We start from the raw sequence: 543793 nt of genomic DNA on the forward strand, positions 1-543793 counted from the left end.
CTGAACGGGATTGTGATGTTGGATTTTTGCACGTTCCATCATTGTTAGGAATGGATTGTGATGTTGGTTTTTTCATGGTCCTTAATGTGAGAGAAGCTTTGCCTGGGTTCTGTAATGTAACGCTGTAGAATGTCTGCAGTTTGGGTGCTCAGTTTGGAAGGATGGGGGGGGGGGGTCTTCACAGTCCTGGAAAATTTTATCAGAAGAAAAGAACCCGGAACCAGACGGAATGGAGCCAAGGAAAAAGATAAGACTGATAAGATGATACTCAGCAACTCCAAAGAATTAATGAATGATGCATGATGGTGATGAATAAAAATAAGCGATGTACTTTTAAAGCCGATCTTTTGGCTGTACAGGTGCGCCTTTGGCTCTCTGCCGAAGCACCCGGCCGTACCGCCCCTTTTGCTGTTGTCTCCTAATTGTCCCTTTTTCTTAAACTTTCCTTCAAATTTTACAAATAGCGAACCTCGTGTTTCACAATTTGGTGGCCCGTACGGGGATAAGGGCTCAGCTCTGGGATCTCCCGGGGAACCCAGAGCAGGGGGGGGCCCCCGCCCGCTTTTGGCGGCCTCGCTTTGTGCTTCCCGGCGGGGTCAGGGGGCTTTGCAGTCAAACACCCGGAGGGCAAGAGAGGAGACAAAGCAACAAGAAAGGAAAGAAAAGGCTCCCTGAGGTACCGCGGTAATTAAACACGTAAAATCTTGTGCACCAAGACTCCGAGAAAGGTGAGTAGTTTTTCTTTCCTCTTTTTGGGGGGATAAGGGGGATGAAAGTGTGTGCATGAGACGCGGGCTGGTTACCCCAGAGCTGCGAAGCGAGTGTGGAGCCTCTGAGGCTGCGGCTCTGCTCTGCCGCGAGGGAAGCAGTCAGCAAAGAGGCGAAGCCAAAGATAAAAGGAGTGAGAGAAGCCCCGGGTTAACTGGGACGGGCTTTCAGGGGAGGGATTGGACTCCTTGAAGGAGGAGAGTCAAGAATTTCCTAGTATGGGATCCGAGAAATTTAGGGTTTAAGACTGCCGGATTGAGGGTTCAAAAATTCGAGACATCCGGGCTTAATTCTGCTAAATGGAGGGTTAGTTCCGAGACATTTGGGTTTTGAGGCTGCTGGATTGAGAGTTTAAAAAAATTTCAAGAAATCCAGGCTTAATTCTGCCAAATTGAGGATTACTTCAAGAAAGCTGGAATTTTGGGCCCAGGGGTGAGCATTGGCCAACAATTTGAAATCAAAAGGTACCTAAGTCTTGTGTGGTTGTGACTGATAGCGCTTGAGAAAGAGAAGTTGGAACAATAAAAAGGAGTGAGTGAGAATGAATGAGAATGTATGTGATAGAAATGCTAAACCTTGAAATAGAACTTTATTTTCTGGAAGGAGGCACATTTTATTAAGGGGCCGAAGCCGGGTTCAATGGAGCCGCGGCAGAGAACGCAGCGGGGGCAGGGGCTGCTGGAACGGCCGCGGACATCGGGAGCGGGGCAGGAGCGGGGCAGGGGCGGGGCCGGGGTGGGCCCCAAAAGCGGCGGGCTGGGCTGGTGTGGAGCGGAGAGCCGGGCTGGGGACGGGCACAGGGACACCGAAAGCGGCGGGCTGGGAGCTGTGGAGCGGAGAGTCGGGCTAGGGCCGGGCACAGGGACACCGAAAGCGGCGGGCTGGGAGCTGTGGAGCGGAGAGCCGGGCTGGGGCCGGGCACAGGGACACCGAAAGCGGCGGGCTGGGCTGGTGTGGAGCGGAGAGCCGGGCTAGGGCGGGCACAGGGACACCGAAAGCGGCGGGCTGGGCTGGTGTGGAGCGGAGAGCCGGGCTAGGGACGGGCACAGGGACACCGAAAGCGGCGGGCTGGGCTGGTGTGGAGCGGAGAGCCGGGCTAGGGCCGGGCACAGGGACACCGAAAGCGGCGGGCTGGGCTGGTGTGGAGCGGAGAGCCGGGCTAGGGCCGGGCACAGGGACACCGAAAGCGGCGGGCTGGGAGCTGTGGAGCGGAGAGCCGGGCTGGGGCCGGGCACAGGGACACCGAAAGCGGCGGGCTGGGCTGGTGTGGAGCGGAGAGCCGGGCTAGGGCCGGGCACAGGGACACCGAAAGCGGCGGCTGGGAGCTGTGGAGCGGAGAGCCGGGCTGGGGACGGGCACAGGGACACCGAAAGCGGCGGGCTGGGAGCTGTGGAGCGGGAGCCGGGCTAGGGACGGGCACAGGGACACCGAAAGCGGCGGGCTGGGCTGGTGTGGAGCGGAGAGCCGGGCTAGGGACGGGCACAGGGACACCGAAAGCGGCGGGCTGGGCTGGTGTGGAGCGGAGAGCCGGGCTGGGGACGGGCACAGGGACACCGAAAGCGGCGGGCTGGGCTGGTGTGGAGCGGAGAGCCGGGCTGGGGCCGGGCACAGGGACACCGAAAGCGGCGGGCTGGGCTGGTGTGGAGCGGAGAGCCGGGCTGGGGCCGGGCACAGGGACACCGAAAGCGGCGGGCTGGGCTGGTGTGGAGCGGAGAGCCGGGCTGGGGACGGGCACAGGGACACCGAAAGCGGCGGGCTGGGCTGGTGTGGAGCGGAGAGCCGGGCTGGGGACGGGCACAGGGACACCGAAAGCGGCGGGCTGGGAGCTGTGGAGCGGGAGCCGGGCTGGGGACGGGCACAGGGACTCCGAAGGCGGCGGGCTGGGCTGGTGTGGAGCGTAGAGCCGGGCTGGGGCCGGGCACAGGGACACCGTAAGGGGGGGCTGGGCTGGTGTGGAGCGGAGAGCCGGGCTAGGGCCGGGCACAGGGACACCGAAAGCGGCGGGCTGGGCTGGTGTGGAGCGGAGAGCCGGGCTGGGGACGGGCACAGGGACACCGAAAGCGGCGGGCTGGGCTGGTGTGGAGCGGAGAGCCGGGCTGGGGACGGGCACAGGGACACCGAAAGCGGCGGGCTGGGAGCTGTGGAGCGGAAGGCCGGGCACAGGGACACCGAAAGCGGCGGGCTGGGCTGGTGTGGAGCGGAGAGCCGGGCTGGGGACGGGCACAGGGACACCGAAAGCGGCGGGCTGGGCTGGTGTGGAGCGGAAGGCCGGGCACAGGGACACCGAAAGCGGCGGCTGGGAGCTGTGGAGCGGAGAGCCGGGCTGGGGCCGGGCACAGGGACACCGAAGGCGGCGGGCTGGGCTGGTGTGGAGCGTAGAGCCGGGCTGGGGCCGGGCACAGGGACACCGAAAGCGGCGGGCTGGGAGCTGTGGAGCGGAGAGCCGGGCTGGGGCCGGGCACAGGGACACCGTAAGGGGGGGCTGGGCTACCGCTGGAGCCGCAGGGGCTGGAGGGGGCGGCGGGAACAGCGGGGCTACCGGCGGAGCCGCCGCCGCCGGGACAAGCGGTGGAGCCGCGGGCGGTGCCTGAGAGCCGGCACAGGCGGGACCTCGGGCTCCGGGAGCGGCGCTGCAGCTGCGAGCGGCGCCACAGGAGCCTGGGCTTGGGGCGAGGCAGGCGGGAATGGAGGGGGCGATGCTGCCAGGGGCTCCCAGCCCTTCTCTTTCTTGTTTGCCCTTTGCTCCTTTCCTTGGGTCTCGGACAACTTTACAATTCTTATCCCCTCTTATCCCTGTTTCCCTACCTAGCATGAAGCGTACTTGCTTTCTTCTATGTTAACGAGTTCTTTTGAATTTACAAATCCTTGTAAAGCCTGACAGACCCAGACTTCAAGAGCCATGTCTGGGCCAGAAGACACGGTCGGATCTTATTTCCTTCTCGGCCCAACCAAACATACAAAACTGGATCATTTTGACTTTGCTCGTTTCCTTTGTACTTGGGTTTGTATTCCAGTTAGCCAGCATAACTCCCCAAGGGCTTTCCTGGGCTATTTCCGCTGGCACGCCTCTATTCCGTTTTTTTATTCCCTGACTCTTGCTTACTAGTTTTATGTCCCATTTTCTCAGAATCTTATCTATCTTTCCCAGGCCTTTGTTTCCCACCTTTTTAATAAAAACCAACAAAACAACTCTTCAAACCTCACCACCTCTTTCCCCTTTCTTCTCCTAGAATATAACAGTTCCCTCTTAATAAAATATGCCTCCTTCCAGAAAATAAAGTTCTATTTCAAGGTTTAGCATTTCTATCACATACATTCTCATTCATTCTCACTCACTCCTTTTTATTGTTCCAACTTCTCTTTCTCAAGCGCTATCAGTCACAACCACACAAGACTTAGGTACCTTTTGATTTCAAATTGTTGGCCAATGCTCACCCCTGGGCCCAAAATTCCAGCTTTCTTGAAGTAATCCTCAATTTGGCAGAATTAAGCCTGGATTTCTTGAAATTTTTTTAAACTCTCAATCCAGCAGCCTCAAAACCCAAATGTCTCGGAACTAACCCTCCATTTAGCAGAATTAAGCCCGGATGTCTCGAATTTTTGAACCCTCAATCCGGCAGTCTTAAACCCTAAATTTCTCGGATCCCATACTAGGAAATTCTTGACTCTCCTCCTTCAAGGAGTCCAATCCCTCCCCTGAAAGCCCGTCCCAGTTAACCCGGGGCTTCTCTCACTCCTTTTCTCTTTGGCTTCGCCTCTTTGCTGACTGCTTCCCTCGCGGCAGAGCAGAGCCGCAGCCTCAGAGGCTCCACACTCGCTTCGCAGCTCTGGGGTAACCAGCCCGCGTCTCATGCACACACTTTCATCGCCCTTATCGCCCCAAAAAGAGGAAAGAAAAACTACTCACCTTTCTCGGAGTCTTGGTGCACAAGATTTTACGTGTTTAATTACCGCGGTACCTCAGGGAGCCTTTTCTTTCCTTTCTTGTTGCTTTGTCTCCTCTCTTGCCCTCCGGGTGTTTGACTGCAAAGCCCCCTGACCCCGCCGGGAAGCACAAAGCGAGGCCGCCAAAAGCGGGCGGGGGCCCCCCCCTGCTCTGGGTTCCCCGGGAGATCCCAGAGCTGAGCCCTTATCCCCGTACGGGCCACCAAATTGTGAAACACGAGGTTCGCTATTTGTAAAATTTGAAGGAAAGTTTAAGAAAAAGGGACAATTAGGAGACAACAGCAAAAGGGGCGGTACGGCCGGGTGCTTCGGCAGAGAGCCAAAGGCGCACCTGTACAGCCAAAAGATCGGCTTTAAAAGTACATCGCTTATTTTTATTCATCACCATCATGCATCATTCATTAATTCTTTGGAGTTGCTGAGTATCATCTTATCAGTCTTATCTTTTTCCTTGGCTCCATTCCGTCTGGTTCCGGGTTCTTTTCTTCTGATAAAATTTTCCAGGACTGTGAAGACCCCCCCCCCCCCATCCTTCCCAAACTGAGCATCCAAACTGCAGACATTCTACAGCGTTACATTACAGAACCCAGGCAAAGCTTCTCTCACATTAAGGACCATGAAAAAACCAACATCACAATCCATTCCTAACAATGATGGAACGTGCAAAAAGCCAACATCACAATCCCGTTCAGAACAGAGGGATCTGCGGTGATGCGCATGCGCAGGCGGAGTGATCCGCCGGGAGGGACTATTTGTGATGCGACCCTGCCCGCGGAGGGGTCAGCGGTGATGCGTCCCCGCCCGCGCATGCGCACTGCTCCGCGCACCCGCGGAGTGATCCGCCGGGAGGGACTATTTGTGATGCGGTCCTGCCCGCGGAGGGATCAGCGGTGATGCGTCCCCGCCCGCGCATGCGCACTGATCCGCGCACCCGCGGAGTGATCCGCCGGGAGGGACTATTTGTGATGCGACCCTGCCCGCGGAGGGATCAGCGGTGATGCGTCCCCGCCCGCGCATGCGCACTGATCCGCGCACCCCCGGCCATCTGCGCACGCGCAAGGATCCGCGCACGCGCAGCTGCCAAAACGAGCTTCACTCGAGAATTTGAAGGAAAGTTGAAGAAAAGGGACAATTTAATAAAAGCTTAAGGAAATCAGGAGACAGCAGCACAAAGGGCGCTACGGCCGGGTGCTTCGCACAGAGACAAAGGCGCACCTGTACAGCCAAAAGATCGCCTTTAACAGCGAGCTCCCGCAGCCAGCTCCCAATCCCAGCCCGCCTTCCCGGGCAGGGTTTCTTTCGGACCAGGGCTGCGTTTCCATCCCCCGCTCTGGGAGTCACCAGGTGCGTTAGGAGCGAGCCGATCCCGCTCCCTGAAACACAAGGGCTTGCTCGAGGAGACTGCTCCTGTTCCTCTGTTCCAGCCACTCTGCTCTCCCCAAAACACCATTTCCTCGGAGCTCCTCTGAAACTGCATTTCCATGGACCCAGGGCTCCAGAAGCTGCAGAGCCGTGCAATGGGGTTTTTTTTGGGAAGGGACCTTAAGCTCTTGTCACGAGAATTTCAGGGCTCTAAGACTCACAGAACGATTTGGGCTTGGAAGGACCTTAAAGCTCATCCAGTGCCAGCGCTGCCACGGGCAGGGACACCTCCCACTGTCCCGGGCTGCTCCCAGCCCCAGTGTCCAGCCTGGCCTGGAACATTCCAGGGGATCCAGGAGCAAATCCCCCCTCTCTGGGCAGACAGAATGAGCTAAACCTGGCTATTCCTGAGGGAGTGATGGGAACACAGCCGAGTGCTGCATCCCTGATTCCCACTGGGAATCTCCATGTCCTTCCTGCTGCGGGATCCAGGAGTTGCAGTAGGATTTTTGTGTTTGGTGCTGCATTCCCAGCACAGCAGAACCTGTCACCCTCGGAAACACGGCCAGCGTGACAAGTTTTTGCTCCCTTTGTGCTTTGTTTTTGCTGTGTTTTGTTTCTCTCGACAGCTGCTTTAGAACTTCTGTGTTGCTGTTTAGACATCAAGCTTTGGGGCTGAGGTTTTTTCATTCCCAGGTGCTTGCTGGCAGTAAAAATACACTTCACATCTGCAGTGTGTGCACGTGGCTTGGGCTGTGCATTCACAGTTCTGGGGCACAAAGAAGTCCCTTCACACCTGTGCTGCTGGTGGTGTCCCCTGTGAGACGTTTGGTGGCTCGTTTGTGGCTCTCTCAGTTGTTCCCGTGCAGGGCTGACCTCAGGAACACTCCCTCATGAAAAAACCTGGGAAATGGGTTTATACTTGAGAGTTTTGCTGACTTTACTATCACTGAGCTGCACAGTTCTGCTGAAAGTGGGATCAGTGCCAGCAAAAGGAGCCTTTGGACAGCTGGCAGTTGGGCTGAGATTCCCACAAAAGCACTGAGGTCACCCCCATGAAATTGTGTGGGCTGCTCCTGATAGCTGTTAATACGGAGATATTCCACTGTCATTAATTATGACTTCTGCTGATAATCATAATTAAAATATACATGAATGTGATAAGACTGGCATCAATCCTTTCCAAAGGCTTTCTCTGTTCCAGGCCAGAGTGTACCTAGAGAGGCCAAATCTCCTTTTTCAGAGTATTTTTGGGACGAGAAGCGGCGCTGGGGAATCCCACGCGAACGTGTCGGGATGCGGATCCAGCGCTTTGCAGGGAAAGCTCCAGCAAACAAAAGTTAATGGTTCAGAAAAAATCCCTGTCAAAATGCCACTTCTCAGGAGGCTGCTGTGCCAACCTTCTGGTTTCAGGTTTATGAGGAGCTAAGGAGTGGTTTGAGATTTATTGGGAGCTAAGGAAGGCTCCATCCTGGCTGAGCAGCTGGGATTGCACGTGCAGAGATCATGGCCAGCATCTGCTGAGCACCCCAAAGAAATCAGCTCCAAATTCACCTCTGCACCCTAAAGCAGCCCAGCTGAGCAGCTCAGGTGCTCCCTGTATTTCCCAGTGCAGGAGGAACAGGCCTTGGAGCAGTTTAAAGTCCTGCTTCCTCCTGCCCCTCTCCAAATTAACTGCCCTGACACTAATTGGCATCTCCTCAGTGCCTGCAGCTGCTTCCAAGGAGCTCCAAACAAATGAACTCTTAAACAAGGTAGGGAGCAGCTCAGGGAGAGCTGGTGCCTGGGAACAGAGGAGCTCCTCTGTGTCCCCTCAGCTCCCTGTGTCCCCTCAGGCCCACTGTCCCCTCGATGTCCTTACGCTGAATTCTCTGTCCATTCCTTTGCTCCCTGTTGCTGGTGGCACCATTCTCCCCTCTAGCCTCTCTTTTCAATGCCAACAGATGTCACCAGGTGAATTGTGCTATACTTGATGTTTATGGAAAAATTTGTATTTTATGTCGTGCTTGGCTGTGACTGTACATTATGTAGGCGGGAAGTGGGGATTAGATGGGTGGATTTATGTAAACTTTAGTGTATGAATTATTTTGCTTTTTTATTCCCTGGCGTGCTCGATCTGTGGAGAATTTCCACCTTGTGCCCTGCGCAGAATAAACAATGTCCTCTTTCTAAACCTGACTCGTTGTTCATGTTTAGAGTCCCTAAGATTCGGCAACACCCTCAGCTCTTCTGTGTCCACTCACAACTCCCCCATGTCCCCTCACCTCCCATGTCCCTTCACACCCTCCATGTCTCCTCACCCTCCATGTTCCCTCACACCCCTGTATCCTCTCAGCTCCTCCGTGTCCCATCAGCTCCTCCATGTCCATTCCCAAACCCGTGTTCCTCACACCTCCACACCTCCTCCCATCCTCAACATCCCCTCATATCCTCAATGTCCCCTCACACTCTCCATGTCCCCTCACACTCTCCATGTCCCCTCACACTCTCCATGCCCCCTCACACTCTCCATGCCCCCTCACACCCCTATATCCCCTCCCGCCCACGTTGCCGCAGACTGCCCTCTCACCCCCTATCCCCTCAGTCCTGTGTCCACCCCCGTGTCCCCTCACATCCCCCCCGTGTCCCCTCACACTCCATGTCCCCTCACACCCCCGTGTCCCCTCACACCCTCTCACTCCCGCCGCCCCTCTCGCCCTTTCCCGCCAAGCCGCACCATCCGCCTCCAGCAGGAGGTGCCAGCGGCCCGCCCCACGGGGAGGGCGCCGCGCTGCGGGCCGGCGCTCGGGCTGCCCTGGGCTGCCGGTGCGGCCGCTGCCGCCGGTACCGCCGGAGCTACCGCCCTCCCTTCCCGCTCCGCGGTCCCGTTCTCCGGGCGGCCCCGCGCCCCTCACCGTGCAGCGGACGGGATCCGGGCAGCGCGGCGGGCTGGTACCGCGGCTGGCAGGCACCACAGCGGGCGCCTGTGCGCGCACAGAGCGAGAGGCCCCCGGCGGCGCTGCCCGCCGTGCGCGGGCCGGGGCCGGTACCGGGACCGGGAGGGGGACCAGGACCGGGATCGGGATGCGGCTGCAGTGCGAGGTGGAGGTGCTCAGCCGGCTCCTGCCCACGTACGGGCTGCGGGGCCGCGGCCGCGCGGCGCGGGCGCTGCTGTCGCTCGGGCGCCCGCCCGGCGCTGCCGGTGCAGGGATTTACCTCATGGTGTGCACGGCGCGGGACCGCGGCGGGGCTCGGTACAAGGTTGGGGACGGCGGCGGGGGGCGGGACACAGCGGGGGCGGGGGGGGGTGCCCCGGGGCGGCCGCTGAGCCCGCTGTGCCCGCAGGTGCAGCAGAACGTGGAGCGGCTCTTCACGCGCTTCGTGGAGGAGGGGAAGGCCACGGTGCGGCTGCGGGAGCCCGCGGTGGATCTGTGCCTCAGCAAGGTGGGAACGGGAACGGCGGGGCCGGGAGGCTCCGGCACCGCCACAGCGACAGAGCCGGGGCTCAACAGGCTCTGTCTCGCCGCGGGAAGGGGGGACGGGACATTAGAATTCCAGAATGTTTGGGTTGGAAGGGACATTAAATACCATCCAGTGCCACCTCTGCCACGGCAGGGACACCTCCCACTATCCCAGGTTGCTCCAAGCCCCGATGTCCAGCCTGGCCTTGGGCACTGCCAGGGATCCAGGGGCAGCCCCAGCTTCTCTGGGCACCCTGTGCCAGGGCCTCTCCATCCTCACAGCCAGGAATTCCCAATTCCCAATATCCCACCTAACCGTGCCTTCTGGCAGTGGGAAGCCGTTCCTTCTTTTCTGGGCTGTGTTCTTTCTCCTCTTCTGCTTCAGAAGTCCATTTTCATGTTTTGCTTCATAGCTTCTTTCGAAGAAACTTTTTTCACTCCTCTGAGTATTGGTCTTTGGCCTTAAGTTCCATTAAATAGTTGTTCCTGACAGGCTTTCTCATGGAAAATAAAAGAATATCCTCTTGTTTTCATGGACAAACATCAGTGCCCACTGTGCCTTTCAAAGCACACAGGGAGCAGGGCACAGGCACCATCTCACCTTATTCCACACTGTATTTATTTAGAGTTCATAGAGGATTTGGAAGCTGTGAAGTGTTTTTAACAATGCTAAACTCACCCAAAAAATCACATATTAACACTAAATTCTCATGTCCTTTTCTTCTGTGTCTGTTGCAGGAATCTTTTGTAGCCCCATAGGAGAGAAAAGTGGGACAGGTTTTCTAAAGCCTCTGAGTTCTTACCTAAAGCTTTAGAGTCAGGCTGTGTAAATAAAAGCAAATAATGTTGATTGCTGGCTTGGAAAATCCTTTTGATTTTCTGTTGTCCGAAGCTGAGGAAGGCAGCCTTAATTTTATGAACCTGTTAAAGGGTTAAATGGAAAGGGAGGACACCAACCCAGTTATTTTTTTCCTGTTACAAGCCCATTTGCTCTGTATTTTGGAAACATTAAGGGTCTTGCATTAAATCCAGAATAACTTCTGTTTCCTTGACTCTGATTTTTTCTGCTGAGAGTGAGAGTGAGAAATCAAAGAGTTTATCTCAAAATATTACAGCTTCCTCTTGAGCTCTCCAAATCCAGAACCCAAATTTAAGATGTTTGATAACTTTTCTGTAGTTTTCTGCCAGATTTTTATTACTTCATTACAGAAAAGCTTCTTAACTCTCAAAAATGGACAAAAACTTTGTGGGAAAGAGATTTCCAAATACTGGGAATGGGAATATTGGTTATGTGCAGCTGCCTGGGAAATCCCCCTGCTTGTGCTCTGCCAGGCCCTGGATTGCTGCAATCAGCCAAGTGAGGAATTGAGTTGGGAAACATCAGTGCAGAGCATCCAACCCTGGAGCAGAAATAATAAAGTCTGGGTGTTTGGTGGGGTTTATTTCCCTTCAGCAGGTCCGAGCCTGCTTCCCTGGATCCGCCTCAGCTCCGATTTCCTTGGCATCGCTCATGGAGCTCTGAGACTTGGGAGGCATCAGCACACATTAAACTCCTTTCCCAGCAAAATCTCTGTGGCTGAGACTTCAGGCTTGTGGCAGGAAATTGCATCCTGAGCTCTTCCAAATAATTATTGGCTTTTTTTTTTTTCTTAGATGTGTCTTAGTATTTTCCTCAACACATTCAAGGTTTCTCAACAAGAGGTTGAGAGCTACTGCATGGCCCTTAGGGAGGTCTTGTGGAGGAACTTGTGCTTTGTGCTTGAGAGCAAAGAAATCCAGCCTGTAACTTCATTCTGTTGTTCAGTATTCATTTCACTTGCTCCTTACAAGTCTGGAGGACTTTTTTGACTTAATTCCCATTTTAGTTATCTTGGAAACACCACAAATCTTCCTGGAATTAGGGGAAATCCTGTAGCTAAATGTGTGTGTTAGACTGGCTGAGATAATGAGGGTTGGTGGTCTTAGAGTCCCAGGATGGTTTGGGATGGAAGGGACCCTAAATCCCATCCCGTTTCCCCCCTTCCACTATCACAGGGTGTTCCAAGCCCCATCCAGCCTGGCCTGGGACACTTCCAGGGATCCAGGGGCAGCCACAGCTTCTCTGGATAACCTCTCTTGGATACAAAGGTGTTTGTTGTGCAGCTTCCCTGTCTCTGGAAGGTGTCACAGCAGAAGTTGTGCTTGGAATGCTTAAGAAAAATTATAATTTCAGTTTACAGATGCAGTCAATTATGCCTGGCTTTTAATGTCTGTCTTTATCTCACATTTCCATCCAGGATTATCTCCAATATCTTTATTTTGTTGTGCTGGGTGCTTATAGCACATTATGTGCTCTAGTCCTGAACCCTCTATCATTTGGTCTAAACAAACACATTTAGGAGCAGAATTGTCTTTGAGGTGCAAAATGTGTCACTGGGCTTGGGCAGGTCACAGCTGGGAACACAGGGACAACCTCTGGGCTCCCAGAGCCCTGCCAGAACTCCAGGTTTGTTCTTTTGTTTTACTTCTATGGCTGCATTGTGGGTTTTATTTTAGAATTCACTTTTGAGCTCAGTGCCTGTCAGCTGCACATCAGCTCAAGCAGAAACTTCCTGGAAAATCTAGAAGAGAAATATTTGGTCACAAATGTTCATAAAAGTGAATTAAATCAGTACAACAGATGCATCACAGCTTTCTGGATCTTTATTTAAATACAAGTCACCTGATAATTCTGTTCTTCCTGAGAGTCAGTGGGAGCCTTTAATGGCTTCCCACTGCCAGAGGGCAGGGATGGATGGGATATTGGGAAGGAATTCCTGGCTGGGAGGATGAAGAGGCCCTGGCACAGGGTGCCCAGAGAAGCTGGGGCTGCCCCTGGATCCCTGGCAGTGTCCAAGGCCAGGTTGGATGGGGCTTGGAGCAGCCTGGGACAGTGGGAGGTGTCCCTGCCCATGGCAGGGGGTGGGACTGGATGGGCTTTAATGTCCCTTCCAACCCAAACCATCCTGGGATTTTACTGCTATTATATTGTATCCCACCTAAAGCATTATTTGATCTTTGTTTGCAAATAATTTGCCTCTTGTGTGCTGCTGGCACAAGCAGAGCTGTGTGTGGCCACGAGCACTGACTTCACCTGCCTTGAAGCTTTCCACCTTCCTTTATGCTGAATTCAACCCCTGCTTCCATCCTTTTTCTTCCTAGCAACTTCCAGGACTTACTGCCTCAGATTTTAGACCTCTTATTTCCCCATGTGTGTTTGTTCCTTATCCTGGTGGATTTTAGGGAGGTTGCAGTGCATCAGGGGTTTTTTTTCTTTATTTTCAGCTGTGGATTCCATGCGTTGTTCCTTCCCTGGGTGCTGCAGCGCAGTTTGATCCGGATTATTCATAACAGAGCCATTCCCTCTCCCATCCCATTGCCCTGCTGAGTGACACAAAACAGCTCAGAAAGTGTTTAATAACCAGGATAATGAACTTCTAACTCCAGCCTTGTGTTCCCCTGCAGGCAAATGTGATCAATTTAAAGACTTTCCTTTCAGCCGTGAGACTGGCTCACCAAGGCAGTGACACCGGAGTTCTCCCTCTCTCACCTCTGGTCCCAGCAAAGAATTCCGACGTGGAGAAACCCAAGACCAAAATGATCATCACTTCCAGGAGGGACTATCCCCTCACCAAGAGCTTCCCCTTCTCCCTGGAGCACCTGCAGACCTCGTACTGCAAACTGGCCAGGATCGACACGAGGGTGCTGTGCCTGAAGAAGCTCCGCAAGCTGGACCTGAGCCACAACCACATCAAGCAGCTGCCGGCCACCCTGGGGGACCTGGTGTGTCTGCAGGAGCTCGACCTGCACGACAACCACCTGGAGGCCTTCAGCGGGGCCCTGTGCAGCTCCAGCCTGCAGAAATCCCTGCAGTTCCTGGACCTGAGCCAGAACCAGATCCAGGCGCTGCCCATTGAGTTCTGCCAGCTGCGGGGCCTGGTGCAGCTGAGGCTCGACGACAACGCCCTGCTGCGCCTGCCCTGCAGGATCGGGCAGCTGAGCCACCTGCGCTTCCTGTCGGCAGCACGGAACAAGCTGCCCTTCCTGCCCAGTGACTTCAGGAAACTCTGTCTGGAGAACCTGGATCTCTTTGGGAATCCTTTTGAGCAGCCCAATCCGCTGGTTCCCAACATCCAGCTGAAAATCCCATTGACTCTGTTGGAGTGTGCTGCCAGGGCCACCGTCAATCACAGGTAAGGGCAGTGAGGGGCACAGCTGGCACTGCTCCTTCACACCTGTCCACCCTCACCTTCCCTCACTTGGCTCTTTCCTCTCAGTGCCTGTTTTCTCACCTATTAAATTCATAAGATTGAAATCCCTTTGAATTCCCCTTGTCAAATCATAGGGATAAGGCAGGAAATTGGTGCCTTGGAAGCATTCAGGGAAAGACAAGAGATTGTTTTTATCCACCAAAGGGGGATGAACAAAATATTTTTGGCCAATTTTGGGAAAAGAGAATCAGTTCTACAACCCTGAGCCACTTCTGCAGGCTTCTCCCTGCCGTAGGTTTTCCTTAAGCTCCTCATTTCTCTTGGTGTTGGAGTGAGCGTGTTCTGGCTTATTCAGAGAAGCCCAGCTCTGAGGTAGTTTAAAAAATATTATTTCACCAAGGAAATACCATCCTCCCAGGCTGCTGTTTGTTATCAGCTCCTTCCTCTTCCCCCACACCACTTGCATCGCTCCACCCCTGATCCTTCGTGTACCAGAATCCTCTCGGTACCAGCAGCTGCTGCTGCTGTTCCCACCCTGCTCTGGGTGGAAAGGGAGCACAAAGACAGAAATTTGGCACAGAAAGGGGGCAGAGAGAGGCTTCAAGTGTTCCCAGTCTCCATCCTGTGCCCATTCCTGCCTTGAGGGTGGGGAGTGCCCCTAAACCCGGGGTAATTGTGCAGAAATTTGCACCAAAGGCATCCACGGGCACACCCTGAAGGGAGCTGAGCCACCCACATGTTCTGGGCCAAATCACCCACTTCTGACCTTGCTGATTTTATAATTAAACCCCACACGTTTCCTTTCCCAACTTTATATAAATTGCAGTGGGTTTGATGTAAATATTAAGGCTGGGGTTTTTTTCTAGAGGATTTAATCCCTCAGCACTGGTCAGATTCCAGTTACTGTAAAAACCTTGAGAAAGGGATGAAACAGAAGAAGATGCAAAAATAATGTTTGGAAATCAGTCTTCATTCTGGGAAAGTGCCAGAGCTCTGATTATGCTTTCCCTGACCAGGAAAAAAGGGTGTTCTGAAATTAAGGTGGTGAAAAAAAAAGCCCCACAGGAGTCTTGGCTGTGTGAGTGACGGTGTGTGGAAAGAACTGGGAACGTGTAGGTGGAGGCAGGATGTGAGTCAGTGGGATCTGTGCTGAGTTTGGAGTGCCAGCTGGGCACTGCTGAGACCCACACTTGAGTTACCCCGACAGAATTCTGCAGGAGAATCATTTATTTTGTACCCCAAACTCGACACTGCTCCACTGCAAATTCCAAAAGGAGCAATTCCCGTTCCTGACTCTGGATGTCATTGCTGACACGATGGATGGAGAGAGCTGTGGAGCAAGAGAACTTTTAATTTCATGCCTGCAGGGCAGTGCTGCTGCAAAAGGCTCATTTCATCTCCTGCTTTCTCTGAGTTGTCTTTCAATGCTGCTACTCCTCGGTGTGAGAGAGGGAGGAGTAAATCGTGGGTGCTGTGTCAGGCCAGGGTGAAACACAGAGATCTCCCTGGGGAATGTGAGGGAAGAACAGAATGTGCCCAGTTGTCTCATTATTCTTAATCTTCCTTTAATTCTCTAATTCTCATTACTCTTAATCTTTAATTCCCTAATTGGCTGTGGCCCAGGATGTCGGGATTGCTGTGAGCTCCCTGTTGTGGTGTCTCCTGGAGTTCATATCCTTAGGGACTGCCTTGGGAGGTGGCATTTCCTTCCTAACCAGTCCAAAATCTCCGGTTTTCCATGTCTGTGCCCTGGGAATAGCATCTCCCACCTGGTGCCTGTGTCCTGTCACTGCGTTTGAGTGACACAGATAACTCTGTGATGAATTCACCCTCGCTCCTCTCATCCCACAGAATCCCTTACGGCTGTCACCTCCTCCCTTCCCACCTTTGCAAGGATCTGGAAGTGGCCAAAACGTGCCGGTGTGGGAGCGCCTGCCTGAGCAGCTTCATCCAGATCACGGTGACCATGAACCTGCACCACGTGGCCCACACCGTGGTGCTCGTGGATAACATGGGAGGCACGGAAGCTCCCATCCTCTGCTACTTCTGCTCCCTGGACTGCTATTCCCAGTTCCTGGACAGGCACCTCCAGAGCAACGGGTGACCACGAGCCAGTGCCAAAGCTCTGCCTGATGTTGTGCCTGGGAATGGAGGAGCCCGGAGGTGTTTCCTGCTTGTTCCCACCCGTGGTGTCACCGGCGTTCCCTGCGGAGACAAATCCCTCTGGGAGCGAGGGGACACACAGCCTGACCTGGCCTGACTCTTCTCCCCATCTGGAATCTCCTTTGGCTGGAACACAAAGCAATGTTTAGCTGGAGAGAACCTTCCTTAGAATGTATTTTCCTTTTCCTATTCCCAGGGCTTTGCTCAGAGTATCGCGTTCTGTGGGATAAGTGGTTCCCTCTTGGAAGGAGGAGGTGAGTTTATCCCAAGCTTACCCACACGTGAGGCTCTGAGCTCTGCCCACGGGCAGGGACTGCACTCCACCCTTCCCAACTTTTTTACTGTGGAGGAGAAATCACATCCAGCCCGGTTATGTAATTCCAGGTGCTTCTTTTTTAAAGGTTCTGTTACAACATTCCCACTTGGAGCAGGGACCAGCACTGCTGGGTTTTTACCAGAGCAGATGTTTTTTGGGGTTTCTCTCTTTGTGATACCAGAAATGTCTTTTTTCTAAATACGTGCCTGAAACTTTGTTTCTTAATCCTCATGTTTTACCGATTCTTGAATTTGTTTCACTGTGTTGACTTATTAAATTTTGAAGCCCTTCTATAACTTGTGGATTGTGTTTTGTCTGAGGAGTTTTCCATCCAGTCTATTCCAGGAATTAACTGCTGGCCTTTTTTCGCGGAAGACACCAAAATGTTGAGCATATCCACAAATTCTTTTATTTCATGCCTTGTCAGCTGCTCCATGACTGGGGGATTGGAACAGCAGGGAACAAAGGTCCCTTGAGAAGTTTTTAGGAATCCCATGCCCTGGAACATGTGATGGCTTGGAGGCAGCACGTTGCACTGTTACTTCTGAAGGGGCAGTGAGTGCCAGCTGGGGGAGCTTTAGGTTGGATATTAAAATTTCTTCATGGAAAGGGGGGTCTGGCATTGGGCACTGATGGAGTCCCCATCCCTGCGGGGATTTCAAAGCCCTGTGGATGTGGCACCTGGGGGCGTGGGGCAGTGCTGGCCTTGGCAGTGCTGGGGGACAGTTGGACTCAGTTTTAGAGGTTTTTCCCAACTTTAATGATTCCATGATTCTATGAATTGCACCTTTCCCATGTAACCAGAGCTAACCCCGGGCTGATGCTGCTGCAAAGGGAGAAAGATTCCCACTGCAGCATCCCAGGGATTCCTCCTGGAAAAACACCTTTTGGGTGGAGCACACGATCAGGGGAGGCACGGAATCCAGGGCTCCTGTGGGACTCCAGGAATTCTGGATACAGATTTGGAAGTGTCTGTGCAGTGACCCAGAACCTCCCAGGGGAGCCAGCTGTGCTTCCCTGTGGGAATGTCGTTCCCACAGTGACTTGGCTTCCCTTAATCCACTGCAAGCTGCTGGAATGGTGTGGAGAAGGGCAGGAGGCTGCTGGAGCCCTGTTTGCTTCCCAGCCATCACAGAATCCCGGGATGGTTTGGGAGGGAAGAGACCCTAAATCCCATCTCACCCCTGCCATGGGCAGGGACACCTCCCACTGTCCCAGGCTGCTCCCAGCCCCAATGTCCAGCCTGGCCTTGGGCACTGCCAGGGATCCAGGGGCAGCCCCAGCTGCTCTGGCAATTCCAGCCCAGCCCCTGCCCACCCTCCCAGCCAGCAATTCCCAATTCCCAATCTCCCATCCAGCCCTGCCCTCTGGCACTGGGAAGCCATTCCCTGGCTCCTGTCCCTCCATGCTCTCAGCCAAGCCATCAGGGATGTGTTTATCCAGGTGCTGCCTGTGGAAAATTAGCAGAGGAATTCTTGCCATAATTGGTAATTCTAGATTTATTTTATTAAATCCTCATCATTTTAGAATATCTTACGGATTATTCTCCTCATTCTAGAATGTCTTGTATTCCTGAAATTCTGTTATTATGAGGTGTTATCCCTGTAATCATAGAATTATTTGAAAATTTAGAATTATGTTCTTACCTTATTCTTGCAGTTTTAGTTATTTTCTTACCTTATCCTCACAATTTCCAAATTATTTTCTTGTGTTCTTGCCATTCCAGCGATTTTAAATGCAATATTCTTGCAATTCTACATTTTTCCTGTTGCATTTTTGCCTTTCTAGAACTATTTTCTTCATATATTCTTGAAAATCTAGAAAAAAAAACCTATTCTTGCAATCCTAGAATGAACTTCTTTTTGTTACCATTCTAGATTTTATTCTCTTACTCTTTCAAATCTGTAAATATTTTCTTTTGTTCTTACCATTCTAGAACAATTTTCTCTTCTTTTCTGCCATTCTAAAACTATTTTATTGTGTCGTTCTTGCAATCCCAGAATAGTTTTATCTTACTGCTTTTGTCAACTCAGGATGGTTTTCTTACCTTGTCCTTAACAATTCTAGAATTATTTTATCTTTCTGTATATATTATACTTGCCAATCTAGGATGGTTTCCTTATCTTGTTCCTGCAATTCTAGAATTATTTTACTCTTATATTAATGTTGAAAACTTCGGAGTCATTTTATACTTGCAAGTCTGGAATTAATATCTGAATCTTTGAATGCTGGAGAGAATTTCTTAATTCTTGCCATTCTAGAATGGGTTTATAATCTTAATGTTTCAAATCCAGAATGATTTTATTTTATTCTGTCAATTTTAGAATTATATTCTTTCAATCTTAGAAGTATTTTCTTTCAATCTTAGAAATATTTTATTCTTCCAATCCTACAGTGATTTTATCTTATTCCTGCATTTCTAGACTGATTTTTCACCTAATTCTTGCCACTGCAGAATGATTTTTAACGTGCTGTTTTTCAAACCTAGTATTCCCTTATCTTCTATGTTACTCCCGCGAATCCCGGATGGTTTCCCGGTGTTGTCCTTGCGTTTCCAGAGTTATTTTCCCTTTTTTCCCCCATCCCGAAGGATTTCGCTGCCCCTTCCCGCCCCCCCACTCCCCTCACGCCTTGGCCCCGCCCCCTTTCGGCACCGCCCAATCAGCGCGCGGTGCGGCGGCGGCGGCTGCGCGGCCCCCATGCACGGCGGAAGCGCCGCGGAGTTGATTGACGGCTCCTGAAGCCAATGGCGAGGCAGCGGCGGCCGCGGCGGGCGGCCAATGGGGAGCGGCGACGTGTGCGCGCGGGGCGGCGGCAGCGCGCGCGCGCTGGGAGCGGGAGCGGCGGCGGCGGCGGCGGCGGCGGGAGCGGCGGAGCGGGGCCGCCGCCGCCGGGACGATGCGGCTGCGTGTCTACAAGCGCAAGGTGCTGCTGCTGGCGCTGGCGCTGGCGCTCTGCGCCCTGGCGCTCTGGGGCACCGGCGGCGGCGGGCGGCGGCGGCAGCAGCAGCAGCTGCAGCAGCAGCAGCAGCAGCAGCAGCAGCGGGGCGGTCCCGGTAGCACCGGGGAGCCGCCGCGGGTTAGCGAACCCCCGCCGCCGGTGGCGCGCCGCCCCGCCGCCAACGCGTCGGCCGCCGTGGCGGCGGAGGTGCTGTCCGAGAACGCGACGCTGAGTTACCGCTCGCTCGTGTACCGCCTGAACTTCGACCAGCCGGTGCGGAACGCCGGGCGCTTCCCGGCGCGGCCCGACGTGGTGCTCGTGGTGCAGGTGCACGACCGCGCCGAGCACCTGCGGCTGCTGCTCGAGTCGCTGCGGCGGGCGGCGGGCGTGGAGAACGTGCTGCTGGTGCTGAGCCACGACCTGTGGGCCGAGGAGCTGAACCGGCTGGCGGCCCGCGTGGACTTCTGCCCGGTGCTGCAGGTGTTCTTCCCGTTCAGCATCCAGCTGTACCCGCGCGAGTTCCCAGGCCACGACCCCCGCGACTGCCCCCGCGACGTGGGCAAGGCGGCGGCGCTGCGCCTGGGCTGCATCAACGCCGAGTTCCCCGACTCGTTCGGGCACTACCGCGAGGCGCGGTTCGCGCAGACCAAGCACCACTGGTGGTGGAAGCTGCACTTCGTGTGGGAGCGCGTGCGGGCGCTGCGGGAGCACGCGGGGCCCGTGCTGTTCCTGGAGGAGGATCATTACCTGGCGCCCGACTTCTACCACGTCCTCAAGCAGCTCTGGGCCCTGCGCCAGCGCGAGTGCCCCGAGTGCCAGCTCGTGTCCCTGGGCACCTACAGCCCCGTGCGGGGCGGCTTCGCCGGCCGCGCCGACAAGGTGGAGATGAAGACGTGGAAGTCCACGGAGCACAACATGGGCATGGCCTTCGGCAGAGACACGTACCAGAAGCTCATCGAGTGCACGGACGCCTTCTGCACCTACGATGACTACAACTGGGACTGGACTCTGCAGCACTTGACTGTCTCTTGTCTTCCAAAGTTCTGGAAAGTGCTGGTTCCCGAAATCCCCAGGATTTTTCACACGGGGGACTGTGGCATGCACCACAAGAAATCCTGCAGACCGTCCACCCAGAGTGCCAAAATCGACTCTCTCTTGAACAGCAACCAACAGTACCTGTTTCCCGAGGTGATGAGTGTCAGTAAAAGGTACTCCATGGCTCCCCTGTCCCCTCACGTCAAGAACGGAGGGTGGGGAGACATCAGGGACCACGAACTCTGTAAGAGTTACCGCAGACTCCAGTGAGGATCCTCCTCGCAGCCGCCTTTTCTTCTTGAGTTGTCCCATTGTGTCTTTTACAGGCACACACGTGTATAAACAGCATTTATGAGTTGGTTTCTGCTTTAATATGAATAAACATTCTTGTTAAAGGTGTCCCAAAACAGTATCTCTCATGTTTGGCAACCACGTTTTGGAAACGGGTGACGTGCTGCAGCCCCTACGCAAAAAGTGACCTGCTGCTGTGTTTGCTGGGAGGAGGAGGAGGAGGTGGAGAACACTTTTAAGTGCATCTTTTTTGGTGCTTCAAAGCTCTGGTGGTGCCTGGGGTCCCACCCGGGGTCACCTCACGCCCGATCCCCGAGTCCCGGTTCGGTTGCGCTGTGTCAATGAATATATGAAGGATGAAAAAAATAAAATTTCATTGTTTTTACTATAAAACAATAGTAGATAAATATATGATTTTTTTAGTTCTGCCAAAATAAAAATTCTGTTGTTTTGTAAGCCTAGAGAAGTTCTTGATCGTCAGCAAAAAGATGATGTCATCTTGTGTTCCTAAAAAGTCAGGAGGGGAAGGAGGGGGGAGTTTCTGTTCTTTAATCCCGAGGGCTGGACATGTGCCATCACCCCTTCTAGCAGTGTGCATTTAATTTCATTAAATTTTTAATGATACTCATTAATTGAGGCAGAAAAGAGTAGCAAATTGGTGGCACACCACCTTTTTTGTTCGGATTTTTTTTAAAAAGTTGCTTTCAAATAAGCTGTGTAAAAACTGCTGCTGTTTGGTGGGAAGGGGCTGAGCTGGAGCCACAGAGCCGTCTGTTAATGCTCCGGCTGCTTTAATGCCACTCCTCTTTGAACTCGGCTGTGGCAGAAGCACCTCAGCAGCTTTTGTAGAACAGAGAAAGAGGTTAGAGAAAGGAAAATGCTGCTTTTTTCTTTTTCCAGGGGTTGTTTAACTACAGTTTTGCACGGTGATTGCTCCGTGTTCTGTTCCACTGGGTTGGGGCTGGTGCTGAAGCTGTGCTGGTGCCTCACCCTCGGAGACCTCTCCCAAAAAGCTGATGGGGTTAAGCTTAGCCCAGCAAAGCTCCAGCAGGATGTGCCACCAGGGAGGGTAAGGCAGGTGTTTTGGGCAGCTGTGGCTTCTGCTGAGCTCGGAAAGCAACGCTCACACCACACACCCAAACTCGTGTTTCACAGAGAACTGTGGCAGCAATGCCAGAGCAGCCCTGAAACGAGGCAAATTTAACTCTCCTCTAAAGCACCCCTGTGCCTTGTGGCACTCAAAACAGAAGTTGGTTCAGCAGCAGTGAGAAAGGGGAACAGGAAGTTTATTCTTAGATGTGTTCTCTTGGTTATTGTGCTTTAGAGAGGTGAGAAACGCTGAAACTTGAAGGAAACTGTGGAAAATAAATCTAATCTGGATAAAGAGAATCCATTTCACGAATTGTAAATACTTCAGAGCAGACATGCACCCAGAGGATGTTCTTGTGCAATGGCATTTGTTCAGCTGGGGGATATCTGGGTGCTGCAGATCTGAAGCACAGCACTAGGATGGAATGCAGCGTATAAATGTTGATTATTTCTAGGAGACTAATTAGAACTTCTCCGGATAATTAGAAATTTCATTTGATTGCTAAGAATCACTGCAAGTCTAATCCTGCAGTTAGCACCAAATGAAAGGTTTGGAAAATGATGAATACTGCTCAATTCCCGAGGGAGCTGTTAGACTAAGGATATATACAAATAATCCCTGAAACGTGGGAAGAGAATAAAAAATTTATGTAAACAATAAAGATACATTTTTTTTCCAGGAGCTCGAAGTCACCTCCAACTGCAACTTTTCTTTTAAGTAAAATTATTTCCGTACAATTGTTAAACTCCAAAAATTGTTAACAACATAAGGTTTTGATGTTGCACCAGTTTCAGTGGGAACCTCTCTGAGCCCTGAAGTCATCCACCAGCACATGGAAGTCAGAGCAAGCATCAAACAACAGAAAGAAATTCTAAAATAATGAAACTAATCCAACTCATAGAGCAAAGAATTCTGGAACACGACGGGGCAGTGCGTTCGGTGATCCCGCAGGATCCGCACGCTCCCGTCCTCGGGGTTCACCTCCCGCAGGATGGGGGAGCCTGCCCTGCTGCCCAGCTCTGGGGGTGGCTCCTCATCCCGACCCGCCATCAGTTTTCCTTGTTTTCCAGAGCCTGGGGCCGGGGCCGTGTCTCCTGCTGCAGCAGCACTTTCTAAATCGGGCTCCTTTCTCCCAGATCCGCCAGGAATCGCTGAACTGGTGTCAGGAGGTTCATGCTGCAAACAATGGTGTGAAGCACAGCCTACTTTTCCTATTGTTTCAGCTGTGGGAGCTGGGGTGGATCCTGCAGCACGTTCCTCAGCTGCAGGACAGTTTGTTTCTGTCTTTGTTTCAGGGTAGTTGCTGTTGGTCTTTCCAGCAAGGGCTCCCCCTGAGCTGCCAAGTGTTCCCTCTGCATCGCGTTCCTGTGGCTGTCAAGGAAATAAATGAATTATTTTATAGCTGGAACAAACTGTGCACACGAAGACAGGAGGGATTTGTTTCTCCAACAGCTCAGCTCCACTGGGATAGTGCAAAGTGTCCCTGCCCATGGCAGGGGGGTGGAAGCAGATGATCCTTAAGGTTCCTTCCAACCCAGATCAGGTTGTGATTCCATGGTTCTCCTTCTAGAAGCCAAGTGAGCGGGTGCTGAGGTTTTCCTGCTCTTGTCTGGTGCGTGGGAATGAGTGGCAGGGAGGTCGTTCTGCTTCCCCAGGGTTTCCTCTGCTCTAGGAAATGGGGCTGGGCAGAGGCCAAGCTGGAGCAGCAGTGGCCACTCACCACACCCAGCCTGATTTCCAAATCTCAGCAGCCAGAGAAATAGCCAGGGGATCTCTTGTTGCAAGGTTGGAACCTTGCAATTAGGGAAATTCCCAGCCTAATCCAGGAGCTAATCCAGGAACTGCGGTTTACCTCAGGAGAGGAGGAACTGGGAGAGGTGCTGTCCAAACAGCAGTTCCCCAGTTTCTCCATTACTGAGTGTTTTGGCAAAAAAACCCGCTGGTAATTTGTAGGTCCCTGCCACTGGAGAGTCAGGATCAGGTAGGGATCTATCCAAGAGCAGCTGGATTCATGGATCCACAGACAGAATCTTTCTCACACTCCCAAACCACTGCTCACTCCAGCAGGAAACACAAACACCAGTCAGGCCTTTCCAAATGGGACAATTCTCCCACATGAACGCGATCCTGGATACCCTGAGTTGGAAGGGACCCTCAAGAATCATCGATCCCCACTCCTGGCCCCACACAGGAGCAGGAGTGGGATGATTTAAGGTATCTCAGCTGCCCTTTCTTAGTTCCCATCTGCTCTCCAACACTTGGAATTTCATTTTCCTATGTACAACCCACACCAGCTGTGAAAGTTAAGCTGGATCCACTATCTTTAGGAAACTCCTCGGACCTCCAGCCCAGTTCCAGAGGTCATGTGCTTTGTTTGAACTTGCCTCCCAATAAACCAGCTACACATTAACCCCATCTGCAGTCCCCAGTTCATGGCCACTGCAGTGACCTGATAGTTCCTGCTTTTTATGTTTCCTTTAAGAAAAGTTTCCTCTGAATTTTGGATGCGATGCCTGCCCAGAAATCCCAGTGAACGTGGGGGGATTACCTCACATTTTCCTCCTCACAAAATTAACATTTTGGTTTCTTCATCTGCCCATCTATTTTGCCACGGGAGGACAGTTTAATCCCGTGGCAGATCCCAGAAACAGCCTGTCTTGTTCTAGACAGAGGAACAGAGCCTGAATGAGGCCTGAAACTACAAGGATTGAATTTGAGACCAGTGTGTAAGACTAATAGCCTCATGTTTAATTATCTACACAACAGGAACCCACCAAGTATTCAAATACATGGATTGAATAAAGATGAGACAGAATTTTTCCCAGACAAAACCCTCTAGGATTTGTCTACCTGTACAAGGCTGAGAGAGTGAACTATTCCCGCAAAGAAAAAGCACTTTCTAAAATGACTGGATCACAGTTCTCCATCTTCCAAATACAGGAAGTTTCAATCCTTTGGTCACATTAAATGGCACAAACACTTCTGAAAACTGACATTTACACTTGCAAACAACCCCAGTCCTGGGTTTCCCCTGCTTCCTCAGGACAAAACAGGAACAAAGCTGTTTCAGTGGGATTTGATAGGAGCTTGCTGAAGAACATAAATCAGCCTGTGCTGCTCCCAGAGATCCTTACCTCCACCCTGATTTGAATTCTGTCCTCAGTAACATCCAGCACTTCAATTAATGGCTGGCTTTCCAGTGCTGATTGGGAGCAAGGGGAAGGGCAGAAAGCAGTGCCTAGAAATCCATCAACGTTCTCTTCACTGACAAACAACCTTTCCTAAAGAAAAAGAGAGAAAACAGCACGTTATGTTCTTTTTGTGCTAAACTTCAGGGGTATTTGGGCTAAAAACTCACTGCAAAGAAAGCCAGGACAGAGTTTCACACCACACTCATGTCTTGACAGAGAAATTCTAAGTCAGACATTCAGAGACTGAGGTGAAATGAATTAAGATCAGTGCTTAGCACATTTTGCTTGAAATTACAAATCTGCATCATATCAAATATAAAAAATATTATTTCTCTCTTTGGATGGGTGACTAATATATAGATTTAGACCCTCTCTGAAAAATTATTTGTACCAACCTCGTTCCTGTCCTCACCTGTCTTAACACCACGAAGGTGTCAGACTGCTGTGGGCTTGCTTCCTGTCTGTCTTTAGGAAAACACAAACACCTCCTTGGAGAGGCACTGCAGGATCTCTGCTCCAAGATCAGATCTGGAACACTCAGGGCTGTATCCATTTCACACCCAGCCACCGAGGCTGCTCAGATCTCCAGCAGACAAGAGAGTTGGAAAAAAAAAAAGGAGAGGTATCCACAGGCAGAGACACAGCCTGGGGCGTGCTTCCAGGCTGTTCATATGCACTTCATCAACAACCTGGAACGTGTTGCTACAGGTTTAAAGATTTAAATCCATTGCAGGTAATTAAAGGTCCTAAAATACATCCTGGAGGGGCTGTTTCATAGGAACTGCAGAGCTTTCCCTGTCCTTGTGTTATTCCTGCATCATCTTGTGTAGGCTGAGGGTAAGGACAGACACAATAAAAATGGTCTGACCTAGAGGAGTAGTTTAGGTTCTAGGAATTACCTTCCTTATTTAATTGGAAATAACAGGGAGAAGTTGCAAACCTTCCACATTAAGTCAACACTTTTAAATTTCTCGGTCCAGTTCAACCCTCTTGTCAATCCAATGAAAGTTAAATTCAATTATCACTGACATCTTGCAGACCGAGAAGCAAAAAGGCAATTCTGCACATTTTTGGCCCCCTGTGGATGGAGCCTTATGCACAGCCAGATGTCACATTGTGTGTGAGGTACAAAATTTAAGTGTCATCTTGGAAAAAAAACCCAAACAAACCAGGACTGGAAAAATAAGCCAGAATCCTATTTTTTCCACTAGTTAAATTAGAAATCACAATATGGAAAGTCATAACATACATACTGTTGGTTTTCCAAGGCAGAGGATTGAATTCATTTTCTATCCAGGAAGATTACAATCCAGGCAAACAGCCAACACTGGATGCTGGGATGGTTTGGGGAGAGATTAAAGTGCAGCAGAGCTGCCCTGACAGAAAACCCTCTCGGAAAACAGCTACTCCTTGCATTTCTGCATGCAAAGCCTAAAATTCTTATTCCCCTGTGCTGCATCCTCTCCTGCCTCCCAGAGAGGGATCTGCCAGAGCTTTAGGCTTGTGGAAATACTCTGCAGAGTTCAGGGGAAGGTGTCAGAGCACAGAAACAAGGCAGGGGCTGCAGACACAAAATCTGTGCAGCACCAAAACTCCCACAAGCTCCTGAACTGGATCCTTGGGCAGCTCAGGAGAAGAATTCCCAGCTCTGCCTCGGATTGCTTGGTCCACACAGCACAGACAGACAGCTCAGCCTCCCTTGGAGGGGATTTGGGAACACTGCCGAGCTCTGGTGCCCTGCCTGCACTTCCAAGGAGAGCAAAGCACAACCCTCCTCACCCAGCTGAAAAATAAAAGTCATGGAATCATGGGATGGTTTGGCTTGGAAGGGACCTTACAGCTCATCTCGTTCCAACTGCCTGCCATGGGATGTATTTCAGGACCTTTAATTACCTTCCACTAGACCAGGTTGCTCCAAGTCCCATCCTACTTTTCCTACATAAAATGAGGAAAATAATCTCTTTTCCCTCTGAATCTGCATCTGGCACCCATGGCTGTGTGAGGGACACCCATTCCTCCTCAGCGCAATCAGGACTTTGTAATTTGGCAACAAACCCACTGAACCTTCCTGGAGATTTTTTTCCTGATTAAAAGCAAAAGAATTTGTTTTCTTCACAGAAAATATTGTTAAAAAAGAAAAACTGAACGAGAGGTTTATTATCAGGGAAAGAGTCTTCCCAAAAGGGTGCTGGGCCCTGCCCAGGCTCCCCAGGGAATGGGCACGGCCCCGAGGCTGCCAGAGCTCCAGGAGCGTTTGGACAGCGCTGCCAGGGATGCCCAGGGTGGGGTTGTTGGGGTGTCTGGGCAGGGCCAGGAGCTGCCTTGGATGATCCCTGGGGGTCCCTTCCCACTCAGGATATTCCATGATTCTACGATTAATCAGTACTTTAAATGAGGATAAAAACTGCTTGTGATGTTCTGTTAACTTTGACTCGTTACTACAAACCAATTCTACCACGTGTCATCCCAACCCAACACCGAATTCCCATAAATATTTACCATTTTATCCCATCCCTACGCCGTGGCCTGCCATAAATCATGGCACCTGGGATGTGTTTGTTTTCAATAAGGTGATTATCATTAGCCTGCTCCACCAGCCAGCCACTTGTAACTCAGACTTTGCATTCACGGGGAGCACACACCGAGGCATTTATATTACTGCAGATGTTATCAAAGCACAGACCTTGGGAAAAAATGGTTCAGGAATTTATCCTAAAGGCTGCTCTGCTTTCCAAGCCAGAGCAAACAGAGGACAACCATCTGCAGCTGATTTCAATGACCCTGTAAAATAATTCTTCAATTTGAGCAGTTTATTTTCTGGTATTTATGATACTCTCTTAGCAACTTCGAATTTAATTTGTTTTTCCCTGCACATACTGTCATCTGCTGTTTGGTACACATTCATTTTTCCCTGTGACTAAACTGAGACCAAATTAACATAAACGTTAGCAGGGATGACTTTGGTTTCTGGAACACTTAATCATTCAAACCCGTCCTTGTGTCTCACAGCGCCGACAGCACAAAGCCGGTCCCCTCACGGCTGCCCTCAGCACTCAGATGGGTTTATTCCGCCTTAATTTATCCAAATTGAAGACAGCTTCCATCCAGAGTTACCTCCCACGCAGGCTGCAAGTTTGAAAAGCAGGACAGATTTCATGCTTGAATTATTTTTGTGGCTCCTGTAATGAGAGGATCAGGGAATCTCAGAATGGTTTGGGTTGGGAGGGGATTTAAATCCCATCCAGTTCCAACCCTGCCATGGGCAGGGACACCTTCCACTATCCCAGGTTGCTCCAAAGCCCATCCAACCTGGCCTTGGACACTTCCAGGGATGGGGCAGCCACAGCTTCTCTGGTCAAAACCCAACAAGTCATGCCAGTATGGAAAAGGACCTGGATCCACGGATTTCCTGATCTCTGAGTCTGTGGGGTCCCAGCACAAAGCAGCTCAACCTGAGAATTTGAAGCTCAAAGTGTTGGTGCATGTAATGAAATGAAAACTTTCCCGAGGTGCTCATGGCTGCAAAGATTCAACAGCTCCAAAGAAGCTTTGATGAGCTTCATCAGTAGGTTAATAATATTTCCTGACATAACTGTTTTGTGTAGTCACGTTATTCCCAAAATGCAGCTACCAATTAAAGACTATTCAGAAATTAGTTTGTTTTATAGCAGAAGCAAACTAATTATGGTCCTTAATGTAGCTTGGGAAAGAGATTACTTTGAAAAACGTGAAATAATAAGTTTGTTGTGTTCTCCTTCTTTGTCCTTCTCTGACCTCCCAAAAAACTTGCCAAGAGTCTTGAAGTGCTGAGCGCAGAATTAACTGAAGCAAAAATAAACTGTTGCAGGATTACATACAACAGCCCCAGCTTCCAGCAGCATCTTCTTAGAAGTGACCCCTGACTATTACAGTAATTCTTTATAGTAGCTTGGAAATCGAAAATTATAACCCTGACTTCCAAAGAAACTGTGTAACAACTCCAGATACCTTGGGAATGAGGGCAAAATTGCTCTCTGGGATGGATTTCTCCCTGAAAGGTGGCAAAGGTTTAAAACATCCATGTCTTACACTTCCTAACATGGCTCTCAGGGTTTCATGCTCGGCTGAGTATTCAACCAAGGAAAACATTTATCCACAAGAGCCCTAATTCTGAGCTCACCCAGCACAAGGACAGCCCACAGGAGCACTTCCAGCCCATGGCCTTTTCCACGTGCTCTCAGTGCAAGGAGCAATATAACTCTGCCACCTACAGCTCCACCCAAGTGATGTAGGGAAATTTAGATGGGATATTGGGAAGGAATTCCTGGTTGTGAGGGTGGGCAGGCCCTGGCACAGGGTGCCCAGAGCAGCTGGGGCTGCCCCTGGATCCCTGGCAGTGTCCAAGGCCAGGCTGGACATTGGTGCTTGGAGCAGCCTGGGACAGTGGGAGGTGTCCCTGCCCATGGAAGGGGTGGCACTGGATGGGCTTTAATGTCCCTTCCCATCCAAACTATTCTAGGATTCTGTGATGATTAAGTGCCACCAAAAGAGGATGGGATAAGGTGATCTGGGCTGATCCAGCCCAGCCTTGGACACTTCCAGGGATCCAGGGGCAGCCACAGCTGCTCTGGGCACCCTGTGCCAGGGCCTCTCCACTCTCCCAGGGAGGTAATTCCTTCCCAATCTCCCATCCAGCCCTGCCCTCTGGCAGTGGGAAGCCATTCCCTGTGTCCTGTCCCTCCATCCCTTGTCCCCAGTCCCTCTCCAGCTCTCCTGGAGCCCCTTCAGGCCCTGCAAGGGGCTCTGAGCTCTCCCTGGAGCCTTCCCTTCTCCAGGCAAATGTTCCCAGCTCTCCCAGCCTGGCTCCAGAGCAGAGGGGCTCCAGCCCTTGGGGCATCTCCATGGCCTCTCTGTACCTGCTCCAACATCTCCACATCTTTTTTACCAGCTGCTTTCTGAAGGAAAAAGCACCAGGAGCTTCCAAAGGATCTCCTTCACCAGGCGCTGGTGGCTGTGCCAAGCAGAAAAATCACATCCATGTAGAACATCCTGCGTGGAGGCCTCAACACTCCCAGAAAAGTTAAACAAAACTTCCCTATCTCTGAGCAATTCCCATTTGGATCCCTCACACACAGCATAACTCAGACTTAGCTCCAGCCATGAACTCCTGAGGAATGTTTCGTATAATATTTTTCAGCCTGTAAATGTTAAAAAAAAGCAATGCATAGGAAACCAGAGGAAATATTTCCTCTGTTTTCCTCTGCTCCCTGCTGTTCCCTGGAGCCCCAGGGGGGTTTACGTGAGTTAAATCCTAATATTCTCCATAAGATCTGACAGGGTTTTTTTTAGGAAAGGGATGGGCTGGCTGCAATTCCCTGCCCAGCAAGGGGTACCCGGCGGGAAGCACTGATCAGGGGACTGAGCACACATCCTCTGAACAAACCCATTCCAGGCCTCTGAGAAGGGCAGGAAGGGTGTGAATCGGCCTGAAAGGGAATTCCTGCATGAACCAGTCTTTTTCTAACCCCATGAAAATGAACAGACACGACCCCAAAACTGCTGGCAGAATGAATTATCTGCCAAATGTGTTTCACATGCTCTGAGAACTGAGCCCCCTAGTCTCAGTAGCTCCATACACCCGCAGAAAACTGCTCTTTATTCCTGTTAGGAATCGAGACTTTAACCCCAGGAAGCCAAACATTCCAAGACAGTGGTTTCCAAAGGCACAATTTCCATAATTGCCCAGCTCCAGCACTACCATAAACCAGGACACACTGGGACATGTTCTCAGAAACCCTGCCTGGCAGGCTTACAAATTTTATTAATGGTTATTTAACTCCCAACCATTCTTCCTTCGTCATTTTCTCCCCAGGCTGTGTTGTCTGGAAATGAAGGGGAGCTCTCTGATGCAGGAGTTTCCTAGGCCTGAATTCCCAGGATCTAAGCAAAAGGTAAAGAAGGTTATAGCAGATGAACTGCAGTGAAGAGTAATGGAGGGAGCACAGCCCATGGCTGGTACTTGGAGGCAAAGAGCAGTGGGGAAATCAGGCAGCTTCCTCAGGTCATGAGGCTCTGTTTCCTGGAAAAACAGGGCCTGGAGCAAGCCCTTCAGAAGGATCAGCACTGTGGTCTCTGGTGCAGTGACTGAGCACCAGGGCAGTGACAAAAGATGCCTTTAAAACCCCTGAAATACGTGACCCTAAGCCCACGACATCCAAAGTTCTGGCATCTTTATTTTTATAGGATTTCTAGTCACCGTAATAAGTCATAGAATCATTAAGACAGAAAAGACTTCCAGGATCATCAAGTCCAACTGCAGTGTGGACATTATGGTTTAGCCAAGGAGTGAAACTACTCAGTTAAAATCCAGGGAGGACCAGGGCACTGCAAAGATTTCCTGAAAAGAGGCACTTGCTGGGGTGGGAATTCCAACTGCTCAGCATCTATGGAAACTGAGCTCTAAATAGATCATCTTCCAGCACGGGGATTCAGCCACAGCTCACTACAAAAGGAAAAGCAGCCCTTGAAGTTCTGTTTCAAGCATGGTGTTCTAAGGACAAGCTCAACTCATATGTGGATCAGACCAGCTTCCAAGAAGGAATTGGCAGTTGATGGGAATGAGCTGGGCAGGCAGCCTCACAGGGCACTGAACAGCCACCGTGGCAGGAGGTACCAATGAGGGGCAGACTCTGAACTAACCCAGTGAGGAATCTCTTCCATGGAACAACACAGCAACCCTGGGTCTCCAGCAAGAAGCAACTTCCCAGAATAGAGCAGAGTAGGAATTCCATAGCTGTTAAAAACACGGGGCCTAGAGCAACCTGGGATAGGGGAAGGTGTCCCTGCCCATGGCAGGGGTGGAAATGGATGAGGTTTAAGATCCCTTCCAACCCAAACCATTCCATGATTCCCTTTTGCCAGGCACTATCCTCTGGCAGCGCTGCTGTGGGAGAGGAGATGACCAACAAGCAGATTGGGAGGTGCAGGATAAAATTCCTGCTCGCCTCAGCCCCCAAAGCTCCCGGAAGGCATTGACAGGGCACTGCTCTGTGCACTCTGCAATGACTGATGCAACTCGTTCCGGGTCTCAGGGCACAGCTCTGATTTATAGAACAAGACTCAAGGCAGAAAAACCCCCAAGGTGGCATCAGACAAATTGGAGACATCAACATAAGTAGAAGAAAAGCGACCAGGAACAAATAATGGCCACAAGGCAGCATGTAATAGTGGCTCTAATTAAATATTCATTTTTCTCGCTTCACTCTGAGCGAGTGCAGCTCTCAGGCACTTGGGGGAAATAGCACAGATTAAAAAAAAGCAAACAGGACAAATGACTTCAAGTTTATTTCTCCTGCTTCAATTTGCAGGCCCAGTGTCCAAAATGACTGGAGGCCAGGAGAATCTCTTGGAGACTGCTGTGAATGAATGGCTGGGAAGCTGATGACTAATGCCCAATCTCTTTCTCCTACTCCACCCAAAACATTTTGCAATATATAATAAAATCAGCACATTCGAGGGTTTTTTATAACTCACAAAGCCAAAATCTCATTACTGGGTGGCCTTTTAACAACTTTCAATCACAAAATGTTCCTCCACTTGCAGTAACAAATCCATAGACCAAACTTCCAACTATTAGTGCAGCCACCAACCCAGCACCACCACCATGTTCACCAGCAAACCATGTTCTCAAGTGCCACATCCACAGGTTTTTTGAGCATTTCCAGGGATGGTGAATCCACCAGTGCCCTGGGCAGTCTCTGTACCTGCACAGAAAACAGGCAGGAGTTTACACAGTGGCTTTTCTGAGGTGGCAGCAGCAGCAGCCAGTGCCAGATCACAGCACTGAACAGCAGCACTGAGCGCTCTGCGGCTCCACTTGCACAGACTTGCAGGCTCCTGCTCTGGTAAAAGCAAAGGAAATGCTCTGCAAACAGCTCAGCGTGGGTGGTTCTCCATAAATTCATCATCTTTGATACTTCCCCGAAATGATCAGCTCCTGCTTCACAGGAATTGCTGCTGTAAAAGGTGTGCGGCCGCTAAATGGGAAATTAAATGTGGTTTCAGCTGCGCAAACACTAATTGGATAAATATCTTTCAAAATCATGCACAAGTTATTTCTAGTTGTAGGGATGGAGCAATTAAGCTGCTCCAAGCCAAGTCTATCCCAGTGGATACACTTGAAGCCTGCCAGCTTCCTGGACTTGCATTCCCACTGCACGTGATCCAAACTGCAGAGGATTTTATTGCTCTCAACTCAGGCCAAACTCCAAATCCCATGGCTGGAAGGTTACACAAGAACTGTGCAACTTTAATCCCTGCTCATGAGAAACTGTCTGAAAATCTGAGCTCACAGAGTAATGTGGTTCTCCACAAAACTTGTGTGAGCGGCTCTGGACAGAGAGTGTCACAAGGTGGGCATCCCTCTGGGGACACTGCCAGCTCCCAGCAGGCACTGTCACCTGGATGCAGCCACCCCACTTTCTCCCATCACGGGAGACCAGCAACCATAAAATTATAAAATACTAAACTAGAATCATATTCAGACAGAGAAGATGAAGATTTACCCCAGCAAACTGGGACAGTTCACAGCTGCTGTTTGTTGTTCTGCTCTGGTTGAACTAATGGGGGTTCCTGTGGCTGTAAATGGGAATTCTGTCCCAAAATACGGATGCAGGGACACTCCCCCTACAATTCCTGACAGTGTATGCACACGTGTGTAAATCTGGTGTATCATAAAGATCTTTCTTCGTGTGAACAGGCTGCATGAGCAATGTACAGGGCTTTAAAAGTGAACGCTAAGGACATAAAAGGACATAGGCGACGTTTTCATTCATCACCAGAACTTCCCTCAGAAAAAAATTTGTATGAGAGGCAGAAGTCATTCCAATTCCAAGGATGAAGGTGTCAGCTCCATGGTGTGACCTTGGAGCTGCTCGTACAAGACTCGCACAAATCAGGTCACTGCACTGACATCCGGGAGCATCTCTCGGAGGAATCAGCTTCCGTCACGACCAGCTTTGAACTCACCCTCACACCTCCCTGAGACACCGCTCAAACAAACAGCAGCCACACCCAGCAGCGGCACTCGGGGCGGGTGGCACCCCGAACGTGCCACTGTTACCTGCAGAGCTGAGGGGTCGAGGCCGAAGCTGAACTTCTCCCAGAGGCCGGTGCTGCCGGGGGCCTTGGCGAGCCCCACCACGGCGTTGTGGGCAGAGACGCTGACGCTGCTCTCGGGGGACACGAGCCTGGCTGCGGGAGGGAACTGCAGGAACAGGGCGAAGGCACCGCTGTCGGTGCAGAAGCTGAGGCTGTAGTGGTGGGTGCCCACGTCCCCGTGGAGGCTCTGGGGCTGGATGCCGGGCACGAGCAGGAGCAGCGTGAGGGACGCCTCGTCCTGCCGGGCACGGAAGGGAGGGCACGTGGCCATCTCGCTGGGGTGGCCCTCTGAGGCCTGCGGAGGGGTGTTCCCGCTGGGCATGGCTGGCTCGGGGCTGGCCACGGGGGAAGCAGCAGCGGAGCGGGGCAGTGGCAGGTCCGGGGGCTCGGTGGGTGGTTCTGCGGGTGGATCAGCCGGTGGATCAGCGAGGGGATCAGTGGCAGGTTCGGTGAAGGGTTCAGAGCGGGGGTCAGTGGTTGGATCAGCGGGGGATTCAGCAGGGGGTTCAGAGGTTGGATCAGTGGCAGGTTCGGTGAAGGGTTCAGAGCGGGGGTCAGTGGTTGGATCAGCGGGGGATTCAGCAGGGGATTCAGAGGTTGGATCAGTGGCAGGTTCAGCAGGGGAGTCAGCAAAGGGCTCAGAGGTTGGATCAAGGGGAGTTTCAGCCAGGGGTTCAGTGAGGGGATCAGCGGGTGGATCACAAAGTGGTTCTACGGGGCGTTCAGCGGCTGGTTCAGCGAGGGACTCGGCAGACGGACCAGCGGGTGGGTCAGCGGGGGGTTCGGCGGGTGGATCACCGGGCTCCCCGCCGCCCCACGTGCTTCGGGCCGCGCCGCCAGGGCCGCGTTCCGGGGGAGGAGCCGCTCCGCCGCCCGCCTCTGCCGCCTCTGCCGCCTCTGCCTCTGCCGGCCCCTCGGCAGCGGGCTCGGCCCCCTCCAGCCGCTCCTCGACCGGGGCCGGCGGTTCCCGCAGGCCGGGCGGCGGCACCACGGGCAGCGTCACCTGCAGCTGCCGCTGGGCCCGGTTGAAAGCGGCCCGCCCGCCGCGCTCGTCCACGTCGTAGGGGAGGTGGAGCCGCAGGCGGTAGGCGGGACAGTGCGAGTCCAGCCGCAGCTCCCGCCCGCGAATCTCCAGCTCCGCCTGCTCGGCAGAGCGCAGCAGCGGTAGCTCCACCGTCACAACCAGCTCCCGCGGCACCGGGCTGGGCGCCGAGTCGCGGCAGTGCCGGTAGTCCTGCAGGTCCACGTAGGAGCGGTGGCGGATGCTCCAGCGCGGCGTGGTGGGGCCGGAGGGTGGCGGGGGCGCGGCGGGCGAGGAGCCTCCGGGGGCGGGCGGCGGGGCAGCGGCGGGCGGGAAGGGGAAGGGCGGCAGCGGGGAGTCTCCGTCGTCGGGTGGCTTTGGGGCGCCGCCGGGCAGCGGGGAGCGGAGGATGGGTGCCTGCGGGACGCCCTTGTAGGAGACTCCTCGCAGGACGGTGGCGTTGTTGCGGTCCAGCCCCACCCCGCAGTGCCTTTCCACAGCGTCCAGCGCCGTATCGCAGAGCAGGCGGCGGAAGCGGGCGCTGCGGGCGGCCAGGCGCAGCGCGGCCGGGTGGAACACCACGTCGTACAGGAGGCGGCGGCGGCCGGCGGGGCGCAGCTCCTCGCGGCCCGGGGCCAGGCTGTAGGGCAGCTCCCAGCGCTGTCCGCCGCGCTCGGCGCGGGCCCGCGGCTCCTCCATCAGCGCGTTGCTGCAGACATTGATGTAGCAGCGGCGGGAGCCCGCCTGGCTCGTCCGTAGCACGAAGCCCGGCGTCGGGTGCACGAAGCGCACCTCCACGCCGCGCTCCCGCTCCAGCGCCGCCACCTCCTCCTCGTATAGCCGGCGCTGCTCGGGGTCGGTCAGCTCGGCCGCGTACTCGGCGAACAGCGCGCGGAACCGCTCGTCGCGGAAGGCGCGCTGGAGCCGCTCCGCCTCCTCGGCGCTGAGGTCTAGGTCGTGCAGCCGCCCCGCGCCCGCCATGGCCCCGGCCCGGCCCGGCCCGGCCGGAGCGCTGCTGTGGGGACGCCAAACAAGATGGCGGGCGTTGCTGTGGTGACGGTAAACAAGATGGCGGCGCTGGCGTTGCCGTGGAGACAGCAAACACCATGGCGGGCTGTCCCTCAGGGCCGCGGCCTCGCCTTTTCCCTCCCCTCAGTGGCTTCGTGGTGGCTCGTAGCCATCGCCCCTGTCATCTGCAGGGCTGCTTTTCCACCATCACCTTTTCATCTCTCTGCAAAGTTCATGTTCCATCCCACAGCTCTGAGCTGGCACTGCCATCCCCTTGCAGAGCACTTTTAAATCCTCATCAGGCCAGCTCACACCTCTCGTACCATATCCAGCTCCCATCCCAGCCCCGCTGTCCCCTCCTAGTTTCTGCCCCGGGCCATGCCAGCACGGTGGGCAGGGGCTGTGAAACAAAGCTCCTGTGGTGAGGGTCCCCTCTGTTCCACACCTGGTGTGGGCACTTTGGGGTAGCTCCACTCTGGTCTCCATGCCCACAAGCACCTTCAGCAAGTTTTGGCTTAGTTTCACTTTTTCCCCACTTTCCTCCATCAAGATCTTCTCCCAGCCTTCTCCAGAAGTTCTAAAGGACCATGTCCTTGCTGCTCCTTCCTCTTCTTGCCCTGTGTAACACTATCTTCAAATAGATACTGCATTAAAGAACACCTCACAGATATTTCCTGGGCCTTTCCCATCCAAGGAAAAATCCTATCCCCCATTTCCAGGATGTCCTGCAGATAATCAGCTATCCAAGTTCTCCCTATCTTTAACTTCTTCCTTTTAAAGATGCTCCTTTCCTGTTTGATACAGCTGGCTCCTCCACTTACCATTTTTGTGCTTTGCCAATCATTTTTCACTCTGATTTGACAATTTATCTAAACTGACACCAGTCTCTTTTCCTGTAAGTTTATTTGTGTACAAAACAAATCGGTTTTGACTTTGACATTTATTATAAAAAGTCCATAATACATCATACCAAGGCATGTAAAAAATAAGAGCTATGGTTGGCTTCACATGGGTTCACTGCCTTTTTTCAGTGCCACAGAAATTCAGAGTCCCTGAAGCTTGCTGAAAATACCAAAGAAAAGCAGTACTTAGTAGGTTTACTTTTAAAATAGTTCACAATGCTATTTTATTTCTTTATCTAGGAAAGACTTGATGATGCTTTCAAATATTTAGAAACCTAAAGTATCTCATGGTATGGTTTTTTTTTATATTCAAGTGGAAGTTACATGGGCTGATCCATTATTAATTCCCTGGGAAGGCTTCTCCAACAAGGAGAAGACAAATTTATGCTTTTCCTAATGGGTTATACCATCATTATTTTAAACAGGCAAATTTTCATCCATTGTAAGCCCTTTGATACTTTTAAAATACTTTTTGGTGTTGCAGCTGGCTTTTTTCCAGTCAGTGGAATGAACAAGTGCAGATTTAAAAATATGTGAAATCAAGGCCTGAAAGTGGCTTCTGGACTTGATGATTATCATGAAATGAAGCAAAAATTGTTCCTAAATTTAATTAATTTATGTAACAACCATCATCCCTAGAAACAAATCTGCTTCCCAATTAGGTCTCAATCACTGAAAATCATACAGTGCAGTCATCTCTCCTTTTACTGCTGGATTGCACTTCCCATCACTGACATTTGTAATTTTTAAATTTATTACTTTAGTCCTGGGCATTTGGGTTTCTTACACTGCCTAAGTATGAAGCATAAACTGCTGGAACATTCACTCTGTTTCTATTACCAATTCCCTGTGATTTTATCCTGATAATCAGAAACTCAGCACGTAAGAAGAATCTCTTTACCTGTCTTCAACTGTCTTGTTGGAGGGGTAGAACACCTTGAAGGAAAATCCACTTCTGGGAAACGAACCCTGTGAAGGAGAAGGGGAAAAACCCCATTTGTGTGAGTGAAACTCAGTGCAGGGAGTGAGGGCCAGCTGGGATGTGAGAGCCCAGGGGATCTTACAGGGTTTATGCAGAGGCACTCGGTGTTGGTGACAGTGAAGGGGTCGTGTTTGTCAGCGATGACGAGCAGGTCTGGCACGGGATAAACCCTCAGGGCGTAATCGTAGGCCCAGAACACGGGGCTGACGTACAGCGGCAGCGGGGTCAGGTGCCCCTGGGCTAAAATGGTCTTTACAAACTGCAAAAAAACCCAAAAACACTTGGTTTGAACCATTTTCTGCAAGCCCAGTTCATCCCTGCATGTGCCAGTGTGGGTTAATAAAGCAGCTTTTTGAACCTGGAAATGTTTGGGTGTTTTTTGTGTCTCATTCCTTCTGATCATTAATGATTTCTAGATTAAACCAGCGGCTCTCCTCCAGCACTCTTTCCTTTCTTGAATTGTGGGGTTTTTAATACACAAAGGCCTTTTTAAAGCATATCAGCCAGTATTTGAAGATGTCAGAATTATCTCATCAGTCAGACTCTCTCCAGGAGAATCTATTTACCTGTTCCTCCTTACCAACATTGCCATAACTTTCATTTTTTAGGGGTTTTTTCTTCATTGCTTTCCTCACAGTACCAGTTAACCACAAGACCCACACTTCAAAAGTCTTTTCCCTGAACAGAAGAAATCATTTGATTACCAGAAGATTTTCCTTTCTTAGTGACAAAATTTCCCTCTCTTTTTTTTTTTTTTACACTGATGGCTGAATTAAAATAGGCAAAAAAGGCAGAGAAAAAGCGGAGTATGCAAAAAACAACCTGCAAAAGGTGTTGCAATTCTACATTTCCTTCATGTTTCCTTCCTGGAAAGCCCTGTATGAGGACAGGGAAGTGTCAGGAATGCAAATGTGCCCACAAAACCAAGGTACCTCAGCATCCACAGGGTGCTCACAGAGACACAGCTAAAACAACCTTCTGAGTCAAGCAAACAAAAAAAAATCACAGTAAAATAAATAAACCCAGACTTCATCCATCACTGCAATGAGCCAGGACTACCTGGATTGTTCACATCCAATTATATCAGTAAATGCCATCAGCTCCTGCTGTGGATTCACCGAGTGGAACCATGACCCCGAGCGCTGTGCTGATGTGTAAGAAGCAGAATTTTGGTTTTAAGTGAGGAGACAAAGCAAGCAGATGAATTTTAGAGGAAGTGACCTGCTGCTTTACTGCAAATGGCACTGGGTAACTGATCAAATCTTTAAAAAACAGTAATTTGTGTTAAAATTTGCCTTTAGGAATCAGTGTTTCTTGGCAGGACGTTGATGGTTGGTGCACACACAGTTGGCTGCTCTGAAGTTCTGCATTCCAGGGCAGCTGCAGTGTGACAGAATGACTCAATACCACCTAAAAGTATCCTGGTTTGAGTTATTTTGCTGTCAAAATGTAAAGAAAAGTAAGAGTACTAAATATATAAATCCTTCTTACAACCCCTCTGGGTTACTCGTGCAATGGGTCGTGAGAATGGAGATCAGAGCCCCCCAAATCCAGCCCTGCTGATCAATAAAATCAAAAATCTTGGCAAAAAGTGGTGAACACGACTCACTCACATGGTTGGGAATGTCCATGTTGCTGCTTGGGAAGTGAACACAGTTCCTGCACATTTTGTTGACCAAATCTTCCCGAAAAATAATGATTTCTTGGGTGCAGTATTGAATCCTGAGTGGAAAACAGCAGTGAAATTCAATAAAGTTAACCTAAAAATGAGGAAGATGCATTATAAAGTTGATCTCCCTCTAATACAGACGAGTGAAAAAAGCAATTTGAATTAAAGTTATACTTTCCCTTCTAGTTCAGAAAAAACATGCTTTTGAGCAGGATTTTTATACACAGTATCAATTTTTTTTAGCATTACTTCCTTTCATCATTGCTTTATTGATGTCTTAATGTATTTAAAGCTAGTTACAATTAATCCAAGTGAAGAATTCTATTAATTTGAAAAATTTAAGGCAAATTTTCCCAAAATTTGTAGATTTTGAAAATGGTATTTGTAAAATTTAGTAAAAAAATTATTAATAAAAAAAATTAGCAGTTACATGGTTACCTGCAGGGATTTGTGGTGAAAACTGAAAATGGCACCAGCTGTCTGAATTCCTGAGTGATATTTTCAGCCAGGGGGGGTCTGAAATAAATAGCAACTGTATGAACAAAGATTCTTTCCTTCTTTAACTACTGAACTGAAAATGCCAAGATTTGAGGAAGTGAAGCAAACTGACCTTGGTAAAATAGAACCAGGACCAGGATCTTCAGGACCAGGGACAAACACAAATCGACTACTGCAAAAAAAAAGAAAAGTTCAACAAATCTCTTTTACATAAACTGATCCTAAAAACTAGGTCTGGTGTTCTGAATTCAGAGATCAGGAGCCAGGAAAGTATTCCAGGGAGAGATCTTGGCTCCCTTATTAGGAGTTTCCATGCCCAAGCTATTGTAGATAAAATCAGACTTACCCTGCTCCCAAAACAAACCTGCAGGCCTGTTACAAAACCAGCTTGTTATCTGATCACAGCTGGCTCACAAGACAGAGAAAATAGGGTAACTCTCAGCTTCTTAAAGTAATTAAAGGCTTCACAAAAAAAACAGATTTCACCTTGCTCTGTACCTTTTGTGGATGCTGGGATATTCACATATAATATCTGCCAGAGCCTTCAAAGAACCTGGAGTCAGGGAAAAACAGGACACAACACCTGGTTAGAAATAAAACCAGCTTGGATGAATCTCCCCTCTACTGCAGAGCACTTTAAAAATAAGGGTTTATTCTCTGCTCTCTTTGTTTGTTTGCCATCATTATTTTAATTTAATGCACATGTCTGGCTGTTTACAGAGACTTCCCTACCTTTCAGGGACTGGATTTGATTTTTTCCATATGGCGCAGATGAAAAATTTCCACAGAAGAAAAAGCAGGTGGGAGGTGCAGAGGAATAACCTGGGAAAGGAGAGGATCTGTGAGCATATCCATTCACTTCAGCATCTTCCAGCACTTAGCCCATTCCATGAGAAGCAGGGACTGGAACAGCACTTCAAGCTCTGCTGCTATTAATACACCTGACTGATTTGATACAGGCTGGTTTTAGCTTAAAAAGGTGATGGCAATGTACAAATGTCACTTTGAGGGAGCCCTCTGTCATTTCCAGGCTGAGTCCCAGCATTGTTTGTGTGTATCCAACTACTGACTCACCCAGAGAATTATAAAAAGTGCAATTCTAATAAATAATGCCATTTAAAAATGTATTACTCCCTTCAAGAGGAAAACAGCAAGCAGGCAGCAATGGATTGCTGTCAACCTCCATGATCATTCCAGTTCAAGGGCTCTCCCAACATTAATTTCCCTTTTGGCATTATAAAGCAACAGTAACTGGAATTGCCTGAGCAGTTTGAGGATCTGATGAGTGCTCACAACCTCACTCATCACCCGCTTCAGAGCAAAACAGGGAAAAAAGAAACCTGATTCCCATCCCTGAAATAAAAATAGAAACAGCTACTCAGGCATTCATCTCACATCCCAGTTACTCTCCATTTTCCTAGCACACAGCATCACACTTGGATTTACTTCACTGGTTTTCAAAGGGGCTGGTAAATAGAACAGAATTGCTTAGACCAGAGAAATGGCTCATCAATAATTCTCCTTGCTCTCCCCCTCAGCTGCTCATTTAGTTTCTAATTATGAAGGTTATCACTTGCCTATTGAAGTCTCAAAATAGCAAATGCAAGGTCTGCATCTTTGCCAGGTGAGTGCAGCACACAAATCTCACTGACCAAAGTCCCTTCATCCCCTCAGCCCCTGCAGTCTTGGGGCAGGCCCAGTTTGCCCCAAGGATTTGCCAGTTCTGATCCAGATACTGAACTGGTTTTGTAACTTCTGCATGACTGTGCTAATTTGTGTCCAGCTCCCTTCAGGTGAGGAGCAGTTTCCCACCCTGAATTCTGGGTTGTTTTTAAAGCAGTCACTCTCTCACACTTCCACTCTGCCCGAGGCAGAAAGGGCAGGCTGTTCCAAAACTGCTGCAACACAAAGAAGCAATTCATGGATGCTACTGGTCAAAACACTACTGGTACTAAGAATTTATGGAAACAAATTATGAACACAAGGTTTAGAGTGAAAGCAACTCTCACCTACCCGAAAACATCGTGTGAAGCTTTTCCAGCACTTCTGCTTGGTCCAGCCACACGTCAGACACAAACACAAACATGGCATCTTCATTCTCCTCCTCCAGCTGCTTCAGTTTTGCAGAAGCCTTTACTGAAGATGAAGAAGGCCCTCCAAAGAAGTTTATATTCCCATAGAAGGCTCTGCATCATTAAAATACTCCAGTGAGAATCCCAGAATGGTTTGGGTTGGAAGGGACCATTCCAGCCCCTGCCATGGGCAGGGACACCTTCCACTCTCCAAGGGATCCATTCTTTCAGCAACAAGGAATTTATTATTCCCATGTAACAGTTACCTGGCTTTGCAATTGAGAAGGCCTGACATCCCAATTTCCATTAATATGCAGAACCCAAAGGCCTTTGGAAGGGTTTTTCTGCCAACACTACAGGCTTTAGTGCCTCTAAGTCCCAGAATTGCTTCCTTAAATTTGTATTTATTTTAAAGCATTTGGGGAGGAGGAAAAATAACATACTCGAATGTCAGAGAAACTATGAGATAACAATGATCTTACTTAGAAACCCATAAGAAAACATGGGGTGAGAGGCTGCCAAAAGTCAGCTTTGTACCTCGTGGTAGCAGAAGGCTCAGTGGGCGGAAATCCAAAAGCATTCACATGAAAAACTTCATCTTCATACCAACCTAAGAGGATTTGGAACAGCAAAATAACCCTTAAGTTCTTCTAACAGCATCATGTCCTAGACATTAGTCAGAGAGTTGGCAGCTGTGCTGCACTGCCAGTCCCAGCCTCCATCAATCCCTCTCTTGTGGTAGCTCCAGAACCAGACCACGGAATGATCCAGATGGAAAAAGGGCTCAGCAAGAAAACAACTTTTTTCTAACCCCAGACATTCCTCTGAATGGATTTGCTGCACAGGCACATCGACAACTCCCTCAGCCCAACCAGGGAGGAAGGGAGGAATGCAGGGGAACAGGAATTGTTCTGCTGGCCCTGTCCTGGAAGGGCCCCCATGTCCCAAGGACCATCCCAGTGTCAGGAACAGAAGGAACAGGGTGATATTTATCCCCACTCTCATTTCTGCTCCCAGCTTCTGCTTACTCTCTACATTGCAAACACAAAACACCCTGGAAAACAGACTGAGATTATGTATCTTGCACAGAGGAACATTCCACATACAGAAATAGCCTTTTTTTTGCTAAAACAAGGCTCCAAAACTGCAAGCTCTTACATCATCCTAATGAGAAGCCTCATTAAAGGACCAAAGCTTTGCCAGCACAAAGCAGCATTTTCAGATTGTTAAATCATTCTTTTGGTTATTCTAGGCTGTCTTCCTAATCCAGTCATAACTTCTCCAAGCATGCTGGAGCCAGGCTCCAATCCTCAAAGCTGCTCCACACCCTCCCATGCCCCAACACCCTCCAATTCCTGCTCTCTGCCTCCAGAGCCCACGGGGTCACAGCAAAAGCTGAGTGCCAAAAATCTCAGTCACAAACTCACTGATGGTCACCAGCATGAGATTTGTCTGCTCAGCCACATCTGGCAGCCACAGCTTTGACAGAATAATTTATTACAAGTTAAAAAAAAAAACAACAAAGCCCCAGTCTGCTTTACCTTCTGCCAAAACAAAGCAGGATTCAGTATATAACCCACTGTGGAACTGGTGCAGGAAGGTTAAGGAATGTATTTTTCTTAGATTTAAAGTAGGTTTTTTAGCCAAAATTTGCCTTCCAGCTGGTGTAATAGATTTGGACAGCACTGAAAGTTCACAGGCTGCCTGAAGAGCCTGGCAAATCCCTGGTACCTGAGCAGGTAAGTCCAGAGAGAGCCCACAAACAGGAACAGGCTCTGCTTCCATGGGGAGGAACACTGACCACGTCCAAGAGAAAGGCAGGAGCTGCAGCAGCCAAGGGATTGGAAACGAAGGAGAAAGAGAGAGCTGCAACTCTCAATATATAATTTTTAATGGTCAGCATTGATTTACTGTTCAATTCAAAGTTCTGCAGATCTGCAGGAAATTCCTCCAGCTCTTCCATCACAGGAAAAGGATATTGCTTTACTAAGGTCTAGCTGAACCACTCCTGTGGGGTCTTCTAGGAAAAATTTCCCCTAAAAAACAGGATTCATTAATAAAGCAAAATACACCCAAACACACAAATGTTCCAATCAGAAGCATCTATCAGTCTATTAGAAATAATTTGGCTGGTTTTAATGTTTTAAGGTGGCAAGAACTGGAAATAATGTAGTTTATAATAAGTGTATCTCAGCAGCTTCCCTGGGAGCTGCTGCAGTTGGGATTGCTGGTGCACCCCTCCCTAAAATCCCAGTCCAGGGCACTGGCAAGTCCCAACACAGCCATTGGAAGCTCCTGCCTTCAAGAAGGGACATGCTAAAAAGTCCTAACTGCTTCTGGTTGCTGACATAAAAATTTTGTAGTGAGAAGACGAAGACATTTTCCACACACGCTGGCACCAACTGCTTGTGGGAAAGTCTCTTAGAATGGGACAAATGTGAGATATTTAAGTTTTCTCATTTTCTAATATATTACAGCACTGAGTGAGCAGTGACCAGAGACTCCACAATAAAAAGCAACTCACCTCCTTGAGCTGAGTGATCATCCCAAGCACAATCACTTCTCCCACTTTAGCTGTATTGCCCAAGAGAGTTTCTACTGTCTTTAGCTGGGATCAAAGGCAAAGAATCCAATCAGAATTAAATCAAACTCTCCAGGTGCCTTTTCCCCAGCAAGACAAAGCCCCACACAGGACATGGTTTTAAATAACCAGGGGATACAGGCTCATTACAAACATCAGAGCCATATTTCTGAATGGGGCTTGGGAGACGATTCCCAGTAAGGGCTGCTAGCATAAAGAACTGCTGTGATTATTTGGATTAAAACTGAAAAGAATTCCAGTTTTTACCTGGAATTTGCTCTTGCTGTCATCAGGATGAGCAACGACTGGTGAAGGAGTAAACAGCTCATGTCTATGAGTCCTCTGCAGAAACCAAAATTGAAGTGATTCACTTTAAAAATACATGAGCACTGTCAAAAAGCCAGTTTGCTACAACCACTATACAAAATTCTTCATAAAGTTCTTACCCTACTTCATCCAGCAACTTTTAGTAATTCAGTCCTTTTGACAAGAATTTGCTTCTAAGAAACAGATGACCAATAAGACCAGGTAATAACACTAAGCCTCAAAAAATGTGTGTCATGAAAGCATCTGTAATGCTGCTAAAAGAAGTTATTTGTGCCAACCTGGAAGGCAGAGAGTTTATGAGGCAGGGAGGTGCAATAGCACAATGTATTTTTGGAAGGAGATGTAGGATACATCCCTGTGGACACCTGCAGAGATTCCTGACCTGCTGGAGGATGGAGTAGCGCTCCCGGAACAGCTCTGCCTTGTCTCTGGCAGTCCCAAATAAACTCGGCCCAGGGAGGTCAGTCATGGACAGGCTGCGAGGAGTTTAACACAATCATCATTTTAAAAAAGGGACATTCCACACATAAAAATGACTCATTGATCTAAAAGGTCTGGGAGGCTGCAAAAGCTACACCATGATTTAGGTACTCCATGAGGGACACTCCTGCTCAGGATCCTGTGTTTCTGCATTTCTACATCCATTTCATTCCCCTCTAACTCACAGGCTTTGAGATTTATCCTTCCACCCAAAGAGGCCTCTGCAGAAATCCGTTTTTAAAAAAGCAGTAATGCCTTTAAGCAGTTGTGAACAAAAGCATTATTCCTCCAGTTTCTCCAACCCCCAGATTCACCAGCTGCTCCTAATTTTTCTTTTTTACCGTTTGGAGCTCTCCTTAGAAACCCCTCAGGGCTTCAGGGAGCTGCAGGATACAGACTAAAAAAATAAATACAGGCAACAGACAGATCAAATTTATTAAAAAAATAAATTTGAACAGCCCAATGTGAGAAAAAAAACCAACCCCAAACTACCTTTAGTGATGTATGTCCTAGCCTTAGTGCCTTTTTTATTCACTAAGTGGCATAAACTTGGTTTATGGTCTTAAACATTTATTACCTTTCTCACTCAGGCTTCAGTTGAACAGACCCAAGAGGGAAAGATTAAAAACAGACTTATCCTATAGAAATAGAGGCTTTGTTCTTAAAACAAGAAGTGCTTGAAATTTAAAATATGGGAGACTTACGGCAGAAACTTCTTTCTTTCTGAATTATAGATGTAACGTGGGATGTCAAAGGCTCCAATAATGTTGAAAACATTTTCTCTGAAATAAGAACAGTTACAGCATTAACTGGATGTTATCTTCCAACCACACCATTCCGTGATTCCATGAAGGGCATGAAACAAACAGTAACAAATATGTTGGCTAAAATGGTATTTGTTTTGTTCACTATCATCACCATTTCTCCTGCATCATTCTATTTTCTATTCCATTTTCTATTCTGTTTTCTCCTGCATCCTCTAGTTAAATAATTAAAAAGACTTGTTCCTGTGATCTGTAGAGCTTTTCCCTTCAGGACTCTCCAGTGAGAATCTGTACATACAGATTTCTCTTCACTTCTGGAGCAAAAAAAAAAATACATTGAGTATAAAAAAGCACCACAAAGAAAAATCACACTCAAACCATCTGCATCATAAAGATTCCAACGACAAGGAGCAAAAGTTAAAACCAAATTCTCTCCATCCTGAGAGGCTAAGGGCTGACAGTATCTAACTGACATGCCCAGCAAACCATCTCTCTTCATGCTCTGCATCACGATGCGAACACTAAAGGAAACACATCCATCAGGATCACAAAGTTCTCAGAAACTCCAGTAATTGCTCCACACTTTGTTATCACAGAAGGAAAATCAATCAGGGCTTCAAAAAACTAAACAAAAAAGCAGGAACGGGCACCCCAGAGGAAAACTTTTCTAAAGTGCTTTCAGAAAAGAAAGGCACAAAACCAACCTGAGATAACTTTCATGTAGAGCAAAGCAAATAAAGGCATGGACAGAAGTATTGGTTAATATTCAACCTGTATCACACACAACCCCAGCAGCTGAATTCCAGAACATCAGATTATGTTTAGAACCCCCTGGAGGCCCATCCATGAGAACAAACGCTCCAAGCAGGAACCTGGAGCAAAGGCAGCAGCAGGAAGACAAAAGGACAGAGCAATGACTGCACGTGGAGCGCTGCAGAAAATGCCTGGCATTCATTTCCCCAGGAGGAATAAGGAAATGACACCAGCTCCCAGAACCTCCAAAAAAATTTATAACGTCACCCTACATCGCCTCATCCGGGGCCCGGCTGCATTCCTGGACAGCTGCCTCCACTGTGGGCTGCTCAATCATATTAGATGACACTGGAAGGAAAAATCCCGAGGATTAGAACTGCAGCAAGGAAGGAAGCAGGTCTGAAGTATTTCACATTAAATGGTTGAGTCTCCTCAGAGGAATACACATAAATAAGAATGTTTTCTGTAAGCTAATGGCACACACTGTTTTACAGAAGGATCACTTAATATTGCCACCAAAAGGACATATTCCTAGGGGAAAAAAATAACACACACACACTGTGCCCACGCTGAATTCCCTAAACATGGAGAACAAGACCATTACAGTTTATGCAAAGCTGCCAAATATATCACAAATGTGTTAGAGCTGAGCTTTCACATTCTGGAGGTTAATTTGGTTCCAGAACATTATCACACAGATTGCTGCCATAAGTGTTCCAACAGAACTTTGGAGATAGGCACATTGTTGTTTTCATGGACTTAAACTGAATTGGAATTAGTATGAAGGCCTCACCACTCTCACAGGGAAGAATTTCTTCCCAATATCCCATCTAATCCTGCCCTCTGGCAGTGGGAAGCCATTCCCTGTGTCCTGTCATTCCATGCTCATGTAAATAGTCTCTCTCCATTTTAATATTTAAAATTATAGTTTCAGGTACAACGATGTCCACACAAACTTTCAGTCACTGTCACTAAAAAATTCTACTACTCTTGGAAAAGTCAGGATATTCTACACTGCCAACTCTTTAAATGGCACAAATGTCTTCTGCTGACATTGCAAACTTCAGTGTTTAACCAAAATAAAAGGCCAACAAACACATTTATCTCAGTCAACCCCTTACACTGCAATGACACCTCAGTGCCTCTGCTGCCAGTAACTGTCTTTGTCTAGATAACATCAGAAATGCCAGGAAAACTTGCTTAAGAAAAAGAAATTGTTTACTTACAAGGTTGTTTTTCAACTGCATCGATGACATTTTCAATTACATCGTCAAGTTCTTCTTCACTGGTGGACTGAAAAGCTTCAGTGAGATACTTCAGGGCATCCCTAATCCCAGAAGAGAAAGCACAAAAAGCAATTAATATTCAATAGTTTACACAAACTGTGCTGATTTTGGCAGGTGTGCCCATCATCACCACATGGCTCGTGGTTAAAGAGTAGAAACAATTAGCACTGCATAATAGCTCACTGGTTTAAGTCAAAGAAAAAAATCATTGGGATTGAAAATATCAGGGAAAAGAAGTGGAGAACCTCAGCTTCATACAAAAAATTGCATGTTGGAAGGGAATTCTGGAGACCCTGTGGTCCAACCTTCTCCTCAAAGCAGGGCTTGGGTTATGCTGTCCAGGGCCCCATGGAGCCAAGTGAGGGAGATTCCACCACTTCTCTACTCCATCAACTTCAAAGTTTAATTACTATTACAATGAAGAATTAAATTAAGCTTGTGCCCGTTGCCTCTTGCCCTGTCACTGTGCAACCTTGAGAACACTTCTCACTTTTAGGAAGACTGGGATTAGCTCCTCATGAGTCTTCCCTTCTTGACGCTAAATAAACCCAGATCCTTCACATTTTCTCCATGTCAGGTTCTCTGACCCTCTAATTACAGAATCCCAGGATTCAGGTTTGGGTTGGAAGGGACCTTAAATCGCATCTCATTCCAACTCCCTGCCATGGGCGGGGACACCTTCCACTAGCCCAGGGTGCTCCGAGTCCCATCCAACCTGGCCTGGGACACTTCCAGGGATCCAGGGGCAGCCACAGCTTCTCTGGGCACCCTGTGCCAGGGCCTCCCAGCCAGCAATTCCCAATTCCCAATCTCCCATCCAGCCCTGCCCTCTGGCACTGGGAAGCCATTCCCTGTGTCCTGTCCCTCCAGGCCTTGTCCCCAGTCCCTCTGCAGCTCTCCTGGAGCCCCTTTAGGCACTGAGGTCTCCCTGGAGCCTTCTCCAGGTGAACACCCCCAGCTCTCCCAGCCTGGCTCCAGAGCAGAGGGGCCCCAGCCCTTGGAGCAGCTCCGTGGCCTCTCCAGACTTTTCCAGCATCTCCACGTCCCTCTCATTTTGGACTCCAAACCTGGATGCAGCTCTGAAGCTGGGATGTCACCAGAGCAGAGCTTCCAGCTCTTCCTGCTTCCCTTACAAGCCACAGCCTATAAGCAACTGGACCTGCTCCAGTTGATCAATATCTTTGAAATTGGAGTTATTTTAATTCTCAATAACACAAGAATTAGAAATCTGGTTCTTCTCTCATCCTTAGACTAGAGTCTCACATTAAAGATAACAATTTTCTTATTACTGTCATCTGTTGGCCAACCAAACTGGCATTTTGGTGATCAGCCTGACCTTCAAAATGTCTCAGCTCATGGAACTGTGGAGTCAGGAGTTCTGGACTTGTGCTCCTCACTAATGAAAGTATCAGGGCACTGTCCAAAATAATCACATCCCATCCACAACAGAAACAAAATTTAATTGATATTAACACACGAGAAAGAAGAGGAAAATGAGAGCGATGGAGACCCAGTCTCTTATAAATCATGACACCTTCCACTGCAAGCAGGAATCACTTTTCAGTGACCTTGCCATCTTTAAATAACACATCCTATTATACTTGGAAATATAGCATTTCTTCCTTTGGAAATGCCACTTCCTCCTTTGGAAATGCCATTTCTTCCTCTAACAAAGAATGCTGAGCACAAGACTGGCAAGTGGAACTCAGAAAGAGATCCCAGAGTTGTCAGGGTCAGAGGCAGACAGAAAAACCCAACCGAACACCCAGCACCAGCATCAGGGAGGGCTCCAAGGGGAGACCATGGGCAGCTTTTGGTGGCACCCACGGTTATGGTGGATGGATGGATGGATGGATGGATGGATGGATGGATAGACGGACAGAAGAGGCCCACAGCAGCAGGACAGGCAAAACAAGGCATTGGAGAAGACTCCAGAGGCCTCGATGCGGGGGAAGGAGGGAGAGGAGGTAAAGGCAGCACCTCGTCCCGAGGAGGTGCCGCGGGGGTGCGGAGCGGCCCCGACCCCATCCCGTAACGCCGCACGCCGGGCCCGAGGCCCGCCCGGGGCCGATCCCCGCGGGCGGAGCGGTTCCCGGAGCAGGGTCCGGGCCCGGGGCTACTCACGGGCGCAGCAGGAGCCCCCGCAGCCGGAACGCGGAGCTGAGGCGGCGCCGCAGCCGCTCCGGCTCCATGGCGGGCGATGGCGCCAAACGCGGCCGGGCCGCCCCCAGCAGCCCCGCCCGGCCCCGCCGCGGGAGGAGCCCGGCCCGGCCCCGCCGTGCCCGTGTGGGGACAGCGCGGCGGCGGGAGCCGGCCTGGGTCGGCCACAGCGCAGGGATTGTCCCCTGGGCTGGCAGGGCTGGGGCACCGCGAGTCCTGAGGGCAGCTCCGGGCCCCTCATGACAAGAGACACTGAGGGGCTGGAGCGTGTCCAGGGAAGGGAACGGAGCTGGGAAGGGGCTGGAGCCCCAGGAGTGGCTGAGGGAGCTGGAAAGGGGCTCAGGCTGGAGCAAAGGAGGCTCAGGGGGGACCCTGTGGCTCTGCACAAGTCCCTGACAGGAGGGGGCAGCCGGGGGGGTCGGGCTCTGCTCCCAGGGAACAGGGACAGGAGGAGAGGAAGAGGCCTTAAGCTGCACCAGGGGAGGTTTAGATTGGATATTGGGAAAATTTCTTCATGGAAAGGGTTGTCCAGCCCTGGCACAGCTGCCCAGGGCAGTGGTGGAGTCCCCATCCCTGGAGAGATTTCAAAGCCGTGTGGATGTGGCTTATGGGGACATGGAGCAGTGGTGGCCTTGGCAGACTCCCATGTTCATCGAGGGCTTTTCCAACCTAAACCATTCTGTGATTCCATAAAACACCCTTGCTGTGACTGACACAAGTTATCCAATACAATTACCCACAGTATCACTTTGGTCCTTGTAGTGGTTTGGTCCAAAACACTCGTTACTTACTTCTGTGCCTTTAAACTGAGCCATGCTAACCCATGACAGTCCTTCACAGGTATGGTAGATGACAACTCTTCTGCCCCCTCCTCTTTTCCTGTAGGCCCAGCACAGGTTCCTCTGCCTCTCCGGTACTCCAGAGTCTCTCCTACTTCAGGTTTTCTTGCTACAAAACATCCGTGAAATACATCTGGCTGTGAATTGGTCCTGCGAGCACGGGATGGTCTCCAGGGCTGTTTTAACATAATCACAGAATACCAGAATGGTTTGGATGGGAAGGGACCTTAAAACTCATCTCATCCCACCCCCTGCCATGGGCAGGGACACCTTCCACTAGCCCAGGCTGCTCCAAGCCCTGTCCAACCTGGCCTTGGACACTTCCAGGGATCCAGGGACAGGCACAGTTCCAGGACTGTGGGGTAGCTGCCTTCTCTCCAGATGGAAAATACCTGATATTTCATTCAAACGCTCATCTCCATCTCTCAAAGTACAGCTTGATTCCACAGAAGGCTCACAAAGCAACTTTTGAAAGAGTTGGATTGAAAGACTGCAGGGATTTAGACAGACAAAAAATGTCAGCTATTTTCTATAGTCCATTCTCAACTGCATAATTTATAATCACTCCTCTTTGGGGAGTGAGCTCATGGGTGAAGCTGCTGCTACTCTCTTCAGACAAAGATCTGACAGGTCTCAGCTATTTTGGCAGGAAATATGATTCATTTCTCGTCGCAGGCATACAGCTAGGTGCAAATTATAAGCCCAATTCTTACATAAGTACCTTCATTTGCTAAAATTACTGCTTATTCTCCTTCTAAGAAAACCTGATCTTGCCATTCAGCTCATGTCTCGCCACATAAGGGAAGGTGCACCTGGAGAAGGGATGTGCCCCTCGTCCAAAAATAGCTTTCCCTAAAGCTATGACCAAACAGGGAATGTAAAGCACACTCCTACAGCATCCTGCTGGATTTGGGGGCTCTCTTAGGTTGCCTGGAGCCTCCCACCAGAGATATAAAAGTATTCCAGTGTGAGCTGCAGCCTTGTGTTTCACTGAGCCATCTGTCTGGAGCTCTGGAAGCTATGCCCAGATCTTTGTCTCCGTCGCCTTCCGTGGCTTTGCTGGACATCACAGCAGCTGGAGAGTGACTGGAGAGAGCCCAGTGGTCCAGGATCAGCCAGCACATCTACCTGGATCCATGGAATTGTTTTGTTACACAGACAAACAGCTGATTTTCATGTGTGTCACTGCTCCACTGGCAAAACCACATCTCCAGAGACAGCACATTGCAGCTCTACCTGATGTATAGATCTACAGATAGTTTGTCTACTTCCCATGTTTTTCTTACCTCTTCCAAATGCTGACTCCTGCATTTTAACCACCATCCCAATGCACCGTCAGTACGTGGCTTCATTTTAAGAGTTCAGGACAGGTGCTGATCACTCTGTCACCAGTGAGAGAATACCTGGAGCTGTGTCAGGGAGGTTTAGGTTGGGTATCAGGAGAAGGTTCTTCCCCCAGAGGGTGCTGGGCACTGCCCAGGCTCCCCAGGGAATGGGCACGGCCCCGAGGCTGCCAGAGCTCCAGGATGCTCAGGGTGGGATTGTTCGGGTGCCTGTGCAGGGACAAGAGTTGGGACTGGATGATCCTTGTGGGTCCCTTCCAACTCAGGACATTCTATGATTAATATTATCAATTATTGATGGGAATAATTGATGTCTTCCCTCCTAGATCCAACAGAAGTGTATGCCCTACTGTCACAAGAAAATCTTTACAATTACTTTCTGGTGCCCTTTTATAATATGCAAAAGTGCTCATTTCTCACAAGTTCTCCTATCTCTGAAGAGCTGTACCTGTTTACTTTTGAATTCCATTAATTCCAGCTGGACACAGAGTTCAGCTGGAACTGACCCAGTTGCTGATACAACAGTGTAAGAACTGGAACTGCCCAACTGTTTAATTAATATCAGCTACCATTTCATATCTGCTGTTTCTGGCAGGAGCGTGGCTTGTCTCACCTTCAGAGACAGGGAGTTCTGCTGCGGTTGTCTTATCACAGAATCTACAGGATCATGGAATGGTTTGGGTTGGAAGGGACCTTAAAGCCCATCCCATTCCACCCCCTGCCATGGGCAGGGACACCTTCCATTATCCCAGGCTGCTCCAAGTCCCATCCAACCTGGCCTTGGGCACTTCCAGGGATCATGGGGCAGCCACAGCTTCTCTGGGCAGCCTTTGCCAGGGCCTCACAGTCAGGAATTCCTTCCCAATATCCCATTTAAACCGGCCCTATGTCAGTTTGAAGCCATTCCCCCTTGTCCATCACTCCCTTGCCCAAAGTCTTAAACCCCGTCCCACTTTGGGACCCAGCTCCTCCTTCCCTTCTTGCCCTGTGGTCTGTGCTTAGCTCTCCTATTCTCGGTGCTTCTTTCCTCCTCTCGCGCACATTATTCACATCCTCCCGCATTATTCACATCCTCCCGCACGGTTTATTCCGCCTCACACCTCAGCCCGGCACTGCTGCCCAGCACCGGGGGCAGCGCAGTACTCTCCGTCCGCTCCCACCCTGACCCGCACCGGCTGCCGCCCCACACTTTGGACCCTCCTCGCTTCCCGTCCGCCCCAGGAGAGCGACCGGCGGCGGAGCCGCAGCTTCACCCGGAGGAGGCGGTGGCGGGACGCGAGCCCTGAGGCAGCCGAGCCGCTTCCTCCTCCTCCTCCCTCCTCCTCCTCTTCCTCCCCCCCCCAAGATGGCGGCGGACCCCGCGGATCAGTTCTGCGTGGCCGAGGAGCGCAGCGGCCACTGTGCCGTGGTGGATGGGAACTTTCTCTACGTGTGGGGAGGATACGTGGTAAGGCGGGCGAGGACTGCACGGGAGCCGGGAGCGAGCGCCGGCAGGGAGCTCCGGGCGCGGGGAGCGGAGCCCCGGGCGGGGCAGGGGAGACCCCCGCCGCCCCTCAGCCCTCGGCGGGCGCCCGGGGCTGCGGCGCGGGCGCTGATTGGCTGCGGCGGCCGCGCGCCGTTCGAATGGCGGCGGGAGGCGCTGAGGGGATGGCGGCGCTGAGGGGACGGCGGGGACGGCGCTGAGGGGACGGCGGGGACGGCCCTGAGGGGACGGGCGGGGGCCGCTCCGAGCGCCTCGTCCCGCGGCCCCTTCCCTGCGCGGGGAGTCCGCGATCAGCGCCCTCCTCCTGCCCCGTTTGCAGCCGCCTCCGTCACGGAGCACGTGTGGGGCGGGCTGGTGGAGCCGGTTCGCTCCCGTCCCCTTCCAACGTGCCTTTCGTTCCTCTGCGCAGAGCGCGTCTCCCTTCAAGCCTTAACGGCTGTCATTTGTGGCTCAGTTTTTCCAGGATGTAATTCATGTTCTTGTTGCCGAGTCCTCGCGTTTTTTTATTTATTAGTAGCTGTGTGGTGCGTACACTGTGTTTTCCTCCTGTAGAAAGCACTGCTGTCACCTCGAAAACAAGCTGGTGGCAGGCTAAAACCCACTTTTTTTTTTTTCATTGAAAGAACACTTCTGATTCTGTCATAAGTAAATCCTCGTGTCTTTTAGCTCTATGAATTCAACCCAGAAGAAAGCTAAAAATGATACTACCTTAAATACATCCACTTAGTTTTATCTGTTATTTTTCTGTTTACATTTATCTGTTCATCTTATCTGTCTGTGCACATTTGCCATAAAACTGAAAATATCTGTGCTTGGTGTAATTCCTGGTCTTTATCAGGTGGAAACTCTTATTTCTGTAAACATGTTTCATAGTCTATCCTATCTATATTTTTCGTTGGCTAAGGTAACTTTAAAATGTTCAAAGCTTGTCCTTCCATACTCGACCAAAGAACTCTAGTTGGAGACTCCTGGATTTAAACTCCATAATACTCTGTATAACTAAATATCCCCCAAATCACTGGTAATCTTTAATAGTTTTCTGTGCTCTGGTCTTTAAAGCTGAGGTTGAACTAACGAGCACTATGTTTTCAAGGGGTTTTTAATAAAAAATTGTGCGTTCATGGGAGATTTAAAACAGAAAATGTGTATTAAGTTTAGCAGATAAACTTTGCAAATGTTCTGAGTAGTTTTGTGTATTTATCTGTTGGGAATATTATGAAAATTGTTGCTCTTTAAGCAGCCCTTTACTCAGATAAATCATTTTTCACGTGTTGCTGGTGACTCCGGCCCAGCAAACTTTATTTTTGGCATCGGTGTATTTGCTCAGGGCTGCTTCTGGAGCAAATTCTCGACCTCTGACATATCCAGATTAAATTGAGTCAACTTCTGCATGTTGCAGAAGCTGCCAGGAGTGTTTAACACCAGAGCAGAGGTACCTGGCAGAATAAATGTACCAAAAATAGGATGTACCTCCCTGCTTGGCACCTGGCAGAGTGAGAAAGTCGTGATAAAACATCAGTTGAAGGCAGGCAATCAATATTAGTAACTGAATTGTCACTAACTACATTTCAGTTTTGTATTTAACTTCTTCACATTTGTTTAATTTTGATCCTATTTTTATTTCTTTACTGACTCTGGCTGCTTACTCACTGCCAGGCTTTAATTTCTTTTGAGTGCCAAGGCAATAATTAATGCTGTAGTTGTTACTCAGCATGAGTATTGCATTTTTTTGGGCTTCCTTGTCCTGTTTGTTGTTTTTCCTCATCATTATTTCCCAAATTATTTTTCTTTCTTAATGACCTCTTGTTCGTGAGTCTTCATAAATCTTTTTTCCGCAGAGGAATTAATTTTCTCCTGTATATTTGACATTTTGGTCTTTCAAGTTCCTCCCTTCAGCTGCTGCAAGAAACTTTTTGTGTTTTCAGTCCACTTTTTATATTCTGTTTTTTTATTCTACATTTTTCCACTATGCCAATGGAAATGGCTCCTGATCAAAAGTATCTAAAACGAGTTTTAATTCAGCAGCTTCAAATCTGGTTGATGTTGTTGCACATCTTTTTTTTTTTTTTTTTTTTTTTTGGCAAAATGTTAAGTTGGTCAATCTGTGCCTTTACTGAGCGGTCCCGAGGAGGAATGCAGTTGTTTATTTTAAAAATAAATTAGTTTTATGCTCAGAGCAGTAACACTGGGGTGTGACTTCTGCTCTGGTAGCTGATTTCCTTAAGATTATTCAGTGTTGCTAAGTAACATGGCTTGGCATTTCGTGTTCAGATGTATGGTGTGGAAAGCAGAACTGATTTAACATTTGCACGTTCCTCTTTCAGTCAATTGAAGAAAATGAAGTTTATCTGCCCAGCGATGAGCTCTGGATCTATGACATGGACAGTGGGCTATGGCAAGTGGCACCATTTATATTTAATTATTACCTAAAGCTGATTTTTGCAGAGGTGTCACTGATCTGCAGCGAAAAGGCTTCAGTGACTTTGCTCACCTTAAATAGCAGGTGTTTAATGTAAACACTGAAGGACAGAGCTGTGCTGGCAAATTAACTCCAGGAAACACATTCATTGCTGAAGTCTAATTATTGTGTTCAAGGGAACGTTGGAAATGGTTGGCTCAAGGCTCTGTTAGCACAGGTGCATTTACTTGGCAGTTTATTTTGCCTTAGTTTTTCATGCATTAACTTTTAGGTTAGAACAGTTAAACACTGGGAACTCGGGCTCTTGATCTGGTTACAATTATGTATTATTTTTGGTATTAATTCCATATACATTGCAACTCAAAAATAACTCAGAACTTCCCCTTTTTCTCTTTCCCTCTGCTTTCTTTTTTCCTCCCTTTTTTCTTTCCTTGCCCCCTTTTTGTTTTCTTCTTCCCTCCCTTTTTGTTTTCTTCTTCCTTCCCCCTTTTTCTTTCTTCCTTCCCCCTTTTTCTTTCTTCCTTCCCCCTTTTTCTTTCTTCCTTCCCCCTTTTTCTTTCTTCCTTCCCCCTTTTTCTTTCTTCCTTCCCCCTTTTTCTTTCTTCCTTCCCCCTTTTTCTTTCTTCCTTCCCCCTTTTTCTTTCTTCCTTCCCCCTTTTTCTTTCTTCCTTCCCCCTTTTTCTTTCTTCCTTCCCCCTTTTTCTTTCTTCCTTCCCCTTTTTCTTTCTTCCTTCCCCCTTTTTCTTTCTTCCTTCCCCCTTTTTCTTTCTTCCTTCCCCCTTTTTCTTTCTTTCTTCCCCCTTTTTCTTTCTTCCTTCCCCCACTTCTTTCTTTCTTCCCCCCTTTCCCTTCTTTCCCTCTCCTTTTACCCACTTTCCTTTCTCCCTCCCCCTTCCCCCCTTCTCCCCCCCTTCTCCTGCCCCCTTTCTCTCCTTTTCTTTCCCCTATGTCCCCCCCACTTTTCCCCCCTTTCCCCCCCCTTTTCTCTTTTTTTCCCCCAATTCTTTCCACACACAGACCATGCTTTGCTGTCTCTTTCCTGTGGGACAGGGTTGCCCAAAACCCCCTGACCCTCCCTTGGTTTTCTCTGATGTCCCAGTCCAGCAGTTTGTGCTCACAGGGAACTGGGATCAGGAAAGTGATCTGGGTTAAATATAACTTTTTTTTCAGGGTTATATTTAACCAGGATCTGCTTCTTCTCAGCACAGACAGCTGTACACGTGTAGCTGAGTGCAGGGCACAGCAGGAATGAGGGAGCAGGAGCCTCAGTTTTCCATTGCTGAATCACAGCAATGCCAGATTCTCATTTCAGGAATTCTTGGAGTTAATAGTATTTCCAGACTTTGAATAATTAATGTGTCAGCTCTACTAAAGCTCTTCTAATTTAAATTTCACCTTCAGAAAATCAAAATGTTTTATAAACACACAATATGCACCTGGAAATTCTCTTCCACCACAGGAGCCCAACTTCAGCTGTAGTTCCTAATCCTAGTTATGGCCCAAACTGTATTTTCACCCTTTAAGTCTAAAAATTCTGAATAAATCTATTTGGGATTGTTACATTTTGGCAGATTTGAAGGGGCTTAATGTATTTTTTAAATTGCAGGACAATGCACCTGATGGAAGGGGAGTTACCCACCTCCATGTCAGGGAGCTGTGGGGCGAGCATCAATGGGAAGCTGTACATTTTTGGGGGATTTGATGATAAAGGATACAGTAATCGGGTATTGTAGTCTTTTTTTTTTTCCATAACATTTGATTTTAATAAGTACTAATACTGACCTTGTTGTTTATCTGATATATTTGTATTTGAATTAAAGAGAAATTTGAGGAAAAGCTTTATTTTTCTAAAACTTTCTGTATTTATGCCAGTGCTTTCCCAATTAGTTTTTAAAAAAAATATTTTGACAACTTTAATTGAGATTAATCTCTGAATATAACTTTTATTTTTATTCTTTGATAGCAATTCACTGCCTTAAATAATCAGGTAATAATTAAGGTTAAAATAGAGCTACCACTTTTCCTTGTAACTGAAAACTGAATTAACAAAGTAGCTGAAATCAGTTGTTTTATCATTTAATATAAATGAAGTCAGAGTTCATTCCTGACTAGAAAATCAGTGAAATGGAGCCTCTCATCAAACTTGCTGCCAATTCTCCCCCTTTAACTTCGTTTTTGTGGTGTGTTTGCCATTGTAAGCTCACTGCCAGTTCCTCTTTTATTTCCTGACTTCTGGGGGTGGTGGGTTGTTTTTTCTGGTGGTGATTTGTGCTTTATACTGAAAACATTGTAATTTTTTTTTTCCTTTCAAGCTGTATTACGTCAATTTGAGAACAAAAACTGGAACCTACAGGTGGAAAAAAATCACAAATTTTAAAGGTCAACCTCCCACACCACGTGACAAACTTTCCTGCTGGGTGTACAAGAACAGGTAACATGTGAAAAATATTTAACATGTGTTAATTGCAGAGAGAAAGTGTTAAAAAGTGAAGTGAACAGAGGTTTGGGATGCAGGAAACTCTAATTTTTAGCTTGACTTGCTGTAGGATTTTCTAACAGCTTTGTACCAGAATTTCCTCACATGTGAGCTGAATTAATCGTAAATAAAACCCCACTTCAGGAGAGGGTTGGAATATTTAGGGAAAGTTTGTGGAATGCTTTGAGACTTTAGAAAGTCACTATGCACTATTTCATGGTTTTAACACATTAAAAATCAGTATAAAAATCACTTTCTCTGTTCTATTCATTATTTTAAGCATTAAATTATTACCTGCAATAAATACATTTAGTATCTTTTCAAGGATTTTAACAGCTGACAGTTCCAAAGGCATTTCAGTGATTTTCTTTGTCTTGCAAGAACTGAGTCAGCCTGGACATTTGTGGTGCAAAAGTGACTGAGCGTGTTTAGAAAATAAACAGAGTTCGCCTAAACAGAAATACTCCAGGTTTTGTGTTTATTATGGAAAATGTTGGATAATGAGGCATAAGTGATCACAAGAAGGTGCCATGTCAGTGACTTGTTATTAAAGCTCTTACAAACAAGTCAGAATATGATATATAGTGAACATTATCAAATGGAAATGATTTATCTCTTTCTGGACTCCACATCTAAAGAGGTTTTGCAGAAGCTGTGCAGTTCCCCTGGGTGCTGTATCTTGGTTTTGTAATTCTCACATAACTGCAAGAGATAGGAAAATACAGATATTTGAACAACTCCCCAGCTGTTAACACGAGATCATTCAAAACCAAATGCATTTATTCAGAGTATTGGGTCATCTGCATGCTGAGAAAATCACCTCTTTTAGATGATAGAGTGGAACCTTTCCATTTAAAATGGATTACTTACGGATGGCCCTTTCCTGGGTGGAATATTGGCCTGGGAAGTGTGTGAGGATCCTTGCCATGGGAGATTTCAGTAGTGCTTGGTTGAAAAATCTCATTTTAAGACAAAAAAAAAAAAGATTTTTTTATGTCCCAGGCATCTGTGGGACAAACATTGGGAACATCTGTGTACAACCTTTGGCAAGAAAATACAGCAGGAACACAGGAATTTCACTGGAGAAGGGCAGGACTTGGAGCAGAAGGAGGCATTTCACTGTCCTGGGTGTTATTTCCCATTTTTGCCTGAAAACAGCACTTCAAATAAACTTTGGAGAGAGGAACAGAGACTTTGAGGTGTCTGTCTTGAATTATTTCCTTGTGTGAGTTTCAGTCAGGTTTGTTGAGGGTGTAGCTGTGACCTTCACCTCATCAGGGTTTGCATCATCAGGTACAACACAAAATGTTTTCATTGTTTATATTATTGCTAGTGCAGTAGTAACCCAAAATATTAATTATTACAGCTTAGTCATCTTAATCTTGTTTACAGAGCAGCTCAGTGAACTGGTTTTGTTGTTGTTTCAGGCTAATCTATTTTGGGGGTTATGGCTGCAGGAAGCACAATGAGCTCAGTGATTGTTTCGACGTCCACGATGCATTTTGGGTAAGAGATTTGTCCCCATTGCCACTGATTTGTCCTTTCAGATTGAGAGAAAAAAAAGATCCTGTTCATCATCCTTGATGAGTATGAAAATTTGTCTGGTTTTTCTTTTATTTGTAGCATCAGCAGAAATGCAAATTGGGAATCTTTTAAGATTTGAAATTCCAGGTATTGCACGTTGGGAGTGGTGGTTGTTCCACATATTCCAGGTTCCCAGTGCTGGGCTTGGAGTGCAATGAATTAAATGCTGTCAAAGCAGGAAAAAGGCAGGTTTTCAATCTGAAAGTATAATTTAAAGTTTGAACTCCCTGAAGATTATGTGATTTATTTCTTTGAAGTAACACCAGGGAATTTGTAGCTTCCCAAGTCTAACTGACAAATACTCTTAGTTAATTTATTGAATTTGTTCTCCAGAAAGGCACCTGGATTATCAACTTTCCTACAGTAATTTCATCTAATTAATACAAAGATGACTGATCGGAAGCTCCTGATATCAAATGGTAAAGGTTGACACACAGGAATTAGTATTTTTACAATCTATTTATTTCTCAGTGTGTTACAATAAAATTGAGAAGGTGAAATTTGTCTGCTGCAGTGTCTGATGTTGGGGCCCAAAGCCAATTTTCAGATGTCACCAGCCTGAACATCCCTGAGCACTGCTGACCTTCAACTGAGTCTAAGCTGCTGCAGCATTATTAAAAATATCACCACATCTTCTAATGAAATTAAAACTACTTTAGTTTATTCTCTGTTTTAACAGATCCCTTCTAGGTTTGTATCCTTCAATAAGCAGAAAGATTTTTAAATAAAATATTTTTTTTTAATTTCTTCTTTTTTTAGGAAGGACAGATATTCTGGGGATGGCACAATGATGTTCATGTTTTTGATACAACCACACAGACATGGTCTCAACCAACAATTCGAGTGAGTGGTTTTTAGTCTCATCTCTTGACATAATTGTGATTTTACTGAGTTTTGAATAATTACTGTGCTCTAGACATTGATGCTGGCAAAAGTAATTTGAAGGGACACCTTCCACTATCCCAGGGTGCTCCAAGCCCCTTCCAGCCTGGCCTTGGACACTTCCAGGGATCCAGGGGCAGCCACAGCTTCTCTGGGAATTCTATTCCAGGGTTTCCCCACCCTCACAGCCAGCAATTCCCAATATCCCATCCATCCCTGCCCTCTGGCAGTGGGAAGCCATTCCCTGTGTCCTGTCCCTCCACCCCTTGTCCCCAGTCCCTCTCCAGCTCTCCTGGAGCCCCTTTAGGCCCTGCAAGGGGCTCTGAGCTCTCCCTGGAGCCTTCTCCTCTCCAGGTGAACACCCCCAGCTCTCCCAGCCTGGCTCCAGAGCAGAGGGGCCCCATGCATTTGGAAAACTGTATCCGTGTACAATTAACATGGATAACCTGTCACAGATAAGAGGAGATGAAAATATTCTATAAAGTTCCTAAAATCCAGGTGAGTTTATGTAGGAACTCAGTAGAAATTGTATATTTTAAAGAGTGTCTGACAGTATTTTATGGTCTTTACAAGATGTTCTAAAATTCCTATAAAACCAAATGCAAAAACTAAAATTACCATTGCAAAGTAAAAGCCAGTTTTGCCACCTTCAGTTCTGATTTACACTGGGAGGACTTCTTGACATGTGGATATAACATCAAATTTTAAGATGTGATTTCCAGAGGTTTTAGTGGCAGTTCCTGATGATTTGTACATCAGAAAATACAACTGTCCAGGAGATTTGCTGATGTTCTGAAGGGTTATTTTGGTTCTTTCAGGGTGGAGATCCACCTCAGCCTCGAGCAGCTCATACATGTGCTGTGCTGGGAAATAAAGGTTACATCTTTGGAGGACGAGTGCTGGTAATTAAATATTTTCTTGGCAGTCATATTATTTTCCTGGCAGTTATTTCTTTTTCATTTTGTAGTAGGAAAAAAATCCCAAATGTCTTTGGCCTAACCTGGATGTTCAGGGCTTTGAATCCAGGATGCTGCTTGTCATCACCCTCTACAAAAAGAAGAGTATATCTGTCTGTAATGTTAATGATTGTCCCAAAAAAAGGTAAAACATAGATGACTACATGGTAAATAACAGATTCGAGTTGGCTTTATAATTTAATTTTGCCCTTTTTTGCACATAAGTGACTGAAATACAGATGTCTGGAAGAGGTAATAGACAAAAGGATGCAATCTGTGCATATTTAATTTAGGCCTGGATTGTGGCTGTGTGATTTTAACTCTTCCTGACTCTTTTAAAAAAGCCATAGGCATCACCCCCCTGATTATCTGTACCTAAAAAACATGAAGCCACCCCTGGTAAGCAAGGAGATACTCAAACCTCTCGGCAACACTTGGAAATTCTCCAGTGCTAATTAAAGGAGATTTTCTACTCAGTTCTTCTCTGCTGAAGCATTAATATAAGAAGAGATTCTGTAAGGCAAGTTAAAACCCTCCCAGTTTAAGTTACTGTGCACTCTTGTATTTTATTTTTAATTTAAGTCTTTAGCTCTTTTCACTACAGCTGATTTTAGAGCCTTTAATCCTACTCAGCTAGAGGATGAGCCTGGATGTTTTCTATCTCTACTCCAGAAAGTGACAGTGAAGAAGCTTCTGAAAGCCCCCAGTGCTGAGTTCCTGTAGTTCTGTTCTAGACAAGAGAAGGAATTAGTTTGGGAATGCCCCACGGTGAACGTGTGCCAACTCCACCTTGGAAAGCTGCCACAGCCTCACGCCCTGTATTCCCACGTCCTGGCAAACAGCAGTGTAAAACTGCACTTTGTTGCCCATTCCCTGTTTTTCCTGCTGTGACATTGCTTTGGCAAACCTGCAGTGCTTCCACTCTTGCTGCTCAAACAGAAACCAGCCCCAGCCACCAAACAGGGGCAGAGTGACCACACCATGTCCAGCCACTTTCCAGTCTCAATGGCTTCCCACAACTGCAGGAGGTTTTTATTTAAGTGCCTTTCCAGAGCAAACAGAAAAGAAAGTAATGAAAATTGATCCTGTTTGTTCTTGCCATTATGTGACCTTTGATCTCTGGAATTGTTGCTCAAGCCTGAGAGAGCTGCACTCAGCACCTTCCAGAGCTGTAGGTCTGGACAAACTGGGTTTGCAAATAACTGATGGAAATAAAGAGATTGGAGAAGAGGTTGAAAAATCAGGGTTATCCATGCTCTAAGTGAGCCCTGTGCCTCTGCCCTGCACTTGCTCTGTTCTCTGTGCTCGTAACTGAACCCTTGCTGACCACAGCCAAGTCCTGCTCCCCACTCAGGGAGCTGAGAGGGGAAAGAACCCAGCTGAGAAGATGCAAAGGTGCAGCCCAGGCCCTCCTGCCCTGCCAGTTATTCCTGAACACTTCCAAAGCCTCCTTCCCTCAGGGATTTGTCAGTGAGGGCTCTGTGCTCACCTCAGGGTTGCTGCACTCTTGAACTGCTCTGTAACTCAAGCTGGGGTTTCATGCAGCCTCTGCAAGTGAAATTACAATTTAGCTGGAGCTCACCTGTCATTCCTCCACTGTGCTGCTGCATGATTAGATCTGCCCTCAGAGGATTTGCCCTCAGGCTTCTGTTTAACTCTGTTTGACACTACAGGATTCAGAAGGCTCTAATCTGAAAAGGTTTTTCTCTTCAGCTTCCTTAAAAACTTGCCAAATTTCAGTGAAACCACTTGGGAAAGTGTGTCAGAGAAGAGTGAAATTGTGGAAAGCTGTATTTAATTCTGTAGGAGAGCAGCGAGTGTAATTTTCACCTTGGTGATTATTATTGATCCATTTTCTATCCTAGAAATAAATGGAAGGAAACATAAAAAGGTGAGGGAACATTCAGTGGGGCTTGAGGAATTAATGAGAGTCATGAAACGAGAAAGCTAAAGACAGCAGAAAAAAACTTAAATTTCCTGACGCCAGCAGTAATTCCTCCCCAAAGGATGAAGTTTTGCTTTTCTCCAGAAATTAAGGAGCAAATACGGGGTTGCTCTGCTCCTCCTTCTCCTTCTAGTTCACCATAATACAAATCTTCCCAGGGAAAAGGCTCTGCAAGGAACCAGAAAGGGCCAGGAAGTGTCATGAGGCTTCTCCTATTCATCTTTCTGGGAGGAAAGGGCACCTTTTTCCAAACTTGGAGCTAGAACTGGTAAAAGAAGATGATGATGATGGTGATGATGAGAATCAGTTGTACCAGGAATCATTTGAAAACAGGCTCAGAAGTGTTATGTGGACTCAGTTCCTTCAGGTAAGCCCCTGGCAAAACAGGAATGGGAGAAAGTGGGAAGGAAGGAGAGCTAGTCCAGAAGTTGATGCAAGTCTTATGTTTGATTTAAGTGGAAAATTTTCATGTTGAGAATGAAGTAATAAACCAAAGTCTTTGCAGCAGCTCTTCACACATCTGGTGCCTTAATGTAAGCATGTTTATATTTTGTGTTACCCCTCCTGTCAGCAAAGCTCAGAAGATTCCTGGAGCTGCAATCCTTCTCTTGACAAAGCTTGGAGCTGGAATAGCTGTTTGATTGTAAATGCAGGAGGGAGAGCTGCAGAATTCCCTGTCCCAGCAGTGAATAATGTCACCCTTAAAGCCTTTCATCGTGCTCATCCTGAGACAAAGCAGGTCCTGCTTAACGTGCACTGGGCTGCAGAGAAATGAACTTGCCCGAGATAAGCAGGATGTCTCAGGAGCCCTCGTAGCTCAAAGGGAAATGCAAACCCTCTTAGGAGGCTTGGTGCTCTTAAGCCAATTGAGAATCATTTTAGGATTGGCAGCAGAATGATTAAATACAGCAGGAAACAGAAATGCAGGAGAACTGTGTGGCAAGTGATGGTCCCATAAACTTGTGTTCTTTCCAGCTTCCCAAAGAAGGGTTGGGTGGAAAGGTGCTTTTATTTGTTAAAGCCATGTTAAAGGCCTGAATCTTGTCCAGCTGGTGGTGTTTTGAATTCAAAGTTAGGTTGCTGTAATTATGCATCTGTCCAGCTGTTGAATCATGAGAATGTAAAGAATTTAATACATTGATTTCCCAGGCACCATGAAACTGAGAACTTCTCCATCTTCTACCCAATGCCTAGGAAAGGAAAGTCAGTGAGGATGTCTCAAACAGGATCCTCTTGAAACCTTAAATTTCAACATAACAGCAGCTTTCTTTGCTGATACCATTCATATCAAATTGAATTACTCCAATATGATTGAATATTTTCAGTTGTAGAGGCCAGGATGTTGGGTTTTCCCCAGGAGTGCAGAAGATCCCAAGCGCATTTTGCTTTCTGCTTGGATGTTTTGGTCCTCATCCCCTTCAAAGCCACCAGAAGGAGCAGGAAACTGGATAGACTTGTCATGGAAGACAGATCTGTTCCCCTGGCTGTCAGCTGGACCACACTTTGGTGTTTTTAATCACCCTCTTGAGGGATTAAATGTCTCAGGCAATGCCCCAAACCCTCACAATCTGCTTGTCTTTATCCTGTTGCCCTCTCCAAAGGCATCCCAAAATGCTGGTTACCATTCCCTTCCCAGGACAGCAGGGTTAGCAGTACTTGGGCAGAGGAGGCCGTAGCATTCCTGAAAACCTTGCTGTTCCCCAAAATCCCTGAGAGACTTCCCAGAGCTCTGCTGGACAGCTCTGGAAGTCCCTCAGACTCCCTCCTAGGGGTAAAACCACTGCTTTCAGCCTAGTTCTGCCTCAGAGGATCTGCAAGCTGGAGAAAGGCTTTTTCTAATAGATCTATGGACTGCCCAGGGAGAAAAGGAGTTGGAAGGTAAGGCAAGATGCATTTCCCTACTTCCCAGATGGTTTTTGTAGTCCCCAGGGGAATCACAGCTGCCAGTCAAGCAAGGAAATCCTTTTATCACCTTCACCACCCCCAAGGCAGTCAGAGACTTCCTCCATCTCAAATCACAGGCAGATAAGCAAGTGGAAGGATTTCTGATTTGATTTTATGGCAAATGCTAAAGGGTCCTAAAACCTTGTCCTTGCTGGTGATCACTTTGTAAAAGGAAAAGAGGGAAAAGCACAGACAATGATGGACTTTTAATGGGAATATACTGAGTACAGCACTACCAGGATACTCCAAGAAGTAGTGGCCAGACAGGAGGATACAAACTTCTGATCACGATGTCAAGAAAAATAACATGAGGCAACAATAGGAGAGTAAAACACCTTCTGCATTTCCCTGCCAGGAGTTCTGTGGATGGAAGTTAAATACATTTGCAGGAATTTGATAAATATAACAAAGTTCTTCACTATTAAAAGCTAAAATTGGCCCCACAGTGCTGTTGCATGACTGGAAATATTCCTGACAGGCACTTTCCTGAGAGTTGCATGGTTTTTGTGAGGAGAAAAGCTTTTCATCTGCCACATAATTCAGATTTATATTAAGGCACATGGGTACAGATTTCTTCAAAATATTGGTACTTGGAATATTCTGTCCCAGGAAGGCTTCACTGAAATGCTTTGTTTATTGTTTGCTTAAAATAACCCGACTGGGATTTTATTTCTTTGTTTTAGCAAACCAGAATGAATGATTTGCACTGCCTGAATTTAGACACTTGGACTTGGTCTGGAAGGTAGGTTTGCCTCTGTAACACTTCAAACTGAATTTAAAAGATGGAAACATATTGTTAAATAGTTCCAGAGCCTATTCCTGCAGCTTTTCCAAGAGGAGAATGAGGGTTTGGGGACTGCTTTAACAGCTGCGAGGTTGTGATTTCAATTGAATTTAATTTGATGGTGGTTACTAAGCTTTTCCTGCTCTGCACCAAAGCGTTGATGACGCTGTTTAAAGCACAGCGTGGAGTGATTTAACACCCTCGTTTTCAGGCTGGGTACATTTATCCATATGGAATTCCAGGTTTGAGGGCTTTTTGAATGCTGGGTTTACTGTCTGTAGCTGAGCTAATCACAGCACAAATTGGGAAAGGGCCTCTTCCATAAAAGACCAGGAAATCCTAAAAAATGAAGATTTTTCCAAAATTCAAGTTATTTCTGTATTGTGATCCAAGAATAGCTTGTAAGATTTATCCATGATTTGGTATAGACTTGGATCCCTGTAAATTTAGGAATCTTCTGTTCAGCTATTGCAGCATCTCTGCAAAGAGTCTTTGAGAGACTGAAAAGAGCGATTTAAGACTAAAAAAAAAAAAAGATTTAAGCTATTGGGGAGAAAAAAGAGTTTTCACAGTGTGTGCTGCTGTTGGCACCTCACAGGAGATAAAAGTGTTCATATTTATTCGTTATGTATTTCATCTCTTAATCACAAAAGGAGCCCATAAATAATTATTAGTAAATTAAGATTTTATTTCCTAACCAGCCAAGTTTTTTTTCTTACTCAACTCTACACAGCTTTCTTAAGGAACTGCATAATATGAACCCACTAACCCAGGATTATCAGCCAGCAGGAGATTGCAAGATTTATTTTAGCTGCCACTACCCAGAAGTTGCTTTCCTTACCTTGAGCTCTACTAAATTGTCATTCAATATCAGGTTATTTCTGGTAGTGGGATCATTTCTTATGCATGAAAATTGAAATTTTATCACTGATCAGTATCTGTTTTATGGGGTTTTTTAACCATCAAAGCCCAGGCTGCCCCTTGGCCAATTTTAGAAGCTTCTTTTCCAAAGCAGGCACTTGGATTCAAACAAACATTGCACCTTGGCCTCAACTTCAGTGCCAAATTTAGCAGGGCACTTCGCAATCCCTGTTTAATTCTCTCTGATCCCTCAGCCTTTGCCTCCAGAGGGAAAACTCAGCAATTCCCAGCAGGGAGATCCCTCCAGTCCTCACCCAAGGCAATTCTGGGCACGGGGCAGCTGCTCCAGAGGGAGCCACGGACAATAAATCCCAGTTGGGTTTGTCAGGACCTGGATTTCTTCACTGGGTGCAGAGGGAATTCAGATGGGTGTCTGCACTGCTCAGGCTGAGCTCACATGTGTGTGTGAGGTGTTACCTCAGGAAAGAGGAGTTAAAAAAACAACCAAAACTGGTTTTTTGGGATATCAGCATCTTTACTGTTCACATTCTCAAGCAAACCCAGCTAAAATAAAATCAATTTCAAAGCAGCTCAGCTGGAACAGATTTCAAATCTGCATTTTGATGATATGAGATTCTAATAAACCTACATCTGTTTTGTACTTAGGAAATCCCCTCTTTACTAATATTTATTTCAAAGTTGAAGGTTGAAGAGCTGGTGGCTTTGGGATGAAAGGCAAAGCCACGGTTCTTGTGTCATTTAAATTCATTTTCCTTGGAGTGGAGAGGCCCCTGAGGATTCATGAAATTTTTTCTCAGTTAACTGTTTCCCTACATGTACATGCAGTTTATTTGGGTATTTAATCTGGTTTTTCACTGGGGAAATACCCAAAGTTGTTCTAGGACAAACTGAAATTTTCTGCCAAGTTGATTTTCAGCTTCATTTGAAAATTTGGGGGTTTTTGTTTCTTTATTTCACCCAGGATTAATATCAGTGGAGAGAAACCCAGAGATCGCTCCTGGCACACGCTGACTCCCATAGGGGATGACAGACTTTTCCTTTTTGGTGGACTAAGCTCTGATAATGTTCCTTTGAGTAAGTAATGTAGAGATTATTATTCCATTGTGCACTTCAACTCATGCAGACAGGGTGTGGGATAGTCTTACAGGAGTTCCTTTTGTAGAAAAGGCAACTTGTTTTCATGAAAAAACCTGGAAGTAGCAAAAATAATATTAAGACAAATAAAAATAATAATAATTTTACAGATAAATCCACTGGGAGGATTTTCTCAGTTTACCCAAAAGAAAGATTAAGTGTGTTTTAATTCCAGATTTCAGTGCAGTGAGGGTTCTGTGACAACACTAAATTACAAAGAGGGAAAAGATGCAGCTTCATGAAGTGATGATGTTACTGTTAGCTAAATAAAACATGCTCTTAGAACACAGAGCTGTTTGTGTGGATAAAAAAAAAAGGTAATTCTTGGTCCCCAAAACCCCACTAATGAGTGTTTTTACATTGTAGGTGATGGTTGGATCCACAGCATTGCAACAAATGGATGGAAACAGCTCACCCATCTGCCTAAGAGCAGGCCTAGGTACAGAAACATAAATCCTGTGTGCTGAAATTGTATTAGGTTTAAAAATTAACCAATTTTTAAAGTATTGAACAGTATTTTTATGCAGTGTGGTTGAATAGTTTGCTTTAACATCTTATTTGCCTTCATACCTCATTTTGTATTTGTGTTTCTGTTATCACTGATGCTTACTTGCATGAAAAGATGTTTTTGTGATGAAGGATCTGGGTGTCCAACTAACCTGGTGCTCTGTAGCCAAATTATTGTTAGATAAACAAAACCATAAAAAATTGTGGAATTAATAACCAAGGAGAATAATAAAAGCTGATTAATGTTGATGTATTTTTAGATACAGGGGAGGAGAGAACCATGAAAAAGTTGATGCAAATTTCAGGGTTCAAAAGCAAAACTGAGTGTTAACAGTGTTTGAAGCATTATCTATGTTTCTAAGTTCAATGCTGTTGCACTGGTTTGCTCTAGATAGTAAATATTCAGGTTTTCATTGAATTCATTCTCTGCATTCACCCAGGAACTCTCAGCACAATTTTCTGTCGTTCTTTTCTGATACAAAAATGTCCAGTTCTGGTCTGCTTCCTGCCTTGTGTCTGTTACTGAAATATCTTCATCTCCATTCATTTTTTTCCCATTTTATACCGTTCTGGGCTGTCTTTTAAATACAGCAGCCACAGCTAAACCAACTTCTCTGCTTTCTTACACTTCAGACTCTTTCAAGCCCAAATAAACTCAGATCTCAGCCTCACCGAATATTTTCTTTTTATGATTAACTGATGATTTCTTTTTATGATTACTGATATTTTCTTTTTGTGATCTTTATTTAAGGGCTGAGGAGTCCTTAAATACAGCACATCAGTAGCAGCCAGGGGTCCGTGTTCAGTTCTTTAATCTCCTAAACCTTCCGTGTGACATGATTTTTACTGGAAAAGGCTCAGGAAGGGCTGGGATGTGCTGGGGAGCAGCCCCAGGAGCAGCAGCTCAGTAACCTCTGTGCCCTGCTCTGCAGTGGGGCTGGGATCAGGAGCTCCTGAGCCCCCCTGGGTGGTTCCCAGGCAACGCCAGGGCAGATCCCACAGTGGGATAGGAGTGGAGCTGTGTCCTGGCTGTGCTGGCTCCTGAGGGAGCAGAGCCTTTGGGTCACATCCTGGCAGGAGTCTCTGAGCTCCCTCAATTCCAAACATGGGTCTCCACCACCTGAGGATTTTGGGATTTGGGTTTTAGGGCTGAGCACCTTTCATTGACCTCAATCTTTATAGAAGTAAAGGACCTCCCCTCCTTCAACCAAGCCCCAAAACCTCATTAACCTTGTTCAGGAACTCACAGAATCTTAGGGTGGGAAGGGCCCTCTGGAGATCCTCCAGTCCAACCCCCTGCCAAGGCAGGGTCACCTGGAGCAGGTGACACAGGGATGTGTCCAGGTGGGTTTGGAATAGCTCCTGGAAACCTGGATAAAAGGCGACATACAAAAAACCTGTCTGTACATTGAACTGTTAAGTGTGAAGTACTTTTGCCATAATTGTATTTACTGCAGGGTCTCTGCAGCTGGAGAAGCTTTAAGGCAGTTCAGTTGCTCCTGTGACTTGAAGTGCAGGGCAGTAATACATACATGTGTACTTCTTTTATATATTTCTCTTCTTTTGTAATACATTTCATTGGTGTCTTTTCCTGATGCTTCTGCAGCTCTGAATCCCTCCCTAAATTCTGAAGAGAATAATTTCCTTCAACCTTCAGTTGTAGTAATTTCTAAAAAAACTGCCTTCTCGGGTGATGCTGAATTGGTAGAAAATACTGTTCCTCTTTCTGTCCATCAGTTGTACTTCAGCCAACGTTTTGCATGCTGGGTTTAAATAGAGAACAAACTGTTTAACTCCTAGATTCCCAATGTTTTCATTCCCATGTAATGCTGTTGCTGTAGCTGGAAGAGCCCTGTGTGATTTCAATAATGTGCTCTGTTAGAATGTTTAGGTGATAAGTTAGAGCAGCCCATGGGAGGACAGAAACTCTCAGGCAGTAGGAAAAGCCTCAGGTTGCGAGCTAGGATGTCACCAGAATCAAGGCAGGAAAGGCTTCCCAGTGTTCTCCGTGACCAAGCCCAGAGTTTCCCTAATGCAGATCAGGCAGAGACAGATCTGTCCACAGGTATGAGGAAGGGAAAAGGTGAGGTACCTCCTAAGGACTGATGTGAATGGAGAAAGAAAGGGGGAACGTTTATTTTTGCATGAAACTTCAGTGGTGCATTTGATTTTGGTTCAGTAGCTCTAAAGCCGATCAGCAGTGGTGATAGACCAGCAGAAAAATCTGATGGTGAAAAATAAATCTCACGAGGGGTGGCTGCTGAAAGGGCAGAAGCTTTGTGAAAACAAGATTATAAAGTCAGGCTTTGCTTTTGTGGGGTCTTTATTGTGTATCATAAAACTTCCTTGGTGTGATGTAAGTCATCGACTCACAGAAAGTGATCCCAGGAATCTTTTGGGGAAGTGTGAGACTGCAACAGGATAACTGGAGATCCAAGTGCTCGGGGATCTGTGTCAGTACTGAGAACCCCCCAGTCTGAAAGCCACGAGATTTGTACTTCTGAATCAAAGAAAGTGGAAACTTGCCAAAGGAAAAGCTTGGCAAAAGCTTGGTTTGTAGAGTTGTCTAAAAATTTTCCACTGTGGTGATAAGTAAGACAAAGTTTATATGCCCAGAGTACAGAAGAGTCAAATAATGACAAAATACATTGGTCTGTATGAAAATAACTCTCATGAGGTGGGGAGTCACATTGCTCTCTCCTTTTATATTATTAAACAAACAAGTGACATATTTTAAGGTACTATTTTTTACCTCTGAAATAATGGCTTGGTCTTGCTGATAACACACGACTCCTTGTTTCTTGGGCACTCATTGTGTTTCTGGTTTTATTTCCAGGTTGTGGCACACAGCCTGCCTTGGACAGGAGGGAGAAGTGATGGTGTTTGGTGGCAGCAAAGATGATTTGCTTTTTATGGACACGGTCAGTAAACTGAACAATCAATCCCATCACTGGGATAGTTATAATTGATATAAAATCGTGGAATGCTTTGAGTTGGGAGGGACCTTAAAGTCCATCTAATCCACCACCATGGGCAGGGACACCTCCCACTATCCCAGGTTGCTCCAAGCCCCTTCCAACCTTGCCTGGAACACTTCCAGGAACAGGGAGTCCAAAATATCTCTGAGCAAATCAATTCATAAATATATTTTTATATAGGATTTTAATTTAAAAAAAAAACAAAACCAGATTGAGACCTTGGCTCAATTTGGTAACTGAAACCATTATAAATTACACACCGCTGAGAAAATTATTATAATTTACACACCACTGATTGCACTGAGGAGTCCCCACCTGAGGCTTTCTGGACCAAGAGAATAAAAAGGAATTTGTAATTCAGATTCCTTCTAAATAGTTAGTCAGGTATAATCAGTTGTAAGTCATGCACGTGGTAATAAATGTGACATTAATCTAGAAAGTACCTGAGGTAGAGAAGCTGTTTGCCATTCTAATGGTTGTCATTTTTCTGTTGTTCAGGGTCACTGCAGTGATTTGTTGATATTTCAGACTCAACCTTACTCCCTGCTCAGGTGAGTTGGAGTTACAGAATCCCAGAATGGTTTGGGTTGGGAGGGACATCAAATCTCATCCTGTTCCATGGGCAGGGACACCTCCCACTATCCCAGGTGGTGTTTCAGCCACGTACTCCTGCAGAAATGGGGTAAAATACCCAATTGCCTCCTCAGGAAATTCTTGAACCCTTCAGTGTGTGATGCTGCACAGCAGTTTAATCACTGGTGCTGTGTAATTCCCTGCATGTGCACCCACAACACCTGTAATTAACACCTGTAATTAGTGCACATCACCAGCTTTTATTAGGTGTCATTTGTTAGAATATAAACCATTTACTTGAATTTTTTTTTTCCTTTTTTCTGTTTTCCTTCCTCAGGCTGTGTCTTGACTGCATTGGGAAGAATGCAGCTCTCTTGGAGAACCAAATTCCCTGCTTGCCATCCAAACTTCTGCAGGAAGTGCTGAAAAAAATCACCTTTTGGGCTGCCATGACCCACAGGCAGGAGAGGAAAGCTGAGACTGAGAGACAAAGCCAGCTCCACTCCACATGAACCAGGGCAGGGAGATACTGGGACACCTCAGAGTGGTTTGGTAGTGAACTTTGCTGCTGTTCCAGAACAGCTCTGTGTTAAGCTGGGTTTTTAAGTGAAGTTTGACAGCAAATCCTTTTTATGGGAATCTCTTGTTTCCTGCGTTACGGAAAACTGATACAACTTCATTTCTAGATAATTGTTCACCTCTGCTGTCGTGGTCTTGACCATACAGCCCACGCAACCTGTTCTTTTGGAAGGGGACATGATGCATTTCAGCTGGATAAAATATGGTTTAAGTCTAAAAATCCTCCTTGGCCTTATCCCATCAGCCTTCCCAAAAAGATAAATTCAGCTTGGTGTCTTGGGGACATTCACTCTTTGTCAGTCCTAAAGGTAACGAATTTGCCACCACCACCACCACCACCAAATGTTGATTCCACCAGCCTCTGACCAAAATCCAACCATGGAGCCCCACACCTCATGCTCCAAGTAGGAAAATCCATCAGGGAATTGTGGAACTTGGAAGAAAAAGCTGCAACGAGCAACATCACCTGGTCTCTATAGGAAAACTTCCGTTCATCACCTGGTTTTAATGTTTCTGCCATCAGGAAGTCCTTTTGGAAATAAGTTGTATATTGTATTTTGGATGTGCAAAGTTTCTATTTCATTCTTGTTTAAAAAAAAGAACCAACCAAGTTGCTTATTTATTGTTTAAAAAAAAAAAAAAAGCAAATGTAGTACTGGTTATTTTTCTGTTTCAAATATTTAGTTAACAGGAGCACAGTCATTAAAATTTTATAGAGAGTTGAATCAAGAGGCATTTTGACAAGTTTCTGATGATTTTGCAATCTGTAAAAATTAATTACTTGGGGAAAAGAGATTTGGGGGGAGCACATTTGTATCAAAAAGGCAGTTTTGTGACTGGGTATTTTAACAGCCTCATTTTATGTGCTGAACTCCTTCCCCTCCTTTTTTGGGGAGGGGGAGTTCAGATGCCCCCTTGAGCCCCAAGATTTGATTTTCGGGGAGATTCAGGTGCCCCCAAGGTTTGATTTGGGGGTTTGGGATTGCTTTGGTGGGTTCAGATGCCCCCAAGGTTAATTTGCAAGGGCTCAGGTGCCCCCCAGGTTCATTTTGTTGGGTTCAAGTGCCCCCAGGGTTAATTTTGGGAGGGCTGAGGTGCCCCCCAAGTTTAATTTTGGGGTTTCTCAGGTGCCCTTATGGTTAATTTGGGGAGGTTCAAGTGCCCCTGAGGTTAATTTTGGGGTTCTTCAGATGCTCCCAATGTGAATTTGGGGGGTTTCAGATTCCCCTGTTAATTTTGGGGGGGTTCGGGTGCCCCCAGGGATAATTTTGGGGTTGTTTGGGTGCCCCAGTGTTAATTTTTGGTGTGTGCAAGTTCCCCCAATATGAATTTGGGGGGTTTAGGTGCTCCCAGTGTTAATTTTTGTGGGTTCAGGTGCCCCCAAGGTTAATTTGGGGGTTGATCAGGAGTCCCCGATGTTAATTTTGGGGTGGGTGCAAGTGCTGCCAGTGTGAAATTGGGGGCTTCAGATATCCTCATGGTTATTTGGGGGGCTTCAGATGCTCCTAATGTTAATTTTGGGAGGTTGAGATGCCCCCAGTGTTAATTTTTGGTGGGTTCAAGTGTCCCCAGTGTGAATTTGGGGTGGTTTGGGTGCCCCCGATGTTCATTTTGGGGTTATTCAGATGCCCCCAATGCGAATTTGGGAGATTCAGATGCGCCCAATGTTAATTCGCGGTAGTCCAGGTACCCCCAGGGTGAATTCTGGGGTAGTTCAGGAACCCCCAGTGTTAAATTTGGGGAGTACGGGTGCCCTCAGTGTGAATTTTGGGGTGTTCAGATGCCCCCAGGATGAACTTTGGGGTAGTTCAGGTGACCCCAGGGTGACTTTTGGGGTGTTCAGATGCCCCCAGGATGAACTTCGGGATGTGCGGGTGCCCTCAGGGTGAATTTCGGGCTAATTCCGATGGCCCCAGGGTGAATTTCGGGCTAATTCCGATGGCTCCAAAGCGGGTTTCGCGGTGCCGCTGCCCCGCGCCTGCGCAGCGCCGCCGGAAGGTGCCGCCCGCCCGGCGGATGTTGCGGCGCGGCCGCGGCTGAGGGAGGGACGGCGGAGGGGCAGCGCCGGGGCCGCGGTAGGAGCGGGACGGGGCCGGGGCGGCTCTGAGGGGCCGGGGCGGCTCTGAGGGGCCGGGGCGGGCGCGGGCCGGTAACGGCGGCGGGCGGGCGCTGCGGGCGCGATGTCGCGACAGTTGAGCGTGTCGTGAGGAGCCCGCCGGGCCCGCCCTGCGCTCGGGCATGTCGCGACAGAGAACGTGTCGTGAGGAGCCCCCGCCTGCTCGCCGCGGTGTGTGAGGGGGGTGGGCAGAGCGCGCAGGGCGCGGGGGCTGCGGGGAGCTGAGGGGGAAATGGCTGAAGGGACACGGCCCAGCGTGTCTGAGGGGTAAAATTAATCATATAATATTATACGTATATATTATATATAAATATTATATATGTGTTACTTCTCCGAGGCGGTGAAGACACCGCTAGCTCGAAGCAGGCCGGTTTCACGGAGCTGTGGGCAAGGCTTGCTAATCTAAATTAGAAATCGTAATTAAAGCTCACAGATAACCTCTCGAAGGTGGTGCGGCGTCTCCGTCGTGGGAGTGATTAAAATTAAACAGCAAAAGTCCCTCGGGAGTGTTGATGGGGAATATCAAAGCCGGAATATCCAACCCTGGAGTGCAGGGTGTGATTGTCTCACTAAGGTCCTTTTCCCTGGCTTTGGATGCTCAACCTTGGGCTGTTTGGTGTCCCTGAGATTTGGATCTTCCCAGGACAGTCTGGGGTTGGGCATTCTGCATGGATTTGGAGCAGGAACATTGGTTCTGTGGAATTTTGCATAGAGTAGGTGACATTGTCCTGCATTGAGGGTTTGTGTGGGGAACACTGAAAAGCTCCAGGATTTGCTGCTGTTGTAGGCAAAGCTGTCACATTTATTCCCTTTTGCATTGGGTTTTTTTGACATCGTGGAATGGTTTGTGTTGGGAAGGGACCTTAAAGCTCATCCAGTCCCACCCCTGCCATGGCAGGGACACCTTCCACTGTCCCAGGCTGCTCCAAGCCCCAGTGTCCAACCTGGCCTTGGACACTCACAGGGATCCAGGGGCAGCCACAGCTTCTCCGGGCAGATCAATTAAAGTATTTATAGATAAGATTTTAATTTTTTTTTTTTTTTAATGGTCACTTTGGCTCACATTGGCAACTGAAACCATCATAAACTGAGTACCACTGATGAGTCCCCACCTGGAACTTTCTTGACTCATGGAATAACTTTTCCCAGTGAAACATCAGAAGCAACAGTGTGTAGTTTCTCCTGCTTTTTTTTCCCTGTTTTTCCAAGCCCCACACTGTGCCAGGGTGGGTTTAGGTTGGATTTCAGGAAAAGGCTCTTCCCCTAGAGTGCCCAGGCTCCCCAGGGAACGGGCACAGCCTCGGGGCTCCAGGAGCACTTGGACAGCACTGCCAGGGATGCCCAGGGTGGGATTGCTGGGGTGTGTGTGCAGGGCCAGGGGTTGAACTGGGTGATCCAGCTGAAGGAATTCCGTGTCCCTGTGTGTGTAGCACGTCCCGAGATGGCCGATGAGAACGAGGAGCTGCCGGCGGACGAGGAGCTGCCGGCACCGGCCGAGGACGGCTTTGAGCAGCTGGAGAACGACAGCCCCGCCGAGCGCAGCGGGCACGTGGCCGTCACTGACGGGCGCTGCATGTACGTCTGGGGAGGATACAAGGTACAGCTCCTCTGGAACAGCCACCCACCGCGCTGGGAATTGTGTCCCATCAATCTGGGAGTGACTCTGGGAAATTATTCCTCCCCCGCAACACAGCAGCTCCAGTGAACAATTTGTAACACGACATCAGGGTGTTTTGCAACGTTGAAATCAATCACGAGTGTTAAACCTTGGCAGATACACGGATTTTGGGGTGTTGTTTGCCTTTGGCAGCTTGTGAAGAGAATATTGTGTGATTGGAATTGTGCACCCTAGGAGTGGTGATTTTATTTACACAACTGTATTTTGGGTGTTAAGGATCCCGGGGTGGTGGTTGTCACACTGGGGGTGCGTGTGCTGCAGCACCACAAAATCATTTCAGTGACAAAATCATTGTCAGTGAATTCAGTAAATGAACTCCTGTCATGGAGGGGGCGGGGGAATGAAAAAGGAACTTTTGGCTCATTTCTGCTCCCTGGCTTGGGCTATAAAATAGGGGCTTAACTTCATTTACCCCCATCTGGCTCTGCTGGGAACTGATTGTCCCCAGCAGGTGCTGAATTAGGCTGATTCCTGCTCTCCGTGCAGGTGGGAGGTACAGGAGTGTGGGAAGTACAGGCACTGCTCCTGCTGTGATCTGTGCTGTGATTAGGTCCCAGAGGGGTGTAAACATTCCCAGGAGTCTGTAACTCCGTGTGTCAAACATCCTTCTAACACTGCTTTTCCTTCTCTGACCTGTCCTGCAGAACGCCCAGGTCCGGGGATTTTATGACTTCTACCTGCCCAGGGATGAAATATGGATCTACAACATGGAAACTGGAAGATGGTACAGTAAATCATTAATTTGGGGGAAAAAATTAGATAAATCCTTAAACTGGTGTGGAAAGCACACTGAGGGGCTGAGCAGGGAGAGTTCCATGACCTCTTTGTTCCCACTATCAAACTGTTGCAAAAATGTGTAAAAGATTTCAGATTTGGGTTGGGTTTTTTTCTGTGAAAACATCAAGTAAGTTTTCCTAGGGTGAAGTAGGAGAGGCAGCAGGGACAGGCAGCCCGGATAGGAGTGTGTGATCACCACTGGGAGGTGTTTTGGGATTCCTGGGATAGGATGGAGCAGCTGGAAATTGTGTTTGTACCACTTTTGATTCCAGTGGTGGTCAGGGGATCCCTGTTGAGTTTCTGGCCTTTCCAGGAGTTGTTTTTAAAGGTTGATGCAGCCAAAGAAGCTCCTCAGTGCTTTGCAGGAAGTGGGATTTCAGCCGTCCTCCCAGCCCTCCCTGAGGTCAGGGACAGCCTTGGACATGGGCTGGAATCTCCTCTCTGTGGTTAAGACGTTTACAAACAGGAAAAATCCAGGAGCAAAGTGAAACCTGCAGTTTACACAGGTGAATCCTCTTTGCCTGAGGATTCTGAGCATTCCAAACTCCTGAGCTGGGCAGATGGGATTCCTACCCCCAAAAAACCCATCTATTAACTAAACTGCCTTTCCCCCACCCCTCCATCATAGCAGGGTAGTTTTGTGAATTGTTACACCTGAAAAGGTGGGAAGAACTGAGAACTGAATGTCCACAGCGACCTGCTGTGAGTAAAACCCTCCAGATAAACCCATCCTTGTTCACTGTGAGCAGGTGAAACATTCCAGCCTGTTTTTCCAGGAAGAAGAGCAAGACAGAGGGAGATGTTCCCCCCTCCATGTCTGGCAGCTGTGCCGTGTGTGTGGACAGAGTGGTTTATCTCTTCGGGGGTCACCACGCACGGGGCAACACAAACAAGGTCAGGAATTCCTTCATCCCATCCTTTCCCATGAGGATTGTGCCCTGGAAGCTTCACAGCCCTGCAGGAACACCCTGACCTGGCACTGGTTCTGTTCTTGTGCAATTCCCCTTACCAACTGGATTGTGTCCCTGCCTCTTGAGTTTGCTGATTTTAAGATGGGAATTTCCAGAGTTGCCTGAAATAATGTCAGGAACTGATCTGGAACTGGTCTGGGGTGGCTTGAAATGTTTCTCTTTCCTGGAGTCTGTGATAGTCCCAGAGTCCCAGAACCATTAAGGTTGGAAAAGTCCTCCAAGATCATCAAATCCAATCTTTGACCAATCACTGCCCTGTCAGCTAGAATTAATTAATGATACTTTCTGATAGTCTGGCAGTGTGATCTAAATTAAATAGTTTTGGCCTTTATAAATACATTATTTATATATTTGAACATAAGATCTATTTCATACGTAAATATAAACTAGAAGGAGTTTGATGGAATTTTTGCAGACAGTTTGAAGCAAATCTCATTTGTAAGGTGTGACTTCTCCCCTTCCTGCTGTGGCATTCTGACATTTCAGTTCTTTTATGTAACTGTAGCAGCTGGTTCTCTTCCTGTACAATTATATAAATGCAGAGAAGGGGTGATGCTGTAAAACCCTCCACTTTGTAAACTTTTAAACCATTTTTTACTTGTAAGACAATTGTACTCTGTACACACCTTTATTGTGTCCCACAACAGCTTTTGGATGCTGAAACTCAGTGTCCATAACCCTGTTAGTGGTGTAAAAAGTGTTTGAGTCTGCAAAAAGGGTCAGGATTTGCAAATCCATATTTTGTTCCCAGTGTTTTCAGTGCTCTGGTTTACAGCTAGGAAAAGAACTTTACTTTTATTACTGTTTCTATACCAACACATGTTAATTAAAAGTTACTATTTGAACAGCAGACTTAAGCTTTGAGCTGTGTGAGTTAAAAAAACTCTTTTTATTTTCCCAGTTCTACATGTTAAATTCCAGATCCACGGACAAAGTGCTGCAGTGGGTGAGAGTGGAGTGCCAGGGGGTGCCCCCCTCGTCCAAGGACAAGCTGGGGGTGTGGGTGTACAAGAACAGGTGAGGCCCCAGGGAGAGCTCTGCTCTCTGCTGGCTTCTCCCTCCTCCTCCTCCTCCTCCTCCTCCTCCTCCATGCAGTCCCTGTGGCACTGGCTGCAGATGTTCACCTGGAGAAGAGAAGGCTCCAGGAAGACTTCAGAGCCCCTTCCAGTGCCTAAAGGGGCTCCAGGGGAGCTGGAGAGGGACTGGGGACAAGGGATGGAGTTGTGGGTGGTTAGTTAGGTGGTGCAGATTGTTTTCTGTCACTCCATAATCCTGTAGGAATTTCTGGCAAAGCCATGCCAGTTTCTAATACAGGCTAAACCCCAAAGATAAAACTTGGAGGTAATTCCCATTTAAACCCCAGGAGAACAGTGTGGCAGAGGCCAAAGTGCAGTGACCAGGCAGCACACCCTGACAGCTTCATAGATCTGGAAGTGGAGCAAAGCTTGGAATCCTGAGGCTGGAAAACAGCTCCAGAGGGATTTGATGTGGGTGGGAGGGTCGGTTAGGCAACAAACAGAGCCCCACACCTGGAAAACCAAAGGAGCTCCCCTGGTTTTCTGAGCACAGCCTTTATATTTGTATTTGTATTTATATTTGTGTTTATATTTGTGTTTGTATTTTTATATATTTATATTTTATAACAACAGATGTGACAGAATTTCTCACAGCTCTTGGTCCATGTTTTCCTCCAGGCTGATATTTTTTGGAGGCTATGGCTATTTTCCTGAAGGGAAACAACGCGGAACGTTTGAATTCGATGAAACCTCTTTTTGGGTAAGTAACCCTGGAAGTCATTTTTATTGCAGCTTTTAATATTTACTCAGTGCTTATTAAAACTTGTTGCTTCTTTATGGTTTGTTTTTTTTAAAGAATTCAGGTCTTCCTAGAGGATGGAACGACCACGTGCATGTTCTGGACCTTGAAACTTTCACTTGGAGCCAGCCCATAACGACGGTAATTAATGGTCTGCTGTCAGTTAATTAAGTCACAGCTCAGTAATGTTATTCAGTAGTGTTCTTGGAGCCATTCGCACTGAATTTAAGCCATTCATTTAGACACATCCACTCTCCAAAAAGAGGAAATTTGCCTTTTATTTTGATCTGTCTTCATCCATTTTTTCCTGTCACTTGCTTCGGTTCATGCTTCAGCTGCGCTGTGCTCCCGGGGAGCTCAGGACAGTGAAATGTGTGGTTTGCTGTCACCCTCACTGCCAGGTGATGGCTGGTACCTGTCCCTGGGGTGCTGAATTGTGTCAGGAGAGAATTAAACACTCCTAGTTGCAGATACAAACATTTGGAGTGTCCCAGGAGTGTTCAGGAACAGGGAAATGGGGTAGTGTTGCCACAGGGTTGGAGGAAATGAAATATGAGACAAGGAACTCCAGACTGCCAAAGAATTGCTTTGGTTACTTCATACAGGTCTCAAGTAGTTCAGAAACTCAAGAAAAATTCTGTTTAATGGAATCCCAGAATAGTTGGTTGGAAGGGACCTTAAAGCTCATCCAGTCCCACTCCTGCTGTGGACAGGGACACCTTCCACTATCCCAGGCTGCTCCAAGCCCCAGTGTCCAACCTGGCCTTGGACACTTCATGATTTATGGATATAAGGATTTATTATGTCACTGTCTCATTTACAGTCTGTCTTCTGTGGCTGAACCCTGTGCTAAAAGCAAAATTTATACACTTCAAGAGGGAAAAAATAAACCCCATTTTTAACGAGTTCTCTCATCTCCCATCCATCAAAAAACCAAGTCTGCACACAGGATGATTTACTGGCTGGGTTTTTTCACTCTGTTCCTTGCTGGCCTTAAATCTGAGTTGAGTTGAGCCTTTCTTGTCCTCTGGTGACTGATCTGTGATGTCCCTGTCCCTTTCCAGGGTAAGACCCCGTCCCCTCGAGCCGCTCACGCCTGTGCCACGATTGGGAACAGGGGTTACGTGTTTGGAGGCAGATACAGGGTAAGCCCAGCCCAGTTTAACCTGTGATACCCCAAACCTCATCAGGAGATTTGAACCACGCTCTGCTTCATTGTAGGAGTCCAGAATGAACGACTTCTACTACCTGAACCTGGACACGTGGGAGTGGAATGAAATGTGGGTACTCAGACTTGAGCTGTGTAAAATTCTTTGTGTCTAAAGAAATTAAACCTGTCCTTGGGTCACTGCAGTATCCCGCAGATAGCTGAACAATAATCAGAGCAGGAAAGAGCAGCAGGATTTTATTGTCCCTCGTGGTGATTTGGGGTGTTTTTATTGCAATCCAGACTCACCCAAGGCATCTGCCCTGTTGGCCGATCGTGGCATTCCTTAACACCGATTTCCTCGGATCACCTCTTCCTCTTTGGAGGATTCACCACGGACAAGCAGCCCCTGAGTAAGTCATTCCAAAGGGATTTGGTGATGGCTTTGTGCTCTGGAACAGCTGTGCACAGGAGCTTGAATGATTGCCTTGAATTCCTTCTAAATTCCTCCTGTGTTCTTGTGATCCAACTCCTCATGGATCCAACAGCTTCTTCCACAGAGCAGGAGTTGCTGAGGGTGTGGAGACACCAAAACTTCCAGCAATTCATCTGCTCTAAAAATTTTATCTAATGCAAATTGCAATTAATAACAGCTTTACAGTTCCCCACCCCTGTAAACCTCTGTTACATTAAACACCTGTCATCAAACAGGAGCCAATGTTTTATACGGTTTGTTTCCTAAACTATTTGATTTATCTAAGAGCAGAAATGGGCTGTGCTACACCAGAGTATTTGTTTATTGCAGCAGCTCACAGGACTGACAGAATCGTGGCTTTATCTGGGATTTTGCTTGTTTTCAGGTGATGCCTGGATTTATTGTATCAGCAAGAACGAGTGGGTACAGTTTGAGCATAACTACTCTGAAAAACCAAGGTATGGCAGACAATTCCCTGGAAACTTGTTACAAAAGGGGTGTGGGATCACCTGGTGGTGGCTGTTGGAGAGAGGATGTTGGTTTCTCCTCACAGCTCTCCTTTTCCATGTGTCCCAGAGGTGCAGGTTGTTGTGTGCTCCCAGAATCGCAGTGAGTGCCACACAGGGCAGGTGCTGCCAGCAGCCTGTGAAACAGCAGGAAACACAGAATTTAGGGTTTGATCCTGGGATTTATGGTTTGATGTGGTTGCAGAGGCCTCTGAACTGTGAGTGCCAGCACCAGAGCTAACTGGAACCAGTGTCCTTGCTCTGCCAGCAAACCGGGAACAGGTCGGTGTCACCAAGGTCCTGGCCAGAGGCTCATCCTGTGCACACCCAGGGCTGTTCTCGGCTTCCTGCTGAGGAAATAGGAGTTGGTGACCTGCAATTTAAAGCCCCAAAACCTCTGTGAGGCACGAGTGTGGCATGGAAAACACGAGTCTTCCTCCCTCTGCTTTGGGAAGTGTTCTTAGCCAGGTTAAGGAGTTGAAAGCAGTGATGCTTCCTGGTTTTCCCCCTTTGGCCTGGCTGGGATGAGGAGCTGGGATTTTGGGTTAATGAAGTGCTGCGTTCTGTTCCCAGGCTGTGGCACACGGCCTGTGCCAGCGAGGAGGGCGAGGTGATCATCTTCGGGGGCTGTGCCAACAACCTTCTGGCCCATTCCAAAGCTGTGAGTTGGTTTTAAGCTTTCCTTTCCCAGGGGATCTGCAGTGCTGGATCACTCCAGCATCCTGATCTCGTGGGGATCACAAAGAAAGCCTGAGAGGGAAATGCTTTGCTCCTGTCCAAAGTCCCTCAGTGCAGATGTCTGAAGGCTTGGAGACCTGAAGGCTTCCTCCAGTGTCCCTGCCCAGGGCAGGTTGGAATGGGATGAGCTTTAAGGTCCTTCCAACCCAAGCCATTCTGGGATTCCCTGATTCCATGACTGTGTGAGCCTGGGCTGCTTTGGCTCCTGCTGTGAACCCACAGAACCAATTCTCCCTCTCTCTCCCACCCTCCAGGCTCACAGTAACGAAATCCTTGTGTTCTCCCTACAACCAAGATCTCTCGTCAGGTAAGAAAGCGAGACCTCAACGTGGAACTGTCGTGTCCCAGCTTAGCTGGCAGGAGGAAATCCCTGGGAGGGTGGGGAGGCCCTGGCACAGGGTGCCCAGAGCAGCTGTGGCTGCCCCTGGATCCCTGGCAGTGCCCAAGGCCAGGTTGGACATTGGGGCTGGGAGCAACCTGGGATAGTGGGAGGTGTCCCTGCCCATGGCAGGGGTGGGATGGGATGGGATTTAAGATCCTTCCAGCCCAAAACATTCTGTGATTCTAAGACAAGTGGGGCAGGGTTACCACTAGACCTGTTCATGTTCCTAAAATACTGGAAAGCATTTCCTCTACCAAACGCTGCCAGAGCAGCAGCCAGGTGTGAGGATGGAGCAGGATTCCCCTCAGCACCTTTGGCACTGCCGACAGCACCCCCAGCTGTAAGGAATGAGCTCCCCGTGCAGCCCCATCCCTGCTGACAGCTGCCCTGTGTTCCCAGGCTGTGCCTCGAGGCTGTGATTTGCTTCAAGGAGATGCTGGCCAGTTCCTGGAACTGCCTGCCCAAGCACCTGCTGCACAGCGTGAACCAGCGCTTCGGCAGCAACAACACCTCGGGCTCCTGAGCCCCGGCCGGCGCGGGGCTGCCCTGCCCACAGCCATTAAAGGTGTGTGCTGAACCCTCTCTGTGTGTAGGTAGTCGCTTCTCGCCCCCCCCGTGCATGTGAACGGCCTAGAGAGAACCTCTTTTTGTGTGAGATGTTCCAATAAATGTATTTAATGCCAGAGGAGACAGAGCCTGAGCTTAAGCTGCAACCAGGTCTGGGGTTGTGCACCCTGAGGGGGTGAGGCCAACCCCGAGAGCGGGGGGGGGCGGTCCATGGGGACAGGAGCTGGGAATGCTGAGCACACCACGACTCTGGAGTGTTGCTTTAGTGGAGGCTGCAGGTCGTGTTTAGTCCACAGCTTCATGTTTTGTTACAAATGCTTAAGGTCAGAGAAGCAGGATCTGGAAGTTGTCCCGTTGTCGGTCCATAAACTGTCATAAACCTTGAGATGTTAAAGCACCACTACTCTCTGCTTGGCTGTAGTTTGGTTTTTTTTGGAATTTTTATGTTGTGGAACTTCAATTGTGAACCTTAGGTAGCAGATATTCTGCCCTGCGAGTGTAACTGAGAGTGCTCGTGCCTGTTCCCTGCACCTGGAGCTGCCCCAGGGATGGCCCCTGGCTGTGGGGACATGGAGAGGGGCAGCCCTGCCCCAGCTGACCCAGCTCTGTGGGGACATGGGGGACAGGGCCAGGCTGTGCTGCTGTGGGGAAGGGGGGATCGTGTTTTAAGCTGTCTTCAAAAAACAATTAAAAACTTTGACTTGTAGAACAATTCCTGTGCTGTAATTCCTGAGAGATCCCGTGGGTTTATCCTGACTCCCAGCCCTGCTCTTCCTCACCTCCACAGCGTTCTGACACAGCTGGGCTGGGGGGATCTGGGCCTGCACCTTCCCTCTCTCCACAGCCAGGGAGTATTTGGGGGAAAACACAATTCCACCTTCCCAAAGGAAGCATTCTCCACTGGAACTGCCCTCCTGGAGGGCAGGCCCTGCCACAGGCACGGGGCAGGAAGGAACTGAACACCCTGGAGGTTTCCTGCCCCAAATTCCAGAGCGTTTGCCCAGCAGTGAGGAACAACAGAGAAGCAGCAGCAGGGGAGGACATTCCTGACCAAATGCCAGCAATTTACTTCCATGTTTATCTGCAATTTGTATCAGAGTCCAGCTAAAGCACCAGGAATGCAGGCCCTGGGTGTTGGATCAGTCCTAGTTGTGGGTCTGTGTCCGTCTGCCCCAGCCCCGGGGCTCGGTGGGGGTGAGAACCCCCAGCATGGAATCACTTCTTCTTCATGTTCTGCAGGTGAGGTGCAGACACTTTCACCTTCCCGGGAATATTTCTTGACAAATCCGTGTCCTAGGAAACATGAAAGAGGAGAAAGTGACCACAGCAGGAAAGCATTTCCAAAGCCCTTCCTTGGCCTGGAGCATGAGTGTGATCCCTTTCCTTGGCTCTGGTGAGCACCTGGTTGGGAGAGAGGGGCACAGGACACCTCCAGCCTCAACTCCCAGTGCAAGCACCTCCCCCTGCCCCAGCAATTCCCACTCCAGACCCAGAGGGTTTCTTGGAAGATGCTGCTTTTGTCAGACGAGTGACAATGCAGGAACAAAAGGCCCAGTGCTACCACTGAGGCTCAGGTTCTGATGGTTCTTCCCAGCCTCAGCAGTACAGGTTTCCCAGAAAAGCTGGGAAGTGTCCAAGGCCAGGTTGGACGGGGCTTGGAGCAACCTGGGCTAGTGGAAGGTGTCCCTGCCCATGGAATGAGGTTTTTAAGATCCTTTCCACCCCAAACCATTGCAGGACTCTCAGACCTTCCCCAGCAGAACTGACACAGCACTGCTAACAAAAAAAAAACCAACAGGACACTCCATTTTGGCAGCATTTCCCCCCAAAATGGCACTTGTGGACATTCTGCTGCTGCTGCTGCTGCTTTGTACAAGAAAAATTGCAGCGAAAGCCTCACCTTCACACTGCGGAACAGGTCCTTTTCTCGTGCACTGGCTTCTTTGGACTGCATAAAATTGTGCAAGGCGATCTTGGCAGCTGGAAAAAACACAGGGAAGAGTGAAACAGCTTGGAAAAGCAGGCTGGCTTCAGCAGGCAGAGCACAGGAAAGGATTCAGGGCTCTCAGACCGTACCTTTGCCCTTCTTCTGCGTGCCTGGAGTGAGCTTGACTTTATACCTGCCCAAAGGAGAGGTTTCTGTAAATAAAACAAACTCTCACCACATCCCCTCCCAGGAAGGTGCTGCCACTCACTTGTAGTTGGTCATGGCTGTGTAGGGAGCACAGATGGGGACAGCAAAGAGCAGGATGTCCTCGGGGTGGGGCTGCCCAGTCAGGGAGTCCAGCAGGGCCTCGCTGTCCTGGGGGACAAAGAGCTCCACTGGACCCAGGCCCTGTGCTCAGCCCTCCCTGTGGAGTCATGGGGCAGGAGGTGGGAATAGGTGGCCTTTAAGGTCCCTTCCAACCCAAACCATTCCATGGCTCCATGATCACTTCACTGGCAAGGAATTGCCAAGCCAGGATTTGTGACTGATCCTCTCTGATCACTAAAATCACATCCTTTGCTGGATCTTACTCTGGGCCTCCCAATGGAGTTCCAGGGTCACCCAAAGCTTCCCCCAGCAGACACCGTTATCCTCCTCCACTAAGGAATTTAAAGGAATTCACTTATTCCCAGCCTTGGGCAACACCCAGAGCCTGTAATTACAGAAACATTTGAAGCAATTTTATATGTAAATAAACTTTCTGAACTAAAGAACAGCCTGCACTGCTCATTGTGTCATCCTCCAGCCCAAAGCCACCAAGGCAAAAACCAGGGGCAAACATCCATGGAGCCAGCTCTGGGTTTATGGAGGATGGGGAGATGAGCAGGGCAGGAAGAAAAGGAGGTTAATCATTAAAAATACAATTAAGGTGCGTTCAAATTCCTGGAGGGCTCCCACATGTCCCAGTCCCAGCAGGAACACAGCCCCCAGCTCAGCACTTAGAGAACTGAGCATTTACCTCCAGTCCTGGCTGCTCCTGGTCCTGCTCCTCCTGCACACACAAACAGAGGACACATCAGGGCTTCAAAAGCCACAGAGCTGCTTCTTCCTCCCCCGTCCCCAATGAATTCTTTAATCAGCAGGCCCCAGAAAGCCCCATGCTCCCTGCAAAGAGAACGGAACTCGTTCCACAGCCAAGCTAAGAGCAGCACTTTGCTGTGGTGGGAGGGTGGAGTGTTTCTTCCCAAGCTCTAATTTGCCTGGCACACGCCAAGCTGGGAGGAGGGAGATGGGGCTCAGAGATACCAAATCCCAACAACAGGGCTGGGAGCTCGGTTACAGCTCAGCTGAGGGGGAGGTGTTGGATGAACGGGATGCTCGGGACTGCTCCGAGCCCCAGTTCTGGCTGTGCTGGGAGCAGGATGAGCACATGGATTGCTGCAGGGCTTTGGGCTGCTCTGGGAATCCAGTGGGCTCCCTGAGCCCTGGCAACAGGCACAGAGCTCTCCACAGTGCTCAAAATCCATGGGGAGCTGCTCAGCCTCCCAGGTGGAAAAGCTACACAGAGCCAGGAGAGCCCCTGCAAGGGACAGACATGGACAGGTGAGGAGAGGAGAGGAGAGAGCTGCTCACCTTCCCCTCCTGCTCCTCACCTTCTCACCCTGTTCCTCATCTTCCCATCGTCCTGCTCCACCTTCCCATCCCACTCCTCACCTTCTCCTCCTGCAGCTCATCCAGGGCTGGCTCCTGTGCCTCGTGCAGCAGGATTCCTGCTGGGAGGGTCTCCTTACCCCCTCCAGCCGCACGACGGGGGGCTTTGGTTTTCTGCTGTTGCTTCTTTGCTGCCTCTTCTTTTGTCTTCCCCTTCTTCCCTTTTTTCCCTTTGTCCTCCTTGGTGGAGCCTGCAGACTGTGGTGACACAGCTGGTCAGGGCTGGTGACCGGAGCCACCACACCCCTGGGAAGGCTCAACTCCACCCCTCACCCCCAGCAGCTTCATGATGAGCTCCCGATCCTCCTCATCCTGGTCCCTGTACTTCTCCTTCATCTTCTTCATTTTACTCTGCAGGAGGAAACACCAACAGCTTCAGAAATGACGACTTTTAGCAGAGTTTTGCATCCACAGCTGCTGACCCCACATGCACTTTCCTTCCCAGTATCCCAAACTCTTTCAGAGCAGCTCACCAGTAACCAAGGGACTGGTTCCAGTGAGCTCCGTGCTAACCCCCACCACCATCCTGAAACCACTCAAAGCACCACCACGAGCCTAAAACCACCAGGCAGCCATGGATGTCTGGGAGATCTGGGATTTCTGTCCACACTTCCATGCCAACAGCTCAGCCCAGGGTCTCCCTGGTCCCTGCCCACCTTCTGGCCCCGCTTGATGGGCTGAGGGGCTGGAGCAGCCTTGTGGCTGTTGGCAGCAGCCGGAGGTTGGGTCTCTGTCTCTGTCTCCTTCTGCTTCTCCTCAGGCAGCTCCGAGTTCTCAGAGTTGTTCTGCTGCTTCTTTTTCTTCATTTCTCTGAGGAGAACAACCACAACACCCTGCTTTGTTGTGACAGGAGAGGCTGCTGCTCTCCTGACAGTATTCCCACCCTGCTTCCCTGCCACAGGGATCCAGAGAACACTGGAAACAACCCCTTTCTCAGAAAAACCTCTTCAGCCCACAGTACACAAGAAACTGTTCCCAGCCAGCATTCCCAAAGGACAGGAGCAGGATTGCACCCTGGAAATGCAGGATGGACAATGGGCATGGATCAGCCCAGGCTGGGAGTGGGGACAGACGTGCCCTGTGCCCAGGACCTGGGCAGGGAATGGGGCATTTGCCTCGAGAAGCTGTGGCTGCCCCTGGATCCCTGGCAGTGCCCAAGGCCAGGCTGGATGGGGCTTGGAGCAGCCTGGGACAGTGGGAGGTGTCCCTGCCCATGGCAGGGGGTGGGATGGGATTTAAGCTCCCTTCCAAGCCAAACCATCCTGGAATTCTGGGATTCCCTGGAACACCCACTGGCTCTCACCTCCTCTCCTTGGCAGAGAGATGTCTCCGGCCCTGGGCCCTGCTGTCACTCTGGGGAGGGAAAGGCAGTTTAGAGCAGACCCTGCCCAGCAGCTCCCACTGCTCTGAGCCACCCATTGGAGCTGGGGCCTTACCAAGTTGGGCTCTTCCTCTTTGGGGATGATTTTCTGCAGGGATCTGTGGGGAGATGGAACAGGAGCTCATCAGCAGATGCAGGGCAGCTCACCATGGACACACCAACCACAGCCCAAACCTGGGCAGCTTGGCTGTAACACTTTCAGCTTTCTAGTGCTTGGCAATCCCAGCTTTGGTGACTGGAAAGGGCAGGAATCCTGGGATTCACTTTACCAAACATGCCTTAGCTCTCTGCCAGCTCCCCTCACACACACCAAGCACCAAACACAGCCTGGGCACTGAGGGAGCCCCGATGTGCAGCTGCCCAGGCACACAGCCCCATGGGCACTCACTCCATGCCTCCTCCGTGCACCCCCCAAGGAATCCCAGGGACAACCGGCAGATGAGCTCAGCCCACAGCCTCACACAGAGCAGCTGCTCTGCACCAGCTTGGCACAGCACAGGCAGCTCAGGGCTCAGTGTCTCAGGTGTGAGCAGCCCTGAAAGGAAAACGAGGCAGCATTCCCACTGCTGAGCATGGAAAGAAGGGCTGGCAGCTCATCCCAGCCTTGTCCTGGCGGTGTTTTAGAGACCCTCAGGTGCCCCCAGCTGCTGCTTCTCTCACCTCTGGGACTGAAGGTGTGACAGGTCGATTGTGGTGTCTGGGTAATTCACCTCTTCCTCCTTCACTTCCCTCTTTGGCTCTGGATGTTCCTCCTCAGATTCTCCCTCATCCTCCTCGGAGTCAGCCTCTGGAGCAGGAGTGTTCCCTCCTCCCTGCTCCAGCTCAGCAACGCCCTCCTCACGAGCACTCTCAGCTGTGGCTTCCTCACCCTCTGGAGCTTCCTCACCCTCAGCTTTATCCTCCTCACTGCTGCTGTCTCCTCCATCTGGGGCACACAGGGCAGGAAAACACAGAAACAACCAAACTGATCCATCATGGAATCCCAGAATGGTTTTGGTTGGAAGGGAACTTAAAGCCCATCTCACTCCACCCCTGCCATGGGCAGGGACACCTTCCACTGTCCCAGGTGGCTCCAAGCCCCCTCCAGCCTGGCCTTGGACACTTCCAGGGATCCAGGGGCAGCCCCAGCTTCTCTGGGCACCCTGTGCCAGGGCCTCCCCACCCTCCAGCCAGGAATTCCTTCCCAATATCCCATCCCTCCCTGCCCTCTGGCAGTGTGAAACCATTCCCCCTTGTCCTATCAGTGATCCAAAATCTGGGATCGCCCAGACCCTGAAGGATGCTCCCAGCAGCACCCACAGCACCCAGTCCCTCCTACTGTACCTAAAAGCTCCACTTCCTCAGCCACCAGCTCACTGGCACTGCTGGAAACCGTGTCCAGGTCCTCATCCTGGACTTTGACCTTCCTCTCTTCCCGGTGTCTCCAGACACAGCTTTCATCCACCTAAAAAAGAGCAGCCTCTGTGTCAGGCCTGGTGATGTTCACAGAACACCTCGCTCAGCTGTTTCTTCCCTTTTTAACACTTTCTTCCATCAAAAAGCAAGAAAATGAAACCAGCTCATTTAAACCCAAGTGTGTCAACATCAAAAGTCAGGGTGACACACAGAGCTGCACTCCCAGATTCCCTGAACAAGCCCATGCTCCAAACAGAGCTGGGATAACAACCTGGGAGAGGCAGGAATGTCCAGAGTCTGTCTGAAATGCAGACAGTGCACACTGGGCTAAGATGGAAATGAAAGCAGAGTCATTATCAGCAAGAAGCCTTTTATGGGATTTATCCCAGTGGGAAAAGAAGTAATGGGGAATACACTGATAAGCAAGATGCAGAAAATAAGCCTCCTGCAGCTCAAAGCAAATTACAAAAGCCAGCAGGAGCTGCACGGGAACAGCTGTACCTTAAACAAGAAGCTGAAGCCCATCATCAGATAGGAAGGTGGAAGGAAATTCTTTTTCCCTGGAAAACAAAGGCAGAGTCTCATGAGGAGGTTTAGCAGCCATGCTGCAGGATGTACTTCAAAAACTCATTTTTATTAGAGGCTCTAGGCTACCCAAAAATTACACTGGGGCTGATTTTATCTCTGAGATGAGAACAGGAGAGCTCAGAAGCAGCTGAGTTAATGAACTTCTGCCCAGGGCTCAGCTCAAAATGCTGCTGCAGCTGCCTGATACTCAGTCTAAGCCATTCCCAACAGATTTCTGGGTCAAGAGTGGGATCTGCTGGCTGTTCACAGGGAGGGAGGGGGTGGCTGCCACTGCAGGACAGCCCAGCACCTTTGGGAAAACATCCCATTCCCACTGTTCCTTTGTGCCTCACCTCGGATCATGAAGCTCCCAGTAGTGAGATATTCTCCCGTGGGGGCAGTTTTAGAAACCTAAAAGAAAATCATGATAAACTGTAAAAAAATCTCTGTGACAGAAGGGCAGCATCAGGTACTAACAGCACCAGGAGAAACATTGGTTCAACGAGAGTTGAGCTCCTGGGAACAGCTCTGCAGGACTCCACATCCAAGGGGTTCTTCCTCTCCCTTGCAGGGAATTTTCCTAAGGAACGTTTCCATCCAATCACACCCCACACCAGCACTGTGTTTTAGGAGTCCTGGGTGAGTAACTCAGGAAACAAACCCCGGATATATCCAGGAGTACTCAGGGAATAAAACCACCATGACTTTGGTGTGATCTCCCCACTCTCACACAGAAGTTTGACCCACACCCATCAGCTCCTGTCTGTGGCCACATCCCAGTTCCCTGGGATGCTGTGGCTGGACAGCTCCTGCCTGGCTGTGCTCACCTGGCTGTGGGTGACCCACCAGGCGCTGGTGACCACACGGGCGTCCCAGGCAGCGCTGTAGCACAGGGCCATGGTCCCGGCCTCCGTCAGCGTCCGCGGCGGGATGGGCTCACCTGGGGAACACCCAGCACACCACGAGCCAGTAAATCCTGCACTGCCCTAAGCCAGCCTGGGAGCTTCCCAGGAAGGACTGATTGGCATCCCAAGGGAAGGCACCGCCAGCTCCTGTCCCCAGGGTCCCATGGGTACCTGAGGGGTTCTTGATCACGCAGCTGGTGGCTCCGTGCAGATCTGCGTGCACGTAGATGTCCCCTGGGAAACGGGAAACTCCAGTCAGATCCACGGATCCCTGGAGCCAGGGAAGTCTCTAACATTAGTTGGAAATGGCTGGTCTGGCTCAAGGAGCAGGATGGGGACACAGAAGCCTTTTAGTCCATCCTTGTCCCAGGGAGAATCAGCTCCTCTGCTCCTGAGGGGAGCCCATCCAACCTGTTCTCACCTCATGGCACCACAGGGACTCCCATTACCAAAATTCCCTTTGATCCAAGGCCCAACTCAAGAACAAAGCAGAGAGACCTTCCCATGTCACTGCTGGACATTCCCAAAACTGGGAAAGAGGAGGGAAACCCACACATCCCCTCCATGGACCCACCTGGTTTGAGGTAGCGCTTCACGATCAGCTCGTTCTGCTGCTGATCCCTGCCAGCAATGACCAGGTAATTCTCAGAGCTGATGAACCACAGGAACTTCTCAAACCTGCCAAATTCCAGCAAATCCACGGTGTGAGAAACACCTGGAACTAACAGGACATTGCACAGGTAGCTTTTGATACCAAACTCAGAATATCCATCTCAGCATCTGCAATTTATGACACTGCAAATAGTTTCACTTCCATCCATAGGCCTGGGCCATAAAAACAAGGCATGGGACAGCTACAGCATCACTGGCAGTGAGATTGTGAGATGACACAAGAAGCACCATCACCACAGTCCTCCTACTGATTTCTATTTTAATAATTCAGTTATTAGGTGATTAAAAGCTTTGGGGTTTTGTTTCATTTGTTGGTTGTTTTTTTAAATCACAGCCCAGAATGTTTTGGGTTGGAAGAAACCTTCAAGCTCATCCAGTCCCACTGGACCACACCCTTCCACTGTCCCAGGTTGCTCCAAGCCCCATCCAGCCTGGCCTTGGACACTTGCAGGGATGGGGCAGGCACAGCTTCTTTGGGTTATTATCCCTGGGAACCATTCTGGGATTCTCTGACTTTAGGCAGCAGCTGTAGGGAGACTCAATGCAAAGTGCAGTGCTCAGAAATCCGAAATAGCTCCACTTCTAAGCCAGTGAAGATTCATCCTGACACAGGACATGAGAGAAGGACGAGGGAGCTGTACTTGCCAATAGACCTTTCTGGCTTTCTGGATGGTGGTGACTGTCTGAACTTCCCTCAGGGTTTGCTTCGTCTTCTTCTCAGCTGATTTAAAAGCCTGTTTGGACAGAAAGCACCAGCACCATCCAGCAGGAATCACAAAATTCCCGAGTGAACACTGGGAAAGTTGGTAGGAAATGGCTCTGGACTTTATCACAGTGCAGGCTCCACCCAGCCCTGCTCCTGTCAGACAGCTGCCCTTAAAACTCCACCCCAGAGAGCTGCTCCCCAAAATGATCAGCTCTTGGATTGGAAGGATTTCCACTGATTGTCCACTCTAAGTCCTGGTCTGTCAGTATCTCCACCTGTTCTGAGTATTCCCAATGCTGCTGGTGGAAAAGGAGGATACTTCAGGGATCTGCAATCCTCCACTGAGCTCAAAATGTCAGGAATAGAACAACCCTGGCTGGTTGTTTTTCCCTTTCACATCTCATTAGGGCTGCTCAGACCAGGTCAGGATTTTCCACTTAGCAGTGGCAGGGATTTCCCTTTTAAATATCTTCTCAAATCCTAGGGGAAAAAAAAAATACCTTTTCTGCAGCTTCCACTGTCTTCTGAGTTTTCTTGGCTGCGTGTCTTTTGTGATCATAGTACCTGTGAAACACAAGTGTTTGTCCCTGAAATCCCAGCAGATCCACTCCTTCATCCTTATCCCACTTATCCCAGGCCTCTGCATTTTGTTCCATGTGCAGAATTTGACTCAATTAATTAAAAAATTCAATCAATGTGACAGCCACAGACCAGCTGCCCTGCACCAGTGGGTCTGGACCAGGGAAATTCCCATCCCAGAGCTCAGGGCAAGCTGCCATTTCCATTTTTAACTCTTATTTTTAACAAGATATCCCAAAGCCCTTCCTCCTGCAATATTATCACCAACAACTGCAAACACAGAGAAATTTCTACTACAAATCCACGTATTATCTAAAAAAAATCTTACTTTTTGGCATTGGCATAGGCAGACAAATTGAGATCAACATCAACCAACGAGGGTTTGTTTTTCTGAGGTTTCTTCAACTGTTTCGTTTTGTTCTTTTTCTTTTTTCCCTTTGGTTCTTCTGTTTCTTCTTTCTCTACATCAGCATCGTCCTCCTCCTCTTCCTCTTCAGATAACACATATGGGTTCCTAAAAACACATGGCATTAGATGATTAAGATAAGAGAACTGGTTAATTTTTAATCCTTGGTGGAGTGTGCTCTTAATTTAATTCTCTCAGAAGTTTGGAAAGGGTCCAAGGAGCCTCTAAACCCTTTTCACTGTGCAGACACAGGAAAGCCCCTCATTCCAGCCCATTTATGTCTTGGAGTCAGCCAAAATTTGGAGGAAAAAAGAAAACAAGAGCAGAAGATAAAGAGCCCAATTTTTCCAGTCTAAGGAACCAACCAAAACCAAGTTTATTCTGTACATTTCTGAAAGTGAGGTAACTAAAACCTCATGGATTAGCTCTGCCACGTCCCAGCTTTCACACCAAAACTTCTGGCTATAAAAAAGATATTTTGGTTGTTTTTTTTTTTAATCTCTAAGCTCCTGATCCAGTGTGAGATGAGGTTTTTACAGCCACTGGGCAGTGCACTCACCTCAGCAGCATGGTGATGTGGTTTGTCTGCAGCTTTAACTCTTTGATTGCCGTGGCCACGGGGTCCCCCTGGGCCTGGGCCTCTTTGACAATGGCCCCAATCTCGGTCCAGTCGATCTGGTTGGCCAAGGCACTTCTGACCACCTGGATGGCCCTGTCCACCACCTCCAGGTTCATCTCTATCAGCTCTCCTTTCAGCTTATCAGCTTCCTTAGGGAAAGGAGAAGGTTGGAGCCATTGGAGCTAAACACGTGCTCAGCAATAGTTTTGAATAAATGGAAGTAGTGGAGAAGAAATCCAAGATTGGATTGAAGTGGAATCTTGGAATCCAAGATTGGATTGAAGTGGTGGCCCAGGATAACATCCAACTCCAGTCCTGCCAATCCCTGAAGTGTTCCAGGCCAGGTTGGAGCTACCTGGGATAGTGGCAGGTGTCCCTGCCCATGGAGCTGCATGGGATTGAAGCTCCCCCCCAACCAAACCATCCCATGGTTCTGTGATTATGCATCTTGTTAATTAAAACCCCAAATCTGTCTTACCTGAGCCTGCTGGAGAGCTTCCAGTCTGTGTTCATGGTCTCTGCGGACATTTTCAAGTTTCTTCAGTGCTTGTTTTTCCTTTCAAAAACAAGATGGCAAAAAAACTAAATATAGATATAGATATAGATATAAACATAAACGTAAATATAAATGGCATCAGGTAATCACTGCCAGAAGCAAGTGAAGCCTCAGGAAATCCGGGAGCCATCCCAGCTGCCCCAGTCCTGGATCAGGACACACCTGCTGCAAGGCCTTCAGATCAATCTTCTGCCCCTCCAGCTTGGAGTAGAACTCGTCTGTTGCCTGCAAGAGAGAATCAGGTTGGAGAATCTCCAGGCTGGCCTGACAGAGCAGGCAGAGCAGGGTCCCTGCAGAGAAGTGGCTGCAAAGCACTAAAAGAGGTGAGAGAGGCTGAAACAACCTCCAGGAGCTTTCTCCATTTCCCTTCCCATTGGGATGAGTTCAGCAAGACACTCAGGGCTGTGTCTCACTGCAAACACACAGGTAAATAAGTGGCCAAACTATGGCCCATCATTTTTGCTAAGAAGTGATGCAAAAGAAGCTGCTTTGGTTCAGATTAAATGGTTGCACAGACAGATCTGTCTGCCCCGAATTCCTGCTGCTCCACTGGGTCAGTTAAAAACCCACAAAGACCCAGAATGCCTAAGAACAGCTCCTGGTGTTCCAGCTGTGCTTAAAGCACAAGATGAGGAAGGTTTGAGGCTGTTTAGATCATCAGAGGGACTGGGGACAAGGATGGAGGGACAGCACACAGGGAATGGCTTCCCAGTGCCAGAGGGCAGGGATGGATGGGAGATTGGGAAGGAATTGTTCCCTGGGAGGGTGGGCAGGCCCTGGCACAGGGTGCCCAGAGAAGCTGGGGCTGCCCCTGGATCCCTGGCAGTGCCCAAGGCCAGGTTGGACATTGGGGCTTGGAGCAGCCTGGCATAGTGGGAGGTGTCCCTGCCTTGGCAGGGGTGGAACTGGATGGGCTTTGAGTCCCTTCCAGCCCAAACCACTCTGGGATTTTGTGATCAGTGAAGGAGATGACAGGAATTCAGCCAGGAAGCAGGGCAGGAACATGAAATGGGAATTCTGGAGATCAAGGTCGGGAACAAGAGGCAATTAATGATTCCAGATGTTAACGAGTGGAGGACCAGGAAGGACAACACCCAAGGAAACACCAAATCAGGGGCCTGAGGCTTTCAGAGCAGTAACAGGAGAAGTGTAAATGTGATGTCTGTCACAACTGTTTACTCCAGAGACAACTGAGATTCCAGCTCTCCAGAACAAAGCATTTGGGATTCTCTGGCTGGAAACATCCACCTCCCTCACAGGTTCCACACTCAGCTCCAGGATCTGAGCTCAGGACACAGCACTGCCCAGCTGCAGCCTAAAGGCCCTGCTGGAGCTGGCCTTTTCTCATCAAACATTTATCCATAAAATTAATCATCCCTTCCAAGGTCTCTGCTTTCATTAACAACCTCTGCACTACGTTTTAATTACTCTTTGTAGCAGCAGTCAATTAAAGCACTTAAGTACAGCATCAGCAAAAGCACTGTACCTTATTGAATGAGTCAAATTCCAAGTAGGGACATTTTGAATGTTGAGAAAACAAGAAAGGATGAAATTCCTCATATCTGTAAAATACACATTTGATATTATCACCTGAAAACTGATTTCTGTGATGCAGACTAGTAGAAAAATAAAGGGAAAAAATACTTCAAATATTTACGTGTAGATATCTTCTGCTGCTTTATCTGGTTCCAGGCTTGGCTTTTTCTCCTTTTTCTGGATAACATAACCCTGAAAAGATACAAAAATATCATTTTTGTATCAAAAAGATACCAAAAGGTCTAGGTGTAATCAGCATGAGACAGCAAATAATTCCAGCAGGGAACCTTGTGCCTGAGTAAATCCCTGCCCCACTGGCTTGTCTTGACTCCAATTTCTTCTGGAAAAAGAAGTGAACTTCTTCCAACCCTCAGGATTACCCCATAAATGCAGAGTCTATGTGCAGAATTTATTATAGAATTTATTAGTGTATTATTACAGTAATAAAGTAAATTATTACTTTATTATTATTTATTAAAGCCCAAGTGCAAATCTCCCAGGATTTACACAACCTGCCTGTGCATTATTTAATTGCTGCCCACCCCGTGGAAAGAAGCAATTTTTATTCCACATCACCACCTGACACCCAGGAATAAAATCCACGGCTGGGAACACCAGGAATTGCACAACCTGAGGAATTCCTGCTTGCCAGTTTAACTCTGCAATCCCAAATAACTGATAACCCTCCCCAGACCCACCTTTCCACTGAAGTTGTCAGTGAGGGCCATGTATTCTTCTGCTTTCTCTAGAGCTGAAAGAACTTTTTCAAGGTTTTCTAAAGAGAAAAATAAAACAGCAGAAATATTTCATCCCTGGTGCTTCACTCCAGCAATTATTGCTCATTTTAAACAGGAGTCTTAGCACTTGTTTTACACGTGGGAAATTTTTAATATAAAAACCTATTTAGGTGCTTTTAGGACATAATTATTCAAGTTTCAGGGGGAAAAAAAAGACCACACAAATACCAGCACTTTATAAAATTAAAGCTGCAAGGCAAAGCATAAAGCAGAAGCTGTGAGAAGTTATTTTTTTCAGCACCATAACCCAGTAGGAAGGAAAAAATCCTCTGGATTTATGGCAAATATAAAGCACACGAGGAAAATAAGATTGCAGGAAAATATTTTCTGATTTTATTACCCAAATCTTTGATTTCCCAATAAATGTAAAGCTGCCACTGTACCAAATCCCCAATGTTTCCTACAAATAAAGACTTTGATGTTAATTCTCCTTGTCAAACATCCTTTGTACAACCAGAACTCACCTCAATGGGTGAGGTGGTGTCTCATGATAAAACCATTCATAATGTATAAAACCTCATGTTTCACCTCCAATTCATGCACAAATCAAGACTTTTAATGTAAACGAGGCTGGTCCTCAAGCTAAAAACATCTAAAAATAAAACCACATGGTCAGAACTATAGTTTTACTCACCTTTCTGGGAAAAAAATAAAACCCACTACACAGACATAAAAATCCCCATAGTTGTGGCCCAGCCTTTAAAATATTATACCTTTATTTTCCAGATGTTGATCTATTTTGACAGCTCCAGAAAATCCAGCTTCTATAAGGCAGTGCTCGATGAGAGTGGCCCCATAAGCTGTTAAAAAAAGAAAAGAAATAATAGATTATCTGTAGAAAATATTCACAATTTGCATTTAGAAAAAAACCTGGACACAAGAGTGTGAGAAGAGTGAGAAGTACCAAAAATCAGGGAAAGGGCAGGAAGGATGGGTGGATTTCATGGGTGGATGAGGAGGAGGAGGTGAGAAACAGCCAAATTCCCACCAAGAGAAAAATTGTGGGGATTTTAGAGCAGAGCAGCTGTGCCTGGTAATTGGATCAGTAACACCATGGTGAGGCCAAAGTTTCCTACGTGATGGGATCAGAAATGCCAAATTCCACCATGGATACAGCAAAACTGGGAGCAGTGGGGGACAATAATTAGCAATTATACAGTGTTATACAGTAATATTATTATTATTATACAGTAATAGCAATTATTTAGCAGACCAGGGTAGAGAAAGAGAGGGAAAACTGGTGACAAAGAGAATGAAGAGATGGGGAAAGTAACACTTAGGTGTGATTTGAGCTGTTCAGGGAATTCTCTGCTTCATCAGCATTGCCAGGTCAGGAGGAAAACCAATTTTGTTCTGACCACCTCACACAAGACAGATTTGGTTCTGTGCTCAGGAAAACCTTTACACTTACAGCTCCTGTTTGGTACCAGGACGGTGCAAAGTGCCCCAAACCAGAGCTCCACCAGAGCCACTCGCAGCTCTCATCCCTGCAGCACCGTGGGCAGGCTCAGCTCTGTGCCGTGGGCTTGGAAACAATAAATGTCTGTTTCCCAAGGCAACCTGGGCTTGTGGAAGGTGTCCCTGCCCAAGGCAGGGGGTGGAATGAGATGAGCTTTAAGGGCCCTTCCAACCCAAACCACTCCAGGATTCTATGGTAAGTTATTCATATTTTCCAGCATGACATAAAAAACATTGATTGACCCCATTTCATCTTCTAACAAAGCCCAGTTACTTACGAAGGAGTGGGTTGAGAACCCTCTTCAGCTGTTCCCCTTTGGGTGCATTTGATATGATTTCAGTTAACCTGCAGGGGACAAGGGAGAGTTGCAATTCCAAAGAATAATGTGTTTTACAACAACAAAACAACACTGCAGTGCTTAGAAGCTACAAAACATTTCCAGCCTTAGAAAAAGAAACTAAAAGTGGCCTGTAATACGTGAGGAACTACCCAAAGCTTTTCACAGCTCCAAGGAATTTGGGTTTATCCCGATAAATAACACCATTTAAGAGCTCTGAAATTGAAATTACCTGTCCAAAGTTGGCAGAGGCACAGCAGCTTTTGCACTGTCCACCGGGTACCGCTCCCGCACTGCAAACCTGACGTCGTCCGCCTCGTCCGTGCGGAACCTCAGGATGTTCAGGATGATGTACTCGTGGTCAGTGAGGACAACGTTCCCCTGGGAGCACAGGGACCCTCAGTGAGGCCACCCTCGTGTCCCTGCCTCGGGGGACGCTGCTGGAGCCCTCACTCACCCTGTCATACAGCTCCACGATCAGGTGATAGGCGGCCTCGTCACTGCCGAACTGCAGGTCCACGATGCGGTCGATCCCCAGCTGGCTCACGCTCACCAACCTCCGCGTCTTCAAATGCTTCCGGCACTGCCAGGGGTGGGAAAGATGTCTGGGACATGCTGGAAACATCTGGGAATGGCTGGGCTGTAGAGCCCTCACGTGGCACCAACCACCTTCTATTGAATTCAAATATCGTAAGGACAAAAAAAGTTGGTTCCCGCTACACCTTCATTCACACCTTCATTGTTATAATTATAAATATAATTGATCCCAAACGTTAAGACATTTTTTCCATGCTGTTTTTTTAGCTCAAGGGAGCAGCTAGTTCAAATTCCAAGAGTTTATTTTGTAAGAACTGGGATTATCCCTGTATCCATCTCTGCCGTGGAAAGCCACCCCACAGAATCTCTGCTGAGTCATTTCTGGCTGCAGCCAGGGGATAAGCAGATCCATGGGAGTCATCCCAGGCTGTATCCCCGTGGATCTACCTGTGGATCCACCTGCAGGAGCCCAGCCTAACAGCCTGGAGCAAGGTCTGAACCCCCAAAACCCAGGAGACTGAACAGAGGACTCTGTACCACAGGGTGCTGCATCCAGCACCCAAAAGTTCAGACAATCCAACTGGAATGACAAGGATTTTACTGGAGCAACATTCCAGGGAGGTCCAGAAGATATCCAGCAGCTTAGCAATAGTTTTTATAAATTTAAATATTCACTGTTTCAGGCACTGAACATCAACAGTGTGATCCTAAGTCCACGTCCTCCCTTGTCTTCAGCCACCCGTTGGATCAGGATTCACCGGGATAATCCTTCCCTATTTTCTTGTCTCCAAGGACAGAACATGAACATTCCTTCCTGATATCCAGCCATTTTACCAAAACCCAAACTCTGGTGAGTTTACCTTCATGGCAAAGCTCGATGGCATCATGTTCTTTGGCCACTCAAACTCCGTCATGTGGATGCGTATCCCGGATTCCAGCAGCAGCGTGGCCTTGCAGTCCGGCCTGGGGGCAAAACAAAGGAGCTGGACCCCAAAATCCTTCTGGATCCCTTCCAAATGAGGATATTCCGTGATTCCAAGTGGCACAGGAGCAGCCATCCCTCACCACCCACCAGTCTGCAGGGTTTCACACTCCATATCCTATTTCCTAAGAGCTTTTTGGGTAAAAATTACTGCATTTTACCAAAGAACAGCAGAATTTCACTGGAAACAAGCCAGAAATTACTGCAGACAATTAACAAAATCTAGTTTTCACACAGCATTTCCAAAGAATTTTTAAATAAAGATATTTAAAGCTCTTACTTCTGCAGGCGAATGAGATAGGTCTTGTTATCCACATCATAAATGTTGTTCACTCTCATTCCCAACAAGCTGCCAAAAGGGAAACACAGAATGCTTTGGAGAATCCAAAACACAACTGGCTGGAAAAATCCCAGTGGCAATTAAAAGTACACAGAAAGGCAAGTTCTGATAAATTACCAAATTCTGATAAATTAGCGAGTTATATAAATCACCAAGCAGTAACCAAAAGGGCAGCAAAGGAAGACTGATGGAACAAGCTGGAAGCAAAAAACCACGCAGAGATGGAGAAACTGCTCTGAAGACACAGCAATTAAGAGAGGGAGAAAATTAGATGGAGAAATTTATATTAATGGAAAAAAACACAGAAAGCTGCCGGTTCCTGCCAGCCCTCCTCTTTGTAGCAGGGATGCAAAATGTACTGGTTGCACCAGAGCACCTTTGTGAGCACAGGGCACCAGTAATCCCAGTATGAGCACTGAACTGGCCTGGGGGGTGTCAGTCACTCCCTTCAGAGTGGGGCTGGACATGCGGAGTGCCCCGGACACCAGGAAGGCTCAGAGCTCCACAGGGGTGGGAGCAGCTTCCCAGCTGGGTGGGAGTTGTCCAGCCTGGAGAAGAGAAGGCTCTGGGGAGAGCTCAAAGCCCCTTGCAGGGCCTAAAGGGGCTCCAGGAGAGCTGCAGAGGGACTGGGGACAAGGGATGGAGGGACAGGACACAGGGAATGGCTTCCCAATGCCAGAGGGCAGGGATGGATGGGATATTGGGAACTGGGAATTCCTGGCTGGGAGGGTGGGGAGGCCCTGGAATAGAATTCCCAGAGAAGCTGTGGCTGCCCCATGATCCCTGGCAGTGTCCAAGGCCAGGATGGACAGGGCTTGGAGCAGCCTGGGATAGTGGAAGGTGTGCTTGCCCTTCCAGGCAGGGCTGGAACGGGACGGGGGATGGGTGAGGGGGTTATGCAGAGCCCAGGCAGGGCAGCGCTGAGGGGCAGAGCTGTGAGAGCAGGATACGATGGAGAGGCAGAGCCCCCACAGCCCTGAGGCCACGGCGGGGCAGGGAAGCCGGGCCAGGACCAGGGCCAGAAGGGGGAGCAGGGACAGAACAAGAACCGGGCCAGGACCAGGAGCAGGGGCAGGACCAGGACCCACGGGGCCGGGCCCCGCTCCCCGGGGCCGCACGGGCGGGGAGTGCCGGTACCTCTGCCGCAGCTCGGCGAGCACCGCGCGGATATCGACGGTGCTGAAGCGGGACTTCATGGCGCCGGTGCCGCCCGGCGAGATCCACAGGTATCCCGGCTCCCGGCCCCTCACTAATCCCGGCTCCCGGTCCCTCACGGCTCCCGGCCGTCCGGGGCCACCCCGCGCCTGCGCCCACGGGCGCTACGGGTCGCACCCGGCGCCAATCCTCGGCGCTTCGCGACCGCGCATGGGCCGAGCCGGGCGGGGCGGTGCCGCGCGCGACCGAGAGGAGGCGCTGTGAGCGCGGGGGTTCTGAGCGGGCGGGCAGCGAATGGGACCCGGGGGTGACAGAAAAGGGTCCGAGGGTGACGAAAAAGACTCCCGGGGTGACAAAAAAGGGTCCGCGGATGACCAAAACGGGTCAGGAGGTGGCAGAAAAGGGTGTGCGTGTGACCGAAGAGCCCCGGGAGAGAGCGGCAAAAGGGGGCAAAAAGGGAGGGTGCCGTGTGGAACTGAGTGGTGCCGGGCTGAGGGCGGAGCGGCAAAGGGGGTCCCGCGTCTCTCTGTGTTGAGCGGGGGAAAGGAGCCCACGCGTGTCCGTGTCGGACAGCAAAGGGATCCCGCGGGACCCCTTGGGGCAGTGTTTGTTTGCATGTATTGTTGGAGGGTGGGATTTGTGGCGGAGATTTGCGCGGCGCTGTGTGTTTTGAGGGAGCGGGTCGGGGTGCGGTGCGTGTCGGTGTCAGCAGGAGGCGGTGTTTGCGTGCGGGCGGGCGAGGGCAAAAAGGGGGCGAGGGTTGGGTGTTGGGTGTTTTTCGTGGCGTGCAGCGGCAAAAGGGGAGCCCGCGTGTCTCTGTGTTGCCCAGGCTACGCTGCAGTGGCTATTCACAGGCGCGATCCCGCTACTGACCGCCACGGGAGCTTTGACCTGCTCCGTCTCCGACCTGGGCCGGTTCACCCCTCCTTAGTCAACCTGGTGTCCCGCAGCTCCCCGCGGGTCACCATATTGATGGCGGCCTTAGCTTGGACGCCCGCTCGGCACAGCGCACGGCAGCCCAGAACTCCTGGGCTCAAGCGATCCGTCGGGCTCAGCCTCCCCGGCAGCTGGGACTACAGGCGCGCGCCACCGCGCCCGGCGCTGCCAGCCCGCTCCGCCGCCGAGATGGTTTGTGTGGAGCCCGCCCCGCTCCGCCCCCGGCTCGCCTTCTGCTGCTCCTGCTCCTCCTCCTGCTTGTCCTGCTCCTCCTCCTTCTCTTCCCTCTCCTCCTTCCCTTCCGCTGTCTCTTCCACCTTCTCTTCCTTCTCCTACTTCGCCTTCTCCTCCTCCTTCTCGTCCTCCTCTTTCTCCTCCTTATTCTCCTTCTCTGTTTCCTTCTCTTCCTCTTGTTCCTCCCCCTTCTTCTGCTTCTCATTCCTACCCTTTATACTTTTTCTCCCTTTTCCTCCCTTCCCCTTTCTCCTTTTCTTTCCCCCTTCCCATTCCTTCTTCCCCTCTTTCCCTTTTGTCCTTTTCCCTTTCCCTTTTCCCATTCCACTTCTTCCCCTTCTTCCCCTTTCTCCTTTTACTTATCCCTTCCCATTCTCCTTCCCCTCCTTCCTCCTTCCTCTCTCTCCTTTTCCTGTCCTTTTCCCCTTTGCCTCCTTCTCCTTTCCCTTCTTCCCCATCTTTCCTTCCCCTTCTTCCCTTCTCCTTCCCTGTTCTCTTTCCCTTTACCCCTTCCCCTTCTTTTCCTTCCCCTCCTATTTCCCCTTTCCCTCTATCCCCCTCTCACCCCCAGCACATACTCAGTTTTCCCTGCTGAGGAGGCAGTCAGGCCAAGGAAAGAGTTCCCCCTCCCCATCATCAGCACAAACCCCAGTTCCTCATTTCTTACACAATTCGGGGCTTGTTACCAGAGATTCACAGTGGGATTTAGGATGGGGGGCATCTGTCCCATGAAGGAATTTCTTTAAGAGTGGTTTTGTGTCTCCTCCCTCTCCTTTTACAAGCATCTCATTTTTTCCCTCTGTTCCTTTCTCTTTCGCCGAAGAAATCCCTGTGAGATGTGGCTCCTGCTCTGCTCTCCTGGTTGGGATTCCCCCTTGTCCTGGCTGGGATTCCCCCCTATCTCCGTGCTGTTCATGCCTCAGCACTGACATATCCCCAGCCCTCTCTGCCCCGTTCCCCAGGCAAAACGGACCAGTCCTGCTCTGCCTGGGCTGTGCCACGGGGAATATCCACATGCTCCATCCTACTATGGATCAACACCTGAATTCTGACCAGCTCCAACTCAACCAGGGCCGGTTCACCCTTCCTTAGGCAACCTGGTGATCCCAGCTCCCTCAGGAGCACCATATCCACACCGAACTTCCACCAGCACAACTACTGCAGCCCAAAATCCCAACCTCAGCCTTCCCAGCACTCGCATCCCATCCACAAGCCACCTGATCCAGCAGTTCTGCAGATTCCCTGACATCCATCCTGTGCGAGCTCTGCCTGGCCACACAGTGGCAGTGGGGAACTGAGGGAACGTCCTTGAGCTCTCTCTGGTTTGTGTTTAAAAACGCATGGATAGACAGGAATGATTCCTGAGCAGGTTTGCGCTGCTGAAGGAGCCCAAACTCCTCATTTGGAGCCAGAGGAGGCACATCCTGCTGCTCTGTTTTCATTTCAAGCCAAGCGAGGCACAGCACGGAGCTCCGTCTCTGGGACAGCTCCGCACAGAGCGAATCAGGGATGTCCCACTCCCTGTTTTGGAAAACTCCTCGTAGAGCAAAGCTTCCCGATTTACCAGTGTTTTCCTGAGAGCGCAAAGCTCAGAGCCGAGGACGCAAATGAGCTGCGACAGTAAATACCCGCCGGAGCAGGATAATGAGACGCTCCTGGGAGCTGGGATGCCTCGGTCTGGAGCGGCAGCGTTTGAGGGAGGGGTGGGACCGACTCGCAGCCAGAAACACGATGGGAAATCCTGCAGAAAACCGGCATTTCCCAGTTTAACAGTTAAATCTGCTGCGATCCCTAAGGAAATCCCAACACACCCCACCAAAACCTGAGCACGCCTGGGTGGGCGCGGCTGGCGCGGCATCTGCAGGTGGAGCATCCCTAGGAGTGCTTTTGCTTTTCCCTGCTGTTGTGGCTGCCCCGTGGCACAGAGAGCTGACAAAGGGGCTGGGTCCGAGGGGAAAAGATGCCAAAAGAGGCTGGGGCCAGGGGACAAAGATGCCAAAAGAGGCTGGGTCCCGCCCTGTCACCCGGGCTGTGCTCCAGGGTCTGCTCACAGGCGCGATCCCGCTACTGACCGCCACGGGAGCTTTGACCTGCTCCGTCTCCGACCTGGGCCGGTTCACCCCTCCTTAGGCGACCTGGTGGCCCCCGGCTCCCCCAGGGCCACCATATCGATGCCGGCCTTAGCTTGGACGCCCGCTCGGCACAGCCCCCTGCAGCCCAGAACCCCCGGGCTCAGCGGTCCGCCAGCCTCAGCCTCCCCGGAGCTTGGATTACAGGCACAAGCCACCGTGCCCGGCTGCTCCCTCCGCTGCCTCCGCTCCCCATCACTCCGGGACCGGCTCCTCCGGCCTCGGGAACTCCTCAATGCTGCAGCAGCACGGTGGGAGGAGCAGCAGGCACAGGAAGCAAAGTTTAGTTCTTCAAGTGAGCATCCAACACAATACTTGGGTTTAGACAGGCCAGGTTATGCTGTTGTAGGCTGAAAAATTAAGTTCGTGGTCCTGCTCTAGGATGTGCCCAGAGAGAGCTCAGGAGGATTTGCAGAATGTCTGAGAGGCAGCCTGCTCACTGCAGGTGTAAGGAGCTGAATGATTCCCAGCAAAGGATATAAAAATAACAAAAACCTAAGGAAAGGAATAAAATTCAGGAGCTTCCTGCTTTTATCCATTCCCTGCCATAACAGGCAGCTGCCTAGGAATACTTTCACTGAGGACTTTTCATCTTAACTCTGTGTTTTGCCTCTGTCAAAGAGACCTGCCCCAGGTACCCCATGGGAATAACTGGCTGGTCCCTCTCCTCCACGGATGGCTCATGGCATTGTGTTTCTCCAGTGCAGAGGTCATGGCAAGGGTGTCCTGCCCAAGCAGGGACACACCTCCTGCCCTGCCAGACCCACTTGGGAGGTGTCTGAGCGCTTCTTCCAGCCCGCCCCGAGTTACTCGAGCAAAGTCCAGGGCAATCCCATCTCAGGGAAGGAAAATAAGATTTTCCCCAGTGCTGCACAAGGCTGAAGCCTTAAGGGTGTCAGGGCTGCACAGGAGAGATCCCAGATCTTGTTCTGGGCTCTTTTTATCTCCTTAAGGAAGAGCTGTTGGTGACAGCTGGAGTTTTGGTTAAAGACTTTAGGATAATGATTTAGGGGTCAAGGCATGAGGAGAGGGAGGCCTGGCATCCACAAACAGGGGAGAAAGGCAAACCACCCCCACAGAAATAACACCAGACACATCCAGGAACCCTCTCCCATCCCCTCCTCCTGCCACTGACACAGGGATTCTTCTTCCTGCCACAAATACATACATTTTTCATCACACGAAAAAAAATATAGCAGGAGGGATTTGAGAGAACAGAGGCATGAAACTCCGTGTTTTCCCTGAGAAAATCTGATGGGAACGAGCTTGGCAGACTGAGGAGAGCCCAGGCACAGTGAGGATGCAGATGGAGGGTCTGACAGAGCTGTGCCCTGGGGCAGCACCAAAGCAACACCTAGGATGGAAAATGAGCCCCCTCAGAGCTGGGAACACCTCGGGAGCTCATCCCTGAGCTCAGGGGGTGCCCTGCCCCCTGGAGCTCATCCCACAGCCCTTGTATCCCGCCCAGCGGGAGCAGCTGCTCTAGGATCTCGCTGAGCTCCCCCACAGGAGCTGTGGCTTTGTGCGGAGAGTTACAACTAAGCCAGGATACAACCCTAAATATAACCAGCTTGGGGATCCCACTGAGCTCCAAAACTCCCCCTTCCAAGGGCCAGGCAACCACAGAATCACAGAAGAGAATCATGGAATACCCTGAGCTGAAGGGACCCACAAGGATCTTCGAGTCCAGCCCCTGGCCCTGCACAGGACACCCCAAAATCCCACCATGGGCCTCAAATTATTCTTACTCTTGTTAAGGTTCAGGATTTTTCAGGCTGGTGTTGCCATGGTGGTGATCCAGGATTTTGGCATTTGGAGGTTTGGTCAGGCAGTATCCTCCTCCCGCCTTCATTTCCTCTGTCTGCTCCTGAGAACACCCTGGGAAAGGAGGACCCAGGTGGTTTGCCAATGGTACCTGTAAGGACATTCTGATGTACTTAAAATGAACAAAACCCCCCAAATATCCTGGAAGCATTGAATCCCTGAATGGTTTCGGTGGGAAGGGAGCTTAAACCACCCCCTGCCATGGGCAGGGACACCTCCCACTGTCCCAGGCTGCTCCAAGCCCCAATGTCCAGCCTGGCCTTGGGCACTGCCAGGGATCCAGGGGCAGCCCCAGCTGCTCTGGGCACCCTGTGCCAGGGCCTGCCCACCCTCACAGCCAGGAATTCCTTCCCAATCTCCCATCTATCCCTGCCCTCTGGCAGTGGGAAGCCATTCCCTGGGTCCTGTCCCTCCATCCCTTGTCCCCAGTCCCTCTCCAGCTCTCCTGGAGCCCCTTTAGGCCCTGGAAAGGGCTTGAGGTCTCCCTGGAGCTTCTCCTCTCCAGGGTGTCAAACTGGTTTTCCTGCTGGGAGCCTGCTTTGGAGGATCTCTTCCTCACTTCCACAGGGGGCTGGAGGAATACCCAGAGACCAGGACAGGGCTTTCTCCTGATGATACCTGTGGGATTTTTAGAGATTCTTCAGGATCCTCATGGCATGGTTTCAGCACACTCAGGCTCACAGAAACCTGCTGCAGTCAGGATGTTCTCCAACACCCCTTCCCACCTCTACTCCTCCATTTCATTAACAGATGGGAAGATCCCAGGGATCTCTCTGATGCCCCTTTGCCTGTAGCACACACACACCTTCAGAGGTTTCAGGTTCAGCTTCCTGCCAATCCCAGCCACTGTTGCATCCAGAATCACAGGAAACAGGGCTGAGACATCCCTGGGAACCATTCCCACCCCTCCCTGCCCACAGGCTGCAATGACCAGGGCCAAGTGCTCTGGGAAAGCGCCTCTCTCCTGACTCACCCTGGCAGAGGACACTTGGCCCATTGTCTCAGATCCCTCCAGGACAAATCTACCCCTGGAATGCCATTGTTATATCAAGGATGTCATTTGTTTCCACAGCAGGAGAATTTATCTAACACAGATACTAAACCCAGAGCGTTATTATATTCCCTCTTCCTTCCTTGGAAAGCCACAAAGGTCTTTGAAGGATCAGTGCAACAGAGGCTTTTCCCATCTCTGTCAAAAGAGGGAGTGAGGAAAGATGGGCTGCACCACATTAAAACAGGTTTGGCCTGATGGTCCAAAACGATTGGAATCGGATTTATATTCAAAGAGATAGAAATTCTCTGATTGATGAGTATCAGTTTCCTCAAGGTTCGGTAAATTTGGTGTTTCACGTTGCTGTGACAGCACCTGGACCTCTGGTGGGGGGCAGACCATGGAAACACAGCCGTGCAAATCCATGGAAAGCAATAAATGCAAACCTTGGTACCTGCACTGCCCACGGGTTCCTCATGGATAAGGAAAGATAAGGAAAGATAAGGAGCAGCCAGGCCCAGCTGAGTTACCACAAGGTCCCACAGGTATTTGCTGCCCTTCTCCCCAGGCTGTAACCCCTAATCACTTTATAACCATGATTGCTTTTTACTCTCTGGGCTGTAAATCCCCAGCAGGTACACAGGACACCCCATCCACTGACACACACTGTCAGCCAGTGCTCACTTTTAAAACATTTACCTCACTTTTAAAACATTTAGCTTACTTTTAAAACATTAAACTCACTTTTAAAATATTTAACTCACTTTTAAAATATTTAACTCCTGCAGGCTACCCAGTAACTCACTGGGGGTTGCCAAGGACCTGAGAAGGGTTTTAATTCTCAAGCAGGTGTTTGAAACGGAACTCCTCCTAAGAGCTCACGTTTTTCAGGTGATTTAGAACATATTTGGGTATTTTAAGTGCTTTTTTTGGGTATTTGACCTTGAAAATCAATCAGCAGTGTAATACTATGCTATATGGAGTAGATAGTGCCCAGAGGTGCATTTCTTTCCCTGGGGGTGGTTACACGGAGTAGATTTAAATCCTTTTTCTTCAGGCTGGGCATGGCTGAGACGAAGAACCTGCTTTGCTCAGACCATCACACTTCATCTGTGGTGACACATTTCCAACCCACTGCTGCTTAAGTCGCTCTCTTAAAAATAAGAACCTGTCTTTCCAAGCAAATTCCCATTTTAAAGGGTGTGTTATGTCCTGGCTCTCCCAGGTGAGCTGCAGGGGCTCTGCAGGGACACAGCAGTGGGATTCCTCAGACAGCAAAGCCTTTTTTTGCTTTACTGAAGCTATTTCCATTTGCTTCCTGTTTACCCTCCTTCCTGTTCACTTACGGAAACCAACAGGACTCTCCACTGAAATGTTCCAAAAGTAGGTGGTGCTCTCTCTCCAGCTTCTCCCCCATTCCCTGCGGGATTGGTAAACGTGAGCTGCCAGGATTGACGTGCACAGAGTTTATTAGTGACTAATTTGAGATCTTAACTACCCGAAGTGCTGAGTGCTCAAATGTCTTGTTGCTATCTATCCTCCTAAAGAGCAGGAATAATTCCTTCAAAAGCCTTGCCAGACCGTGGCAAATCTTCCCCTGGTGCACAGACTGTGAGGTCGGGAAGGGCAGGGAGGATCCTTGGAAATAAATCCCAGCACAGGTGGAAAAGCATTTGGCTGAGTGAATCCCATTTCTCTTCTGAGGAAGAACAACTTACTGTGCAGTGACCAGGCACTGGAACAGATTGTCCACAGAGGAGTCTCCTTCCCTGGAGACATTCCAGAACCAGCTGGACACAATCCCTGTGCTCTGGGATGGCCCTGCTGGAGCATGGAGGTGGCACCAGGTGACACATTGTGGTCCCTTCCAACCTGAGCCACTCAGGGCACATCCCCACATCAGTTTGGGATTTCTGTGGGAAGATGTGCAGCTCATCACTTCCCTCTGGCAGGTTTTGAGCTGTGTATGATCACAGGAAGATCAATTTTGGGTGCTCTCAGTGGGTCATGCAGAGGCAGAAGCTGCGACCACAGCCCAGAGCAGCCTGACTCAGGCACGGGCCCTCCCAGAGATACTGGGAAAGGAGCAGGCAGAGGGATAAGAGGGATTGGAGCAGGGTCCTGTGTCTGATATCAAGCACGGACAGGCAGGAGTCCTGCAGGGAGAGGAGCAGAGCAGGAAGTGCTGCTGAGCTGTGGGAGGGCCCAATCCCCACACGGCTTCAGAGCAGGAGCAGCTCAAAGAAGAAACCCTGGGCACCTCTGCAGGTGTTGCACAGGTCCCATCACTTTTCCAGGAGTGAAGTTCAGGAAAGCTGTTTGCCAGGTGAAATGGGCAAAGGCAAAGGGGGCCAAGCTCTATCTGCACCCAGTCCCCAAGGATGAGGGACAACACAGTCTCCAACAAAGGAGAACAAAGCCAAGATTGAAGAGGAGACACCCAAGGAACAGCATGTCTGGGTGCAAAAGGGGGAGCAGATGATGGAAAGGGAACTTCCCCACCCTGCAGTTACTCATTCCATGGGGTTCCATGGTACCCAGAGGTGGGTGACACAGCCTGGACAGCCGAGCATCCCAGACCCAGCCCCGTGTTCCACCACCTGTGCTTTATTTTCACTTAATTCTTGAGATCCACACTCCTCAGCTGGCAGATCCTACAAGAAAGCCCCAAAGGAACCTCTCAGCTCTTAAAAAGGAAAGCAGAACAACCCCAGCACGGTCACACCCTCCCCATAACTTTGCACTGTCAGAACAAAAGCACCAAAAGTCATTTCCTGAGAGCACAAAAAGCTGCTCCGAGGCCGAGGGAAGAGTGACTGATTCCAGCTCATGGGCAAAGGCAGGACCTTAAAGCTCCTGACATCACCTTTCTCTACTATTTTGACCACTCGTGGTCTCTTGCTGCCTGATTTAATGAACTGACCAGCACGGAAATGGTCACACGGAGCAGAGCCAAGTGAAAACCCACTCATGTCCACATCCTGAGGTTAATTTAAGCCCTGCAAATATTTAGCTCTGTGTTTAGATAAATATCCCATGTTAGTGAGAGAGGAGACTGAACCAGCTGCATCCAGCAGGATCAGGGCTTGCTGCAAATCCCAATCCAGTATGATAATTAGCAGCATTATCTGGTCTAATCACCAGAGCGTGAACTCTGGCAGTGCCCGGCGCAGGCAGGGACACTCCTGAGCCCTGGGGTCAGCAGGCTGTACCCTGGCACGGCCTCTCATCAGAAGAGGCCATGAATGGCGTGTTTTCCTTGGCATCCTCCCTCTTGGCTTGCTGCAGGAAAGAGCAAAGCCTTCCTCGAAAACTCCTATTGACATCAGAGAATCATGGAAAATCCTGAGCTGGAAGGGACCCACAGGGATCATGGATCCAACCCCTGGCACTGCACCAACCACCCTCTGAGGGAAGAACTTTTCTCTGATCTCCAACATAAACTCCCCTGGCACAGCTCCAGCCATTCCTGTCCCTGCTCACCAGAGAGAAGAGCTTGATCCCTTAATAATTCTGTAGTCTAGGAAACCTCCTGTTCTCCTAAAGACACCAAACCATTCCCCCTGGCAGCTCCAAGAGGGACTGCTTTCCATGTGCCAGGACATCAGCCACATAAATCAACTCAAAATTTGGTATTTTTTAAGGGAATGGGAGGATATGCTGAAGTCAATCCTGCACAATCCCAAAGGAATGCACACTGTGCTCTCCAAGAGGAGACCCCAAAGTGATCAAGTACATCCCAGTGGAAGGCGTCCCTGCCCGTGGCAGGGGGTGGAACGAGATGGGCTTTAAGGTCTCTCCCAACCCGACACAGTCTGGGATTCCACGATTTTGCTGGATTTGTGTTCCAGTCGCCGCTTCCCCCATTCACTCGACGAGCTCAGGAGCAACCACCGGCACAGGCCGGCTCTCCCGGCAGGAATTGGGTGGGCACCCCCTGCCCCAGCAGCCCAGGCCCGGAGGAGCAGCCTGGCAGCGTTCCCGTGTCCCTGGCAGCGTTCCCGTGTCCCAGCCCTCCGGCACAGCCCCGGGGCGCGGGGTGGGGACACGGCCCGGTGGCGGGACCGGCCCGACGTGTGTGTGCAGGAGCTGCTCTGCCCGCGCTGGGCGTGCCGGGGCACAGGTCCCGGGGAGCAGGGCAGGGACGTGCCCCGAACGCTGCGTGTCCCGCGCGGTGATCCATGGAGTTTCACCCGCTGGAATCACAGGGAGTGACCCAGGACAACGTGGAGTCATAAACCCGATGATGCATCACTGAATCACGGAACGGCTGGGGCTGGAAGGGACCTTAAAGTTCATCCAGTGCCACCCCTGCCTTGGGCAGGGCCACCTCCCACTGTCCCAGGCTGCTCCAAGCCCCAATGTCCAGCCTGGCCTTGGGCACTGCCAGGGATCCAGGGGCAGCCCCAGCTGCTCTGGGCACCCTGTGCCAGGGCCTGCCCACCCTCGCTGTACAAGCCGCCCATCCCAAGGCAGGGTTTATTTCCCTCACAGGGGCTCGGTCCCGGGGCCGCTCCCCACCCCGTCCCGCCGGGTCCTGCCCCTTTAAGACGCGCCCCGCGCCCCGCGCGCGCCCCGCTCTGACGCGCGATCGCGTGGCGCCTCTCCCCACCGCGGCCCCGCCCCCTCCGCGCGCCGCGCACGCGCCGCCCCGCCCCGCCCAATCAGCGGCGCGGCCCCGCCCCCCGCGGCGCTCCCGGGGGCGGGGCAGCGGCTGCGGCGCATGCGCGCCGGGCGGGCGGGAAGGCGCGGGCGGAAGGAGGGCGGGGCCGCGGCGGGGCGTGGCGGGGGCGCGCGGGCGCATGCGCGGGGCGGCGGCGGGGCGGAAGCGGGCGCGAGCGCGCGCGGCCCCTTTCCGGCGGCGCGGGCGGAGGGAGCGGCGCGCGGGGCCCTCAGGTACGGCCGGGACGCTCCCGGGCCATCGCGGCCACTCCCGGCACTTCCCGGCGCTCCCCGGCCCTCAGGATCCTCCCGCCGCCACCGCGCCGGCACCCATGAGCTGAGGCGCCGCGGCGGGAGCCGAGGCAGGAGCGGGCGGAGCCGCCGCCGCGGGCCCGGCGGAGCAGCGGAGCCGCCTCCCCGCCGCCCCATGCGCGGCCCGCGCTGAGCCCCGCCCGCCCTTCCCCGCCGGGCCGGCGCTCGCCCTCTCGCCCTCCCTTGGATGCCGCCGAGATGGGCAAGGTGCTGTCCAAGATCTTCGGGAACAAGGAGATGCGGATCCTGATGCTGGGGCTGGACGCGGCCGGCAAGACCACGATCCTGTACAAGCTGAAGCTGGGCCAGTCGGTGACCACGATCCCCACCGTGGGCTTCAACGTAGAGACCGTCACCTACAAGAACGTCAAGTTCAACGTGTGGGACGTGGGCGGCCAGGACAAGATCCGGCCCCTGTGGCGGCACTACTACACGGGCACGCAGGGGCTCATCTTCGTGGTGGACTGCGCCGACCGCGACCGCATCGACGAGGCGCGGCAGGAGCTGCACCGCATCATCAACGACCGGGAGATGCGGGACGCCATCATCCTCATCTTCGCCAACAAGCAGGACCTGCCCGACGCCATGAAACCCCACGAGATCCAGGAGAAACTGGGCCTGACCCGGATCAGGGATAGGAATTGGTATGTGCAGCCCTCCTGTGCCACGACGGGGGATGGACTCTACGAAGGGCTGACGTGGTTAACGTCCAATTATAAATCCTAATGGGAGAGGAACTATTTAGTCTACAAAGAATTAAAGAAAAAAAAAAAAACAAAAAAACCAACAAAACAAAACAAAAAAAAAACCCACGTGGCTTTCCAGAAGAATGATTCTCTACTGAAAAGTAAAAACAAAAACGCATCCATAGGATTATGATCACCTTTCTCCAGTTGCCACCCTTTCCTCCTGCACCCTTGGCTGGATTCCTGTTCTAACTCCTCCTGCTTGGCGTTAGGATGCTCTAACCTCCGAATGTGACACGAACACAGGCACTAGATGCTATGGCAGACTTCCAGCAAACAGGGGAAGGACACATTATAGACTTGCTAAGTAACTTTTTTTTGTTTTTTTTTTTTTTTTTTCCTTTTTCCTCTCGATAGCCCTTTGCTGGTTTGATTATTTTGGGGGATGTTGGGGGAGGGGGTCCATTTTCAGTGTATGCTTTCTGGGTCTACTTTTTTGATTATATATATATATTTTTTCTCTCTCTCTCTTCTCTCACTTTGCTGTAGATTGCTACTTTTTTGCATTCCTGCAGGATATGTTGCTAGGTCGACTTCATCTAGTAAACTGAAAATTGTTGCTTAAAATCAAACCGCAGTCTGTCTTTTTATATTAAGGACTTCTTTTTTTAAAGTTCTGTTAATCTGTAACTAAACAGTGACTCAGTCTGGCTCCACGGCTCAGGCTAATGAGGGGAATTCTTGCCTGCAGTGGCAGAGAGTGGGAATTCCACTGTAACGTGTTCAAAGTGCGTGTCGGGCGCTGGGAAATGTAAGAACTGCTTTGGAGTGTCAGCTGGGAAGTTCTGACCCATACATCATGCATGAGGAGGGATGCAAAACCAGCTCCCCACACCACATAGCAAACAAGGCATGAACGGTGCTGTAGTTCCAGGGTAGGCACTGGGCAGCTTTTTGTCTTAAATGAGGTTTGGTTGCAGTTTTTTACTACTTGGTGTCAGTCCCCGGGCCGAGGCTCTTTCCAGCAGATGCAGCAATAAAATGTTGCAATGAGTTTGACTTTAAATCAGATGTTTTGGCAAAAGTCCAGCACTGACTTGCCTCTCGCTTCCATCTCAAGGCAGCTGGAGAGTACTTAAACCTTTAAAGGATTCCTGATTCTTTCCAACAGAAAGAAGGAAGTTGTTGTTATTATTGTTCTTTTTCCATGCTGGAGCCTTGCAAAGGGGCGAGTTCCGTGCTGAGCTCTGCTCGAGCCTGGGGGTTCTGACATCAGGAAGGGCCATTTTGAGGAAATCACTTCTTGCTTTAGTTTTCCAAGCCTGGACTGAGCTCCTGCGAGTGGCTGGAGCCTCGCTGTGTCCTGGTTGTTGCTGTAGTCCTGTAGGAAAGGGAACTATGTTGGATGTCTGAGGCCCATTGAGTAACTACTAATGAGAGTGGGGAGGGGAGAGAGAGAGAATCGACACTGAATGTAAACTTCCATAATTAGTTCTTAAAGGGCAAGCAGCTCGTTAGCCATGTCACAGCCTGTAGCTGGGACTGGCCAATCAAAAACCCCACCCAGAGTGAGTATTTGCATAAAAACTCAATCAAGTATTAATTAACGCTGGGTGCACAAACTATTAAAGCAGCTGGTTCTTATTCAGCCTTAAGGATTAACTTCCGATTTCTTCCAGGAGTTAAAACTCCGTTGGGGAATTCTAGGAATGTATGCTACAAAACCAGAAGAAAATGGCTTTTATTTTCCTTTTTTTTCCTTAATTGTTTTCTCTTTTCAAGAATATAAGTTTTACATGGAATTGGGGGCATTACACTACATTGCTGCAGTGGCGACTCTGCATGCTGAGTACATTGTACATGGAGCTCTTACCAAAGATGTATGGGAAGATAAAAATCCTGAATTCACTTCTGAAATCCAATGCTTTGGACCACTTCAAAGTCCTCTTAGAGTATGGTTCCAAAAAAAGACTTTTCTGGATGTGGGTTGCAAATGGGACTGGATGGGTTCTTGGTGCTAGAAGATAGAGCATTGATGGACTTTGTGAATTAGAGAGAGTCTGCAGAAGCTTAATGTAGAAATAACTCTTCCATCTCAGCCCTAAAGAAGAGGAAGTGAGATTAGTTTATTTTAATCCAAGGCTTTTTGCCATTGGAATATCATTGCTCTATTTTCTAGCTTTTTTTTTTTTTTTTCCTGTTGCTGTAACTTAATGAACAGTGTGGTGGTATAAAAACTTAAAATTACAACAATATGGTTACTGTTTTCTTCTGGAGCATCAATAAAATAGCCAAGCACAAAGTAAATGCCTAAACTGGAAAACTTGAAGCTCTATTAATGGTTCTTGAACTTTCTTAAACCTATTCTCAGTCAACATGAAAACTTCAATACCTTCATTTTTTGTCTGAGTTGGTTTCCTGTGTTTCCAAGCGCTGGGGCAGCCTTCACATTAAGTTAACTTCACAATTTTGTATCCCCTTAGAAATAACTTTGTTATTCTGTTTTGTAGGTGAAAGGAAACTGCTTTTGCTTCTGGATTTTTTTAATGTTTTTTTGGGGGGGGGGAGTGGGGAGGAAGAGATGGGGGAGAAAATGTTACTGGAACGTGGGGCAGAGCCGTCAGAAAGAAACGGCCGTTGCCACCGAACAAAAACCCACAGGTTTCACTTCCAATATGTCCTTTCTAGGCTGTAGCTGGACCTCAGCACGAGGTAGTGGCTGCCGGTAGGAAAAAGTGGGAATTCTGTACGAAACAAACCAGTCTGGAGTTCCAAGTGCATCGATTTGTGTTCGTGTGAATTTATGGAGTAAGTTTTGAATGGCGTTAAATCGTGTCCGACCAAGTGACTGAGTTTGTGGCCTGTGATCTCCCTGACTGAAGTACCCAGGAATTTTGTGTTCTCAATATGGCTGTAGTGTTGGTAAAGAACTAATAAGCAGAAAATAAAGCAATTATACAGCGGAGCTCTCCTGGTATGTTACTTATATTGAATTATGAGAGAAGCAGAAAGGGGCAATCTGGTGCCAGACTTGGGCGTTGTGCTGGCATAAAGAGGGCTCTGTTCTGGATCTCCCAGATTGAAAGCCTGGCTGTAATTCCTTTGAGAATTAGATGAGAGACTATTTTTATAAGTGGAAAAGGAGGATGCTGCTTTAATATTCCCACTTGAGCAAATTTTATTGTCAGGGTTCTCCAGCCTCGGTGCCGGCCCCGCGTAACTCGGGAAGGTGAGGGCACGGAGGGACTGTCACTGCCGTGTTCCAGGGAGAAAATTCCTTAAAAAGGGCAGCCGTGAGACCGGTGTGGAATACGCAGGGATGGACAAAAGGGCCGATGAGTGACTAGGGGTGTTTGTGGAGTGACAGATGTGACGTTGGGACTCTGTGGTGCCTGAGTAGGACACGAGTGAGCCGATAAAAGGACTTGGGCAGGTGCTAGGGCTGCGGGGGGCTGGGAGCAGCGGGATATGGATCCTGTGACAGCTGCCATCCCCTGGGAGAGGCAGCAGGGTCACAGCCGGAGCTCTGCTGGCCGAGGGCACGGCGGGGGCTCCGAGGCTGCTCCCACAGCTGCAGGTGCCAGGCCGGGTGTCAGCCCTGCAACTGTCTCCTTGTTGGGAGCTTTGGGAATCCTCAGGAGCATCATTACCTGGTCTAGTGAGCAGCACCCCTGCCTATGGAACGAGCTGAGCTTTGAGGTCCCTTCCCACCCAAACCATTCCATGATTCCATGATTATCCAGCCAGGTGGGCACAGGGGCCGTGGGGCCACCGCAGCCGTGATTCCCCAAAGCCTTCCACTGCCAGGGTGTTCAGCTCTGTGTGCCTGTCAGTCCAGGGTGTGGCTGGGTAAATGAACTTACTCTGACTTAATTAAACTCCTCGGAGCTGGGAGACGAGCAGGGGGAACTGGTGTGTCTCTCGCTGGAGCAGTGAGTCACATTTCAAAATGCCGGCTCTTATCACGTCCCATCGGAGCGTGGTGAGCCCGAGTCCGGACCACACCGTGACTCAGCCCTCAGCAGGGCTCTGCCCCCAGTCACAGGGCCCTGTCCTCATGGACAGGCCTTGGAAAAAGTGTGCCCACCATTCGTAATTGGAAATTATCCCTGCTAATGCAAGTCCTCCCAAAGGAATGTGTCTGGCTTTACAAACATTGTCAGAACAGCTGGGCACAAGGGCTGTGAGAGCCTGGTGGACCTGAGGTGATAGCCCTTCTCTATCTGGGATTTAGGAATGGGAAAAAATGGACTGCCAGGAGCAGAGACCTTGCTGTGGATGTGGAAGCAGCCTCGGTGTGAGCACTGTGACTCAGACTTCCCTCTAACACACGGCTGTGCTTTTTATCTTGGATTTGCTTCTGATATCTGTCCAGCCTGACAGGCTCAGCGTGGGGAATCTGAAATCCCCTCAGCTTTGGTGCTTTCTGGAAGTTTAAAAGCAGCTTTCCCCTCATCTCATGGGGAAGCATCAGCTCCCAGGGGTTGGTGGTGAGTGAGTGTCACCTCTGCTGACTGACTCAGTTCCCCTTCTGAGGTCCTGCGCGTGCTCTGGCACCGCTCGTGTTTCGGAATTATGTCTGAGCAAAGGCTCTCAGGGCTTCAGGCTGGGGTGGAGCCCCACAGTCCATCTCCCTTTCAAACATGGGAGCACCCAAAGAGCAGGATGGTGTAATTTTCACCCTGTGTCAGCTCTGGAAGGTGCAGGGGTGAGTCAGAGCCCTGGGAGCTCTGCGGAAGGTGGTTTTTACAGGCGGGAAATGGGGTGTGCAGGGGGTTGTCCAGGAAGTGGCTCTGCTCTTGCTTAAGAACAGGTATCTCTGGCCTCCTTAAGAAAGGAGGGGGGAAAAAAGTCAAGATGTGAGTCACTGCTGAGTCTCACAGTGGTTTAACAGGCTCTGGCCCTTGCTTTGCCTCAAGTCTTCCCTTGCAGAGGATGCACTTCACTCCTCTGTTCCTGTTTTTTTTTAGTTGCATCTTCCAAGACAGCTTTAGTTAGGAAAAATGCTTCAGCAGGGTTTAGTGGGTGTCCTGTGAGATCAAAATTGGTGATGCTTGGAAATTGGTAACACTTAAACTACTTTTTTTTTCCTTGGGGGTTTTCAGGTGAGAGCAACCCTCAGCGGTGCCACCAACAACTCCTGGATCCGTACAGGATCCCTGTGCTCCAGCTGCCTTTCAGTGGGTGAAAACTCCCCTCAGTGGTTAAACAGAAAAGAGGAGAGAGCCAAGGTGTAGAAAAGAGCCTGAATTCCTGACTGTGAGGGTGGTGAGGCCCTGGCACAGGGTGCCCAGAGAAGCTGTGGCTGCCCCTGGATCCCTGGAAGTGTCCAAGGCCAAGTTGGACAGGGCTTGGAGCAGCCTGGGAAAGTGGAAGGTGTCCCTGCCCATGGCAGGGGTGGAACTGGATGATCTCTAAGGTCCCTTTCAACCCAAACCATTCAGGGATTTTATGATTCTGTGAACTCCTAAAATAATCCCCATGCTTGTGCCTAGAATGGATTCCTTGTTTGAATTACAGGGGTAAGCACTGGCTTCACCCCGAAGTTTCTGATGGAGCAGGAGGGCAGGTTTTCTCTCTTGTCATTGCAAGGCATGAAGACCTGTGGAAAGCTGCAGCAAACGCTGCATTGCACCCAATGATGGTTGAGCTGTTTTATGGGAATGCACTTTTATTTCACATTTTGGTGGGAAGAGGAGAAAATCTTAAGCAGCCTCTGCAGCTACAGGAGAGTAGGACATGGGATGGGCTGGCTGGCAGACCTCAGAAGCAAGGGAAGCAACTTCCCAGGATTACCCTGGACTATTTGAGAAGACCATATTGCTCCTTGTGTGGCTGAGCTTCAGCACTGCTCATCCCACGAGGGTCCATCAGAGGAAGGCACTGCCTGGATCATCGCTGCAGGGGACAGAGAGGAGCAGAGGGAAGCATCCAGGGCCAATCCAACCCCAAAATATCTCTGCCATTCATGCAAAGCTGGTATTGGAGAAGGAACTCATTCCATGAAGGCTGGGAGTTCCAGGGTCTGCTGTGCTTGGTGCTGACAGCTCCTAACGGGGCAGCACCGCTGCCTTGGTGCGCTTGCTCCAAGGGAGACTTTGCACTTTGTGTGTGGAACGTGGGATTGCAAAGTCCCTGTGCTGTTAATATTTGTTATTTTTGCCCTGAGGAGCTCTGTCCATTTTCCCTGAGGAAGTGCGGGGCTCCTGTGGAGCAGCACGACCCCGTGGCTGGGAACTTCCAGCTGCCACGCACCAGCGGAGCGGGATGCGCCCGCAGTTATCCCATTAGCTCAACATCTGCCAGGATGCCTTTCCCCACAGGGGCTGGATTAGGCTGGACCTGACCCAGCTCTCCAGGAAGCTTTTCCTATCACGTACTTGTGCCTTTCAGGCTGCTGCCCTGGCCGTAACCAACCCCAGCACCCGCCTGGCACCGCGGCGAGGGAGCTTTGGCAGGCGAGCAGGGAGTTGGCTTTACCTTTGCCTCCAAAGAATGTCTGTGAAGTCCAAATTCCATCCTGTATATTCTGGAGCTACTCATATTTTCAATATAATGACTTTTTTGGGCTGTGATGACTCAGACTGGACCAAGTTTCACATCAGCACTGAAAATAGAAGCATTTGGGCAGGGAGGTGAGGGGCAGCAGTGGGACAGACACTGCTGGTGTGCTCGGTGGCTCCTTGCTGCCTGACACAAAGGTTTGGGATGAGCTTCCCCGGCATCTGCTCACTGGAAGGAGAGCCAAGCTCAGCAAGGGCTGGTGTGGAAGCCGCTGGCGTCTGGCATTGAGTTGTGGAAGGAGTTGAATCGCTGCCAACGAGCTGTCCCTGGATCTCTGGCTCATCTTACAACCTTGGACTCGTTAATGAATCCGAAGTCCTCCAGCCCTTGCCTCCAAACATTTTGAATATGTGGCATTTGAGAGCCAGGGTCACCATCCAGGCTGGGATCTGGGTGCTGGCAATGCTCCTGGGCTGCTCCTGCTGCTCCCCTGCAGCTCTGCTTTGGATCTGCTCCTGGCCACGTTGGCTGCAGCGTTCTGGCCTCTTTAGGGAGGGCTGGGAATACTGCAGGGAGTAGGGCAGTGATGTGTTCTCCTTTAAGGAACGCTGCCTGCAATCTCAGGATCTCTGCTCCTGCTGTACCTGTTTGGCTGATGCCTCATGGAGAAATCCTGCTCTGCATTTTCCCCTGGATGTGAGGTTACACTTTTAACCACAGCACCAAAACTTCCCCGCTATTGTTTCCATCATAGCCATTATTATGATTTTTGGAGGAGGATGCATCTCCCCACCAGCATGAGCTGCAGCTTCTCCACCTGGTTTGGAGTTGCCTGTGGGTTTCCCTGACCCGAACCTCTTGCTCTAATACAACACTTGCTTTTTCCCTCCTCACCATTCCAGTGCCTGCCCAGCCTCGCTCTGCCATGGGGGAGAAGGGGCTCCACAGCTCCTCCTTCCCCTCTCCAGGCTCCCCAGCTCCCGGAAACGCTCCCAGTAGTGAAACTGGTTAATCACGTTGACACTGGAGGACTGCTGGCATCCAAGAGGGATCTGTGGATTAACTGGTTCCGGTGTTTGCCAACTTCTCGGCAGCCTGATGCATTATTCAGCAGCCGGGCTGCTTTCGGGCCTTCGGAAAATCTGGAGCTTCCCAACACTTGAGGGTTTATGAATTGACGTCTCTCCTTGCAGCTTCCTCCTCCCTTGGATTGCTAATTAACCGCGGGCAGTTAAATACCAGACCCGGAGTATTTTGCCGCCGGTTCCGTGCTCTGCAGAGGAGGCTTGTGGTACCCGCAGCTTCCTCCTGGGCTCTATCCCACCTCCCAGCATCCGCCCTTGGGAAACCAGGTGCTATTTAAGGCATGGGATTCGTGGACTCGTTTAACATCTGCCAGCTCCCTGGCATTCCCAGGTTGCCAAAAATGTGCTCCGCGGCAGCGGGGAAGGCTCCGGGACAGCCGCAGCTGCGTGGCTCCGGAGCAGCCCGTTCCCAAACCTGCAGTTCAGGCCGGAGCACTTGCAGATGGCAGATAGGGAGGGAGAGGTGACTCACGGAGATTAAATATCCTGCTGTGCCCGCCTCGTAGGCAGCAGTGGCTCAACACACCAACGGCACTCACAGCCGGCTCCACCATTCCGGCTTTTCTTTTGCCTCCAGGTAGAGGGGAAAACTGGGAAAGGCAGAAGCTGTGGTAGCTGGGATGCCCCTGGGGGAGGCAGGGGGTGGGGGATGAAGGGACAAGAGGACAGAGAGGCAGAGCAGTGCCTGGGGGAGGCTCGTTCTTCCTCAAACACATTTAGATCCACTGGTTTCAATGGCAAAAGCTGGATTGCCGCATCCTTTCCCACGCCGCAATCCCACCGCTGACTCGGTGCCAGCGGAAGGTGCTTGCAGGGCCACCAGGTCCGAGACAAGGATTTTCCATCTTCTCTGATTGTTCAAGGCACTGCAGAGTTGTTGTCAGAGCCTGCTCCCCGTTTTGGAAACATAATTGGAATTATGCAAATTCCGGTGCGGCACCGGTGAGTGACTGACGCGCTCCTCGCCCGGCGCAGCCGCTCCAGAGTGGGGCTGTTGGAGCATGGAAGGCGCATTCCATCCAGAGGGAATTGGGGGCTCAGCCCCGCTCCTGCCACAGCTCCCGAGCATCCCATCCCGCTCCGGGGATGCTCGGCAAAGCGCAGAGCTCGGCATGCTCCTGCCCGAGCACCCCGTGCTTGGAGCTGCGACACGATCGCTCGGCCACGCAGGTGTTGCCAAAATTGATCGTGGTCAGGTTTTGGGGATGCTGAGCTTCCCAATGGCAGCTCGGGGGGCTGCTTAGTGGGAGCAGAGTGGGATCTGGAACACGAGGTTTGAGGGACTGGAGCAAGACTCTCCCTGTGAGGGTCGGGACTATGCTGCCTTCCAGACACGTGGCGCGAGCGTGGGGATGCTGCCTGGATCCGGCTACGGTTCCCACCTGGAATGTGGTTTGGGCATTGCCCCGCTGGTCTGGGAGTGAGCCCGGCAGGGGGAGGTGCTCTCGGCCACCCTGGGACTCGGCCGTGCCGGTGGGAGCGGTCCCTAACACAGCCCAGGCTCCTGGGAGACGCCGGCTCCTTGGAGCGGGATCCTGGGAGGGGCTCGGACGCGCGGACAGGCGCTCGTGCTGCGCAAAGTCCTCCCGCAGGGAGATTTGCAAGAGGAAAGAGGGATTTTGCCAAAATAACAGCACTTCCCTCCCCCCGCCCCCCCACCCATCTCAGCCTTTCCATCCGCGCGTCCCGCAGCGGTTCCTCTTTTAGCACCACGTCTCCTAAAAAAAAAAGTGTTGACTGCAGCTTTTCTGGAGGCTGCAGCGCTCCCGCCCCGGTGACTGCACAGCTCTTCCCAGCCTCCTTCCCGCTGCGGTTCCTGGGCTGAAGGCAATCTTTTCCGGTCTGATCGCATGGCCAAGGAATGTACGTGCACATACAGCGTGTCTGGAGTCAGTTAAGTGCCAACAGCGAGGCTTTTGGGAGCAGTACGGAGGAAAAAATGATGCCCGAGTTGCTGCTTCCCCAGGTCCCTTTGGGCTTGGGACGTCGATCCGGCTGCCCTGTCCTGACCTCGGCGTCTCCGCCCGCGCCGTGGGTGTGTGGCAGAGATTTCTGCCTCTCCACGGTCAATAAAGTCTTGCCCAAGTGGAACAAAAATATTCAATCCGGTTAGTTTGGAAGGTAATCCCAGCTAATAAATAAACGGGGTTGGGAAAAAACCCCAGTGATCCAGCGTGGCCAAGGAGCGCATCATCAGCGCTCCCCCAGAGACGCTGCGGAGGGAGATGGTGGTAATTAACAAAGCAATTAATGCAATATATGAAGCTGCTTTCCAAATACACGAGGAAATCCAGACTCCAGCTGTGCTGGCATTGCTTGTGCTGGCAAAGGCCCCGTCTGCGCTAGAAGGGGGATGCATGTGGTGTGTTCGTTTGCAGGATCCATTTTCCAGGAGAAGAATCAGGTTGGGGATTTGGGATCCTCCAGTAGGTCCAAAACCTCTCCATGAGCTTTGGTGGGATCTGTGCTGCCCCCTCAAGATAAAGCTGGAAAAGGCCAACTGGACCAGGAGGACCAGCAGCTCTTCCCAGCAGCCAGGGCTGGGTGATCCAGGGCCAGAGCTCCCTGAGCATCTTTCCAGGCCAGCTGCTTTGTCAGCTTGGAGCTCTTGGAAAAAAGAATGGGATGATGTTTCTGCAGCAGAGCCAACATTGAATGTGCTCAGCTTGGCTGCAGTCTGTGCGTGGGGCCGTGCTCAGGCCCGGAGCTGGATGGAAATGCCTTTAAATATGGATTGAAATTGGATCTAAATCAATTTCTGTGCTGGGGGTGAGCTCAGGGAAAGGGAAAAAAACCCAAAGACTGCTGCTGGCTCCAATTGCAAAGATTCATTTGTATTTTTATATATATATTTATAAATAAATGGAAAGGTTTGTCTATATTTGTGTTCAATGAATCCCAGATTTTATGGATCAGATAAACCCGACGACACCACATGGTATAGAATCCCAGAATGGTTTGGTTTAGAAGGAACTTCAAAGTTCATCCAGTTCCAACTCCCTGCCATGGGCAGGGACACCTCCCACTATCCCAGGCTGCTCCAAGCCCCGTCCAACCTGGCCTTGGACACTTCCAGGGATCCAGGGGCAGCCACAGCTGCTCTGGGCTGCTGGGGGGTCATGGCAAGGAAAAAAAGGCTCTGATGTGGCTCCAAGTGCTGTCATGGGATTTTTTGGGCAGACACACCATCCTCTCTTGGTTTGTGGGAGACTCAGGAACTGCATCTGGGCATTTCTGCCCTTTCTTTACACGAGTGTGAAATCTTGGGAGCACCTCCTCATCACCCAGCCGTGTCTTCCCAGCACCAACTCCCCTCTTCCCAAAATATCCCCTCCACAAAGCTCTCACAGCTCAGGCTGCCCCGACAGCATTCTCAGGGCGTTGCCTGCAGGCCTTCCCACTGAATTATATATAACACTTGGGTTTGGGGTGGGATTTTTGGGAAGGAAATCTGTTGCCAAGCAATGGAGCTGTGGCCTGGCTCTCTCCTCCCAAACTGAGCCTTACAAGTGTGTGTAAAATATCTGAGACATCACAAGTGGGGTTGCAGGAGGCTGGATCACAGAGATGTGGTGGAAAAGCTGCTGCTGGGGCTGGGAGAAGGTTTCCCTTTCATTTTCCAGAGCCAAAGCTGGAAGTGGAGAGTTGTTTGATCCCAGAGGCAACAAAAGATATGGATCATGAGAAGTCCCAAGGGTTCCTGTGGGGAGTTTTCCCCATGGATTTACACCCAGCATATGTCCTGGACAGCATGTGTAAAAATCACTGGGTTTTCCCCCAAAAGGAGGGAGGGATCAGCCCCAGCATGGACATGTTGGGGGGTCAATCTCAGCACCACAAACTGGAGCACAAACTTTGGCACTCGCTCGTGAATCCATGGCACCCACAGTGGGTGCAGATGAACCAGAGGGTCAATATTGACCCGCATCCCACAGCTGGGGGGCTGACAGTGCCCGTTGGCCTCCCTGGGAAAGCTCCAGTTGGAATTACAGGGCCAATCCAGTGACTGACTCCATCCTGATGCCAACGAGCATCGCCCGTGCTGCAGCCCCAGGTGGGAGCCCCCGTTTTGCTCCAGGCCCGAAACAGCCCCACAGGAGGGTTTCACCTGACAGCAATCCAGAGGGATACAAAGTTTTCCTGATGTTTTCCCCAGCTGTTCAGCTTGGGAGGGAAATCCCACCGGCGTGCTTTCCTCATTAACCGCTGTCACATTTTCCAGGCAGAGCCTCGGTGTGCCAGGCGCTGATTTGCATCACCAGATCACAAGGATGTGACCTAATTAAATTTCAGCTCTTTTCAATATGATTTTCATACTCACACTGGGTTTTTTTTGGACCTGTGGAACCAGCTGTCTCGGCAGGGATGTTTCAGGCTTGGAATGGAAGTGGAGAAAACATCTAATTTCCCACTGGGAGCGGCTGCGGAGGCGAGCTCTGGGGTCTCTCCAAAGCCTTCCTCTGCTCCCAAAGTTTGATTCACAAGAGTGAATGTTGTTATTTTTTTAGGGCAGATTTTTTATTATTATTTATGCAGAGGGGAACATGTTAATCCCACCCCTCTTCCCATACAAATGGATTTAGGTCACGCTGGGAAGAAGGGTGGGAGAACCTGGAGTGAACCACATCTGTCCTGGAACAAACATCCTTCCCAGGGCTCCACGCTGGGTCTTACAAGATGCCTCCAGTCATGACAAGTCCCATCGGACCCCACCAAGGCCCTCAGCACAAGACAAATCCAACCATTCCCTGCACCCTGCACCTCCCCAGGAGTCTTCTAATCCCCAAAAATCTTATTTTGAGTCTAAATTTTCCCTGGGAAGGACCTGTTCACCAGTGAGGGTAACACAGGAGGGTATCCCGGCTGTTTTTTTGGCTGAACAAGCAGAATCCCCTGCGTTTTCCCGTTGCTATGGCAAGAGGGAGAGCCGAGATTTTTGTGCATGGGTTGGTAAATCCGGCCCGTTCTGCACGGCTGATTTGCCCTCCAATTAATTAAGGGCATTCTTCACTTCCCCTTGCAATTAGCATAAAGAAAACCCAATTAACTCCTGCACGGTGGACGCCGAGCGCCACGTTGGGCAGCGTGAAACCTCTCCCCTCTCCTGTGGGAAAAATCCCGTTGACCAAAGATTGTCAGGCTGATTACAGACCCCACACTGTGCCCAGAGCCCGTCATGTTGCCACCCCATCCCTATGGAATCACCCAGTTTTCCCTGAGTGAATCACATTCTTGGCTTTGCCAAACCTGTTGATGTCAGGGTTTGGCTGCAAGCTGGGAATTCGGGGGGAAAAGGAGATTTGGGTGGAAAAGGAGATTTCTGGCCATCTTCAGGCAGCCTGGTGCCTGTGTGTTCCCTCTTCCCACAGCTCCTGGGCCATGGTGGTCACTTTGCCCAGCGCCTGGAGCAAAGTAGCTACAAAGGGCACCTGCACTACTCCTCATCCCTTGGTCACTCGTCCTGCTTTTTTAATGGCTGAATTCATAAGTCTGGGAGCAGTCTGGGAGCAGAGTCTGGGAGCAGAGGCAGGGAGCAGAGTCTGGGAGCAGAGTCTCTCTGTCCGTGGCGGCCACGCCCCGGCGGCCACGCCCGTAATCCCTGCCATGAGGTGCAGCAGGTATTTCCTGTTCCCGGACTGCTCCGACTTGCCTTGCACAGCTCCGGCTGCCCCGAGCAGCTCCCGGCTCTCCCGGCCCTCCCAGATGGATTTGGGTCCTGCATGACCAGTATGGCTGCAAGGATGAGCTATGCTCTCTCCAGTCTCCCAAAATAAATAGGGAGGAGGGAGAGGATGGCAGTGGCCTGCCAAAATAAAGGGTGAGTGGTGTCACGGTCTGACCTGGCTCCTGCTGCCTCACCAAGTCCTCGGGATTTGCCCCCAGAATTTGCCTCTGGAATTCCCACACTGCCACAACATGTTGAATTTGCCTCATTCCAGGGGATGCCCAGGTGGTCTCTGAGTAGGGAGGTGACTTGGTGACTTCTAGCTCTGTCCTACATCGCTTTCTCGCTTCCACTGGCTTCTGAATTTTGGTTTGGTTGGATAAACCATGCTCTGGCTGCTTTGTCAGCTCCCAGATGACCCACAGCAGATCCAGTGTCCTCCCCAAGCCGGGAATTGCCAAAAATCCCAAGTGCTGGCACCACCAAGCTTTTTTTTTTTTGCTAGTTTAACACTATTTAGACGTTTGTGCCCAGTGCATTGGGCAAACCCTGGGTGTGGATGCGGACAGAGCAGCCTCCTTCCTGCAAAGGCACCGGGAGCATCCTGCATTTCCAGCACTGAGCTCTGAGCCTGAGGAGAGCTGGAGGTTTGTCCATGGAGGGGGTCAATCCCACGTCCCCCACACCCACCCCAGGGCCACCCACGAGGCTGTGACAAAGTGATCACACCGACCACGATTACACCGCCTGTGATCACAGCGACTTTCCCGAACCACGACATCCAACCCTGTCCGTCAGCCCCTGCCAATAATCCCCGGGGACAAAAGACCCCGAGGGCAGCTCCCGCCCCCGCCTGTAATTCCTCCCCTTCACTCTAATCCTCGGCCCTTCTGTCGCAGCAGCCAAATCCAATTAACCGTGCAAGGAGAGCACTCCAGCGGCGTTCAAACGGAGCCACGGGATCCCTTGGGATGGTTGGGGTGGGGTGGGGTGGCAACGCTGGGGGTGGAGAGGAGCCATCCCTGTCTTGAGTGAGGCTTATTCCCAAAAAAAGACCTTCTGAGAGCCAGTCTGGGCAAGGCACGAGGGAGGGGAGGTGGTCTGGGACTCGTGGTCATAGCGCTGCTGGGGGTGACTCTTTTTTCCCATTTTCCCAGTTGGCTTGGTTGTGGTACCATCTTCCAAGGCCCCACGCCAAACACCCACTGGGTCCTACTCAGCCTCCAAGACTTAATATCCACTTGCTCAGGGTTTACCATGAGCCTCTGACCTCTGTTTCATGTCTGGCTGCAGAGGAAGATGCTCTGGTCCACTTCCAACCTGGCATGGAGGATGCCTGGGGATTGGAAGGATGTTCTCCAACCTGGGTCCCAAGTTTTTTCCCATGATCTGGTTTGCCAAAAAGAAAAGAAGACTCAGCATGGAGGTACCACAAATTCAGGATGGTCCCAGTGAACCCCCACCAGGAACGGGGTGCAGCCAAAGAAACACCCAACAGTTTGGATTTGCAGTTTTTGGCAGGCTGAACTCAAGGGACAGAAAGGAGGAGGGGGCAAGGGGAACTGGAAGGTGCAAAGGCAGCAGAACAATGAGGAAGGGCTTTGGTGGGGACCATGGAGGATGTGCTAGGGAGATGCTGCTTTTCTGGGCACAGACTGGGTATAAGGTGAATAAATGATGGTTGGCCCCAGGCGGCCGCGGAAGGACCAGGCAGTGCCTTAAATGAGGGGGAGAAACACGTGGAAGCAGAGGCTGAGTCCAAGGGGACGAGGTCCAACCGGCCAGGGGACGGCTGCAGGCGGCACACTGACCACTGGCAGCTGCTCTGAGACCTGAGCTAATGTTTAGCTTTGGACTTTGCCAAGTTGTCCAAGGGGCAAAGGAGGAGGAGGAGGAGGGCGGGTGACCCGTGTGGGGCAGAGGGTGGCTGTGAGCTGGGACAGTGCCCAGGGCTGTGGCTCCTGCACGAGCTCCAGCTCAGAGGGAGCCGATTCTGGGTGTAGTTTCTACTGGTTTGGTCCTGGCTCAGCAGGACATTCCCTGACAAGGCCTTGCTGAGCTCCTCCATTTAGCTCAGCTCTTCCTGATGTATTTTATTCCTGACACATTGGGCTCCAGACAGCATTTGCAAGGGCTGCACTGAGGGGACACTGTCACAGACAGGGCGAGGAGCCTGGTGGCATCACTGACAAGGCTGCAAACGTGTCCCCAGCAATGGCCCAGGGCTGAGCACGTCCCATTGGCCTGGATAACCCACCCTGGGAGGCGCCTCATCTCTATTTAAACCCCCCTCTCCTGGGATGTAATTAAGGACGTGTCTATTAATTGCTGTGTCACATCAGCACGGATCGTCCCTGCCACCACCGGCGCTCCCTGGGCAGCTCCCACTGGACCGTTGCCACGTGTCTCCTCTCCATCCCCATCACCTCTACCCTGCAGCATCCCAAAACTTCGCATTTTGAGTTCTACCTTCCCAGGCAACTTTGCACAGCTACATTCTCCAATCCCAGATTATTCTAATGACACCGTGGAAGAGCTAAAAATAGGAGAAAGGCATTTTCTGTCTCTCCCCCACCAGCCACTGTCGGGAGTGCAGGGACGGCACCAGCAGCGGGAGCCTCTGAGGTGTTTGCAGGGAGCGTTTGGAGAGTATCACACCTCCCCTTTCCCTTCCCAGCCCTGGATCTTTAAATATCTGGCCCAAATCCACACAAGCCTGTAGCTGCTTAACTCCTTCCTTGCACTCAAATCCAAAGGAAACTGGGCACCTAAATGGGATGGAGGACATGGAGTGGTGGGTGCAAAACTCTCCTGCGTGTGCCAAACCTGCAGGAGTGACTCAGCCATGGTGTGGGTGGAGGGATCCTCCTGGCTTCCCTGGGGACTTCCTGGCTCCTGTGGGAACATCCCAGCTCCTGTGGGATTCACAGAGCCCACCTGCCCCATCCCACTTGAGTTCTTCTCCTGCCAGGGCTCTTGGATGTCCCACGGTCCTGAGAAAACTGGGTTCTGCATGCACCAGAAAATGCTGTGGGAAGCAACATCTGAATCCACACTGCTCTCCCTAAAATGCACATCCCAAAAAAGTGATGTACTCTCCCAAAAATTGTGCACTCCCCAAAAAAGTGATGCCCTGCCCCAAACCCAGCCATGCTGGATTTAGCACCTGAACATGCTCGGCAGGATGAAGCAGCAGCCTGGGGGCAGCTGTTCCAGGTTAGTTCTTTTTTAATTTTTTTTTTATTTAAGGCAACCTGTGGGATCCTGCACTCATGGAGGGTGGCTCAAGCTTGGGAATCCACAGGGAAGTGTGGACAACATCCCTCCACATGGCCCTGCCAGCCCTCAGAGGCCACCAGGCATCAGCTGGGTCAGGCTGGCACTGCTGGGCTGGGCAGGTGGAGCAAGACCCACAGAAACTGTCACCAACAACTTCATCCACGGCTTCAGACCAGATTCCCGGAGCCTGCACTGGGAATGGGTCCATGCACCACGCTGGGCATGGAAACTGGTGCCAGCACGCGGGCATGGATGCATATGGAGAGGCAGGGAGCGGCCAGGGAGACATCCAGCAATGGATGTTTTCCCTCTTGGCACACAGAGATCCGAACCAGAAGGGGATTCAGCCCCTGCTCCAAGGATGTCAGGCCAGGATTGTGCTGCTGCTGAGCTGGAGGCGGGACGGGCTCCGGAGGCCGGGCAGAGTGGGAAGAGAAGCGGCCGATCCCTGCCCCACAGGGGGAACAGAAACGCCGTGAGCCGGTGGCGGCCACGCGCCGGGGATTGCGCTGGAGCGGAGCAGAGACGGATGAGTCAGAGGATTCGGGCACAATGGGAAGCGCGGGCTCAGCAGGGCCGGGGACATGCAGGGACAGGGACATGCCGGCATGGGGACGTGCCGGGATGGGGCCTCAAGGCTGCCAGCGCTGCATCACCCTCAGCAAACCCTTCTCCAGGGCAGACACGGAACAGCGGGAAAAACGTGACTTTTTTCCGCCTGGTCGCAGGGAGAGGAAGGAAAGGGGTGAACTCATGGCAGTGTGAACGAGAGGGCTCTGCCACGCGTCCTCCCCGTCCTGCTGGCAGCTGGACACGGGGACGTCCCGCACTTCCCAGCTAGCGCTGGCAGGGTACCACGGGCCACATCCCAGCCCGGCTGCTTCCCCAAGGCAGCCCCACTTCCCTCCTGCCCACTGCTGCTTTCTCACTTCCTCAGCCTTTCCCGTTTCATAGATTTCCTTTTTTAAAAACCCCAAAAAAGCAAACCCAGAAGCACAAGAGGGATAAAGAAACAGCCACGCCCAAGTGGGAGCCCTGGTTCGCCTCCTGGTCAGAGTCACCCCAACAAGCCCTCGGCTGCCCCCACCTTCCTCATGGGAGCTGGTGAGGGCAGGAATTACTGGCACAGGATAATTACAGGGTTGAAGATGGAGGTGCTGCCTGTGGACCACACAGCCTTGGGCACGAGGTCCCACAGCTCTCAGGGATGGGACAAACCTCCCATGGCAAACCCAGGCTGGACTCAGACATCCATCCCACAGGGGAATTTGGGAAACAGCCTCCAAAAACGTCTCCACAGGCCAAAATAGTTTGACAATTTCAGCCACTGCTTTCTCTGCTCATCGTCATCTTTCTTCCACTTCCCACAGGATGGTGGCTGGGAGAAGCTGATCCTCAAAAGAAGATACTAAGCTTGGACACAAATGTGGACCACCATCACCCTGGAGGTCCTGGTCACTCCCTGGGACTGGGAGTGCCCAAACACTCGGACTCAGGGCTGGAATGCACAGCTCTGGTTGCCCATGGGTGCAGGAACAGGCACTCTGGGGCCTCGGTGCTGCACAAACCTCACAGTTTGCATGGCCTCAGAAAAGAAACTTTCTTTTTTTGTTTCAGGATGTGAAAGGAGACCACAAGACCACAGTCCCACGGCTTCCCCACCCTGGGATGACAGGACACTGCACTGGCAGCAAGCAGATCAAACTGACACCATTTCAGGAGGGGAAGGCTGGGATCCCTCTTCCTGCATCCCTCACACCGTATGGGCACTCATGGGGCAGCGCTGGCAGCGTGGGCCAGGCCAAGGAGCCACATCCACACCACCACTGTCACCAAGGAACATCTCCATCCCCCAGGCTGGGCTGCCAAAACACCTGGTGTTTGAAATCATGGAATCCCTGAATAGTTTGGGTTGGAAGGGACCTCAAAGCTCATCTTGTTCCACCCTTGGCTGTGGGCACCTTCCACTATCCCAGGCTGCTCCAAGCCCCGTCCAACCTGGCCTTGGAAACTTCCAGGGATCCAGGGGCAGCCACAGCTTCTCTGGGCACCCTGTGCCAGGGCCTCCCCACCCTTACAGCTAAAAACTTCTCCCCAGTATCCCATCTGACCCTGCCCTGTGGCAGTGGGAAGCCTGATCCAGGCCCTCCATGCACTGCCCACCTCCCAGGGCCCCATGAAGTGGGAGGCAGGTGCAGCAGGGATGGGAGAGCCCCTAGATGTGATCTGTCACTGAGTGAGTGACTGTGGCACTGTGCCGGTGGCACTGTGCCGTTGTCACTGTGCTGTTTGCTCCTCGGCTCCTCAGGAAATGGCACAACGGCAGCAGCAGCCACAGAATCAACCCAAGACACCGTTTAACTGTTTGCCTATGTACCAAGAGTCCACCGCAGCTGGTGGGAGCAGATCCACAGGAATAAAAACCCTTTTCCAACACTCTGTCTTAATGCTACAGGCAAGAAGTATCATTTTCTAAGAGGAGAGTCCATCTGTCCAGGCTTACATGCCACGGAAAGTGATTATACAGCTGGGGAGGACACTTTCCCAAGCAAAGCCACGAGCCCTGTGGGATTTGTGGGAGAAGGTCCTGGCCCCACACAGGCCCAGGGGGCTCTGCTGCAGCACCAGGAATCACTCATGGATGGCCGGACCTGGACTGGGGCACTCTTTTTGGCAGCTACTCCTGTTTTTCCTAGAAAATGGAAAAATGGAGCATCACAGGCCCCACAGTTTCTGAGCTGGGTTGTGACTGATACCACGACAAGAAGCCATCAGTGATTTATGTGGCTGGTGCTGAGCTGGCATCGCACGCTGTGCTCCCTCCCGGACTGCGCGCCCTCGATCCAAGCAGAACCGGAACAGTTCCAGTGGCTGTCATAGCCGTGAGTGAGCAGCCCAGCAAAGGCCCAGAGGGACCAAAGGATGGTGGCACTACCACTGCTGTCACCAGAGGGACAGGGCAGAGCCACCCTCCAGGGCTGTGGGCTCACCCAGCACAGGAGCATCACAGCTCTCCCAGGAAAATCACGCGTGACCTCCGCACCCACAGCCCACGCAGTTTCCCATCACTTGAGCTGGTGCTGAAATCACGCCAGAAAATTATCCAGGATTTAAGCATGACTTTAGGCAAATGCCTCAGACTCCCAAACATCTCTGCTGTGGCACCAAACCAGCTCCCACAGCAGCAGCACAGGAGCAGCACAGCAGCAACACCTTCCTGCTCTCTCTTGGAAGGATGCAACCAAATCTCAGCAAGGTGAGGCACAGGCTGGGTACTCAGCTGGGATGTGGTGGATTTGGTGCTGCTGGTTCCCACCACAGCCAGCCTGAAGGTAGAGCCCAGGGATGAGCTCTCTTATGTGGAGAAGCTGGGACAGATCTGGGCTGGCATGGCAGGAGGGACTGCCAGGGATAGCTCTCCAAAGCACCTGCTGTGCCCCAGAGGCTGGGCAGAGCCTGACTCTGTCACAGCCAGACTTCTCCAAAGAGCCCCTGTGTTTAACAGAAGTGGCACCAAAACACTCTCTCTCTCTCTCCAAGGAATCAGGACAAATCCAACTGGGACAAACAGGACAGGTGAGAGAAGAGAGAGGCTGGCAAAAACCAGGATCACCACCTCCCTCGCATCCCATTTTCCATGAGGGCTCCACACCCTCTCCTAGTTCAGAGCAGGCAGCCACCAGCCTCTCCAGACACGGCGGAGCTGAGCCCCAGGAGGATCCCATCCCCCTTTCCAAAAGCCCTTTTTTCTCCCCAAAAAGCAGCTGTTTCACGTGGTGGCTCTGGGGACAGGCAGCCCCTCCCTGCTGCCCTGGTTAGCGGCGGTTTCCTCTCCACAGCTGCGGAGCAGCAGCAGCAGCAGCAGTTGGGTTTTACATCCCCTCGTTGGGTGCAGCCGGTGATGGGAGGTGACGCACGGGGTGACAGAGCCCAGCCCCCTCCCACGAGGTCCCTGTCACCCAGGGACAGTCACAGCCCGAGTGCTGTAGGCCCAAAGCTGAGGGCACAGCAGCGCAGCAGCCAGCAGGGAAGAAAAAGCACAAACTTCCTCCCTTTTTCTTCTGAAGAAGGGATCCGAGCCTTGTGCAAAAGGAAGTGCTGATACCACACGTCCTGTAGATAAAACAGTTATTCCATCAGCTCCAAACCCTTAGGAAAGGCTGCTCCTCTCTGCATCACCCCCACCACCAAGCAGGGTGCCAGAGTGTCCCAGTGTGACGCCATCCCTTTGCTCTTTGGGACATCATCCCAGCACTGCTGGGATTTGGGGTATTTTCCTGATTTTTCTGGAGTGAGAGCTTCCACCTGGGAAGCCATGTTGGTATAAACATTCCAGTAAATCCCTTCCTGCAGGCCACTGGGTAATTAAGGAGCTCTTTTCATAACGAGGTAACAAATAACACATGTGGTTTGACAAATTAGGTTCTCGCCTTCGCTAATCATTGCTGCCGCACTCGGCAAGCCACGACAGTGTTTTAGGATGTGGGAAGTTTGCAAGGAATTCTCTTAATGGAGAAAAAGGGAGCCTGAACTTGGGGCAGGTGCAGAAAACTCCTGGGAGCCTGCAAACAAAACTCTTCCCAACCCACCAGTTTTTTGGAGAAAACCCAGCCCCAGTAACTCGTGCCTCTGTCACAGACCCAACTTCCACAGCTGCATCCACCACAGAAAAGTGAGAATTCCTGCAAAATCCCTCCTCCAAGCCACCACTGTGCTCAAAGAGGTAGAAACACCGACAGCCACAAGGAACCTGCTCACCAGAATAACTTGAAGGTGTCAAACTTGAACGCTGCAGTTCTTTACACCAGAAAAGCGCAGGTGAAAACAAAAAGGCAGAACAATTTTGCACAGGCACATTTCATCTGTGCACGACCCAGCTCCTGGAATGAGCCTCCCAGGAGCGCTGGGAATGACAAAGGAACCGCAGGATGAAAGAACAACCCACCATCCAACACCCATCTCCCGTGCCAAAGTTTTATTGACCGGCCGGTCGAGCCGCTCCCGGTTTTCCCCTCGCGGAGGTTTCGGTGCGGTGCCCGCAGATGGGCTCGGTGAGCGCTCGGCAGCGCCGCTCCCACAGCAGCTGCCCAGCAGAGGCACCGGCACACGCCCCCCGCGCTGCTCCGGGAATCGCTTCGGCTCCATTCCCCGCCTCCCCGCGCCCGCAGACACGGCCAGCCCACAGCTGTCCTGCCGGAAGGCGCTGTCCGAGACCTCGGCTGCCGAGCCCCGTGCCAAGTCCGCCAGCGAGAAGCTGCTTGGTGCAGATGAGTCGCAACCACACTGCAGACAGTCCCTCTGTGGTGTTATCCCATCCCCTCTCCACCTTCTCCAGAGCTCTGCCAGGGGACAGATCCTGTGGTCAGAGACCTCACGATGGGAAACTCTGTCAAGAGATTTTCACAAAGATGACAGATTTTTAAGTGGCCTGGTTTTGTTCAAGAGCTGAGCCTGCACGTTATGTCAGCACAATATGCAAAGTATTTTCTTCACGCTGCATCAATTAACCCAGAAATGATCAAAGCAATCCTGGCTGAGCATCACATCTAGAGCCTGGTTTTGGGGAGAGGGTGGCACAGCCCACAGTGCCAAAAGCAGCACTGGGCATTTTACTTTTATTACTTTGGTGCCTCCCAACTCCAGTTTGGAGATCCCACCCCACCAGAGCATGGAAGCAGGAGAAGTGTGAAGCTCAAAGGAGATGCTGAAGAAGAAGGCTGACACCTGGAGCACCCTGTTTGGGAACAAAGCAGCTCCTCTGTACAGCAGGGATGGGGGCTGTGGTTCCACAGGGTCCTCCTAACAGCATTTCAGAGTCAGTCTGGAGCTCCACCTCTGGAACGCTCACGCTGTGCCAAGGAAACAGCAGCTCTGGGAACTCCTGGCAGCAGTCGCTGCACTGGTGCCATGAACCATTCCAGTGGAAGGTGTCCCTGCCCGTGGCAGGGGGTGGAACAAGATGAGCTTTAAGGTCCCTTCCCAATAACCCAAAGCATTCTGGGATTCTGTGGACCTACCACCTGCTTCCTGTGGATGTTCATGATGTGGATGTCTTCGCTCCGATACTCCTCGTCGTGCCTATCCAGGGGAATTTTTTCCAGCTCGAAGTCCCTCTGAAGCAGCTGGTTACCAGAGAACCCACAGAACAGTTCCACAAAGGCCTCCACAACCATTCCAGACATTCCCCCCCTTTACCCTCATCTTAAATACTCCAGCACCAACGCAAAGCTACAGACACCTTGCAACGCTCCAGAAAAATCTATTTAAGTTTGTGATGAAACACTTCTGGGGGGATTTAAAAGACGTGTGGATGTGGCACTTGGGGACATGAGTTACTGGTGGCCTTGGCAGTGCTTGGGGGATGGTTGGACTTGATGATCTCAGAGGACTTTTCCAACCTAAATGAATTCTGTGAATCCGTGATTTTGCTTCCTTTAATCCCTGAAGTGCTAAGCCAAACCACAGCACCTGCCTGCCTGCCCACCTTCTCAACTGAAGGGGAGAGAAAAAAAAACAGGCTAAAACCCCCCAGCATCGGCTCTGGGATGTGCTCAAATTGCCTGGGCTAAACCTGGCAAGCCAAGGAAGGAAATAAATCACAGAAAAAGCAGAAATCAGCCAGAAACACCAACACCTGTTGTGTTTATTGTGGGAGCAGCACCTCAGCAAAGCCGAGCTCAGCCCTCCTCACAGCCAGGGCCCCACAAGAGTGTGAGGCACTACTTATCAAACAGGTGCTTTGATTAACACCTACCAAGCCCCTGGAATTCTCAACCCTTTCCCTTTTTTTGCAGTATTATAGTTATTACATATAATCCAGCACAAGAACTGCTTTTCAACAGCCACCACAGGTGCAGAGTTAATCTGCACTGACCATCATCCCCATACAGGTGTTTCCCTGTGTTGCTTTTCCTCACCTGCACACAAGATCAGCTGGAATATTCAATTAAAACACCTATTAATGGGCTCTCAGTAGAGAGAAGGAATTTTTCCAGAAGCAGCTTTATCACTAAGGAGAGAGTTCTGAGTTCCTGAGCAAAACTTTGTATTTTCCCTCTGCTTTCAATGGAACAGCCTAAAAGAAAAATGTGTTAAAAACCACTTACTTCAAAGTATTTTTTCTCAATTTCAGGGTTCTTCCCCATAGTCCTCTGTTCATAGCAGCACAGGACACAAGTGTCAGGGCCAGTCAGGTCCTTCAGGGTCTTCAGCAACGGTTCCAAGGACTGCCCCAAAAGGTTAAACATTTCCCACGTGGATTTCAAGTTCATTTCACTGGTTACAATACCCTCTAGCTAAAGTCTTCACCCAAGAGAGAACTTCCCAGTTTTGCTTTCCAGGGAGTTATTTTTAGTACTTTAACTGGGACAAGAAGAACATGGGGGGGAAAGCTGGGAAGCAGAAGAGAAAGGGGGACTCACAGGAGAAGAGTTTCACAAACTGACCAAGGAAACTGAACTGGATTCCAAGCCAGAAACATCCCACACTGCTGAGTGGGATGTTCCTTGAGGCACACAACAATGAGTATTACTTGGTGTGCTTCAAAAGTGAGAGTTTTCTCAGTTATTCCTGGACTATGGCTCAGATCCTGACCACAATGCAGGGAAATGGAACCAACAGGCAGGGGACTCAGTGGCAGGGGCTGCTAAAGCCATTGGCAGGGCACTGGGACATGGGGCTTTTCAGGTTATTTCCCTTTTCCTGCAGCTTCCCTCAGCTCTCTGTACACATCCTACAGAGCTCCAGCTGAGGACACGAGGCAGACTACAACAAGCACTCAGCTAGAGCAGGATTTCTCCCCTCGTGCCTTCCCAAGGAAAGTGTGAGGAGAACCCAAACAGCAGATGTAGCCCTTTTAAATTTCATTTACCAATGATTTCAACAGCTCACATTTTGCTTCACCATTCCCAATGTAAAAAAAAAAAAAAAAAAAAAAAAAAAAAAAGACAAAGAGGGGGAACAAACATCCAATTTGTGATTTTTAACATAAAAATAGTCTCTGGTTCTATCTCAGATGGCCTTACATCTATTAAAAATGCCTTTTCCAGTCTTGTTCTACATATTCCTCTAAACCACAGGGACCATGACATGAGCACAATATTTATCTGGATACTCCTCAAACTGAACACATTGATTCCACCCCCTTCCCAAGGAACCCTTCTGTAGGGGTTTAGCAAAGTCCTCATTTACCTCCTCATAGTAAATGCAATCAGCCATGAGTATATAATCAGGGGGAGGCTGAAATTCTGTTACATCTTCACCCCTAAAAAGAACAAGAAAAAACCAACAAAAAGTGAAAATAAGCTTTAGTAATAACACATACAACTAAAAAATTGAGCATAAAGTTAACTACTGTGTTCTCATATTAAGGTTCCCTCTCACAGCAGTGTTTAGAAGTTACTTGGCAATTTAATGAAGACAGTGCAGAATCCCAGAATGGTTTGGGTTGGAAGGGCCCTTAAAAACCATCCTGTTCCAGTTCCTGCCATGGGCAGAGACACCTTCCACTATCCCAGGCTGCTCCAAGCCCGGTCCAGCCTGGCCTTGGACTCTTCCAGGGATCCAGGGGCCTCCCCACCCTCATAGCCAGGAATTCCTTCCCAATATCCCATCTAAACCGACTCTTTCTCAACCGGAACCCAGGAGCCCCGTTAAAGCTGAACAGAGACATTAAATAAAGGCTCATACAAACCATTTCAGTACCTTGGCTCGGACGGACCCTGTGACCAGGTGCTTGTTGTTCTCAATATTAACCATCAACAGCTCCTGCAGCTCCTCCAGGTCCGTGACCGTCACGTTCGCCCTGTAACACAAGCACGGGGTTAGAGAATAACGCAATGGCTGGGGACGCTCCGCACAGCATAGAAAACAGGGTTTAAAGGAATCGAAAGGGTCTGAGGGAGATGCCAGCGCCGAGCAGGGGCTCCCGCTCACCCCAGCGTGGCTGCCATGATGCCGACGGCGCCGGTGCCCGCACCCAACTCCAGGACGTGGCGGCGGGCGAGGGGGCAGGCGCCGGTCTCCAGGAACTTGGCGAGCACCAGCGCAGCATCCCACACCACGCAGCCCACGCCGCCGGCTGCCCGCTGCTCCAGCCGCAGCGCCGGCCCGTCCCGCCGCTCCAGCTCCCTCACGAAACCCGCCATAGCCCCGGCTCTGAGGCGGCGCGGCCCCTCCTCATCCTCGTCCCGCCCCGCCCCGTCCCGCCCGGCGGGAAGAAATGGCGGGAGGGCCGTGAGGGGACGGCGGTACCTGCCCGCCCTCGGCGGTGGGAGAAGCTCCGCTCCTTGAGCATGGAGACTTTTCCAGCTGAAGTGATTCCAGGATTCCTCCAGCCGTGTCCCTGAAGGAGCGCGGAGCCCTCAGGACCTCATTCCCTGTAGCCGCTCCCTCATCCCTCCTGAGCAGCTCCAGCCTGAGCCCTCCTGAAGGTTTTCTTATAAACCACCCTTAGACAACTTACAAAAGGTCTTAATAAACCTACAAAAAAAGTTCTAATAAACCTACAAAAGTCTTAGTAAGTCTGCAAAAAAGATCTTAATAAACGTACAAAAAGGCTTTAATAAATTTTAAAAAGGCCTTAATAAATGTACAAAAAGGTCTTAAACCTATGGGAAAAGGTCTTCATAAACCTGTGAAAAAGGTTTTAATAAACCTACAGAAAAGATCTTAACAAACCTACAAAAAGGTTTTAATAAACTCACAAAAAAGGTTTTAATCAAACAACTGAATCGATTCTGCATCAACATTTTAAAATACATTTTCACCCCCCTTGGATATGTGGAAGAAAGGGGTTTTATTAGTTTATTTCATTTCTTTTAGACCAATGAGAGGCCTCGTGGTGGTCGGCAGATTCCTCTTGAAGGGAGGCTCATCTTCCTTGAGAAGTTGTTTTCTGAGGGAATTGCCTTTTCCCACAAAAGCTAACTTCAAACCCAAACTTCACATTTTTCCCCTCCAGCAGTTTTTTTGTTGTTCTTTTTACCTATCCCTCTAATTATGAAGTAACTGAAATGTTAATTTATTGCTCTCTTGGCATTCCTTGAACCACACTGGTGGGAATCTCGCTGCCTTTGACCATTTTCCATGGCAGTGTTATATTCTATTATGGAATATTCAAAATGGTTCTAGCATAAACACTTGTACAGGAAGGCATAAAGCTGACATCTGTACATTCTAAAATGTGAGAGAGAATTTTTCTCCTCGTCAACAACACACAAAAGTCTGAAAAAATATTATTGTTTAGCAATAGCTGCTGGTGGGGACTTCAAAAGAGTGCAAAGAATCTGCTAAAGAATTCCACTTTCTCAAGTCATTGTCCATTTCCTACCTGCACTCCCAGTTCATGCATCTCAAATTTGGGACTTCTTGAACCTTATTTTAGCAAAATGAAGCAGCTTTCCCATAGAATGTGTGTTCCGCCCCTTGTGTGGATGGATTCCACCCCTCTCTTTTTCCTCAGGGACGGAGCATGGAGGAGACAGGCAGTAGAAAGAGACTGTCCGAGAGACAGATGGAAAAATAAATACATCTTCCCAGGAGAAAACTGTGGGATTCTTGGGGTGATCCTGTGCAGGGCCAGGAGTTGGACTCGATGATCCTGGTGGATCCCTTCCAACTCAGGGTGTTTCTAATTAACATCTCTCCTCAGTCATATCTCTCCTCTCCTTTCCCAGAAGGAGAATTTTCCAAATGGAATGCCCAACGTAATGGGAGCAGTTTAGGCAGACCGATGAGGAACTGGAGTCTGATTTGGAAGCCTGGGATGGGCCCAACCCTCAAAGGCAGAAGTAGAGCCTAAGTGACACCAGCAGCATGGAAAATTGGGGCATTTTGTGTTGTCAAAAATGCAATTCCCAACCTTGTCATTGCAAGGAACACGCACTGCTCAAGCTCTTAAAAATTAAGACTGGGGTGATTTATTAATCTTGTTAAGAACTCTGATACAAAGCACAGTAGAAGGCCACAAACCAGTAAATAAAATGTGGCTTGTGAAGGCCACTTTATAAATGCTGCTACAGAACTACCAGTAAAACCAACTCACTCTCGCACCAGTTCAAACACGGGAGTTTGACTGGCAAAGAAAAGTTCCATTCACTTATCAGTTTAAAAAGTTTAATAAAGCTTTAAGTGTTTGCTGGTTTAAATGCTACCAATTTCCAAAGTGGATTCACGAGTAAGTGTAGATCTAAAGGAGGAGTTATTAGGTCTGGAAGGCAAGACTGTTCCCAAGCCAGAGGAAACGCTGCTGGCCGGATGCAATCCCAGGAGTAGCAGACTGTGTTATAGGCCTCGAAGTCAACTTCAATTTATACATGTGATTAGCATATCTGTAAATATACAATATAAACAATTGTACAGGCGCATAGCTTTGTTCTCCACAACAGTAGACAAACTCTGTAGCTTAAGACACCTTCGCCTACCAAAACAAAAAAGGCACATCTGAACAGGATGCACGTGAAGTACTCGGGATCCTCCCCAATATCCGAGACGGGTACTCCTCCTTCATCCTTTCTCCAAATAACCAAGACCAACCGAATATTTTGGTACTTAGATTTCAACCTGTTTTGTCTTTGTCTTCAGCAGCAAATCAATGGCAATTAAGACATGGCATGAGAATATTCCAGAACAGGAGCTGTCACTCAGGAACCTCCAGCCTTACACCAAGGCAAGTGGCCGGAGGTTTCAAATCCGTGACGCTCTGTATCCTCATTTAGTGTGATCATCCCATTGCTGGGTTTCCTTAATTAAAAAAAAGGCCACTAGTGCTCAAATTTGAAAAAAATTCCACAGACGCACCTTTTTTTTGGCTCAGTGCAATTAAATGATGTCAGTTTAAATTCACTTAGTGTCGTTTACAGTGCAAAAGGTCTATTTTGTGTCCTGGCAGAAGTGTCGGCACTGAGGACGTGAACCAAGGCAATGCTGCTGCTCACCTGAGGGTAATGCTGTCCAACCACACAGGCTGGAGTGTATGTAGTCTGAATTCTTTTCCAATTTAAACCTTTTTTTTTAATCAGCAGCACTTTAAGAGCATAATTTGTGAAAATACTAAAATACAATGCCTTTTTTCCTTTTTTTTGAATAAATAAAAAAAAAAAAAAAGAGGAACTTTACAAATACTATTCCAGTGTCAATGACTACTATGGCTAAGGTCATTGAGGAGTTTCTGCATTTTCTAGCAAAGACAGTCTGTGCAAAGGAGGGTGGGAGAGCTCCCTTTTGTAAGTCTTTGGTGGCAGTTTTGGTAGCTGAGGGCTGGAGTTGTGCCGGGGCGGCACGGGGGGCACGGGTGGCTGGGCCAGGTTGTTGTGGCTGGCGCTGATGACGCAGCAGCGGCGCAGGACCCGGGGAGAGGGGGTGCTGGGAGGGGTGCCCGGAGAGCTGGGGCCGGAGCCGGCCTCCCGCAGCCACTCGGGATCCCGGGGGAAGCGTCCCAGCGGCGGCGGCTGCAGGTTCAGGGGGCAGTTGATGAAGTGCTCGGGCGGCCGGAGCGGCACCGGGGGCGGGGTGTCGGGGAGAGGGTCCCGGGGGGGTGGAGGAGGAGGGCTGTGCAGGGGCTGCTCCAGGGGGGTGGTGTAAGCAGGAGCTCGAGGTTGGATCTTTGGAGGCGGCGGCTGCCGAGGTGGAATTGCTGGAGGATCGTCATCCGGCTTGGAATTTCCCTGTGGAATCGTGGAGAAAAAGGAGGTGTAAGAAATGGAGAGCAGGGAATCCCAGAATGGTTTGGGTTCCAAGGGAACTTAAAGATCATCCCATTGCTCCCCCTGCCATGGGGAGGGACACCTTCCGCTAGCCCAGCTTGCTCCGAGCCCTGTCCAACCTGGCCTTGGACACTTCCAGGGATTCAGGGACAGCCCCAGCTTCTCTGGGCACCCTGTGCCAGGGCCTGCCCACCCTCACAGTCAAGAATTCCTTTCCAATATCCCATCTAAACCTACTCTCCTTCAGTTTAAAGCCACTTCCCTTGTCCAGATGTTTGGATAAAGAGCCAATCTTGGACAGATGATGAATTCTCCTGACCTCTGCTAGTGGTGCTGTCAGAAACACGACAGCTGTACTGTTGATGGGAATACGACCATTATGTTCCTGAAATTCCTAGCAGAGTGAATCCAAAACTTTAAAAAGGGCAACTGGAGCTCTGCATCTCAAAGTCTTCTGGACTGACAGAGGCCCTTTTTGGATCGATGGTTGGACTTGACAATCTTAAAGGTCTTTTCCAAACTAAATGATTCTAGATATTCCTTGATTTATCCTCAAAGCTACTCAATGCAGGACAGCAATACCTTAGCATTGGAAGCATCCTGATCCATCTTTTTTCGTGGAGGAAGTGGAGGAGGGTTCTGAGGCTCATCACTCAGTTTAGGGAAACTCCCCCAGGAGCTGAAGAAAGTCTCTGGAGAGGGAAAAGCAGATTTTTTATTCCTTGTGCAATATCTGAGGAACACACTCTGGAATATCAAGCCAAACTCGAAGCAACTCAAATAAGATCTTTGTCCTCCACAGCAACATGAACCAGTAACTTGAAATTCTTTAATTGATTGCTTTAATCAGATCTAGGCCTCACAAAGTGTTCTCCTATGTCCAGCATCAAAGATAGGCATCAGCAGTCAGCAGGCAATGCTGAGGGACAGGAAAATAAATCAAGTGAACTCCAAGTGAGTTTCTACAGAGGGAGAAAAAAATCCTCATATTAAGAAACAACACAACCCCCAAGTTGTATTTGTGATTTCTGTCACGCCTTTGCTTTTCGTCTTAGGAGTGCACTGAGCTCTGTGTCTGCATCAGGCCTGTGCTCTCCAGTAGGAAATTAAATTAATCATATTTTTAAAAAAGCATGTGGAATAAGTAAAAAGAAAAGCTGAAAACAGAGGTGAATGCAGGATATCCCTCACAGGTGTGGTACAAAAACTGTCTCTTCTCTCCCAGCAACAGAGCAGTTATTTTCACTAAGTGGAGATTATCAAATGGCTTCATTTGTAGCTTTAGTCAAACAAAGCAATCATCAAGGACATTCAAAATAGAAGGAAAATCAAGTGAGAGCCTGGAGATAAAAACCCAACCCAAACCAAACCAAAACTAAACCAGCAGTTTAAATTTTAGGCTTTACATTCTTTACTGGACATCTGATCTAAAAGGAGCCCTTCTGAATGCAGCCCACATTCTCATCCCAGCTTTCAGATTTTAACTCCCATTGAGCTCTCCTGAACCCAGGGAAGGGAGAGTTAAATATTTAACAGAGTTCCAACACTCACTCGACTGAGGCAAGTTCACAGGAGCGAAGATGCTGTTGTTACCTGGGAAATAAAAAAAATCCATTCAACAATTTCCAGACAGAACCACTGCACTGCAGCACATAAATGCTTGAATAACCTTAGAGATCAGAAAACCCCCGAGGTTTATCTACTGCCAACGTGAGTGAAAATTTCCCGTGTAAAACATTCCTGAAGTGCAGAATCTAAGTCATGCTGGGAATTAATTTAATTACTTTAAATTTTGCAATTTATTTTTTTAAAGGCTAGCACACATGCCAATACATTTGGGAAGCCTGAGGGACACCAACAATGATCATTAAATGTATTTACCATAAGAACTGTTGAGATCAATGTCTAAGAACACGCTGAACTCCGAGGACGCCGACACCGGCGGCGTTGACGGGGTGTTGGGGGAGGTTGGTGCCGACACTGTAGTTTCATGCTCTGACTCTGTGATCCTGCTGAAACTTATCTTGCTGGGCTCCTTTTCCAGTGGCAGTGGGTGACTCCTCAAGGTGCCAGAGGTGGAGCCGTGCCTGCCCGTGTTGGGCCTTATCCCAGGGGATTTCAGGGGGTACGTTGTTTTCCTAGGCTGGGGACAGGGAAGCTGTTAGCACTGCTGCCACTGCACCCTGCAGCATTCCCAGGCACTGCTGCCATTCCATACTGCAACATTCCCAAGGCTCTGTGAGGTATTTTTAAAAGTATTTCCTTCCCAAGAACACCTCAAAGAACAGTACAGGGGTACAACTGATGTGAGGTGCGCTGTTATTTACACAGCAGGAGTTTGCCTGCAAGTTATGGATGCAGCTGAATGAATCTTTTTTTCCCCACAAGTATGAAGAAGGAAGAGTCCAGTTTCTGCTGCCAGCCAGGACAGAACACTGGGAAGAGCAAGTCACAACCTTGGGAAAGGGAAATTTACTTCAAGCACCCCACAGAGCTGCAGAAGAGCCTCAGAGCAGCACCACAGAAACAGCAAAACCACAGAGGGTCACCAGGCCCTTCCATACATCCAGGACCAAGGAAACACATTGTCCATGTCCTCCCGGTTATCCAGGACAAAATTCCTACACCCAGGTCACTGTGTGGACAAACCCAGCCTGGTTAGGCTTGGGTGTAACCCAGCACAGATCAAAGCTGAGCCTTGCAAGGTGAAATATGTCCCCATCCTGCAGTGGAGTCCAGCACATTACAGCACCCACAACTGGATTTTCCTGGAATTCCAATAAGATTCTCTCTTTGGAAATCATGAGCTGTAAAGAATTCCTGCCCAGCTGACAGGCTGGCAACATGGACTCCTATTTTCAGAAAAGATTTTAATAAAATTATTGCAAGAAGCATTTTTGCAACAGCAATTCCTGGCATTTTCTTGCCACATTTGTAACATCATCTTACTCATTCCTCTAACAAGAGATTGCAAAAATGATTTATAGCTCTCCCAAAAAATTAGACATGTCTCCAGTTCCTCAGGCAATTACAACATATAAAAAACAAGTGCTCTAAATTGTGATTTTCCTGCTTAAAAAAGAACTCTGGGCTCCAGGAGCTGTTTTGTTTTAAACCAAAAAAATTCTACTCCTTTAAATTAAACTGGATTTTCTTCAGCAAGAAGGTTGCACCTGGTAAAGTCTTCAGTTTTCGCAATAATATCAAATATTTGCACAAAAGAAAACCAGAAATTAACTTATACTGCTGCCAAAACCACTTCATGTATAGAAGTCATATTTAAATTAGTATCAATATAAGACTTCTTGATATTGTGAAATGAGAACTGTTATTCCATATTTTATCATATGACTATATGGTAAGAAATACAAATTTAACAGCAATATTTCAGGTTTGGGGGGGAAAAGCGAGTTTTAAAATAAGGCAAAGGTAATATATTTTAGTAGTGACAAACATCAGAAGTATTTTTAAATCAAGTTTAGTTGGAAAATCAGCTCATGATAAGGAATTCTGAAGAAAACATATCTGGCTTATTGAGTTAACCATGTATGATTTTCATAGTGGCCAGTGGATTTTAGCCATTTAATTTAAAATAAATAACTCAGGAGCTGGACTCAATGATCCCTGTTAGGTCCCTTCCAACTCAGGGTATTCTCTGATTCCATGAAATTCCAGGGAAAAACTTACAAATCGAGGTGGTTGCTTGCAGTTCCGAGGTTCAATCTCTAAGGACTTGTTGAACAGATAATCTGTAAACTCTTTTTCTGGTATCTTCCCCATGGGATTGAGATTTTCAAAGAATTTCTGAATGAAGAAAGCACCAGTAATATTTAAAAAATAAGCATACACAGAAAATTTTAATGAAATACTCATAATTCACTGATTTAAAATCTAGTTTTTCACCACTTTTGGCTACTCCTTTGTGTGGTTCTTTGTTGTCTGCCAGCCACTGCTCCCTCCTCTTTTGATAATCACTATTCATGCAAAATTAGGTCCAGTACAAGAAGATTATTTGGCATTTCCCCCCCCCTCTCCAATCCCCAGAGAGATATTTAATGGCTGCTCACCCGCATTTCTGGCTCAATCCGTAAGCAGTAAGGCTGATTTTGATACTGCTGAATTTCTCCTGTAATTTCAGCCACTTTTCTCCTCTTACTGAAGTTAATTAATTCTTTCCCTTGTCTTTTAAGGAAGTCAGGATTCCCTTCTTCTGTCTTCAAGATATTTGTTAGGTATATTCCTGATTAAAAAAATCAGTTTTTAACCACACATCTGCAGCAAACTCAACTTCAGACTGACATCACACAAAAAATTTGATGTCACTTACCAAAGAAAGGCACACAGGGGGGGTTGATTGACTTCAGCTTAGCTAAATACTTCTTAAAATGATCTTGGCTTAATTCTACTGCTTCATCCAAAACTCTTTTTTTCCTTTCCTGTAGTGCCTGAGTTGTCAAAATTAAAAAAAAAAAATAGGGAAGGAAATCTGACATCTTCTCAACAGCATGGTTAGCAAATACAAGGCAATTCCCTGGCTCTCTGAGCAAAATCTGGGAATTAAAATGCAGGTTTCAAAGAACTTCTTGTGTCAATGGTTTGCTCTGGATTTCAGCACTCTCAGCCCAACAATTCAGTCATGTGCATCCTGAGATTACTGAAAACAGATTATTATTTTAACTTTAAATTTACAAAATTTGGTCTGTAATAAAAACTAAACATTTGATTTTAACTTAAAGGCCTTGTGCTGCCTTTCAGAGACATACAAAACTCAAACCATTTTATTCACATTCTTCATTTTCTGTTTTCCTCCACGGAGGCTTTGCTGCCAACGATGGATTTCACTCCAGAACTGTGTGAGACCCAGGTCTGGATTCTGATTTCATTTCCTTTTCCATGCCCCAAACTCACCTCGAATGTGTGATCCAGCCTGTACACTGAGACAGAGTTCACAGCACTGACAATCTCCAGAACACCATTGAAATTATTGAGGTCTTGAAAAACCTGCAGGATTTCTATGATCCTGCTCAGCACAGCCACTCGCTCCTCAAAGTTCTCTGTTTCCACGATGCACCTGATCAAAAGATGGAATTTGAGAAACACTGAGAAATAAAACCTGACATTTTGTGAGTTATTAAATCAAATTTTTCCAAGGAAGCCCATCCAGCACGCAGATTTTGGCTCTCTTTCCAGAATCTCAAGTACAAATTTATGTAATCACATCTTACATATGTTCGAGTTGGAAAGTCAAGGGAGGATTTGGCAGAGCCTGTAAAATAAACCAGCAAACCCCAAGTATATCCAGGGTAAAAGTGGTTAATGCCACTGCACTGCACTCACTTTTCAAACCAAAGAGTGAGATTTGTAGTGTGACGAATCATTTTCAAGAGATTTGGGGAGTTAATTTCCTTATCTTCCTTGGTCCACACACTGCCAACGAGTTCAGAAGGCTGCACAGCCCTGGGAATGACAAAACAGGAGGCAAAATGCTCAGTACAAATAAAAATTGTCATTTCTGTGTTTGCATTAAAAGATTATTTCTTCCCTTAATCACGACCTGGTATTTCACAAATCTAATCCCACCCAATCGAATACAAAACAACTTAAAAGAACTTTTTGACGAGTGCTCGAGTACAGAGGGAAATACATTTTTATCTTAATTGAAATTGGGTGGTTTTGAAGAAGCATTTTCAGATAAGAAAATGACAAAGGAGTAAGTTTAATTTTCTGAAAGGGCAAGAAAACAACTTAAAAAGAGTTACAAATTGAAAATAGGGAGGTGAAGCACTTGCAGCAACCGCTTGGTTTTAATACAAAACCTCCCATCACTGAAGCAGGAGAGGAGTTTTATAATTTGAATTTTGTAAGACTCCTGAATTATCCTCCCTGCATTTATGTTGTCACAAGTCTGATGTGGAGATAAAACCTCTTTATTCCACTCCTTTGCATATTTTAACATCGAGCAGACAGCAAGGAAACTTCTTCCTGTAAACTCTGGAAGTCACGGGGTATTTTTGACCGATGGTGTGAACGAAGAGCATTTTCCTGGTGAAATAATGGAAAGGAGGGGAGTGAGAGCTCAGCCCTGCCTGTACAGGTCGGACTCGAGCAGGGTGAGCTGCCGGGCGATCTCGATGGGGTGCAGGGTCATCAGGTCCAGGGCCTCGCTGTGCCCCACGCGCCACAGGTGCCACTCCAGCGGCGGCGGGGGGCTCTCGAAGGTGATGTTGTGGCTGACCCCATCTGCCTGGGCTTTCTTCCTCTTGATGATTTTAGCAATGGACTCCACCCACTTCTTCATGGACTTTCCTGTGGAAGAGAAATCATTATAAAAAAAACAAACAAACAAACCCACACAAGTTTTTTAATATGTTGAGTTTTAAACTGACGGAGGGGAGGGTTAAACTACAAGTCCAAGAGTGGGGAAAAGTGCATTCATCTTGTTACAAGTGTTGGTTTTTAAGAAATCCATGTTCTTTCACAAATGTCAGTGTTAGAGAGCAATCTCTGGGGAGGGAGTATTTGGAGTTTATAAATAAATGTACATTTGGGAACTGGAGCTAAGGCTGCAGGGACTTTGGACATGGGATGGAGGGACAGGACAAGGGGAAATGGATTGAAACTGTCAGAGGACAGGGTTGGAAGGGATGTTGGGAAGGAATTCCTGGCTGGGAGGGTGGGGAGGCCCTGGAATAGAATTCCCAGAGAAGCTGTGGCTGCCCCTGGATCCCTGGAAGTGTCCCAGGTGAGGCTGGACGGGGCTTGGAGCAGCCTGGGACAGTGGAAGGTGTCCCTGCCCATGGCAGGGGGTGGAAGGAGATGAGCTTTAAGCTCCTTTCCACCCAAACCATTCTCTAATTCTATATTTTTAAATGACTTTTGGTAATTAAGTGAAACCGACTCCCAAAAATTTGAATATACACTCAGAATTCTGCATTCCTGCATGTAAATTAATCAGGTTTGTATTTCTCTATTTTCTTCTTATGGGTTTTTGCACCTGTATCAGCTGACAAATAAACACATGTGAAACCAGTTCTATTTAACCACATCCTCTGACAGTTTTGGTGTGGAAAAAAGTGACTCTGTATCCAGGGTCTTTTAATTGTGTCAGAATTATGTTGCCCAATGTAAGGCCTGGCACTCTGAAAAAGAAAACCTGGAATTACCTGGATAAGGATTAAAACTGACTGCTGCCCTCCACAGAGGCTGCCAAAAAAATCTAGTTCATAAAGAAGAGATACCAAATGGGCCCAATATCCTCTTCTAAAAGGATAATGATTTTCAGCTGGAGCTTCAGAATGGAAAAATCAAGATGGAAACAACTCAGTAAGCAAAAGGGAAGGAATTCTCTCTGAAGAAGGGGAGGGTGACAGCCTGAATTACACAGTCAGACAAGGATGACCATGCTGTCCAGAAGGAAATATATTTAAAGTATTATCCTAATGCTTGAAGTCATTTTTAGGAGCTGTTTAGGCTCCAGGCCAAATCTTCCTCATGTAAAGAGGAGCCTCATAAACAGCTCAATTAAAGGCATTAAAATTACTCATGTGTGTAAAGACATTCTCAGGCCTAAAACTATCAGCATCACACTGCTGGGAAGCTGTACCAAAATGTGGGAAGGGAACAGGACCCCCCTTACTGCACCTCTGACACTGGAAATGAAGGTCTCCAGCCTCTCCAGCAGCTCCAGATCTCTCTCAAAATCATAAAAATGGTGCTCGACCCAGTGCCGGAAAACGTTCAGTATTCTGAGGAAAGAGGAAAAAAAATTTCGTTTCTTTTTAAGGACTTTCATGCCTTATCCCATAGAAATGAACCACAATCCTACAAACTCAATTACAGAAACGTGTAGTTGGTGACTCTCAAAATACCCACGGGCAAAGGAGAAGAGCAAAGACTGAGCCTGGCAGGTGTTTAAAACCTAATTTGTAAGTTTTAGAGAATAGTTTTAGCATAGATATAGCTCGGTGCTTTTTAAAAATCTAATATGAAAAATTCCAGTGTTGAGATGGTTTCAGAAGAGGAAGAAACTTAGCAGAATCAGATAAAATTGGTATTTCTAATGTCATTTCCTGGGTTTTTTTGGTGTGGTTTTTTTTTTTAATGAAAAAGCTGATTAGGATCTCCTATTTGTTAAGAAGTAAAATTGTCATTGTTTCTTTCCCACACACAAATGTCAGCTTCGAAGTTTTTTGTTACTTATACAATTTTTTAATGACCAAAAAGGCCTTACTAGATCCAGCACTAGATCCATCCTTTAAGGACAACATTAAACTTCCTCTTGATTTTTCTCTACTATTTCTTAGAGAAATCACCAATAAACCAACCTCTAAAAGTGAACTCCAACTGCTTTTCAGTCTTCTGCACTCAGGATAAATCAGAATAAAAACCTGGTTTGCCTCTTCTTCAAGTAAACAAGCTGAGCTCACACCTTCAACACTTTTGATTTATCCAGGTGCAATTTATCACCTGAGCAAAAATCAGCCCTACATCAATGAGGACAAATGAAGGACATCCACATGGAAAAAGTTCCTTAACTCTCCTCTTCCCAGTGTGCAAGGTAAAGAATAAGGTTTATCCCACGGAAGAATTCCTGCCCAAATGGATCATTCAGGCTGGAAATCAATGCCACCTTCCAAGAGGCAAAGTTTTGACCCACGTTTCCTGTAACAGGAGCTTATCTAATCCATCTCTGCCCTTGAGATCCCATGGTGAGAACACTGGGAAAGCCAGAGAGTGCCTGGATCTGCTGACTGCACTTGCAGCTGAGCACCTCCTTGTTCCCATGACCTCACATGCATTTATTTGTGTCCCAGCCCTTTCCACACCTGGGCTCTGCACAGCACATCCACAGTGTCTTCTACGAGATTTGGAGTGGAGGGAAGCAGGGAAGGAAGGGATAAACACCTTCAACTCTCCACCTTCTTCCCAAATCCCAGAGTCTCTGAAGCAGAGGTCAATGCTTTTAACAACACTGGAGTGTACAAAGTGCTCAAGTGTATCCACCCAGCAGCTCAAACTCACTTATTTTCAGCTGTAAGACAGTTTCAAGCTACTGTTTCAACACACCGTATGGATCAGAAACAGCTCCCAGAAAACAGCAAAACCAGGGAAAGCACGAGCTGAGAGGCAGCTCTCCCAGGAACTGATAACTGTGGAGGCTGCTGGTCCTGCCGAACCCAAGGGAGCTGATAAACTGGGAACACCAAAGGCCTGGTAAGCTGTCCAAGGCCAGCAGCACACAGGATATCAAGGTTACACTGAGATTGTGTAACTTGGATCACATTCAAGAAGGTGCTGGCTGCTCTGTGTCGAGGAAAACTACAGGGCTGCACACATATTTATCTTTTTAATCTTTTATATATATATGCACATGGGTGTCTGATAAAAATGGGACCCCTAAGTGACTTTCTGAACACCTTGGACCCTTCACTTTGAGTCAACTGCTGTTGCTCCAACAGGAATGTGTGGTAGCAGAGTTCTGGTTATATAATTAATAGTATTAATTGCTATTAATATAACTAATATTATTAATAGTAATATTAATGTGCTATTAATAGGAACATCTTGATACTACTCATCAGTGTAAGGAATAAAAGTTGCTCGAGCAAACACTGGTTGTGATCTGTGTCTCCTCCTGACTCGATCCCCAATCAGGGCAACAATTACCCTCATTCATGCTAGAAACGCTTAATTGTTCCCCAAATTAGCTCGGTCAGCAAGAACCTTGAAGATTCACTGCAGCCCACTGCAATGTGCAGCACAGACAAGAGTCTCCCTGTCTGTGAGCAAACACATTCACGGGGCTGGGAAAGGGAGTGAAACACCAGCAGGGCTGGAAAACTGGGAACAGAGGAACTATCTTCACAGGGCTGGGAACAAGGAATGCATTGAGAGCGTGGCCAGCCCCGCTCTGAGCTCCACATCTCTCACCCACAGGCGCTGTGCAGAGCAGCCACGCCGTGTCTGTGGGTGGGGATCCCAGCTGGGCCAGCTCCAGCAGTCGCTGGGACTAATCAGGACACGATTTGGGATATTAGGCTGCTGGCAGACGTGGCTAAGTCCCTACTCGACAGCACAGCAGTCTCCAACAGAGATTAGTGTCTCCAGGAGCTGTGTGCAATCAGGGCACTCCAGCCTGCCTCTGCCAGAGCAGGGCAGAGGGCAAACAGACCTGAGCTGCACGGGCTGGACGTATTCCTTGCGGAAGCGCTTCAGGTCGGCGCTGATGGGCTGCTCCCCCTTCTCGATGGCCAGCCTGTCTGCCTCCGTGGGCTCGGGCTCTGGGATCTCAAACCTGGGGGGAAAGCACCACAGAGCTGATGGCAATGAAGACAAAACACAGCCCCTCTGTGCAGCACGTGGAGAGAAGCTGCAGTTTATATAAATTTATTTATATAAATTCAGTGTGGGGAGAATCAGGCGCTCCTCTGCCATCCAGTTTGCCTGGAATTCCTTCCTCCCCAGCTCCACACCCTGCTAATTCGCTGGTTCTCTGCTCATCACAAGATGTCTAGACTGGGATAGAAGGTTTTTAAGGACCTGCTGGCTTGATTAAGGGAAGATTAGACGAAAGGTTAAGAGCAGCTTTAACACACTGCATTAAAATGCTGTTTACCTTAAGTCTGTGCCTTCAAACAAACTGCCTGGAACATTTCTGTCCTTATTTCCATCAAGATTGGGTGCACTCAACTCTCTCACGAGCCAGTTTAGCAGTTCACAACATCACCACCCACAGCCCAGGCACACCAGGTGCTGCAGCTCATACATCATTCAGGTAAGTCATTTAAACTTGGAAAAGGAAGCTTGCACTGAAAACCTGGATCATTGTTTTAAAGTTACTGGTTTACAAACTTCACCAAAACACACGAAACTCGACACTGGGATCCTGAGCAGGAAAGGAGCAGTTGGAATCTCCGATCTTTGTGGGTCCCTTCCAACTTGGGATGTTCTAGTATTCTGAATGCACAAAACTCACCAGGAACTGGAGTAACAGGACAAGGGAAATGGCTTCATACTGAGAGAGAGGAGGGTTAGATGGGATATTGGGAAGGAACTCTTGACTGTGAGGGTGGGGAGGCCCAGAGAAGCTGTGGCTGCCCTTGGATCCCTGGAAGCATCCAAGGCCAGGCTGGATGGGGCTTGGAGCAACCTGGGATAGTGGAAGGTGTCCCTGCCCATGGCAGAGGGTGGGACTGGATGGGCTTTAAGTTCCTTTCCATCCTAAACCATTCTGGGATTCTATTCTATGATTCCAAAACTTTTCCATGCCTTCAGAAAGGAGGATCACTCCTCACCTTTCTATCAGCAAACTCAGCAGCTCCTGGGGCTTGCAGAAGGAGCGGTAGGTGGTCAGGAAAGTCCGAACGAAATTAGGATCTGTGAGGACAGAATAAGAAAATGATGGCAGTGGGTTTTTATCTAGTTGCAAAATATCAGAAATAAAATACAAAGAAAAAGTTTAACGTGCAGAAAAGATACTGAGGTTGTAAGTCAAGCACTGTATTTGAAAAACACCACAAATTCCACTGCTTGGGGAAGTTTCACTCAGCTCTTCGGTGCATTTGCCTGAAAAATACTGAACTACACATCCAATATTCTCGTAAAAACTCTGTCTCAGCCTTCCCTGAGGAATGACTCTCCCTGATCATGCAGCTGTACTACTGGAGAAGTTTAACAAAAACTAACACCTGTCCCACCAGCACCAGCTTCCCCTTGCACCCCAAAACTGACACCCAACATTTTCCTCAACATCAGCACTTCACAGAACTCCTTCAAGGTTTCACTTTGTGCCTTTCAGCTACTGTTTCACAGGAAAGGCTGAGAAATGCTGATTGTGATTTGCATCTATTTCAATGCAGATACTTCACAGGGTGGCAGGCTGAATGTAATAAATATAAAAAATACAGAAAATATAAAAAATATCACCTTCAACTTTTTTCTTCCTTCACAGACACTCAGCCTGTAACAGCTCCACTGCTTTAGCCATGATGAAACATGGAAACATATTTTTGTGTTTTTTTAAAGGATGAAGGGTTTGCATACCCAAAATTTCCTTAGAGCTTTCCAAGCAAAGCCAGGTGATTTAATAACATATTTTACTCCCTGCAAATCTTACTTTACATTTAATTACAAGCAGAAAAAAGCCCAGCAAACTGAAGAGAAAAGGATTAACTTCATCACCCATGTAAGAATAAAAATAAAGCTCAGGATACCTGCATACATATGGTAGGTCAACCTCTCGATGAGCTTCACCACCGTCCCCCCTTTGATGATGGGAATGCCATTCCTGCTCTGCAAGTTGTCCTCAAAAACAATGTTGTCCTCGGAGTCCTCCACCACGAAGCGATAAACACTGGGGCTGGGCAGCCTCAGGGGCTGCTCGTTCTCCTCCTGCAGCAGCACCGAGTCCAGCATCCTGTCCAGGGTGCTGCGGTACTGCAGGGAGATCAGCGCCGCCATCCAGTTGCTCTTCTCCTCGGCGGACTTGGCGGCGAACAGGACGCTGTTGTCGTCCTTGGACACCAGCTCGAAGGCGTGTTTGTACTCTGCCGTGTCCTCCTTGTCCACCACCTGCATTTTCCTCATGACAATCTTCTCCTTGAGCCTGTACTCGGCGCTGCTGTAGCCGGGCAGCCGCGACTGCCCGTGGTTGGTTTTGCAGCTGATCATCAAACCGTCGAAGAGGAAGATGTGGCGCTCGTGTTTGGCCCCTATTTTTGTCAGTCCTCCTTCCATGATGAACTCATTGCAGCACTGGCCAATGTCTTTGCCTTCCCAGCCATCGATATTTTTCTGGATTTCGTTCATTTTCTTGATGGCCAAGTGTTTGCTTCTGATCTGTCGGTGATAGAAGCGACACACCGGCTCCCTTGAAGGAAGAACAGAAAAAGTCACCACAGGCACATTCCATATCTGCCATCCCAAAAGACTCAAACAATCAACTAAACTAATTGCTTAAATCATGATTTTTTTGCCCTCAAAATGCCCTAATCAAGTTCCAAATAAGCCCCACGCACTGCTTTGGCTGGGAAGGAGTCAAATATTCACATTATTCTTACAAGTGGGACGTGAAGGTTTTGGGCTGCTGCTCCATCTACAAAGAAAACTGGCAACAAGACATGCCTTGAAAAGGAAATATACAGATTTTCTAACAGGAAAAGGTGATTGATCTCCCTGTCTGCCAGCTGTGGGCAGGCAGGGAGGCTCTGTGTGTGCTTACCCAGGCCGGCGCCGCGGGGAGTGCTTGCTGTAAATGCGCTCCATGCTGCACTGCAGGTTCAGGAGGGCAGTGATGGCCTGTTTCAGGCACTCCCTGTCCTCTTCATCCTCACTGCATTCCTGCAATTGCTGGGACAGAACAAACCATTATTTTCTTTCAGATTTGCCTCATTTACAGCAAGGGAAGAAGACTGAAAAACCTTCTCACGCGGTGCTACCTGTGGCACTCGGTGAAATTGGTGATTTCAAGTCAGTGACTTTTTACAGAGCCCCACTCGAAAGCAGATGTGCATGAAATTAAAATATTTGTCAGAGGTTCAGGAAAAATCAGTGGATATTCATCAAATTCAGAAAGATTACCCTTTACCCTGTCAGGCTAATTGCCAGGTATTATTTTGCCTGCTATCTCATCAACAACATCCTGTTTCAAACTGGTTTGATTGAAGAGTTTGAAGGTTTGCAATAGCCAAGGATTCAGTGCTGGTTTATGTAACTCTGTGTATCTTCCTTCCATGAGTCCATCTCAACAATCCAAATTTCAGACAGAAGGAGCAAGACTCTCTTTGATTCTTATCATCCTGAATTCTGCCACCTTCAGCAAACTCAAGAAGAAATATCAATTTTGCACAGAGCAAAGAAACAGTAAAAGGAAGTCTGAAATTCAAGATTTGCTACTATAGCAAAATGTAAAGACAGTGAGAACAGATGTATTTCCTTTTTATAAAGGCTAGATCCACCTCCACTGCTCAGCAGAAACTTCCTGAATTAAGAAATTCCACAGATTTTCATATAATCTCCATCTATTTAGTAGCAACATGCTTTGGGCAAAGCCCAAAAGTTCCTCTTTTTGGTTCTTTAAGGTGGTACCTAAAAAACTATTGAAAAAATAAAAGATATTTTTCTTTTTAACCCTTTTCACATCATTCCAGGGGCTGGAATGAGATGGGTTTTAAGGTCCCTTCCAACCCAAACCAGTCTGGGATTCTGTGAATTTTTTAAAGGAAAATTCAAGCTAATAAATTGCTGGCTAAAATCATGACAACTTGCCATGCAGTTTTGAATAAACTCTGTTTTACCTCCAGACTTAAAGAGAAATCTTACTTACACTCACTGGCATGGCAGAATCCTTCTTTTCCTTTCCCCACTACGTTCCCTCAGCAAGGATCCCTCAGCTTCCTCTAAAAGTAACTGAGAGAAGAGGATTTGACCAGATTGGTCCACTTCCATGTTGTTTAAATTACTGAAATTTTTAGTTTTCCATGCCCAAACAATTTCTGGGAATTTCATGAGCTGAGGAACAGTACAGGGAAGGGAAAAATCAGATGTCTGCCTCTGGAAATTCTGCTTTTCCTTGCTACCAGCCATGGAAACGCAAAGAACATGAAAATGGTGTGAAATGCAGAATCCTAAAGGTGGGAGAAGCAACCGAGTGATAATTTCAGATGTCGCTGGAGGAGAACACAGCGAGTCATGTGCAGGAATTAGGGATAATCCTGTGCCTCTGAGGAGGAAGGATTCACTGCCTCTTCCATACAGGACCTTGATCCCTTTGCTCAGGCAAAGAGGAGGCTCTGATGCAGATCCTGAAGGTTTTTCCACCAAAGAGGAGAAGTTCTACAGCTTGAAAGAATTGTCAGGCTTCTCAAACTTCAATTTTATTAATTTTTGTTTTGCTGTTTTTGAAAAAAAAAAGCTAAAATCAAGGCCTGTGCTCCTGTAAATCATTATTTTATTCACCTCCCAGTTCACAAGGGGTTTTTGGTAACTTTCTCAAGGAGTAAAAGTCTCAATCTGAGCTTCTCTCCCTACTGAAACTGTGAAAATATGAGTGGTTTGTTGCTTTTTTGCTTTCATTTTGGTCTTCTTCAACCATCATTCCTAGAGGCAAATGCAATGGTAACAGAGAAGCAATACCACCAGTTTTTAATGTTATATATTAATATTGTTGAAGAAATACTTTATCTATCCCTAAAACCACTCTGCTTTCTAAAAATCCCTGCTGTAAATTCAGGATGTTTCCAAAGTACAACATAAAATTCAAATTTGAAACCTGTAACTAATGGGAACACAACAAAACACTCTGGACTGACCATTACCTACAGAGCGATAGTTCAGTTTTCTGTTCTGTGCTCACAAGGTTGTGAGACAGCCAAGCATCAGATACTCCTCAGAAATCTCACACACTGTGGAGAAAGGTTGAATTTAAATGTTTTCAGTGCTAAAATAATCATCTTCCATGCAGCATCCTGCTGTATTAGCCTTTAAAATAAACAAAAACACGACAAAGTGATTTTGCCAGGCTATATTCATCAAAGATAGGAGGAAAACTGTGCTCAATAGGGCACCTGTGGTAATGTTTCCCTAAAAAGGGGAAAACCACAAATTTTTTTACACTTGTAAAACCAGTTAAAGGTTCGGATTCCCCCAGGGCTGTGGCAGCATGTGATTTCATCCTTCAATTTCATCCTGATGCACTTTCCCAGCTCTAAGACACAACGGGTTGTTAATTAGCCTGACCTTCAGCATGAGGCAGGTCACTGACCCAATTCTGGCTTTTCAACCTGAAAGATTTTCAAAAGTTCCAGAGAATTATCCCATGCAGGTGATGATTATGGAAAGAGAACTCCCATTATTTTGAAAGAGACCCCTTCTGATGAAGAATTTTTCCCTGATATCCAATTTAAACCTCCCCTGGCAGAGCTTGAGGCTGTTTCCTCTTGTGCTGTCCCCTTGTTCCCTGGGAGCAGAGCCCGACTCTCCTGTCCCCACCCTCCTGTCAGGAAGTTGTAGAAAATTAAGGTTGTTTGGGGTTTTTTTTAAGCTTTTCTGAACTGTTTTCTAAACTGACTATCACTAGAAATGCTTAATAGTTGAAGATTTATTGAAATCATACATAGTTAGATGTATTGGAAGCTGTCCCTGCCCACGGCAGGGGTAGGAACCAGATGATTTTTAAGGTCCCTTCCAACCCAAACCATTCTGGGATTTAAACCTTTCTGGCAATCCATACACTGGAGGTGGGTCAAAATACATCACCCCTTATTTTTACTTCTTTAAATCAGGAAAACATCATGCAAAAAATCACAGCAGACATGATGAAAACAAGAGTGGAATTAAGAAGAAGAAGAAAAAAGGAACTTGTGCTAAATATTAATTACAGACCTGGTATTAACACAATTCCTAGAAATATTTAGGTTGGATCATAGATAAATTCTATGATGCAAAGTTTCCTTTTCCTCCTTTATAAAAGTAAATCCTTCCTTTTCCTCCTTTATACAAGTAAATCCTTTAAACCACAAAGGAAATCCCTGTAACTCACCTGTACAGCATCAGATTTTACACTGAGAACCTAAAAGACTAATTCCTGTTGCTATTTCCAAATGTCAGCTATAGCCACAGGGTGTTTTACCTATTTAAGTTCATCCCTGTTAGTTAATAATTCATTTACCCTTAAAGTATTACAAAATTTCCCCACATAATGGGGCAAACAGAACCTTTGTTATATTATCCTCAGCTAATTCCCATTTAGGACTCAGGACAAATGGTTGAATATTAAGAATGGATTATTCTGAAATAATAAATTGAGCTGGAGTGTGACCTGAGACTGAGAATTCTGACCTGAATCCTGCTTAGCTTTTTCTGAATGGACAAAAAATTCAGAACTCATGGAAAGAAGGAATTGGATTTGTGTATTAAATTTTTAACTACATTAGAACTCAAGTTCAATAAAGATTTGTTTAATAAAATGTAGTTCAAGTGTTCATATGAGAGCAACAGATGCTTTTTAAGATTTTTTTTAATGTGTTTTTACTTTTCAGAAATTGAGTGAACCATGTCAAATAATGTTTTCATATCTTTTATTTTTCAGAAGAAGTGAGTAAATCGTGATCACCTATTTAAGAGCTCAGATTCTCTATATTAATAATTATTTTCAGTGAGAAATGAGAGTGTGGCTCCACTTACCTGCAGCAACTCAAAGTAGTGCAAGCAGTGATAGACCGGGATCAGCATGAGGCGGGGCAGGACGTACTGTACAGCTTCCTTAAATCCTTCAGCTGTGGACTGGAAAGGAAAAAAACCAGGATTATTTACACTGAAATACTCAGAATGTTCACTGGGCTTCCATAAAGTCCAATATCCCACAGAAATATGGAGGCCTCATTAGGTACTGAAGAAATCAGTATCAGTATCACCCTCAGAAACTGAGAATCACAGGTTTATCACTTAAAAAATGAGATTTTTTTTCCCCATTCCCAGTAGTTAATGAAGGCAATAATTCAGCTTGTAAGATGAGGAGAGATTTTCCAAACAGTGGTGAAATTCCTGCCATCTTCCATAGCATAACTGCTGAGGAGAAACTGAATTACCTCAGGGTCAGAAAGGAGGCCAGATTCACTGACACCTGACTTGAGTATCAATTTAATCTGGAATAAAAGAATTTAATTCCATCTTTGAGCTTTAAATTTAGGAGGGAAGGAGGCAAAGAGCCTTCCTTATTCACTCCCCAAGGAGTATTTAAGAGTGAGATGATCCAGCTCACCAAGGGCTCAGAGCTGGAGAGGAAGGGCTCAGAGGAATCTCATCCTGCAGAGATGCCCCAGTGAACCCCAGCACCACTAAACTGGGCTGAACTGGGAGCACCAGTGACCCACCACTTGCTCAGCAGCTTCTCTAAGAGTATTTCTGAACAGCAGCTCAGCCTGAGCAGCATCTTTAATAAATCTGCCACACTGGCAGAAGGAAGTAATAAACCAAACAAAGAGTCACAGATTATCCTGCTGGGCAGCAATGACTAAGAAATTATTGAAGAATTATTCCAGAAAAACCACCAGTCACAGCCTCAGTGCTGAAGGAGGCCTTGGATATGCAAGGAAGAAAATGAAAATATGGTGTTTATGCGTCTGTGGTTGGCTTTACAAGGCAAAATAGAAGTGGCAGTGTGAGAATTCACCCTCTGTTCTCTAACAAGATGTGAGGAGAAAAAAACCTGCAAAACACTCATGGATGGGTCAGAGCTGTGCCCTGTTTTTACAGCAAGAGGCAAAGTCAAAATATCTCACACTGAAGAAAGGGCAGGGCCTTGAGAATCTCTTCCTAAGTTGGAAGGAAAGAATTACTAACAGAATTCAAACCTTTGAAATAGGAGAACTAAAGCCATTGAGTATTTCTCATTTGCACTCACCTGGAAGTGGAGAGCCACAGCAGGTTTTGCCATCAAGTTATTAAAATGTTCATGAAATTGTGGAGAGAGAATATCCTGGGACAAGGTTTCATATGGATCAAAGGCTTGCTCCTAAATAAAAACACAGAATTACACACAGAAGTGAAGGACCCAAGATATTTCTGTCCCAGCTGGTACAATAATTTCCTTTAATAAGCTGATGGAACTTTTCAAGAAAATACTGATTTTGCAAAGCAAAAATTGAGTAAACCACAACCTTTTTTCACTTGCAGCTTTTAAATGCCCAACGTTTTCTTGGCATTCCTCAACCTCCCCATCTTTATGGCCAACACAAACTTTGTTGTACTGAAGCAGTGGGAACCAAGAGAAGTTTCTGCTTTTCACCCCATTTCACATGGAATGGCAATTTACCATAAAGATGGACAATGTGGAAACTTGGGACACTTTTCCATGGAAAATCTCTCATCTGGGACAAAGCAACCAGTCTCAGGGGAAAGTCTTCAAGTGATATCAAGGGTTTCAGGTGCAAAAATTATGACTCTGGTTGGAGTATCCAGCTGTGATTCCACAGGATCAGCTACAGCAGGATGGGATGCAAAGCTGGCTGCACAGGAATCCCTGCAGGAATCATTTCTGCCTGCACAGGAATCCCTGCAGGAATCCTTTCTAACTGCTCAGGAATCATTTCTGGCTGCTCCCAGCTGAGCTGTGCCAGGACCTGTCAGGCTGATCCCAGTCCCTGCAGCCTCCCTGGGCTGATTCACTCCTGAGTCACTGCATTATCACATCCCTCTTTTCACCTCAGTGCTTGTCAGGCTGCTGGATTTGGGAATACCAACCACCAGAAAAGGCTTGTTTGAATGTTGGTGAAGTCTCAAGTCACAGTGGAATCCACAGTGCAAATCCATTGGAGGAGCCAGGCCAATATTTCCTGACTGTCTGCTGTCTTCTGGAATTTTTACTGCATTTTACAAATGGTTTCAGTTTCTTCCACTTAGACTTCAATCAGTATTTTCATGTTTTGGGTTTGTTTTATGAACATGAAGATTGAAATGAACTGCATTATGAATCATCCCCAAGAGATTAATCATTAAAAAAAGAGTTTTATGCTTGCAATGCTGCAAAAGTGACTGAAATATGGAATTCTGGAATACTGAAATCGATGGCCTTTGGCTGAAGGAGGGGAGGGTTAGACAGGATACTGGGAATTGGGAATTCTTGGCTATGAGGGTGAGGAGGCCCTGGAAGAGAATTCCCAGAGAAGCTGTGGCTGCCCCTGGATCCCTGGAAGTGCCCAAGGCCAGGCTGGACAGGGTTGGAGCAAGCTGGGACAGTGGAAGGTGTCCCTGCCATTCCAACCCAAACCATGCTGGGATTCTATGGAGACATCACCCTGATGCCCATATAAATTATCTCAGTGCAGGATAAGGGCCTGGACTGCTGTTTGCCCATTTCACCCCCTCAGTGTGTGCACTGCTTCCCACCTTTATTCCTTTGTGGATACTTAAAACTCCTCTTATGGAAACACAAACACCAGAAAACAAATTTACAATCTACTGACAATACCCTTGTTTTATCAGCTGCCTTGTGAAGATCCCTTCAAAGCAGGGAGAAACCCTCTGCCCTGTTCTGAGCTCTCCAGCCACCACCCATCTCCCACTTAGGTGTGTCAGGAATCAATTTTCTGAATTTCCTCCACACCAGGAAAAAATGTTTTATTTTCCCCACACATGAAATGAATGTTTTCTTTTCCCCACACTTCCTTATCTCAAAACCACGACAATATTTACGTTTTTAAACCTTTCAGGGACCTGATGCTGAAAAAAACCAGACAAAGCAGGAAGATTCCAGCTTGCAGGGGTTGTTTGGTTTTAATTATCCTTCCCAAGAAGCTGAAGGACCTTCATAATGGAAACACTCAGTGAACAACCCTGGCAGTGAGATAAGCAGAGCAAATAAACACTTCACTTTCATATCTCTCTTTAATGATTCCTTTTGCAAACACTGACAGAAAGATGATCTCACCATGGGAGATGATCAAATCAACAGCTCAGTTGTTAAGCAGGTCTTGCTCCATATTAACTGAATTAATAAATTCAAACATATTACCTTCATAAAGAGCTTGGAAAAATAATCTGTACTGCATTTCCTCTTCAGGTTTTTTCAGTGAATGAAAAATCAGATGAGATTTTCACTCATTGAAAAGGATTTGTTTCCATTAAAGCACAGGATGACTAAGAGCAGCTTTTGCAATAAAATCAGATTTTTTTCCCAGGATAATGCTGCAGTATTTCAAATTTAAGGGGTTTTATTTTCAGTTTCAATATTATAACAACTTTAATCCATTGATCAAACACTTCTCCTTATCATTATGAAGTAATTATGCTTCAATAACTGCTAAGACTTGGTCAGCTGGACTTTCCTACATATGAATGGTTTGTTGAAGCAATGCCAAGAAAACTTTATCTTTATGGTCTCTTCCTAAGTGAGTGGCACCTGAGCTCAAAAATCACTATTTCTTACAGCCACAAAAATGTCATAATTTTCCAGGTGGTGCTGGGGTGTTCATGCAATCCTCAGATCATAAAAATGAAAGACACATAAAAATGAAATAGAAGTTTTATTGTTATTTTTTTAAGGAACATCCTAAAATAAAACCAAAAACTTGCCATTCACCACGTGGTTCACCTGATTTATTCTCTGTCAGCTCAGAACAACTCATTGGTTTCCTCTGTAATAGTGGTTTACATGATTGCTCTCATGTTTTAGGGCCAAAAACTGGGATTAATACACATTCCAAGGAAAAGCAGATTCCATTAAACCATGTCCAAAGACAGCAAAACCTCCATCCCTACCTTGGTCATCCACTCCAAGAGTTTTCTTTCCTGACAATAAAAATTATGTGGTGTATTCTGAATTGTCCTTTTGCCTCTCAGATCCTGATTTTTCCCTGTGCACCTCCCTGCTGAATTCCAGAGTCATTCTGCACCTCTTCTCTGGAATTCTGACTAAACTGAGCTCTACCTCACTTCAGCTTTGGGACTCCCTTCTGTATTTCAGAATAGTTTTAATATGGAGTAGTTCAGAATTTTATAAAATTCCTTCTGGTATTTCAGTGCCCACTCAAAACAAACTGAAAGAATAATTAATAAACATTCCAGTACGAGCCACACCCAATCCCTGGGCAGTGTTTTCTCTTATTCCTACTCTTTAATATCCATTTTAGAGGTCAGTGGGTATCAACAGCACTTTTGCTACAATCCTGAGCCATAAACTGCTGGTTTGATACTTCAATCCTTCCTGGAGTCCCTGCTCTGTGGAGGCATTTCCCATTCCAGATGTCAAACAATGTATTTGAATTAAAACCCCCTTTGGAGTGATTTAATATTAAAAATACCCCAAACCACCCCAATGAAACACCAAACCTCTGCAAGGTCCTCAAAGCAGCTGCCAGCCAGAGGGTGAGGGCTGCTTTCATCTGTCATTTCCACAGTGTCCTCAATCAATCCCAAAAGCTTCACTGTCAGCTCGTGGATGTCTGAAATGTTGCTGAATATCACATCAATGTCCTGCAAACACAAATCATGGCTGAGTACCTGGCTGGGATCATTTATTTGGAGCATGCAAATATCTGAGTAGGTTTTGTCTGAACCAGGAGGTAAACAGAGAGGAGCCAACAAAAAGCAAGGGAAAGTTAAACTCCGTGGTCTTCCCAGCCCTCCAGGCTTCCCTGAGCTCATCCAGCCTTGCCCAGTTCCCACAGCATCCTTCCCAGGAGCTGCTGTGCTCCCAGGACAGGCTGGGATCTGGACAGGCACTCCTGGCCTTCCCAGCTGTCACTGTTCCCTCTGCTCGTTCCTGTCCCACGGAACACAGCAGGAAGGAGGTGATTTACAGGAGGAATTTATGGCAGCTCCAAGCTCAGATCCTTTAAACCCCAGGTGCAACTAAAGCAGCTCCTGGGCTCCTTCAGCTGAGAACGGAGCAGGAATTGGCAGCTTCCTTCCCAAATTCTACTTGGAGAGTGTTCAAATCCACACATCCAACGAGGGAGCCCCTTCCAGTGTCCTGGATTCCCCCTCTGAACTCCCTGCTCAGAATTTTCTCTGGCCCAACCTCCCACTGACCTCCAGCCAGTGCCCAGACCATGGCAACCCTCTTGTGGGAACATGCAATCCTGGAATTTCCCATCCCCATCCCCAAAAGAATATTCCTTAGCTCCCAAACATTGTTCCCTCCTCCTCCCATCATCTTCCTTGGAATTCTGTCCCCACATCCGCACCATTCCATCAGCTCCTGAGGAACTTCCACACCCAGCTGGAGTGAGAATGGCTCCTGCTGCCTCTTTTTAACCTGCTGGTATCACCTAAAAATCCCAGCTGAGGTTCTGCTGGCCTGTCCCCTTTTCCCTGTCCCACCAATCCTTCCTTAGTCCTCCTGAGAACAGAATTTGCCACACAGACAATTTCAATCAAATATTTCAATCATTTATCAAACAGAGATTCCCCTCACAGTTAGAGAATCCACAGCCAAGAGCTGTTTTAATTGGAATTTCTACAGAAAAGGGATAGCCTTTAAATGTCACTTCAAGCATTCACTGCACGTGCAGGTAGATGATTTCATTTTTGTGTTAAGCAAAAATGAAACTGTCACCTAAATGACCCAAAGAATCCAGCTACTGCTGGCATCTGACAGGGAACTGTGTCCATTGGGCTCCACTCCCATGCTATTAATGGCAATTCCCCCACTGGATTTCACACACAAAAAATGCTCATTATTCACTGACAGACAATAAATCAAATTTGATTTCACCTCCAGCACAGTTAATGCAAAAGGGATAAGTTCTGGCTGCTAATGGAGCAATTAGCATTGCCCATCAATAAAGGACTCACATGAGGTGTGAACAGTCTCCTGTTGGACAGAAAAGCTTCCCGAAATACTTTGATGATCAGGTTCAGCTCCCGCAGGTATTGCCTTTCTTCTGCAATCTCATTTCTCACCAGGTCGTAGTAGTTGAGCTCCCCAGAAGAAGAGGGCTCGTCCTCACACAGAGAAACCAACCCAATCTCATCCTGATCAAACATATCCATCAAAACCTGGCAAAGAAATCCAGAGAATTACACCCAGACGGATTTTCACATTTGGCTCCAGCTCAGCTATTTCAGTGTGTTCAGAGAAATCCTTGGAGTTTTTAATACAATCCTTTCTGTGATCACTTTCACAAGGGAGTAATATTTCAACTTTGGCAGCAGGAGGCTGCAGCAGTTGCCAAAGCCATTTTCCCCCTTGGAAGTGAGTATGACCTAGAAAACAAGTTACAATTCATGCAGAATCAACTTGGAAAACAAGGCATCTTGCATAAGCCTTGGACAAAACCTCCTGCTGAAGATAAAACTGAACAAAAATGTTTCTCATTTTAATGGGCATGAAAACTAAAGGTCTTTTCTGTGTTATGAAGAAGAGCTGCCATGACAAAGTGACATCAGGAGGGCGTGACAACAGAGAAATGAAGGACAACATCATTTTCTGTCCTTACACTGCTTCTAAGAGCTCCTGCTGTTCCAAAACTTAGCCAGGCTTAACTTAAATTTCTGCTGTGACAGATCCACTACGAACAAGGAGAGAAGCTTTGCCTTTGACTTGACTTAACTTCAATTTTTGAGAGAAGCTTTGCCTTTGAGTAAAACCAGGCTCTCCCTCTGATTCTCATTTAAATACACCTTCCAAATCAACTAAATTTAAAAAAAAATCACCTCTAAATACTGTTTTAATCCCAACTCTTTACCTTATCAGCACACATTGATACTTTAATGTCCTGCTGGGAGATTTCAAAGTGTCGGATATTGAAAACATAGTTTCCAGCCAGCTTTAAAATGTCAGCTGAGATGTATTCCAAGACAGCCACGATATAGAGAGACACATGGTAATCCACCTTGTAGCCCAGGACCTCCTGCAAAGTGAAAACAAGAGAAAACAAATGGTATTTATTCCAGAAATTCATCTAGAATGACAATTAACACATTGAATTTTCGACTGAAATGGATGTCTGTGGTGATCATTTACAGTAATGGAACACCCAGGGCTGAGGATATCAAAGGGAAATTGGAATATCTGCCTGGAAGGAGATGCTTGTAAATACCTGTGATATTCTGCAGTATTTTAAAAGAGGAAAAGCTACAGAACTTGAAATAATCCCTCCTCTAAAACTGACAGTCCTAAAAATAGAATTCCTTTAAGGAAGGCACTTCAGTGTACTTTAAATTTAAGTATACTTTAAATATACTTTAAATTTAAAGTACACTTCCTGTACTTTAATTTCCATTTTTGTCTGTGCTTATTGCAGGACTCTGGCCCTAATGTGGACTCTTGAGAACAGAGTAGGTTCCACTTTCACGGAATCATGGAATGGTTTGGGCTGGAAGGGACCTTAAAGATCCTCTCTTCCATCCCCTGCCATGCCAACTGAGCACTCTGCATCCTTGCACTACACAAAATAATGAAACTTTAATAATGAAAGACTGAACAGAAAAAAACCAGGATGAATGTGGCACATTATCCTTGGGAACATGCTCCATGTTCTGCAGAGCTTGCATCACACAGCCTTTTACCTGTCAGTAAGTGCAGGTGAGTTTGTGCATCTGGATAAGGCAGATGTGTTCTCATTACGTGTTGGGGCATCCTCTAAAAATCAGATTCTGGGCCTTTTCTCACACTTCTAAACCAGATTTCACCAAAGAATACCAGTTTAGGAAGATCTTATTTAATGCTGTTTTCTCTCTTGACACCCCTTCCCTTCTCACCAACCCTCAGGAGCTGAGATGTTGTGTATGTGAACACAGCAAGGAGACCTGGAAAAGTGCTTTAATTTCTGCTTATGCTCCAATAAAGTGTTCTCAGCAGCTGGAAACACCTTTGCAGATCTCTTGACTTTTAAACCCAAGGCACCAGTGACATTCAGCAGTGACTGAAAGGACACTGACACACATCTTGGTTGACAGTACACAAGGAACAGGATCTACTTGTTCCCTCTTCTTCTATTTTGGCTTCTGCAGCATTTTGAAACAAATAAAGGCATCAAAGCAGCTGCTGAAATAGGGAAGGTATTTGAGTTTTATTTATGTTAAAAACTAACTAATCATCTTTCAGAGTAATAGATTAACACACTGATGTCTTGAACATGATGAATTGAAGGATTTCCTTTTATTACACCTACAATAAATTCAGTTTTATGGTGACTCTTTACTCCCTCCGCCAAGAAGAGAAACTTCTTTAATTTCAAACAAATTAAAGAAATACATTAAAGGTTATGCTGGGGGGCAATAAAGGTGAGAGGTACCTTCAGTAAAGGATGGATTTTGTCCACAGGGAGCAGGAGGGGGTTCCTTCTTTTCCGTTTCTCGATGGCCGACTGAGCATCAGCGATCGCCCACTTGTCTATGGGGTGAGGAAACGTCTTCTGAACCCGCTCCTGCCCAAACAGAGAGTGCACTGAGACCAACCACAGCCACCAGAGAGGTTTAAATAAAATACAGCACAGCAAATTACTTCCCCTCTGGTACAGACAATTATCCTCCTCCTCAGTGTTTGCAACACATTTTCCTAATTGTTCTCTCCTTCCCCAACTCGGCTTCTCTCTTTTCAGCAATCCCCAACAACCTCCCTTCCCTGAGCACCAAGAACTCCTTCAAATCTCCTAAAATGCCTCTTCCTTTTTGTTCTTTACAAGAGCAGCAAGAAGTTTTCAGTCTCCACTTCTAGTGGAAGGTGTTCCTGCCACGGCAGGGAGTTGGATATGGATGGTCTTTAAGGTCCCTTCCAACCCAAACTATTCTGGGATTCTGTGAGACCAGGAGCCCAAAATATAAACACCATCAGGAAGTACTAAACAGTTTACAGGCTACAAAAAAAAACCCAAATTGATATTGTTCCTATTTGAGAAAAGAGTGTAACTTGCCCTACATCAAATGAAGTTTGTGGCAGGAATAAAAAGCTGAAGGATGAGCTGGAAAAAAATGGGGAAATATTTGTGTCCCTTTGATTAAAAGATTTTTGCACGTTTCAAGATCTAACAGGAGGCCCAAGGTCTTCAGAGAGGCAAATTTTCTTCAGGCAGCTTTTAAGTCTTTGCAGGTGGCCAATTAATGCCCAACTTTCTGATCAGCTGCCAGCTTAACACAGGGTGACATTCCCTCCTGAAGAGCAGCTGACAGTGCTGGGATGGTTCCCCCAAATGACCCTTCCTTGGGATCCTACCAGGAGATCATCCCAAAAATGGAGGTAAGGTGGCATTCAGCCATCCTTCAGCTTAGAATCATGGAATTCCAGACTGGTTTGGGTTGGAAGGGACCTTAAAGATCATCCAGTGCCAGCCCTGCCATGGGCAGGGACACCTTCCACTATCCCAGGCTGCTCCAAGCCCCAATGTCCAGCCTGGCCTTGGACACTTCCAGGGATCCAGGGGCAGCCACAGCTTCTCTGGGAATTCTCTTCCAGGGCCTCCCCACCCTCCCAGCCAGGAATTCCTTCCCAATACCCAACCTAACACAGGCCTTCTGCGCCCCAGCATTGCTTCCCACTGTTTTCTTTAGGAACAATTTGAAGGGCTGTTTCTATTTATAAAACATTTCTAATTTGAGATTTTTAGACCTTGATCCTGCAAATACTTGAGTACAACATCTTGAACAAACAGTTCCATTAGCTCCAGGCTGTTATGTAAATATCTGCATGATAAACTTCAGAGATCATAGCTCTCATGTTTTCCCTTAACAGCTAAAAACAGCTGAGGAGCAGATCCAATCTCAAGAGCTATGAAGGAGCTATTAAATTCTGCTTTTATTTAGTGATACTATAATCTTTATGCACCAGTATTAAAAAAAATAAATCCTAATTCAAAATTAAAAATTAGTGTTGAATAAAGGGCATCTAATAAGAATCTAAAGCCCTCTGGGCAGTTATTTTGCCAATACATATTTTTTATACAGATACCTAATATATATTTACCTATAGATATAATTTTCTTTCATTTCCATGAGACACATATATAATTTATATGAATAGATGTATATAATAATTTTGACACACATATAATTTTTATTTTTATATGAAAATCCTGGACCTAAGATTGATGTAAAATTAATACTCTACAAAGCTCTGTCGGGTCACAGCCACATGGAAGCCACTTTCTCCCTCCAGACTCCATTAAACCCTCATTTTGGAATGATGACACAAAAGCTGACAGCTGCAATAATACAAGAGCCTCAGTGAGTCCAATAAAGTCCCAGGAACATCCAGCTCTATTCCCTCAGCTGCACAGTCCAGGCCTGACAACAGTAATCTTTCATTGCACTATTTAATTTTTTTTCTTGCATATTTATGTCAAAAAAGTAGGAAAAATTCTTAAATCCAATGTGCATTCGAGCAGCAGAAAATCCTTCGAAGCATTTTGCTTTTATAAAAATATTGCTGAAAGGAAAAATTCCCACAATTTCTCTTCTGAAGCACTGGGTAAGAAAATGAGTTTCCTATTAAATTTGCTTATAAAATCTAAATAGAATCAGAGTATCCCAGAATAGTTTGGGTTGGAAGGGACCTTAAGGCTCATCCAGTTCCATCCCTTCCATGGGATACCTTCCACTATCTCAGGTTGCTCCAAACCCCATCCAACCAGGCCTTGGACACTTCCAGGGATCCAGGGGCAGCCACAAAGTTGTGTTAAGAAGTTCTGGGCTTCCAACCTGCACTGCCCAAAATATCCTAATTAATTTCAGCGATTCCAGAGGCAAACCCTTGGTTTTCCAGCCTCCAGCCCTACCTCCACATCCTGCACAGTCCGTGGCTGGGCGATGCACAGTTTGTTCAGCAGCTGCAGGATCAGCTCCTCAATGTAGTAGAGGGAATCTTCCTTTGCCGACAGGTTGGGGTGAACCTGCTGCTGGACCTGGCCAAAGGAATTCAAAGAATTAGGATTTTTTAATGGAAAGCTGTGCCTAAAAACAAATCCCAGCAAAAGCAGGATAACTCTGGATTCCAGTGCTGCAAATTCACATACTTTTAGTATTTCTCACAAGTTTTCCTATGGAGTTAAGGCGGTAATTCCTATTCCTGCCAAGCTGGCACCTCTGTGGAATGACAAACTCCATGTTTTGCCATTATGGTGGGAAGGACTTCCAAGCCAAGGCAGATTTCTGCCAACACTGGAGCGAAACAATCCCTGTGGGTAACTCTGAGTTACTCATCTCCTGAATGAGTAACTACAGTGACGTTACCAACCCTAATGAGTGACTGATGGAGTCACTACCTGTAGCAACAGCTCACCCTACCTGGGTGACTGAACAGAGGAGCAGCACGGACCCACCAGAGGAAAAGCAAGGAAAAGCTGACTTACACCTCTTTTCAAGGCAAGGCAGGATAACTCCTTTTATCTCATTTCATGAAGATTAATCCCAGCTTTGGTTTTCCAGGCTAAACTAGACCAGACAACCCAAAACAGGCAACCTCAGCATGTGCCTACACAAAAAGGGTTACAATTAACTCATCCTGGGTCAGCAGGGCTGTTTTGTAGTAAAAATCCCCCCAGTCAAATCACCCCACCTTAAAAAGAAAAAGAAAAGCACTCAGGAGTTGGTCTCCATACTCAGTTTTCCCTGGCAGCCTCTCAATCAGGAAAGCGCTCACTAGATCTCAAACTATAGCCAAAAGATTCGTAAGGAATACAATCCAGGGAAATTCCCTCCTCTCCCCATACAAATTCCATGTAAATCACTTCAAAAAAGTCATCTGACATACTCACATTGGCACTCACAGGACAAACGGGGTGGCAGTTTCTTGGGACAAGACAGAAATATCCTTGGGTTGAATTCTGATGAATTACAGGCACAGCCCCTCCCAAAGCCCATGGAGCAGTTCCCAAAACCGGGGGCGCTCTGAGGGCTTCCTCCAAATTAAGGAGAATCCCAGAATGGTTTGGGTTGGAAGGGACCTTAGAGATCATCCAGTGCCACCCCTGCCATGGGCAGGGACACCTTCCACTATTCAAGGGTGCTCCAATCCCATCCAGCCTGGCCTTGGGCACTTCCAGGGATCCAGGGGCAGCCCCAGCTTCTCTGGGAATTCTATTCCAGGGCCTCCCCACCCTCCCAGCCAGGAATTCCTTCCCAGTATCCCACTGAACCCTGACCTCTGTGAGTTTGAATCCAGCTGCCCAGTCTTGTTACAAAGTTATTTTATAGCCCTGTAAATGTAATTTCTCTTTCTGTGCCTCAAAAACGAATCTCTGCTTTACACAGCTGATTCCCAGCTGACATAGATACAAGATCCTGAAAGAAAGAAAGAATCCTCAAGAAAACCAAACCCACTCCTTGAAAACTCTTACTTAAGACAGCAGGTTTTCAACAATAGCCAGGGCATTTCGTGTTCTTCCTGAACATGAGAGTTTAATTCACAAAACAATGGAAAACCAGGAAGTGCCGAGTTAAGGTCCTGCCACGTGTCTCTCAGAGAGCACCACTACAGCAAGAGCAGGACCCAGCAAGGAAATCAGATGAAATTCTGTGTCCCTGCAGTGAACCCTTAATGATGCTCCAGAGAACTGACAAGAACAGAACAGTAAGAAGAGGAGGAAGATTAGGAGAAGATGGGAACTCCCATTCCCTGGGTCAAACTGCAGCCGTTCTCCTCCCTCCAATCATTTGTTTCAGACTTCACTGCACAAAAGTGACTTCATTTGTACCTGACTTCAGTTCCCAGGTCTGAACAGCTCATGCCATATTCTCCTAAACTTTCTTGGGAGCACAAGGATGTCCAGCACAGCTGAGGAGCAGCAGAGGAGCACAGAGCTCTCCTTAAACAGTGACAGGGAATCTCAGCTTCGTATTAGGAACACAAACCATGGAATCCTGGAATTGCCTGGATTGGAAGGGATCTTAAACACCATCCTATTCCAGCCCTGCCATGGGCAGGGACACCTTCCACTGTCCCAGGCTGCTCCAAGCCCCTCCAACCTGGCCTTGGACACTGCCAGGGATCCAGGGGCAGCCACAGCTGCTCTGGGCACCCTGTGCCAGGGCCTGCCCACCCTCCCAGCCAGCAATTCCCAATTCCCAATATCCCATCCATCCCTGCCCTCTGGCAGTGGGAAGCCATTCCCTGGGTCCTGTCCCTCCATCCCTTGTCCCCAGTCCCTCTCCAGCTCTCCTGGAGCCCCTTTAGGCCCTGCAAGGGGCTCTGAGCTTTCCCTGGAGCCTTCTCTTCTCCAGGCTGAACAACCCCAACATGCTCAGCCTTTCCTCACAACTGTTCCATCCCCCAAATCATCTCCGTGGCCCTCTCTAAGTCCTGGAGTCAATTTTCCTTTGAAAGGAGCAAAACCAACAACAAAGCCCAGCATCTCTTGGTTGAGACAACTCTCCCCAGAGGATTTAGAAGATCAGCTGCCACTTGAAATGAGTCTGCCTGCAGCATCCTGAAAGGTCCCAGAGGTGCTTCTGCACTCCCTGCCTTTCAGAGAAGTTATTCTGACATAAATGCTGAGAAGAAAAAACCAATTTTGTATCAAGGCAGTGTTTTTCAGAGCAAAACAAAAATACTTTAATAAAAGCTGTGCACCAGCTGATCAAATCAGATGCCACTGGATCAAGGAGAGAACACTTATTCTTTACAGTACTCCCTAAATCCTGACTGAGAGGACTGGAAAAGCAAGGAGAGACTGATAAAGCACTGAATATATGGAAAAAAGCAGGAGGAATTACTGGGAATGTTTCTTACAGAAGAGATATTCACTGATCTCAGGTTCACACTGAAATATCTGAGCACAATTATATAAACTGGCATGGAATAAACACATCAGAGCTACACAGGATGAATTTTGTCTGGTAATGGTTTCTTTTAAGGGTCAAAAGACCCTTTAAAAATCCACAAGTTGTTGCACCGATGAGGCAGAGCTCTGCTGCAAGAACATGAACAGAAGGGAGCACAGAAACCAGATTTTTTACTATTTTATCTCTGAAATAGCAGAGTGTCTAAAGTCCTTAAAGAGAGATTAGGATTAGCAGGACTAACTAATTTTTGCAGAGTCATTCACACTTGGTTTAGTCCAAGCTGTTTCAAGGAACAGAAATTAAATAACACGTCCAAGAGTGACATTTAAACTTGGCCTTAAGGCCTTTCTGGGGGACATAATTTTATTTTACATTGAAACTCCTAAACTGCTCCTTCTCTTGCTCCTCAGCTTTTCCCTACTCTTCCACCACTCCAATGTTTATTTGATGAAAATCCTCAAAAACTTCTCCTCAAAATTCATTCTCAGTGAGATTTTATTAATCCTCAGAGCAAGGAGTCTGTTCAGAAAAGAGGAGGATGAAAACTTTTCATGGAGATAAATGGTATTAAAACTAGAAACAAACTGATTTTTTTTTTTTAACCAATATAATGGCAGGGTAAATTTTGAAACACAGGAATTCGGGATCTCAGACCAGAGTACAAAAGCAATGATCAAAGGGTTCCATTTGAAATGACAAAAAGCTGAGGGGAAAAAAAACAGAGTCAAAACTGCAAGGAACTTCTTTTTAGCTTGTTCTGAGGCTTTGGCTAAAATAGCTAAACATATTTTTACTTAATAGATGTATTTTGATAGTAAAAACACATCCAGAAAGCTCCAGTTGTTCCACAGTGAGCACATGAGCAAAACAAGAAATTTTTCATTAAAAAAAAAACCCCAAGAAGAGAAAATTCCCAAATCCATGACGTGCACATCAAGTCTGTAAGCGGCACATTCCACCACAAAAAATATGGATCCGTATTCCTAAAAGACTTGGCAAAAATATCCCAGTTTTCTACTCATATTCCAAACTACATTTTCAGAAAACAGAATTCCAGTATTACCTGAGATTTCTGAACACAAAGTTTCTCATTTAAATGTCTGTGTTTTAATTCCTTCTTATCTTTTCTCTCCTAAAGATAACCCTGACCATGAGAAACATAAAACATCTGCTCCAAAGGCATTTTTAATCCCTCATCTGGATGATGCTCCAGAGGAAGAAGGGAACCAAATGGAGCAACCTAAAGGCATCTGCTGCTTTTACTCAGTGAAAGGGGACAGTGCTGGTATTCCCAATTTTCAAGCACAATTCTTTAGAAAGAACCACAAAGATTTAAATTGAAGAGAAATCCCCAATAAAAATGCACTGTCAACTTTTTAAAAATAACCACACGAATTTCTGATTTTATTTCCAGTACAACAATTTCTGGCTGGCCTGTCTTTCTTAAATCAGACTAAAACATGCTGAGAGAGGAACAGCATGAAGCAGTCTCTTAAGTAAAAGAGAATTTTTATCTACATACAGCATTTGGAGTTTTTTACTGTAAAAAACTTGAAGCATGGTTAGCAAAGTAAAATTATCCCTAAACTGACTGTACAGAGGTATTAAAAAACCATCTTACACCACCACTTTGGTGCAAATGTAATTTTTTTCTCATCTTTAGCTATTTAAATAATTTTCTCCTACACTATATTCTAGTTGAGAGGAGGGTAAATTAAAGCAGGAGTGATGGATCTGACTTTGAAACAGCATCAAAGACTGTCTTAAAATCTCCTGGGAAGACTGCTTGGTGCCCACAGAAAAAACACATGAAGAACGACACAGATACACACAAATTCTTCTTTCTCCACTTAATTGTTGTTTCCTTTTATACAGAGTCAAGGAGAACCCAAAATGTGGGTTTGTTTACATGTACACAAACTATATATATATCTTAATCTTAAAAACTGACGGAAAATTAAGTGTTTGGATTTTATCCATCCACATAAAATGCTTTGTTTAAATTGAGATAAACCCTGAGGGAGCCCAGCACAGCCTCTGCTCTGTGGTAGGGGAGGGAAACACCCCAGTCAGTGTGGAGGTGGCTGTGTCCTCATGTGAATGAATGCTGACAGCTCCCAGTTCTCCCAAAACTCTTCCACACGGAGCTGGGAGCTGCTCTGGGCTCTGAATTCAGCACTCATGGGCTCCCTCTCCCCACTGTTCACATCCCACCCCTCCCAAGGAGCACGGCTCAGTGAGGCAGATTGAATTATTCAGACCTGGAATTTGAATCCCAGAATGGTTTGGGTTGGAAGGGACATTAAAGCCCATCCAGCGCCACCCCTGCCATGGCAGGGACACCTCCCACTGTCCCAGGCTGCTCCAAGCCCCAATGTCCAGCCTGGCCTTGAGCACTGCCAGGGATCCAGGGGCAGCCCCAGCTGCTCTGGGAATTCTATTCCAGGGCCTCCCCACCCTCACAGGGAAGAATTCCTATAATGTGGAGACAGTGCAGACCCTCAGAGTAATTTCTCCATTAAACAGCTGGTCATTGAGATGACATTAAAATATCAGGGAGAACAGAGACCATGGATCCAGGAAAGCCACGTTTTCCACATGAGTAACCGTCCGGAACCACTCATGTGAAAGGCTGGCACAGAGGGAATCAGTGAGGTAATTAGAAAAGCAAATAACAGACTCCACAGCTCCTCTGGAAGATTAGATAAGGGCTGCACTGTGCAAAGAGAGAGGTGAAAACCCAGGGAGAGCAGGAGGAGGTGGGCAGGAGATACTTCAGGAGGTGAGGTGGGATGAGAAGATGGGAAAAGCACACACTGGGATTGGGGCTGGAGCCCAGTCCTGAGGGGGTAAAAGCACCACAATGAGGTGAATCACGGCAGCGAACGGCTCCGGTGGTTTTTAATTCCTGTGCCTGTTTTGCCAAGGCAAACACTAATTCCCATTTCCACTTGAACAACACAGGTAGGAAATGTTTCTCCTGCTTGAGCTGCCAAATGAAATCACAGCGTTCCTATTAAACACCTGGGACCTAAAATCCACCTTTGTCTCACACCAGTGGCTGCAAAAACTCTCCTGTTACCTTTTGCCAAGCACAGATTCCTGTGTCAGGAACTTTGTAAAAATGAAAAAAGGCATGAAATAATAGGATTTAAGTAAAAGGACCAGCCTCCCCTTTGTTTCCAAGCTGATGCATCCATAGAATCCCAGACTGGTTTGGGTTGGAAGGGATCTTAAAGCCAACCACATTCCAAATCCCTGCCATGGACAGGGACACCTTCCACTAGCCCAGATCACTCAAATTCATGTTTGCAGCAACTGCAAATCTGCAAAGGTCCAGACTTCTGAGCTCAAATAAAGATATTTATGAGAGGCTAAATGACCTAAGAGATTTCAAACCTAAATGTAACTATTATTTTAAAACTTTTTAATGAGCAACTTTCCTGTTGGAATTATCATGCATTAAATAATAATGGATGCTAATGAAATTAGAATGCTTTAAATAATAATCCATTATAATGAGGCTATAACACATTAAATAATTCTAACCCAAGGGGAGCCTGATCCTGCCATGGAAAACATGCATGGAATAAAGTTGGGACACCCCTGCAGCTCCTGACCTTAACCCCAACCCTGCAACCTCACACATCACACAGAGTAACTCCCACATGTTTTAAAATACAGAAGCACTGAACTAATGTAAACTTCAAAAAAAAGTCCTCAAAATGGTCTTTTATATCTGTCTACGCAACATTTGCTAAGAATAAACCCTTTAGTCATGCTCTAGAAATTCGATGAGTGGTCCAGAGCAATGGTGGAATTGTTTTAGAAAATGCAAATAGTGCCCAGTGCCAGGATTATCCCGACATGTGGTGCCTGCAGAGCCGTGGGGATTAACTGTTTGACAGGCTCTGTTTGTGCATCATGGAGAAAACCCAAAACAAGAATCCCTGGGAGATGCTTGTGAACTTTGTTTAGAAAAATCAAAGAGCAAAGCAACTGAACACACAGCTCTTGTTTACAGAAACACTTTTAATTTGCCAGTGGATTTGCGAGAACACACACAAATGATAATCATGGAATCCTGGAATGGTTTGGGTTGGAAGGGAACTTAAAGATCATCCAGTTCCACCCCCTGCCAAGGCAGGGACACCTCCCACTATCCCAGGTTGCTCCAAGCCCCAATGTCCAGCCTGGCCTTGGGCACTGCCAGGGATCCAGGGGCAGCCCCAGCTGCTCTGGGCACCCTGTGCCAGGGCCTGCCCACCCTCCCAGCCAGGAATTCCTTCCCAATATCCCATCTATCCCTGCCCTCTGGCAGTGGGAAGCCATTCCCTGTGTCCTGGCACAGGCCCTTGTAAAACGTAAGCTCAGGACACACAAGAATATCTTAAGGTAAATAAATCCATTATCTGAAAATCCAACAACACATTCCCCACTAACATCAAAAACACACGTTAATTCTATGGGGTCACCTGGTCTATTTTAAAAACCTGTTCCAAGTGCCCACAACAGAAGTTTATTCCAGGTAGCAATGGAAGGTATTTGGTACGAATGAAATTTTCAACTACAATTCCCAAAAACCCTTTATGCAACGCACACCCAGGATATTAAACCCGGCACCTCCAGCGGGCTGGAGGCAGTGAAACACTCAGCTGCTGCCTCTGAAATTCACACAGGACTGGAATCCCATTCTCAACCTGCAAAATAATTCACCTCTGGGGAGTTCCACCTGGAATTCGGCAAGGACAAGCTCTGGCACCGGATCTGTGCTAGGAAAGGTGGTCCCAAAACCAAAATGCAGCTTTAGAAAAGGGTTTCACAATTCAACATCTTTCCCTACAAAAGCCACGGGGCCAGAACAGCAGCAAACCAAGCAAAGCAAAACCAACCCAAATGTGGAGAAACGAAAAATGGGGAGAGCAAAACCTGCCAGCACCACAGGAGAAATCCCACTCCCAAGGAAAGCCCCCAGCAACAGCATTCCCCAAGCACCAGCACTCCTGGCACTGCCACGGTCACATCCACAGATCCAAACCCACCCAGCACTGGAAACCCTCTGTGATTCCTGCTGGAACAGCTGCCTGAGTGTTCCCACAATTACTGAAATTGTGATTCCTTAATAACTCAAATCAGCTGCCAGGTTAAAAGCCTTTATCAGGCTTAGCCCCTGGATGTGTTTGAGGTGATTGACCAGCTCCAAACAGCAGCTCAAGTCACTAAACCTCAGTGACCACGTAAAAATATTGTTTTCTTCTGATTCATTTACTTTGAAAGGACTTTTATATCGAATTACCCTCACTCCTTACTTAGATTTCCAGCACAGCAGCAGAAGAAAATAAAGTGTTTTAGAGCAAGGATGTGCTTGTCCATCTCCCAGCTGGAAGAGAGGCAATACATGAAACTGCCTTAAATTTTCCAACTTGCAAGATTTCCCAGGTGCCAGTGCTACGGATGGGGGCATACAAATATATAAATTCTGGTTTAAAGATATTTTACCATTTAGCTTTGGGTTTTTCCTAAAAAGACTCTCAGTAGCGTAAAATTTGGCACTCTCTACTAATCTTAAAGAGTATAAATGCATATAAAATATTGTTTAAAAGACAGATTTTCATCTTTTTTTCACATATTAAAGCACGAACTGATGTGGTTTACCATTTTTTTAAGTGTCCACTGCGTAGAATTAAAGTAAAGCAAGAGTTTAAAAGTGGTTTGACAAAAAGAAGTGACCTTAAACTTGCTGAGTGCATAATGAAGAGACTGGAGCTCTTCAGAGCATGTTCTGGACTTAAAATCCAGGCAGCAAGGAAATACTCTTTATTGTTAGTGAACTGCACGGGCTCCTTATCCAGCTCCACATCTTTGTGTATTTTAGAATTAAATATTTTTCACACTTTAACATGCACTAGGAAAACCAAAACCTTTCCTCTTTTTCTGCCACCAGCTTCTCTCTCCTTCAAGCAGTGCTCAATAACATCCAGGACATTAAAAAAAACAGGTTAAAATATAAAAGAACCACTCTATTCCAGGTGTTTAACTAAGAAATTACGAAACTTTCTGTAAGGTTTTCATCACAAAGCAACCTGCTTGGAAAGATCTCAGCTGGCCAACAAGTGGATTTTTAAACCTCTTCAGGACAAAATCACAGACTGTCTGAAAACAGCAGTGATGATGTTTAATAAATTGGGAAATTAACAGAAAATTTGAGGCTTTCACACTTTGGATTTGGTTCTTCAGCTCTCCTAGAAGCAGTGGAATAGTTCTCTCAGGAAATCTCATTATCCAAGTGATAAAATGTTCTGGTTTAAACATCTCCTTATATGAAAGAGTATCTTTTAAAGAATGTATTAAAACTGAGAGTGCTTCCCTACGACTGCCAGAACTGACAATGATACAATTTTGGGTTGACTCACTGATACTGTGTGTTCACACAAGAAATGCACATTACAGCCCGATTGCTTCATGCTCCAGGGTGGGTCCTGCAGACAAGGAACTTTCCCAGGGAGAAAAAACCTGGCTGTAAGCAAATACACATTTTTATAGCCAGTCGTTGGCATCACAATTGCCTTTCCTCTGCTTTAGAAAGTTGAATTCCTGCTCTTTTCACCAAAACCAAATGCACAAGTAGAAAGAATGGTAAGAGCAGCATGAATCCACCAACTTTTGCAGCATTTGTATTTTAGGATGATGAAAACACCTTTAAATTTTAAGGAAATCCTTTTGCAGCTTTACCTCACATTTGGGCAGATGCTGGTTGGTGTTAAGGGGCTGCTTTCAGTCAGATTCCAGAGAGATCAGGGAAAGAACAGCCTGGCATTCTCTAAGACACTGGAGAGCAGCTACTACAAGGAGGAGATTTTAGAGGAAAGAGCAGAAAATCCAGGATTCTTCAGACAGGCAATTAGTGGTTTCTATGCCAGCCACCAGACTACTTAGACAGGGACCCAAAACAAATGCAAATCTTTTATTCTGTTAAAAAAAAATAACGGAGAATCATTATCCAACAGCATCACTACATCTATTCTTAGAAGAAAGAGACAAACCACTCAGCACTGCCTAAAGTACTCGTACCCCAGTCCTGCCCAGCAGCAGAGATCCAAATCAGCAGGTATTTATGGGCAGAACTGTGGAATACTCCTCAACCTTTGCAAACAACACAGAGCAGGACACTGCTCCCTCCAGCCTCAATTTAACCCAGTCCCTCCGCTACTGGGGGTGTCCTGTGGAAGGGGGGGGGTGGGCTGGGAGCTTCCCTGCTGTGCAAACACATCCTAAAAATACGGATTCCTCTCCTGTGTGGTTTCCCACAAGGTTTCTCTCATTTGTGCAGCGGGCAGATGTGTCACAGGGTGGCTTTTCCCTGCACCACAGGTGTCTGCTCTCACAGGTGTCACCTGAGTGTCAGAAACACCTCAGGTGAGTGCTCAGTGAAGGAATCTGGTTCGGGAAAGAGCCTGGAAACGCTGTCAGGAGAAATGCCGTGGGGAGGGGATGAAGGAGGGGATGAAGGAGGGGATGAAGGAAGGGATGAAGGATGCCAATCCCCTGCACATCAGCAACGTTATCAGGGGGTCCAGAGCAGCTGGGGCTGCCCCTGGATCCCTGGAAGTGCCCAAGGCCAGGCTGGACATTGGGGCTTGGAGCAGCCTGGGACAGTGGGAGGTGTCCCTGCCCATGGCAGGAGCTGGAACTGGATGGGATTGAAGATCCCTTCCAACCCAAACCAGTCCGGGATATCAGTCCCTGGGAGCAAGAGCCCCGATTAAAGCGGAGAGCGAACTTTAGCGAGCGCAGATGACGGAGAAGCAGCGCCCGCCGGGTCCCTCATCACCTGCAGCATCCCCACACGAAGCGGCACCGGCCGTCCCTGAGGGAGGCGCGGGGGGCTCCGGGGCCCTTCCCAGCGCTGCCCGCGGGCAGGGCGGGGGCCCGGGCTCCACCTGCCCGGAGCGCCGGGACGCGGAGCAGGGTCCGAGCAGGTGCCGCCGCTCGCCGCCGGGACTGACCTTGCGCAGGGCGGGCACGAAGAGGCCGCGCCATTTCGGGCCGTTCTCCTCGCCCAGGAACTCGTAGGGCTGCGGCGGCGGCTGCATGGCGGCCGCTCCGCATCGGGGCCAGGCCGCCGCGGTGTCGCTGCTCACCCGCCCGGCCGGGCCGCCATGGCTCGGCGGGGGCCGCTCGGGGCTCGGCGGGGCCGCTCGGGGCCGCTCGGGGCGCGGAGAGGCGCCAGGCGGGGGTCGGGACGGGCCGGGCCGGGCCCCGCTCGCTGCGGCCCCGCTGCCGCCGCCGCCCGCGGCCGCCGCCCTGCGCGCCTGCGCCGCCCGCCCCGCGCGCCCCCTGCGGGCAGCGCCCGGAACTGCGGGAGCCGAGGGGGGACGGAGCTGCCGGCACGGAGCCTCGCCCGGCCCGGGGGAGATTGGCCTGCCTGGAGGGTGCTTCCCTGCCTGGAGGGTGCTTCCCTGATTGGTGGATGTTTCCCTACCTGGAAGCAGTTTTTCTGAAGGCTTTCTCTCCCTACCTGCAGGCAGCTTCCATCCCTGCCCAGGGGCTGTGCCTCTCCCTTCCTAGGAGGATGTTCCGCTCCCTACCTGGAGAATGTTATTCTCCCTGCCTGGATGCTATTTCTCTACCTGTAAGCTGTTTTCTTCCCTACGTGGACACTCTGCCTCTCTCTGCCTGGATGATGTTGTTCTTATTCCTACCTGGAGGCAGTTTTCCTCCCTAGCTGGAGGATGTGCCTCTCCCTACCTGAAGGTTATTTCCCTACCTGGAGGCCTCCTAGAGACCTGTGCCTCTTCCTGCCTGGGGGCTGTTCCCATCCTTATCTGAATTTTCTTCTGCTCCCTACTTGGAGGCAGCTTTCCTCCCTGTTTGGAGGCTGTTTCCTTAAGGAGTTTCTCTCCCTACTTGGAGGCTGTTTTCCTATCTGTAGACTGTTCTTCCTACCTGGAGGCAGTTTTGCTCACAACCTGGAGCCTGTTTTCCTCCCTGTCTGGAGGATGTTCTTCTTCCAACCTGGAGGCTGCTTCCATCCCTACCTGGAAGCTGTTTTCCTCCCTAGTTGGAGGATGTTTTCCTACCTGCCAGCAGTTTCTCTCCACACCTGGAAGTTCTTCTCCTCCCTGGTTGGAGGCAGCATTCCTCCCTTTCTGGAGGCAGTTTCCCTCCCCACTCCAGAGAACACCGTCACCATTCCCTTCACCCACCCATCACCCGAATCCAGCCAAATTTTCCCTCATTTCCCTCCCAACAGCATCATATTCGAATCTCACACCTTAAATACCCCCTCCACTCCCCATTTTAAGACCTGTCCACAAAGGGAATGTATAAATTAAACCAGCAAAACAAAGGGCTTTTCTGTCAGTAAAAGCACAATCCATCTTTGTAACAGATTTCCTGGAGGAGCCTGATGCTTCCAGAGGCAGCAACAGCTCCTTCTGCTCCGTGGCTTGACCTTCCTGCCACACCAGAGCAGCCTGGGAGGTTCCCAACAAAATATTCGTTTCTGTGGGAAGACACTCGTTCCTCAAACCAAAACTGTGAGCAAAAAGAAGAAAGTAATAATGGGACAGTGGTGGCACAACCCACAGACCCACAGTTCCTATTCCTTCCAGAGTTCAGGGCTGACCTTGCTGGGCACTGGTTTAGATGGGATATTGGGAAGGAATTGTCCCCTGTGAGTGTCCAAGGCCAGGCTGGACAGAGCCTGGAGCAGCCTGGGACAGGGGAAGGCATCCCTACCATAGCAGGGGGTGGAATGGGATGAGCTTTAAGGTCCCTTCAACCCAAACCAGTCTGGGGTTCTATGATTCTGTAATACTTCTGGGGAACAAATTGTGTTTGTCCAAATATTTATTCAGAGTTTCAGGAATTCTCATCCCACGTGTCCCAACAGGCCCAGATCAGCCTTAAAGACCAGTCCTGTCGAGTGAGGAAAAGCTGTGAGGTGTGAGAAGCACAGATAAGGTAATTTAGGAAGACAAGTTTGGTCATGTGTCCCCCTCCTGAAGTAATTCCTGTTACACAGAGCGATATCCTGCCTAATTCAGCTGAGAATTAGCAAATTCCAGTGAAACTCTTCTCTGAGTCAGCAGAAATACACAGACCTTACAGCATTTAAAAAAAACTCCACCACACTATTTTAATCATAATAGAAAAAGGCACATTTATGAAATCATCAAAGTGAGTTAGACCCATTTGGAAAATAAATTAATACATTTCCACACTTTGTGAGCAACAAGATTGATGCATGAAACCCTGATATCATCATCTCTGAAGTTATTTTTATAACAAAAGTGTAAAACCTTTCTCTCTGAAAAGATTTATACTTCACAGAATGCTACATCAAGAGTCATAATTTCAGTTTCAAATAAACTTTACTCCCAAACAATCATCACCTGAGAGGAAAAAGCACCACAGGCTGCACAGGGAAATGCTGACTTAGGACTGCCCCTGCTCTCTGTCTGCTTTGCATTTTAATGTTCTTTATGCTGTTAATACATGTCAGGACCACACCTCGTGTGGGAGGAAGTTGCTTTTGCAATCCTTTTGTAGGATTCACTGTTGATAGGCAACACTTCTGGCAGGGAGGGAGGGTGGGATTGTTCCACTGTGGGAAGTTTTACACAACCCTGTGGCTCTGGAAGACTTGGAAGAGAGGAATCTCTGCCTAAAGTGACCAAAGCTTTGCTCTGAAAAAGGTTATTTGAATTTCCAGCAGCCAATTCTCTGGTGAAGTAGATGCCACGGGACAAAAAATTAATGAAAAATAAAAATAAAGAAAAAAGGCAGGTTAAGCCCTTTTTTCCCTCAAAAAAGTGTCTCCAATCTGTACAGTAAAAATCAGCCCACAGCTGCCCTCCTGTGATAACCCAGTCCCATCAGAGGAGCTCAGAAATGAACTTTTGAAGGAAATCAATGTCCAATTGCCTGGTACAAACTGGCTACAGTTATCTGTGTTACCCAACATCCTGTGAGCATCTGCTATAAAATCCTCAATACTTTGTCCCTGAGGCCACTAAATTCTGTTTTACAGCTACTCTGCAGAACACTCCCAGATCCTCAGCACCGAGCTTACTTCACATCTGTCTCCACACAGACTCCTCCAGGTGTATCTCTGATAAAAACTGAGTACCACGGGAGTTCAGAGGAATCACCAGCACTGTCTGAGCTCCCCCTGTGCTCAGGGGAAATGGGAAGCCTTCCTGACTCATCCCTGTTTGGGCTCTAAGGGAAGCAATATCAAACATGACTCAATTTAGGCAGGTTTCGGGAACTTCCCTCCCTTCACATTTGCTGTTACAAAGACCATTTTCCCTGGATTGCTCAACTGGCTGGACAAAGATCAGCTCCTTTTGCATTACCAGCATTCAAAGGTAAGAAGAAAGCCAAACCCACTGATGAAGTTTCTGATCAGTGCTGATTTCCCAGCTGTAAATTAAATGAAAAGTGGTTGTTTATGTCCATATTTCCATTTCAGCTCGATAAAAAACAGAGACAGTGATCAGACAGAGTATCTGAATTGCAGATCTAAATTGACTTGGGTTTGGGAATCTTCTTTAGGCTTATTTTTCTGCGAAATACTCTACCTTCACGTCGAAGGCTCTGAATACTGTTCTCAATCTCTGATAAAGCCTTTAATTCCCTATCAGCAGGGCCCTTAAGCAGAGCTTATCCTTCTATTCCATTACTTCCATGTAATCTAGAGGACTGCAGACTCCAAGTTAAACGCAATCAGAGCACACAGAGAGCCACCCCATACCTGTGGCTTTTCAGACCACCTGCGAGGAGGCAACGTTGTGACCACAGGCATGAGAAATCCACGTGGATAATCCCACCACAGAGGCTCTCCCTGCTCTGCCCGTGGTTGGAGACCCTCCCACGGGCTGGTCCTGCTCCGGTGGCCAAACCTTCCTCGCCACACCGGGCACCGCAACTCCTTCACTCCCCACACTGAGGAGTTCTGGGCAGAGGAGAACATTTCCCAAGGCTGCTTTGGGACTGCCCAGAAGTGCCGGTGCTGCCCTGGCAAGCACCACGCTGCCTGGTGGCTCCGTGTCCTTCAGGAAGAGCCCCACATTCCAGAGGGGCAGAACGTGCCCGTTCCCGGCGGGCGCTCACAGCTGGAAGCGCCGCTCCACCTCGTCGGCGATCACGGCGGCGATGGCGAGGGAGGAGGTGGCGGCGGGAGAAGGGGCATTCCTGACGTGCAGGATCCTGCTCCCAACGTTCCCAGTGCCTCCATCGAACACAAAGTCATCCACCAAATTCCCGTCGCTGTCCAGAGCCTGAGCTCTCACGCCAGAGGGACCCCTGCAAAAGCAAGGAGGAGCTCGCCAGCAGAAGGAAAACGTTATCCCAAGGCAGGAAAATCAATTCCCGTGAGAAGGTGTCCAGGGAGACAGTGAGGAGGGATGAGAGTGGAGACAGAGCCTTTTGGGGGAGGTTTAACACTCAGGAGGCAGAGTGGGGGATGTCCTGCAGTCATGGGATCATTGAGATGGAAAAAGACCTCTGAGACCATCGAGTCCAACCTGTGACCTTAAAGCCCATCCCATTCCATGGGCAAGGACACCTTCCACTATCCCAGGCTGCTCCAAGCCCCATCCAACCTGGCCTTGGGCACTTCCAGGGATCCAGGGGCAGCCACAGCTTCTCTGGGCACCCTGTGCCAAGGCCTCACCACCCTCACAGGGTAGAATTCCTTCCCAATATCCCATCTAAACCTACTCTCTGTCAGTTTGAGGCCATTCCCCCTTGTCCTGCTACTCCAAGGCCCTGTGAACAGCCCCTCCCCATCTTTCTGCAGGTTCTCTTCAGGCACTGCAAGGCCCCAATGAGGTCACCCCGAAGCTTCTCTTCTCCAGGCTGAAGAATCCCAACTTTCCCAGCCTTTCCTCCCAGCAGAGCTTCTCCATCCCTCTGGTCATCCTGGTGCCTCCTCTGGACTTGCTCCAGCAGCTCCACGGCCTTCCTGTGCTGGCACCCCTGAGCTGGAGGCAGCTCCATGCTTTGGTATCGTATTTTGCTGGAGGAAGGGAATAAACCCATGCCACGTTTTCTGCTGTTTAAGTAAGAGATTTGCCAAACAGGAGAAGTTGCTTTTACCTGAGAACATCATTGGTGGTGACCTCAGGGATGAACTTCTGCAGCTGCTTCAGCTGGGCGCTGAGGGAAAAGGCTCTGTACAGCTCCCCCAGGCCGTAGGACACGTTCCTCAGCACCAGCTTCCACAGCCCACTGCAAGGGGAGAAACAACTGCAGTGAGGGAAAATCTGCCTCAAAATGCACCAGGTCCAGCTGTTGAAGAAGGCAGCAAATGCAACTGCAGGGCACAAATTCCCATTCCCGAAATCAGGAATCACATAATGCTTTCTATTTGAGAAATACATGTTTGCCCTTCTCTGCTTCAACAAACCTTGCTCACAGAGCTGTGGCGTTGAATTAACTCTGAATTCCAGTCCTGGAAGTGTTCCAGGCCATGCTGGATGGGGCTTAGAGCAACCTGGGCAGGGACACCTCCCACCATCCCAGGCTGCTCCAAGCCCCATCCAACCTGGCCTTGGACACTTCCAGGGATCCAGGGGCAGCCACAGCTGCTCTGGGCACCCTGTGCCAGGGCCTGCCCACCCTCCCAGCCAGGAATTCCTTCCCAATCTCTCATCCATCCCTGCCCTCTGGCAGTGAGAAGCCATTCCCTGGGTCCTGTCCCTCCATCCCTTGTCCCCAGTCCCTCTCCAGATCTCCTGGAGCCTCTTTATGCACTGAAAGGGGCTCTGATGTCTCCCTGGATCCTTCTCTTCTCCAGGGGAACACCCTCAGCTCCCCCAGCCTTTCTCTCTTCCCAGCACCCTCTGCAGGTATTTAATGATGCTGTCTAGGTTGATTAAGTTATCACAGTGCACTGGACCAAAACCAATCCTGGAACAGCTCCAGCAGCACCTTCCAATGAGCAGCCACATTCCCTGACAGGCTGAGACATGTCCTGGCAGAAAATTCAAACATGAGACCACATGAAGTCAGATGTCTTGGGCAAGTCCACCCTTATCAGCACAACTGTTTTTAAACACACCAAAACCATGGGAAAAGCAGGAATTTCAGCAGGAAGTGGCTTCCATGGGTCACATTTCAACAAGAGCACTCAGCAGACACAAACACGAGGCATTACCTGTAGCTTACAGCATCTAGAAAGTCTCCAGTGCTGAAGTCCAACAGTTTGTAGCCCTCTCTCTTAAAGGCCAACACTGCATTAGGGCCAAGCCAAACACTGCCATCCATCCTGGGCGTGAAATGGACTCCCAGGAACGGGAACCGAGGATTGGGAACCTGAAGTGGGGCACGAGAGTGATCAGAGCTGTTACAAACAGCAAATCTGCCATTTCATTTCCAACCACAGCACGAAGTTCTGAGTCACAGAACCACAGAATTGGCTCTGAGCTGGTTTTGCTGCTTGTTAATTGTGCAGTTGTGGCATGTCATTAATTAAAACACTGGAGAACAGAGCAGGGCCAGGTAAAGCTGAATCTCAGGGGAAAGGAAAACAAACAACAGGAAAAAAAAAAAGCCCACATGATTTCTCAGGATATAAATCAAACCACAACAAAACCAACAACACCCTGATGTTATTCACCAGGAGCAATTAAAAATAGAATACAAAATATTAGGAAACCCTCACTGGTGTGTACAAAACAACCTGAACTTAGCAGGCCTGGTTAATATTAATAACAAGTATCTGCAGGTTTGGGGTTTTTTTTATTCCAGTTCCTCCCTCCCATTCCAAGACAGGATCCTGAACCATACCCAGGTGAGAAGAGGTCAGACAAACACCAATGCCAGCATTCCAATTTTCCCAAAGATTCAGTGTTTAGCAGGCAAAGCTAAGCTCATATTCAGAACAACAGGATTTAAATGTGTTGGGGAAGATGAAACAGGAAAGCCTTATAAATATGATTGCCTGACAAAAGATTTTGGGAATATGAAAACTAAGACAATGTACAGCAGGATTAGCTAAAATGCTGCCCTAGAAATTCTCTCTTCTTGCTTTATAATTATATTTTCTGTCTGGGATTGCTCCTCCTCATCCCATTGTTTATCTGTATTAGGTGGTAGGAAGGTTGTCCTTTTTCTCCCACATCTATTTTTTTTATGACAAAATCAGCTAATTCAAAAAGGAAGCTGAAAGACAAATACTTAAATCTGAATGTTGGGTATTAGCACAAAAGATTAAACCCTCTATCAAATAATTTACCACAGAATCCCAGAATCATTTAGGTTGGAAAAGATCTCCAGTGTCATCTGTGAACTTCCTGAGGGTACAGTCAACCCCTTTGTCCAGATTATCAACAAAGAGATTTAAAAAGACTGTTATAATTATTTAAATAATAAATAATCATTTCCTGTCATCTCTCCCTGACTTCTGAATGCTGCCTATGGATTTATTTTAGGACATACAGAAAGAATTCTGAGTTTTCTGGACATGTGGCATCATGATGTTCCATCTTTTCCCTATTAAGAAAAAAAAACCCCAAAACCAAAACTACAACCAAAACAAACCAACTGAATCTCCAGCCCGGTGTTGTGCATCACTGTCTGACAGAAATACCCATGGAATTTTGCCCTATTTCTGTATTTTTAGCAGCTCTTAGGGCACACTGTGACAGACAAACCAGGGGGTACGTACTGGATAAATATTTCCTTTAACCAAGTAACACTTTTCTGGCTTTAGCACCAAATAATCCCCCCGGAACGGGACAATCCGGGGCTCGGGGCTGCAGCCACTGATCTCAGACAGGCGGTCGGAGTGAAGCCCTGCACAGGTCAAAATGTGCCCACAGGAGATTTCCTCACCCTGTGGGAAACAAAAAACACTTAAAAATTCAATGTATCTACTAAAAAGCACCCAGAAAAAAACCCACAACCATTTATATAAATAAGTTATATAAGGCTGTTGACTGATTTGACTCCACAGGGTGGGAGCAGCTACACAAATTCACAGCACACAGGTAATGAAGAGCTGCTAAATATTAAACACCTTGTCACCTAAATAAATAAATAAATAAAATCACAAGCTATTATCTATTTATTTAGCTCACAGTATTTGTTTTTAAATACTATCAGGTTTCTTCTTCAACTGAAAAATATTTGCACAAAAAAAAAATCAGTATTTGGTGGAAAAATCTAACAGATTTTAGAAGCTACTTTTAAATGAAAGAGCAAAAATAGGAGAAAAAAGCAGCAGAACTAAATTTAAAAACTACCAGAGGGGTTGTGAGGTTGTTTTTGTTCCAGATATTCCCTCCCAAAGGTGCAGGGGTTACAACCACAGTTCCTGGGCAGCTCTGACTTGCAGGAACAGCACCTGTCATGCACCTGGTTCACTGAAGCAGTTCTGATGATAAAATGACAATAAAATGATGCTAAAAGCCTCCTTATCATTTTATGGATGTCAGAGCCCAAAAGTAAACATGAAAGTAGGTGTTTGTCACCAAGTGAACAAATCATAAAAGGAGTCCCTGGAAAATCAAGCATCAGATGTGCAAATGAAGCAGATAAGGGACATTAAACGTTAGGCAGCAGAAAGTTACTGTTTATTATTTTACATCACCATCATCATCATTATTATTAGATTTGAACATCCTCGTTGTTAAGAACTGCTTGCACTTGTTTTAGCAAACTGATCATGTTGCTGAAAACCATTTTTGAACCTTTTTTATTTAGAGATGATTAATCCACCCGAAAAAAATCTTAAGCAAACGAGAAGCAGCTTCCTGGAAGGAATTAAAACTTCTGTCTCATTCTTACCTTTTTGTTCCTAACAATGACTGGGTATTTCAGTCCTGAAATGGAATTAGACAAGAGAAGGAATTACTGGAACAAGTAACAGAGAACTGACAGAACAAGCACCTTGTCACCAGGAAGGAATTTTCCTCTGGAATATCTTCCAAGCTATGGAACAACTACTGTTGTCATAATTAATGCTGTTGGACATGACTGTATTTATTAATTAATAAGGTTTTTATTCTTCCCTCTCTGTGCCAGCACAGATCCAACCTGCCTTGAGGATAAGGAAAATCACAATCACAAGAATACACATGCAAGATCCAGATAAATCTAATTTTAAGAGGAGAGAACAACCTTATTTCTCAATTTTACTCTCACTTTCTTCCATCAGCTTTAAATGTTTCAGCTGAAGGGTGACCTGCCTGCCAAAAAAAACCCCAAGTGAGTTTGCTGAATACTCTCACTAACATAATCTTGCCTTTTTTTCTCATCCCTGGGAGACAGAAATGTTCAGAAATGTCATTTCAGTTAAAACAATTGCATTTTGAACAAAATCTTTGTAGTAAATGGAGGGGAAAAAAATCCAGCCTTACCATCTTCACTTTCTGGAGAACTTTCTTTGGCCATCTCCATGTTTGTGACTTCAAAATCAGTCAAGATTGTCCCACCTGCTTCCTGGAAGTCTCTGGCGTAGGATTGGGCCACTTGTTTGTAATCCACAATCCCAGTGTAGGGAGAATCAAGGGCCATCAGACCCTGGAAGGGTTTTAAAGACACAGAGGAAGAGTGAAGGTTGGAATATTTCATCTGGAATATCTGCACTGCCATGAGAAGCGAGTGCTGCTGTCTCCCCACATGCTCAGATGCATCTGGAACACGCCAAGAATGTTTTAGGGAGCAGATCCAAAATGTTTACAGGAAAAAAAAAAAAAAAAGATTAAAAAAGATTCTTTCCCAGAAAATTTCTGTCTGTACCTACAGCGAAACAGCACAGGGAATTTATATCCAGGTATTCCTTTCACACAAAGATAGATTAATCAATGACAAATCTGTATTCCATGAATTCCACACATTTCTCCTGCTGTGAAAATGAACAGGCTGAGAAGTGCTACATAACAACCACACCAACTGGATTGAAACTGGCTTGATCCAAATCCAGATGGGAATGAAATTTCAGGCTCTTCTGAACTTGAACCTCAAGGCCACAAAAATATTTGTGTTAAATTAAAAAACATTATCACCTGAGAAACAGAGCTCTTACAAGGTCATTAAAAGTATGGCAACCCCTTACCCTGCAGAAGGGCTCCTTCTCCTGGATTTCCTTGGCCCCGATGAGTTTCAGCCCCGGGACATTGTTCTGCAGCCCCCTCTCATACAGGGCTTTGAGCCTTGGAATTTCATCATGTTCCACAGCCACAATCAGCTTTGGGAAAGAAGGAAAGGCACAGCAGTGAGCAAAACAGAGCCAGGGCAGGTTTGGCATCAAGCTCAAGCAGTAGTGAATGAGTGAACAATGAATCCAGTAGGTTAAAAATGGTTGGTGTCCTTAGGTGCACAAAATTCTGTTGCTGAGGAAGCACTAATATACCGTGGAGAAATAAAAAATAGATGTTAAACTCCAGTTTAAGTTATCATCAATTGATAATATTTGCTAGAAGCACCCTGATACTACAAGTCTGCACGTGAAAGAAGAGAATATGAATTTAAAGAACCACTGGGATGCTTTCAAAAGTAAAACTGAAGTCAACCCAAGGTGTATAAACCTCAAAGACCCTCGGTAAGAGAGTAAGGATGTGTTCTGATGTGGTCTGAGTGGAACTGAACCAGTTTCACTTCATTTAACCACGGAGTTTGTTCACAGCTATCACAGACTAATCCAGGCTGTGAATTACCTGTGCCAGGTTTGCACAGACCATGATCCCTCCAGGTCCAGCTCAGCTCTGGCACACAGGCACCTCACAGCCTGTGGGCTGCTTTAGGTAAAGCTTGTAATTCACCATCATGTCCCCTGGAATGAACACTGCCAGGGAAATGTCATGGAATCATGGAATTGTTGAGGTTGGAAAAGCTCTCTAAGAGTCCAGCCATTCCCCCAGCACTGCCAAGGCCACCACTGACCCACACCCCCAGGTGCCACATCCACATGGCTTTTAAATCCCTCCCGGAATGGTGAGTCCAGCACTGCCCTGGGCACAGCCCTTTCCATGAAGAAATTTTCCCCTATATCAAACCTAAAGCTTCCCTGGTGCAACTTGAAGTCATTCCCTCTCCTCCTGTCCCTGTTCCCTGCCAGCAGAGCCCGACCCCCCCCGGCTGCCCCCTCCTGTCAGGGACTTGTGCAGAGCCACAGGGTCCCCCCTGAGCCTCCTTTGCTCCAGCCTGAGCCCCTTTCCCAGCTCCCTCAGCCACTCCTGGGGCTCCAGCCCCTTTCCCATCTCCGTTCCCTACTCTGGACACGCTGCAGCCCCTCCATGTCTTTGTTGTGAGGAGCCCACAACCACCCCCAGGACTTGAGGTGCCCCAGCAGTGCCAGCTCAGGGGATGGGCCCTTCCCTGCTCCTGCTGCCACCCTGCCGTTGGTACAAATACACAAATTCAGCGTCACCCAGGCTCCAGTTGATCCCTTCAGGACGGGAGCTTTGATCTGGGAGCAGGTTGTCCCCTCAGGTGTGTTGCTGCACAGATCCACAGTGCCACCCTGTGCCCAGCATGGCAGCAGAGGGAGCACGGACAGTTTCCTGCTCCGAGAAAAACCATGGAATTCAACTTCAAATTTATCACTCAGGGCCAAAACCTTGGGGTTAGGATAGAGAGACCTGTGGAAACAGCAGCTCAATGCCCAGTGAGAGCTGGAAAACCTGAACTGAGTGTTAGGAACAACTAGGAAATGGATACAGGAGAACTCTGTTCCGCTGCGTCTGACCACACCTGGAATGCTCTGCCCAGTCCTGGCTCTCACCTCGTACCAAAGACACACTAAATTAGAAATGATTCAGAGCATGAAGGATGGGGAGAGTCATGAAAAAGCTTCTCTGGGAGGAACAACAGCAAACTGAGATTCATCAGCTGGAAGGGATGGCTTGGGGGAAGGAGGGGATTATGTACATTTATACATTTATGTATAAAATTATGTGCAACTTGGAGAGTGTGGAAAAAACCCACACAGCCAGGCCTGTGTTGTAACATACATTACACAGCCTCAGCTTCCAAGGGTAAAGTAGGGAATCGCAGGAATTCCTGTACCTTCCCACACTGGTTGTAGGGAATTCCCTTCTGGTCACAGTATTTGTAGCAGAGGGCTGCTCCCTGCACGCAGAGCTTGGCCTTCAGGGAGCCAGGGGTGTAGTAAATCCCACTGTGGATCACACCACTGTTGTGTCCGCTCTGGTGATGGGCTAAAGAGAAAGAAAAAGACCTTGTGAGAACACATTTATTCCCATTTAATCACTTCAGCTGTCAGAAAAACGAGTTAATTGAGGTCCTGCCTTAAATCAGCATTACAAGAGATGATCAAGTGAGAGAACTGCACAATTAGTTCTTCCCCTGGCCTCAAAAGGTTAGAGAAACACTGACACAGCCAGCCCTGGTTAATGATAATCCATCACAGCCTGCAATGTGTTGGATCAACAGGGAAAAAAAACCCCAAAACCACCAAGTTTTTCCTTCAAGAACAAGCTAATCAATCAAAATGTTTTACAGGCTAAAATTAATTTTAAAAATCCAATTTTTACCATGAAATACATCCCTTAAGTCCTCATCTAACATAATATCTGTGCAATTCACAATTCCTCTGGACATGTTGGCAGGCCTGGGAGGATTTTTGAGTATTTGTGAACTGGATTAGGTTGCTATTTCCTCTTTGCAAATAGATAAAATACAGATGAAAAATATCACAAACATTTTTACTGAAGTAATTTGGTCAGGTTCTTCTCCCTCTTAACGTGTGGATGCCCAAAGGTCATTCCTGCTTGGCACTCACACAGCTGTTAAGGACTTCGTGTGTGTCTCGGGGATAAAAAGTCATTTTGTATCATTCATGGAACATCTCAAGAGCAATTTACAGCCTGGCTGATGGAGCTATTTAAGACAAGAGCTTGGGCACACAGGTCCTGTTTGGAATCAATCACTGATGTCTATCCCTTGGGATTCCTCCAGCTCCATGCAGGACCTGCTCTTGCCCTTCCACAACCTGCACTACTCCTTGTTCCAGCTGTTCACCCCTCTTGGTCCTCTCTCCTGACATTCCCGTGCTGCTGGAGCCCCAGCAGTCACACCTGCAGCTTGCACACAGTGCAGCAGCAACGCTCAGGATTTTTTAACTTAAAATTCCTGAACTGAAGTCGCAGCAGTGAAGCACAGACTGATGATAACTCTGCTTCTCCACTGAAGGACACATCCTTGGGAGAATGGAAGAAATTCCCTGTTAGGGCAAAGGCAGGGGGAGAGTCATAGAATCCCAGGATGGTGTGGGTTGGAAGGGACTGCAGAGATCATCTCGTGCCACCCCCAGCCATGGGAAGAGGACACCTTCAACTATCCCAGGTCGCTCCAAGCCCCGTCCAACCTGGCCTGGAACACTTCCAGGAAGGGAAATCCATCACCCACTTCAACAACAAGGGCAGGTACTCCCGCACAGCTACTGCCTAAAAGCTGATCCCTCCACACAAATATCCACGGAACACTGAGGTTCTGGCAGCGTGTCCTTGGGCACAGCCTCCTGTCGGTCCCTGTCACCTGCCCCGCTCCGTACCCGGCTCCTGCTCCTTCTCCAGCACGGCGAAGGCCAGCGAGGGATGGCGCTGGATGAGCTCCCGGGCTGCGGCCAGGCCCACGATCCCCGCGCCCACCACGGCCACGTCGAACGAGCTGCGGGGACACGGACACGGCCATCAGCACATCCCGGGGCAAGGGAGAGGGGACAGGGAAAGGGACAGGGGAAGGGAAAGGGCACAGGCGAAAGGGGAAAAGGATAGGGATGGGGAAGGGGGTATAAGGAATAGAGGGGAGAGGGGAAAGGGGAGAGGGAAAATGATAGGAAAAGGGGATATAAGGGAAGGAGATATAGAGGAAGGAAGATACAAGGAATAAAGGGGATATAGGGGAGAGGAAAACGGGATAGAGGAAACAAGGGTGAATAAAATGGAAAGGAGACGGGATAGGAGATAAAGGATACAGGGGAAGGGACTATAGAGAATATAGGGGATATAGGAGAGAGGAAAAGGGGATAGGGAAAGGTGATATAGCAAACATAGAGGATACAGGAGAGAGGGATACGGGGAGGGGAAAAGGATAGGAAAAAATGATAGAGGAAAGGGATAGGGGAAAGGAATAGAGACAGCGGACAGGGATAAGGTGAGGGCCTAGGACAGGGAAACAGACAGGGCTAGGGGAAGGTGCGCGGTGTGAGGCGGGCCCGCCCCGCTGTGCCCCGGCCTCACCTGAGCCGCCGGCTCTGGAGCCGCCACAGCGCTGCGAGCCCACCCGCGCGGCCCCTCAGCGCCGCCGCCATCTTGGGGGCGGAGGGAACGCCGGGGCCGCGTCAGCCGCCTCCTCCTCCTCCTCCTCCTCCTCCTCCTGCTCCTCCTCCTGCTCCTGCTCCTGTCGCTGCTGCTGCCCCTCCTGCTGCCCCTGCTACTCCTGCTCCTCGGTCCGCCGGGCAGGGCAGCGCCACGCCGGCCTCCGGGCAAGGTTCGGCCGCTCGGCGCTGGAGGCAGCCCGGGGGGCGGTGACGGCTCCCCCACTGCAGCCGTGGGCCCCGCCGGGCTCACAGCCTCGGTCAGGCCTTGACGGCGGCACGGCCTCTCCCTGCTGCTGCTGGCGCTCCAAGTAACATCTCCCTTTTCCCCTCTCCCGTCTGCGAGAAGGTGATGATGGCGTTGGGGACACTCTTGAGGAAGCCGCCGCCGCCGCCGGGCGGTTGTAGAGCCTTCTGGGGATGGCTGAATGCCGTGTTCAACAAGTAAGAGTGAGTCGCTGGTTAATAATTAACTATCAGATCCCTCAAATTTTCTGCGCGGTTTGTGAAGAAGAACAATCAAGTCCCTATACTGCAGAAAACGTTTTCTGTCATTAACTCTCCTCTTTCCCCCCAGATTGCATGTTGGTTGTTGGCAAGGCGTCATTCCGTACCTGCTTCCCCTTCCAAAGCTGTGACCTTCCAGAGGAAGGTGTGTGCCCCGCCCCTTCCCTGGAACGGCCAAGGCAAGCCGGCTACGCGGATCCCATCCCTAAATCCTGGTCTTCTTTGACCCCAAAGCTCACCTTAACCAGTAGCACAGTTTTCGTCCTTCCTGACACGGAAGGAAACAGTCAGGAGAGTTAAGTCCGGTTGTATTTGTATTCTTCTTTTACCAAAAAGCATCTGCCACTTAAGTTAAAAAAAACCCCACACCAGACTAAGCACCACACAATCCAAAAATTACCCGTAAACCATTTTCAGTAAATTACATCCTTCCTGTTCTGACTGTGCACGTAACCAGGTATTTGCTGGGGAGCTTTAGTGTCGTCCATGCAGTAACTGTGCCGTGCAGTAATTACAGTAATTACAGCCGTGCTGTGGGTGCTCTCTGTGTCGTGCAGGGTGGACCATGAGCGCATCCGAGCCGTGGGCCCCGACCGGGCGGCCTCGGAGTGGCTGCTGCGCTGCGGGGCCCTGGTGAGGTACCAGGGCTCTCCCAAGTGGCAGCAGGACTACAACGGGCTCCCCACGGGGCCCCTGGGCAAGTACAAGATCGAAGCCATCAATGCCACCGACTCCTGCATCATGTACAGAGGATTTGACTACCTGGGTAATGTACACCCTGAGATTATTCTTAATGGTCTTCATTTTAATTGCACCAAAATATCAGTAATGGCACTGTTTTCTCCTTCCTTAACAAGATACAGATAAATCTTTATTGGTTTTTTCCCCTTTAAAATTACTCTACAAATATTTATCAGTCCCTAAGGTTTTGCTGGAGGTGTGGTATGAATTGGAAAGACATTGGGAACTTCAGCTTTTACCTAAAGCATCCGTAGCTCTAAGGAAGTGCCACAAATTTCGATGAATTCATAGCAAAAAGCACTATAAATACTATTTTTTGCCTGCACCAGGGGATGATTTTGGTGTCTCTGAAGTTGTAATTCTGCTCATTCTCCAGGCATTTATGATGTCTTCAAAGACAAAAAGCAAGCTCTCGGTTTCTTACAAAATAAGAGATTAAGCAAGTGTTTCAGGTGGTCTTTAAATAACAGAAACCAAAAGGGGGAACAGGCTGTTTTATTTTTTCATAGGCGGGGACCCCGAATTTCTGACATTAGCACATTCCTATGTGAGAGTCATAGTTTAGTACCCAAAATTGTATAGGTTTTTTGTTACTTGCCCATTTCAAAGCTCTGTAAATCTTACCAAAATTATTCAAACCCTGAGGTTTTCCTATATCTGAAGTACCACAAAGGGACTTTGGAGATTCGTAGCCCCACTGTATAAAGGAATGTGTTGCTGGGTGGTTTTAGGGGCAGCTATCAAATAACTTAACAACCAGCACAGGTTGGTCCTGGAATTCTGAAGCAAATCCTCACCTTTGCCTTTGCAGATGGCCTGGAGCACGTTACAGATATCAAGCTGGAGAAGTGCATGTACATACAGGATGAGTGTCTGCAGAGGCTCAGCGAGACCAGCAACCTCCAGAAGAGTCTCCAGCAGCTGAAGATCATTTCCTGTGGGAATGTCACAGACAAAGGCATCCTTGCACTCCACAAGCTGACGTACGTGAGCTGCCGTGCGCTTCCACAGCACCCTGCTCCGGGCTCTTTGGCACTGTGGTGGGTGGAAGGGCTGCAGTCTCACTGTTTCAGGGCCGTTTCAGACCTGTGGGGCTGTGGGGTGGCTGGGTTTGGCTCAAGAATAAGTAATTAATGATCACCTTGGCTTCTCTTGCTGACCCCTCTCCTGCAGCAGCTTTGCAGGGCAGGATTTGACTGTGTCCTGTAGGTTTTAATGCTTCCTCCACCTCACACTGCTTCCTGTCACGCCATCATCTGGTGCCTCAGGGTCTCGGGGCAGACCTGGGTGCTCAGGAATGGGATGCAGTTGGATACTGCAGCTACAAACCCCAAGCATCCACTTCAGAAACAAACTTCCAGTAGAATCAGTCACCATTTAAAATACTCAAAACAACTGCAGTAGAATAATTTCTCTGATTTGTCTGTCAGCACAGTTCAACAGTAGTTGCCCATATTATTTTTAAATATTTACAGGAACCTTGAATATTTATATCTGAGTGACCTTCCTGGGATCAGAGAGAAAGAAAAGACCTTCCGGGTCCTTCAGCAGGCACTGCCGAACCTGGAGCTGGAGCTGGATTTGGAATAAACACAACAGCACGTAACTGAGATGTATGTGATTTCCTAGCATTTATCTTATGTTGCATAAATGAAGTTGTAGACACTGCTGTGTTTCCAGTGTGGAAGTAAGCCCAGCTTTCTCAGTCCAGCCTCAAAAGCTGTACGTGACCTTTTAAGAAATTATGCAATTAAGTTTTATTAAGCTTAAACTCAGTGGTGGATCAACAACAGACAAGGCAGGCCTCTGCACATAGGCATCTGTTTCCTGTTTTTCTAGGAAGCTCTGAATACCTCAGAAGTTTTCAGCATTTTATTGCACAGAAGCAAAGTGCAGAGTGGCAGTAGGGGAATGTTGGGGTGTGTGCAGTCAGCGTGTGGTGTTGCTGCTGTTCCCTCTGGGAGTATCTCACCCAGTCGGTGGGTGCTGATTTAATAATAAAAGAGGTATGGATCTTTTTTGTGTTCTTCACACTTTTGAGTTTTGTTTGGTTTAAAAGGAATGATCTACAGGCAGTCAGGGTCACCTCCTCAGGAGCACTGAGCTGCTGAAGGGAACATGGCTGTTTGTGCAGCTCTTGGGTGCAGCCTTGGGCATGCTTTTGCTGTGTGCCTGCTGCAGTGGGGATACTGCAACATACATATACCAAACCAGGAGTCCCGTGGAAAGGAAATATATTTGGACAGACAGATTCTTGATAGCTGTTTCAGAGAGATGTTTATTTCTCCAGCCGCATGGCCGGAGCTCTGCCGAGGAACTGTTCCAGTCATGGGACCAAGGGTCCTTCTTAAGAATTAAATCCCAAGAAACATAGAAAAAGTTCTTAAACAACCATGCCAGGAAGTGTTTCAGTTCTTTTTGAACTTGAATCAAGCTAAAATTTACAAATCGTTGTTCAAGAATCATTTTAAGTTTAAGATAAATGTCCATATGCGGCTCTGAGAGCCAAGAGTCTTCCCATGGTTCCTCCATAGAATCCGTCCATATTATTTCCTTTCCATGGGACTCCTGGTTTGATATATGCATGTTGCAGTATCCCCACTACAACATGTGCCGACATGGACTAAAGCAGTTCTGTGCAGCTCTGGAGTTGCATCCTCATAATTCCTGATAAATAAAAGTCATTGAGAATTGTTGAGGTTGGAAAAGTCCTCTGAGATCATGGAGTCCAGCCATTCCCCAGCACTGCCAAGGCCACCACTGCCCCATGTCCCCAAGTGTCACATCCACACAGCTTTTAAATCCCTCCAGGGATGGGGACTCCACCGCTGCCCTGGGCAGCTGTGCCAGGGCTGGACAGCCCTTTCCATGAAGAGATTTTTCCCCGATATCCAATCTAAACCTCCCCTGGCCCAGCCTGAGGCTGTTCCCTCTCCTCCTGTCCCTGTTCCCTGCCAGCAGAGCCCGACCCCCCCGGCTGCCCCCTCCTGTCAGGGACTTGTGCAGAGCCACAAGGTCCCCCCTGAGCCTCCTTTGCTCCAGCCTGAGCCCCTTTCCCAGCTCCCTCAGCAGCTCCTGGTGTTCCAGCCCCTTCCCAGCTCAGCAGCTCGTCCTGGGTGGATGCTGCCACCAGGATATCATCCATGTAATGGTAACAGTGTGCCTCAGGAAACTGCTCACGGACTCTGGACAAAGCCTGAGCAACATACCATTGGCAGATAGTCGGGCTGTTCTTCATGCCCTGAGGTAGAACCTTCCATTGATATCTCATCACAGGTTCAGCATTGTTAACTGCAGGCACAGTAAAAGCAAATTTTGGTTTGTCATTAGGGTGCAATGGAATTGTGAAAAAGCAATCCTTCAAATCAATGATCAGGATTTCCCACCCCGTTGGAATCATGGTGGGTGAGGGCATAGCAGGCTGCAATGGCCCCATACTTTCCATCACTGCACTGATTTTTCGGAGATCCTGCAACAATCTCCACTTCCCTGGTTTTTTTTTAATTACAAAAACAGGGGTGTTCCAGGGACTGGTAGAAGGCTCAATGTGTCCCTGTTGTAATTGTTTTTGAACCAACTTACGAAGGGCAACTCATTTCTCTTTTGGTAGGGGCCACTGCGATTCCCAGATGGGTTTGTTTACTAGCCACTGCAAAGGCAGTGTAGGATACTGTGCATCCTTCTGCACCGTGACCCCCATCAAAAGTGCATCCCAATCCCCACCCCACAAGCTGCCAACACATCCCGCCCCGAAGAGGTTAAGCGGAGCTGCAGTGACGTAGGGCTGAACTGTAGCTGTTTGCAACACCTCCGGCAGCGCTGCCACCTGCAGCAAAACGTCCCGCGGAGCCGCCAAGACATCTGCCATAGGCGGCTGCACCGGGAAACATCCGGATACTGGTGCATGTCCCGGATGGCCGGGTGCTGTGTACGCAGGTGCAGAGCACCGAGGCGCTGGAGGCGTCGTCGTGGAAGAGCAGGGCGCCATGGGCGCTCCCGGGAGCGGCGCGGGAGGGCCTTGCGGTGCCGCCCGGGCCCGGTGTGGAGGGGCAGGCGGCAGTGCCAGGGCCGACTGTGGAGCGGCCCACGGCGGCGAGACCGACGCCGCCAGGACACCCCCTGCATGCGCAGGGAAGAAAGGTGAAAAGTTCAGAAGGAGGAAGACCCTTTACTTCATCCCAGAGACCCCTGCCCACGAGCACCAGACGACCCTGCGCAAGCACAGCACAGATGTAAATGACTTTTGGGCTCGTTGTAATACGAAGTGAGGCTAGGCGGGGCGAGGTAATGATATGTATAGGTGTATTGGGAAACTTAATGACTATGGAACTTGTAACCCGATATACACCGAGCTGAATGCAGCTGTCGGCACGCATGGCTTTGGAGGAATTATCCCCCGTGTGTCCCAGCACTGGAATAAACATACCTACTTTACTTATTCCAGCGGTGGAGTCTTTTCCATATATCAGTCACCTTCTGAACCTTCACCCTCAGATCTGTCAGAGCCTGGTAATTCTCTTCCTTCTCCTCCTGCTGTCCACTTCTGCATTATATCATATAGGGACCCCCACGTATGGAGCAAGTCGACTACGGTCTTATCCCCGAACACGGTCTCATGAATTAACTTATCCCCTAACAGTTTCCAAGCTTCTGGGCTAAAGGCAGTGTCAGGGTCTGCTACAAAGTCACGTTCTACTGCCCAATTTAGCAGTTCACAGAGAGCCTCGTCACTTATGTCAGCTCCCGCGATCGTTATCACGGATTTGAAGGCAGAAAATACCGTGCTTTCTTTTGAGGATTTGTGCCCCATCTTTTCAGCTCAGGGTTCCGTCCCCGCGGCCCGGGGGATGCAGTTGCGGCTGTAGTACGCGTCGCACGTCACCAGATGTCGCTGCTGCACCGGGGACGGCGAGAAGAACGACACACAATTCAAGTCCAGGATAAAATGGGATTATTTAATTAATTACAAACTCGTTTATATAACTTGGATGGCAAGAATGGCTAAGGCTATTGGTCGCTTGACCATCCAGCTCTCAGAGTGATTGGTGGAATGCTATGACACCCATTTCAAAATGTTTTCTTCAGTGTACCATAACAAGACTGTGCATAACAAGTTTGCACCTGTGAGATAAAGTCGTGGTTTACAAAAACTCTACACTGTTTTCAGCTAGCTTGCATGAGAAAACTTCACAGGATGCTGGAAAGCTGGAGAATTTCTCTGCTGAAAGCTTTTCAGTATCCAGTCAATTGGAAAAAGAAGCTACATTTCTTTTTTTCAAGATCAACACAGTATTATATTCTGAGATTCCACAAACCCCAGTCGTTCTAATACAAACATTTAGGTAGAATTCCTGCCTGTGTCTGGCCAATGTTATAAATTACATTCATGATTAGTTTTGATAAAAACATTTTTGTAACTACAAGCAAGTGCCCTCACTCTTACCAGAAGTAGAATTCAAGGAGGAAACTTGCAGGAGAAGCTCTGGGAAGACTAAAGAAACAACTGGGTTATTGTTGCTCTGTTTTCCTGGGTGCCCTGCCTGTTGAGCCTGGGAAGCCACTGCCAGCACTTTGAAACCTTTGAGCTCTGTAAGTGCAGGAATGAGCCAGGTTTATCTCTGGAGCTGAGAACTCCCTGGAGCAGCCAGGCAGCCCCTCTCAGCCTGGGCTGCACCAACGCATCTTCCACCCAACCAGCAGCACAGTCACAGCTCCTCACAGAGCAGGGACTTGGGCCTGGGCTAAAGCAGGAGGGCCTGATGTATTTGGCAAGGTTGAGTTCTCCTGCCAGCTCTGAAATGGGGGTGACAGGCCAGAGTTTTAACATTCACACTGTAAGCACTGGATTGGGCTAATTCTGAACCAGGAGGCAATCAGCAGTTAAAGAAAAATGTATTTGCCTTTGTACACAGAACACTGAGATGAGCTTGGAGTTCTTTCTGCATCACTTCCCCTCCATCAGTGGCCCAGAGTAGAGGACACACCACTCTACATGTTGTGACTTTTAGTAGTTTAGTTTTCCACTGAGTATCCTCTGTTTATAAATCCTGGATGACTTTGAACAACTGAATTTTGATCTGTCCCCTGGTCAGATGTTTGGGAAGTGGTACTTTGATTTCCTTGTCTTGCAGCAGTTCTTCTTGCTGTCCAGGGCTGGGAGAATGTTGCTGCTGGTTAGCTGAGGCAGGTGCTGTAACTAAAGGAAAAGTTACACTGTGTGTATTTGTTTGGAATGGGAATAAAGCACGCATTTCCTTTTTCACTTGGAATATGAGCTATAAAACTATTCCTACTGTAATCCTCAATCCTACCGTACTTCTCAAGCTGAGAGTCATGGATCTGGGGTTCTGTGACGGGACGGCAAGGAGAGCCACTCATTAAAGAATTTCTTTAGGCAAGAAAAATAGTGCTGTTACATCCCAGGCCATAGAAATGGAAGAGGCAAATCAGGATTGACACTTTGTAGCACTTCTCCATCCCTCGCCTCCAACTTCCCAGCTCGGCATTACAGCTGCCCTGGGGAATGTTGCCCACAGGAGTAAAGAACTGTGGAATGAGTTGCATTGTGGGGCTGGATCTGGGGACTTGGGATGGAGTCTGAAAAAGCCAGAGCAGCAGGGAGACATTTGCTTGGCAACTCCAGCTGCAGAAACACCCAGTGCGTGGGGCAACGTGTGGAACGGAGCACGGGATCATGTCCCATCAGCAGTTACAAACAAAAGTGGTGTTTATTCTATCTCCATAATTCAGGATTAAAAATCACCAGAGTATCCAAAATTAAACCAGCCACATGAGTGTTTCCAGTTTGTTCAGCCCTCCTGCTGCTCTTTGTCAGGAATGCACATTCCTGGATGAACCTTATTGTGCACAGGGCTGCACTGTTTATCCCCAGTGCCCCACGGAGCCGCAGTGCAAAATCCAGTTTGTATGAGTTACTCTTTAGCCAGGGGGTTTGTTTTCTTCTCAGGATAAAACCAAGACCAGTCCAACACCCTCAGCTGCCAGCACAGCCCATCCCCTGGAGCCAACAAATGAACCAGCCCCCCCTTAGGCACGGAATATTAAACAGTATGGAAACCTTACCCCTGGCATGTGCTTCCGAGTCAGCCTGGCTGGTTTCCGAGTGCTTTTTTCATGTTCTTTCCCCAGCTCTGCTGCCTCCCTAAAGCTGTCAAAATAGGGGTGCTGCAGCAGCTGCTCACAGGTCTGCCTCTCCGCAGGGTCCATCCGAAGGCAGCCCTTAGTGAAGATGGAGGATCACACAAAACACTCATTTCGTGGGTCTGCACAATTCCATCTGCTCCCCACAGCCAATGAGTATTCCCACAGGTACACGTGTTGATAATTTTTTTAATGGATTCTAAGAGTGGCTTTTCAGAGCACGAAGCTTGAGGAGCAGCTAATTATCCAACAATTGCAAAAATTAATCATGGAATGGTTTGGGTTGGAAGGGACCTTAAAGATCATCTCATTCCACCTTCCTGCCCTGGGCAGGGACACCTTCCACTATCCCAGCTTGCTCCAAGCCCTGTCCAACCTGGCCTTGGACACTTCCATGGATGGGGAGTCCACAATTGTAGTAGGAATTGTGGCTCAAGGAACAGGTGCAATCACACTGCAAACCAGCTCTGTTTTTCAATGAATCTCTGATAACTCAGTCCCAAACTCTCACACCAGATGACATTTGTTTATCTCAGTGCAGGGCTCCTCCACAAGCTGGAGTTTTCTTACCTTCATGAGAGACAGAGCAGAATATGAAATATTGGGGAATTTCATTTCCAACGGCTCCTGGAGGGAAAAAAACCCAGTGAGTGGACTCATATTGGCAAACTTTTCATTCATCAGGGTACCAAGACCCAGCTTTCCACAGGAACATGAGCTGTTCCTCACGAAATGCCTCCATCCCTCCATGTGCTGAGAGCCTGGCATCACTGAGGATGTGCCTCCAGAAATGGAGGAAAGCAGCAGAGATTTTTTTGACTGCTTTTACACAGGCTGCAAGTTAAAATGTCATGAGAGGTTCAGCCACCTCCAAATAATACTCTGGTGCACACTGGCAAAGCAGAGGACAAAGCTTTTGAATAGGGAAAAAAACACTGCACAGCAAAGGACTGGGCAAGCTGGGGAAGGGAGGGAAGTGCAGCTGGAGGCAGCTCTTACCATGCTCTCCGGGTCTGGAATTCTTACCCCACTGAAGAACTGGTTGGTGCTGAACACTTGCTGGTGTCTGGGAATGAGATCCCCTTCGACCAAGAATTAAAAAAAACAAAACAAAACAAATTTGGATTAATTTGCTTAATTTTTCAATGCCTGCATTGAACAAGGTTGTATCCTCTAAGAGGGCTGATGCCATCCAAGAGAACATCTGAAGAGGTGGAATAACACCAAGGCAACGTTCTTTTGTGAAAGTTAGTGTCCATTTTGGCCATCAGTGATCCCACACCCGTGTGACTGTGCTGAAGGAAAGGCAGGGCCTCAAGCATTCCAGCTTCAGGAAAATTTAACTCCTTTTGGGTGAAATTCTCTTTGGACACTCCTGAGGGTGCTGTGGAACACAGCCCCACCTGAACCTGCTGTAGCTTTTCCCCAAGGCAGCGTTTTTGAAGCTTAGAGCAGCCCAGAGCGAGGAAAATGTTAAAATCAAATCTGTAGCAAAGGAGCCAGTACAATGCTGACTCCCATAATGGCACGGCTTCAATCAAGGAGCTTTGCTCTGTGAACACTGCCTTAGTCCAGCACCTGGATCCAACAATCCAATGGGAATCTCTTCTGGCTGAAACCCTATCATTAAAAATAAATTATAACTGCTTAACACTGGCATTAATGAATTCTGGAGGATGAAGCAATGAGTGATGAACTATTTTTCCAGCTAAGGAGCTTATCTGTTTAAAGCCATTAGCCACCTTTGTAGTTCTATAAGCTGCTCAGTTAAAATTGCAACTCTCTGTTCATTCCAACTAATTTCAGTTAAAAGTGGGGGGTTGTTCGCTGTCACCCAAGAAATCAGATGTTACACACCAAAATTGAAAAGAATCAATGGGACTGAATTCATTTAAGTGTTATGGGGGATAATGGCTCTTTTGTTTAACAAATAAATACTGAGTGCCTCCTAAAATTCCTTGATGAATAACAACAAACACGTGGAGCAGACAAGCTGTGATGTTCACACTCCCCTTCCCAGGCACACAGCCATCAAAAGGCACTGACAACACTTCTGAGACCTCCAAAGCTGGGATGAACCAAATCCAGCTGTTCACCGACCACTTTGCTTGGTACCAAACCCTGAAAAACACCTGGATTTTTAAACCTTTATGGAAAGCATTCCTGGTCCTTTCTGATACAGGCACCTCATTGATTTTGTCGCTGTGGAGACAGCTGAAGAAGTTCCTGTGCTCCCCTATCCCAGCAGTCACTGAGCCACCCCAAGGGACCAGGAGGGGCATCCAGTGGTCGCCAAACACATCCCACATCTTCCCTAATTTACCCAGCACCAGACCCAGCTTCCCAGAGGCCAGCACTGCTAGAGAGAGTGGAGGGATGGTTCCAGGCAGCCTGCAGGCAATGATCCTGCTTCCTCAGCCTGGTCCACTGGGAGCCTGTTAACACATGTACTTCAGGCCAGGAAAACCCAGCTCCTTCTTAAGGACAGGAACACGTCAAATAAACCAGCGCCTTCTAAAGGGAGAGATCTGCTAATTCGCCCCCTGGCTGCTCCCCATTCCCACCAGAGAGGGCATCCCTCCTGGGCAGGCTTTAATCCTGCCAGAGGCGTGGCTGCAGGGGGACGCTCACCCAGCGTTCTGCGGATGAGGTACAGCTGGTCCGCGTCCGACTTGCCCGGCCACAGCGGGACCCCGGAGAGCAGCTCGGCGAAGACGCAGCCGACGGCCCACACGTCCACGGGAGGGCCGTACTGGGTGTCCCCCACCAGCAGCTCCGGGGAGCGGTACCACCTGGTGGCCACGTAGTCGGTGTAGCAGTCACTGGGACCAGCTGGGTCGGGGTCAGGGGAGAGAGACACAAACAGGACGTGGGATCAGAGCGATGCAGACCAGCCCTCATCACTTGCTGCATGCTGGGGCACCTCCTGGGCAGGCCAGAGCTGCAGGAGCAGGGTGAGTCACTGGCCACTAGCAGAACCCAACTCTGGAAACACTCAGGATTTGGCAAAAATCAAGACCATGTTTTCCTCCAAATGAAAATGTGCAGAGTTCCACAGCAGGGCCCTGCAGCAGCCAGTGGGCAGTTCTCAGAGCCCATGGCTTGTCTGAAGAGGAGCTAAAAAAAAACAGATTAGGGGGTTTATTTACAACGGAAAATGTGAAGCCATTGTTTGCAGAGGCAGCCAGAGGGGCTCTTCCTGCCAGGGAGCTCCAGCTGTGTCTCCAACACCGCATAAACAACGGCTGGGCAGCTCCAAAACGCCCAAGGCCGACTTCCATCTCCCAGTGCCAGCACCCCCAGCGGCTCAGCCGCGCCAGCAGGGAGCTCAGCTTGTTTACAGATGTCACCTCGGTGTCTGGGCTCCCTCCCTGGAAGGTCTGGGAATCTCTACCCAGCCTTTAGCAGAGCTTCCCTGGGAAAACACACAGCTTTGTACATAGGATGGTTTGCAGTGCATCAGACACAGACAAGTGAGTGTTGGAATGGCTCATCCTACTCTCCGGGTACATAAAGAGTCAGCACTCACTCAGTATTCGAGCAAATCCAAAGTCACAGAGTTTGATGACCGAGTGCTTTGTTATCAGGATGTTTTCTGGCTTTACATCCCGGTGGATGCACTGGAAGCAGAAAAAAAAGCAAGGTTAGAAGTATTTAACCCGGCCCTCAGATAAATTCAGCCACACCTCCTTGCACACTGTGCCAGGCAGTTATTCCTGCTGAAAGAGAAGATGGAAGCATTTCTGAACAGCAGGACAATGACCTGTGCATAGCCCACCTTTGGGAAGAGACACTATGCAGGCTCCCAGCTTCAGCTGCCAGCTCTCTATCACCTGGACAACACAGAGTCAGCTCCCTGAACCCCGTGGGAAGCTCCTGGTGAATGATTTTGCTGGCAAAGCTCAGCAAGAGCTCTGCTCAGCACAGGTGAGAGACATCCAGACCTGTGTCCAGCTTTGGATTCCTCAATAGAGGGAAGATGTGACTCTGGTGAAGGCCACTGAAATTTAAGGGATTGGGGTGTCTGACATCCAAGGAGAGGATGAGGGAGCTGGGACTGTCGAGAAAAGGCTCCAGGGGAAACCCTTCAGTGTGCATTAATACCTGATGGGAAGGAGTAAAGGCTGAGCCAGGCTGTTCTTGGTGGTGCAGTGAAAGGAGAGAGCCCTTGGGCACAAACTGAACACACAGGAAATTCCATTTAAACCTAACCAATTTATTTTATCTTTTTTTACTGAGAGCATGGCCAGACACCCAAACAGATTGTCCAGAGTCTGTGGAGCCTCCAGCCTTGGAGATACTGAAATCCTGACTGGAAAATTTTCTGAACAGCCTGTTCTAGCTGAGCCAGCCTGACTGGGAGGGTTGGATGAGAAGATCTCCAGAGGCCCCTTCCAACATCAGCAATTCTGTGACTCTTTGGAGGTGATCTTGTCCTTCACAACAACCGAATTTCGGCTTGGCAAAGAATTTCTGCTGATCAAACTAACAAAGACCTTTATTTCTTTTGCTCTACTCAACTCACTGGGGTCTCACTCGTTGTCTCTCTCCCATCATCACCTCAGAGCAAACACCTTGGACTTTCCTCGCCAAGCTGGTGGTGAATTATTGTGTCTCCTCCTGAGGACTGCAGTGCTGCTTACTAAATCACTGTCACGGAGTTCCAGAAAGGGCAGCTGCATAAAACCTCATTACCTGTGATCTACAGCAGGTCAGGCTGCAGCATCTCATTGTTCCCTCTGCCCTCAAACTCCATTAAATCTTCAGACTGAGCAGGGGAACAGAAAAAAGATGCAAAATAACAAATCTTGGGAGCAGGAGAGACCTGTGGCCAAGTTCCTGTTGCTCAACTGGACGTAATTCTTTCAGCAAAGACAAAACATCCATTCCAGGGCCATCTCCTCCTCCACTCTTAAATCTCAAATGTTGGCAGATGAACAAAACCAAAGACAATTATAGCTAAGTTTGCCTAAAGAGCTTCTCCAAAAGGCTCCTTCTCCTTCCCTGCTTCTGAAAATGTTCCCACTAAAGCATCTGTCATGTACACAACTCGTGTCTCCCTCCAGAGAGCAGAAGAGGGGTTGTAATATGGGCTTACTGTGTCTAAGTTTTGAAATCTTTTCACTGGTGCCACGATTCAACCCCACGACAGCGAGCTGAAGGACTTTCTGTGAAATCAGCAGCAGTTTGCTCAGGTCCCAGCTGATGAGCTGGTAAGGCAGGTTCCTAAAGGTCAGCGGTAGTGCAGGGCCCAGGGATCACACAAGGATACATTCCCATTCCTCCTGGAAGCTTGTCTAAGGTCATTAGAGCAAATCATTCCTTGACAGCCAGCCCAAGGGGCCTGTGTGACAGTGAAGGCAGCTGTTGTGGGTATACACCAATGTTTCAGATGTGTTTCCTGTTGAAACAGGAAAATCCCCCTGACTCCATCCCATGAAAGCTCTGGAATCAGGAAAGTGCCAGCAGAACCCCCCTCTCCTCCAAGGCCACGTTCCAGCAATCGTTTGTGCTGGTCAGGGGACTCACACTGTGTTTATGGCAGAAGTTCACAGCCTGCAGGGTCTGCCAGGTTATGCTCTTCACCAGGTACTCTGGCACCCTGTTGGAAAAAACACAGCTGTATTTTGGCCATTAATAATAACTCCATTATTGCAGGGGAAATGAGCGCTGACATTGCACAGGGATCTCTCAGCAAAACCATCAGGGAAGTCAGGAAACACTTCCAAAGCTGGTCAGTGCAACAAGGCACGAGGATTTATGGCAGCTGAAGTGTGACTGTGTCTGGTACCACTGTCACAGCCAGCATGGGCTGCCACTGTGACCACACAGCAAAATGAGTCCGTATCAGATCCTGTCCCATGGCTGTGTTTAGCATCCACCATTCCTGGCAGTCCTGAAATGCCAGCAGGAATTTCTCCCTCAGCAACTCTCAGGGCTGGAACTGTTGGAGTATCCATGGTATAGACACATGGAATGCTGCCGTGGCACTGATTGTCCAGAGCGGAGAGGTGAAAAATGGGCCAGGGAAGGGTGTTCAGACAAGAGTATAAAAGCTCTGCTTTGGTCTGGATCCCCCTCCTTCCCTCCCACGGCTGGAAGCACTTCCCAGGTCCCTCCTCTCCTTTCTTTCAGTTACTGGGCAACAGTCCTTAAACTTCCTTGGCTGTCTGTAATGATCTTCAACAACCTCAGGAAAGGCAGAGGTGACAATCTTGGCACTTTCAAACTCAAACACGATTTTATTTAATGTGTTTAATTCTGAAAAGCTTCTGATCCCTAATAAAGAAAAAAATACTACCCAAAAAAATAAACCAAAACAATGCATGCCTGGGTTTTTCTTTCAAGCCTGGCTTTCACTTTCTCCTGTCAGTGGGACACTGACACTCTGCTGACACTGCTGTGGCAACACTAGAGATTCCTTCCAGAAACATCCCAGAATGATGGGAGTGCTGCTTTGACAGCTTGAAAAGGGGATAGAGTTGGTCAAATGAGCTGGAAACAGCACGTGCCCACCCATCTTAACCTGACCACAAAGACTTGACCATCTGCCCTAGCAAAGCTGAAAAGCAAAGCATGCAGCCAGCTGTCACATGCTCCTTCACACTGGAGTTGTTCTGATGAACAGTAAGCAAATGGGAAGCATTTCCTTCAAAGAGAGTTATCCACCCCCTCTTCAGATTCCAGGTGAACAGGTTCAGAGTGGGGTGACAGCTGCTCAGAGCTCACAAAGCCACGTGCTACCAGCAGCTCCATTCTCCCGGAGCTCCTCATCCGGGACAGAGGGAAAAAATAACAGGCTCTTTTTACTGAAGCCCCAACCAGTCTCCTGCAAGCAATTCACTTAGCCCCAGGCCTGTGAAGTGATTTATGGGCTTCTGCTTAGCATTTCCACAGCACCAAGGCACCGTGGATAATGAGGGACAATGTATTTAGTGGGAGTGTCCTTTACCAGGTGTTACAGAACAAACCCTGTGTGTAGCTCACGCTTGGTGCAAGCACCTGTTTGAAAAAGAATTTTTGCAGAGAGGAGGCACAGCTCCTAGGAACTCCTCCTCACTCTGGAGGGCTGAAAGTGTTCAAAAGTGTAGATGTGGCACTTGGGGAAAATAGTTTAGAGGTGAACATGGCAGTGCTGGATTAACAGTTGGACTCAATGGTCTCAGAGGGCTTTTCCAACATAAACAACTTTACGAGTCTCTGATTCTGTATTTGGGTGCCCAGTGACCCTGCCCCAGTGCCCACAGTGATGGGAGCAGTGAAAGGAGCAGGACACAAGCTGCTCCCAAGCCCTGGGGTTCGCTGCTCCCCTGGCAGCCACAGCTCTCCCAAATGCTCGGCTCAGCACTCCCGTCTCCGTGGTGAGCAGGACTGTGAGGGAACAAAGCTCCTACGCCATTCCTGTGGATGTCACTGTCAAACCACAGTAACAGAGACAGTCCTGGGCACTGGGCTGAGAAACCTCTCCTGTAATTAATGAAATTCCTCTGAAAAGCCACAGGGCAGCAACGACACGGACACCCCGGCCCCTGTGCTCAGAGCTGCCAGGGGAGAGGGGCCACTCACCCGCGGGGGTGCTTGTCCAGCTCATGCAGCACCGTGCGCTCGCAGAACTCGAACACCAGGTGCAGCCTCCGCTTCCTCCTGAACACCTCCAGCAGGTTCACCAGGTTGGGGTGTTTGAGTTGCTGCAACACACAGGGAGTGGACTGGTCAGGAACTGCACAGGGTGAAGGTGTGGGGGACAGATTTTTCCTGCAGGGTCACAATTCCTTAAGATGAACCCTTTCTACAAGCACAGCACAAGGTGAAGCACAGCTCAGCTGCAGCTCAGCCTCTGTGTACTTATTTTGGGGGCTGACCTAAATGGGTGGGCAACAAGCTCTTCCCAGCATTTCATCTAACCCTGCCCTCTGGCAGTGGGAAGCCATTTACCCTTGTTCTTGGATACTGGGAAGGAATGCAGGGTTGCTGGCTGTGAGGGTGCTGAGGCCGTGGCACAGGGTGCCCAGAGAAGCTGTGGCTGCCCCTGGATCCCTGGAAGGGAATCCCAAGGTTGGACGGGCTTGGAGCAACCTGGGATAGTGGAAGGTGTCCCTGCCCATGGCAGGAGGTGGGATGTGATGGTCTTTGGAATCCCTTCCAACCCAAACCATTCTGGGATTCTACGGTTTTAAGACTCTGCAAACTCTCACCCCCACCTCCCTTGGCTCCTGGCCACAAAAATCCCTCTGTCTGCAAGGTGTTTACTGTGCAGAAAAATGATTTAGCAGGCCCATCATTTTTTACTGATGAAACACAATCTCACTCCATCTCTGACAAACAGGAGTTACCTAAGCCAGGAAGTGCCTCAACAAACAAACAAAAAACCTGTTACTATTTACAGAGAAAAAGCTGAAAAGAGCCAAGCAGGTCTGCACTTGTCAAAATCAACAGTGCCCCAACACAGATCCTGCTGTGCCTGGCTGCAGTGGCTTTGGATCCTTAAGGACAATGCAGTTCCCATCGGCTTTACAAGGGACTTCTGCAATTATTATTCTCTTTTTCAGATTTTTAATACCACTTAAATCTTAATGTCTCTCTAGCACTGTTTACTGAAATGATGCAGCTACATGTCCTCTGTTTACTTTGGATAGGAGAAAAATTTAGGTTGCTGCTCCCCAAAATCTAACCGAAAATTAATTATGTTTTTTTCCTAGATGATTGTTTTCCTAGGATAGCAGGTGTACAAATCACAAGCACCCTGGAAAAAGTGCAAAGGGAACAGCTCCCATTTCTTGGAACACACAGCTGAGGGTACTGTCTGCCATCCCCCAGCAGCAAGTTTGTAACAAATAAAAGGAAATATTTTTTTTTAACACATTTCTAAAGCCTCAGGAAACTATGGAGACCAAATGAACACACGAGATCCAAAAGAGATGGGACAGAGTCCCAGCAGTCTGCAAATGTCTCTAAGCGTGAAGCAGCGGGCACAACCTTTGGCTGCAGAATCCTTGCCCAGAAGCTGGGAGTGTGAAAGGAAACCTTACCCGATCCTCTCCCCCTTTCTCCCGGGTCTCTTCGTGCTTGATAGACCTGGGCTGTGACTCACTGCAGATGCTCCCGTGTGTTTATGTCATCGGGAAAATAAAGCCAGAGGCTGAAGGAGTGACCCATTGCTGTGTGAGGATGAACTCTCACAGAGAAGTCAGGAAAGGATCAGCAAAGACAAGGCACTGCCTGGGCTCACTGGTGCCAGTTCTGCTGTCGCTTCCACGTGTGAATACTCGACCCTACACAGCCCCTGGCATTCAATCCACAGCTGGATCCACAGCACAACCAGGGGCTCAGAAAGGGCACTTTAAGGAGGAACTGGGGCAGATTTATCAACAGGGGGAGCAGAGAGAGCTGGGTCCCCTGGCTGTCCCCCTCCTCATGCTGTCCAGCCTCACTTTTTATCCATGTATTTTATACCGCCTCCAACCGCTCTGGGAATCTCCTGGACGCAGAGGGGTCTGTGACATACACCAAGGGCAGAGCTGTGCCCACACGGGCCAGGCCATCACTGCCTCCATGGGGGACGGAGCCTGGATCAATCCCTCTGTGCAGGGCACACCGTGACTGACCATGCTGATGCTCCTCCTGCAGAAGCCCGCAGGCACCTGGCGGCTGCTCATTGCCGTGTCCCACCTCATTGCCGTGTCCCAGCTCATTGCCGTGTCCCACCTCATTGCCGTGTCCCAGCTCCCACCCGCACCTGCCTGGCCTGGGCAGGATCACCTGGCATCACCATCCCTGCACAAGCGGGTCGGACATTCCCTGGCACCGGCTTTCTCCCAGAGGAACTGAATGACCTGGGCACTTTATGATGCTTCTTCACACCCGCCTCTTTGTTTACCCCCTCACGACACCCCATCACCTCACAGATGCCCTCACGCCCCGTCTCTTCATGGCTGCCCTCACACCCCGTCCCCTCACGACACTCTGTCCCCTCACTGCTGCCCTCACACCTCGTAGACTCACGGTGTCCCTTCATGGATGTCCTCACTCCCTGTCCCCTCACGCCCCGTCTCCGGCAGCTCCCTCAGGGCTCGCCGCCCCGCGCCGGGGCTCGCCATGGCGGGCACAGCCCGTGCCGGCAGCGGGGTCCGTCCCGCCGCAGCCGCCCACCTTGAGCATGCGGATCTCCCTCAGGGCGATCTTCCGAATCACCGGGTCTTCCTCGGACTCCAGGAACTTCTTGATGGCCACGATCTGCCCCGTGTCCTTATTGCGGCACTTGAAGACGACGCCGTAGGAGCCCTCCCCGACCTTGCTCAGTTTCTCGTAGCGCTCCATGGCCGGGGCGGCCCCGCCGCCCTCCGCCACCGCCTCAGCGCGGAGCCGGGGCGGGCCCCGGGCGGGGGAGTCTCCCTGGCGGGGACGGCCCCAGGAACCGCCCCGGGGACACCGCGAGGGCCGGGGCGGTCCCCGGGGGTGAGGGAAGGAGAGCGGGGCATCCCTGTGGCTGCTGCTGGGGCCCCATGCTGACTCCGCGCCTCACGATTCCCCTCGGGCTTCGTGCCCCGCAGCGCCGTGTTCATGGAATCACGGCACCACGGCATGGATTGGGCTGGAAGGGACCTTAAAGACCATCCAGCTCCACCCCCCTGCCATGATCGCGTTTTCTTTGCTCCTCTCTGCTTTTCCAGAGGATCTCTAGGTTTGACTCCGTTTTCCTGCAGGGTTGGAAGAGGGAGCCTTCCACAAGCTGCCTCAAGCAGCGCCCTCACTTCCCTCTGGCACCTGGAGGTTTCCCTGGAACATCTCCCCACTGCACGGTTCCAGTATCTCAGGTATCTGTCACTGAATGGGCTCCTGCCAGCAGCCACACCTTTCCGTCGAGCTTTTCCATCCCTGACCTTCCTGTTCCCTTTCCTGGTGCCCCCGTGTGGGTCCCTGGATCATCATCCCTTTCCTCATCCCCGGACCAAGGTGGCCTTTTGTGGTGGTAGTTGCTTCCAATATTAGATCTAAATGTAAGTGTGGGCATCCCACTCCATCTCACACTTCCTACCTCCCCAGTCCTTTCCAGAGGTGCTTCCCCATTCAGAACAAAGATCCACTCATTATTTTTCTTCCCAAGCCACATCCATCAGGGATGTGAAGTCCTCACATTCCAGCTGCCAAGACTGACCCCCAGAGATAACAATCTTCTGCAGAGGAGGAATATTGCTGTGCACTTATTTACCAGTGACTGGCAGTTCTTTATGTTGCCCAAAGGCACATTCATTCCATTATTTTTCCAACCTCCTTCTCCCTCTACCTCAGCAGATCCCTGAAGATCTGGGATACAGGTACAGCACCTGAAGCACCTGCAGCGAACAGCCAAAGCCTGAGGACAAGGTGTAAACTGCTCTAGATCCTGCCGAGGCTGAGCCGTGTGTTTTCCGACTCTAAGCAGCCCTTTGAAACCCACCAGACCCTGCTCTCCTCCCAGGAACAAGGCAGGCAGCCTCTGCTTTTCCAGCCAGCCAACTCCTGAGTGGTTCCTTGGTGATCCCAGGTGACTGGCAGCAGGGCAGGGCCGGGAATAATTTGCCCCAGCTACTCTGATTTCTCCCTCCTGTGCTATCCCGCTGTCCGTGCGAGCTGCTGCTGGCTCCCGGCAGTCTGCAGGACACAGAACAGCGGCGCCAGGCCCTTCCCACAGCGGCCACAAAACCTGGAGACCGTCTGGATTCTCCCGAGATTCCTCTGACAAGGTATTGTTCCCAGCAAGTCACCACACCACGGATCAAATAAAGCAGTTTATTTGGCATAGACTGTACGGCAACAGAAATTCCTGTGGAACAAAGCCTGGTTACACAAACTGAACGAGTGCAGTTATGAGTCTCAGTTACACCTAACAACTAAACAAGGTAAAAAAAGCACATTTCAGAGTCTCCCAGTCTTGTCCTTTCCATCCAGAGACACCGTGGCTCACTGATGCGTTGTACCTTTCTTCTTTAAAGAGATGTCAGCACAATTCCAGCTGTATTTTTCACTTACAAGGAATTTGGTTAGGAAATCCAAAGAGATTAATCCACAGACTGCTCTTCCCATGCTGTTTGTACTTCCAAGAGCTCTGGGAGCCTGTTTTAAGGCTTTCAAGTCGGGTACATGACCTCGTGCATCCAATAATTAAAACTTTGATAAGCAAGGAAGGAGGGGCTGAGCAAGCTTTTGCTTCATGACCCTCGAGCTCCTCCCATTAGGCTTTCTCAAGCCTGGTTTAAATTCCACAAAAAACAAAGATACAGACAATACCAGACTAAATTAAACAGTCAAACACAAATTATACTGATCAGAGTCACCGAGGCTGGCAGGGCTGACTATGGAACACACAAATCTGCTCTGTGGTACGGAACAAAAGTGAGGTTTTACACTAGGAAACAGCATCTTGCAGATCATGCCAAAAAAATGCCACTGTCTATGAAACCAGCAGAAAGCATTTCACAGCATGCCATTAGAAATGCTTCAACAGCTAAAAAAGGTTTGATTAAACGAGGACTTTCCTAAAGTTTATTCTTTATGATCCAGCAAAACACCAGTCATTCATGTCAAAGAAAAATACTTTCAGCTCGTTATTTCTGCATGACAGTGTCATGACCTAAGAGTTATTTACTCCAGTTATTCCCCATAAATATTTAGATTTTATTTACAGGTTTCTCTAGTCTTTTAGAGATCTCCTTTAAGTGTTTTCAAAGATGAGGCTGAAATTACCTTCTGTAGTGAATGAGGTAAATTAAAAAGTGTTTGCTCTACAATATCTACACCTGGTGCTTCACTTTGCCTTAATTTTTGTTTTAAAGTCCCTGTAGACCAGGAGTGGCACCATTTGAGGTTAATCAACAGTCACTGTTACCTGTGGAGAAGAAATTTCAATACTAGAGAACTCCTTTAAAAGACAAAAATCACACGTCCTGCTTTTAATACTGCTGATCCAATTCCAGCTGACCACCCTTCAAGCACATTTTTCATGCTCCCTGGAGTGATTTTTAAATTTTATCTGTACACTTACTACTTACTAAGCTTTGACACAGTGTCAGAACTGAAAAGCTCGACTTAATTTGGATGTCAAGCCAGCAAGAATTAGTTTTGAATGACAGTGGCTAAAATGCTAAATGTGTGCAGGGCTATTTTCCCCTCTGGACCTTCCCAACTTGCAGCTGTCCTGAGTAACGAGACATCCCTGAGCCATCACGTGGGCCCAGACAATTCCCTCCGTGTTAAATTATGGATCACGGAGCCCGATGCCAACGCAGACAACACAGCACCAACGCACTCCCAGCTGTCACACCCCTTTACTGCTCTGCTCACATGACCTGGCAATTCCAGCCTCTCCTTCCTAGGCAGCAGATCTCAGGAGCTGAACAGGCAGCTGCCTCCTGCAGCATTTTATTAAAAACCCCTTCAATTCAAATGTTTCTGAGCTGCTACTGCACCTGCCCAAGGACTGTTCACATCAAAGCCAGCAGGGTAATGTGAGGTAGTAAAACCAGATGCTCTCCTGGAGTCAGTCTATATTTAATGGTACCTCAAGAATTTTAATTAATGAGGAAGACAAAAGGAACCGATGCGACTCTTCAATGGAGAAAGAGAAAGGAAAAAAATGCAGGTGACCAAACAGAGAGAAAGTGATCAAAGCTTGGATATAGAATACTGGTTCTTATCATGTTTATTTACACTACACAGCTGGGGCAGCAGCCATTCCCAAAGCACTGGCTGGCAGCAGCTGGAATGCTGCTCAGGCTCAGCTGTGGCTCCAGGCTCCCCTCTGGAATAGCATAAATAAACTACACGTCGTGGGCAGTTGGATACATGATACTTTCATTCATTAAGGATGATGACCTGCTACAATTTCCACTTCATGTCACAAGGCTTATCCCTAATTTATGAAAATAAAGCATATATGTTTTGTACATTTTTATATATATATGTATAAATATATATATAAAAAATACACACTGCCAGTCAACTTCACACACACACACACACACACACACACACACGGATATTGTACTCAGCCACCCAGGAGCAACAAGTCTGATATCAATATTCTACTTTTTGTACACACACCCTACTAGGAAGTAAGAAAATCCCTTTTATGGCAATTCTGCAGGCAGAAAAATCAGTACAAAATACTTTGTTGTACAAAAATGCTTTTTTTTTTTTTTTTACAAGATCACCCAACACGGTAACACACCCCTCAGTAATGCACTACATCCCTACAAGGAAAAAGAATCATCAAATCTTTATACAATGGTAAAAAAAAAAAAAAAAAAAGTAAGCTGCTCTGCAACCTTCCTTTGCTAAAAGTTAGACATTACCCCATCCTAGCAGCAGATTAATAAATAAGGATTAAATAGTCTATTATACAAAGCCATACCCAATGGCAGATTTAAAACCAAAAAGCTTTGCAGATACTTCCACTTCCTACACAAATCTTTGTTTTATTAAGAATAAGACTCAGTATAAAACAGGGCAACAGCCAGCACTAGATCTGTATCTACAGAATAAAAGGAAAATCCAAGGGAAGGAAAATATTTAACAGTTTATGGCACCTTTACTGCAGAACATGTTTCAAGGCTCTGTTTCCCTAGAACTAGTGAGTAAAGGGCTCTTTATCTCAGCTTTTATTAAGCAAACTCGATATAACCAACCACACAGTGGCAAGAGACAGAACCAGCTGTTCCCAGCTGCAAAAATGGATTGATTCCCACCCCAAAAACCAACACAATTCCGGTGTCAAGGCAAGAAACGGCAAGTCCCGGTTTCCTGGCGCCCCTGGGTTCCAGTGTGGCCAATTCCCTCTGTTGTCTGGTGGGTGAGTGTTGCTCAGTAACTGTTTTCATGTCCAGCCAAGATGTAGAGGTTGCTGTGAGCTGTGGGGTTTTCCGTGGGCCTGCTCTCCAGCACAACCACTCTGCAGCCAAACACAAAGGGGATCCACGTGGTTAGGGGCAAAAACCAGCTCCTGGTGTAACTCCTGAGGAGGAAACTCAGGGGTTTGTACAGACTGGAGATGGAGGTTCCCCAAAGTATCTTGGGTGTTTCACTCTTTTAACAGTTCCCTCAATTTCCAGCATCACTTCTGATAAAAACACTGAAGGACGAGATATAGTGGAAGGGTTGGAACTGGATTATCCTTCCTTCCAACCCAATCCGTTCTGTAATTCCATGATCCTGTATATGTTTATCCCTCCTACATCTTAGGATAAGCATCAGCCACTAACCTCAACAGTTCTCCTCCCTCCTAAATATTACCTGATGAGCTCATAGGGATCACTCAACCTCATCTCTGCCTTTGTCCTGCTGGATCATGATCCTGTGAGCTGCTCTGGAAAATTATTTTCTCCCCATCTTGGCACACTGACCAATGCTGGACTTTGACCATCAGCTGGTGTGGTTGGGCCTTTGACCTCCCCTCTCCCTTCCAAATGCTGAGCATTTCTCTGCGCCAGTTCCTGTTGTTTTTAGGATTAAACTTATCTCTGCTTTTTGCTTTCCTCAAAGAGTTTTCAAAAGAAGTCTCTGAAGAGCCTCTGTCCCTGATCCTCACCTCCGCACCCGAGCAGCTCTAGGGTGATCCAAGGTAAAAAGGTGATTCCACATCTCCTTGCTGGAATGGCAGGAAAGACTCCTGCTCCATTTGTAGAGAGATGGAAAATACAAACCAAAGGGTTTGGCAGTTCCAAGGCCAGGTGAGGGAGCAGAGATCAGGGATTTGAGAGCAGGAGGTGTTCAAGGCTCTGAGCCAGCTGGTCTAGTGGAAGGTGTCCCTGCCCAGGGGTGGAACAAGATGACCTTTAAGGTCTCTTCCAACCCGAACCAGTCTGGGATTCTGTGGTTGGAAGTGATTGCTGGACTCATCCCTATCTATTCCTACATTTATCCCTCTGGCTGGCTGAGAATCCACAAGTGAACATGTCCAGCCTGGAGCCTGGGCCAGCTTCTGCTCAGGTTCCAAACCTGGGGGCAGCTGGAAGGCTTCAGCTGGATGTTATGGATAATGTGTGGACTTGGATAACTGTGATTAAAACCCAAGTGGGATCTAGTTTGCTCTGCTATTTCTAGACCAGCAAAGATTCTCTTTAACAGAGTGCTGCCAAGGTAATTCCCAGCTCACCAGGACAATCCAAGCCAGGAGCAGGCTTTTCCAGAAGAGCACTGGGCACCCTGCAAGCCAAGAGCATCTCTCCTCTCTCCCTGACACTTGGTGCCCACAGACAGAGCCGTGCTGGGCTGGAAGCCAGGCCCAGCTGGGAACTAGAAAAGCTGGTTTAAATAAAACAAAAGGTTTCTGTTTCTGCAGGGAGATTACCTGTCTGACCCCAGCAGGCGGAAAACCCTGGTTTCATCGGATATCTCCTGGGTCACCTGCAGAAAAATGCAGATACTGAGATCCATTTCAACAGCAAAATGAAATTTATTGGTCTGAGTTGGAAGGAAAGAAATGTTCAAATGCAATTTAATGCAAAGTACAGGACTGAAATGGATAAATGGATGTTAAGCATGGTGGAACATGAACACTCTCACTTGGGAAGCAGAGAGAGAAGCCAAAGGATCCAGTGGTAAATAAGAACAGGAGGAAAGACACCTGGAGAGGCTGGAGATCACTTACTTCATCTGACTTGAAGCTCTTGCCCTGCATCCCATGTTTCCAGAAGGCCAGCACGCTGTCCTGAAGGCACACTGCAAAAAAAGGAGCACAAATCACACCCCATTCCCTGGATCCTTGTTTTCCTAATGCCTCTGGAGAGCCCTCCAGGAAGTGTGTAAACAAACACTGCCAACCAAAGCCCTGTGAGTTGCTGGAAATGACACATCACCTGAATTATTACAGTTACTTCAAAACAGATGATGGAAAATGGGAGTTTTCCATTTAGGGACAGAGACAGCACAGAGCTGCCAGCTCTGAGTGATTTAATTCTGTGATTCTGAAAGGTTATTACAGCAGAAATTCTTGTTTGACAGCTACAGTTCAAGTTCTAGAAGCAAGGCTCCTGTCCTAGTCTAAAGACAGCAGCTTGAGAGTTAGGTTCAAATATTATTACCCTGACTATAAAAAAATGGATGTGCTATTACTTGAAATAAAATCTTAACTTTTAGAAGACTAACACAGATTTATGGATTACTAAACCACTTTTTCCTCCCCAAATTTTGTTCTCATTGCTATGGAAATGACCAGAAACCAGTCAGGCTTTCAACAGTGAGTTCTTAAACCCCTGAAAGACACCAGAGAAGCAAATCACTCACCCACTGACTCGATGCAGAAATCAAAGCTCAGCTCAGAAGCCAATTTCTTGCTTGACTTCAATTTCCCTTGTAAATTCACTATTTTCACAAATTCTCAAGAGAAAGAGAAAAACCACCATTAAAACCCACTGCTGAAAAGGATTTAAGTGTAAAATACTCATTTAATCTTTCAGGCACAAAGAAATACCCAAACTTAACATCTACAGCATTTGCCTAAAATGAACCCAAGAGCATCTTTCTCTCAAATACAGGAAACTTTGTACCACTTGCTGTGGTTTTAGACTCTCCTGCCAGAGTGATGCACACATGAAGAGAGGAAATGGAATCACAAAAACCAGAGTGAAATCCCACTTATCCAAACTATCTTTTTTGGAAATATTACAACACAAATTAATAATGTAGGGAGGAAAATGAACTCGTGGTGGAGTTAAAATCAACAACTGTGGCAACCCAAGTTTTGCACGAGGTGTAAGTCAGTGATCCAAGAGAGTTCTGTGTTACTCACTGTCCAGGCAGACCAGGACAGTGTCTCTTTCCAGCTGTGTCACGTGAATGGCATCCAACTGCTGATTGCCTGGGGAAAAATAAACTGGATTATTTTCTATTTTATAGCACATCAAAAGACTCAGCCCCCCCAAGCTCTTTTCATGGTGATAGTTGTTACTCTGATATTTTAAAGGCTCTAAGATCCCAGAATGTTCTGGGAGAAGCACAAAGCTCTCTGTTCAAAGCAGGTATTTAATAGGAAAACGCAACTTTTACTGGATAAAATACATTTCATGCTGCAGTTCAGCACAGCTTCCTCCATAGAGAGGCACCACAAAAAACAAAAGGAACCATCAAGGGAATTATAATTCCTAAAAATCCTCTCTTTTCCCATAAATCCACATCTGGAAAGATTATTGTGATGATATAAACTAGTTTAATAGGTTTTTTTCTAGTTTTTACTAATGAAGTTGTTCCTAGAGCTGCTAAAAAGCAATATTTAAAGATAAAAATAACCCAAATCTGTAATTTTTAAGAGTCAGCTGAAGATAACAACCCTCCCACAAGGGCTGGAAGATGGACAGGAATCCATTTCTGGGAGTTTTAATGCAGGAAAGGAGAGGAAAGAGCAGGATCCTGGGAAACAGAATGGAACCACAAAGGAGAACCCAATCAGCAGGGTCTGATGGGTGTTTAAGGAAATTTAGAAAATAAAAGGTGTTTTGTAAGGACAGTTTGTACTGATGTGGGCAGGTCAGCACAACACTGAGAATCCCAGAATCACAGAACAGCTGGGATTGGAAGGGACCAGGGACCTCAAAGCCCATTCCATTCCCACCCCCTTGCCATGGGCAGGGACACCTTCCACTGTCCCAGGCTGCTCCAACCCTGTCCAACCTGGCCTTGGACACTGCCAGGGATCCAGGGGCAGCCAGAGCTTCTCTGGGCACCCTGTGCCAGGGCCTGCCCACCCTCACAACCAGGAATTCCTTCCCAATCTCCCATCCATCCCTGCCCTCTGGCAGTGGGAAGCCATTCCCTGTGTCCTGTCCCTCCAGGCCCTTGTCCAAAGTCCCTCTCCAGCTTTTCCTGTTGGCTCCCCTCAGGTTCTGACAATCTGGGATCAGCTTCCATCTGCTTTAGGCAGAGAAGCTGCCAAGCCTAAAGGGTCTCCAAATGACTGCAAGGAAGGGATATCCAACATTCCCAGACAACAAAATAGCTGGAAGAGGAACCCAGAGCCTCACCTGCCCCGATCTCTGTGAACCACGAGGACGCAGAGTTCAGGTTGATTGTCTCAAACTGCACCACCTGGTTGGGCTCTGTGCCCTTGGAGATGGCCACACACACCATGGGATACTCCTGCTCTGGGATCACCAGCATCTCAAACACATTCAGGGGGCTTGGCAGGGGGAAATCAAAGTGCTGGGAAAACAAAACATCATCAGGCCTCTGCGAATTTGCTTTTACCTTGAAATGACTCTGCAACAACATGCACAAAGTCTAAATATACAGAATTTTTACTGCTGCTGAGAGTGCTTTTGAAGGCTGGGCAGAGGTGGATCATGGTCTGTTATTGCCAGTGCTGGGCTTGATCCAGCACTTAAATGACTTTTATATTACTTAAATTACTTCAGTCACAAGATTTTCTGAGTCAAAATGTGTCCAGCCAGACTTTCAAGTGCTCACAACCCACAAAAAGCCGAGGTGTACTTTCCATCACAAACTCTGGAAAGGTTATTTCAACAACTGTATAATTATTCAACTAAACTAAAAGTAAATGCTTACCTTTATTAACATGAATTTCTGCATTGGCTCATACCACTGGAGTAGAACAATTCCAGACTGCAATGCACCACACAGGTACTTGTGGCCTGTGTATGGATTTCGTACTATATAAAATAAAAAAGCCCAGAAAAGAGTAATTTTAAAGCCCTGCAAGTTCAAAGTATACTTGAAAAAATAACCCTACAGCTATCTTTACAAATGAGTTAAGAAATAGCATTATAAAATCATACCATGGCATGATTAGGCTTGGGAGGGACCTTAAAGCCCATCTTGTTCCATCAGTTTCCCACTGTTGCCTTGTGGCTTCCCATCCCAACATCCACAATGATTAATATTGTGCTACATTCCAGATAAATTCAATTACAGCTTTAATTAATAACCAGTTGCATTCCTGGAGTCCCAGTTCAGAGGTCACACGCTGAGTGGGCAGAAAAGCTGCAGTGCCTCTCCCTGGGGCTGTGGGAGCCAGGAGGGAGAGCTCGGGGTCAGACTGGCCTTGAAATAAAGCAATTCCCAGGCAGAGAAGGTGGGAAGCCCCCAGGGAGCTCTGATAGCTCATGGAATACATGGGACAGGGTTTGGGGGTGGCTTTTTAAGCTCAGTTGGGCACAGGAGCAGCCTGACTTCAGGAATTATTTGTAAATGTGGCTGTTGTGGGCACTTCAGATGAGCTGAACAGGATCTCCAAGTGTGCAGCTGAACACTTTATATTCATTTTTAGGGGTGGAAAGGTACAATTTGCAGATGTGACACTTGGGGATGTGGGTTAGTGCTGGGCTGGGCAGTGCTGGGGGAATGGATGGATGATCTTAGAGGGCCTTTCCAGCCTTCGTAATTCCATGACTCTGATTTCACACAGCACCAGGGCCAGTATTGGAAAGGACAAACATTCTGTAGGCAGCCCAAGCTGAAAATCCACAACTTCACAAGCTTTAACCCCTTCTGTGCACTTCAAACTGCACTGATGGCTTTGCCCTCGCCGGGCTGCCAGAATTTTTATTCCTACTGATCCTTTCTTGGCGGAAAATATTCAAGTTTTCCTCACTATAAGTTGGAACTGGATCACACCTTGAGCCAAGGTGACAAGGGGAAAAGGCTGTTTGTGGATGTGCCAGGGGTCTGGGAAGAATTTAATCCCAATATCCCATCTATCCCTGCCCTCTGGCACTGGGAAGCCATTCCCTCTTGTCCTGGCACTCCAGGTCCTTGTCCAAAGTCCCTCTCCATCTTTCCTGTAGCTTCTTCAGGCACTGAAATGCCCCAGTTAGGTCACTCTGGAACATCTCCAGGCTGAACTACCCCAATTCCCTCAGCCTTTTGTCTGAACAAAGAACTAACTCCAAGTTTCTTAAAAAGAAATGAATTTCAGACATGCCATGGCCAGGGACAAAGGCCAGGGGAATAAATGGCAAAGCTGAATTTGTCTGCTCACCTATACAGCATTTGTGGCATCCTTTTGTGTCAGGGATCTTGGTCGTTAAGGCAAATTTCCTGGAACAATAATCACCAAAAAATGCATCAACAACAGATGTCAGGGCCCTTCATGCACCAACTCAACAGCCCCAACACAATTTATGGCTATTTTCACTTATTAATAATTTTCTGTAAGTGAAAGATTTGTACCTTGGTAATATTTTGTCAGGAAATCTGTGGGTTTGAATATGAGCAGCTAATCCTGTTTTTTTGGCTTGTTCAAACAATGCTATTAAATTATGGGAGTAGAGCTGGAATGTTTTCCCTGTAAGAGAGAAAAGCAAAGTTGACATCTCAGCCAGTCCTCCAGCATAGAACTGCAAGGTTCAGGAAAATGGAGGTATGGAAAAATTACCTTCTAAAACAGGTGTCAGGTAGGTCAAGTCCAGATATGAAGAAAAAGAAAATAACATAAAAATGATAATGAATATAGAGAAGATCAGAGCTCATTTCATTACAGTTAGTTTTATGCAAACATTTTTAAAAGGCTGTAATTATAAACCAACAATTAATTAGATCAAGATATTTTCTTATCTATAAATCAAGACAAGTGTTGTAATACAAATTCTGCATGTTTAAAGGCACAGTGCTACCATCAGCCTCCATCCCACAGTGCCTGATTCCTGTCTGGAATGTTCTATTCAGGACAACTGATTGCCCAGGAATCAGTGTATCCAAGCAGCAAAACTGCTGGATGAGCAGTACTTGAAAGCCACCTCATTGTCCTTCAAATGGACACAGATTTTGTTTTAGGACCACAGAATCCCAGAATGGTTTGGGTTGGAAGGAACCTTAAATCCCATCCCAGCCCTGCCATGGGCAGGAACACCTCCCACTGTCCCAGGCTGCTCCCAGCCCCAATGTCCAGCCTGGCCTTGGGCACTGCCAGGGATCCAGGGGCAGCCCCAGCTGCTCTGGCAATTCCAGCCCAGCCCCTCCCCACCCTCCCAGCCAGCAATTCCCAATCTCCCATCCAGCCCTGCCCTCTGGCACTGGGAAGCCATTCCCTGGCTCCTGTCCCTCCAGGCCTTGTCCCCAGTCCCTCTGCAGCTCTCCTGGAGCCCCTTCAGCCCCTGCAAGAGGCTCTGAGCTCTCCCTGGAGCCTTCTCTTCTCCAGGCTGACCAAAATACCTTGTGTTCAACCATGACTTTAAATGTTCCTGTTTGTTTATAACTGCAGTCATTTCTCCTCTGTTTACACTCACCTGACAGGGACATTAAGGTGTTGTTGATAACGTACAGCCAGGTGCACTTTCGGGGAAATAACTGGAAAAAAGAAAAGAATTCCATTAATAGAAACATACAGGAATTTTCTGCTGTGATTTTCCCTGCCTGCTCCACCTCCACCACCATTCCTGCAGGGATCCACACTGGAGAAAATCCCATCTTCCTGTTTATTCACTGTTTTGGACCCTTAGCCCTGCACAGACAGACCATGGAATATTGGAATAAGTGTCCAAGGCCAGGCTGGACATGGCTTGGAGCACCCTGGGAGAGTGGAAATGTCCCTGTCCATAGCAAGGGGTGGGACTGGATGGGATTTAAGTTCCCTTCCAACCCAAACCATTCCATGATTCCAGAACACTTTGTCCTGTGTGCCACTCCCATGTGCAAAGTAAGAAAAGAGGTGCAGGAGAAAGTGTAGAAAGAAGATCCAACTGTTTGGACACAAACCCTGAGTATCTCCCAGCAGTTTCCTATTTAACAGAACAGCTCTGGCTTTATTCAGTATTTCCACTGAAAAGCTACAAATGGAATAAAAATATACTCCTGGAATTGGGAGCTATTAACCTTGGAGAGACAGGAAGCCCTCTGGAAGATGCAAGCAGAATTAGAAGTTGGAGAAGCAGTTCAGAATGTGCATTTGGAGGGGAGAAATCATCAAATGGATAAAAGGAAATGTGGGAACAAGTGGTGTGGCAGAAGCCTCTGGGGTCTGAGGTGGTTACACCTGACCTCTGCCAGCTGGGAATGCTCTCCTGGAAAAGGAAACTTTGTTTGAAGTGCACTGAATGTTCTCCCTACCCACCACTGGCACAGCCAACCTTTCAGTGGGATACAAAAAACCACGTGGAAAAGCCCAGAGAAGATTGTTAGATTAAATAATTTAGGAAAACATACAAGGAATGAGATTCCAAGAACATCCTGACTCTAAAATACCAGATTTAAGACCATGACTGCATGAAGTGGCTTTGGAAAGGGTTAGAGATTCCAGGAAAAGCTTCTTGAGGATAACAACAGCAGCTGAATTCAGCGATTGAGGGCTTTGGTAGCATCCAAGGAGCTGCAATGTGCCATCTAGTGGGGATGGAACAGAGGGACAAAGGACAGGGAACTGTTCTCTAAGGAGAAGAAGATTTAACAGCAGAGTTACACAAGCAGCAACTAAAAAATACAGGTAGGTCAGGGAACAAATAATTGTCAGGTTTTCATTACTGGCTTTGATGGGAATCATTTAAGCCCCAGAGCCTGGTATCCACCTTTTCCCTCCAAAGCCAAACTTCATTGCTTCATAATATCCCCAGATCTATTCCATGTGTTCAGCCCACCAGAACTCACCTGTTCCATGGTTGCTTCATGAAGTTCATTCAAGTTTAGAGTGTAGATTCCTTCTTCAGTTCCAAAGATGATGTACTGATCTAAGAAATCAGGGAAAGGAATTATTCCGTTCCCACTTTGGGAGGTTTCAAATGCAAACCTAAAATAAGTTTACAAATTGATTTCTTTCCCCATCACCAGACCTAAAATAACTACCTTTAGTATCTGGATGTATCCATGAAGTTGCACAATTAATCTTCAAAGGACAACCATCAAATACTTTGGAAAAACAGGCTCCCATCTGAAAGACACCAAAACTGAAACCTGAAACGAATTTAGAGTGTAAGGAGTTGACTTCCTGGCCACTCACACGCAGCTGAATTACACACAGCCTTCCACTGCTTTTAATTTGAATCCCTGGACATTCAAAAATGCAAAGGGGGCTCAAAATGGTATCAACAGCTTTAGTACCTACTGGGTAAGAACAATAACCCTGGAGGGATTTAAAAACCATGTGGATGTGGCACTTGGGGACATGGGGCAGTGGTGGTCTTGGCAGTGCTGGGGAAGGGTTGGACTCGGTGATCTCAGAGGGATTTTCCAACCTAAATTATTCTATAATTGTAAGACTATTGCCTATTATTTATTGAATATAACAAACATGAATATTGAGTGCTTATAAAATGGCACATGAAGGGAAAACAGGCAAAAACACCCTCTCATCACTACCACCTTTTCCCACTTCTCTTCCTAAGCAGGGGCTGCCACTGGAGATCACAACTCACAGAGCCAGGGAAGCCTCCAACCCTTCCCATCCAGACTGAACAGTGACTGGAAGGTTTAAAAACATGGAAACAAATAGTGTGGATTCAGTACTGGAAAAGGAACTGGCTGTGAGATGCAGAAAATCCCCCCAGATGAGCTGGTGCCTTATTCCAGCATAAACCTTCCACACCAGAGAGAGGAGATTTCCGTAATTCCCACTGCACATGGGATTTCTTACCAGCACCTTTGGAGTCGGAGGCAAACCGTTGATTGCTGGTTTCTGTGGGAAGAAGGAAAGATCATAAAACACCTCCTGTGCACTGGCACAAAACCAGCTTGAGGACACGACAGCGAGATCAGCCCGAGTCCCAACACCTACAGGGAAATCTCTCTTCTCCTTTTTCCGTGGCAGTTGAGGGATTTGTCCAGGTCCTTCTGCATGCTCCTCGATGTGTTTCAGCATCCCATTCCCATTGCCTGAAAAGGAGCCCAGACATGGTTTGCAGCTTATTTGACACAGTGAAATAGAAAAATCTCCTCCCCTGTGCTGAGCAGGAGGGGAGGAGTGAGCTCTGACATTCCATAAGCACATCTCAGGCAGCTGAACCCTTCCCAGCACAGCTGTCCCTGCTGAGTTACACACTTCCCGTTATCCAAACAGTCCCTGGAACAAATTCCACTGAGAATAAAGCTGTGGCAAGGTCCTCCCCACACATTCATTGTTTTTCTCCTGTTCCTGCAGGCAACACAGTAATGGGATTGACTGGCTGAGTGTCCTTGTTTCGGGAAGAACATTCCCACCATGAGGCACGGCTCTAATAAGAACCACACATGGAAAAGGGAAAACTTCACCTCATGATCAGCTTGTTTTAAAGTATTATCTAGGGAACAGCTGGCTCTGGAAGCAATTCCTTTTCCAGGGTGCCAGTCAGCTTTAGGACAGGTGAGGCATTTACCCAGGTCGCTGTATCTGGCTGTGAGCAATCCAGGGCTGCTGATGCTGCTGGTCATCCCCATGGGGCAGGAATCTGCCTGGGGCCCACAAACTGGGATACTCTGTCTCCTGTGGGCTGCTGGGGCTCTGTTCTGGGAGTCTGGGAAGTGTTTTATTGTCTGGCATCTGTCGTCATCTGGGAGGTTTTCCTCGGGGTAACTGTTCATCCTCGGCTGCAAGGAACCAAAGAGGGGAATGGTTACTTGGGAAATGTTGGAGGAATTGGGAACGGCACCTGGGAAGAATAAACTTCAGACAAGTTGAATTCAAGTCAGACTGCTCCGACATAAAAACATGTCAGCCTCTGAAAAGTGTGTGAGGTTTTGGGCACCACAATATAAGAAAGATAAAAAGCTCCCTGGTCAGCAGGAACAGAACCCAGAGAATGGCTGGAGCTGTGCCAGGGGGGGTTTAGGTTGGGTATCAGGGAAAGGTTCTTCCCCCAGAGGCTGCTGGGCACTGCCCAGGCTCCCCAGGGAATGGGCACGGCCCCGAGGCTGCCAGAGCTGCAGGAGCATTTGGACAGCGCTGCCAGGGATGCCCAGGCTGGGATTGTTGGGGTGTCTGTGCAGGGCCTGGAGCTGGGCTGGATGATCCCTGTGGGTCCCTTCCAGCTCAGGAGATCCATGATTGTATGAAAATAAGACATCTGACAGCAGAATAATTTCAGAGGTTCCTCTCTGATGGAAAATCACAGGCAGAATGCAGAAGAGGCCATCCCAGGCTGGCTAAATCCCTTAAATCCCACATTTCTCACCTTGGGAGGCAGCGGCGGCGGCCCAGCTCGCTTTAGTGTCGATCTGCAATGAAAAGGGCAGAAGTTGTCTGAGTTAAACCAAACTCAGAACTCCTTGAGGACTGGAAACGAGATGAACCAGAGGCACAGAAAAGGCAGAGCAGAGCTTTGCACACACAGGGTTAAACCAGAAGTCCAAGAGCAGGAGAGAAGCTCATTAATCTCGTTAGAAGTGTTGGTTTTTAATAAACTCCTTTCGTAAATATCAGTGTTATAGAGCAATCTGTGAGGAAGGATATTTGAAGTTTGCCAATCAGTATACATTCAGGAACTGGATCTCAGGCTGGAGGGACTTTGGACAGTGACAGGACAAGGGGGAATGGTTTCTAGCTGGAAAAGAGTAGATTTAGGTTGGATATTGGGAAGAAATCCTTCACTGTGAGGGTGGGGAGGCCCTGGCACAGGGTGCCCAGAGAAGCTGTGGCTGCCCCTGGATCCCTGGAAGTGCCCAAGGCCAGGTTGGACAGGGCTTGGAGCAGCCTGGGACAGTGGGAGGTGTCCCTGCCCATGGCAGGGGGGTGGAGCAAGATGATTTTTAATGTCCCTTCCAACCAAACCACTTTGGGATTGTGTGATTCCAGTTTGCAGCCTTGCTGCTGGATCAGACAAACATCTGAGCACCAGAGGAGCTGCACAGAGCTGTGAGGGTCATCTGCACGTCCCATCACAACCAGCCCTTGCTCACAGCTGATGCATTAACCAACATAAAATCCGCTTTTAAGTGTTAGGCACTTCCACAGGGACTCTAAGATAACTCAGGAAGGAGAGCAGGAGAGAAAGCAGAGCTTTGGGATTTCTCCTGAGGATCAGGGAAGGAGCCAAGCGCGTGTTAGGCCTGGGAGAGCAGCCAGCCCTCACTCGCTGGTGAGTGGCAAAGCCTCCTGCAGCATTTGGAGGGAAGAGGTTTGGGAGCAGAGCAACTGTACAGGAAAGAGATCCACTCACTCTTCAACATCTTCACTCCCATCGCCAAATTTTGTGAGCAGTCCCCTAAGGCAGAATGTTTATAAAATTAAGAGCTCTGCTCTGAGGTCAACACGTGCAACTCAACCCATCCCTGATGTCACCGAGTTTCACAACAAGCATCTCCCAGCCCTTTCCAAAAGAAATAATTCTCTGCACTAAGCCCTTTTCCACTCTGTAAGGTCCTTTCCTTCCTCTTACCCCCGAAAAATCACTGGATCTCTCTTTCACACCATCAGCTTTTGATTCCCTACCTGGCATTTCAAATATTGTTGAAATGTCTCACAACAGTACAATATAAAAAGAGAAAAAAAAGAACAGAGGAAGTTACTAGGAGACAAATGAAGAAAAGGCTTAAAGGGAAGTTTCCTTATTTATACATATACACAAAAGACCCAGACTGTTTCCCACTATAGTGGGAATTTTTCTTTCAAAGCTACTCCAGGGACGACAACAACAAAAAAAGAAATTGTGACTAGAGGATCAAAGCAACACTGAAAATATAGTCTTGAAGAAAAAAAAAAACCCTGATAAAATTTTGCAAAATGGCAATTTTCAAGCTGTGTCTTTAAAGGGCAATGACCAGGAAAACACAGCCAAATTTGGATTAATGTGAAATTTCCCTACAAGTCACTTCTGAGGGAAAGCAGCAGGAACTACTAAAAAATTTAAAGGAGAAAAAGCCTCTCTTTCTGAAAGGTTCTTGTTGCCCAGAGAAGCTGTGGCTGCCCCTGGATGCCTGGCAGTGCCCAAGGCCAGGCTGGATGGGGCTTGGAGCAGCCTGGGACAATGGAAGGTGTCCCTGACCATGGGATGGGCTTTTAGGTCCCTTTCAACCCAAATCTTTCTGAGATTCTATGGAAACCTCCATAATGCAGAAAAATCTATAACAAATTAATTTATAAATGCTACAGTGAGAAAACCAAGGAATCAGTTCAACCACCAGGTACACATCCTGATATTCCCCTTTCCAGTCAAATAATTCCTAAGTCAGAGATATCCCTCACCATTCACTCTGATAAAAGCCAAAGGGCTTGCAAAGCCAGGACCCCCCAGCACACATCCTCTCTGGACATCCCAGGGATTACTCAGAATTGCTGGGACAGAGGAGTTATGCATTTCCTGTTTATCTTTCCAACTGGAAGCGGTTTCCAAGTGAGCAGCACGGATTCACCATCCAGGACTGTTGTGCCTGCCCTCCTTCCAAATGAATCCGTACCTATTTACTGATTTACAGCCCTGGGAATGTTGGCTGCAGCTTTAGCACAGCCTGGTACAGACAAAGCCACAGGAACAGGATCGAATCCCTGAGTCCCTCTGCCAGGAGGAGCTTCCCTCCCTCCCTGCTCTTCGACCCCACAGATTCCAGCTGTCTGCAGAAAATCCAGCACTCCCAGCAAGGCTTCAATCTGCAGCTCAGCAGGGTCACACAAACAAACCCAGGGCTCAGGGAGGGGAGAAAAACAGGCACTGCCTTTACTGGGCAGGGAGAGGCAGAGCCCAGAGTGCCCCAAAGTGAAGGCCTGGAGCCCCCAAACTCCTGCTACAATGAGACTGGGAGCAGGAAAACCAGGATGCTTCAAAAGGCTCAAATCCTGGCAACCTCCACCAGCTTTTCAGGGGGCTGTAGTGTCAGCTGACAGCTTATGCAAGACTTTTATCTGCAGAAAAAAAAGCCAAAGAAATTCACTGTCTGCTGCTCAGTTCCAAATAAAGATGGGAAACAGGCTCTTGGAGCTGAGCAATTATTTGAGCCCAGATACCATCTTTCCCTACATCTGAACCTCCACACTCCTGACTGCAAATCTAGGGATTGCCTTTAAAGGCAGAGTCCAGTCTTTTGCAGCAAAAAGAAGGTACACACCTAAAAAAAATTCAGTCCTAACTTGGAGAGAATTGTGCTCCTGTACCTCAGGCCTGCTTTATCCCAGGGAAACCAGCTATAAACACATCTTTCCCTAAAACATTTCACCCCAAAACACTCCGTGGCTGAGTTCTAAATTACACTGATCAGACCCCACAGCAGGAGGAGCTGGGCAGTGTTACTGAGCTTGGTAAAACTCAACATTCAGAACTGGCTTCTCCTTCCCTTTCTCGAGTTCAGGGCTGTGCACAGGCCTTGGCACAGGATGTCACAACCACAGCCACAGCTCAGAAGAGAAGTGTGAGGCCAGAGCAGGATCCTGAACTCAGCTCTGCTGCAGGAAACTCACTGTGGCTGTGTTATGTCACTGTCCTGGTCATGCATTTACACTTCCCACCTACAAACTTAGAACAAGCTGCTGCTGGTGGTTAAAAGAGATTAAAAGTCACTCTCCAAGAGAATTGACCAAGCACCTGCAGAAGGAGGGCTGCACGCTGGGTAACACCTCCTTAAATGATCAACATTAAAGTGGATCAGGGCTTATGGTTTGATTTTTTTTAACACAACTCATTTTTCTTTCAGTTTCATATTAAGTCACAGAAAGAAAAGATGGTTTGATCTGTACTTACTTGTTGCTACCATCAACAAAAGGATTCCAATGTGAAGCAAAGTCACTGCCAGCTGCCACAACCTGAAAATGCAGAAATTGTTATTTTTACCCCTCCTTGTCAAACTAAAGTGCCTTAAAGTACCTGATCCACCACACACAAAGAGGCCTGAGGATTCCCCAGCCCTGCAGAATGATCTACAAGCAGGAAAATCAAATTCCAAAGTGAAATAACATCTTACAATCTATAAATTATTGATTTTTTTTTTTCTTCTTAGACTACTAAGCAGCACCTGGAAATGGTGTAATATCCAGATCAAGCAGCAATAAGGAACAGGAAAACAAAAACTGATAGTGAAAAATCCAGTAAGGGTCACTTAGGGAACTTTAAAAATATTTTTCCATCAAGTTGCTAAGGGTTGAACCCCAAAACAGTGACGAGATTGTGATTTTAATAAATAAAGAAACCCCCAAACTCCTCCTTACCATCTCATCCCGAGCTTCTGTTTCTTTGCGTAGAGGAGGCTCAAACTGCAGCTTATCAACTACAAAATATTATAATTTCATAATTAGTGTACAAAATCTTGCACTAGAGCCCTTTCAGTGCTCACTACAGTGAAATTCAGGTAGGGACAGATGTAAATATCGGGTACACAACACTGAATTTGCCTCTCAAACGAGCAGCACTTCACTATCAGCCTCTTTGTCTGAATGCTCGAATTTGCAAATATGAAACCCACAAGAAAGGCCAAATGCAAATACCAAGTCACAGAAACGTAACTCTTTAACCACTTGTCACTTTGAAATGCATGTGAAAGAGAAGAAAGAGACTCTTGAATAGCAAATTCCCCAAAGTGTGATACACACGGTGCAGAGGAGCTGCCAGTGTTGGTGCTACCAAAGACTTTTGACCAAACCTGGAGATAAAACCATTTCTACTTTCAACATTTCACCTTAGATTCATCTGAGTAGTATATTATATAGATAATTAATTTTAGTTTTCAGGAATTATTATTGAAGATTCACGTGCTGCTTCTCCTGGGTTTGCTTCCCAAATGGGAAGAGATTTTTGGGAAACGACAACACCGACATCCTCCAGAGGCAAATCACCCCCCAAAAAACGGGAAAGCAGAGCAGGAACTCACAGTTTATCTCTGATGCTGTTCTCTCTGCCCTGATGTTCCTGTTGGTGGAGCGGATCGTGTGGCGGATAACGGAGTGAGGCTGCAGGGGTGGGAAGGGAGACGTGAGGGAAGAGCACCAGCAACAACCAAACCAACAAGAACAAGGAGCAGCTGCTGCAGTTTGAGCTTCAATCTTCGATTCCCAAAGCAAAGCAGGGCATTTAAAGTGCAGTTTCAACAAAAAGCAGAGAATAAAAGATGTTCTCACCTCAAAATCGTCATCGTCAACTTCCCCATAGTGGGTGTGGTTCTCGGGGTTATTGACTTTGTCCAACAGCTCAACTGCTAAAGACCTCGAGAGCCCAGGCTGCCCTACAAAGCTGTGCTGTAACCACAGCAAAGAACACAAAAAGAAGAAGTTTTGATATGCAATTAATGGGTAACTCTCAGTAACAAACATTCAATACAGTTACTGATTCTTTTCTGCTTTCTGGAGGTTTGACTTTTTTCCATGATGCCTTCATGGCTGGACTTCCTGGTAACATAAACATGGAAACACCACACTCTGGGCCACTTGTAAACTGGGAATTAAACTCGAGTCAAACCAATAATTACACTTGAATTTCATTTTTTACATCAGCAGTTCGGAGTGTGGGAAAGCAGAGATACATCAAGGGCTGCTGAAATTTCTGGGAGTCAGGAAAGTCCAACTTCTACACAGCTCCAAGGCTGAGGCACCCACTTGCAGGAAGGCCAAGGTTGAGAACATGAAGCCAATTTCTGTAACTGTACCTGCCAAAAACTGTGTAAAACTGTGTAAAAACACTGAACAAAATCCACTTGCTAAGAGCTGATCAACATCTTTTTCCTTCAGATTTCACTCCACATGTAGTAAGATTAAAGAAAATGGTTCCCCTTTGGTTTCCTACTGAGCTGTTGCTCCTTTGGAAGCAAGAGATCCCTTCCTGAGCTCACCAAATGCCCCAAATCACTTACAGAGAGGAGTCTGTCTGCTGTCGGTCTCTTCTTTGGATTTTTTGTAAGTGCTATTTTGACAAAATTATGGAATGTTGCTGACCTTAAAGAAAAAGGAGGGTTTATGTTGAATTTTGCAAGGTATTATTGATTTTAAGACAGTTGCTAAGCAGATTACAAGAGGGTGTCATAAAGCAGAATGCTGTCCAGGTATCTCACCTCAGGTTTGAATAATGACATTTCCAAGTCAACAAAATGGGGACAAAACCCCACTTGATTCATGGAACTTGCATGGAAAACATTTTGGTACAGGAAATGAACCAAGCATGGCACCAGGAATTTATCACAGGGTAAAGAAACCAGGAAATGCCCCATGACAGGAATTAAGGGGAAAGGTTTTCTTCTAAAACATACAAAGAGCACCAAAGAAGGGTTTCTTCTTCAATAATAATGAATATTTTTTCCCTTTATCTATAAAATCATAGAATCATGAAATGATTTGGGTTGGAAGGGACCTTAAGGATCATGTAATTCCAACAAAATATGGAACAAAGGAAGGAGTTCCACCTACCATTTTGCTTTTTCCTTTAGCTTTGGCGGTTGAAAATTACTTTTTGACATTAAAAAGAGAGCCCTAAAGGGAAAGAAAGAGTAATGATATAATATGGTAAAAAAGTAAACTAATTTCATTTAAAAATCTAAATACTTTAACACTTTCTGGTGAGAACCATACTGGTGAAACTGGATTAGAGTCTGCACTGTGTTAAAAGAGAGATACACGGAATCTGTCGATTTGATCTTTAAATAAAGTATTTTTAGTGCCATGAATAATCCTGTTAAACATTAGGCTATGGCTTCCCTAGTGGTTTGCTATCACCAGTGAATCTGCCCCTGTTCCTAATCAGATTCCTGATCCCGGAATCCCAGAATGGTTTGGGTTGGAAGGGACCTTAAAGCTCATCTCATTGCAACCCCCTTGCCCATGGCACCTTCCCCTAGGCCAGGTGCCACCGAAAATTTTTCAATTTCAAGGTTTTGGTTATAATTTCCATTCCAAATGTAAGGTTTTAGCTGCAGTCTGATGCCTTGGAGTCAGACACGAAAACAAACATTCAGAGAAGGAATCTTGGTGTGAGTTTCTAGCTCTGAGCTCCAGAGAAGGTTAAACTGAATCCTGACAGCTCCTGCTGGGATTCAGGGAGGTGCTGGAGGCAGAGAAGCACAAACCTCATGGGGTGGAGGTCGAACATGGGCGGCTGGAGCTCTGCCAGCTCGATGGCCGTGATGCCCACGGCCCAGATGTCGCACAGCTGGTTGTACCCCCCGTTCTTCTCCACCGCTGCCACCTCGGGGGCCATCCTGGAAAACCAACGCGGCATCACCCAGAGCACCTCTGCACACAACCCCCCCCCCCCAAGGGGGAATCCACCCGGAGAGCTCCTCAGGAAGCACCCAGAGGTGTTTTGCCCCAGGTCAGGGGCTGGGAATAGCACCAGGCTCAGCATTCCCAGGAAATCTAATGACCAGATCATCTCCCTGCCCTCAGCCCTCCTTCTCCAGCGGGGCCGCAACAATTAAAAGCCATTGTCTGGTTGAAGCTGTTTGCCCAAAAACACCTCCCCAGGCAGCTCCTCTGCATCCCAGTGATGCCTAAACCCAGCTAAATTTGCATATTAACCCAGCTCAAGATTTACAATGATTATTTGCATATTAAATGTTGCCTTGTGCAGACATTAATCAGTAGGGATGATTAAAAGAGAATTTAAAAATCTCGTTTCCCTTCTGCACAGAAATCAGAGAGACACTATTCTAGTCATTAAAAATGTAAGACTGAGAAACTAAATAACCACTGGGATCTCCCCAAAAAAGGAGAATATTCTGCATTAATGACTTCGGGAGGAACAACAACCCTGCCTCAAATACCAAATAGCTTTTGTTACAGCAACAGATCAGCTCCAATCAGTGCTTCCCAGATTTTTAGCCTCTGGGCATTTTATTTGGAAGAAAGGGAATTATTGCAATTTCTATACACATATGTGTGTGTTTGAGAATTTTTGGCATAAATACAGACTCAGCTCTGCAGCACAGCAATCAAAGTGGTTTCTTACCAGTAAGGGGTGCCAATAAAGGATTTCCTCTTTGCAATAGTGGCTGTTATTTTTGCTGCTACTCCAAAGTCAGCTGGAAAATCAAATCAAATCATCAGAGCCTTAGAAATCCCTGTTTAACACCCCAATCTTACTGTGTTATGAAAGAACAATCATGGGTCTCATCCAAATTAAAAACTCATTAAGGGAAACAAAGATTAATAATAGGATCATTAATGCCTTCACTGACATGACTTCAAATCAAAGAGTTTTCTTTGTACACACAGCTCTTCTCTTAGATCATTTTTCCATCTCAAAATACCTCAACCAGAATTTGTGGATATTCAATTCTAGAGGAAAAACAGCATCATCCTTGGTAAGATGAAAAGGTACAAAAAGTACCTTTAGCGTGTTATTTATGGAGGAGCTGTGATGGGGCATCTGTTCTCTGCCCTGGAGACTCTGTCTAGGGGCCAATCATCCCTTGGCCTCAGAACTCCCAAGCATCAGGTGGTCTTGGAGAGCCAAAAATCATTTAAATCCATTTTATTTTGATTGATTGGTGGTATGACAGCTGGAGGATAACCTGGGGAAATCCAGCCAGCTTAGCAGGCAAAAGGGAGGTACCACTGTGTATCCCAAGTTTAATGCAGGGAGCGGAATCTCCTCTCAGTGTCAGGGTTGTACTCCTGGTTTTTTCCTTCTTTAAAAAGCTGTCCTTTCCCAACACAGCATTCCTGGTTCCCCACAGGGGTGTGGAGGTGTTGAACTAATGCACAACTGCCCTGACACCAGTGGGATGATGAGAATCCCATGGCAGCTTTTCCCTGTACACCTCGGAGTTTTCCTCTCCTGCACCTTTGTGGAAATGCCCAACACCCCACACAGAGCCAGGATCAGATCCCACTGTTCCACAGGCTGCCAGGCTCTGGAGATGCCCTCCCACACAGGGGATCCTCAGAGACTCGCCGGGACAACTGGCACCCTGGCCAGGGATAAAAACACTGATAGCCAGGTAATCCCAGCCTGGAAAATTCCAAGAAAATCTGGGAAGCTTCAAGGCTCAGTGGTTGAATAATGAAATTATCTATAATTTCTTGAGAGACTACAAAACTTCTCATCTCCTACATAGCCAAGCCATGGATACCCACTTTGTCATCACTTTCGATCATCACCCATTGCCCCAAATAATCATGGAGTCATTTAGGTTGGAAAAGACCTTTAAATTATGGAGTCCAACCATTCCCCAGCACTGCCCAGGCCACCACTGCCCCATGTCCCCAAGTGCCACATCCACAGGGCTCTTAAATCCGTATTACAAAATTCAGGGAACTCACCTAATTTAACATCTCCATGGTCTGTTAGTAGAATGTTTGCACCCTAAAACAAAATAAATTAAAAATCTTTATCAGGAATATTTTTCCTGCACCAGGAACTGCAAGATGAATTTCTCAAGGTTCCAAGTTACCTTTATGTCTCTGTGCATTTTGCCCTTCATGTGTAAATAGGCAAGACCCTGGAAATAAAAGACACAATGAGTTATTGTGCCATTTGTTAACATCCTACAAAGCCAGTCCCACTGAATAAATTTAATTTTCTCAATGTATTTTATTTGGAAATTGAGACATTTGAGATCTGCAGATAAGGGGTGCTTTGCCTTGGTATTTCTCAGTTATCAGCAGTCCCAAAACAAAAGGGAATTTTATTTATCTGCTTGCAGTATTTTACCCCCACACAACATTAAATTTACCACCACAGGGCAGGCAGGCAGTTCAAACTTTAAGCAAGTATTTGCATGATATTACACTAGGATTTCTTGCTAATTTTTATTTACAGTATGGAAACTAACAGGTTACCCCTGGTTAACTGGTTCCTGCTTGGTTCCCAGTGGAAGTGATGGAACTGAAATAATTTCCTGTATCTGCTTTATTTACATGGAATAAACACTTGATTGTGCACCTGCAGAAGTACAGTACCTGTAGCGTTTCCCTGCACACATAAGCAATCTGTAACTCTGACAGAGGTCCTGTTACTGGAAATAAAGATTCAAAAGTCAATTTACAACACACAGCACATAAATAACATTGTGAAGCAGCCAAAAAATGGTTTGTCCATGCAAAAGTTAAAGGCTGGTTTTACATGATCTGTATTGTACACTGAGCTGAAAAGAGGGATTTGTTTGCTTCTTTTACAGAAAGGCTTTCTGTAAAAAAACCAACCCAAACAGCACCATAACAGAAGACAATACCCACAGTGAGAAGAAAACCTGTTTTCACAGATCCTAATTATTATTTTACAAGTGATTTTGCAGTATTTTGTATTGTGAGGAAACAAAAAGTGACTTCTGCTAATATTTTAGTATTAGAAATAGGAATGTTTCATATCAGGGACTATCTAAGGGGCTTGGAATTGTTTTAAAGGATTTGTACTAAGTAGTTGAGAAATAAAGCAGAAAGAGCTCTGGCATCCAAAAACTCAGTGTTATCATTTAAAGGCAGAGCAAGTCTCCAGCTGCTTTTCCAACAACTCCAATAAATTCTTCTACAGCATCAACAACTCCAGATGAAACTTCAGGAAAGAAAATAATACAAGAGTGAGGTGGTATTTCACAGGGGCAGGAATAAGAGTAATTTTTCCCCTTTCAAGACCAATTTTTGAGATTTCCCAGTACAAACTGCCTCCTCAGCCCATGCACAGTGTCCATATCCAACTGTTCTGCCATAAAATGCTGGTCACCATATCTGAAAAGTGCTCTCAAAATCTCTTGACCGTAGCTAAAACCCCCAGTTCATGCCCCCCAAAAATCCCCACATCCAGTGCCAACCATTCCCTGTAGGGGAATTATTTATTATTAGTAGTTATTATTTATTTTTCTTCTTTGCAGAAAGCTTCCCAAGGTAAAAAAATGTGAAAATAAGTGCCCAAGTACCATGGTAAATGTCTTGGAGGGATCCCCCACCGCAGTATTCCATGCATATCCACAGCTTCTCACGGCTACCAAAACAAAATGAAAACACAGGCATCAGAGGCTGACTGATGTGGATACAGAACAGAGTTAATCATCATTATTTAAATTATTGTCTCTTGGTCTTGATCACTCTCTGTTAAAAATACACATTCTGATACATGAGCAGCAGTTACACTGTTATTAATAGAAATTCTCGTGTTATTAATAGAAATTCTCAGGTTATCAATATAAATTTTCACCAATAAAAATGAAAATTTCATGCCAAAGTCCCTGAGAAATGTTCAAACATTATCAAACCTAAAAGGTGGTGCTTTAACTCTACAATAAAACACCTGAGGTTTAGCTGCTATCAGCAAAATTAAATTAAGTAACACACTAAACTCCGTGTTCCAATCTTAAATTGAAATTACCTCATTAAATCTAAAAAACTCTTCATGCCCTCCAAAATGGGGAATTAGAAATTCAGCCATTTAATTCCAGTTGAGTCCATTTGGGCTGTAGGGATTATTTAAATGCAGCCCTCCAAGAAACCGAAAGATGAAGCCTCGTAGGAAAAAAAGACCAAACAGGCAAAGTGCTGGTTTTTATTCCCACAGAGGCAATTGATAAATGACAGAGCTCCACAGAAATGGAGAATATTCCCCAATTTCCTGTATAACATTTCATGGGAAGGTGCAGGCAGCTGACACCACCTTGGTTCTGCCTCTGTTACACCAGAACTGTGAAAAATATTATTACCAGCAACTCAAATTTTTAACTCCCTGGCCATACTTTCAAATTTTTAACTCCCTGGCCATACTTTCATAGCCCAGAGAACTATAATTAAATAAAACATCCAAAGGCAATTCTGCTCTAGAGAAATAACGATCTGCTTTTATATTAGAACTGATAAATGTGTGAGTGGGACTGGGTCTGTTGCAAGAATCTCCAAGGGAAAAGTTTCGTTCTGTTCCTAGTGATAAAAATATTCCAGCCTTTTGGCCAGCAGAGAAAACAAACTATTAGTCACTTTTGTTTTTTAAAGCCAATTGGGTTGGCTTAAAAAAAACAAAACCAAGGGCAATTCAACCTCTGGAAGAAGATTTCAAGAGGATTCAAGGACTAAACCAGACTGGGATTGTTTCAGGAGAGAACCAGCAGGAATATTGATATAAAAAGTGGGGTTTTACCTGAGATAACTCCCAAAATAGGCGACTATGTTGCAATGTTTGCATTCTTTAACCATATATATCTCTTGCTGTATCAGTGAAAAGTCATCTCCTGAAAAACAGGAAGCAGCCAGGGTTACATCATGCATGGCTGAACATTTGGGGAGGTCTGGAGCGATGCACAGAACTTGGGAAAACATGCCAAGGGCTTGGATCCCAGCCAAAACCCTCCGAGCACAGCGACCTGTTATCCACCATCCCCACAGCACAATTCCTTACTCCATGCTTTCATGAGGCACAAATATTTCTTGAAGACCAACAGAGCAGGGCTGGCCTGGTGGCCTGAGCATGATCTGTGAGTTCAGAGGGCTCCAGGGAAGCAGCCCAGGGATCCCAGGGAGGGAAGGGAAGAACCCTGGAGCAGCCCCGGGGTATCCATCAGAGAGCCCCAGCTGGAGCTGACCCAGCTGCTCACAGCACAAAGACAGCAGCGAGGGCTGCTGGAAGCTACTTCCAGAGTCTTCTGCCTGGAAAGAGTGGAGGCTACATTCCCCAGGCTGGTTATTAGGAATATTTCATTCCCAAGGGACCTGGATGGAGCATATGGCCTGCACGCCCACTCGGCTGACTCAGAGCTGCCTCGTCACGAGGGTGGTTTTGGGTGACGACACTTGTGCACATTGGCACATCCTAAGTATCTTTTGGGGGAAAAAAAAGCATCTACTGAAAAATCCATTATGAGCAGGGCATGCTTCTGCCACTTTAACATAAAGAGGTAAATTTTTATAAATTAAAAAGCAGTAATTTCAGAGATACAATTTATATTTGTGTTTCTGTAGAGAACAAATCCCCTTGAGAGAACTTCCAAGTAGATGTTCTCCCCACAACCCTGAACTCAAACCCTGCAGCTCTGCTGTAATATTTTATATATTATTAACTTTATTCATCCTTTGGCATGGAAGGACAAAGGGGAATGGCTTTAAGCTGAAGAAAGGGACATTTAGATGGGATATGAGGAAGAAATTCTCAGCTGTGAGGGTGCTGAGACCCTGGCACAGGGTGTCCAGAGAAGCTGGGGCTGCCCCTGGATCCCTGGCAGTGTCCCAGGCCAGGCTGGACAGGACTTGGAGCAGCCTGGGATGGTGGGAGGTGTCCCTGCCCATGGCAGGAGTGGCACTGGATGAGCTTTAAGGTCCCCTCCCACCCAAATTATTCTGGGATGTTTACTTTTGTTTAAAGTTTCCCCAGTAAAACTCCCTCCTATATTAAAGTCAGGGATGTCCAACCCAGCAAACATGAAGTGCTTTATCCTGCTCCCTTTAATTTAGATGATTTTGACAAGTCCAAGAGGACTCAAGCACTGCTATAAATTGAATTCTTCATGTGTTTATTTAAGTAACAGCACAGCTAATATTTTTTAATAACCTCTTTTAAAATAGATGTTTATATTTGCTGAGCTTTGAGGCAGCTTCCCTGAGAACAGTGGCACTGGCAAAAAAAGTACCAGTGTGTTACAACAGAAATTATCACAACCTTTATGTCTCAGTGACTGCCAGAGTTTTATTTAAGAAAATAACTCTGAAAAACGAAAGTAGAAGGGAACCCACTCGCGAGAATCCACCCCTGACCGATTTAAGTAAATCCTCAAGGGCTTCTTGATGTTGAATTATACGGAGAAACACTTCACTGGGGCAGGAAAACAGTAGTAGAGAAGTTTCAAATGTCAAGAGGCTTTTTATAAACATCAGTAGTATTTTTTTAACCAATGAAAAAGAGAGAAGGCAACACAACTTCCATAAATTTAGCGCAGATTTCACACTGGGCTTGGTTTAGGGGTTACCTTGCAGCTACAACTTTGCTTAGATTCACACATCCTGCTTATAAATGATCACTGTGAGTGAAGGATTTCTGAGTTTAGAGAATCATGGAAGCATGGGATGGTTTGGGTTGGAAGGGATCTTAAATCCCATCCAGTTCTACCCCCTGCTGTGGGCAGGGACACCTTCCATTATCCCCAGGCTGCTCCAAGTCCCATCCAGCCTGGCCCTGGACACTTCCAGGGATCCAGGGGCAGCCCCAGCTTCTCTGGGCACCCTGTGCCAGGGCCTCACCACCCTCACAGGGGAGGAATTCCTTCCCAATATCCAACTGAAATCTACTCTCTCCCAGCTTAAAGCCATTCCCCCTTGTCCCGTCCCTCCAGGCCCTTGTTCAAAGTCCCTCTCACTCATTTTCACAAGATCCTTTAATTCAAGCTTGAATCTGATGGATTCATTCCTCCCATTTCTCCAACAAACTGTTGAATTCTCAGTCAACAACTGGAGCCTTTTCAAACTACTCAAGTATTTTCAAGAAAGTCAAATCTAAACAAGGTCGAAAGCAAAATCCTCCCACCCCACACTGAAAAAATTCCATCTTTCTCCACCACGAGTTCAGAAGATCCAATGCCAAATCCCCGTGGCCTCTTCAAATCAAAGAATCCTTGAAACATCAGCTGCAGCCTTTCAGCACAGTTGAATCCTGACCCATGTGAAAATCATGGTTGAGAAGCATCCCCAAAACAGCAAAACCTTGCAGGCAGCAGCTGGAACTGCCCCTGGATAGCACATGGATCGTGCTTCTGAGTGTGGGGCACCAGCCAAGGCAGTTCTAGGAACCATGACTAATGGGGGGAAATTGAAGGAAATGCAGAGATTCAGGCTAGCAAAGGACTGACAGTGAAAAGATAACAACCTTCATGCACATAAAAGATAGCAGGGAAGTGGGGAGAAGGGATAATCCATTCCCAGTTTTATAACAGCATAATTAGCAATGGGTTTAGATTGCCTTAACCTACGTTCCCTGGACAGATGAAAAGGTTCTCCTACTGGAGTAATATCACAGTGCTGAATGTGAAGGGATGGGAATCTGTGAAATCTCCAACAAATGAAAAAAAAAAAATGAAGAAAACACTCAACAAAAACCCACCAGGAATGACTTGGAATGATCCTGCCTGTAGAAGAGGGAGATAGCAAAGATGATCTTGTGATTTCCTATTAATAAATGAAGAATTCATGCAAGAAATAGGGGTTACTTATAGAGAAAGGGGGAGGAAAAGGATTTGGAAGAGAAAGAAGAAAGAAGACAGGGAGCTGATAGAGAAGTAGCAAACAGATGGAAAGAAGAGAAGTTATCCATGAGCAAAGTTTGGCTAAAATATGTAGGAAATTATTCAGAAAGATGAGACACAGAGATAGGAGAGGAGATGTATAGCGGCTCAAAGATGACAAGAATGAATACAAAACAAACGAATTCAGAGTTTCCAGGCAGCTGGAGTATTAATCTTGGCAAGAGACACTGGAATAGGGCAAAAATTAAAGATCCTTGGATATCAGGGAAAAAAAACCAGACAGAATTTGTAGAAAATACTTCACTGAGAGGGAGACAGCAAGATAAAAAGAATTAGACCAAAGGTGACAAAATATCCATACAAAGAAATCTGGTTTAGCCATCAGGGATTTGATGGTGAATAACAGGGAATTAGGAAAATTCGGTTTTGCCTGCTCACATGTTCGCAGTTTTGGGATGTGTGGCACGCCGGGAGGGAACATCCATCAGGGAAGGCTGCAAGGCCCACGAGCAGGGACTGAGTCACTGCAGCCTCCTCTGGCAGGGAATTTTACTTCTGCAGAGAGCGACATGCGGGACACGTGGGAATATTCCACAATGGAATATTCTGCTCGGATGGCGGCCGCTGGAACCCACAGCCCTGTCATGAGGGGTGGGATCTGAGCCCATGCCAGAAGTTAAGCAAGGTAAGGGCTGGTAAATTCATGATAAATCTGTATTTAAATGGGAGATCGTGGAGAAAAGTGGTGACACGTGGACAGCTGTGAATTATTCTACCTGCAGATCTCACCTGTGGGAGAGCTGGGGGTGTTCACCTGGAGAAGGGAAGGATCCAGGGAGAGCTCAGAGCCTCTTGCAGGGCCTAAAGGGGCTCCAGGAGAGCTGGAGAGGGACTTGGGACAAGGGATGGAGGGACAGGACCCAGGGAATGGCTTCCCAGTGCCAGAGGGCAGGGCTGGATGGGAGATTGGGAATTGGGAATTGCTGGCTGGGAGGGTGGGGAGGGGATGGGCTGGAATTCCCAGAGAAGCTGTGGCTACCCCTGGATCTCTGGAAGTGTCCAAGGCCAGGTTGGACAATGGGGCTTGGAGCCACCTGGGCTAGTGGAAGGTGTCCCTGCCATGGCAGGGGGTGGAACGAGCTGATTTTTAATGTCCCTTCCAACCCAAACCATTCCATGATTCTGTAACTCTGTGCAGAGCTGGAATGTACAGAAATCCTGCCACGTTTTCCTAGATGGAGAGCATGTGCATCCTGGATCCTACAGCCTGGGAAGGCTCTGATGGCTCTAGTGCCTATCACACAGCACTGTTGGATCTTTGGGCATTCCTGATCCTGATGGTTTTTAGTCAAATTTATTCCTGCACATATTTTCCTGTGCTCCACTGCTTTGAGTGGTCCCATCCTGCAAGAAGACCCCAGGTCACTTGTCACAACTATCCCTGGGAAAAGTGGTGAATCCTTTTGCTGTCCAAAAGGTGATTCCTGGGGGAGAAATTCCTCATTTTTGTTTTAAATTGGTTCATTCTGCATCACTTCAGAGCTGCATCACGGGGCTGGTGCTGTGTGGGAGCACAGGGAGGGACAGGAGGCCAGCAGGAGAGTAGTGATGGCACTCAGAGTCATCCCAGTGTCACCAGAGGGTGGGACAGAGGCACATTTGAAGAGGTGAGACCTTCAGGGTGCAGCCACCCTTGCTGCACTCCTGTCCCCTCCCTCACAGGCCCCACCACGCTGATGGACATGGATATGAGACTCCCAAACCTCTCCAGGCAGCCTGACCTGGGATTTTTAATAATATAACGAAGATCTGGGATTTTTAACACTGTAGTTAACATTTGTCATTTAAAAATGAGATGACATTTAACAAGAGGATTGGAGGGACACTTGTAAGGGACGCTGACGGACAAAGAGCAGGGTCACACCATCGCAGCCTCTGTGGGGACCATTCCTCAAACATTTCTTATTTCAATACCCTGAGTTCCCAAACAAGGAGAGGAATCCCTATGGGAATGACAACTATTTGCCCCAGTCCACAAACTCCACAGCCAAGCAACAGCCACAGCTCCTCTCCAGCTCTCCTGGAGCCCCTTTAGGCCCTGCAAGGGGCTCGGAGCTCTCCCTGGAGCTTTCTCTTCTCCAGGTGAGCACCCCCAGCTCTCCCAACCTCTCACACAGGTGAGGTCTGTGCTGACTTCCCAACATCTCTGTGCTCAACAGATCCCAATCACTCACTCCAAACCACTCTCCTGAACCTCAGGAAGGTTCAGGCTGTGCTGATGAAAGGGATGGCTTTCCCAAAATGATCTGTCATCCAGTTTCATCCGTATCTTGTATGTAAGTCTTTTATATGCTGGTTTATCCAGACTGCTTTTCACAGGACTCATGGAAACCTGCAGTCTGACAGAAAGAATTTAAATTCCCCAAACTTGAAACTCAGAAACTTGATTCCAAGCAGGAAACAGCTCTTTTGGAACCAGTGATGTTTCCACCAGCAGATTTTCCTGCTGGGCATGGAGCTGCCAACTGCTAACCACCGATGGTCCTCATTATCTCTCTGCTGATACAAAATAATCCCGATGGTGATGTGCTGCCACGAGCTCCACAGCAGGGAGCACACCAGAGCTTGGAGCGTGTGGTCCAACACCAGAACAATTTCCCTGTGGATTTTCTCTTCTGCCCTGCTTGGGGGGTCCTATATATGAGCAGCCATGTCAACATGTTAATTGATAGTGTCCAGAAAAGCTGTGGCTGCCCCTGGATCTCTGGAAGTGTCCAAGGCCAGGTTGGACGGGGCTTGGAGCAACCTGGGACAGTGGGAGGTGGCCCTGCCCATGGCAGGGGGATGGAACAAGGTGACTTTTGAAGTCTCTTCCAGCCCAAACCATTCTGGGATTCTGGGATTCCTCTCTCTTAGCAGTTTTTTTCCCCTCTCTCCTTGCCTTACCTACTCACTGTTGTACATCTCAGTCTTTCATTTCCACTCTCCCTCTTCACTATTGCTATTTTTCTCCTAATTCACCCCAAGTGTCACACTCTGCATTACTTTCCAACTAAAATGTGTGACCTTCCAGCTTCTTCCCTACTTGTAGCACTTCCTTCTCTCACCCCAACCCCTTCTGTTGACCTTCCACATCCCAGAAACCCTGTTTTAAGGGAAAACTTGCACTACCTGGATCCTGCTTTGGACCCACACATTGCTTAAGAAGAACAGTGGATTATAAATTCATTGTAAGGATGCAAAGTAAAATCTGACCCCATTTCAACAAGTTAAATACAATTAAAATGCTGGGCACTCTGGCTCTGAAGTCCACGCTGCCTCTGCTTTGCTCTGTGGCTGCTACAAAGTGGGTTTGAGCAGCTTTGAGGCTGTGGCAGCACCACGTGGGACATGGAATGGAACACACAGGCCATGTCCAGGCTTTAATGGCTCTGGAACACTTGGAACCTCAGGCATTCGGCCTCAGACACGATCCCAAACCCAATCAGGCTGCACAGCACAAGGCAGGGAAGGTGTGTGTGTGGTAATGAGAAGTTATTTTCATATTTCTTCAACCCCAGGTGCTGCCAACAAGTGTTCGAGCCCAGCAGGCTTAGCTTGAATCAGCCTTGGGCTTAGTTTACATCAGCCTCAGGCTGGTTCTTCTCCATACTCATGTCATCTTTGGGGAATTTATTATAAGGAAAACAAGGCTGCCTTGCCTCAGTCCCCAAGGGCCCTGGACTGACAGTGCAGCTCTGCTGTGCTGCTCTCGTGGTCCAGAGGGACCAGACCCTCATCTGACCCTGACTCAGCCCCGTGGCCGTGCTCCTGTGTGGAAAATCACCTTCCTGAGCGGAACCATGGGATTCAACACACACCTCATGAACCAGACCTGGCTTGGAGTGCACTGAGCACAACACCACACACCTCTGGATGACTCTGCCTCCTACAGCTCCATGTCCAGTTTCAGATCCAACTTGAAATAGGTAACTGGCTATTTCTGGGATCTCAAATGGAAAATGCAATCATTGGACCAAAAAAAAAAAAAAAAAAAAAAACCAACAACCCTGCAGTGAGATTCTTCTTGTAACCTTGCAGAAGGTTCGGAGCACGACACAGGGCATTATTTATCATGACAGCAGTATTTAAAACAGACACTGGCATATTAAAGAATATTTTTTATTATATTCTCCCAGGGAGAAAGTTCCGTGGCTGAAAACCCCACTGGCAAATAGTTCCCTCTTTGTATCGAGTCCCCTCTCGATTCATCTGCTAAACCCATAGAAGGAAGAGGCTTTAGAGTTTCAGACAGCTTTGGCTGCTATGCTGCTGAGTACAGTTGGATTAGTTTCAGAAATAGAATTGGCTCCCAAATTATTTGAAGCATTTGTACTCAGGGAATGCTGGGAAATGTCATTAGTGTGCCATAATACTTTTGCCTAATGCTCTCCAAAGTCTATGCCAAAAAAAAAAAGGGAAGAACACTATTTTGACTCCAGCAGCACAGCTCAAGTGACTGTGGGAGCAGCCCTAGAGAACTGCCCCAAATTCAAATAAATTAGTGGCAGCACTCTTCGAAGCTGAGTTTGTTTCCTTTGTCTGAAGAAGAGACAAAGGTAAGAGCTGATGAAATAAATACAGATCCATGCTGGGATCTGTTTTAAGCTGGAGTCTTTTTGCCTACTCACTCACTACCTGCAGGAGATGAGGGAGGAACAGAACAAACCAGGACTTACCCCTGCTATGCCAGCAATATCCTGAATCTCCTCAAATCCTGCCATTTTATTGTCTGCAGGTCCTTCAGCTTTCATTCAACACATTCCTCACCTCCTCTGGAGCACTCTCTGCTTCAAGAGTCTTTTGTCTTCTGTTCCCAATTCCCCTGTCTATGTATTAATCAAGTGTTGAGTTTGGAGCTCGTATTTTTCCATCTGCTGATTAATTCCCATGGATGAGACATCTCCTCCTCCTCCTCCTCCTCCTCTCCAGAAGATGCTGTATATAACTCACAAGCCTATTTCTCTGGTGACTAATTTAGAGAATTTATTATCATTTTTTTTCCAGCTGTGCCCTACAGTGTGACAGCAGCTTGTGCTGGTGTTTGGAGAGGGCTGCCCTTCCTAGGAAAACACCACAGGTAATTCCAACAGCTCCTGACCTGGTCCAGGAATTAGTAGTGCACTGCAAGTACAGTCCTAAAAAACTACTCAAAGCCCTTAAAATTAGTCAGAAAATTGGAGTGTGTAGCAGTCAATTGTTTAGTTCTTTTAAAATCTGGAATATTTTGAACATTAGGGCTAAAAAGGAATAAACAAGTAAATAATCCTCCTTCAAAACAAAACACCCAACAAGATCCCTGCCAAGAGGCTGTGGGTGTACATGCTATGGATGGAGATCAGGTTGACAACGTTTAAAAGAAGACAGATCAAAAAAAACAAACCAAACCAACAAAACTAGAAGAAATTGCTTCCCTGTGGTGATCAGACCGATATAATTAAACATAAGACATGGTCATCAGTGTTAATTAAGATGGGGTTCTCAGACTTTGGCCCAGAGGCTTGCATTTATCACTGTAGTGCTTAAGCAGCACCACAGAAAGGAGGGATCGTGCTCCTCCCTCAGTTCTATCGACAAAGGATTCAGCCTCTGCTTCACTTCAGCTTTCAAAACAACTCTCCAAATTCAGAATAAAACCAGATATACTTCACTTGGGTCAGCTGCAGTGACACAATGCTGGAGGAAGCTTCTCACTGAGGTAGCAGTGGGTTATTTTTGTCCTTTTTCTGTCACTAAAGCATTGCTCTGCCCCATCAGAGCCCTGCTGGGAAAACTGGTTTGCTCTCCACAGCCCCACTGCCCCAAATTCTGGCCACAGCGTTTCACACAGGGTTCGAGGGATTTCCACTGTGTTCTCACTGCCTAATTAGCCTTACCACTGCAATCCACGTAATAAACCCAGCCCTGCTCTGCCAAGGGCGGGTGAGCAGTCACAGTCACCCAAAGGCAGTGGTTTTCACTTCTCCCCCAAGTCTCCCCACGTTTTTTCTACCTTCAGCCTTCAAACCCATCTCTTTTCCTGCACAGAACCAACCAGGAATAAAAATTAACCCTCCCCTCAGGCCCTTCAGCCCTGGATGGTCTTTAAGTTCTCTTCCAACTCAAATCATTCTGGGATTCTGTGACCCTTCCAGCATAAACCATTCTAGGATTTTATGATTTCCACCCAGGACACAATTTCAGATTTCAACTCTCTGTGAGGACTCAGGTTGAACTTCAGCTCAGCAAATCTCCTGGGCAGCAAGGGAGATCTCCTGGGTCTCCTGCTTTTAGAAGGAGTGGCAGAAACTCCATGGGGAAGTGACAGTAGAAGCCATCCTCCTCCCTCAGCACAGGTTAGAGAAAAGATGACACATTCAAAAGCACAGGGCTCTGGTTTTCCCAGTGCACCTTTGGTGGGAATCGGCATCGCTGCCTGATCCCTTCCCCCTTTCAACTCTCACAGCCCACCAGCTCCTCACTGTCTCAGAGCTCCCAATTTACCATCTGTCCCTAACCACCTCTTTGTACTAACAACACGTTGTGATTGCAACATCTCTTTATGCAGCAATTGATCAGGCAGATAAGAACAAACAAGGAAATAGCGAGCAGGACACAGCCAAAAGCAGTGGTACATCCTGCGGGGCTTCCTGTCATCTAACCACTGAAATTACAAAAAAAACCAACCCCAAACACTTCTTTTGTCTAGAACTTCACAGTGGGTGAAAATAAACACATGGAAAAAATGAAAATGCGATTCAAAAATACAGGAAAGAATGTAAAACTTACCAGGCTCTAACTTGATTATTTTTACAGCAGCCAGTTCTCCTGTATGAAGATTTCTAGCCTGAAACAAGAGAGTTAAAATACATTTAATTATAATTCAAAGGCACCTCACAGTCTTAAAGATTGTGCAAAAATACAATGTTGTCTGATATAAATACAATGCAAAGCTGAGACCAACGTGGGTGAGGATAATCTGGGTTTGGAATTAGCACAGCACCAGCCTGGCTGGAATTGTGAAGTGTTCCTGGCAGTTCTTTTCCAGACTTTAAAACATCAACCAGCAAATTGCAGAATTGCTGAGGGTGGAAAAGCCCTCCAGGGTCATCCAGCCTGTGACTGTCACCACCTTGTCACCCAGCCCAGAGCACTGAGAGCCACATCCAGTTTTTCCTTGGACACCTCCAGGGATGGGGACTCCACCACGTCCCTGGGCAGCCCCTGCCAATGCCTGACCACCCTTTCCAGGAAGAAATTCCTCTTGAGGTCCAACCTAAACCTAGAAATGAGAGTTCACACCTCTCAAACACCATTTTTAAGGGAAGTTTCTGCTACCCAAGGATGCATCAGGGGCTCACCCATCTCACAGTGCCAAACCTCAAGCGTGCCCCGAAAGTGGAACTGAGAGGGGCAAAGAGGCACTGCAGATGCACCAGGATGAGTCACAGCTCCCTGCAACAACTTCACTCTGGAAACAAACTCCTTCCAGCAGACCTTGGTCCCCACAATCCTCAGGAAGAAGAAGCAGCAGCTCCAATTAAGCCTTTTCAGAACTGTCCTCTCTGGATATGCTCCGAACTTCACACTGGGAATTCAGTGCTGGAAGAAAACATTGCAGGAACCTCAGATACAGCAAGTTTTAAGAGGGGATTCCATTAACACTTTTTAGTGATCTAAATCACTCAGACACCATCACCAGAGCTAAACTGTTATTTTGGACATACAGCCTGATTTAATTAGGCACTGTGGCGTTCCCCTTTTGTTGAGCATCCAGGAGTTACAGGAATCCAAACCCAATTGTTTCATTTTTAGCCTAACAAACCTGCAGAATCTTCTGAACAGCTGAAATCTGGTGAAGAGGTGGATTACAGAAAATGGAGGGAAAACTGGGTTAAGCTAAATCAATTTGGACTTAAGGATGTAGAGGAAATTTGGCCCTGTGAAGGGAGTCATTACAGAACATTCTTCTCTTGTGCATGGGCAAGAAGTTGTCTTAGAAACAGAGAAATGAAGAACCTGAAGGATTAACCCCTCAGTTTCATCAAAACTTATCAAGCTTATCAAACAGGGAAAGGCTTTCCAGCCAGGAAAAAGACCAAACCAAACCCAATGATCAGCCCTTCAAAGTCCTGCAGTGCTAAGACATGAGATGGGTGTCAAAACACAGGCCAAGGACACAAATATGACTCAACTTGATCTCAAACAGAACCTGAACAACCCTACAAAGGACCCAAACATCTGCAGACCAAATCACTCAGCGTCATCTGCAAACCACAAAGGAAACATTCACCACTTCTGAAAGCACCTTCCTACCGAGGTGTTCTTAGACCACAGCAAAATCCTTCGTGTCCTTCAACACCAAGAAGGAGCAGGCAGGATCCCAGTGGGATGAAGGACTGGGACTGCTCTGGTCCTGTTACAGGAGTGATGGGAAACAGGGATGTTCCCAGCAGGGACACACACTCTGCCTCAGTGAAGCCAGGGATGCTCCACTATCCACACTTTTATCCACGAGCAGCTCAGCTGTGCAGATAAAGTCGCCTGCACCGTTTCCAGAATATCAGCTTCACTTCTGGAGTACTAAAAGGATCGTATTCCTTACAAATATTCCTTTTCCATACAAGCAGTAACTGCCACTGTCATGCTGAAGCCTGAAGGAATGGATGGCGTCTGCCAAAGGTCTGCTTGGCTGGGATCTGAAGGTTCAGGCTGGGGATCACTGCGATTCCTGGCTCTCAGCTCTCACACACGACACAATCCCAACTAAATCGTGTCCTGCTGCTTTCCAGTATCACCATAAAGCTCTTACATAGAAATCTATAGCTTGGACATGGACTATTTTGGGTTTCAATCATCAAACTTTGCCTGCTGGAACAGAAAAGTTCCCACTGGGTTGATATTTATGACCTAAACACATCAAGTTGTCTGAGCCACTGTGTTTTCTGGTCCCACAGCTTTAATCTTCCACCAGACACATTCCTGAGTTGATGACACCCAGACCACACGTGATCATTAACTCCTGTCATTGCCAGAACCAAAGGCAAAATCCCAAGTATTCCCTGACCCTCAAAAGCCTGGTGTGGATGTTCACAGATAAGGAATGGTTTTAGATCTCCAGTCTAGACATTGGCATTGCGAGCACACAGCAAATCACCCAAAATGCTTCCCTAGAGACGTCACCCACCCACAAATGTCACCCCGGAGGCTTTTGTTCCCTCCTCTTGGGTTGCAGCAGCTTTGCACAGGTACACAGAGCTCCACCTTCCCCTTTCCCACCTGTCAGCTGAACACTCCATCGATAATGAATTACTGCTCTCATTAAAAATGCAAGAAGGCGAGGGCTAAAAACTGGTTCTCCGTGTACACACCTAGATATGAAAACTGTCAGATCAGGATTCCTCAGATCACTTTGGGATGTGTTACTTAAATAAATCCTCATTTCCCACGAGTGACTGCAGTTTGAATCGTTCTGGTTGTTTTTAAAAAGAACTGTGCAGTTATCAAGGAAGTCACAGACAGGAAGGCACCACATCAACGTCACTGGGTTTGTGAATCAAACCTGAAATTTGACTAGAAATGGTATTTGACAAAAATGTAAGTCCCTGATGTGAAAAATTAGTTAATGATCTATCAGTCTGTCTTATTCACGTACTTCTGCACTGCAGAGGGGGAACTACAGGCTAAGAAATTACAGTTCTTCTATTCATGTTATTTACATTTGCCAAGCCCAACAGCAAAATATCTGCCTCCTCCTCATCCCTTGAAATTTCCTCAGTATTTCAAGTCTCAATTTAAAATTAGCTAAAAGCAGCCAGAGGCCAGGGGAGCCAAGCAATCCAGACCTGTTCAGTACCTCATGAGCTATTACTGACAAAGGAAATCATCATTTATACACATTTATCACATAAAGATAACATATATATATAAAGAACTTAGATGATCTCTTCTGCAATCTGATATTTCAGTTTTAAGGAAGATAAAATTTGTTAGATGTCTTATTGTCTTTAATTCTTCTGGCCTTGATCCATTTGATATGTAAGGAAGTCTCCTAAGAATTCATTTGACTCTAAAGGCTGAAAGACTCCATGCTGGTGTCCACATCTCCATCAACAACGTGGCCCAGTTCCACATGACAGAAGTAGATCCCAAATTCCCAGGACATTTGCTGTAAGACTTTCTCCAAGAGGAAGACAGAGCTTTTGCCCTTTATTAATATTGATCCTAATTTTATTTAATGAGACTCAAACCTGAAAATCATGTTCCCTATAGAATGGAAACTAAAACGACAGGATTTTGGCAGAAGGATTGCAAAGCTCCAACGTGACCCACACAAGAATGGGATCAGAACAAGGATATATTTGAATGAGGTGAACCACAGCCAAATTTTATTTTGCTCAATGTCATTTACAGAGTGTATTTCTTGAGAAAGAAGAGTTTGGCAGCAGCCTTTTGGTCACCTCTTCAGCTGTCCCACAGCCTGACAGAGGATGAGTGACAGCATCCCACTGAGCACAGCTCTTCCAGAGTACTTTAGCAGCTGAATACTAACACTGCAGAACATCACATGGAATCTGTGTTCAAAATAAAACAAAACACAAATACTCATCCTCTGGGGCTTTTTTTTAATATCCCCTTGAGTTGCTGTAGTGACCGTGCACACCCACCCCACTAATGTGACAGCACTGTTAGTAGGACTATTTTGGGGGAGTTGGGAGAGTTTTGTAGTATTACACACAAAAAATCATTGGGTTTTCCTATTAAGACTTGACTTTCTTCCCAAACAGCTGCTGTGGGACAATGGAACCCGAGGTGAGACCCGTGGCAATCCCTGTGTGTGACGCTTCCCACCGCACACCCAACACCACACCTGAGAAAAACCACTCTGGGTAGGACATTTTCTGTAGCCAATGACCAGAAATAACACAGAAAACTGGTTTCAGAACCAGTTATGCACTCTGCACTTGTATTTTATTTGTTTTCAAGAGTGCAAGCCAAACAGTTCCAGCCCAGGGGGTCCATGGTACTGAGCCACGTGAGATGGTCAAAAATGGGGGAATCTTGGACATTTGAATCTGTGCTCAGTGTCCTTTTCCAGCCACTCTCTCCTAATCACAGAGGAAGAGAAAGGGAAGATTCATGCAGCAATATCCCTCTCACAGGCTCCAAATTAGTATTTTCAACTTCCATGGTGAAATCCTCTCCTCTCCCCAGCGTCACTGTCTCATCTTCAGCCCTGGATCAACAGCCCCATTCAGCACAGGAGCTGTTTGTTGGAGCGTGTCTTCATTTAATTGAATCATAATTGCAGCTCCTGTGGCAGCCCTCCCATCCCTCCCCAGCTTATTCAGCCCTTGCCAAGCTTCACTCACCAGTGGCCACGACATTCTGCTGTCTCAAGTGCTGCCTGCTTGTCCCCAGTTACTGAATATCCCTTCAAAAGGTACCTGACCTCCTGCCCTGTGACTGAAACAGAAGCTCCTCTGCTTTCCAGTTTCTGACCTCTTACACTTTATAACTCTTAACCTGCTCTGTGTGGTTCAGAAACTCCCATTAGGCTGCGTTTTTCTTTCCACATCTCACAGCACCATCAGACAGACCCTTGAATTCACCTTTCTACATCTCTGAATTCACATCTACCACTGTTAAGAGCTCTCACTCAACTGAAGTGACCACAAGAAATGGTTCTTACCTGGGCTGCCCTAAAACCACGAAAACAGGGAATTCTTGGTGGATGGTGATGTGCTGGACTGTAACAGAATTTGAATTATGTCTTAATGCAGAATTGAAAATAAATGTTCCTAGTGTTTATTATATTTAACGATACAATTTTGCTTACTCTTGTGATTTACCTAAATTTAACGGATTTTAAAAACGCTTTATAACTAGAGCTGGAAAACTATCAGGCAGATGAAACAAGTATCAGCAATATATTCTTAATGACTGGAAAGGAGATGTTTGTTCTTCTCAAAAGCCACCTCTTTGCCAAGTCAGTTTAACACCGCAACCACAGAGCTGAGGATTCCTAAAATGTCAGTTAAACCCAGAAAACTACTCAGAAATTAACAGCAACAGGAGTTAATCTTCACTGTGTGAGCCTGAAGTTGCCACCCTACACAGGAGGACGCCGCAGTGCTGTACATTAGGAAAACATTTTGTAAAAGAAGCCAAACTCTCTGAAACTAAAAAAATCCTTAGAAATCTGCAGGTTAAGCCAAGCAGAGAGGACAGAGCCAAGCCAGACCTGCTCAGAGCAGATCCATACCTTGGTGTCAGGATGGTGTCAAGGGGAAGAATCACTATCCAGGCCCCAGTGTGGCTGCAGAGCTCCTCTGCCCAGCTCCCACTACTGCTTTCCAGTTTTGGAGTGAGTAGAGAGAGTGTTGGTTCCTCTCCCAGGACCAGCACACCCTAAAGCACCCTCAGAAGACTCCTAGCAATGGCACACAATCCATGGATTCTACCTCCTAGATGGTGCCTGGACCAAACCCACCCAGGTGCAGTTCTTGGTTTGGGGGGGTTCTATCCCTCTTTTGTGTAAGACAAAATAAGCAAAACCAAGCCAAAATTCCCCACAGCCCCATCCCAAGAAAACCTAGAGAGAGTATGAGACTGGGTAAGACCCTCCTGCCTGGTGCTGAGAGCGTCTCTGTAACAAATGCTGAAGGTCTGGGGGTGGATTAAAAATGTAAGAGGAACAAAGGAGGAAAGCTTAAAAAAAACCCCGAAAGAAGTAAGACAACTCTGGCAAATGTTAATGCCAAACTTACTGGATAGGCTGATTTGTGCCAGAAATCAGAAACAACTGTCACAGAATCTCAAAATCCCAGAATGGTTTGGGATGGAAGGGACCTCTAAAGACTGATCCATCCCCATGGCAGGGACACCTCCCACTGTCCCAGGCTGCTCCCAGCCCCAATGTCCAGCCTGGCCTTGGACACTTCCAGGGATCCAGGGGCAGCCACAGCTTCTCTGGGCACCCTGTGCCAGGGCCTCCCCACCCTTCCAGCCAGGAATTCCTTCCCAATATCCCATCCATCCCTGCCCTCTGGCAGTGGGAGCCATTTCTCCTTGTTCTGTCATTCTAGGCCTTTGCCCAAAGTCTCTCTCCGTATTTTTTGGCTCCTTCAGGCACTGGAAGGCCACAATTAGGTCATCCCAGAGCCTTCCCTTCTCCAGGTTGAACAATCCCAAATCTCTCAGCCTTTCCTCACGGAGTGGTACTCCAGCTGTCCCTCCCCCTGGGACACTCCACTCCTCACTGGAGGTTTGCTCACATCTGTGGCAGATGTCTGGCTACTCTCTGCTGCTGGAAAAAGTCACCCGAACACCATTCCTAATTTTCAGGGCTGTGTGGCTTTTAGGAAGCAGAAAAGACCCCGAGGTAATTGTTCCCCCTGCAGTCTTCCAGCTGGGTTTTTGGAGATGGAGAGCAGTACCAGGCTCCTTTATAGTGGAAGGCACAGAGGCTTTCAGAAACTATTTCCCAAACAGAGACTTTATAGATTCAAGACACTAAAAGACAATCATCTCTTACAACCAGCAGTCATTACTTTTTGGGATAAACCCAAAATGAAGATTTACATGCTAATTTTAGTTTATTCTGTAGTGGCATCAGAGCCATCACGTTGGATCTCTGAGCTGAATATTGTACAAGGACAAATATTGATTTTGTTGGTGATCTCCAGATGGAGACTGCCAGTTCTCATCCCTCAGAAGATGCAGCAGCACAAGGCAGGATGAAAAATTCCCAGCTGTCACTCCTTATTTCCACATTTACAGCACTTCCAGCTTCCCCTGTCAAAAGGACAGAACCCAGAATATGCAGAAGACCCAGGATTTAAATAAATTCCACATTAAAACCTGAATCCCAGATCCAGACTGGCACTCCTGATCACAGCTATAATGCAAATAAGGCTTAAATGTATTTACTCTTGCTGGCAATTGGTGAAATTTAGATAGTTTATCTCTGTCAGAGAATATTGGGAGCAGGAGAACCTACCTTTCACTCAGAGACTTCTGACACTTTCTTACTCAAGGCCAATTAACTCAAGCAATAAGGGATTAACAGCTCATTAATGATGCGAGGCCAACTCCCTTTATTCTCCAGAAAACCAGACTGAGGATTTCTATCAGCAAAGGGATTTTGCAGGTCTCAGTAGCCACTAAAACATTTAATTCTCGTCCCTGGTGATAATTATTGAAGGACAAAGAAGTGTGGCAATAAAGATAACAATAACGAAGCAAAGATCAATGCACATCCTAACATTTATTTAGGGGGAAAAAATAACAGAAGAAGTCAGCTATGTGCTTCCAAGCAGAGGTTGGTTATTCTCCTCTGAAATTTTCTTGGCAGATTATCTTTTACAAAATATTTGGCATCATCCTTGTAAAACTGGAAAGCTAAAGCTAGAAACAGACCCTGACCACAGAAATACTGTTTAGCAACTAATGCAGCACAAAAGATACAAACAAATACCACATGAGAAAAAAAAATAAATTAAAAAAGGCCCCAATTTTGACTCAGCTGGAGCAAAAACCAAAGCAGAAAAGAACCTTTTCAAGTCACAACTGTGTGCATTACAGTGGTTTGAAAAGCTACTCGAAATAGCTTGCTTTCCTGGGGAATAATAAACATTTTTGAACATAAGATCATGAAAATCAAAGAATGCCCATGGAGCTGCTGATATACTTAAAAATGAACAGATGCTCAACAGCTTTACAGGCCAGGATATAAAATAGGGAAAAGAAAAGAGAGAGAAAAAAGAAAATATACCTTCAAATACATTAAACTATGAACCAAGATGGATTTTAAAAGGGTTTATTCACCAGAAGATAGGGAGAATGAATGTAAAATAATTTTATTGTATTCCTATGTTGAATGCATAGACCATGACAGAAAAAAACCCCTCACAGTATTATGGAGTACAAACCCAAGTAACATTAAAAGATTATGTATTTCATCAGCTGCGGGGGAATTTATTTATTCCTTAGAGATGAAAGAACTAAGAGATGTGACAAACAAAATATTTGAAAGAAAATATCTATGTGTCTTCTTTTCACTGACAAAAAAAAAAAAAAAAAAAAAAAAATCTGGTTTTCCAGGCAGAGAAAAAACAAATTTCTGAAGGAAAAGGCAATGGATTGATTTTTTATAATTAAAAACTAAGGAATTTAAGACCAGCATGTACTTCTTTACCAAAGAAAAAGGTATTTTTTACTGCTCTGTAAGCTAACACAGTGAGATGTGTCTCTTCAGAAAGGCAAAACTGAGGAGCCACCACTGGCATTTTAAAGGGAAAAAAATGGAATTTTGAGATTGCAAGTGTTATATGAAGCCCTGCAAACCAAAGGCAAAAATCTGTATCAACTCCTTTTCCTTATCACAATTTACCTGATAGACTCTAGAGAGATTCAGGTGGAAAATGTAGATTTAAGGAGAAAAATCTACCTCCAACAAAGCTGTTCAGTAATCACCTCCTTAAAATTTCAGTTCCTCAGAGATGAACTCACAATTACAAAATTAAAAGGAACAAGCCATAAATTTGCTTTGATGAAGAAAACAGGTCAGTGTTTTGCTCTTTATTGTTGTTATTGTTAAATAAAACAGTGACCAGAACAGAAAGAATGAATAAAGAAGTTGTATAATTGAAGAAGTTAAAGGGAAATTAGCTAAAAATAGAAGCTGGAAGATTCTTTTTCTGCTCTACAATTAAGCTTTGGTTTGCATCTGGACTGCATCAATTGTCACCTTCTTGGGGTGGGAGATGGGTAAGATTTGATGCTTCTTCCTGATACTGGGACAGCTGTTTCTACTAAAATAAACCCCAGCATTCATTTACAGTCTTCATTTTATGGTGATAAAACAACGACCAGCAATATTTCTAATTCAGGAGAAAATTCAAAATCAGAACCTGGAATTCTGTTGGAATAAACAGAAATGACATTTCAGTAGGTTTTTTAGTGAGGAAAAATCGAAGTTCTAAATGTGCTGGTACATGAAAAAGGTTACAGATAAAACAGGTTTTGCGCTTCTGCTGATGAAGTAAAGAGGAAATATGCTGCCATTTCATTACAGGGGATAACTGAAAATCGTGCAAGTTATCTCATCCTCTCACACTTTATTTTTAGCCAGAACAGAGGAAAAAAACTGGTCTGATTTTTTTTATTATTGTTTTCTTAATTTTAACTGATTAACTCATGTAAATGATGCCACCTGAAAACAAGACTTTGTCAAGATGTCACTTGAAAATAAGAATCTTTTTTCTACAATTTCACCTACAGTGATCAAGCTCCAGTTTCACTTCAGTCCCCTGATTTCAAGCACTTGGCCAGTGACTTCCTCACTTTACTTTGAAAGATGAACCAAAACCGTGCTCTCAAGTAATATATCTTATTACATAATTAGAATATTCTGGTAAATTGGGCCTGATGATTTAAGTGGAATTTTAAAAGAAGTATTTTTAAATTTTAACACACTTGAGAACATTTTCCATCTTGCCTCATTCCTCTTGTCTATTTATACTCTAGTTTCTTGATCCTGTTTCTATAGGGTTTTTAATTCACCTTTGCTTGATCCCTGGGGAGGGCCCATCCCTCCATCCCAGGCCAGACCCTCGGCTCTCCCACTGCTCCCATCTCCAACGAACATAATGCTCTCCCTCCAGCAGCTGTGTGCATTTTCCATGGACCAGCCTTCCCCAGCCAGACACCACTAAGGAATGTGCTTGAGAGAGCCAGAGGAAACCGTGGTAGAGACTCTGTGCAGCCTGGCTGCTTCCCTGTTCCCAAAACTATCCCTCGGCTCCGCTCGAGGAAGCACAACAAAGCACGCAGGGAAAGTTCCTTCTAAAATCATGGAATGGTTTGGGTTGGAAGGGACCTTGACCACCACCTCGTTCCACCCCACTGCTGTGAGCAGGGACACTTCCACTACAAGGTTGCTCCAAGCTCCGTCCAACCTGGCCTTGAACACTTCCAGGGATGGGGAATTTCATATAATGCTTTCATGGAGCAGAGCCACAGCCTGTCCTCCTCCTCCATCCCTGCTGGAGCTGCCTCGAGCCAGCACAGTCAAGACATCCCAATGCAGGATTTACACAAACCTCAACACCCACGGAATGAGAAAAAGGAAAAATCCACATTCATGTGCCCTGAACAGGCAGCTGCTTGATGGATCATGAAACCAAAAAATCAAGATCTCCTTACCCATCCTCAGGAATCCCTTTGTCCTGTTTGATACTGTGAGCCACATTTAAAAACAAGACTCTCAGGACAGGAATTGTTTGGCAAAGTTTAGAAGGCTCTGTGTTAATCCAGAAGTTATTCCTGCCTCTTCATAATTAACCAAGAATCAGAGGATCAGAGCTCAACCAGTACTTTAAATTTAATCACACACATGCCTGAGAAAACGAAATGGTTTCATCAGAAACTGCTCATCTGGGGACTCTCTGGGGTCTCGGCTGTGAATATCTACAAGGGACACATCAAATACTCTCCCTTTACTCACTGTAGACCAAATGCTTCCAAATTTCAGCTGCTGTTGTTTCCCAAGGCCTCATAAATAAAACACAAATACCTGAAGCTCTTCCATCACTGAGAGCAATGAGCACCCATCAGGCACTGCTTCCTGTCAAATCTTAATTCTTTTAGTTTTATCAAAAGAAAATACACCCATAGAAGATGGTATGGCACCCCCTTTTACTCTTTCTACCTACCATGTTTGCATCTCTGTGCCTCTACAAGAGACTTTACCACATATCTTCCCACAGGATTAATGACTAAATCCCCCAAATATCTTTGGGAGCCTGATGTTTATAACTCAACTCCGATCTTGCGTTGTCTGTACGTCAAACAGCAAGTTAAGGCAAACATAACTCAATTCTTTATTGTTTCAACAGCAATGATCAGCAAAGAATCACACACAGAGCTGAGAACAGGACAAAAATACAGCTTTTTGGGGTGGACCATCCCCTCAACGGTGAGAAGAAGTTATGCCTTTAATGCTGCACAAGACAAAGCTACTTAAAAAGATCCCCTTAGGAATGATTTCTTATCAATAAGATAACAGAGTCCCTCTGCAATAACCTCTTCACTCTGAAGAGAAGCAGCACTTGCCTTTCTGGAATGTCTCAAAATTCACATTTCAAACCCCCTACAAATCCAGCTTTTTCACACTGAGCTGAAAATATGGTTCATTCAGTTTTCTTTTTTCAGACATTCTTTCTCCAGCCAAATCTTCCTCATCTCTATGAAAACATGAACCTCCCAGACACTATATTCATGCAGAAGACACGAAAATACACTTGGGGGAGGAGTAATTCCAACGTGCCAAGATATCAAATCTGGCATTAAAGATGCCATTTTGAAGGATCAATAATGCAGCAGTTTTGGACACCAGGACTGGGATGTTCTGAGGGTATCCCTGACTACATTTGTGTGATCTTTTTACTATCTTTAGAAGAACAGAAGTCAGTAGAAATACACAGAGCAACACACAGGATAAGGGACTAGGTGAAAGTACTGGAAGAGGACAATCCTGGAAGCAATTCTGTTGCTCATCCTCTCATGTGCTCTTTCACTCAAGCTCCTGAGATACAGTCAAGCTGCAGCTTCTCCACACAGTGTTTTCCATCCATCATGGAAAAAGGTAAGCTTTGGCTGAGGAGGACACTGCTGACAATATCCACTGTGCTGGATGAAATGAATCACTCCAACACTTGGGTGAAAGAATTTAGAAAGCTGAAGAGCAGAACAGAAACCTCTATGTGCCAAACTCACAATTTTTTGTCCACCTAGAAAGGAAGAGTTTATCCAGCCTCCATTTGTGATTTTTTATTGGAAATCCAGAACGGATCTGGGACCAGCATAACTCCCGAAATCAAAGGCTGCTGTGTCCACCAAACCTTGCTGAGTGCTCTTACTGCTAAGAATCCTTCAGAAACTGGGAAAGAATTCTTCTTTGGAAAATTTAAAATCCAAAAACCTAATGAAATGGCAAAGTGTGAGGAAGTCACAGAATCCCGTAATGGTTTGGGTTGGAAGGGAATTTAACACCCAACTCATTCCATTCCCTGCCATGGGCAGGGACACCTTCCACTAGCCCAGGGTGCTCCAAGCCCCATCCAACCTGACCTTGGACACTTCCAGGGATCCAGGGGCAGCCACAGCTTCTCTGGGCATCCTGTGCCAGGGCCTCACCAACCTCCCAGCCAAGAATTTAATCCCAATATCCCATCTAACCCTGACCTCTGTCAGTGTGAAGCTATTCCCCTTCATCTTATCACTCCATGTCCTTGTGAAAAGCCTTGGCAATCTCAACCACAAGGCATTGAGATTGCCTTGAGCTGAAGAACAACTTCATGAATATGGAGATGTACCTGTTTTGCATCACTCTGAACTGGAAACACTTTGGGCTGATGCTGCCTCTCCTCTTCACTCCCAGCTCTAAGCAAGCAGCAGGTGCCAAACACAGCTAAAGGTAGCACGGAAGGTTGTTTTTCCAGCTGGAATGAGGACGGACAGTTGCTGGTGTCAGCGGAACGTGCTGCCAAACTCCGTCACGGCCTTGCTGACAGGAAGAGCTGCTCCCTCTGACAGGGATGATCTGTGAGCTTCTACCACGCACCTCTCTGACAGAACTGGGGCTCAGCCACTCATCCCAGAAATCCTGGATGCTTTCCAAGTTATCCTAATGTTGGCAATGAAAATGACCGTTGCATCTTCTGGAGAGAAAGGAAGCAGATCCTGGCAGGCAAATGTTCTGATCTTTGATCTGTTCTTCCCTCTCAGGTCTCTGTTGTTGAGGGGTGGGTGGTGTGTGACTTGCACTGTTTGCTTCCTCTTAATGAATATCTCACATTGAGAAGAAATTAGACCTTATTTTAAAGATTTTGGAGACTGCCTGCTCCTCAAAGTAAGAGACAGGGAGAAATAACCATAGGGGAAACACTACTCCCACCATGTAACTTCCCATTAACAGAAACCACAGAATTCCAGAATGGTTTGGGTTGGAAGGGACATTACAGATCATCCAGTTCCATTCCTGCCACCTTCTGCTATGCCAGGTTGCTCCAAACCCCAATGTCCAACCTGGCCTTGGACACTTCCAGGGATCCAGGGGCAGCCACAGCTTCTCTGGGAAACCTGTGCCAGGGCCTCAGCTCCCTCCTAGCCAAGAATTCTTTCCATATATCTAACCTAAATTTCCCTTCTTTCACTTTGAGCCCATTACTCCTTGTCCTGTCACTACAGTTCCTGGTAAAGAGAAACATGAGTGACAGGATGTAATATTTAATGCCAAGCAGCTTGGAACATTCCACATCAAAAACCAAATCCTTAATAAAAAAAGCTGTTACAAACATTACAAATGGAAATGCAAAGGTTTCACCTTCCTGAATATCCTCACAGAGGATGTCAACAAGCTACTGTGCATCTTAGCTCTCAAAAGAGAAATCCTACTGACTGCATCCTAAAACAAAAGTGTGCCATTTCCCAGAAGAGGAACTCCACAGCAATAAGAAAAAGCTCAAGAGCACTGGTTTGATGTCATTCCAAACACCCTTCACATGGAAAAAAGAGCACACGGAGTTCAGGCACGGCTATAGCAAACACTGCTGACCAGAAGGCTTTGATCTGCAGAGGAAGAGTGGAATCCCCCAACATGACAGATGTTTTATGGTCATTTATACGTGGAAGCAACCTATATTCACCAGGGACAGAAGTGCTGAGTCAGGGATGGCCAAACCCAATTGGTCTGCAGCTGCCAAAACATATTTGTATAAAGTTGGGAATATGTGATTAAAAGCTGTCACAGCCATAACTCTTCTCTGGTATCAAAAAAAACCTTTAATACTCTGTTCTTAACCTGTTGACTTAAGCAGTAAAACACTTTAACTGATAAACTTTCATTATCTGAGAGATTAGAATGACATTGAGAATTATTTTCTAAGCATCGAATACAGGTTCTCAATACCCTTTGGCTGCACCAGGAATTATAATCCAGAGCTCTGAGAACAAGGCAGTGACCACACAAGCACGGTTGAAGCCTGATTCAAACTGGACAGAGTCACACTTTCATGGCAACCTTTAAAAAAAAAAACCACAAAGAAAGTAAAACAAATCTTTTTGTTGTTTAAATTGAATTTGAGCAGAGTCTGTGTGTGCCACAATCCAATTTCACTGCTCACTATTTTCCAGCAGCAATCAGTGGCAAAACACTGGAGGTTTCTTCTAAGTTAATGCCTTTATTTGGCGAAGGAGATTAAAAAATAATGATAATAATCTCAAGAGAAGAGAGACTGAGCAGGTGACTCCAGAAAGAATGAAATTTTCATGATATTCAATAAAAATGCCTCTCTTGTTTACAGGCAGTTTCTGCCATTAATTTGGTACATTCCTTGTCCCTTGAGCTTACTTTTAAAGAAAGCCACTGTGGCACTGCTCACAATCCTGCTTGGAAAACCCCAAACAAGCCAGCTTTAGAATTGCTGCACAAGGTCATGTTTGATCATCGGGGAGGACAGACATCCCGCTATTCATCCCGCGGGAGCGGCCGGCCCAGTGCTGGGCCCGGCACATCCATGGCCTTCCAGCTCAGCTGCCAAACAACAGCATTCAACAAGGATGAATTTACATCCATTTACATCAACCACCCTTTTGTTCCCCTCTGCAGAACCAAGGATCAGTTAAAACTCTGTTTGGGGCACTTGGAATGAAAAACACAAAAAGCCAAGCCCTGTGAATGGTTAGGATGGGAAGGGACCTTAAAGCTCATCCCATTCCACCCCGCTGCCATGCACAGGGACACCTTCCACTAGCCCAGGTTGCTCCAAGACCCCTCCAACCTGGCCTTGGACACTTGAACATTTCCCCATAATCTCCCCACCAAACTTATTCAGAGCCATTAAGAAATACTCCAATAAAAAAATCCACACAGGAAATTTCAGGAAGGACGAGCAGCAGCAAATTATCCCCCAAATACAACTCTTGTTTTCCAAAGTCCCTTGAGGACACCAAGATCCTCAACTACACACAACTAAATGACTGGATGTCCTGATGCAACCAAATTCCACAAGTTAAGCAAAACAGGCCAGTCTTACGCTATTCCAAGTACCTCCAGAAAATACCACGGACTGCAGAAACGCGTGCTTATACAGCTGATGGCGTGACCTTGTTATCAAACCAGCCTCAAACAAATCAGGACTACAAAGCCCTACTGAAAAGCTGCAGGTTCACTCACAGGTCATGCTGGTGTGAAAACCCATCCTGGGAAACATCTAACCACACTGGGAATTTACCTGGGATGGGATCTGACCAGCCACTTCCTAGTGCTGGAGGTTAAAATCCATTTACAGTCTCCAGCAGCTTTTTAAAATTTTCTGCTCCAAGACTCCAGTCAAATGGTGTTTCTCCATTAACCACACACATACAACATCTATTTCAGCAGGAAACAGAAGCAATTCAGAGTGCAAACAGAACAAATTTATGTCATTTTTAAACACTGCTTCGAGATGTTCATTTTTATAACCACAGTGGGAAGACCTTTCCAGGAAAGCCAGAGTAGATTTGTGAGAGAGTAGGGACAAAAAAAGACTGGTTTTTAATCAGCATATTATTAAGTTCCAGTTCTCATCTTTGTTATTACAGCCTCTTTCACAAGTCAGTAATTCAAGATACTTTGGTGCAATGCTGTAAGGGATGAATTATTCCAATGGATCAGAACTGGTTTGATATTAACATCCTCTATTAAAAAGAAAAAAGCTTTCCCACCACAGATGAGACAACTAACAAGTTAGGATTGTAATGGAAATTACTTCCAAGACTGCTGAACCCAAACTTGGATCTATTTACACAGGCTGTGAATAGACAAGAGTTTATTTACAGATGGTTTCTCCCCAGCCCTGAAATGCATTTTGGGGAAAAAAAGATATTAAAACAACATCAACAACCCAGCACTTAGGAGCAATCCTACAATCAGCCATTTGTGTGCCATGTGACAGACAAGAGAAATAAACCCCACAAACAGTAAGAAAACACATCTCTGTGTTAAGCCTTCATGGTAGCAATGAAAAGCAAAGTGGGCAGGAGAATTTTGGAAAAGCCTTAAATATTCTTCTGTAACCTAATAGTGAAGAGAAATATTTGCTTAACCTCTGCCTTCACCATCCAAAAAAGAGCCAATTTACTCTAAAAGCTACCAAATGCCCCAAGAAGAATTTGAAGCATTAACCACCACCACCAAAAAGCATCTGAGGAAGAGGCAGATGTCCCACAATCAGAGAGGCTGCCTGGCTTAGACATCCCAAAAACAACCGTGCTGGAGACGCTGGTGACTCATTATTAGTGAAGGAGCAGAGAAACCACTTGAAGAGGTGAGGGGAAAATTCCATTTTAATTTAAGAGCACTCTCCAGCAAACCTTTCCTGAGCTCTGCAACATAGAAACACTTGGATATTCACTAATAAATGCATTTTATAAACACTTCCAACAGCCCTCAACGAGTACAAGGTGTGCCATCTGCACTGAGACTTACCAGGGACTAAGAAAAATAAAAGTACAATGTTTATATGTTAAGTCCTTTCAAGAAAAAAAAGGTTTACCTTTTAAGATTATCATAACATCAATGACTTTAAAAAATAAGTTTGCTGTGCATATTTGTCATAAGAGGCAGTGCCATCTGATTCAGTATTCCCTTGAAAGAGTTCCTCCCTGCTGCAGGCCTTTACAAAAACAAAGAGCAAACCAATGACCTAGAAACAAATGCAGCCTCTCAAACTACTCTAAACTCATTAACTTTATACTTGTTTCAGACTCCTAACAACGTCTGAAACGGCTGCCAAAAACTTTGATTTAAATTTACCAGGCTGCACGAGGAGAAAGTTTGGGTTTATTCCTTATCTGAAACCGTTTCAGGAGTGGAAGGCACATTCTTCATAGCCCAGAGTGGAGGGGGGGGGGCAGAGGGTTGTGGGTTTTTTGTTTAAAGGGGATGGATGTGTTTACATGGCACGGAGCAGAGCCATGCATCCAACCCAGCTCCGGAACCGGAAGCTGGATGACATGTCAGCACAGCTCTCCACTAATTACCAGGATAATGAGAAGCAGAATATTTCTTTTTCCACAAAGAGATGACACAAAAACATTTCCCTGCAATACAACTAGTTATTTCTTGTCGTGCTGCCTGGTTATTTCTTGTCATGCTGCCCTGCACTGGGCAAGCACACACAAACAAAGCAGCTCAAGGTATGCTGAGTTCCAGATTTATGACAGCTGAAATGTTCTTTTAAAGGATTACTGCTAGAATCCCTAGGAAAGAAGTTCACTGATCTGTGCACAACACTGTAGGAGAAAAAAAAAAAAATAAAAGAGGAAGGTAAATACGCACCACAAAAACTTTTAGAAATAACTCCCTGAGGTCACAAGTAACCATTTCAAAGGGGTGGTGGGAACAGGATCCATCTATAAAATTTCAATTTGAGCATTAGCAAAGAGCCCTCCCCCAGCAGAAGCAATTACTGCTGCCTTTCATGTGGCACAGTAACACACCCTCCCTTGCACACTTGGCTGTGTCAGGTCTATTTTAAACACACTCAACAGCACTACAAAGGAGAACATCACACAGCCTCCCTCTCCATGCAGCTGAACACGCACATTGCCAAGCACAGGTTGAAACCTTTAAGGCTTTCTTTACAATCCACCCAGACCTAAAAGCTGCTGAGCATCCCTGAGGTATGAGGAACATCCCTGATGTTTGTAGACAGAGCTCCTATGAGAACACACCACTGCCTGCACCTCCTGCCCCCCATGCCCGTGGTTCTGGCGATGTGCACACCAGGACGGAATTACAGAATCCCAGAATGGTTTGGCTTGGAAGGAACCTAAAAAATCACCCAGCTCCAATTCCCTGTCATGGTCAAGGTCACTTTTTGTATGCACCATTCCAAGAGCATCTACTTGATGTGCTGCACTAACTCTACCTCGTACAGGAGCTCTGTTCCAGCTTCTGAAGAGCTTTAATCTGCTTCTGCCTTTCACGGGCTATTATTAACCTCGAGGATAAAGTGGCACCCTTTTAATCAGGTGCTTTAACTGGATGCGTTCTGCAAACAGGTATAGCCAAGAGATATCCTCTACCTCCTTGGGCAGTAACGTGGGAAGTATCGCCCGCGATATTCACCAATTCAAACCTCCAAGAAGGGGCGGCGGTAAGAGAGACTCTTCTCTGGTGCTGCAAGCACAGAATCCCAGACTGGTTTGGGTTGGAAGGGACCTTCAAGATCATTCAGTCAAACCCCCTGCCATGGGCAGGGACACCTTCCACTATCCCAGCTTGCTCCAAGCCCCATCCAACCTGGCCTTGGACACTTCCAGTGATCCAGGGGCAGCCACAGCTTCTCTGGGCACCCTGTGCCAGGGCCTCACCTCGCTCACAGTCAATCCTTTCTCACACAAGTAGGAATCCTCCGGCTTTGCCAGAGGCGGCCCCCCCCGCCGCTCACCTTGTACACGTCGCCGTAGGTGCCGCTCCCCACCCGCTGGATCAGCTCGTAGTCCTGCTGCGGGTTCCGCCTCAGGATATCCCCGCTGGCCCGCGCCGCCGGCTCCATGTCCAGCGCCGCGTCCCCGCCGGCCCCGGGATGCTCCTAACGCGGCGGCCCCCGGCCCATGGCTCCTGCGGCGGCAACGGCGGCTCAGGGGGGCTCCAGGCGGCCCAGACAAAGGCGGGCGGGCAGCCGCGCCCTCCGCGGCTCCCGGGGCTCCCCGGGGCAACCAGGAAGCGCCGGAGCGGGCGGGGAGCGGGGCCGGGCGGGGAGGGAGCTGCGGTGCCGCCGGCGCTGCGGCCCGTCCGCCGGGGCGGCCAGGCCGAGCCGGCTCCTACCTGCGCGCCGCAGCCCTTTGTCCCGCCGGGGAGGGAGGGAGGGAGGGGGAGCACCGCCGCCGCCGCCTCCTCCTTTTCCTCCTCCTTTTCCTCCTCCTCCTCCTTCTCCTCCTCCTTCTCGTTCTCCTTCCGCGGCCGAGCCAAGCCGGGTGTCGCTCGGGTCGGGACGGGACGGGCCGGCAGCGCCTCCGCGCCGCCGCAGCGCCCCGGCGCGGCCAACGCCGGCCCCGCTCCGCTCCCGGCTCGGCCCCGCTCCCCGCCCGCTCCGCTTCAGGCTCGGCCCCGCTCTGCTCCTGCCGGCCTCGCTCCGGGGAGCCGCTGCCGTGGGGCTGTTACCGGGCGCTGCCCTGCCCGCGACCCTGTGGCCGCCACGTCCGGGGCTCATGGAATCTCAGAGTGGTTTGGGTTGGGAGGGACCCTAAAACTCATCCAGTGCCGAGCCTCTGCCTTGGGCAGGGACACCTTCCGCTGGACCAGGTTGCTTCAAACCCCATCCAACCTGGCCTTGGACGCTTTCAGGGATCCAGGGGCAGCCACAGCTTCTCTGGGCACCCTGTGCCGGGGCCTCACCCTCATGGCCAAGAATTTCTTCCCAATAGCCCATCCAACCTAAATCTACCCTTTTTCAGCTTAAAGCCATTCCCTCTTGTCACTGCAGACCCTTGTCCCAAGCACCTCTCCAGCTCTCTTGGACGCCCTTTAGGCCCTGGAAGGGGCTCTGAGGTCTCCCTGAAGCCGCCTTTTCTCCAGGTGAACATCCCCAGCTCTCCCAGCCTGGAGCAGAGGGGCTCCAGCCTTTGGAGCATCTTTGTGCCTCTTCTGACCCTGCTCCAACAGGTCTTCATTGAGGAAGTACACGTGTGGGGACAGGCAGGACTTTTAGCCTGTACCCCTCTGTTTGAGGCAGGAAGAAAGGCCCCAGTTTGGCTACACCACCTATATATTATATATATTTATAGCCACACATATGCTTGTACCAAACACCAGGCCAAGCTTTCCATCTTTCACACCAGAGGCTGGGATGCTTCCAGAGAGGCTCGAGATGTGGAGGAAAAGGAGGAGGAAGGAGGATGTAGGACTGATCTGGATTGCAGCCTTGCAGCCACGTCGTGTAATCCTTCTCATGGGCTAATCAGGTACCATGGCATTCAGCTTTGTGGGCAGCCAGTGCAATGAAAGTCACACCAGAATTACCTCGGACTTGTTGGGACTTGTCTCCCTGGGTTCCCTCAGTCAAAAGAAGCTTCTGTGAAACTGCAAAGTGGAAAGCATTTATAGCTGCCTTTCCCAATTATTTTCAGAGAAGCAGCTGAAATTCTGGGCAAAGCTCACCTATGGTCTCTGAAATCAATGCTAAACAACTTAAGAAGCCCAAAGGTGGGGATAGGGAGCAGAGGAATGCTGGAATTCGAAGTAGCACTCACTGCACGGAGAGTCATTAAGGCCTGAAAGGAGGTGTGATTTTCTAGGTGTAAAAACCACCACATACTCAGTGCAGGAAATACGTCTGCAGAAGTTCGGTAGAAAAAATTCAAATGGATGCCAGATGTACGAGTCTTTGGTGTCCAGGATTGGTTATTTCAGAGCAGATTCTGCCTCTCTGGCAGCCACACAGCCCAAGCAGGTCCAATGTATTCTAATGCCAACATAGCCAGGCACTGATCCTCAGTTTAAAATGGAGCCTGGGCTTTGAACTTGCTCTTACATTTAGAAATCCCACATGTAGTACCTGACAGAGTGGTGTGGGTTGCATAAGCTTTTCCTTCAAACCACAGGCTCTGTAGCAGAATTCATTAGGATCTGTGGTGCTTTAGGTTAAACTCAAAGGCAACGTGTGCAGACTCCTGGGAATTGCATAGTGGCCTTTGGGTTTATTGGGATTTATTTATGGGCTCGTTTGGGCTGCAAAACGTAACCTGCCCCACCTCCCCAAAAGAGGGGAGCTCAGGGCGAGATTCCCATTTAGTTTCCCCTTGTACTCTCCAAGCCTTCTGCATCCTGGATGTCCTTTCCAACATAAATACCTAAGTTTTCCTGAACCCCCAACAAGTAAGGAACTATTTACCCTTTAGAGAGCTGTATTTCCTCAAGTGATTTTTAACAAAGCAATTACCTCTCCCCTCATAAATCAGCTTCCTGTGCTCCTGATAGGGAGCTGTTTGTGTCCTTTTTCTTTTCCCTTCCTCAGCTGAGGGTTCAGACACTGCTTTTCACTCTGCTGCTCCTGACAAGCCATCAGATGACAGCACAGCAAAAAGGACATTTCATTTTCCAGTGGCAGATGGTGCATTAAGACTTGGACTCCTAGAATATCCCTTAGATCCAAGGGGCTACAGTTTACTGCAAAAGCTCCTGTATTTAGTCCTTGCTGGGTTAAGTTTCACTTCCCACCTGGAGGTGCAGCTTCTCATCCCATCTTGCCAGTGGTGAAGAGTGACCTCTCAGAGCCCATCTCATGTGCTGAGCTTTAATCCACCTTTCCCAGCTGGGTCTCAGTCCCTGCTGGAAGCACAACTGGGAGGTGTACATAGATAAAAGCAGCACTGGGACTGTACTACTGTTACCATTTCATGATTAGGAAAATGCAGGAAAATGGAGGAAACTGCCTGAAGTTGTGCCAGGGGAGGTCGAGGTTGGATATTAGGGAAAATTTCTTCAGGGAAAGGGTGGTCAGGCATTGTTTGCCCAGGGCAGTGGTGGAGTCACCATCCCTGGAGGGTTTTAAGAGCAGTGTGGATGCGGCACTTGGGGACATGAGGCAGTGGTGATCCTGGCAGTGCCGGGTTAAGGGTTGGGCTCAATGGTCTTAGAGGGCTTTTCCAATGTTAATGATTTAATTAATGATTCTAACAAGTTGTGCAAAGTTTTCAGTTCAAGACATGGACCCTGTGCCCTGCCAGGCCCGTACTCCTGAGCCCACACCGATTCCCAGTGCATTTTCCACCCCAGACCACGTTGCTTTTCTGGTCAAGCTTGTTTAGGAATGTGCTTTTATGCAGCATCTTCCATCTGAATGGGTCCCAGCCTTAAAAGGAATGTTAAGTGGTTTTACATAAGGCATTACATGGATTTGGAGAATGTGATCTGTTTGTGTTGTAGTCTGAGGAGGAAGAACAGCCAAGGTTATTTTAACGAGACTCTGAGATTCACCAGGTAACAGTGGATGCAGAGCTGTAGAGATTTCTAACTGAATGAGATAATAAAGGTGGTTTTAAAAGCAGTGGAATGTGCTGTGCCTGTGGATGCATGTTCATTGGCAAATAGGACACTGAAGTATGAAACAGCAGCATGAAGAGAAAATACTTCAGCCCTAGTTCTTTATCTGACTGCTAAAATATCTTTAATTTTACACAGTCGAACAATCCCACATGGAATGCATTCAAAACTGCTGCAGCACCTTCCCTATGATTTGATTTTTTTTTTTTTTTTTTTTTTTAAGTTTGTCGTTTGTGTTTTTCAGGCTGGTTTTCCTCTCTGATGGCACACACACTGTTGCTTCACCCACGGCCACAAGTGAAGGGCCTGCAGTGGAGCCATTCCCAGGCTTTCTGTGGGCAGCTTCCAGCCCTGAGTCCAGTTCAGGATGCTGAACCTCCTAAAGCTTCTTGCCATCACTTTGGCAGCTTTCAGGGCTGTCAATGCTGCTTCACCTGCTCTGCTATCAGAATTCAGAATAGGAGGAATAGGGCAGGTTTTCTGGGATCCTGAATGGTTTCTTGCTGCTGGAATGGCCCTTTGGGGACAGCTGGGATGGCAGCAGATGTGGGCACGTGATGACAGGTACAAAAAATGCCTGGAAAAAATAAAGAGCAGAAAGAGGGAGAAGTCCTGGCAAGATGGATGGAGAGAACACAGCCAAGGGCAAGAGAAGGAGGAGACATCCAGGCCTGTTGGATGTTTCTTATCTCCAGCTTGGGAGTTACGCTTGCTCAGGGAAGCATCAGTCTGCTGTAGACTGAGGATCTCATCCAGCTGAGATGCTCTGGGAAGAGAGAAAAGACACCAATGGGAGAGCAAAGCCTTTTCAGGAGCCTTGTGTGCCTTGCAGGAGCAGGAGAATTAAACAAGACCCAGCTCAGCCCCGTGTGCCAGGATTTGTTTTTCACGGAAGGAAGAGGGGCGCTGTGGCTATACATTATATTTGTGTCACCCCGTTTACGTAGATGCATCTCAGGAGACTTTGCAGCTGATTGTGCTCTTTGCATTCAAAGGAAGGAAACCAGCTGGATGCCCTTCCCTCCCACGTGCACACACAAGAGGGCAGAGGTGAGACCAGACAGCAACTGCTCAGCACAAGGATGCAGGAAAATGTGGCCATTCCATGAAAAACAGCATTAAAAAGGGAAATTCAGAGCAGCGCCTGGAAACCCGGCTGCTTCCCCCGTTCCCAGGTGCACAAACCTGGCTGGAACATTTTGCAAGGATCTTGCTGAATCATCCAGGCAGGTGGATTCGGTTGGTTCTGCCTAGAGGAGCTGGAAGCCTTTTCCTGGCTGAGGTGTATCTTCAGGGGGAAATCCTAGAAACAAACTTGGCACGCACAGATTTTGGCTTGGGCTCACTAAAGCCACGTTGCAAACAGAAAAAGAGGCTGGTGAGGAAGGATGTTTTCAATAGTGTCCATCTGCCTGCCGGTGCAGGGGGGAGGGAACAAATTAAAAACAGTATCGGAAATAAATGGGAAGTTTGGCTTAGGAGAGATCTTGCTGACCTCTAAATTGTAGAATCATGGAATTACCCTAAGGATGATCCAGTTCAGCTCCTGGCCCTGCACAGACACCCCAACAGTTCTCCCCTGTCCCGTGCATCCCTGGCAGCGCTGTCCAAACGCTCCTGGAGCTCTGGCAGCCTCGGGGCCGTGCCCATTCCCTGGGGAGCCTGGGCAGTGCCCAGCACCCTCTGGGGGAAGAAACTTTTCCTAACGAAGAGAAATAAGAGGATCACAGTCAGATAGTGCAAAGGCAGCCACTGAGGTAAAACCAGGCCTGAGTTGATGGTTCTTTATGTCCGTGGTTTTTTTATTCTTAAGTAGCTCCTTCAGTTTACAGAGCATCTTCCAGAAGGAAGAACCTCCACTCTGATTGATTAAACAAGTGATTTAATTAACTGCTGGAATTCTGTCTCCTCCACAGTGAAATACCTCTGTGCAGTCCTAGTGTGCCATCGTGTTTACAGAAGCAGCAAAGCTAATTCCTTTGGCTGCAAAGCCCATGTAAATGTAGGCGGTCATAGCACAATTCGGGGTGAGAAATGGGAACTGCAGGAATAGCAGGATTTCCTAAGCAACAAAGATCTGCTTCACTTAAAATATTTCAGTAAGGAAAAAAACCCAACAACAGAAAGATGTTAGGAAGGTTGTAGCTTCAGGACCAAGGAAAAAGCTGATTCTGTTTTATCCCTTTTTGGTATTTCCAAGGAATTGAGGCCTCTTAACCCTAGAATAAGGGTATAGAAATTTAAAGCAGTGATGAGGAATCCCTGCCAGAGAGTGTAAGCACCAGGGAGACATCCCCTTGCAATGCTCTTCAGACACATTTGACATCTTGATCCCTTTGACTTTCCCATGCAATTTAGCAGAAGCAGTGAAAGAGCAAAGCCCAAGAAGGCAGAAGTGACAATAAAAACTGTGTGGAGGAAGCCAACACATCCCGGAACCTCGGATAACCACTGCAAGAACAGATGTGTCACCCGGAGGCTCAGGCAGCGCCTTGTCCAAGGAAAACTCCTGTGGATGGCAGTGATTCCCTCAGCAGCAAGTCCCAGCGAGTCCGTGGTGGCACCTGAGCAAGAGCAGAGCCTTGGCAGTGTCTCTTTGGCACCTCTTACATAAGCGTTGCACAACGCACCCGGTTTCTGTTTGCGAAGGGCCGGGGATATGAAAAGCAACTGGAAATGCTGCCTGGGTAAGTGGGACACTGAAATCAAGGTAAATTATGAAACAGCTCCTGCCAGCGGAATGCAGGATGGATTTAAATCCAGGTTTTGTCCAAAATTCTGAGGCCTTTCCACCGCTGTATCTCCCGCTGTTGAACCACTGGCTGAGCTCTCCCTCTGCAGGGTATTTTCTCTTTCTGCCTTTCCCCCATTTAGCATCGTTTTTCCTCAAGAATCCTTCCAGTCCATGACCATTCAGCAGCAAGAATGTAAAGATGCTTCCTAAGAAGGGCTGTTTGCAACTGGGAAAATAAAGGAAGGATGAATCGGTGGAGAGAAGGGATGGATGAAAATGAGCAAATGCTGAGTCACTCTCTGGAAAAAAGATCATCCCCTTGACTTGGGATCATAGGAAATAATGCAGGAGAAGGCCTTGGTACTTCATGCAGACCATCCCTCTGGCACAGCACAGCATCAAACCTCTCCACTTCTCTTTCACTGGGATACCACGTGCCATAATGGCAAGAGAAAAGGAGAAGATGCCAGTAAATGGGGCAGTACAAGCTTGACCTTAGCAGCAATTTTCAAAGAGAATGAGGAAAACAGGACCTGAGCCCATCTCAGTTTAATTAGACTTTCAAATGAACAAATTTCCTTTTCCATCCTCTTTTTTTTCCCCTCCCCTATCCATTTCCCAGCTGCTTTTCTTTTATTCTCTTTCAACCTATCTGAACCCCTCTGAGAGTGTCCAGCGTAAGAAATCCCTCCTCACAACACCTGTCTCTTCTCTGCTGCACTGAAGCAGCAACAGGCACGTGCAGTCTCAGGGATTATTTATAAAAATCCTAATGGAGCTTCTGCAAAGCTGAGTGAGCTCCTCGTGGTCGCAGGGCCCAGCAGGGGTGGGCAGGATTCAGCTGTGTGCCACGTGAGAGAGCCAGCACTTCAGAGAGCCAAAATTATATGTTTCCTTCTGATGCTGTAAACACAGGGAAGAGGCCAACGGGAGGCAGTCACAGAGTATTGGAGGAGGCACTCAGGAATTAAGTATCAGCATATCAATGGGAGCACAACAACACATGGCTTTGGTACAGCTCAGACGCCTGGAACTGAAAATTGGTTCATTTTTGAACGTTCTTCCTGCTGTCAGGAATGAAGAGCAGATCCTGCTGGCTCCTGTGAATCCAACGAAGCTGGATGGCCACTGGCTTTCCCTGACTGCTGTGAGTCAGAGTGCAGAAATGATCAGCACCCTCCCAAAATCTCCTCTTGCAGATACAGTCTGGGGCTCAGTTCCCCACCTATCCTGCCAAATTTTGGCCCTGTGGTGACCACCACATTTCCAGTTTAATCAGTTGTTCCTTGACTGCTGTGCCGTGTCTTCCAAAGAGCAGCACAGGGTTGTGGCTCCAGAGTCAGGTTGATTCCAGCAGCTTGTTGGCATCACAAGTGTGGGCAAACAGTAGCTGAGGACAAGTGTGTTCACTCCTGTGCTGGTTCACATGGAGCAGGTGGGAGCGGGCAAGCTCCCTGTGGCTGGCATTGCCAGAAAGCCAAACACAGCATGGGCTCATGCCCAGCAGGGTGGGCAGGAGGTTGAGGAAGGGGATTATTCCCCTCTACTCTGCTTTTGTGAGAGACCCCACCTGCAGAGCTGCCTCCAGCTCTGGGCTCTCCAACATCAGAAGGATGTGGAACTGCTGGAGCAAGCCCAGAGGAGGCCACAGAGATGCTCCAAAGGCTGGAGCCCCTCTGCTCTGGAGCCAGGCTGGGAGAGCTGGGGGTGTTCACCTGGAGAAGAGAAGGCTCCAGGGAGAGCTCCGAGCCCCTTGCAGGGCCTAAAGGGGCTCCAGGAGAGCTGGAGAGGGACTGGGGACAAGGGATGGAGAGACAGGACACAGGGAATGGCTTCCCACTGCCAGAGGGCAGGGATGCATGGGAGATTGGGAATTGGGAATTCCTGGCTGTGAGGGTGGGGAGGCCCTGGCAGAGGGTGCCCAGAGAAGCTGTGGCTGCCCCTGGATCCCTGGCAGTGCCCAAGGCCAGGTTGGACATTGGGACTTGGAGCAACCTGGGCTAGTGGAAGGTGTCCCTGCCCATGCCAGAGGGTGAAATGAAATGAGCTTTAAGGTCCCTTCCAGCCCAGACCATTCTGGGATTCTGGTATCAACTGTGCTGTACTTAAATCCTCCCCAGAGGTGTCTTAAGTACAAGCCCTTGAGCTGCATCCTTTGTGTCACATCTGCACGTGCACAGTGAATATCTCCTGCTGCCTGTGGATACTGCAGGCACAGGTGGAACTGGGGGAGCAGGGCCTGGTGGACCCCACCCCAGGGCAGGACCCTGTGGTGATTTCCCAGCCCAAGTGTTCCTGTGCACTCACCACATCCTGGTTGGGCCAGGTTCCCCAGCCATGGCCCCTTATGGGTGGGTGTCCAAAGGGGTGCCCAGTGCCCCAGATGAGCCAGGGACCCTGCCCTGGGGTGGATGTCTCCAGGGTGTGGGTGCCTACAAGTGTATCCAGTGCCCCCAGGTTTGGATATACCTCCAGGTGTGGGTGCCCCAATGATCCCAGTGCCCTGGCAGGGATAACGCGGATGTTGGAGCATCCTGTCTGCTGAGCCCCCCATCCGTACCCCCATGAATGGGTGCCCCTGGCAATGCTCCCGGTGTGGACGTCCCCAACGATCCCAGTGCCCGGGCAGGGCTAACGCGGCTGTTGGATCCTCCTATCCGTACTGAGCCCCCCATATACCCCCGCGGGTGGGCGGGTGGATATTCAGCACCCAGGGGGGTGCTGCTCGCCCCGCCCGCGGGCCCCCCTGCCCGTGCGCACCCCGAGCGGCGGTGCCCGGGGCCTGCCCCGCGGGTGCCGTGGGCGGGTGCCCCGGCGGGCCGGGCCGTGCCGGGCCGTGCCGCGGTGCCGCGCCGAGCGGCGGGCGGGGATGCTGCTGCTGCTGCTGCTGCTGCTGCCGCCGCCGGCTCCCCCGCCCGCCCCGCGCCGCCGCCGCAGCCCCGCCAGACGCAGCGCGGCTCGGAGCGCGCACGGAGCCTCCCGCAGCCGCCGCCATGGCCCGGAACCGCCGGGACAGGAGCAGCTGGGGTAGGGCGGCGGCAGCAGAACCGGGGGGGAGCGGGGGGAGCGCGGACAATGCCGGGCCTGAGCCGGCCGCGGGCCGCGCCGGGGCGGGGCTGCGGCGGGAGGACGCGGGCGGGGGGCTCGGCTGGCCCGGGCGGGGCAGGGGGTTGCCGGGTGCCGAAGGGACACACGGGTGTGTGGGACCCCGCGCGCTATCCCTGAGGGGCCTGGGGTCCGCCCGTGCCCCCCCCCCCCCCCCCCCCCGCCAGCGTGAGGGGAATCGGGGGTGCGGCTGGGGCGCCCCTCGTTCCGGGGCCTCCTGAGGCGAGGTGGTCCCGGCTTGGGCTGGTCACCGCCCTCGGCATGGCTACAACGGGACCCCCTGACTCGCCTGGGGCCAGACAGCCCCGGCAGCTCCCTGGGGATCCTTTGGGCTGCCCCGGTTCTCCTCCGGCTTGCCCTGACACCCCTTCCCGTAGCCCTCCTGTCCCCTCAGCCCTTGATGGGGGATGTCACCTCAGCCACCACCCCACCTCGGCTGGGAGCAGGGATCCCGCTCACCCCACCCCAGCTCATCTGGGAGCAGGGATCGCGCTCACCCCACCTTCCTCAGGCAGAGCCACAAGGCCACCCCGGCTTGTCACCCCTCCAGAGGATTTTCCCCCTTTCTGGAAGCTATAGGATTTTGTTGTCGAGTCACCCTCCAGACAGGGCCCATTTTAATCCCATCCCCTCACAGCCCCCTGATCCCGGGGGAGCTGGGAGCAGCACTGCCAGGGAGCGGAGCGGGGTGACGGGGAGGAGGAAGTTCTGTGGTGTCTTCCTGCAAGGCTTCGGTTCCCTCCAGAGGCGCTTGGATCCTCCAGCAGCTGCTGCTTCCCGCTGGAGCCCACGCTGGTCCCACAGGTGGGCTGCACCCAGCAAGGGGCTCCTCCACCTTCAGCCTCCCTGTGACCACGCTCAGCAATGTATCGCTTCACCCACTCCCACTGACACGCTGTTCCGTAGGAAATCAGATTTTATCCAGCCATTTCCCGTTATTTGAGGAGAGTAATTTGTCGTTTCCTCCGGAGTCGTATTCCATGTGAGCTCAGTCACGGGTGCTGGCGGTATCCCGGCTCCTCAGGCAGAGCGGGTGAGCTGAGCTGTGATGTTTAGATACACAAATTACATTTTAATTTGTGTAGATGAGCGTGGGATTTCCCATGGCAATGATTAAGAGTTCAGAGGCATGCTTGAGGAAGCGTTGGGATAACGGAGTGTCTGATCCAGTGATGGGCTTTTTGGGATAGAGGGGGGAGAAAATGGGCGAAGCTCATTTGATCGGTGCCGTGTTTAGCTGTGACTTAATGAAGGTCCTCAAATCCTTGGGTAAACCGGAGGGAAAACTTGCCAGGGAATGTGGTGCCGTTCTCAGCTTTGTCTCGCGGAGCGTGTGACAGACGTGTCAGCCCTGACTTCGTGCGTGTTGGGAATTGCACACACGTACACACGCTGGTGCCTTCCCTGCACATCCTGAGAGCAGGAGGAGGGAATGCAAATGATGCCGGATGGAAGCGGAAAAAGCATCATCCTGGGAAGTACAACCTGGGTCCGGCAAGGGAATTAGGCACATCCCTCAGCCTGGGCTGCTGAGCCCTACTCCCAGGAAATGTGATGTGTCACTGATGGGATGAATTCTTCCTTAGCTTCTCTGCAAGAATCTGGAAGCATCCATGGATCCAAGTGGATCTCTGTGGGATCAGCCACCTTCTGCTGCCACCCATCCCCAGCTCAAAATCATTCCCTATATCCCATAGCTATTCACCTATTCCTAGAGGATTTCCTGGCTCTTTGCCAGGCTGGTTGACGTTGTGAGTAAGAAATTAAGAGAGCTAAATGCTTCTGGTTTTTACTAGGAAAGAAAAGAAAAAGCTATCTTTAATAAATTTATTCATTCCATTTATACAACAAAACCTCATTGCCTTGAAAGCTGTGTTTACATCCAGTGACTGCAGCATTGTGTAGTGACATCAATCCATGGGGTGACTATTCCACTGCTACATTTTTCAGCTGGCAAGGGAGGAGGCTTGGGCTTTTCCTGAAACTAAGGCAGAAAGGAGAAAGTCCTTGCTTTGTTCTAAAAATGGGCTCATGGGTCATTAAAAATATTAATGCTATTTTGAAACAGATCAAACTTTGTCCTAGTTACTTAGGCCTGGAAACAGGCAGCTGCTTAGTGTAACCCTCCTTTGTTTCACAAAAATAATTTGCTTTTTTAAAGCTCACAGAGCAAATTAGGGTGAGTATATGGCATTGCCTCTGGTCATAGCTGGGTCACTGTCACATCCCCAGGAGCTGGTGTAGGGGTGTGTGATGCATCCAGAGTAGGATTTAGCCTTGGGCTAAAGGTCAGCATAAGGTTATGCCTCATTTAAGGCTCCTCCTGAATGTGCCAGGCGGTGCATAGACCTCACAACTGCTGCCAGTTGAATGGGTGAGGCAGCTATGGTGAAAAAAAATCACAAGTAATTTCTTGCTGTGAGTAGTGGACCCTGCTTTTCCCAAAATAAGGATTGTTAGTCCAAGTTCTGCTTGGCATGGTGAAGTCCAGCCAGCTCATGAAGATGTAATAGATTACACTGATTTTTGTCTGAAATTCTTTGTGCTTGGCAGTTGCAGATGTTCAGCAGCCTGGTTCCTCTGATCCAGTGAGATCCCTGCTCCCAGTTGCTCCTTTGAACAGCACAGACTGGAACAAATCGTGTGAAATCTCATGTTTCCCATCATGGCCAATTTTGTGTTAAAATTGGAATGATCCACCTATCAAGAATTCAGTTTTAAAACCATAAAAGGGATTAACAGAGGTTATAGATACTTCTTGGTGAGGGTTTTCAAGTTGCATAGGGGATTTAGGAGAGCTCCTAAAGGGAGCCAGGAGAAGCCAAGGAACTATTTTAGGAGAAGGTCTCCTCTCCAGCACAGGCCAGGGATCATCACTGCCACATCTTAGACTGCACACAATGGGTTAAACCAGGAAGAAAACAATGATTTTGGTAGGTTGTTTTTTATTTTAGCCATGTTAACATCCTTTCTGTTTATTGTTTGATTTCTGGCCTTTTATGGTGGCTTTTCAGTTTCCACTTCTGGCATTTCTTTGTGACTCTGAATGCTGGGAACCTGACAAGTGAAAGCTGAGATGTTTCAGACAGAGGGGCCTTTACACAAAAACCCAGAAATATTCACAACCAAATGTAAAAGAGAGAAGAAAATGAAGTGCTGGGACTTGAAAGAAGAGACAAGTCAACACTGCAAGCTGAATATGGTTGTAGAGTCACGGAATGGGCAAGGACACTTTCCAGTAGATGAGGTGGCTCCAAGCCCCATGCAACCTGGCCTGGAACATTTCCAGGGATCCAGGGGCAGCCACAGCTTCTCTGGGCAACTGTGCCAGGGCCTCCCCACCCTCACAGCCAGGAATTCCTTCCCAATCTCCCATCCATCCCTGCCCTCTGGCAGTGGGAGCCATTCCCCCTTGTCCTGGCACTCCAGGCCCTCATCCAAAGTTGCTCTCCTATGGCTGTTGTGCAAGCAGCAGCATTGTAAGGGAATCGGAATAGCTGGGATCCACCAGATGAGCAGGAGCAAGAGCAGCCTGACTTTTCCTTTCTGGGGAAGAACCAGGATAGCCTGAGCCTGCCTTGGAGTGGTGACATGGTGCCCTTGTCATGCCTCATGGCATGTCCATGCCACGAGTGGCTCTGGCCATGGTTGCCTCCCTGATTAATGGGAATGGGAAGCAGCGTGTGGTGTTGGTTGTGTCTTGCTGCATTTTCCCTGCTAAGCCCATGGGTGACAAACAGCGCACTTAAATATTGTTCAGGGCCTGGGTGATGTTCAGAGGCAGCTGGCTTTATATTAACTCCCCTGGATCACTGACTGGAACCTTCTGCAGTGGGGGAAGGAGGCTGGGGCAGGTATTGTCATGGTCTGCAAGGCACAAGGTGTCCCATGGATCACTTTTGAAAGTCACTTCACTCTAGAGAGCCCCCAGCTCCTTTGCTCCTGCCAGAAACACTCCCATTTGCCATCAGTTCAGGGAAAGTGAAGTGTTACAGCAGGAAAATAACTGAACACAAATCTCCCAAATGGGGTGGAGGCTCTGGAGAAGGGGCTGAGCTCTGCCAAGCCCATAAAGCATATTTAAAGCACTCTATATACAGAAGCATTTTATGCAGAGTGTAATTACCTTTCATGTTATATCCTAAAATTTCATGACATGTTTACCAGACTTTATTTTCAGGCAATTTTAGCAACAAAAGAGTAAACATAATTTAATGTCAGAAAAAACTAAATCCAGTAGTGATGGTGGAGATGAAGGGAGGCTGTTGCTGATGGAGAGGATGAAGGATCATGCAGAAAATGTGTGCTGGGAAGTGGGAGTTCTGGAGATGTATCCCTGGAAGTGTCCACGGCCAGGTTGGAGCAGCCTGGGATAGTGGAAGGTGTCCCTGCCCTTGACAGGGAGTGGAATGAGAGGTTCTTTAAGCTCCCTTCCAACCCAAACCCTTCTGGGATTTTGTGTTACACCAGAGCCTGGCTAGGCTTAAATGTGGGAGAGGGAGCAGGCCCAGGGTTTGCACCTGACAAATAGATAATGGCTTTTTGCTAGTGCTCTTCCAACAGTGTTTTGACTGACACAGGTGGGAATGGGAGGTGTCCACCTTGCCTCTGACTCAGCCATTGCTGATACATGAGCTGGCATGGGCACAGCCACATAACTGTCTAACCTGACCTCAAACTTCCTGAAAAAATTCTAGAAAAACCTCTGCTTTGCTCCCACGGTAGTTGTGTGCCTGTGACTCCAAAGCTCAGCCTGGGAATTTGACAGCAGTAGGAATTGCTCTTGCTTCAGAGCCAACTAAGCACTGGAGCTTCACGTAGTAGGTGTAATTAAAAATTTCACATTGGTTTTTGGCATTTGAGATGTTGTAACAGGCAGGTTTGGTGGCCAGTTATCATCCAAACTCTTGCTCCTGTCAGCAGTCATTCACGTGGGAAGGTCCCAAACCACTCCTGTTGTCCCAAACCACTCCTGTTATCAGCAGAATCATTCATCCCCTTGTTCCCTCTGCCAAAGGGAGAAGGGGCTGAGCTGGCCACGCTGGAGCTGAAGCTGTGCTGCTGCCAGCTGGATGACTCAGGGCTGGCAGGAAGAAGGTGCACGCCACATCTCCACTGCTCCAAAAAAAGCAAAGAGTGAGGGTGATGCCTGGCAGCAGCAGCTGCCCCGCTCAGCTCCCTGCTCCAGGCATCCCAGGGTGCAGAGTGGGGTCCTTGACAGGACAATGTGGGAATGCAGCTTGGATTGGGCAGAGGTGTTAACACAGCTGTGCAGCTGAGATGTAGGAGTTTGCCCTGGCTTTGGAGAGGCCAGCTTGAGATCCCAAAGGGAGACTACCAAATGTGGCCTTTTACAGAATCACAGAATCATTTAGGTTGGATAAGATCTCTGAGATCATCGAGTCCAGCCTATGGCCAAACACCACCTTTTCAGACAGACCATGGCACTGAGTGCCACATCCAGTCTTTCCTTCAACACCTCAAGGAACAGTGACTCCACCACGTCTTTGAACAGTCCATTTCTATTTACCTGCCATTCTTGATTGCTGAAGGACAGGGCTCCTTTTTCCACGACAGTTTTCTTCACCTGCTTCTAATACCCTACAGCTCCCTGGGGGATCTTCATCCAGGAATTGTCATTGATCTGTCATTTCCACAGATTCATGGCAGCTGTGATTACATCCAGTCTGAGGAGGTGCAGGTGACTTCGTTGGGCACTAATAAGTTCTGGCTCTGCCTTCCCATTCTGCCTTTCCCAGAGCACCAGCCCCAGGTGTAAGGGGACATCATAGCCAGGCTGGGGCCCGACAGAGGTGGGTGTGTCATTTATGAGGGGCTTGGTGGTTCTGGTTAGTGAATACTGCTGATGTGCAGCACCTGGAGTTTCCCCTGCTTGTATCTGGCGTTCTGTTGAGATGTCAAAAATCTTAGCAGAGGTGTGAGCAGAGTTGAGGGAAGGTTGTGTGGCTGTGAGGTCAGCTGTGCCCTGGATGGAGGAGGTGCATGGAGAGAGACTTATTTACAAGACCACATAGTACCAGGATCAGGGGAAATGGCTTCCTACTGCCAGAGGGCAGGGTCAGATGGGATATTAGGAAAAAATTCTTCCCTGTGAGGGAGGCGAGGCCCTGGCACAGGTTGCTCAGAGAAGCTGTGGCTGCCCCTGGATCACCAGAAGTGTCCCAGGCCAGGTTGGATGGGGTTTGGAGCAACCTAGCGTAGTGTAAGGGTTGACACTGGATGGGCTTTAAGATCCCTTCCACCCCAAACCAGTGTGGGATTTTGTGACACAGAAAGGGGTGGTGAATGTGTGTGTGTGGTTAAACCCAGCTTGGGAGGCTTTCTGACTTGCTGGCCACGAACCTTCAGAGGGCATGGTGCAGGCAGGACCACAGAGCAGGGATGGGTGTAAGAAAGGGCTTTGCCCAGCCAGGCTTCCCTGCTCCACCTTCTGGAAGGCTCCGTCTCCCAGGAGCACTTCTGTCTAGACACCTTCTGGCAGTCCCTGCTGAGGGAATTTGCCAGCTCTCAGCTGGCCAGGTCAGGCTCAGCTCTTTGGGGTGCATCCTTTGTGCAGAAGCAGGGCAGGTTATTGCTGGACAACACCCTGCTCTGACTCTCCAGTGCACATGCATTGCTTCCATGCTTTGTTCCCCATTTTTCCCTGGTTGGCTGGATCAGGTGCTGAGCTCTGTGCCAGCCTGTCGTGGAGAGGAGGAGAGGATTCCTGATGCATGCTCGGAGCTCCCTGCCCCTCCCAGCCTTCTCAGAGCCCCGCTGATCATCGCTGGCTGTCGTGCGGCAGAGGGAGTTCAGCACAGACACAGAGAGCAGAGCTCGTGTGCCAGCAGCAGCCAGGCTGAACGTGCCCAGTGCAGGGGAGATGCTTGGAGAGGGTGGCTGTGTTCCCCAGAGCCGTTGTGGAGGGCAGATAAGCTTCCTGCAAGCTGCAGCTCTCTGGAGAGTGTGCAGAGGGATGGAGGCTGACTGCAGGCTCTGTTCAGGGCTTGGCTCGTGGTGCTGTTGGTGGTAGTGTGATATGTTTGGGATGGAAACTCCAGAAAAGGACCCACACAGGTATCATGTCTGGTTAAACTGGTCCCCTGAGAGCTGCTGATAAGCAGCCTGACACAGCCGATACAGGGATACTTTGTTCCAAGGAAATAACGGCCAGTTAAAGCTTCCTATCAAACCTCAATTTTATCGCCTTGGTAGTTTGCTTTCCGTGCAGTAACTTGGTTTGAACGCCCTCGGAATGGCAGCGCTGCCTGACATTGGTGTATTTGTGTGTGTGACATCTGAGCTGGGGTTGTTTTGCCTGGAGAAGTGAAAGCTCCAGAGAGACCTCACTGTGGCCTTCCAGTACTTGGAAGGGGTTTATAAAAAAGGAGTGTGACTTCGTACATGGGCAGATAGTGATAGGACAAGGGGAAATTGATTTAAACTAAAAGGGGAGAGATTAGATTAGGTATGAGGGAGAAATTCTTCCCTGTGAGGGTGGGGAGGCCCTGGCACAGGGTGCCCAGTGAGGCTGTGGCTGCCCCTGGATCCCTGGAAGTGTCCAAGGCCAGGTTGGATGAGGCTTGGAGCAACCTGGGCTAGCAGAAGGTGTCATGGCTGGGGTGTGGAATGAGGTAATTTTTAAGGTCCTTCCTAACCCAAACCATTCTGGGATTGTGCTTTCAGCGAGGGAATTGAAGCCCAGGCTGCAGTCCCTGCTTTCCACAGTCAGTGCTTGGATAGCTGAGACTCCTGGGATCCAAGAGAGCCTGAGAGCAGGGCTGGCAAATTGGCTTCCTCAGGCTCTGGTCACGCAGTGTTTGCACAGATGATGGGACATGGCTGTGTTTCACTCTCTGGAATGAAATGTATTTATTGTGCAGGCTGAGCTGAGGACAGGGCTGATTCCTTAGTGGGACTCTGGGAAGCAGTCAGCATTTCTGTGACCTGTTCTTCCATGGCTAAGGAAGAACAGGCTTCAGCAAGCACCCACCAAACATTGCATAATTAGTGGCGTGTAATTTACTTAATTTATTCTTCTCTAGAAGTTAAGTACACTAGTCATGTCTGTCACTGTGCACACAGGCACAATGTGAAATACGCTGTTTTAATTTAATTAATTTAGTCAAAAGCAAGTCTTAGACTAGTTAAAGAATTCCTTCCTTTTTTAATGCTGTCTGACAGCCCAGTAAGCACGAACGCAAATCCTGATCTCCTTCTCCTTCCCACTTGGAATCGCCATATGGAAAAGAGACGTGGCTTCCACCCCGCTCCAGAGTCATGGAAATGAGCTGTTATGAAATGGGGAAAAGGAGCCGTATCCTGACAATTTCTGAATGAGCAGCTGGAGAATTGACGTAATTGCAGGGCGCCGGGAGAGAGCCGAGAGAGAGGAGGAGTCAAGTTAGAAAAGGAGTGAAAACAAGAGTGTGTTTAGGAAAGCTGAGCTCTCCTTCCTCTCCTTTTTGGCCAGATGAGGTTTTGCCATTGCCAGGTACAGCTTCCTTCAAGGCAAATAACTCATTTATGGCCAGAAAGACCAGTTAAAATAATTGATTTCCAGCAGTGCACAGCCATTTTATAAAATAATCCCTGGCTGTCCAGTGTGGCGGATAATCTAATAAACAGGACCTGGAAGTTTCATCACATGGAAATATGAAAATAAATATGAAAGAGACAGTTTTGTCTGCAGATAGCCTATGTGAAAGAAGCAGAGATAGGGATGAAATTAGTTCTGAGACCTGCTTAATATAATCTCTCTTTCCTGCTGTCTCCAAGGAACTGGGAAATCAACATATCCTGCTCATAATGCTTTGTGTTGTGCTCATGTTGTGCAAACAGCCTGGTTTTCCTGGTGTTCAGGTGATGGAAACAAGGATGTCCCCTGGGAGACCATGGCCACTTCTGTGCCTGGAGACATTCTCCTAAAATCTGTTAATATCTGCTTTTAAAAATTAGTCTCCTTCAGATTCTGATGATTTGAAGGGAAAAAACAATCCTTTCTCCTCTGCACTGATTGTTGGTTCAGCTGCTGGAAAGAGCAGAGGGAGAGGAAGACCTGGGAGATCCCATTTAGGCCCCAGGAGAGGGCATCTGGCACGAGCTCTCCCTCTGGCAGCAGGATGGCCAGGGACTCTCCCTGTCCTGGTGCTTGGATCCTTGGCCAGGACTTGGAGTTCCATTCAGCTGTCTGAGCCAGGGGCATCCAAGGATTTGTGCTCATCTTGGTACCCACTGCTAGTGCAGGATAAGTAAAACCACAAATCATGGAATCCCAGAATAGTTTGGGTTGGGAAGGGACCTTAAAGCTCACCCAGTTCCACCTCCTGCCATGAGCAGGGACACTTCCCACTATCCCAGGTGGCTCCAAGCCCTGTCCAGCCTGGCCTTGGACACTTCCAGGGATCCAGGGGCAGCCACAGCTTCTCTGGGCACCCTGTGCCAGGGGCCCTCCCACCATCACAGCCAGGGATTCCTTCCCAATCTCCCATCCATCCCTGCCCTCTGGCCGTGGGAAACCATTCCCTGTGTCCTGTCCCTCCATCCCTTGTCCCCAGTCCCTCTCCAGCTCTCCTGGAGCCCCTTTAGGCCCTGCAAGGGTCTCTGAGCTCTTCCTGGATCCTTCTCCTCTCCAGGTGAACACCCCCAGCTCTCCCAGCCTGGCTCCAGAGCAGAGGGGCTCCAGCCAAAGTACTGGTCCCACTTCCTCTGTCTGTGTGCCCAAAGGTGGGATTTGTCTGGTCTGGGAAGGTGGCACAGCTGTTGCACCCTGACGGCTGAGTTAGAGTCAGAAATACTTAGGTTTAATTTGATTTACAAATCTTTTCCTACCCCTGCCATGAGTCACATCCTATCCAAGGATCTCTCCTCTCTCTTTTCTGTGCAGCTGGAAGAAGAAAATAAAAATTGGACTGGGTTAGGTGAGCAGGACTTTGGGAAACACCACAAGAGAGGAGGCATTTCCTATCTTTTATATAGCCCTTGCAGCTTGGCAGTGCTTAAAGAGAGCACATGAGCCTGTGGCCCTTTGGCACCTGGCCATCCTTACCTGTTGGGAATGCCTCAGTGCTGGAAAAGGTGTTTGGTGTGTGCCTGCTCTCAGACACCTTCATTTGGTGATGTGTGCCTGGATCCTGGCTCTGTGGATTTGAAATGGGAAGGATTTTTTTTCCTGGAGGCCCCTAAGCAGTGACACAGGGCAGGGGCTGGTGCTCGAAGGGATTTTAGTGCTGCAGTCTGGTGGAGAATCTCGCTTTTCAGAACGTTTGGGACTTTTGTTTAGCTAAAAAACCTCCAAGCATTGGAAAGAAAAGATCTTTGTCTTTCAGCTGTGAGCTAAGAAAGCTCATAGTATATGTCCGAGAGCCACCAGAAATCCCCTGGCAACCAGGCTTAATGATCCTGGTACTTCCTTGTGGGATCTTAGGAAATCACAAAAGTGCTGCTGTTATTTCAAATATGGAGTTACTGCTGGAGGCTTCTTTATAGCGAGGCCCGGAATGGGCAAATCCTATTCCTCTTGATATTTGTAACTTCTCTTTTAGCATGTGCACACGCAGTCCTTGTGCTTTGAAACAGCTCTAAACTGGGTCCCCAAGGTCAGGGGCTGAAACAGAGACTGAGGAGGTTTAGCTTGAGGCAAAACTTGGGAAAGTTACAGCCCAAGCCTGTGATCTAGGAAGTTTTTGTCGGAACATGGGGGGAACTTTCCATCTCGTGCTCATTTCCCTGCTGGCAAGGAGGTTTCATGTGGCTCTAGGTGAGCTGACTGGCACATTAATCACCTTTGGCATCTCTTCCCTGTGCTGGAAAGTTTGGAAAGACCAGGAAAGGAAAATTACTGGAGCCAGCCTGCTCTTTGCAAATCCCAGGGCTGCAGGTCTTAAAATGCATCTGGGTCCTGTGAGACCCTCCTGTATGATCCCTCCACAGCCTGGGGAGCAGCTCCATAGGGAACCTCGCCATTTCCAAGTGGGAAAGTGGGCAGTGCCTGTGCTTTGTGTGTGCTTTCCACTTGGGAGTGGAGAAGTGGCTTTTATCAGGATGGGCTTGTGTCTGCATGGCCTGGTTCCTGCTGGGAGCATCCCGGGGGATGCTGCCGACGAGGCTGATGGTAGGAACAGCGGATTGCGCTTGGAGCATCAGTGCAGGCTGCAGATGGAGCAGGAATGTGTTGCTGCAGGAATAGCAGTGGCACAGGATACACAAAGGCAGCATCCTTTGATAAAGATGTGAGGTCCTTGGACACCTCAGCTGGAGAGCTGCTTCCATTTTTGAGTCAGCCTTCAGGAAGGACCTGGTGGGGAGTGTCCAGAGGAGAGCAGATCCCTAGATAATGTGGTAGAAGGGATGATCAGGAGACTTGGACTTTTCCATCTGAGAAAGGGCTAAGGGAGGTGTTACGGCAGGTGCTGTTTATGTAGGAAGTTGAAGGGATCTGTTCTCCATGTAGGATAAAATCCAGCAGATGCGTTCTGTCAACAGAGGTTCCAGCAGGGAGCTCTGCCTGTGTGGAGCATGTGGTCAGATGACCCCAAAGTGGCATGGACTCATCCACTGGGATGGCTGTGGCCAGGTGGAGCAGATCTGCTCTGGAGGATGCCATTTTGGGATGGATAATTGAGCTATTGGGCCTCTTATCACCTCTGTTGGTGACTCCTCACTGTGCAGAGGAAGGAACCAAAAGCCTCTCCTTTTCCCTGTTCACACAGGTAGTTTTGCAGACAAGGCTTACGAGTGGAGCTCTGAGGAGGAGGAATCCGTGAGGAAGGCAGGGCCAGTGCAGGTCCTCATTGTCAAAGATGACCACTCCTTTGAGCTGGATGAAGCTGCCCTGAACCGCATCCTCCTCTCCGAGGCTGTCAGAGATAAGGAGGTCGTGGCTGTGTCCGTGGCTGGAGCCTTTAGGAAAGGAAAATCATTCCTGATGGACTTCATGCTGCGGTACATGTACAATAAGGTAAGGCTGCAGCACAGGAGGCCGTTCCTAGGGCGTGATGTTCCTCGTTGCTCCCAGGAGCTGGACAGGACTCGGTGCTCTCGGAATGCTCAAGCCTTTCATGGGTGTGGGCTTCACAAAATAAAACAGAGCAGATCCTTCCCCAGGAAGAACTGTCCCATGGACTCTTAACTTTGGAGCAGGGGTGTTCACATCTGCTGCCCTGAATCACAGAATCATTTAGGTTGGAAAATCCCTCTGAGATCATTGAACCCAGCTGCTAACCCAGCACCACCATATTCGCCACTAAACCATGTCCCCAGGTGTCATATCCGTGTCTTTTGAACACTTCCAGGGACGGGGACTCCACCACTGCCCAGAGCAGCCTGTTCCAATGTGTGACCACCCTTCCAGTGAAAAACACTTTGCTAATATCCAACCCAAACCTTCCCTGGTGTAACCAGATTGTTTCCTCTTTTCCTGCTGCTTGTTCCCTGGGAGCAGAGCCCAATTCCCACCTGGCTGCACCCTCAGGGAGTTGTGCAGAGCCAAAAGGTCCCCCCTGAGCTTCCTTTTCTCCAGGCTGAGCCCCTTTCCCAGCTCACTCAGGTGCTCCTGGTGTTCCAGACCCTCCTCCAGCTCCACTTGCTTCCCTGGACACGCTCCATCCCTTCTATGTCCTTCTTGTTGTAAGGGGCCCAAAACTGCCCCCAGGATTTGAAGTGCCTTGGCAGTAAAGGAAGGAAAAACCTCCCTTGTGGGGTTCTTAACCTCTTACCATTTTGTAAGGAGCCCTCTGCAGTAGGGACTGTCCCTCTCTAGCACTGGGGTGGAGGCAGCACAGGGGAAAAGTGTAAAACCAAAGTGAGATGAGAATTCTGACAACTTGTGCTCCTCCCTGCAGGAAGCAGTGGACTGGGTTGGGGATTACAACGAGCCTCTGACTGGTTTCTCCTGGAGGGGCGGCTCCGAGCGGGAGACGACCGGGATTCAGATATGGAGTGAGGTTTTCCTGGTGGACAAGCCCGATGGCACCAAGGTGTGTGTGTGTCTCTGTTGCTGTCAGCTCATTTTCCTCTTCCAGCTTTTAAGACTCTCTTGCCTTGTCTTAGGTGGCTGGGCAAGTTTAAGGAGGGTTTTCAATGCCATGTCCCTAATTTAGCATGGATGGGTTTAACACAGTGAGGTGGGTGATGTGGTGTCCAGTGTCTCTGATATGTTGTCTAAATGTCCCTCAACTCTGGGCATCCCAGAGTTTATTTCTGTACTATTCCCAGAGATCTTGAATCTCATGTCCTTGCAAACTGCTCCCCTTTCCTGGAGCAGCAGCTGTAAAGTGGAGTTTCTTCATTCAGAGTGATCATAGTGGATTTGCAGTACCCTGCAAATTCAGCTTATAGGCAGGAATATTTATCTGCACTTGAATGCAGAGCACGGCACCAAAGTGGCACTGAGTCGTTCAGGGTGTGATTCCTAACGCTGGCTGAGTGTGTTTGGGTAGGGAGGTGCAATATGTGTTTGGTTTCTGATGCAGACTCAGGCAGAGCCTCCTCTGCACTGACAGCAGCTGTTTGAGGAGCAGAGCTGTTCCCTCACTACCTTGTAGAGCATTAATTTTGCTGCCTGCTGGAGTCCCCCTGCTGTCAGGAGTGGCTGGGGATGTGCTTTTCCTTTGTCCCCCACCAATTACGAGGCTGAGGCAGAAGCAGTGAGACTCCAGCACAGTAACTCAGCTGCCATTCACCCCGTGGCCCACGAGGGTGGGTTTGCCTGGGTGCAGGTCCTGGGAGTGCTGACAGGAGCTTTGTGCCCCGCAGGTCGCGGTGCTGCTGATGGACACGCAGGGCACCTTTGACAGCCAGTCCACCCTCAGGGACTCGGCCACCGTGTTTGCCCTCAGCACCATGATCAGCTCCATCCAGGTAAGAAACCTCTGGGCTGGAGGAGTTCACTGCCCAGCAACCACAGAACCTGACAGGGCTTCCCTTCCTACCACTTGTACCAGCACCACCTGGGACCTTGCCCGTGTCCCCATGGGGCTGTCATAGGCTTTAGCCACACCAACCATGTGTTAGCCCCAAGGACAGGCTGTTCTTAGTGATCTGAAGTTGTCTTTTTATTTAAATACAGGTTTATAACTTGTCCCAGAATGTGCAGGAGGATGATCTGCAGCACTTGCAGGTAAGAGGAGCTTCGGGATGACCTAATTATGGCCTTTCAAGGGCCAACAAGAAGGATGGAGAGGCTGTTTACAAGGGCCTGGAGGGACAGGACAAAGGGGAATGGCTTCCCACTGCCAGAGGGCAGGGTTAGGTGGATGTTGGGAGGAAATTGTTGTCTGTGAGGCACTGGAACAAGTTTCCCGGAGCAGCTGTGGCTGCCTCATCCCTGGAAGCGTCCAAGGCCAAGTTGGATGGATCTCAGAGCAACCTGGGATAGTGGAAGGTGTCCCTGCCTGTGGCAGGGTGTGGCACCAGGTGGAATTTCAGGTCCCTCCCAACCTAAACCATCCTGAGATTTTGTTCTGTGATTGTGAATTATCAGCCTGGATGTTGCCATCTGGTGCTGGCTCAGTACAGGGGACCCTCTAAGGGTGATTCCAGCCATGACTGTTGGAGACAAGCAGTTAATGGGATTTTTGTGGCACAGGTGTCCTGCCCATTTCCTGGAATTACCTTCTGCTTTCTCTTCTGTTCAGGTGATTGACTGATTAATTAGGCAGGTTTTTCCAGGAGCTTAAGGAAGGGAAAGAAAAGTCAGCTGGAAAAATCAGCATTTGAAGGCTGAATTATTTCAGTCCATAAATATTATTAACAATAACACTTTTTAAACACTGAATTTATTCAGTGTAGCTCTGATCTTTCAGTTTGGATTTTAAGCCATGACTGTTTAACAAGTTGACCCATTTTTAGGCATCTGTGAAACACATTATTGTGCCTTCAGTTAGAAACTAGAGTGCAGAGAGACTGGAGAGTCTTCAAATCTTGCTGGTAGGCTGATTTTAGAGTCTTTGCACAGTGGGGGTTTGCAGGGAAAGTACTTATTTCTGAATTCATTTCCGCTCGTTCCTGGAATGTTTAGAGGCAGCAGGGCTCCAGCAGCCCCCTGGAGCACGAGAAGTTTCTGGTTGGTATGAAACCAGCAGCAAGCAGCTGATCTGAGCCGTTTTCCACAGATTTGGCAGCCAAAAGCTCCAGGCTGGGGTCTCTCACATGAGAGCTCAGCAGGGTGATGGTCCGTAACAGCTCCGTGTGCCTCTGGGGTGGGAGCTGGCAGCCCACAGCCATTCTGTGTCCAGCTCTGTGCGTGGTGCTGTTAGTCCCCCGTCATAAATGTACCTCACTGCTTTGTAGAATCATAGAAGTCTCTCAAAGGATCCACAGGGATCATGGAATCCAACTCCAGGCCCTGCACAGACAATCCCACCCTGGGCATCCCTGGGAGTGTTGCCCAAATGCTCCTGGAGCTCTGGCAGCCTCGGGGCCATGCCCATTCCCTGGAGAGCCTGGGCAGTGCCCAGCACCCTCTGGGGGAAGAGCCTTGTCCCGAAATCCAACCTAAACCTCCCCTGGCACAGCTCCAGCTGTTCCTGGGTCCTGTCCCTGCTCACACAGCAGAGCTTGGTGCTGGTGCCCCTGTGTCCCGCACTGACAAACTCACTGTCCTGTTCTTTCCTTCTCCTTCCAGCTTTTCACCGAGTATGGCCGGCTGGCCATGGAGGAGACATTCCAGAAGCCTTTCCAGGTGAGTCCAAGCGTCCAGGCCGGCTCATTTGTCGCGGAGCCCGTTGGCTTCACCACGAGGTGTCACTGCAGTTTGCAGGATGGGAGGAGATGGGATTGCTTGGGGATCAGCTCAGCTGCTCCAAGGAATGGCTCTGTGCTTCCTTGCTTCTCAGTACATCCAACATCCCTCTTTCTTTTCTCTCTGAACCTTTGCCATCCCAAGAGCTCTGCACTGTCCTGCCAGGCTTGGAAAGCAGCTGGTTTTGCAGCAGGTTTGTCACTCTCTGTAGTCAGGAACTCTGCCCAACCTTTGTTCTAAGAGGTTTGAACTCACCTGCCCTGGGAATCCCTGCTCCTGGCAAAATGAAAGGATAAGGATTAGCAAAGCTGTGGGAAAACTCGGTTTGAGTGGGGTTTTAACTTCAAGTAAGGGACATCTGTTCATCCTGCTGTTCCCCAACCTGTGAAAAGCTGCTGTTAAAAAAAAGAGAGTGCATTGGGCACTCACAGTAGGTGAGGCTGGTCCCTGTTTTTAAAGACAGGAGTGTTTTGATTAGGTTGGATGAGGGTTTGTGAACTTCCCAAAGTAAAAACCAGCAGGGAAACAAAGCATGCTGTAAAAATCCCAAGAGTAACTGGGAATAAGTTGCAGCTATTTTACATTTGCTTGCCAACATATAAAGAGAATTGTTGTCCTGGAAGGACTAAGGGGTTTATAAGGTGTCTATGGTCAGGAAGTGGAAATAAAATTAAAAGGTTAAAAAATACAACAAATGGACAAATTGATTCTGTTGGATTCTGGTGTGGGCTGGTGACTGATAAATGGTAAAACTACCAGTAAAAATATATGACAGGCAAGAGCTTGAAGAAAGTTGTAACATGGTACAGCAAAAAGCCAGACATTAAATAAATATTCCTGCTCCTTATTTAAAAACTGTGGAGATAATGCAGCCAAATATTCCAGTGAAACTGAGATACTTCCTACTTCATCAGTAAAAAGGAGGCTGTGAGGGGAAACTTAAACATGCTTAAATCATTAGGGCTGGATAATAGGCTCTGATTTTCCCAAACACTGTAATTGCTGTCAAGTCGCACAGTTTGTGGATGGTGACTCTTGTCAAACAATCCCATTATCAATTTTTAAAAGAGCATGAGTTGGGTTGATAAAGGTAACTCTCGCCATGATCCGTCGCCTTCTGTCAGCCTTATCTCTCCAGGATGCTGCTGAAAAGCAAATGAAGTCAGCATTGTCTGCTTTAATCCATTGTTAATGGATTAAAAACTCATTAACTGATAGATGCCAGAGCACGTGGAACTAATTGTAACAGGGAGTCATCATCCTTCAGAAGTGTTTCCTCGGGATCCCCCCAGGCTCTCTCTGATTCAATGTCATCTTCATTAATGATCAGGGGAAAATTATCAAACGATGCTGGAAACCTTTGTGGGTGTGATAAACGTGGTAGAAGGGTCAGTGGTGCTGTGGCCAGGTGAGAAATGATCTCCTGTCCACATCCAGCATGGGCTGGCTCCTGCAGAACATGTTTTTAGACATGAATGTGTTGATTAGAAAGCAGGAAAAGTGAGGGTGGGGAGGCCCTGGCAGAGTTTGCCCAGAGAATCTGTGGCTGCCCCTGGATCCCTGGAAGCGTCCAAGGCCAGGTTGGACAGGGCTTGGAGCAGCCTGGGACAGTGGAAGGTGTCCCTGCCCATGGCAGGGGAGGGCTGGATGGTCTTTAATGTCCCTTGCAACCCGAACCATCCTGGGATCCTGTGCTTCTCCAAGTGTCACAGTAAAACTGCAGTGGCATTGATCCTGCTGGAAGGGAAGTGAGACTTGGCAGTGGAAAATTCACATTTCCCTTTGTCTCCCTCCTCTCCTCACACTGAGGAGCCCTTGCCAGAGGCTGGCCCTGAGTGTGGGGCCTTCACAAAGGCAATGGTAAACACAGCCTGCCTGCAACAATTTTACTTCAGAAATACAAAGTAATAATTCTCGATTCAAGGCGTGCTTAATGTGTTTGTGGAAAAGTCCTAAACATGGTACATGTCTCTTAAGCATCTCATGGTGTTTGAGGGAACAGCATGTCCTGAACCAGCTCACTGGGTACAGTCACTGTGGCTTCTCCTGCAGTTCAAAAAAGCCAATTTGCTGTTCTCTCCTTCTTTTTTAACTTTTTCTGATGTTTTTGAGAAGAGAAATAAAGAGCAGAAATATTTCCCCTCCCTCCATTAGATTTTTGTTCTAAACATAGACAGATTTTAGGGAAATTCCAATGAAATGGGTTCCACTTGCTGACCTGCTTATCCATGTGCATGAGAGGAACCCTGGCACCTCTGCCAGACCCTTCTGGGCTTTGGCATTCAGGACTTCCCCCTCCAAACCCTTTATTTCCTACATGGGATGTTGTTCCCTTGCACAGATGAGGCACTGGAGACCTGATTTTTTTTTTCTGAAAACTTTTTTTTTGTTTGTTTTTAAAGATTCCAAGTTGACCATTCTGGTATTTATTTATTTATTGCCCAGGAACTTTGAATGCCTCAATAAAGATTACAAAAGCCAATGATTTCTTATTCACTCTCATTCCTCTGCATCTGCTTCTCATTAAAAGTCTGTCTGGAAGGCTGCCCAGTGAAAAAGGCTGAAAAAATGAGCCTGTAGAATTCCCATAGGATGGAACTAAATGTGGCTGGAATTAGGGAGCTCATTGCCTTTTGTCCTGGTTAGCAACAATCCCTTTTCTTGGGCAGTTTAGATGATTGATGCTGTTCTCCCAGCCAGGGACTCAAACTGGTGCAGCAGTTTGGGGGCTGCTCCCCCTTTTCTTTGTGGGACAGTGGAGTGGTCTCAGTGCCATGCACACAGGGGCCTCTTATTTCCTCCAGGAAAGGTGGGAGATGCTGCTGGAGCTGGGAAAAGACTCAGGGATAGGTTTTGGTGTGGTGTGAAATGGGGGTGAGGGTGCAGGGGGATGCTCAGCCACTGCTGTGGGCTCTGAGCAGTATGTAATTGACCCCACTGTTCTGTGTTTTCCAGTCCCTTATATTCCTTGTTCGTGACTGGAGCTTCCCTTATGAGTTTTCCTATGGATCTGATGGTGGTGCAAGATTTTTGGAGAAGAGGCTGAAGGTACGTTTTGCCTGCTCTTGGTTCTGGAGCACCCTGGGATCAGGGAAGGTGTCCCTGCTCATGGCAGGGGGTGGGATGGGATGATCTTTAAGGTCCTTTCCGACCCAATCCACTTTGTGATTCCATAATTTTCCTGTTCAGCCGGGTGGCAGCAGCACTGGATGTCAGGTGTGAGCTGCAGTGCTGGTTATGGTCACACTCAGTGCATTAAAATCCCAGAGGAGGCATTTGGGGAGGGTGAATTTCCTTGCCACGTTCAGGCTTCTGCCCAAGCCCAGCTCCATGGGACTCTCTGGGAGAGTGGACAGCAATGGGAGTCAGCAGATTCCCAAGAGACTGGGAATGATTTTTTGGTCATTAGGTAGTTGGACAATAAAAATGATGGGCAAGGACTGGTTGGGATCAGTCAGGAAATGCATGGATGATTTGGTAGTGGAGAAACCTAATTAAATGTGAGATGAGGAAGGCCCTAGTGGGAAATCCCAAATGTTTTTGTATTCCAGTCATACATGGACATGTGCCTTTTTCCAAATGATAATAACATGCTCCAGGGCATGTGGTCAGAGATGCTCCAGTTCCTTCTCTTTGTCCTCATGCCTGTGGGATCTTCTGTGTTCCTTTCCCCCACTGTAAGCAGCCACAGTGTGGAGTATCCTGTGCTCCTGCCAGCACTGCTGGCTCAGCATTATCCCAATATTCCTATCAGAAGGAAACTCCCTGATTCCAAACTTTGGGAAGTGGACAGGCAGCACCAAGCTTTTCTCTCTGGTGACCACTGACAGAACCTGAGGGAGTGGCTGGAGCTGTGTCAGGGAGGTTTAGGTTGGATATCAGGACAAGGCTCTTCCCCCAGAGGGTGCTGGGCACTGCCCAGGCTCCCCAGGGAATGGGCACAGCCCTGAGGCTGCCAGAGCTCCAGGAGCATTTGGACAACAATCCCAGGGTGGGATTGTTGGGGTGTCTGTGCAGGGCCAGGAGCTGGGCTGGATGATCCCTGTGGGCACTTCTAACTCCAGATATTCTGGGATTCTGTGATTCATTGTCCCCACAGGTGTCAGGCAATCAGCACGAGGAGCTGCAGAATGTCAGGAAGCACATCCATTCCTGCTTCACCAAAATCTCCTGCTTCCTCTTACCTCACCCCGGCCTCAAAGTCGCCACCAACCCCAATTTCGATGGAAAACTGAAAGGTACGAGGGCAAAGCTCTGGTTTCTAACCTGATTCCTTAGAAGCCCTGGCAGACTGTCCTGCTTCTTCCTGAAAGCCCCATGAAAAAACTTCTGGGAGAGGAATTGGATCCTCCTCTCAGTGATGGGCACACCCCCATCTGCTTCTTCCCAGTGCAGCAGACAGACATGGAGGGAGAAAAGGCGTGGGAGGCTGACAAGGCCTCAGAGCTGCTGGCAGTACCCACTGTCAGAACACTGATGGGAAAACTGGGAAGGGCAGGGATGACACTGGAAGTTTATGGATGTGGTGTTAAGCCTGCAGTTAATTCCTGTGCCTCACCTGCACAGGCACAGCCTGGTTGCTGCGAGGCTAGTGCTTGTGGTGGGTGGAAGGCTGGTTCCACAAGCTCTCAGAACGTTATTTCACTTTGAAAGGCTTTCCAGGGAATGTTTAATCTGCCTGGCTTATCTGATCAGTGGTTTCCCTACAGGGCAGGCTTGGTTCAGCAGGTTAAAAAAAGGGGGAGAGAGAAAAGAGCTGTGGTGAGATCCTTCACCCTGAAAGGAGCCACGTGCTGGGGATATTTTTAGGTGTTTGTTGTGAACTCCTTGTGGCTGGTTCCAGGCTGCTGCAATCGTAGCAATAAAGTGGACCATTAGCTACTTAAATTAGCAGGCAAAGACGTGAGTTTTTCCCTGGTTTTGTCTGGCTCAGACTTGCTCTCCTGGCAAACTCCGTGCTAAGCAGGAGGGAGATGGGCTGGTGGAAACTGAGCTGATCCCTGGAGTTCCCCCTTAATCTCAGGTGCTGAGGAGTGTGGAACATGTGCTGTGTGCAGACAGGAGCTGTCAGCAGCTTCTTGACACAATTTTCTTGTTTCCTCAGAGCTGTACTCAGCTTTTTGTGCTCTGATGGAAGAAATGTGGGGGATCTTTCCTGCTTTCCTCACCTGCCGAATGCCTAGCTGTTGCACTGGTTTTTTCTACCTTCAGTCCTGTACAGTTTAATTTAATGGAAACACCACAAATCCCACCTTGTGCCTGAGAGTTTTGTCCAGACCCTTCTGGAGCTCTGGGCGGCCTTGGGAATGTGACTGTTCCCCGGGGAGCCTGTTCCTTCCACTCTTTGGGGGAAGAACCTTCCATGTCCTTGGCAGGGGATTGGAACATCTTTAAGGTCCCTTCCAACCCAAACTATTCTGGGATTCTGTGATGCCTTTTTTTTCTTTTTTCCAGAAATAGACGATGAGTTCATCAAGAACTTGAAGATTTTGATTCCTTGGCTTCTCAGTCCTGAGAACCTGGACGTTAAGGAGATCAATGGAAACCATATCACCTGTCGAGGCCTTGTGGAGTATTTTAAGGTATTTATTTAGGGAAAGTAGATTCCTTCATCTGTGGAATTTTGCTGTAGCTAAAGGGGAAAGCAGCAGCAGCAGCAGGCAGGGCAGCACTGACAGTGCTGACACTGCAGCAGAGGGCAAACACCTCATGGTCATGGATTTGACCACAGCGAGCCCAGAAAGTGGGAGGAGCTGTTTTCCTCCCCTGGAGAATTGAGGGCTGGAGGGGGATAAGCTGAGGCCTGTATTCCAGTTGCCTTTGGAAAAAGCTTATTTTTGTTGTCATGACTACTGGGACATTTCCATTCGAGACATTGGTGAGTAATTCTCACCACCTACTCTCCAGGGCTACCTTGGCTCCTCCTCCTTCAGGGAAGGACTGAGGTAGGTGCAGATCCTTTGGGAGGGATACTTGGGAGTGAGTGGAGCAGGGAGAGCCTTTGCTGACTGACCCGGGCCACCCAAGGAGTGGCATTTTCTGACCAAAGCCATCTTGTGCTGGAACATCCTCCTCTTCCTTGCTTCTAAATCCTGCCACAGCTGTGTCTGGAGCTGGGTGGGGGTGGTTGGTGGTGCTCCTGTGTGCTGCATTCCACATGGTTTCCTTTTCCCTGCGCTTTTCCAGGCCTACATAAAGATCTACCAAGGGGAGGAGTTGCCACACCCCAAGTCGATGCTGCAGGTATGTGTGAGTGGGAGCTGTGGGAATTCCTGCAGTGTAAGTGCCACTGATTCCCCAGGAATTGGCAGAGGTGTCCAGCTAGTGCAGCACAGTGGGTCTGCTGTGACTTTATTCCAAATGCCTCAGTGTAACCACCCAAGGAACAGCACTTTGGGAAGCGTTTGGCAGCCACGAGCCCCACATGCCTGAGGAATCACACCTGGGATGGGCTGTGGGGAATTGCTGGCTGCACACAGCTTCAGCCAGCTCAGCTGGAATGATTCCTGCAGGTGAATGACATCCATGGGGCCACACAGGGAGGTGACACATGGGAAGCGGCTGCCGGAGCCAGAGGGCCTTGCCGGGTGTTGCAGCTGGAGCTGTTTACTTGTGGCTGAGTCTTTTTATCTCTTGCCTTGCTGGTTCCCACAGCTGAAGCCAAAGTTTTTGTTGCTCTGGCTCGGAGGGTAGGAATCCTCTCTTTGTGCAGGCTTTTGGATGTGTCAGTATGGGATGAGTTTGTTTGGGATCGGTTGGAGGCTGGGAGAGCCCCCCTGGCTAATTCTGGGTGCCACACACGTGTCCTGGCTGTGTCCACAGGGGGCCTTGCACTTGCACAACTTTACCCTGTCCTTCTGCAGCTAAGCTTTGTGCCCCTTTTGCCCCTACAGGCCACAGCAGAAGCCAACAATTTAGCAGCAGTTGCCACTGCCAAAGACACCTACAGCAAGAGGATGGAAGAGGTGGGTGGTGCTGAGTGTGTCCCTTCCTGCTCCTTCCTGTCTCCTGGCTCTCCTGTCATGGATTAATGGAATCCCGGAAGGGTTTGGGTTGGGAGGGACCTTAAATCCCATCCAGTTCTACCCCCTGCCATGGGCAGGGACACCTTCCGCTGTCCCAGGTTGCTCCAAGCCCCAATGTCCAGCCTGGCCTTGGACACTTCCAGGGATCCAGGGGCAGCCACAGCTTCTCTGGGCACCCTGTGCCAGGGCCTCCCCACCCTCACAGCCAGGAATTCCTTCCCTAACCCTAGCCCCTAACCCTAATTTTAGATTTCCCTGTGTCAGGAGTGACATTTCAGGAGTGATTTCCCTGTGTCAGGGGTGATTTCCCTGTTTTAGCAGTGATTTCCCTGTGGGACCAGTGCCATTTCAGCAGTGATTTCCTTGTGTCAGGGGTGATTTCCCTGTTTCAGCAGTGCCATTTCCCTGTGGAAGCAGTGATTTCCCTGTGGGAGCAGTGCCATTTCAGCAGTGATTTCCCTGTTTCAGCAGTGATTTCCCTGTTTCAGCAGTGCCATTTCAGCAGTGATTTCCCTGTGGGAGCAGTGCCATTTCAGGAGTGAAGTCCCTGTGGGAGCAGTAATGTCCCTGTGGGAACAGTGATTTCCCTGTGGGAGCAGTGCCATTTCAGCAGTGGTTTCCCTGTGGGAGCAGTGATTTTCCTGTGGGAACAGTGCCATTTCAGGGGTGATTTCCCTGTGGGAGCAGTGCCATTTCAGCAGTGATTTCCCTGTTTCAGCAGTGATTTCCCTGTTTCAGCAGTGCCATTTCAGCAGTGATTTCCCTGTGGGACCAGTGCCATTTCAGCAGTGATTTCCCTGTTTCAGCAGTGATTTCCCTGTGGGACCAGTGCCATTTCAGCAGTGATTTCCCTGTTTCAGCAGTGATTTCCTTTTGGGAGCAGTGATTTCCCTGTTTCAGCAGTGATTTCCCTGTTTCAGCAGTGATTTCCCTGTGGGAGCAGTGCCATTTCAGCAGTGATTTCCCTGTTTCAGCAGTGATTTCCCTGTTTCAGCAGTGATTTCCCTGTTTCAGCAGTGCCATTTCAGCAGTGATTTCCTTTTGGGAGCAGTGATTTCCTTTTGGGAGCAGTGATTTCCCTGTTTCAGCAGTGATTTCCCTATTTCAGCAGTGATTTCCCTGTGGGAGCAGTGCCATTTCAGCAGTGATTTCCCTATTTCAGCAGTGATTTCCCTGTTTCAGCAGTGATTTCCCTGTTTCAGCAGTGCCATTTCAGCAGTGATTTCCTTTTGGGAGCAGTGATTTCCTTTTGGGAGCAGTGATTTCCTTTTGGGAGCAGTGATTTCCATGTTTCAGCAGTGATTTCCCTGTTTCAGCAGTGCCATTTCAGCAGTGCTCTCCCCACCTTCCCCACGCAGGTGTGTGGAGGGGACAAACCCTTCCTGGCTCCCAGCGACCTGCAGGCCAAGCACGTGGAGCTGAAGGACGAGGCCGTGCGGCTTTTCCGCGGGGTGAAGAAGATGGGAGGGGAGGAGTTCAGCCGGCGCTACCTGCAGCAGCTGGAGGCCGAGATCGACGAGCTCTACATCCAGTACATCAAACACAACGACAGCAAGAACATCTTCCACGCCGCCCGCACCCCGGCCACGCTCTTCGTCGTCATCTTCATCACCTACGTGCTGGCCGGCGTCACCGGCTTCATTGGCTTGGACATCATAGCCAGCCTGTGCAACATGATTCTGGGCTTGACACTTATCACACTCTGTACCTGGGCTTATATCAGATACTCTGGGGAGTACAGAGAACTGGGCGCAGTAATAGACCAAGTGGCCGCAGCCTTGTGGGACCAGGTAGGCTAAAGAGCTTTTGATTTCAAACCAGCACACTAAAAGCACCCTCCCTGCACCCCACTGGGTTTTTTTAAGCCTTGAGTTTTCCTGATTTTCCTCCCCTTTGAGATGGTTTTGGCTTTTGGGGTTAGATCCAGCTGCTTGTGCTGGGATCAGTGCAGGGAGATCTGTGCCCTGTTTTAATTGAAGCTCTAATCCGTTCCTTAGACCTTCCAGATGGGGAGAGGAGGGGCAGAGGAATTGTTTTCAGATCAGTTTGTAGAGTTTTTTGTAAGGGGGAGGTCATGGGGCAGCACAGGTGGGGTGAGCAAGGCTGGAGCTGTGTCCCTGAGCCTCCAGTTCCTGTCCAGTGTGGAAAACAAGCTGTGTAGATCTGAGAAAACTCCCAGCAAGCTCTTTTGTTCTGCCTTTTTCTTTCCTACTTGTCTTACCCGTCACCAATGTGAGTTGGTGGAGCCTTGTGGGAATGGGCAGCTCTGCCCTGGATCCCCCTGGGGAGGATCCTGGTGTGTGTGCTGGTGTGTGCATGCCTGTGGGTGTTAAAGAGGAGCAGCCATCGCTCTCCCCTGCTTCAGGGCAGGGATTTTGGCTCTGCCAGAGGTAAAGGCCAGCTCTTGGCTCTCCTTGTTTTGGCACCAGACCCCGATTTCCCATTGCAGCCCTTCCCTGTTCCCACAGCAGAAAAGGGAAGGCCCAGCCCACACAGACTCCCACTGACCCCCTGCACCCCGTCCAGGGCTACAATCCCTGTGCCCAAAGAACCAAAAGGCTGCAGTGCCCTCCTGCCCTTCCCACGGCAGAGCTGGAGGAGCTCATCCCTCAGGAGCCATCCCAGGTCTAATTTCTGCCAGGAAGGGCCCTTCTCCACCTGCTCCCTCCCTGCTTTTCCTGCACCAGCGAGGTTTTCATGGAGAGCAAGCACATTTCCCTGCTTCCCTGTGCTGCTGCAGCTGACCTTGCAGCTTTGGGGGAAATAAAGGCAACGTTTACTGATGTTCCTTCATGGCAGAGCTGGGCAGTGGTGCTGCTCAGCAGACACATCCCTGGTGTTCCAGCTGGATTCATCCCAGCTGCCCTGTCCCCAGCAGCCTGAGCACCCCCAGTAAAGCCCCCTGCAGTGGCTCTTTGCCCAGGGGCACTTCCCAGGAGCCTTTGGGATATGCTGGAATATTTAAGCCCATCCCAGTGCAGGAAGCAGTGGGAGTTCAGCAAGAATAGGACACAGCAGGAAACCAGAGGTGCTGCCCACTTGCAGCATGTCCAGCTGGGGGAAAACAAAGAGGGTAAAGTGCTTGGAGCTGTTCCTGGCTGCCACAAGCCCCCATGGCTTTCCAAGCAGAGGGAAAGTTCTCCCAGGAAGGAGCTGTGGCAGAGGGGAGGTGCTGGGTTGGGCAGTGTCACCGTGCCCACCACGAGCCAGCGGCTCTGTCCCACGGCAGTGGGACCAGGTGCAGGAGGGATGGACGGAGCAGTGAGGGGTCCTGCAAGAGGGGGCCAGTTTGGGATGAGCCCCCCTGGGAGCACCCCATGGACACCTGTGATACACAGAGCTGTTTCTTTCTCTTTCTGTCTCCCCCTTCCCAATGCCTCTCCCAGGGAAGCACCAATGAGGTAAGTGGCTCTTGTTCTCCGCATGCTGCTGGGGCCAGCCAGGCCCTGGGCTCCTGGGAAAAGCATCTTGGCCCCAAAAGCATGTCTGGCCTGGTGGAGGATGGGAGTCACAAGGGCTTGGGGCAGCAGCTGCTGGCCTGGCTGGCTCTGGCTGTTCCCTGTGATCCAGATGCCTGGGCAAGGGTGTGGATGTGGGCACGGCGCTCCAGGCGCTCCTGGGAGCCAAGTGGGAGAGAGATTTGGGTGGGGAACGAGGAACGTATCAGAGGATACGATGGGGATTTTCGTCTTTCTCCCAGCAGTTCTGTTGGGGGATTTTCCTGTTGTGCCAGGAGGTCAAACCCAAACCCCAGATTGTTTTGGAGCACCAACTGTGCAGGTGCAGGCAGGGACAGCCTGGCCAGGCCTCTCCGTGCTGCTGGAAGTGCTGTGGGTGTTGTTTTTTGGGAAAAACCACCCCATAATGGATTAAGCTGAATGCAGAACCTGGGAGGCACAGTTCATCTCCCCGCATCTCCCTGGGCAGCACAAGGAATACAATCCTGCTCTCCCAGCGTGGGAGGTTCTGCCCCACTCAGGGGAGACCCCACCTGCAGAGCTGCCTCCAGCTCTGGGGTCCTATGTCAGAAGGACGTGGAGCTGCTGGAACAAGTCCAGAGGAGGCCACGGAGATGCTCCAAGGGCTGGAGCCCCTCTGCTCTGGAGCCAGGCTGGGAGAGCTGGGGGTGCTCACCTGGAGAAGAGAAGGATCCAGGGAGAGCTCCGAGCCCCTTGCAGGGCCTAAAGGGGCTCCAGGAGAGCTGGAGAGGGACTGGGGACAAGAGGGAATGGGTTCCCAGTGCCAGAGGGCAGGGATGGATGGGAGATTGGGAAGGAATTCCTGTCTGGGAGGGTGCTGAGGCCCTGGCACAGGGTGGCCAGAGAAGCTAGGGCTGCCCCTGGATTCCTGGAAATGTCCAAGGCCAGGCTGGACAGGGCTTGGAGCAGCCTGGGATAGCCAACCATGTCCCTGCCCATGGCAGGGGGATTGGAGCTTGGATGGTCTTTAGAGGTCCCTTCCAGCCCAAACCATTCTGGGATTCTGATTTATGATCACAGCCCCAGCAGCTCTGTGTGCCCGGCTCCTTGTGCTCCTCCTGCCCAGCACTGCAGGATCCCAGTGTGAGCTCCTGGAATGTTCCTTGGGCAAAGCCTCACCAGGATCTGACTAAACAAAAAAAAAGGCAACCTTCCTGCACATGGATGTTATTCCAGCTCTGTGTCCAAGGGCCTCCCCAGCCTGGCTGAGGTGTGACACGAGACCTTTCCATGTTTTTCTGTGTCACCAAAGGCTGCCAGCTCCAGCTGGCAGTGCCACCTCCTGAGCCACTGGATTCTGTGGAGAGTTCCTTTAGAAGAAATTCCAGCTGTTAAAAACCCTCCCACCCCTTATCCCTCCCAGCAGCCAGGGCAGCCCTGTGAGACCCCGGGGATACCAACCCCAGCAAGAAGCAGAACATGGGATTTGCTGTGGATGAGGTGTTGAACAAAACCTGCCAAGTAAAAATGAGCACTGTGGGACTGGTTTGGCAGCACAAAACCCTCTAAAGCAGCACAAAATGCTGCAAGGTCGCTTAGATGGGGCTTGAAGGTGAATTTTCAAGGAAGACAAGCAGAGAAGCTGTGTGAAGTCTCCTCCACCAGTCCACTGTGTTCCCAAACAATCCCAAAACGCCACTTTGTTCCCAAAGGCCTGTTTGGGATGTGATCAGCGTCCTGTTGGACACCTCTGGAGGCATCTCAGCCCTCACCCTCCTCCTCCTCACTGCCCCTTCAGCCTCTCCTGCTTCATTCAGCCCCTGAGCCCACAAGGAACACGTCACCCTGTCAGTGTGGGTTCCTGCTGGTCAGGTGCCTCTTCCCACCCTTTCCAGAGCTAATCCTGGCCTGCCAGCGGTCCCCAGCAGGAACTGGTGGGAGTTGGGTTGGTTTTTTCCTCCCTCAGCGACAAGTTCATTTGAAATGGGAACGTCAGCTCCGTGATGGTCACACCAAATCCTCTGCAGCCAGAGCCATGGCCTGGCACCCCCTGTGCTGCTTTCTCTGGGACAAAGGTGGGGAACAGGCAGGGAGGGACATGGGGAGTGTTACTCTCCTGTCACCCCCATGGGACCGGAGCCTGGTCCCAGCCCTGTGGGTGCTGTGCCATCGGTTCCGTGTGGGAAGCACAGCTCCGGGGCAGCCCTGCAGCCGCTCCCGCCTGTTCTGAGCCTGGCCTCGCTCCAGGACAAACGGAAAACAGTAAATTCAGGAGGAAAAAATCCGCATTATCTGCAGAAGAATGATGGGGACAATGACCCGTCACACCCTGATCACCTCGGGGAGCTGCCTGAGGGGGGAAAGCAAACGCTGAGGCTGCAGGAATTGAAACTGCGTGAAACACGAAGGGAAAAACAACCCCCAAATCCCTCACTCATAGTCCGAATAATGGATTTAATACAGCTCTAGGGGCATGAGGTGTTTGAAAAATTGGAATTGTAGAGTCACAGAATGTCCTGAGCTGGAAGGGACCCACAGGGCTCATCCAGGGCAGCTCCTGGCCTTGCCTGGACATGCCAGCAATCCCACCCTGGGCATCCCTGGCAGCGCTGTCCAAACGCTCCTGGAGCTCTGGCAGCCTCGGGGCCGTGCCCATTCCCTGGGGAGCCTGGGCAGTGCCCAGCAGCCTCTGGGGGAAGAACCTTTCCCTGATCTCCAACCTAAACCTTCCCTGGCACAGCTCCAGCCACTCCCTCAGGTCCTAAATCCGTGAGCTGGAGCCTTTTGTGTGTTGGACACTTGACCCAACTGTGCTGGTGCACAGAACATGCAGGGGCCATGATGGGCTGGAATGGATTGGGATTCCCTGGGTTTGGGATTCCCTGGGAGTGGGAAGGGGCTGGCCAGTGACTGTGTTTCTCTCCCCAGGCCTTGTACAAGCTGTACAGCGCGGCTGCCACCCACAGACACCTGTACCACCACGCCTTCCCTGCGCAGCGAGCCGAGCCCACCGACGGCGCCGACAGGAAGAAGGTGTAGGGAAGAACCCCACAGGGCACAGTCCCGGCCTGTTCCCAGCCGTGCATGGCCGAGGCACGGACGTCTCCTCCTCGGATCGACATCCTCACCCCGTGTCCATCCCCGATCCCGCTGGGAGCAGGCGGAGCGGCCCCGCCGGGGCAGGGCCAGCATGGATGCGTCCTGTCCCTGTGTACATACGGCACTGCCGCAGCCCAGAGCTTTGGTTTGTCATAGCCAGCGACTCCCAGCTCGTTTATGAAGCCTTATTTCCCCCTTCTTAATTAGTCGCCACTGAGGAAACGATAATTTACGTGATACCGCAACTAAAAAGGCTGAAGCTTATCCAAGAGCCAGTTTATTTCAGGTACTTGAACAAGTTATAACATGTAACCACGGTTTTTTCCTTCGTTTAACTGTTCAATTACATAAACATGATTAAAATGTATTAACTTGCTTTATCAGACACTGTAAGGGCACTTCTGCTATGGTCTGTTAACGGTGCTGTGAGGAACGCCGCCGTTGCTGTTTGTCTGCACAAAGTGTCACTTCGTAGCTGTGTTGGAGGAAGTTTCACTGTATTTCTGTACATATTTATCCATGATAGTGCATAGGACGTGTGGTACAGTTCTATTCTTTTATTGTCAGGACTATTAAAGTTTGCTTCTGGTTCCTAAGAAGTTGGTTCTCCAGGGAAAAGTTATTCACTTGCCAGGCAAGAGCTTCTCCTCTGGGATTTTTTGTTTTTGGTTTGATTTGGGATTTCAGAGTTGGTGTTTTGAGGGTAATTCACCCACTGACAGACCCAGAGCTTGGTGGCACCAAGAGCTTTGATTGTCTCAAGCCCATGTGGCTTTTACTGCTTGTAAGAACGGTTTATTTGATGTTTTAAGAGGCCACAAACTCAGTCACACAACCCTTGGTTCATCGAACAAAATGATTTTTATTGAATTAATAGGATTTACAAGAAATGTACTTTTTTTGTCTGCAGTGTTTATTGCACTGAAAAGAACCCATAAATAACATATCAGGACAATTAATGAACCAAATGAAATTACTGGAGAGGGTAACCGGACAATTTATTTTCCCCAAGTGAGGAGCTTTAAGACAAAAGCTCATTAAAAAAACAGTAATTGCTGTTACATCCTTGATTTTCCCCGTGGCGTGGCACAGTGGGTCAGACAAAGCTACTGCCTTTCCACTGGAGCGGGTCAGATTTTGGGAAATGCAGGATCAAAACCACTCTGCTTAGAGATCTTGGTCTTTAGGAAGGTACAAGTGTTCCCCCTCTGAGTAATCTGTGTGAAAATTAGGAGTAAGTCTGGAGTACTAATGAGCTAAAGTAAAAAATAAGGCAACTCAGGCTTCACTTCAGTGAAGCGCTCGGATCCGAAGGGTGAAATCAGCTCCTGGTGGGACTGAACAGGCCCAGGGTTGGTGTTCTGTACATTAAAGCTGTAAACAAAGAGCAGAGCTCTCTCAGGAGTGGGATCCCAAATCCCAAGGGAAATACCCCGAACGAGGCATCTGGATTTGGACAACGTTTGGAAGCCAGGACATGACAGTTGCATCTATTGCCCTTAAAAAATACATAGCCAGCTTTTAATACTGCAGCTGGCTGGTAGGAAAGAGATCAAGGATCAGGGGACCCATCAAACTGCTGGTTTCTCAGGATAACAAACTACTCCCGGTACGGAAAAAAAAGATTAACAAACAATTTCCACTTTTATAAACAACACATAATAAATGTAGAAAAATATTCAAGAGGATAATAACAAAGGTGCAACGTCAACAAAAATAAGCTGCCTTTTCAACAAAAGCACTTTTCCTTTGAGAGTTTGTTTGTGGGTGTGAGAAGAACCTGTCAGAGCTGGCTGGAGCTCAGCAGTTGGTGCCGTGCTGCTGCGCGTACCACTGCTGCCGCTGCTGCCGGTGCTCCAGCTCGGTGAGCAGCGCCTGCCTGTAGGCCTCGTACAGCTTCACGATGCGCTCCAGCTCCTTCATGAACAGCAGCTTCAGCATCCCCTGGTACGTGTCCAGGTCGGCCAGCTGGAACAGCTCCCACTTCAGGATGTGGTCGTACCTGGGGGGAGAGCAGAGAGGTTTCTCCAGGCTGGTTCTTGAGCAAATCTGAATTAGCCTGGTTTACGTGGTTGACACAAAAATGAGGAGTTGGGGAGTGGAAATGAGCTGGAGAAACATCACAGGGAAATGGCACAGTCCCAGCTAACACACCAAAAACCTCCAGGAATACAGGAGATCCCCTTAACTGACCAGAATAAACCAGAAGAAAACACGGCCTGGGGGAGCTGGGGGTGTTCACCTGGAGAAGAGAAGGCTCCAGGAGAGCTGGAGAGGGACTGGGGACAAGGCATGGAGGGACAGGACACAGGGAATGGCTTCCCACTGCCAGAGGGCAGGGATGGATGGGAGATTGGGAAGGAATTCCTGGCTGGGAAGGTGGGGAGGCCCTGGCACAGGGTGCCCAGAGAAGCTGGGGCTGCCCCTGGATCCCTGGAAGTGTCCAAAGCCAGGTTGGATGGAGTTTGGAGCAGCCTGGGATAGTGGAAGGGGTGGGATGGGATGGTTTATAAGGCCCCTTCCAACCCAAACCATTCTGGAATTCTATGGAAATGCATTTTGGAAGCATTGAACAGCAATTCCATTCACGAGACACCTGGAACATTTACCGTAAAACATCTGTTAAAATCAGAGTAACGCAGAAAAGTGAATTCTTCCAGCAGCTCAGCAGGTACCTCCCAGGGGATGGGGACAGTGCCAGCCTTCCCTCCCAACCAACTGTTCCCAATCCAGCTGTAACGAGTGTTCTTGGCTGCTTAACCTCTCCAATTAACCCCTCTTGGTTAATTAGCAGCAATAATCTACAATAAATATTTAATGCAAGCCCTGATGTGGTTCCACCCTCCTTTCCTGCTTTTCCCTCATTACAATCCACTCACAATCTGATTTGCTTAGCTTGGAAATAGGGAGCTGACTGCTCTGATTATTACAGAACAGGAGAAACTCATGGAATAACGGAATTATTTGGTGCAGCTGAGGCACAGGAGAAGATGGATTCACCTGAGTGAAGGCTGAAGCTGAAATACCAGTGAATTTATGGAAATAAACTGCATTCCCCACTGAAAGGTCACATTCCAGAGGCATCAGAGAAGCACCAGGACGTGCAGGTGACTTCCAAAGAGGCTCTGAGGAATTTTAAGAATTTAACTAAAACTGAGCACAGCTTCTATAAACTTCCTAAAGAACAGCTGCTGTACTGAAGTTATCCCTAATCCTGACAGGGCTGCACTGCTAAAATCAGTTTTCTCCCCCAACAAAAGAGGAATAACAAATTGCAGCTGTTTGGAGTTTGAGCTCTGTATTGACAAAGAGGGGTTTGAAGGTTTCCAGGTACAGCCACCTTTGGGAGCACCTTGGGATTGTTGAGATCACAGGAACAACACCTTTCCCTCTCTCTCCTTTCCCACTCATGAGGAGCCAAATAAACCCCTGGCTGAGAAACAGGAGGTTACTAGAACAGAGCAGGCAGCCAGAATATCCCATGCCCTGGGCTTTTCCCAGTGGATACCAAGGATTTAATACAAACCAGGACGGTGTCAACACAAGAGACGCTGATTTGCCCTGAATCTCAACAGCCTACAGTTGGGTAGGGCTGGAAGAACAAAGTCCTGCCTTCGGATCCCAGCTCCAAAAGAGGTGGGGAAGAACCTGAACCATGTGATCTCTGCAAGGAAGGAATTTTGGGGTCCTCACCCTCATGCCACCGTGGGAACAGCTCCCAGATTGGGATACCTGAAGAGGGAGAAAGATCCCATTTGAGAGTTGAGCCAAGGGTTAAGATCAAGTTTGGAGTCTTGACGGCAGCGTGAGACTCCGAGAGCTGCACTTGGGCTCTCCAAACAAAACCCCAGAGATGCCAGGAGAGGGGAAAAGGATTCCTCAAGGGAGCAAAAATTCCTTGATACTGGACAGGTTTGGGCTGGAAGGGACCTCAAAGCCCATCCAGTGCCACCCCCTTCCATGGGCAGGGACACCTCCCACTGTCCCAGGCTGCTCCCAGCCCCAATGTCCAGCCTGGCCTTGGGCACTGCCAGGGATCCAGGGACAGCCCCAGCTGCTCTGGGCACCCTGTGCCAGGGCCTCCCCACCCTTCCAGCCAGGAATTTTTCCCTATAAAGTAGGGACTATTTTGGCTAACACTGGACTCTCTATTAAGCTTTTTCTAACCCTAATTCTTTTCCTCTAGAGAAATTTGTTGGAAAAACCCCTAATATTCCCTATTTTTGCCATAATGATCTACTTTTCTCACCAAAAACAACTGGGCTTTACAGCTACATGGATTTACAGTGCCAGGGGTAAGTAAGAAACCGTAAGAAAATAAACCAAATTATTTCAGTGCAAAACTGTGCTGATAATTAAAACCTTGTCTCAGCCTACTTGATAGAAAGAAATCCCTGAGTAATTGTTTGTCTTGTATTTGTTTCTCAAGTTTGAAGACAAATATCCGAAAGAATCCACACAACACAGACTGAACTATTTAAAATTACATTGTCTGGATGTGCCAAAGAGCTAAATAAAAAAATGCAGCTGCAGGCAAAAACTGGAAGTATTTCTAGGGAACAAATCCTACAGGCTACAGGAACTAAGTGTGGAGCCTCAGTGAACTGGGGGATTTTAGGGCAATTTAAATCTTTATGGGCTGCTGGCAAACCCAGCAGTCACAAGAAGTAATAAAACTCATTCAAACTGTAGTTACTAGAAGCAGGTAATAAAAATAGGGAAATTTTTTTAGTGGGAGTCACATCTCAGCCTGAATTTGCAATTCCAGACTGGCCTCGCTGCTGTAAAACTGAGTTTCCCCATATTCTCCCTACAAATAGTACATGATTTAATAATTATTAAACCATATTTGGGGTTTTATTGCTTTCTATTCAGTGTAACTGTTCTGCAGAGCTTGCACCCATCAGAAAATCTCATTTGTTTATGCTGACTCAAACCTTTTTTTTGGAGGAAACTCCCTGTTCCTGTAGCAGTTTATGTGACAAAATGACTTTTTATTACCACTTAGTTTTTAATTCAATTTCTTGAACAGAAATATAGGAATAGAAATATAGATGTCAGCCTGTATTTGGCCTTCCAGGGCCTAAAGGGGCTCCAAGGGAGCTGGAAAGGGACTTTGGACCAGGGATGGAGGGAAGGACAAGGGGAATGGCTTTATAAATTCAGGTTGGCTATCAGGAAGGAATTGTTCCCTGGGAGGGTGGGCAGGCCCCGGCACAGGGTGCCCAGAGCAGCTGTGGCTGCCCCTGGATCCCTGGAATGTTCCAGGCCAGGTTGGCCAGGGCTTGGAGCACCATGGGATAGTGAGAGGTGTCCCTGCCCATGGCAGGAGTTGGAATGGGATGTTTTTTAACTTCCCTTCCAACCCAAACCATTTCATGATTCTATGATTTAAAATTCTTAAGGGTGAAGGAAAAGCTGTGCTGTTTAAAAAAGAAATATAAGAGACATGAGGAAGTTACACCCTAAAAATGTTTCACATATTTTCTGAGCACGTGGTACTGCTCTTGTAAATACTCTGAAAGCAAAACACATCCTTCACTCTCTGACAGAGCTTTCTGCAAGTTGTGTGAGCTGCAAGAAGTGATCACTTCAAGTAATGCCTGAAACAAAGCAAATTAATGTGGTAAACATTTGGTACAACTCCCTCAGGCTGTCAACCTCAGCCCTGATGCAGCTAAAAACCAGATACTGCACAAGCTCCACTGTCAGTCGTGGAAATTCAATTTTTTTTTCACTTTCAGTGTGAAATGCAGAAGAAAAAAAGGCAGAATCTCACTTGACAGGAGCCCTGGCATAGACCTGCAGCCAGTCAGGGATCTCAGCACTGTGGTAGGGGTTGGCAGGGACCAGCAGGGGTTGGCTCCTCTCCGCGGGCTGCGGCTGGTAGGACACGGGGGGCGGCTGATCGTAACGGGGAACACTGCAAGGGACAGGGACAAGCGTCACCTCCACTGCAATCATGGAGTTATTAACATTACACAGACATTAATTAGTGCAAAGGCTGGTGTGCAACCTCACACGGGGCGTTGCCTCAGCTGGCCCGCACCGAGCAACCTGCTGCTGCTGTTGTGGTAAAATTCACCTCAGCCCCACTCACCAGAGCACAACAAAGCCCTGGAGCTGTTCTTAAAAAGTATTGATTCATATAATCCACCAGTTAATGTATTAGAACAGATGTATTCAGGCAGCAGCTGATCAGAGTTATTCCATATAAAGGTATCCCTATGTATTTATTTATCTTTTGTGCCACAAGCTGAAGAACTTTCTCTTCCTGGGTATCCGCAGAATAGACTGAGCAGGAGAAATTAACAGTTAATTAAATATTAACAATTAACTGTTAGATTTGGTGTGTATTAACAATTAATATTGGATTTGGTGTGTATTAATTTTATTTTACCTTGAAATTATGAGTAGCTAAAATATCCATTTTAATTCCAGACAAGACTTAATTCATGTTTCACATGTTCAGAGCATCTCCAGGAACATCAGATCAAGCTTCCTTTCAGTTTACATTTCAATTCTGTTCTCAGCAACTCTGATGTTTTACTGACAGCTGAAGAGCTGCTTTGTTAGATTTAGGAGCAATATCCTGCTTCTAAACTTCAGAAACATGAGACAAACCCCCAACTTTTTCTAAAAACCTTACTGAGAACCAGCAAAGCTGAAAATAAGGATTTTTTTGTATTTGATCCAAACCCAGCTCCACTGCCCTAAGTGGACAAAGAAACCCAGGCAGAGCAGGGAAGGTGGGAGGCTCACCTGGGAGCACAGGGGTGTTTGTACTGAGCCCTTTTGTTGATGTGATCCACGTAGTAGACCCCGAATTCCGCAGACTCCACGCGCTCCCAGCCCGGCGGGAGCCCCTCCCGCTCCAGAGGGTGGCTCCAGTGGGTTGTGTTCGTGTTGTGATCTATGTAGTATTTCCTTCCTCGGATAGTCCAGTCCACTGACCAGCCAGGAGGAAGAGGTAAATCTTCAGAACTATGATTTGTTAAGTTTCCTAAAGATGTAGCAGCAACTCTCCCGATGCCTACAACAAAGGGAGATCAGTGGTTAGTTCAAGATTTACAGAAATTTTAATTTCTGTTAATAAATTATTACAGCTGCTTCATTTATCAACAAAAAAAAACCCCACAGCTCTTTTTCTAGTTAAAGTCAGAAGTGAAAACCATCCAGAAAAATCACTGAGTCCCAACAAAGCCTTTCAGGTGAACCAGTCAAGAACAGCAACAGGACAAGGTAAAAGGAGAGAGGAGAGACAAGCAGGGTTGGGGGTACAAGAGCTGACAGGAATCAGTAGCTGATTAAATTCCCACCTCTTCCCTGGAAACAGAGCACAATTGGGATTTACCTGTCACTAAATTTAAGAGATTGCTCAGTAGCACTTAGAATTATGTGATTTGTTGTAACACACAGAGAGCTTTTACAAATTAGCAGCTGGATGGTGAGACGTGACTACAGGAACAGCTCCTTTCCCATCCCTTCCTAGGGATACTCGGGAAGCTGGGTGAAATAAAAGCTAGATGAGCAAGTACAGAAAACTCATATAAAAACCACCCCCAAGACACCCAACCACAAAAACCAAGTGACATAATCAAGAATTCTGCAGGTTCTTTCCATCCCTGGGAATTCGCTACGTCCTGGATGTGCTGGGCTAAATTCAGCTCTCTTTTAAAATTCATTTCAAGTAATTCCCTCCAGTCACTCACAGTTCTACAGTTAAACACTGTCTGGTTTTAAAGACAATTCCAATTACCTTTTCATCCCACAACCAAATAGATCTATTCAATCCCATTATCACCAGAGTTTGTGTGTTACTATTTTCCATAGCCAGCAGAAAGGATTTGGGAGTCACTTTTCCCACTTTTTTAGAAGTCAGAAATCACCCCCTCACATATTTACTGACAGGAATACACCCCCTCCTTCTTTTTTTCAGGAATAACATTTTTGTGGGGTTATTTTTTGAGAGAAGGGAAACGCAGAGTCTCTCTAATCTAAAATGACAGCCTGAAATCTGGGTGAGCTATTTCCTAACAAAATATAACAATAATCCAAAATAAAGTTACAGGAAGGCTCCAAAACAACTGGATAAATAAAAAATAAATTAAACCCCCCCTCAAAAACATCCTCCTGAGTTTCTTTAAAGCTTTATCCTCATCCATAAATCTTTTTCCAGCATTGCCATGTTCTGAGCTGTTTGGCCTTAAAGGATTTCCTCTTGTTTCAGTACTTACCTATTTGTCAGCATTATCAAGGGAAGCTGATGGCTGTGTCCATCTTTAATTAGGATTGAACAACCTAGACCTTAATTCCAAAGACACATCCTGGAGGCTTCCTGACCTTTGGAAGGACTGGGGCAGGGAAGCTGGTTCAGCCCCTTGCTACAGTGGAGGCACTGGTTTGGTTTTCATGCCACTGACAAAATACAAACATTTCAGCTTCTTGAAAATGCAGTGCTTGGGATAAACAGATCCAGGATTTCCCCCAATTAACTGAACCTCTGGGTTGTAATTTCATGGATGTGTAAATAGTGACTGTTAAATCAACACTGCCAGGAGATCTGAACACAAACTTGACTGAGGGGGGAAAAAAAAAAATCCGTATTTTTCTGTTTACTGTTAAAATCTGCATATCCCTGTATTTTTCTTACAGTTCCTCCTCCTGAAATTCTGGCCTCAAATCCATTTACTCCTTGGGGTAAAGGTTAATGCTTCCCAACAGCTGGAAGAGGTGCCAACCTCTGCACCACCACGTTCTCCTGACACATGGATTCTCCCAATGCCAGCTTATTTTTAATTTCCAAGATGCAAAGAACGAAAGTAACACCAGGCCATAAATGTTTTTTCCATTCCTTTTGCCACGTTGATTTCATACATGAAGAAGCAGAGCCATTAAAATAAATTTATACAGATGTAGAAATTACCAGTTTTGAACAGTGTTCCATGAATGTGAAATCAAAGTCTAGACTTAAAAACTGATGGTTTTAACTATCATTTTTCCCTTAAATCACAGATTATATTGGAATATTCTCTGTGTTGGAAGTTTTAAGATGTTGATATTGATAGGGCCATAAAGCCTTCAACCCAGTGTGGCATGAAAATCAACAATTAGTGCAATTTAGACATTTTCTCATATAAAATTCTTTTTTAGAGATCAAAAGAAATTGTCTGTTGGCTTTCCTGATAAATCTCAGCTGTTCCTTTGTGGGAGAATGGATACACACATAAGAGAAAAAGCTCCTCCTATAGTTCTGAACAGTAAGAGAAGAGGAAAATCAACTTTTTAATATATATAAATATACCTGTAAGTATCAACAATAAGACCAAACAACACTTGGAAGAGTAAATTCCTATGTGACCTTTTCCAAAGTATAACCCAAAGAAGAAAGTTCCAAGACAGCCTAAATCCATGGACTGTGAACACTGCCTTTTCCATGGCAAATTGCCAGGAATGACATTTTCTGTATTTAAATTCCAGGTAAAGTCTGAGCTCTAAAGCATTTTCACAGCAGCCCAAAGCTGCACACAGGATTTTCCTGCAAGCACCAGGGATATTCCCTGGATTATGGGCTGGCACCAGATTTATGTATCCCAAATATAAAACCTGAACAGTTTTTATACAAACATCCAGTGTAAAACCTGGTGTTTTCCTGGCATGGAGGACATGATCCCTACCACAAGATACACTGAACAAGTTCATTGTAACTCTCAGGATTTTTTTGCTCACACACTCTTTTAGCTGTAACAAGACAGAAATCCTCATTCTTCCTGCTTTCCCAAGGAACACAGTTGCTTAAATTATCCACTTTTTCCAAATGTTTCCTTTCCTCTGCTTAAGGATGAGCACTCTCTGGAGTGGCATTATCAAACCTCAAGGATCGTCAACAGTTAATTTAAATGTATGCATTTGTAAAACCTTTTCAAAATGTCTCTTTTGAACTTGTCAAGCCTCATTTGGAAATTCTGAATATAATATAATATAATATAATATAATATAATATAATATAATATAATATAATATAATATGGGGTATTTTTTGGTTCAGCTGTTACTTTTAAGGAACATCAATATTAAAATTATTTGAGGCTTTAATTTTCCTTCCATTTCTAAAATCTACAACTTAAGATCTTGAATTAATTACCTTTGAGCACCACATTGCAATGCACTTTATCAATGCAAGGAGTTCTTTCTCTTAAAAATGTAATTGAAGCCAATAAAGTCACAAGTGAGAATAATCTGTAGTGTGTTCTTCACTCAAGGAAACTGTGTTTGGTTTGTTCCTTTGGGAAGGAACAAAGGAACTGGAAGTGATGTCAGTGCTTTCCCAGCTCAGTAAAAGGGCTTTACTCTGAGGGCACCCTGCCTGGAAAGAAGTCCAAGCCCTTTGGAGCAAAGATTTCCAGGCCAGCTAAGGGCAGCTCTTCAGGTAAGAAGGACAGGAGAGAAATCCCATCACCAGCATAAAGGGGAAAGAGTAAAACCACAGGAGAAAGCCTCACTTGGGTAGAAAATGCCCTGATGCTGGCAGAGAAACTTCAGAGCCCAGGAACTCCCCACATGTGGCTTCACCCAAATTTCCAAGTGCTGGAGAACAAATCTTACAAAACAGTATTTGTCTTTAATTAGCCCAATTGTCTTGAGAGCCTTTTTTGAAGATGCCAAAATCCTCTCCCTTCCCCTCATCAGAGCGGGGTGAAGAGCAGGAAGAGAAGATGAACAAACTGTTTAATTTTGAAGGAGTAAGTAATAATAAAGTAACACAAAGTTCCAGTAACTGTCCTGTTTAGACAGGTCTGCAGGTCCCAGGCCTTCCTAACCCACTCCAGAGCATCTGAAGGAACTTCCTGAGCACAAGCACCTCTTTAGTTGGTGGGAATGGGGTGTTCCAAGCAAGCACAAACTCACAAATAGGAAATGACAGGAAGAACTCTGAAAGCTTCAAGAATTATGCTGCAAAATTACTGCAAAATCAGCACAAAAGAAGAACAGGGCAGGAACTGCCATTTGTTTAAAAATGTGAGAAGTGTACACACAGAAAAATAAAACCAGTGCTATTTCAGCTCTAAATGGGTTTCATGCCATCATTTGTATCTATTTTGCTCTTACATTAAACAAGTTTGCAATTTTTAAGGGGTACAGCTTAACAGACGAACCAAAAGCACACTGGATTCTCTGTTGACTGTTTTTCTCCTGTGACATCCCAGTGAACTCATCACAATCCACCACCAGAAAGTGCCTTTACAGTGTGATTTCAAGCTCAGCAATTTTCACAGAAGACACAGAAGAATGTTTCAGCTTACCGCTCACACAGGTACAAATAACTCTGAGGTCTTGGTTACAAGTTAGTTCCAATCTACACTGTAGGTATAACTTCAACCACAGACCTCCCCAAAACTTTAACCTAGAAGAGAGGAAAGAGATGGCGAGGAAAGACAGGTAAAGTCTCTTAGAATTAAAAGTTTGAAAAGGACACTAATAAAAAAAAAATTAAAAATCTAAGAAATGCCACAGAGGTAGCTAAACATACAAAATTAGGAGGTATCTCAACTGAAAACACTGGTAAGGAAAATCAGCAGCATTGAATTGCTAATTAGAAACAAATTTAATGAAAATATGGAAAGGAGGACATGGTAGAAGTGAATCACAATGAGAGAGAAAACATGACTTCAAGGAGAAATGCCTATGGAAGGACATGGCACTGCTAAAACATCAGCTGCTGAAAAACCACAGGGCTTCCCTAAAGACCTGGCTGAACACTTTGAAGATCTCGGTAGGAACGTTGTGAACTTCTCTCCAAATTACAAAGAGGAGAATCTTGATTTTGAATGAAAGCTGAAATTCACAGGCACTTCTTCACCTCCAGACTGCAGCTTCCCAAAAATCATCTCAGTGTGACCACCATGAAATATCATCAAAGCAAGAACACCTTGTGTTCACCAGGCAACATCTCCTTGGGAATCCACCCACACCACACCAGAACTGGCCAAGGGGACCTTTAGAGGGAGGCTGGGAGAGGAGGGAAAGGGGAGAAGGCAGCATTTACAAACTCCAGCTAATAAACAGACTTTTCATTTGGAACTGCAGGCATTAGGCAATTTTGCCATCAATTATCTCAATGAAGAGAAACACCAATGGGGATGTGTAAAGAAAAAGTTAATTTAGACAAAGACAGTGAAAGCAACAGGCTCAGTATTCTGGAAATGCAAGAAAAAGAAACAAGGAATTACAGAGAGATTTGGGAAAACACTGAAGGTCTGAAGGCAATGGAAGGTTCAAATAAAAAGAAGCTTAACAGTGAGATGAAGGAAGTAACAAAATCTAAAATTTTCTTTTTTTGGGCCACATAATTCTTTAAGAAAAAGGAAAAGAGGATTTTAAGAGTTCATATGGAGATGAAAAAAAAACTGAGGAAAGGGAAAACATTGGCAGTTGAAAGGCTCACCTTTGTCTCTCCCTACAAGTGCATGACATTAAATACTCACCCATCACAAACCTGTGTAGAATTTGTTCAAACTATTAAATGTTAAAGTATGAGAGTGAATGACAAAACCAAGCAAACAGGAGCAGCTTCTTTATGATTTCCAGGGCTAAGAGGGCACAGGTCAACAAAGAGCAGGAAAAAAAAATCTGTTTAGGAAGATGTTGCTACAATTGAGAAAAATATGGCTGTGGAGCCCTTCTTTTAAAAATTTGATATATTAACCTCCACTTCCAAGCTACAGCTTCATTTCTGGAAATCTCCTCAGCAGACACAGCTACTGTGGTAATTCTGAAGGTTAAATTGATGGACTGGTTTGAGAAATCCTCCCCTCCTGCCTCTCCTCCCTAAAATATCCCAGCACACACTACCAGGTGCTTGTTACCTGGACCAGGTAAATGTTTAATGACTGTTGGATGAGCATCAACTGGCAGAGGTGGATGGTTTGCACACAAAATCCAAGTAGTTCACATATATTAACATTTAACAAAATAAAAGGAGGATTGAAGTAGCAGGCCTTAAACACCATCATTTCAGAATTTCCCTGCTGGAGTTTCCATTTTTCATGGAAGTATTTCTGTGCTGAAGAAAACAAAAGCACTGACAGGTTCTAATCCCACACACGAGGTCAGTAGCATTAAAAGTTGATGTTCTGCCCCGCAGATTTATTTTTCTAGACAGGAGGTTTATTTTATTAGACACTAATTGCTATCTTGTTTACAGATTATAAGTGACAACGAATTTCATATTGAAGGTACATTATTTACAGGTTTGAAATGTTTGTTTCAAACTCCTCCTTGGGCATAGCTTTTGTAATATCAAATACAGAATTAAGTATTTCAGAAAAATAATATTTAATGGATTCTTCTTTCTTATGCTGTTCTGTTTTAGAAAACAAAGGCAAGTTGCAGTCAAAGTAAGGGAGGAAGAGGCATATTTACAAACAATTTTAAAAGCTAAAGGAAAGGAGGCAAGGACTAGGAAGTCAATTTCAGCACTAATTAGATGCCAATTTGCTAATTACACAAAGCAGTCATTTCTCCCTTTTACTATTTATAGGAAATTATTTTAATTATTGAGGTCAAATCCAAACAATGAAATTAAATAATAAGATGATAGTTAAAATTTAATGATAATAACAATAATAATAATAATGCTGCAATATAATTTAGAGCTGTTTGTTAATTCTCTACAGCATGAAAACAGGAGATGTCCCTCAATGAATAAAATTCCTTGCTAGCCAGCAAATTATGTGCAGAGGAGATGTACATATGCCTGGCATTAAAAAACTCAAACTTGCTTGACCTTACTCGGTTTACTTAGTAAAATAATCCTGGTTTAAGTCTGTTTTTCCTTTCTGGGTATGTGTGATCAAACTCTCAATTCTAATTATTTAGATCCCAGAAACGCCATGAAAAAGCAGCTCTGTCCTACACACCTCAAACACGACCCTGATCATCCAGACACACCTCTGCACCCGAACTCTCAACCAAAACCGTATTTTTAACAAAAGCAACAACGAATCCTTACCTGAAGTGTGCCTCCCATGGTTCTGGGACATCCTCTGGAAAAGATCACTGTTGTGTTCATAATACCTGTAGTCCTCGTGCAGGCGGTCGCTCAGCTGATGTCTCCTCTGGGCATCGTAGAAACGATCGTAGTAATAGCCCCGGGCTCCGGCGTCGCCGTTCTCCAGCCCGGGACTGGCTTCGGAGAGGAAGGACTGCGAGGAGGAGCCGTATTCCCTCGGGACCTCAGCCAAACTCCTGGCAAGGTAGGAGGGTGCAGACAGTCTGTTGCTTTCTCGCCTCATTATTTCGTGAGGCGGCCTCTGCACCGGAGTTCGGAGGAAGCTCTGGTTCCTGGAAACAATTCCATCTCCCCCCGGCGGGTAGGCAGAGGATGTGGAGTCGGGAGGGCAGATATCAGTTCGTCTTGGAATGGTCGGACCGTGACGGATAAAAGAAGGCATCAGATCTGATAGAGAGCATGGAGGAGAAGTAAGAATTCTGCCTATACAGTATCTGAGCGGCCACGGTGATTTACACCCTGAAACTGAGAAATTCACGTGCAGAACACACTCAAGGCACCTCTAATGCCTATGTAAATGTGATGGGAATGCTGCAGAGTGTCCTGGTGCAGCAGAAACCAGCACACCCCACAACAGCAGCAGACTGGTGCCAGGACAGAGCAGTTCTGCCAGGAGAACTGCAGCTACAACAAACAAACCAACCCCAAACCCATCAAAAAAACCCACACAAGTGAAAAAAACCCCAAACCACCCACACTGTGTTGTGGCTACATCAGTCAGGGTTCGTATCTCTCTATGAGAAGGGTCAAGAAAATCCAAATATCCTGGTTACTGCTTCATTGGGAATGCTGTCCATAACTGGGAATGACAAGATGTTAATGCCCACAGGAATTCAGAACAGAAACAGAATTCACACTACCCCCCCTAATCCCAGAGCCACAAAGTTCAGCCAGAAAAATGCTGTCATTCCACAGACGTTAAATTCTCAAATTATCACAGAGATATTTCACTTTCCCCTTTACAATTTCACTGCCTCCCTTCAGTAAGTGAAACATCCCTCCTCTCCCTACTTTTACTTTCAACATGATATAAATAAGTAGTTTCCTGCCAGGTAAGTCAATACAAATCATAACTTCCATATAGAATGAGATTATGCCTATTATTAATTACTCCTTATTAATAAACTCTTACAATTTATGGTTAAAATCTGGTGCACCCCAGAAGGTGTCAGCAATCAATCCAATTATTTATTGTGTAAACAAACCCATTTCAGTCTCGGGTTGTCTTCAAAGACCACGGAAACCAAACCTAAGTGCACTTTCAGTGTGTATTTGTTGGGTCCAGCCCTGGGAGCACAGGGCTGTGGCATCAGAGCCACGGGAAGATCCCTGCATCCCAGGTGACCTCACCAGGCTGAGTCATGGCTAGGACCTGGAGCGTTTGCTTCCGCAGGGATTTTATGCAACTGCCTGGCGGGACAGTTATCTCATTCCACAGCGCCCAGATCGGGAACACAACCACTCCATTCTGGAAAGAGCGCGGGGTCACGGAATCACGGAATCGCAGATTGCTTTGGGCTGGAACGGTGCCCCGAAGCTCACCCAGCTCCAAGCCGTGCTAGAGGGACACCTCCACTATCCCAGGTTGCTCCAAGCCTCATCCAACCTGACCTTACGATCACTTCGGTTCATGTAAAAACAGTGCCTGGAGACTGTCTGAACCCCGGCCTGCTAAAACGGAGGAACCCAGGACCGAGAAAATACAAAAACCCACCAAGTTTGGGTACGCTGAGCACCCGGTGGCACAACGCGTGCAGAGCTCGCTTTGAAAGTCGGGCTTCCTTTCAGTTTTAACTTCCCTCTGTTATCTCCCAGAGCTCACAGCATGATTAAACACACGTTTACAGGGAGGAATAACCCCCACATACACCCACAGGGATGAGGCCCCCTCACCCCGCCAAGGCCGCGCAGCTCCAGGGCCCGCCAGACCCGCACCGGCCGCACACAAAGGCCTCGGGCCGCGCCCCCCGGAGCCCCGCGCCGGTGTCGCCCGGTCCCCCCGATACTCACTCCGCAGCAGCGGGCTCGTCTCCTTCTTCACGTACTTCCCCTGCACCTCGCCCGGCTTGGAGAGCTCCGTCCGCGTCTTCTTCCGCGACAGCATCCCACCTCCCGGCCCGCTGCCACCGCCCGCATGCCCGGCGCCGCTCCCCGCTCCGCAGGGCGGGGGGGGGGGGGGTCCGGCCGCCCCCGGGGGCCGGGCCGGGACCAGGAGCGGGGTTGGGATCGGGATCGGGATCGGGCCGGGCCGGGGGTCGCTGAGGGGACGCGGCGGGCGCGCGGGGGGTTGTGGGAAGGCGGCGGCCGCCGCCCTCCGGGCCGGCCGCGGGGCAGCGCAGGGGAGGGGGCGCGGCCACAGCGCCCCCGCGCGGCGGGGAGGGCGCGGCCCCTCAGGGAGCGGCGGGAGCCCGGGAGAGCAGAAATGCCGGGATAGCTGGAATTCCCGGAATGACAGAGATCCCGGAAAAACAGAGATCCTGGAGTAACAGAGGGACAAAATCACAGTGACAGAACCACCGAATCGTTGAGGTTGGAAAAGCCCTCCCAGACCATCGATTCCAACCTGTGACCGATTCCCACCTCGTCAGCCAGCCCGGAGCGCTGAGTGCCACGGTCCGGTGCTCCCCTGGACACCTCCAGGGATGGGCACTCCAACACCTCCCCGGGCAGCCCCTTCCATTACCTGATAACCCCTTCCATGGAGAAATTTTCCCTAATATCCAATCCAAACCTCCCCTAGCACAGCTTGAGGCCGTTTCCTCTTGTCCTTTGGGAGCAGAGCCCGACCCCCCCGGCTGCCCCCTCCTGTCAGGGACTTGTGCAGAGCCACAAGGTCCCCCCTGAGCCTCCTTTGCTCCAGCCTGAGCCCCTTTCCCAGCTCCCTCAGCCGCTCCTGGGGCTTCAGACCCTTCCCCAGCTCCGTTCCCTTCTCTGGACACGCTCCAGCCCCTCTGTCTTCTTGTGAGGAGCCCAGAACTGGACACAGCAGTGCTTGACCAGGGAGGTTGGACCAGGAGCCCACTGTGGTCCCCTCCAGCCTTTCCCATTCCATGATTCTGTGAAAGGCTTGCAACAAGCCCACAATACTTTCCATATAAAGGTGAAGAGCAGGGATGCAACTTCAGTGGAAAATATGCCAAGATGTGTTCACTCCCTGTCAGTTTTTTACTAAATGTCATACTTTCATAATGGAAGAAACTGCTTTTCAGAGCTGTCAAACAGTCCTTTTTATTAGTGTGTATGCCTCTGACAAATTTGCAGATACTACTTGAAATATTTACAACATCCATGGGAAGAAAGCTGGCAGCTGCCCCTGGATCCCTGGAATGTGCAAGGCCAGGTTGGACGGGGCTTGGAACAACCTGGGACAGTGGAAGGTGTCCCTGCCCATAGCAGGGAATGGAACTGGATGGGTTTTAGGTCCCTCCCAACCCAAATTATTCTATGATTTTGATGTTGGATAAAAAACAAAAGACACAAGTATGCATCATACATTAATGTATTTTTTTTGCTCATTATAAATAATGTGTAAGTTGCTTCATCTCTCAGTTTTACATGATGTTCTCAGGACAATATATTACACCAGAACAAAACAAATTCAACAGAAAAAAAAATATACATTTGTTTTCATTTATACAGAAGTAGTTTTTCATGAAATGACACCAAACAGGAGACTGAACAGGTAAATGATGGAAAACCTGAGTGACAGGGATGGCATTTCCTGGAAGTAAACAAAAGGATTTCACTCTTGATAGATCCAGACTGTTCCCCCCTGCTGTACCTAACACATAACCTGTCTAAAATGAAATATGTTACAATCCCTTTTCTTTCCCCAATCAGAATTCAAACGATTCCATTTTCCTTGTATTTAAAGTACTACTTGGGGCATGTGCCATGATACAGACTTTTAAATCATTCTGAATTGACAAGTAGCACTTCAACTGCATGAATTTCGTACACCTACATTTAACTTGGGGTCAGTCCCCTTCCAAAACCCCCCAACCTGAAATGTCTATGTGCCTTTATTTTCACAGTGTTTCATAAAGTAAGAGATGAAAACATTTAAAACACCTTCTGGTAATGAAGTAGCTCATATCTGACACGGCAGGACCTGTTGTAAAAACAAGGCCTAAAAGTTCAGTGATTTTTGACTGCAACAATAACATTAAATACTTTGGTTTTTGCCTATTCTGCATAGGAGACACATTCATGCACAAAACGCTGCTAATGTTTCATAAATTATGTGTTTCTATGCTTATTTTCAGTAGCCTGGACTTTGCAAAACAGCTGCTTCTCTTCTGAGCTGACACAATGAATTAAGAAACAACGTGACACCCGTCTGGAAGCAGCACTGCCTTTCTCTGGGATCCCTCCCTTTGGGAAGGGATTGTCCTGAATTGTCCTGTAGCAACCGAGCCAGTACAGTACAGGAAGGCTAAAGGCACTTCTGAGAATTAATTCACACAAATATTCCACTGAAACTGGAGGCTTGCCTCAAAAATATTTACCAATAGGACATTTTCCTCCTCCTCTCTCCTGTAGATAAGTTGGGTTTTTTTGAAGTTTAGTAAAAGAGAAGTAGAGCAAGGTAGGATAGGGGAGAAAAGGAAAAGCCAAAAGTCCCATTTCCCTGTTTCTGCCCTTCTCCCTTTTTGGTGCTGTGCTCTAGCAATGACTGTATGTTTGGTTTATAAAAGCCTGGTAACTGCCAGGAGATTAAAAGAATTAGTTAAGTAGTCCAGCTTTTACAATTGAGCAATGTGAGAGTAATCGCACAATAATTTAAGCGAAATATTCATTCCTTCCTTTTAAACTTTGGTCACAGACAGATGTAAATCAAGGTCAAAGTATGAAGTAGCCTTAAAATGTACTAGATAATAATACTTTTTGCAAATACAGTTCTGAACTTCATTTCTTTTGCTTCCTGGAAGTATTTTGGAACTTTGCTAATTTCCACAGCAAAATGGGTTTAGGATGTGCTCTGTTCCCACTTTGCAAACACACAGCCCTGGTACCCACACAGAGATTTATTATAACTCAGACCATGTGGTAATTAATAGCAGAAGTAACAAGAAATCACTACTCCAGCTTTTTAAACCCTGAGATTTTGATCAATCTGAGACATTTCCAATTTGTGAAAAGATTTTTGCAGCCTCTGAAAAATCTGTAAATCCTTGAATTTGGGATGACGTGGAGAAATCTCCACAGCATGCATTTAGAAGAGCACAGCAGTGAAATAATTTAGGACGGTGTGATGCTCTGACATGATTCTTCCATGATTCTATTTCCATTTCCACTTTGTTGCCTGCACAAAGCAATGGAGGAGGAAAAGAAGGAGGAAAGGGTCACACCCTGCGTCTAATTCAGTCCATAAACCCTCCAAAATCGGTAAGTAACCCCAGAGACACAGGGAACATCCTCTACAGCCACATCAGTCCACAGTCAAACTCATTTTCCAGAGGGTCCTCCACAGCTTGCAGGCAGTGTTACCCCAGTTTCTGCAGGACTTCTGGCTCCTGACAGAATTATCACCTTGCCAGTGGTCTCTGAGACAAAACACCTCTTCCTCCCCCTCCTCAATCACGTGTATTTAAAGAGGTCCAGTTTCAAGTATTTCAGCATGGCCCCCGTCCCCAGTTTGATTTACAGTGTTTAATTGTGTCTAACTGGTCTGAGGGAGAGCGGGATGGTTAACAACAAACCCTTGAGCAGACAGGCTCTTATCCAGCTGCTTGCTCTGCCAAACCCCTCTGTAAGGAAGGTGTTCCCAAAAAATCTGCATTCTCCCAGCCTCCTCGACTGATCCAAGAGGAGGTACCACCTCTCATTGCAAACCTCGCTGCTCCTCTGCAGGTTGGGGAAGGAGCACCCAGGTAATACTCACCCCAAATCCACTTTGGTTTATCCTGCTTTCCATAACGTGTTTATCTCCCTCTACTGACTTTAATACCCACATCTAGAGCTGAAGGAAGCTGATTTAGGCTGTTACTCCCTGAGTTCTTCATAACCACACTGCATGTGTTGCTTAACAATTAATGACAGATCCTATTCTAGGATTAACACAAAAGACAAGACTTTTCCAAATTATTCCTCAGGTCAAAGCAGATGCTGCATTCATGGCAAAGCTCCACGTTCGTGAGGATTCCAACAACAGGATCCCACTGAGAGAATCATCCAAGTGCCCCTCTTCATTCTTCTGCCAACTGTTTAATAAATACACTGCACTGCTTTACTGAATTTACAAATCACATAAACAAAACTCCCCCTCTTTGCTTCTGTTGAGTGATTCTTCCTTGGTTTAGTATAACTTCTTTCCATACACAAAACCAGTAAGGCCTCTATAACTCAGAGCTGTCTGGCAGCACAGCTTAAAGAAAAACAAGTCTTTATTTGCTAGCTGGGAAATTTCTTCAGCTGAAATACTGTCCCACTTAGTTGGAGGCAGTAGTCTAGTTATGTATTTTAAATAAACCTCTTTTTCTGAGCTCTGCAGAGAAACAGCCATGAAGAATAACCCCATGAATAATTAGGAAGCCAGAATCAGTTTACAGGACACAGACCATACCAGGAAAGTCTTGCCTTCAACATTTCTACTGACAGTGATGAAGACTGACCCATCAGCATTTCTAGGTTTGGAGCATGAAGTATTTTAGAAAGCTGAAAATATTGTGAAGTTTTCAGTTCAATAATTTGAGTTTGCTGCTTTAGGCCTTGGCTTCAATCTAGATGATCCAGTACAGGAAATTCAGAATTTAGACTTTAAATGAAACCCAAGGCATCAAAATAAGTTAACCTAGAAAAACAAATGTTCGGGGTTTTTTACATAGCGATGATTACCTTTAGGCAAAACTTAGGAGAAAACCAGTTTGAGAACCAACAAAATCCTCATTTGGCAGTGTCCAGTTGGGAAATTAGCTCTCCTGGGAGGCATTTGTAAGTAAAACTCATTCAATAAAAGAAGGCAACGCAGTGAGAAGCTGAAATAGTCCCATTTCAGTAAAGTGCACGGGGCTGTGACGCACGGAACAGCTTTGCTATGACCTTATCTCTGACACCGGGCTGAAGGAGGGCGATGCCAAGTTCTTCACTATTCTGTTGAGGTTGGCAATTTTCTCTTCCAGTAAATAATTCTTCCTCTCCGCAGTTTTCTGCCGCTGCTCCGTCACCTCCAGAGCCTTCAGCAGCTGCGCGTTCTCCACGTAGAGATCCTTGACCATCGCGTCTGCTTTCGTGTTCTTGGAAAGCTGCGTTGGGAATGGGACAGGGGCACTCAGCAAATGACAAATAAAAGCACCAAAGGAGGGTGGGGCACTAGGTGAATGTGTGAATTGTGAACTCAGATGTCAAAGGAAAACCCATTCACCTCATTAAAAACCCATCTTTAAAGATGCTGTGAGTATTTTGAGACTGGAAAGATTTCTTTTTTTTAAGGAGATGGGGTAGATAATAGAGAGCTTCAAATCCATCCTGTCAGGTGAGTTCTGCTTTACAGCATTTATCCTCTAAGGATCAATTTAGTGCACAAGAGAATCCACAAGCCTAGTGATCCCACAGAGGTACTTCCAAAAACCCCAAAACCACATCAAACAAAGGATGTATTTGGGGGCAGGAGGCCTCAAAGAAATCAATACTTGATTTTCTCCTCAGGAAAATATTTTTCCTCCTTTTCTAAGCAACTTTTCCAGCTAGGATCCTCAACTGAAATTTTATTTTTGTTGCTTGATTTAGGAAATTAATGAGTAGTGGATTCAGTCCCCAGTTTGGAGGTTTATGAAGCTTTGGGCAAACATGCTGTAATTGAGCTCAAAAGCATTAAATAAAACCACTTTTAACTTTCTTCTGAACAACAGCTTGGCAGCTTTTGCCCACTTAGGGGTTTACAGAAGGAATGGGGAAGGTTTGAGGAAGTCTAAGAACACCTACTTGTTCTTTCAGCTGATTTACTTTATCTTGGAGAAGCCTCTTCACAAGCCTTAGTTTCTGCTCCACATCCATCATCCGCTCTTCCATCATTTTTAGAAGCTGCTCATGACCCCCCTGGAAAGCAACATTTACGTGAAAAATCAGTTAAAGATCAGTTCCCATTCACCAGTCTATTTTTTTCCCCATTTTATGCTCAAGAAAATAGCTAGCCCTCCACACTCCAGTCTGTTTTAGAGACAAATAAATTAATAAACCCTTCACTGAAGCAAAATATTATGGGCAACACTTAAAAGGACACTCTCAGCACTGCATTGGTTTTCCAGGTCTAAGTTACACTTGAAATTACCAGATCAAGGAAAAATGATATAAAATTTTAAGTTCTGTCTTGTTCTCTGTGATGGTCAGAGCTGGGTAATTTCCTTTTCTTGTTCTTTGGTGCTGCCAAATTTCTGATGAACGTGGGAAACAAAATGCCAATCCAATGGTTTTAGAATAAAAATAAGGTGAGGTCATAAGGTAATGTTTGACAGTGTAGCTCTCCCATGCCAAAGACACCTTGAAATCGAGTAATAGCCAAAAAAAGTAGGATTCCATTATCCCAAACTTCATTTTTTACATCTTTTTAGATTAGTTTTCATGACCCTAAACTGGTTTTCCTCTTTTTCTTCAGCAAGGTGACACTGTAACCAAAAGCATAATAATTCTGGTCATGAGACCATTACACCAACACCTGAGGGAAGTTTTCCCAAATAAATAAGGAACATCAGGAATTACAAAAAGACTTGTTTGGATTTAGGAACTTGAGACACTGACTGCAGGAAAACTGAGACTTTATTTTAATGCTGCTTGTTACTCAAATTCTAGGAAGTCATTTGAGGAGATTAACTTTGAGGAAGCACCAACCCAAAATAAAACACCCTCAAACCCAAACCCATCACACCTGTGGAGGAGGATAAATGAAAAACTGCTTCAGGTAGGGAGTTCCTGATCTAAACCCCTACAAAATGATCCCCTTGGGGGATTGATTTAAGCCCAAACATCTTATTTGCTGTAACAGAAACTCAAATCTGTATATGGGGCTATGTGATAAATCATTTTTATGAAAAAACTGACAGTAGAGGCACATAGAAAACAGTTTTGCAGTGTGGGTGGAGTGGATATTTTTCTGAATTAAAGGAATTTGATTGGAATTCAAAACCCTGGAACTCACTATTCCACTTCCCACTGGTTGCAGGAACCTTGAGTGAGTAGTTATGTGGAAAAGAAGAATTAAAAAGAGGTCTCAATCTCTGTGATCCCTGGTTTTTTTGGTTTAAATGTTCTCACTTCATATTATTTCATGTTAAATGGGAGAAGTCAGCTCAGGCAGTAACATTAAGGTCAGTAAAAATAGGAGCCAAAAGATCTTTACAAGCAAACAGCTGAAATGGTTCATGGCCTCAATTAAAAAAAGTCATAGGCCTTAAAGAGGTGTTTTGCTGAACTATTAAAGTATTAAAATTCTGATTTATTCAAGTAGTTCGAGACAAAAACTATAGAATTTCATCCAAAAACCAATAATTTTCCTTTTTTTTTTTGCACTGCCTTTTTACTTCATGGCCACAGCAGTAGAAGATCTCCCATTTTCTTGTGTTTTCAGGTACATCTGCTAAAGAAAAGCAGAGTTTCTGTACTCTAGTACATCCCCACCACAGATCTTTCCCAGAAGTGGTGACATAACAATCCTCATTAGCAAAGATAAGTATTTTGTCTAAAACTTGGTCATTCTTGAAGTGGAAATTATTGATTTCTATGAAGACAAGACACATTATGCTTAAAAAAAGATTTTATTTTTCATTTACATCCAAAAAAAGTCATCTTTCCCTGTTAAAAATTTTATACATCTTATACAAAAATGCAGTATAAATACCCCAGATTTTCTTCAAATCTCATATAAAATTAGTACCTTTTGAGAAAAATAGGCTCTTTCCCCTTCTGAACAACTGCACATTTTAAATAACATAAATAAACCCCATTTGTAACAAGTTAAAAAAAGCTTCTGGAAGCTTCTGAGCTTTCACAAAATAGCTTCTAGACAAATAAATAAGAAAATAACACTGCGGAGACTTTTTTTTTTTGTGGTTTGTTTTGCTGTTTTTTAGGGGGGAAAAAATAAATTTGATCCTCAAGTTTCTCAGCTTATGCCAGTTAGTGTGTTTGTGTGTGTTTATCATGGAAAAGGAATGGGATCAAAAGCAGCCAGAGGTGTCAGAGGTGCCCGATCCTCCGGTAGGAATCTGCATGCACTGCTCGCTGCTCCGGTAGCAAGGCCTAGAGAAAGAAGGCAAGTGGGAATACTTCACCCTGATATCCAGGTTTTTCTTCCAAACATGTACACTTAAACAAAAAAAAAAAAAAAAAAAAAATCACCAATATAAGCAAAGCAAGCAACACAGGACAGAAAAAAAAAATACACACACAGAGAAACCATGCAGAGTACTTTATATTTTATATTTGTAAATATGAATATTAGTGCTACACATACACAGCTGGGAGGTTGAGGGGGCATTTTCTACATCTAAAGACTCTCATCCATGTTTTTTAAAAGATCAGTGGCAATGATTAAGTTAGCAAAGTTGTTTAGAGGAAATCGCCCTCCTTTCTCTCTAAACAATCTCATATATAACATAAAAAATCTCATTTATTATAGATAAAAATCTCACAGATTGCCCAGCATTTGGGAAAAATGAAGCCCAACTGAACCTCCTTTGAAAACTTTGCATTTCTATCTTCAACCTTGTTGTTTTTCCCTCAGAGTGAACAAGCAGCTGGTCAGAGGTGATACGAAATTTGAAATAAAGAGCTGTGCAAACGGGGAGTTGAGCAACTCAAATATTAGTCGGTTCTAGGCAAACTCTGGGAAATAGTGGGTCATTAACAGGCTCCCAAATTTAGTTATTGAGCAAGGAATGTGAGGTAATCACAGCACTGGACACAGCAGAAACAGTCACTGGGAATTCAGAAGAGTCCAGACAGGTTAACACAGTAAGAAACAGTCCAGGAGTTATAATTTAATTTAGTGAAATTTAAAAGTGTAACAGCAGCCTTTGGATGAAAATGACTCAGGACTGACTGCAAAATGAACGAAAAAACACAAACAACCAGGATCAAAAGGCAATGAAAACTGCAAAGCAGGAGAAGCACAAAATAATTCCATTAAAATAAAGGGATAACTTTGGATACCTCATTACACAGGATCTAAGAGAGCTGCAAAATGCAAAGCAGCAGCAGAACTAAATAATTAATTTTACACAGAAAGCATGGAGATAACCTGACCTTGTACTCACTGGTGAAAAGATGATGGAGAGGGATTAGGATGCAAGTTTTCAGGGTGCTAAAGGGGACATTGAAAGGGAAATGAGCTCAACTAAATGTTAAACCCTAAAAACCAGGATGGCAAAGAAAAATCAACAAGAGATGAAAGCAGGAGGTGCTTATGAGAAGCAGCAAAGTGGAGACAAACTGAAATAAATCTGGCTTTGTTTATAAATGTTTATAAATGTGAGTTTTTAATAATGATTTAGAAAGTTATCTAGTAAAGTCCATGAAAAAAGGGGTGTTATAAACCAGAATATCCACTCACTTTAAGGAAAAAAGGGAAAAAAAATAAAAGGATTGAGTGCATTAGTGCATTGACAGCAAATATTTGCAAAGCCTCTCTGTAAGTATTTTTAAATTGACAAAGCTTTTCCAGGAAATGCAGGAGCAATTCATCTCTAGAACTACAAGTTCCAGGATGTGACTCGTCTGCAGATTGATTTCAAAAGCTAAATTACAAAGTCATCACTCCTAATGCAATCCCAGCACATTCATTTGCAGCTGCCCCTGCTGCAATGTGGCTTTGATTGATTTCTAATTTAAACTGCACATTTTGCTCTCTGTGGAATGGGACCAAGTACCTCAGCCTGTGGTGATGCACTTCTGGAAAGGAACCTTACAATCAATTTATTTCTACTTAACCTTAAATTGTTTGCTTTTAAGGTTCGGGGGTTTTTTAAAATTTTTTTTAAGAAACATTTTGATTTGATGCCTTTCTTAAAAAAGAATTTTTACTCCAAGTTTTGGAAACTTCAAAAACTGGTTACTGCCAAGACTCTCTCCATAATATCTTTATTTTTCCTGAAATACCCTATTACTATGCTCAGAGATGTTTGAGCTTCAACGTTTTGGTCTTATTGTTATTATTTTAAGGTATTATTTTAAAGTTTAACTGTAATCTAAGTTTAGAATATAAGAGGGTTTTTTTTTTCCTGCTAACAGATGAATAAATAGCTAATAGTATTTTATCTCATTTATTTATCTAAGTATAAATCTAAATAAATATCTAATCTAAATAAATCTAAGAGAGATAAAATACTAAATATACATTTAGGTTATTTACAGCTTTATCTTTTCTCAGAAGATAGAGTTGTAATATTCTTTTAAGACCTATGGCCTGAGCCAAAGCTTTAGAGATTTAGAGATCCAATTACTTTTTGAAGAAAAGGATCACTTGGCATTTTTTATATGGGAGATACAAACCTTTCTATTGCCTGTAATTCTGTTTTACAAGGTAAAAAATCCAAACAACACTAAAAGTGATTCTGCCCAACATGGGCAGTGGATGAATTAATCTTCCTTGGAATTGGTCTTCCCTCAGAAATGCCAATACTGAAGTTTCTGTACAACAGTACCAATGTCTTGTCTCATGGCCAAATCAGGAAGATTGACCTTATAAAAAGGATTAATTTGTTTTCTGCTCTGCTACAACTGACACAACTCCATGTGACAGCAACAGCCCAAATCAGGGTTTTATGTGATGGATGCTTGTGCAATATCTGGCGTGGTGCATTTTAAAAATAACAGCTCCAGACATGGACATTAGGTAAAGAAACAAACAAACCCCAACCCTATAAACACTTACTGCACATGGAGCAGAAGGAGAAAAGCCAGTTAAATGTGTTAACTCAAAAGTTAAGAGGACTTCAAAACGAAGCTCTGGCTCAGGCTAACCATGCTGAACAGCATCTTTTGCACATATCCTTGCTGGCATCAAAGTTCAACTTTTGAACTGGCATAAACAGAGAACGGATCTCCTCAGAAGAAAAAAAAACTAAACCAAATACCTTAAAAATTTTCACTTTCAAGGAGCACCTTACCTGCTGCATGTTTGTCCCTGAGGCTCTGCTCTCGAGCTCTTCCTGGAGGTGCTGGCTCCTCCTCTCTGCCTGGAGCAGCTGCTGTTGGAGCTGCAGGATCTGTTCCCTGGGCACCGGGGCACAGCCTTGCTGCTGGAGCTCCCGGGAGCGCGGGCTCTGGCTACGCATCCCGCCGGACTGGAGCATCTGGGGAGGCAAAAATCCCAGCCATCAGCACCTGCCCCCTCTGCCTGGGCTGCTCCAGGCAGCAGCTTGCTCTCAGATCTCTCGTGGGTGAGAAAAGCAAGCCTGGACTCAGTGATAGATGGTGAGCAGGCAGCTTTTCCCCCAACGAAAGAAAAGATGGGATTTCACATGCAGCGCTGAAGCTGAAAGGAAGCTGGGCTTTGATTCATCATTTCAGGCCTGAATTATAAAAAAAAATCACTAAATTTTGGATGAATTCCTATCAAAGTTTAGTTGGCCTATGGTGGACTTTAAGTAATAGTAATTTCCCATTTCCAATTTCCCATTTGAAGGGGAAGGTTGAAGTTGTGCTGATTGTTTCTAGTCTTTAGGAGGGAGAGAGAACATTTATCTCTGGTTATATTACATTCAGAATTCAGTATTTAAAACCCTATAGATCTTTCCTAATGTTCACTCCTGACTGTGGGGATATTATGAGCCAAGACAGTCATGTGAAATAATTTAGAATTTTCACAGACTAAAGTAAAACCCAGGTAAGTTAACTCACAGTTGGAATCGTTAATGATACTAAAAAGGACCAGAACTGGACAGTAAAAATCCCTGATGGTTCAGAAAAATTCATTTGCAGTTGGAATTTGTGTAACATTAATAATTTCTTCCCATAAAGGTCACCAGTTGATCACATCATAAATTGTCACCTGTTACATCAAAACCATTACTCTGTTCCCTTAGGAAAAGGTGTATAGGGTTATCTTCTTGGTGGTTTTAATTTTCCTTTCAAAAGTGGTTTTAATTTTCCTTTCAAAAGGGGCAAAATTATCAATTTGGAATAATAGTTCAGTTAATGACTTAGTCTCTAAATATTTTGCACAGTGGTGCAGCTCTTCTGGCCCTGTTACCATCTTATATCTCTGCTGGTCCAGGTAAACAGAAAATAGCTTTATAAATACTTCAAAATAAAATGATTTGTACTTTTTAAAGCTATTTAGGGGTTCTCTTTGTCTGTAAAGGAGCTGTGCTTTTCCTGACAATATAAACAGTGAAAATAATGAGCTTTTGGTGGAATTTCTTTCAGGGTTCCTGTCATGTTGTGAAGCACATGAGTAACTAATGAGGAAACAGTCAATTAGTGTTAACAGCATCTTAAAAATAAATACTAATGAACCAACAATGAAAACAATATAGCCCTGCTGTATTCCTCTATGGAAGAAAATGGAACAATCATGAACTTGCTAAACTATCAGGATGATGCCCAATGGGATCAGAAATAAATTAATTTAAGGAAACATTGGACAGTCTGGTAGAAAAGCATGCAGGCACCAGAGGTAAATATGCAAACACCTTCAAGCCTCACAGTCAATGGGTTAGCAGGAAGCCACTTTTCATTCTCTCAACTCCCAATTTTAATTCTTTTGGAATGCAGTGGGGTGATTGCTGTCCATTTTCATGGCAATCCCTTAGGAATACGCAGCTCCTTGGAGTACAGAACCACACTGCACAACACACCAGCCACAAAGAACCCAGTGCAGCTGTCCAAAATTGACAATGAAATGAACAGTGGCTTCTTTACTTAAAAGATGCATGGAATAAAAAGAAAAAAAAAAAGAAATCCATAAAAAAAAAAAAGGAATGTTTTCTTCATGCTATGGTGGTACATTAAAAATTATTGCTCTACCTTTGCACACTATTTCAGAGAGAGAAGTGCCCCCTTCTCTGCTAGTTCCAACCACTGAGTTCTAGCCAGGTTAGCCATGGACAAAAGGAGAACAGGCACAAAAGAGAGCGTTAGAAGTCACAGAGCACTGAGGGAATGTTGTACACACCTGCTGGGAAAGGGTTAGCAGGAGGAACAGAATCCTGATTGTTTGAAAGACACATTTCAGGAGAAAATGCCATCCCGGGCTCGGTGTTTATGGGTTTAAGTGCTTGGCATTTTCCCAAAGCTTAATTAAGACAATATAAATAAATGCACTGGGAATATAAGCAGTCTTTTCATTAACTTGTCAAAATCTCTTATTTCCTAATTAGGCTTTTACAGTTTTGTTACTAATTACATAGGATTTTCAGCCTAATGGCTCCCATTTGCTGTCTTGACAAGAAACATGAAGCCTTCTATAAAGTGGCATAGAAGCCTCATCTAAAAGATGCTTTGACTTATGGAACAAGTCAAAATTGAGGTTTTGGTTTGGTTTATTAAAGTATCATGTTTTAAACTCAAATCCAGGCTATCAAATTTAAACAAGATTGCTGAGAGAAAACTTGGAGGTCAGGGCTGACCTTATGGGACACACTAAACACAGTAAGGCTGCCCATTCCTATAACCAAGGACTCCTAAGTTTTGATATCCAGCATGTTCCACCTCCAGCAGAACTTTTACAACAGCTTTTAGAAGAATCTCAATTGAAGTTGTCATTGGTGCCTTTAAATTAACAGTAAGCTGTGTAAATTGTTATTTTATCATGATTTAGATAAGACTTAAATTCAGCAAATTATTCCCAGAGAAAATAAGAACAAGTTTCTACATTAAGAGCAGCATCACACAAACAGTAGTTAGGAAATTTGAGGTGACACGTTTTAGGAAGAAAGAGGGAAGTGTCACAGCCTTGCCCCAAGTACAGAAACAAATTTCTTTGCTATTTAATTTTATATCTGAAGCCGTATGTGAATTATGAGTAATCACAACACGCTTCAGAGAAGGATGTTTGCCACACAACTTGGTCATGAAAAATGAGGTTAAACATTAGGAGAGGTTAATTCTTCTAGTTTCAGTTAGTTTTGTCTGTTACTACACATCTGTAAGTTGTTTTAAAATAAAATAAATTCAGTGAGATAGTGATAGAGCCCCACAGTCAACTGTGATTGAAAAGTACCTCCATTAACTGATCATCCAGCTTGACTTGCTTTTTTCTTAGCCCTTCGTTTTCTGAGCTGGTTTCCAGTTCACGTTCAAGAGAATTCATCTGACTGATCTATCAGAGACAAGAAGTTTCCTTAGAAAAGCAGCAATTTCTCATTTTATCTGTTTTTTTCCCCCCTCATCAATCATTGAGTACCAAGACAACTCAAGTCTAAAAACCAGGAGTATTTAGACAAGTGCTTTGCTACAAGAGATGTCTCACAGCAGATGCACAGAGCCCTGTCAGCTCCTTGAGACACAGAACTGTGAGAGGCAAAGAGCAGAAAATTCAGAGTAGAAGAAAGTTACAGCCTATCCCTTGGGCTCTTGAGAGATCAAAACTGCTGCACTGATTTGTGTGTTTGCCACCCAAAACTCACCTTCCTGTTTGCAGATGACAACTCCTTCTGAAGCTGTTCACACTCTCTCTTCAAGCTCAGCTTCTCCTGCTCTATGGCTTTGACAATCCCTGACTGGCTTTGATGCTTTTGGTGCTTTAGGGAAAGGATTGTGGATTCCAGCTGTCGGATCTGAGGAGATCAGAGATGAACAAATGTGGAAGGATGTCCCAGATAATTCCACTTCATCTAAAATACCGAGTACCAGTTGATTCTGGACTCAGAGAATCCCAGAATGGTTTGGGTTGGAAGGGACCTTAAAGCCCATCCAGTCCCACCCCCTGCCATGGGCAGGGACACCTTCCATTATCCCAGGCTGCTCCAAGCCCTGTCCAACCTGGCCTTGGACACTTTAGGGGCAGACACAGCTTCTCTGGGCAACTCTGGGGTATTTTTGACATATTTGCTTTGAGATCTTGGCCTTCTTTCCCTTCCTCCTCCCCATAATCCACTGAATACTGCGAGCCAAGAAATTGCACAAGAAGAATGTTAGGAATATTAAGAATCTTTTTGTTAACTCAAAGTTGGACTGAAATCTTAAATAAGATTTCAGAATTATCAGGATTGCCTTTTAAAGAAAAGAAATCCCCTAAGAGTGTTGAGGAGTCTCATTCTCTGGAGATACTCAAAACTTGCCTGGATGTGATCTGTGCAGAGTGGTCTGAGTGATCCTGCTTGAGCAGGGGGGTGGAATAAGTGACCTCCAGAGCTCCCAACCCAACCCTCCAGTGATCTGTCCTCTTGCCCAGGTTACCTTTTCCCTGGAGTGAGCCAGGTCTGTTTTAGTGCTCTGCACTTCCCTCTGCAGCCTCTCGTTCTCCTGCCTGAGCAGCCTCTGCTCCTGCTCCGGTGGCTGCTCCAGCTCATCCCAGTGGATTGGCCCCCGCTGGTCCTGCAGCCCTGAGGGAGGCACAGCCACTTCCAGAACCCGGTTCTTAAGACAGACAGAATTGCAGGGTTAGGCCTTAAACAAAGAAGCAGACATTTGCTCTATTCAGGTGGGTTTTAGGTGGATTTTCAGTAACTGCAGACTCCAAAGCCGCAGCATTCCCATCTCCCTCCCGGCCCACTCACTGTTTTCCCCTAAGAAATCCCATGTGCAAAGCCCCAAGTGCTTCTCCCTGCTAAAATCATGGGTAATAGCTGTGTGCCCAAGGAGTGCACAGAGCTCAGCAACACACAAAAAAAAAAGCAATTTATGCTCTCTTTAGAGCCAAACAGAACTCAGTATTATGTATCATTCAGTAAGAGCAGTAATTGAGTTCCTGTTGTACAATTCTGAAACAGCCTCTCTTCCACATGGACATTAAATATTCCTTAATTACATGGCAAATAAGCCAAATTAGTAGTTGAATTCCTAACAGCAATCCCAAGACTGCTGTCTACAACCTCCTTCAGTTACAAATCCTCATTAGCTGAGAGGCTGGTATAATTCTGTACCTTTCAAACCCAAGTTGCACTGAAAATTAGATCCTCTGTCAACGACCAGCTGGTTAATTTTTATAGTTGATAGGTGTAAATGAATACATTGTCCACAGACTTGGGGGTTTTATTGGTAAAAGGTTTCTTTTAGGGAAGAATGGAGACTCAGGGGAGGGACTGATCGTTGCCTGTGCTTACGTTCAATACTTAAAACACAGTTTTTAAAAATCAGCTTAAAACCTGCATATTATACCCAATATACAATAATTATAGCTACACCTACTGAGAGCCCTGAAGCCCTTTACCTTTTCACTGGTGTTCTGCAGCTGTTTGTGCAATGCCATCACCTCTTGTTGCAGAGTTTCCTTCTCCTGCTGTGTCACCTGCAGGTCGGATTTCAGCCGGGACATTTGGAGGTTGGTGCTCTGCAGAGTTTCATCCAGGCTCTGAACCTGTAAGGAGCAGGAGCACAGCTTGGCTTTTGCTAGGCCAGGATTCCCTGTGTGGAGCAGGTATGCCACGTATTTAGGATCTCTGATGGAAGGAGTGAAGTTAAAATGCTGATATCCCCCTTTGAAAATGTTAAATTGAGTTTATTGCTCCCTACAACTCCCTGACAGGAGGGTGGAGCTGAAGGCGGTGTCAGGCTCTGCTCCCAGGGAACAAGGGACATCAAACAGCCTCAAGTTGTGTCAGAGGAGGTTTAGATTGGATATTTGAGAAAATTTCCTCATGGAAAGGGTTTTCCAGCACTGGCACAGCTGCCCAGGGCAGCGGTGGAGTCCCCATCCCTGGGACATGTGGCACTTGGGGACACAGGGCAGTGGTGGCCTTGGCAGTGCTGGGGGGAATGGTTGGACTCGATCTTAGAGGGCTTTTCCAACCTTAAAACTCTATGATTCCAAATGATTTCCCAACTTTTTGTTCCAAGCTCGCAGCCATCCACTTTGAATAGAGCCACAGTGCTGCATTCACCAGAAACATCTTTCAGCCCCGAGCATTTACTGCAATATGCTGGGAAGAAGCTTTCCCTTGAATTATTTATTCTTCCTGGCAGCCCATGGCCAAGGAGAAACTCCAGGAATGCTCAGCCAGGCAGGGAACCACTTGATCCCATCCCTGCCTGAGGAAGGATGAGCCTGCACCAGGACAGAGGAGCAAGAGCAGAGTCTCTGCAGTATTTTAGGAACCACCAGGCAGAGGGAATTGGGAAAGGTAACTCGGCTGCAGAGAGAAAAAGTCCCTCATGTTTAACAAGTTTCCTTTTGCCCTTTAAGAGCATCACTTTGAAAGCCCCTCAAAGCAGCCAGTCTCAGCTGCGTGACATCAAAAGGGGGCTTTAATGAGAAAAAGCACAAGAGATGATCAAAATGCCTTTATCCAGGGTTATAACATAAATCCCTGCTTTATACCTTGTCCTGGGAGACGGAGAGCTGCGCTTTCAGGGCCTGGCTCTGCTGCTCCCAGGATTTCTGCTCCTGCTTCAAGCTGCTGATTGCACTCTCCAAGCAGCTGACCTGAGCTACCTGCAATGAGATTACATCAGGAACCATCCCTCACTCAGGAATTTTTTGGACTCAGTTTGACTTCAAGGCTTACCCTAGAGGGAATTAAAGCTAAGGAAGGAAGGAAAGAAAACACAGGAAAGCAAAAAACCCCTCAGCTCCCTGAATTTCCACACAATGGGATTATTATTTACAGTGTGCAGACTCCTCTGCTCCAGTTCAGAGTTACACTATGGCAGAGTTGCAATAGAAGTCCAAGAACACTGTCTTTCTTGTCCTGCTGCAATATTTATATCCTGGCCTCTCTTCCTTGCAATGTTTGGAATTTTCTACATAATCAAATTACAGTAAAACTTGGCTCCAGAATTTAAGCTTTCCTCTCTAAGACCAGCTAGGAATAAAAACCAGGCAGTGGCAATTAAGCTTTTATCCAGCTTGAGGGTAAGGAAAAATATATCCAGAGAAGTTTTATAGGTTATGGTGATACAGATAAAGATATAAGAATTTTAACAGCATGTAGTGATGTGGATTTGCAGTTCTTACCTTATCAACACATCTGTTCAGTTCCTCACTCAGGGCTTCTTTCTCTTTCTGCAGCTTTTCATTTTTAGTAATTAAACTTGAAACTTCATTCTGAAGGTCAGAGAGATCAGAACATCTGGGCAGCTGTGGGAAGCAAACCCCTCACAGTTGCATTTCTGTGCTGTTGCAAAATTTGGCATGAAAATCATGGGATGCCCGAATGGTTTGGGTTGGAAGGAACCTTTAAAAGGTCGTCCAGTTCCAATCCCTCTGGAATAAGCAGGGACACCTTCCACTATCCCAGGCTGCTCCAAGCCCTGTCCTGCCCTTGGACACTTCCAGGGATCCAGGGACAGCCAATTTCTTTGAGCAGCCTGTTCCAGGACCTCTCCACCCTCACAGGGAAGGGCTTTTCCACAATATCCCACCTAAATCACCATGTGTTAAAACACACAGAGGGAAAACCACTGCACTGCTGACTTCCAGTCCTTTTCCCAGCTGACCCAGTGCTTTATCAGTGCCTTTCCTCATTCCATCTCCTGCCTGTAATTACACTCCAGCCACAATCCACTCCTCTCTGAATAGGCCTCAGCTGCTTTTGCTTTTTAAGACCATTATCTACCCTGAGCACTGGGTGCCTCAACTGAGTGTTTTACACTGTGCAGAAAATGACTTTGTGGAGCCCTAATCAGGGAACTGACTCATTTGAAGGCTTCATTATCTGTGTTTATTAGCATATATTTACAGCCAATTGAACTGTGCTTGTACAGGAGATAACTGAGCTCTCCAGGAAATTATCTTCAGACATTGTGAGACTCTGATATCTCCAGATGGGTTTAGCAACAGGAATTCTCCCTGACAGGACATGCTGGAAGAGCTCACTCCTTAAATGGAGCTAATATGGGTTGTATCTCCTGTTACACAGGGAAATGTTCTCCTGTGGGTCCCATTTTCCCTGTCTATTCCTCGATTAGAGCTTTTAATCTTTATCTTGACCAAAGCTTCTCTTTGTAGATCCACTATTCCCAAAAATCTTTTGGCGAAGTCTAAGTGAATCCAACCTTATTTGAAGAATTGTGCATTGCACCTGGGAACTGTTTCAAAGAGGAGTTACATTCCCTTCCTTTTATGAACTTTCTTTAAAGAAATTAACTATTTTAATCCATGAAGAGATGGTGAAAATCAATCTGATGGCACTCAAATAGAATCCCAGAAGGGTTTGGGTTGCAAGGGACCTTAAAGCCCACCCAGTCTCCCCCCTTGCCATGGGCAGGGACACCTTCCACTACCCCAGGTTGCTCCAAGGACATTCCCAGGGGTCCAGGGGCAGCCACACCTTCTATGGGCAGTAAGATGCCACACCTGTTTTGTCTTCTCCAGCTCCTGCTTGAGGATGTGGTTCTCCTGCTCCAGGAGATGAGCTTGAACCTTCATTTTTGACACCTCCATCTCCAAAGACGACACCATATTTGATGACTGCAAAAAAATAAAAGGCTCAGATTTCAATTTAGGGGACTCACAGAGCACCAAAGTTTAAGCAGAGGATGCTGCAGCCACTGGATAGAGCTGGGATGGCACTGGATGAACAATAGCCATGCTGGAAACTGCAGGGAAACATCTGCCATCACTAGGCTGTGTTTTCAAGACAAACCTCCACATTTTTCCCTCCTGGCTTTTGGCTGCTGCTGTGTTTAAGCCAGCACTTAGCAAAGCTCAGCTTTGAAATCCCATGCACATCCCAGGACAATTCCAAAGGATGCCAATTCCATAACACCTGAAGCCCAACTGTCCTATCAAATCCTGTACCTCTGCTTTGGAGTTTTCCAGTTCCTCTTTCAGCAGCAGCCTCTCCTTTTCCCATTCCTCCAGGGTACACTTTCCCTCTTCCCTTTCCTTTTGCTTGAGCACCCTTGCCAGCTGTTGATTGAGATCCTGCACATCTGCTTGGTTTTTGGAGTTCCTCTGGCTCAGTTCTGTGTTTTCAGAGTCCAGCTGCTGGTTCCTGGTCTTCAGATCCGCCACCTGAGTGGGGACAGCAGTGATTTTACACCGGGAATGAGATTTTGGGTATTTCCTTTCTATTAAGGTGATTAAAGATCTGACAAGTGTCACTCAAACAGTGACTCCAACCAGTTAATTTCTCATAACTGGCCTTAATTAGACCAGTTAAATCAGTCACCCAGCACACCACTGTTCCCCCTTTCCCTTCGAGGTAGATTTTGAGGGTTATCCAGTAGATTATTCTAAGCAAGTATTTTCCTAAGCAATACCAAGATGACATGGATGTAAAAGCTACTCAAACCTTCTAACAAGCCACCCCTAAAATAAAAGTAGCAGCCACAGGAATACAACTGGCAGCATTCCTAGACCCAGCCAGCTGGGAAACGAGTAGAGGTTGAATCACAATCTCTATTTCCCATGGGCTACTGCAGAGAATCACACAAAAACTACAGAACACAAGATTTAAACTTTACATTTCTACGAAATAAACTTTCCACGTTGACTATGGAAAGTGCTCTCAAGCCTGCAAGCTGACACAATTACAGCTGTTGTTTTATGAGCAGGTCAAACAAGCCTCAAATCAATCCCAAAGAGGCAATAAAACAGTTATCAACAAGTTTAAATTTATAAAAATGTTCGTTTTCTGCTGCCTTTGTGACCACCCAAGGAACAGCTTTGATGCAGTTATGATTCCCACAGAGAAGGTTCTGGGCTCAGGCCACACACCTGCTTTTTCAGGTTGTCAACCATCTTCTGCACAGCCACTTTCTCCTTTCTCACAGCCTCTATCTTCTGCCTATGGAAAAATGAAAGCTCATTAACATTAAAATCAATTATTAATATACAGAACTGCAAGACGGGACAGGAGAACATCACCTCAAGTTGTGCCAAGGGAGGTTTAGGTTGGATATTAGGAAAGATTCCTTCATGGAAAGGGCTGTCCAGCCCTGGCACAGCTGCCCAGGGCAGTGGTGGAGTCCCCATCCCTGGGGAGATTTAAAAGCCGTGTGGATGTGGCACTTGGGGACACAGGGCAGTGGTGGCCTTGGCAGTGCTGGGGAATGATGGTCTTAGAGGTCTTTTCCAACCTTAATGATTCCAAAAATGGGCTGTTTTTAACATCACCAGAAATGGTAATTGTGGATATTTATTCATTGCTCAGCATCCCTGTTCTGCATCAACTTGACAAGTGCTCCACCTCTCAAGGTGCCCCTAGTGGGTCTTTCCTAGAGGGGAAGAATAATCCCAGGATCATGGAGGGTTCTGCACTTGCCAAAGACCCAACCACTGGAATAATCTGTCAGATGAGCCTCTCCCTGCTTTTGCTGAAGCACAAATAATTGCATCAGGTCAGCTCCTGTGTAGGTCCTGTGCTCGTGTGTGTTACTGGGTCACCTCCTCAATGCCTACAGCTAAAACCCCTGCCTGGCTCTGGGAACGGGCAGGACAAGCTGGGGCAGGGAAAAGGATGAGGAATAACCTGTCAGGCTGCTGGATGTCCAACAGCACCGTGAAATAACCCCATTTTGGATTTGTACAGCACCTAGCACACAAAAGAGCTTGGAGAGAAGGGATGAACCCATTGTGGCACAGCCACAGTCTGAAGGCATCACAGGGTACATTCCCCATGGAATTCTCACCTCATTTCTTCCCTGGATCCATTTAGCTCCCTCAGTTTCAGGCTGGAAGCACTCCCTTCTTCATTTAATAAAGTCACTTCGTTTTTCAGGACGGCGTTTTCCTCGCGGAGCTTCTCAGCCTCACACCTGTGGCAGAGACACGAGACAAGTGAGAAAGCAGCTCCTGTAGGACATCTGGGGAGGAAAACAGTCCCACAGGTCAGAGCTGTCTGTAACGCTCCAAAACCAAAGCTACAGTTGCCTTGTTTTATGTATAAATGGTGTATTTATATTTTCCATGAATTTAGCAAGAGCGCTCCCCAGTTTGTTCAAAAAACTCTGAATTTTTACAACGAACTTAAAAAAAACCCTGGGGTTTTGGGCTTGTTTTTGTACAGCTCAAGTGAGTGAAAATCTGAAGTTTCACACTAATATTTTACATGTCTTTCAGTCCTTGAACTTAACACCACAATGTGCAGACTGCCAGGAGAGTGAGCTGTTTCCCCATCTGGAATTCAGAATTCTGGGAACAGCACGGTTGGGAAAGTGCCTTTTCTGCCCCCAGGCGACTGCACAGAAATAACTTAGCCATGGTGGGACACCTGAAAGAACAGTTTCCTGCAGGAAGCTGGTGCTGAACAATAATTAAGCTACTTGTAACCACTTTATCCATTAAAAAAAAAGAAATCTTGCTGAAATACAGCAGTTAAAAACAAGGAGGTAAAACCTATGATAATATAATACAAGGAATACATGTTTTATAACTATATTTAGCATATCACACTCCTGAGGGGTTCCTAACTGAGGAAAAAAAAGTCCCTATCATTTTCTAGCATTAATTTAAATATTGAGAGAAACAGAAGCACTTTTAGCATTTCAAATTACCATCATTCCATAGCGTTAACCCGAAACACTGAGAAAAAACAGGAGCAATTTTAGCCTTGCGAGCAACATTCAGCTCTAGAAGGGAACAAACCGAGTGGAGTGATATTAGTAAGAGCTACAAAGCACTCTGGAAGTGTTACCATGGATTTTGGACATGGAAATACGATGGGCTCGTGCTGGACCACGAGCTACACACTGCGACGGTGACATCCACAGACAGGACAGCTGGCAGGTGCTCCTGCTTAGGTGGCAGGCACAGAGAGGAGTAAGTGACACACAAGTTATTTATCCCAGTGGTCTGTATCCATGATTAGAGGAGTTAGGAGTCCACAGCACTGTTTGCTACTCAGAGCTAAATCAGAGTTAAACTACGGTGGTTAAAGGAGCAGCCAAGGCAGCGCTGGGTTAGTGGCTAACGTTGGGTTACGTTACCTCAGCAGGTCAACCTTCTGCTGCAGCTCAGTGCACGTGCTCTGCAAGCCCTGGGTCACTGCCTTCCTCTCCTCTGGGTGACCCAGAGCTTTCTCCTTCACCTTTGGGTTGAGATCCCTCATTCCTGCTTTGCCCGCTTCTGTCACCGCGCCGTCGCTTTGGGCATTCCTGTCCTGCTGGCCCATAAATGCAGTGGGTTGTTCTTCCAGCTTCCCACCTCTCATGTCACTGGGCCCATCTGTGTTTCCTTGAGCACCTTGTCCTTGGACACATTCCAGTTCTTTAACATCTTCCATTTCTTTAACTTTCTGGAGGAACTCGGTGTTTTCCTCTTCAAACTTGACACTTTCCACCTTGCTTTCTTCTTGTTCACAATGAAGCCTTCTCAGCCTATGCAGGTTGTCTTCCAGCACTTTATTTTTTTCAATTAGCTGTATCATTTCAGCTTTCAGATCCTCATTTTCTACCTGAATTTCTTCTTGTAGCAACAGAAGTTCAGCCTGTGCCATGGATCGGTCTTCCAGCTCTTCCACCCTTTTCCAAAGCTGAGCTATTACGCTCTTCAGGTCACCATTTGCTGCCCCAGGAGTGTGATCCAGCAGGAGAGAGGCTTCACTCAGTTCTTCAGCCTTCTCCAGCTCTACCTGCAGCTTCAAAGCATCAGAAACAAACCCTTTATTTCTGGGAGCTATTCTGTGATTTAGCAGATGAACGTTCTGCTGTTTGACATTGTTGTGTAGCATTTTTGGCCTGGGAACTTCCTCCAGATCTCTCTTTTTTGGCAGCAGAGGCACCCAAAAAAGGAGCTCTCGGTTCTTGTCACAATCCTGGTTGCCATCAGCATCTGGAGCTGCTTGATTTCCTTGGATCCAACACCCCTGTACCTCAGGGTGGTCGCCAGCTCTGGCTGTCACACACCCCTCCTCCAAATCCAAATCCAAATCCATCTCCGACATTTCTTCCAGGTCTGTAGTATCAGCCTCCAAAGGTGGAAGGACACTGAAATCTGCTCCCATGGCTACATCTTGACAATCACTGGGCAACCCTTCAGAACTGGGATCTATCTCCTCTGGTTCTGAGCCAGAGTGGGAACAGCCAGGACTGGGAGGTTGCAGGGGCTCCGGCGCTTGCAGCCGGTGCTGCAGCCGCAGGATCTGGGCTGCCATCCTGACATTCTCCTTCACCGCCTGCTCGTGCACCTTCTGCAGGTTTTGGAGAACATCCCCATCGTCTCCCAGAGGAGCTGCACCAGGAAAAGCAGCGATCTGGCTCTTGGCTTTCGCATACTCACTCTCCAGGACCCTGTAATGGCTCTGCAGGGCAGAAAAACTCCGTGTTTCCCACTGCAGTTTCTGTATTTTCCCTTGGAGGGCTGAGATTTCCAAACTCATCTCAGCCTTTTCTGTCTCTGCTCTCTCACAAATGCCTTTGTTCAAACTCTCCAAAGCAAGAAGTTTGGAATTGAGCTCTTCTTTCTCTCGCTTATACTCACTGTCCAGTCTCTCCAGCTTTTCCCTAACCCGCTTCCCATTTTCCTCCACTGTGGATATATGTTCATCTTTCTCCTTTAGCTCTTTTTTATGGTCATTTTGGAGTTGGGCTATTTTCTCATTCAGCTTTTCCTCTTGCTCCTGGGCAGCATTCCTCAGCTCCCGCAGCTCCTTCTCCAGCTGCTCCCTCTCACACACCAGCTTGTTCACTTCTTCCTTGAAATTTTTCTCCAGGAGATCCTTCTCCTGGGTCAGGGCAGAAGAAACAGCCTTTTCACTTGCCAAGCTTTCCTTCAGCTGCTCATGGGCTTCAGCGGCCTCCTGAGCAATTTCCTCCCTTTCAAACTCCCACTGGGATTTCTCCTCTCTTTGCTGTTCAGCAAGTTCCTGCAGCTCTCGCTGGTAACATCCTTCCAGACTCTGGAGGGTTTCTTCGTATTTATTCACGAGTGTTTGTGTGTCCACAGAAAACTGAGTTTGTGCATGAGATGCTCTTCTCTTATAGTCACTTGCCATTTTTTCCCTAGACATGGTTAACATAAGATATTACTAAACTACCTCAGAGATCAAAGTGGATTTTTAGGCTGAATAAAACAAGTTGGAAATTCACTTTTTTTTTTTTTTTCCCCACTGACTACTGGATGGGTGTTTCTGGAAGCCGTAAGTTAAAATGGAGGCAATTTGGTGAAACTTCAAAAAGAAAAACTGCCTTGGAAAAGTGTGAAAGCTCATGAAATGTCCTCAGAAAAGGTTGCCTGTGCAATATGTGCCCTTCTGCTCCTGTGCTCAGATTTTTTGGGGGGCAGATGCTCTCACCCCCATCACCCCAGGATGGTTTCAGTTTCTTCTGACACTCAATGTTGGCTAAAAGCATTTCCCAGCCACCCCTTTCCTTCTTCAGCAAAGAACTCTGCAAACCCACAAGTTTTAAAAGGACCAAGCAGGGATTTGTGGAGCACAGGGATCCCAAACAGAACTCGACTTAATCACGCCTGGTTATGCTTTAACACTACTGCTGCCTCTGGGCGAGCTAAAAATGAATCTAAATATCTGCTTGAGGAAGGTCAGAAGAGAAAAAACCCTGGAGAGGAGCCCAGTGCTGCAGAGTAGAGCAGGAACAGCACTGTGCAGTCAGGACACTTGGAATGACACACCAGGGAAGTGTTTCTGCACTAGGTTCACCCCGGTCACCACGCTCCAGCACTGTCCCCACCGGAGGTGACACTCACCTTTCCTCCTCCAGCTCCTGCTCGTGCTTCCTCAGCAGCTCCTCCTTCTCCAGGGCGTGCACCTCTGCCAGCCTCTTCACCTGCTCGTGGAAGCCACGTTCCAGCTCCCCCTTCTCCTCCTGCAGTGTCTGCACCAGAACTCTCATCTTTTCTTCCACCCAGACACTCTTTTGGATCAGCTCCTCCCGTTCCTGCCTGAACTTCTCATTCACCTGCTCCAGTCTGGTCCTGACATCATCTTCATGCTCCTGCCTCAACAGTTCCTGCAGATTGGCTTTTTCCTCATCGAAATGCATCTGTAATTTGTTTTTCTCCTCGCTGTATTTACAGTCGAGCTTTTCCTGCTGCTCTCTGAGCGCTGCTGCCTCTCCCTGCAGCTCTGCTACTTGATTTTTAAGGCCAGTGATCTGCTTTTCCATGACATTCATCTCCTCAGTGTACTTCTGCCTCATATCCTCCTGCTCCTTTTCCCAGTGGGCTTTTGTCTCATCCAGCTGCTTTTCATAATGGCTCACCTAGAGAAGGGAAAACAGGATGGGTTGGTTTCATTTTCCACAGAATGTTCTACAGGGATGTTTCCCTCAATATTTCCATCTAGTTTTATATATTCATTCTACTGAATATTTTGATTCACACTTCAGCATCTTATATTGATTTCCCTGGAAAGAATGTTCAAGTGCTCAGATTTCTTACTGGGATCACAGAATCCCAAACTGGTTTTGGGTGGGAAACGGCCTTACACACCATCTCATTCCAACACTTACTGTGTCCTCAAGCTCCTGTTTGAGGTGATGCAGATCCCTGTGGTGTTGCTCCTTCATCTGCTCGATGGCCATTTCTGCCTCTATGCTCATATTTAATGGGTTGCAGTCTTCTGAACCAAGTCCTTTAGAAACAGTAATTAGATAATAATTTACAGAACTATAAAAACATTAATTATACAATACCTAAATATATATAATTCTCAACAAAATGATTTCATCATTTTAGGACTGCTTAGCAGCTCTCAAAATCCCATCACAAACACAGCCAAGTAACTGCAAGCATTAATTTCAGCTTTAAATACAGTTCAGCAGTCGCATTCCAAATTAACATTAAACACCAAAATAGGAGGTGGTGACCAAAACTCACTGGGAAGGTCGTCATGGAATTACCTCTAAGATGTTATAAACACCCACAGCACAGATCTCAGTCCTACAGGAGGTACTTTTTTACCTTGGTCAGGCTCAATCCCACCGTTGCCATGACTCTTCATGTCAATGTCAAACTCTTCTGACAGGGAATTTTTCAGGGAAGGCCTGAGCACTTTGCCTTGGGCACGGTACTCCTGCAGCTCTGAGTGCAGCTCATCGATCTGGTCCTGCAGCTCCTGAGATGGAGGGGGGAAAAAAAGGCTGAGGGAAAGGAACCAAAGCAGCTGAGCATCGACCCAGTCCCACCACGGGACATTCAGGTGGGAATTACAGCAGGGAAAGACTTGTCAATAATCCATAGTGCCATAGGCATCCTTCTATCAGCAAAATAACAAGGGGGAATGGCTTCCCACTGCCAGAGGGCAGGGATGGATGGGAGATTGGGAAGGAATTCCTGGCTGGGAGGGTGGGCAGGCCCTGGCACAGGGTGCCCAGAGAAGCTGTGGCTGCCCCTGGATCCCTGGCAGTGTCCAAGGCCAGGTTGGACAGGGGTTGGAGCAGCCTGGGATAGTGGAAGGTGTCCCTGCCCATGGCAAGAGGTGGAAGAAGGTTTTTAAGGTCCCTTCCAACCCAAACCATTCTGGGATTCTCTGATGATTCTCCAATACCAAACTCTCAACGGTGAAGGCATAACACGCTCCAGGACCTTTCCCTTCATTCCTTCTTCCTGTGACCTTTTATTAAAAAGCAGCTTTTCAAACATTTTCAAACAGTTGGGAAATGCCTCCTCAAATACCATCCACTTGAAAAATCAAACCAGAAGCAAAAGATCAAATTAGGAAAGAGATCCCCTCGTTACTGCATTTACCATCTGGTCCTTCCGCCCGCCAGCGGAACCTCGCCAGGGTTTGTGCCAAGTGCCCTGCACCCCGTTCCAGGAACAGCAGTTATTGAGGAAAACAACTCCCTGAGTGTGCAAACACAGAATCCTGCAGGTCTGAAAGGCCCAGGAAGTGAACCTTGGGCACTGATTTATATCTCCCATCCTCAAAAATAGAAAAAGCAGCTGCCTATCGAGCTGTATCAATTCAATGCCTATTTCTAGACAATTTCTGCTTTTAAACTGCAGCTTCCACGCTGTTTCCAATCCAACAGCCTTTTGCAAAGGCAGCCCTTTATTGAATGGAAAGGATCCTGCAGAGCAGATCACAGAATCACAAACCAGTTTGGGTTGGAAGGGACCTTAAAGCCCATCTAGTTCCACCCTCTTCTCATGGGCAGGGACACCTTCCATTATCCCAGGCTGCTCCAAGCCCCATCCAACCCAGCCTTGGACACTTCCAGGGATCCAGGGGCAGCCACAGCTTCTCTGGTACCACCGCAGGCATCAGAAAGCAGATGTGTAAATAGATAACCTGCAGGCTCATCTTAAAGTGCTTCAACCATACAAGATTTGAGGAGGAGAAAGCAAATTTTCAATTCTCAGGGTTATTTTAAAAAAATATTTCTGGTCTGAAAACCAGTAAAACATGGATGTATCTTACTTCTCTCCTCTAAGTTCCTGCAACTCTGAATTCACAGGGCTCCATGGAGCCTCTCCCAGCCCACCCTGGGGGCACCTCATCCTCTTAGCTCAGCCAGTTGCCTCTGTGGGAAGAGCTTTCCAACACCCCTTGTGCTGCTGTTTGCAGTGAGGATGTGGCACTTGGGGACATGGTTAGTGCTGGGCTTGGCAGTGCTGGGGGAGCAGTTGGACTCAGTCTGAGAGGGATTTTCCAACCTGAAAGGTTTCATGACGTTCCTGGTGGACACAGGAGCCAGGTCTCAGCTCCACTTACCCTGCACTGCTGCTCGTACTCGCTCCTCATCTGGGCCAGTCTCTCCTCCTGCAGGAAAAACTCTGCACTGGTGGGATCCAGGTCACCAAACTGGAACATAGGAATGGAATATCCAGTTATCCACTGGTCCACCCAACAGCCCTGCTCAGTACAGCACAGATGCCATTCCCAGCAGTCCTGCAGCCTGCACCCTCTCTCCACTCTGGACTTTTATTTTAAACAAAGAAACTCCACTTTCCTCCTAGCAGGGAATGAGTAATTTCCCAAAAAGCATCGTCTGCCATCTAGCACAGCTCTCATGCTCACTGATTCCAGATCACAGCTTTCTACCTTAGCATTTGCACATCTCAGTGTGACAAATAATCCCAAGCTTTAAAGAAGGCTAGAAATCCCAATATATGAACCTCAGGCTGTGGATGCACAAACTCAAACATCTTTGGAGAAGCTGATATCCTGAAAAGTTCAGTGTAATACCGCCATGATCAGCTGTTCACCTCGATTTTCACCTAATTCCAGCAGAGATGCCATGTAAAACCTCACTCCTCCTGCATCATCTTCCCTGGAAAGGACCTGCAAGTTGGGCCTATCCAAAACTCTGTGCTGGGGGGAAAAAAAAAATTCCTGCAGATCTGCAGGATGATTGCTTCACTCTAAGGCTCCCTGCTTTAATTAGAATAAAATCACAGCTAAAGTGGAATATCTTTATTTTCCTCAGCTGCAAGGCAGTCCATGTCACCAAGGCAGGCTGAGCATGGACAATCTGGATAGGGACCCCAAAAGCCTCTGGATATCAGTTAAACTGGCAGCTTGAGTGCAGCAACTTGAAAGAGATTTAATTCTGCAAGCCCCACAGGGAAAAGGAGGATTTACCTTCTCAGCCAGGACATTTTCCAAGTTCCTCTGCAGTTTGCTTGCCAGACTTTCACACTCGGCCAGTTTTTCTCCTGTTTCCAACAGCTCGTTTTCCAGGCGGCTGTTCTCCTGGACCAAACAAAAAGCCCCACAACAGCCTCAGCACTTGGAGGAGGAAAAAAATCAGCATGTGTTGAAATAAGGGTAATCCCAATCAAGTCGGAGCATGGCATTATTCCAAGCTTCAGGTGATGACTGGAGTTATGAATCCATCCACACACAACCCACGCCTGCCACGGCCCAGTGTGAGCACTGGAATTTAGAGAAGTTATCAAAAGGCATAATAGCAAGTTTGCTTTACGTGGTTATTTTGTTTATTTGTTTTTAAACCAGTATTTTAAACTTGATCAAGATGTTTTGTCTCCTGGCTGGACAGCTCATCTGAGAGCTGTGCACACGCACGCTCTGCACTTGATGGCAGCAGAGATTTGAAGTGGAGATTAGGAATCTACAGAACAACCCATCGAGGTGCCCCCAACACCAATTCTCATGGACACGCCTCTATCTTGCTGGTTGAATGACTTTTGGCCAGCTAAACACAGCCCAAAACTCACGCTCTCAACAAGGACTACTCTGCAAGAGTCACTCCCCCTCCCAGGGTATCCCTGCTTTTTGGGGGGAATCCCAGCTGTGTTTAGTCCCTGTTACCTTCAGGGACAGGGCCAGGCGGTCCCGGATGTAGTTCTCATCCGTCTTCAGCTTTTCAATCTCCTGCTCCATCTCCAGCCTCTGTTTGTTGGCCTGCTGCAGGATTTGCTCCCGCTCTCTGCGGAGCTCGTTCTTCAGAGCGGCGATTCTCTCCTTGTACTCCTCGTCCAGCTTCCTGCCGAGGCACCGGAGGGGAGAGGGGCTCGTTAGAGGAAGCAGGTGGCAAACGCTGCTGGGGTGAGGCTGGGTGGTCACCAAGGCCCTGCAATGCCAGGAAAGTGATACCAAGGAGGGAGGGATGATTTGGGATGCCCTACCTGAGGTTGTACTCGTTGCGGCGCTCGATGGCGGCGTGGTGATCGTCCACCTCCGAGGCCATCAGGGATTTCAGCTTCTCTGCTTTCTCCAGGTCCGACCGCAGCTTCTCCTTCTCCCTGGCCACTTGGTCAAACCTCTCCCTAGGCAGAGCAGAGCTAGTCTGCATTAGGTCGGCCCACACTGCGCCCCCAGAAAGGGTATTTGAAATGTCAAGAGAAGAAGCTTGGAAAGACAACCATGGGTCTCATCAACCGCATTTAGTCACTGGCTTTGAACCTGTACCCAAACAGCTCTGGACATGTCTTGGTATCCCCACAAGATCCTGAGACCTCAACACTTGAGACCCTCAGCTGTGGTCCAGCTCCCAGTTCAAATCCTGAAATGGTTTGGGTTGGAAGGGACCTTCAAGACTGTCCTGTTCCAGCCTCTGCCATGGGCAGGGACACCTCCCACTATCCCAGACTGCTCCAAGCCCCAATGTCCAACCTGGCCTTGGACGCTCACAGGGATCCAGGGGCAGCCACAGCTGCTCTGGGCACCCTGTGCCAGGGCCTCCCCACCCACCCAGGGAACAATTCCTTCCCAATCTCACATCCAGCCCTGCCCTCTGGCAGTGGGAAGCCATTCCCTGGGTCCTGTCCCTCTATCTCTTGTCCCCAGTCCCTCTCCAGCTCTCCTGGAGCCCCTTTAGGCCCTGCAAGGGGCTCTGAGCTCTCCCTGGAGCCTTCTTTTTCAACAGGGAAACCTGCATGGCAAGTCCAGCACAAGGCCAAGCTGTGCTGACTTTGAAAGGAAAAACCTTGGGATTTACGGTGGGTTTGTACCTCACCTCCACATCTATCACATGGCAAAACCTCTGTAATGCCCCAAATCAGTCTGGATTTAAGGTACTGATAAACTCCACCAGCCTCTGCCTCAAGCTGTGCATTCCTTGGCCATCAATGACCACTGCAGCCAGCAGTGACCACTCCCAGACCATCCCCAGACTGGGAACAGCCTGCTGCTTCCATTTTTTTGTTCTTCAACTACATTTTTCTGCAATCCTTGGAGGGTTGAGTGCTTTTCCCAGGCAAAACAAGACAGCTGGAAGTTTCTGAGCACTCCATCAGAGACCTGAGCCTTCCGGTGCCACCCCAGCGCCCCTCGGAGCACCACCATCCATCCATCAGCTGCTCCCTCAGCCCCTGCTTGGCAAGGCACAGAGGGAAGCAGCACATCCAGTAATCCCTGAGACTCACATCAAGTGCCTGATCTCTGTTTTGAAGCTCGCCAGGGCTGCCTGGTGGACTCCATTCTTGGTGATTAAGAGCTCATTCTCCAGCGCCAGCGTCAGCTCCGTCAGGTTCACCTTCCCATCCAAGCTGAAGTCCAGAGCCTGTGGAAACAACGGGTCCTTAGAGCGGAACGAGCTTCCTGCAGCAGCCTGGAGACATTTGTGCAGGGATTGACAGGATGAAACGAGGCTCAGAAGAGATCTTTGCTCGCTAATTAATCTGTCACAAACGCCCCGGGGGCAATAAACCAGACATCTCTGCCACCTCCCTACAACACAGAGCTGCTGCCAGCTGTGGGGATGGGAAGTGTCCTGGTTGTGCTGCAAGACCAGCAGGAAATTAAGCCCAGGCCTGATGAAATGCAGTAATTCCCTGCAGGATCTAACGACACTGGACTTTGCATGGACCAGCTGCTGCCAGGAGGTGGCTGGGGATGTTCGTGTAAACAACACCAGCTCTGGCAGCAGAGGCAACACAGAAGCAGCTCTGCAGGAAGGGTTCGATTGATGGTGAGGATCCCACCTCTTAGAAGGCAAGTTATCATCAGCAAGTGCTTGGAATTTCACAGAATCCCAGGATGGTTTGGGTTGGAAAGAACCTTAAAGCCCATCCAGTTCCCCCCCTGCCATGGGCAGGGACACCTTCCACTATTCCAGGTTGCTCCAAGCCTTGAAGAAAGGCATTTTCTTTCACGGGAAGTGTTCAAAACCCACATGGACGTGGCACTTGGGGACGGGGTTTAGTGGTGAACAAGGTCTAAGCTGACAGCTGGACTCAATCTTAGAGGTCTTTTCCAACCTAAATGATTCCATGATTCAACCCAACCCTGCAGGAGCACAAAGTAAAGCCCCTGTGGTGGGGCTGAAACACTGCAGACACTGGAGAAACCACTCCAGTGACACCAGTACAAAGGAATTTTCCAGTGGAAAGCAACAAGGTGAAGGTGGACACACAAATCTGGTGAAGGTGGTCCCACCTTCTCAAATTGTGTGAGGTTATGAGTGGGTTTTAAATCCTGAGCAATGGCAGAGGTTATTACAGCCCGGATGTTCACTTTCCACGTGGCTATTTAAAAGCCAGGAGAACCACAGTCCACATTGTTGGCAATCCAGGGATGGTCACATGAAATTTTCTTCTCCCCTCCACAGCTTCTAACGAGATGGACAGGGATGGAATTACTCAGGTACCCAATTTCACCCCCATCACCCTTCTGCTCTGTCTAATGGAACACTGAGGACTGGGCAGGGTTTCAAGTGCTGTTCTCCACCTCAGCACGAGCAATAATTCGGGTCACCCCAGTGCTGAGAGGTTTGCAGGCACAGCTATTCAGGGAGGGAGAGGAATTAAATTGCTTCCTAACAAATACAGGTGACTTCTTCAGGCTACGCTGGAAAGCCCATTGTATTTTTATCATTAGCTTCTTGTTCTCTGGGATGTACCATAAAGGAAATGACTGGAAAACTCCCAGAACTCTTGTCTCTAGCACTGGGAATTTTTATAGAATTATAGAATGGTTTGGGTTGGAACAGATCTTAATCATCATCCAGTTCCACCTCCTGCCACGGGCAGGGACGCCTTCCACTGTCCCAGGTTGCTCCAAGCCCCTTCCAACCTGGCCTTGAACACTTCCAGGGATTGAGCAGCCACAGCTTCCCCGTGGAAGTTTTAAAAGGAGTAAACCCAGGGATTTTGGAAAGGAAAAAATAACTCAGCTGCTGACACAGGGAGAAAAAAATACACATAACCACGGGTGAGATGGAGCTGGGGGTTACCTTCAGGATCTCCTGGCTGTTCTCTATGCCCTCCTGGTGCCAGCAGTCCAGGACCCCCTCCACGCAGCCGTAGCCCATCCCATCATCCAGGCTGGAGAAGAGGGAGAAGCCGATGGTGCTGGGCATGGCCGAGGGGGTGGTGGTGCGTCTCCCGCTCTCGTCGAAGGACTGTGAGAGAGGATGAGGGTGTGACGGGGCAAAGGCAGTGCCCAGAAGGGCTTATCAATGGAATTTCCCTTGCACTGCTCCAGAGATTAAGAATTAAGCTCTGCTTTTCCTCGCTGCCAAGCCAAAACCCGGCGGGAGCGCCGCTGCTGACCTCACAGCACCGGGGCACAACCAGGCCCTCGGGACTGCAAATGAATCCGAGGAGGAGCAGTTTCAGAGCTGGCCTCAATGCTCCAGAAGGGTTTTCCACTGCTCATTTTTGGTTTGGAGTGTCACCTTCCCTAAAAGAGCTGCAGGGAGCATTTGCAGATGTGCTCTGGGTACAGCCCTCAGCTTCCAGGCAAAGACAGGGAGCAGATTTCAAATTCTCTCTCAGAAAAAAAGCAGTAATTGGAGTAGAGATGTGGGACCTGCATGTCCACAGCCTATCCCAGGCAGTGCTTCCCCCTGCCCCCAGTTTATACTGGATGCCCCATCCTGGAAGTGTCCAAGGCCAGGCTGGATGGACCTTGGAACAACCTGGGATAGCAGAAGGTGTCTCTGCCCATGGCAGGGGATGGAATGGGATGAGCTTTAAGGTCCCTTCCAACCCAAGCCACTCTGGAACTCTGCAAGTCTCTACCATTTCCATACTGCACTCCACAGGCTGCCAGAGCCCTCTCCGAGCCACAAAACTTCAAAGGGGAGCCACGTCCCCTTTACCATGAGGGTGTTTTCTGTTTTATCTCCCCCAAATGAGCTTTTCCTGAGAGGGAATTTGAAATCTGCTTTTGGAGCAGCGTGGGCAGCTCACTGCCACCACCTCCACGGGGTAGGGAAGCCCTCACAGCCACCCCTCCAGGGACAAATGCTGAGGAAGAGGAGGAGACAGGCTGGGTGGGAACTGTTCAGGAATTCTCCTGCTCCTCTGACCCCAGGATTCACCTCTCACTGTCTCACCTGCATGGACAGGTGCCGTTTCAGCTGCCGGTACGGAGTAGATGCTGAAGGTGTCAGAGATTTCCCATTTCTAAACAGGCCATAAAAGAAGTCCTCGATGCTCATGGTCCCATCTTGCTCCAGGTTATGGAGCACCTCTTCCAGCACCTGCAAGGAGACAGAAATGGTGTAAAAGGCCAAAAAAAAATCTAGCACAGAGAAAACATCCTATTCCCAAGGCTCCAAAAAAGAGCAAAGCAAGAGTTACCTGGTACCTCAGCCTAACCCATTTCCATGTTCTCCATATGGAAAATTGCAGGCACCATGAAAAAAAGCTCCTGGTCATCTTGGAGCCGCTGTTTAATGAGGCAGCATGAAAAAACCCTCATTTCATTCTGCTCCCGAGACAGGGTGACCTCAGGAATTCAGCTCAAGGTACTGAGACAGATGCCAAACCCTGAGCAGCTCGAAGTGACCAGGCAAAAAAACCCCCTAAGACACTGCAAGGTTATCATAAATCCATTTTATGCTTCGGGCCACGCTGCTTTCTCAAAAGCAGGACTGGAGATGTTCAGATTATTTCTTTGTCTACAGTTTATCTTTTCCATTTTCTGCCTTAATACCCTGAAAACATTCCATTGTGGATGCTGCAAAGGAATACCTGCTCAGAAACATGCTCTGTGGAGGAAATTATTACAAGCACGTTATCTTAAGATGCAAAAAATCTGACTTTTTTAATAAAACTAAATCCTAAGTTGAAAAGAGCCTTTTTTTTTTTTTTTTGATAAAGATTTCATTTTGTCGTGGGCTCTTGCTGCAGGACAGAAAGAGCCCACAGGCCTTCACAAAGTCAAAAGCAACCACCTATGAATATTTAACCCATATTTGCTGTCCAGCTAGAAAATTCCTAGGATTAAGGAGAAATGCTTGGAATCTCAGCCATGTTTTTAAACTCCAGCTCACTCTGTGATGGCATGAGGAGACACGCACGCCACGGTTCGAGCTAGCAGCTGCCTTCTCCTACAGCAGCCTGATGGTTTGGCACCAAAAACCTTGCTGGAAAACCAGGAGCTGGAGCTGGAAACTCCTCTCCAAGTAGCCACCTGTGCTCGTGGTGAATCCCAGGAGGGATTTTGGGGGGCCCAGGTAGGGGCAGTGGTGGCACGGGTCCGTATGTGGTCGCTCACCTCCCCGGCCGCTGCGTGCAGCCCGTACTGCTCACAGATGGAAACCAGCTTCTTCCTGTTCAGGTGGCCATCCCTGGTGATCCCCAGGTGCTCACAGACCTCCTGAAGTTTCTCCTCGATCCAGTCTGGGCTCGGTGAGGCACCAGGGGAGGCGTTCAGGTCATCGGGGTTCCAGAAGCGCAGCTGTCCTGGAAATGGAGGAGATTGCTCTGGGGTCTGGAGTGGTCACCAAAACACCTGGGGGCTCTGCACCCCACTGGGGACCTGCTGCTGTGATGGGCAGAGCTCCTTCCTGGCTCTGCAGATCCCAAAGGATCATTTGTCTGAGCTCATCCTACTCAGAGCACACTTTGGATTTTAGGATATGGATACTGGTCCCAGCAGTATCGGACTCTACCGGGAGGCTCTGCTCAGCATTCCACTCACACGTGCCACCCCAGGGGAAGGAGCCTCGCGTCCACAGAATCATGGAATTGTTGAGGTTGGAAAAGCCCTCTAAGACCGTTGAGTCCAACTGCTCCCCAGCATGGCCAAGGTCAGTATTGACCCACATCCCCAAGTGCCACATCCACACGGCTTTTAATCCCTCCAGGGATGGGGACTCCCAGTGCCTGACCAGGTGCAGAGTGACCAGCTGGGACCGTGGCCAGGAGGATCTTTGGGAATGTGGAGGAGTCCAATGGTCAACATGGGCTGGTGGCCAGGGAAGGGCAGCTCTGCTGCCTCAGCCACCAGCAGAGATGGAAAAAGGACCCTGCTACCCTGGGCAGTTATGGGATCAAGGGAGCTGCAAAGACACCTCCTGGGGCTGGAAAAGCAGCTTTAGGAGAAAAAAGTTGTCCCCTTTGGATGGGAAAGGGGTTAGAGAGCAGCTGAAATATGGAAGAGGTGCTGACCTAATTAAAAGGAAGTTATTTGTGATGAAGATGGTAAAACGCTGGCACAGGGTGTCCAGAGAAATTTCCCATCCCTGGAAGTGTCCAACACCAGGTTGGACAGGGCTTGGAGCACTTCCTATCCACTTCCTGGGATAGTGGAAGGTGTCCCTGCCCATGGCAGGAGGTGGCACTGGATGGGCTTTACAGTCCCTTCCAAACCATTCCATGACTTTATAGCTCCGTGACAATTAGGGAACATTTAATGACTGGTCCCTGCTGACATCTAGTGCCCACCGGGCTCCACTACAGCCAGAGCCCCCCGGGGCAGGAGTAGGAACCAGGACAGAGGTCAGGGAGACCAGGAACACCCACAGCAGGATGAAGAGGGCAGAGGGGGTGCGGCACAAGATGCGCCCTGCGTCAGCTTTCATCCCCAGCTTAGGGGGATGCCCCAGCTTGCTGAGCTCTGCACCAGCCGGGCTGGGATGCTCCACACACCCAGAGACCCTCTCCACGTGCTCCTCTGATCCCTCTTCAGAGCTGAAATGAGAACAAGCACATCCAGGTGCTGCTCTTTGCTCTTACCCTCGGCCTCGTACTCCTCGCTGCCTCGCGTCTTCCAGTGCTGGGGAGAAAACAAAAGGTTCCCGAGTTATTACTACTGCAAGACATCCCCGGAATGAAAGGGACTCTGGGATCAGCATCCAAGGAGCTGCAGGGCTCCAGCAATGCCGCTGGGCTTTCATCTCCCTGTTCCCTGCAGGCTGGGCTGGGAATCCAGGGCTCTTTGATCCTGCCTTGTTCTGGCACGTGTGGCTCTCCGGTGGGGAGAAACCACAGAGATGCCCAAAGCCCCACAAATGACCCAGGAGAGGGAACAGATCAGAGCCTGGCAGGGTGCTGGGGAGGGAGGCAGAGGATTTCCCTTCCAAGCAAACCATGCTGCTTTTCTTTGAGGTATTGATGGTCGAGGGGATGGGGATGCAGGGAAGATCATGGGCTGCACAGAGCTGGGTTATCCTTTCCTTCCAGAACCTTATTTGCCCCTATTTTGCCCCATATTCAGCCAAGCCAAATCCAGAAGTCCTCCACTAACTGCAGCTCTGTAACAGGAGAGAGCTATGCTGTCAACAAGCTCTTTACTGAGCTTAACAGAGGGGAAAAAACCCACTCTTTGGTGGTCTTAAACCATCCCGCTCCCTCTGGCAGCATCCCATCAGCTCAGGCAGCACCAGGAGCAAAAGTACAGCATTTAAGGTGATTTCCTCATGTACTACACGTTGTACCAGCCCAGGGTATTTACTCCCACGTGATGCTCCCCAACATTAACTTCTGCTTTAGCAGTGGCAGATGTTGCCTCTGCAGCGGTACAAGTGGATACTTCTGCCTGCACGTGACTGATGGATTTGGAGTCAAAGTCACCCAGGACATAAAGAGGCTCTAAATCATCACAGAAAAGTTCAATACGTCTCATTCAGATTACAGCTAAAAGCCATTAATCTGCAACGTTGCCATGGAAACTGGATTAGGTCACTGGACTTTTTTTAGCTCTGCTGCTGTTCCCGTTTCAGCTGCCGGACCAGGCAAGGGCCCTTTGCTGCCGCAGCATCGCAACATCCCCTGAGGGACGGAAAGCAGGAGCTGAGGCAACAGGTGCCATCAAATCCCATCCCTGCAAGTTCTTTAAAAGGAGGATGGCAAAACACCGGCACAGGGTGCCCAGAGAAGCTGGGGCTGCCCCTGGATCCCTGGAAGTGCCCAAGGCCAGGCTGGACAGGGCTTGGAGCAGCCTGGGACAGTGGAAGGTGTCCCTGCCCATGGCAGGGGGTGGAACGAGATGGACTTTAAGGTCCCTTCCAACCCAAACCGTTCTGGGATTCTGTGAAATTTCCATCTGAAAATGCAGAAAACTTTGTGCAGAGAGAGGGTCTGCTTGAGTCCCAGAGATCCCACCCATCCTCATCCTCACCTAAGACAGCTGGGACACTGAGGGGAACCGGGCAGTGATGCTCAGGAGGCAGATCCTCTGCGTCCAAGTCTTTTTGCATATGCAACATCAATACTTTTATATAGAATCAGATTAATTCAGCACCAGAACCCCCTCACTTCAAGGACTTGCAGCAAAACCAGACAAGCTGCTGCTGTCCCATTCCTGGAAGTGTTCAAAGCCAGGCTGAACAGGGCTTGGAGCACCCTGGGCTAGTGGAAGGTGTCCCAGCCCATGACAGGGGGTGGAATGGGATGAGCTTTAAGCTCCTTTCCAACCCAAACCATTCTGGGATTCTATGAAACCACAACAACCCCATAAACACCAACAACCTGAAGAAAGAACAAAGCCAGGGGGCTGTGGGCTGGCAAACCCCTGACAGCGACCCCAGGGCGCTCGTGTGACCTCCCTCCCTCCCTCCCTGTGCAGGGCTCGGGGGTCCCTTTGTGCGCGGGGGGCTCGGGGTCGGCCACCGCCAGCGAGGGGACAAAGAGGGGCCGGGGCAGGCATGGGGGGAGGTGGACATCCCGATGTCAGGCACTCATTGTCCCCCCGCCCCGGCAGTGCTACAGCTGGCCACGGGTCACACACACGGGGATCCCAGGAATGCGTTATCCTTCGGGAGGCGCGTGCTCGGCCGGCCCGGGGAGCAGATGGCCGTGGCTTTGAATGCTGCGGCGCGGGGCCGGGCGAGCATCTGCAGCCTGTGCCGTTTGCTCTGCCCAGAACAAGGCAGCAGCCACCTCTCCCCCCTGCCATCTGCTCCAGCCAGACAGACCTTTGTTCTCCCCCAGAATATATTGCTAATTAAGATGATGATCAGGAGCGCACACCGAGCCCGCGCTGCTCCGCACGCCCTGAGTGCTGGTGGGCCCCGCTCTTCCCAGATCCACACAGCAGCTCCCTGGGCTGAGCAGCCCGAGCAGAGACCCCAAAAAAGCTGTCAAATCTCCACACCTTGCTTTGCCAGGTGCCTTCAGCTCCAAAGCACCAGCCACACCAGAAACGCACCTTTTCTGGAGGCAGCCTCTATCCTGAGCTGTTATCCACAAATCCCGTCTTTCCAGGGCAGTCCCACTTTGGGAGTCTCACATTGAGGACCCAAACCCCAGGAATTTCAACCTGAGGCTCCCAGAATGTTTTGCTCCAAGGCCAGGCCATGCTGGAAACAACTCTGTGCAGAAGCAAATGCACAGAGGATGGGAGCAAGAGGCTCCAGCAGGCACTGAAGAGACAGAACTGGGATGTGCCAGCAGAGTCTACAAACTCAAGGCCAGGTTGGATAGGGCTTGGAGCAACCTGGACTAATGGAAAGTGTCCCTGCCCATGGCAGAAGGCTGGAATGAAATGGGTTTTAGGGTGCTTTCCAACCCAAGCCATTCTGGGATTGCATGAACCTGCAAGTAGGAGGGACCTTTCCCAGAGCAGAGCCAGGAGCTGGGGAAGGAGAGGTGACAGGTGCTCCATGGTGAGGTTTGGAAGGCAGCACAGCCAGCATCCAGCTCCTGCAGGCCAGAGGGATCCTCAGGATCCTACCACCACCCCTGTACTCACAGCAGGGTCAGTGCCAAACCCAGACCCAGCTGCTCATTACTTTATCCAACAGCACCTGAAAAAATCCCTGGGGATGGAGGTCAGGGAGCCTCCCTGGGCAGTCGAGCCCAGAGCAGCCTCCCAGCCTCTCCTCTGATGTTTACGAGGGGAGGGAGGGAAGGAAACCTCTCAGACAGAGCCTGAGCCCTTTTAATTGGCACTGCTTGGGAGCAAGCACCAATTAAGGCACCCTGTCCCAGTTCCCAGGCCAGGGACAGCCCGGGCCGGGGGCAGGCTTGCGGAACGCTGGCAGCAGCGGCGTGTTTGTACACACAACAGGAGAGAACCGGGCAAATGCTGCTCCCTGGGCCAAATCCCAAGGAGCCAGTGCATCAGGAGCCTCCAACACTCCCCTGGGACCCCTCAGCAGCTTCCAGCATTTCCATGCATACCAAGAGGATCTACTTTAGGGAACGAGACAGCAGTGCTGATAAAGTAGGGATTTCACAAGCTGAGCCTGTTTTTTGCTCCAGTTGCAAGGGAATTAACCATCCCACCAGCCCAAAAGGAGCATTCCCAGCAGGAGACTGATCCAGCCCCCACGGCACAGCCTGGTTGCACACCAGCTGGGTTAATTAACTGACCTTGTTAATAGACTACCCTTTACACCTCCGTGACAGCTAAAACTGAGGGGTAAGATTAGAGTAGCCTCTTCCACCAAGGACATCACTTCCCTGGGGAGCGTGGGCGGATTAACATCGATTCCAAGGTCAGGGCAGCCCATGTGGCCAACACCAGGAGATGGATGAGCATCCCTGTGGCGGTGAGCAAAGGCCACCGGGAGTAGGGAAAAGCAGCTGGGTGTGGTGGAAAAGCTTTTCTTTGAGGTGTTGGTTTGGGGTTTTTTTTATCATTTTTAAGCTCAGGAACAATACTGAAATCACAGAAATTGGAAATTCCTCCCTTGCTTTTCCACACAGGGTTGGGTGTCCCCCTGCAAATGTGGCTGCAGAGGCTCCCAACTCCAAGTGAAGCCAGGAGACAGAGCAGGGAGAAGGCAGCAATGCTTCTCCCTCCCAGCGGAAAAAATCCCACCACATGCTCCTGAATCAACAATACTTGGCACAGCAGGGCAGGCTGGAAGCAGCCCAGCTCCAGGGAAAAGCCGCTGTGGCCGTACACTAACACACAGCACCAACCCCAACCACTCGGCTCCTTTGGCTTTCCTGTCTGGGGAAGCAAGAGGAGATTCTGGGATTGAAAGCACTGGCACAAAGAGAGCCACAAATCTGGAGCACAAAACCAGGAATATGGATTTTTTGAGCAATTAGATGCCTCTGTCCCAGAGCAGCTGCAGGCTGTGGGCTCTGCTGCCCACCACTCCTTTTCCCCATCCCTTCTGCTGGAGCCACAGCCGGATTTTGGCAGCTGCCCTAATGGATGTGGACATGCTCCGTCTGCTCCCCGCCCACACCTCGTTAGCCACGGAGGCAGTGGCTCAGCCCTCGCTTAATTGCTGGCCCACGCTCCAGCCAGGAGCCAGCGGCGCCAGGAGCAAGTCACCCCTGGCTTCTTCCCGACTTCCCACGGCACACGGAGCAAGGGAGACGTTGCCTGGCATGGCTAATCCTTAGGGACAGGCAAAGAGGGTGGCCAGTGCCTTTACTGGGACATCCCAACCCCCTTTGGATGTGGGGATCAGCCATGTGTCCAGAGGTGACAAGGCCAGCCCAACACCCATCCCCTCCCTGCTCACCTCCTGGCTGGAGGCGATGTGTGCGGGATGCGCTTCCTCGCTCAGCGGCTCGATGACCGTCACCTCGGCAAAGTCCTCCCCCGACTCCTGGAACTCCGGCAGGGAACGGCGCCCGTAGCGTTTGCCACCTTTGATGTACTTGGGTTGTGCTTCTGGGGAGGAATCTGGGGAATCCGAGCACAAAACACATCAGGAATGTGATTTTGGAGCTCTCTCGGGGCTGGTTTGTTGGGCGGAATTCTGAGCACCCGATTGCCACCACCGTTCCCGGTGGGCAAGCGCCAGCGGCTGCTCCATGGATCGTCACCACCCTCACCAGGGCTTTGGGTCCGATGGGTTCGAATTGGTTCTGCTCCCTGCCAACAAAAGCTGTCACAAAGTGGAACCAGAGCTTGTCCTTCCTCTTCCTCACCTTTCCTCACTTCCCAGATCAAGTTAACAGGATGGGGGGGGGGGGTAAAACCCCTGAACCTTGCCAGGAGCCTTGGATGGAAAGTCCATTAGGCCTCTCCTCCTTGCACTAATCTGCATTAGCAGCACCAGGCAGGTTTAATTAGGGACAGAGTTACACTGAGGCAGCTCAAGTCTCCAGATCCCGCAGACACCTGGGCGGCCGCCGCTGCTTTCCGTGGATTTGAATTTCAGCTCCATTAAAAATGCCCAAACAACCGGGCAAGTGGAAAAAAATTGGGCAAGTCTGGAGGAGGGCCGACAGGAGCAGCTGATCTGGGCGATGGTGGGGCAGGTCCCAGCCTGTGCTGAGCAGCCAAAGCCAACTGCAAGATCTAAATAACCCTTTGGAGTCATCATCTAATTACAGGGGCTCCACATTCCCCGGCTCCAGCTTCCCGCAGCAAGCTCCTGCCTTTGGAGACTGAATTATCCGGGAGCACTCGCAGGCGAGGATCAAAACAAAAAAATAAATAAGCACGTTTTGGGCTGTTTTCAGTGAGAATCCTCTGACGTCTGGAGCAGGGGGCAAATTAAACGAAGGACCAAATTAACCAGGGATTCAATTAGGGGAAGGCTCCGTGCCACGCTTTGTTTCAGTGTTTGCTAACCTGACTGCCGAAACCCCCCCAGGACTCCATCATCTTTTATTTTCCGCCACTTGCAGTGGCAAGAGCAGCAGCTTTTGAAAATTTTATTTGCAGAGGGCTCTGATATAAAAGAAATGCAAGAGCACAATACTAATAAGGCACAGGGAAGCTGCTCCACCATTGACAAAGGACACACGGAAAGCAGCGGGTCTCCAAACCCCCCTACCCAAATGCCTCCTCGGATAATATTCCTTTAGATATGGGAAGAAAAGGCTTCGAGCTTGTTAGAGGGGGAAAAATATTCCACAACTTAGCTATGCAATGAATTATAAAATACACAGGCCGAGGAGCGCTTTGATTCCTGCAGCCCCGCACTCCATCCAGCCGCGGTGCAGCTCTAGGGAACCAACCCAGCACCCGTGTTTGAACAAGGCCATTTTAACAAGATTTGCTGCAGCTGGGACTCAGCACATGAAAGTTGGGCGATGGAGTGCGCCGATAGAAAAATCAGGAGGAGACAGGCTGATTAAGGAAGAGCCCCAGAACAAAAGCAAACCTTATCACTCCTATTAAAGCCTGCCCGGTGGTGAACAATCTCCATCCAGCAGCTCTCTCTGAAATGCTAATATTTGTGGCTACTCATTCACCCAGTTATTTTACTCCCTCCCGCACAAGAGAGGGTTGGGAGCTTTGTTTTTCTTCAGGAATCATTTTTATTATTCCTAAGACAGAGCTGTACCTCCGTGCCCATCTGTCTTTGGAGAGATGGAGGAGGGGGAAGAAGCTGGAATTCAGCAATAGTGAAGCTACGGCTAAATTTCCTCCTGGATTTCCCGAAGAATCCCATTCCCAACCCCTCCACACTGACTGTGTTTACCCACTGCTGCAGCTGGAAATTCAGTGGTCTAGTGGAAGGTGTCCCTGCTCATGGCAGGGGGTTGGAATGAGATGGTTTTCAAAGTCCCTTCCAACCCAAAGCGCTCTGTGACTCTCTGAAACACGAGTGCCTTCACGCTGTGCCCCCTGCAAGCACGGGAATGGGAACAACAGGAGCACCTCCCCACTTCTGTGTTTTAAGCATTTGCAGGCTGGCAGCTGATTTCTCTCTTCTCTTTGCTCTGAGCACCACAGGCGAGCTTGTTTGCCTTTTGTAATTAAAAATGTGTGAAGCTCGAGAACATCCCCAGGAGGGAAAGGTGACCCTTCACAGCTTGAGGAGAACAAAGTTTGCTCCTGCTTTGCTCCAACTTCCAAACCAGCTGTGCCTGAGCCCAGCTGCTGAGGGGATCCCAGCTCAGGCACCCTGAAATCTCATTTCCAGAGCCAGGCTGCTCTTGTTAACACTGGGTTACCACTCTTCCCTTACCACATCCTGCAGCCCCATCCCTGGAAGCACAAATCCATCCCCTTTCCAGCACCATCACCTCTCAACCAGGTGTACACAGACACCTCCCACACCTGCAGCATCCTCTAAGCCTCTCCATCTCCTGCTGTCCCAACCCAACTCCCCAGCACAGCAGCTGGTGCCCTTGATGTCCCCACTATTCCCAGTATTTAGGGAATGCTGAGCACACACAAAATGAAAAAGCAGCCAGCCATGCTTCCTGAATGCAGGATGAGCTGAACTGAACAGGTTCTCATTCCCAGCCAAAAACTGAGGAGGAAGCATTAGAGAATCATTAAATCTGGAAAAGACCTCCGAGGTCATCAAGTCCAACCTCAGATGGAAAGAGCTGCTCAACCCACGTGTGTTTTTAGAGGCACAGGAGGAGCAGGAAGATGTCAAAATCAAGTCTTTCACTGAGGCAGATGCCCATGAGACAGCCCTGTGTGCTATTTATCCCCAAAAATGCCAAGTATCCCCCCTGAACAGAGGGGAGGATGCTCTGGTACCCACTCCTCCCTGCAAGACCAAGGTGAGATGCTGCTGCTCAGACCCCCACTATTGTGTGGCTGACAAATCACCAAGAAGGGGGGGGGGGGGGGGGGGGGGGGGGGGGAAGAGAAAAATAAAATAGGTTGAGCCCTCCCTGCTTCCTACAGCCCTCAGCAACGCGTGGGCTTAGTAAAACCCACACTCCAGAGCTGGTGCCTAATTGGACACTGGGGTCTGATCTCCCCCCTGAACTGCCCCCAGGCTGGAGGAGGCTGAGAGAAGAAGCCTCTCACCTTCCTGCCCACTGCCCAGAGGGTTTGTGGCCCTCACAGTGCCCCCTGAAATAAAACAGCCCCCCCAAGCCTGCATTTCATGAGACCTCTCTGATGTAAGCGCCGCGGACAGAAACCATCAATTCCCTCTCTCGCTCCCCCCGTCCATCCCAGCACTGAAACGTCTCCATGGCTGGAGATTTACACTTGATTTTCTGCCTTTCTGCGCCAGATAAGTCATTTCAAAATCCTGTTCTGCCCTCAGATGGGGAGGAGGGGGAGGCTCCCCTTCCCTGGGCCCAGCATCAAAGCCCTGGAGCGCAGACAAAAGGGGGTTTAGAGCCCAAAGACCCTCATCCCACAATCCCGGCGTTTAAAGGTGAAATTAATTTCCCTGCTGCTTAAGATTTGGAAGGGAGGGATGTTCCAGCTGCTGGGCAAAGCACAGGGCAGCCAGGATCTGCTAAATCCTAATCCCCCGAGGCAGCAGGTATGTCTGAACTCCTTCAAGTCCCTATTTCGTAACTCAGGTTCAGCAGTGGAGGAAGAGAGGAGCTATGGCTGGGTCACCACAACCCAAAATCAACGGGTTTTGACCCAAAAATATTGTCTGTGCCTCAACCACTCCTGTCTGGGCCGTGGCACTGGTTTCATCCCCACAGATGGGGGCCCTTCCAAAGGGTATCATCCCCACCAGCTCCTTTTTGGGAGGGCACTTGTGTTGCCTCCAAAAGGAGGAGGAAAAAACCGGGAAGGAAAAAACCCAAACCCCCTCGTGACCATAGGGATGATGGCGTCAAACTGCTCTTTAATTTCTCCTGGGTGTTCCTGTAATCCTGCACTCCACCCTGGTAATCCCTCCCTAGCCCAGCTTCCACGCACTTTTTATTTGCTATAATGGGGAGGAAAAAAGCCTGATTTTTTCCCCCCCCCAATCACCCACACAACTGGTTTGTTTTCATTCCTTTCCCCACTCTCAAATCTATTTTACTGTACCCAAGCTGCCCCCTCACTGCTGCAGTGACCCATGGACAAAGAGCAGCGGTGGCAGCAGCACCCAGCCCGGTCCCACAGGTCCCAAGAGCTAAAATGGTGATTATTTTCAACCCCATTCAAGCCTTTTTCTGCTTTTCCTGGAATCTCCCCATCCCTCTTCCCAGCAGAGCCAGGCTTTGCCCAGCCAGCTGATGCTCTGGTTCACAGCTGGGTCTGTGTCCCCACACTGACATCCTCGAGGGGACAGAGCTGATGACAGCAGCACTGGAGCTCTGCCTGCCTTGGTTTCCAGGGCTGCTCCCCAGGCAGAGCGCCTGCAGCACCATCTTCCCTGCCAGTCTTCCCTTTGCAAAGGGAATTTAGCCTCTTTGCCAAGAAGAAAAAAATAATATATAAATATACAAATATATAAATATATAAATATATAAATATATCAGCTGCTCTCTGCAAGCCTGAGCGCTGCTCCCAGCTGCCGCTTCCTCCCGAAATGAGGAAACCCCATCGGCTGCTTCTGCAGGAACTGCAGCACTTTTGGTTCCTTGTCCCCAGCCCCTGGGTCCTGCTGTGACCCCAGAGCCCCGTCACAGGACCAGTTTGGGTGGAAGGGACCTTAAAAATCATCTCCTTCCACCCCTGCCATGGGCAGGGACACCTTACACTAGCCCAGGCTGCTCCAAGCCCCAATGTCCAGCCTGGCCTTGGGCACTGCCAGGGATCCAGGGGCAGCCCCAGCTGCTCTGGGCACCCTGTGCCAGGGCCTGCCCACCCTCACAGCACAGAATTCCTTCCCAATATCCCATCCATCCCTGCCCTCTGGCAGTGGGAAGCCATTCCCTGTCCTGTCCCTCCAGGCTCTTGTGAATAATCCCTTTCCATGTTTCTTTTTGGCTGCCTACAGGTACTGAAAGGGGCTGTAAGCTTCTCTTCTCCAGCCTGAACAACCCCACTTCTCTCAGCCTTTCCTCACAGCAGAGGGGCTGCATCCATCCCTCTGTGCCTCCTCTGGACTCGCTCCAACAACTCTGTGTCCTTCCTGTCACCCCCTGGCTCCTTGAGCTGGGAGCATCCATGGGGACAAGGATGTGGGATCCCCTCGGCCATGTCACACAGACCAAACCCCCGAGCCCTCCAGTGCTCCCCAGTGACCTTCCCATCACCCAAATCCCTGGATAAAACCACGGCTTCACTGCACACAGCCTCTCCCTTCCAGAGCAAACTCCCCAGACGCAGCAAACAGCCTGCAAATCTCCCCCCACTCCAATCCCCCCCGCCAAATTAAATTTTCATTTAAATGATATGATTTAGAGCTCTTAACTCAATTTGTCCCAAGCCTGGGGCGGGCTGGAACACCAGCATTTCCACACTCCCTGACAGTTTGACACCAACAGCACAAAGCAGCTTGTTCTCCAAATCTCCAGTTTGATCTAAATTAAAAGAAGCAAAGACTTTGGCGTTAACCAACCTGTCAAAACGCATTAAAAATAAAATGCCTCCCAGGCCTGCCTGGCTCTGGCTCCCTACCTGCACCCCATGCCCTTTGATTTCCTGCCACTCCAACCCCAGCTGACAAACGTGTCCCCAAGGAGGGCTCTCCAGCTCCACTTGTAATTTCCCCTGCAATAACCCCAAATTTAGCAGTTTCTGGAAGATTTATTTACATTTCAATCAAGCTGGAGCTTCTCAGCCATATGATTCCCCCATAAATGCAGAATGCTGGATTAGTTCTGGCTCACTAGGGTGCTGGGGTTGCCTCCTGCCCTGTGCCAGCTCCTGAGCACGCCCTGACCTGCACTTGGAAATTCCATTAAGGAATGCCGGGTGCAAGAGCTGCCATCACCCCTCTCGAAGCATTAAGAGCTTTGGAAACGAGAGGTGGAAAATAAAAATAATCCGTCAATCACAGCTCTTCAACCCTGTGGTTTTTGCAGCCTATTTAAAGGGGAAAGTTGTAATTTTGCTGGCAGGCTGCTCTCCCGAGAGTGGGATGCTCCAGGAGAGGAAACCTGGAGCTCCTCTCTCCCCCCCCCTTTGGTAAGCTGTTTTCTCCTTGGGGGATTTCACTCCCCTGCTGCTCCAAAGACAGGATTAGGGATTTACATACAGGTGTGATACCAGCTGGAGCTGCAGGGGCTCAGCCCTCACCACAGCTCCCAGTGCTCCCAGTCCCTGAAGGGGGGAAAACATTGAAGCCGCAACTGTATTTCCTGCCAAGGAAAGCCTAAAAAGCCACATTTTCAAGGCACACTGGAACAAAGCAAGGAAAAACCAGGACACTGAGGATTCACAGCACTGCCCCTGGACCCCTGGAAGTGTTCAAAGCCGGGTTGGATGGGACTTGGAGCAACCTGGGACAGTGGAAGGTGTCCCTGCCCATGTCAGGGGCATGGAATGAGATGGGCTTGAAGGTCCCTTCCCACTCAAGCCATTCTGGAATTCTCTGCCCAGCCCCAGCCTGGTTTCTCAGGGGCTTCACTTGTTCAGGAACACCTCTGGAGCAGCCTGCCTGTTTCCTGGGAGAAATACAGAGAAGCTTCCTACACCCAGCTCATCTCAGACACAAGGAAACAGAATGGACTTTAAAAAAATAAAAACCAACACCAGCCCCAGCTGGGAAAAAGCCCCAGCAGGAGCAGGAAACCAACTCTTCGACTGCCTGGCCACAACTCCCTGCTCCTAAAGCATCCCTGGCCACCAGGAGTGGTGTGGGATGGAGAGACCTGAGCCCATGTCACAGCCATGAGACATCCTGAGCATCTGAAGTGTGGTGCAGCTGTCTGCTCACAGCCACCCTGTGCCTCTCTGGGCATTTAGATCCTGGGGATGGGATAAGATACCCAGTGGCTCTGAAAACACTTTTGTTCAGGCTCCACAACAGACCTGAACTCCCCTTTCTCCCAAGATCAGCCTTTTCTGCTTGGATGGCAGCACCTAAAAAGCACTTTCTCTTCTAAATTCCTCTGTGAGAGCCACCCACAACCGCTTTGCCAATGAAAATGTACTGGTTTAGGTAATTTCAGTATTTACCTGGTTCTTGGAAGTGTTCTTCATTTGACAGGGTTCTGGATAAGATGAGGATAAGTGCTTCTTTAAACTGATCAAAGTGGACCTGTGGGGAAAAAAAGGAAGAAAAGAGAAAATCAGCTGGTGCAGGGAGTTAAATATGAGGCCAATAATCCAGCAGGAAGATGGGCAGCAGTGGGAATTGCTCAGATCACTGCCCCTGTGCCAATGGCCTTGGCAAGGGGCACAAAGGAACCCTGGAGAAGTGACAGCAAGGGACATGAAGACACAGCCAGCACCTCTGGGCACATGGGCAGAATCACTGCTACCACAGAAGGACCCAAAGCCACAGATTTCATGCACTGGTTGGGTTTTTACATCAAGCAAAACCCTGAAACAACGGCCAAAGGAGCAGGGAGCATCTCCATCACTTGAAGTGACCTGGCCAGGGTCAGTGGCTCCCACAGTGAGACCATTCCTGACCAGGGATGAGATATTCCACTGCTCCACTGCCCTAATTAAGCTTCAAAAACCACTTCCCAATGTGGATGGCAGAAAAATCCCTCCCTTTCCCGGGTAGCCCCACCCCAGCTCCTTCCACAAGGGCTGGACCAGGAATAGCAGGCCTGGAGTGGAGCTGGGAAAAACAGAGGGATGATCCCACTCCTGAGGGGGTTTTTTCCCCTCCTTTTTTTCCATCTGTGCCTTCCTGGAAAGCCTCCTGCCTCCGGGCAGGAACAGTCACAGAGAGGCTGCAGCATCCTCCACAGCCGTGCCGGGGAATGTCAGCAATTCCAGAGTGGGGGACAAGGAAACCCAGGGACAGCTGGAGAAGCTATTTGACATGGGTCAGTGGCAAGGCAGAGCTGGCTGCCACCATCTCTTTTGGCTAAAAAAATCTTGGAAGAATCTTTAGCATGGAACAAGAGATTTTGTATTTAAAGAAATGCAGAGCCTCCAGTGAGGCTGCTCTGGCTGGCAGAGGACGAAGCCAGAGCTGCAGTCAGAGGGATTTTTCACACTGTTGGGGGAGGAACCAGCAGCAAAGTTCAGGTTTGAAGTTCCCCAGTGTTTTCTTAGGATCTAGGCAGCTCAAAAAAAGGCCAACAAGCTCCCTGGCAGGGAGGGGGTCACAGGTGAGCACCTCATGCCACAGCTCAGGTCCTGCCAATCACCTCTGAGGCTTTCAACATTTTTAAACATGTTTTTTAAACACAATTAAAAACCGTGTTCAGCAGAGAAGCTCATCAGGAATGCTTTCCTCTGAATACTAATTGCTGCCATCCCTTCCCAGACCCTGGTGTACTTCAAAAGGGACAGTTTACAGAGATAGGAGAATTTCCCCCATTAAAAAAAAAAACCCAACCAAACTTGACATTTAGACTAAATGAGGATGAATAAAAGATGAGGGTGTTCGAATTACAGGTTCCCTCCCCATGGGATCCTCTCAGGAAGGGAACTGTGACAGCAGGCAGAGCCTTGGATGGGACCTCACAGCAGCAAGAAAACAAAATCCACTTTGCATCCCTCACGCAACCCCATGGAATTGAATAAAGTCAAACCACCTGGGCAGGTGTGCAGCACCACTGACATCACCTGCTCTGCATAATGAGCCCCATAAGTCGTGTCTGCACTAACGAGGAGCAGGGAGGAGGAAGAGCTGAGCCCTTTTCAGCTGCACAGGGACAGAGGGGCCCGGCCCTGTGGCCACACTGTGATTTCACCTCGAGCACGGCATCCAAAGGAGCCCGTGGAAGCTCAGGCTGTGGAGCAGGACGTGGCCATCCTCCTGTGCTGCACAGCAGGATTTCAAATGCAAATCAGCAGCACAGGGACAGGCACAGGGCACTCCCCAATGCCCTCCTCACTCTGGAGGTGGAGTCCCAGCTGGCAGAGGGGGGAGATTTTTTCCTCAGGATGGGCCAGAGGTTTTCCTGACACCAGATAAGCAGCAAAACCAGTCTGTGGTGCACGTTTGACCTTGGATGTGGTGTGCCTGCACACAGAGAGTGCTTAGAGAGTTAGAGAAACACCACTGATAAAATTAGAGCTGGGCTTGAGCACAAGGCAGCCCTGGGGCAGCAAAGCCACGAACGCTGCAGAAATCCTCCTGTGAGGGTGGGGAGGCCCTGGCACAGGTTCCCCAACCCTGGAAGTGTCCAAGGCCAGGCTGGATGAGCTTGGAGCAACCTGGGATAGTGGTAGGTGTGGAATAAGATCCCTTCCAACCCAAACCACTCTGATTCCACAATTCTATTTCGGTATTGCTAATTTGTGGATCTGCTCGTGGGGGTCTCCCAGCAATTTGGGGCTGATCCCAACCAGCCAGGAGGCAATGGGGGGCTTTGGAAGGTGATGGCACAATGTGCTGTCGTGCCTGCCCAGCATCAGGGACAGCACACACATCCCTGCTAACCCCACAGCCAGACCAGCACTGCAGAGCCAGGTCGAGTCCCCAGCGAGGCGAATTTTCCCAGAACGAGTAAATCAGAGGCAAACAAGACAAATGCACCAACAGAGAGGCACTGCCAGCCCAGCCCAGCCTCCCCACGGCAATCAGGGACCAACCAAAGCTGTGGCTGCCGAGCAACCCCAGGTCCTCCGAGAAATCCCGACGCCTCTGCACAGCCGGCTCCCTCTGAAGCCGTGACTGATTAGCACTAGAAAGAGCTGTGTGCCTGTGCCAAGGTACCTGCTGCTCCCCGCTGTGTCCCTGCCATGCAAAGCTCTTGGCACAGCCGGGACAGGCCGGCGGCAGCAGCTCCTTCCAGCTTCCCTGGCCTTGGTCTCAACCACAATCCCATTCCCAAAGCTCTGCCCCTGTGTGTAAACTCCTTCCAGCAGAGGCAGCCAGAAGGTTGCAGAGGGACACGTCTAGTGGGGGGAGATGCAGAATCATAGAATATCCTGATCCACAAGGATTATGGGGTCCAGCTCCAGGCCCTGCACAAACACCCCAACAATCCCACCCTGGGCATCCCTGGCAGCGCTGTCCAAACGCTCCTGGAGCTCTGGCAGCCTTGGGGCCGTGCCCATTCCCTGGGGAGCCTGGGCAGTGCCCAGCACCCTCTGGGGAAGAACCTTTCCCTGGTATCCAACCTAAACCTTCCCTGACACAGCTCCAGCTGTTCCCTCGGGTCCTAACAGGCCAATCTTGCAGGAACATCAGAACAGGGCAGCCTTGCACCCAAGCCTGGCATGCGAAACCCCACAGCGCATTAAGGGGAACGGCGTCACTGCGGGCACAGGGTGAGGATATTTTGCAAGAGGTCACGAGCCGTGGCACTGAAGGGAGCTGACAAGTGAAACCCCAGGCCACAGCGTCCTTGCTGCAGGCTGCCAATGCAGCGGTGCAGGTGAAACCTGAGCTCCCCATCCCTGCTCAAGGACAGTGCCAAGGACAGTCCCTGCACAGGGCCCAGAGGTGCCCAACTCCACAGAATCCCAGCACGGTTTGGTTGGAAGGGAGCTTAAAGCTCAGCCCATTCCACCCCCTACCATGGGCAGGGACACCTTCCACCATCCCAGGGTGCTCCAAGCCCCATCCAACCTGGCCTTGGATGCTTCCAGGGATAGGGTCTGACTTCCAGGGACTACTCCCATCCCCACACATCACCCAGGCCCACGAGCACTGTCCCCAGGACACCTCCAGTTTGCTGCTGATTAAAGGGCACAGAGAGGGCAGACACACGGGCATACCCACACCCATCCCCTCACTGCTGCCATCAAGGGTGAGAGGAAACAGCCTTCCTGAGGAATCCCAGGAATTGCTGAGAGCATCACCTCTGCACACAATCCTATGAGGAAAAGTTCTGCAGGGGTTTGACCACGAGTCAGGGCAGGATTTACACCCCCACACCAGACCCCATTAACCCCCAAACCATCACGGGGGAGGCTGCACATCCAGCCCCTCTCGGGATGCCAGCTCAGCTCCCAGTCCCCACCCAGGGCAGGAGCTTGGAACGAGGTGATCTTTAAAGTCCCCTTCCAACCCAAACCATTCCGTGATTCTGCGATCCCGGAACATTCATCCCTGGAGCAGAGCCCCCGGCACAAAGGCAAGCACATGGCCCCACCGAGCTGCCCCTGAGCAGACAAAACCTTCCCCCGCTGCCCCCCTCCCCGGTGCCCTGCCATAAATCCCGGCCCCTGGAAGTGCAGGCAAACAAAGGCTGGGACCATCTGCGGCGAGGGGCTGGCGGGGCAGGTGCAAGAAGTCTGTGCTCAGGGAGCAACATGTTTGTGCTGTTCTCCCCATGAGCTTCCTAGGAAACCCCAAGGATCCGAGGGCTGTTAAATGTGGCTCATGCTCAGACATGGGCCATTGCTGCTGCCAACGAGCACGAGCGCCGGGGAGATGGGAGCAGAGGCAGCAGACAAAGATTATCCTGAGGCTGGAGTGGCAGGATGGAAGGGAGAACCATCCCCAAAGACAAAGGAGGGGATGAAATAAAACAGGATGCCTCGTGCCCTGGGATAGCCTGCAGGGATGGAGCTCCGGGTTGGGATGGGGTGAGGGTGACCCAGCACTCGGGGTGCTTTAACAGGGGGGGGTTTTGTGACAGCCACATCTGCCCTTCCTCTCTTTCTATGCTACCATCCCACAAGTGGCAAAGCCAGGTGATAGGACAAGAGGAAATGGCTTTAAACTGAAGGAAAATAGACTAAAATTCGATATTGGGAAGGAATTCCTGGCTGTGAGGGTGGTGAGGCCCTGGCTCAGGGTGCCCAGAGAAGTTGTGGCTGCCCCTGGATGCCTGGAAACGTTCCAGGCCAGGTTGGATGGGGCTTGGAGCAGCCTGGGATAGTGGGAGGTGTCCCTGCCCATGGCAGGGGGTTGGAACTGGATGATCTTTAAGGTCCTTCCAACCCAACCCATTCCATGATTCTTTGATAACAGCATCTGAATGCTGGCTGCTCAAGATGACAGAGCAGCACAGAAAGTCTCTGGTGCTCCAGAAAATGCCACACTGCAACTCCAAAGGTCAGCAACCTCTGCCTGGATCCATCCCTGCTCCAGCTCCTGCACCACTCACTGTCAGCAGAAGAGCTATGGCCCCAGGGCAGGCGAGGAAGAGGAGGAAAAAGGAAAAATTCCTTTGTTCGTTAAACGAATCATTTTGTTTGTGAAAACTGCAGTTTGATTGGAAATTGGAGTTGCGATGGCTGCTTGTCTGTTGAGAGCCCTGGCTGCCCTGTTCCACGTTTTTCTGATTTTAATGAGCAGTGATGGGATTTCAGGGTGATTTCCAGGGAAGGATCTAATGCAGTCTGAGCACAGCGTGCCGGGAAAGACCTAATGCAGAGCACAAGGACATCCAGGCTGAATGCAGAGATCCCCTCAAGGGCAAGCAGCTTCTGCTCAATGCCCTGGCATTTAACTCCATAAAGGGACAACCACAACTGAAAAAGGGCTTTGGGAAGCCACCAACACCAGGTAACGTGAGCAAAGGTGGCTCAGACAGTGACTGCCTGAGCGGGACAATATTTTCCATCTTAGAAAAATGTGCGTGACTGCACATGGCCCCACCGGTCTAACTACAGCTTAAGCCAGTGTAAATCACAGGCTCAAGCCCTGGATTTAGGTCCTTGTCACATCCCAAGTGGCTCAGAGTTTGTCAAGCACCTGGTGAGCTGGTTTGGGGAGGTGACCCAGGCCAGCAGCACCAGGAACGGCTGCCGGGGGCACGGGCGCTGCGTGAGCCGAGCGCTGGCACGAGGACAGCCAGGACCTGGCACTTGCTCTGGCCTTGGACACTGGGAAAGCACGAGGCTCAGCCTAAAGTGGTGGTTTCTGAGTTTCAGACCACCTCCAGTGAGGGCAGACATAGCAGCTCCCTTCCCTGTTACCACCAATTCTCCTCTTAGAAGTTGCCCTGCGCCCACCCTGCTGAACAGACCGGACCCCACAGGTCCTGCAGCGCCAGAGCCTCAGGAACATTGGACATACACAAATTATAGACATCAGTCTCTTCCCAAGGCCATTCCATGCACACAGGTGCTGCCTGCTTCCTCAGCCCTCCCCCTTTCACCTCCCCAGATTCTTACCCTGCCTAGGAGGTTTCCTTGGAGGAGCGTCTGCTGCAGTGCCGGGGCCACCTCCTCCAGGTGCAGCATGTGGCAGAGGTCAGTGAGCTCCTCCTGCCCCAGGGACCCCGTGCCTGTGCTGTCGAAGCTGTCGAAGAGCTCCTTGAGGCGAGCTTCATACTGGTCCTGCTCAGCTTCATCCATCCCATAGCCTGCCACGCTCACCTGCGGGAAGAGACGGGGCAGGTGACCATCGGTGGCATGGGACAGCAGAAAACCCCAAGGGCTGGGACAGGAGCTGCCCACGAGGCTGTCTGGGGCCGTGTCTGGTCGCATTGATGCTCCCCCACTGCTCCTGCCTCTCCCATCCCACTGGGGGAAGAAGTAACACAGCAGAAAGACCGAGGGGAAAAAGCCCGCAGAGCCAAGCCCTGGGGAGGGGACAGCCCAGGTGGCTGGGCCAGCCCCATGTGGCACGTTCCCAACTCCAGGAGCAGCTCATTTGGCTCAGCTGGAGCAGCTGAGGTGCTGCAGGGGGAAATTGTTCCCTTGAGCTCCACCGATCCTCAGGTGTTGCAGGTGATGCTTTGGTGAGGAGATCAACAAGCAGCCCGGCAGCACAGCTCAGCAGCTGCAGGGAGCAGAGCAAGGGGCTCTGACTGAGGAGGGGAGGGCACGAGACCCCAACCCAAACCCTTCAGGCCAGCCAGGCACCCTGCCCACCCCCTCCATGAGCACAACACAACCCCCTGCAACAAAGATGGGATCGTGGAATGCTTTAGGTTGCATAAAAACTCCATGATCACGTCCAGCTGCCAAGCACTCCCTGTGCTGCTCCCCCTCAGGTATTTCAGGTCAAACCCTGCTGACAGGCAGCAGACCCAGAACAGAGCTGAGCCCAGCATGGGGACAGCCAAAATCCTTCTGGTGTCCTGCACCAGGCACACAAAGCCCAGACCCAATTTACCTCAGGGCGTCATCTTCCCCTCCAAGTCAAGTTTTCACCCCTCTCATGCATTGCTAACAGAGGATCAGAGCCCCAGGAGCTGTTCTGGCAGGGGAGTAGAGGGAAATTTCCAGTCTGAAATGAAGGATTTGGCTGGATCTGTTTGCCCAGCCTGGCCCAGGGCTCCTCACCGGCTGGGGGTGGCAGCAGTGTCACCCAGCACCACGACACAGCCTTGGAGTGGACGTGCCACCACCCTGGGGGCACAACAGGCTCTGTCACCATCCTTGGGTGCACCAAGTGACAGCGGGCACTGCAGGGACCTGGTGTCCCAAGGATCGAACCGGACATCCTGGGATGCTTGGCCAGCCTCATCCACAACCCCACACCAGCCAGCCCTGGGAATTCTGTTTCAGTGATGCTGCTCAGGTTTTTCAGCCACATTTCCCAAAACAGGGGGTCCTACCCAAACCCTATCCTGCTCTGCTGTGGAGCAGCCCCCTCCCCTCCTCCTCCCAGGGTTCTGGTGGCTGCCTGTGTCACCAGCAGCACTCCTGGACATCCCAGAACATGCAGAGCTGCTCCAGCTGCTCCAATTCCACCCTGCTGCCCCACCACAGCCCAGCAACCAGGAAATCTCCTGGGCAGGCACTGCAGCAGCCATGTCCTTGATTTCACTGGCTGCAGGAGCAGATGCCAAGGCAAAGCATCCTCAGGATCCCACATCTGCTGAGGGAGGCAGGGCTGGTGCCAGGCAGCACGCAGAGCCCAGGGGACAGGCACAGCCCAGCCAGGCTGTCCCTCCTGCACTGCCACACACAAGGATGGCCATGGACACTCCAGAGAGTGGACACAATCCCTCCACCTGAGCCTCACATCCTCCCTGTCCCATTTTTTCCCCTCCACATCCCTCTTGAGCTGATTTCTCACGGTGCCCAAGCTCTGTGGGGAGGAGGGAGGGCACAGACACATTCGACCTGGGGCACAGACGAGGAGGCAGCACCCAAAAACTCAGGTGCCTGCGAGCAGGAGGAAGGCAACAAACTTGTTTCCATTCCCACACTGGCAACCCCATTTCCCACCTGCACCCACAGGGCCAGATCCCAGTGTCAGGGAGCCCTGTCTGCACATTCCAGCGGCCCCAAAACTCACAGCCAAGCCTCCAGCAAAGATGACTCCAACCCCCAGAGCTTCCCAAGCATTTTTGAACCTCTTATCTTCAGGGTCAGCCACCTCCTGCCCCCCCAGAGATGTCTCCAGCACCTGACCCTACTGCTACACTGCCAGAACCAGTTTCCCCAGTTAGTGCAGAGAGCTAAATGCCACCTCCCAATACATCCCTGAGCATCCCTGCTGCTGGAGCACTGGGATCACCCCTCTCAGTGCCACACCAGCAGAGAGCCCCAAAAACACATCCTGGGCAAGTCCAGCATCGGGGAGCCCATAAAACCAGCAATAAAAACACAATCCCCAAAGGAAAAGAGCATCAGGTGCGTGGTCCCTACCTCGCACCACCCCCGCCCTGCAGCCCAGGTGAGCTTTTGGCGAGGGCACCGCGGCTGTGGCAGCCTCACGCATCCCCACGGCGAGGGACGGCCGGAGCTCAGAGAGACACAAGCAGCCCCGCACAGCCTGGGGAAGGGATTTTTCTGCTTCCCAGCACTGAAACCATCAGGAAGGAGCAGAGCGGGCCAAGGCCGGTGCCTACCTGCAGTCAGCCAGCGCAGGGAGCTGCCGGCAGCCCGGCGATCCCGCAATCCTGCACAACCTCCATCTTAGGCAGGCGGCTCCCGCACGCAGCCGGCTGCGCAAGGTGACCCAAGATGCCTCCTCCTGCCTGAATTATTCAGCAGCGCTTCCACGGCGGGGGAAAAAACCACCCGAGCCTCCTACCTGAGGAGCTGGCGAGGCCGCCTGGCATCGCCCAGCAGTCAAAATAATGAGGTCAGCGGCATCGGAGCCCCGGCGTGCGCGGCCACCTCCAGCACCCGTGACGGGCGACTGGCGGCGGGGAAGGGGCTCAGAGGGGAGGGGGACAAACCAGAGGCACACAAAGCCCGAATTAAAGCCCGGCCTTTCATCTCTGTTCCAGATGGGCCAGCAGCTGAGATGCAGGAGGGCGGCCGGGATAATAGGCGGGGGAGCAGCTGAGCGGGGGCTCCCCGGTCCACCGCGAGGAGGAGAGGGGCCGGTCTCTGCTCAGGGCATCACTTTGTTCAGATTTATTGCTGGCCTTCTGTGTTGTCTCAAGTCCCCCCAGAATGACCAGCTTGAGCAGACAGCGCTGAAAAGTGCGGATTTAGGAGAGTCACCACCACATTATTCCTTGTTTCTGTTCTCCTTATTACAAGCCCGGGGAAGCAAAGAGCTCCGAGATGATGAGAAGAGGAAGTTTTCACCGGCATTTCTTTCCTGCCTTTAAATCCACCCCCCTCCTGAGAGCCAGATAACCTTCACAGCACACAATGTAGGGGCCTGATAGGACTGAATTCTCAGCTAAATTTAACTCAAACAATATAGGCTTAAACAGTAATTACCGCTTCGCATATTAAGTGCCTGGAATCAATATCAACTTTAGCCTGGAGCTAATGAAGACACAGATTACCTGGTCAATCAATGGCATCAGCAGGTAAAACCACCACAATTAGGACAATTACTTTTTTTTGGGGGGGGGGGGGGAAGGGGTCTGAAAACAGTATGAATTATAGAATCCCAGAATTATTTAGGTTGGAAGGGACCTTAAAGGCCACCTCATGCCAACCCCCTTCCCCTGGACCAACACAAAATCACATTTGCTGCTGCACAAGAGGGAGATTTTGAGGCTGCTCTGCCCGGATGCCCCCATGGGCTGCATCACCAACCAGGGCTATGGGTACCTTGTCCTTATCCCAAGCTGCCCTCCATCACCTGGAAGTCATCACCTCCAAGGGACAGCGAGGAAAACGTTGTTTTTGCTGCTGCTCTTAAATGCCTCGCCTCAAACCAGGGCCTGGCAATTAGCAGTAATTACTCAGCAGGGCAGCATCCTGTGGTCATCTCCAAAACACAAGCGCCCACTCCCTGGGATGTCACTGCTCCAGAGTGTCCCCCCTGTCCTGGGGAACACAGCCACACTCGGGCACTTTAAAGCAACTTTCCCTTCCCACTGCACTTGTGACAACCGGGCTGATGTGAACACAGCTGGCAAAACCCACCAGGACCCCAGTTTTTAATGCTGGGGTTTCTATGAGATGCCCAGCAGCCACCAAAACCAGACTATTGAGCCCTTGCTGGAAAGCCAGAACTGAGGCTGTCTCACACTCATTATCCCCTGCCCCTAATGAACCATCTCATCCATCACAGCTGCAGCTCAGCGGCTCTGCTGAATCATGGAATGACCTGAGCTGGAAGGGACCTACAAGGATCATGGATCCAACCCCTGGCCCTGCACAGACACCCCAACAACCCCACCCTGGGCATCCCTGGCAGCGCTGTCCAAACACTCCTGGAGCTCTGGCAGCCTCGGGGCCGTGCCCATTCCCTGGGGAGCCTGGGCAGTGCCCAGCACCCTCTGGGGGAAGAACCTTTTCCTAATATCCGACCTAAACCCCCCCCCAACACAGCTCCAGCCGCTCCCTGGTTCCTGTCACTGGTCACCAGAGAGAAGAAAGAGCTCGGCACTCTGTCCCTGTGTCCACCCCGAAATCCCCACATCGTGTCAGGGCAATTTCCAGCTCAGCCCACCCTGCAACACCCCATCCCCTCTTGGAGCAGCAGCCCCACAAAGGGTCACACCGAGAAACCAAAGGCAAAGGGAAAAACAAAACCCAAAAGGACAATGAAGCACCTAAACGTCAGTAAATCACTTGACAGCACGCCCAGCTCTTCAAGGGTCACCACCAGAGTCAGCCTTACAGCTGGCGGTTCCTCCTCCCCATTGACCGCGCTCATCCTTTTCCCTCTGCCCCTCAATGCCACCTCTCCCCCTGCACCCCAAAACACCCCCAGACCCTCCAAAGTTGGCAGAGAGCAGTGATTCTGTTAACCAAGCTCCACTCCCGATTAGCAGAGCAGCGATGGCGTATAAAAGCACCATAAATTTATGTAAAGAGCTTCAAAAGCAGCGCAGCGGTTTGAATATTCACGCCAGCCCGGTATTTGCATTGTAATAGGGCTTTTCACTCCCAGCCTTCCCTCCGTAAGGAAAAACAAAGCGCCCATCTGGTTTGATTTTGCAAATCGGGCTGGAGTCGCTCTGCAGTAACTCGGGGAGCCCCGGGTGCGATATAAGCCCAAGGTGGAGGCACAAAGCTGATTATTTCAGAAGTAAACAAAGCGAGCCGGTAATTTATCCAGCGACGCCTCGCGCGCCGGGAAATGAGGGATTCGGTAATTCCCGCGGAGCTCAGACCCGCGCCGGCTCCGACAAACCCGGGCTGTGCTGAATCACGGCGATACCGCGTCCAGCGCCTTCCCTCCGCTCCGTTTTGGGGAGCGCATGAGGAAGATGAGCAGGATACACCCCAAACTATCACCCACCCACCCAGCCAGCAAAAGCCCAGCACCGGAACCTCCTAGGCTGTGGATTTGGGCTTTCCCGGCTCCATCCTGACAGGGATGCTCCAAGGGAGACGGGCCCACGGTTGGTGGCCAGACAGCAGATGCTGTCTGCCACCCTGGTGACAGCGAGAGCTTTGCCGATGACAAAACAACTGCTGTTATTAATTCCTCCAGCCACAGCCGGCTGCTTCCAGGACTCAGCCCGGCGAGAGTGGTGCAGAACCCGCTCCCAGCGTTTGGAGCATCCCTCCGGGGACAGGGATGGGGTGCCCTTGGCAGGAGGGCGAGCGGCACCTGGTGCCTGTCACCCCGCGGGACCACTGCCACCAGCGCAAAGGGGACCTTGGGGGCTCTGGCGTGGCACCCACTCACAGACAGCCCTGAAACCGCCAGCGAACCCTCTGGCTAGAACTCCCTATCCCCATCACCCCCTTCCCCCAGCATCCCCCACTTCCAGCATCCAGCACCCCCCCTCCTCTCCAGCATCCCATTCCTCCAGCATTTCCCCCTTTTCCTCCAGCACCCCTCCCCTCCAGAGCCCCTTCCCCAGGCACCCACCTCGCCGCTGCGCCCCTTCCCCGCCGGCCCGTCCCGGCGCCCCGCACACGCGGCCGGCCCCGCCGGGAAGGGACGGGAAGGGGCGGGCTGCGCCCCGGCACCGCCCGCGGAGGAGGGACGGGGGCGGACAGCGCTCCCCCCGCACCCGGGGCTCGGTGCTACCCCTTCCCCTTCTTCCCTTCCACCGCAGCCGCCCCCGTCCCGGCCTCACCGGCTGCCGGTGCCCGCGGCGGGGCTGGCGGAGCGCTCGGAGCGTTGCGGAGCCGGGGGAGGCGCCGCGTTCAAATGCGGCCGCGTTTATTGGGCCGAGCCTCGGGGGCGGCCCCGGGGGTGCGGAAAGGCCCCGGGGCGGGGGGACCGGCGGCCTTTGTGCGGCACCGCCCGGGAACGCCTCCCGGCACAGGGGACAGCTGCGGGGGTCTGCTGGGATGTCCCGCACACCCCCGTGTCCCCGCTGTTCTGCACCCGCGTGGTGGCATCACCTCAGCTCCCTACTGTGATATCCCCCCACGGTGGCATCACCTCAACTTCCCGTTGTCCTGCGCCTCAGGACAGCGTAACCCTGGGTCCCCAATGTCCTGACCCCCCGGGTGGCATCACCTCGGTTCCCATCATCCTGCACCCCAGGGGACATCATCCCAACTCCCTACTGTTCTGCAACCCCGGGTGGCATCACCCCAGCCCGCTGCTGTCCTGTCCCCCAGGGTGGCACAACCATGGTCCCCACTGTCCCACACCTCAGGGTGGCATCACCCGGCTCTTCAATGTCCCATCCCCCCAGGTGGCATCATCACAGTTCCTGTCATCGCACATCCCGAGGTGGCATCACCCCAGCTCCCAACAGTCCTGTCCCCCAGGGTGACATCACCTCAGTTCCCATCATTCTGCACCCCACGGGGACATCACCCTGACTCCCTGCTGCCCCGCACTCCAGAGCGGCATCACCCCGGCTCCCCATCATCCTCTCCCCCAGCTGGTGTCACCCCAACTTCCCGTTCTCCTGCACCCCAGGGTGGCATCACCCCAGCTCCCAAGTGTCCTGTCCCCCAGGGTGACATCACCTGAGCCCAGGGGGACATCAGTCTGAGTCCTTGCTGTCCTACACCCCAAGGTAGCATCGCCCTGGCTCCCCACTGTCCTGTCCCCCAGGGTGGCATCACCCCGGCTCCACACTGTCCTGCACCCCAGGGGACATGGCCCTGCAGCTCCTCATTGTCCCAAAAAAACAATGGCACGTCACCTGGGCTGTCCCACGCCTGAAGGTCACAGCAACACATCACCGTTCCCTGCCCTGGGGACATGGCACCCTGGCTCCCTGCCATTCCAGGGTACCATGTCACCCCACTGTCCCCTGCCCTGGGGACATGGCACCCTGGCTCCCTGCCATTCCAGGGTACCATGTCACCCCACTGTCCCCTGCCCTGGGGACATGGCACCCTGGCTCCCCGCCATTCCAGGGTACCATGTCACCCCACTGTCCCCTGCCCTGGGGACATGGCACCCTGGCCCCCTACCATCTCTGGGCCTGGGGGACAACATCCCACCCGAGTCTCCATGTGTCACTGTGACACAGGACGGCTGCTGTGCCCGTGGCACCCAGCCCTTCCACCACCCCAGCACCGGTGGTGGCTCTGCACTCTCCCACCCGTGCCCCTCACTCGCTTTCGGGGGGACTCACAAAACCAGGGACTCCCCTCTGCCCCAGGAGCCATCCCGGGGGAGAACCCTGGAGCAGTGACACGCAAGCCACAGGCACCAGCAGAACTCCAAGCCTTATTTAAAGCTCGGCAGTCCCGGTTGGAGCTGGAGCCACCGCCCGCCCACGCTCCTGCTGAGCGCCAGCCGAGCCGCAGGAAGCCGGCGGTCCCCAAGGCTTGTGGATTCTCTGGTGGCTAAGAAGAGGTTCCACCCACGCTGCAGTCCGCTCTCGAGCAATTGCATGAGCTTATTTTGCTGCTTTTTTTGGGGTGGAAATGCCAGGGGCCAGATGACTTTTTAGCCTTCTTCCCTTTTTCACGGCGGCTCCGGTCTGCGGGTTCAAGATATTTCGTGGGGAGGAGCGAGGGGAACACAAAAGCCTCGCACCGGGGGTTGCACAAACCTTGCTCAGATCGGAAACCAGGCTTCAAACCCCACAGCAGAGCCACGGGTGGGTTTGCCACCACACAAGGACGTCTGGGAGGTGTGAGGTAACAGTGTAAAGAGCTTCAAAAATATTGTAATAAAGTATTGTGATAAAACATTGTAATAAAAAATTGGAATAAAATATTTAGGGGTAGCCCTGCTGCACGTCACTGCCACCTGCCCCAGGGGCAGCGCTGTGGCTGTGGGACATGGCACAGCATCCCCCAGCACCCAGCCAAGCCCTGTCCAGGGACGTGGCCGTGTCCCTGCGGTGACAGAAGCAAGGCAAGGTGACTCCAAAGGGAAGGGGCCCTTGGCGAGAGGCTTTGCCGGACAGATGTCAGCAGGCACGGCTTTGTGCCGGCCACGGGCTTTTTGTCTTGGTTTTTAACATTTGCCATTTTTCTCCACCGCTTTCTTCTGCTCTGACACTTGCCGAGGGTTTTTCTTTCTTTCTTTCCTTTCTCCCTCTCTTTCCACATTTGCTTTTCCATCCTCTGTTCAAACACTTTTTCTCCGCGTATTATGCTGAAGTTGGAACCATCTGGTGCTTTGTTTTGTTGCGAGCCCGGCGAGTGCCAGGACCTTTATCCCCCTCACCCTCCTCCTCCTCCTCCTCCTCCTCGCCGGTGCCTCGCTAATCCAAGCGACAGCCCCGAAAAATCCCCCCTGTCACCCAACAAAGCCACACGCGTGCATGGGTGGGCGATGGGGACAGGCAGCACGCTCCATGTCCCCATGTCCCCATCCCACAGGGATGTGCAGCCCCCCCCGGCTCAGGAGCGCTGGGTATCATCCCAGCGCAAATTCCTGACTCATTTTTTAGGGCCGGCTGTTAGCAGAGGCATCCTGATTTTATTTCCCCCTCGTTTTCCCACAGGAGAAAAGCGTGTTTCTAGGGAGCCACGGAGCCGTGCCAGACAAGGAACCCGCCAACCTATTTTTGGAGCCCCCCCCTTTGCAGCGAGCAGCTGCGTTCCAGGATGGCATTTGCAGCGAGCTCGGAGGAAGGAAACCTCGGCTCAACCAACCCGCACCGTCACGTGTGACACGCCACAAAAATCGGGACACGTGGGAAACACCGGGACTGCTGGACATCGGCTGCCAGTGGATCCACGGCTGGCTCGGGGCTGGCACGGAGCCACCCCAAATCAGGGTCAGCGGCTGCGCAGGCAGAGGGTGACCCCTGTGCGAGGCCGTGGGTGCCCGGCTCCTGCAGAAACACCCTCCCGCCTTGGCTCTGGCCGCTCCGTCACGCTTTCCTTCCCATTTTCCATGAACAATGAGGTGCTTTGTTCTGGGGCGAGGAAAAGTCCGGCTGCCGCACGGGGAGCTGGGGGGGGGAGCTGGGAGCTGCTCCTGCATTCCTGGGGTCTTTCCAGCTGTGCCGTGCTGGGCACAGGAACTCCTCACCCCGGCCAGGACAGGGGGAAGAGGGCCATAAAATAGCCCGAAAAATCAGCAAAAAAGCTACGAAACCATCAGCAAAACCATGAACAAAGGGAAAAAGGAAAAGACGCTGTAGGAAAAAAAACCCCAAACCAACCAGCTGGAGGGAACCTCCCCATCTCCCAGCTGGTGCCGGGAGAAGTTTGGAATGACATAAGCCCAAACTTTGCTATTTTTTTTGCACAAAACAAAGACGAGCCGTGCTAAGCCGCAGCGGTATCGCTGCTCCTCGGCGGCGGCTCGCTGCTGCCATCCCACGTCCTGCTCCCACCGCACAATCGCATTCCCAGCACCGCCTCTCGGGCCTGATCCTGCCCGACTCCGTTGTAGGATTTTCCCTTCAGCCCAGGAAACCCTCGTGTTTGCCGTGCTGGCTCCTTACGGCAACAAATATGTGGGTGGTTGCTCCATCCCAGTGAGCACTCTGCACTTCCCTGGCTCGGTGCCAGCCCTTTCCAGCCCTCAGGAACTCCAGACCCCTCTGGCACCTGCCCATTCCTGTGGGCATCAAAGTGGAGTTGCTGGGTATCGCCTCTCCCGTCACCTTCACGACAACTCACTGTCCCAGCTGCAGCCCCAGCACCCACTGGGAAGGGGGAAAAATCGGGGGTGAAAGGGAAAAGCTCTTGCCCATTAAACCAGGGGGGTCTGTTGGTCATTTCCTGCCCCTGTGGCACGGCAAGAGCAGCTCGGGGCTGGCTTATGCCACCTTATTGCAACAGCTGCTGACGGGGAACACGCAACCGCCTGCCCACAGCCCCGGTCTGACTGGACCTGTTTGTCTTTGGATTTGCATTCAGGGCTGCTGAGGTAGGATTAGCTCAGATATTGAGAAGGAAGTCTTCCCTGTGAGGGTGGAGAGGCCCTGAGGCTGCCCAGAGCAGCTGTGGCTGCCCCTGGATCCCTGGAAGTGTCCAAGGCCAGGTTGGACGGGGTAAGAGCAGCCTGGGTTAGTGGAAGGTGTGCCTGCCCATGGCACGGGGTGGAATGGGATGGGATTCAAGGCCCCTTCCAACCCAAACCACTGTGGGATTCCACAATTCCAACTCAGGAAAAGCAGCACAGGTCTTACTTTGGAAGGCAGATGGATAAAAGCAGCTCCAAATGCCAGCGTGGGTGGCTGCTCCTCTGGGAAAAGGTTTGCCCCCAGCCATCCCATAGTTGATTTATGGGGATCCCTGCTGTGGGCCCCACTGACAGGTGAGGTGATGCAAGTGATGGCCCAGCTGTGGGTGCCTTCCAGCAGCCCACCCTCCTGCACCTGGCAGGCTTTCACAGGGAATTCCGCTGAAATTGGGATATTCCTTTCCTAGTGGGAAGTATCATCCTGAAAAGGTCCAGCTGGCTCATCCTGACAGAGCTGCAGGTGGGAGGCTCAGCAGAGAGGGGAGGCAGCAGCAGGTTTCCACCCCTCTGGCTGAATCCTAGGGACACCACGTTTGGTGTTAAACCTTTTATTAATTATTATTTTTATTTTTTAACCTGGAAGCTTTCCCTGTGTGCTCCCTGTTTTTCCTTGTGTGTCACCTTATTGCTGGCCCCATGCTCCCCCTGGCCTGTTTCAGGGGACAGGGGCCTGCAGATTTTCTAGGGTCCCCTCTAAACCCACCCATCCTTGGGTCACGGGGGGCTGCAGATATTCTGGATTCCCTGGGGGATCGGGGGCTGCAGACTTTCTGGGGTCCTCCCTAAACTCTACCCATCCCTGGGGGACAGGGGACTACAGACCTCCTGGGGGGGACACGGGACTGCCACCCTGTTGGGGTCCCTCTAGACCCGGCCAGCCCTGGGGCACAGGGGGACGCAGCCCTGCCAGAGACCCCTGGGACCCACCCAGCTCTGGGGGACAGGGGCTGCAGCGCGGCCGGGGCCGCCCCGTCCCGTGGCGCGGGCGGGGACACCGCGGGTGGCCCTGGCCCCGCTCCCGAGGCGCGGGTGGGCGTGGCAGGGGCGTGGCTCAGAGGCGTGGCCAGGCGGCGAGAGATGGGCGTGGCCCCGTGGAGTGGGCGTGGCCCCGTGGAGTGGGCGTGGCCCCGTGGAGTGGGCGTGGCCCCGTGGAGTGGGCGTGGCCCCGTGGCGTGGGCGTGGCCCCGTGGCGTGGGCGTGGCCCCGTGGCGCTGTCGGGCGCAGAGCGATGCGGCGCCGCGGCGGGGACGGTGACAGCGGCCCCAGGAGCGACAGCGGCGACATTGGCCGGGCGGAGGGCAGGCCCGGCGCGGCCCGGCACGGGCGGTGAGTACCCGCAGCCGTGGGGACCCCGCCGTGCTCCCCCGGACCGCGTGTTCCCGTCCGCGGCCGCGCCCCGCTGTCCGTAGCTCTGTCCCTGTGCCGTGGCCGTGCTGCCCTGCTGGGGCCGTCACACCGTGCCCTGGTCACCTTGCTGCGGCCCCCCCCTGCCACGGCCGTGCCAGCCTGCCACTGGCGTGACCCCATCGTGTGGCCACGTCCCCGTATCATGTTGCCATTACGGTGACTCCGGGCTGTGGCCATGTCCCCATGTCACCCTGCCACGGCCACGGTCCTGTCCTGTGGCTGTGTCCCACCCCGATGCCGCGCTGTGGCTTGTCACCCTGCTGTCCCGTGTGGCCACCGTGCCAGCTGTCGGAGGTGCCCTCGGTGGGCCTGTGCCCCGGTCGGGACGGGGCAGTGCTCACCTGCAGCCGGTGTTGTGCAAGGGCCGTGTGAGCCGCACTGGAGCGCTGGGTGTAGACCAAGAGCAGCTCCTGACAATTCCCTGCCGCTTCTCCAGGGCATTCCGGGCCCGTTCCACTCCACCGGTGTGCAGCGGGACTGCTCGTGCCAGCGTCCTGGGGGATTTGTGGAGCTGCCCCTAACTCCAGCACGGCTTGTGCAACCCTACACCGTCCCGGGAAGAGTGCCTGTTCCCTGGGTACCGGTGCCATCCTGCCCTGGCACCCGTTTTGCAATCCTTCCTTAGGGTCTTGCAGCATTCCCAGGGCAGGGAATGGACCGGGTGCTTTCTGCAGGAGGGACGCTGACCCTGTGCATGTGCTGGCAGGGACTGAGCGGTGCCTGGCTCCCATCACAAACCTCTGCCCTAAATCCCCCATGCCCACGGGGGATGTTGATGCCAGGAAAGCTGCAGCTCTTGGCTTTCCTTTCCCCTCCTGGGGGCTGGGGCTGTGTCCTGCTGCTGCAGAGAGCAGCTGGATGTGTCCCCACAGCCCTTTGGAGCAGGACACTGTTGGAAGTGGTACTGGTGGCACTGGGGGACATCACCCCCAGGCCCCTTTCCCACCTTCCTCCTTGTCCCTGGAGTGTTGCAGAAGCTCTTAATGCCAGGCTTGGGGACATGTCTGTGACTGTGCCTTTCCAGCCAGGACTCGGGGTGTTGCCACAGAGTATCGGTTGCTCCTCATTGCTGGTTTGAGTTGCAGCTCCCGGCCCTGGCACGTTCCCTGCTCTTCCTGCCTCCCAGCGTCCCGTGGGAAGCCGCCCTTCCTGTCTCTAGGCATCCCGTGGGAGAGTGTGGGGGACCAAATCAGGGCCTCTGTCACCTTGTGTCACAGTGGGGCTGCTCTGACACCTTGACTCCGATCCCAATAGCCAAACACAGCACTGGGGTGGGGATCCAGTTCCCATTCCCAGAGGGATTGGGACCAACCTCAGGCCCTTGTAATAAAAAGCTGTATCCAACTGTCATGGCTGGGATTGGGAATGGGGAGCCTGCTCTCCTGCACCCCAAAACCCTTGGGATGGGGGTGGGGGATGTGCTAACACATGCCTCCCTTGCAGGGCCCAGCATTCCTGGTTCCCAGGACTGCGCATGCTCCTCCTGGCCCCGCTCCTCACCTACATCTCCGTGCCCTTCCTCGTCCGCCTCTTCCCCAGCGTGCTCACCAAATTTGTCTACCTGAACTTCCGTGAGTATCCTGGGGCTGTCCCAGCCGGGAGAACTCCTGCAGGGATTCAGCTGGCTGCTGCAGCCCCCCCAAAACACGGCTGGGACCACGCCTGGTGCCTGGGTGGCACTGGGACAGCGCTTATCCAACTCCCGCTGTGCCGTGGGCTTGCAGAGGAGGCACAGAGGGATCTTCTCCCGTGTTTTGCAAGCTCTAATAACGTGGTGCTGCTCACCCTGTTTGCTGCCTGGAGTTACAACACGCCTGGGCACGCTCAGCATCAGCGGGGCTGGAAATTCGGGTGGGAGGAGGCAGCAGAGGGCTGAGCTCGCGTGGCTCAGCATGGCCCTTGATCATTTCAAACAGATAACACGTTGATTTAGAAAGAATTGTATAAAAGCAGCTGGGTAGGAGGGTTCTGGATGATGATGATTTCTCCATCAGTGGCCTTCCCCTTCTTCGTGGACTTTCGGCAGCCGGAGCTGCTGGTGAGCAACACCATCAGCCTGCACCTCACCACCGAGCCGGGCGTCACCGTCGGCGTCTGGTGAGCAGGATATCCCCACAGCATTCCATGTGGGACAGCAGCGTCCTGGTGGAACCCCCCGGGGTAACCCCGCTGTCCCCCCAGGCACACGGTGCCGGGCAGCAGAGGGGCCGAGGCGCAGGGCAAGGACCAGCGCTGGTACGAGGAGGCTCTTGCTGATGCTCACCCCGTGATCATCTACCTGCACGGCAATGGGGGCACCAGGTGAGTGCCTGAGGTGCTGCTGCAGCAGGGCAGGACAGGTGCAGTGGCTGCTCTGAGGTGAGCAGCAGCAAACTTGATGCAGCAGCCAGCAGTGCTGTGGGGTTGGGGCTGCTATGGTGGTTTCTGACCCCAGCAGTCAAGGAAAATCCCTAGAAAATAAAGGGGAAGGTCAAAACCCACCCAGCCCACAGCATCCAGCTCTTCCCTCCTGGGATAAGGTCAGCCTGGTTCCTCACCTACATTGGCGCTGGAATGAGGGTCCCTTGGGGTCTCCCCAAGCTCTAACCCCGTTTTCCCCATCAGGGCTGCGAGTCACCGCGTCCAGTTCCTGAAGGTAAGTGGTGCCCTGTGGGGACACTGGGATCTGCTGGGATTAAGGCTCCTGCTGGCTCTGGGGACCCCAGAAGGATCCTGTGCAGAGTGAACAGGCTGTGCTGGGGGTCCTGGGGTGCATCCCCTGCCAGGACATAACTTGGTGCTGCTCTGACAGACGATGGGGGCTGCTGACTTCCACATCCTGGCTCTTGACTACAGAGGTAAAGTTGTCCTTCTGCCTCTTACTGGGTGATCCCCCTCTTAGGATCTGTCCCCACCAGGGTCATGACACCAAGCCATGTCCCCCACAGGCTATGGGGACTCCAGTGGACACCCCACAGAGAGCGGTTTCACCACAGATGTCCTGGCACTCTATGACTGGGCAAAAGCACGGAGTGGGAACAGCAGCATCGTCTTCTGGGGACACTCCTTGGGGACAGGGTAGGTGCAGGAGGCAGGATGGTGGCACATCAGAGCCCGCCCTGTGACACTGCTGCCAGACTGGTGCCACCCAGGGATGGACCAAGGGCTTGGAGCAGCTGCTTGGTAGAGGCCCCTGCAGAGCCAAACGCAGCCAACAAGGGGGAATCTGAGGGAGCTGTGCATCCCCCCCTTTGCTGCTCCCCCTCACTGCCACCTCTCCTGTCACAGGATTGCCACCAATGCAGTGAGGAAGCTGCAGGAGGAGCGAGGTAAGGGCCAGCATGGAGGGGTTGTCCCCATGCAGTGTCACCCTGAGGCTCTGCACTGCCCTGGCCTGATTTTGGGGCTGCAGAGGAGATGAGGAGCCCTCCCTGTCCTCCTTACTGCGATGGGGACATCTTGGCCCCACTGCTGCCTGGGAGGGAAGTGTGGCAGCAGCCTGGCAGGGGGGACAGCCCCCCCAGCCATGCCCACTCCCACCTCACTCTGCCCTCAGGGGTCCAGGCTGATGCTGTCGTCCTGGAGTCTCCCTACACCAACATCCGAGAGGCGGCCGCCAACATCCCCCTCACCAAGGTGAGTCTGGGGGCTCTGCCTGGGGGCTCACCCAGCAGTGACAGGAGGGGGCTCGGCCTCTGGGGTCCCCACTTGGTGACAGGCTCTGCCTGTGGGGTCCCCCAGCAGTGTCAGCCCCAGCTCCCTGGGTCTCCCCCCTCGCAGTGGAATCCAAGCCATGGCTTAGCACCCCCAAACTCTCTCCCTGCCAGATCTACCGGCAGTTCCCGGGCTTTGAGTACCTCATCCTGGACTCCTTGGCTCGGGCAGGAATGTTCTTCCGCAGTGATGAGAAGTGAGCTCCTGGTGGGAAGGGGCACAGCCGTCCCCAGGGGCTGTGGGAATGATGCCAGAACCGCCTGGCCGAGGAGAGGTGTCCCTCACCCCATTGAAATCCCTGCGCTCCTCTGTGTTTACCCAGCTTATCCATACTTCAGGAGTGACTTTTTATTTGCATAATGTCAGGTATCAGTTTGATTATTGAGCAAAGTCCACAAACCACCAGCCTTTTTTTGGGCACCTCCTGCTCCTGTTCCTTGTAGCACACACAGCCTGCCCAAATTCAGTTTGATTTGTGGGTGCTTTTGAAACCTGGTGACCCCACAATTGGGGGTTAAGGTGATTAGGGTGCTTGGTGCTGCCGTGCCAGGACAAGCAGCATGGGCATCACCCGGGTGGGCATGCCAGGGATGGCTCTGAGGGGTGCTGTGGGAATTTTAACAGGGATTGGGGAGGCTCCTGTGGGTCTGTTGGCTCTGGGGAGAGTCCTCAAGCTGTGCTTGCTGCCTGCAGCGTGAAGGTGCTGGGCTGCCCCCTCCTCATCCTGCACGCAGAAGATGACGGAGTCGTGCCTCCGAAGCTGGGACGCAAGGTGGGCACCTGCCACCCGGGCTTTGAGCCTGGCTTTGGGGGGCCGAAGTGGCCAGAGAGGGGATGGCCAGCCCTTAGAAGGGGTTTGGGGTCCCCTGCTCGTGCCAGTGACCGCGCTCCTGCCCCGTGGCAGCTCTATGAGACAGCACGCGAAGCCTACAAGGACAAATCCAAGGTGAAGTTCGTTACCTTTCCTGAGAAGCTGGGCTTGGGCCACGACTACATCTCCTTCCACCCAGAGCTGCCTGCCCTGGTGAAGTAAGTGCTGCTCCCCAGAAATGGGGGGGCACAGGATGAGCCTTGGCCTCCTCTTCCGCTGGTGCCTTCTGTCCTGCTGCAAGCACACAGCTGCCTGCTCCCTGCTCCTTCCCCTCCCCACGGTGTTTGCTGGCATCACTTTCTAAACGTCAGTCACTCCCCAATGCCCTGAGCCTGTCCTCGGGCTGGGTGGCTTGGGGAGGTGGCCCTGGGGACACCAGCTCCTCTTTGCCCTGCAGAGATGCTCCAAGCCCCGCATGCAGGGATCACAAATCAGGCTCTGACACAGCACAGGAGGGTCAGTGACAGTGTGAGATTTATTACATCTTGTTGCAGAGACTTCTTAAACGTGAAGTGATGCCAGTTGCTGCCTGCACTGATCACATGCTCCCTCAAATCCACTCCAGGACCCCCCCATGGCACTGAACTTACTGCTGTAAGCAATAAAAACTATTGAGAAACTTTTAAGTCACCCTCTGCCTCCAGGATACTGCGGGTTCCTCGAGGGATGGAGACCCTGATGTGGTCTGGGTCACCAGAGCCGCAACCGGGAGCATCCCATGGGACATTCCTGGGGGTACATGGGCCTGGCACGGGTGCCTCAGGGCTGGCACCTCCCTATCCTGCTTCAGCAGCACCCAGACAGCTGTGTCCAGCTGTGCTGCCCACCCCACCCCAGGCCAGCCCTCTTCCTGCGTGAGCATTGGTGCAAGCAAGCCCGGCCCTAATTTTAGGCTTCAGCAAGCAGCCCCCTTCGGACTCCAATGGCACTTTTTTATTTTTTAGCACCTAATGCAAAGCAACAGGGCGACGTGGTTTCGCTTTCCACACGACACTGACGTTATAAAAACCCCTCCCCCTCTGCCCACCCCTACGGAAAGCCAGCAGCAGCAACACAGAGACTCGGACAGCAGAGAATTTTACAGCGCGCGTGCTCGCGGCCCCTGGCTCCGGCCCCTACGCCGCCGTCCCGTTGGGGGTCTTGTCCTGCCCCGCGTCCCGGGGCTCATTGGGCGGGGGGATCTTCAGGTCCGAGGGCTCCACGTGCCAGATGTCCCGGGCGTACTCCTTGATGGTGCGGTCGCTGGAGAACTTGCCGGCCGCCGCGATGTTCCTGATGACCATCTTGGTCCAGGCCTTGGAGTTCTGCAAGGAGAGGGGTGGGATGGGGTGGGAGGCTCTGGGATCCCCTGCAGCAGCACAGGACCCCATCTCTGTGCATGTCCCTTCTCCAGGATGGGATGCTGTGTCTGCCCTGCCCTGTCCCCGGGCTGGCACTCACCAGGTACAGCTCGCTGACCTTCTCCTGGCACTTGACATAAGCCTCGTAGTCTGCAAAGACTTTAAACCTGCAAAGTAGGAAAGAGTCAGGAGCAGGAGAAACGGGAAGGTGGGAGCAGGGTGGGCTGCCTGATCCAGGGCGTTGTTACACCCAGGGGTTAAACTCAAGGTTCCTTTACTCTGTTTTGGTGCAAAGAAGAAACCCCCACCAGATATTCTCAAGAGGTGAAAAATCACGCAGAAGTTTACCGGCAAAAATAGAAAAAATTAAGGAAACGTTGGCAAAAGGAGTAAATACAACACCGAATTAAATGTAAAACCACTTATCATAGCATTACTTAGCACGAATTTAGTATTAAGAATTTACTTAGAATTTATTTAGCATTTGCTTAGCCTGTTTAACCGAGAAACCTTTAAAACCTTAAGATGTTATGTTACCCAAAAAGCTCCATGAAAAAAGGATTAAGAGGAGAGAGAACGACAGAAAAGGTACAGAAAAACACATTTACAGCTACTAGCTCCTGGGTTCCAGCGTCGATAAGCTGAAAACGCCAAAAAACCCTCACAACCCCGCAATGGCCGCGCCCCCTCAGCCCCTTTTATACCCGCGGCCTGCCTGGGCCCGCCCCCTAGGCGGGACTTCTGGTTGCTCGACCAATCAGATGTTGCTTGATGCTGCCCCGTGTGATTGATTGGCAATCCGACCAATCAGAGGCTCGGTTAGCATTCCCCCCGCCCCCCCGCACCAAGGTGCCATGATTGACAGCTCTACCAGGCTGAGGGGCTCTGGGCACTGCCTCAGCAGAAAGCCAGGCCTGACCCCAACCACACGCACACTCGGGCGTCCTAAGCACCCCAAAACCGGCTCGGGCCATCGATCTAATCCAGTCTCTGACAGGCGGCCTCCAACACAAAGTCTCCGGCCAAATTTCCCTTCCCTATGTCTTGTTGGCAGAGAACCCTGGATGCCCTGGGAGGGCACGCAGGGAAAGCATTTCTCCGATGCCAATGCCCGTGGCTGACCAGTGCTCTGGCCAGGAAAGCCCTTGAGATGCCTAAAATCATCTGGAAGGGCTGCGTACCCAAAGGCATTAATGCGACAAGGGCCATCCACGCAGAGTCCGTGCCTTGGGGAGCATCACCCATGTGCAATGTGGTCCCACCCCGATGTGGCCACGGGAGACACCCAGCCCCGGGGATGGATGGCACCGCGGGCCTCACCTGTCGTGGTGGAAGAGCATGTTGACCACGTCGTTGAAGAGGTTGGGATCTTTTGGGGAGAAGAAGCCACTTTTAATCTGGTCAACAGCCTGTTTGAGCTCGGGGAGCCGGTCGTAGTAGAGCTGGGCGTTGTACCTGGAGGGAGAAGGGTATGAGGTGGTGCTGCCCAGGTACCTGTGGTGGCAGCCCTGTGGCATCCCCAGCCCTCACCCTTTCCTGTCCAGCTCCGTGACATCCTCCACCCTCATGCCAAAGATGAACAGGTTTTCCTCTCCAGCCTCCTCGGCCATCTCCACGTTGGCTCCATCCATGGTGCCGATGGTCAGAGCCCCATTCAGCATGAACTTCATGTTGCCCGTCCCTGAGGCCTCGGTGCCTGCCGTGGAGATCTGCTCCGACAGGTCGGTCGCAGGGATCACTGCCAACAAAACACACGGACACGAGGGGCTTGTGGTGACCAGCTCTGGGTTTGTTTCCCGCTGAAGGACCATGGTGAACAGTAATGGGGTAGAGGGACGTCACCTCCCCACAGCGTGTCCCACCCAGGGTACCTTTCTCTGCCAGGGACACCCTGTAGTTCTCCAGGAAGATGACCTTCAGCTTGCTGCCCACCATGGGGTCGTTGTTCACCACCTGAGCCACGGCGTTAATGAGCTTGATGATCATTTTAGCCATGTGGTATCCTGGAGCAGCCTGGGAGAAAAGCCACAGGTAAGCCAGGAGGGCTGGTGCCAGAGGCAGGTGAGGCACACCCAGCTCCCACATGTCCAGGGAACAACCTGCTCATCCCTGCTCCCATCACCTAATCCAACACGTGTTACCCCACAACGTTTTTGGGGGCTTCCATGACCACAGATAGCAGATGGTTGTCCAAACCCCACCCAAACTCAGTGCTGTGCTCGAGCTGAAGCCATCCAGTGATACTCCAGCGCTTTCTGGTGAACTTCATGGACACAGAATCATGGAATCATGGAATTGTTTAAGTCGGAAAAGCCCTCTGAGATCATCGAATCCAACTGTTCCCCCCACACTGCCAAGGCCACCACTGACCCATGTCCCCAAGTGCCACATCCACACGGCTTTTAAGTTCCTCCAGGGATGAGGAATCCACTATTGCCCTGAGAAGGCTGCTCCAATGCCTGACCATCCTTTTGATGAAGAAATTTTTCTTAACATCCCATCTAAACCTCTCTTGGCACAGCTTGAGACCATTTCCTCTGTCATGTTCCCTGTTCCCTGGGAGAAGAGACTGACCCCCACCAGCTGCACTCTCCTGTCAGGGAGTAGTAGCGACGTGGCCCCGTGAGACATCTGCACCCACAACCCCCCAGGGCGCTTCCAAGGACTTTTTCCAAAATGTCTAAAACTCCTGACCCAACTTACCTTGCCTCCAATGATCACTGTCCTCGGCACAAAGAGCTTTGCAGGATCCCTCCTGATTCCTGGAGAGAACAGCCGTGTTACTGCGGGATGGGGGGGGCACAGGGGTGCTGGTGCAGCCCTGGGACAGCTGTGCCCTCGGGGCGTGGTGCCTTACGGTTGTACATGGTGATGATGTGCAGGCAGTTCATCAGCTGCCGCTTGTACTCGTGGATCCTCTTCACGTGCACGTCGAACATGGAGGAAGGGTTGATCTTCACCTTGTACTCCTTCTCCAGGTACAGCGCGAACTTCACCTTGTTCTCCTGGGCCAGGGCAGGGACCACGTCAGCCCCCAGAGAACATCAGCCCCTGCTCTCTGCTCCCCCTGCCCGCATCCCCTCACCTGCTTCACTTTGGCCACCTCCCGGATGAAGAGGTCGTCGTCCACGAACTCGTGCAGCTTGGTCAGCTGGCTCAGGTCCCGCACGTAGTCCTCCCCGATTTTCTGCAACAGGAGCAAGGGCATGTGCTGATGGTGAGATGGTTTGGGATGAAAGAGATCTTGAACATCGTCCAGTTCCAACCCCCTGCCATGGGCAGGGACACCTCCCACTAGCCCAGGGTGCTCCAAGCCCCATCCAATCTGGATCCCACTTCCAGGGATCCAGGGGCAGCAACAGCTTCTCTGGGCACCCTGTGCCAGGGCCTCCCCACCCTCACAGCTAAGAATTTCTTCTCAATATCCCATCTAGCCCTGCCCTCTATCAGTTTACATCCATTCCTCCTTCTCCTGTCACTCTGTCCCTTGTCCCAAGTTCCTCTCTAGCTCTCCTGGAGCCCCTTTAGGCACTGGAAGGGGCTCTGGGATCTCCCTGGAGCCTTCTCCGGGCTGAACACTCCCAGCCTGGCTCCAGAGCAGAGGGGCTCCAGCCCTTGGAGCATCTCCATGGCCTCGACTCGCTCCAGCAGCTCCACGTCCTTCTGCTGTTGGAGACTCCAGAGCTGAAGGCAGCTCTGCAGGTGCGGTCTCACCTGAGCGGAGCAGAGGGGCAGAATCCCCTCCCTTTACCCTCAACTCCTCAACCATCCAGAAGATGTAAATGGTTGAGGTTCTCACGGCACCCTGGGCTCGGCAGGGAAGGGTCAGTGGGTGCAGCGCGTTCCCCCCACGCCGGTACCTCCGCGATGAGCTCCGCCAGCCCCGGGTTGCAGAGCAGGAGCCAGCGCCGCGGGGTGATGCCGTTGGTCTTGTTCTGGAACTTCTCCGGCTCCAGCGCCGCAAAATCCTCGAAGCTGCAAGGGCAAGGATGGCACAGCTCCAGCCTCGCCCACCTGGCACCACCAGCCCTTCCAAGGCGAGGGTGACCCACCGCCACCTCCCTCCCCTCACTCACACTTGAGTCTTGACGATCTCGGAGTGGATCTTGGCCACGCCGTTGACGGCGTGGGAGCCCACGATGCAGAGATGGGCCATGTTGATCCTCTTGATGCCCCCCTCCTCGATCAGGGACATCCTCCGCAGCCGGTCCACGTCGTTAGGGAACAGGGACGCGATGTGCTGCCGGTGGAGCCGGAGAGGTGGTGAGAGGTGGTGGTACTGACGGATGTCCCACCCCATGGCTTACGGGGAGGGGCCATGGCAGTGTCCCCAGTGCATTTGACATCAGCCAGAGCGGTGGCTTTTACTCTGCTGTGACAGTGCAAACCCCCTCCAAAGGGTGCCCTTTCCCGGCACAGATGTCCCTGGATAGAAGGACCCCCCCAAGTCCCCACCAAGAGGGGTTTGGGGACACACACTTGGCCAGTGAGGCAATTTTGGCAAAAGCCTCGTACTGCCAGACCAGGAGGTCAAACCACCATCTCCTCTGCACTCCCAACATCATCTTTCCCAGGATGAATTTAGCATTTAGGAAGCAAAGAAATGCCAGCTCCCAAGTCCCTGATGCAACAGGTGAGGCCTCTCGACAGTCCCTAACTGCAGCATGGCAACGTGCTGGTGGGAAAGGGCTTTCCTACACGTCAGCTGCCCAAAATAGCAGCTGGAATCCCCCAGCCACACACCCAGCATCATCAGTTTGTGCACGCCCCTTGTCCTGACAGCACATCCCCGTCCCCCTCTCCAGAGCACGCTCGCAGACACTCACATCCAGGTGTCTCTGGTTGATCTCGTAGATGATCTGCAGGTGCCTGGGGAGCAGCTTCTCCACCAGGTCCACGGGCCAGCGCTCCAGGGCCTCAGGAAGCACTGTGTGGTTGGTGTAGGCAAAGGTCCTTTTGGTGATGTCCCAGGCCTGGCAGGGAAGAGCCAGTGCTCAGTAGCACCTCAGGTGCCAGAACCCATCCATGGTCCTCCCACCACACCCAGCCAGCTCCTCCCAGTCCCCACCAGTTAAACCCAGCCTGACTGCTCCACGTCATTCCCAGCAGCCACAAAAATTGGCTCCTCCACCGTGGGCATGTGGGTACAAGTGGAAGAGACCCCCAGGAGCCAGGTGGGGTGTCCCTACCTTGTCCCACGGCAGCTTCTCGATGTCCACGAAAATCCTCATCAGCTCAGGGATGGCCATGGCGGGGTGTGTGTCGTTCAGCTGGATGGCAACCTGGGGGAGCAGGGTGGCACGTGGGGACACTGGGGGGACACTGGGAACCCCATGGAGGGTCTTCAAACCTCTGCAGCATCTGGGAGGTGTTGAAACAAGCTCCAAGGCACGGGTCAGAGCAGCCCTGGCTCGTACCTGGTCGGGGAAGGAATCGAACACGGTCCGGACGCTCTCTGTGCTCCCGAATTTGGATGCTTTGAAGCGGCGGATGATGTCCTGGAGGGTGGCAGCCACGACAAAGTACTCCTGCTTCAGCCTCAGCTCCTTCCCTTCGAAGAACTGTGGGCAGAGGAGCAGGGAATTGCAGGATTCCCGCAGGATTCACTGCACTTGCTGGGGGAAGGTGATCCCAGGGTGTGACCCCTCTGTGCTTTCCCCAGCATCAGTTGTAATCCCCAACTCTTCTTGCTTCCCAGATTCCAGCACACGGGTTTGGGATGTGCTGGTACAAACAGGTTAAATCCCAGCTGAGCATTGTCAAAACCTGTTCTCCGTGGTTTCAGCTTTTTGGCTGCAAGGAAAGGTACCAGGACAATGGGAAGGGAAGCCATAGGAGCTCTAACACCCAGGAGCTATTTCCAAGACAAGGATTTAACCACTGTTCATGCAGCACAAAACATCAACCTGCTGGTCTGCAAAGGAAGAGGTGCAGAAGACAACCTCACCACTGGAGCTGCAGTGTCCCCAGCTCTCCTCACCAGCTGGGAAGGCTGGAGGAGGATTAAATGGGAAAAACACCATCAGGACCTGCCCCAAACAGGCTGCAGAGCAAGGAGAGCTTCCCATTTATTTTTTTGTCCTGCTCCACAGCTTGGTTTGTGGCTAGGCAAGGGTTGTGCATCCCACCACATCTCTGTGCCAGCTTGGCAAGAACTCCCAGAGCAAGAGGGTTGGGGTGCAAAGTGCAATTTGAGGCACAACCTCTGGTCCCAGGGTTGCAAAGGGCAACCAGGGTAACACCAGCAGTGTTCAGCAGTTTGCCTTCATGCTGCATTTTCAGACTCAAGGAACATTTCTGCAGCAGGACCTGCTCATCCCCACTCGCTCCAGGCAAAGCTCAGGGGAACAGACTCATCCTGGTAAGAGGCAGCAACCCTCATCCAAGGACTGCAGGCAGCTTGAAACGCAACTAAAAACATCTCTGCAGCATCCTGGAGGGAGGGGCTGCTCCCCATCCCCCTCCATCTGGGCACTCTTTATCCATCCCTAAAACAGGGGCTCCCTAAAACTTTGTGACTCACGTTGTCGTTGGGGTAGAGCACCCGGGAGATGTTCTCTGCCAGGTTCCTGTCCAGCACGGCCTGGATGTAGTCCCCGACGTTGACTGGGGAGGAGCAGGGGGATAAGGAGGGGTAAGGAGGGATAAGGAGGCCGTGGGGCCCCCTCACCTCTCCCCACCCCGCCAGCTCCCACTTACAGTCGCGCAGGTTGAAGTCGTTGGGAGCGCGGGCCGACCACAGGCGCATGGTGTTGACGGTGTTGTTCATGTACCCGGGCACGGGGGTGTCGTAGGGCAGCGCCAGCACCACCTGTGGCATCCCCAGGGCAGCTGGAATTGGGCTGGGATTCCCCCCTGCTCCCCCTGGAGCCCTCCCATCCCACAGAGCCTCCTGCTCAGGGCTGAGCTCAGGGTGGTGTCCACCTTCGCGGGATTGCACGGATGGGGATGTGCTTGGTACCCCTGCACGGGGACACCCCACTGGCTCTGCCTGCTGGCTGGTGTTTGCCAGAAGCACTCAAGGCATGGAGAGGGGCTTGTAAAGGTCAGAAGCAGCTTAATTTAGGGCTACACATGGCAAACAGACCTGCTGGAGCTGCTTCTGGTATTTTGTAGAATCCCAGAATGGTTTGGGTTGGGAGGGACCTTAAAGTCCATCCAGTTCGAACCCCCCTGCCATGGGCAGGGACACCGTCCACTAGACCAGATTCCTCCAACCTGGCCTTGGACACTTCCACAGATGGAGAGTTTGGCTGCAGATGTGGAGCAGCCAAACCCATCCCCATCCCTATGTCCATCTCCTCCCCAGCTTGCCCCACCACTGCCTTTTCCATCCCAGCCCGACCTTCCCGGCAGGGATTCTGCAGGACTCATTCCCAGGGTGCAGCCAGCCAGGGAGAGCTCCCCAAATGACGGGACAAGCCATGAAAGGGATGTTCCTGTCCCCAGCCCTTACCTGGGTGTCGAGCCACTTGGCACCAGAGGCAGAGTGCTCCACCCGGCCGTAGAAGTGCACGGGCAGCATGTACTCAGGACGGGCCTTCTCCCAGGGGTTGCCGTGCCGGAGCCAGTCATCGGCTTCTTCCACCTGCCAGAGGGACCCGGAGCAGTGACAGGGTCCCCCAGCCCCGGGGATCTCCCCACCTGGAGAATGGCTGGGGCAGGATAGCTGGGAAAGGCTCCAGCTGTGCACGGCAAAGGGGAGGATGCTCGGAGTCTGTCTGCCCTAAACCTGGATTTTGGCACTGCAGGGTGAGCCTGGAGGCACCACCCTGAACTCTGGGTGCCTTCCATGGAGATGGGGACAAACCCAAGGTTTCTCTCAGTGCACTGCTAATGTTCCATTTCCAAACCAGCCTCTTCCACCCCTGCTCCATGAGGAGCAGAGACACAACTGCTCCATCCTCACCTGCTCCAGGCAACCACGGAGCAGCCCTCAGGGTGGCCCTGGGTAGGACGTGCTGTGGATGGGGATGAGGGATGGATGCTTTGAGCTTGCACCAGTTTAAGAAGTTAAATTTGTTCAAGAAAATATCTGCTAAATTTTAAATATCACAGCAGCAGCAGTCTCCAAGCTGAGGGGAAGTGTCTGTACACCCCAGTCTGAGGGGGAGGAGGTGAACCAGGGGCTCTGACTGTGCCAGGGGACAGCAAGGGCCACACATCTCCATCCATACCTGCCACCCATCCCGGATCTTCTGGTTGAAGATGCCGTATTCGTAGCGGATGCCGTAGCCATAGGCTGCCAGCCCCAGCGTGGCCATGGAGTCCAGGAAGCAGGCTGCCCAGGAGAGAGGAGAGCAGTGAGCTGGGCCCCCCCTGGATCCCTGGGAGATGGATTCTTCTCCCTGGGACAGCCACAGGCCCCACAGGGACAGGAGCCAGGGCCAGCAGCCACCCAGCACCTTGCTCTGTGCTGGAAAGGCTGGAGCAATAATCCCCCAGGATTAGGTACTTCCCACAGTGGATGCAAAACCCTCAGCGATGTGCCAAGGAGGGGCTCACTCACCTGCCAGCCTGCCCAGACCACCATTGCCCAGCCCAGCATCCTCCTCGATTTCCTCCAGCTCTTCCATGTCCAGCCCAAGCTACAGATGAGAAGAAAGAGAGGGGCTGGAGACTCTCAGGGTGCCCAGCCCCGCAGAGGGGAGGCATTGTTGGCATACACTCCCTTGCAGGTGGGCTCCAAGAGGGCTGGAAAGGCACCCAATTCCACAAGACCCATCCCCGTGGGTGGGACACTGTGATTTGAACCCAAAGCAGCTGCTCTCTCTCCCCCTCAGCTGTGTATCCGTGCCATGGCAGGGGTCATCTGCCATGTTTAAAGTCACTCCACCAGGCTTTACAAAGGACATTCACACCCTTGACCTTGCCATGGGCAAGATCTGGGGGTGGGGAGCACCCAGCTATAAACAGAATGCTGCTTTTGGGGTCCCAGACACTTCCAAGGGCTCTGAGGGTTTATTCCCAGGCCTGCTCCCTCTCTCCATGGCTGCAGTCCTGCAGGGGCAGGCACTAGGTTCCTGTTCCCCCAGCACCCCCTATCCCTTGAGGCAGCCACCTGGGTGGAATATTCCTGCACCTCCAGCACCCCCATTCCCTGGGGAAGGCACCTGGGTGCTGTCTTCCTGTTCCCTCAGCACCCCAATCCCCTGGGGATGGCACCTGGGTGCCGTGTGCCTGCTCCCCCAGCACCCCCATCCCTTGGGGATGCGACCCAAGTGCTGTGTTCCGGCTCCCTCAGCACCTCTGTCCTCTGGAACAGGCACCCAGTGCCCTTCCTCCCAAGTCCAGGCATCACCCTTTAGGGTGAGAAGCATCTACACCCCTTTTCCAGGGAAATTTAAATTTTCCAGCCTAGGATGCTGTAGGAGGAAGTGGTTTTGCCTATGCAAAACTCCTCGGGGAGCTCAGCTGGAAACCTTTGGTCCATTGCCCAGCCCTGACGTCCCCTGGTCACAACAAGTGGGGATAAAAAATTAAAAACCCCCTAAAAATAAGTTCCTCTCCTTTGAAGTGTTTGAACAAAAGCTGTTCCTCCTCTTGTGCAACCGCTCTGGCCACCTCTGATGACACAAGAGGTGACAGGGTGGGGACAAAAGGAGCCACCCAAAACCCTTTGATAACCCCGGTGCCACCTGGTGCCAGCACCCAGCTGGGCTTAATTCGAGGTTTCATTCCTCCCTGCCACTGACATGGATGTGAACAGCCTCATCCACAGAACCACCAGTTTCCCTCCAGGACATGGGATCCCTCTGCATTCCCCAGAACGCAGCTCCCAGGCTGGGCAGCTCCTGGCCTTTCAAGGGCAGGCTCTGGAGCAGCCTTTATTCCCTAAGTGGCTCAGGGAGTGGTTTGTAGCCGGTGTGGTAAAACACGGACATTCCCAAGAGCTGGAGAGCACGGAGCCCTCCCAGTCCATGTCCTCACCCCTCGTGGGATGCTCACCTGGTAGACGGCCTCGTCGCAGGCGTTCTGCAGCCCCAGGTTAATCATCGTGTTCTGCAGCGTCCGCCCCATGTAGAATTCCAGGGAGAGGTAGTAAATCCTCTGGAAGAGAAAACCACCCCATGGTCACCTTTCCCGGGGCTGGAGGAGGCTCCCCTGGACTCCAAAAGCTGCTATTGGGTGATATCTCAAAAACAAACAGGAAACAACCCAGCTCTCAACAGAGCAGGGTGGTTTGCACCAGGAATTTCAGGGTTGTGGCTCCTGGGTGGCCCTGCAGCCCCTGCCCTGCTCTCCTGCTCTTTCCCAAACTGGCAAGAGGCTGTTTTATTTGGACAAGCCCCGCTGCCCTGTCCCAGAGCGGGGACAGCTCCAGGATGGTCGGCCCGCGCACGCCGGAGGCGGCACAAAGTTAAATTTTAAAGAGGAGCTGTTTCCTCACGTCACTCCGGGCTGCAAAGCCACCGGAAAACCGAGCGAGCTGACGGGGCCAGGCGGTGGCTGCGGGGACATGGGGCTTCCTCTGCTGTCCCCTTGGAGCAGGGGACACTGCCGCCGACACCGCGGGCACAGGATGCGGCCGGTCCGGCCTTGTGTAAGCCGTGCGCCGGCGTCAGCACCGGCAGGTTTTAAGGAAGGATTTAGGCTGGGGGAAGTCGCTGACTCGACACGTTTCCCCAGGACCTGCGCGGGGTCGGGCCGGGAGTGGAGGTGGGATAGAATCCTGGAGTCCTAAAATTGTTTGGATTAGGAGGGACCACAAAGATCGTGTCGTTCCAACGCTCCTGCCACGGGCAGGATGTGCTGCGCAGGATCCGTTGGGATTCCTGGTTTCCCTCCAGCAGAGCTGGGAGCAGCGACTCCAGGCAGACAGCACCCAGCACGCCTCGGCTGGACGGCAGAGTCCCGGCTCCAAAGCCTGGAAGAAGCTCCTTTTTCTCACCCCTACACAACACGGGGGAGTGCTGAGCTATCGCGGCTGGCACGGTCCCAGCGAGGCGCTGGCAGGGAGGAAATTGATGCCGACAGGGACATCCAGGTGTCAGGAGGGGGATTAAGGCTTAATCCCCCCGCGGCAGAGCCCGGAGCGAGCCAGCGGGACGAGCAGCAGCACAGCAACTCCTGCACAAACCGGATCTCTCACGCTTGGGATCACTTGTGTTAAACAAGACCTGTTTGTGGTTGGCTTCGGGTGCCTTTAAGCCTTTCCAATAATTTCCCCGGGAAGGCTTTGGAGTTGGTTTTGGTAGACAGCACCCACGCCGGCGCCGCGGGACAACAAACGGCGTTCCCATGCCCTGCACCCCGCTCCCGGCCAAGCCGCGCTCTGTTTGTTTTGCAAAGCAAAGGACAGTGGCCTCGTTTGGTAAAGTCCAGTCCCTCCTCTTCGAAAAAGTTACCGGAACAGCCCTAAATCCACGAAAAACCGAGCCCCGCCAATCCCGCTATTCCAGCGCGGAGGGAGGGTTCACATCCCCGGGGTTCCCATGGATCCCACTCCAGCCACAACCCAGGACCCACCGTGGGGGTTCCCAGCACCCCGCCCTGCACGGAGGGGCTCCCCCCATGTCCCACCGCTCCCACCTTGGGATCCTTCTCGTAGTAGTACTGCTGGGTGCGGATCCAGCGCCCCACCAGGTGGTCCCGCACGGTGTGGGCCAGGGCGAAGTAGTAATCGCGTGGGGTGGCCACATTGCGGTCCTTGACCAGGGTGAAGTGCAGGTGCCGGTTGAAGCCCCGCTTCAGCTCGGCCACGCTCTCGGCGCCCACGATCCCGCGGATGCTGATCTGCTTCCGCCGCTCCTGGTCCGACAGCGGCCGCGACATCGCGGCGGGGCTGCGGGGACACGGGGAGGGGGGACACGGACACACGGGCTGGGCTCCGGCGCCGCGTTCCGCCTCCGCCCCGCGCTGGCACCGCCCCGGGAGGGGACGGGATGGGGACGGGCCCCGCAAAGGGCCGCCCACGCGTGGGGCGGGAGCGGCGGCCGCCACCGGGGGAGCAGAGAGGGGAACCCCGGGGTCGGACGGAGTGGGATGCAAAGGGGGGAATCCCGGGGATGCACGGAGGGGGGATGCAAAGGGAGGATTCCAGGAACGTGGCCGGGGGGGGGGGTCTCAGAGGGGTGTGCAAAGGGGGAACCCCGACAGTCACAGAGGAGTGTGCGAAGGGAAGGGGGGCATGGTATGGACAGAGGGGTGTGCAAAAGAAAGGAAGGACCTCCAGGGGCACAGAGGGCCTGCAAAGGGAGGGATCCTGGGGGTCTCAGAGGGATGCGCAAAGCGGGGGAGCCCAGGCAGGTGCAAAGGGGGTGTCTCGGGACGGTGCAGAGGAGGGGGCGCGGAGCCGGGGGAAAGCCGCAGGCCCCCGGGCGCACCCGCAGCGGGCGGAGCGGAGCGGTCCGGGCGCGGCCAGCGCTGACCCACGCAGGGACCGCCCCACGCAGCGACCGCCCTTCGCAGGGACCGCCGCACGCGTGGCCCCGCCCGCGGGGCAGCTGCTCTTGGAACACGTACAAGCAAGGTGCTTCCCGCCGGGCCCGCAGGGAAAACCCGGAAAGTGTCATAATGTGTCCCCCCCGTGTCGCGATCCATCCTCGTGTCACGGCATCCCCCCCGTGTCATGGCATCCCCCCCGTGTCACGGTCCCCTCCCCGTGTCACGGTCCCTCCCTGCTCGACTGCCTCCCGCCCTCCCCCGCAGCATCTCCCTTTCCCCTCCCTTTCCCCTCCCGTCTCCTCACTGTTCTCTGCCCGCCTGCAGTCCCTCTGGAAATGGCGTGGGATCTCTTCCCCCCGGCTCCGGGCTCTTCCCAGCTGCTTCCCGCACCGTGGCCGCCCACAGTGTCCTGCCCTGCCCTTAGGACCCTGCCCTGCCCTGCCCTGCCTCCGGTTCCTCCCAAGGGCAAAAATATCCGATATGAGCTTCCAACGCAACGCTTTCTCCTCCCCCTCCTGCTTATCCTCCTCCTCCTCTCCTTCTCTTCCAGCCATGGCTCCGCAGGCTTTCCAGGCTGTGTTTTCCCTGTCCTGGGCTCATCCCCAGCAGGGTGGGCAGCAGGGGAGAGGGGAATTCTGCTCTTCTGCCCTGCTCAGGTGAGACCCCACGTGCAGAGTGGCCTCCAGCCCTGGGGTCCTATATCAGAAGGATGTGGAGCTGCTGGAGCGAGTCCAGAGGAGTCACGGAGATGCTCCAACGGCTGGAGCCCCTCTGCTCTGGAGCCAGGCTGGGAGAGCTGGGGGTGCTCACCTGGAGAAGAGAAGGCTCCAGGGAGAGCTCCGAGCCCCTTGCAGGGCCTGAAGGGGCTCCAGGAGAGCTGGAGAGGGACTTTGGATGAGGGCCTGGAGTAATAGGACGGGGGAATGGCTTCCCAGTGCCAGAGGGCAGGGTTAGATTAGATTAGCTCCATGCACAGGCTTCCATCCAGAGAGTAATAGAATCACAGAATCATGGAATGGTTTGTGTTGGAAAGGACCTTAAAGATCATCCAGTTCCACCCCCTGCCATGGGCAGGGACACTTTCCAGTGTCCCAGGTTGCTCCAAGCTCCATCCAACCTGGCCTTGGACACTTCCAAGGATGAGGCAGCCACAGGGCAACCTGTGCCAGGCCCTCACCACTCGCACAGGGAGGAATTTCTTCCCAATACCTCACCTAAATCTCCCCTCTGTCAGTGTAAAACCATTCCCCCTTGTCCTATTGGCACGGATGCTCTGGCCCTGGGCTGTTCCCGGTGCTGTACATGACTTACAGGCTGGTTTTACATGCTGCAGGGAGGATGCAGTTTCCCGTGTCTCCGGTGTCCTGGGCACATTCCCTCTCTGGAAGGAACAAGCATCCTTCTGAGATGCACTTCATGCATTAGCATTTTCTTCTATAGCCCTGGACTCAAGCCCGTGATGAGCTCAGAGGCTGCACATTGAAAACCTCTCCTGAGTCACTCTGGGCAAACAGAGCAGGCACTGATATCCCAGCAGCGGGTCCTTCTCACGGCCCTGGGAGAACTGTCCATGCTGTTCCCTTGGAAATGGCCCCCCCTCCACTCTTCCCTTAGCATTTTTGCCTCTATTTCATCTCCCTGGGGAGATGGTGCTCTGTATCCAGCCTTGGTCACTCCCCTCTCCTTCCTTATATCCCAGGGTCACCCCTCAGCCCCCCCAGTTTCCCTGCTGATGGGCTGCAGGCACAGTGGGGAGCCCTGGCTGGGAGCTGCACCCTCCCCTCTCCCACTGTCCCAGCTCAATACCCATCTTGGGAATGGGGAATTGTCACCACTTCTCATGAAGGGATGGAGTTTACTCAGGAAAGGGTTGGGAAAAGGATGGGTGGGATGTGGGGCTGCTGGATTTGGGGTTCCTGGCTGTGCCTGGGTTAGCTCCCCACGAGTCCCAGGGGTGTAACACAGTGACCCATCTCCCTCCTGGGCCACCTCCTGGTCACAGGGTGGGAAACAGAAGCTCCTATTTCTTGCTGCTCCATGACCTTGCTGGCTGAGGCATCACCACAGGGAGAGGGTGCTGCTGTGCCAGGAAGGGGACATGGTGGCACAGGACCCGCCCTGTCCCTCAGTCATCTCATAGTGCTGACACAGCTCTGGGTTTCAGAGAATCCCAGAATGGTTTGGGTTGGAAGGGACCTTAAAGCCCATCTCATTCCACCCCCTGCCATGGGCAGGGACACCTTCCACTAGCCCAGGCTCCAAGCCCTGTCCAACCTGGCCTGGGACACTTCCAAGGACAGGGCAGCCACAGCTTCTCTGGGCACCCTGTGCCAGGGCCTGCCCACCCTCACAGCCAGGGATTTCTTCAACTGGCCCTGCTCCCTCCCACTGACTGAGTCCTGTCCGTTCTCTGCTGCTGTCTCTGGACAAGGCCAGTGAGGGATGTGCACCAGGGGGGATGAGATGGGAACTGAAGCACAGAGATGCTCTGGAAGCTCTGCCCTTCTCTCGTAAAAGTCCTTTATTAGAACAGCAAACATGACACTTCTCGTCAGTACAGCGGCTGTGTGCAGCTACCATCGCGCAACGGGGGGACGACGTCTTACAATCACTGGGACTCTAAGAAGCACCATGAACACCCTAAAGAACGGGGGATGACGGCTGAGAGAGGAGCCCCAGGTGAGCCGGCCACGGGGGCTCCTCAGGAATCCACCCAGGAGCTGCCCGGCGTTGTCCCGCAACGTGGCTCTCCGGCAGCTGGGGGGAACTCCTCGGTGGGAGTCAACGAGATAGCACCCATCCAATAAATTAGGAAAACTTAATGCTAGAGCAACAAGGGAGTGAACGGGACTGTCCTAGAGGAGGGCACGCCGGGAAGGAATGGGCTATTTACACTTGTCTTTCTGCTGGGCCGGCGCTCCCGTTGCGTCCCACCCGGAGCCGCGGTGCTCCGGCCAGGCTGGGAACGCTGGCACGCGGCCGGCAGCGATCCCGCTGCCCGTCCCGGCTCCGCAGGGACCGCAAAGCGAAGCGAGGGGACACGTGCATGCAGGCGCTCTCGGCTCGGCGATGGGGCTGGCACCGTTCCTCTCCTGCCTCTGAATTACCAGAAAGTCAAGTAGGGAATGGAGGCCGACGGGAACTGCTGCCGGCAGCAGGCGCGTATTCCTGAGTGCGTGGCAGGGCTGTGGCCAGCTCTCCTTCCTCCCCATCCCATCCCCACCCCCGGGCTCTCTGTCAGACCCTCACTGCAGAATGAATTCTCCGGTGATTGGAAGGACACTATCAGTTGAATTTAAGGCTAGGCTTTATATGGCAACTATAAAAAAATAAACACTAATCTCCGAAGAGCCGGGCGAGTACTCTCCGGTCTATGGCTGTGGCGCGTGTGCTGGCACCCAGGTGTGGGTGAGCCCTGGAGAACCCACCGTGGGCATTTGGCACCCGACCAAGGGCCTGCCAGCACCCGGAGCACCTGGGGACAGGATGGCCACCCCCTGCCCCACAGAGATGCCCCAGGGGGACACGGGACAGAGCGGGGTGTTTTGGTAAGGACATGGAGACTGACTGGTAATCCAGGACCCACCTCTACACATGACCGAGGGTGCTCTGCAAGAAAGGCCACAGGGGAAAGAAATATCCTGCAAAGTAACCAGGCGGGCGTGGGCGGAAGCGTTCCCGTGGTGGGGTCCCTCCGGCCGGCCCCACGGGAGGGGAAAGAGACACGGAACTGCCCCCCCCCCCCCAAACCCCAACTCAAATCAGGAAAACCAAACCTAAAAGCGGACACAGGAGAACAGCTCAGGCTACCTAGGTACTTCATCAGCCAAAGAGAGCTAAAGAGCGAAGCGCACACACACGGGACAGCGCGGAGGCCGGAGAGCGGAGACGGCCGAGAGCCAGGATCGTCCTTCCCCATTTGCCTCCCCGTCTGCGGCCAGAGGCCGAGCAGGGACCTGGCGAGCGGGCAGGACCCGGAGGCCGAGCAGGGATCCGGCAGCTGGGCAGGCCGGCCTTGTCCTGTAGGAGGGAACAGGCTGGCTCCTCTCATCCCGAGAAGAGGCAGCCGGCTCCAGGAGCATCCTCATGGCATGGCCGAGCGCGAAGCGTAGAACTCAGGCACCGGCAGCCCGGTGTGCAGCGTCACCTGCAAGGAGAGATGTGGGGCTCACCTGTGTCCCAGTGTGCCTGCTGGGACAGCTCGTGGTGTGGCAGCTGGCACACTGTCCCCAGGGAGGGCAGGAGCAGCACTGGGGACAGGCAGGATGTGAATGGAGATGCAGGGATGTCCCCGGGACTGTGGCAGTGGCTGCATCTGGTTTGTTCCTCACTTTTCTGTGCTGCTGGCATGAACTGGGACTGCTGGAACCAGCGGTACCAAGCCCCAAACATTCCCAGCTGGCTGCGTACATATCTCACAGTTGGCTGCCAGAGAGGTGGGACATGGCAGGAGCTGGGTCTTTGTGCAGGTGGGATGGACAAGAGGGGATGGGGGGCCTGAAGGACAGTGAAGCCATTACAGGAGATCTTGGAGAGGGCCTGAGTGAGTGGGGACGGGGACAGAGAGTGGACAGGGACAGTGGAGGAGATGTGGCTGATTGCTGGTGGGAGGAAGGACCTTTGTGGTGGGGAAGCTGAGCAGCACCAGGATGTGGGGACAGGGCCGTGCTCACACAGGCACTGGTGAGTGGCACAGGGGGAATTCAGTTTCCTCCACAAATGCTTCCATTCGGGAGGAGAGCACAATTCCTCCTTTTATTGCAGCAGCAGCATTTCCCCCTTCACATACAGATTTAAAGAAAACTGTCTAAAATGCAGTGATTTCCCTCCTAATTAGAGTTGTTTTCAATTAGTCATATACCTCTGAAGAAGCATAATAAATGGCTTGGCTTAACTAGCAGCCTTTTATCAGCATCCCATGGGATTTCTGTGTTGTCAGGGGATTTAGGCTCTACCTTGCCCAGGGAACTCTCAAAGCCAAGGGCCTCCAGAAATGCCTTGTCCCTCATGGCTGTGCATAGGACTGAGGCAGGAATTAAACCCAGCACACAGCAGGACGTTTTTATCACACCAAATTAATACAGCACCCCTAAACCCAGCATAGACAACATGGGCTTCCTTAGTGTTGCCTAATTAAGCATTTCTCAGCCCTTCTCCAAGCCAGGCAGACTCCCCTGCCTGTGAGACCCTTGGGGTGGCACACTTTGGCAAGGATGCTCCCAAAGTTTGGGATGGTCCCAACACAGCTCTGTCCCAGTGCTGCTGGAAAACTCTCACTGCCTTGGCGACAGCGCAGTAAGCCCTGGATCCTGACAGACACAGCACAGCATGTCCTAATCCATGGATCCCTCATTTAGAGAGGCCACTTGGTGCCTCTGCCCTTGCACAGAGGTGATCATAAAATCCCAGAATTGTTTGGGTTGGAAGTGACCTCCAACAACATCTAATTCCAACCCCCTGCCACGGACAGGGACACCTTTCCCTAGCCCAGGTGGCTCCAAGCCTTGTCCAACCTGGCCTGGGACACTGCCAGGGATCCAGGGGCAGCCACAGCTTCTTTGGGCACCCTGTGCCAGGGCCTCCCCACCCTCACAGCCAAGAATTCCTTCCCAATATCCCATCCAACCCTACCCTGTGGCAGTGGGAAGCCATTCCCTTATCCTGTCACTCCAGGCTCTGTTCCAAAGTCCCTCTCCAGCTTTGACACCCACTGCAGAAGACCCTGCCAAATGCTCGACACCCTGAGATGATCCATTATGTGCAACGTGTCCTTGGATGTGCCTGGGCACTTGTGCAGGGTTGGAGGTGCAGGCAGTGGCAGGGGGGAGGTGCCAAAGCCAGGGTGTGGAAGATTCCTTGAGACAGAGGGACAGCAGGGATGTGACCAGTGAGAAGAGAAATGAAAGATGGAAATACCGGATTTGCTCAGGGTGTCACCGCTTGGTGATGTTCAGGAGAGCTGAGAGCTTGGGAGAGAGGGAAAATGGAAAGCAGGCTCTAAAAGGTGCTCTTCTCCCTGGTGATGCTCCCATCCAGGTCCTGGGAGAGCCATAGGAGCTGCTGAGGCTCTTGTTGGGGAGCATCACCAAACACAGTTATCAAACCCCACCCCCAGGAGGGCTGGAGAACCCTGGTGCTTCAGCAGCCCTGAGGGAGAAACCTGGAGCGAGGAGCTGGTGGCTGCAGGGAGGCCTGTCCTGATCCTGGAGACTCACAGATGGTTTAGGGTGCTGCAAGTTTAGCTCCTTCCAAGCCGCCCTTGCTGCACGAGAACCCTCCTGCTCCTGCTCCTGAGCAGCAACTGCAGTGACAGCAGCAGGAGGGGCAGTGTGACAGCAAGGTGACCCCTTCCCACTGCTGGGAATGTCACGCCCTGCTCCAGAGAGCCCAACCGAGCCCGTACCTGCACGTTCCTGTTGAGGCTGACGGCGGGGAAGAACAGGCCCTCCAGGTTCTCAAAGGCCACAGGCCCTTGCTGGTCCTCATTGATGGAGAATGTCAGAGTCCTCCTGGTCAAATCCAGCAGCACTCCCACCGTGGCGCCTTTCGTGATCCCGCCCTCGGTTCTGTGGGAGGAGGAGGTCGGTGGCTCCATGTCCCCCGTGCTCCAGGCTCGGGGTTCAGGCCATGGAGCTCAAGGACTGATGATGATGAACACCACAGCTCACCCAGGAGCCAGGCCATGACCTGCTCCCATCCCAGCCATGCTCGTGATTCCCTGGGAACCTCCTCCTCTACCCTCTCCTCCCATGGAGCTGCTCTCCTCTTGCCATGATGTCCCCAAGGGAAAAGCCACCCCGAGAGCAGCCACAGCCACACAACCATGGGGGAAAGCATGTGGAACTGTGGAGCAAGGCCACAGCACCTACACCAAAACCTGCTGATCCATCAGGGAATGGCCCTCAGGGCTGCAGGAAGGTGACCCCATGCTCTCCCCAGGCCAAGTCCCCAGTCCCATGTGGAACACGAGCAGGAGCTGTGGCACACGGGTCGAGGCAAACGTTGCTGCGGGAGTTGCAGAGCTCTGGATGTTACTGGGAAGGGGATGCCAACAGGAAGAATCACCATGGAAAGAGTGGTGGTAAACAGGGAAGGAACACTGGAGCAAGCCAGCAGCAGGCAGGCAGGGCCTGATCCCCACTTGGGGAAGGGCACATCCTCCAACAGAGGTGACCAGGATTGATGTCATCCCTGTAGGTGCCACTGGCAAAGCCATGGGCTTTTCCTTGAGCTGTGGTGTCCGGGAGGAAGATCCTGTCCCAGCCCACCTACCTGTTGGTGTGGGAGTTGTTGTGCATGAACCAGCTCCGGTTGTTGTCCACGTACATGGCCCAGGCCTTGTCGTCCTTGCCCAGCATGGCATCCTTGAGGACGTCGATGCGTGCCACGCCGAAGGCCGGGTCGGGGTGGTTGTCGTAGCGATCGATCGACAGCTCCCAGTAGTGGAGCCCTTTGGAAAAGCCCGTTTTCCCCAGCACCACCCTGTCATCATAGCTGTTGCAGGTGACAGTCAGGTTGTCATTGGAAAAGATGATGTCAGCGTGGGCAGAGGCGGGGTCGAAAGAAAACCAAGCAACTGGAACACACAAACAACACGGGGTTAGCGCCGTGGGGACGCGCCAGAGCCGCGCGGAGCGACACGGACAGGGCATGCTGCATGCAGGACACGGAGCTTCCACCACCGAGGGACAACTTCCACCACCGAGGACAACTTCCACCACGGAGGGATGCTCTGAGCTCCTGTGGCTGCAGCTGCCACTGTGGCTGAGGTTTTACGGCCAGGACTTGGAGGAGTTTCGCTCTTGCTGCTCCGTGGCTCCCAGTGTCTCGGCTCGTGAGCCTGCAGGATCCTCAAGGTCTCCTAAAATTTGGCCCTTGCAGGAGACGTGATCCTCACCAGGTCTCCAAGCTCTAACAGAATGATGGAATCATGGAATGGTTTGGGTTGGAAGGGACCTTAAAGCCCATCTCGTTCCAACCTCCTGCCATGGGCAGGGACACCTTCCACTATCCCAGGTTGCTCCAAGCCCCGTCCAACCTGGCCTGGAACATAACTTACTCTCAGGACCAAGTGTTACTTAGTTTGCAGGGTCAGGTCAGTGTGGGGAGAGGACCGAGGAGCAGCAGATGAACTCCATGTGAGTATTTAAGGGCTGTTTTTGGGAACCAAAAGCACACACAAAGGTCTTCATTTACAGAGACACCACATCACACCAAGAAACCTCCCTGCCAAGCAACGAGCCACACCTAAGACAAGAACTCATGGGAAGGCTGGAAAAGGCCCCAAAACCTCCACGATTCCGTAGGGCTGCTGGTTTAAATGCACACGGCTCTGCAAATCTGACAGATACAGTGTCACGTCCTTGACAAGACAGAGGGACGGGGATTCATTCACAAGCCACCACCCCAGTTCCCCAGGTGGTTTCCTCCAGCTGAAAACGTCAACTGACACATCCACAAAAACACTCTGACGGCTTGAAAAATAAAAACACTCGGGTGAGACGGATTCATTGGTTTATTGGAACGTTTCACAAGACAGCGCCCATGCACGCGGCCGCCCCGCGCTCCCCGCGCCGCACACGGGGGTGCCGTACCTGCCACCATTTTTTTAATGTCAACTGTGGTCATTCCCAGGGCAAGGCATGCAGGAGAGAAAACAGCACGTCAGGTCGGGCAGGGGAAAGAAGGAGAAACCATTCCTGCTTGTCTGTGACTCCAGCCAGAGCATGGATCTGTCGGCATTTTGGATCAAGGTGGGGTGAGAGGTGCGAAGAGGGGCTGGGGATGTGGGTGGGTGCAGGGTGAGGAGGGAATCCCACAGGGCTGCAGGGTCTTTCTCTTGGGAGAATGAGCAGGACAGGCCCTGCAGAAAGTCTGAAGAGGACAGGCAAGCAGCAGCCACCTTGCTTTAATTAGCTGCAGAGGGGCTAATTGCATCCGCAGCATTTGGCCCACGTTCACGTGGCCTTAATGAGCGGGGATATGTACTGAGAATCATGGAATGGTTTTGGTTGGAAGGGACCTTAAAGACCATCCCATTCCATCCCCTGCCATGGGCAGGGACACCTTCCACTAGCCCAGGTTGCCCTAAGCTGGCCTGGAATACTTCCAGGGATCCAGGGGCAGCCACAGCTTCTCTGGGCACCCTGTGCCAGGGCCTCCCCACCCTCACAGCCAGAATTCCTTCCTAATATCCAATCTAACCCTCTCCTCTTTCAGTTTAAAAGAGGAGGAGAGCAGAAGGATCAGTTCTTAATCATAGGGCCACTTCCAGAGCACTGATCTCAGGCTTCTCTTTAAAACCATACAGGGGGAAAAACTTAAAATGCCTTTACAGCAATCATAACTTCTCCAGATTTGCCTCCTGCCCAGGGCAGTGGTGGAATCCCCACTCCTGGAGGGATTTAAAAGCCATGTGGATGTGGCACTTGGGGACACGGGGCAGTGGTGGCCTTGGCAGTACTGGGGAATGATTGGGTTTGATGATCTTAGAGGGCTTTTCCAACCTCAACAATTCCATGATTCTGTGACATCCGAGAGTGCTCTGCAAGCACGGTACGAGCAAGAAACGCTGCTCAGTCGCCGAAGGAAAAAAGCAAAAAGAATGAAGCAACACGCAGGAGGTGCCAGTTAATTGTAATTAAGATACTTGCCTAATTGGGAGTAAGGCGATCCTTGTGTGTCAAAATTGCATCCTATAAAGAGATACTACATTTCACACATCACAGCTAAGGAACAACAACCTCCTGACAAACACCTGTGAGCATTTCATTGTTAATTAAGCATCCAGCAGCCACAGGAGACCTGATTCATTAAAAGCCAGAGGGCACGGAGAGGGGTGCAAGCACAGCCTGGGAGTTTGAGTGTGGACTGTTTAAATCTGACTGCTCAGGATGCCCAATTATTCAGCGTTTCTCCGGAAAGGAGGCAGGAAATTTTAGCCTTGGTGAAGTATCTTGGCTGCTTGGTAAAAATTCTCTAAATTGACTGAAAAATCACTCCTTGAAGGACAGGGACTGAGGAAAGGGCAGCCACTGGTGAGTCCAGTGGAGAGGGACCACTGAGCTCTGCCAGGCTGCTTCCTGATGGGTGTGAGGTCTGGGTGGGAGTGGAGCTGGAAAGGGGATCCCTGGGGGCTGAGAGCTGGCTCAGACCCCTGCTAGCACCAAAGGGCTGCAGCTTCATCAGCTGCATGGGCAGGATGTGTTGGGGTGCCCTTCCTGCTCCTGTGCCTGACTGCGGGCTGCAAGCACCTCATGGGAGCTGGGGACTGATCCAGGGGCTTGTCCTGATCCAGGAGCTTGTCCTGGTCTAGGAGTTTGTCCTGATCCAGGAGTTTGTCCTGACTTAGGGGCTTGTGCTGATCCAGGAGCTTGTCCTGGTCTAGGGGCTTGTCCTGGTCTAGGGGCTTGTCCTGATCCAGGAGTTTTTCCTGACTTAGGGGCTTGTGCTGATCCAGGAGCTTTTCCTGACCTAGGGGCTTGTCCTGATCCAGGAGTTTTTCCTGACCTAGGAGCTTGTCCTGATCCAGGAGTTTTTCCTGACCTAGGAGCTTGTCCTGATCCAGGAGCTTGTTCTCACCAGGAGGAGATGCCAACACAGAGCCCCGTGCTGGCGCTGCATGGGAGGGTGCTCACGAAGGGTGCTGGATTTTAGGGCCACCCCTGCCTGGCTCTGTGCTTGGTTTTCCCCCTGCTGCCCTGGGTGTTGGTGGGAAAGCACCCGGCTGTGGTTGTGCTCTGTGCTGTGCCAAGAGGCTCCTCCTGAGGCTGCTTTAATGAATCCTGCCCCGTGTTCCGACTCAAACCTCGCTTTCCCAGGTCTCTGCGCATCTCTCTGCTCCAAGCTCTCGTGAGGGACACACAGACCCTGTTTTGGCGTTCAGGATCCCGTTTTTCCCTGTCCCCCCACCCCAGAGTGGGGCTGCAGAAGGTCCACGGTGCAGACACGGATATCGCTCACGGCCAGCACGGAAGGGTCCCGGAACACCGGACACAAAGGAAGGAACGTCCGTAACAAAACAGCGTTGGAAGCCATCAGCTCACAGCAGCACGACGAGCAATCAAACATAAAAAGCACAAAGAAAAGAAAATTTGCAGGGTGCCCCCCCGGTTATTCTGGCAAGGGTCATGCTGCAGCATTCCTCATTCCGTGTTATGGGATGGAAATCAAACAATCGGGGGCCCCCATTCTTCCTGGGCTTACACCAGAGAAAGCCGGGAATTAACGCCTTTGGAGTGGCGTAAATCCAGAGTGCTGGAAGAATCAGGGCCCAGGATCTTTAGCAACAGAAGATGTGCAAAGACTGGTTAGAAAACAGCTCTGAGAGATCCCTGTGCCTGTGGCTCCTCGCTGCCTGCCCAAATCCATCCCTCACTCTGCCTGACCTGCCTACATCCCACCGCAGCCTGCGATTCCGGGCACACGGATCTGAACCACGGGAGTGGTGTCCTCTGCTCCGCAGGAAACACGGCTTTGGAATGATCACGTCTGGGTTTGGAAAAGCCGAGCCCAGTGCTCAAAGCTGAGCGGAAGAGAGCCCACATCTCCAGGCCTTAAGCCAGGCTGTGAGCTGGAATCACAGAATCCCAGACTGGTTTGGGTAGGAAGGGACACAAATCACCTCATTCCACACCCTGCCATGGGCAGGGACACCTTCCACTAGACCAGGCTGCTCCAAGTCCTGTCCAACCTGGCCTGGGACACCTCCAATAAGGGGGGCATCACCACCTCTCTGGGCTAGACCTTGCCTGCACCCAGACTTGCTTCTTTCTTAAGAGGGGGGGGATTTAGAATTAATCAACCAAACTAATTTCACACACCAAATCTTCATAGTGAAAGGAAACCACAGGGATATTTCCACAGGTTTCACCCAGGGAATGTCTTTTCTGATTATCCCTTGAAACAAGCTCAATACAAACTAGAGATGAGGGATCTTCTAGTGGAAAGTGTCCCTGCTCATACCAGGAAGTTGGAAGTGGATGAGCTTTAAGGCCCCTTCCAACCCAAACCATTCTGGGATTTATGATCACCGAAGGGTTCAGCCACGTCAGTCTTGCCAAGAGCAGCACCCAGGTAAGGAATTACTGTGCTGCTCCATCACCCCACACCTCACACTGCCCACTCTGGCACAGCTGAAACACCCCAGGAGAACCACGCCACCGACCACCCCCTTGGGGGCAGGAGCAGGCCCCTGACAAACAGAAAGAATTCTCGCTGCCATCCGCATGTCATGGGAAAAACAAACACAACGGAACAGAACAAACAAATAGTTTGGAGATGGCCAGAAGCACAGACCAAGAGGCAACGCCAGAGGTGCTCAGCTCACCGGCTGAATTCAGGGACTGTAAGGAAGAATGCAAGCTCAGCTGGTGGGCCGAAGATCTTAGCTCAAAGTAGGATCTCCCCGAGAAGCTGGGTTGTAGATTAAGGGTGGAGGAGAAAGGACTCATTCTACGAAGCTGCGATCTTTCCAAAGGCACTGGAAAAGGGAGGGTCTGTTCTTCTGACTGCGTGTCTAAACGTAAGATCAATGCAAACTACAGATCAGAAATGGGGTCTCTGCTGGGCAGCGCCGCTCCCGAGCCCGGGCCGGACCTCGAAGAGGAGCAGGGACCCCGCTCCGGCAGCAGGGCAGGAATGTCTGGTGCTGGGCAGCCCAGCGAGACCCTTCAGGGCAGCCTGACAGCAAGGAAAACGTGTTCATCTTCCCAAGTGTCCCCCTGTGAGCGTGACAAATTCAACTGGCTTGTCTGTAAAGGGGGGTCCTGCACCTCTTCACAGTAAGGCACCTAAAAAAATTCACAGGTTACCATGCACACGTCCCATCGTGCTTTGACACATCCCAAACCCTTTTGTGCACAATCATCAGGGGTGGAGAACCCAGCTGGTGACACTGAAAGGCATTTTGCAGGGCTGTGCTAAGCTCTATCACCCTAAGAACCACCAAGCACCCACCTTACTCAAGGGCTGTTCGGGAGGTTGTGTTCTTGGTATCCCTTTGTACCTGTCAAAACACATCTGAGCCTTACAGCAAGAATTGAACTCGTGGGATTCACAGCAAAATGTCAGAGCAGAGGGAACCCCTTGGGTCATTTCTGTTCCCTGCTACCACAGTCACCTCCTGCAGTTTCTTCCCTAAGCTTTTCCAGGGATATGTTAACATGAAAGTGTAGAATCCACCATCCACGCACTCACACCGTATCCCCAGCCTTCCCAGCTCGGCTGTGAGTATGGACTGAGCTGGGAGTTGTGTTACAACACATAAAAAAGGGAACATTTCTTTTTTGCATGGTGGGTTGTAACTTCTGCAACTCGCTGCTGCTGCGGCCGAGGCTGAGGAAGCAAAGGGCGTCAGTGGGGTGAGAGGAGATAAATTATTGCACAACACTCAATAAACAGAGCTCAGGGTTAGGGAGGAACGGGCTCTAACCTCCAAGAGCGAGAGGAACTACTACCACGAGCAGCTGTGCTCATGACTCTCCCTAATTAGCCCCTCACATCCCTGTAGCTCCTTGCAGGCTGCTCCCCCTTGGGTTGTTCCCCCTTTCCAAAAGCTGCTGGTTAAAAAGCCCTGGTTGCTGCTCAGGGTCACTCCATGGATGGTCAGGAATTTAAAGTTGGGCTCCAGATGAGGAACTGGGCTTGAAGGAAAAGGTTCTGGTGCTTGACTTGGCTGGGGAAGGGAGGTGGAAGCTCTGTGCCTGGAGAGAAGCCTGGGAGGCACCGCTGAGCTCCTCTTTTCCATCTCCACCCAGAGTGAGTTGGTCCTTCATCCTGACGTCCAGCTTGCTGGACAGAACATGGGAAGAGGTCAGCAGGAGACTGGCCAGAGGCTGGGAAATCTGCTGGATGAGGCAAGACCAGGAGAGCAGGGGCTGCCCAGCTCAGGGAGGAGGAGGAGGCTGGGAGAGAGCCAAGGTCTCCCAGGTGAGGACAGCCAAGCAGTGCTGCCACCAGCCGAGCTCTGGGACACCTCTGTGCCCTGGGCCACCTTGGAAACTTCCTTCCAGACTCACTTCCCAGCCTGCAGCTGAGCTTCATTCAGGTGCTGGAGAAATGGAGGTTAAGGCAGAGCCTTGGAGCCTTTGGCTAAGATGTGACAGGACAAGAGACACTCCCAGGGATGGTGTGGAACAGCCCAGCATCAGCTCAGGAGGGGACATGGTTCAAGGGAAGGACGTCACCTTCAGCTCTTGCTGCCCCTTGGCTGTGCTGGTGACAGGGATTTCACCCCTGGGAAGCCTCAGCACACGGGAAGGGCTCTGGAACACAGACCCTCTCCCAGTCAGGAACCACCTTGTCCTGCTGGTGGCACCAAGAACCAGCTTTGAAGAGTGACCTGCAATAGTTTCCTTTGGGATGAGCAGAAGATGCCTCTCACCACAGGAAGATGTTCTCGCTGTAGACTCGTGCTCGTGCTGCCTTCCCATGGGATTTTCCACCAGTGCTGCCTGGCTCCCTGTGGCTGTTTGGCTGGGCAGGACCACAGAGGCACCACCTGCAGAGCCCCAGACACAATTTTCCCCTCTTCTCATCCTTGCTCTCTTCAGATGCTGAGGCCCTGCCAGACATTTTCCTCCTCACTACCCTCTGCTCAGGGAAGGCAAAAGAAAGGCTCCAGTTCCCTTCCACAGGCTGCAGATGAAGATCTCATGGGCCACAAATACAGACCAGCCCTTAAACACCAGAATTCCTCACAAGCACTTAGAGCAGGACAGCCACGTTCAGAGAGATATTCTCTTCACATCGAGCCCGTCCCTCTTTTGTCCTCTCTTCCCACACAACCACTTTGCAGGAAGCTGCAGAGCTCAGCTGAAGGGGAAAGCTAAGCCTACTTCAGACTAAATAGCTCTTAAAAGGCCTGATGCTGCTGTAAAAGCAGGAATAAAAGCCTCACCAAGGGCTGTGATGTGCGAGGCAGCTCTATTCAACAAGTCACTCAGATATCCGGAAGCTGCAGGCACAGATGGGATTTATTTCTCTTGGAATCCAAAAGAGCTCAGGCAGCCTCTAAGAGCACAAAATGCTCCAGGCCCGTTTGACTTTCTCTCCCTCTTTCTTTCGTGCTGGAATAACAAACGCAAAAGCTCATTCAAGTGAAAAGGCTGAATGAATGCAGCCAAGGAGAGTAGAACTTCTCCTTGGTGGCACAGACCAAGCACAGACCCCAAGCACGGCCCTGCTGGGACCACAAGCAGCTATTTTCTCCCAGATTCCTGCATATTTTGGAGCTGGGCTTGAGCTTGGCTCGACAGTGAGAACACCTCTGAGAGGAGATCAGAGCTGGGAAGATCATAGTGGGGACCCTGCGAACTCCTGGCTGAGAACTTAAAGCCCAGCTGGTTTTGATGAGGAAATTGTGTCTCAAATGTGTCGTGTGAGACACAAATGAGATGAGAAGTCGAAGCTCTGCTGTCTCCTGCCAAGGCTGGAGTGGGAGCTGTTGACCTTCAGGCTTTGGGAGCAGTCCTGGCCAACCTGGCACGGGGCTGGATCCAGGCTGTCCCATCCCTGGATCTCCAGAGGAACTTCTGCAGCTTCTTTGCTGCTGGTGCTCAGTCTGCAAACAGGCACTGATGTGTCTGACAAATGTGCCAAGGCCTCTGTGCTGCGATTTGACGTCCCTGCCTCTCCTGTGAGAAGTTTGTCACAGTTTTGCTGTCTGCTCTACCTCTGAATGAATCCCATTCCTGCCCTTTCCAAACTGGAATGGTTATCTCCTGCTGGCAGCAAGAGAAACACTCTGCATAGCCTTGCTCTGCTTTTGTCTTCTACTTTTTCAGCAAAAATCCCATTTTTCCACTTGCTCAAAGCCCCCAGGGCTGCTCTGTGGCAGGAAAGCTCTCACCCTCCTTCCACCCCACCAGCAGCCCCACGAGCTGTGTGTGCTCCCTTCTGATCCCAGCTGCCAGTCAGCTGGATGCTGCTGTGAAAAAAATCCTCAAACGGCTTGGAAAAGAGGATTTTTGTCTGGGAGCAAGGGAAAGGGATTCCAGCAAGCGTGGAAAACTCCCAAAGAAGGGTTTTGTGCCTGGCTGTGGGGCAGCAGACGTGCTGGTGGGCGCTGATCCCTTCCTCCACAGCTGCAGCTCCCGCTGCTCCCGACTCCCAGCTCGGAGCCAGCCCTGCCACTCTCCACCTGCACGTCAAGGAATAAACCAATTTTCCACAATGGATTAAGTGCCTGGTGTGACAAATGTACTTAAAGCCAGGCAGGGAGATTCCTTGGCAGCCTGCAAGGAGGTGTTTAATATTCTGAGTGCCTGTGGCTGTGGGGGCGATGCAGACGCTGCTGTGGGGCTCCTGTGCATCCCTGGCTCTGGAAGGACACCCACACTGCTCCACGCTCCCTCTGCTCTCTGTCCTGCACTGCCAGGGGCTGAATCCTGTGGTTATGGCACCGTGCAGCCAAGCACAGCCCTCAGGAGCAAGGCTGGCAGTGTTTTGCCTAAATGGGATCACTGAAAATATCTGAGCTTCCCTTCTGTGTCACATAACCCCGAATTTAAACACCTCCCCAGAGAACATCCCCTGCAAAGGAAAAGGCTGAGAGGGAGATTCTGGTGCTGTTGGAGGCTCCTGAGGGAGGTGGTGGTCCCTTCCCCTCAGGTCAGTGCTCAGGGAGGGCCAGTGGAGCCGAGCTGGGGTGTCCTGAGCCGCGTCCGAGCGCGCCGGGCGGGATCTGCTGCGATTCCTTACCCTCGGAAGTCTGGAGGACCAGGGTCTTGCTGTAGGGGCTGACTCCTGACTTGTTGAAGGCCTTGACCCGGGCGCTGTAGGTGCTGTTGAAGTGCAGCCCATCCACCGTGCACATGGTCTCCTTGCCCACGTACACCTCCTGCAAGGCAACCACAGGGAATGCCAGGGCTGGGAAAACACCCCCAGGGACTGGGGATGCACAGGATCTCACCCTGCTCTGCTCCCCGGGGCAGGCCTGTGAGTGCTGGATGGGGCTAAAGCTGAGCAAAACGGGATTTGTCCCTGGGTGCTGCTTTGGGCTGCAGCACCAGCAGGAGGTGAGGGGGGCTCTGCCCTGAGATCCCACCTGGAGCTCTGCCTCCAGCTCTGGGGCTCCAACATCAGGAGGATGTGGAGCTGCTGGAGCGAGTCCAGAGGAGATCTCCATGGAGCTGCTCCAAGGGCTGGAGCCCCTCTGCTCTGGAGCCAGGCTGGGAGAGCTGGGAGTGTTCACCTGGAGAAGGAAAGGATCCAGGGAGAGCTCAGAGCCCCTTGCAGGGCCTAAAGGGGCTCCAGGAGAGCTGGAGAGGGACTGGGGACAAGGGAGGGAGGGACAGGAGCCAGGGAATGGCTTCCCAGTGCCAGAGGGCAGGGATGGATGGGAGATTGGGAAGGAATATTATCAGCAGCAAGCGCTGACCTTGTTGTTCCCACCCCCAGCCTCCTGCTCCCTTCTCCCCAGGTCCCACCCATGTCACCTCTCCTGCACCTCAACTCTGCTCTGGCTCCTGCCTGCCTGAGCTCCTTGTGGATAAATTCAGAGTGCAATGAGCTGGTCCCTGTGCCTGCTCTCAGTGGATGTGAACAGACCAGGATAATTATCAGCGTGTCGGATCAGAGAAAAATCATATTTTAATTGTGTAATTACAGCAATTTAAAAGCCCTCAGGCCTTAAACACCTCTGTTTGCTGGCAGCTGGCAAACCAGGAGGCTTTCATGGCCATTAGCATACCTTACATGAAATACTCAGCAACCAAAAAATATGGAGCTTCATGGAATCATGGAATGGTTTGGGCTGGGAGGGACCTTAAGGATCACCTTATTCCAACCCTCTGCTGTGGGCAGGGACACCTTCCACTCTCCCAGATTGCTTCAAGCCCCATCCAACCTGGCCTTGGACACTTCCAGGAACGAGGCAGCCACAGCATCTCTGGGCAACAAGAGCTTCAGGATGGGTTCTTTGTGTTTCCAAGTCATCTTGGCCACTGGAAAGGCGTTTGCACCCCTGTTCCCCAAAATCCCGCAGCCTGTCTGCACCATCCGCTTCCCTGGGCACCCCAGCAGGGAAGAGGGCACTTGCAAAGAAGCACGAGGACAAATTCTGTGGTCACCTCGTGGCAGGGAACCACTGGAGGCAGCAGCATCCCCTTCCCAGCAGGAAGGGGCTTCCCCAGGACTGGCTCCCAGCACCTACCCTGAACTGGCCGCCGTTGCCATCATCCAGCTCCAGGATGTATCCTTCCACCTGCACCGTGGACAGAGGCGGCTGCTTCCAGGACAGCGTGGCGCTGTTGTTGTGGGTGCAGCACTCCTCCAGCTGCAGGATGGGTGGGGCCGGCACTGGGGAGGAGACTAATCACCAATTAGTGCAATTAGTGCAACCCTAGCTGCGGGCACTACCGGGTGAGAAATGCAAGGGGTATTTACTGCCTCGGTGTGAAGGCAGCTTGAGGGGCAGGGGAGGAACTAGAAAGGATTGTTCTCCCACCAAGTTCCACCACATTCTTTCACCCCTTCAGCCTGGTGAAGCTTTTCTTCTATATTCCTATTTTCTAATTAATTTTGGAGCATTATGGCAGCACAATGCACTTGTTTTGAGCTGCCTGGACCTTTCATGCAGCCAGTTCCAAACTTGGGATGTTCTCCCCCACGCTCTGCAGAACGCTGGGTCTGGACTCATCTACAGCCCTGCTTTTCCATCCAATAAATTCAGTGCACCAAAACTGGGGGGCTGAGTACCTCCTTTGGCTCCCATCAGCTGCACAGGGCACAGAAAGGACCGCCAGGGTTTTTTTCTGCTGTGATAGGCAGCTCCACGTGTGTCCCACAGCCCACTCCTGCTCTGAAAAGCTCGGCAAGAGTGGCAGTGTGACAGGGAGATGTCCACTGATGCACCTCTCAACAGAGCTGCTCGCCCACCCTCCCCATCCTCGCTGCCTGAAGTGACAAGAGCCAGACACGGAGAACCCAGACAAGATGGGGATGAGCCATGGATGCCTGGGAAAAAGCTGGACTTGCTGGCAGAGGCTCAGCATTCACTCTCTGTGACTCCTCCACCTCCTGGGCTGGATCCTCAGGCACCTCCAGGCTGGCAGTGGGATGTCCTGTACCTATTGCTCATTGCTCTTTATTGAGGCCTCCGGTGCTACCCTCCCTCCCCCAGTGCTGTGACACAGATTTGGGATCCAAACCCACCCCTCTGCAAGCCTACAAAACCAACAACTGATCTGCACAGCGAGGGTGAGCTGGGAGGAGGAGGGGGAGGAGGGAGATTTGGTAAGAGGAGGGTGGGCGGCTGAACCAGCAGCAGATTTGCTCTTATTAATTAAAAATAACCCTCTGGGCTAAACTGCAGGAAGGGAGGGCAGGAAGACAGCAGTGTGAACCAGCAGTCCAGCCCTCCATGGGTTTGCAATCCAAAAATATTCCTGACATTTCAAGTGAACAGCCCGGCTAACGACGAGCAGGCACGGGCAGCTCCTCAGCACCAGCGGGGCCATCAGCTGAGGATGCTCCTTGTGGTGACAGGGGATGTGTGTGGCCAACATCCTTCGTGTCCTTGGCCACTGAGACACCCTGGTGTGTGCAAACAGGTCCTGGGCCAGGAATTCCAGCCGTGGTTGGAATGAAGGGCAGTGCCAGACCTGCAGCTGGTGGCTCTTGCTCCAGGCAGCTGAAGGTGCAGCCCATGTCCAGTGTCCTCCTGAGCCTCCCTCTGTCACAGCCCCTTTGCACCTTTGTCAGCTTCCCTGGGCTTGCCAAATCCCAAATTTCTCATGGGCTGCAGCAGCTCTCGGTGGCATGGGAGAAGGAGCACAGAGGGAACGGGGAACGGTGAGGAAATGAAGCCAAAATGGTGATCTAAACCAACAGTGAGGTGAGGAGAGGGAGGGCAGAGCCCAGGTTAAGTGACCTGGCTCTGTCTGGAGGGACATCTGGTCTGTGACAGATGCTGCTCAGCACTGAGCGAGCATGGAGGGGTGAGGAAAGGGTTGGGAAGAGCCTTGTTCTGCTCCCAAAAGAGAGGTCCCAACCTGTAGAGCACTTTTTAATGCACTAGTAACTTTTTCAGAGCACTTTTTAATGCACTAGTAACTTTTTAATGCACTAGGAGTGCTTTTCCAGGCAAAGCCAAGCTCCTGGCACCCTGGTCCAGCACACAACTGCCCAGGGATCCAAGACAGGGAGGCAGATGGTTGGCCCAGGGATGCAAAACACACAGGAAGGGGCATAACTCTGGCTCTAGAGTGCCCAGTCTTGTTGGGAGAAGATGAGAAACTCCTTTCCTGCCCTTTCCCTTGGGATGACCTGCAGGGAAGCTCCCAGCACGAGCAGAGCTGAGCTTTGGGAAGGCACTGGAAAGATCCTTACCTTTCATCTGGACAAAGTCGAGCTGGTGGATGGACTGCAGCAGAGGGGCGTTGTCGAGGTTCAGGTCGAAGTCCGTGGTCATGCGGGGCGTGAGCGTCCCCTTTCCCCACTGGTCCTCGGTCAGGTGCACCCTCCTGATGAGAGCATCTGAGATCTGCAGGGAAGGAGCAGCCTCAGCTGCCGTGGGATGAGCCCCATGCCTTGTCCCCACCCCGCTCTGCCCCTTCCCCCTGCCTCCCAGGCTGGCTGCCGAAGGCTGGGATGTCACTGTGGTTTCCAGCATCACTCCTCACTGCAGGCTCGGCTGGAAGAGGGATCCCTGGAGCGCTGGGTGCTGTTTAATGGCAGGGGTTAGTGCCAAAGGAAGCCCAGGAATGAATGGTGGGATGCAGCTCCCAAGGGCTGTGTGTTGGTCTCTCAGTGGAGAGCCACGAGCACGCTGTGATCCCTGCTCCAGGGATGCACCGTCCCTGCTGCAACCCTCCCTTCCAGAAATATCCCTGCTCCTGCCCTGCTGTGGATATGGAGGGGGATCAGAGGCTGAGCCTTGATTTTTTGGGTCCATCCTGCTTGGAGCAGCCCCCAACCCTGCTGCATTCCCCCGGGCTGTGCAGGAAGCACAGCATTCCCCCACACCGACCTGCAGGAAGCCGCTGGGGTCGTTCTCCTTGATGACCTCCAGGCAATATTCCATCAGCCCCGTGGTCTGGCGCAGCTTCACCGTGCAGTGCGAGATCTGGTCCCGCACCACCTGCAGGGGACAGGGAAGGCAAGGTGACAGGGACTCAAGGGAACAGGGAAAGGCAGAACTGGCCAAGACTCACACACTGAATTCCAGATCTTTCAAAACCTGGTGAACAACAACACAGAATCCCAGAAAGTTTTTAAGGTCCCTTCCAATGGCAAACTAATCTTGTTCCACTCCCTGCCATGGGCAGGGACACTTCCTACTATCCCAGGTTGCTCCAAGCCCCATCCAGCCTGGCCTTGGACACTTCCAGGGATGGGGAGTCCACAATCTCTCTGGGCAACCTATTCCAACAAGCTTTGTTTAGCCCCAAATCATTAACACACATAATTATTCAAAGCAGCAGGGCAGCTCCATGCCCTGTCTTTAATTAAGCCAGCTTCCAAATGGCAGCTTGTGAGCTCCATGCAAAGCAAATGCCAACTTCCATAGATCCACAGCTGCCCTATCCACCCTTGGAATGCAGCCAGCTCGTGGGGCTGGCTCTGGGGCAGCTGCACTCAACAGCCCTGGATGAGGAGCAACCCTGGAAGCTGCTGTTTCCAAGGGGAATGAACACACCACTCCCCCAGCCTCATCCCTGAGGATCTGTTTGAGATGCTCATCAGCTGAGATGGACCACGCTGCAGAATTCCCTCATCTTTTCCACTGGCTGGGGATGAGTTCTGAGGGAGAGAAGTGCCAGGGAGCGGAGAGAAATAAATAAATAAATCAATAAATCCAAGCTCTGCCTGGGGCTGCCCAGGCTCCACATTAAGGCACTTCCTGCACCCATGGCTGGTTCCCCAAGGGATCACATTCCAGCATCCCAGCAGAGAAGCACAAGCCTGTGGTTTACTGGTGCCTGAGGGCTCTGCTGACCTTCCCTGAAGCACAGCAAGGAGGAAAAGGATTCAGGCTGGATGCCACAAGGATTTATTTGAAGGCTGGCTGCTCCTTCACACTGAATCCTGCAGCTCCAGGATTTCTGCTGCGGGATATTGGCTGAGCAGCTCGGGAAGAGAGATTTTATTCTTAGAGCGATGTGCTCAAGTGCTCATGGAAGATTTTTTATTTTCTCCTGCTGGAAGAGCTTTAAAAAGCTGTGCAAAGTTCTCCACTAGCACTGAACAAAGCTGTGCAGCTCCGTGGAGTGTTACAATGAGGATGAGCTCTGCAGCTGCAGCGGGATGGGAAAAGCTGCAATAAACAGGGATGAACATTCCTGGGAGCTCAGTGCCTGCTGCTCCACAGGCTCAGCAGCTCCTGGATGCCCACCCTGGGCTGGGGAGCATCTCCTCCTGCCAGCATCCCTCCAGCATCCCTGTCTGAGGGATGGGCAGGGCAAAGGAAGCACGTCAGGCTCCTGCGGTGAAGGAACCTGGGCTTCAAAGGGGGGGTGGCTCCTGCAGAGCAATCAACGCCATCACGTGTTGCTTAATTAAAATTTAATCACCTCTACTTAATCACCTAGCAGGAAGAAAAGAACTACCAGTCTTGCAGCTTAGAAGCAGAGATTCATTCAGGCTGGAAAAGCCCTCTAAGACCATCCAGGCCAACTGTTCCCCCCAGCACTGCCAAGGCTGCCACTGCCCCATGTCCCCAAGTGCCACATCCACGTGGATTTTAAATCCCTCCAGGGATGGAGACTCCTGAGAAGCCTGTGCCAGGGCTGAGCACCCCATTCCATGAAGGAATTCCTCCTAATATCCAATCTAAATCTCCCCTGGTGCATCTTGAGGCTGCTTCCCTTCGTCCTGTCCCTTCTTCCCTGGGAGACTTGGAACAACATTGCTGCTCCTGTGAAATGCCATTAAGCACTCTCCAAAACAGCTCCAGATTTTTAGGGAGCAGCCATTCCTGGCTGATTTTAGCAATCCCAGCCTGGTGTTTCCAGGCTGTGGCAGAGGGAGGCTGCAGCAAGCCCGGGAGCTGGGGCAGGGGTGCAGCCAGGGCACCCCGTGTGCAGGGTGGACAAGGCACCAGAGGGAGCTCCCACATGGCTCCTCTGGACCAGGACATTGGCCAGAGGCTTCTGGAGATGCTGGATGGCTCTGAGGTGGAGCTTTTGTGCAGCAGGACCTGCACATGCTGGTTTTGGCCTCCAACACTGCTGTTAAGAGTGGGGAGTTCCTTGAATGCCAGTTTCTAACACTTGAGTGCAGTTCCAGGATGGTTTGGGTGGGAAAGGATCTTAAAGCCCATCCCATCCCATCCCACCCACTGCCATGGGCAGGGACACCTTCCACTGTCCCAGACTGCTCCAAGCCCCAATGTCCAGCCTGGCCTTGGACACTGCCAGGGATCCAGGGGCAGCCACAGCTGCTCTGGGCACCCTGTGCCAGGGTCTTCCTACCCCCACAGGAAAGAATTCCTTCCCAATATCCCATCCATCCCTGCCCTCTGGCACTGGGAAGCCATTCCCTGTGTCCTGTCCCTCCATGCCTTGTCCCAAGTCCCTGTCCAGCTCTCCTGGAGCCCCTTTAGGTCCTGTAAGGATGAAGCAAAGCCACCAGCTGGTCCTGGAGATCCTACTCCTACCCTGACCCTCCTGACAGAGGGCAAGCCCCTGGATTTCCTTTCCCAGCAGGGCTGCTCAGTCCTTCAGGGCAGGAGCCAGAAGGTGCAGCGGGGGTTCAAAGCAGCCTTTTGGCTTCATCTGATCCCTCCTGCTCAGAGAGAGGGGCTGGGGGTTGTCCTGCTCCTGGAAGGATTGTTGTTGTTGTTGTGTGGATGTTGGGTCTCCCAGCTGCAGACCATGAGATAAAACCAGTCTGTGGGGTCCAACATTGCTGTTAGAGCACATCCTGACTGCACCAAGCAAGCCAGAGCCAGGTTTTGCATTCCCTGCCTGCTGGGCTGCGGATGGGAAAATGGGAATCCCACCCGGAATGCCTGGAAAAGCCACATCCTTCGCTCACGTGAGACCCCTCTGTGGGGAAATGCACGTGCTGCCAGGAAGGCAGCAAAGATGGGATTGCTGAGACAATCTTCTTATCTTCTTTGCAGCTTAAATCTCTGTCTGGTTTGGCCAGGATAATGAATTTGTGAACCTCTCCCTGTCGGAGCCGGTGCTTTCCAAGTATTTCCAGCAGAATTGCCATCTGCTCCCTCCAGCCAGGCACCAGTCTCCAGGAAACAGCATTTGCTGGGTTCAGACATAATAAAAGCTTTTTTCTTTTTCTATAAAGGTGGTCAAAGACCAGAAAAAGAGAGGCTGTGGAGTCTCCAGCATTGGAAACACTCCAAGCTCACACGGAGGCAGCCCAGGGCAGCCTGTTCCAGGTGAATCCAAAGCTGCAGCTCTGTCCCAGCCCTTCTCTAACTCTGTGATCCCCTCAGGGATCCAGCATCATCCATCTGGAGAACCAGGCCATAAAACAGCATTCTAATTTCAGCATCTCTACAGCACAAAAGCCAAGAGCAGAAATCCACGTTGCCTTCACCAGCACTGAACTGTTTTTAAGGCAAAAAAAAGAGGGATCTTTGGTTGGAATCTAGTGGGGCTTTGTGGCTTTAAAGGAGAAGTGGGATGCACACTTAATGACTTTGATTAGTAAAATTAAAGGTTTGAGAAGTAAGACCTAAACATCTCCCACACATTTGAAGGCCTGGTCTAAACCCAGCAAGGTCAGTGAAGCCAGAAAGTTTTCCAAGTGGCCTTAAGCCACAGAATCCTGGGATTCTCCTCATGCATGAGGGATTTCTGCTCCCTGGGAGCCCCTGTTACCCCAGTAATGAAGAGTTTGCTGATGGAGAGAGCTGGAAGGGAAATCTGGGAGCTCCTCAAGCCTTGGACTCATGCAAGGGGCTGTGCTGGGCTGAGGGGCGGCCTTGGGAGGCCTCGAAGGACTCACAGGAGTCACCAGATTCCCAGGAAAACCTGGCACATCCACATGGGTTTTGAACACATCCAGGGATGGTGATCCCACTGCTGCCCTGTGCAGCCTGTTCCAAGGCTGGACAACCCCTTCCATGAAGAACTTTTCCCTCAAATCCAATCTAAATCTCCCCTGAAGCAACTTGAGGCTGTTCCCCTTTATCTGGGAGAAGAGCCTGACCCCAGCCGGGCTCTTCAATGGCTCAGATTTTGAGGGGATTTGGGAAGCTCCACACATTTTCTTTGTAGTCATTTTTACCAAATACCATTTTTACCCCCCTTTAGGTGCTAAATAAAGCAACAATCAGAACCTGGCTGCTAATTCCAGCCTATAAAAAGGGGGTTTTGTGCTCTCACAGCAGTTCACCACGACCTTAAAATAGGACAATTCTTTCAAGAGCTTTTCTTCCCGAGATGACATTGACTATAATTTACATTTTAATTTTAATCCAGCTCCTGGAAGGCAATAACATCTATGCTCAGCTCTACTTAAGTGTCTTCCTCCTCTCTTTTAGTACTGGGGTGGATAACATTTCAAGGCACTCAACCTTCCCAGTGCCTGGGATGAGTCCTGCTGGGAATGTCACGTGGAGGACAGGAGCCTCCTCACCCTGGGTCACCTGCAGGGCCGTGGGGATGGAAGGTGGTGTCCCAGGTGCTGCTGTGCTTCACCACGGAGCTGCACACCCAGATGGAAAAATCCCAAATGGAAAAATCATCAGGACAGATCCTGGCAAGGTTTGATTGTGCTGAATCCCCCAAGCAGAGCTTTCCAGGTGGGTGTTTCCATGGTGACTCAGGAGAGGAGGCTCAGGCTGGAGCTGGGAAAAGCAGAGCTGCTGTTACCACCAGGAACCTGATCCAACAGGAACACTGAGTTCCCCTGGAAAATCCTGACTGCAACCTTTGAAGAAGGAGCAGCATCTCACCTCTGGAGATCCAGTGCCATGGACAGGAGCCCCTGGTGAGCGTTTCCTACGTAATTTGCTCTCCTGGGAAATGTGGCAAATGCTGTTTTCCTGAACAGCCAAAGCAGCCTGGAGGAATCATGGAGCCAAGGCATCCCATGGCCTGAAGGCTGGAAAATGACTGGAATGGTCCATAATGCTGCTGAGAGCTTAAGGAGGTGCACCCAGAGCTCAGTCTGTGTGTGGTGGGCTGAGGAGAGATTTCTTCCTGGGACAACACCACAGGGAAGCCTCTGTGTCCCCTGCACAAACCTGCCTGTGCTGGAGGACATCATCCCTCGGGAAAGACCCCACTGCTCCTCTAAAAACCGGGACCAGCAGTGAGAAGGACAGACAAGAAGGTCTGTCCTGCAGGTGGAGCAGGCCCCTGGCCCCACTGCTGCTCCAGATGTTGTTTTTTAAAGCCCAGGTTCTTCTCAGCCTTGAATCCGACTGCAGTGGGAGGTTGGAGAAAGGCAGGGAGATGTCCCTTCCCAGTTCGTGTCCTCACAAGCCTCTCCCTGCTCTGGAGTAATTAGTGCTGGCCCAGAGTCAGGCCTGGATTTGTGCCTGCCTCCACGGAATGTGTGTCAGGACAAAGCAGGTCAGTCCCAAAGCCAAGCCGACCCCAAATCCAGGCGCCACACGGAGATGGGAACTTGGGATGGGAACTTGGGCCGTGTCCTGAGAGGCGCCCGTGGCCCCATGCCAGGGGCAAGCTCTGTCCCCTGCTGTGCCTCTCCTCCTGCCTGCCACGGTGCCAGGATGGCCAATATCCCACTGGGCAGGAGCAGCAGCCCACGGAGAAAGCGGCTCCAGGACAGCAGCCAGGACCCTGCGGCTCCCTGCCGGCTGCTGGAGCAACCAGCTTGGATCTGAAAGGGCTCCTTGGCCACTGCCAAGGCTCACTGGTCACTCTGGCCACTCACCTCCTCGGGTGAGATGCTCCAGGACAGGGCAGTGACAAGTGGACACACAGGATAGGCCTGGAGGCTCTGGATGGGCCTCTGTGGGAAGGGGTGAAGTTCTCAGCCCGAGTCAGCGGCCAAAAGTGTCCTGTGCTGATGTGGGTATCACCCAGGACAAGCCCCATGGTCCTGCAGGATTCACCCTGGGTCCCAATTCCACATGAAGCACAGGCCAGGAGGTGACCTCTTGCTTATCTGCAGATGGAAATGGGCCCAGGGTCATCTCAGTGTAAATCACTGCAGCTTCACCCACGGCAGTGGGAACTTTAGATGAGATATGAGGAAGGAATTCTTCCCTGTGAGGGTGGGCAGGCCCTGACACAGGGTGCCCAGAGCAGCTGGGGCTGCCCCTGGATCCCTGGAAGTGTCCAAGGCCGGGCTGGATGGGACTTGGAGCCACCTGGGATAGTGGGAGGTGTCTCTGCCCATGGCATGGGGTGGCACTGGATGAGCTTTAAGGTCCTTCCCAAGCCAAACCATTCCATGATCTACCAGGGCACCACAGAGCCCTTCCTGCCCTTCCCATGGCACGAGGAACTGCAGGAGCTTCAGGGAGGGAGGCTCCAGGGCTGATTTAAGAGTCCAGTCAGGAACCCAGGGGCTGTTTCTTGTTTGAAGGACCAGGCCTGGCTGATGACAAAGCCCAGCTGATAACGAGGGTGGATGGGGTGGGATGGAGGCCACAGGACAGCAGCAAGCAGTGGGATGCAGATCCATGGATGGGGCAGGAACAAGCAGTGGGATGCAGATCCATGGGATGCAGATCCATGGATGGGGCAGGAACAAGCAGTGGGATGCAGATCCATGGGATGCAGATCCATGGATGGAGCAGGAACAAGCAGTGGGATGCAGATCCATGGGATGCAGATCCATGGATGGAGCAGGAACAAGCAGTGGGATGCAGATCCATGGATGGGGCAGGAACAAGCAGTGGGATGCAGATCCATGGGATGCAGATCCATGGATGGAGCAGGAACAAGCAGTGGGATGCAGATCCATGGATGGAGCAGGAACAAGCAGTGGGATGCAGATCCATGGATGGAGCAGGAACAAGCAGTGGGATGCAGATCCATGGATGGGGCAGGAACAAGCAGTGGGATGCAGATCCATGGATGGGGCAGGAACAAGCAGTGGGATGCAGATCCATTCCTCCAGCCAAAAGCCTCCCGGGGTTGTGCTGAGCAGGGAAATTGCTTTGTGCTGCCCGGCTTTGTGAGAGTTTAATTAACCATGGCCCGAGGGGGATGAGGGAAGGGGAGCCCACCAGGCACTGGGGGTCCCCTCTGTGCCGTGGCTCTTTGGGGTTGTGCTTTGTTGCTGGGAATGAGCACTGATGGTGGGCTCGGCCCCACAAAGCTGCCATTGTCCCTCTCCCCGTGGAAATGCCCTCGTGCTGCCCATGGTCTGCACTCAGAGAGGACTGGTGGCCTTCTCTCTTGTTTTAGGCAGCTCCAGGAATCTCTCTGGGAGCCTCCTGGGTGGCCCAAAGCAAGGTCAAGAGACACAGAAGTTTCCAGGCAGAACACTGAAATGACCTCGGGAGAGGGACCCTGGGATCACAGATGTGGGTGTGACACCCCTCAGCTGGACCCCATCACTGATGGCCAGGGTGCAACCACCTTGTCCAGCAATTCTGGCCATGGCTGCACCTCTGACTGCTCCCAGGTGAGATCTGGTCCTTTCCCTCCCTTCTCAGCCCCAAATCAGCTGGACAGATGTGGTGACAGCGGGAACGACACAAACCAGGAGCCCGTTCCCACAGCTCCCACTGAGTGGCACCTCTGCTCCCCCAACACCAAAAATCTCAGCGCCACCACCTCCCCGAGGCCACGAAAGCACAGAAATGGGAGCCAGCCCTGCTCCTGGTGACATCTCGTGACACCAAGTGGCCCAGGAATTCAGCAGAAGTTACGAGCACTCAGCATCCTGCGGGATCATTCCAGAAGCTTGGGAGCAACATGGGACGTGAACAAAGTCGTCTTCCATGCTGTACACACGGCTCTGCTGACCTAAGGACTAGGAATGAACCCAATAATGGAATACTTCAGTGGGAATCACCTGGAGGAAGGAACACTTTGCTCAGGGACACATTGGGAGCGGGTTGGGCACCTGCAGCAAGATGGAATTCATGTGGAAAAGGAGTGGCTTCCCAGTGACCTCCCCAACAAACTGCATCCCAGTCCTCATTCCCACCCAGTGCCAACCCTGCAGGAAGCTCTCTGACCACCCAGGCCCACCTTCAGCTTGTGCTCGTGCTCCTTGTTGACCCGGGACAGCAGCTGGGCTTTCCTTCTGTTGAGGGCGTCGATGAGGGCGTCACACTGGGCCACCAGGCAGGCCTCGAACTCCACACTGTTCTCCTGTGGGGCAGAGAGGGAGTCACAGCCCAGGGGACGTCCCCAGTCCAGCTGGAAAACTGGATTTTCCTTTTTAATGGTGCCACACAGGTCATTCTTGCATGTGCAGCTGCACCACTGCCACCCACTAATTAATCCATAGCACTGGATGTGGGATCCTTACGGCCTTGGATCGTGGAAAACGTGGTGGTGGCAGGCGAGGAACAGGTTTGGATCTACCCATGGTAGAGATGGGAAGGGCTCAGGACTCTGCTGCTCCCTCCACGACGCCGGGAGCAGCAGTTTTGGGGAGGGTTCAGGGGGGGTAATATTAAAAGTGAGGTGTGGATTCTTTTGGAAGAGCACCCACCAATCCAAACTTGGGAAAAGGGATGGAGGATGGCTCATCCTGGTGGGAAGGGGCAGTTTCTCAGCCTGGAGACACAGTACCTGGATTTGCTGCACCATGTTGCGGAGCTGGACCAGGAACTCCTTTGCCTCCTTGGCTCTGTCTGACAAACCATTCAGGGCCTGGGAGAGCTGGCTCTGCAGGACAAACAAAGAGCAAGGTCATCTCCATGCCCAGGACTCATCCACCCCCCTGGATTGTGTGGGATTTGGGCTGGGGGTGGGCTGCATCCCGCCGAGGTGTCCGTGTGTCTCTGAGTGCGAGGAGAGGAGAAGGAGGGTTAACCATCATCATGGATGTCCTGGCTTCGGGAAGGAGATATTCCATGTCCACCTCCTCCACGGGCTTCCCTGGGCGATCAGCCACACCCACCCTGGGTCTCACAGTGAGCCAGTCACTCCCTGCCCTGGATCTGTGTCCTCCAGGGCATCACCAAAACTCCTGTAGGATGTGACCCACGGCTGCTGGGAACACGGGCCAGGCCACCCGAGTCACACTGAAAATCACCCACACCCTCCTGAAAGCGAAGGGAGAGAAGGTTCTTCCTGCAAAATACTGACTGCTCCTTCTCCCTTTGGGGTGGGAACACCCGGCCGCAGCAGAACGAGGTAATAACAATCATTATGCTCATCAAAAGCTTTTTCATTTTCACGGCACTTCCCGGACACTCACTCAGAAATCTTCCCGACCTTCCCCTTGTGCCGTGATTCCAGCAGGAGTGATTATCTCAAGAGCTGGGCAAATCACTCTCAATGATTTTCCTCTGGGAGAGGTTTTGCCTCTTTTGTGGGCTGCAAATCGGCTGCAAACACCCCGTGGCTTTTGAGGGGGGATCTTTCTTTGTGGCAGACACAGAAGGGAGCTGGGAAGGTGGCTGATGTCCCCAAATCTCCAAAAACCCACCGTGCCCACCCCTCCTGGGATCAGGATGTGGGCACTGGGCTGGCTCCCATTCCCAGTGGTGCTGTGCCAGTGTGGGAGATGGGAAGTGAGAAGGCAGAGGGGTCCGCTGAGGTGCTGCTGGGCTGAAATCAAGAACAAAACCCAGCACTGCTGCCGAGGAGAGCCAGCGGCAACCCTTTAATGGCCTAGAAAATAAGGGCCCAGAAAATGACCTGGCTGCTGCTGCTGCTTCCCCAGGAGATGTTAATCTCACCCAAGTGGTTCCTGCATTTCCTCTGTAATTTATGGCGCCCGAGTCGTTAGGATGTGGAGCTAATCAGCGAATGCATCTCTAATAAAAATGGGATTGCTAAGTCAGCTCAGCAGGTCCCCCCATCCCTCCTCCCTCCCCCAGCCAAGGTCAGAGCCCTGCAGGGACAACGCAACCCTGCTTCTTCCAAAGCCTCCATCACCCTCCTCAGCCCCCACACGGCTCCAGCCCCGCTGGGTTTGGGAAGATGCCCCAAGCCCAGCAAGGTGTTTTGCTGAGAGCTGTTCTGCTCCAGGGCCCCGGTCCCTGATAACACAGGCAATTAATGGAAAAAATCAGCAGGGGTTGGTTATGTTTACAAGCTCCTCATTAAAATTGCAGCATGTTGGGTTGGTTTTTTTTTCCTTTGAAGTCTTTAGAAGGTTCCCCCCCCTGCCCTCCCCATTAACATGAATTTCATAAAGGGGATCTTTAGATCAACGTAATTATTTGAGGCTTTCCTAATGGGGATTGTCATAGGTTAGCAAGCATAGTCCCGGAAGGGACGTCCTTGCTAAGGGGTGCTTACAGCTTCCTCTGGGAACTGATAGAACCTATCAGCTGGCCAGTTTGAATATGGACAATTCTCTAAGCCACTTAAAGTTGTGACCACCTCTGTGATCCACATTTAAGAATAGGCAAACTCCCCCTCCAAGCTCTCTCTCGTTTCCGGCGCTGGGACAGGTGGCTGCAGGCCCCGTGTGGGGGCCAGCGGGCCCGGCCAGGCCCTGCTCGGGCCAGGCCGGGCCGGGCCACGGCCATCCCAAAGCCGATGGACCTGTTCCAGCCATGGAACCCCCCCCCACTGCCTTGCCGTGGGCAGCCGGAGCGGCTCGGCTCTCCCCCCTCTCCACTTCGATAAGAAAAATTCAACATTCCAGCTGCAAAGCTGCAAGGCCGAGGTGAGATTAACCCTTTTACTGCTGTGAAGAGCTGAAAACCCTGAGGGAAGAGAGAGAGGAGATGCTTAAAGCTGAAATTCTGTTGTGAAGCTATGATATATCAGAGTATCCTGTTGTAATTTCATGAAGATATGGGGGGTGGAGTGTTCAACTCGTAAGCAAAAGCACCTGCGCTGAGATAGGCAGATGCTGATGCAGCTGTAATTTCATGAGAAGTTTGGACAGGGAGAGATGAACCAGATGAGGACTTTTGCTCCAAACGGGAAAGGAGAAAACCTCAGTCCGTAGAGATGAACCAGATGAGGACTTTTGCTCCAAATGGGAAAGGAGAAAACCTCAGTTCCTAGAGATGCTCCCAGAGATAGTCCTAAAGATGAAGATGATGAAGACCCTTTGCTCCCAGGGAAGGAGAAGGGCCTCTGTTTTTGTTTCTGAACGGCTCAACCTTAAAATTGTACCCCAAAAAACTTCAAGAGTGGACCCTCGAAAGCAGTTGCGGGAAAAGCTGCAAGTCGGGGGAAAGGACTCACACGCAGGCAGAGAGACTCCTCTTCCTAAATGGACTGAACAATATTTGGAAGTGGGCGGCTGTCTCGTTGTGATAATGTTTTCATAGCATGAGCAAGAAGAGACTTCTCTTTCTAAATGGACTGAACAAGGTTATTATGGAAGTGGTAAACAGACTGAACATCTTAAGGGTTGTCTTTGAACATTGTCAGTGGGAGAAGGGAGGAAGGTGGGGGGAGGAGGAGAGTTCTGAAGGTGGTATAATTTTTTTCCTCTTGTAGGTCTGTTAATAAACTTCTTTATATTCTTTCAAGTTTGGTGCCTGCTTTGCATTTCTCCTAATTCTTATCTCACAGCAGATAAACAGTAATGAGTATTTTGGACCAAACCACTACAGGATGCTTCTTAAAAGTGGGCTTAAATTGAGTAAGAGCTCTGTGGTGCCTGTGTGTGTTGTCCGTGGAAGTTCTTTCCCCACAGACTCGCAGCACAACTGCTCCCACGGTGCAGAAAGCTTGGAGCCTCCCAAAAAAAGACGGCTCATCACGTCAGAGCATCCCTGCCTGTGGTCTCACTATACCCCCCTCTCAGCTCAGCCCTTCCCTCTGCTCTGGCTGTTCTTGATGCCTGCAGTGCCAGTGAGGGAGGGGCATCATCTGCCTGAAAAATGTAATTTTTCCATAATTTTAAGGCCACTTCCTACATATAGGTGGGCACAGGTTGCTCACTGGACACAGGAGCTCCAAGGTTTGGCTTCGTCCCCATCTCCAGGATGGGTCCCCCTCATGCTGAGGCTCTCCCGGAGTGGAAACACATTCCTGGACTCACTCCCTTTGAAACAAACACCTGCCCAGCCCTCCTGCTGCACCCCTGCTGCTCCTGGCCAGAGCCACCCTGCTGGGGGCTGTGAAACATCATTAACAAGGTTAATTAATGCCACGCACCCGACGGGATCCGCAGGAATTCCATGGTGGATTCATCCAGGGCACTGACAATGTGATCCACAACCAGGTGCCACGAAAAGCAGAGTCCTGCTGGTGGCTGTTACCACGTTCATAACCAGAGGCTCTGGGGGGAATTAATGATGGATTGGGTCTGTAATTCCTACAGGTGCCTCCCGTGACCCCTGGAGCAAAGCCAGGCAGTCTAGCAGCTCCGAGATGGATTTAATCACCAGACACTGATGGAAGAGTCACAGGATTCCCACAAGTGTGTGATCTAAGTGGGAGACTCAGGAGGAATCACAGAACCCCAGAATGGTTTGGGTTGGAAGGGACCTCAAAAACAACCTCGTTCCAACCCCCTGCCATGGGCAGGGACACCTTCCACCATCCCAGGTTGCTCCAAGCCCCAATGTCCAGCCTGGCCTTGGACACTCCAGGGATCCAGGGGAAGCCACAGCTTCTCTGGGCACCCTGTGCCAGGGCCTCCCCACCCTCACAGCCAGGAATTCCTTCCCAATATCCCATCCATCCCTGCCCTCTGGCACTGGGAAGCCACTCCCTGTGTCCTGTCCCTCCAGGCCTTGTCCCCAGTCCCTCTCCAGCTCTCCTGGAGCCCCTTTAGGCACTGGAGTCCTTCAGAGGAAACAAGATCTGTCAGTATTTCTGACACACGCTGGAAGGACTTCCCCTCTCTGCAAAAAACTGGAACGTTGCACTTGGCATCTCCACGTGACGACAAAATCATGGTGGCTTTTTTGGGGTCAGAAACCTTGCTCTGGGGACACCATCCAGGGGATCATCTAGTGGGCCTGGCAGCTCCCATGTGCTGGAGTGGAGCTGAGCCCAACCCTCAACTAGAGCAGGCAGGGGAATTAATGAGTGTGAAATGAAGAAAAATCCCATTTACCAGCGCCTTAAAATCAAGGGAATTTGTCCTTTGCGGAAAGCTGCCCTCCTTTTTTCAATGCTCTTGTTCCAGGGCAGTAAGAAGAGACCTCTGATTCACATTAGCATTAATGGCAGCTAAGCATTTAAATCTCTGTCCCCAGAGCACTTAGGAGAGAATCTGTCCTCTCTTTGTGTTCACTAATAGCTCCATAACCCTCCTCCTTCCCAGGCACGGCTGACAAAGGGATTTCTGTCACTCTCTGATTCTCCCTTGTCCCAGCACAGGGATGAGAGCAGCCGGTGCAGATGGGCTGAGGGCTCAGCAGGGCTGAGCAGGCTCCAAGGAACAGAGAGCAGCATCATTTTAACTCTGCGTCGCTGGAACTGCTCTGCTTTTCCTCCTGTACAACCCAGCTGCCAGTGATGGAGCTCATCCACACTGACTTGGAGGTGAGGAGGGAGCTGGGCTTGTTATTTTCGGAGGCACTGGGTGCTGGATGGGTGTGACAGCTGCACCTGGCACACCGGGAAAAGCCTGAACTTCACTGGGGTTGGACACCAGCAGGGGTGAGGAAGCTGCTCCCATTTCAAACCCCAGCTCCTTTGCAGGCTCTGGCACTGGGCAGGATCATAAAATCACATAATTGCTGAGGTTGGAAAAGCCCTCTGAGATCACGGAGCCCAACTGTCCCCCAGCACTGCCAAGGCCACCACTGCCCCATGTCCCCAGGTGCCACATCCACAGGGCTTTGAAATCCCTCCAGGGATGGGGACTCCACCACTGCCCTGGGCAGCTGTGCCAGGGCTGGACAGCCCTTTCCATGAAGAGATTTTTCCCCAATATCCAATCTAAACCTCCCCTGGCCCAGCCTGAGGCCGTTCCCTCTCCTCCTGTCCCTGTTCCCTGCGAGCAGAGCCCGACCCCCCCCGGCTGCCCCCTCCTGTCAGGGACTTGTGCAGAGCCACAAGGTCCCCCCTGAGCCTCCTTTGCTCCAGCCTGAGCCCCTTTCCCAGCTCCCTCAGGAATTCTCCAGCCCCTTCCCAGCTCTGTTCCCTTCCCTGGACATGCTCCAGCCCCTCAATCCTTCTTGTTATGAGGGGCCCAGGACTGACCCAAGGATTCAGGTGAGGCCTCAGCAGTGCCAGCACAGGGGACAATCTCTGCCCTGGCCCTGTGGCCACACCATGGCTGGTACAAGCCGGGTGCCTTTGGCCTTCTTGCCCACCTGGGCACACCTGGGCTCGTGTTCAGCTGCCGTCAACCAACACCAAACCTCACCCCAAAAGAGCTCTTAGCATCACACCAAGAGCCCAGTACCTGCTCTGACACCCCAAGCATTGCAACCAGCCCCTGTTTCTTCACTCTTTCCAACCAAATCATCTCCCAGCCAGTTCTTCCACTGGAGCATCCATGTGGAAGTAAAAGAGGAGAGGAATACCCTGGCAGGGAAAGGAGCTGTTCCCAGCTGTTCTGCTCCTGCCCTCCAAAGGATGAGGAGCTGTCACAGATGCTGGAGTTGAACTCATGCGAGTCTCCTTTAATTAAAGCACAGGACCTGCAGCCTTTGAATCTTGAGGCCAGCTCCCTGTACGTGATGCCTGACTAATTAAAATGGGATGTTTAATTAAAACTTGCATTCAGTCAGGAAGTTGATGAAGCTAAACTGCTGCTAATTGGCTTTTGGCTCCAGTCACGAGAGCTTGACTTTTGGATTCAAGGCTGCCTCTGGAAAGAAACCAGGAGCTGCAGCCTGGGCTGACCTGGCCCTTGAGACTCGAGGGGTCAGACAGTGCCATGTCCTGGGATCCTGGAGGGGCTGCTCCTTGTGTCCTGGGATCCTGCAGGGGCCAGGCCTTGGACACTTCCAGGGATCCAGGAGCAGCCACAGCTTCTCCGGGCACCCCGTGCCAGGGCCTCCCCACCCTCACAGGGAAGAATTCGTTCCAATATCCCATCCATCCCTGCCCTCTGGCAGTGGGAAGCCATTGTCCCTTGTCCTGTCACTCCAGGCCCTTGTCCAAAGTCCCTCTCCGGCTCTCTGGTCCAAGGCCAGGTTGGATGGGGCTTGGAGCAACCTGGTTTAGTGGAAGTGGGATGGAATGAGATGGTCCTGAACATCCCTTCCAACCCAAACCATTCCATGATTTTGTGATTTTACGATCTCCGCTGCAGATATCTGTAACTCTGAGCCAAAACAGGTGACAGGAACAGGCCATGGGTCTGAATTATCCCTCTTCCAATCATCCTGCTGCTGAGCATTGGACATAGCTCCAGCTCAGTTTTCCTGGCTTCCCACAAGAAGGATGTTCTCCCAGCCTGCCAGAAAGCTGCAAATCAAGCAACAGAGGAGCAGCAGGAATTTGTCATCAGGACACACAGACAGAGCCAGGTTTGTGAGCACAGCTCCCGGGTGCAAACTCCAGGAGAAAAAGGAATCTTCAGGAATGGATCCCACTCCCCTGCTGCATTCAACAGCGGCCTTGGTTCTCCTCCTCCTTCACTGCAGTTATGCTGGGGAATCTGGGGTGTGCAGGAAGAAGATGAAATGTAGATCCTCAGGTGGAGCAGCCTGGAGAGCAGCTCCATGAGGGAAGTGTGCCTTGGGCTGGATGCTCCTGCTGTCCCTGCCCAGCCTGGAGAGCAGCTGGGATGTGCAAAGCAGATGATCCTCCCCAGGGCCTGGATCTCTGGGGCAGGCATCTGTACAGGGGATTATCCTGGGGGCAACATTATTGCCATGGGAATTAATTCCAGGCTGTGCAGAGCAGCCCCTGTGCCTCTGGAAAAGGCAGGGATGCCACTACACCCACTCCTGTTAATCCTAGAACTGGTGGGTCCTCCTGGGGGAAGGATGCAGCTCTTTCCCTTTGGGAAAACCCCAGGCAGAACCTGAGGAGGGAGGACATCCCAGGTGGGGACACATTGGGGTGTGTCACCTCCGTGGTGGTGACACCCAGGTGCAGCTCCCCAAGGACCCCCAGCCCATCCTTTCCACAGTGGAGGGATGGGGTGGGTTTGGGATGCACGATGGGTGCAGAGCATCAGCCCTCACCCCTCTGCAGGGCTGAGGGCACCCCTGGGGACCCAGACTGTGTTTTGTGCACAGGGAATTGTCCTCCTGCAGCCCCCTCCTTTCTGTTTCCCACCCTTTGCCCCATCCCTGTGCAGTAACACAGCAAACTCACATTCCCAAAGCTGGCAGTGGGAAATCTTGCTCCAGAAGGGACCGTGGACCAAGCTAGGACGAAGGCAGTGGGGAATTCAGCTGGGAAAAACATTCCCACCCCCTCTGCCAGGCAGAGCTGGGGGAGGCCATGCAGTGGGGTTTGCCCCATGCCAAACCCCAAACCCAAAGTGCTGCTTGCCAGCTGGTAAGATTTTGTTAAAGCCACTTACTTTTTTGATAACATTGATAACGCAACAGCAAAGAGCAGAAATCACTGCCAATCCCTCAGAATTTGGAGGCTTTATCAGCTCAGCCCAGGTGGTTTTTATTTATTCCCACCAGAGTTACTGTTCATCGAGGTGAAACCTCGCACCCGTCCTCCCCTGCAGTGAGGAGCTGCGGGTGTTTGGTTGGATTTGGGGAGAGCTGGGCATGGCCAGATCCCCAGGAGCAGCCCCTGGAATGTCCCTGCAAAGGGGAGAGAGAGCTGTGGACACCTGCCTGTCCCACAGGAGCCTGGATGTCACCAGGATGCCTGCCCTGACCAACCCCTTCCACACGTGGCTAAATCTGTGTCCATTTCCAGACCCAAGCCCCGTGTCTGCGGGATTTTTTTGCTGCCTTAGGATGCCCTAAACTCCTGTGAGGTGATGCTGGCAATACCCAGGCAGAGCTGCAGCCCCCAGCCCCGACGAGCTGTCACTGGGGTGCACAGATGGCCCCGGCCTGGCTTTGTTCAGGCAGACACAAGGGCCCTGTATTCCCTCGGCAGGCAGAACTGATTCAAAAGCTCCAGCCTGGAAATAAAACAAGGATATATTCTTTTCAAGCATGACCTTACTAAAACCCTTTCACTGCCTCTCCCATGTGGGATTCCCTGGCCCTGGGCAGGCACGGTGCTCTGCCTGCTCCCAGCCTTGCTGTGGGCCATGCTGGATTTAGTGTTTTATTCAGCCTGGTCACAGTGACAATCCTGCAGCACTGGCAATGTCTGTCATCCATCTGTCCTTGCCTAGGCCCAGCTGGCTGCCCAGAGCCCCTCACCCCACACCCTGACCAGCCCTAGGTTTTGGGGGTCCTCCCTGAAAGGAGACTTTTAATGTTTTAAGAACGCCCCGCTGGGACTTGGCCGCCGAGGCCTGCACTGGGGACGCTGCTGGAAGCAGGAGATTTAGGGTAAAACCAGCAATTCTTCTCTTGGCATGGATTTAAAGGCATATAATAGCTATGTCAGAGCTGTGAAAGAACAAGTCTGGCCTCCAGACCTCCTGCTAGGAGCCGTGTGGATGAGGGCTTGGCTGGAGTGCGTGCGATGCTGAGGGGACGGGTCACACGCTGCTTCTTCTGTGCTGAAATGAACAGCAAAACGTTTTGCTCCTGCTGTGAATCCTTGTGCTCACTTGAACCTGCCATTCCCTGGCTCCCAGGCCAGGCCAGCTGGTGCTCTGCAGCCTGCAGTGGTTCCTCAGCAGGATTTGGGAGAGGCCTGGATGAGGAGAACCCCCAAATTCCAGCACCCCTGCTCTTTTATGCTACGTCTTTGAGGGGCGAACCAGGCACGCAAAAGTCCCCAGCAGAAGAGACAAACCCAAGTAAGTGGCCTGAGAGATAACACCCTTCCAACACCCTGGAGACACCAGATGAAGTTATCAGATTCCAATGAAGCACCAGTGACCTTGCACACCTCACGCACTGCAGTGGGATCCAGCTTGGTTTAGCGTATCCCCCTGGAAAAGGGCAGCTCTAGGATGATTCCTTGCAACCTGATGAGTCACTGAATCATTAAAGGTTGGAAAAGACCTCCAAGATCATCAAGTCCAACCTTCCAGATTGGCTGAAGCTGAGAGAGGCCAGTTTTGCCCTCAGGGACATTCACTGTGGATCACTCCTGTGATTTTCTTGGCTGTCCCTGGTCCTTGGACTGAACAAATACCGGAGTTATGGAATGTCCTGGGCTGCTCCTGACTGTGGGGATGGATTAAAGATTCTCTGTCCTTGCTTTGATATAGGATCTAGTCTTTGCCTCGATTTTTAGGGAGAAGAAATGTAAGCACCTCGCAACAGCCCTTTGATTTTGTCCAATTAATCCCAGGTTTGCTTCATTAACGCTCAACAGCAAACGATCTTAGCTTTTCCCTGCCAACACCCGACACAGGTCCCTTTGAAAACACAGACAGAACTGCAGGATCTGTCACAGGGATGCTGAGAAAAACTCAGCTGGGAGCTGCTGCTCTCCCACGGGTACAGAGAGGGGCAAACAAGGTAAGGGGAGGAACTAAAAACTACAAATACTGATTTGTTGGGTGACTTGGTGATGAGGTTCACTCTCCATGTTTTAGGAGAGACAATTCGGTTGTGTCCCTGAGAGGAGCTGCTGCAGGCCTGCACACACACAACAGGGTGGAAATTCAGGTCAGGAGAATTCCAAATCCATGTGGAGTCTGGCTGGTTTTGGGATCTGAGCCCTGGCAAGAAGGCCCCCAGCTTTGCTAGGGGCTGGTTCATGCAAGCAGGGTGGGAATAAATTCCTTCCCATTGTTCCTCGTGGGATAGCTCAGGGCAAGGTGGCAGCCAGGAACTCAGCTCCAGCTGTACAGCCTACAGAGACACCTTCCACTATGCCAGGCTGCTCCAAGCCCCAGTGTCCAACCTGGTCTTGGACACTGCCAGGGACCCAGGGACAGCCACAGCTTCTCTGGGCACCCTGTGCCAGGGCCTCCCCACCCTCCCAGCCAGCAATTCCCAATTCCCAATCTCCCATCCATCCCTGCCCTCTGGCACTGGGAAGCCATTCCCAGTGTCCTGTCCCTCCATCCCTTGTCCCCAGTCCCTCTCCAGCTCTCCTGGAGCCCCTGCCAGGGACTCTGAGGTTTCCCTGGAGCCTTCTCTTCTCCAGCTGAACACCCCCAGCTCTCTCAGCCTGGTTCTAGCCCTTGGAGCATCTCTGTGCCTCCTCTGGACTTGCTCCAGCAGCTCCAGGTTCTTCTGATCCAGTTTCCTTGTTCAGCCTCCTCCACTGCCCCTTGTTTAATCCCAAACCTCCTGTAGAGGCAGCTCCCTCTCTGCTGTGCCCTGGGATGTCCCTGGAGGTGGCTGCTTGGGATTTCTCGTGTGTGCCACTCCACTGGCCCAGTGGCCACCTGAGCCAGAGGTGACTGCTGGACCCTGGGAGGGTGACCTAGAGGGAGACACGAGCTCTGCACCCCAGAGGGCATTGCTGGGGAAACAAAGGGAACCCTTGGAGCTGACCCTGGAGCTCAGGACACGAGCTGAGTCTTTAATACCTATTCCCTTACGTCTGCTGCACCGTGGTGAGGGGAATCCAGGGCTCTGAGGCTTAGGAGTGAAGGGAAAATGGCACAAGGAGCAGAGATCAGCTCTGAGAGGGATTTGCTGCTAAGCAGCCTGCTCAGGAAATGCACCTCCATTAATGGCCTTTCTCTGTAATTAAAGCCCAGCAAGGAATTTGTTGTTTCTTAAGAACAACAGGAGTGCTCTTTCCGTGGCTGCCTGAGATGGGGGAGATCTTCCTTGATGAGCCAGGTCCTTCTGACCTCCTCCCGAAGCTGACCTCTGCTTCCTGAGGCTGACTGTAACTGGATCCACTGCCTTGATTAGCTGGCACTAATGAGCAATATCGCTCTTGATATTTGCTGTGTGCTGACTTCCCCAGCAGCGGTGCAGCAGCCCAGGGGGTAACCCCATGGCAATAACCCTGGGTTTCTCCTGGGTGCTTCCTCAGGGCTGGTTCTACATTGGCAAGGGGAGCAAAGGCCAGCAGCTCTGGGTAAGGTGCATCTCGCTTTCCAGGGCACCAGGAAGCCAAATGTCTGCAGGTTCCCTTCAGAACAGGCTCTTCTTCTGGGTGTTTTGTCCTGGATGTCCGTCTGCAACGTGTCCTGCCCCTCATCATTCCCAAGAAAGGAAATCTGCCAGGATGTGCCTGATGGCAGCAGGCAGCCCCAGTGATGTCAGAATCCCAGACTGGTTTGGGTGGAAGGGACCTTAAATCCCATCGCATTCCAACCCCCTGCTCATGGGCAGGGACACCTCCCACTATCCCAGGCTGCTCCAAGCCCCATCCAGCCTGGCCTTGGACACTGCCAGGGATCCAGGGGCAGCCCCAGCTGCTCTGGGCACCCTGTGCCAGGGCCTCCCCACCCTCACAGGGAGGAATTTTTTCGTAATACCCAATCTAAACCTACTCTCTGTCTGTGTGAATCCATTCCCCCCTGTCCAGCCTGTCACTCCATAAAAAAATCCCCTCTCCATCTTTCTTGTAGCTCCCTTCAGATGACACCTACTTGCACACTCCCCTCATTTCTGACCAAAAACGACTCTTTCTAGCCAGGCCTGACCCCAAAATTTTCTCAGCTCAAGCAGGAAGCCTCAGTGCAGCTCTGTGGTGCCACTCCAGAACCTCCTCCAGAGCAGCCCATCCCCAAGGAGCTGCATCCAGGCCAGTTCCCCCAGTGCTGGGTGCGCTGATGGAGCTGTGGGGTGATCACTGTGCCCTGCTCTGCTCTCACCCACAGATTTCTGCCACTGCCCCTTTTCCAAAGGATCCCGGAGCAGGACTGGGTGCTCCATCCTTCCCCTCTGCGATTCTCCTCTCTTGGCACGAGGGCACAGGGAGCTCTCAGCAGGCTGGACACGTTCCCGTCCCCTCTCTTGTTTCCAGACCTCTCTGGATGGGTTCAGCCCTGCTCGTTTCACTTCCCTGTCCCTATTCCAGCAGCAGCTGCAGTTGAAAAAGGAAGCTTGGTGGGAATGTCCCACACAGAGGAGCATCCCAGGGCAGAGGGGTGTGTGCTGTCCCAGCCATGAGGGAAATGGGCTCCAAACTCCAGCCTAGGAGGAACAGGAGCCCAGGAACAGCCCTGGTGGCTGCAGTGATCGTGCCCACAGCACTGCCCTTCACCATGCAGGGCTTTGCTCCCTCTGAGGGCTGGGGAACAGCAAGGAGTGCTTAAACATCCCTTTCCATACATCCAGGAGGAGTGTGTGCAGGATGGAGTGTCCTTAGCTCCTCTGGAGAGCAGTGGAGGTGCAGCTCTGTGTTTATTCTGCCTGTAAAGCACCTCCAGCCAAGAACCAGCCCAGCTCCCCAGGGATGTGGCCGTGGGTGCTGATCCAGGAGAGCTCCCAGCATTTCCAGCAGCTCAGGACACTGCTGGGCTGAGCCTCACAGGGGGGAGGGAGCTGCAGGAGTCACTGCTCAGCTGTGACCTGTCCCCAGCCTCATTCATCTCTGGGAACACGGTGGCACTGGCACACAGCAAACGAGCTGAGTGCGGGGTGATTCGGAAATGCCACTGGCCACACGACAGCCACCGTGCCTCAGGGCAGCCACGAGGGACAGTGACAATGCCACCACCACCATGGGGCTCCTCCAGACATGCTGGGCACAGCTGGTAAAGGGAGCTGCGTGTTCCTTGGGAAGGATCTTCACTGTGCCTTTTCCAGCCAAAGGATCTCCCTGCTTCCTCCCACAGCCTCGTTACAGCCCATCAGAGCTGCCCATCCCTCCCCTGCTGGCACGCATCCCTTTGGTGTCTGCAGCCATCCACAGGGACACAGAGATGCTCCAAGGGCTGGAGCCAGGCTGGGAGAGCTGGGGGTGCTCACCTGGAGAAGGGAAGGATCCAGGCAGAGCTCAGAGCCCCTTGCAGGGCCTGAAGGGGCTCCAGGAGAGCTGGAGAGGGACTGGGGACAAGGCCTGGAGGGACAGGACACAGGGAATGGCTTCCCAGTGCCAGAGGGCAGGGATGGATGGGAGATTGGGAAGGAATTCCTGGCTGGGAGGGTGGGGAGGGGCTGGCACAGGGTGCCCAGAGAAGCTGTGGCTGCCCCTGGATCCCTGGAGTGCCCAAGACCAGGCTGGACATTGGGGCTGGGAGCAGCCTGGGACAGTGGAAGGTGTCCCTGCCCATGAGCAGAGGGTTGGAATGAGACGGGCTTGAAGACCCCTTCCAACCCAAACCATTCTGTGCTTCTTGCTATGGATTCCCACCAGATTTAGAATTTAGGGAGAAAAAAAAGATTTAGAGAGAGAGCAACCTCTCTCCATGACAAACACCGAAGCAGACTCCCACACAACACTCAGGAAACACTGAGCCATGGTCAAACATCTCAGCTCTTCCCAAGGATTCCCATGACATGAGAAGTAGGATGTGAAACACTGATGGTGACATGGCCACCCTTAATTATATCCTGGAGGCAGCAAATCCCTCTCTCTTCCTCAACAACCTGCTGTCATCTCCCTAAAACACCACGGCTCCACTTGACCTCCCTTCTCCTTCAGGCCCAAGGAATGCTGGAGGGTTTGAGTTCATCCAGAAGAAAATGAGCTCCTCAGGGATTGCTGCGAAATGCTCCTACTTATGCAGAACAAACGAGCACGGGGGGAACGACTGCCAGAAAAGGTCACGGAGCTTTAAACCCCTTCCAACCTCAACCCCTTCCAACCTCAACCCCTTCCAGTCAGGTCAGGGCTAGGGAAAGGGCTGGGTCCTGCTGGGTTTGTAGGACACAAACCAGTGCTGCATCTTTTTACTTTGAAAAACCTGGAGGCTGCTGCTGTAAGTGGTGAGGGAAGTCCCAGCAGGCAAACTCTGCCTCCTTAGACCCTGTTTTTCTCCATGGTGGATGAAAAAAACACGGAAGCAAAGACTTAGGGTGTGATCTCAGGGGTGAAGATCTGTGTCCTGTACAGGATAAAGGTGCTGGGGACAAAACAAGGCCATGAGGCTGTTGGGGGATGGGCACACCCACATTTTGGGTTAGAATTAGCACGGGAACACACAGATGTGGTCACCACCGCATGTGAGGGCCCAACATCTTCTCCTCCACCTCCATCCAGGCAGTGCTTGTGGTCCAGGCCCTGCCCAACACCCAGGGATGTGCACACTGCAGATCTGGCGCTTTCTGCCTTAAAACTCCATCTGCCTCCAATCCCATTAGTGCCTCCCCGCTCCGGTGGTTGCTCACACTTCAGCTCTCCCATCCCATTACTGCATTAAGGCTTTAAACCTGATTACAATGTTTGGAGTTAAATTTAAACCTGATTAACTGCATAAACAATGATTTTTTTTCCAGTCCTGGCCCTAACCCAGGGCTGAGAGCCCTGTGGGGCAACTCTTCTTCCTGCAGGGAAGTGTATTGACCATTCTTTTGTCTTGTTCTACAGCCTTTAATTACCATCTGGGTGCTGGAGTCAGGCACAGCCATAAACAGCCTTGACAGCTCGCCAGCATCTTGACTTTGCTTTGACATTTAATTGCCTAGAAATGCAAATTGTATTGGATTCTTCAGTTCTGAGCAGTCACCGAGGCAGTAAGGGAAAGGAACACATCCCATGGCTGTGACTGACCGGGTGGTGACCATCAAGGCTGGGAGAGTTGGGTGCTCAGCCTGGAGAAGGCTCCAAGGAGAGCTCAGAGCCCCTTCCAGGGCCTAAAAGGGCTCCAGGAGAGCTGGAGAGGGACTTGGGACAAGGGATGGAGGGACAGGATAGGGGGGAATGGATTTAAGCTGAAACAGGGAAGATTTAGGTTTGATACATGGAAGGACTTCTTCCCTGTGAGGGTGGTGAGGCCCTGGCACAGGGTGCCCAGAGAAGCTGTGGCTGCCCCTGGATCCCTGGAAGTGTCTAAGGCCAGGTTGGATGGGGCTTGGAGCAGCCTGGGATGGTGGAAGGTGTCCCTGCCCATGGCAGGGGGTGGGACTGGATGGACTTTAAGGTCCCTTCCAACCCAAACATTCTGGGATTCTATGAAGTCCCTCCACAGAGGGCAGCTCAGTGAAGCCCCTTCCTCCTGAACCTGGCCCTGATGTGGCATCCCGGAGCTCTGGAATCCATCCCTGCTCAGCCACAGGTGACCAGTGTGACACTGGGCACCTCTCCCAGTGCCAGCTCTGGGGCAGTGAGGTGGGCACTCAGTCTAAAGAGGCCTCAGGTGCTTCCCACAAAGGCAAAAGCCCACCTTCCAGGCAGCAGGAGCAGGGGGCTGATGTCCTGGCTGTCACCAGGCAGGTCCCACAGCCACGGCACCCCTGTGCAGGATGTCCCTGGCCATCCAAACCACAGCTCTCTGAGATCCCAGCCCGGCCCCTGAGCAGCAGCTCCTCATTTCACAGCCCTCTGCCTCTTTGGCTGCTGCCCAGAACTGAGATTTTACACAATTTACTCATGGATTTAGCTCAAGGGAGGTTTTTCAAAGGCGCAGATGGGAGATGGCATCTCATTCCCTTCGGCTGTGGATACACAGAGCTTCCCTTGGACAGGAGGAAGCACAAACATCCTCCAGCATCCCCACAAAGTGGCCTTGCACTCATCTCCTGGCATTTTCTAATGAATCCTCGGTGCTGCAGCCTCCAAGGATGGGCTGCTGTACCCAAAACTTGTCTGCCTTTCCCAAGGGAAGGAGCCAAACCAAAGGTCTCTCCTCTCCCACTCAAATCTTACCTTGGCCACATCCAAAGTCCTACAAAAGTACAAAATGTGGAATTCCGTGTGTGTTCCTTCTCGCTGCTTCTCTTAACCATCTGCCACGGTGAAAATCAGCCTGGGATGTGAAGTGGAACAGCATCAGCATGGAAGGGGTTGGAGATTTTTTAGGTCACTTCCAACCCGAACCATTCCGTGATTTTATGATTACAGCCTGCACTTGGTCATTTCCATCCTTGGCTCAAATCTAAATCAGCCTCAGGCCATCCTTCCCATTCCTGATGGGACGCTGGCTAACCCCTGTGGAAGGAGATGGTATTTGGGGTCACTATTCAGGCCATTGCCCACAGGCCACAACTCCCAATCCCGAAGCGGGAGAAAGGTAAATTTAACCCCATTTCCACTGCTAGGATTGAAGTGCCGAACTTCTTGCTGCACCCATGGAAACACAAAGCCTCCACCAGCCTGCTTGAGGCTTGAGGACCACCCCAATCCTCCTCTTCAACCTCCTTTTCTCCTCTCAGTGCATGCCCAGCTTGTGGCTTTTTCCTGAGGTCTCATTTTCCAGCCGCTCTCCACCACAGTTTGCAATCGCCCCCATCCCTGGGTACCCCACACCACCACCTCCAGATGAGGATGGGCTGACATGAATTTCCCCAGCATCCAGGACAGCTCACAGCACCTTTTTTGGGGTGTTTTTTGTGTTCTCCTTTGAGCCCTTCCATTGACTTGACCAAATAAATCCCTGTGCACCATCACCATCATCACCTCCTCAGGAAAATCCATCGCCACCGACCTGACCTCCAAGTACACAGCGAGCCCCTCCCTCCGCTTCCCTGACATGTTTTTAGGAGGATGTGGGCTCTCTTAAAACATCTTTTTTGGTGTTTCACTAAACATTGCTCTTGGGCAGGGCTTTAAAGCTTGTGTGCACCGGTGAGCTCCTGTTGAGCACAAAAGCCACACGTTGAACCTCCCGAGATGTTCTGCGTAAGGAGGATGCCCAGAGCCATCAGCAAAACACATTTCAGGGACCTGAGCATTCCCAGCAGCCTCCCTGAGCTCTCCCTCACATCTCTAGGAAACGGCAGCTCTGCCCAGCTGATTTATCCACCTGCTCAGCACAGCCACTGGAATATCTCAGCAGCAGGACATCAGCTAATTATCACTAATTTTATGCTTTCTGCTTTCAATAAGATTGCTGGAGTCACACAGCAGCAGCAGGAGGAGGAAGGAGGAAGGAGGAAAATATGGATGACCTGGTCTTTCTGCTTCATTTCTTCCCCCTCCAACAGGATGGGAAAGATAGGAAATGGTCCCTGGAGAGCATCACTTCAAATCTGTGTTTTCAGCCAGGAGCCTCTGGAAGATTCCAGGCAGCCTGAGAGACATGGAGATCTCAGCAGTAGAGCTGACAGGACACAGGGAATGGCTTCCCACTGCCAGAGGGCAGGGATAGATGGGATATTGGGAAGGAACTCCTCCTGGGAGAGTGAGGAGGCCCTGGCACAGGGTGCCCAGAGCAGCTGTGGCTGCCCCTGGATCCCTGGAAATGTCCAAGGCCAGGCTGGACATTGGGGCTTGGAGCAGCCTGGGCTAGTGTAAGGTGTCCCTGCCCATGGCAGGGGTGGCACTGGATGAGCTTTAAGGTCCCTTCTGACTCAAATCCCTCTGGAAAACTCTCCTTCAGTTACTGCTGCTGCTTCTGGGCAGAAGGCTGGACTCGAGCCCTCAGAGATCCCTCCTAATCTGAAGTTTTCTATGACCAAAGCTGTGTCACTAAAAAAAAAAAAAAGAGCTTTTCCCTGCCAGGAACATCTTTGCCTGAGCAGAGCTGCTCCCACCTTGTCACCCACTGGGGTTTCACTGTGGGGACAAAGCAGAGCAGGGCCACTGCCAGACCCCTTGGGCTTCACTCAGTCCTGCTCAGCCCTTGGGAGTTCTCTGCAAGAGACCAAAGGGAAGGTCCAAGGACCAGGATTTCACATTCCCTTTAAAGCAGGGCTTTAGAAATCCTTCCCATCACCATGGATACTGGAGCACCGGGAATGCACCGCTCACCACAGCCGGATTGGGTGGATGCTGGCAGGAGAACACACCTAGGAAGCTCAGCTCTCACCTCAAACGCAGGAAATCACAGCAAAAACACAGTAATTCAGCTTTTCTGCTCTGTTAACTCCTTCTTCCAGGCACTGGGCTCCGAGCCCCTACATCTGGATGCAAGCCTCCCAGGTTGCAAAGGGCTAGATTTGGGATTAATCCCAAAATGTGATAGCAACCAGATTGTTTTTAGTGCTGCAGATACCCATAAATCCAGCCTGGATTACAGAGACTCCAAAACACGGAGGGAACAGAGATGGGAAAACATCTCATTCCTAGACTGAGAATAAACAGAAGCCCTACCAGAGACAGGGCTCAGGAGGAATTTCACAGGCCCCTTTTCCTCCTCTGGCTGGGGGCTGGAAGTGACCTCAGGCAAACAAACCCAAGCTCTCTTTGGAAATCCCACTCCCTGGAGCTCAGAAGATGTTCTGAAGTGGCCTTTGGGAGCCTACACTGAGATTCCCAAGGAAAATAAACCCCAGAGAGAGGCACTGAGTGATAAAAGCATTGAAGGCAGCAGGAGATCAGGAAGGGTGCAGGGAAAGGAGGATGAGAGGCAGGGAAAGCACTGCACTGGATGGCTGAGGAGAAGGTTGTAGATCCATGAATAAAAAAGGAAGAAGAATAAACCAATAATCCTGGAAGAGCTGAGATAATGACTGCCTTTAAAGAAATGAATCTTTAATAAGAAGGGATGTCTGGCTAATTAGGAAGTAATGAAGAACTTGTCAGTGTTTCTGCAGAGAAGGAGGAGTGAGGGGGCTCCATACCCACAACTGGAGGGAATCCGAAGTGCTGGAGCAGTGATACATCCTGGTGTCACCAGGGAAGCCAGGAATGGGCTCACAGAATCAGTCATGATCGTTTATGACGAAGTGAAGAATCCAGGAAACACCAGGAGATGGGAGCGGGGGGATAATTCACATTTACTTCAGTAATAGGTTTGGGGTTTTTTTAGGGGAAAGTGCTTCCAAGACAAAAAAAAAAGAAAGAAAAACCCGGCTAAGGAGGAAAGGAGCCACAGGCACAGCTCTAAAAGAACATGGTGCTGAGGAGGCCAAGGCCACCACTGAGCCATGTCCCCAAGTGCCACATCCACGTGGCTTTAAAATCCCTCCAGGGATGGGGACTCCACCACTGCCCTGGGCAGCTGTGCCAGGGCTGGACAACCCTTTTGGGGAAAAAAATTTCTCCTAATATCCAGCCTAAATCTCTCCTGGTGCAACTTGAGGCCGTTTCCTCTCATCCCATCTGTGGGATGCCCACTCCACAGAGCTGGCTGCACAGCAGACCTGGCCCAGAGGGATTAGCCCACTGAGCTTGGGCTCATTAGCCCTGAGCTTTAATTAGCTCCCAGGTGGTCAGCCTGAGTGTCCCTGCCACGACCCCTTGGACTGACAATCCAGAGGCACGGGACAAGCCTGGATTTGTCCCATGGCTGCCCTTTGTCCTGTCTGTCCTGCCCAGCTCCGGGGCAGCCCTTGGGCTGTCACCTCCAGCCTCGGAGCACTGGCACTGCCAGGAGCCTCTGGTGGCTCCTCACGAGGGAAGTGAGGACAAAGGGTCTGCACACGAATGTCACAGAGTACCAGGGGTTTGCATAGAACTCTAAAATGTGAAGTTTGGGCTTCTTCCAGCAGCTTTTTCCAGTTTTTCCTTGGCTTTTCCAAGGTGAAGGCTGAGCCACAGGAATGCCAGGGCCTGTTCCTTTCCCTTGAAGGCTTTGCCTTATTTAAATGTGTTTCTGCTTAAACTTACAACCAGTTTTGAATACAGAAGGGAAAAGCAGCTCATTAAGCAAAGCTTGCCCAGGCCTGTCCTTCCCATCTTTCTCTCAAGCCCAGGGAAGGGGCTCCCAGCAAAGCAACAGAAACACTCCCAGCACACGGAGCAGCACCAGGAGCCAACAGCTCCCTGAGTTCCGAGCTCTCACGGGCACTTCCAGTGTGGAAAACCACTGAGGTGGGAGCTGTGTGCCACAGGATGAACCCTAAAGAGGCCTTGGACACTTCCAGGGATCCAGGGGCAGCCACAGCTGCTCTGGGCACCCTGTGCCAGGGCCTGCCCACCCTCACAGCCAGGAATTCCTTCCCAATATCCCATCCATCCCTGCCCTCTGGCACTGGGAAGCCATTCCCTGTGTCCTGTCCCTCCACCCCTTGTCCCCAGTCCCTCTCCAGCTCTCCTGGAGCCCCTTCAGGCCCTGCAAGGGGCTCTGAGCTCTCCCTGGAGCCTTCTCTTCTCCAGGTGAACACCTCCAGCTCTCCCAGCCTGGATCCAGAGCAGAGGGGCTCCAGCCCTTGGATTATGTCCATATCCCATCTAGGGCCATCAGTGTCTCATGGATTTAATTACAGACCATATTATCTGCCACTCAGAACACAGGCATCAAAAATAACCATCTCTAGATCAAGCCTGCCTCAGAATAAATACCTATTTTTCGCTGCAGAGCTGTGCAGCCACCACAGCCACCTTGCTTTTAAAATATTCTCCTTCAGGAAGACGTTGGTCGATGTATTTATGCACACACAGAATGGTGGAGGAAGCAAGTTGTTACATAAAGTGTTACATAAATTACCTACCAACTGCACAGAAATGCTCCCAGTCAAACTCCACCAACCTCACGCTGAAGGAATCAATCACTTCAAGTTACCACAGATATTCCTGACGTCCAGGAGAAATGAAGGAGGCAGAACCAGGCCTTAAATCCCACATTGGACACACTTTTGTGACATTACTTGTACCCAGAGATCTCCTGGCTCCTTCCCACTGTAACTGCAAATCAACTCGGAGACCCCAAACCAAGTGAACTATTTAGACCAAATGGCTGCAATAAAATAAATATTGATTTCATAAATGTTTTACCAAGGTTAAAAGCTTTTCCCCAGAGATGGAGATTAGGCACAAAACTCTGCTCTGGATCCCTGGGAAGTACATTTAGGAACGTTTTAGAGTGGAGTTTGAATCAGGCTAAATCAGCACAGGCCCCCTGAACTCCATGTGCAGCACATGCTCTCACCAGGTGATGCTGTTGGCCCCATAACCTTCATTATATTTAATTTCAATCAGCTGTATTTTGGGGCAGTACAAGGCAAGTGGATGTTTTCCTGGGTTCAGGAGCCCTGCTGGGATGTGACCTCTTCAGGAACGGCTGCATAAATACAAACCCCACGGGTAGGTTTTGTTTTAAATTACGCTTGTTTTATTGTTTGTAACACATTCACTGGGAGGGAACTGAGCCACGACCTACCTGATGTTAATTCTGAATAAATCCCAGAAAGGTTTGGGTTGGAAGGGGCCTTAGAGCTCATCTCATTCCATCTCCTGCCACAGGTAGGGTCACGTTCCACTGTCCCAAGTTGCTCTAAGCCCTGTCCAACCTGGCCTTGGACATTTCCAGGGATGGGACAGCCACATCTTCTCTGCTCCAGTGCCTCACGACCCTCACAATAAATAATTTCTTCCTTAAATCTAGGTTGAATCAATTTTCTCTTAGTTTAAAACCATGAGCCCTTGTCCTATCACAACAGGCCCTGCTACAAAGTCTGTCCCTCCCTCCTGGGGTCACCGTCAGGTTTGTGAAACCCAAAGCTCTGGGACCTGACATGATTCATGAGCACGTAACAATTCCCAGCTCTGCTGAAGCTAAACCTGTGGCATATGGCAGGAAGGGCTTTTATCCCACCACACACAGCCTGCTGCAGTCGTGACATAAATCACTCCCTGACTTTCCTTTGGATGCATCACCAGATGAACTGAGGCGCCAAACGCTGAGTGCACACGGTCCCTCGAAGACAATCTGTGCTAATTGCCACAAATGACCTTGGGCAGCATCACCCTCCCATCACTGCCTCTGCCAAGCTGCAGACGAGCCCAGGAATTGCAACAGCTCCATAAAAGCATCCCACCTTTCCCCCTCGGCTGAAGAAACATCCCATAAGCACAGGAGGTGTTCCCCCAGCTCACACACAGCTCATGTTTGAGGTCACCTTTCACTAGACCAGGTTGCTCCAAGCCCCATCCAACCTTGTCTGGAACAAACTGAACAAAATATCTCTGCCCCTGAAGCCTCCCAGCTGCTGGAGCCCTGCGAGGTGGGGACGGAGAATGTTGAGAGTGGGTGGGATCCCACCTCCTTTCCCCTTTCCTTCTCCCCCCTTTCCACCCTGCAGCACATTCCTCCAGGCTTCCCACAAGGATGAGACATCCCAGAGAATCCTGGGATCACTGAGCTTGGAAAAGATCTCCAAGACCATCGAGTCCAAGCTGTGCTCAATCCCCACCTTGTCCCCAGCCCAGAGCTCTGAGTGCCACCTCCAGGAATTCCTTGGGCACCTCCAGGGATGGGCACTCCAAAGCTCCCTGGGCAGCCCCTGCCAAGGCCTGAGCACCCTTTCCATGGGGAAATTCCTGCTGCTGTCCACCCTGAGCCTGCCCTGGCCCAGCCTGAGGCCGTTCCCTCTCCTCCTGTCCCTGTTCCCTGGCAGCAGAGCCCGACCCCCCCGGCTGCCCCCTCCTGTCAGGGACTTGTGCAGAGCCACAAGGTCCCCCCTGAGCCTCCTTTGCTCCAGGCTAAAGCAGCCCAGCACGGTGGCCTTCCTCTGGTACCTTCCTACTGCTCCCAGCTCATCCAGGAATCACATCCCAGCCCAACCAGCCACATCTGGCACAATCAAATGGCACAGCATGGCAACACGAGCCAGAAACCTGCTGCAACAGGCAGTGGTCAGCTGGCAACTTGGCAAGGATGTGGGCAAAGCACCTGCCAGCCAGGAATGGAGGAAAGATTCTCCCTGGAGCCGCCTGTGGCCTGTCCTTCCCCATCTGACAGCCTGGCACCACGGCAGGAAATCAATGGAGAGCCCAAGCCACAGATGGATCGAGTGCTCGCTCATCTGGCCACAGCTCCAGGAGCGCAGCACGATTCCCACAGCCAATCCCAGCAAATGACCTCCCTGCCCCTCAGTCTGGGCTGGCATCTGTCACTAGCAGGGCAGGGGGAAGATGCAGCGCCCGCTGCCAGAGGGCAACATTAAAAAATGAAAAAGAAAAATTTAAAAAATCCTATATTCACCAGTTTTAACTGCTGTGCTCCGGGGGAGGTGAGAAATCATCTCAGAGGTGAGAAACTGTGTCTGAGCTCTCGCTCTGATTCACCAAGGTGTGGGCTGCTGGCGGTGCAGACCTCAGCAAATGCCCTCTGAGGTCCCCATTTTCTGGGAACAAAATGTCAGGATGGAAGAAGCGCTGGGGCAGGATGGATACAGCACAGCCTGAGCCACGCCTGGGCTGCGTGGGCTCGGTGTGACAGCGTGACGTGAGCCACCACTGCTGCTCCTCTCAGGGAACAGCCTCACAGAGAGCTGGCTGGGGAGCAGAAATGGCACAAGAAAGAGGGAGTTGGCTGAACTACAAAGGAGCAGCCAGGAATGAGCGCCGGGACAATCAGAAACGCTGTGGCTGCTCCCTCAGACAGCAGGGCCGAGGCTTCGGCGTGTTTGCCGTGGAAGTTGAAGCTTGTTCTGCACTTCTGCCTTGTACCCTGCCAAGGAATGAGCGCTGAGTTCCCAGGGGAACTGTGGCATCTGTCACGGAGCCAAGGGACACCACCAGCCCTCAGCCAGCGCTGTTTGCACATCCAGGGCTCTCCCCAGCTTCTCATCTCAGACGTCCCCAGCTTGAGAAAGCATTGAAGTCACACCCTCAAACCTCTGTGACTTCAGTCTGGGTCGGAGCAAGGGTGGAAGTGCTTTCCCAAGGAGGGAGGCTGATGCTCCCGTTGTGCCCTTGAGGGGATCTCACCCAGCCCTCACAGCTCCTCCACGAGTGTTTTTGGAAGTTCCCAGCTCATCTCCACATGCTCCGTTTGGAATTCCCATCACCCCACCGTGGTGGGGTTGCTGGGCTGGAGGAAGGGAACTGGTGCTAAACACACATTTCCTGGGAGAGGACAGACAGGGGCTTTGTGCAATTATTTGCCCAGGAGGACGGAGCAAATCCTTGGCAGGGAGAACTGATCTGCAGCCCACCCCTTCCCTTTCCAGCATCCTCAGGGAAATGCTGCCACAGTTCCCTCCCCTGCTGAAGTGTAAACAGCCAGGGCTGCACCTGCCAGCATCTTCCCACTCCTCCCCTGCTCCAGCCTGGATCCCTGGGTGTTCTGGGTGACAGGAAGGGAACAGAGGCTCTACCCCCAAAGCAGTGTCTGTGCCTTGAAATCAATAAGGAATTGAGACGGATTATTTCTTGTTAGGAATAATCCACCTCAAAGCTTGGCACAACCCTCACCTTCTCCCAGCTTTACATCCCCCGATGGAGAAACCACAGCACAGAACCAGAGAAACCTGCTTTGAGTGGGGTGTTTTCCTAACAATGCCTGGCATCACAGTCAGACCTCTGAGTTTGCCTCTGCAGACAGAAAGGTCCTTCCCAAGCAGGAATCCCACCGGCACAGCCAAGCCCCCAGGTCAGAGACCCTGGGCAGTCAGTGTGGGCTGGGAATCACAGAATCCCAGCACGGGTTGGGTTGGAAGGGACCTTAAATCCCATCTTGTTCCACCTCCTGACACGACCAAGGACACCTTTCACTATCCCAGGGTGCTCCAAGCCCTGTCCAGCCTGGCTTGGAAAACTTCCAGGGAGAGGAAGCAGGGAGAAGAAAAATGGTGAAGTTAACAGATGCAGCGAATTAATGCATCCTGACCCAAGGGGCACTGGTTATCTGGGAAAACAGAGGGATTTCACCTGGGAAAACCCCAAGAGCTGCAGGTGGAAAGCAGTTGCACAGCACAGGCTTTCAGGAATGATGCCATGGATGCACTGTGCCCCCTCGAGCTGAAGGCAAGGCCATAACCCATCATTAATTCACACACACACCAATCCTGCCACAGGGAACAGCAACAGGGAGGGAACTGCCTATGCACATCCAGAGGGGCCAGGAGCAAGGGAAAAAAAACCAGAAGAAAGTGCAAGGGTCCAAAAGCCCAAAAGGAAAAACAAAGTAGGGATCACTGGTTGGAAGATTCTCCACGTTTTCCAGGTTGGTGCAAATAATTTAACTGGTATTTCCCAGGTATTTAGGCTTTACAGCAAGCAGGAGGCAGCAGCCCCAGTGAGGGCACTCAGGCTGGGATCTCCACAGGAGGCACTGGAAGTCACAAACATCCTCTTCCACTCCAGTGGCTCGCTGCTGCTGCATCTGCTTCCGCGGAGCCGTGCTCCCGTCATCCCAGCTGCGCATCCGAGCCGCTCCTCTCGGGAATGGCAACTGTGGCTCCAGCACACAGCACTCCAGGCAACATCCATGCATGCCTTATTAACATCCAATTCCCAGCTTTTTTTTAAAAAAAAATCCATCAACTCCTATAAGGTGTGTGAAGAGGAAAGGGTAATTAGCACTGATGGGAAATCCCTCAGCTGCCAGATCCCTCCCAGGGCAATTTCTGCTGCTACAGCACTGAGCGGGCTCCTATTAACACCCCTCTATTTCTGTGACACGGGGAATTTAATGGCTAATAAATACAAAAACGTGGCCCAAACCCCAGTCCGTGCTGTGCCTGAGGTGTTTGAGGTTGGAATCGCCCTCACAGTCACCCCTCTGCCCTCACCTGCTGCTCCAGCCAGGTGCTGGCTCAAGAAAATTTCAAACTGAACTTGGTCTTGTTCTTTCTCCCTAAAAATTCTGCTCTGAGCAGAGCCTATGCTGAGCTTTCCCAGCCAGCTCCAGGTCAGGCTGTCCCCAGAGCTGCATCCAATTCTGAAGGCAAAATATGAGTTGGTTCAGACTGCAAACAAAATTTTCCTTTCAATGGGAAAGGTGAATTCTCTGACCTGCTGTTCTCAGCTCTGGTCTCCCTTCCTGCATGAATCAGGGAGGTGCTGATGCCTTTTCCTGGTTTTAAAACCAAGAATCAAACATGGTTAGAAGCAAAAAAAGGGGTTTTATCTTTGTGTTTATTTTAAGGATCTTTAGGTGCACCACGTCCAGGTTGAATGTACCAAAATGCTCACCCCCAAAAGATCTGGTATCACATTAGAGGTGTTACTAATTAGCAGATCTATCAAAGATTCCCCAATGAGAGGCTCAAGTGAGCCCCCCTCCCCAAGGAGCCTTCTCCTGGATGGTTCTATCTCAGGTTACAGAATGTGTTCTGGAGAGGACCTTGGGCTCTGGGGCACACTGATCCCTGGCTACAAAGCTTCTAAAATGTTGAGTCTCCTATCTTGACAAATAAGTCCAAGAATGTAGGCTAAGAAACACTAAGAATACAGAAGTTATAAAAAGGTATAAAAGGGGTATAAAAGGAAAGGCAAAAAACCATCATGGCATCAGTGCCACTGGAATGGGTGAGAGCTGGGCTTCATTTCTGTTTATTTCTATCTCTCTGTCTCCCCTGGTAAAGAGTTTAATACATTCCCTATTTATGGCCACCTGGTAGGACCCTCATCCACCCCTCAGTGGTGGTCCCAGACCCCAAACCATCCAATCCTGCTCTTTCCAGGGAATTTGAGAAACCCACCCTGAGAGCTTTTACTCATCACAGCAATTCCACACCAGCCTCTGCCTCTCCTTCCAGGACATAACCTGAGCCAGGGTCACCAGAGATTTATACCCCCAGCTCTCTCTGGCTTATGTGCTTGCTGTACATAGATATTTACCCAATTCATCCCAGCAGGACGAGCTGAATGAGTAGGGAATGAGCTGGCTTATTTATAAGCCAATTTAACAGGTAAAAAACCTCGCCCCAAGAACAAACAAAGCAAGGACCAAGGCTGACAAAAGAGCAGCTTTGAGAGTTGTTACGTTTCAGCTGAGTTCTTCTTTAATTATTCTTTCATACAGCTGGGAAGAGCCATGCAATTTGAAGGCACTCTGCATTAAATGAATGTGTGTGAGCAACACAAGTTAATCAAGGGCTGCTGCAAGTTCCTTCCAAGTTCAGGAAAGGGAAGGGAGATGACTCCCAGGGGCATGTGTTGGATTGCTAGAAAGCACACTGCAGGACTCCAGACAGGACTTTGTGGTCATGTGGGAAGAGGTTGTGGCAAGAGGAGAAAAGACAAAAGACTTAGATGAGATGTTAGGAAGGAATTCTTCCCTGTGAGGGAGGTGAGGCCCTGGCACAGGGTGCCCAGAGAAGCTGTGGCTGCCCCTGGATCCCTGGAAGTGTCCAAGGCCAGGCTGGATTTGGTTTGGAGCAGCCTGGGATAGCGGGAGGTGTTCCTGCCCATGGCAGGAGGTGGAATGGGATCATCTTAAAGGTCCACTCCAACCCAACCCATTTTGGTATTCTCTAAGTGACACCAAGCAAAGTTTTCCATTTAAAAACCTAAACTTCTAGGTGCTGGATTACGTAGAAGAGCAGGAATGAGCAATGCAGAGCAGCCCCAAAGGCTCTTGAGAACATTTTCCCAACAAAGATCCACCCTGCACCAGTGTCAGCTCTTCAAAAGCATCCTGTGAAGCCTGGTAAATCAACAGCAAAGCCTTTCCACACTCTTGAGTCATTTATTTAACACCAGGTGCTCTGTTTGCTCTGCTTCCTAATTCTCCTGCTTTTCCAGGCCAGGGATATGGTGACAGGGGAATCTCTGGGCATGGATACTGCCGAGATTTCCATGAAAGAGAGACAAGAATTAGTCCCTGGGCTGATTTTTTCCCCCCCATCACCTGACTCGTGAATGCACCACAGTAAACGCAGCAAGATCCAGGGGGGGTTTCCTTCATTCATCAAGTGGCCAAGAGAAGGAAAAAGATGCAGAGAGAACGGAAAAGGTTTGATATTTACAGTGTGCAGGAACCTTGTGGATGAAGATGGACCCCACCAGAGCTCCAGCTGCTTGTTGAGATGCTTCAGAGCCTGTGGAGAGCCTGAGCCAGATGGTGCAGCACAGCATCACTCTGTCAGGGTGGTGTGTTTTTGGACACAGAATCATGGAATGGGTCGGGTTGGAAGGAACCTTAAAGCTCATCTCATTCCACCCCTGCCATGGGCAGGGACACCTTCCACTGTCCCAGGTTGCTCCAAGCCCCAATGTCCAGCCTGGCCTTGGACACTGCCAGGGATCCAGGGGCAGCCACGGCTGCGCTGGGCACCCTGTGCCAGGGCCTGCCCACCCTCACAGGGAAGGATTTTTTCCTCATATCCAATGTAAACTTCCCACTGGAATGGAATAAAAGCTGCAGCGATTTACACTCACTCTGGGAGATGACCCTGGGCCCATTTCCATCTGCAAATAACCCAGAGGTCACCTCCTGCCTGCTGGGCTCCAAGAGCCCCTCGGAGAACTGGCTGTACCACACTAGCAGGGTGTTGCTCCTTACTCCATTTACTGCAGTGAGTGCAGGGGAAAGAGCTGCCTGACAGGAAGCTTTTACCCACATAAATTCACAGGAGAAGGCAGCATCGCCTCTGATCCCGGGCAGGCACAAGTTGCTGTGACTCACGGGATGGTTTAGGCTGGAAAAGACCTTTAAATCACTGAGTCCCGGGTCCCCAAGTGCCACACCCACACACCTTTTAAATCCCTCCAGGGATGGGGACTCCAGTGCTCCCCTGGGAGGTCCTTTCCAATGCCTGACCACCCTTTCCATGAAGAAATGTTCCCAATATCCAACCTAACCATTCCCGGGCACAGCCTGAGGCCGTTCCCTCTCCTCCTGTCCCTGTTCCCTGGGAGCAGAGCCCGACCCCCCCCGGCTGCCCCCTCCTGTCAGGGGGTTCTGGAGACTCAGAAGGTCTCCCCGAGCCTCCTTTTCTCCAGGCTGAGCCTCCCCAGCTGCTCCTCATCAGATTTTTGCTCCAGATCCTGACATTTCTTTGCTTTTTCCGACTTCAAAGCCTCTCAGCCTGTTGGCCACCCTCTGGATTTGGCCACAAAAGAACAGAGCAGGTGGGAAGGCTGTTGGGCACTGCTGGAGAAGGAGAGGATGGATCCTGCTGCTGCAGATGGAAAAAGGGTGGTGGGATTCAGGAAGGCCATCACACCAAGGCTTGGGAAAGAGCAGAGGAGAGCATTAAGGATTCTCCCTGCTCCTCTTTCAACAGCAAATATTTTACTTTGCGAATGCAAACAGATCTTGGTCAGACAGCAACTCCCCGGATACTTCCCCAAGCGCTGTGGGCTACAGGAATTCCCACGGACACAAGAGCAGCACATTCCCAGTGTCCCAATCTCCCCTCAAAAGTTCTCCTGGCAGCCAGTACAGAGCCCTGGCCAAGTGAGCTACGGAAAAACCCTGTCTGCTCATCCCTGGTGTCCCCTGGGCACAAACGGAGAGGCCCTGGCAGTGTTTCCCACATGTGCAAACGAGCTGGAATAAACTCCCAGTGTGTGATTTTTGATTCTTCACAGGAATCACCTGCATCCCTCATCCCATCTGTGCTGGGACAGGAGGGGCTGAGCTCCAGGTGACACCTGTGCTAGTGAGCTGCTGACCATCACTGCTGACCATCACTGCTGACCATCACTGCTGACCCCACACGGTGTGGGATGGAAATTCCCAGGGCTGGGCTCTGCTGAGATTGGCAGGGATGCTGCAGGGGTTTGCAATCCAAGGAGAGTTTGTGTCTTCAGCCTGGGCAGCCCCAAGCTGGGCAGTTAAATCCCATGTAAAATTAAAACAGAGAGCACTGTTTACCTTCCACTGAAGTCGAGACCTGTTCCTGCTTCTCTCCAAGAGGACCTGGACATGGTGCCTGACCTCCTCCTCAAGGAGAGAGTGGTCCAACCCTGGAGTCTTGCTTTAGAATCTTGGGATCATTAAGTTTGGAAAAGCCCTCTAAGACCATGGAGTCTGATCCTTCCTCCAGCACTGCCAAGGCCACCACTGCCCCGTGTCCCCAAGTGCCAGAGATGGGCTTTTAAACCCCTCCAGAGATGGGGACTCCACCTCACTCCTCACAGGACTTGAGCTCCAGAGCCTTCACCAGCTCTGCTGCCCTTCCCTGGATGCACAAAGCAAAAGGAAATGTGGATGAGAGCGGAGAGAAGAGGCAAACCCTGTGATCCCAGCCCAAAGCAGAGGGAAGCTTCTTCCTACACTGCCCAGAAAGAGCAGAAGATTTTCACCATGGGACCTCTGACCTCTTCAGCTTTTGTTTTGTGCATGGTAAATGCAGGCTCACCTTTGCAGCAGCTGGGATATGGATGGCAAAGACAAAAGCAGCCTCTGGCAGGCGTGACCCAGCCCAGGGAGGTGTCCAGCCACGGGGTGAGAAGTGCCAGGGACTCCCAGAGCAGAATCAGACACAAGAGTGATGGGTAACACTCAGTATTTGAGAGACAGGCAGGAATGACTGCTCTGCATCACTGTCTCTCCATTTCCTAACCCAAAAACCTTTCAAACCTGCTTTAAATCTGCTATAGAATCCACAAACTTCTGGGAGACCTTTTAAACCTGAGCCAGCTACAGTAAAATGATTTTCAGACCGAGTTTGATCAACTGGGTGGGATTTCAGGGCTGTGGGGGACAGCAGAGCCCCTGGAGATCCCTCCCAGTCCGTCTGTATTTGTACACATGCATCCATGCATCCATCTATCCAGGCATCCATCTGTCCATAAAAACACAGCATCGAGCTGCTGAGCCTGCACTCTCCACACATCTCCAGCAAAAAACAAGAGGGACTCGGATGCGCAAGGAATAAATGATGCAGCTCCATCTTGTGCTCCTGCTTCTGGCACGCCAAGCAGCATTCCAGCTTGTCAGGATAAAACCCAGACAGCTGCAACATCTGTGCAAAACTGGGACAATTCTGACTAAAAACCCGTTTCTCTCAATATTCACCCCGCTTCCAACAACTGTCCTGGAAGGAAGACAGGGAGAGAGAGGATTTGCCACAATCTGTGTCCAGCTTGGAAATCCCAGCTCCCCGAATGACAACTGATTGTGCCCCAGCACAGATTGTTTTAAACAATCCTCTGGGAGGACCTCAGAGAGGAAAGGGAAAACTGGGGCAGTTCCCGAAGAGGCCTGTGCAAAAGCCCTTTGGATCTGGTTCCAAGGGGAGCACGCTGCACTTAGCAGGGATTGCCCTGGGCCTGGCAATCACCTACTGAGGCGTGAAGGCTGCTGCTTTCAGGAACAACAGCTCATCCAGGCACTCCGGGGTCAGCACAGGCTGTGGGGACAATCACAGCCTCCCTGGGTCAGAAGGGAAGAGCATCCCAAAGAATATTCACACCAAGAGGTGTTGGAATGGCACAAGAGAATTCAGGAGCTGCTGGCTGATGGGTGTAAACCAAAAGAGGGTTGGTTTAGACGGGATATTGGGAAGGAATTCCCTGCTGGGAGGGTGGGGAGGGGCTGGTACAGGTGGCCCAGAGCAGCTGGGGCTGCCCCTGGATCTCTGGCAGTGTCCAAGGCCAGGCTGGACAGGGCTTGGAGCAGCCTGGGCTAGTGGGAGGTGTCCCTGCCCATGGCAGGGGGTGGGACTGGATGGGATGTAAGATCCCTTCCAACCCAAATCATTCCATGATCCTCTCCTGTAAGCTGAGCTGTAGCTATCACTACACTGCTCATCACAGGGTAAAAATCAGCTAAAAAAGGGACAGGCGCCCTTTCAGCAAATCTGTCCCCTCAAAAAATGACACCAGATACTTTTGCAAGAGGATCACCACTCCAATCCACAGGTGGCTCAGTGGGACTCCCAGTCCCAAACAGGACCAAGCTTGGAAATCATGGCCATTGATTCATTGTATTTTATTTTTCCTGATAACAAAAATCAAGGTGAATAACCTCTTCCCCTGATTTTGTTGGATGGCATCTCAAGGAGCAATCTGAGCTCTGCTCCTGAAATCCTTCTATTCTTATAGAATAGAATATTCTATACTCCTTCTATTATTCCTTAACACCATATTTAACTCCACAGACTCTTTTCGCCTCCCTAAAAAGCAAACAAACACCAGGGAACACCAGTGAACCCCTGCAGAAACAGCTCACCCAAGGCAAGTGAGACTTCGCTGTCCAATTTCCAAAACTCTGAGAGCAACTGTGCGAAACTCATCATTTGAAATAATGTTACAGCTCCACATCTGTCAGCAACATCAATGAAACGGTGCGTGGCTAAAGCTCTCCCCTGGGAAGAGGGATTTGGAAGGAAAAGCTAAAGCTCATCTTATCCCAACCCTACTCCCACTATCCCAGGTTGCTCCAAGCTCCATCTGACCTGGCCTTGGATGCTTCCAGGGAGCCACAGCTTCTGAACAGTAAAGAAATTCCCCCTCACGTTCAGGTGGAATTCCCTGTTCCAATCTCTGCCTGTTGCTTCTCATCCACCTGCTCCACATCACAAGATCCAGGCTCCATCCTCTGCCTCCCTGTGCTCCAGTGAGCAAGTCCCCAGTTCCCTGTGCTATGCTGCTCCTGGGCATCCCACACCAGCTGGATGCCACCAATCCTGGGATCAGTGACTGCACCCCATGTACACGGACAGGGGCACCAAACTGCTCTGGCACATCCCCATAAGAGCACGGAAAATCCAGAGAGGAGTTGTTCCCGCTCCCAGCAAACGAGGGTCAGGAAAAGCCCCTTCCAGCAGCAACAAGCACCACCAAACCTTTCTCTCCACAGCATCATGCGGTCACCTCCCTTTTTGGGGCATCGTGACAAGCGACAGCTTGTCCCTGCATGCACCCACTGACCCAATTCGGGGTGCAGCCCAGAGATGGGCACCGCTGCCACACAACCTGCCAGAGCATCCCGAGATATTCCTGGAAAGTGATCCGGCCCAGTCCCTTCCACTGGGAGGTCACCCCCCCACCAGCTCCCTGTCACAGGTCCCCCCACCTGCTCCAATTTGTTGGAGTGGGGGCCAATTATGCCGATGTTCATCCAAGGAATGATGCCCATCCCCTTGTGCCCTGTCCGCCCGTGTCCCAGTCACTTCTGCCCCAGTTCCTTCGGTCACTGGTGCGAGGAGGGAGGGAGGGAGAGGGATGGATAGAGCCGAAGCTGATGATGGCCACATCCCTGCCTCAAGCGCTGGGACCCTCTCCTCCAGCATGGAGGCGTGTGGGAGTGAGTGCGCTCGGGAGCAGCTGATCGGTATTCAGGGACAGGCTCCTGGCTGCCCACTGCCACCCCTCCTCCTCCTCCTCCTCCTCCTCCCGGTGACTCCGTGTGCGGTAGGAGGTGGCACCCCAAGGCTCCCCGCTCCCACGGCCCCGCGGTGGATTTCACGCCTCCCTCCTCCTCCCGAACCCATCGCTCCCTGTTGCTTTCTCAGCTCTGCGGCGCAGATGTCCCCGACCCGCCCCCGGGCCCTGCCAGCTCCTTTGGTAGGTCCTCGGCTTGCGGGGTCCAGCTGGCAGGGCTGGATTTGGGGAGCCACGGGGAGCATCATCTGCACGATGCCAATGTCCCCACGCCGAGGGGCAGCGCTCCTCTCAAGCAAGGGTGCAACAGGGAATGGGAGAGGATGGGTGAGGATGCTCCCACCCTGCCAGCTGGGGAAGATGGAACGTGTGGGGCAAGGTGACTTGGCTGGGGCTGCTGGAAGAAGCCGGGGCTCACCTTGTGGAGCTTCCACATGGCTCCCAGCGCCTTGACCTCGTGGCTGGAGTGCTTGCCCTCCTCCAGGCACTGGTAGCAGACGGGGCTCTTGCACTGCACGCAGTACATGCTGTGGTTCTCCAGCTCGTGGTCGGTGCAGGTGGAGATCTTGCGGGGGCTCAGCCGGCGGCTGACGCGGCCCTGGGCCGGCGGCACCAGGCGGTGCTTGGCCAGCGGTCCCCGCGGCGGGTGGCACCGCAGGCGGCACGGGTCGCAGTAGAACACGTCGCACTGCTCGCACATCACGGCCGCCTCCTTGGGCGCCTTCTCGCAGAGCTGGCACCGCAGGGCCGCCGCCCTGCCCTGCTGGTAGCGGTCGATGACGCCCTCGAGCAGGCGGTTGCGGGGGAAGCCCCGCAGCCCGCGCTCGTCCAGCACCAGGCTGCGGTGGCACTGCGGGCAGGTCAGGCACGCGTTGCGCGGCGGCGGCGGCGGCGCCAGGGCGGCGGGGGGCGGCGGCGCGGCCGGCGGGAACACGCGCACCCCGTTCGGGGACTTCTGGCACGGCGTGGTGGGAGCGCTGGCGAAGCCCCCGTAGGAGCCGTAGCCGCTGTCCGCCTCGCTGTACAGGCTCATCTTGTCCAGGTCCAGGTAGTCATAGTCGGAGACGGCCGAGCCCGAGGCGCGGCGGCTCTGCGGAGACTCCGAGTCCGGCGTCTGCACCAGGATGTTGCGGGCGCACGCCTGGCACAGGTTGTGCGAGCAGGGCAGGATGATGGGCTCCCGGTAAAAGGAGCCGCACACCGGGCATTTCAGCTCCTCTTCCATCTCTTCCATAAGGGAGGGAGGGAGGGCGGCGGCGCGGCGCCGGCGGCCGCGGCAGGAGCCAGAGGAGCGACCCGCACCGCACCGCGCCTCGGCGCCGACTGCCGCCCGCCCGCCGCCCGCCGCCGCGCGCGCCGCCGGGCCCCGCCCCCCGGCCCGCCATTGGCCCACCCCCCGGCGCGGGGGTGCGCTACGCGCTGTGATTGGCTGATCCCCCTGTCCGTCATCCCGCCCGCCCGCCCCGCGGCGCCCGTGCGGGGGCTGCGCTCGGGGCTGCGGCGGCGCTGCGGGGTCGGTGCGGGGCGAGCGCCTGTCCCGGCCCTTCCCGCTGCTCTTCCCGCTCCTCTTCCCGCTCCTCTTCCCTCCCCCGGCTCCCGGGAAGCGTCACTGCACCCCCGGGCTTCCCGCCCTACAGCTCCCCGCCCTCCCCGCGGACAGCGAGCGGTGCCCGCAGCATCCCTCTCCCGGGATCCAGGGGCGCTCCTGCGGTTTCCCTTCTGACCGCACAAGGTGACTTTGGGAGCGCTGGTGGCAAGGGAGCTGCTGAGGGATGCGGTCGTGAGGCTGTAGTTGTAATTATGAGAGTAGCCCCACGTGCGCGATAAACGCATCACGCTCGGTAATCCTACGGCTTTCCGTGGATCGCAGCAGAGGGATGCTGGTGCGGTGATGCCCTGCGTGGGGAGCGGGACGCGGTCCCTGAGCCTGGGACGCCCCCGTGGGGACACGATCCGCCACTGGAGAGCGGGGACAGGGGCCCCGAGGGGTTCCCGTGGCTTTGCTTCTCAACCCTGCTCGCTCTGAAGGTCGGCTGAGGTCTTAAACTCTCCTGGCAACAGAGCGGCACAGCGGGCCCTGTTCAGCCAATGGAAAAATAGGATTGCTTGGAATGCCTCTGTAGTATCTCTTATTCCCCTCTCTCTGTGCGCACATTTGGGGCTGCCTGTTGGTGCAGATGCTCTGTGCCTCCCATGATGGCTTTGGACTGTGTCCAGCACTGGGACTCCAACATCAGAAGGACGTGGAGCTGCTGGAGCAAGTCCAGAGGAGCCACAGGGCTGCTCCAAGGGCTGGAGCCCCTCTGCTCCGGAGCCAGGCTGGGAGAGCTGGGAATGTTCACCTGGAGAAGAGAAGGCTCCAGGGAGAGCTCAGAGCCCCTTGCAGGGCCTGAAGGGGCTCCAGGAGAGCTGGAGAGGGACTTGGGACAAGGGATGGAGGGACAGGACACAGGGAATGAATTTAAGCTAAAAGAGGTAAGATTTAGAGCAGATATTAGGGAGAAATTCCTGGTTGTGAGGGTGGGCAGGCCCTGGCACAGGGTGCCCAGAGCAGCTGTGGCTGCCCCTGGATCCCTGGCAGTGCCCAAGGCCAGGCTGGACAGGGCTTGGAGCAGCCTGGGACAGTGGAAGGTGTCCCTGCCCATGGCACCCATTTCCATGGTGGTGGAGATGGCAAAAGTACTGGGGGGCACCCCGGGCTGTGTGTCCCCTACTTGGCAGGACACACTGAGGGGCTCCTTCCCCTCTCCAGGGGATCCATGCAGTTCCTGGGATTCAGCGAGCAGGTGCAATTGCAAGCTCCCACACTGATATTCAGGCAGAGGGAAGCCCAAGAGCTGGAATGCCCAAGGAAGGCACCACCATTTCTCAGCCTGATAAGGAAGGACAAGTGATAAGGAGAAAAGGATTTTCTGAGTGCTTCTCTTTTCCACTCTGGTGTGCTTTGTTCTTTCCTTTCTGCTTCCTCAGGCTCCTGCTGGCTCCATATTGACCGTGGCTTCCCTGGGCTGTGCTGGACATTCCTCATTTGCTCCCTGTTGGTGTCTCTGCTCAGAGCTGGTCATTTTTTTCCCTGCTCTCCCTCCTCGAGCTGCCCTTTTGCTGAAGTAAAACCATCATTCCTTGTTTGCCTCTTGTTTCCTGTGGCCATTTTTCACCCTGGCAGGTCTAGGATTGCCCTTTCTGCTGGAGTGATCCTGCTGATCATGGAAATGGGCAGAAAGAGGAATGCAGCCAGTGCCTTTGGAAGCAACCCTTGGCCATAAACATTGAGCTGTTTTCTTCTTGGCACTGCAGCTGGAGCCCTCAGCGAGAAGCAAGTGCTGCTCACGCCCTGGCTGTGTTTTATTTACGGCTGTCACACTTGTCACTGCCCCGAGAGCTGCACAGCTCTGAACCTGCAATAATTACTTGACCCAGCTTCAGCATTCGTTTGTCTGCCGTGGCCACAATCAGTGAAGGGATGGAGAAATTGTCTTGTTCTCAGCTGGCTCCTGCTTTTCTCGTGTGGCTCTTGCCAGGAGCCTCACCTTCATACAGAATCATGGAATCGCTGAGGTTGGAAAAGACCTCTGGGATCATCGAGTCCAACCTCAATCCCCACCTTGTCCCCAGCCCAGAGCACTGAGTGCCACATCCAGTCCTTCCTTGGACACCTCCAGGGATGGGGACTCCAAACCTCCCTGGGCAGCTCCTTCCAATGCCCGACCACCCTTTCCATGATGAAAATTCTCCTGAATTTTCTTGCTGTAGAAGCAGCTGCATCTCCTGCTGTTGGTGCATCCTCTGTTGTAACCAACCTCTGCTCTGGAGAGTGTGGAAGCCACAGCTGGGCTGAGATAAATTAAAGTCATTTAGACTCTCTAAGTGCTGTTGGATCCTCTTGGTGAATCATAGTAAATATCTGAGCTGGCCTAGAGCTCATAAATAAAATAGATGAATGAACCAAGACAATAACTCTGCAGTCTCTTTATTCATCCCACACCCACAACACCTTGAAGGGATAAATCAGAGTGGACAAGGCCTCAGAGTTCCTCACAGGAGAGGGTTGGGAGCACCAGAGCCTTCCCAGAGGTGTTCCCATGCTGCTGAAAAGGCCTCAGGTGTGTGATGCAAGCAGATCTTCCACTGCCATGTGGGAAACCTGCTTCAGGCTCTGGGAATGTGTTTCCTCTCCTGCTTGGAGGTACCACGGAGCCTCTGGTGTTCCTGCAGAACCCATTGTGCTGGAAGACTCTCCCTGTGCCCACTGGGAACATCTCAGCGGATGCGGCCAGAGCTTGGAGTTGCCTTTTTATGACTCCAAGACATTGGCAGATCACAATTCCTCCTGCTACCAACCAATACACCCTGCTCCTTCTCCTCCTCTTCCTCCTCCTCCTTCTCCTCCTCCTCCTCCTCCATCATTTTGAACGGATGAGCTCTTGGCTGACGGGAGAAATCCTTGTTTGTGAGTCCCTGTGTGCACGACCTTGAAATCCGCATCCCCGCTGTTGTCCTGCTTCCTCAGGTCATCCAGAGCTTTCAGCATATCCTGATTTCCCTGTACTGGGGCCAGCTCCTGGCAGCAGGACAGGTCCTGAGGTCACTCTCCTCTCTGGTGCCAAGAGCATCGTCAGGAATGCTGGCAGCATGCCTAGAAAGGTTCCAGGTCTCCCTGAGTTTTGGCAGGAACTGCCTCCCAGAGCGACCCTCAGAGCTTCTTACTGCTGACATCATTTACCCCAGGCACCATTTCAGGAGCTCAGAAAGTTGGAAACCCTTCCCATTTGTTTCTGAGGTCTCCTCTTTGCAAGGAAAAGTGCCAGATTATTTTAGACAATCGACTTCATTGAATGCAGGTGGCATCTTTGCCCATTGTATCTCCGTGTCACCAACATGAGGGATCCAGGAAATGCTTTGTGCCTGTAGCCAGACCTTCCAGTTTTTGAGCATTTTGAACATTTTGATGCCCAGTTCTCCAGAATCAGTTTCCCTTTGCCCAGGACAGGTTCCTTCCCATCACTTAGAGCTGCTGCAGGCTGAAGGCGATGCCAGCTCTGCTGCCTCACTGCTGGCAGGGAATTGCAGCTGCCTGGGAGAGGGATGAGGTTTCCTGGGGTTAGATGGATTATGGGAGTTAGAGGAAAGCTTCCCAATGGCAAAACACTCAGAATTTTTCCTGTTGTGTAGGAGGCAGGCAAAGAGGCTGAGCGCAAGAAGGACGTGGAGCTGCTGGAATGAGTCCAAAGGAGCCACGGAGATGCTCCGAGGGCTGGAGCCTCTCTGCTCTGGAACCAGGCTGGGAGAGCTGGGGGTGCTCACCTGGAGAGGAGAAGGCTCCAGGGAGAGCTCAGAGCCCCTTGCAGGGCCTAAAGGGGCTCCAGGAGAGGTGGAGAGGGACTGGGGACAAGGCATGGAGGGACAGGACAAGGGGGAGTGGATATAAACTGACAGTGTTAGATGGGAGATTGGGATTGAATTCCTGGCTGGGAGGGTGGGGAGGCCCTGGCACAGGGTGCCCACAGAAGCTGGGGCTGCCCCTGGATCCCTGGAAGTGTCCCAGGCCAGGTTGGACAGGGCTTGGAGCAGCCTGGGCTAGTGGAAGATGTCCCTGCCCACAGCAGGGGTGGGACTGAAGGGCTTTTAAAGATCCCTTCCAAGCCAAGCCACTCTGTGATTCAGGGATCTCTCTGCTTCTCAAACAATGACACCCAGGGCTTGTTTGGCTGATGAGCAACACCAGCAAAGCTCATCACCACCCACACGGAGTGGGTGTGAAACAACCCCAGCTTCATAACTGCTCAAAGCCTTCCCAAAAACCTCTGGAGGTGTCCAAGGCTGCTCCTTGCCCTGGCACAGGGAGGCTGCATCCTGAGAAACCCTAATGGCAACATTAACTGTGTAACTGATTGAAATATTTAACGATTTTTTCCTCTATCAGACTTTAATTACAATCGCTGAGCACACGCTTTGCTTATTAAATCCTGCACTTAATTGGTAGCACAGGGTAGGGATAAACCCGCAGGTGTCAGAGGAGGTTGTTCTCCCTGGAGGAATTCCAGCTGTGACCATGAGGATAATGCTTCCCAAAAACATCTCCTGGAAATCACTTCTGAAAATAAGGTGGCAAAATTGCTCCATTAAATATGAGCAGGCTGGCGAGATGCCAGGATCTGGGGATGCCTGACTGTGGAAGAGGAGAAGTTAAAGCTCAAATGATGCCTCAGAGTGAGATGTACTGAAAAAAATCTGTAAATCTCAATGTGCTGCTTACTTTCAAGGGTGTCATCATTTATTTTTAAGTTATTTATTTTTTTTTCTCCCAGGAGCTGGTGGAAAATTTCTGATTTTATCGAAAGAGAGCAGAAACCGTTGCTAATACATGGAAAGAGCAGAGCTCCAAGTCTAAATTGTGATGCTCCTTTGACCAGCCTGCCCACTTACTCATCTCCTCTGGGATTAATGCCCCACTTCTCCAGCCTGTGACTCATTTTGGAGAACAGCACCATTAAACTCATCCCACCAGAAAAATCTGTCCTTCCTCCCACAGGCTGGGTTTGTCTCCATCCTCCTTTCCCTGCTGCCCAAAGACTCAGCTGGAACATTTGGAGGTTCAGATGTGCTGAAGGTAGGACATTCCCTGTGTCTTCAGCATTGAAAAGGAAGCTTTGTCCAAAATTTTGTGGCTTCACAAACAACTCAAGGCTTGTTTGACCTGCCCTGGAAGTGTCCCAGGCCAGGTTGGATGGGGCTTGGAGCAGCCTGGGATGGTGGAAGGTTAAAATAAAATCAAAATTCTGAAGTTCTAAACTCTAAAATCTAAATTATATCAAAACATAATAATAAAACTCGATCTGCCAACGAGTGCCTGCAGTCACCCAGGTGTTAGAGAGGCCTTCAGGAGCAGCTTTCCCATTAAATGATGGAGCGGGATATTTTCTTTCCAAGCCTCCTTCCACCCCTTGCAGCTTCTGGCTGACAACTTTGGGGGAAAGCAGCTGAAAACTTTTTTGGATGTATCAAGTGGGAGGCTCAAATCTAATGTGTAGCTGAGTCTGGTGCAGATTTCTTCTCGCTGCCATGGCAACCAAACTAACTAAAAATAAGAAGTATTCCCATAAATGTCAAAACACTCCATGCTTCCGTGACGTATGGAGGATCTGACCTGGAATCTGTAATCATTATGTAACGGTGTTTAACATTCCAGTAATGACAGGGGAAGATTGTCTCCATGTTAGATGTTTTGCATAACTTTGGGAGTCAATCCGCTTCCCGGTGCTCTTCGGGATTTACGTTGGGAATGAGCTGGAGGTGCTTGGAGCAGCTGTTTAACACCTGCTGTGATGGCGTGACAAGGGACACTCATGAAACCGGTGCCAGTGTCCATCTGCTCGAAATAACCACTAAATAAACCACTAAACCCAAACCCTGGGCTGCTGGGAAAGCTGCCTGTGCGAGTGGCAGCTCTGTGTGAGGCAGCCTGGAGGGGGGACACACCGGGAGTGTTTTAGGGGCTCCCTCCCAGGTGTGCAGGTCCTGCTGGAGGGGGCAGCCCTGACTGGTGCCTCTGTCCAAGGGCTCCATCACCTCTTCCTAAATCGGAGAGCTGAAATTGGGCAGGGGCTCGGGAAGGGAGCCTGGGGAGACTTGCCCAGGTGTGGGTGTCTTCATGGTGGATGTCTGATGGTAGCTGGGATGAGATGGATGGGCTGATTCCCAGAGGATGAGTTTTTCTGTTGCTCCAAGTGGCCTTCAGGCGAAGCCCAGGCTCCAGGACACTCCCCCTGCCGCAGAGCCTTCACCAGAGGCTGGGAATGTCCTGTCAAGGTCAGCAGAAGGTGCTGCCATTCCTCAGCATGAGTTTCATGGAATACTGGAATCACAGAATGGTTTGGATTGGAAGGGACCTTCAAGACCATCCAGTCCCAACCCACTGCCTTTCCACAAGAGCAGGCTGCTCCAAGCCCCACCCAGCCTGGCCTGGGTTTGCTGCTGCTCATGCCGCCGCGTGTTTCTCTTCCAGGATCTCCAGCACGGGAGGTGGATTCTCTCCAGAAGGAAAACAAGGGTGAAAGGGCAGGATGTCCTGGGCAGGTGCTGTGAGAGATATCCCTCTCCCTAGGGTCACACAGCCTCAGATCCCAGGTCTGGAGGCTGGGTGTCAGGTTCTGGCAGACAAAAGTTGACCTGACCTGAAGCCACAATGGTGGCCAGACTGTGCCAGAGGCACAGGATCAACCCTTCCATATGGATATGCTCACAGAGCCAACAGCTCCTAAACTGAAGGCTGTGGCAAGCACAGCAGCAGGGAGACCCTTCCCAAACCCTACAGCTGCCCCTTTGGGATGGGGTGGTGGATCCCATGCTCCAGCTCTGGGTGGGATCGCTGTCCCTGATCCCACGCCCGCCCCTCCCAGAGGAATCGCTGCTTCCCGACACGTCTCCCCCCGTTCCCAGCACGGATCCCTCGTGTGGGTGCTGCCAGCAGCCTGCTGCCGTGCAGTGACACGCTCCGATGAATCAAGGAGGTGGTGGTGGAAGCGCTGAGGAGATGTGAGGGAAGCAAACCAGGCATGTTCCCATTCCTGCCGGCCCACTCCTCCTGCAGACTCACCTCTGGCTGGCAAAGTCACATTTTAAATCTCAATAAAAGGGCAAAACAGAGAGGAACTGGCACACTGAGATACTCCATGGTTTTGTGATTTGATTTCATCCCAGGTGGCAGTGGAAACATCCTGGGACAACATCAAGCTCACCAGTATGTGTCCATGGATATCCAGCACTGCTGCTCTCACACACCATTGCCACCTCCCGCTGTTCCAATGCCGAGGTTAATTCCAAAAAAAGTGGAAAATCCTTCTTTGGGGAGGTTAATGCCAACCACAGGCACATTCCCTGTGCATTTAGGAGGTCCAGCACCCAAACATCCAGCCTGGAGTCAGGGATGGAAGAGGTGCATCCCATCTGGTTCAGACATGGTGAAGGCAGATGTTGGAGTAGGTGAAGAGGAGAGGATGTGGGAAGAAAACATCCTCTGGGCCATTTCATTGGATCACCTCACAGGAACTGAGCTGTCCTCGCTGCACCCTCTCTGTGACAGGCTGACACTTCCCTCCTGCAGGCTCCTTGCTGTGCTGGCGATCCAGCAGGATTTTAGGAGAGAAGAGCTGTGTGACTCCTTGCCTGGGGCGCTGCTCCAGGCAGACAGACCTCCAGGCCTTGGGATTCTGCCAAGGGAATGCCACCTGACAGTCCCCTGATGCAGGGATCAAGCTGTCTCCAAGAAAACCTTTCCCCGTTTTCCCTGGAGCTGAGGCAGCTCTCCAGCCTGAGCTTCCTCAAGGAGCTTGAGGGAAATGCAAGGTCTGGACCATGGAAAGAGGAAAACGTGGACACCAGGACATCAGTGCTCCATGGGATTTGCTGGACACTTTTCTGAAGACTCTTGTTCTTCCTCCCTGCTTTTGGCTTTGATTTTTTGGAAGGAAACTCCAAAGGCTCGTTCCAGCAAATCAAAAAGGGCATCATTTGTATGGAGACTTCACCCCCAACCATTCCATTTGAAAGGGCTGCTACAATGCCAGGAAAAGGAAAGGTTTGTGGACTTCTTTGCCCAAAGAAATTGTGGCTGCCCCATCCCTGGAAGTGTCCAAGGCCAGGCTGGATGAGGCTTGGAGCAACCTGGGCTAGTGGAAGGTGTCCCTGCCCATGGCAGGGGGTGGGATGGGATGGACTTTAAGGTCCCTTCCACCCCAAACCATTCTGGGACTCTGTGATTCCATGACTTTGTGTCTCAGTGCAGAACTGCTGGGAGAAGAGAGGGGTGTGGGGAACAGTACTGGAAAAATCAACCTGAAAAAGAAAATGAAGGGAATGAAAATGAGTCAGTGTAGTCCTTTTAGAGCTTGGAAAAGCCCAGGTAAGGAACAAACCCACTTTGATGGGCTCTTCCAATCACTGGCTGTCCAGAGCCAGTGGTGAGGCACAAGCAATTGGGAAAGAACAAGGAAACAGTGCAGCATTCCTGTCTGTAAAAAAGGGAATTTCTCTGAGTGTCTGGGCTGTGGCAGTGCCTTCACCTCATCCAGACATCCCATAAGGCTCTAAAGGGCTTTTTTCCTCCCTGAAGGAGAGTGACAAACTGGTAACGCTGCGCCCGCCTTCCTCCTCCTCCTCCCACGACTGCTCTGCATCCATCCATCATCCACCCCTGTGCCAACACACCTCCCTCTTCTCCCAGGAGCTTCCACCAGGTCTGTGTTGGCACTGAGATCATCCTGGCTTTTTATTTCGTTGGACATTCCTTCTGCCATACCCAAGATTTGGGGTTTTGTCCTTTTTTGTTTATATTTTTTAAATTTTTTGTTCCTGCTGTCATGGCAACCTGGATGGATTCTGGTCACGGCTTTGGCCTCCCTGGCTGCAGATGGCCACAGGGACATCAGTCAACAAGTGACACGGCTCCTTGGGGGCCAGCAGAGCTGGGAATGTCCCTGCAGGCAGGGATTGTGCAAAGACCAGCTCCCACCCTCCCAGGATGTGGTCCCTTCTCCCTCCTCCCTGTGGATCCTCCAGGACTGGGTGCTGGAAAGCTTTGAGGGGGTTATTTTGGGCAGTGGGCACCTGGGATGGCAGGAATTGGGTCTGTGTGCCATGAAAGAGAATCATAAAATCCTGGAATGGTTTGGGTTGGAAGGGACTCAAAGCCCATCCAGTCCCACTCCTGCCATGGGCAGGGACACCTTCCACTGTCCCAGGCTGCTCCAAGCCCCAATGTCCAGCCTGGCCTTGGACACTTCCAGGGATCCAGGGGCAGCCACAGCTTCTCTGGGCACCCTGTGCCAGGGCCTCAGCTCCCTCCCAGCCAGGAATTCCTTCCAATCTCCCATCCATCCCTGCCCCCTGTGTCCTGTCACTCCAGGCCCTTGTCCAGAGTCTCTCTCCAGGCACTTTGGTGGGAGATGGGTGCTGCTCCAGGGGCATCACTGGTGGTCCCTGGTGAGATGTGACCTCGGTCAGAGGTGCTACTCCAGCTGGATGGGGGGAGGGAAAGCTGGGAACATGCAGACTGCTCCCCTCTGAGTTCTCAGGTCCCTTCCTCCCTCATTCCCTCCTCGTCATCACCAGCAGCTCCCTCCAGTCCCCCTGGAAGACAATCCATGGCCATTCCCACCCTGCTCAGCCTGTTGGGTGCCAGCTCTGGGCAGCTTCAGCTGCGGATGGGGAGGTGCCATTGCTTGGATTTGGCAAGGCTCCCAAGAGTCCTCACCACGGACGTGTCCACCCTCCCCTCAGCTTTTATTCCTTCCTCAAAAGTGGCTGACCTGGCCTGAACTTTTCCAAGGAGACAAGCAGGACACCTGGCATGGGAAATGCCAGCTCTGGCTACCTGGAGCTTGGGGTGATGACTTAAGCCACAGATAAAAGTCTCTTAGTGGGAGAGATGTTTTGTCCCCTCCTTATTCTGCTCCTCTGTTCTTCTTGTGACCCAATTTAATATTCCCTGTTGATGTGATTTTCAGTGGAAATGGACCTTCAGCTCGAAGTTTATTTGCATTTTAATAAACCTTCTTTGACAGAGAACACCCTTCTCTATTCATCCCCCACAAAAGAGGAGTGAATTGAAAATTATGCAGGAACTTAATGCAGCTGAAAGGAAATTGCAAGCTCCGACTTGGCTGCACTGAGAAATCTGGAGATCAAATGATCCCATCTGCAATGGGAATCGAAACAAGCAGCAGCTGCTGGAGTGAGACTGAACAAGGAAAGGGATTTTGGGAAGGATGCTCTGGAACGGGAGCGGTGTCCATTTAAGAACACAGGAGTGGCCATGGGTGGTGAGCTCTGGGCTGGGAGTGTGTCCAGCAGTGAACACAAAGGGAATGAGTGACCCTTCTCCAAGTGACCTCTGGTGGCTCAGGGACTTGGATCTCGGTTGAGCTGTTTACTTGGAGACCCCATGGAGGTTCAGGTGGGATGTGGTCAGGGTTGGGGAAGGAATGGGATGGAGCAGAGAGGTGGGGAGTGCAGGAGGATTCACAACATCCTGTTGTGCTGCAAGGCCCGGTGCAAACACCTTTCCTCAGAGCATCCCGCTTTCCAAGAGGGATGTGCAGGTAGGAGAAGTAGATTCCCAGCTCCCTTTCTCTCCCAATCCTCCTTGGCGGATGCTGCAGCTCCATCTGTGCCCGGGGGCGGGGGCTTGCTGGAGGAGGAGCAGGAGGTGGGCAGACGAAATTACCAAGGCGAAGGCGGGCAGAGAATGGATCCCAGCACCTGAGAACTTCTCCATTGTCTTCTCTGTCACCGAGCTGGGGAAAATTGAGCACCATCGGAATGGAGCAAAGCCAGCTCTGCCTTGTGCACTTGGAAACAGGAGCCAAAAGCTCCCTATTTATATCAGCTCAGAGGCTGCTTCCCCGAACCCTCGCACCAGCGTGGGGCAAGGGGCTCTGGGGATGTGGATTCCAAAGCTGGGCCGAGGGGAATTAAATCTCAGAGAGTCATGGAAGGGTTTGGGGTGGAAGGGACCTTAAAGCTCATCTTGTTCCATCCCCTGCCATGGGCAGGGACACCTTCCACTGTCCCAGGTGGCTCCAAGCCCCAATGTCCAGCCTGGCCTTGGACACTTCCAGGGATCCAGGGGCAGCCACAGCTGCTCTGGGCACCCTGTGCCAGGGGCCCTCCCACCATCACAGCCAGGAATTCCTTCCCAATCTCCCATCCAGCCCTGCCCTCTGCCACTGGGAAGCCATTCCCTGGGTCCTGTCCCTCCATCCCTTGTCCCCAGTCCCTCTCCAGCTCTCCTGGAGCCCCTTTAGGCCCTGCAAGGGACTCTGAGCTCTTCCTGGAGCCTTCTCTTCTCCAGGTGAACATTCCCAGCTCTCCCAGCCTGGCTCCAGAGCAGAGGGGCTCCAGCCCTTGGAGCATTCTTGCGCATAACTCCAAGTGATAATAATGGAGGAGGTCTGTGCTGGTTTGGGAACATCCAGCCCAGTCACACAGTGCTGCAGGCAGTGCCAGGCTGGCTGTGTCACCTCACTGGCACAGGTTCCCAGAGAAGCTGTGGCTGCCCCTGGATCCCTGGAAGTGTCCAAAGTGGGGTTGGACGGGGCTTGGAGCAGCCTGGGCTAGTGGAAGATGTCCCTGCCCATGGCAGGGGGAAAAATGGGATGGGATTTAAGGTCCCTTCCAACCCAAACCATTCCAGGATTCCAGGGCTCTGTGCTCTCCAGGAGAGGAGGTGGCTGTCAGGCATGTCCCCATGCCATGCTCTTGGTCCCCCTCCATGTGAGGGGGAACCCATCTCTGTCCTCACCAACCCCCTGCTGGGGCACGGAATACCCCAAACACAGCAATGTGAGGAAGATTAAGAGAGAAAAATGAGTATTACTATGGCTGGGAGGAAAACACCAGCGGAGAGAGGAGGGGAAGGAATGAATCATTTTTGACAGATGTCCCCGCACTGCAAATGCTGCCTGGCTGTGGAAAAAATTCCTGTAAGCTAAGGGGAGCCTCAGTGTTTATCTAAACAGAACAAAAATGGAAAAGCTTTCATAGAATTCCAAAATGGTTTGGAAGGGATCTTAAAGCCCACCCAGTTCCACCCCCTGCCATGGGCAGGGACACCTTCCACTGTCCCAGGCTGCTCCAAGCCCCATCCAGCCTGGCCTTGGACACTGCCAGGGATCCAGGGGCAGCCACAGATTCTGTGGGCAACATTTTTGGTACATCCCACATTTCATGCAGAGGATTGATGTTTTTTTAAAAACTTCATAAATTGCCCTCATTTAGTCTGAATTTTGAAAATATTTCCCAAGGTCTGGCAAAACTCTGTGGGCCACTGAGCTCTGCATCAAATGGCTTCCATCACCTTCACACTGGCTTTCAAAACAGGCCATTAATTCAATTTTTAGGATGTTTCTTTAGCCCTGAGCAGCCCTGGTGAGGAACTTCTCTCCTGGTGCTCATTACAGCTGTGCTTGTGCCTTTGTGCAGTAAGAAAGCTGTTTGGGGACTAAATACAATTCCTTAATTCCCAATTAATGGTTGTCACCATCTACCCCTCACATAATAACCCACTGGAGCATGACACAACCTTACACGGTGCCCTGACTCACAGGAAATAATATAAGCTAAAGAAAACCCTTTATCCAAGAAAGGAATAAACAAGACATTTGCCTTTTCAGAAGAGGATGACTCTGGAGGTAAGAAAGCTCTTCCACACAACAATTCCCAGGCTTCACTGACTCACTGTATTTATAGGACAAATTACTTCTCACGGCCAAATTTCAAGCATCCCCAGGAAGCTTTAATTTCCAGGCAGAGGAATAAGTCAGAGACCCCACTGGTGGTGGTTTTAATTCTTAAACACCCCATTTTCCATCCACATTTGCACTTGCACGGGCTGCCAACCTGAGCCTGCCTCTGAGGCAGCTCAGCTGATCTCTTGCCAAAAATATGGTGATAGGGAAAGGGAAGGGGCCCAGCAGAAGGTTCCACCTCCAGGGATGCTCTGGAAGGGCAGCAGGGAAAGCCAGAGTCAGGCTGAAGTCACAGGTGGCTCTGTCAACATTCCTGAGGGTTTTATAGGTGAAGGGAAACTCTCAGGGAGCAGTAGTTCCTTCTCCATCGATGTGGAGGATGATTCCTGCCAAGATCCCCTCCAAAACCATCTCTGCAGGGGCAAACACCTCAAATTCCAAAGGTTACAAACACCAGGAAGGTGCTTCCTTCCTCTAACACGGAGCAGCGAGGCCATGCACCGCTCCTGCTTCTCTCCAGGCTCTTCCCGAGCTCGCCACATCCTCCTCCAGGCACGGGAAGCCAGGGCATGGAGCCCCCAGGGGCTGGGGGACATCGGCGTGCTGGGGATGTTGCGTAAGGAGCCGCATTCCCGAAGATGCGCTCCCCAACTGCAACAGATAAAAATATCCAGGGAGTACGTGTTGCTCTGACTAAAGCACTGCTAAAATAGGAGAGTGCGCAAATCCCGTTTTAGCCGCTCCTTCCGAGCCTCCTGCCTGTCCTCCCGCAGGGCTGGCACGGCACAGCCACGGCGGGGCTGTGTCTCACACCCCCTGGCACCACGGATGTGGTCCCCGAGTGTCACCTGTGTCCAGGTGGGTGCTTTTCCCGCTGGGACATTGCTTTGCACTCACTGGGGTGGAGGAAGGAGTGAGGTTAAGATGTGGCTTTGCTCAAGGTCAGGATTTGGTTGTAAAAGGTTTTTTAGGAGCTCCTGGGCTTGGGGAAAACTGTGTGGGTCATTTCCCCACATGCTGGTCACGGTCCCCTGGCTCTGGTAAAAACTTCCCTGGTGAGATGTTCTAATAGAATCCCTTTTTTTTATGATGCCTTTCTGTCTGAAATCCCGTCCTCCAGGTCTGCTGCTGTCTGATCTGGCCATTAGACAAATTCTGCCATCCCTGCACGTAGAATCATGGAATGGTTTGGGTTGGAAGGGACCTTAAAGCTCATTCAGTCCCACCCCGTGCCATGGGCAGGGACACCTTCCACTAGCCCAGGCTGCTCCAAGCCCTGTCCAGCCCGGCCTTGGACACTGCCAGGGATCCAGGGGCAGCCACAGCTTCTCTGGGCACCCCGGGCCAGGGCCTCACCTCCCTCACAGCCAGGAATTCCTTCCCAATCTCCCATCCATCCCTGCCCTCTGGCACTGGGAAGCCATTCCCTGTGTCCTGTCCCTCCATCCCTTGTCCCCAGTCCCTCTCCAGCTCTCCTGGAGCCCCTTTAGGCCCTGCAAGGGGCTCTGAGCTCTCCCTGGAGCCTTCTCTTCTCCAGGTGAGCACCCCCAGCTCTCCCAGCCTGGCTCCAGCATAGAGTGATGATTTTCGTGGCCTCTCCTGGAGCCCATCAGATGGGATGAAGAACCCAAACTCCCAGTGCAGCCCTTCCCACACCCACCCGTGCTCTGTCACTCCTCATTAACCTGCTTTGCCAGCATTCCCTGCCAGCTGCCAGGACCACATGAACAGAGTGTCCCCCTGGGAGGACGCTGGAACCGAGCCCATGTTCCTCCTAATTACAGCTCCACACAGGACAGAGCAGGGAAGGAATCAGGAGGGAGCTGGGGTTCCCTTTAATTGGTGCTGGGCTCCAGTTCACCCCCAGAGCTGGGGGCTGCTGGCTGTCCCGGGATCTGTGGGATGTGGGATCTCCCTATGATCTTTGCTCTTGGGAGGAGACACTGGCACCAGGATGAGACTAGGGGACAGGCAGCTGCCTGGGAAGGGGGAGTTCTGCTCCATCCTGAGCACAGGGATGTGCTGCTGGTGCCTCTCCCTCATTTGGGACAGCACAAACCTGATCCCAGCCCAGGGCTGAACATCTGGAGTTGCTTTTCTCTCTTTTTGAGCAGATAACTCCTCAGGACACTCAGCCACCACCACATGTGGCTCCCCATGGCCACAAACCCTCCTGCATGCAGGAGTCTGGAGCAAAGCTGCTTCCCAAGGCTGCAGCAAGGCCCTGAGGAGCTGCTGGAACCCAGTTGCTGGCAGAGGCCCAGTGACACTCACGTGATGGCTTGGATGTTTCAGCTCCAAACCAGGGAACTCCAGACCGCTGATTGTGGGCAACATGAGCCAGCTCTGGAGAGGAACCTGCCAGGAGGATGGAAGAGAACTGGGCAGTGACCATGATTCTTTTCCTTTTTCATGAGTCTCCTCGAAGAGAACAAGCTGAGAGGTGACAGCACAGCTTCTGCCCCACTGCCAGAACCACAGAATATCCTGAGCTGGAGGGACCCACAGCGATCATGGAGTCCAACTCCAGGCCCTGCACAGACACTGCAGGAATCCCATCATGTGCCTGGGAGTGGTGTCCAAGCACTCCTGGAGCTCTGGCAGCCTCGGGGCCGTGCCCATTCCCTGGGGAGCCTGGGCAGTGCCCAGCACCCTCTGTGGGAAGAACCTTTCCCTGATATCCAACCTAAACCTCCCTGGCACAGCTGTTCCCTCAGGAGCTGGGGAAGGGTCTGTGGGATGACCCACCTTGCCAGGCAGCTCAACTATACAGGAAAAGAAATTATGAATCCTTTTGTACCCCTGAGCAAGTGTCTGTCCCCCTGTCCTTCCGCTGACAACAACAAATCCTGCACACATTGTTAATGGCTTATTAAAATTCACTGGGAGCTTCCACTGCAGGCAGCTAAAATAGAGGCTGCTCAGGGTGCTAAGCCAAATAATTTAAGTTATTCATGTCTATGATCATGTAAACAAACTGTCAGACATCCAGATGCAGGGAGAAATATCCATGGACTGTAACAGAGACAGGGCTTGGCACACATTCGTTTACTAATCTGATTGTGTGAATAAATTAAGTGACAGTGTTACAAATGTATTCCCTGGGCCCGTGTTCTACTGGATTAAGATGTGATGATTTGGAATCTTGGGCCACTGAGCAAACAGAGGCGTGGCTTGGTGATCGACTGAACCCAAACTGGGTGTACACAGCCCCTTCTTTTCAAATCCATGGGTTAAAGTGTGGGGTAACATCCTGGTGTGTGGTGTGGGGAGCCAGGAGAAGTGTTAGGGAAACAGAGTATGGGAATAGAGCATGGAAAAAGAAGGGGTTGTGTAGATTTGTCCCCCAGATGCTCCAAGGGCTGGTGCCCCTCTGCTCCGGAGCCAGGCTGGGGGAGCTGGGGGTGTTCACCTGGAGAGGAGAAGGATCCAGGAAGAGCTCAGAGCCCCTTGCAGGGCCTGAAGGGGCTCCAGGAGAGCTGGAGAGGGACTGGGGACAAGGGATGGAGGGACAGGACACAGGGAATGGCTTCCCACTGCCAGAGGGCAGGGATGGATGGGAGATTGGGAAGGAATTGCTGACTGTGAGGGTGGAGAGGCCCTGGCACAGGGTGCCCAGAGAAGCTGTGGCTGCCCCTGGATCCCTGGAAGTGTCCAAGGCCAGGCTGGACGGGGCTTGGAGCAGCCTGGGCTAGTGGAAGGTGTCCCTGCCCACGGAATGGGATGGGCTTGAAGATCCCTTCCAACCCAAACCTGTGATCCAATGTAGGACTGTTTTCCATGGGAAACACACATCCCGGATTTCAGGGCAGCGGTTTTGATGTGCTCCGACCATGGCCAGTAGCTCCTCACAAACATCTCCCTCTGAGATCCAGGTGGAGCTGCGAGGCTCCGTGTGCTGGAGCGTTTATCCCATCCCAGGGCAGGCTGCTCCAGTGATTCATCGCCTTCCCCTAAAAATGTGCATCTCATTTCCAGCCAGAATTTTTCTCTGGCTCGAGCTCCTCGCCGTTGGGTATCATTATGCACTGCTTTTATTAGATCAAAAAGGTCTCCAGCACATTCCTCTCCCCCCTGGGAACAGCACAGTGGGGTTGCATTGCCTCTGCATTGTTGAATGGTGTGGGTATTAAACTTTCTCTTTTCCCCCGAATTTTCAGGCAGTTCCCAACTAGGAGCCACATTTGGATAGGATCAGAGAAACGGCCATGCTGTTCATCCTGTGGTGCATGTGGTTCATGTCTCCAGCTGTCTGCTTAAGATCACAGAATTCCAGAGTGGTTTGGGTTGGAAGGGACCTTAAAGTCCATCCCATTCCACCCCTGCCATGGGCAGGGACACCTTCCACTGTCCCAGGCTGCTCCAAGCCCTGTCCAAGCTGGCCTTGGACACTTCCAGGGATCCAGGGGCAGCCCCAGCTTCTCTGGGCACCCTGTGCCAGGGCCTGCCCACCCTCACAGTCAGGAATTCCTTCCCAATCTCCCATCCATCCCTGCCCTTTGGCAGTGGGAAGCCATTCCCTGTGTCCTGTCATTCCAAGCCCTTGTCAAAAGTCTCTCCCATCTTTCTTGTAGGCTCCCTTCAGGTACCTGAAGTCTGTGATTAGGTGACTCTTAAGCCATCTCTTTTCCAGGCTGAACAATCCCAATTCTCCCAGCCTTTCCTCACAGGAGAGGTGCTCCTTCCCTCTGATCAGGATGATGCTGTCACAGCAGGACAGTATCTTTGATCTTTTCCTTGGGTGTTCTCCCAGCAGCTGTGTGTTTCCTCGCCTGTACAGTTTATCTGTTGGGACAGTCTCCAGAATTCTCCCCTCCGTGCCCTGTTTTCCCAACTTTTGGCTTTCCCAAAGGTCTTTGGATAGGATTTCCCCAGTTTGCTCCACATTGCCCAGAGGCTCTGGAATACAGTGCACCAGGGAGGTGCTGTCCCAGCCATGGCCTCACCTCACACAGGGACTCCACACGTCACACTGCAGCCCAGGCACAGCATTCCAGCAGTGGCTGGGATCCCAGATTTCCTCAAAGGCTCCTCCTGGCATTGCTGCATTGCCTTTTGGCAGCTTGAACCCAGCCCCGCTTCCCGACCCCATCTGGCTGCTGGTGGGGAGAGTGGATGGAATGTGGATGAGCCCATCCTGGCTGCACTGGTTTGTGGAGAGGTGGAGGGGCTGAAGATGGACACTGGGATCTGTCACAGCACTGGAGAGCTGTCCTGGAGTGGCAGTGGCTGTACCTGCTGTGTCGGGGCATCCACAGGCTCCTGCAGCACCGGAATAAGGACACAACATATCCAGGTTGCTTCTGCTCATTGTCAAAACTGGGCTTGGACAGCCCCACATCCCATCTAAGCCACTAAAATCTCCCAAGCTGAACTTTCCCAGGGCTGGCTTTGCTTCCCACGGGTGCTGCTTCCACAGGAGCGAGCCTGGCTCTGCCCCAGCTCCAGAGGGACACGGTCCTTCGCAGCACTGGGTTGGACATGGAAGAAATTGTCTCTGTGCTCTGGTGCCACAGGGCTTGGGAAGCTCCTGCTGGCTGCCAGCTGGCCATGACCAGGGTTTCTGCTCTTCCCACTGGCCTCTGGCCATGGGCACACAAGGGAAGAGGGAGACTGATCCCAGAGCTGGGATGGGAACCAGCACCGAGCTCCCTGCTGCCTCCCTGGGAACTGGGATCAGATCTGGGTTGGAAAAATGGTCTAAGATCATTGAGTCCAGCTGTTATTCCAGCACTGCCAAGACCACCACTGCCCAGTGTCCCCAAGTGCCACATCCACACAGCTTTTAAATTCCTCCAGGGATGGGGACTCCAGCCCCACCCTGGGCTGGAAAACCCTTTCCATGAAGAAATTTCTCCTAATATCCAACCTAAACCTCCCCTGGTGCTGCTTGAGGCCATTTCCTCTTGTGCTGTGTATTTCACCAGTCCCAAATCCAACCAGGCACCTTGATTTCCAATGGCATTTTGTCTTCCTGTGGCCTACTGGCACTGCTGGAAGGATTTCAGTCACAGCGAACCTGAAAGGCAACCTCAGAATTGCAGCTGCATTTTCCTTTTCACCTGGGCTTTGGATTTGGTTCTGTGAGTTTTTTTAAAGCTTGACATTTCCCTGTGTGACTAAAGAACCTGAAAAACAAAAGGGGGAGGAGATGGCACAGGCAGAGATGTGCTGTTGATCAAACCACGATGACAAAGCCCTGCTGGAATTGTGGCTGTTCCAAGAGTGTCCTAAAATTGCCTTCACCTCTTTTCCACCAGTCAGGAGCAGATTTTTGGCACCAGTTCAGCCCAGATCTCCAGAACCAGGAAGCTCAGAGGAGGTTGGGTCTGATCCCACCTCTGCTGCTGACACACACCTTTGGTACCCATCCTTCCCCTGCTCCTTCTCCCACCATTCATTCCTGTCAGCTGGAGATCTCTGCATTCCCAGCAGGGAACACAGCCAGCCCTTCCCTGAGCAGCTCTCCAGCCACAGATTGGGAAGCGTCTGTCACTCAGCCAGGACTGGGAGGGCACGCTGTGCCTGGTGTCAGGAAAATTAATCCACAAACACCAGAGGTTTATGTCCGAAAAGGAGACAGAGGAGTCCTGTAACTTTGTTCGAATAAAGGGAGAGGCCGTGGGGCATTTCCCTGGGGTCTCTCAGATTGTTAGAGGACACAGCCTCCTATTTATCCTAACTTCCCAGCCACATTTCCCTCTCCCCATTGGCTGAGAGGTACAGGCTCCCCAAATCACCTAATACAGACTCCCTTCTAATGTATACCCCCCTTTTTCTTTTCTTATGGAATTTATGGTTCTTCCCATTGCTTCTTTCATCTCTCTGTATCTATCTTTACCTAGCAGCAGACCCACAGTTTGTTTGTAAAGACAAAACTGTCTCCTTCCTTTCACTGGGAATGCCATCACAGCTGGGACAAGCTCCTGGAAAGTCCCCTGTCCACTTTAGAGCCTCTCCCCTGCCCCATTTTGGAGCAGGAGCAGAACATTTGGAGCTGGTGGCCTCCTGAACCTCACACGCACCAGCTCTTCTTCTCCTGACTTGACTTTGCAGCACAGGGATCCGGGAGTGAGAGCTGCCACTCACTGTCTCATCTCCAAAAGCAAAGGACAATCAGCATAATGACTTTGTTTGCAGTGGCAATCCAATTAGTGCGGGAAACGTTTCATTAGGGTGGATTTTCTCCACGGGGAGCTGCGTGCGGAACAACGGGATGGGGATCGTGACACCGGTGCCAGCATAGGGAACCAGCCCCGTGTGCCTGGGAATGTGAGGGTGACAAGGTGACAAAGCAGGATGTCACACCTCGGGCTGGGCTCTCAGCTCTCCTGTGCCCTGTGCTGTTCCCACAGCTGGGTCCCAGCTGTCTCCTCCCCCCTTCTCATTCCAGAAATCTCCAGCTTTAAACCATCTCACCCTGAACTCTGGCAGTGGGAAGCCATTTGTCCTTGTCCTGGCACTCCAGGCCCTTGTCCAAAGTCCCTCTCCAGCTTCCCTTTAGGTACTGGAAGGGGCTCTAAGGACACAGAATCATAAAATCATGGAATATTTTGGTTAGGAAAGGACTTTAAAGGTAATTTTGTTCCAATCCCCTGCCATGGGCAGGGACACCTTCCACTATCCCCGTCCAGCCTGGCCTGGGACACTTCCAGGGATCCAGGGGCAGCCACAGCTTCTCTGGGCACCCTGTGCCAGGACCTCCCCACCCTCACAGCCAGGAATTCCTTCCCAATATCCAACCTAAATCTACCCTTTTCTGCTTTAAAACCATCCCCCTGCCATCTCATACCTGTTTAAGGCTGTCTGGATGAGGCTTGGAGCAACCTGGTCTAGTGGAAAGTGTCCCTGCCCATGGCAGGGGGCGCAATGAGATGGTTTTTAAGGTCCCTTCCAAGCCAAACCATTCCATGATTTTATAATTCTATAATTCTATTATGAACTTGGTGAAATCAACACCTTTAAAGTGTTCAGGAATTACCCATCTGCACCAAATTGCTGCTGCAACCCCACAAACACTGGATGAATAAGACTTGGGAGTGATTAAACCTGACTTATCCCACTGCAGGCGGCAGACAGGCGAGGAGGAGATGCTGCAGCAGAAGAGGCAGCATGAGACACGTCTGTGCAGGAGGTGCTGCATTCCTGGGACTGCTCAGGCACAGAGAGGGGAGAGGAGTGATGGATTTTGCTAAAGAGCAGGGTTCAGCTGCATGGCAGTGCCAGTTCCCCTTCCTGCCATTGCTGCCTTGCGTTGTGTACCCAGAAAATGAACCCCTTTCTCCTGGGGAGGGTTTTACTGCCTGTTTGTTTGCTTGTCTGGAGGTTCAGCTTGGTTCCAACAGCACAAGGGGTTGTTGTTGATGTGAGGAAAAGCATAAATCAATGGAAATGAGAGGCAAGCCTGAGTGCTAGGAAAAGCTGCTCCTTTATGGACCTATTTTATCGAACTTCCTCTTGGCTCCAGCCTCTGATTTAGATGTTTGATAGGAACCCCTGGGTCCCACTTTTCCTGTGTTTGATGTTTGACCTCCAGACTCTCTCCCATCATTGCATCTTCTGTTCCTGTGGGGCAGGAGTCCTACACTCACCATGTTGGAATATCATATCCTGCTCTGGGTCCTCAGCACAGGAAAGTCACGGATCTGTTGGAGTGGGTCCAGAGGAGGTCACAGAGATGCTCCAAGGGCTGGAGCTCCTCTGACAGGCTGGGAGAGCTGGGGGTGTTCACCTGGAGAAGAGAAGGCTCCAGGGAGACATTGGAGATCCTTTCAGGGCCTAAAGGGGCTCCAGGAGAGCTGGAGAGGGACTGGGGACAAGGGATGGAGGGACAGGACACAGGGAATGGCTTCCCACTGCCAGAGGGCAGGGATGGATGGGAGATTGGGAAGGAATTCCTGGCTGTGAGGGTGGGCAGGCCCTGGCACAGGGTGCTCAGAGAAGCTGGGGCTGCCCCTGGATCCCTGGAAGTGTCCAAGGCCAGGCTGGAGGGGCTTGGAGCCACCTGGGATAGTGGAAGGTGTCCCTGTCCATGGAAAGTCATAACAAAAGATGACTTTTAAAGGTCCCTTCCACCCCAAACCATTCACTGACTTTATGAACTCATATAACCAGATGTCCCCATGCTTTTCCTCTGAATCCCAAACCAACATCTCCATCACTTTTCAAACTCTGCAGCACATTTGGCATTGCCACCTCCAGGTCAGCATGTCCAGGCTGGAGCAGACTCCTGGCAGAGAAGTTTCTCCATTAATTCTGGTTTCTGGGCTGGTTTCTCAATGACATTTTAAGGCAGAGGCAGGCAGGGATGGTGGGTGAAGGAACATTTTGCATAAGCCCACACAGCAGTTACAGCACGGGCAGGTCGTTCAGGGCTCTTCCCAGCAGGAATATGGATAAATGTGCCAGAGAGTACTCCCTCCGAGGAACAGGAGCCTGAGCTCTTATTACAGAGTCACTGACTCAATTATGCCCTGAAAGCAGATTAAAGTGACTCTGTTTTTATTGCAAAGGAGCGAATAAATCCATATTTTGTTAGTGAAAATAGGTTTCCATTAGAATTTACAGAGGACATGAAGCTCAGCCAGCTCCTCTCTGCAGGCAGCTCAGTGTAACCCCTCGGGCCTTCAGTGACAGCAGCAGAGGAAGGGACAGTGTGACAAGAAAAGCCCTCCTGTGAATGAGCCAGCACGTCCATCCTTATCACAGCCTGTGCCTCGCAGCTCCCCGGGGCCTGGGACTGCAATCCCCACGGCGTCAAAGGAAATATTAGTGACAAAAATAGCAGGAGAAGTTTTTAGCAAACCTTACAAGCTGTCTGGTAGAAAAAGTGTGGCAAATGCGCACCCACTGCATAAAGGCAAAATCACGTGGCCAGGAAAAACAAATGTAAATAATAAATCCAGGGTGAGATCTAAATTCTTCCAGTCTCAGGGAGTTTGGATGGCAAGTTATTTTTGGGGGTCCAAGCAAGTTCCTGCCATCCTAATCCCAGCCCAGGAGAGCGAATATCCATCAGCACCAGCCAGCAACGGGGCTACTCACAGAAGGTCTTTCCAGGGAGAAAAGTGGGGGAGAATTTTCAATGGAAAATCACGATGTGCTGTTCATCCTCTTGTGAGCCTGACTCCGAGCCCAGCAGTGTCAATGAGGAGACATTTGGCTGGACATGATGGTTCCTTCTGGAGGAACAGTATTGTTCTCTTGCCATGCTACCACTGTGCTTCTCTTTTTCATGGAAAATAGAAGAGTCACAAGGAGAAAAGTTCCCTTGTGCTCAAAGCCGAAGCCTTTGGAAGCTCTGTGCGCCTTGCTGGCCTCACCAGGGTCGGGAGTGTCATTCTCTGCCTCCTCAGATGCTCTGGAGCTGTTTCTGTGCTGCTCTGTTTGATTCTTTGAAGCTGAGCTCTCCATTTGAGATGTCTTGTTTAAAGAGAAAAATACCAATTTGATTTAAAATCCTTTTTAAAATGAGGCAGCAGCAGGCTTTCTGCCAGCAGCCAGCCAGCACTGTGGGTTTGATCCCAGCAGTGAGGACATGGCTAGAAAGAGGTTGGCATCAATACCCAGAGAGAGCAGGCTGAAGTAAATTAAACAGGGATGTAAAGAAAAGCAGGAGTGAGGTGATCCCCCGTGAAAAGCACCTGGATGCCTGGGGATGTATGGAAAATCAGCCTATCCCTCTCTTCCCTTGTGACCTTAATATCCAGGGAGATAATCTAATCTAATCTGATCTAATAATCCAACAGAATCTTCCAGAAGGTTGTGACCTGCCTCTCGTCAGCATCATCTGTTACAGTGCAACAAAGGGCCTGCTGCAGATTAAGTCATCTGAAAGAATTATTTTTGGCTTCAAAAGCAACATCACGTCCTCACCAGCTTCCCAGAAAAATCCCTCCAGCCTCAGGGACTGCAGTGAACACCCAGGATTGATCTTTTGTGCCTGCACAAGGCTGGGACTGGTCTGCAGGTGTCTGGGAATGCATCCACATGGAGCACTGGCCACAATAAGCACTTTCTGGTTCTTTCTCCAGCTTCTCAGGTTAGACAGGCTTCCTCTTCCTCGGTGACAGGGAAATGCAAGGTGTGCTGACATCTCCCCTGCCCCGTGGATCTTTAGGGATAGAAACTGGGCCTAGCTGGAATGTTTTTGTGGACTGGGGAGTTAAATAAGGCCTCTTTTTGGTCTTGTCTGGACAAGGCCCGTGCTTGTATTGTCTGCTGGAGCTCCTAAATCAGCACAAAAATACCCGCCCAGACCTTCCTCCTGCAAAAGTGACATTTTACAAGAAAACAGTCTTAATATCATCTCCCCGTCCATGTCTCTGGATACCCTCAGGCAGATTCCTGTGCTGGCCTCAGGGCAACAGGTTTCTTGTCACTGTAACACAGCAAAATGGGTTTCAATCAGCACAACATTTGCTGTCTCCCAGAACCAAGAGCATCTTTCAGGCTGGTGCAAAGGGATGGAAAACCAGCAGGTCAGAAGGGATTTCTATCTAGACAAAGAAGGATTTGGAGGGCAGGAGGTGGTCCTTTTAATCTGGCTCTTCAGGTGGGTGTGTGAGAGGATCCTCGGCCCATGTTCTTTGCTCTGCACACTCATATTTTGCAGCAAAATCGGCAGAGGAAGTGCCAACACCTCCATTTCTGGCTGCCCAACAATTCCCACTGCAAGCCCGTGCTTCCAGTCTCTTCTCATCTCCCTGAGCTGAAATCTCACCCGCTGACGTATTCCAGGCTGCCTCAGAACAAATATTCTGGAAGGTTTCTGCCAAAATCCATTCAGCAGTCGGAGACTGGAGCTGGGGAAAGGAGGAGGTTTGCCTCATGCAATGCTAATTCTCCCCCGGGGTCCTCTGAGGTTGTCTCACTCTTCTTGGATTTTGATTAGAAATGGGAAATTTGGTGGTTTGGCCCTTGCTTTTTCCAAGGTGATGAAGTGTGGCTGCAGGTGGGATGGTGGAAAAAGGGGGATTAAGGCCCTGTGATCTGAACAGCAGCTGGAAAACGAAGTAGTTTTACGCTGAACTCAGCTTTTGCCTGTGGTTGGACAGAAATATTGTTTGTGAGGAGCTGAAACAACAAAGTGATGGATCAGCCCCTGGGAAAATGAGTAATTTCATATCCAGCATGGGGAGGGAGGTCAGCAGCACACAGGGGAGGGGGCTGAGGAGGAGCTTGCTTTTTAAAGACATGAATATTGAATTCCCTTGGTAGGGGAATTCCTCCTGCTCACAGAGCCAGGCAGAGGTCTGAAGGAAAATAAGGACATTCCTTTGCTAATTATTTTTAAGGTATGAAATGTGCTGTGAGGGGAGAGACAGAGGATGGCAGGATGCTGGGAAAGGGCAGGTGGGAGAGAAATCAGGAGATGGGATGGGGGCTGGAAAAAGAGGGTTTGGAAAGAGAGGAGAGCAGAGGGACAGCTACTGGCACTGGGACAGTTCTCAGCTGCTCCTCCCCAAAGTGCCAAACTTGGAATTAGAAGAAAAGAAGATTGGAGGAGTCCAAGGTGTTAGAAAAGAGAGCAGAGGGGTTCATGCAGGAGAAGCAATGAGAGCTGCTCAGCCCAGCCACCAGTCCTGGTTGCAGTGACAGGATGGGAGCCTTGACACTTCTCCCCACACGTGTGTCCCAATCCCACACCAAATCCCACTGGATGCCCCCAGAGATGTCCCCAGCCCCAAAAAGCAAAGCAAAAGGGGAAGCTGAAGGCAAGGTGGCCTTGCAGGAGAACAAGGGATGAATCCTCAAGGGAGCAGAACCTCCGTGACACAGAATTTAATACCGAGAAAGAGATAAAAACTACTTTGGAACAGAGCACAGAAGAGTTAAAGCAAATGAATGAGACAATATTAATTGTCTGAAACACAACCTGCTTGACTTCTGGTTTACAAAGATCTCTCCCTACTTGAGTTCCCATGGCAACTCCTGCGCAGGACCACACTTCTCCTAATCATCTCCACAGAGTTTCAAGCAATTCTGTAATCCAATCAAATGGGAGAGAGAGAATTTGTTTGGGCATTGAGGAAACTGCTACCTAACGAGCACACAGAGGCAGGGAGAGGCCACACTCACAATTACGACCCCAGAGAGACACTTAATTACTGAATAATTAGCAGTTGCTGGGGTTTCTTAGTGCAGAGAGGATTGTGAGAATAATTCCAAGGTCTTCCAAGTGGTTTTCCAAAGTGGGAAGCAGCAAACTGATTGTGTAAAGGCAGAGCTGAGGATGGGAAACTCTCTGCTCCCAAAAACCTGAACCCTTGGACACAGGGAAACTTTGCTGAGGCAGCTCAGGTGCCGTGGAGCAGAAGGAACCGGGCTGTTGGATGGGAATGTGCTTCCCAGTGGGATTTTTCCAAGCAGGAGGAGAGGATTCTGTTAATCCTTCCCAGCCATGGACAGTGGGGAATGTTCACATGCACCAAGCCCAATGTGGCTCTTGAGAAGTCACTGGCACCTCTGGGGGGCTTCAGTCCAGGCAGGCCAGGGTGAATTATTTCCTGTGAAATACAGGATTTTTCTGTAGGAAAAGAGCACTGGTGTATGGATCGAGTTCCTGGAATGAAATCCTGAGCTGCAGAGAAATAATTACATCTTGACTTTGATTTTTTTAATGCTGATGCCCAGAAAACTGCTCTGAGTGGAATTCTAGATGCCAACTTTCCCAAAAGACTGAAGCCAGGAAACAGCTCACTCTAACTGGACAACTCATGAAATTCACAGACATTTGGTATTTTTGTAACCCCAACCTTGATCAAATTGTGCTTCTGTGTTGGTGGGAAGGACTAAACCCACCACAAAATCCCCTTTACCTTAGCAAAACCACCTAAAAAAATTACCCAGGATCATTTTTTCTTCCTGCAGCACTACAAAATGCAGCTCCAGGCCTGGCTGGGACATTTTGGGACAGCCTGGTTTCACCTTGGGCTTTAGGACAATGACTTCATGTCTCCTGCCTCACATGATCACACTCAGGAAAGCTCTCTGCATAATCTCTTGGCATTTCATAAGTGCAGGAGCTGTGAATGAGGTCAGGACTCTGATGCTGTACCTGATCCAGGGACTGCAGAGCTTGGAACCATTACCTGGCCAACCCTCTGCTCTCTTCAAGGGGTCCTTCAAAAGGTCAGCCCCAGGTGGGCAAGTGCTGGGCTCCTGCAGCTCATTCATCTGGTTTCGTGTTCAGCTCATCCTCAGGACACGTGAAGGTGCTTAAAAAATGGAGAAAAAAAGAAAGATAAAATAAGGAAGAATAGAACTGCTTCAATTTGTTCACATTTTAAATATAAATGAATCAACATTCTGCAAAAAAGAAACCCAGTGAGTCAATTGGTGTGCAATTTTTTGAAGTGGTTTTGAGCACTTACAGAATGGATTGAGTTTGGAGAATTTGTTCATCTCTGTGGCTTTAGCTTTGGGGACAACATCGAGGCATTCAAGTGTTCGAGTCTTTTTATTTTTATTTTCAGCTCAAAAGAAAGCAAAGCCCAAAGGAAGCTTTCCATTTCCACTCCTACCTGTGGGATCTGATTTTATGAGCCACAGACATCATCAAGATGATTTCTTGATGACACAGGCCTCTCTTATTTCATCATCCTTCATCCTCTATCAAAACCCAACTGCTCTGTGGTCAGGAGAATATATCTTAGAATGGTTTGGGTTGGAAGGTACCTCAAAATCCACCTTGTTCCAACCCCCTGCCATGGGCAGGGACACCTTCCACTAGACCTGGTTAAGATATTCATAATTTCCCCTCTGTCAAACAATTATCTGGGCTTGTGCTTCTTGCTGTGCATCACTAGTGCTCACTTGAAATGGACAATTCTTTTCATGAAATTTAAAGACTCTTTGGTGGTGGTGTTTTTGTAACCCCAACCTTGAGCCATTTGTGGTGGCAAGGTTTAAACTGACCAGAAAATCCCCTTTACCTTAGGAAAATAACCTAAACCACGAGTTCTTGGACAAGAAAAAAGCCTTCCATGTTAACACCTTGAAAAGTGACAGGGTGTCCCCAGCAGGAAATCCAGGTAATCTCTAACCAAAAAGGATTTTCTTCCTTCACTCTTTCCCTTTAGAAGCAGCCTCAACTCTGCCTCTGTGTGGCAGCGCTGAAAAAGAACATGGAAGAAAAGAATGAAAGATGTGGTTCTTTCTTGAGGTCACTCGGTTATTAACTCTCTTTATTCTGCTGTGAGCCTTGACAGATGAGGCAGATATTTCTCCTGTCAGCTTGGGAGGGCTGAGGGGAACAGGCTGGAGGAAGATGCCTCAAAGATAAGGTCAAGGCTTTCTTGTTCTCAAAACTATACAAAGAAACAAGGCAATGTCAATGTAATATTAATAACGGAGATAAAAGTAATTCAGAGCAGTCATTACACTTAAAATAATTCCTGGAACCAAGCAGGGGAGGTATGAAGTCATAATTTTCAGGGTCTTTCAAGCTGTTCCCACAGGGAGCTCGGTGTGCCTTTGAAGAAATCTTTCTATTCACAGTGGTAAATTTATTTACACATGGTTACCCAGCACACTTTAATGCACTTATTCCTCAACACATCTCAAATTATCAGGGATAATCACAGAATTCACAGAACTGTTTAGGTTGGGAAAGACCTTTAGGATCATTGAGTCCAGTCGTTACCCAGAGACAGCTCTTTGCATTTGCTGATGCAGAATGGAATATTCATGGATTATCAATAACACATTTCAAAAATTCAATTATGCCTAAAACAGCAGTCAGCAGAGTGCTGCAAGCAGTGATTTATTCCTGAGTGCTGAATCAATGAATAACAAGTCCTTAATAATGCCTGTTCTCCTAGAGAAAGGAACATACACGTTGTACCAGAGAAAAGTTGCCAAAATAAGATAAAATTTTAAAAAACCCCAAATGCTGATTTATTCTTTTTTTCCTGCACTGCCCAATGGCTGCCAAGGATCTGAACTGTGGGATAGGAAATTATGGCAAAGGGGGGAGGGAAAGAAATTATCCAGGCAGGAAAGGAAAGGTGACATTATCACAGCTGCTCCCGAGTGGGAGCTGGGGAAAAATTTGTGGTAAAGAAAGTATGTGCATATGAAAAAAGAGGTTCCTTCCCTGGAAATGCTTCAGGTTCGGAGAGACAGGAGTGAGATGATGTGGGATTTGTCTGCTTGTTAACATTGATCTTCTTCCTGACTTCTGCTTGAGAATTAAGCACTCAGGTGCTGTTACTTTCTGCCATAAGCAACTAAAGATTATGGAATCATGGAATGGTTTGGGTTGGAAGGGACCTTAAAGCCCATCCAGTGCCACCCCCTGCCATGGGCAGGGACACCTTCCACTGTCCCAGGCTGCTCCAAGCCCCGTCCAACCTGGCCTTGGGCACTTCCAGGGATCCAGGGGCAGCCCCAGCTTCTCTGGGCACCCTGTGCCAGGGCCTCAGCTCCCTCACATCCAGGAATTTCTTCACCTAAGTTGTTGGAGCAAGTCCAGAGGAGGCCACCAAGTTGAAAGAGGACTGGAGTACCTCGGCTATGGAGACAAGCTGGGAGAACTGGGGGTGTTCAGCCTGGAGAAGGTCGTGTGGAGACCTCCTTATCTGACGGAGCCAGAGCCAACAGGGAAGCCAGAGAGGGACTGTTCACCAGGAACTGTAGGGATTGTGATTTTATATCAGCAACAGTGTGGCCAGTAGGACTAAGAAAGTGATTCTTCTCTTGTGTTGGGCACTGGTGAGGCCACACCTCGAGTGTTGTGTCCAGTTCTGGGCCCCTCAGTTCAGGAAGGACACTGAGGGACTGAAGAGTGTCCAGAGGATGGAGCTGGGGAAGAGTCTGAAGCCCCAGGAGTGGCTGAGGGAGCTGGAAAGGGGCTCAGGCTGGAGCAAAGGAGGCTCAGGGGGGACCTTGTGGCTCTGCACAAGTCCCTGACAGGAGGGGGCAGCCGGGGGGGGTCGGGCTCTGCTGGCAGGGAACAGGGACAGGAGGAGAGGGAACGGCCTCAAGCTGTGCCAGGGGAGGATCAGGTTGAACATCAGGAAGAGTTTCCTCACAGAAAGGGTGATGAGACATTGGAAGGCGCTGCCCAGGGAGGTGTTGTGTGTCCCCATCCCCGGAGGTGTCCCGTGAACGACTGGACGTGGCACTCAGTGCTCTGGGCTGGGTAACAAGGGGGGCATCGGGCACAGCTTGGACTCACCGAGCACGGAGATCTTCTCCAATCTTAATGACTCTGTGATAAGGACAAATGGGTACAAATTGAAAGAAGGGAAATTTACGACATACGGGAAGAAATCCTTCCCTGTGTGAGGGTGGTGAGCCCCTGGCACAGGTTGCCCAACCGGGCCTGGATCCTTGGAACTATGCCAGGCCAAACTGGACGGGGCTTGGAGCACCCTGGGCTACTGGAGAGTATCCCTCCCCATGGCAGGGGGTGGAACGAGCCGGCATTTAAGACCCCTTCCAAGCCCAGCCATTGCAGGATTCCCCGGTCCCGCCTCCCCCGCTCTCCTCTGAGGGCGGGCCCGGCCGTGACGTGGCGGGAAGGCGGAAGGGGGGGGCCAAGATGGCGGCGCTGGGGCGGTGTCGGGCCGCGCTGAGGGCTCCGCTCTGCGCTCTGCTGTGCCTGGCGCTGGCGGCCGCCGCCCGGGGCAGGCCGAGCCCCGTGAAGGTGCTGTCGGACGGGATGTGGAGGGAGCTGCTGCAGGACGAGTGGATGGTGGAGTTGTGAGTGGGGAGCGGCGCTGCCGGGGAGGGCTGTGGGGATGTGTGTGGGGTGTGTGGTGACGGGGCTGTGCTGCTCCCACAGCTACGCGCCGTGGTGTCCCGCCTGCGAGAACCTGCAGCCCGAGTGGGAGAAGTTCGCCGAGTGGGGAGAGGACTTGGGGGTGAACGTGGCCAAAGTGGATGTCACGGAGCAGCCGGGTGAGAGGGGCTTGAGGGGGCTCCTGACCCCCCCAGGGATTCGGGGTGCTGAGGGATTTGGGGGTGCTCATCTCCAGTGTGTGCTTTTGGGAAGCAAACAGAATTAATAGGGATACTAAAAGTCTTTTACTCATCTCTACCAAAGGCACATTGCTGTGTGACTAAACAGCCTAATCTTGCTTAATAGGATCACAGAATGGTTTGGTTGGGAGGGACCTTAAAGATCATCCCATTCCATCCCCTACCACACCTTCCACTATCCCAGGCTGCTCCAAGCCCTGTCCAACCTGCCCTTGGACAATTCCAGGGATCCAGGGGCAGCCACAGCTTCTCTGGGCACCCTGTGCCAGGTTTCACACAGGAACCTCCAGCTCCCCTCACAGGGAGGAGACTGTCAGATAATAGATAAAATAGATATAATTGAATAAATAGCATAAATAAAATGGATAGACTATAATAGATAAAAGGAATTAGAGGTTTTCTCCAGAGCACGATTTGGAAGATATCAAGAAGATTTTTGGCCGTACTTTTTAAGCAAAAAACAAGGTTTTAGCCTTGCCATTCCAGTCCCTCCCTTGGTTGGTAGAAGGGAGTGCAGACAATCTGCTCTCCCCCTGCTGAAACTCTCCTGTCTGTGTGGGATTTGTAAATGTGGCTTTCCCCATGCTGGTCTCTTTCTACAGAATCACTTTTGAAACTTTCCTCACTTGGATTATTTTCCTTAAGGTTGCTGGAGGCTGCAGATCATGTGTGCAAAGGAGAGCGTCTCTCTCTGAAGAGCTGCAGCCAAAACAGTCCAATAGAGCAATTAACCCTGGATATCTCTTTTTCCCCATGGATAAACTTCCTTGTTCTTCATCCAGGGACGTTTTTTAGACTGTGTGTGCTGCTTTGACATGCACAAGGTTGTGTTGGATTTCATTGAAAGATTGATACCTAGAGATGCCATTGTATTTTGGGGTGTTACAACATTTCCTTCCTCTTTTTTTTTTTTTCCATAAATATACTCAAAATAGTCTCAAAATAACTTTTCTTATAGGGTTAAGTGGACGATTTATCATCACAGCTCTCCCTACCATCTATCAGTAAGTATTCAACACAGCAGAGATTTTTTGAGGTGAGAATGGGCATTTTTTTCCTTTTCCTGGGGGGCAAATAAATGAGATTTGTTATGTTCTTTAAGAATGGGAGCTACTTTTCACTGATACAGCCACTGTCTCACCTGCTGTGACCTTGTGCTGCCAGATGATTTCTTTTCCTTTCCCTTCAGGCCTTATTTATTCTGCCTTTTCATGGGTGTTTCTGTTTTGCAATTGTTTCTCTGTAGGTTGATCTTCAGTGCAGGTGTGTGGCAAGGGCTTAAGGAAGATCATTATCTTCTTTTTTTTTTTTTTTAATGGAATCACAGCCTAAAGCTAGCCAAGGTATTCATGGAGTCAGTGTTCTGGAAATAACTTGGAGTTAGTCAAGGTGTTTGGAAAATATTTCAGAGGCAATATCAGCTAAAAGAATTGACACTGAAAAAGTGAAGATGTAAAAATAGGCAAGGTGATGGGAGGGAATTTTTTGGGTGGAAACAAATGCTGCACTTGGTGCATATATTGGACCATATAAAATAAAGGATTTTTTGATGGTGGTGGTGTTGTTTTACAGCTGCAAAGATGGAGAGTTCAGGAGATACCAGGGAGCAAGGACTAAAGCTGCCTTCATTAATTTCATCAGTGACGAGGAATGGAAATCCATTGAACCAGTGTCCTCCTGGCTTGGTCCTTCCTCTTTCCTGTAAGTTTTGGGTTGGTTTTTGCAATAATTTATTGCCAGATGTCCTGAGGTGTGTCCTGCTCTGTGTGGACAGGAGCTGTGTGAATGTGGTGGGTGGGTGGGTGTCCTAATTCTTCCTCAGCTGTGGGAGGGTTGTCACCATAGCACAGGTGACCTGAACATTTACCTTAAGGCTTAAAGTGATTGCTGGTGACTGCATTGTTTCCTAAACTCTTGTAGGTAACCTGCTGACCCTTGAAGTTGTGTGGTTTCTGTGGCACTGAGATGGGTTTGCCCAGCTAAATCCTAGGAAATTTCTTCCACTCTTTGCAGGGGTCTACAAGGAAGTCACAGGGGGATTCTCCATCAGGAACTAACAGGAAAAAGGGGTTCAAACTGTCAGAGGGGACTTTAGGTTTGATATTGGGAAGGAATTCCTGGCTGTGAGGGTGGTTCTCTTACAAGGTATTATCCCACACCAAGGAATGTGTGAAACTGGGTATTAAATTAGTATTAACAAGGTCTCTGTTATTTTCTATATTCAGACACTAAACTTAAGTGTCTGAAGATCTCTCAGCTCTTACAACCTGATTTTCTTCCAATAGCTTAATTTTTTGTTTTAATAAAACCTCCTGATGCTTCATCCTTAATATCTTCACTAGAGTTCCAGCTGGCTTCTCACTGACCATTGGTCCAGATGGAACTTAGAACATAAAACTATCTTGAAATTCATGTGTCAGCAGAACCAAATTAAAGGAATTTGGGAATTTATGGCTGTCCATGTACAAGCTGAGGTTGTTTCACACAGGTTTGAGGCTGATTTAAAGGAGTTCTCAGTTACTCTTCTCTGCTTTGTTTCAGGATGAGCAGCATGTCAGCATTGTTCAAGTTGTCCATGTGGATCAGGGTATTTGCTTACATCTCTTCTTCATTTTATCCCCCCAGTATGATGCTGAACTCTTCCTGAAATGCTTTTCTTGTCTTTAATTCCAGCACGGCCATGGCTATTTAACAGAAAATCTTGGAATACCAGTCTGGGGCTCCTATGCTGTTTTTGGTTTGGCAACTCTGTTCTTAGGAATGGTCCTGGGACTTGTAAGTGCAGCCTTTGGGAGTAACTGTGTTACACTCGTGCTGCCTGCACCGCAGTTTTGGGCTGGGGTTTTGGGGTACCCTGAGCTGGGACACAGGGATGGGGAGCAGGATGAAACCCCCATAATCCGAGGGGAAATGGTCATGCCAAGTGTGAGGCTGGATGGGATCCACCCCCTGGATAAACAGCTGAACTCGATGTTAAAAGTCTTTTCCAGCCTAAATGATGCCAACGTGCAGAATGTTTGGGAGTTTCAGCTTGGATTTCTTTGCTTTCAGATGATGGTGTTCCTGGCAGACTGCATGTGTCCCTCCAAAAGACACAGACCACCACAGCTCCACCCTCAGTCAAGTAAGCGCACAGCAAACTTCATTCAGTGAAACTGATTGGTAAATGTCATTTGTAGAAAAGATTCTTATTAAGGAAATATTGGTGTCTGTAGGATGTGATGCCGAGTGTAGAACTTGGCATTTGGGATTGATGCTTCACCCTTAGGGTTTAGAGTGGGTTGGGATTTTCTGTTTAGTAAAGCTGGGGTATTTTTAATAAACTGGTTATAGGGAGAGAAAAAGTGTTTTGAGAGCATTTTCATACCTGCAAGACACGAAATTCCACATGGGCGGGGAGAGAGAACTGAGTGGAGCTCTCAGTGTTGCCATGCTTGCCTGTGATGTTTAAAAAGTGGATTTTACTTGGGAGTGGTATTTATTTGTGTATTTTTCCTTTCTCCTTGAGGAAAACAAGGTCCAGAGTCAGCTCAGCTGCTGAAAAATAGGTATGAAGAGCAAGAAGCAGATGAGGGAGACATCTCAGATGATGAAACAGAGGGTAAGGAGGGGAGCAAGAGAGACTGGTCACCAGGTGGTGTCCGGCAGCGCCCAGTGCCCACTGCTGCTCCACTGGAGAAATCTTAGCTGCACTTGCATCAGGATTAGTGTTTGAGTCATCCACTCAAAGGGAGATCAAAGTCAAATCCTTCAGCTTGAAGAGAAAAATGACTCCTGGCTTGGTAACGTTGCTGCATTTCATGAATTGGGAGGAAATAATAATAAAAAAAAGGCATCAGGTATTCCAAAGGAAAACTTGCTGTTGCAAATGGCTGGAACTTCTCCTGTCTGTGTGCAGGGAAGTGCCAAGGAATGATTGCTGTGGCTTCTGGAATGACTTGTTCCCTAAGGATTATTTTGAAGAGAATGTAACCCAGAGTACTCGTTGCATTAAAGGGAGCATTAGCAAGGAAAATGCACTGACCGGGTTGTTGGTGCAGCATTCCAAAAGGGTTCCCTGTTTTTATGCTGTTTTCTCAGTATGAATCTCTAGTTGTGCCCTGAAGAAATGCTGAGGGGAAGAGTTCCTTTAGTTATGGAACTAAAATTCCTTTGGTTTAGGCTTTTATCATGACAAAAACTGCTTTTTGCTATGACAATGAGTGCTACAAACCCCCCCAACCTTTTTTCTTACAAAGAGCTGATGGAACTTAGCACAAGCACTCCGTAGTGGGATTCTCTGGCTGACCAGAAACCTGCTGCTTGCATCAATTTCTTCCAGAAAAGGCTGTAGAAAACTCTGTGAGCTGCTTGGCAAAGTAGTTTTTCTTTAGGAACAAATGACAAGTAGCACCTCGAAGTCTTGTCTGTCTCTGTGACTCCACGTGGGAATAGTTTACACGCAGGGTTCTCTGTGCAAATCACTCCTCCTCCTTAGTGCCAGCTGCACTCTGCTTGGTTTTAATCCATCATTTCTTAGTCAAATCTTGCTGCAAATCCATGCAGGCTGTACCTGGCCTGAAATTGAAATAACTCCTTCCTATTTCTTTTACAGAAGCTTTTTTTCCCCCCCCCCGCCACGTTTTCACAAAACCATTTTGGAACATTAAACCTGAATTTTTTTCTTTAAAAAAAAAAAAAGGTGTGGTTTGCTCTTGTCTGTATGGTGTTTGTTTTCATTCTGTATAGAAATAAAAAGAATGCACATGCCCATTGGACCAGTGTTGTAAAGAGTTTTCCATATTTTTAAACTAAATTCCGAAGTTTTTTAAGGGAAGGATGAGCCTAAGACTGAGCACATTTAGATATTTTTTTTTGACAAGCCTGTGTCTGGTATTTTTTTTGTTTGTCGGTTTAGCTTTGGGGTTTTAGTTTTTATTTGTAGGTATTTAGGGGGGTTTTTTTTAGTTTTTATTTGTAGTTATTTAGGTTTGTTTTTTTTAGTTTTTATTTGTAGTTAGTTAGGGTTTTTTTTATTTTTTATTTGTACTTATTTAGGTTTTTTTTTAGTTTTTATTTGTAGTTATTTAGGGGTTTTTTTAGTTTTTATTTGTAGTTAGGGTTTTTTTAGTTTTTATTTGTAGTTGGGTTTTTTTTTAGTTTTTGTTTGTAGTTAGGGGTTTTTTATTTTTTATTTGTAGTTATTTAGGGTTTTTTTAGTTTTTATTTGTAGTTATTTAGGGGTTTTTTTAGTTTTTATTTGTAGTTAGGGGTTTTTTTATTTTTTATTTGTAGTTAGGGGTTTTTTTATTTTTTATTTGTAGTTAGTTAGATTTTTTTTTTAGTTTTTATTTGTAGTTATTTAGGGGGTTTTTTAGTTTTTATTTGTAGTTAGGGTTTTTTTAGTTTTTATTTGTAGTTAGTTAGGGTTTTTTTATTTTTTATTTGTAGTTAGATTTTTTTTTAGTTTTTATTTGTAGTTATTTAGGGGTTTTTTTAGTTTTTATTTGTAGTTATTTAGTGGGGGTTTTTTTAATTGTTCATCTGACTTCTCTCTTTTTTTATTTTCTCTACATTGGTGCTCTGGAATGACTTGACTTCAGTGCTGTACGTTAGAAAGATAAACTGATATTTGAAAGGGTCTTTTTGGCTAAAATCGGAGTGTCCCTGTCCTTTTTTAAAGATAAAACCTCTCCTGGTGTTGGAATGAAGACCACTGTGTGCCAGAAATGCCCTTAAGGTGTTGGTTTTGTGGAATTGCCTTAAATTCTCTAGAAGTTTCCATCTCTCAGCCTTTGTCACTCCTAAATGAAGCAATAAATAAATAAATACTAAGGAGAAGTAGTAGCACTGCCTTTGATCAGTGGTGATTTTTCAGTTTGGAGAGGGCTGGAGAAGACAGAAATGTTGCAGCTGGTAGGAAAAAGCGTTGAATTGTTTTAAAAGCTGAGCTGTCTTTGCTCACTCTGTGTGGGATATATTTAAATGTAGCTTTTCTAAGTGCAGGGGTTTCTGATTTTTCAGTTACAACCAAACTTGGTGCAATATAGAGAGGACCCCCTGATGACTTTTTGGCTGCCTTTTCATTTTAAAAGAACACCCAGCCTTTCCTTCGTTGTGCTGTACTTGTGGGCTCCTGGTTGAACAAGAACTTCCAGCCCTAATTTACCTTTTGCCTCTGCCTGCTGCTGACTTCTCCCTGCCTTAGGCACAGAACCAAACCCCAGAGCTGCCTCTTAGGGGTGACTGTTCCCAGCTGCTGGAATCCGGCCCCTGTGTGCAACTCCTGCTTGGATTATCCACAGGCAGCCTGTGTTTGCTGATCTCTGCTAATCTCACCCTTCATATTTTCCATAATAATTATGGTTTTGTCCTGTGAATATTTAAGTTCCTTGACTTTTTTTTTTTGTTGTTGTTGTTTTAAAATCTCTATTCCAAAGATGTTTACTGAGGCTGAGCAATGTAACCTGAGTGTAAGAGCCTGTCCTTTGTGTGTTTTGATGTTGCTTGAATATCAGTTTTGTAAAAAGCAGACTGCCCTTTCCATATCACCACCTGGACCAGGCCTGATTCATTTGATTCATTCATCAATTAATGACCTGTAACAATAATTTTGTTTTTTGGAGAGTCTTCAAGTAAAAAAATAACCACCAGCTTTGGGTTCCTGTGTTTGTGTCTTTTTGTTGGTTTGGTTTTATTTTTTGGTCAGGATCTTGCTGCTTAGTGATGAAAAAGCTGCTTCCATGAATAAAAAGTGTAACCCTGCAGCTAAAAGAATGTTTAAGTTTTCAAGAAAAGTCAGGTTTGAATAATAATTCAAACTAAAGCTGCACTGAGTGATTTTTTTTTTTAGTCAAGACTGGCTTGGGTACCTCATTTTGGTAGATGGTTCCAATGGTTTGGGAAGGAGCTTTCACTCATGCCAGGCTTAGCCAGAAATGGTAATAAAATGTGGTTTTGTGTAGCAAAAAAGTAGGTTGGAGTTGACAAATGGTGTTTAAAGTTCATTTTTTGGGCGACTGTTTTCTGTAGTCGCGTAAAACGCGTGCGAGTGGTGTTGGAGCTGAAGATGGGCCCCTCCCCTGGCCCTCCCACACTGCATCCAACCCCAGCAGCTGAAGGGATCGACACTGTGGGATTAATCTTGGAGTGGGAAGCTTAATTCCAATTTGTGGGAGCTCTGAAGTGAAAGAGGCTTCTTGGGGAGGGGACAAATCCAGACAAGGAATGCTCGGAGCACTGCTGAGGAACAGCCAGCCCGCTCCCTGTTCCTTCCCTTCCCTCCATCTCTGCCCTTGGGAATGGCTGTTGAGGGTCTGGGAGCTCTGAACGTGTGGAATTTCCTGGAAAAGTGCAATAATGCTCTTAGTTCCTCCCCAGCAGGAGTAAGGAACAGAGAATTCCACAGGCACTCAGTGGATGCTCGTACAAACCTCACCCCCCTCCTCTTCCACTCAGTGTGTAACATCCAACAGGAAATAATGGCAGAAGGAAAAAGCCAAGGAAAAAGCCAAGGATTTTTAGATATTGAAATGGTTGGGAATTGCCTGATGGGAAAGAAACAACTGGGAATTGTTGGCAGTTGGTGTTTCCCAGGTTGCCAAAGGCAGCTGCAGGTTTGGGTTGGAAATCAGTGGTTTCAGTTGTGACGATGATTGATGGGAAAGGAGAAATTTCAGTGTTCAGCACTGGTTTAGAAACACCAAATACAATCTCAATTTTAAGGTTGAAGAGGGAATTGTCTCCTGCAGCTGTCTTGTTCCTTGTTTGCATCATGTGGAATTCTTGGTTTGACCTGGACAGCATCACCTTTGGCCCTTCCCTGAGTTTATTCTGTGGCTGATTCCCTGCTGTCCACTCTTGGATCAGCTTTTCTTTACCTTCCAAACTCCCTACCTTGATTAATTCTGTGACTTTCTAGAAGAGATTCACTGCAAGGCCGATCCAGAAGGATAACTTCTAGATCCTAGGAATTCTGCCTTCCCCAGGTGCGTTCCTGGAAGCCAGGAGGAATCCCTGGGCAGGAGGGGTTGAGGTGGGTGTGGCTGATGTGTGAGTGATGTCCTGAAGTGAGGGCAGGTTCTGAGATCCCTATGAACAGCAGAGGGGGGGAAAGCACCAGTGAAATGTGTGTGTCTCTAAAAGGTTTTTTCTAAATTAAATTTTGTCTCTATTGAGGAGTTTTAAGAGTCCGAAATGAGAAACCATTAATGCAAACTCACTATTAAAGATAATATTTTTCTTAGCTGTGCTTTTCCTTCCAGAGTCTGTTTTGCTGAGCCTGGACCTCAGTGTCCTTTTTTCCCCCCTTTCGTGTGAGCGCTGATTCCTCAGGAAGATTCTCTCTAGATTTTCCTTTAAGCTCCTTGGCATGTGGATGTATCAAGGCTCAAGGAAAATGTGTGTTCAGAGTAAAGATTTCTTCTCACCTGTGGCTGGAATCACAGGGATACAGGATGTCATTCCCAGAGGCCAACTTCAGTTGGTGTGTCCCTTCCCTGTGGTATTCCCATTCCTGTGGCAATGGGGGAGAGCCTGGGCATGAAGAAAGTAAGAGGGACTTTGTTTACTGGATTAGGATCTGATTTCTTAGATGGTTGGAGAAGTAGATTTAGTAGGGACAGACTGAGATTAAATATTAGGGAGAAATTCTTCCCTGTGAGGGTGGGGAGGCCCTGGCACAGGGTGCCCAGAGAAGCTGGGGCTGCCCCTGGATCCCTGCAAGTGTCCAAGACCAGGCTTGGAGCACCCTGGGCTAGTGGGAGGTGTCCCTGCCCATGGCAGGAGTGAAATGGGATGGGCTTTAAGGTCCTTTCCAAACCCAACCATTCTGGGTTTCTGGGATAAATGGTTCTCCAAGGATAAGTAGCCTTATCTTCCTCCTTTTCTCATCTCCTTGTCAAATATTTTGGAAGTATTTGAAGTGTGGTCTTACACAGAATCCTCCCTCCCTGCTGGTTTTGCTGTGGGCTCTGTGTGTGCCCAGGAGCAGGAATGACACCCGATGTGCCCTCCACCTTAGGATAGCACATGTGCCTGTCTCCAGAATTCCCAAAGCTTTTGAGGTGCTGCAGGATCTGTTGCGAGCGGCGATGCCACAACACGAGAACTGATCAGTGAAATCCCTGCGTGACGAGGAACAAAAGCCAAACATTCCTGAAATCTCTCTTGCTCAGGGACAACCCTCTGGGTGTAATCCCGGTATTTTTAGCTCAGTCGGGCTGATGGGTGTGGTGACATCTTGCTGAGGGAGCTGTCAGGTTGATGCATCACTTGTCAAAGCCCTCAGCGAGGATGATCCATCCCCTTCCCGATCCATCCCTTTGTCAGCGCCGTGGGGAACGATCGCTGGAGCCAAGGCCCCTCTGCCCGGGATCTGAGCTTTCCCTGGAGTTTTCTGCCTGTTTTCTTAAGCAGGAGAGGCAACAACAAACCCTGCTGGCCTCGGGGGAAGAGCTGTTGGTTCGGATGCTCCGCTGGAATTCTGCAGCCAGCACTGAAACTCCAACCACCGTGGGGTGGTGTAGTGAGACCTCGCTGCGAGGGAGAAGCTGCCGGCACAGCCCCTCGTCAGAGGTACCATAAAGAAACCTTTAAAATGGGTGTTTTTGCAAAATTTCCTGATTGAAATCCCTCCTGCGGTCCCTGGAAATGCCTCATTTGTCTCCCGCACACCCAGGAAAGGGAGAAGCCGGGTGGAGCCTGGTGAAATTTGGGCTGGATCTGGCTGCAGGTCAGGGTGGGGAATGTGCAGGTGGGGCTCCCTCTTCCTGCCTCGGGAGGAGCTCCGGGGCATCACTCCTTGCTTTTGTCTAGGATAATTAGGAGTTTAGGATAATTAGGACTAATAGGTAATGCTCCTCACGCTGCTCCAAACAGATCTGCTCCAGCCTGGGTGTGCTTAAATAGATTTTTTATTATTATTATTATTATTATTATTATTATTATTATTATTAAATATTTTTTAAAGAGTTTTGGAGCACGTTTCCTAAAGGTCTGCTCCAACTTTACTCCAGAGAGTTGTGGAAGAGGTGGAGTGGCCAGGAGGAGAGGAAGAGAAAGGAGCCATCCGGCCACGTGGTGGCAAGGTGGGGATGCTACAGAAGGATTGCTGGGATCTGTGCTTCCCTGAAGGAATTTTCACTTCTACAGAGACACCTGAAGTTAATTCATGGCTTAAAAGAGGGTGGTAAAAGCAGGAAATGTAAATATTTTCAGCTGTGTCACCTGACCCTGTGGATGCCCACAATGGCATGGACCAAACAAATGGAAAAAGCAGTTTTTATGGATTGGTGACACCTTTCTGAGTGGAAGGATGCCAGGAAATGAATAATTAAGGTGAGCCAGAGGAAGTGCAGCAGGAAGGCACCTGGCAGCGGGATGAGGCTTGGCTGAGGTAATGACAGCACAGGGAAATCTCCAACTTCTCCTTTATGCTTTCCACAGATGGATTTATTTTGTGGAGATTGAGATCATCACTTGGACTTCCAGGCCTTGGATTGAACAATGAGACATTGGGAGGCTGAGGGGAGACTTTATTGCTCTGCTCAACTCTCTGACAGGAGGGGGCTGCCAGGTGGGATTCAGGCTCTGCTCCCAGGGAACAAAGGACATGATGAGAGGAAACGGCCTCAAGTTGTGCCAGGGGAGGTTCAGGTTGGATATTGAGGAAAATTTTTTCATGGAAAGGGCTGTCCAGCCTGGCACTGGCTGGGAGTCCCTGTCCCTGGAGGGCTTTAAAAGCCATGTGGATGTGGCACTTGGGGACATGGGGCAGTGGTGGCCTTGGCAGTGCTGGGGGAATTGTTGGGCTCCACGGTCTTAGAGGGCTTTTCCAACCTCAACAATTCCACGATTCCATGGAAGCTGTCCAGAGCACGCTGTCTTCCATGGCAGGTCACGCACAGGTGTATCCTCAAAACCTGTTGGGATTTCCTTTGCCCAGCTCTGTCGGGCTCCTTCTGACTTTTCCCACTGAGTCTGGTGTTGGACCAGGAAGAGGGAGCCCGTGCAGAAGGGAGCTTGGGAAGGCAGCAGGCTGCTGGTGCTGGCTCTGTGGGGCAGGAGATGGGAGAATTCCAGGGCAGGAGCAGTGTTTTGGCTGCTCCAGGGAGAGCTGGGCTCGTCTGCGTGTGCTCCTTGCTGGAATTCTGTGGCTGTGCAGGGCTCGGAGGGGAAGGAAGGCTCTGGAATGGGCAGGTGGTGAGCAGAGCCCAGTCCTGCCCTGGGGCTCTGCCTGAGCTGCAGCTGCAGATCTTGGGATTTTCTGCCCTGTGAATGAACATAAACCCCAGTTTTCTCTTCAGGGCAGCATGTCAGGGATTTTTCTCCTCTGTTTGCCGCGGTGCCGGGAGCCAAATCCGCTTGGTGGCCACACCTGGCGTGCGTGTCCCAGCGGGATCCCCGCCGGAGCTGCCAGGAAGGCTGGGCTCTGCTGCTGGGTGTCCTGGGGGAGCACAACCACCTGGGCTATGCCATGTGACAAGTGTGATCCATGGGGATGTGCCCACCTTGGACCTGGAATTCCCACTGCTGGAATGCGGCAGAAAATGCCTGCATGGGTCACATCGCCAAATAAATGGGATGTGGGAGCACATGGAATAATCCTGCCCGGGAGGGAGAATATGGGAAGGCAGCCTTGGTACTTAAGTTTGGTGTCAGCCTGGAGAAGGGAAGGATCCAGGGAGAGCTCAGAGCCCCTTGCAGGGCCTGAAGGGGCTCCAGGAGAGCTGGAGAGGGACTGGGGACAAGGGATGGAGGGACAGGACACAGGGAATGACTTTAAGCTGGGAGAGTAGATTTAGGTTGGATATTGGGAAGGAATTCCTGGCTGTGAGGGAGGGGAGGCCCTGGCTCAGGGTACCCAGAGAAGCTGGGGCTGCCCCTGGATCCCTGTGAGCGTCCAAGGCCAGGTTGGGCAGGGCTTGGAGCACCCTGGGCTAGTGGAAGGTGTCCCTGCCCATGGCAGGGGGTGGGACTGGATGGGCTTTAAGGTCATTTCCAGTCCCACTGTTCTATGGCTCTGTGAAATCCCTCATTGCTGAGTTTTGAGACAGGACTTTCTTCATAGTGACATTGACATAAATTACTGTATTGATTCTGTTTGCTCCAGTAACTGGGAATAGGCAGAACAGCATCACAAACAAGCTTAGTGTTGCTTCCCATAACAAACAGGAGGACATGGAGTGGAACTCTGTGATCCTTGTGGGTCCCTTCCAACTCAGGACATTCCATGATTCTCTTCTATGATTCTGTGGCATTTTAGGAGAATTTTGCAGACCCCCACAAGCTGCAGGAGGAGCTTGCTGGTCCCTGCACGCAGAGCAGCTCCAGCATGGAGCTGTTTCCAGATCCTGCTTCATCCAGGAGCAACAACAGCAGCTGGGGCAGAGATGCAGGATCCTGTTTTGGAGATTTCCCCTTTCTGGTATCATTAACTCTCCATTGGCTTCTGGGTTGTTTTCCCAGCTGGGCTGATTAGTCATTCCCCGTCCCTTTAGTCTCTTGGCCACCTCCTCAATCCCTTCAATCACAACATGTATTTTTATTTATCAGGCCTTTCCCCTGTATTTTTTTGCAGAAGTGCTTTATTTACAAATCTGCCCAGAACTGGCTCCAAGTGACGCGGGTGTTGGTTGAAGGAAAGCTGATTTTTGACAAAGTCAGCACGAGAATGGGAACAGATGGGGACGTTGATGAATTTGATTTTGCTAAATGTTGCCCTCCTGCAAATCAGCTTGCTTTTCCCTATTAGCATAAGAAGCAGCAGAAAAGGATTTAATTTCTCTAAACATTTCCCCTTAATGATCTACCTCTCCAGCTTAGAGATTTATATGGCTGCTTATCAGCAGAGCAGCTGAATTCCTTCCACTGAGAATCGACTGTGCTTTCGAGGTGATTTCTGGCACTTCTCCCTCCCTGGGGTGAGTGAGAGCTGTGCTTAGGAGAAGTGGTTGCTCTTTTTAAGTGCTATCAGTTCAGGGGTTTGTATGTGTTTAGTCGACTTAACTGAGTGATTTAAATTTTTTTAAAATTTTATTTTGATTTTTGAAAGCACATTCTGGAGGTGCTGCCATCCCCAGGTGTCGCTGGTGAACCCCATTCCTGTATCCAGCATCTACAGAGCTGCATCCCTGTGGCCCTTGGATGCAGGAAGGGCAGGAGGAGGTGGGAGAAGCCCAGAGGGAAATAATTTCCCAAGCTTTGGGCTGGAATCAGCACGCACAGCAGCACTGGGCATCGAGTGCTGCAGCACTCATAACGTGCTGGCTCCATCCTCTGCCAACAGCCTGCAGGAAAACCTGGCACAAATCCACACAGGGAGCAGCCCTGGCACAACTCCAGGGGCTGCCCCTGCTCCATCTTTCCCTCACTACCTGCCCACAGAGCAGATAAATCCCAGGGAATCTTCCTCCAGCCTTCCTCCATCCTGGAGTGTTGGAGAGCCACCATCTCCCCTCACAGCCCCCAGTGTGACCATCCAGGAAAGCTCAACTATCCCAAAATGCTACAGGTACCATGAGGTTGGTGTCCTCGGCACCCTCCCAGCCAGGAATTCCTTCCCAATCTCCCATCCATCCCTGCCCTCTGGCAGTGGGAAGCCATTCCCTGTGTCCTGTCCCTCCATCCCTTGTCCCCAGTCCCTCTCCAGCTCTCCTGGAGCCCCTTTAGGCCCTGCAAGGGGCTCTGAGCTCTCCCTGGATCCTTCTCTTCTCCAGGTGAGCACCCCCAGCTCTCCCAGCCCTGCTCCAGAGCAGAGGGGCTCCAGCCCTTGGAGCATCTCTGTGGCCTGTCCTGGACTTGTTTTTATGTTGGGAGCCCCAGATCTGCCTTTCCTTTGAGTCCAGGGGCTAAAAACTCTAAGCCTTGATTTTTATTTTCCTCTTCTCTCTTCTCCTGAAGCTGCACAGCTCTGATTGATTCATCCCATTGGTCACACCGTCTCTAGCCTTATCCATTAGCTTGGAGCTGCTGTCGTCTCCTGCAGTGCATTGGGTACTGCAGCATCTCCTCTTGGATTAGCCTGTCCGAGCGTGTCCGAGCTCAGCGATAAGTGGAGGCTCAAGATAAGCTGCTGGAGCCAACTTCCCTGCTGGGCACTTCAATTTCTTACGAGTTTCTTCCTAACATCCAGTTGAAATCCATCTTCCTTTAGCTTAAGGACATTCCCCCTTGTCCTGTCATTCCAGGCCCCCTTTCAAAGCCCCTCGCCAGGTCTCTTATAGCCCCTTTAGGAGAGATGAATTCCAACCTTTTGGGTTTTGTTTCTTCAGCTTTACCCGGTGCTGGTGGCACTGGCCTTCTCCAAACTTCTATATCCCTACCACTCTTCCTCTGCCTTACTCAAAGCACCCTAGAGAGCATCCTGCTGTCCCATAGAGTGTCAGGACACAGGGATCAGCTTCCCACTGCCAGAGGGCAGGGTTAGATGGGAGATTGGGAAGGAATTCCTGGCTGGGAGGGTGCTGAGGGGCTGGCACAGGGTGCCCAGAGAAGCTGTGGCTGCCCCTGGATCCCTGGAAGTGTTCCAGGCCAGGTTGGATGGGGCCTGGGCTAGTGGAAGGTGTCCCTGCCCATGGCAGGGATGGAATGGGATGGGCTTTAAGGTCCCTTCCAACCCAAACCACTCTGGGATCGTGTGATTTGTGATGCAATACATTGAAACGTGCAGGTAAAGAGAGAAACGGGAGGCATCTCTTCCATGTGCCAATAAATCCCTGGGAGGCAGATCCACCTGGCTGGATCAAAGAGTGCTCAAGTGCTGCTTGGCTTGGCTCCCTGAGCTGGTGTTCCAGAGTGAAGCCAGCCTGGACGATTAAAGGTTCAGTCAATGATTGCACAGATGTCTCGGACATCCGAGACGGCTCATCCAAGCTGTGGCTTTGGAGCTTCCCAGTGACAACTGGGAAGGGGGAGATCATCTTTCCTCTCGCAGCCGGTGCCCGATTTAGTCACGGATGACACTTGTGCATCCTCAGAGCCGTAAATCTCCCTAATGGTGGAGTTCCAATCAGCGATGGGAGGCTGGCGGTGCCGAGGCCGGATCGCGTATCCCGATGATCCCGATGCTCGTCTCTCCAGTGGGAAATGAGGCATTTGTGCTGTGCGCTGTATGGGATAAATGAACCCAGTGAAATGGTGCTGTTTTAATCCCGAGCTCTGTGCAGCACAGTTGTTGTCCTGTGGGAGATAAATGGGAAGAGCAAGGAGCTCGTCCTTCTGACGGGGGAGTCTTGATCAAGGCTTTGGTGTGTGCTCTGTATTCACAGACAGTTCCGTGTCTGCTTTTCTCCTCTAACCACCTCATTGTGTTGGATTTCCCACATGAAGAGTCCCTTTTTACGAGCTCCTCCTCTAAGATTGAAATATGGAGTTTCATTATCTCCCCTTTATTGATTTATTTCAACGCCACGGGCTCGCAGCCCTTCCGTGGAGCTGCTCCCCTGCATGGGAGGCTGGAAGGAGAAGATTCCAGAGTGTGACTCATTTGTGGTGCTCTGCTTTGCTGAGAGCATCAGCAATATCTGAGGAGCTGGGATCGCTCCTGGCTGCTCGTGCAGTTGGGAATGAGCCAGAGTGTGGCTGCACGGTGAATTATTGATAAGGGAATAATAGCAGCTGGAGATAATCTCTCCCATGGAATACAGGGAATAAATCTTCTCTGCTGTACAGGGAGTTAAGTCTTTCAGCAAGAAGAACAGCAATAATGGTGGCAGGAGGTTTTCCTTGAGTGAAGAGCGGGGAAGGAGCCCCTGGGAACTGCAGGGAAGGGATTTGGCTCTGAGAGGGATGGTGTTACCCACAGACCTCACTGCTGGTTTGGGAACTTCTACTTAGATGAGAGCTGCAGGTCTTTCAGGAGAAAGAGGTCGTGAAAACTTTGGGAATCACACAGGCATCCCTGTACCTGCCAGGGCAGGTGGAGAGGAGTGGATGCCCACGTTAGAAATGGGATTCCCTGGACTACCCCTGCCTGACTTCGAGGAGCTTCCAGGAGCAACCACCCACCTTCCCAGAATCCTGGTGTGGGCAAAGTCTGATCATAGAATCATGGAATTGTTTGGCTTGGAAGGGGCCCTAAAGACCATCTTGTTCCACGGGCCAGGGCCTTACCACCCTCACAGTAAAATTTCTTCCCAATATCCATCTAAGCCTGCCCTGTGGCAGTGGGAAGCCATTCCCCCTTGTCCTGGCACTCCAGGCCCTTGTCCAGAGTCTCTCTCCATCTTCCCTGTAGCCCCTTCAGGCACTGGAAGCTGCAATTAGGTCACCTAAAGCCTTCTCTTCTCCAGGCTGAACAATCCCAACTCTCCCAGACTTTCCTCACAGCAGAGCTGCTCCATCCCTCTGATCAACTTGGTGACCTCCTCTGGACTTGCTCCAACAGCTCCACATCCTTGCTGGGCTGGAGATACTGCAAAAAAACCTCCTTAGATCCACCCAAAGCCTGGATTTCTTACCTATGCACACACCTGAGCTTATGAAAGCATGACCCCCTCTGCCTCACTTAAATCCAGCTGCCTAAAAACCATGGGAAAGTGGGAACACATCGATTGCAGAGGAACATTTCTGGTCACATTTCAGAGGCAGCTCCTGGAACTGTCCCTCCCCCAGGACACAGCTGGGGAAGGGATGACACAGCTCCAGGCTGGGATGGGACCAGGCACTGCCCAGGGCTGTGAGGGAGGAAGGGTTGTGGATGCACTGGCTTGTGGATGGGGAAAAGGCCCAGCAGGGTCAATACCTGCTCCAGTGAGTCTGTTTCCAGCTTTTCCATGCTGGAAAGTTCTGCCCTGACAGCATCTCCTGGTTATCCTTTACACCAGGCTGAGCTCTCCATCCATCGCCGGTGCTGAGGGCAGTGATGATGGCACAGGAAATGCAGGCCACAGGTGGGACACCTGGACAGTGTTGGGTTATTTATGGTCAAATACTCCAAATTAAAGTCTTCAGGGGCACCCAGAGTGTCTGACCCCCTTCAGGAGGGTTGCAGTGGCGTGGTGGGGCTGCAGTGATCCCTCAGGCCCTGAAATCCCAGCAGCCAGGCTGTGCTCTGCCCTGGAGCTCCATATGGAGATGGGGACGTGGATGCAGCCTCCTCAAGTCACAGCCTTTGTTTTCTTCTCCGGTGTTGAACATGAAGAACATAACCCTGAGGTTAGGGGGGCGATGGATTCCCTCCCTCCCCTCTGTTGCAGAGCAGATGGCTGAGCAGTGCAGCTGGGCTGGCTCTGCAAACACCATCAGGTTGGTACAAATCACACGTTGGGGACAGATGGTCCTTTCACCAACAGGATCTGCCCAGCCTCGCCCAACCTGTGTGTTTTCTGCAAACAGATTCCTCTGCACATCCATGATCCCTGTGCCAGCCCGTGGCAGATCTGGAGCGCCACGGCTCTGGTGATGGAGCCTCAAGGCGTTTCTCTCCTCCTTTAAGAGGTGTAGAGGGATTTTCCCCTCTCCTCGCCATGCTCAGTGAACCACTTCGGGAGAAAAACTTATCAAAACCAGTAGATGCTCTTCCGTTGTTTAATTTGGAAGCAAAACCATCACCCTGCACCACACGCCTGGATTTCTTACAGCTTAAAAAGCCACTCAGATGGGTCAGTGGACATCTCTCCCATCCATCTGGGAAGAGCAGAGTTCACAAATTCAGTTAAATCCTGGTGAGATGAGCCCCAGCAGCAGCACAGACCAAAGGGCACGTGGGAGCTGTGATGGCCCATGGGAGGCTGCAGAGGGCAGGGGACAATTCCCTCCTTCCCCATTTCCATGCTGTGGGGCTGGGAGGCAAAGCACCAGTGCTGGGACACTGCCTGGGCCACCAAACCTGTCCCTCTGATATGGAAGAGCAGTGCAAGGAATTCTTCCCTGTGAGGGTGGGCAGGCCCTGGCACAGGGTGCCCAGAGAAGCTGTGGCTTCCCCTGGATCCCTGGAAGTGTCCAAGGTCAGGTTGGACGGGGCTTGGAGCAGCCTGGGCTAGTGGGAGGTGTCCCTGCCCATGGCAGGGGATGGAATGAGATGATCTTGAAGGTCATTTCCAACCCAAATCACTCCATGATTCCTGCTGCAGACCTTCAGCACTGGGGACTGACAGGGCCCCTCCAGGCTCTGCTGCCAGCTCTGTGTTTTCCCAAATCTTGGGCTGGGCATTTTTTGGGCACTGGCTGTCGTGGTGCGTGGCTGGAAGGGGCGCTGGGGAAGTTTCCCAGTCCCAGGGATGTCATTTCAGTGGTTGTGGTTTGGCTGAGCCACCGTGGAGAGCCACATCTGGCCTGTATTTCTGGGAATCTGTAGAGCTGAGCTCTGTGTTCTCACTCAATTACAGTGGGACACTTGTCAGCAATTTCTTGTTTTGATTTCCTGCGACTTTCCAAACTTGGTTGTTTAAAAAAAAAGAAAAAAATAGGAGTTAAAAAAAAAACCCAACAAAAACCCCAAAGCACATGACATGGGTTGAAAGTGCATCAGGAATGGACTTTTTCTGGGCAGGAATGACTCCACTTCTGCTGGAGTGGTGTGTGCAGGGAGAACCAGGCTGCCCAGAGAGCTCCTTAATGAGCCTGTCAGTGTTCCATGGAATCACAGAGTGGTTTGGGTTGGAAGGGACCTTAAAAACCATCTCATTCCACCTTCCACGAGACCAGGCCTCTCCAAGCTCCATCCAGTGTGGTCTGGAACACTTCTAGGGAGGTTTAAGAGGCACAAGTCCCTCAATAAATAACTTCTGGTCAGCCCTGAGATCATCAAGCTGTTGGACTTCATAATTGTGACAACTGAAATATTCCAGTCCATTCCTGCTGAGGATGAGAGATGCTCAGTGCCCTGTTTTGGGCAGAGTCCAGGAGCACCTTCAGACCTTCCAGAGCAAAAGCAGCCCCAGAGTGATGCAAAATCCACCTCCAAATACCCTGGTCCCTGCATCCCCCTGCTGCCGTGGGTACGGAGATGGAGCAACCCCAAAATGAAGGACTTCTTCCAGTAATTGCTGCCTGAAAGCACATAATTAATTCTGATAGATTGAGATGGGACCTTCAAATTGATTTAATGGCAGGTGGAAAAGAAGAATGCCCAAGGGTTGCCAATTTCTGCAGTTTCACTTCCCTGATATATTGGGGGAGCTTTGGAATAATCACGTTTGTTATTAGCACTGTCAGCAGCGCTAATACATTTCAACCACACTAGTGCTGAATTGCTTTATTTTAAAATTTATTCTATTCACTGGGCCAAAGCCATTGAGCTTGGAAATTTCCTTGTTTTGGAAAGCAACTGGAGAATCGCAGAATCATTAAGGCTGGAAAAGACCTTCAAGACCATTGACTCCATGTCAGTGCTGTCAACCTCTGTCTCTTACCTCGTCATCACCTTCTCCCACAAGAGTCCTGCTTGTAGGTGTGGCATTAACAGACCTCATGGATGTCACAGAGTGGGGATTGTCCCTGTTGGGCCTTCATTCCCCCCAAATCCCACTCCTGTTGTGGCACTGTTGGAACTCACGGAGCCTGGCTTTTGCCAGCTCATTTGCTTTGCCTGTTGGATCCAGCCCCATTGATCAATGGAAGATCAGGATCTCTTTGCTCCAACAGGGAGAAAATCCCTCCTGGCCCCGAATCCTTGGCAGCAGGTTGGCAGAGTGGGCAGCTTCCAGCCCCCTTCTGATGGCTTGGCTTCGCTGCAGTCCCTCCTTCGCTGGGAAGCTCTTGTCCAGATGGTGCTGGGAGCCAAAACATCCGTGGTCCCTGATTTCCAGGGCTTTTCCCAAGGATTTGGCACAAATGTGCTCCTGCTGAAACCTCTCAGGTGTCTCTCCTGCATTTGTACAGGGATGAGCGTCCCCAGTGCAGACCTGGATCCGTGATTCTGCTCCTCAGGAAGCCTCTCAGGAGAGCAGGGAACCCAAAATGTTTCCCAGCCCCTCTGAGCAGGTCCCGGGAACCTTTGAGAAGACAGGTGAGAGCTGACCTTGCTGGGAAGGAAACTGGAACATCACCTGGGAATTTTCCTCCAGGTGATGCTACTCACAGTCATCTTGGGCTGGTCAAAACCATTGGGGTTGTTCAGTCTGGAGAAAAGGAGGCTCAGGGGGGACTTTTTCACTCTCCACAACTCCCTGACATGAGGGTGGAGCAAGGTTGGGCTCTGCTCCCAGGGAACAAGGGACAGGACAAGAGGAAAAAGTCTTAAGCTACACCAGGGAGGGTTCAGATTGGATATTCGGGAAAATTTCTTCATGGAAAGGGTTGTCCAGCCCTGGCACAGCTGCCCAGGGCAGTGCTGGAATCCCCGTCCCTGGAAGGATTTAAAAGCTGTGTGGATGTGACACTTGGGGACATGGGGCAGTGGTGGCCTTGGCAGTGCTGGGGGAATGGGTGACCGTAAAGGGCTTTTTCCAGCCTCAGCAATTCCATGACTCCATAAGAATCTGTGTCCTGCCAGCTGCTGGGAACTAATGGCTGCTGCTCTCCCTTTCTACTTGGGACAGCTGTAGATCAGCACATCCCAACCTCATTCCCGAATTTTTTGTGTTCCTTGGAGCACCATCACCAACAGAACCCGCTGTTCAAGGCTGGGCTCTGCCGGGAGCTCATCCTGGTGTTCCCGGCCTCTCCATCTTTGTTCCATGGCCATTCCCAAACCACACATACACTGCTGCCCTCAGCCCTGCTCCCAGCCTGTGGAGAGGCATCTGCACAGGCAAATCCAGGCTCTCCTGCAATATTTATCACACAGGAAGGTTCACCATCTGTTGCCTCCTCTGATGCTCCCCAGGACCAGCGCTCTGCTGCTTTTCCAGGTTTTCCTGTGGGACCCCAGGGCTGGGGCTGTGCTGAGTTTCGGGCTGCCCACCCAGAGGGTGACAGCAGCACGTCCCAGAGCTGCTCTGCATCCCAGGGCTCTCCCATGGCACATGTGATGCTGTAGCACTGCATAAAAATGCGTTGATAGGGGTCGATTTTTCTTCTGTGATTTATTGTTTTTCTTCACCTGCCTTACAAAAATCCTCACCCAAACCCACAAGAAATTCTGGGTTTGGAGCCTCCCATCTTGTTTCTCCTTTCCTCTTCGTGACCAACTTGTCACCGCTCCTTTTTGGATGAAACCCCACCTCAGCTCCCTCCATTTGTCACATCCCTCGCCCTTGAGGGACTCGACACTTCCACCCTCCTCCTCACCTCAGAGCTCACCCCTTGTACTTTATCTCCCGGATTGATTTGTCCTGTGTCAGCTGCTCCCTCTTGCAATTATTTTCTTCAAGGCTGAGGAAGCAGCACTTGACAGGGATCTTTTCCCACTGGCTGCCTGCAGACCTTCATCGGTAAACCCAAAAAGCGCTGCCAGGTGGAGCTCCTGGAGCTTGGCTTCACCCAGAAGGTTTTCCTGCAAGCCCTGCCGACTCTGACCCCCCACCCAAACACTTCAGCATCCCATGGGATTCTCAGTGGGGTTGGAGCTCGATCTAAGAAAGGGTTTCCCACCCTTGCACGTCCTCTCCAGCTCTACAGCATCCCATGGGGCACCTGCATCCCCCATGGAGGTGAATTCCTGGTGGGAATGGTGGGGGCTGAAGCTCTGATGGGGTCACTGCTTTGCATCCAGCTGGTTGAACACTCAGAGTTGTGTTTGTCCCTGTCACTGACGCCCTGTCTGTGCTTTGCCCTCTCCCACTTGCCCATTTGAGGCTCTCATTGAGTCTTGGAGCTGCTCTGAATTGCAAATTTCCCTCTGAGTCCTGATCCTGGGATCTGAGTCACTGCATAATCCATGGCCCCAGGGCTGAGGGGTTCAAATGCAGCCCAGGAGAAGAGTTGTGGAGTCATGGAACAGGGAGAGGAAACCATGTCTGGGAATGTAACACCCTGCTGCGAGCTGATAGACCACGGCCATGAGCTGTGTGTGATGCATCACAGGCTCCCTGGTTTCCTGCAAAGGACATGGAACTGTTGGAATGAGTCCAGGAAGGGCCACGGAGCTGCTCCAAGGGCTGGAGAACCATTTCCTATGGAGCCAGGCTGGGAGAGCTGGGGGTGCTCACCTGGAGAAGAGAAGGACCTAAAGGGGCCTGAAGGGGCTCCAGGAGAGCTGGAGAGGGACTGGGGACAAGGGATGGAGGGACGAGACACAGGGAATGGCTTCCCAGTGCCAGAGGGCGGGGATGGATGGGAGATTGGGAATTGGGAATTCCTGGCTGGGAGGGTGGGGAGGCCCTGGCACAGGGTGCCCAGAGCAGCTGTGGCTTCCCCTGGATCCCTGGAAGTGTCCAAGGCCAGGCTGGACAGGGCTTGGAGCAGCCTGGGACAGTGGAAGGTGTCCCTGCCCATGGCATGGGGTGGAACCAGGTGGTCTTTAAGGTCCTTTCCAACCCTGGCAGGCTGGATCCAGCCTTCCTGGGAGCACAGCTTGGTGTCACCCCCAGGACAGCTCAGGTGTGGGAGGAAAGAGCTCTGGCCCTATAAATTTCCTCCCTGAACAGACAGTGTCACCTTGGAGCTGGCAGCAAGCAGCAGCCAGGCTGTAAATCACTGCTCCCGGTGTTTTTGGGCTGTTCCCAGATTTTGGGTCTGTCCATGGTGAGTCAGAGCAGCCCCAGATGACGCTGTTCCAGTTGCTCCCTGTGTGCATTCCCAGGATTTACAAGGGCAGGGATCAGAGGCTGGGTAAGCAGCTGGAAGGAGACCAGTCACCTGCTAACTGGGGGGCTGCAGCTCTGGGGGGAACTGGGGAGGACATGGGGTGTCCTACGGTGCTTCCACATGGAAATCAGGCATGGCTTTGCTGGAAGAGCTTTCCTCCCAAGGAACCAAGTGAGACAGAGAACAAAAAGAGTGGGAGAAGAGGACAATCCAGGCACTGAAGAGATCATGAAAATAGTGGATATTTATTTCTTTGCCTCCTTGTTCTCCCAAATGTGGGGATGGGGAGTTCCCAAGGGCCTGGGCAGTGTTTGCTTGGAGAAAGAGGAGTCGATGGCGAGGGCAGGAGCACAAGGAGGGGAGATCCTGCTCCAGATTCCTGAGGGATTCCTGCAGCTGTTCCCTCTCTGCCCCTAAAATGGCGACGTGAAGATGATTTGGGCTTGTGCTGAAGTTTTCAGTGATTTTGATGATATTTGTCAGCCCAGGAGTTGTGGGACTGGGCAACGCATCCCCCACCAAACCCTGGCTTATCTGCAGGGGGTCACTTTAAACCCTTGTTGCTATCCATCTGATTTCCCTGTAAAGCCCAGGCAGGGGAGCAGAGGCAAATCTGGAGACAAGACACAGCAAGTTTCACGGCAGAGTCCTGAAAATTCTCTGATCTGTATCAGGACAGGAATTCTGGAGGAGAGCAGAGCAGAGCTGGGCCGGGTTGGGGTCATAAAATCACGGAATTAGAGAATGTAGGATATCCTGAGCTGGAAGGGACCCACAGGGATCACCCAGCCCAGCTCCTGGCCCTGCCCAGACCCCCCAACAACCCCACCCTGGGCATCCCTGGCAGCGCTGTCCAAGCGCTCCTGGAGCTCTGGCAGCCTCGGGGCCGTGCCCATTCCCTGGGGAGCCTGGGCAGGGCCCAGCAGCCTCTGGGGGAAGAACCCTTTCCACTGGAGTGGTGAGAGCCTCTCCTGGGTGCTGAGATGCTCTGCTGGAGCAAAGGTTGTCCTGGCTTTAGGAGGAGAAGAGACATAAAGATGGGAATGTGGGGGATTTCCACGGTGTTGCATGAGAAAGCCCAGAGGAGGCAGAGCTGGAATCTCATTTGAGGCTTTGCTATTTTCCCTCTGATTTTAGTTGTTGTTTATCTGCAGCATCAAATTCTGCCCTTATCTCTTGTTTGTTCCTCTGTTTCCAAGGCTCTGAGAGCACCAGATGAGGCAGGACCAGCCTGGGGTCAGACGAGGGGACCTTTGGCTCATCCTGGGATGGGGAGCCCTCAGAGCCCAGCAAGGGGGATGTGTTTGTGTGCTGGGTGTCCTCTCTAAAGTTCTTAATAAAATTCACAAACCCATCAAGATCAATCCCTGTGCCAGCTTGGCTCATCAATACTTCAGTGCTCGTCTCCCCCGGTCTCTTTGAAGGGATTATTTTAATATGCACCAGCTCCTCAGACATGGATAATGAGGGGTCAGGCGGACGCTTTTGTGTGCTCAGAATGTGTCTGCAGCTGGGCTGCTCCCTCGCTCCCTCCTGCTGGGGCTGCCAGAAGATTCTTCTGGAGCTTCCCAGCTCCCAGACTCCCGGGGCGCATCCTGACCTCATGCTGTGCCCGCTGCTGGGACCGGGGAAAAGCCAAGCACTCAGGACAACAAACCTGTCCCATGGCGGTGGGGCCAGAGGAGACCCCAGACAGTCTCTCCCCAGAGGAGAATCCCATTTTCCATGAATAAACTTCCCCATTTTATCCCAAAATTTCCCCTCAGATTGGGATGGCAGTGGGTATTTGATTGTGTTGATGTTTTTGGAAACCTCCCCTGATGAGAAGGTCCCTCTTCCTTCCTCTACTTCCACGGGGGATTTGCCCATCCTACTGCTGAGCTGGAGCTCACCCCGTGCCAGCCCTGCATGACACCAGGCATGGAGCAAGCAGAGCCCTGCTCCCAGAGCTGACGGATTTTGGGATGGGGTCACGGCAGCGAGGCGTCTGGGAGAGCTGGAGTTACTGGAATGCTGCATCCCAGCTGGGTGTGGGCTCGAGGGGGGCTGGGATGGAGGCCACAGGCCACAGCGAGTGGCTGCTTTCCTTCTCTCCATGACAAGCGGGAGGGCTGGCACTCGGGTTTGTTTGTTTTTCTCATCCTTGTTTGCAAACTCATTTAGTGTAATAACAGCCCTGCCGGGGTTTCAAAGGACAGGTTTCCACTGCTTGGAAAAGGAGATTCCATGGAGCAGGAGCAGGAGGGGATCCTCTGCTATTTGAAATATTTTTCTCTCACAGACATCCTCTCTCCAGCTTTACCTGCCCACCACAGAGGGGCTTGAGCAGCCTGGCTGCAGGAGATCTCCATGGAGATGTTCCAAGGGCTGGAGAACCATTTCCTATAGAGCCAGGCTGGGAGAGCTGGGGGTGCTCACCTGGAGAAGAAAAGGATCCAAGGAGAGCTCAGAGCCCCTGGCAGGGCCTAAAGGGGCTCCAGGAGAGCTGGAGAGGGACTGGGGACAAGGGATGGAGGGACAGGACACAGGGAATGGCTTCCCAGTGCCAGAGGGCAGGGATGGATGGGAGATTGGGAATTGGGAATTCCTGGCTGTGAAAGTGGGGAGGCCCTGGCACAGAGCAGCTGTGGCTGCCCCTGGATCCCTGGCAGTGCCCAAGGCCAGGCTGGACAGGGCTTGGAGCAGCCTGGGATAGTGGAAGGTGTCCCTGCCCACGGCAGGAGGTGGGACTGGATGAACTTTAAGGTCCCTTCCACCCCAAACTATTCAGTGACTCTGTGATTTTGTGGAAGTGGTGATGTCACTGCCGTACAGGGATTTGGGAAAAGGCGGTGGCTCACTGGGAGCTGCTCCATCATTCCACGGCGTGCCAGGGAAGGGTGACCCAGCGCTGGGGCATGGGAGTCACAGGGAGCTGGGATCAAAGCCGTGGCCGTGCCAAACTTTCCTGACCAGATGTGGGTTTTGATAAAGGAATCGGGCAGTTATCGCTCCACCTCCACGGAGTGTGTGCAAATCATTAAGTGGTTATTAATCCCTCATTAAATTCCAAGCCTGAGAAAGTGTGAGGAAGAATTCACTCCACGTGGTTCAGCCCCAGCACCAAGGAATCACACCTTGATGTGCAGGAGGGGTTGGATGGCTCAGCCCACCCAGAAGGGACGTCCCTGCTCCAAGGCATCCATCACTTTTTGGTAAGACTGTCCTTGAGGAGATTCCTGCCCTTTCACTGTGCCAAGTAGGATGTGATGAATCCCGGAAGACCATCCCCACATCCTCAGCTGTTGTCCCATTATTCCCAGCTGACTTTGGAAGCTGTGAGAAGGCCCAGTGACAGTGGGCACAGCTGGAGGGTGACATCAAACCGCGGCCACCAAGCACAAACCCCACGGTGTCAGTGGTAACCCTGTCTGGGCTTTTCTCTCCCCTCCAAAAAGGGCTACGATAGTAAAGTCAATAAAAATTATCCTCAAGGAATGTTGGGCAGGCACAGGCTCCAGTTTTCCTCTCCAGCTGCAGCCCTCACCTTGAGCAGGTGAAGGGTCCATGAGCCACCAGCGGAGAATGAATTGGGCAGATCACAAAGCATTTCGGTTCCTCGGAGCAAATTAGGGCTCATCAAGGAAAACTTTCCAGAAGTTCCTTTCCCCAAGCACTTCTGCAGGGCTGGAACTGGGCTGCGAGAAGAGCACTGGGGTTATCTAAATCATATTTGGGGGGATTCTCTCATTAAGGAGGGTTTTGAGGTCACACCTCCTGGTGGGTTTATTCCAGCATGGACCAGGGGGTCTGGTGGCCCTTTGGATGAGACCCTGTGGAGATGTTTTCCATGGAGGAGAGCATGGAGGGGGTCTGCAGGTGCGTGTGAGCCAGAGGACAATCCGGGAAGCGCCGGCTCCGGGGTGGAGCGGCTGCAGGGACAGGCAGAGCCGGCTGAGCCGCTTCCCACGCCCGCACCGGGAGATTCCCTCGGAGGCAGCCACGGGCTGGAGACAGCGCGGAGGGGCTGCAGTGGCTCCTCTCTGCTTTCCTTCTTGTCTGGCCACGGAATCTGCCTGGGTTTGGGTTTGTCTGGGAATCAGTGGGACGCACCTGGGGCGTGATGAGCTTTGTTTGCCCTGGTGGATCCCCCATTCCACACCTGGAGCCCCTCCTGCCCCATCCCAAAACCCTCCGGCCTGGGCAGCGCTGGGATCATTGGGATCATTCCCTGCCCAGGTTTTGTGCACCATGGCTGGGTGGGGGGCTCAGAGACACAGAGTGGTAGTTCTCCAGGGTGGGAGACAAGGGAAGGGATGGGGCAGGATAGAATCATGGAATTCCAGAATGGTTTGGGTTGGAAGGGACCTTAAAGCCCATCCAGTCCCATCCCCTGCCATGGGCAGGGACACCTTCCACTGTCCCAGGTTGCTCCAAGCCCCATCCAGCCTGGCCTTGGACACTTCCAGGGATCCAGGGGCAGCACCCTGGCAGAGGGTGCTGGTGCTTGGTGGGTGTTTGCAGCTCCCCTCCAGCTCTTTTCCCCCCCCTCTCTACTTCCCTCTCCTTCCTCCTCACTCTCCTGCCTAATTTAAGGACAAAACAGAGCCCATGGACAGCCCTGTCCCTGCCTCCCAAACACTCAGAGTCCTCCTTCCCTCTTTGTGCAGCACCTGGCGCGTGGTCCCTGCTCCAAAGGAGAGGGGACAAAGAGAGGTGGCACTGCCACATCAGATGGCATTTGCCAGCAGGATGTTGCAGGCAGCAACATCACGGTCCAGGGACTGATGCAGAGGCAATGGATGGTGTCTCTTCAGCTCTGGCTGATGCCAGGGAATCGTGGCTAACACGGCTCTTCCCAGTGTCCCGGCCTCTCTTCCTCCACATGGACAAAATCAGCTTGTTTTCTTCCAGGAGACAAAAACCAAAAAAGCAAAGAGAACACCTCAGCCTTTGTTCAGGGAGACAAGGGCTGCAGCCCGCTCAGATGGAATTTATTTCGTGCTCCGTAATTCAATCCATTCGGGCTCAGGATGTGGCCGGGAGAGTTGAGCCAAAAAATGCAAGTTTAAAGTAACTAAATTTTATGCTGTGTGTACAGCGATGTTTGGGGTTGGCTGAGACAAGCAGTTTCCACGGGGCTTTTTGCAATTCCTGTTGTAGCAACGAGCTCCTTGTGCAATGGAAGGGCTGGAGAGGGGCAGGAGGGGAGCTGGGACAGCCCGGACTGGGGACAGGGCTTATCACGAGATGATTGATACCGGCCCTACTGAGTGACCCTCACTGGGGACAGCGTGCTTGGCATGGCTGAGAACATCCCTGTGGTCTGGCCCGGAAAGGGTTGGATGCTTTCCTCCAAGTCCATTCCCCCAGCATCCAAATGCCTCCAGTGCCATGCAAAGCTTCTCCCGGTGCTGGAATGTGGCTGCTGAGCTGTGCTTTCCCTCATGGAGGTGTCCCTCTCCCTGCTATTAACATTTTTCAGCTGGAAAAGCTGTGCAATGCTGAGCTGTGGCCCAACAGCTGGGCTGCAGATGTGGGGAAAAGCCAGCCTGCAGCATGTGTGTGTGTGTGTCCCTGTTCCCTCCAGCCCCATCTGCCCCCTGTGCACATCCCTGAGCTCGGCTCATCCTTAATTTCGCACCTCTGAGTCCTCTGTGGAGCTGCAGAGCCCCTCTGCAATTAAAAATCGTGAAATCAAATCCAGACAAAACCCCAGGGCTCTCAGGAATAACTCATTGTTTCCCCCTTGACCACGGGATTATTATTTCAGCTGGTCAGCTCACTTGGACCAGCCCTGCTCATCCCTCAGCCATGGTTTTGGCAGGAAAAACTTGGTGTGGGAGCTCCTGGTGGGAGCTCAGCACTCCAAGCCTGGAAGAGCATCAGGGCTTGGGCAAAGCAAATCTCTGCAGGGGGGTTCTCCTGTTGAATGGCATCAAGTGGCCTTGTTTTGCTCAGAGATCATTCCCACAAAAGCGCTGTTTTTTCAGGGAGTTCATCCCAGTGGCCCAAGAGAGCCCAAGGCAAGTACTGGGATTTATCCCAGTCCAGTGGTGGGCTGGAGGGGATTCTCCTGCAGTTTTGCCCCGTGCTTTGCTTGTTGCTGCAATCAGGGCCAGCTTACAAAACATTATCAGTTTATCAGGCTGCTCCTGGAATGTGCCTGCAGCCGCCCACAGGACTGGGAGCTGCTCTCCAAACCCTTCTTTCCTTCTTTCTCTCAGGCTTTGCCTGCAGAACACAGACTGCCCTGCTGAAGTCAGTTACGGATTAAATTAGTCCTGGAATCCTTCAGGTTGGAAAAGACCTTTAATGCTCCCAGCCCATCCTGTCCCATGGGAGTCTCTCAGCGATGGATATTTCATTTCACTTGTCCAGCTCAGGGGCTTCCTGATGAGGCTTTTGGGAGTTTAGCAACTGGTGGATTTTTATCCCATTAACTTCTCCAGTATCCTCATGAACCCTTGGCATTCCTGGTGCTCTGTGAGCTCAGCAGGTTAAATAGGGGCAGGTAGGGGACCCACCTTCTTTTGGATGCTCTCACCTGCATCATTTGATGCCTGTTTGAGCCTGTGTCAACACCAGCTGGACACAGCTCCTAATTCCCAAGGCCACCAAGATTCCACAGCTGCTTGTTGCCTTATCCTGGAGTTCCAAGTCACCTTGAGCAAACAGAGGGCTCCTTCCCTCTGAGGGTGGGGAGGCCCTGGCACAGGGTGCCCACAGAAGCTGTGGCTGCCTCTGGATCCCTGGAAGTGTCCAAGACCAGCTTGGACGGGGCTTGGAGCAGCCTGGGATAGTGGGAGGTGTCCCTGCCCATGGCAGGAGGTGGAATGGAATGGGCTTTAAGGTCCTTTCCAACCCAAATCGCTCAGGGATTCCATGGTTCTATCCTGCCCCATCTCTTCCCTGGTCTTCCACCCTGGAGAGCTGCCACTGCTGGGCCCCACACCTTGTCCCCAAGAGCACTTTGCATCCCCACAGGTCGAAATCGGAGTGGATTTTGCCCTGGAACTCATGTGTCCACGCCTGCCTCCTCCTCTTCCTCCACCATCTCTCCCAGCAGAGACTTGAGATGATCTCCTGAGATGCTTGGAATATCCCAGACCTGCAGGAGATCTGTGCATTCCTGGAAACCTCCATCCATCCAGCACCACCTCAAGGGTGTTCATGCCTTAGCAGTGACAGGACACCACGGAGGTGACACGTGAGGTGTGTGGGGACCTTCTGGAGACCACCCTTGGGACAGCACCTCCATGCCCATGAGAGGGCTGTGCACATGAGGGGGACTTGTGGACCCCCAAGAACTGCTGACGAACAGATCTCCACAGGCTGGCCCATAAACTGTTAACACATTAATTAAAAGAAGAAAAAGGAGTTGGTCCCATTAAGCTCCCCATCTGTTTTAATTATCCACTGGAGCTCACAGAAAGCTTTGTACACACTGTAATTGCACAATTAAAATGAACTGTTGGGAGATAGATGGCACTGAGAAGACTGGGGAGAGAAAAGCAGCCCCTGCTCCTGCTCCGCTGTCGCTGAGGAGCATCGTAATTAGAAAGAAACATTAAAAAAACCCTTTTTGGGCTGAGCTTAGCATTGCACAGCCCCAGGTGCCTTGTGAGAGCTTCCTGGGCGTATTTGTGTCGTCTCCACCCTGAGCAGAAGCGGCAGCAGCATCAAAGCCCACTTCGCTGATAGCTGGGATGAAACCCCCGTGTGCTGCTCCAAAAATTCCGAGTTTTCAGCCCAAATCAGCACCTGGATGCAGACACAACCCAACCTCTCCTGCCTTGTGCCCATGGCATCCCAGCAGAGCCGAGGGAACTTGTTTGGCAGCTCCCAAAGCCAGGCTCATCCAAAGGGAGCACATCCAAAGCCCAGCCGGTTGTTCTTGGGCACGGAGCAGGTGGCCTTGTGCTCGTGAGAGAAGTTTTAAAAATCAAAATATTAGTCTTAAAAAGAGAAAACAACGAGCGTAATGAACTTCCTGTGAAGCAGTGGGAATTCTTCACGTTTTTTGGAGGGGGAGGTAGTCTGTGGGTTGAGGCTTTTTTTATTCTTGAGGTATTGAACTGATACTCTCATGACTTATACCTTGTTTTTCCCAGCTCGCCGCTTTTCCCTGCAAACCTAATCTTTGGATTAATACTTTTATTTTTCTTCACATTAAACTTCTGATCCGTGCCCAGAGAACACGATGAGGTCACTGCGAGTCCTGAAAACTGGAAAAAGTCCTTCTGGTTCAAAGCCCTCCTGGGAGAAGCCTCTGACAAGGAGGAGATCCAAAACACAACTGTTCCCAGAGAAAACACGACTCTGGATCAGGCCAGGAAGGAGCTAATGACGAGGAAAACACTGGAATGGAATTAGAGCAGAACTCTGTAGCCAGCCAGAATGTCAGCTTTAAATGTCAGCTGAGAGACACATGGAAAACTTGGAAGGGTCTTCTGGAGCCAAGGTAAACTTGAGATAATCTCCCAGCACGCCTTGGGAGCAGCGACGCCCTGGTACCACCTCCTCCTTGGCATGGTCCTGGTGGATGGTTTCTGTCACATCCTATTTCCCAGGGGCTGGTATCGTGTTACAAAGCAATTTTCCTGGCAGAGAACGATGATTTCATCAAAACCGAGGTATTTTGCGGGAATATGGCTGACCCTCCTCACGAGGGCACGTTTTGACTTTTCCTTTAGGGACAAACTTCCCTCCCCATGACAAGACGGGTTATCTCTTTCAATCAGAGCTGGAATGAAAGGCCCAGATTCATCCCAGTTGTCCGGTTTCTCTTTGGAGTTTTGTTTCCTGGCAGATTCCAAGACATTTTTGAAACGAGTTTGCAAACATGGAGCGCACTCCCAGCAATCCTGGCAGGCAGCAGCTCCAAACATCCGACGGCAATCCAAGGCATGGAGAAAAACGCTCCACCTGCAACAGCTCATTGGTGGGCTCCTAACAGAGATGGACCCAAAAAAACCCTTTTTTGCAATGGATGCTTTTCCCTAATTTTTCCTCTCTCAGAGGTTTTTTCCAGACAAAAAGCTGGTGTTGGTTGCTCAGCTCTGCAAAAAAAAAAACGTGGAGAAGGGAAGGGTTACACATCCCGTGTGGATGTGGCACTTGGGGTGGGCTTGGCACTGCTGGGCTTGATGATCTTGGAGGGCTTTTCCAGCCTCAACTCCTTCAAATTCCAGCATGGATATCTAGTGGGAGATGCCGGGGTTTCTATCCATATGAAATTGTGGAAAACATCACAAATTAAAGCAATGAAGCGGGGTCATGGCAGCAATTGGGGAATTGGAAATGCCCAGTCCTGGATGCAGCAACACGTTCCAGGTAAGGGGTCCTGAAGCACCTGGGTGGTTCTTTCCAGAGGGTGGAAAAACACCTGGTTGGCATTTTCTTGGAAAGCACTTCTGAATCCCAATGGTATTCCCAGGCTGGGATGACTTGCCCATGTGTCCTCTGGAAAACTCCTGGCCTGGGATTGGGAAGCAAATCTCATGGATGGCTTAGATGAGATGTGTTTTGCCACAGGCCTAACGCTCCGGAAAATTAGAGTGCAGGCTTCATCTTCTCTCCTTTCTTCTCTCAAGTGTACTTTGGAATTAATTGAGCTCAGTGTTGGAGTGAAATAATTGCAGAACATGCAGGAAAAGGACTTTTTAGTCCAAAACTCTTTTTGAGACATTTGGAGTGCACAGTTTGCCAAACCATAGCTTGGTTTTGTTGGCAGTTTTAATGGGAAATCTGTCCTGGGTGTCTCCTACCACGGATGTGATCCATGGTGGCTCTCCCTGGAGAACAAAATTCACCCCAAATTGACTGCTCAGGGTTCAAAATAGTGAAGAATCTTTTGGGAAATCCCTTCCATCTGGAGAAGGTATTATTGGGAAGGGCCATTGGTAGTCACCAAAAGGCAGTTGCTCCCCTGAATATATGAATGGATGAATATATGGATAGAAATGGCCCCGATTCCCATGGAAATGAAGGAGTCAATAATGCAGAAAGAGGAATAAAACCAGACGAATGCTCTGAGGGTGGATCAACATCACAGAATCCTGAAATGGTTTGGTTTGGAAGGGACCTTAAATCCCATCTTGTTCCACCCCCTGCCACGGGCAGGGACATCTTCCACTGTCCCAGGGTGCTCCAAGCCCCATCCAGCCTGGCCTTGGACACTTCCAGGGATCCAGGGGCAGCCACAGCTGCTCTGGGCACCCTGTGCCAGGGCCTCCCCACCCTCACAGGGAAGGATTTTAATGAGGCCCTCAGGATTCTTGCAGGGTTTATAAATTGCGGTGTTGTTTTTTCTATTAACATGTGTGAGCAAAAGGAGCCCAGAGAGATGAAGAAATGGGAAAGATTTGGATACTTTTGCTGTAGGGGCCAAGCCAGGAAGCTGGGAAGGTTCTGGTGTAGGGAGTCCAAACCAACTGTGCTCCACAGTTCTCAAAAAAAAAAAAAAAAAAAAAAAAAAAAAAAAAAGCCAGATTGTTGAGGGATTTTTATTACACTACTTTTACAAAAGCTCCGAAAAACGCTTTGTCTGGACCCACCCAGAGCTGCTCGTGGGACCAGCACCGAGGTTTTGCTCCTGGCGTCAGCTCCCCGTCCCTTTTGTGCAGCAATTTTTCTTCCCACTGAGGTCACTGCTGAACAGAAAGCGCTGGTTGTTTGGAAGCAGAAAGTTTCCTATAGAAAAACATCCAAATGAAATATTTCAACGCTGGGAAACCTTCCCTCCCACCCGCTCTGGCTTTGCTTGGTTCTCCCCATGGAAAAACCCTCGTGTTACAAACCCACGGCTCATCCCTCTCCCCCTGCTCTGTCTGGGATCTAAGGCACCTTCCCACTGCTTATCCCTCCTGCCAAGCACGGACACAGAGCGTGTTCAGTCCCTGATCTGCTTTCTGGGAAGCCCAGTGAGGTGGTTTTTAAGGGAAGTGGAGGTGACACCTTGGTTTTCCTCCCCAGACTGCAAGCAGGTGCCTGCCACACTTGGCAGGTGTCGCAGAGGGAATCAGAGACATGGGCCTGGAATTGCCACAGCTCAGGTACCACTGCACTGAAATTGTCCATCCCCCTGGAATATTGCAGGGGAAGCAATTCCCAGCCCATCTGTTTGTTTGGATGATGAGGAGCACAGGCTGTGTTTGGGCTGACAGTGATGCCAGGGATACGGCTCTACTCTGGCTCCAGAGGGGCTGGGGACATTCCAACGTGAAATTCCTACACGACACACAGGGCTGTGCGCTCCTCACCCTCAGGACACTTTTTCCAGAGCCCGTCTCTGGACACCTCTCTCTGGAGCTCGTTGCAGGTGCAGGAGGAGCTGATTTCCCACCTCCACGGCGCTTCAGAGCTGTTCTCCCTGGGTTGCACTTGCAGGTCACTGCCCAGTCTGGCACAATCCCGAGCTGGTCTGGCTTCTTTCACTGCTGGGACTGTCCCGGTTGATTGCAGGATTTCTCCTGGGTGTAGATGTTATGTTGCCATCAAGGACCTCCTGGTTTCCTTCTCTCCAAATTCCTGAGCTATGTGCAGGACAAACCTCCAGTGCTCCACATCAATCCCATGTCCTCTCCTGGTGCTCCCAAAGCTGAGGAGGTTTTTCGGCCCCACAGTTGGGCACTGCTGCTTCACACACCATTCTCCTGCCTCGTCTCCTTCTCCTTTTCCATGTCATCCACAAGAAAGCAAAGGGAGAGATAGAATCACAGAATCATGGAATGGTTTGGGTTGGAAGGCACCTTAAAGCTTATCTTGTTCCAACTCCTGCCATGGGCAGGGACAACTTCCACCATCCCAGGTCACTCCAAGCCTCGTCCAACCTGGCCTGGGACACTTCCAGAGATGGGACAGCAACAGCTTCTCTGGAAAACCTGTTCCAGGGCCTCACCGATGTCTCCTAGATGTCTCTCATCCAACATGTGCAATGCACATGTGGAATCCCACCTGGGCAATCCTGAGCAGTGCAGGTTGTTCCTGGCGAGCTCCTGGCAGCATCGGGGCTCTCAGGCTTGGAAGTGGCTCTAGGACAGCAAGGAAAAACACAACATTGACGATGCTTTCCATGGAAATGGCAGCTCCAATCCCAAAGAGCAGCTCCAGCCTCCAGCGTGGCCCTGACCAGCTGTGGGATGTGGTTTAGTGGTGGACTTAGTTCTAGGCTAACATTGCACTCAGTGATCTTGGAGGTCTTTTCTTAATGATTCCATGATTCTATGAAGCAAAAACTGGGGATCTCATCCTTCCTGGAAATGTCCATCTCCATCCCCTGGCAAGTGTCACTTCCGTGAAATACATGCTAGGATCTCACAGGGAAACCTTGAAACCAGACAGCAAATTTAGGGAAAAACCACCTTGGAATGATCTCCTTGATTGCATTTCCATCATCCTCCCATACCAGCTGCAACACAAAGGACAGGAAAAGTAATAAACTCTTTAAAAAGTCATATTTCAAGTTAACTACCCTTTTCTGATGCTCCAGAACAGCCTGTGCTGGGCTGAGCCGGAGTCTTGGAAGAAAAATGAAGGGTTGTTCTTGCTTGGTCTGAACTGGTTCGTTGAGTCATGTTCTTAGTTAATCCCTGGCATCGGCACAGCACAAAATCCTGCTGGAGGGGAAAAACTCACTCAGGGAAAGTTCAGGCCGTTCGTGCTGCTCCGAACGGGGCGAGCAGACAAAGCCTCCTTGTTTCACAGGCGGGGGAGAGCAGAGAGGAAGAGGGAGGCAAAGGAGGGCGAGGGATGGTGGGATGGAGCTGGAGAAGAGGCGGATTTGGGATGCCTGCCCACGGCGTGCTGCTCGCACAGCCCCAGCCAGCTGGGACGCATTTTTCCAGTGCTTGAGCTGTGTCAGGAAGAGGCATTCCCTGTGCCAGAGGGGTGCATGCCTCGGAGGGGCAGGATGAGACACAGCACGGGCTCGGTGGGGTGGGAAGAGCGGGATGTGGGGAGGAACGTCAGGTCCCTGGAGAAGATCCTGTCAATGGCGCAGGGAGAAGGTGGGATGGGAAGAGCGGGATGTGGGGAGGAACGTCAG

The 543793-nt window shown here is 49.9% G+C and overlaps 21 protein-coding genes and 1 long non-coding RNA gene across 52 annotated transcripts; 10 read left to right on the plus strand and 12 right to left on the minus strand.

Moving 5' to 3' along the window:
- Nucleotides 1-8870: 8870 nt before the first annotated feature.
- LRR1 (leucine rich repeat protein 1) lies at nt 8871-16519 on the plus strand. The gene is made up of 4 exons (XM_032113400.1): nt 8871-9315; nt 9400-9498; nt 12999-13726; nt 15596-16519. The coding sequence occupies exons 1-4, from the start codon at nt 9139-9141 to the stop codon at nt 15846-15848; spliced, it is 1257 nt and encodes a 418-aa protein (XP_031969291.1). The 5' UTR covers nt 8871-9138; the 3' UTR covers nt 15849-16519.
- Nucleotides 16520-19087: 2568 nt separating this feature from the next.
- On the plus strand, nt 19088-20945 carry MGAT2 (alpha-1,6-mannosyl-glycoprotein 2-beta-N-acetylglucosaminyltransferase). The gene has a single exon (XM_032113399.1). The coding sequence runs from the start codon at nt 19122-19124 to the stop codon at nt 20466-20468; it is 1347 nt and encodes a 448-aa protein (XP_031969290.1). The 5' UTR covers nt 19088-19121; the 3' UTR covers nt 20469-20945.
- Nucleotides 20946-21754: 809 nt separating this feature from the next.
- On the minus strand, nt 21755-35949 carry DNAAF2 (dynein axonemal assembly factor 2). Its single transcript, XM_032113395.1, has 3 exons — nt 33871-35949; nt 24714-24860; nt 21755-22950 (listed from the first exon to the last, which is right to left on the minus strand). Exons 1-3 carry the CDS (start codon nt 35908-35910, stop codon nt 22465-22467), a joined length of 2673 nt encoding a protein of 890 aa, XP_031969286.1. The 5' UTR covers nt 35911-35949; the 3' UTR covers nt 21755-22464.
- Nucleotides 35950-36823: 874 nt separating this feature from the next.
- Nucleotides 36824-50489, minus strand: POLE2 (DNA polymerase epsilon 2, accessory subunit). Of its 3 annotated transcripts, XM_032113397.1 has the most exons (19): nt 50376-50487; nt 48192-48292; nt 47238-47313; nt 46153-46230; nt 45351-45444; nt 44909-44983; nt 44585-44668; nt 44040-44096; nt 43602-43650; nt 42598-42670; nt 42002-42174; nt 40721-40810; nt 40487-40541; nt 40101-40160; nt 39929-40006; nt 39435-39543; nt 37904-38080; nt 37741-37808; nt 36826-36999 (listed from the first exon to the last, which is right to left on the minus strand). In XM_032113397.1, exons 1-19 carry the CDS (start codon nt 50441-50443, stop codon nt 36981-36983), a joined length of 1584 nt encoding a protein of 527 aa, XP_031969288.1. In that variant the 5' UTR covers nt 50444-50487; the 3' UTR covers nt 36826-36980. The 3 variants fall into 3 exon arrangements, with proteins under 3 accessions (XP_031969289.1, XP_031969288.1, XP_031969287.1); XM_032113396.1 differs by lacking the exon at nt 36826-36999 and having other exon boundaries at nt 37006-38080; nt 50376-50489; XM_032113398.1 differs by lacking the exons at nt 47238-47313; nt 50376-50487 and having other exon boundaries at nt 36824-36999; nt 37741-38080; nt 48192-48279.
- A 3164-nt stretch (nt 50490-53653) lies between these two features.
- Nucleotides 53654-74450, plus strand: KLHDC1 (kelch domain containing 1). The gene is made up of 13 exons (XM_032113344.1): nt 53654-54040; nt 56401-56471; nt 58102-58219; nt 58808-58926; nt 60399-60477; nt 61315-61398; nt 62256-62339; nt 66966-67024; nt 68910-69022; nt 69449-69521; nt 72426-72510; nt 73066-73118; nt 73478-74450. Exons 1-13 carry the CDS (start codon nt 53939-53941, stop codon nt 73650-73652), a joined length of 1215 nt encoding a protein of 404 aa, XP_031969235.1. The 5' UTR covers nt 53654-53938; the 3' UTR covers nt 73653-74450.
- A 1255-nt stretch (nt 74451-75705) lies between these two features.
- Nucleotides 75706-85301, plus strand: KLHDC2 (kelch domain containing 2). The gene is made up of 14 exons (XM_032113343.1): nt 75706-75794; nt 77266-77432; nt 78158-78237; nt 79067-79184; nt 80163-80278; nt 80956-81037; nt 81134-81217; nt 82141-82221; nt 82298-82356; nt 82527-82636; nt 83084-83156; nt 83778-83865; nt 84197-84249; nt 84724-85301. Exons 2-14 carry the CDS (start codon nt 77277-77279, stop codon nt 84845-84847), a joined length of 1224 nt encoding a protein of 407 aa, XP_031969234.1. The 5' UTR covers nt 75706-75794; nt 77266-77276; the 3' UTR covers nt 84848-85301.
- Nucleotides 85302-85927: 626 nt separating this feature from the next.
- NEMF (nuclear export mediator factor) lies at nt 85928-103619 on the minus strand. 2 transcript variants are annotated; one of them, XM_032113341.1, is made up of 33 exons: nt 103440-103618; nt 102243-102311; nt 101841-101943; nt 100901-101026; nt 100676-100824; nt 100384-100451; nt 99361-99447; nt 98549-98625; nt 97972-98042; nt 97801-97876; nt 96477-96539; nt 96237-96314; nt 95699-95907; nt 95062-95247; nt 94655-94718; nt 94094-94182; nt 93351-93454; nt 92948-93010; nt 92699-92811; nt 92225-92282; nt 91806-91864; nt 91233-91353; nt 90570-90834; nt 89965-90007; nt 89832-89881; nt 89185-89338; nt 88802-88879; nt 88532-88726; nt 87837-87869; nt 87087-87193; nt 86968-87011; nt 86792-86871; nt 85928-86184 (listed from the first exon to the last, which is right to left on the minus strand). In XM_032113341.1, exons 1-33 carry the CDS (start codon nt 103496-103498, stop codon nt 86107-86109), a joined length of 3219 nt encoding a protein of 1072 aa, XP_031969232.1. In that variant the 5' UTR covers nt 103499-103618; the 3' UTR covers nt 85928-86106. The 2 variants fall into 2 exon arrangements, with proteins under 2 accessions (XP_031969232.1, XP_031969233.1); XM_032113342.1 differs by lacking the exons at nt 85928-86184; nt 86792-86871; nt 86968-87011; nt 87087-87193; nt 87837-87869 and adding an exon at nt 87880-87982 and having other exon boundaries at nt 103440-103619.
- A 10706-nt stretch (nt 103620-114325) lies between these two features.
- On the plus strand, nt 114326-118196 carry ARF6 (ADP ribosylation factor 6). Its single transcript, XM_032112399.1, has one exon. It carries the CDS (start codon nt 114744-114746, stop codon nt 115269-115271), a length of 528 nt encoding a protein of 175 aa, XP_031968290.1. The 5' UTR covers nt 114326-114743; the 3' UTR covers nt 115272-118196.
- An 18408-nt stretch (nt 118197-136604) lies between these two features.
- Nucleotides 136605-140935, minus strand: VCPKMT (valosin containing protein lysine methyltransferase). 2 transcript variants are annotated; one of them, XM_032113466.1, is made up of 6 exons: nt 140699-140934; nt 140457-140567; nt 139955-140027; nt 138871-138990; nt 137782-137886; nt 136605-137150 (listed from the first exon to the last, which is right to left on the minus strand). In XM_032113466.1, exons 1-6 carry the CDS (start codon nt 140908-140910, stop codon nt 137136-137138), a joined length of 636 nt encoding a protein of 211 aa, XP_031969357.1. In that variant the 5' UTR covers nt 140911-140934; the 3' UTR covers nt 136605-137135. The 2 variants fall into 2 exon arrangements, with proteins under 2 accessions (XP_031969357.1, XP_031969356.1); XM_032113465.1 differs by having other exon boundaries at nt 136605-137886; nt 140699-140935.
- Nucleotides 140936-142660: 1725 nt separating this feature from the next.
- Nucleotides 142661-183853, minus strand: SOS2 (SOS Ras/Rho guanine nucleotide exchange factor 2). Its single transcript, XM_032113462.1, has 23 exons — nt 183690-183853; nt 172680-172805; nt 170205-170336; nt 168654-168818; nt 167761-167964; nt 166294-166437; nt 162869-162979; nt 161650-161748; nt 157688-157815; nt 156681-157336; nt 155763-155844; nt 154640-154762; nt 152110-152213; nt 150555-150774; nt 149806-149925; nt 149377-149539; nt 148796-148913; nt 148536-148708; nt 148156-148272; nt 146350-146611; nt 146020-146061; nt 145051-145160; nt 142661-144429 (listed from the first exon to the last, which is right to left on the minus strand). Exons 1-23 carry the CDS (start codon nt 183774-183776, stop codon nt 143920-143922), a joined length of 3996 nt encoding a protein of 1331 aa, XP_031969353.1. The 5' UTR covers nt 183777-183853; the 3' UTR covers nt 142661-143919.
- Nucleotides 183854-185798: 1945 nt separating this feature from the next.
- L2HGDH (L-2-hydroxyglutarate dehydrogenase) lies at nt 185799-197983 on the minus strand. The gene is made up of 10 exons (XM_032113463.1): nt 197901-197983; nt 197213-197328; nt 195706-195857; nt 193754-193885; nt 193056-193218; nt 192484-192518; nt 191363-191530; nt 189851-190008; nt 188791-188922; nt 185799-187995 (listed from the first exon to the last, which is right to left on the minus strand). The coding sequence occupies exons 1-10, from the start codon at nt 197969-197971 to the stop codon at nt 187800-187802; spliced, it is 1323 nt and encodes a 440-aa protein (XP_031969354.1). The 5' UTR covers nt 197972-197983; the 3' UTR covers nt 185799-187799.
- DMAC2L (distal membrane arm assembly complex 2 like) lies at nt 197915-201256 on the plus strand. The gene is made up of 5 exons (XM_032113467.1): nt 197915-198150; nt 198327-198421; nt 199042-199250; nt 200037-200208; nt 200701-201256. The coding sequence occupies exons 2-5, from the start codon at nt 198330-198332 to the stop codon at nt 200813-200815; spliced, it is 588 nt and encodes a 195-aa protein (XP_031969358.1). The 5' UTR covers nt 197915-198150; nt 198327-198329; the 3' UTR covers nt 200816-201256.
- A 2903-nt stretch (nt 201257-204159) lies between these two features.
- On the minus strand, nt 204160-216786 carry CDKL1 (cyclin dependent kinase like 1). 2 transcript variants are annotated; one of them, XM_032110969.1, is made up of 9 exons: nt 216536-216786; nt 213953-214074; nt 211916-211988; nt 209916-210006; nt 209018-209218; nt 207386-207468; nt 206957-207013; nt 206309-206464; nt 204160-205421 (listed from the first exon to the last, which is right to left on the minus strand). In XM_032110969.1, exons 1-9 carry the CDS (start codon nt 216701-216703, stop codon nt 205314-205316), a joined length of 1059 nt encoding a protein of 352 aa, XP_031966860.1. In that variant the 5' UTR covers nt 216704-216786; the 3' UTR covers nt 204160-205313. The 2 variants fall into 2 exon arrangements, with proteins under 2 accessions (XP_031966860.1, XP_031966859.1); XM_032110968.1 differs by having other exon boundaries at nt 209018-209230; nt 216536-216773.
- A 35-nt stretch (nt 216787-216821) lies between these two features.
- LOC116445003 lies at nt 216822-220283 on the plus strand. The gene is made up of 2 exons (XR_004240617.1): nt 216822-217200; nt 217676-220283. It is a non-coding gene; the product is annotated as an uncharacterized LOC116445003 (long non-coding RNA).
- MAP4K5 (mitogen-activated protein kinase kinase kinase kinase 5) lies at nt 218142-273328 on the minus strand. Of its 3 annotated transcripts, XM_032110966.1 has the most exons (34): nt 273228-273328; nt 272848-273020; nt 254138-254195; nt 244243-244333; nt 243035-243099; nt 242082-242137; nt 241574-241621; nt 241443-241485; nt 240127-240199; nt 239246-239377; nt 238590-238652; nt 238040-238121; nt 237312-237428; nt 237065-237143; nt 236406-236464; nt 235942-236003; nt 233431-233475; nt 232447-232489; nt 231652-231862; nt 231075-231172; nt 230934-230975; nt 230147-230231; nt 229952-230031; nt 228598-228658; nt 227748-227750; nt 227543-227657; nt 227352-227410; nt 225920-226023; nt 225379-225556; nt 224151-224219; nt 223646-223738; nt 223011-223081; nt 222711-222766; nt 218142-221312 (listed from the first exon to the last, which is right to left on the minus strand). In XM_032110966.1, exons 2-34 carry the CDS (start codon nt 272953-272955, stop codon nt 221225-221227), a joined length of 2637 nt encoding a protein of 878 aa, XP_031966857.1. In that variant the 5' UTR covers nt 272956-273020; nt 273228-273328; the 3' UTR covers nt 218142-221224. The 3 variants fall into 3 exon arrangements, with proteins under 3 accessions (XP_031966857.1, XP_031966856.1, XP_031966858.1); XM_032110965.1 differs by lacking the exon at nt 273228-273328 and having other exon boundaries at nt 272848-273149; XM_032110967.1 differs by lacking the exons at nt 233431-233475; nt 273228-273328 and having other exon boundaries at nt 272848-273149.
- An 8764-nt stretch (nt 273329-282092) lies between these two features.
- On the plus strand, nt 282093-312166 carry ATL1 (atlastin GTPase 1). Of its 2 annotated transcripts, XM_032111112.1 has the most exons (14): nt 282093-282204; nt 293994-294241; nt 295125-295259; nt 296038-296142; nt 296351-296401; nt 297908-297964; nt 300980-301072; nt 302124-302262; nt 303479-303606; nt 304211-304267; nt 304918-304989; nt 306408-306839; nt 308436-308450; nt 311397-312166. In XM_032111112.1, the coding sequence occupies exons 1-14, from the start codon at nt 282171-282173 to the stop codon at nt 311505-311507; spliced, it is 1677 nt and encodes a 558-aa protein (XP_031967003.1). In that variant the 5' UTR covers nt 282093-282170; the 3' UTR covers nt 311508-312166. The 2 variants fall into 2 exon arrangements, with proteins under 2 accessions (XP_031967003.1, XP_031967004.1); XM_032111113.1 differs by lacking the exon at nt 308436-308450.
- Nucleotides 312167-312409: 243 nt separating this feature from the next.
- Nucleotides 312410-327807, minus strand: SAV1 (salvador family WW domain containing protein 1). The gene is made up of 5 exons (XM_032111114.1): nt 327648-327807; nt 325578-326024; nt 318330-318600; nt 317347-317490; nt 312410-313569 (listed from the first exon to the last, which is right to left on the minus strand). Exons 1-5 carry the CDS (start codon nt 327739-327741, stop codon nt 313368-313370), a joined length of 1158 nt encoding a protein of 385 aa, XP_031967005.1. The 5' UTR covers nt 327742-327807; the 3' UTR covers nt 312410-313367.
- A 1311-nt stretch (nt 327808-329118) lies between these two features.
- Nucleotides 329119-389192, minus strand: NIN (ninein). Of its 12 annotated transcripts, none has more exons than XM_032112071.1 (30): nt 389110-389192; nt 382877-383080; nt 376853-376934; nt 369645-369808; nt 364954-364993; nt 363491-363678; nt 362325-362471; nt 361218-361385; nt 359410-359546; nt 358171-358311; nt 357854-358028; nt 357164-357274; nt 356294-356383; nt 354538-354691; nt 354087-354208; nt 353323-353837; nt 350604-352616; nt 349308-349433; nt 348394-348463; nt 347473-347688; nt 347029-347142; nt 345688-345810; nt 345052-345165; nt 343945-344091; nt 342972-343151; nt 342200-342349; nt 341794-341892; nt 338738-338923; nt 333561-333674; nt 329119-332881 (listed from the first exon to the last, which is right to left on the minus strand). In XM_032112071.1, the coding sequence occupies exons 2-30, from the start codon at nt 383057-383059 to the stop codon at nt 332672-332674; spliced, it is 6279 nt and encodes a 2092-aa protein (XP_031967962.1). In that variant the 5' UTR covers nt 383060-383080; nt 389110-389192; the 3' UTR covers nt 329119-332671. The 12 variants fall into 12 exon arrangements, with proteins under 12 accessions (XP_031967962.1, XP_031967964.1, XP_031967960.1 ...); XM_032112073.1 differs by lacking the exon at nt 389110-389192 and adding an exon at nt 388899-388998 and having other exon boundaries at nt 345688-345777; XM_032112069.1 differs by lacking the exon at nt 389110-389192 and adding an exon at nt 388899-388998.
- Nucleotides 389193-394578: 5386 nt separating this feature from the next.
- ABHD12B (abhydrolase domain containing 12B) lies at nt 394579-399978 on the plus strand. 2 transcript variants are annotated; one of them, XM_032112365.1, is made up of 13 exons: nt 394579-394703; nt 396228-396355; nt 396779-396881; nt 396966-397085; nt 397389-397419; nt 397576-397621; nt 397712-397841; nt 398052-398092; nt 398320-398399; nt 398591-398673; nt 399171-399249; nt 399382-399506; nt 399746-399836. In XM_032112365.1, the coding sequence occupies exons 1-13, from the start codon at nt 394606-394608 to the stop codon at nt 399810-399812; spliced, it is 1131 nt and encodes a 376-aa protein (XP_031968256.1). In that variant the 5' UTR covers nt 394579-394605; the 3' UTR covers nt 399813-399836. The 2 variants fall into 2 exon arrangements, with proteins under 2 accessions (XP_031968256.1, XP_031968257.1); XM_032112366.1 differs by lacking the exon at nt 399746-399836 and adding an exon at nt 399843-399978 and having other exon boundaries at nt 394581-394703.
- A 267-nt stretch (nt 399979-400245) lies between these two features.
- PYGL (glycogen phosphorylase L) lies at nt 400246-413475 on the minus strand. Its single transcript, XM_032112364.1, has 21 exons — nt 413380-413475; nt 412221-412473; nt 410637-410738; nt 409198-409276; nt 408866-408969; nt 408145-408276; nt 407388-407499; nt 407212-407294; nt 406106-406249; nt 405878-405970; nt 405515-405661; nt 404765-404928; nt 404549-404663; nt 403774-403875; nt 403546-403693; nt 403392-403450; nt 402560-402701; nt 402219-402426; nt 402009-402143; nt 400789-400855; nt 400246-400652 (listed from the first exon to the last, which is right to left on the minus strand). The coding sequence occupies exons 2-21, from the start codon at nt 412461-412463 to the stop codon at nt 400464-400466; spliced, it is 2568 nt and encodes an 855-aa protein (XP_031968255.1). The 5' UTR covers nt 412464-412473; nt 413380-413475; the 3' UTR covers nt 400246-400463.
- A 2101-nt stretch (nt 413476-415576) lies between these two features.
- TRIM9 (tripartite motif containing 9) lies at nt 415577-477238 on the minus strand. Of its 11 annotated transcripts, none has more exons than XM_032111494.1 (13): nt 476340-477238; nt 442715-442810; nt 442166-442288; nt 434047-434157; nt 433407-433560; nt 431230-431375; nt 429777-429915; nt 425404-425592; nt 422729-422770; nt 421670-421693; nt 420348-420651; nt 419479-419641; nt 415577-417222 (listed from the first exon to the last, which is right to left on the minus strand). In XM_032111494.1, exons 1-13 carry the CDS (start codon nt 477153-477155, stop codon nt 417160-417162), a joined length of 2370 nt encoding a protein of 789 aa, XP_031967385.1. In that variant the 5' UTR covers nt 477156-477238; the 3' UTR covers nt 415577-417159. The 11 variants fall into 11 exon arrangements, 9 of the variants coding, with proteins under 9 accessions (XP_031967385.1, XP_031967384.1, XP_031967387.1 ...); XM_032111493.1 differs by having other exon boundaries at nt 431230-431387; XM_032111496.1 differs by lacking the exon at nt 425404-425592 and having other exon boundaries at nt 431230-431387.
- A 30450-nt stretch (nt 477239-507688) lies between these two features.
- TMX1 (thioredoxin related transmembrane protein 1) lies at nt 507689-512925 on the plus strand. Its single transcript, XM_032112615.1, has 8 exons — nt 507689-507876; nt 507959-508074; nt 509114-509159; nt 509728-509856; nt 510697-510742; nt 510829-510930; nt 511207-511279; nt 511664-512925. Exons 1-8 carry the CDS (start codon nt 507716-507718, stop codon nt 511840-511842), a joined length of 852 nt encoding a protein of 283 aa, XP_031968506.1. The 5' UTR covers nt 507689-507715; the 3' UTR covers nt 511843-512925.
- Nucleotides 512926-543793: the final 30868 nt, after the last annotated feature.

Source organism: Corvus moneduloides, chromosome 6 (genome assembly GCF_009650955.1).
Source record: "Corvus moneduloides isolate bCorMon1 chromosome 6, bCorMon1.pri, whole genome shotgun sequence".
Classification (NCBI taxonomy): Eukaryota; Metazoa; Chordata; class Aves; order Passeriformes; family Corvidae; genus Corvus; species Corvus moneduloides.

Bases quoted from the DNA above. Each gene is read 5' to 3' on its own strand.
- VCPKMT (XM_032113465.1), bottom strand. From the start codon at position 140,910: ATGGCGGGTTTCGTGAGGGAGCTGGAGCGGCGGGACGGGCCGGCGCTG. The intron at 140,568-140,698 runs GTGAGCGGGAGC...CTTGTGTTACAG, and splicing joins ATCATGGCAGCCACGCTGGG to GGCGAACGTGACGGTCACGG. The intron at 140,028-140,456 runs GTTTGTATGAGC...TGTTCTTTTTAG, and splicing joins CGAGCCAAGGTACTGAAATG to GGGTGAAGATGTAACAGAAT.
- DNAAF2 (XM_032113395.1), bottom strand. From the start codon at position 35,910: ATGGCGGGCGCGGGGCGGCTGCACGACCTAGACCTCAGCGCCGAGGAG. The intron at 24,861-33,870 runs GTAACAGTGGCA...CTTTTTCTTTAG, and splicing joins TCGACCCCTCAGCTCTGCAG to GAAAGGTTGTTTGTCAGTGA. The intron at 22,951-24,713 runs GTAAGGATCTCT...TTTCCTTGACAG, and splicing joins GAATTCAAATCAGGGTGGAG to CCACAGGAACGCGATGCAGA.
- KLHDC2 (XM_032113343.1), top strand. From the start codon at position 77,277: ATGGCCGATGAGAACGAGGAGCTGCCGGCGGACGAGGAGCTGCCGGCA. The intron at 77,433-78,157 runs GTACAGCTCCTC...CCTGTCCTGCAG, and splicing joins ACGTCTGGGGAGGATACAAG to AACGCCCAGGTCCGGGGATT. The intron at 83,157-83,777 runs GTATGGCAGACA...TTCTGTTCCCAG, and splicing joins AACTACTCTGAAAAACCAAG to GCTGTGGCACACGGCCTGTG.
- NIN (XM_032112071.1), bottom strand. From the start codon at position 383,059: ATGGATGAAGCTGAGCAGGACCAGTATGAAGCTCGCCTCAAGGAGCTC. The intron at 369,809-376,852 runs GTAAATACTGAA...CGGATTCCCCAG, and splicing joins AGAACACTTCCAAGAACCAG to ATTCCTCCCCAGAAGCACAA. The intron at 357,275-357,853 runs GTAACAGGGACT...TGTTTGGTCCAG, and splicing joins GCCTGGCCCTGTCCCTGAAG to GAGAACAGCCGCCTGGAAAA.
- ABHD12B (XM_032112365.1), top strand. From the start codon at position 394,606: ATGCGGCGCCGCGGCGGGGACGGTGACAGCGGCCCCAGGAGCGACAGC. The intron at 396,882-396,965 runs GTGAGCAGGATA...CTGTCCCCCCAG, and splicing joins GGCGTCACCGTCGGCGTCTG to GCACACGGTGCCGGGCAGCA. The intron at 398,093-398,319 runs GTAAGGGCCAGC...CTCTGCCCTCAG, and splicing joins GAAGCTGCAGGAGGAGCGAG to GGGTCCAGGCTGATGCTGTC.
- TRIM9 (XM_032111493.1), bottom strand. From the start codon at position 477,155: ATGGAAGAGATGGAAGAGGAGCTGAAATGCCCGGTGTGCGGCTCCTTT. The intron at 431,388-433,406 runs GTAAGGATCTTT...ATTGGTGATTAG, and splicing joins CGACTTTGTCCAGATGAAAG to TCTCCTCCCCAGTGCCGGCC. The intron at 417,223-419,478 runs GTACGGGCTCGG...CTCTCCTTGCAG, and splicing joins GCCTCAACAGGAACGTGCAG to GTGACGCTGCACACCGGGCT.
- ARF6 (XM_032112399.1), top strand. From the start codon at position 114,744: ATGGGCAAGGTGCTGTCCAAGATCTTCGGGAACAAGGAGATGCGGATC.
- DMAC2L (XM_032113467.1), top strand. From the start codon at position 198,330: ATGATGGCGTTGGGGACACTCTTGAGGAAGCCGCCGCCGCCGCCGGGC. The intron at 198,422-199,041 runs GTAAGAGTGAGT...TGTGTCGTGCAG, and splicing joins CTGAATGCCGTGTTCAACAA to GGTGGACCATGAGCGCATCC. The intron at 199,251-200,036 runs GTAATGTACACC...TTGCCTTTGCAG, and splicing joins CAGAGGATTTGACTACCTGG to ATGGCCTGGAGCACGTTACA.
- MGAT2 (XM_032113399.1), top strand. From the start codon at position 19,122: ATGCGGCTGCGTGTCTACAAGCGCAAGGTGCTGCTGCTGGCGCTGGCG.
- NEMF (XM_032113341.1), bottom strand. From the start codon at position 103,498: ATGAAGTCCCGCTTCAGCACCGTCGATATCCGCGCGGTGCTCGCCGAG. The intron at 93,011-93,350 runs GTGGGTCCATGG...CCCGTTTCCCAG, and splicing joins GAAGCGCTACCTCAAACCAG to GGGACATCTACGTGCACGCA. The intron at 88,727-88,801 runs GTGAGGGGTGGA...GTGTCACCACAG, and splicing joins TCATCATGAAGCTGCTGGGG to TCTGCAGGCTCCACCAAGGA.
- L2HGDH (XM_032113463.1), bottom strand. From the start codon at position 197,971: ATGGCGGCGGCGCTGAGGGGCCGCGCGGGTGGGCTCGCAGCGCTGTGG. The intron at 191,531-192,483 runs GTAAGAATGAGA...TGTTTCCCACAG, and splicing joins TCATTGTTAGGAACAAAAAG to GGTGAGGAAATCTCCTGTGG. The intron at 187,996-188,790 runs GTAAAAGCAACT...TTGCTTTTGCAG, and splicing joins ACCACCAATGATGTTCTCAG to GGGTCCCTCTGGCGTGAGAG.
- PYGL (XM_032112364.1), bottom strand. From the start codon at position 412,463: ATGTCGCGGCCGCTGTCGGACCAGGAGCGGCGGAAGCAGATCAGCATC. The intron at 408,970-409,197 runs GTGAGTGAGCCC...TCTCCTGGGCAG, and splicing joins TGGTCTGGGCAGGCTGGCAG to CCTGCTTCCTGGACTCCATG. The intron at 402,144-402,218 runs GTGAGGGCTGGG...TTCTCCCTCCAG, and splicing joins ACGGAGCTGGACAGGAAAGG to GTACAACGCCCAGCTCTACT.
- MAP4K5 (XM_032110966.1), bottom strand. From the start codon at position 272,955: ATGGAGCCGGCGGCGCGGGCCAGCGGGGATATCCTGAGGCGGAACCCG. The intron at 230,032-230,146 runs GTAGTTATTTTA...CTGATTTCTTAG, and splicing joins GATACATCCAGATACTAAAG to ATCAGTACATCATCTTTGGA. The intron at 226,024-227,351 runs GTGAGCAGACAA...TATTTTATATAG, and splicing joins ATGCCACAAATGCTGTATAG to TACGAAATCCATACACAGGC.
- TMX1 (XM_032112615.1), top strand. From the start codon at position 507,716: ATGGCGGCGCTGGGGCGGTGTCGGGCCGCGCTGAGGGCTCCGCTCTGC. The intron at 510,743-510,828 runs GTATTTGCTTAC...CTTTAATTCCAG, and splicing joins AGTTGTCCATGTGGATCAGG to CACGGCCATGGCTATTTAAC. The intron at 510,931-511,206 runs GTAAGTGCAGCC...CTTTGCTTTCAG, and splicing joins TAGGAATGGTCCTGGGACTT to ATGATGGTGTTCCTGGCAGA.
- SAV1 (XM_032111114.1), bottom strand. From the start codon at position 327,741: ATGCTGTCGCGGAAGAAGACGCGGACGGAGCTCTCCAAGCCGGGCGAG. The intron at 318,601-325,577 runs GTAAGGATTCGT...CCTTTGTTGTAG, and splicing joins CCATGGGAGGCACACTTCAG to GCATCGGGAGAGTTGCTGCT. The intron at 317,491-318,329 runs GTGAGCCTCCCA...TGTCCCTTGCAG, and splicing joins AAACACCCCTGTGCTCCCAG to TGTTCCCCGTTACGATCAGC.
- CDKL1 (XM_032110968.1), bottom strand. From the start codon at position 216,703: ATGGAGCGCTACGAGAAACTGAGCAAGGTCGGGGAGGGCTCCTACGGC. The intron at 214,075-216,535 runs GTGGGCGGCTGC...TGTGTGTTGCAG, and splicing joins GGGAGATCCGCATGCTCAAG to CAACTCAAACACCCCAACCT. The intron at 207,014-207,385 runs GTAAGAGCTGCC...TTTTCCCTCCAG, and splicing joins TTCCAGACCCGGAGAGCATG to GAGCCGTTGGAAATGAAATT.
- SOS2 (XM_032113462.1), bottom strand. From the start codon at position 183,776: ATGCAGCCGCCGCCGCAGCCCTACGAGTTCCTGGGCGAGGAGAACGGC. The intron at 167,965-168,653 runs GTAAAGAGTTGG...TTTCTTTGCCAG, and splicing joins TATCAATGTGTGCTGATAAG to GTTTTGATGGATATGTTTGA. The intron at 150,775-152,109 runs GTGCAGTAAGGG...TCTCTTCCACAG, and splicing joins CTTCATTTCCAGTGTCAGAG to GAAAGTCCATGAAGAAGTGG.
- LRR1 (XM_032113400.1), top strand. From the start codon at position 9,139: ATGCGGCTGCAGTGCGAGGTGGAGGTGCTCAGCCGGCTCCTGCCCACG. The intron at 9,316-9,399 runs GTTGGGGACGGC...CTGTGCCCGCAG, and splicing joins GCGGCGGGGCTCGGTACAAG to GTGCAGCAGAACGTGGAGCG. The intron at 9,499-12,998 runs GTGGGAACGGGA...GTTCCCCTGCAG, and splicing joins TGGATCTGTGCCTCAGCAAG to GCAAATGTGATCAATTTAAA.
- ATL1 (XM_032111112.1), top strand. From the start codon at position 282,171: ATGGCCCGGAACCGCCGGGACAGGAGCAGCTGGG. The intron at 295,260-296,037 runs GTGTGTGTGTGT...TGTGCCCCGCAG, and splicing joins ACAAGCCCGATGGCACCAAG to GTCGCGGTGCTGCTGATGGA. The intron at 296,143-296,350 runs GTAAGAAACCTC...ATTTAAATACAG, and splicing joins CCATGATCAGCTCCATCCAG to GTTTATAACTTGTCCCAGAA.
- POLE2 (XM_032113396.1), bottom strand. From the start codon at position 50,443: ATGGAGCCGGAGCGGCTGCGGCGCCGCCTCAGCTCCGCGTTCCGGCTG. The intron at 46,231-47,237 runs GTAGGGTGACGT...TTCTTATTTCAG, and splicing joins CGGGCCCCGGATGAGGCGAT to AGAAAATGTTTTCAACATTA. The intron at 42,671-43,601 runs GTAAAGCAGACT...AAATCCTCTTAG, and splicing joins CTGCTTTGTTTTGGCAGAAG to GTTGGTATGAAGATGAAGTT.
- KLHDC1 (XM_032113344.1), top strand. From the start codon at position 53,939: ATGGCGGCGGACCCCGCGGATCAGTTCTGCGTGGCCGAGGAGCGCAGC. The intron at 56,472-58,101 runs GCAAGTGGCACC...TTTAAATTGCAG, and splicing joins GACATGGACAGTGGGCTATG to GACAATGCACCTGATGGAAG. The intron at 67,025-68,909 runs GTAGGTTTGCCT...TATTTCACCCAG, and splicing joins ACTTGGACTTGGTCTGGAAG to GATTAATATCAGTGGAGAGA.